The sequence below is a fragment of the Pipra filicauda genome, unplaced genomic scaffold, assembly GCF_003945595.2.
Source record: "Pipra filicauda isolate LSUMZ 115617 unplaced genomic scaffold, ASM394559v2 scaffold62_size3274119_pilon, whole genome shotgun sequence".
NCBI lineage: Eukaryota > Metazoa > Chordata > Aves > Passeriformes > Pipridae > Pipra > Pipra filicauda.
In genome coordinates, this window is record NW_024104787.1 from 409,512 (window position 1) to 986,227 (window position 576,716).

Below are 576,716 nucleotides of genomic sequence, written 5' to 3' on the forward strand. Positions count from 1 at the left end.
TTATTGTTAACAGAATGCAGTTTTCTCCAAGCAGAACTCTTCTCTTTTTAAACTTTAAGCATTGACCTTCATTACTAAGTCCCACAACAAGTATTCATGAGGGCTTCCCTAATTGCTCTCTCTTCTGAGCATCTGCAAGGTTTCCAGATTTCCCTCCTATTTCACATGTACACACCCTTCTGTAAGTTAACTGAATCCCAAATCCTACTCATGGGAAAGCTGCAGGCACCCTACTTATCAGCCTCAGCTCCCATCTTCCCCGGATTGGCACTTGCTCTCCTGTCCCCAGGCAAGGAGAGCCACATGCACAGTGCTCGTCCTCCCTGGATCCCTCCCATTAACTATTAACTTCCTGATCATGAGTTTCCCCCAGGCTTGGAGCTGCGTAGAGAGAAAGGATGAGTCTCTGTACTCACTGACACAGTACCTGGATGTGCCCAGCATGGCATCAGCCTTTCTCACAGCTGGTGTATGGCACTGTGTCATACTAATGCAAGCCCTTCAGAAGTTCATTTTGGCATTACTGCTATCCCAAATTCTCTCTGTAGCAAGTATGTGATATAAATGGTACTATTTTTCTCTAAACCTCAAACACACATCCCTCTCCTCAATGTATGAGGCTACCTAATCTTTCTAGGAATAATTACCTGACTACTCCCTCCCCCAGGGAGCTTTTACCACTACTTAGCTTTCACCATGTGTGAAGTTTTTTATTTCTCCATACCTGGTGTTTAATCAATGTGCTGTTCCCTCCCTCAGTAGTGAAGATTCTAGATAACAGCAGACCTCACCTCTGTCTCAGCAGGAAAACACAGGGCGTTTCCTCCTTAACTTTGTACTTTCACATTTTGTTACTACAGGTTTTGTATCATATTAGGCTGGAGAATCCACATGCCTCTCCCCCTCAAAATACAGAAACCACACAACATCCAATTCTGCTTTCTTGGAATTCAAATTGAAATAACCCCCCACATTTAGTTCTATGCTCTTTGTTTTGCTCTTTGAAGCCAAACTTCACCTGTTCCAGCTATCTGAAAACTTTTCAATCATTTCTCTAAGAATTTAAAAACTAAACCTGGTGATCACCTCTTAGTTTGCTTTGACTGAGAGATGACAGCAAGGGATCAAGGTGGAAGATTTATCACCTTAAAAGAACGAGAAAAAAGTTGAATAATACACAACAGTGCATTTTTTCTGTTATTTTATTGATATTAGTGAAGAAAAAATTAAGTTTCATCTTTCTGATGTGTTACAATAGCTTTCTCTGGTGGGTGGACAGCTCCTACTGCTTATTCAAAGGTTAAATACTTCCAATTGCATGATTAACTTCTACACTTTAAGTTCTCATATGGTATTGCTTTCTTCCTCTGGGTATATAAAATGGTCCATTAAGTCCATATTTTTTTTTCAGAATCAACTGTTATTCTATCTACTGGTTTAAGATACATTCAAATAAAAAGATACTTAAATTTACTTGCAATAAGTGCACACATACAATAGCAAACAGAGCTGATGGCATTTTACTAAAACATTGTAAGTTCATAGAATAAATAGTTTTCAAACACATGCTGTAACTGACGATGTGTTTTTTTCTTTCTCAAAAAATATCCTTAGTGTCCATAGCACTACTGCAATAACTACTTCATTCAGAAAAAAACAACCCACCCACCTATCTCTCATCACAAAGACTAAAAGACAGTTTCATTTATACAAGAAATTATCAGTGCTAATAATTTAGTAACAGTCTGGTACAAACGGCAATTCATGGCAATTACGTGTAGTGTGATAATGGCAACAAACAGGGAGCTTGATTTAGATGCCACAAGAAGTGCAAGGAAAAGAAAGTGGATGCTAAACCCTCCCCGCTTCGCTCCTCTCCATCCCCTCTTCCAACGAAAAATGTATGTCTCAGCTCTGCTTTAGAAACAAGCTCTCTCCAGTCTGATCCAGTTCCAAGGTATTTCAGCTCTTTCTACAAGCACCCAGCAGAATTTTGGGAGGAACAGAGAAAAAACTGTGATATAGTTAGGACTGCCTGGCAACTAAAGGTTGTGTAAGGTCTTTTGTTTCCTTTCTGAAAAGGCGGGGAGTTATATGTTTGGTATTGGCAGGTACTTTTTCAGTTTAAAACCACTGTGAAAATAAAGTGTTTCCCATACTTTTACCTATACTAAGGTCCAACTTCGGATGAAAAAGGTTTCTCTGAAAAAAGAACACAGAAAATCGGTAGGGAGTATTCTCACCCTGCTTACAAGGCCATGGTCTTCGACATGAATAAAACATGAAGATCAGCACCAGGACTGCAAGTTGCTCTTTCCGGCCTGTACCATTCCATTACTAAATGTTTTCTGTGATTCTCTGCTGAGGTTTCAAGGATGCACCTTTTCCTAGTACTGTTTTTGCTACATGTTCTTTTATAACATTCTTATCTGTCAATCTGTTCCACAACTTTGACTTCTAGGAAGTCACTGCCGTGTTTACCTCACAAGTTGTGAAAACTCTTTTCTTTGGGGGCACTGACAAAGCGTGTTTCAGTGGCAGCAACACATAGTAAAGCATTTTCCCTTCCACAGTCCAGTGCAGCATTGAAAAAGAAAACAAAAACAAAAAACCTCAAACCCAACCAAACAAAAATGACAAAAACAAACAAACAAACAAACAAAAAAAGAAGTTGCACAGAGTGTAAGCATGCCAAATGAAACAGTGGTGGTAGGAATATGTCTCTATTCCAGGTACCCAGTAGGCCTGCTGACCTCAACCCAGTATTAGTTCAAGTTTATAATTTTGGGGAGGAGGCAAATACAGAACAGGGAAAAAAAAAAAAGAAGTTTCATCCATTCAGGCATAATAGCCAGGCACTCCAATAACTCAGCTCAACTCATCTACAGAGGCAAAATTAAAACTACCACATGTTAAACTGAGTGCTTTTTTCAGTATTTAATGAAGCACAAATGCTCCCATGCTTCAAGTGATGTAATGAGAGGTCTCACATAACACATTCAATAGCTTCCCATGCACCTTTGACTCAAGTGAGGCTAGCTACAGAATTCACGTTTTTCTAGTCAAGTTACTTTTTGTTGGTTTTGCTCTTTTGTTTTTTTCAGTGCATCTTAAAAAAAAAAACCTTTTCAAAAGGTTAGCAAGTTAACCTTAATACAGCAATCATAACATAGAGCCTTTTGCACTCAATCGAACAGTAAAATAATCCAATTAGTTACAATAGATCTGGTACATATTTACACATTTTATACAAAGTTTACACATTTCTCCCATTAGGCACAAAGTTGATTTGTCAAACTCAAGAGGCAATGAAGGGGTGGTGGGGGAAGGAAAGGGAGGCTGGAGAAAGAATCTAAATATTTTCATTTAAAAAGACTAGCTGTAAAAATAAAGTCCTTCATCGTAAGCTAGTTTGCTTCGGGAGCTTGGTTCCCATGAGGATCCCCGAAGTGAGAGATGTCGGGCCTTTCATCTGCATGCTGGAACCCACCATGGTGGGGAAGCTCCGATTCCTTCGGATGCCAGTGTTCAGCTGGATGCCTCCAATGGCACTGGTCACGGCAGGGCAGCCCAGTGGGAGACCATCTGGTGCCAGGCCTCCAGGAACAAGGGCCCTCACGGGTCCCTGTGCCCCACAGAGAAGAGGTCCCTGGTCATCAGTTAAAGGAGGAGCTGATGTCTGCCCTGAACTCACAACTTTGGCGATACCAAATCTCTTGACTTTGTCCACGAGATTAAGGTTGGAAACAGACACGTCAGTCTGGCTCTCACTGTTCCTGATGTTCTTTTTATTCCTCACCTCCTTCAAGATTGAACTAGCAGGCTTCGAAGCCAGGAAGTTGTCATAAGGTGGGCTGGTGCACTTGAACTCAAAAGATGGAGGGGAAGAAGAAGGTGTCTGCATAGGTGAGTTTGGTGGAGTGGAAGGAATGATGGCCATTTTAGGGGAGTATGTGTTCAGCAGGGTGCTCCTGCTGGCTCTGTCCCAGCTCTGCGGATTGTACACTGCTGCCGAGATGCCCCTTTCCTTCAGCAGCCACACCAGCCCCAGAGACGTGCTCATTGTCGTCGTGGATTCACGGAGGTTGGTGAAGGACTCAGCCAAACTCAGACGCCGAGGAGTGCAGGGAGTAGCCACCGGGGTGCCTTTCAAATTGCTAATGCTGCCACAAGCTGGAGTAGGTGCTGCGTTAAGGCTGAAAGCAAAGGAGCAGTCAAATTATTCTCTCTAGCAGGGAATTAAAACGTAGTGCAAGCAAGATTTTTAACCCTGAGCAGGGCCTTTTATCCATTTGGAGAGTGCACAGGACACTGACAGCTCCCAGCTCCTCACAAATGTGATTACAAGTGCAAAAACATTGTATCTTACAAAACACATCTCCACTTTGCACACTTCACAACCCAGTCTCATGGAATTAATGCAATCTGCAACAGCCAGCATCACATTCCCTCTATAAACTATTCACAGGTTTGTAATCGACACCTTCAATTTTTCTTCCTGACCTACTGTCACAACTCCCAGTTGCTCCTGTGAGACAAAGAAATGGGGGAGACTTGACCAATGGTATAAGCAAGACATGTACTTTCTACTGTCACTTCTGAGCACAGAGAACTGCCACTCCTTCTAGTTCTGCTGGGTCATAGGAGAGAGTGGCAAGGGAGGAGGGGAATTTATTTGCTATAGAAGTATTTGTAGAAAAGCTGTTGGAAGTTGGAACTGCCACCAACATGCACTTCTGTAAGGTTAAACCCTTCTTCCCTTCTTATGTTGAATTTGCTTTCACTGAAGGGGAATGAGATGGGGATCTGCCTTTTGATGGAGATGCACAATGGTATGAGCAGTAAACAGAAGTGATAAGAAAAATCCAGTCAAGCTCTTGTCAACTGGCCAATGGGTAACTGGTAATTCAGCAGCAAATCGAGCATGACAAAGAGCCATTCTACAGTTAATTCGGTGAAACAATTTTTACAGTTTGAAATAGTGCTAAATTGTACCCCAATCCCACTTCTTTCTTCTCAAAACATGTACAGGCAGAGGATAAGAAAATATTAAATGGCAATAATCTACATATTTAGAACAAGGGACATACATTACATACTTATGTTTAGTGCTATCTTATGGCACTTTGTTTTCTTAAGCACACTACTGCTAGTTACTAGGGGTTGGGAATTCTTGAAGCATATCAAATAGCATCTGGTAGACTGCCCTCACCCCACAAGCTGCTCAGCTAAACGAACACAGACTTAATACAGTACTTATTTCCAAAGAATAACCACAAAAGAGACATTCCAAATCCTTTGTGCCACGGTGTAAGATCTCATGAACAGGTTTGACTGTTTCTGGCACTACAGTGCCATCCTTAAAAGACTTTTCTCTAATAGATCAGGTTGGCCACAGCATGTTTACTTATTGTCATAGGTTTACTTGTTCTAAAAATCCAAGCAGAAATTTTCCTTTCCGTTGTCCCGCTGTGAAAGAAGGATGTCGAATGGGGAGGGGGAAGGGGTGGTAGCCTATACAAAAGAACTAGCTGGCTGACCTGCATTCCGGATTAATGGTCCACCAAAAACTGCAGGGAGGGGAGAGGAGTTTTTCTCCTCCTCTCCTTACAAATGGGGGACACTTCACTTTTTGCCTTAAGGGGGACAAGGTGTGCTGGAAAAGCTCGGAGGCCGTTTTGCTCTCGACCTGGTCATCTGGTTGCTTTCTGGCCTCGGCTGGGCTGTGCGCTGCCCTGCCCCAGCCCGAATCTGCTCAGAATTCATCGGAGAGTTTGTGCTCATCGAAGAAAAAAAGGGGGAGCCCTGATCACAGCGAGCCGCAGGCAGCGTGAGTTTAGTAGGAAGGAAACCGCCCCTTTTTCCCCTGTTCCCCTTCCCCTCCTTGGGGGAGGCGGGGGGGGAATCTCCATTTTCCGGCTTCTCCTGAGATCCGGGGTCCCCCCACGGCTACGGCTGGAGCCCGACAGCACCCCCTGCCGACCAATGCCGAGCACTGCAGGCTCTGCAGCTCCAGTGATCCAAAATCGCGCTAGAGGACAGAGAAGTATCAAACTGTTTCCTTTTTGAAGGGGACTTTTGGGTACAGGATTATTGTTTAGTTGTTTTTGTGTTCTGTTACTGTTTTTGCCAATATACATATATCCTTTAATAAAGGGTTGCTATTTCCTCCATTTTCCATACTTCCTTGATTGGAGCCTCTTAATTTTGGATATACAATTGCTGAGAGAGAGAAGTTTGGTCTACCTCATAACTCATCCTCCTTAGCAAAACACTCCAGTCTCTTTAAACTGAGACACTTATGGATAATCTCCACTCAAAATTTATGTCAGTCCAGACTACATCATCCATTCATTAAGACATGGTATACATAGTTATTCCAGAAACAATGCACGTGGCACATCCATAATACTCACAGTTCATGTCTGTTGGGAAAATCCCAAGAGTTCCATGCACCTTCAAAAAAAAAAACCTTTCCAACTTTTTCTAACTATGCTCAAATTATGATCTTTGCCATATGTATACAAGCAAAAAATCTGAATTCCACAGTAATATCTCCTATGCACAGCTTCATCCCCTCTAAAGGCATTTAAAGGGTCTTGAGCAACACAACACTTGATGTTAACACAGAATTCATTGACCTGAGCTCACCACTATTCAAAGAAGAAAATCTTTCCCCCATCTTGCCACATTAGCAAGCAGAAGACACTCAGCAAAGAGTCAAACAAAAACCAAAGCCAGTGCAAGAAAGTGGGAAACCTAAGCAGCTGGGAGGGGAAGGAACAGGGGAAAGAGTGGGATCTTCCCTTTTCAGTAGAGCCACACTGTTGGATTGGCTCAGTCATAACATACAACTTTAACTTAAGTTGGTACAACTGTACCAAGAAATGCATCAAATAGCCACATTGAGACAATCTGGATGGATTTCCAGGCATAGAGAAGACTCAGGCCAGTGAATTAATTGCATCCATTTTGCCTATATGGACAAAAGGGTTGAGATGATGTCTTGACTGGAATTTGCAGTCTCATTTCACCTTACATTAATGAACTCTGTGTAGCCAACACTACTGTGCATGTCAGGTTAGACATCCTGGAATGTTTTGTTCTGAACCACAGCTTCTGATGAGCTTAGAACATCATCTAGATCCATGGTTTACAGTGATCAGGTGGCATGAGTTCACATAACACTAGAAACTCTAGTCCAGTGGTCTTCAAAAAATCAGCATATCTTTAAGGCACTCCTTAATTAGCATGATGCTATGAAGTTTCACGTCATGTCTTCTTTCCATGGCTGAACAGAATCTGACCAACATGATCTCTGATAGTGATTTGGAAGTGTACCAACCTCTACTCTAAGCAAATGAAACTGCCACAGGATTTTTACTTTGCAGTTGCAATTCAACAGGAGGAATCCCATATATTCCTCTCAATAAACTGTAGTGAAACATGTTTGAGAAAGTCAGTAGATGTAATTAGAAAAGCAGCCTTGCTAAATGGCTCTGGAACCAGTCTCCTTGCACCCCCATGTGTGCTGTGGCTGTCAGTGCACGTACGGCACACCCTGATGTCCTCTCCACTCTGCCTGGGCTGTATCAGCGGCAGGGGAAGAAGACTACTCCCAGCAGAGCTACGGAGGCCACGCACGCTCACTGCAGCAGCACACAGGCACTCTGAAGGCAGGGCTGAATGAAGTTAGTTCACAATTCTTCTCTTAAACATTGATTAAAGCTGGACCCTCATAGCTCTGATTTCAGTTCACAGTGGAACTAAAAAGCAGTGGCAGTCACCATGGTCATCTCATCTCCCACACAGAATACAGAAGACTTGAAAAGCGTGAAGGAGAGAAAAGAAAGAACTTACTGCATGAACTGACTTTCTACAAGGTAGGACCATATACATTTCAGAAACCCAGACACATGATGTTAATCATCAGGTTTCCAAGATGCCCTAGTCACGAGATGAAAACTAGAGCACTCCAATGGCTTATTAGCTTCAACAGCTTCACTCTTTCCAGCTACAGATTTCAGTTGCACAGATGTTTAGATTAGTATTTCTACTAATTCGTCAGCACAGTTACACACTACAGTGCAATAGAAAAAATAAGCCATCCCTGCAAGAAAGCAGTTGTAGGTGTTACTTTTTTTGTCTGTTTGATCATTTTGGCATTGCTTTAACCAGGAAATATTTTTCCCATCAAACTGACCAACACCACTGGGCAGCCTGGACACAACTACAGAAACAGACTCCAAGTGGCCTCAGCAACTCAGCCCAGTGACAGTTTCAGAGTTAGACTGAGAAAGGAAACAAATAAATGAGCATTTCATTTAGCTAGATGAAATTTAGTCAGGTTAGAGCAACACCTGGGGTAGCATAGGTTAAAATGCAACCAGGTAGGTAAATGCCAAACCTCTTTGGGGTTAGCTGGTGCCACACACACGAGCATTCCTTGTCATGATCCTGCCAGCACAGATGCTGCTGGCAGTGTTGCTCACCCCCGACCACGCTGGGTCATAGTGTCTGCCCTATACCTCCTCTCAGCACAACGAGACATAATGCAGGTTCCTCGTCCTCCTCACATGACCTGTGAAGAATCGTTTATAGTTGGTAAGGAGGAGCTCCTTAAACACATCTGCTGAAGACATCACGCTGTTTATTTTGCTCTTTGTCCTCCTGAATGAACGATGAACTTCAATTTAACTAAGGCAGCTGAAAATGTACTGAATTTAGCTGTCCATTCTGGCTGACTTGTTAGATTTAGTAACCAATGAGTTTATTATGACCACAACTAACAGCAATTCAATAATAACAAGAAAATTAAAATAGAACTCCAGCCATTTAAGAGGATCTCTTCAGTAACCATGTTGATGGGAAAGGAAGACAGAAAAGAGTAATGAAAATCCACCCAGGCCACTATTAATTAAGTTCAGAAAGGGAAGCAGAAAAGTTACATTTAAACATCAACCATTTCCTTTCCACCTGACAAGTTTTCATATTCAATACCTTTGCTTTTCATGCCCTTCACAGGCAGTCACTGCCCATCTCATGTCTAAATAGATCTAGACACATCATCTCTGAATGGGGACCTACACAATGGTATGCTCCCACACAGGAGCTGGAAGGGGCAGAGAAAGCAATGAGGCATTGTATTTCTAAACAGAAAAGAACATTCTTTAAATACTGATTTGCTAAGTAGTAAAGCTCCCTGTTTAGGTATGAAATTCACACACACCCCCCGGTTCTCAGACCTTCACCTTCCATAAGGCCTTCTGTCAGCATGCATTGCCTATACACGCCAATTACTATTGTTACACCAGTTCACTAGTTTCAGTCTGGCTACCATGAACTCATTTCCAACAATTACACCAAGGAACAAAGTAGACATCTCTTTGTTTCTGATTAATGCATATTTCCTCATCCATTCCTCAGGTACTTCCTGGATTTCTTTACCTGCACATCCCGTTTTCTTCAGAGAAAAAAGATTTAGACTTTTCCTCCCTGGAAAAACCTCTTTTTTTTTTTTTTTTTTTTTTTTTTAATGAGAGACCATGTGCATTCACATATGAGGACTACAATTAGTCCGAGATCAAGAGGAGCCAGGTTTGGAGCCAATACAGTTATGTCTGATCCTAGAATATCTTAACTAGAGACAACAAAATTTAAGATACTTTGATTGGCTTTTTAAAACATTACACATGCCTCTCAAAATCAGGTTGAGGTAACTCAAAATGGGAGGAATAATTTGTGGGTGTGTTGTTCACCAGTGCAGCTAATGCTTTTGCTTATGCCATTGTTCTGCATTTGCTTAGAGGGGAAACTTTGACAGAGCTGAAGGCTTTGTCATCACAGGAATCCCTTACCTTGGAGTGACTCGTGTGAGTTCATCGGAGGGGTGCAGAATGCGGCAGGTGGTGAAGGTGAAGGTGGAGTTGGTTTGTGACATGCACTTCCCAGGATGAGGTACTAAATTAAAAAAAAGCAAATTCTTTGCATTTTACACAGAAAAGGGGAAAATCAAACTTCTGTGTGCTGATTAAGACAGATGCAAAAAGTGATGAGGCACCTTGATGGGATCAATGTAAGAAGAGTGAAATACACAAGTTCTACTTTAACAGACACTTGTTCTCCAAAAGAAACACCTCTAGGACTCCAAGGCCAGTGCTAAAAAGGTCTGCTGAAACTTGTCCATGATCATAATAAGTCTTGCTCAAGCCAAACTGAGGCCAGGCAGTGCTTGAAATACTAGCCCTTATCTAAATGAGCAACTTGCATCAGTGGGAAATTACAAGCAGCATTTTCTAGTACCAGCTCAGGAGCACCACGATTTTCTGCATGCTTGCGCATTTCAGCTTTTAGACTGATCCACAAAAAGGCATCCCCATTACTTCTCAGTAATGGATCCATCTGGCTAATGCTACAGGAATATGGACTGTTGGGGTGGGGAGGAGATGAACACATATTAATTACTGTTTCTGATTTCTCACATCCACAGCATGGAAAAGTGGTAGTTTTTTGGATCCACTACTGTACATCTGTGACATTTCTCTTGTGCCTGTGATTAGGTTCTTTAAGAATGTACGTCCTCAGCTGCACAATATAGCAGATTTTGAATATTTCTGAATTTAGTTTAGTAAATAAATTTCCTGACAAATGCTGCTGTAAAACTGCCACTCTGTTGGTGCATCAGTGATTTGGGAAAGAAGCAACACAGATCAATTTAAAAAATTGAAGACTTAGGCCAATTTCTTTTTTCTTCATAGAAATACTTCCGTGGCTGTACTAATCTGCTATATAATGCAGCTGTGGTCACCGCAAAATAACTACCGAATTTAAGAGCCATGCATCTCAAAAGCTGATTGAAAAATACCCAGAGTTAAATATTACATCAAAGATATCATGATTGCATAGGTTCTCTTAATTAATAACCAAACTTAGCAGTGGCCAAAAGACATGCACAATAAAAACCGTGTGCAGCTCCCGCCCCCTCAGTCCTACCCAACCCTCTGAGCCATTCCCTGATTAAGCCACATTGTAATACCACAGTACACAACTATTCAACACATTGCAAAGGACAGACAGACCAACCAGCTAGACCAGACACCATTCTGAACTTCCAGAGAAGCTTAGCAGAAGCAAGGCAAGTCTTAATCGTGGCTGTGTTCCCCTTTTCATATATAAAGTATCACAGCTCCAAAACAGTGTGTGCAGTTAGGCAGTCCTTTCAGAACACATATAAGTGGTGTGTGTGAAGGGTAGAGCATGGGGAGTGTGAACAGTGGAAGCAGAACTAGTTAAGCAAACAACGTGAGGTAACTTCTAGTTAGCGCTGGAATGTACTGCTGTACATTAAAGAAGGATGTTTCTAAAAACCCACTGGAGTGTCATGTTAACACACTCGAATGTTAGCACAGCGTAACATAACAACAAGCTCTACTTCACCTCCAGAGATGGTATTTATGAAGCTTCAGGAATCCAGTTGCTTTAGAGATTAGTGTGAGCACTATAAAAACTATTACAAGGGAGCACAGCCTAGCAATCATGATTCTCTCCATATTGTAGAGAGTTATAAGAAAATCTGGAGAAAGAGCTCAGATAACTGGACATGAAAAAATTGGTTATTTAGAGAAAACACAGGACTTTAACATAAATCAATTAGAAACAAAGCAGTTATCCCTGGATGATGAATAGAGAACAGAATAAAGCAATGCTGATTTAAGATTGCAAGCTCAACCCAAAGCACATAGCTGTAATACAATCAGTGCATTTTCCCCATTTGTTATATCCACTGGGCATCCCCTCAGACAGGAGACAGGCACACTGAAGATACATAGCCGCATTAGCAAAAGCAAGACTCATTGCTATTAATGAGTCACAGATAGGAGAAGGCTGCTAAAAGTAGAGAAATCACTGACTCTAATAAGAGGAAACAAACTGAAATGATAAAAAAATCTATCCATTTCCATGGATGTATTCCACCCTCAAATACCACTAAGAAAGTCCTGTACCAGCTTCATCCTCCATCAGTCAACAATGGGGTGTATCATACTGCTGTAGCATTTTCCATCCTTTGGACACAGTAAAAAGAGTGAGAATCTGTTGCTGTAAGTGAACAAAGTTTATAAAATAGAAACAAAATGATTAATTCCTAACTTACTAATTTTACATATGAATGGCCATTTCCTGAGTTGGTATATTTTCATGAGGAAATAATACATTTTTATAATAAAAGAGACTATCTTCATATATACATACACCAAAGCATTATTTTTAATATAAACACCCCTTCCATGTAACTGTGTCTGAAACCAAATGTTTTACTTATATCATCCTTTTCAAAGTAGTAGCAGCTTAATAACCATGCTTTGTATCTGTATGAAAAAAGAATCTGTACATAATTCAGTACTTAAAAAATTTACAGAAATATCATGTGATTTCGTCTGTCAGGAAACATGTGCAAACCGTGCATTTCCCCCCTAAATTAAAATTAAAGCTAAACCTAAGATTGCTGTTGGATCATGTTTTATTTATTCTCAGGAATTAATGATTCTTCACTTTAAGCTTTCTCAAACAATTCATAGGCATTATGGGAAAAATGCAAAACATAATAGCTGAAAGGGACTTTCCCGCTGTAAGCACAACAGTGTTGTAAAAACTTCTTTTAAAATAGTGCAAAAAAGGCAGGTTCCAGTCAAACAGAGAGCTCCATCTTGTGGCAAAACAAACAGAGCTTTCCTCATTCAAAACACAAAGCTGATTTTATATAGCTCAGAGCTGCCTCAGATCCAGATTCAGGACTCAGAGCCTACAGGCCATTGTGCTAGGTGTAAACAGCAAAATAGATATGTTTAGGACATGATCTTCTGCCCAGGGAACACTCAGAGGGCTGTTTAATCTGTGTTTCAGCCAGCTTGTGCAGAGGAAGGTACAAAGCTACAGTATGTAAGCTACTGGCCTGCCCCATGCATAAGATGATGTCAAGACAAACTGCGTTTGAGGAATATTTGTAAGAAGTAGATATACTAAAACAGCTAAAAAAACATTGATTTTGTGCCACTGGATCCAAACTCAAATTTGCTGAAATAACAGTGAGGACGCAGAGAGCTCACAGTGACCAGTAAACCTTTTTTTTTTTTTTAATATAAACACCTATTCTGGCAAATGCAGATTTATTAAGAAATTAACTTCAAAAAAATTTATTAGGAAATTAACTTTAAAAAAAATTGGAAATCCTCAGAGTATGACTTGATCCAAATTGGCATAAAGGTAACATTTTAGTCCAATTCTGAAGCAAGTCACTCTGCTCATTATTTCTGTGGTACATTTTAAGAAAAGGAGGAAAAAAAGATGGTTCCCTGATCTTTGAGCAGGAACTGCACTGGAATTTGGGCGTTTCTTTAGCACAGGCTGTTGAGACACGGATGAAATGACAATCAGGTTGAGGAGTCCTTACAGCAACAGATAATGTTTTAAAGCGTGAGAAGTTTATTTTATTGCTGAATAGAAAAGAAAAGCTCTGCCTGTTCTGAAAGAAGATAACGAAGGATCACTGAGAGGCATCTGAAGGTGAGAGCTGTGATACTCAGTGCTACCTGTACTGAAAATGCCTGGCTGACAGAACAGGTGGAATAGAGGGTATGCTGAAGCTGATGCCTGGGTTAACAACTACAATAAAAAGGAGATGGGTGATAAACACAACAGCTCTAAAATGTGAGCATGGTGCCCTCATAAAGGTGTTTAGGTGCCTTCAGATGTCCTTCAGTAAACACTGGTTTTAAGGGTAACTGTGAATACTCAAAACCTCCAAGAATTCATACATCTATGCCAGGAGTGTTACTTCTGTTATGTTTCTTAAGCAACAAAATTCTTTTCTGACTACCTGCTTTTCCAAACTTTTCACTTATTTTGCCTTTGGAAACAACAAGAGAGGAAAAACTGAACAAAGGCAGATATTCTTTGGACAGGGTCTTCTTCGGGCTGAGGCCACTTTCTCATATGTATGTAACCATGGAGCACAGGTGTAAAAAGACTTCAAAGTATTTAATGTGGCTTCAACACGAGTTTATGCAGGCTAGGATCCCCAAAATAAAATTACAGCATTTTAACAGCATAGACAGCAACTGCTAATAGACTTCTCTTAAAGAAATAATTACTGTAAAATATTCACGCCATTTAAAAATAAGATATATTTAAATATGAATCAATACCTTAGTTCTAAGAAGAGTTAAAAATTTATTGCTTTTCTGTACAATGTAACCTTTCAGAAGCATGTATAGTAATCCTTCTAAAAACAACTCAAACATAAGACATTCATTATGTGTTTTCATGATTTTAGGCATCTTTTGGAAAGATCACCACGTCATGATTAAGGTCTAAACATGAAATACAAGAGTGCTGATCCCATAATGCTGTGCACACATCTATTCAGAGCAATCAATCAGTGGAACTAAAACACCAGTACTGAAAGACCAGTTCATGCACCCAATACTAGCAGGCAATTAAACACATGCTGCATCATGTAGCCCTTCCAACTTCAAAATTAGAACATTCATAACATTATTCAGTGCTTTGAATGGCTTGTTCGTTTTGTTTGAATTAAAAACCCACAACAAACCAAACAAAAACCCAACCCCAACAGCCCCTCCCTCCAAGACAGATTCTGTACAGTTTTATAACATACTACATTTTCTTTCACAGAACAAAAATTTGTGCTGCAAAAATTACTTGCCCTAGATGGTATTAAGAACACTGTGTCCTGTAACTTCTTTACGATTCCAATTATGCTGAGTGTATAACACAAGTGATATAAAAATATCAACCTCTTCCTGGGTATTAGGCTAGAACTGCAATACTGAAATTTACAATCCTCCCTAAAGTTACTCTACCCACACACAGCACGTGGCTCCAACAGACCAACTGCAGATCATAAAGTACATACACGTTCATTTCTTCTGAAATGTCCAGTGCCAGAACTGGGATAGAATATGCATTTATGGTGAGGAAACTATTTTATATATCAGTGGATACTACAGGTTCCAACACAGGGACAGGAAAATTCAAGGACTGTAACTCATGAGTACTCTGCCAGAGAACATCTCCAGTGCAAAAATGACAAGATACAAGGCTCAGAGCATACAATACAATGAAGCAGAAACCTGCCCAACAGACTAAGGTGACTGCTGGGAATGGTCCTTGTAGGCACTGTATTACTAAAGACATTTTGGTCTGAGGCTAGAAGACCTGTAGCTCTAGACTGGCACACCTTATGGCCTGCAAACAGCAACTGTATGATGATACTTTCTGGCTTTTATAAATGTCTTGAACTAGATTTTTCCACAATGGAGCTATCTTGGATTATAAGCAAAAGCACTATTGCTAAAGACTGTATCCAAGATATTTCTCTCCTTCCCTTTTTATTTTACTTCCGCATTTTCTAGCAAGAGTTTATTTTGTACAGTGCCAACTGGAACCTCCCTTGGAATCATGCAAGCAATGTGGCTGGAACTTTGGACTCATGACAGGGCTCTAAGGAGCCACACGTCCTTACACACCCCTACCTGCCTTGCATTTCTTCCAGAGAAATCTAGGAGAAAGAATGCTGAGAAGGCTTTTTCAAGAGAAGCAATGGCTATTTACATAAAAAATAAATTCATAAGCTGAGCATGCATCTCTTCTCCCAAAAGGAATTCTTAAGTGGGCAGACTAAGAAGTACTGCCTCATTAGTGCCTACTCTGAAAACATCCACAATTGTTTTCTCCTAGTATAACATCTGACAAAGCGCTTCACCAAAAAGCAGATACAGCAGTGTCTTTACTTAATTTGAGCAACACAACCAGTAATGAGGTGGTAGCTCATGGATACTCTTAAAGCCTAGGCAGCTGAACAATTTGAAAGGAGGATGGGAAACCAAAATTTTCAGTGCACTTGTTCATTCTTAGTTATTAATTTTTTACCCATTTATTTCTCTAATGTATTAAAATTACCTAGAGAACAATACAAAGTGAAGTAGGATTGCTAGAACAATTTCATAGATTTTACCTACTTCACCAATTTATAATGTAGGGAATTTGCTTAAAACCCTTGTCCGAGACAGAGGAGGAAAAATTAGCAGTAACCAGTAAATAACCTATTAATAACAGTGACCTGTATTCAAATCGTAATGGAGACAGAAAATGGATGGAAATACCAAACTTTCTTGCCAGTTTGTAATCACAGAGCAGGGCTAGATTTATTGTTCTACTCCAAAGAAAGAACTCTTCCAAATTATTACCCAGAAATGTTTTACTAATCCATTCTTAAAAAAACTCAAGGGACCCAAACTATGTCCTTGTGTATAGCTCATGACAATCAGTTTTTCTACATTTTTGACATGTTCCTATGTAGAAAATTCTTACAATTAGAAAATTGTTCAAAGTGTAGCCCAAGCAACTAAGCAACTTTTTTGCACAATTACTGTATCCCGAGTATATGAAGAATTGCTTGTTCCCTTCCTCTGTGCAGCAACACACTTTAAAATTAATATCTTTTGCTGAATTTTTTATTCCCTTGATCCTAAAAATGCCAGTTATTTCACTCTTTGATTATATCAGTCTATTTTTCCCCTTATCTCCAGCTTTTCTTGTTGTTGTTACCCAGACACTTCAAAATTATAAAAACCCGGATAATATCCAAAATGGTACACAACTCCTGCAGAGGCATTATTTATTTCCATATCATTATAAAAAAATAATATAAACAATATTTCCGGGCAATAGATCTCTTAGAACAAAGACAATTTTTGCCAATTGAAAGGGGAGCTGAAGGGTTTGAATGTCAAAGAATTGGAACAGGCTGCCCAGGGAAGTGGTTGAGTCTCTGTCCCCGGAGGTATTTAAAAGATCTGAAGATGTGACACTTAGGGACATGGCTTGGTGATGGATTTGGCAGTGTTGGGTTAGCAGCTGGACTCAATGATCTTAGCGGTCTTTTCTAACCTTTACGATTCTATGATTTCACCTTAATACATGTGAACGTAAAAAGTAGCTTATATTCAATAGCTGAAAGCACTGAACTGCCATTGCAGTGAGACTTAAAGATATTCTGCATGTCATGATAATAACAGATATATTATTGTTTAGCCCTGAGACAATCTAATCTTCTGAAGACTAGCCAAATATTAAATTATGATTTATCCCAGAAAAAGGAAAGGGAAGGAAGTGTCTCCATTTAAAGTAGTTACATAAAAACAAGAAGTCTGAAAAAAAAGGAGTTCTGGTAATTTTCTGATTCTTAAATATAATTCTTCACCAGAGTTAAATCTTAATGAAGATTATATAGCTTATTAAAACAAAACCCCTCAAAACCCAAGAACAAAAAAGAAACCACACAAACTCAAAACACATCTATAGTCTTGAGAACCTGTAACCTTGTGCAATAACAGACCGCTAATGTCAGTTCAGAGTGTCTAGTAACTCATGCAGTACTGTGTCACTTAAAAATGTTTACGTCTTAATAGGGTAAAAAAAGGAAGGACAGGATTTAACAGTGTGGTCAAGAGGGAATGAGAGAAATGTCATTAGTCACTGCATATAAACATCCTCTTAATTCTTTATCTCAAAAGGACTTTAAAAACAGGTTACTGTACCCGAGGGTAAGTGAATTACACTTACAGAATTCCTTTGGTGATTTTCGAGGCACTTCCATTTGTTTCAGCAAAGGCAACTTAGATGCACCTTTATGTAGTGGTTTGAACTTTAGAACACCAATCTTTGTACAAAAATCTACAGAATGGCAACACCTCTTATGAACAGTCAGAAGAGTATCTGCACTACAGTCATACAAAATATATGTAATCCGTACATTACATACACTAAACAGCGTGCACTAAATACACATACAAGTTGCACACGTGCCACACAAAGGTTTGTGAACAAACCACTTCCTTTTAGCAGCCTTCTCTTATCAAAATAGAGTAAAATATTGACCACAGATGCTGTTACTGAAAAACAAATTAAAATATTATCAAGGAAACGATTTTTGAGCAAATGTTAGAATGGTTATGTTCTAACCACTGCACGCATTAACGTGCAGATGCTACACACAAAGCGATATTATGGATGCTGTTCTGGAGAGACGTGAGAATGGCCCAGTAATCAAAATCCTGAAAAGATGTCAGTTTTACTGGACTTAATGAGTTTCCCTCACCAGACCCCTCATCATCGTCAGTCGCGGACTCCTGCATCTCCTCTGTGAAAGCCTGAGATTGGCGGGGGTTATTCTTGTTGTCTGAAACAGTCACTTGTGCTTGTGACCTCTCACCTGAGGTCTCTGTGTGCTGAACTGGCGTCGAGGTAGTTAGGCCCTTGTAAGAAATGTCACCTGTCTCATCTTCCTCATAGTCATTAAGGCAGTACACTTCATCCAGGTCCAGGTCTAGGGTCCTGAAGCCCTTAGTGACAACTCCGGGCCTTGGGTCCAGGATCCCACCTAAGTGAGGCTGAGCCAGCTGCTGCCAGTGGTGCAAAGTGGCAGAACCTTGAAAGGGAACAGAAAGACAACAAAAACAAGTTAGTAATCAATCGAGGACCTAAAAGACAGAAAGTCCCACTTTGTTTATCCAGAAGACCAAAGGTTTGGAAGCTCCAAACCTTTAATGTTTCTGGGTTTAATATTTCTAAGAAGACATGCTACAAGACAAAACTGCTTCACCTATGCTTCAGCATTTCCACATCAGTGTGAAATAAACTGATCACATCAGCACTTAGGCAAAGCCTGGTGGTGAGCTGTGGCATACTTATGGACGTGCACATCCCCTCCCCGTAAATACTCTCATCCCTTTCAATTCATGGGATTAAGCAGGAGCAGAAAGAATTGACATTTAACAGTTGATCTGAGCACCATCATAGAAAGCTCTAAGAGGAACATAAACCACGTATTCCCATGTTAAGCTCACACTAAGATGGGTGCTGAAAACATGCCAGAATTTACCACCAGTGGCTAACGGGGGGACAGCAGTCATACAGATTGCACAACAATTTTGGTTGTGTACCACAGGTTAGATAGCCTCATGAACTTCAGGCACGTGTAAGCAGATAATACTTCTGAACTATACATCAAGTCTAAATACCTGTATAGCTCCTATGCTACAGGAACTCAACTGCTATGTAACTAAATGCTACTGTACCTGTAGCTTCATCCTTGGAGGAGAAATGTTTTGAGGAAGGAGGTACATTTTACAGAGAAAAGCATTTAACATTCAGTGTTTAATAGGAGACAATTAGTCAGAAACAGCAATGGATCAAGATAAACTGATATATACACTGAGATGGGCCCACTGCAATCAGGGGAGGATTTATCTGACTCCTCAAGTAGTGATTAAACACTGCTTGCAAGGGCCTATGTTTTCCCATGTGCCCACCATCACTACTGTGTTGAAATGTGTGACTTAAAACCATACATGTCCTATGACACAAACAAAAAAATCTGTATTTTCATCTCTGCCAGCTCAAATCAGAACAGTTTTTGTTGTCTTACTCCTGTCCCCTCTCCCCAAAGCAGAATACTCATTCAATGAGCCGGCACACAAATGCCTCACTCATATTCAAAGACTAAGATATTGTTCAGTTCGTTGCTTGGTATATGTAAAAACCTAAACAACTGCAATAACTAGAGAAGGGATGGCTCTTACATATATTATTTTGCATCTGAGAAAAATCCTATGGAATGAGAAAAACTGTCATTTCTCATAAGGATATTTTATTTCGGGAGGCTTACTGTGGAATAGGAAGTGAATAGGGAAAAACTCTTTCTCCAGAATGACTGGGATCTGTGGGCAGTGTTTTAATTAAGCCTATCTCACTTTTTCTGTAATTTTTAGCTCAGAATAAATGGATCTGCTTTTTTTTTAATTTAAAGTAAGTTTTGAGGGACTAAAGAGGATTGGTACCCTTGAGTTGAAACCATTATAACCCCCAAATAGATAACTGTAAAAAAGAGACATCCATATAACTTGTATTTACTTCTGAACTATCACAAAGGACAAGATTTTTTGCTTCTATATAAAAGAAATATCCCAGAATGTGAACAAGAGCCAGATATTGTCAAGCCTTAACCAAGGTTTACTGTCAGACTATACTCCAAGAATTAAAGAAAAACGGCAATCAAAATTTCTTTCTGCACTGCATGCAAGTATAAAAAGTTAATTAACTTCTCGGTACTAGTTTCTGATCATGTAATCTTTTTCACCTTAAATCTCACCAAATCTTATGCTTAAAATAAACTCTGCAGAACACAAGCCTTTAGTTGTTAATACATATCATCTCATAGGAAATATCTGCATTTTGAGCTTTAACACTTCCACTGAAACTACATGTTGCTGATTTCTTTTGGAACCTGGAAATCAAAACGGCCTAAGCTTCATCACAAAAAGGAGGATATCTGAGTTTAATCTTGATCTCATAAAATGTGTGTAAGGGATCTTTACCTTTGCCATGCAGAAAATTAACACAAATGTACAAACCAATGCAACAGTTGTAAATATCCAATAATAAGAAAAAAAGTTGCAAAAGTCAAAAAAAAGTGGGAAATACAGCACCTCCTTAGCCTACATTCAGTCCCATGCAACTACTACTGTTCTGTAAATTATGCTATCAGAAAAGGCTGGCATGAGGGAATTACTGTGCAACAGTGGGACTGCCAAACTGAAGGAAGAAGGAATATAAGACCAAAATATGTGTATGAACGGAGTAAATGATTTTTTTTCCCTATATTCCTGATGCCCTTGCATGATTGGATGCAGACTGTAAGGGTCAGAGAAAGCTTAGAAATTCACAATGTGTTGTTGCCACAATTGCAATAAAGTGGGTGAAGACACAATCAGTTCAAGGTTTTAGTTTTCCTACAGGACACTGGTAGTGCTATTTCATGCTAATGGCACAACAAGCTACAAATGCACAGTTTAAAAAAGAAAGCAAAAAGCCCCCCACTAGACTGCAACTAAAGCATGTCACATCAAGCAATCCTTCTGTTTTGACTAAAAGAAAGCATGGGTTTGTTCTTTTTAAAGGTGTAAAAGATGATTAATTTCTTAGTACTTCTGTCACCCTATTTATTTTACTGTGGAATTAAAAGAGTGCTTTAAAGGAGTAGAAGTCATTAACCTGAAATTTATTACAGAACTAATTTTTATTTCTTCCATTTTATGGCATGAGCACTCTTAGTAAAACAGTAATAAAACCAAAGGCACAACTACTGATGACAGTCCTCTGGTACAGCAGACTATTTTGCCCCAGTAGTCTGAAAGCATCCATGAAGCTGAAAACAAAAATTAAATCTCATGAAAAATACTTGGGAAAGAAACTAAGCTGAAGTGAAGAACAATATCATAAACATGTGGTTAATGAAAGTTAGCAAACACTAAACTTATGAAACAGGCAGACATAAACATACTACAAATAAGATCTAAAATCAAACACAAGAAATACTTTAAATGGTGCAATAATTTTAAGAGAAAAATGACTCAGTGAGAACAATAAACAAAACCAGGAAAAAAAAAAACCAGACAGATAGAAAGATGATAAAGACTTTAAGAGTTTATTGGAAGAAAAAAGAGGATATAATGGGATGATGACAGAAATCTATTACAGGGGTAGCAACCAGAAACTGAAACAAAGCTGGATCATCATTTCCCTCATGTGGTACAAGAATTTTATGACCATTGAAAAGCAGCCATGAAAACAAACTATTAAAATCTGCAGGACAGTATGGATTTGTGTGCTACAGCTATTGTTTCATTTGAGTAGGTAGAAACAGTACATCACTTTCTTCAGGACATAAGAATGGTTATTTTTGCTTCTGAATATGTGTCATGCTAAATGCTCCTTATATATGAAATAAATTAGCTCTAAAAAGATGAAAAAAAGGAACTTCTGCAATTAAAACACACACAGTTGCAATGTAATACAAGAGTTCTGTTAAAGGAAAAGAGAGAGAAAGAAGCCAAAGCTAAATGATGTTAACTAGTGTGTCTGTGAAACAGGAAAACTACAGGAAAACAGATTAATTTTGTTCAAAACCTTAAGGAATTTACTCGACTAACTTCCAGCTACAACCTGAAAGAACTGAAGAAAGCCAGCCAGACTATATAGTATGTTCTCTGTCAGCTTTTTTAGACAGACTACTGAACTGAACTTAGAAATAAAGCTCCAGCCCTGACTATGATCTACCTGTATCTTACCTTTTTCTGAGATAATATATGAAGGAAAACTGACTTTAAAAAACTCCACCTATTTCACACGTGAAATGCAAAGCCATAGTGACTCATGTGTGACCACTCAAACAGCCAATTAAAATCCATAGATTATTTTTAATCACTGAAGTAGTCTTACAACTGGACTAATTAAAGTAGGTAAAGATCTTTCCAGACATTAATTTACAGAACTCTTGTTGTTTAGATTCCATATACTTATCCAGCATCCTTTTCCAAATATGAAATGGTAACATTTAGGTCAGTTGTAAAGCTGCACTGCTGATACACATGTGGCCTGTAATATTTATTTTACTGCCTTGGCTGGAGTTGTTTCTTAACACTTTTAAGGCTTGCGGGAAAACATAGTTTTTAGAAGATCTCAAACCAACATCGTGGATTACTGTCTCTAAAGTAAAAAGAATATGTATTGCAAAGATTTCCTGCTTTCTGGTGATGGATAAGAGACCATAAAGAGTCACTAAGAACAACAGATAAAGGCCGAGGCCCTTTGTTATCACCTTCTAGTGGTTTCACAATCTGAAGCTTTTCTGGTAGGTAGGAGCGACTGCTGATAGACATTCCTGAATATCCAGTGAATTCTGAAAATCTGGAGTGAGTTCCCAGTGACATGATGCTCTCTGTGGGGGTAACAGAACCACTATGGAGTTCTCCCTTTTCTGCCAGTTCCCGCAACTTCCTTTCCTGTTCTTCTTCAAAGAACTTCCGTTCCGAGAGGTAATTCTCCCGCCTGAGGGAAAGCCTACGAAGGGCAGTCTCTAGGTCACTGGAGCCTGGTGTCCCTGGAGTTCCAGGCTTCTTCATCCTGTCCTCATTTCTAAAACATAAGAAGGGACACAAAAAAAAAAAAAAGGTAGGGGGAGGGAGAAGAACACATTCTTAGAAATGCTTAAAACTTCCACATGACATGAGTTTTTCACCAGTACCTTTAAATTACTATGTCTGGCAACAACTTGCTACTCGTCCGGAGAGCCCAAAGGCAAACACCAATCTTTTGTTTCTGTTCCATACTACAACAGTTTTGAAATCTAGTTTCTGCCAGGAAACTCCTGGTTGGAAAACCCGCACTTACGAGCTTACTCCTACCAAGAGATGAGAGATGACTTCTTGTTGTATGCCTTAGTTAGACAAACTCAAGTAAGCAGGCCACATCTTACAGGGCCAATGATGCAAGAATACCACAGTGAGTCACAAGAGTCTATTATGCTGAGAAACATATATTGTTTTGAGGAATTAAGTCACTTTTACTGAAAAGTATATACAGCATAGTGTGGAAACGTACTGGGGGAAGAGACAAGTAGCTAGCTAGAAAAATGAAGTTCTGATTGGTTTCATTCACAAGTTTTCATATTAGGTAACCTACAGATGCAAACTTTATTTTTAGGATCAAAAAAGTTAACTGCAGCTGCAACTGAGATCAGAACTCCCTGGCATTTACATAAAATGGTGAAAATACAATTACTTTCAAGTATCAGCCCATAGTTGCAAAAACAAGGGTGGTTTTACATCATCTGGAGATGCTGCATCTCAGAACAGGCGTGAGTTACAGACACTGATTGATACACAGTAGTGTCGAAAACGGTTCCTTTTTAAATAAACTTGAGTGCTCAAAAACTGTAACACAAAAAGAGGAAAACAGAAACGCTTTGCCTTTATGTCAGAAGCAAAGCAAAAGCAAAGTCCAGGGCTACAGTACTGACCCATTGTCAGAGGATTCTGTCTCTAAGATGATGCTATTGGTCTTGTTGTCTATCACAATGTTAGAGATGTCTCCCCCATAGAAACTGGAACGTGGAGTGCTGACGCAGCTAGAAATGACTGAGTTCATAGCAGAGGACTGGTTAGAGCCTGGGATATTCATTGGTGACGGAGTCATGGATCTCTGCTTGACAACTTGATTAACATTTCTCACTGTCTCGAAGACCCGCTTCTGATGACTGAAAGACATAAGCACAGTTAATAATTACACAGTACCCTCTTACCTTAAGAAGGAACAGAGAAACAGGTAGCAGCTTATTAACAGCCCTTCCTATTCACAGCTCCACCAACCACTGTGGTTTTATGTATAGTTTCTGTAAAGTAGTATGCAGAGGGTCCTATACTTGCTACAGTCTGGCCATTACTCAATCCATCAACATAATTCTTCCATCAGCCTAGAATATTTTTGACAGAACATTTGACACTTATGTGCATGGACCCTTTCAAATATTAATAAAAAATAAGTGAAAGAGCATTTCAGTACATCAGCTAAAAACGCTCTAAAGCCATTATGTGGAAATGAGTTTTTAGAAAACAAAACTGATCTCCATTCAATTTTTAACTATGAACTGGCTAATCTGTTTTAAAAGAGAACTTGAATTTACTCTCCTGAGTCGCTCTGTGAAAGCAAGTCTTGCATCTTTTCTCTTTGAAACCAATTTCTAATACCCTTAAAGAGTAGTGGTTTTTTTGGAAAAAAAAAAAAAGAAAAAAAATCTCAGAAATATAACAGACAAGAGGCTAGAAAGAGGCTGTCAAGGCTGAAAACCTAATTTTTGACCTAGTTTCACAGTTCATTTTTATCACCATTGTCCCGGTGATTGTCCATAGCAAACACTGTTCACCTGCTTCAAGATTAAGATCAGGTGACACTTCAGCAGCAATTTCTTGACAAAATAAAATTGCCCCACATCATGCTACACAAGTGCCACTGCTGCTTTGTTTTACAGTTCAACAGTGGATGAACACAAGAACAGCAGATTCCTTTTAGCTGGAAGGTAACACTGCCAGGATATAGCAGCGACAGTGCCTTATGCTATTTAATGTCATTCAAATTTCTTTCCTTCTATCCATGAGCGCTCAACAGTTGCACTCTTTGTATGTAGGCTCCAAGTCTGTAGATATATATCTTTAAGAGGCTGAATCTAAGGGCATTTATCAATAAACAGTCCCATGGAGGTTACGACTACTAGCAGTGCACATGTAAATAAAACTAAGACAAGTCATGCAACCAAAAAAAAAGTATCCTCCTTTAGTACATGCAAAGCATTATAAAAGACATTCTAAAGAAGTTAAACAAGCCTTAAGTTAGATTATTCTGGAAAGACAAAAGGATCCTATAGGGTTTGAGCGTGCTCACATCTTTCTGACCTTACACTTTCCTAATCAATATTTAACTCTGTCAAAGCCTCGTTTACAATTCTTGGCTCCTGCTCAGAGAAGGTTAATGTATAAGTCAACCTTTTTGTACATGCGATTAGAAGGTTTCTGGGAAGTGCCTATTGTACCTTCTGACTGTCCTTTCTTTGTAAATTCTGTTTCTCTAACAGACCCACTAAACTGGATTAACTTGTTTCAAATTAAACAATCCATGCTTTGTACAAATCGGTGAGATAAACCCATTGGAATACGAGTGCAACTGGCGTCAGTGAGGCCGTTTCTGCCAAGCTGTATCTATCTATAGCTTCTGGACTGTCACAAGTACTTAACTTGTTCCAAACTACTCCCTTGTTTAATTCAAGAGAACTTTAGCACAGATGTAATGGGTATCACACTGTAAGTACCCAACCATTCCAAATCCCTTTCTGCACTGATGTTCCTCCTCCAAAACTGGATTAGATCAATAATCACCTGGTATAAATGTTATAAAACCTGAAGAGAAAACCCACTAAATTGAACTCCTCCCCTAATCATGGGAAGAAACCTAGCATGGTAACACACAAGAAAAGAAAACTTCTCATTCTCAGCACTCACAAATGAGGACAAAAAGTTTGTAAGACAAGGCAAAACCTATATATAGGTGTTTTCTTTTGGCAGCTTTAGCAGAAAATAAAACAACCCCAATAACTAGACAATTTATTTTTCTTTCTCTGTCATTCACACTTGGCCAGAAATATTTCTTTCTAAATCTCTAGCTCTACTATTTCCTGTCTTTCTATTTCTTATCCCATAATAATTAACTTCAGATATAATCAGTCAATTAGGAACCAATTCTTTTCAGTCGTACGCCAAATCAGGAGAGTCGGGTTCATCTAAATGTAGTTCTTTCCTCATTGACCCTTCTATCTCTGCTGCCAAAGAATCCTGTTAAAAATAAGCACAAGAGAGAAAAAAATATCACAGTATTAATATTTTCCAGAAAATAAAAAAGGTTTAAAAATTTAAATTGACTTGAACTCTGGAAGACTAATGTAGATATTTAAAGCACTGATAAAATGTGGCTTAGCTTCATTCTGCTACAGTTTTTAACACCTAATGACATACAATATCTGTCAAAAGAACCTAAAAACAAAATCCCAGGCAACAACAGAATTCAGGTGCCCCAACTTCCTGGACTGAATTCCCTACTCAGTAACACTCACCCTTCACATATAAAGTTTTGCTTGATAGGTTTTCATTTAAAATAAACAGAAAACACTCTTCTCTTTCACAACATTACCCAACCATCCACAAAGACAAAATGGTTCCTGGCATAAAGCATTACATACTTCCCCTATAAGGTTACAAGTGACAGGCCATCCATTTTCCATGGCTGGTCAGTCAGTTTTACTGCTGGGTGTAGGGTATAAGTGTCAAATATTCACAAACCTAAATGATCTTTCATGCCATGATTCAACATTTGAAAATCATTTTCACACAAAACACATAAACCTATCTCAGCACAAGCATACTGTTTGCAGCTTTCAACTGAATTTTGTGCAAGCACAACTTGTATTATTAAACATCTGCACTTTAAATTGGCCTGTGTTCAGTCTAAGAAGGGAACACAAAAAGGCAAGCTAAGCCTTTGCTGGCAATTTACTTGTTGAGCACAAATAAAATGTGTCCTTCCTCAGCAGTAAGACAAGACATGGCTAAAGATAAGGAAGGCCAGATTCTGCTGCTTGATTGCATTAATGTAATTCAAAGGAAACCACTGATACCACTGCCTTCAGAAGTAATGGAACTATTCTAGAGATATACAGGCAAGCAGAGACAGTCACTGGACACATTCTTCTCACCCACTCTTTTTTACTCATTTCGTTGATGGTACTACATATTCCCTGGGCTTTAAATGTCATAATCACATGAAAACACTGAAACTGCCAAAACTGGTTGCCATAATACAGATTAGCAACAAATATTCTTTTAATGAACCACTGAATTTTCAGTGATCCTAAACCAAGAAGATTAAGTGTAACCCTATTTAAGTACTGAAGAACTAGAATGTAGATTATAAGAGACTAGAAAGGTAGAAAGGTGCCATGTCTGGAAACCATTGTTATCAGGAAGTTATATCTTCAACAATACTGAAAAACAGGAAGTCCTAATGCTTTCTACTGCAGATCAGCACCCTAGTACAGCAGATGCACACCAAAGACGCACGGATTGGTGTAATAACCTGTTAATGTTACCCATGACACACAGCATAAGCACAGCCAGCTGCAGGTTGTATACAATACTGCAGCAAAACCAAGTAGCTGCACAGCACCACTGTTTCAGAACCAGTTATGCAAAATTGATCACTCAGGTATCCTTTAACATTATACAAATACACATTTCACCCATGCTTATGTCTGGCCCAGCATCCTATCCCTGAAGCTGTAATTCAGATGAGAACACTTTCTTTGCTTGGTTGTTCTCCGGTGTGTGCAGGTTTTTTTCTTAAATCTGCTTACCATAGGGAAGAGTCCGAGGGAGTGGTACCGACGTGATATAGCATTTGGCATTGTCTTGTTTCTGAGGTTTTTCAGCTCTTCTTGAGCCTCATGAAGCATTTCCATGCACTCTGCATACTTGTCTTCCAGCTCTCGCAACTGTAACATATAGAAAACAGTACAACACCTTATGGGGTGCACTATTATCATAAAAAGCCTACAAATTCTTTTCACACTGGTAAGCGATAACGGTGTAGGGAAGAATATTCCCCTTAAAAGGAACAGAACTCCAACAAGTCACTGTAACTGAAAATCATTAATAACATGGATTACTCTGATCAGCTTTAGTGGCTAATCACTGCCATGATGACCACAGAGGAAAACAGCGCCGACAGAGGACAAGACTTTTCACAATGTTCCAAAGGACTTAGGAATTTTAAAACCTATACTTGAATGCATACATACATATACACGTATAACCTTCAACAGCCTAAGACCATGCCTCACTTTTAGCTTGACTTTCTGAGGAAACATATCTTACGTAATCTCTCTGTCTGCAGAGGTCTGCGTACCCGCACAGTTTTTGAGTTTATCGGCCACTTCAACCAAGTCTGGCAAAGGGGCAGAATTCTAAAATACTGCAGTCCTACAAATTTCATAAAAATAAGCTATTTGGTTTAGAAACAGAGATCCTGTTCATTTTCTTTCCTAAGAATGCGATGGAGAAGAATGAGCTCAATCTTTTTGGAGCCACACAGATACAAAAGGTCCACCAGCAGGAAAAGCTTCTCTGGGCCTTCCCACCTTCAATGCCAAGTAGTCCAACTACAACACACATCCTAAGGGGATTGAGCTTTATTCATTCTATTTTGTCCACTTTGTTCATGCGAATATAGTGCCCAAAAGACATCCAGCAATCCTGGACTGCCTTCAGTTCATTCACTGAACAAACAGAGTTCAAAAGAGCTCTTCCATGTTATTTCACTATTCAAAATAGGCTTAAACTATCAGCCTAGAGAAGTCAACCTCTGAAGGGGTTCCTATACAGCTATAAGCTTCTGTATTTCAAAATGTATGTTAGTTGAAAAAGGAGAGAATAGGAAGGAGAAAGTTTTGAATTCTACTAGGAACATAAATGTTCCTTCATTCCATATACATAGGTAAAATTATTTAATACTTCTCATCCAGCTTAGACTAAACCTCTCATGGCAAAGTGAACAGTCATTGCCCTGCTACTAAATTATTGTCTTACTAAGTAATGTACTCACCTCTGCTGTGAGCTGTCTCTGGGCATCCTTAGCTGCTCCCAGATGCTGGACAAGTTCCTCATTTTCAACTGCACACTAAAATACGACAAAAAATGTTAGAAATACTGTGATGTTTTGTCTTGTGATGATATTTGTATCAAAATTCTAACTTTTCTCAAACCTCCTCTGCAGCAGTATTAGTCCACATGTTAGTTTAAAAACATTTAAAATGTTAAGACAAGAACACACAGCATCAGACTGTACACTGTTGAATGAATCTCCAAATGAATAAGTGCCCACTGAAATACTTGCACTGACATTCATGTCTTACCAACGTTACTCAATGCAGCATTTTACATCTAATATTTAAAATAAATTTAACCATTGCATTTGACAAATCATATATGCATCTTCTAATAAATTGATGCTTTCTAGTCAAGTATGCTAGATATTAAACATCAAACAAGGTCACCCACATAAGGAGAATGGAAAAGTTCCTTTTGGCTCTAGAACACAGAGAATTGTAACCTGTCCTGCAGCTACATTAGTAGCAAATAGCAGAAGTCTCACAACTGGATTCCTTACAGCTTTGGCCTTTTTCTGCAGATCGACTATCTGAGAGAGAAGGTGGGTGATTTCTTCTTGTTGCCGGGCAGCATCTTCAGTTTTCTTTGCTAACTCTTCGGAGATATTGGCAATCTGGATGTTTGCATCCCCTTTAAGATAAGTGATTACAATTAACACCACAAAACCAAAACCAGAAAAGTAAGCATAAAGATGTTCTTTTGAAACATCACTTGATTCAGCAGAATCCTACTCTGATACACAGTAAGGCACTTTTGAAAAATAACATTGGGACACAAAACCTGAAAGACGTCAAGTGCTCATGCTGCAAAGGAGACCGTACTTTCCTGTAACCTTTTCAATGCCAAACTATTTTTAACTGAGAAAGATTCAGCTTACAGCCAGCATTTTCTGCTGTTAAATTTCAGCCAGAAATTTTCTACTCATTTCTTTAAGGAAAATAAGTACCATAGAAAAATATGACTGACTGGGGCTTTTTTACTGAACTATCTCAAATGAGAAGTATAAAGGAGTAGGGACATACTCAGCTCTTTTACGCAGTCGTTGACAAGCTGTTGTTCTTTCTCTTCATAAGTAATTGTTTCAGTCTTCAGCTGACAGGCCTGTTCAAGAAATCCACATCAAATATGCTACATTAGCACATTTGTTCTTTGCCAGTCTGTTGTTGCACTTCCATCTGCTTCAGAAAGACAAGCTATTCTAATCACTCCTTCATGAAGACAGTGAAAAAACTACAGTTTTTGCCTGCCCTCCCTCATGTTCTGGAAAAAAGGGTCAGGTGAACATTCAGCAGAGACATTACTGTATGGAGAAATTTACATCATTATCACCATATCCCCACTAGATGTCACTTGTGTATTTTGCACTAAAAATAAAAAAGAAAAACCATAAAACCAAAAAACCCTGAACATACAAAAAAATGAGCATGCAGAGCTTGATTTGGTCACCTGAGCAAAGCTAGGTATCATCACAAACTAAATAAATGCTTGGTTTCAATAACTGAATTAAATATTGAAGTATTTAAAAGACATTCAGATAGTATTTGAAAAGTTCTGGCACTGTAACTATATACCCCACTAAAACCCTCAGTGCTGCCTCCTTCCCTGCTTTGTCTTTTCTGCTCTGATTCTAGGAGTGCCAAAAGCAGCGTGGCTACAGTCAGCTGGTTCTGTCTGGCACCATGTTGGTGGGTCTGTAATCTATCCCCAGTGCTGGGGGAATGCACAGAAGACACCCATGGACTGCATCTGTAGAGAACTGCACAGCTCACACGTTTCAGGTTTGGCTTCATCCTGTGCCTTCCTGGCAGGCACAGACTGCACCTCCTTGGATGGGAAGGCAGCTCCTGACACAGCGGCTCTCTCAGTTCTAACCCCACCTTCATTATTCTCAGACAACCTATTGCTCATCTTCCTTGAACAACTTCTCAATTAAGTGTATACAGCAGTCTCCATTACATGGTATCTTGTGCAAAGGTGTGACACTATCTCTTTATAATGGGCCCTGCATTTGCAGTAGAAAATGGTAATGACACTGTTTTCATACATTCATTCTTAGACCAAAAGTATCTCTTCAGCTATATTCTGCTATGTGTTTGCAAAGTGGTAAAAAGCTCCCAAGGTTTAAAAGTTGCATTGAAAACATAAAATTATTCACTTCATATTCAATTATGAAGTATTATTTCTGACAGAGAACAGTAAATAAACTTTTAAAAAAAGTGTGTCATCTGTGAAACAAACAGAATATTATCAGAAATAAAAGACAAGAAAAACACAATTTAAATTATTAACTGCCTGAGTTGAAACACAAATTGAAGAAAGTTAATGCAAATTTAGGGTAGCAATTATTATTTTGACCAACACTGAATTTGTATCAGAGAGACCATGCCAGCCTACAAACTTCAGATCTGCAGGTACAGTCACATGAATCTACCACGTCAGTTCTTTAAGACCTGTTTCAAAGTGCAATGCTGAACTTCAAATTTGATCTGCCCATGCACCTGCACATTCTTTTGGCACAAAAACTGCTTTGCATGTAGCTTCATTCAGGAAGAATTTCTTCATGGAAATGGTTAAGCATTGGAAGGGACCGCCCAGGGAGGTGGTGGAGTCACTGTCCCTGGAGGTGTTCAAGAAATTACTGTCTTAGTGCCTTGGTCTAGGTAACAAGGTGTTGATCCGTCAGAGGTTGGACTTGATCTTAGAGGTCTTTTCCAATCTAAATGGTTCTGTGATTCTACGTAGCTTTCACATTTCAGCCTTTCCTTCATTTAGAAGGATAAAGGATGGTGATCAAACAACTAGAGAGAGATTTGAGTCGCATATGGAATTATATACTCTTAGTTAGACTCTCTCAACTTTTAATACACAATTCCCAATACCTGTGGTTCTGGCATTTAACTGAACAACTATATTAAGCAAAACACAAAGGGAGCAGTTTCACCTCAGATCTAAGCACAACATTTTCCTCTTCAAGGTCCTTGAGTTTCTTTTGAAGAGAGTCCAAATGAAAGTAGTTCTGGACGGAGGAGGAAGATTCATTCCTCTTCAGCCTTGTAACAAAAGCAACAGTTTTAACTCATTTTTACCTGTATTATGGTCGATCTTGCAGAAGAACAGACTGAACAGAGGTCTCAAAACAAAACAGCGACATGAAATACAGCTTATTCATACTTTTGGGCAGCAATAAATTTGCAGTGAATTTTAAAAGAGAACATTTTAAAAATGTATTTGTTATTCCATACATTTCCTATGAAAAAGTTATTCAACCAAGGCTGTGACAAAAGAAACCACCTTACTACAGGGAGCAACTCAATAGCTCCTGATTAATGCTGCACACGCTTCACCAGAATGCAGCAATAACTCTGCAAGGGCAGACAGCCCCTCAGAGCCTGCAATGCTGTTCAGTCAGCTAATTGCCTGGAACCTACACTATAAGCCATTCTTTCTCTCTTTCTCTTGTCTTGGAATTTTTCCATAGTGCCTTTAGGTCCTTCAAGCACAAAGGTCACACATGTAGCACGTTCTAGCACATTGTGCAAATGTATGTGGTGTACTGGGCTACTGTCAGCAGGGCCCATGTCTGCCTCCAGGCAGCACTGTGTCAGCAGCCTCCCTATGTACTTTCTGCTCCTGACTCTTGTTGGCACCTGGATAGCCAGCTGACTCAGTGCAAATCCTTACAGCTGGTGCCATGCACCAAGTTCCGTGTCCCATTTATAGTTCCAGTCAATACAGGGATAATTTTACTACTTTTCAAAGCTATTAAATTGTCTGAACTACCCATGCTTAGTAGCAGATGTAAGGTTCAACACTGCAGATCGATTAACTTACGGGGTGGAACAGATGGACTCTGGCTCACTTTCCTCAGCAGCACTGGTATAGAACTGGAGCAGTTCATCTTTCATGGAGAGCTCATGCCGCAACTGAGAAACCTGCACAAAGAAAGAGTTTGCAGATCAGTAATTTGATTTTCTAGACACATTCTTAAGTAAATCCACTACAAATTAGCAAGTTATTCATCCTCCAGGCATCAATTTCAGACTACATTAAGAGGCAAAGACTGAAACAGACCAGAATCATTTCTGTTATTTCTTAGAAAGGAAAAGCGTGCCTTTTAAATTAGCCACTAAATGTTATTTTTTAAAGTTCAAAAGTGCACTTATCCACTGCTTTTAGACATGTTTCTCTTTCACATTCTTTAAGATGAGCAATGCTGATTCACTATTGCATAGTCTAGATCCATATCCACAGTAATGGAAGTATTGCAATGATAGTGCAAGAAATTAATGTGACACAATCCAGTCAAACATGGCAGATGGAGACATTTTTTCCTCTCTATGAGCCTTTAGATAAAAATTACTAAAATATTTGTGTAGCAAGGTTACATTTGGGACTCAAGAGCCTGTTGAGCTAGAGAACACCACTACACAGTGGGAGGCTGCCATTCTCATGCTCTTCCAACCACAGAGGCTGCAGTCAGTGTCTGGATGTAGTTTGGGCTTTTGATCACTCCAAAACATGAGTCTAGTAAAGTAGTTTGTGGGAGTCCCATACTTAGTACATACACATATCAAAAAGGAACAAAACATTGAGATTGAATGACTAAGATTCCCTGTAACTGTGAGCTCCACAAACTTAATCTTGGTTAATTTATATTGAGATTCTCCAAGAAAAGGGTTAAAAACTCAGCTACATAGTACTACACCTGCACCATTTCACAGCTGCAACTTAAGACTCCAGTAGCAAAAGACTAATTTTTATTTGCCTTGCATAGCTATAGATAGCATAACTGATCAGAAGATCCATTTGCTTCCATTTGCCCTGCAAGACTAGGTCCTCAGTTTGCACTTTCCAATGCAAAAATTGCAGAGCACATTTCTTTTTATTAAAAACTTCTGCTTTTTACATTGTAGGCATACTTTTCTTTGTAGTTATTACTGGAAAATAAAAACAGAGAATATCAATAAAATAGATTTGCATCAAACAAAAAGCAGGCACAATGCAATAAAGCACTTGAACTGTGCAGAATATGAAGCAAACAAGGTCATTTACTTTACTAAGGCTATTCAGTGTAATCAGAAGTGCTAAGGCACCAATTCCTCCTGAGGCTTGGGTTCTAAATAGCAAGGGGGGGAGGAAATCCCCAACCAACCACATGTTAGAAAACTATTAAATAAAATCCATGCACTAATTTTTGGAGGCTCATTTTCTCCATTTCAGGAAGAGCTAAAACGCTTAGTCAAAAATAACAATTCACTTCCCACAAGCACATTATAGCTCAGCCTCTTTAAGCAGCAAGGATTCAGATGCTGTCAGTGGGTGGGCACTAGATCATCTCCAGCTTTTGCTACTGTTTTTTCTATATGAATTAAAAAGACTGAGAATACTATTTTTACTGCCATTTTCGAGCATTCCAATCCTCCAAAACAGGGTGTACAGTCAGTAAGCCTGACCTTTTAATGGAACAGGAGCTGAAACAATGGGCACAAACTGTAACACGAGTGGTTCTTTCTGAACACTAGGCACAACTTTTTTATTGTGAGGGTGACCAAGCACTGGCAACAGTTTACCCAGAGAGCTTGTGGGAGTCTCCATCCTTGGAGATATTCAAACACTGTCTGGACATGGTCCTCAGCAATGGACTGCAGGTGTCCCTGCTTGAGAAAGGGGTTTGGACAAGATGACCTCCAGAGCTCACTTCCAATCGCAATCATGCTGTGCAACTGGGAAAAACTCACTGCGGTAACTTCCAGAAACACCTCCCTTGACACAGCATTTTGTGGTGTGTAACCTCACCCAGCAACTAAGCACTCACCAGCCGAGCACGTTCTCTGCCCCACAAACCCCATAGGATGGAGGAGAGAATCAGAAGCTCAAAAGCAAGAAAAACCTCACGGGCCGAGACAGTTTAATAAGTGACACTGCCCATCAAGCAAAGTGAAATAAGGAATTTATTCACTATTTTCTATCAGCAGGTGGATGTTCAGGCATTTGTTGGAAAGCAAGGCCTTGGCACACATAACTGTCACTCGTGAAGAAGAAGGTCATAATCATGAATGTCCTGCTTCTTCCTCCTTTCCCTGAGCTTTTGTTGTTGAGCATAAGCACATAAGGTATAGAACATCTCTTTGGTCAGTTTGGGTCAGCTACCCAAGTTGTGCATCTTCCCAGCATCTTGTGCAGATGGGGGGTAGAGTGGACATTAAAAAAAAAAGATGAGGGAGAGGGGGGTGGGTTCGAAGAGCCTGGATGCTGCTCAGTAATAGTCAAAACACTGTTTGTCATCAGCACTGTTTTAGTCACAAATCCAAAGCGCAGCACCAGGTAGGCTGCTGCAAAGTTTCATCCCAGATAGACCCAATACACATTTTCATACTGAAAAAACAGGACTTGTTTTATGAACAGAAAGAGCCTCTTCTACATTTTCACAAGCCACTGCAACATGTGCCCTTCAGAGCATTCAACTGCATAATGTAGCAATAGAGACTGAGCTCTTGCCCCCATGGGACAAGGCCCATGATATACTGGGAACCGAGATAGCTCATCTCTTTCAGGCTTTTAATTCCCTCTGCTAGCCTGAAAGCTTCACTCAGCTTCAAAACTATCTCATGAAATAGTTGCACCTGTATTAGAAATAATTTAAGGAGAAGATAAAAGGATCCCCACACAGAGCACAATAGTTTAGAGACATGGGACCTAACTTGCACGAACAATCCCTACTAAATCATGAACAACCATTTCAAGAGTCCAGTTGATTTGTTTTCCTGACTGACTGCAACTAAATGTTTAACAGGTTGGAATTATTCAATTAAAAGGAGGTGAACAGTCAATACCTTTTTACGCTGTATGTAAATAACGTGCCAAGCCAAAGAGTATTTCTGTCTTTCCAACACTGTCCACTCAACGGACCAAAACCAATGTTCCCTTTTTTTAAGCCACCAATCTAGGCTATAATTCAGCTTTTTCCTTTCCTCTTCCTTAACAGAGAACAAAATCAGACCTGGACTTTAAAACCAGCTATCATCAAAACACAAACTCTGATAAGTAACCTGGAACTAGACTGACAGGACTAGAGGGCTGTATTACTCAACAGTTAACACAGGTTTAGGTGGTGTTACTTGAGGACTGACACTGTCCTTATAGTGTTGTCTAAAAGCTAAAATGCTTCAGAAACATCGGACAAAATCTGTAGAGGAAAAAGAAGCTGAAACTGGGAAATACTAGAAAGAATAGGAGAAGTTAAAACTAATGACCTACTCCATTCCAAATACAGTTCACACTGTGACTGTTTACATTTCTTTGATATCGAGCTCTAATTTCAAAGGAGATAATACCAAAGTGTAGGTAGCACCATCCCAGTGAAAGGGACATATCTTGAGATGGGAGCTGCAGCAGTCTTATTGAACATGGTAATACAACAGCAGGTAGACAGGCCGTACCTGGGAATTACACTTCTGCTGCTGAAAAGGCAGACAAGCATCTCTGTGACCAAAATACTTTACAATTAAGAAAGTTTTCCAATATAATGTTTATGCATTTAGAATATAATACTGAAATAGTAAGCTTAGACTAAAGTGTCTGTCCACATGGTGCCTGCGCTTGCTTTAGTGCCCTTACCCTTTGTTCTCTAGTGCACTACAGGAAAAATCTCAGTTCCATCAGTTTTTATTGAACATGATCACAGCCCCTCCCTAAACATAAACAGCATCTAACAACACAAACTCAAAAGACAAACCCAAGAATCTCATGCCTTTCGCACAGGTTTGTACTACTTTGACATGTACCTATCAATGTGGCATCTTACCAGCACACAAGAAAAACTCAAGCAGCAAATAGGATGGACAGAAGGTTTTGTCAGGACAAGTTTGGTGGGTCAAAGAGATATAAAGCTAAATTATTCATGCCATGATACATATACCAATAAAACCTTAATTTTATACCACACACCAGAAAGAACTTGTCCCCGTATTACAGAAACCATATATCCCCCAGACAAACCATTTTAGGCAGTTTTTACAGAATTTTAAAGTACCAAATAAATCCTTTTATCTTTTACCCTTACAGACAGTTGTCTTAGTTACTGTTCTGTTTAAATATTCAAAGTTCAGTTTTAATGGAAAATCTGAAACCTACTAAAGACAGATTTTCAATACACAAAAGTGTCATGACTTTAAAGCCTGATGAGCTCTGCCTCAAAAGCATCAGTTTTCTGAAGGAGTCAAAATAAGAGCGTGAAAGAGGGGTGTTGACAGAACATATGGCCCAACATACCAAGCCACCTGGTAAGAGGCTTATTTCTGGTGGCACTTTTCCTAATGCTGTTTCTCAGTCCTAAATAAAAATAGACCTGGACAGAGGCAGTCCTTCACCTTCCTCAATCAAATTTTCCACTCTGGATGGATGGTATGAAGGCATAGTCCTGCTCGCTCACTTTGCACATACCTAGTAAATGTCATATTGACCAATGCACAAATAAATTTGTCTGCCACATGACAGGACTTGGGCAGCAAGCAACAGCACTCGTTGGGACAGAAGAGAATTCATTTTCCTTGCTAAAGAGGGTAGGCCAACCAAAAGATATTATTTCAATGTGTGTGCTCCATTACTATTTACCACACATCTGGGATCCCTCCACCCACATTTTATTCACCAGCATATCTCAGATATAACGCAACACCTCACACCTCTGAGCAGGTTTCATTATTTATTTAAGTTTTTAATCCACTGTGGTTCATTGTTCTCCTGCTTGCCCTACAACTGTAAGATTTATGTCTTGCTCAAAATCACATAGGGATGAGATTCACAAACCCAGGTCACTGTCCCAGAAAAAGAGAAATAATATTTGCTCCCAGCTTAATTAGTAGGTCAAAGTTTAATGACACTTCTAGTTACAGATAAAGAGCTCTTTTAAAACATCCTGGCTGGCTCCATCCAAAATACGTCTATCAAGAATCTGCTAGCACCTACATCGCCCAACTCCCCATTCAGAGGAACACACTAAGAAATAGCAACTAAATAAATATTTGATTAGAACCTGAATGGTATATGGGAGACACATGTTACACTGTTTTAAGTAACACCCTTTCTGGCACGTTTTATAAATCACACCAAAGCGCGCACTCCCAGCCCAGAATGCCAACAATATCCTGGGTTGCATTAAAAGAAGAGTGGCCAGCAGGTCAAGGGAAGTGATTCTCCTCCTCTACTGCAATCTGATGAACATCCAGCTCTACAGTCCTGAGGACAAGACAGACATGTACCTGTTGGAGCAGGTACAGAGGGGGGCCACAAAAACGATCAGTTGAATGTAACACCTCTCCTATGAATTGGGGTTGTTCAGCCTGGAGAAAAGAAGGCTCCAGGAAGACCTTATGGCAGCCTGTCAGTATTTAAAAGGGGGTTTATAAGAAAGCTGGGGACAGACTTTTTATCAGGGCCTGATGTGATAGGACAAGGGGTAATGGTTTTAAACTAAAGGAAGGTAGATTTAGACTAGATATAAGGGGGATGTTTTTAACAATGAGGGTGGTCAAATATTGGAACAGGTTGCCCGAAGAGGTGGTGGATGCCCCATCCCTGGAAACATTCAAAGTTGAGCTGGATGGGGCTCCAAGCAACCTGACTTAGTTGAAGATGTCCCTGCTTATTGTAAGAGGTTGAATTAGGTGACCTTTAAAGGTCCCTTCCATCCCAAATGATTCTGTGGTTCTATGAATTGAGAAACACATGCACCATCCTATTATATTCTAAACATGCTCATCAAATGCCTAAAACATTGTTATTGCAGTCAAACAACCACATGTATGGAGAAGGTGAAACTAGAAGAAAATTCTCCCCATCACTGCATATACAGCACTCAGGCCCAAAAATCTTACCTCTTCCCTGATGTGTTCTACTTGCTCCTCTAGGAAGTCATTTCTTTCTGTCAGTGATTTATTCTTCTTTAACAGTGACTGGCCAATCCGAGCAGCTAATTCTAAGTCCCGTTCTTTCTGTAAAGCATTAAGAAAATAAAGCTAATTTCAATTTTTTTTTATTCACCAAAGGATCAGAGGGAGGGTAAAACTGCCATGAAAGGGAAGGAATAAGTACTTCAACAATAAAAATACTTTTTCCTTCTGTGAGGATTTGTTTGGTTGGGTTTTTTTGCTAATTTTTGCTTCTTCTATTCCTGCTTATGTTACATCCACAGGATTCTGAAAAGATTGACCCACGCAGATTTATTGAACAATACACAAGAAAGCACAGCTTCAAGGTCTGCAGTAAAACAACATGAAAAACAAAGTGAAACAAGATCCAGTTCTCTATTATAGCCTTGTAAAAACTAACTACTAAGGAAAACTATTCCATCACCTTGCTATACAATTTGAAGAATGCAAATTGCAGAAAGCACTGAGCTTTAGAGGTCATATTTTAAAGAACTCTGAAACACAATAAAAATACCAGAGAACTTTGGCATTGCAAAGCATTCTTCAATTTCCACTTGCTCCACCTCTAAATAAAAGGCAATAAGCTATGCAGGAGCAGAAGCCAATTACACCACAATGAATGCTCAGCTCCTATCTTCTTTGTGTATGTACATCCATTAGTGCTTTTGTATCAAAACAAATCCTAACTCCTTCCTTTTAAGAGATGCCCAAATCAACGTTAAGTGGTTACTCTCATGTCACACTTGACCTTTTCTTCCCCCTCCTCTGTGAGCACAAGAGTTCTTGACAGTTCACCACATGTACCAATAAAAACTAGAAGATTATCTTTTTGACAGGTACCTATGGATGCCTCAGCTTTGCAGAAGCTGACATGTGGGGTTGCAATCTGCGTGGGAGAGGACAGTAAAATGCATACAATTTTGTGCCATTCATTAAGAATTTCTATTTATCATTTTCTTATTCAATTACTAGATCCTTAAAATAGTGGTAAAATGGTGCTCTGGTTAGCATCACACATATCTTTAGTTCAACACAATTTGAGGTAGAATTTTCTCCCTGGTACTGAAAATACTGTTTGGGGCTTCTTTACTGGCACTAAAAATCATCCAGATTTTATGACTAAATGCTGCCTTATGTCATGTATACATTAATGACAAAGCCTACAAAACCTACAGCTGCTGATCATATGGATTAGAAGCCAATGAATTTAAACGAAGAGGCTTTCGTAGTAGAAAAGGAAGTCACGCAATAACCAGTAAATAAAAAGAGAGGTTATCGATCACTGCTGCATCTACAAATAGCATTTTCCAAATGGTTTCTGAAGGTCAGACCTATATTTGCATTAAAAACTACTGGTATTATCTAGCCATAAAATCTTTATGTAATCTTATGTACAATCTTTTAGAACAATAGGTCTCATGAAGTTACCCAAAAAACGTTTGGTTTATGTATCAAGCCAACTTATTGTGTACTAATTTGGCTCACTGCATAAATACAAAGTGGAAGAAATATCTTGTTACAGTTTTGAGTACAGAGTAAGAGCTATCTAGCAGCAAGGTTTCCAATCTCAAATTTGAGGAATTTAAGCGCATTTCCAGGCTCTTCAATTAACCTCCCTAAACTTCCTACACAATTTTTAGTAATTCAGCTCTAAATCTCAGTTTGGAGACAGGTCTCTTAGTCACTTAGTGATAAAGAACTGATTTATTACAGCAATGTGTAAAAAAAAGTATTGGGAAGCAGGACACACACTATTATTAGAAAGGGATGAGAAAGCATTCATGAAGGAGTCTGCTCCTTTTCTTACCATGTACCCAGGCAGGCCTGATGTCATTCCTTTTGCTTAATTTCAGGACAACAGGCACAGATTTTCAAAATATCTGCACATGCACACATGCTGTTTAGAGATCTTTGCTTTCCTACCTTCCCAAATGCTGCACCTTTTATCCTATCACCTCTGTAATGCAATCATTTTGAAGCTTGCCAACATGAAGGACAGACAAGGGGTAGGTTTTGTTGTTTTGCTCACTTGTGTGTGTGAAGGCAACAGAAGGAGTTAAATTCTGCAAATGGATGTAATCTCTTGTGATAGCTATTATCTGGAGAAGAGAGAAAGGTGCAGTAAGTGCACCTCTCCCTATGAACAGAGTAACTTGATCAGAAATGATGGTCAAATAAAACAAAAAGGCTCAGTGAAAGTATTTTTTTTAATTAAAGTTTTACATATTACACACTCCTGTCATTTTTCCCTTGCCATCATACAGGTGGGAAAGTACATCAGAAGCTTTAAAACACTGGCTCAGCAAGTCCTTCAAGCATTGCTCCCATGAGTGTGATGTCTGGATCTATAGACATTTGGCTGCATGGACTCAGAGGAGGAAACAGTTTGGCAGAATGCTGCATCATTACTAGAAGGAGCCACAGAAAAAGTACAGCAAATCTCAGCCAAACAAGGCAAAGAGAACAAGACACAAACAGGTAGCAGACTGTTACTACGAATTGATGAATTATTCCAGTCTTTTGGGTAAAGCATCAGTTTTAATAGATATTTCGTACAGAGATGTTTAAACGGGTTTGGCTCAAAGCACAAAATGTAAGACTGTACTGCGTTGAACTGTATCAAGCACAGGTGGGAGACGTAAGCATTCATTCCCATGCTTGTTTCCTTGCAGAATTAGAGGAAGAACAGACCACCCAATGTATCTTGGTTAAACAGATCCCATTTTTACACTGCTATTGTAATAAGCAAGCAATTAAATTACATTCAGCCATGAACTAATACAATTATAACAGTTTTCACCTAAAGAATTAGTCATAAACATTCTTTGGAAAATCATTGCTCAAGTTCACTGCAGAATAGCAGCTAATTTCACTCAAATGATTTGTTATTATATTTATTGAACATAAGCGCTGTACTGTGACATTTGATTTTTGACATTTCTTGAGTGCCAAGGACTACAGGAATAACAGCTTACATAAGAATGGTATTAAAAGAACCCAGAAAGAACAATCAGACCAACCAAACATGAGGCAAAGAAAAGGAGACAAATGGAGTATTAGATATTTTCTAATTTTGTGTCTATCTACTTCTCTGGAAAGACATTATTTGAGATAATAATTATGAATACTAGACTGTAAATTATTTTCATTATTTTCTGAAGTGAATAAATCCATCAATAATGATACTCTTAGCTTTAAAAGTACTGTAAAAATATGTGCCATTTTAAAACGATTCCCCCTCCTCCTCCTCATTCATTAGGGAAAACATCTGGCCAAAAACAAGTTAAAAGGCCTCAACTGAAAAATAAAAACAAGTAATGAATACGTGTGATTGAGGTAAACAAAGGACTTTTACTTAGAAAGAATATTTACTTTACCAATGAGATAAAGTATACATACACTCAGTGCGCTTATTCCTTCTCACTAGAGGATAGCCTACAATCAATCTTGAGTAGTGGTACCATAAAATTTCTGTATTACATTCTCATACTGTGTATAGACCCTTAAAGAAATTAAATACTTGCCTCTTCAAGAAGACGTGTTACAGCATCTATGTCATTGTATGTTTTAGTCATCTGGCCCACTCTTTCAGCACATAAAACTGTAAGGAAATAAAACAAAACATTAATCATATTGGCAATACTATTGGGAGAGAATCATAGAACACTGTGAGTTGGAAGGCACCCACAAGGATCACAGAAGTCCAACTCCTATCCTCTGCAAGACATATCCATCTAAGTTTAAGTGTGCATAAGTTTTCATCATAAAAAGTACTTACATCAACTTCTGGGTAAGCATATCAAGAGCTAAAATCCCGAACCAAACAAAACAACAACCAAACAAAACCCCTAAAAACACTAAACCCACCCTCAAAAAATTATCAAAGCCTCACATCACACTGAGAATGCAAATATTTTCTTATAATGAGCATTTACTGTCGCCAGTGGCCGAACAAACTGTTAAAAAGTTAAAACTTTCTTCTCTGAATATAAATGTCTTGAGTTTATTTAAAAAAAAAATAAAAGCAAGAAGCCAAAACAAATGTTCTTAGACACATAATTAGGATTATATCATGTCACCTACTCATTGTATGACATGCAGTAGAGTTAATCCATGAATAAGCAACTCTAATACTGTTAGGAACACTGTTCAACAGGAAGATACTATGTCATATAAAGTTGGTAAGAACTGGGTTTTATGGTATAAGACAGCAAAGTAAATATAAAATCCACGGAAAATAAGAAACGGGTCTTTTAATTCCCAGGTCTCACTACAGTGACCATAGTACCACTCATAAACAATATTTACTTAGACTGGATGAGATGATTAATCACTAAGGTGGAACCAGGAGTTTTGATAGACTGAAGAAAGTATGCAGCAGTTCAGTCTATCACCATAGATGATCCTTTAAGAAGTTATACTGACTTATCTAGAAGTCAACAAGTTCTCTAAAAATCCACCAATGATCAGAGGAAACAACAGCACTTTCTGCTCTACCCTTCTGTTTTTTTTATTTTCAGCTATACTTATTCCTCAAACCCTGTAATTATGGAAAAAAAGGACTGTTAATGAAATTCAGTGTATCACATGGACCATGAGTTATCAGGCTGCTGTAGCATGAATTGGTCTTCGGGGGATTTACCCTTGACAATGTCAATTAAATCTCAGTCTGACAGATTAGCTAATGTTGTTCTAGCGAACATTAAGGCAGGGAGGGGGGTAGGGGGTTGGGAGAGACAGATAAGACCTAATAAGATTTAAATGGTGGGGGGAAGAAAAAAGAACAACTGCACAGTAACATTACCAGGAGATAAGTCTGTCACACTAAGGAAACAACACTACCCAACTCATAATTATACAATCTGCATATACACAAATGCACAGTTGATCACCACTAAGGCACATGAATAATATATCGAATGCAACAGCACTTAGGTGTCTGTTGAAATATTGGAGGATTTTTTTCCATATCTAAACATCAGAAAATTGCTTAAACTATGGCAAGAAGTTCAATTTCTTTGTTTATTTTCCTGTTTCTCTAATTCTACTTTTGAGGATCACATCCTGAAAACATTTACAATATTTGGTGACATCGGTAGTGCCAGTGAACTCCAAAAAATACTATTCAGAAGTATTCAGAAGATAACTGCACTTCTGCAAAAAACCAAGCCTGAAAATGGTAACAGTAAAAAGTAATTATCCAACAAACACTACATAGCAATAGAAAGAATAACTATACTACTACACAAGCAAAAAAAAAGTGCATCTGTAAACTACAAGCTATATTAGTCAAAAGCAGACTAAACAGGATTTCACAGAAAAAAATGCAGTAACTTGCACAGAACATCAGCTATAATAAACAAAGAGGTTTGCTATAAAAACTTCACATAAAGACAGAAGGTGTAATGTCCAGACGACTATTCACACACAAACAAATTGATATAATCATAAACTCAATTTTGTTTTAAATATAGTAAGTTCATAAGTCATGCCATAAAACATCTATCAGAAACCTTGACGCCAGCAGGTTTCAAAAACAACCGCACACTAAATAGTTCCCTTGGTTACAACATTCCATCACTACTGTAAAATAACGTTTGATATTCTCATTAGCAAGATCATTTCAACTCTGTACCTAGCACTAACAATCACCATTGAGTAGGACTGGCAACCTCACACTGTCCTAATTCAGGTGAATATATAACCTTCCTAATATCCAAGCTGATAAAGGATGGTGTTCCCACAGACAGGATTAAGTCACTCAGCTGGCAGAGTGATAAAGGTTGATTTGTGTGGCTACTCCCTTGGTTATTCCTTCAGGACTTCCCATGAAAACCTTAACATGGCAGGATAACACCACAGCCTTATCACAACAGACACTACTAGCAGGGAAGTAGAATCTAATCACCAATAGCTTTTATATCTTGAAATTTGCATCGAAGTTCTTTTGATCATTGTTAAAACAGAGCTCTTTATATACAGTTCTGCCAATGTGAAAGGGTTTCAAAGCAGAAATGTTCTTTTATGCATCCTCATCAGCATCCAAGTGGAAATAAACTTCAACAGACTGCATATAATAAAATTCCTCCTTCAGTCAACTACTGCCCATACTACTATTACTAGATACAATACTGAGGAAATAGAGCTACTAACTAAAAGCAAGGACTTCCTTTTGGAAGGAGAGCAAACTTGTAAAGAGGTGTTGCTTTTCATCACTCAGAAACCAACAAGGCTTTTGGGGAAGAGAAGGTGAAAACTGAGGGGAGAGTGCAATTCAGAAGCAGCATTAAAAAATAAAAAAAAAATTCAGAAGTGTCTAAAAATTGTGATTCAGCCTCCGTAGATTACAAGACAACATTTGGCCAATTCCTAGTACAGTAACTTTCATTTCCTTAGTGATCAAAAAAATCTATCAGTGAAAAAGACTGATTTTTATCAGTCTGATATTTTTAAAATAGTATATTTTAAAAAATCACTTAGAGGTGTCATCAGTGAAATACAGACAGGAAAAGTATCCCCCCCCCAATCTCTAATGGATTCTGTTTAGTGGGTTTCTAGCCTCCTGGAGTTTCTCATGAGTGTAAGAGCCTGGTAACACTGCTGTAAAGATAAAACAAGAGCAAATGAAGGACAGTGCCTCGTAATGCAAAACCTACAGTGCTGACCTGGTTTTGCTCACTTGCAAACCAGTAGTAGTTTTGCTTGAGGGTGATAGGGGAGCATAGTGTCTAAATGCATGGATGCATGCAAACAGACAAATCAAATACACTTTGCATCTATCAGCTTATGGAGAAGGCTGATAGACAACACAGAAAGAATAAAATAAAACAAAATAAAATGCTACAGCAAGTGGAAGAACCATAGAATTCCAAAAAGAAAGTTGAAGAACGTGCTTTGGTAACTGCTTTGAAGCTAATGTCACAGATCCAGAACAGGAAACAAGGAACAGAGAAAGGTCCCATCACCTTGTTTTCATGACAACACTAAATACATGCTACCGGGGACATACTTGCAGTTTAAAGCCAAACACACAAATCAGATCAAACACAGATCAAATATTTCCTCCGCCTTGAAGTACCTAGCACCATTTTCATACTCTCTTAAAGCCTGCAAATTTACTGATACCCACATTCCCGTGTTTCTGAATGAGAGTACAGCTGAAAGGATGTACTCTGCCTCTTTCAGGCTCTGAGCTCGGCAACAACCAAGCACTGATTCCCAAGCTGAAGATGCTCAGGGAGATGGAGGAACACATGTACCTTCCTGGATTGGTCCCAGAAAGTCACACAGCTAAGCATGTTGCTTAGAGGAAAGGTATATTTCCAGGAGGAGAAAACAGCCATAGAAGGAAAGGAGAACAAGAATACCACTATTGGCAGCTTCTGCAATGAGCCACCACCCACCAAACAAATGATTCAGGTAGAAGGAAGCAAAAAAATGGATCACAGGAGCCAGCAGTCACAGGTGTCCTCAGCTGCTGCTCCCTGCATCTCTCCTCAGTGCATATTCCCTTGTCATTTTTGAAACCTATCAACCAGGGGCAAACTAAAAAACTAGAAGAGAGCAGCCACTGCTGAAAAGGAAAGCTCAGCTCCCACTGCTCCTCTTCCCATCTATTTCCAACTACTGGGTAACATGGCAGGGTGAAGATGTTATTGTAAAGTTTCACTTTTGAGGCAGATAATATGGGCCTGTATAATTACAGAGTCTAACAGCAAAGGCCCTAGTGCATGAGAATTTCCCTACTACCAAAACTGACTTCCTCAAAAACCACACCAGAAGAAGGAAATACTGTTCACGGAGCACAGATCTCCAGTCAATTTAATAATAATAATTTTTACTGGCAAGGTGGCAGGGGGGGACACTGCTTTTTTTGGTAACAGTTCCCCACCCAAAGCCTTTAACTATGGTAAGGCCTACTATATTCTTGTTCAATCATGAGAAGCTCTGCCTCACAAACAGCTTCTGTCTCCCTTCTGCTCAGAGCTCTGTCCAAACACTGAAGATAAATGACAAGTGCCTCGCATCTTAAATGTTGCACACGGAGAGGCACAGCACACACACAGTGGTGCTGACTGACCAGCCGTGCTCCCTGTTGCCACTTGGCAAGCATTAGCAATCGAAGACCCTGGCGGATTCAGACTCCTCAGCTCACGTTGGATTAATTTCTGAAAGGCTATTTTTACACTTCAAGGATAAAGCACTTGCTAAAAATCACAGCTTCAGTTTCAGAGCCACTGATAGTTCTGCTCTGGCACTGGTAACTGTGAGCACTACATCTATTCCAGCCAAGCACATGAGGAATTCTGAAACTGCCATATTATGTATACTACCTTTCAAACAAACTCAGAAAAGTTATACCTAAAATGTGCTGTTACTGACACAGACTAGAAAGACTCTACACAGTAAAGATAAACATGGTAGCTTCTCCACTGAAAAGGCATTTTTGGCAGCCCTGGCTAAACTGGGGCAGAGGCTTCAGGTCTGTTGTTGCCTGTCACATTTGAGACAGCCTAAATAAAACACGCTCATCTAAAGAGCTTAAAAATGTTAAGAGATTACTGTCACTGGAGCTTGAAGAATGTGCTTCCAAGGCTCAACTTGCTAGAAGTCTGAATCTTATCATTACACACCAGCAGTTCCCTCAGCCTTCCCCACTGCTTCCCAAGCACAAGAGCAGGCCAGACGCTCCAGAAGGCAGACGGGGATTTCAGCAGGTGGCTGTGACCCTGGTTAGAGAGATAAAGAGCGGACACAGCGCGCCAACTGCTTCACAACTGTCAGGTCACACTGTGGGCGAGCTCCATGGAGGAGTCTGGAAGAACATGATGTTGTGAGCGATACATAGTCAGCAAGTTCAGCAGACAATGCTAACAGATTTTTTTCTTAATGTTACAGACTATCTTTCTGTGATTTCAATGGCACAGTTTGCAAATTAATCTTTTAATATTAAGCTGCAGTTACTGATGCTTCTAGAAGGAGAGATTTTATCTTGCTGTTCAAGGCTATGGTTCAAAGGGTGTTTGTTTACTACAATTCTCTCATACAGTATTCCGATAGTTTAGCAAATCCAATATTAAAGACTCACATACAAACTTTTGTTATTAATTAATCTCAGGTTTGTAAAAAAAACCTTTCTGCTGCTACTTCTTTTCTAATGCTTATGCCTGAAACCTTGGGTGGGGAATCATTTGAAAGTACTTCCTCTAAGTAGGACACGAACTGCATCGAATTTTCTTGTGATGAATGAAAAATCAAGTTAAAAGAAATTTCAACACAAACATCACACGTTTGTTCCTTCTATTAGCATAAATGCAGATCAAATGTGGTAACTTGGAAAACACAGCCACGAAGTGAAACTAAGGAGATAAGAAATAGTCTCTGGAGAGAACTTGCCACTGCCTTAATGGATACACCATTTACAGATACAGCTCAGCATAGCTCTTCTGTCAAAAGTTAAACTTTTTTTGCAGGAGTTCGTATTACTAGCCATTGAGTTACTGTCCTGACATTCTCTTCCATTTATTTCTTGTAAAGAAATGTTTTGACTGCAGTCAATGCAACTAGTAAGTGGGTGAAAGGTTTAAACTAGGATCCGGACTGTAAATCTTTAAAAATACTAAAATGAAGTTACAAGCCTGTAATCCATGCATTGTCAGTTGTCTCCTTTCTTAAATAGGTGATTTTTTTTCCTATTCCAACTCTTTGGAAGGGATTGGTTGTGCCAAAGCTTTCAAGAATTACTAGTCTCCATTTTTTTTGCTTTACTGTTTGCAGATTCCAGAGTCCTCCATTCTAGCCAATGTCTTTGTAAGATAAAACAGATATTTTACAGGTTCTTAAAGTCAGACCCCTGGAGTACCTGAACTTAAGATTTTAACAGTGATCCCAAGACTTTTTTTTTTCTTTTTAATTAAACTAGAGATAGATTCTTTGTCTGCATTTACCAGGTACTTTAGATAAAGAGGACTTCTAATTTGTTACATTAGTAAATTGAAATAGTAATGACTGGCTGCCGTGATAGGTCTGAAATAGGTAATAGTCTTTTTCCTGTCTCAGCTGCAAAAGCAAAAATCAAAACACAGCCCCCTTTCAGAAACAGCTAATGCAGCAAATCAGTAATCAAAGAAAACTGACAGGTTGTCCTTTCACAGCTCAGGCTTCTTTATGAACAAAAACTGAGTAGACACTATCAACAGATATCCCTGAGCAAAGTTTCACTGCAGTCAGCCCTGAGACTAGCTTATCAAATTTAGGGTAAACATATTGCTGTCAGGCAACTTTACAGCTCTAAAGCAATGCACTGACTGTAGGACTGTTCAAGGACTGCCCAGACCTTTACGAAGGTGCCTCCCATCCTCATCAAGAGAGCCAACTCTGTAACGCTGCCAGGTGTAAGGCAGTGACAGGTTCCAGAAACAGGACTGAAGGCAGTTACAGGATCAAAACGTCAGGACCGAGAAAAACCTCACTCCATTAAAATGACCGTGGAAATAATAGTCAAGAAGTACACATTCTGTACATGGAATAGGCCAAACAGTTAAGGAGTGCTAATTACACATTTTTTATCCTTTTCTTTTTAATAACTATAAATGGTTCGAGTGAAGCATATCCTCAGATTTTCCATTTCTGATACCAGATTTACAGCTAGACATGGTTAAAATGTTTCTTTTGTTCAGGATGAAAAGGCTACATGCTGACATTTCCAGCTGCTTTACTTATAGACTGACTCATCCATTCTCTTAATACTACCCTTGTAAGTGTGCCCACATGCAAACATACACAGAAATACCATATATCATTTTTGTGTATCTGTACCTCTGCTACACTGAGTGTGTAGGTGACATGAACATATAGGTGGAAAGGAGAAGGCATCTTTAGAAGGTATTTCAAATATGTACTGAGCTTTTGAGAGGAAGACATTGTAGAAAGACAGGGCTAAATTTATCCCAGCTCTAACTCAACCTTTTTTTTTTTTTTTATTTCTCTCAAAATCAACAACAGCTTCAGACCGTCCTTAGATCTGGATGAAAAGAAGTCAACAGCAAGAATAAGAACAGCATGATGTATGCTTCAGAAACCATTTAATCACTAAAAAACGAGGAATAAAACATAAAACAATGTCAGGCCTCTCTTGATAAGCTTCCTCTCTACCCCAATCCCCAGTTTTAAATTTTCCTTTTACCAGTGTTCTCTCCAGCACCTTTCTCTATTGCGCAGACACACAAGTTATCTCGGCTTCCTTCAGAGACCCACAATAGGAATGATGGATAATTTATTGACTGACTAGGTCTGAAAACCAGGTGGAATATTTGACTGTGACGAAGTTTTTACAGGGAAGTCCTCTGCAACAGGATTCAAAAAGCACACTTCATTCACCAAGACTCTGGACACAGGAGGTGTTTCCCAAGAGGTGAATAAGGGTGTAAATCCACAGCAGGTTGCATTCTCTGTGCTAACAACCTTTCAATGCACCTTTACATCAGCCTTCTAATAGTGTACTTGGAAGTAACAGTTCCCTACCACAAAACTGCTATTTTAGAGCAAAATCTGCAGCACATGAACTAACAGATATGGTGCATTCAGCTTCTGGTACCTGAAGCCCTGAAAAAAGGTTGCCAGATTGGCTGGAAGCAGCCCTAGCATAGGTATGCTCTCTATAGAGCAGGTGCACAGGAGGATTTTCAAAGCACACACATTCCCGTTCCCATTCCCCTTTGAACAGGCCAGTTGCCTGCAATACAGCAGATGTCCATTATTTCCACAAAGTATGACAAGATTTTTGGGTTGTTTGTTTTATTGAAACTTTAAGATCCCATACTTGGATCATTTCTGTCTATGCGCTTTCAAATTCATTGATAAGCACAAAATTGCTGCTCTGTTCCTTTAGAAGTACCTGTTGGGAATGGCAACCTAAGCTGTCATAAATTTCATAAGACACACACAATGTACATACAGAAAAACACACTACAATTCCATTACAAAATAGGTATTGCACAGCCTAAATCTGTTGACCATGTATTTCTTCTTTAAAGAAGTATATATAAATTAAGATTTATCTTATTTTTTATTAGTATTTTCTTAGTATTTCATCCAAATGTACTGGCTACACATTTAAAAAAGCAAAATTTAGTAGATTTAACCCACAAACATCACTCAGATCATTTATATGTTGCCATATGCTACTACCATGAAAGTTTAAAAACAAAAGGTGAAAAGTACCTTCTTCCAAGATATCAAGACTCTGCCTGTCAAAAGTGCATCCCCTCTTATTTTCCTTTTCACAGTCATATTCGTAGCTTTCCTCTTCGTTTACTGACATTGCTGAAGTTATCCCAGATAGACACGATATGATGCCTTAGTCTCACAGGAGATGGGAAGTCATTCCCTCGGGGGCTGTATCTTCGGGGAGAGCAAAGCAAGGTCTCCACAAAGCAGGATACCATCTTCCCTTACTCACATGCTCAGCCAGGGAGCTCCTGAGTGACTGGAGTGCTTGTCCTTAGCACAACAGCTTTGTGTTGTACAGATGGGGTGGAGGAGGGAAGAGACCATCTGTCTAATAATTACTAAAAGGTTTATGTTGTTTCTCATACCAGCTCTGACAGTAGCCAGTTTTTGCTCAAAAGCTCCACTAACATATTTCAGCCAAAGTTAGAGGGCTAAAAGCCTCCTCCCTGGCACTGCTCATGTCAACAAGGTTCTCTGTTCTGCCCCTGCTCTTACGAGTGAAGTGGTAGCTCCCCACAAGTGTCTCCACACAGAAGTCTGACCCAGCCTCTGACTGTCACACCTGGGAAAGGGTGTGCACCGTCAGAGAGTTATAAATCACCTCTCAGGTTGCCCAATGCTCCAAGTAACATAGATCTCACTGGAGTAGTGAAGCCTGAGCCTGTACATGCACACATGCCAATCCCACCCAGCAGAGATTTTGATACCCAGGGCTATTGTACAGTACAGTCTGACTGCAGTGTCCACCACATGCTTAAACCATTGTGTGAAGAACTAGGCTGGGGAAAGGAGCTTTCTTATTGCTTTTATAAAAAAAAAAAAAAAGATTACACTTGTACAAAGCACTTAAATGACATATCACTCTCAAATATCATGTTTTCCACAGTCATCTTTACTCTTAGTCTGCTGTGCGAAAAGAAATATCTCACAAGTCCACATATGGCACCCTAGAGAATTTTCAAGGGTGTACATCTCTCTTCTTTGTTCAACAAGAAACAAATCTCCCATGCTCTGACCTCTTGGTTTCCAACAGGTTGTATTTGCTAATCTTGACTAATAGGGCAGGTTAACTTTCTTATTTAACTTTTTGCAAGTATAGATATTTAATGCTTGCCAAGCTACCTCCCTTACTTTCAATAGCAAACAGGTGCCCTTTCCTGCTTGCAGAAAGCATTCCTATCTGCATCACGAGGCAAAGCATTTGCAGACAAAGTGGGGGCACTGTGAGGCAAAGGCAGCTCATCACCCTCTGGGGGCACACAACTGCTAGGGAGACAGACAAACAATACACTAACAAGCCAGCAGAAACTAACAGTTTGGGTCATGTAGGAACAATTTCTCTATTACCGTTTCTCTAGCGGTGAGGAAGTATGAGGTAGGATGAGATGGGAAGGAACTCATTTTATACAATTACGATGAATGATTCTGTTTCAAGTTTTAAACTCTTAATTATACAAACAATGTAACAATGTTCATATAAATAATAGCCAAAGGATATGAAATACACATAAGTGGAACACTCATTTTTGAATAAAGATCTTACTATTCAAACTTAAACAACTTGACCTTTGACTGCCAAAATTTACTGCAATATTCAGCAGCATCAACAGCCTAGAGAACTCAGGTGGGGGGAAAAAATAGGATTGACCTTTCTCCCCACATCATTACATTAAAAGATATAATTTTAATAATAATGTAATTAGGATCACGTCTGGTTTCTAATACCTTAGAGCTTTTCTGTGTCTTCAAGTCTCCCCTGTAACAGTGAATCAAAACTCATAAAAATAATTACAATCAGACAGTAAGTACCTACTAACCATTCAGTGTCAATTTATCACTTTTCAGTAATAGCTGGAAAATGGAAACTCAGAGAGTAACCAAAACAATAAGTCATTTTAAAAGAATGCAAGAAATAGCTTTTAAAGCTTAGGGACAGAAAAGTCCACCCCTGTCAAACATGATGTAGTTACACTAATCTTGACAAGTGTTCAACTACAGCTAACCAACTAGTTTATAAAGGAGACACACTGAAAACAGGTATGTTGCTGCCCAATATACACGACAATATAGGAAATCAATATTCCCACAAGTTGATTTCTGAACTATGATTCATGTCAACTCATGCCACACAGGAGTTCTCTGACATTTAAAAGCTGAGAAAAAGTGTTGCAATACCTATTTTGATATCAGCATATGACAAATGCTGATACAAATTTATAATGGGTGGAGAAGGAATGTGTGTCCCACCCTCACACTATCAACTCCTTTTTAGTGTGTTCTGCATTAAGCCCCTTTAGTAGTGCAGGAGTATTTACTCGCTAAAGGTTACAAGCCAGGTTTCCAACAAATACCAAACAATAAGTAGCTATGGAGGAAAATGTTTTTAAAAATGCTAAATTGTATACCGTTCTGAAAATATACAATCTAATCAGGAAAGATTCAAAAGAGATTTTTAATATTTCCTGTCAACATATACTCAGGGCCTTTCAGAACATACTAGAACGAACATTGATTTTTATGGGCTGCCACTGCAAAGTAAATCTGGCATATTTGCTGCAATCACCACTCTGAATTAACGGCTGAAGACATTTAACTCCTGTCAGGAAGCTTGTTAAGTGGGTTGCAGTGCTCAAAGCACACAGACACACACTCCTCGGGCAATGCCTGCACTAAGGTACAGTGTCTTCAGCAACTTTGCAATAAAACAGGAAACACACAAACCGGGAGCTAGTTTGAAGAAGGGTGAGGCTGGACACAATACAAACAAACCCTCATATCCTGACTCATTATTTCCAAGGAACTCCAATGCATTCAAATTATTTTAACCTTCCCTTATCAATAAAAAATATCTAGCTTCTGCACAATTAGCTATTACTAACAATGCTGCATTTAGAACAAAGAGATTCTCTGTAAGCAAACAAGTCTAAAAACAGCAGACAAAATGGCAGCACTTGGATGTAAATCATGTAGATGAAGAAATGTGGGTATTTTGGGATGGGCTTTTAGGGGGGGAGATAAATTGGTCGTTGAATGTGTGCTTCCTATTAATACATTATGGTCAAACGAAGTTAGTTTGTTCAAATTTTTACAGGTTTCACATGTTTCCCAATCTTTCAATATCCCATACAAATTGTCTTCTGTCACTCAATCAAAAGGACAGCATGTTACTTTTGCAGAAACGAAAAGAAATGGGATGAAGTGGCAAGACACTTATCTGGATATTTAGCAGCTGAGCAGACTGAAGACAAAAAATACCTCTATACTGAAATGTATGTTGCCTTATGTGGCTTTTAAGTAGAAGTACCTTAGGTCTAACTGGATAAAGAACAGGGAGTCAATGAAGGAATAAAGAAAAAGGAGTGACATAGCAAAAAGCAGAAAATAAGAAAATGGTATCAACAACTATACAATTATAACCAAGGTTTAACCATAGTTATCAAGTATAGAGATAAAGGACATGGGAGCAAAACAAGATTAACCAGAATGAGAATTTTAGCTGCATACCCATAGAGCAAGGGCTGTTTCAGAGAGTGCATGTTAAAGGCGTTCGTAAGACTCTCATAGATTTCGATGGCATATCCAGTGTCAGCATCCACTGACATTCAGGGTTACTCTGTCCACAGGGATGGAGTCAAAAGGGGCTAATGTATGGAGGAGATGATGGGTCACCACACTAATACAAGCAAGGCAATGATAAGATCAAAGAGAACAAGTAATAACACTGTTCACTATTGTTCAGCTAAAAAGAAAGTTAGGGAGCTTGCTGATAATTGATTCAATGGAGTGAAAAATAGAACAGAGGAGAAAACCTCCAAACAGTAACTGCAAACAGAACAGGTGGTAAAAATATTTCAACACGAGTAGGAAGAAAATTATAGGTAGGGGTTGACAGTTGGAGAGAAGAGCAAAAGCAGGATAAGGGGTGTCAAAACAAGTAAGATGAAGTGGTTTAGGCAAATGTAAAAAGGGCTGGAAGCTTCAGCATGTGTGACCAACAGGTAAAACCAGTGACTGGCACGGAAAAAAGGAAAAGACACCATTTCCTCCATAAGAAATTGCCAAAACTTACGGCCAACAAAAGAAGGAGGAAAGAGTCAATTGCACATTCAAAGTCATCTGGAATTGTAGACAATAGAACTCTTACGCATTAGCATGGAATTGTTGAGGTAGAAATAAACAAGTAATGGAAGAAATTACAAGAAAAGTAATTTGATCTAAAGTCAATCTGGATTTCTCTAGAAAGCATTGTTCATTAGACAAATATTGGCCTAAGAGAGAGGCAAGGGGACAAGTCTATTCATAAAGATTTGTAGGAGTATATACACATCTGTTTAGTTGTTTGGTAGTTTGTGGGACGGTTTGTATTTTTTTCCACACAAGTTGCGTTGAGTGCAGGTTTTTAAAGAATGTATTTGTTTTTCTCTAAAAAAACACCTAAATGAACCTAGACATTTATACTTTTTTCTTTTGTGGTAAAAGTCTACAAAAATTTCACCTTTTCCTCTGTCGTTGGCACTGTCAGAGTCTACTACAAAAACAGCTACTTTCCCTCTCCCCATTCCACCTACACAATATATTTTGTTAACGCCAAGTAAGGTGACAATTGTCACCCATATTATAAAATATTATACTTGAAAAATGTTCCTAAAAAGCACAGTACAATAGTATAATAGTTATAGTTATTTTTAGAAGTTTCAATATATTGTTATGTTAACCAACACCAGTGATTCAAACAGAGTGTGACATTCTATTGTCTATTTCCACGTACTCCTACCAAAAATAAAGTCTGTAAAGGACCTTATGTAAACTAATTAATTAATTAATTATTCCAATCCCGTGAAGTCTCTGTAAAGATTTATAAATTGTAAATTTTGAGCATTTGTTCATTTGCTTTTGCAAGGTATTAAAAAAAAATTTCCACCACCAAATATAAGTTGAAGAAATCATTACTGTGTTGGTCATTACAGAAATTCATTACATCTGAGTTAACAGTGAGTCACTTCATTACTTTTTAAGTTAAATAATAGCATTAAAACCTTATATACTGATGTAATTTTAGACTGTTAGTTTTCTTTGAAGAACAAGAAACCATATGCTGTTAATTACTAAATAAAGGAAACTAAATGAAATCACATCTTTTAAATGGAAATCTCTGAGTCCCAGTGACTCTGACAAAGAATGTATGAACAATTTGATCATAGAAATAATTCCATAGGATACTATCTTGTGATGATTTCTATTAGTTTTAATGAACCACCCACTGTTTTCCAGTGTTATATTTACCAGAAAGGGTGATCTGGGTTAGGATTCACAATTAAATGCTCACACACATCTGAGCTCCAGAGAGTCTATGTATGGCAGAAAAATTGGCTCTCCAACTATGCTTCAATTTGTCTTAAAATAGATATTTAAAACAGGTCAGCTGAGCTGCAACTGCCTATCTTGCTCTACTGAATGTAAAAAAAATCTCAGGAAAATGACTCTTGGTATCAACAAATACATGGTAGAAAAATCAAAAATCCATTAAGAGGCAGGCATCTCTTATAATAGGTCATGAGCTCCAGGTTTTTTCCTATAAAGATGCCTTTTGTCTCCTGCCACAATTAGAATAGCTTTCTCCATCAACGGTAAATGCCAATACTATTGTAAACCCAAATTAATATGCCCATATCGAAGGCCAAAGACTATGTCTTTCACTGTACCTCTCAAATCCTTCTCTCTCACACACCTGAACTGGGAGAAGCAAAAGAAAGCTAAACCCCATAAAATTCCATGAACCCTAGGAGACTACCATTCACCTGAGAGAGGACTGACAGCACTATGCTTCATCATGTAAAAACTAATATTTTAATTACAAAATAATAGTAATATAAAAATGTAATAAAGCATTATGCCTTACCTGCTGGCGATATTTCACTATCAGACATTAAACTCTGCTTTCTCTTAAGGGAGAACTTCAAGCAGACAGCTAGCACATACTCTAGCTGGCTTTCTGTAGATCTCGGCTCACGGAAGAAGTATGCTGGGTAGGGGCTCACCACTCACAAGAAAACTTGTAAGCCCAGAATCAGACCAACCATGAGTTCCTGATTCCACAGGGATTTAAATGTTTGCCCAACACCTGTTGCTTATTCCATGACTGTGGAACTCCCAGTTTCCCCAGTGCAGTACACACCTTAAGACAAAACTGATGAGCAGCTCAGCTCTTAGCTCAGACATTCAGGCATACCACACTTGCATAGAAATGACACCTGGACCACACAGACAAAGGACCATAAAAAAACCCGACTACCTGTGGAAGCCTTAACCTGGGGGAGAAAAAAAAAAAAAAATCAGCTACAGCTTCTATTGACAGTACAACTAGTCTGTTTTTTAAGCTTCTAAAAGCAGGCCAACTCAGCCTGTTACATCATGTGGATTAATCAGATGCTACAGTATTTACTAGGGTTAAACCTAGAGGATAAGGGTTACATAATGGATTCAATCCAACCTAAAGTGCTCAGATCTCTCAAATAAATATACACCTTTTCTTTTTGAACATTTGGACGGGAATAATCAACTAAACGTAAGAGAAATTCAAGTTTAACAAGCTTCTGAAATCGTATTCAGTTCCAAAATCTAGTACCGAGAAACAAATAGAGGCACACACCACTCAAAAGACCACAAAAACCTATTCAAATTTTGTCACCCTCATCTTTACACTTCATGTCCCCTCTGATACTGTTATGGAAGCACTACCACAGAAATATTTTTGAAATATTTTTGTGTATTACATACATACATCATCCCCTGGGCCTACACTCCTTACTCCTCTCTGTTCTTTGCTTTACTGTGATCTCTGACTTGCCTCATTTAAGCTGAGCTCTCCAACCAGAATAAAATCCATATACAACTACTGCATTCCCAAAAGCTGCATTTTGTTTCAGAGTGCCATCAGTAAGGAATCCTGATTTTTCCATGCTGCAGAGAATACAGTTTTAGCCACTCCTTACCCTTTTTCTTGTGTGCCTGATGAAAACATTCGGTGCTCTGATAAAGAAATAATCACCCAAGCAAACATTACATAAAAATTGCAAGAGGCCCCAAAGATAATGCTTGGCAGAGTTGGTAATTCTTCCACTTCAAAAAGTTAACCTGCTTGCTTTTAAGGATCTGCAGCTTTTAATGTCTTTCACAGACAAATAACCAGAGAGAAACACATCGAATATACACATATTACAGGATACTGGTAATGCAGAAAAAAATACAGACTTAAAACCCGAAGCAACAGCAAATCTTACCATCAGGGTAATTTAATTCAGCTGAATTATTACACATACAGTTATAGCTTTTCAAATATTCCTTCCCCTGCCCAATGATTGCTTATACAGTGCATATGCTCCTCTGCCACTCCCTTCAAAAACAAGAAAGCTATACAGCAGTCTCTTCCAGCACGCTCACAGGAGATGCTGAGGTGCAACAGAGACGCAGGCATCTCCGCTACATGAGGGTGCTGCCTTTTTCAAGGTGTTTCCTTTTTAAAACCACTGAATAACGATGCTCCAGGCTTACAAGTTCCAAATTCTGCAACAAGAGACTAGAAAAAAAAATATTTACCATCCGTACATTCTTCATAATACCAGTCCAGTTCATAATAATCTGCTTCGATAAATTTCTGCATAGTCAGTATCCTTCAGCGACATGCACGAGATTTCACTTCGCTGCTAAGGTCAAGTGAAATGCAGCCATGCCTTCCTGCCTTTGCAAAATGCCAGAGCACAAGGCAGCTCACGGGAAGCTGAAAATGAGCTGCTCATCTTCACTGAGGCCACAACTGAAATAAAACGAGGAGTGTGGAGAGCGTATTTGGAAAAAAAAAATAAAAATAAAATAAAAACTAGAAAAAGGATGCAGAAAGGAAGCAGATGCCCTGTCGGCTCCTGTAATGAAGCTCTGCACAGGAGCCTTGGATGGGTGTTACCGAAATCCTCCTATCAAAAGGCTGATGCGCTGACGTTAGGGACACACACCACCGCCTGGCTGGTTCTAACTCATTCCTTTCCTCCCCAGTCTCCACATCTCTTTCAGGCTAACGTGTTGCCATGGAGATGAGCTGGCTTCAAAAGCGATGCAGAGATGAAGAAAATGCATTTTGCTGTTTCTGGCTTTACAGACTAGAAGGAGTCCTCCATACTGGAAACAAAAATCCTTGCTCGAAAGATGATACAATTCATTGCCACTGCTCACAGAACATCAGCATCACACTGTTGCAATTCACTGGGAACATGCAGTACATTAATAATGAAAATCTAGTCCATTACTACTCTCTTCCACACAGTTTGATAAAAGCCTGCCTTCCCCATGGAAAATTAAACCATGTTGCTGCTTTGTTACACTATTCTGGTCTGATACAATAGAATCCTTTCTACATCCTGCTACTGCAAAATGCCAAACAAAAAAGAAAGAATCAGCAAAATCAGGAGAGCAATACATTTCTCCTTGCAAAAAAAAGCTGATCTGTTTCTACATTTTGTCCTCTCCATGAACCACTGACTTTTTTCTTTTCCCCAAGCACCTAAGCTTCATAGCTGAAAACAAGAGGTTAGGCCAAAGTTTCACTATTTTATTCCTAAAAATACTGAAGGTCATCACAGAGAATAGCTTAATGTCTGTGTTCAGTGTTGTGGAAATGAAAGAAAATACTTTTGCAGCCCCCAACAGAATTGTGTTTAAGCTATTAGAAGAGTACCTGTCTGAGGAACAGATGGCATTAAATCATCTAACACAGGAATTTCGAAAAGCATTCCTGAGTACGTGCAGGTATAGCTACCAAAGGGATTGACATCCATTTTGTTCATAGCCAGTACATATTCTTCACCCATTTCTCCCCTTTTTTCAGGAAACTCTGTTTCTTTGCTAACACCAGTAGAAGCATTGGGAGACATTAAGTTGTGACTTATGTTAGTAACACGAGGCAGGAGGCCATATTGGGTCTGAGCAAGGAGGCATCTCTCTGGCTAAAGACTCCATCCACAAGAACAGCCACGAGCAGGTAACAGAGAACCATCCAAAACTTCTTCAACTGCCCTCCCAACCTCCAATTTCTTCCAGCTTCAGAGACAGCCTTAGACAGACGCAGCTAACACTACTTTTAGCAATTCTTGAACGACTTATCCTATCTGTTCTTGAGCCCACATACATTTTTAGCACCTCAGACATCTTCTTGCAAGGAGTTCCACACATCTACTATTCATGATATATGAAACCTTCACCTTTTGCTTTGCAACTCACTTTTACTAACTTAATTCGATGCTTCCAGCTCTGGAAATCTGAACACTCAGTCCATCTCTCCCTTCCAATCACTCACAATTTCGCAGATTTCTATTAAGTTCACCCTCAGTCGTGTCTCTTCCAGGTTGTTATCACTTATTCCACACCCTGACTGGCATAGCTTTGCTTTACTGTAATAGAAATAGGTAAGGAACAGTCAAGCTATGCAGAGGAAAATGCATTGGTTTCATGACCACATTAGTATTTCAGCTTTACTGGTATAAGAAATTATCACTGCAGTCCTTTGAGTCTTGCAGAGTTTCAGTTATGCAGTTTTTCACAAGGAAAAAACTACACATGCTATTAAATGCAATTAAGGCTACACTGTTAAAATACTGTCAGAGAAAAATAAAGGTTCCTATGGCAACATCAACTCAATTGCTCTGCATATAAGCTATTTGTTCCACTTGTATTATTTTTGTCCAAAAGGTAATTTCAGTCTGGGTAATGCTATTAAATAAGCATTTAAAATAGAAAGAATGAACATTGTCTACCAGCTTAAATTGCTGCAGGGACACTCTCCTTTTTATTTGCTGACATTTTAAACAAAGGAAATCTTCAACATGCTAGAATTTTCTTCTCACTGTCCTCCCGGCTGCATACATACTCCCTTTCAATGAGACAGGATAACAATGGTTCAAGGTAGGGGTTTAGGGGGTTTGTTTGTTTTATTGATATTTTTCTACAGATCCAATTGGAAACACACCAGTGTAATCCATAAAGGCATTATTTTCCTCTGGAGAAAATCACTTGTGTGGTCAAATGATTTCAGAACTCAAGAGACTTGGAAATGTGGGATAAGTGTATCATCTTCCCAGCATGAAGACAGAAACCCTGGGCAGACAGAATACTATACATCCAGGTATCACAAGCATCCCTTCAATTATATGAGAAATTGTAGCTCTATAAAAGCTGGAAGGGTTGTCAAGCTGAACAGAAATGTCTGACCAAGCCAACAAAGCAGCTGCACGCTTGCAGAACCTACTTTCAGCCTTTGCAGCCCTATTTTTTCTTCCTACACTGGTGTCTCAGATTCATCTTATGTGAAACTTATCAGAACAGTATATTTTCCTGGTAGACTGCTTCTACAAACATTGAACTGCTGTAAATACAAGTTTCCATATTATAAAGAACTTCCTTTTTCCTATTCCAAAGTTAAATACAGTTATTCACATTCATTCAGCATTCCCTTCCAGCTGCTATATTTTGTCCTATTTTTCTATGTTTATGTCTAACTAAACAAGTCCCTCCCCTTTTATGTGCTCTCCACAGGGCAAAACATACAGTTTGATAAAGAATTTCAGTAGCCAATTGTGAACAGCTAGTCTGAGCATTCCTTAAGACTGTGATTACAAAGGGCTATAATAAAGGCAGAAAAGATGGCTTGAAAAGCTCACGAGCCCTCTCCTTCCTTTTAGCTGAAATAAATCCATGCCAGAGGTCAATGCTAAACTGATCTGCCTAAATTAGCCAGGTTACAAAAAACATAAACCCTTTTCCTTGTTTGAAGAGAATTTTTGACAAAGATAATTTCAATTACCCCATAGCAGCACACTCAAGACTGTAGCGAACTGTGCTGCTAGGGTGCAAAGCAGCAGCAAGTCATCTCTGCTGGCAAATAAAGCATTAAAAGTATGTCATTACAGAGTATGTCACTATAAATCCTGTGTTCCCATGCTTAGTCATTTGCAGCTTTCTTTCCAGACCTTTTCCAATTCCAGGAGGATCCTTTGAAACTGAACACTGGAGCTGGATGGAGTACTTCCATGGCAGCTGCAACAGTGTATTATCTCCCATTCGATTACCTCCGGGTCACATTTCCTCTCTTGGCTACAGCTTCATATCAGGATGTTCAGAGCATTAAACACCATATCGCATCATCATTTTCTGCAGTCGCCAACACAGTCACCACTGCTCAGGATAAAGTTGCCCATCCCATTAACATTGTCTGGAGTCCTGTTCATCATAGCAGCAGCTACGCAGGCCACCGCTCTGCAAAATGGCATAGTGGTAGTTGCCACAACACATACTTTGCAAACTGACATTTTTTTAAACTGACTTAAATAAAAAAGTTATTAAAGAGCATTAAAGAGGCAAGCAAGCATATTTAAAAGCCCAATTGATCTTTGAGGATGGGCTGGCACACTTATTTCTAAATTGGAATCTCATTTACTGAAGTGAAGAGTTACTGGTGTTTCATCTTCCAAAAAGAATACTGAACAGGAGTCATCCTGTGACTGCACATATACTCAGAGCAAGCAACTCTGACTTAGGACAGTCATCTCTTCCAGTGTAGTATTTTGCTTAGCAAGAAGTCTTGCTTAACCTGAAAAGAGTAGAACCCAGAAACACCGAAAGCATTGTTATCGGTAGCTTTTAGAATTGGTATTTAGAAAAATGGGTGCTTCAGATTTGACTGACTCTCATTTATCAAAATGGGATGAATATCCAGGGCTTCAAAATGGTACAGGAGCTTCCTACAGATGGAACAGAGCTGGTTGCTTCTGCACACTGTAAGGGCACAATGACCTCACCTGATACAAGCAAAAAAACTCTTCTGATGCAGAGAAGGGTCTAACTGTTTTTCCCACTAAAAAAAATGTTTTAACATGAGAGAGGGGCAGTCAGATGAAATTAAAGTACTTAATGACAAAAAGCTATTTTCCACATGAAAGGATTATTTCTCCCTTCCCCCAGTAATACTGGAGAATACTATTTTTACATTTATATAAGATCAAAATTGATGTTGTCTTTGGCAACCTTTCTGCAAAACCAGCTGTGTAGTTTAATTAAGGTATCACTGGGCATACCTAAACACTGTAAATGAGACCACAATGGCAAGAGTCAGACATTAAGAGAATACAGCTCTACCTAGCATTAAGAAAATGAAGAATAAATAAAGCTTTAAAGAATCAAATTTTGCAAACTGTTCATCACCTGGAAATAATGTAAATTACAATCTTCATTTTTTTGGTTATATTTTTCCTGGAGACAGCAAAAACATTTGTAAAATGAAGTTGAGCTTAATATCATGCTTGATTGGATAGACAAAAATACTACAGCAGCATGGTTATGACCTATTTTTCTAACAAGGAGGGAAAAAACCCACTGAGAGTCATGATTGCAGGTTCCTGGGAGAGGAAAGGAATGCATTACACTGAAGGAATACAGAATAAGGAAGCCCAGAACCGGAACAAACGCTCCAGGTGTGGCCTCACCAATGTTGAATACACGGGAAGGATCAACTCCCTCAAACTGCTGGCAACGCTCCTCCTAATACAGCTTAGGATACCATTAGCCTTCTTTTTGGCAAGGGCATATTGCTGGCTCATGTTTGCCTTTGTGTCCACCAGGGTGCTCCAGGTTCTTTGCTGCAAGACTGCATTCCAGCAGTCGGACACCAGCATGTACTGGGGTTGTTCCTCCCCAGCTGCAGGACTTTGCACTTCCCTCTGCTGAATTGTACAAGGCTGCTCTTGACTCATCTCTCCAGTCTGCCAAGGACCCTGTGAATGGGAGCACAATCCTCTGGTGTTTCAGACAACTCCTCCTAGATCTGTCTGTGTCTCACCCTCCCTCATGCTTTACAGCCTGTTGACTTCCTCTGACCTTCACTTGGTGACAGCTCTTCAACAGCAGTACAATTCCTGCATAAAAGAAGGACATCTCTCCCTACCTCAGGGAGAGGCTCTGGGTACTCCCTGCAGCCTGAGACTTGCAAGGTTGAATCCCCTATCTGATGTTCTGCCTGGGTTAAAGTCTCTGCCCTGGCAAGGAAAGGTGCTCCAAAACCTGGAGAATGCACCCTATGGCACATTGCAACCACATCTGAAGGTTTAGGCTGTTCTGAACTCAGATGAGGACCCCTTCTTTGCACCCTCCCACACAAACTGCTGCATCTGTTGGCTGTGTCTTGGAGCTGTGTTCCAGACCTGGCTGTTACAGAGGGTTCTCTCAAGCACCAGCTTGAGAGAACACTAGCTTGGGTGTTAACCATCCCTAGTGAGCAGCAGCTCCAAAGGCAGCTCAGGGCACCCTTTGGTCAAGGGCACCTGACAGCTACTCAGAAGCCACTAGAGCTTCCTCGGGCCCACATCCCTGTCTCCCCTTGCCTTGCCCTTACCAGGCAACAGCAGGCACTCCCAGTTCGACAGAGACTATCCAGGAGTTCCCAGATAGGCTCTGTCCCCATAGGTTGCCACAAAAAAAACTCAAGACTCTTGGGCAAATTGCTGCGCCTGTTCACTCTCTCTGGTAGCCTGTTCACTGCCTAAGGTGCTCAGAGAGCTGTGTTCTAGGCCTGGCTCTTACACAGACCTCTCCCTAGACACCAGTTAGAAGTGTGCTTGACTTCCCCTAATCTGGGGGCAGGGAGATGGAACATCACTTGACTGTATCATACATTCATGTACCACATTTTAGGCTGATTTAAAAGGCACTCTGCCTCAAGAGTTTAATAAGACTGGTCAGATGACGTTTGATTTATGTGATTACGCTTTAGGGTAAGATCAGTTTTATTTTGTTCATTTGGTAGGGACTGGCTCAGTCTTGTGTCTGAAGCCTATGAAGGAAATAATGACAAAGATGTGCTTTGGAGTTCTAGAAAGAACAGAAGAACAACTGTAGGTCTAATACTATTCAGTTCCTCCCAGTTGCCTTCTTTCCCAATTGTGAATTAAATTTTAAAAACTAATTCTCTACATTACCTACCCTGGGCTATAGCTTAACTCCCCCCCAAAAGCTGTGAATAAATTAAAATGCTTGGATATTTAACTATTCATTTTTCTACCAATATCTTTTAAATTAATTTAAAAGGAGGTCTAAGTACCTTGTGTCCATCCTCGTGAGTGACGCAGCCCAGTAGATTCTGTGACTGCCAACCTTTGTGGTCGGGAATTAGACTGAGGATCTCAAAAATAAAAAGCCACATGAAGGCAGAAAAATCTGCTCTAGTAAGCTAAAGCAGTACAGCTAAGGGTCACTGTTGACTCTTACCCTGTATGGATCAACACCGAGGGAAACTCATCACATTTCCACCAACATTTTATAAACCAGCATCAATCTGAATGTGTAGTCCAACAACTGCAAGGATATTTTTCATAAGTCATTCAAAAAATAAAACTTTCCAAGAGACAAGTTACAGTATTTACTCACACCCTCATCGAGGTTTTTAAAACAAACTAAACAGGTACACGAGGAGTGGCTTAATTGCAGCACTGAAAATGAATCATTGTGTAAGTAGCCACACCCTGGAAAATACTCTCAGAAGTGATGATGGTACAAATCACAGGGCTTTTCTGCCAACTTACTTAAAATATTATTTTTATTTTCATAGTTAATTTTTTCATAAGCCGATGTTTACAAACAATACAATAATCTCCAAACATGCCAATGGATTGTGATGTATTATGATCTTGCACTCTCATGTATAGAGAGTGCACAATAACTGAACAAAGGTAAAGTCAGAGATCTCAGTTTCCAGGATACCAGCCTAAGGTTCAACCCAAATTTGCTTAAACTTCTTAAACTACTATCTATACACACGTGTCTGCCTATAAGCAGTAAGGAATCAACTTTTCTTTATCAAAGATCTCCTTGCTTTGCTCCTCTTCTTTAAGCAGTTATTTCCCAGTAACATACACTGCGGCACAAACTGCACTCCAATTTTTTTCATTCAAGCCAGTTGACTGGATGAAAGCTACAACCACAGCAACATGGTAAAGTTGCAGCCATTATGCCTATAAGCTAAAAGCTGGATTAAATTGTTTAAGTACTCACAGTTCTAGGCAGCTTCTGCTATCCAGTTCCTCTGTTCTACATAGCTTCATTTTCAGAGAATCATAAGAAGGGTTTGGGTTGGAAGGGATCTTAAAGATCAACTAGGTCCAACCACCTGTCATAGGCAGGGAACCTTCCAGTAGATTAAGTTGCTCAACACCTCATCCAAGCTGGCCTTGAACACTTTTAGGGAGGGACATCCACAGCTTCTATGAGCAACCTGTTCCAGTGTTTCACCACCCTCACAGTAAAGAATTTCTTCCATGTAACTAATCCTAATCTACACTGTCAGTTTAAGCCTATTGCCCCTTGTCCTAACACTAAAGGCCCTGCTAAAGGGTCCCTCTCTGGCTTTTCTGTAGCCTGTTTTAGGTACTGAAAGGTAATCTAAGATCTCCCCAACGCCTTCCCTTCTCCAGGCTGAACATTCCCAACTCTCTCAGCCTCTCTTCACAGCAGAGATGCTCCAGCCCCCTGATTGTTCTTGTATCTCTCCTCTGAATTTGCTCCAACAAGTCCACATCCTTCTTACACTGGGGGCCTCAGAGTTGGGTACATACTCCAGAGTGGGGTCTCACAAGGATGGGTAGAGGGGGAGAATCACTTCCCTCGACCTGCTGATCATGCTTCTTTCAATGCAGCCCACGATATAGTTGGCTTCCTTGTCTGCAAACGCACACTGCTGGATCACACTCAGCTGTCAACCAACGCTCCCAAGTATTTCTCCTCATGGTTGCCCTCAATATATTCTCCACCCAACTTGTATCGTGTATCCATCCCCAAGTCACACACCATTGCAAGCCCCACCAGCATCTCAGTTGGCAGAGTAAGGATGCTGCCACACAGATTTTTGGAGTTCCTTGCCCCACTAATAAAACATCTTTCCCATGGTTATTGCAACAATCCACCCACACAGATGATTTTATTCATGAGACAGGACTAATCAGGTTACTAAAGACTTTGGAAACCTGACATTTCAAAACATTTATTTAAGCCAATTTCTGCCATCATTATAACAGCACTAATGGGCTGATACAAAACAAGGTGGTGTAGTACATCTGATTCCATAGATCAGCTTCAGCTTGTCTCCCCATCCTTCACACATTTTTTTGTGTGACTGGGGGGAGGTGGAGAGCACAGGTAAGTTATTTACTAGAATAGTAGAATGCCCTCTATTGAAGCATGAAAGTCAAACTCGGTTCTTCATATTCTTCATGCTTTTCTCCACAGCCTTGCTCCTTACAAAACAAATCATCTAGGTGCTTCAAAATCTAATGAAGCTATCTTTGCGAAGGTTTGTGTTAAGCCCTCTAACTCATCCCTCCTGAAACTCTACAGTGTTGTGTAAGTCTACATAAATCTACTATATAATCCACAGAAATCCACTACTATTACTTTAGCATGGTAGTTATTGGGATGAATCACAGAAGTTTTCTCTAATTGCACAGCTATGTCAATACTCACAGTGGAAGAACCCAGAGACATGAATCCATTCACCGTGATAAAAGTATCTCCAGGCTCAAACAAAAGAATAAAAACCCATGAAGGTCACAATTCTACACACTTTCCCTTCAGGCACAAATATATCTTTTTGTCCAATAGTACGAATATGAACAAAAGAAACAATGAAGGGACAAACTATCTCAACCAAATGCTCAGAGTCTGGTTCTTCACAAGTCTTTTCTAGAAGTTTAAGCTGTAGAAAAATTATTTAATGTCATGCTGTGATGCTGGCACACAGTGCCACCAGACAACAGTGCAATGTGTCAGAGAACGCATTCAAAAGAAGCAGATATGGGAAGAGGTCTAAGCTTTCTCAGTTACATAGATACAGAAATTCCAGTCTCTTGTGAGAGAGACCACAAGCAAAAAGAAGTATTTCAGTATTTCAGTTTCACCAGTATTTGATAATGTGAAAAGGTATGCACTGTTCTTAATTAAATATTTCCTTTGTTTCTGTCTACCTCAATCTTGGAGACCAAAGCTGCAAACCACAAACAGTTCTCTTACTTTTCACAACTTTAAAGGAATTGCACAGATACTTGAAAGAAGGTAACAAAAATAGCACTACTTTATTTGTTTCTCTGTACAATTTCTGAATTTTTGACTTACGGAAGTATTTCAAGGTCTCTTCTATTTGCTCAGTTGTTAAGTCAATATTCGCATCAGGGGAAATGAGAGGTGTGTGAAGCCAGTCGTCGTGGTCATAACCATAGATTGTATCTGCTCTTAGCTTATAATGAGGCAGCTGTTCTTCCAGTAGACTGATGATTTCAACTTCAGGAAGGTTGGTACTATTGCACACATCTGGTGAGAGAAAGAGAACAATCTCTGTTAGCTACCTCAAGTTGAGTACTCTACATACAAGCTTGCAAAGCTGCCAGTTTCTTCGAATCATAGAATGGCCTAGGTTTGAAGGAACCTTAAATGTCATCTAGTTCCAAGCTCCTTGCTGTGGGCAAGGACACCTCCCACTGGATCAGGCTGCTCAGAGCTCCATCCAGCCTGGCCCTAAACACTTTCCAGAGATAGGGCAACCACAGTTTCTCTGGGAAACCAGTTCCAGTGCCTCGCCACCCTCACAGGAAACAATTTCTTCCTAACATCTAATCTAAACCTACTCTCAGTTTGAACCCATTCCTCCTTGTCCTCTCACTACTTACCCAGGTAAAAAGTCCCTCTCAATCTTTCTTGTAGGCTCCCTTACGGTACCGGAAGGCCACAATTACCCCCGAGCCTTCTCTTTTCTGGGCTGAACAAACTCAGTGCTCTTAGCCTTCCCTCACAGGAGAGGTGCTCCATCCCTCTAAGCATCTTGGTGGCCTCTTCTGGACTCTCTCCAACAGGTCCATGTCTTTCCTTTGCTGGGGACCCCAGAGCTGGATGCAGCACTCTGGATGGGGTCTCACAGGAGCGGAGTAGAGGGGCAGGATCCCCTCCCTCGCCCTGCTGGCCATGCTGCTTTTGATGCAGCCCAGGATACAACTGGCTTTTTGGGCTGTGAGTGCACATTGCTGGCTCATGTCCAGCCTCTCATCCACCAGCACCCCCAAGTCCTTCTCAGCAGGGCTGCTCTCAATCTGTTCATCCCCCAGTTTTTGCTAGAACCACTAGACACTAATCAGTTTAGAAGATATGGCTAGCACAAACTATCCTAGTATTAGACAATACAAGGGCATGATCTCAGAGACAAAAAGCCTGACCTCTAGAAGCAGGGACTCATTTGAAGAATAAGGGGGGCAGGGTGGGGAATAGAGAGACAGTGAGTATTAAACAGGGTAGTTACAATCACAGCATGAAGAAAGGTTAGTGCAAAGAGGAGTTTATATTTTTGATATTCTGCTTCAAAGATTATTTTTATCTTGTAAGCTTTACATATCTCTTTAACTTGGTCTTTGACCACAGTATAGTACCACTATATTTTTTGCCTTTGCTGCTGGCAGATTTTTCTCAAGAAAAAGAAATCCAGGACTGCAATAGCAAACAGTGTCACAGTTCACACCTAAGACACACTGGTAAAGTCGGTTACAAGAACTTTTAGGGCACCTTTTGACACTATCCTGACCTGCATTCTGTGATGCAGTCCCTTATATTCACAAATATATCAAGTTTGCATACAGTTTTAAAAATGGATACTGAGAGCCAACAACTGCAAAAATGTTACAATTAAAATTAGAGCTTTAAATATAGGGCAAGTAGTAGTTGAGCAGTTTAACACAGAAAATCTCAGTTAAAGGTAGAACCTTTTTTACCGTGAGGACACAGGGGCACAGAGAGGCTAGGAACTCGAGTGAGCAAGGCCATGAGCACTCACTCTAGAAGGCCTGCTTTTAGTAGAAGTCAGAACAGATTACCTCTAGAGGTACATTACAACCTATCTTATAATAAAAAATTCTCTGTGTGTGTCAATACCCAAACCAGGCATGATAGTTCTAAATATGTAATTTTAATTACCACATAAATTAACTACAATGTATTGCTAAATATTTATTAAGAAACAGAGTAACCCATGGTATGTTGATGCTCTAAGCATTTGCAAAAATCTGCCCATTTTCCATTTCCATTCCAGGACAAAATGAAAACACCACTGTGTTATTCATCCCAGTAACACTGAAAGCCCAGTTTAAACTCAAGCTCCCAGTCCTCCCCTGTGCAGCGCTGCAGACAGGCAGGTTCTGTTCCCTGCTGATACTGACTCACTGCCTGGGCTTCCTGGATTGCTACAGACCCATGGCATTGGTCTGGTGATCGACCTCTGGAGAGTCAATTCAAACTGTTACTGCCAGCACCTTTGCCCTGCTCTGCAACAAAGGGACTGGGCTCTGCCAAAAAGAACTGCCCTTCCCATCCTGTCAGCTGCCTGTAAGGCAGCCCTGCTCTTGCTGCTTCCTGACAAAGGCACCGATTTTTGTAAGAGAAATTTATTCTTTCTATATTGATGAAGACTTGCAATTCCACTGTAACCCAGTGGAGCTCACCTCTGTCAAAGGAGGGAAGGGAGGGGGAAATGGGGAAGTAACACATACTTTTCTATAGACCACAAATTACTTCTGGTTTTTAGCTTTCTAATCCAGAAATTACACTGTCAAAAGCATCCCAAGCACTAAAGACTGCAAGAACATTACTATTCTATCAGGGCAGAAACAGGGCAGAAGATACAAAGATGAATTTATACTGCCAATCTCCTCCTTATATACTCTACAAAATCTTGAAAATTAGAACTACAGTCCACGCGGGAAAGTTGCATTGTACTTTATGCTTCAAGGGGTCTGCTATTACCTATCAGGATGTATTCTCCTCTGCTTTCATCCAGGCTGTTGTGCTGATTGCTGTACATATGTAACTGTCCTTCAACCCTCACTGCACAAGGTAGTAGGATCAGGTGCCCACATGTGTAGCGATGCTGTTTTTATGGAGCTCTGTGCAATGCCGGAATCAGCCTGCATACATCATTTCAAGGGGGCTTTGCAACCCTTTCAGAGGGCTAATGACTTACACAGAGAAACAAGATCTCTTCCCCATGCTTTGAAAGATGAGAACCTGTAACTACAAACCTTTCTTTTTCCCTGGCTACCTTTTTAATTGCTGAGAGCATCATCTTAGTGTTTGCAACCATCTGAGCTCAGAAAAGCCAGCTGTTCTTCTAAAAAGCACATGTTGACACCAACTAAACATTCAAAGACTTTTCTGTGTATGTGTATAGACAAAGACTTTTTTTTCATACATCTACCTAATTGCTCTCAATTACAAGAATACGGAGTTAATTTTTTTTGTTAGGGTTGTTTTGGGAGAGGGATTTTTTTCTGAAATGTTAGTTCTTCTCTTGAGAAAAATGTAAGAGTTTACACAACCTGTCTGAGATGATCTTTTTGGGAACAAGGAAATAAAAATTTTGAAAAATTCAAACCTTTACAGTCTTTCTCCTTTTTTATTTCAAAAGAAACAGTTTGACTTCGTAAATGAAAAGAGAAAGTTCCAGGTAAATAATTTTGTACAGACAAATAAACTGGTTTGCTGTATCACAAAAAATAGCAAAAAATGGACTGCAAAAGAAGTTACTAATACAATGTGAGGAGGAAAAAAACCTTCACAGATGCACACACAAAAAAGAAACCCATTTATTTTTATTGCAGAAAAGAAATCCACTAGAACTTGAAGGCCAGGCAGTAAAGAAATAAGAATTATTGTGGAATAAAAGTCAACCAAGACAATTTTTCTACTCTACCATATAATAAATCCCAAGCATTCCTGAGCAATTCAAAAGGCCTAGGAACTGGAAAAAATATTAATGAGTAACTGGAAAGACAACCTTTTGTGATGCTATTGTCATTAACTTCTATTGCAATCTCAAAATCTGTATACCAGCAGGAAACAGAACAGGCTCTGATATAATTGTCTATTTAGAAAAAACAGGACACTGTAATTACACTTGTTCATGACTAGACATTAGTTTACCACTTAAAATCACAGCAATATTCTCAGTGCTACAATTACACAGTCTTCCTCTTCACTTTTTCTCCCCTCCCTTTTCTGAGATGCAGGCACTTGTTAGGAAATGGTATGCAGACTAACGCCATTCCCCATCCTCTATAACACCGCATGCTTAAAACAATTAACTGATCATTAATAAAAACGGATACAACAAAATATGCTTTTGAGTTGCTGTTACGGATTTTGGAGTTTGTAATCTAAACAATTTTAAACTTGCAGTCTTCTGGACATCCTCGGCAATCAGAAACTTCTATAAGCAAATTACAACTAACTTAAATAGCTAAATGAATTATGAACTCATGACTCTTACTAAACCATGGGTCATTCCGGGTTCTGCTCTTGAAAGAAAAGAGTTAGGAAATAAGATTTGCTAAGGCTCTTGCACACTCTAGAACTCTATAGCTTTCAGTACTTCATAGAAATAATTACATATTTAAAAAAATTTTTTAAGTCTTTTTCGTATTATTTTTGCAAGTAACATGTTCCATTGCTTTGCTGCCTTTTTAGCTTAAATGCATAAACACCCCATCTCACTTATTTTGTTGCAAATATATATTTTTCCATGCCCTGTTCCTCAGGAAATAAAGAATGTGGTCAATCTGCTTTGCAGGAGTTTTCAACAATGTTCCTTCCCATGCTATGTTTTCTATACCACATTAGTGCAAATTCTTTCAAAGACATTTGTCTTGATGAATTTGTTGTTTCAGTTTCTTTCTATAAAGATGCAAAACAGGCAGAACACTCCAGTTGAGCTCTCTTTTGCATATTTTCTTACTAACTCAGTATCTCTTAGGTAGTTACTAATGGATTACTTACCAGCTTGTTCCATATCTTTTCATATTTTTACTGGCTGGTGTGTCTACCCTTTTCTGGACATCTTGAACTCTCCACCACCTCCCTCCCAACTTAAGACAGCCACTAAAGTTTCACAGGTTGCTTCAACTTGCTTATATTTCCTTAGAGGAATTTTTACTATACTTGTTGAGCTGGCTACCTTTGACTATTTCATCAGTTCCCTTTCTTCTAGCTACACCTCTATCCATACAAAATGCACTAAACATTGTAAATCAACCTTTCATTGTGGAGATTGAAGCATGTATAGGAGGGTGGCTTTTTCTCCCCCTCCCTTTTTTTTCTTAATTCTTCTTGTGCAGATGAAGAGACATAACTTTTAGGACAACTATGTCCATGTGAGGATAAGAGTACACTTGGTTTATTTTCAGATGCACACTTACATCCTTCCTCTGCTGTCAAGGAGAGGAATGATCTCCTGAACAAGGAGTGATCAAACACAAAATGAAGTGAGAGGTCTAAAACAACGGGAGCTGACTGTATCGAAGCAGCACAGCTCTTCAAGGACTGCAACTCCCCCTCTGTTCACAGAACATAAGAGATCATAAGGCATTGTGTAGGGTGTTGTCACCCACTGTCATTTTCATCTTGCACTCATACAGCCATGCAGTACATTAGGTCACTTCCCATACAGCACTAAATGTTTATGTAGCTGTCAGTGCTACTCAGATGGGTAGAACTATGCCGGCACCTCATGAACAAGCAATTCAGCCTCAGTCAAACTAACTTCAACATGAAACACACGTAGACAGATTTGAAGATCTCCTTCCAAACAACATGGTCATCTAGAGCAACTCATCCCATTGAACTGTATTCCCTACCAGGCTTTTGGGCTTCACCTGTTTACAGCTATGACTAAATAGATGTATCTTACTACAGAAAAGAAAAACCTAGCTTGACCCATAAAGAAGGAGCACCTTTTCAATTTCAGCAACAACTTCACATAAAAAGTAGTGATAAATTCAGAGAACGAACCTAGAACAAAGAGAAGGGACAAAGATGTGGGGAGGGTGGTGGCTGACAAACAAAGAAAACCCCCAAAAATACACAAAACACATGCACAAAGAAAACAAACTCTCAAATCTCAAAGCCTGGCATCTGCCGTTTTTAGAAACACAATACAAACAGCTTATCAGTACGGCCATTGCAAGGAACGTAAAATACATAGTTTCCGCCTGTCCGAAGTCGGGTCCAAACCATCCCCGATCTTTATACCTGTACTGGTTTGCTGCCCAGCAGAGTTGCCTTCCCAAGGTTAAAGGACTTCCAGGTCTCCACAGAACCTGCCGGCAGCACACAGTGCCACCTGCCGGAACAACTGCCTTATTACCCGAACCCTCCCCCAGGACATTTTGTCAGCTGGTTTCTCGCTTTCAGCCCATTGCTGTAAATGGAACTAAACAGTTGCTCGTAAACCCAGCCTTGCCACGAACCAGGGCTGCGCTCAAGGGACATGCCTGAACACACAAGTCATGACAAGAAAGACCACAAGAAAGCTACCCAGAGATAGCATCGTTCCCAGAGCACAGTGCTCTGGAGTTGTGGTTCTCATGGAGGTCAACACCTTGCACGAACAGCAAGCACAAAGCAGCCTTGCTACCCTGAAGTGCCTCCCCTGAGCAAAGGGAAACAGTTGCTGTGTAGAACTGGTGTGTTCAGCAGAACAGCTCCACTCTAACTGTGACCTCAGGGAAGGGCTGGGCTGCTTGGCAACCTTCAAAACATAAGCTTTGGTCATCAGGTTGTATCACCCACCCACCATCTTCCAGAAGACTCCAATGCACCAACCCTCAATGGTGCTGGCACTCAGCCCTTTATAAACAAGAAAAAAAAAACAAACCAAAACCAAAAGCAAAGCAAAAACGCCTCAGTAGTCACTCTCAGACAAATCCTTCCATTTCCTGCATCAGAACTAAAACATCGTGAGTTGTCACAACTGTTTGAGGTAGCTGAGGAAAGAGAAGTAGATAGGAGCACAGTAACAAAAACAGATAAGAGAAACAAGGAAACTCTGGAGAAAGCAGGGAGAATGAAGAAGTCTACTACTTTACTTCATGGAACCTCTCCTTGGTTTTCAGTCCTGTCCTGTAATATGACACATATTACAGGCACCTTTGACTGTCAGCTCTCTAAAGGTGTTTTTTAAGTTTCTCTGTTTTACATCTTTGAGAATGGCCAGTGAATAAATAACAATTCCAAAAAATAAAAAGCACATGATACCTGCAAAGGGTCAATTCCAGCGCTGGCTCCCTACTAAGTAAGGTAAAAAGGAAGGTTATCTGCAGAAAAGGGCTACAGCACAGAAGCTAAAGTCCAGCCACATGCAACACAAGAAATCAAAGTTCATCAAGTTGAGGCTATTCCATGCTAAATACTAATGCATCTTGACTGCTGATTTTGCTTATTTGTGACACTGAGATTGGTCACCTAATCTAGTTCAACAGGCAGCCAAGAGGCCATGACTACATTAGACCACCTTCTCAGCAGACCCACAAGCCTAAAGTCTAACCATATTCCAGGGATAAAAGCAAGAAAGATGGTCTTTAAATGTTTTTCCAGCAGATATTTCCTACTTGAGGCAAGCCAGTAGCCTCATTTTCCCCTTGCTTTCTGTCCGTTTAGATAATGATGGAATGGAGTGAACTAGTCATTACCATTGTGAAACCTCAACACCACAATTAGGCTGCTAGTCTACTGAACAGGAAAACATAGCCTGTAGTCATCCATTATTTGAGCTCTATAGGCCCACATAGACACAATCATTAAGTATTAGCTGAGGTCTAGAATTAAAAATATTTCTTGAGCTTTATTTAGCAATTACTCTGTACGAATACCTGTAAAAGGAGAAACCTTAGAACTTACCATATTCCTATTCAATCTCAGTTCTGTGATGCCCCGAATGTGGATAACTATACTGAAGTCTTACAAATCCTACTGCTGAACTCCAGACCGTACACACACACTACATGTGTTCAATCAATGTAAAGCGAATGATTAGTTTTTAGGGTAAAGAAAATTACTTTTAATAAAAACAAAATGTGTTGCCAACTCAGTGACTTGCCCAAAGGGAAAGATAGCCTTAGCATTCTTACACATCTCGCTGCTGGCTGCAAAGCCAAATTACTGGAAGAAACACTCTTTAACAACAAAGTTGTCTCGTACCTTTAAAAACTCCAACTCCCAAAACAGCTGTGGCAGCTTCTGCAATGACTGGCATGACATGATTTTGGAATTGCAAGTCCTGCCACATCTTTAAAAATGTTGTTTAAGGAGTGGTTCTTCTGCCTCTGAACATGGAAAACACTGCATAAAATTCAGTCTTCCATGGGAAAATAAAAGACTCCCATGCTGACCTCTTTTGGCTTAGTCAAACATGCCAGTTAAAGACTGGGATGAAGTTTGGAATGTCAAAGATGAAGCCACTGGAAAGTGCAGTTTCAGTGTGAGAAATGTCATTGTTTACCAGGTTAAAGTCTCCCTGCTTTGATACCATCCAACACACATATTCCTGATGGGTATAAAAGCTGAGATAGATCTTGATGATGAAAGTCCATTAAACTATTAGGACCCTACTGTACATTATGTCATAAATTTAAATGGACTTTGCTTTAAACGAACAGAATGGAAATGTTTCTCCCTGTAGATAAATGCACTCATACTCACAATTTTTACATTAAACAGAAAATAAAACTTCACCACCATGGTTATTCTTTTAGAGCAAGAACAAAAGCTATTCATGTACCAAATGCATGCTGGCAACGCACTGTTCAGCAGCAGTAAGAATAAACACATTCATTAACCATTAGGTTCTTCCAGCTGCCAAGACAGACTGCAAATGTCTCAAAAACCCATTGATAAATCACAGAGTACGGAAAACCCTGAAAAGCAATTGTCCTGCTTTTGCTTGTTTTTCAGCCCAGCTACAAAATGCGCCAGCTGCTAAACAATGGCTGTCAACAAAGTTTTCACAGAATCACAAGCAAAAATGTAAGAATGAAATCTTATGTAGCTTGCTCTTTACAGACACTTACTTTAAATGAAAAATGTGTTGCTTCATGATGGACACACTGAGGGAGAACAGTAAAGATGAACTTAGCATTTATGGAGTTAAATTATGGAATAAAATTATTTTCTCATATTTAAATGCATCAATGTAGCTTTTTTGTCTTCCTGTACTACTCAGTGCACCACAACAAGAAAACAAAAAATGCAGAACAAAAACACAAAACAAAAGAAAATCCCCAAAAAACCTACCAGGCACTTGCCTTCAGTTCCTTCTCCGAAGAACCAACTCAGAATACTGTTGAACACTTACTGCTCTCATTCATCCCCACCTCGAATAAAGTATGCATTTGGGAATGACAAGTGCTTCCCAAAACAAGGCAAATCTAGGGAAAGAAATCTAAAATGTCCCACTGGACTTCAGTAATTCCCACAGTTGCTTTCACAATGACTCTAGAATTGTCAGTTAACACTAAAAACCATGTATCATGCTAGGAAGAGGAGCATAAATAAGTAAGAGGACCAGATGGCAATAACAGCAGAATTATGCTTGGGGGAAAACCAACCAGCCAAACATCACCAAAACACAAAAAGATAATCCTGGATAGAATAAAAATATATGCCTGAGATGGAGATTAAGAGGTAGCATAACAATCTGTCCTAGAAGAGGAATCGGGAAAAAACACAAAGTTATTGGAAAAGGGTAAGAGCTGGAAAGCAACTGAAGGGGGGGGCAGGGAGGATGGGAGATGAGGGGAAAGAGAGGACATGCATGAAGCTGACTGACAATGCACCACAAGCCAGACAGAAAATTCAAAACAGAGGATGCAGCAGGCACAGAAAATAAGATCATTCTGTCAGAGTACACTGGACAGAACTAAAGTCCAACTCATAGAATAGTTCCAGTCATGCTGAGGGAGCGATCTCATCTTAATAGGACTAGCATTTTTTGTATGCTTTAGAGAAAGGAAGAGTGCTCAAAATTTAGCAACAGCTGTTTATAGGAAGTGGCAGGAGAGAACAAGGAGAAGAGGCCAAAACTAGATCAAGTTTATAGGATGAGTCTGGTGATAACAATAACAAAGTAAATGGGCTGAGTTAAGAGCTCACATTTTCATACTTTTATTTAAAGGAGAAACTAAGAAAGCTGGAAGAGGAGTAGTCAGGGATGTAAAAATGACGGGAGGTTTTCAAAATCATTAAGATGAATTCATAAAGGGAAAGAAGAACTGATATTCACCAAAATACTGCATAACTAGGACAAGTATTTACAGAAACCACTGCAAGACTGGTGTCACTGCACACAAGACAGTAAAAACTACAAACTTCCATGGTAAAACAATCATCAGGTCTGGGTAAGATAAAGTCAGGGACAGGTTCTAACACTAACTAGTTCTGCATGATGGGGGGGTACTTATGTTGAGAGTAGACTACTGAGGGTGGTCGAGTGCCTGATCTCCATGTTCAGCATCTGCTCTTTCTGAAGTCAGAAAATACATTCCTGAGCCAGCTGGACCAACCCAGCAGAGCATTTCTTACGCTTTTTGAGTTCCAGCTCCACCAAGCACTTACATCTCTTCTCTCATATTGACAAAACTGAGAAAAACATGAAAGTCCCACCCCAAACCAGGAACTGAAAAACAAGAAAGCGGTAGAGCAAGTTTATGGTGTGTAGGAAACAAGCACTAAAAGAGAAAGGTAATCACAACAGAACTCAGAGAGATTCAAATAAAGAGAAGCAATTCAAAACTGTTAGTATTTTTACAATACTTTGTAACCATTTAATGTTCAGAAGTCAACCATTGAGCCTGTAACAGGTACCAAAATCAACTAGAGCACCCTGTTCAAAATAGCCTCATAATAGCAAGCAACCCAATTCCTGCTGGTATCACACACACCCAAAACAGGACAGCCACAGGTAGAGCATTCGCCCCATCTCCTGCATGGCAAGAGTAAAGCATTCTAGTAACAACCTGTAATACCTAAGTCCCTATGGAGTTAATCTTGGGGCAATCGTACCTTATCACACTTGGAATAGAAGGAATAGAAAGTCAACCTTTCAAAACAAAAACATGCACCCTAGGGCACACACACATAGAGTGGAATGGAAATTCTGCTGGCCCTAGGCATGCCTTTTAAAATAAAGTGGTTACTGAAAAAAATGGTCACCACTTATCTGTAGGAGCAGTAAGTTATCAAAATTGGCTGATGTTGCCATGAGGAGTAGCAGTTTGGTAGAATGGAATCTCTGTTTCATATGAGAACATATTTAAAGCCTGAATAAGAATACAGAAAGGATGAAAACCCAGAGAAAACTTTTTGCACCCAAACATTCCTGGGAGATTTTGTGAATGAGGTTTGACAGCAAGAGAAAGCTGGTTTCTCTGGATGTTATGACTACCCTTCACTGCAGTCACTGCAGTAATGTAGAAGTTACACAACCTGCAAGGAAGGTCAAACAATACCAACTCTTCTCAGAGACACCTCCCTGCTGAAAGAAAAAGACTTTATGGTTTGACCCCTTCGGTGATGTAACCTTGTTTTTAGAAATTAAAAAGAAAAAAAATCAACTTGTGTAAATTGCAAACAAAATAAGACACAGAGCAGGTTATTACCACAAAGAATTTCCCAATAACCCAAGAGCTATCAGGAAATTATCCTGAACACAACAGGCAGAAAATACACTCCTACATGCATTTGGTAAGAGTAATTAGGACAATGAATAAATGAATTATGCAAACTAATAAAGGAGCTAGGCAATTTAAATCACAGTCCATTCATTCTCTCCCTTTTCAGAGAAGACTGAAGGAAACCTACAAGGCATATTAAGCAGTTAGCTCTTGAATTACAAAGTACATCGTGCCAAATCACTGCAAATAGTGCGTATTCAGACATGCAAAAGCAGACTGAAAGTTAACCCACTGAAGATGGCTGTGTTATGCACGTTTTAAGAGAAACAAAAGAAAAAAAACAGGAATGAAAAACCTCAGAAAAACATTCTGGCAGTCAGACAGTTGTCACAGGAGTAAATCTATACTCCAGTGATATTTCAGACTTCCATCCTCACTGGACTCTCCATTTTCAGGGCAGGATTTATCTCACAGCAGTTGATGGATAAAAAAGAAAGGCAATCAGACTAAGAGGTTTTTATTATTGGGACTACTGAGCAACTTAGTGATACTCTGCTTTTTCATGTCAAGATTACAGCCCTTCCTGCTCTACAAAAAACGGGACAGGGGGTGTGGGGTGTGGTGTTAAGACACAGAAGAAAGCCCCCAACCCTAGTTGCTGTTTCTGTCAATATCTGACTGAAAGTATCCAGGTCTGTGCTGCAATTACAGGAAAGACGGATGCCTTTAAAAGCATTTCCATTCCCTTTCTAGCAAAAGGAACACTAGATGGTGCTACATTCGTATTCCTATCTTTACCCTCTCAGATGAAGGGGAGCAGCAAGTAAAGTTAAAAAGAAAAAAAACAACTAGTACAGGATAGGTGCCTCCCACCTGTAGCAGCAGAGTGTCACTTCCATACAGTGCTGCCCCAATGTCCACCAATCTTGGGACTTGAGTCTCCTTCTGCCCATTTACCAACAGGAGGTCGACAATCAATAGCTGTAGAAACTAAGTCAGACTGCATTGACTTTTTCTCTTAAATCTTGCTACCAAAACCCAAAATGAATTATTACAAAACAAAAGATCTACAGCAGCTACTGACTCCATTTTCAGGTTTAATACTGTTAGAAAATATGTGTTCCATCAGCACTTTTTGTAACAACTCTTAAAACATTCATAAACAATTTTTTTAAATTAATCAATTGACCTATTTCATTTGCCCTTCTATGCTCAAGTTAGCACAGATTCAAAAGCATTTACTTCCATAACACTTCTGTTACAGCAACTATGAGCTTTGGATAGCTTTACTATCAAATTCTGTGGGAAAGAAGTCTTTTAGGGTGCTGTTCGGCACTCAGACACTATCTTAAAAAAACTGTTCACTACACTGCTTTATGTCACCCAGGCCCAACCCTACAGTGCTCATTCCCTCGGTTATGCCAACATAACTGCTTTTAGGTCACACAGTAGGACAGATCAGAGAGGTGTGATCTAGGTAAAAGTAACTCTCATCTCCCCTCTGACACAAAAACAGAGCAAGGATTCTATCCAGACCAGTAGCCCAAATACCTCCAGTTACACTCGCACAGAAATCTGCACAAGCACAATTCTGAGGTGGTGTGGGGACAAAAAATGTTTAAGCCAACTTCGTTTCCAAGAAAACACACTTAGCACAATCAGAATGTGCAATGCTCTCAGCTACATTACATCTGCTCTTGGGTCCCAGGCAGGAAAGATTGTTCTGCTGAGAAAGAATGCTAAAGTACCTCTCTACTGCCAGCAAACACAAGAGGAAACAAAAACATTAACAGCAACAAAAAAGGAAACAGCAATTATTAAAAATTCTTTGAGCATCGATGGTTCTTCTTGAAAAGTTAAACTGCAAAATGTACACATCATATAATTTATTATTAGATATATTAAAGACAACTCCAATTAATTACCATTAGCTGGTTACATTCCAGAATGCATCACCACACTGTGCCTCAGTTTTCCATTCTTCTCTTAAATGTGTTCAAGCCTTTTATTTGCAAGAATTTTTCCATTTAATTTTACAGTAGGATTTTTCTTAGACTAAAAAAAAATAGATTAATGGATTGTTGAATTTGACTTGACTGTAGAATGAGTCAAGGCTTGGCATCAGAAGAAAAATTATGGTACTTGCAGACTTGATATGAGCAATTTCCTTCCCACTAAACAGTTTAAAAGTGTAAATAGTGCTAACCTGTCAGTCAGAACTAAATAAAGTCTTCATGTTAAAGCCTTATTCCTCTTCAAATATTTATCTTTCTGTTTGTTTTGAGGGTACATGTTGCATACCTGCACATAATACTGACAAAGATTTTACAGAGGGAGTATGAGACCAATTCCTCTCAGCCTACACCCTTTGAGACTTTATAAAACACTGCAAAAAGCTGAAACTCAGAACAATCCTTTAAAAAAAAAAAAACAAACAAACAATCAAACAACCAACCAAAACAAACACAAAAACCATCCAACTGACCGACCAATCAACAAAACACCACTATTTCTACTGCAAGTCTTATCATGTTGTCTGCAGGTCACAAACAGTACAAATCTGCCGCTGTAGAACAGCAAATCCATTTAAAAAGCATTATGGGATCAATCTGTAAAGGATACTTGGCTGACAACTAATAAGCTAGAAGAAAGAGATTGAGAAACTACATCAGGCTTGAAGGAATGTGAAGTAGCAAGAACATGCACTGACCTCCATTTAATGAAAAACATTTTAAAAGTTTTAAAGTAAGAGTTTGTCTTGCCTTTCAAGGAACCATAATCAAGAAGACATCTTGATTCATGCAAGAAGTTAGTTGTCCTGGCTTGTAGTCAGAAACAGAAAAACAAAGGTAAATTCCTGATAACAGGGGAGTGGGGGCTGAGGAGGAAGGGAAACAGGACACAGACAAGAGAACAACTTGCAAGATCCTTTTACAAGGTGTCTGGAAAACAGTTATGCTACCAGGAATGTAGCAGCATGTGATGTGTAGTTTCTAGTTTACCAAACAAGCAAATACCTACATGGCAGTCCAAAGGGTGACCCTTTTATGAACTAACCAGTTAGATCCATGAACACAAGGGAGGAGGGATGGCAAATAAGTTTCTTTAAACAAAAAATTTATTTTACGTAGGAGCATACCTGACTGAAAGTGACTCCAGTGTTAATCCTGCTGCTTGTCTTCTCAAGGGAATCGGGATGGATTTGAGAGCACCTCTGCCCTTCTTTCTATTTTCTTTTTTTTCAGACTATCAACTCTTATTAACCACACAGCAGTTGGGCTGAGCTAAGTCAAGGCATGCTACTAAAGCATCTGTTGATGGTCACCATTACCTAATTCTCTGACCCACGGACAATTCAGAAAAGTAACTCAGGATAAATGCATCTGACAGCCAGTTAGAATGGCCTCAGTCTTATTTCTGGTTTTCTCAGACATTTCATTTCTCCCTTCCACAAACTCTGTTGACTCCTCAAACATTCCCAAAACAACTGACAAGGTCACTTTAAGCTAAAAGAGCTTCACAGCTCAGACAACAAACCATGCATTTGAAATGGAAACTGCCTGTCATTTCATAACCATAACTAAACTGCGTTACAATGATTATTCGAACACAAAAGAATTGGGTCAGCTGACCACATCACTAAGAATCTAATTCTATTTAAAATAACATAGTTCAACACATATTCAATTTATTTATATGAATCTATAATAAGAAGGCATTTAACCTTTCATAAAAGCATGCAGATGAAGCTGTTCTGTATACCTTAACTTTTACAGTTCCAGAACTAAAAATGAAATGGCTTTGAAAAGCAAAAATATGTACAGGCAAAATGTGATGTTAGATCCCATTTCTCCCATTCCTTTTCTCCCACAGAGCAATTTTCTTATCAAGATAAAAATCTAAATTATGTTGAACATTAGGACAAGCATTCCCTGAACTTTAAGCTGCAGTGTTTCCTTCCCCTCATCCCTGACTTGATTTTCCAAAAAAACTTCAAATGGTTCAGCTTCCAGAGTACATAAATATAGTAACCTAGTTTCACAGCTGTCATTGGTCTAGCCTATTTGCAAGAGCCTTAAACCTTACAAAGTGCTTTCATTGAAAAGTCAAGTGCTTATGAAATCACTTCTTAAAGAAGAAAAAAACCCGTGCAGAGTACCAGCAGCATCGTCCATGAACCAGATACCCCACCAAGAGCTCAAGAACAGAAACTTAACCTCCACATCCTTCCCAAGATGAAAGATTTGACTGCTTACCAGTAATGGTGCAGGCATCTCTGTACTCTCTGCAGTCTGGCACATCATCTTCCACCCCTTCACTTACATAGTGCTCCTCGTGGATGCCTGTGTCGCGGGCTAGGACTGCATGATTCGACGGCTCCGAAGGAGGCACAGCGCCGGCCAAAGTGCAGTCGTGCAAAGCTGTGGCGTCCAGCTTGGCAGGTTTCACAGGGTTGTACAACGTGCCATCAGGGGGACCAGCACTGGAGACTGGGTCTGGCTGGCACAGGCAGAGCTCTTTCTCTTTGCTAGAGTTGGCTTCAAGACGTCTGCAAAACACAAAAGAAACGAATGTTCAGTTCAAGCCATTCCAAACAGCATAAATTAGAATAGATAATTTTCTTTTCCTTTAACGTTAGTTTAACCTAACAAGTGCAGCAAATACTAAACCCCCAACACTCTTCACAGAGCAGCTGCCTATCTCTGCACCTTGCACAGTCACGTAAAGTAGAGAAGTGCTATTCCTTGCACCATATTATTTACCAATGGCTGACTAAATAGCCATATTTTTGCCTATCCCAACTTGCAGTAAGCACAGTCCGTTCACCTTGACTCATTCACCAACTTTCTCTTACATCAGCCAAGCAAAAGCTCTATGTAACCCAGCATGCTGTATGAGCCAGGTCATGCAGACAGACTGCAAATCACTGATTGATTTACTGGTACTTTATTAACATTATAATTTGAAATTGACTGATAGTAAAAAAATAATAATAAAAAAAAATTAGAGGCTTATACTATAACCCTATTAGACTTTCCTCACCACTGTGCAACCCTGCACAGCCTGGTCCCTCACTGCCAGACTTGCAGTTGGCACCTTTGCTCACTTTACAGAATACACAGTAAACAGAACTCAACGTGTGCGCTGGGTTAAGACCACTCATTGCTGCTCCCCAGTGCTTCAGCCTCAAACAGGGAACAATGCCCCACAAAGCTGGATACTGATGCTCCCAGCAAGGTTAAATTTGCCACAGAAGCAATGAAGAAAAGCACATTTCCCCAAAAACTTCACCAAATCTTTTGTGTAAGGGACTAAAGGCACTGCAATAACTGGTGGTGTGGTACTGCTTTTGGTTATCAGCAGTGTAAGGAAAGATGCAAATGCTTATTTCTCCTAGCAAAGGAAAATGAAATCACGCGATTACAGAAAAACAGACCTGGGAAAAACAGACTTGAAAGACCTTATACATGTAGTAGCTACAAGGCATAAAGCAGCAGCAGAAGAACAGGCCACACAAGAACACCCACACTACATGGGAAGAACAGAAGGACAGTCAGTAAGAAGACACAATTGCACTTGTTTGCAAGCAGAAGGTGCATATGCAAGTGCAGCAACAGAACATGCTATGTTCAGTGCTTCATTGGGAACCAGATATACAACAGTTTTCTCAAGAATCCTATGAAAAAGGTTCTCCTTAATCTCTAGGAACATGACCAGATAACCTTTTTTTGCTGTTAAAGTTACACTCAGGATTTTAGCACCTTATTTTCTGGCACTTCTAGCCAATAACATTATTGCTTCACCAAGGCATGATGGTATTTCTAGAAACTAATCGCGAGACTCAAGTATTAGTCTCTAAACTATCAAGACGCATATCAGGTATTCCAGACCTTCTGGAAGTAAGCTTCAAAGAAATCTTGCAACAAAGTTGTAATACTGTACCAGCATCATCTATTCTCAAACTATTTTTCCCTTTCAGCACAGGCATAAGAACAAAAAAGCAAAATTCTTTCCCTCTTTCAGAAGGCCTCAACTAGGATATGTTCACACCAAAATCAGAACACCGTAACTGGAAAACAGATGGGCAGTACTAACCTATGGAAAAAACCCCCTCATACACAAAATGCAATTTCATTAAGTTTTCCTCAATGACAGACATTTGTGTTTCTGCATGGGTTCACTCAATCCGGAAACAGTTCTCACACCCAGAGACTCAAAAACTGTATTTTGTAATGATCATAATAGGAATATTATGATAGCTATAGGAACATACTAAAGCAAACGACAAATTTATGATACTATACCCTCATACAAATGGTACTCTACTGTGGTAGCTGCAGGAAGAGAAAGTTTCACTTGAGTGCTTTAACAGAAAGTGTTACAGTTCCCCTGCAGAGCATCCATTATTCCTGTGCTATCACAGTACATACTGAAAAGAACAATGGGGTTACTCGTACTGATTACTTTTAAAATGGTCCCCTTTCAAGTGGCTCCTTTGAAATAACAAGAGGGAGATTACTGATATTAGAAATTAGTTGCTCAAATGAAGTTGGAATCAAAATGAAAATCTTCATTTTTCTCTCCACAATGAAGATAGAAACAATTAAGCTATAAACAAGAAAAAGTACTGGAAATGCACCTACTAACTGATTAGAAGGGCTCTATTTTGTCCTAGCTGCTACCACACATCTTACATTTGTTTTGGGAAACTGTTAGATAAGTCTGTTGTTATGAACAAGGGCACGTCTGGGATTAAGTAACTGAAAGCACTAACAGCACTTTTCAGCTTTTCTTGTCCTCCTCTACCCTCCTCTCCACACCCTACTTCAGCAACCTCGGGAAGGCAGCAATATAACAGCACTACCGAATGAAATAACACTGATAATCAAAGTGTGATTCGTGTGTAAAGTCTTCAAGTGAGTTTTGGGAATCTAAGATCTTGTAACTTTTCTGAACAAATGACATTCAACATCTGACATACCCGATCATCTTTACTCATTCATGACTTTTATCTCCCACACAGTCCTCACCAAAAATACTTCTGGCCAGAACATAACATCCCACTTTGTGTTAGAAGTTGCGTTGAATGAGTTTCACCTCTGCCTTCACCCATTTTAACATTCACTCCACTGAGGTACTATGGAACCAGTTCTCCCCCTACCATAAGCTGCACTCCAACAGCTTCTGCCTTGTCACTGTTAAGAAAGAACAAATGGAGATACACATTCAGAAACAAAAGCCATCAGTGGTCTTCCTTCACACAACTTGTTTCACTGTTGGTAACTTACGGAAACTATAAGCAAATAGAGCTTGAAAACACAAAAAAGCAACAAAATCCAAACCCCCAAACAATTTCCACAAGTCAGTCTGCCTGGTCCTCTACAAAAACACATGGAATGTCTATGTGAGAAAGTCAAATTCTAGATTAAGGAAGAGAATTTGCCTTGATCTTAAAACCCCGTATCACGCAGGAAGAAAAGCCAGCACAAATGCGTATGTCTGCTTCCTTATTATTTAATATCCTTGATTTCCATACACACAGTGGAGAAATGTTGCTCGGACTCTTACCAAATCCACAGAGGCACTGTTTGCATGGCCTCTCTTGCGAGGCAAATATTACCACCTAATCCAGTGGCGCACACTTTTCCTTTAAAGTTCCATTTAAGTCTTCCTATTGCAAAAAATAAAAAGAAACTGCAGCTGAGCAGCATTTACCAGATTGCCAAAACAGCCATTGTAGAAACTGTACCCATGAAATACACAACATTATTATTCTTTAGTCAGTCTCACCTGGATATACAATATTCTTACGCAAGATGGTACAAATTGTTATTGCACTATTTCGTATTTACTCCTTCTGATATGTAAATGAGGATGTTAATTGTTATTGCAGTTTTGTATTTACTCTGGCATTCAAACAAATGTACAGTTTGCAAGTCAGATTATAACTTTTCCTGATGAAAATTCAATGCATTTCATTCCTTCTACTGCATATGCCAAGAGCAGCCTGCATACAGGATTTAAATAACTCCTCTCTCCTACCTAATATGACATAATTCAGATTTCGCCTCAGTGGCTGTATTGCACTATTTCTACCAGTCTAAATACAATGACAGTTTGGGGCCAATAAACAGAACTGGGACTAAAGAAATACTTAATTAGGAATGTTTGAACTTAATCCTTCAGCGTAAAACTGTTTGCTGAAAAAGCACAATTCCCTTCAGTTTATCATCTAAACCTTTTTAGCACAGGTCATTTTACTCTGAAAAAACCCTTATTTGTCAGTCGTTTGTTAAAGGCACTCATTTCAACCCTGCACTTCGTAAGAGCAATCACATAAACACAAAAACTTGCTCCTGCACACCTCTTCTGAAGAATGCTCAGATTTTTTGTCTAACCCAATAAATGCTTAAAACGGAGCATTTGCCTGATTCCTGTATGAAGACCTTAAATTCTATAAACGGCCAACAGCATTATAATCTATTAGTACACCTACACAATAGATTGGACTATGACTGCAGTGTAACTAAGACTTGATCAAGAAGTACATTGGGTACTTCTTGTATATACTTACAGGTATACTGTAAGTGTACCTGTGGCAGCCCAGATTACAAAAGGCAAAAGTTCAAAGCTAATGGACACATTTACATCAGCCAAGACATGAGGGTTTTGAGGTAAAAAAAAAAAAAAAATAAATCTCCACATCAGTCAGCCATTTCCGGGTTCTAGACATGAAAAAAGGTTAGTTAATTTTTTAATTTGCAGTGTTTTGTGGGGAGAGGGTTGAGTTTCATGCACCAGAAATTTCATATACAAGCAAATAAAATAAACCATTCGCTTTTTCATAGCCATTTGAAATAAACTTTTTCTGCATTTAGCATTAAACACATTAAACACTCTAAAGCTAAATATATAAATGACTTAAAGTAATCCTTCTTCCTCCACCAAAAGCAAAAGAAGATATAGAGTTATTCAGCCATGTGCCTACCCACAGCCCAGCAGTGCCAACAAATACATTATCTGTAATCTTGCAACATTATTCTTATCGCCATCTTGGATTGCAACAGGAGCCATTTACTGCAGTCACAAAACAGCTGGAACTCCTACAACTAATGTGCTATCCAAGGGCCACAAGCTGCACCCTACGGTGATCTTCTGATTATAATCTTCCAAGTCATCCTTTTGCTGTGCGTACTCTCATACAGAATTTAACTATGCTGTTTGGTTTAGAGCAAAAGCAAAACCATTTACTGTGACCCAGCTGGTTTTCCAGAACAACTGTGGTGCACATGACTCAATTCTCTTTTGAGTAAGAGAATCTGAAAACTCTGCTCCAAGACGGACTTCAAATGTTACCTGCTGTCTAACAGGGACAGGAAACTTCAAGCAATCCCATGGCTACATCACTGCAAGGTCATCTGGCGTGTACCTATTAAATTTCCTCCTTCAAGAAGCTTCAAACTGCATAGGTAAGTGGGGACAGTAAGCCCAAGGTGACAAGCTAAATCTAATCTAAACTAACCCACACAAATCAGTAATAAAGATTTAAGAAGCCTCAGTGTTTTGATCTACCCACCCATCCCTACCAACCAAAGTATTTGCTAATTCAGACAGAACCACAGGGTATCAAGGGACTGAGAAAGCATTCTACTTTTTGCATCTGCCTGGAGCTACAGAGCTCTGATCCTGTATTCTCATTTACTAATTTACTAATTCTCATTTACTAAGTACTAACTGACAGTTAAACACTTCAAAGAGTTTTAGAGTGTGCAAATTCTTCCCTTTTATCTACTTGCAAGAGTTCCACCAAAAATATTCTTCCTGTTTTGTACATCACTTTGTAAATCCATGAAATCCATGAAACGCCTCTGTTTTGCTAAGTCTGGTAAGTTTTACTAAGTTGTTTAAAAACAACCCTCAAGCTTCTTATTCACACATAAAAAAAATTCTTTAGATGCAAAATTCCCCATGTAGACACTGGAACAAATCAAAGCTAGTTTATATGTCTACCTAATCTGTGAAACAGATAAACATACTGGCCTGCCCTTTTTATTTGGGAAAATAATTGACCAAAGCAACTTAATAAGACTTGCTTCAAGCATTCAACTTGTTTATTTCTTTACTAATTCACATTTTGCATCTACAAAAGTTGCCTTTTTTTTTTTTTTAAATTCAAAAACCATTTCTCAGTGGGTAGGTTCAAAAGCCAGTCAAAATGCTTTCTTCGATTTAAACACACTTTGTCAGACTATAAAGAAACAACCATTTGCAGAATGTCTGCCTTTCAAACACATGCAGAATGCTGACTGCTTAGTTAAACCTCCAACTCAAGGGACATAAAGAGGCAAAGAGTCATAGATGAGTGACAGAATGTGAGAAGCAGTTTATTTACCTTCAAAATCATGAACACAAGTACTGAATTTCTCATGTAAAAATTAAAGGGACAAGCATCTCGGACAACTCCAGACTATATCCTTCTCCAAAATTTTAAAGCCATTCAAGGTCCTTTTACAAACATTCTGTCTAGATTTCCTAGCCATATATTACATTCAGACTATATTCCACACTTTTTCTTTGTTTGGCATTTTTCTTCTCCTTCATAGTGGGGTTAGGAACTCTTTGGCCTAGCCAAATGCAATCTTGCAGGAAAGTATCAACACCCAGTGTCTACGTCGTGCTATGAAGGATCTTCTCAGGTATCTGTCTCCCTAAAGAGGGTCTCTTCTGCCTATGAAACCATTAAAGAGCATTTTCAAGCTAGAGATTTGAAGGGGTTTTAAAACCAATTTTTATAAAGCCTCATAACTGACAAATATTAAGTTGATGAAGGCATCCAAAACCAGAACAATACCTGGTTAACTGCCAGTGGCATGGTAATGTCATTTGCAATTCAAAAGTCACCACCAGAGAACAGAAGCCAAAACAGCACCAGTAATAACCAAAAAACTGCTTAAGCCATAGTATAACCATGTACAGCATAAAATCTTATCCTTCAAAGGTCCCCAAAGCTGCTGCTATGACCTTGTTTGGCCTTGTTTGACCATTAAGTCATCAATCAAGACACTCATGTTTTCTCAAAAAATAATAAAATCAAAACACCACAAATAATAAGCCTCTTAAAGGAAGAAAAAAAAAAAATGAAGGAAAACCACCCCGCTGTACTCCACAAACCAAAGTTTCTCACCACGAGGATTTGGCCTTCAGAAGGAGCCCATCAGTCTCTTCTCCCCTAAGGCCAAGGGACAGTGGAAGCACACTGTGAGACAAGCCCTGGGTTTGACCTTAGCAGCTGTGAGGGCACAAGTGTGCTCTCCCCCTGCTTTATGTAACACTGCCCCTCTTTGCTCTGAGTTCCTTCAGGCAAGTATTGCAGGGTTCTATAAATAGTTCTTCCTCATGTAAGGCTCACATTACACTGGGAGCTTTTACAGCTCCCTCTCCTTTTATTAAATATAGGCCAAAAAAAGTGCCCTCCTCACTCATCCCTGCTCTCAGTGAACAAAAAATACCTGAAAACAGTTAAAAATAATTAGTGCATTGCCTTTCCTGCAACACATCATGCTGAGAGATCTTAGCTAGACAAGCTGCATACCTGTCTTGGAAAGGGAGAACTGTTCTATCACCAACACTAGTACAGAGTGTATGTGAACTGTATGTGCCAGCAAAGAAGGAATTCTTCTGGAAACAAAGCAAAGGTCAGAGGTATGGCAATGCAAAGTATAAACACCTCAAACATGTACTTTCTTTTCATATCCATGCACGTGCAAGGTGCTCACTGAGGTAGATCAATGCAAGATGAGTCCAAAGGGCATGGACCAATACTTCCTGAAGATGAGGAAAAGATATAACAACTTAAAAAAGCAAAATAAAACAAAAAACAAGCCACCAAATAGTTTAGGGTTTAGGGTGCTGTTGCATTTAGTATGTATGGACTCCTGCCTCATACACAGCCAATGTACAGGTTAGAATACATGAACATCAGCTTCAGTACTTTAACACAATATCTACAGCATATCTCCTCATACTGATAAACAAAAAGGGCAGGCACCAAAGACTTGTCAAAGAGTTTAGGTATGGGGAAAACCTATTACACCAACAGCAAACCAGGTCCTCAAATAATATGGGTGGCAACAGTGATAACAGAAACCTGAAAAGTTCTTGTTATTTATAGACCACAAGAGCATGAAACTCCCCACTTCTCAAAGATTTTCAAATGACAGTTTTTCCACTAGCTGGGAAGAGCTGTGGGATGACCACAATTTGTCTGAACTGCAGCAGAGGACATAACACCACTGTCTCCACTCTTGAGTCCTGAGCTCGCTTTCTATCCACAGGAAGAATCAGCAAGAGCACTTGACCAGAAGCAGAGCAGAGCAGAGAGTCACAAATGCACTACACATACGTGAACTAGGTACTAGTAAAGGGAAAAACAAAAAAAAAAACACAAGAACCCACTGAACAGTGTCTAGGCCTAAGATAGCATGAAGTAAGTAAAGATATTCAAATTAAAATGTGTTACCATTCCAAGCTAAAACCCTGATTAGCAAGCCAAGCCATACCTTCTTCCTCAGGACCACAATAAAGAGCAAGGGAAAGCAGTGAAAACAGCCAAAAGACCATGTTAATATTTTGGTTTCCCACCACCACTACTACTGTTTAATCAAAAATACAGTTGACCTAATTGCCAGCAAGTTAGGGTCAGGAGTTTTAGTCAAGTAACTCTAAACAAAGAACAGACTAGCTCAAACCAAATATTTATCATGGTTTAAAACCTGGGGGGGATTTTAATCTTGTTTTGCATTACTATTGTTCTTCACCTATTACAGGAGGAATTTTTAATTTCTCCCCCTCCACAATGACATTTAAAAGTATACATAGACTTGGTATAATTTAAATTTAAAAAAAAATGCGGCTTCACAGGATTGGAAAAGTGTCATTATTTCAAATTTTAATAGCTGTCCTTCTGAAAATATTTACAGAATTAAGACTGCTGTTTTTCTCTACTGTTTCTTATTGCCCAGAGTCAGTGAGAGCAGGAGGGGAATAAAATTCCTCCCAAATTGCCCTAAAAAAACCCCAAACCAAAACAAACACAAAACTCAAAAAAAAAATCAAAACCCACATACTATACCTCCTGTGCCCTGATCCACTTATTTTCAGGCTGAGTTTATTGCTTTGGACTAAGCTGAATAATTATATAAAAAGTTGATTAAAAAAAACCCCCAACAATCAAATCAAAACCCAGTCTATTGAATAAGGACATCACTTTTTTTTTTTTTCCCCAGAAATTAAGAAATTAAAGTATCCTTTTACTGCTAGAGAAAATTTTAAATATAACTATGGGAAACTTACCTCCAAGGACAGTCAGACAACCAATTCCTGCTCTGAGTAGGATGCTAAGATGATCTGCTTTGGTTCACTAGCATCATTGGCCCTCACTTCCTGGCAGCAAGCCTTCCCACGTGCTCCAGCAACTGGCATAATCCAGTAAGAACCTACATCATCTTCAAGGTTGTCTTACAACCCTACACGTGCACAGAGTTCCTCAAAAACTATCCCACAATTTCTTAACTGGCTGTTAATAGATCTGGGCTTCATATCCATTTTTTTTTATCTTTGATTAGGTGTATATGGGAGCAATGCTTTCCACCACATACTATTTGTTTGAGAGGCCATGAGTGAACTGAACCCAACTCTTGTCATGAGCTCTATAATCATAGCCCCTCTCGGAAGCTTTGGCTGGGGGAATGCAGATCACAGCCCTTCTCAGCCAAGAGAAAGCCAGACCTCCAATACTTGTGGATACCTGAGCCTCACGAGTTCACTTTAGGTACCAGTGTTGAGGAGTGACAAAACAAAGCAACAAATTCCTTAATAACCCAGCAGTCCTGGGCCTTATACCAAAGCCTTGGTCACATGGACTTCCCAGCAACTGGGGCATGTGCTGCTGACTAATGAGGGCGCATCTCAACACACACCATTCCAACTCAGGACTGCTTCCCTTCTGCTCCCCTAGGGGCTCATGGCTACAGCAAAAGAAGGACATTTCACAGCCCTTCTCAAAACACTACAATGTAGTTTAAAAACTGGCACAATTATTCTGTCAAGTCATTTTTCTGCTTCTAAAGTTTGTGTGTAAACACAAAGAATAAAATAGGAAAATAAGAATTTGCTGTTTAAAGACTGCTCCGTATAATCAGTATATTACCATATATATGTGTCTGTGTTCTTGGGAACCCAGAAATGTTTATCTTAACAACAGGCTGTGGAATTTTAGGAAACTGAGCCAATTATCCATGGCTTAGTGCCATTAAAGACGAAGTCATACAAGCAAAGATTTTAGAACAGAGTCTTTTAGAATTCCAGGGGCATTAACATGAACGTAGCAAGAGCAAAGCTGTGCTACAGTATTTACGCACACGCACAAAAAAAACACCAACCCCGAAAAAAACAAAACAAACCATCTCCTTACAAGGGAGAACTACACAAGAGCACAAGTTAGAGAATAAAAATGCAAATTAAATGCAATACATGCTCAGTTTTTGCTCCATTTTCAGTCTACAGTATCTTACTTAGATACAGAATGAAGCTGAAATCCAGCATTGTGGCTTTCCCCAAAGGACCACAGAAATAAAAATTTGGATTCACTCAATACAGATGAATCAAATTCTTCCAAACCATTTGGAAACTGACTTTGGAAAATACTTGTGATAACCATTAAACATGATGCGTTCTGAAGTTGTCCTTAGATTAATTCCTGTGTGCATGCACATATTCTCCAAAACACACAACAGATAGTACTGGACACTGAGCCTCACTTAGTCACCAGAGCAATAAGAAAGCATTTGACCAAACTGCCCTGACAGCTCCTGCTGAATTGTAAATCTCTACTGATGGAGACCAAAAATTACTCTAAGTGTACTAGACAAGCTGACCTGCTTACCATCAGTCAATTCAGTTCCCCACTTATCAGCGTGCCTTATGACTTATTCATATCTTAGCACCCAGAAAGAATTCTGAATATACCAACAGCCTCGGGCAAGCAACCCAGCCACCTCTCCATGAGGAAAATCATTCTTTGACAAATCTTATTCCTATATATCAGGTATTTTATTCTTTGTGTACTCTAAAACCTAATTAGAAAACTGAAATTTCTCTGAAAGCGAAATTTTTCACTCTAGTATAAAAAGCAACCCTTGCTTGGGCAGTAAGAGGAACTGAACTAATTCAGTAAAATATTACAGACACTTGATAAATGTAAAAGTGCACAGAACAACGTGTAGGTTCACAGTGTTGGAAGACACAGCATTTGAACCACTTCTTTATTCCACTGAAAAATATAAAAATATCACTAAAATTCCCTGCCTCCAGCTTAAAAAAAAGCCTCTCTCAAAACAAGTATTTTATGATGCTTAGAAATGTCTTCCTTCAAAATGTTTTTTCATGACCTAACTTGGCAGAGCAATGGTCCTATAAGCCTCAGAACTACAATTAGAATTCATTTTCCTTGACTCATACATACTCTAGCACAAGCAAAGTTATCATTCCCAACACTCAGTTTCCTCAGACTAACGGTAACATTTTAGTCAGCTTTAAGAGTGGAACATCTTCTGGACTTTAAGCACCCACAGTTACATTTGAAGAACATGATAAGTTTTGACACCATAGGAAAGTATCAGTAAAGCCAAAGTAATAGCCTTATTTCACACTCCTGGCTTGTGCATGAAGAAGCAAGCTTCTCTCAAGGGAGATGTGAAAGACTCAGATTTCAAGATCAACAGGTAAAATGAAAAGCAAGGCCTACAAGTACAGTCCTGAATATAAGCACAGGATTTCCTGAAAGGAACAGATCTCTCTACCTCTGTAGATCTCTCTGTAAATCCTCTGTATAGACTGCTCTTCTGACATACAAACTGTTATTTGAGCTAAAGACATTAAAAAGGAATGAAGATTTGACAAATGAAACCAGTAACATTAAAAACTGCTTTGAGACACATCCTCATTATTTCATTATTTAAGCCTTCATTAATTTTCAGTTATCTGTCCAATATGTTCTTGCAGCAGACCTCAGAGATTTATCATATCTTTTTTACTGCAAGAGAGGATATGAAATTCTCGTTGATATTGAAGAAGGTCTGGAGAGCACCTCCTTGCAACTTAGTGTGGCAGACAGGAAAAAATGAACTTGCATAGAAAGGGCTGCACATCACATCATTAAAAGATAGAAGAGAAAAGGTTTTTTTCTCAAATTTCTATGTAGGCACTGACTTACCTGAGACAAAGTCAACCTACTTAACTCCTTTTACAGTTCATGTAGAAAAGCTTTGGATTTAAATTTAGTCATGCTTTAAACATAAGCAAGGTGAAATATTATACTGTATCTGCCTGAGGGTTTGGGGTCCAATAGAATTTTCAGCAAGAAATGCTGAAATAACATTAAAAAGTACACACAATAACGGCAAAGATCTCCAGGCCATCACTTGCCTCATACAAATAACAGTTTTAGTTTTGTTTAACAAATTCTCAGTCATCCTTTTTTCAGAAGAACATAGCAGTCCAAATGGTTCATGCAGCAGTTCAAGCAAAAAAGACTGTATTCTAAAGTGAAAATTGAAGTATTTCCCCTACCAGGATGAAGGGAAATAAATATTGTAGCTGCTCCTAGTGCAGAGTAGAGATGTGGCTACACTAGACCACCCTTATTTCCCTTGCTGTTCCAGATCCAGACTTGGTTTTCAGAAATACACTGTTTATTCACCTGTACCAACTGCAGGGTTCAGCAAAGACACAACTCTCAGTTTCTACTAAGAACCATCTTCTGTTCTTCTCTGTAAAATATTCTGCCATCATTCTGAAAATGTCTCTTTACAATATTCCATTCTGTCTTTTGTGTGCTTTTATGTCTCTGTAAGGTCCCGTGGCTCAGTTTTCATACACCTATCCCTCACCATGGAAACAGAAAAGGAAGAAAAATATAAATGAAGCATGTGCATTCTATTTTATTAAATATATAAAAATTCATCACCAAAATACCATACTGATATTCATCATTAGGTTGGAATCTCCACGGCCAAAACAGGAAGCACAGATAAGTTTCCCGTGACTCAAGCCTAGTAATAATTCCCTTGTAAACTTCCATCATCACCAACACCAGCAACTGACAGGTCAAGGCCAAAATAAGCCACTGTCCTGTAGTTTAAAAAGGCAGCCAGCTTTTAACCAGCAGTAAATCTAGCACAGCCCCTCTGGGGAAAATGTCTTGGTAGTGACAAGCTGCACCACAACCTTCCTGGAGCTCTTTAAACAGATACACAGATTTTCATGGTAGGTTTGCAGTTCCACAGCTCAAGCCCTTGCTCCAAAGCTTCTGTTCAGTCCAGACTCCACAGGCACCAACACCCACACCAGCTGCCTGCACAGCCCCTGCCCACAGCACAAAGCATCTCTGTGCAATTCGAGTAAGGCCAACATTTTCTCAGCAGGATGAGACAGTGCTCAAACACTCTCTTCCTAGGCCTCACTCTACCTACACTGACGGCAGTAGAAACACGAAGGTTTATTAATAAGCAGGCGGAAAAGGTCAGCAACTTGACTTGGATCCATGACTTTCTAGGCTAAGATAGTTGCACAGTATGCCAGACAGGTCAGATAAGAGACCAATTCTGCCAGGGCAGACTATGAGCCTGCATGGAAACACCACAGAATAAACCTATATGGCCTCCCATAGATTCCAAATGCCAAATGAGTGCTGATACAGCCAGGTCAATATGGAACAGAAGGGTTTTTTACAACTCCTACTCATTTCCATTAATTCAGGCTAAATCTATGGTGAGGTAGGAAAACAGCGTAAAACAAGTCCAGGAACAGACAACAGATCACTTAACAACTGGCAGTACACTCTGGGGGGATTTTTTGGGAAGTTTTCTCTGTCAAACTTTTGCATAATACTGCTATTTCATAGATTTCCATTCTTCCACATTCTTTACATTGTGTTCAGACCTGAATGCACTGAAGAACAAAGCTGTTCATTAGCTTTTCAAAGGGCCCTACATAGAGATACCAATTTATAGTGCAATTAAGAAACCACACAATCCCCAAACATACAGCTAGAACAAAGATCTTGCAACTACAGTGCATATGTGAGTTACTGGCACGGTGTTTGGCTGCAGGTTTCTGAATTCAGACATATTTTTCCTCTTTTTGCAGTCATGCATCACAACTATGTCACTGAAGGTATATGAATCCATTCTACTCAGTTCCTTGAATTTACTTATTTATTTACAAATCAAGTTAAATATAATGCAGGATGTGTGTTAGTGCACAGTGGTAGAGTATATTCCTAGAGATGAAGGCAGGAAGGGAATCTGAGCATGCTCTACCCTTGCTCCAAACACACATGAAGGTAATACAGCTGCACAGTGTTTCCAGGACAGTCACAGTGCTAAGTTAAAGGCAACTAGAGAGGACACTGACTCAATGACTTTTTATGTTCCTCAGCACAACCATCAGGCTCAGCAGAGAGGCATATGCCATCAAGTCTTTAAAACCAAATACTTAAAGGTTAGCTACCATAGTACAGTTTGCATTCATCACCAATTCCCCTTGCTGCATGACAAAGGGCACCACCACAGCCACCAGGTTTTAACCATTATGGTCTGTGCTCTTCAGACAAATTACAAACAGCTGTAAAAATAAAACTGAACTTTAGCTAAACAAGTTTGCAAATTACCCAGTGTACATCCCATGTTCTACCTGATGGTGGGCAGGAAATACTTGAGTCAACAAAACTGATGTGCCATATGCAGAATTTTCCTACAAACATCCTATACAGACAGAGTTGCACCACTGGATAGAGCCCCCAAAAATCCATAAAACCGCATAAGTAGCATGAAAGTCTGCAACCACACAATACTGTGAGCAGGACCAACGCTACCAGGCAAAATGAAGAAAGATAATATTCAGCAGGAACCCATCCTGACTGGTGAGAGGAAAGAAAGACAAATGTTTTGAAAGTTATTTTCAACTGAGAAAAGGAAAAAAGGAAGTTTTTCCATTTAAGATAAATGACACTACTCTGATATGAATGTATGGTGGAACATTTAAAACCTAACACCAAATAGTTAGGTTTTTCACTTCAGCATGCCTGCAAGCCCTCTATTGCATGGAGTGTTACTTTATGAACACTGTCAGTACCAACTTACACAGCCCACCTTACTTTGTCTTTGGTGTCCCACAGCAATGAAACACACATCACTGAAATGTGTCTGCTATGTGGCAGCATTCCCAGGTATGTCATTTAGAGAAGTCTCACACCACTCTGAATCCCATTTTAAAGTTCTCCACCCACAGATTTTATTTGCAAAGATAAATGTGAAAGTGAAGAGAAATGCATTCACTCAGACATGCACATGGAGACTGTAAGACTGGCGATGACCTTTGATTTTAGCACTAAAAGAAAACACATTAAAAATAAGAAAAAGGAAGGGAGGAAACAAAAAGCACAGCAATGTACCTGGGGGAGTCTCACTAGCTATTCTGACACCCACAAAAAACAGCAGCTTTCCTGCCCCAAGTTCATAAGGCAGCACATAAGCACATAAACTCGTGGGCCCTCTTTTGCTTTCTGCTGTTTTTCTACCTCAGAAGTTTTTCTGCATAATGGTTCTAAGAAAAAAATGGATAAAATTGAAGCTCACAGGGGTTCTATATAAAATCCTAAATATTAAAAAGCTGCTTGTAGTTGAGTATTTTGGTCAAAATAAAGGTTCCACAATTTATAACAATTTCCTTTTTCAGTGGCACTGTTGTCTACATCAGCTTTCTCTGGTTACTGTGCAAAGTCTGGCACAAAAGCCAACGTAAGGCATAAATTAATGTAACTCCTACCTCATCCAAAATGTCTCTTAGCCTTTCCACTAACATAGCGAAGAGCAGCACTTCTGGGATTCACTGTATTAAAAGGTGTCTGTTGAGATCCAGGCAGCCCTTGAACATCATCACAGTGAAAACTGAAGTTCCCACCCATGCTTCTACTGATTTTCCCTCAAAAAACACAGATATTATTTCTAGACAAACAGAAGTGAACAAACCTGACAAATGTGCCTTTTATTTGCAAGTTACCAGGAAATAACAACATAGTCAAAAACAGAAAAACACAGTTGGGCATGAAAGGCACCGTTTTCTCCCCTCCCATTCCAAACCATTGGCAGCTCCCTTCTACAGCTCTCAACCAGGGCTGTGTCCCTCAGTGACTCTAGGAGTCTAACCAGACTGCTAAAAATAGCTTCTCAACTACAGGACATGCACATTATCGGGGAAAACATTTCTGCGAGCCTAGTAACAGCCCCACAGCTCAGTCTGATGACACGAGAGCCTGAAAAGGAAGACTAAAGAATGGCTTGCAGAGTTAGGGAAGCCTTTACTACATGCCCACCACGTCCATCACAGACAGAACACATATTTTTTACCCTAGGTGATAGATACTTTATAGGCAATCTCAGAAAGCTGAGGGGTTTTGCATCATAAGCAATACTGACTAAAATCTGAATACTCCAGAAACACACTGATAATTTGAAGTACACTTAAATACATATTATTTGGCAATTCAGCAGTCTTCCATGATTGTTTCTCTGGAAGCCTTCAGAAGCAACATGTAACAATGTATGTAACATTTTGTAGGCAAGCGCAACCATCTCAACATTCAAAGTTATTTTTTACGCCCTAAAACAGCAATAAAACAGACTGGGGAACTAAAAGGTTTGCCCAGGTCACTTTTGTATGGATATCTGTGTTGTGGGTTCTGTCGCTTCATTGCATGCTGTGATTGCTACAGAAAAATGTACATGAGATCATTTACTACCTGAAGTCCTGGGCTAAAGAATTAAAGGCCAGTTATGCAAGGCATGTTTCCATCAAGCCTTGAGAAGGGTGAATAATTCTGATGGTACTTAATTAATCAAATAGAATGTTTTAACACCAAAAACATCCAGTTGTTTGTTCATCTTAAAAAAGAAAAATCATCTTGACTCACTGCAGCTGTATTGGCAATTTTTTAATTCAAAAGGAACTCGCCATCTCTCAGAAAAACACAGAAAAAGCAAGCCAGACTTAAAAACTTCATACACAAAACTGCCCTCCCCGTATAGATGACAAACTTCTGCAAGTACCACCACCCAGTGCTACCAGAGAAGAAGTACTGTGACTTACCCAAAAAGGATGAACAACAGAGTTCTTGTGTCATTACAGCAAAAACTCTGCAACCGACCACTAAAAGCCTTGGTCTGTCTCTTATTCCCAACCTTATTCTATATGGCTCATCAAAGTTATCTTTGTTGGCTGAGAATTGAAGTCGTGGAACAATCACAATCAGTTTAAAAAGTTTTTGAACATGGAAGTGTCCTACTCACTCTATCTCTGGCTTTGTAAGGATGTTGAGGTAATTCAGTTGTTCACATGGAGGACAACACTCTAGCTTTCATAATGTTACTTCCCAAACTGAATTCTCCAGTTATGAAGTTACAGATCCATAAGTACGATTACATGTCATAAATGGTGATTGCATTAAGGACTGTAATTTTAGCAAGTCTCGGAGTGATATCAACACTACCCACTCCAGACTTTGAACATATCTTCAGAAGCATTTTTTCTTGGTAGTTCAAACTCCCAACTCTTCCAGACCAACAGTATAATTTTATCCCAAATAAATTTCTGTTAAGAGTTGAAGTGATACTTGAAAACATAATTTTTTTAAAGCAAAGATTTAGAGTGTGGATGGGTTTTTTCCCAAGCCTGATAGAGATTTTAGCAAAGCACAACTTTCCATGGCTACTGTAAACATACAGGGAATCCACTTGTCCATTTGTTTTTCCCATGACATTTTCATCAGAGAGCAAGTCACATCAGTTACAACTGTGACTTTCCTACTGATGTCTTGTTAATGACCAGGCAAGAAACAAGTTTTCTGAACAGAGTTAAAAAATTACTGTGCTGTTGATGTAATAGTTATAATTTGAAGCTACACTATTGGGAAATATACAAGTAAACTAGTTCTAAAGCACAACTTACAAAAAAAAAAAAAAAAAAAAAAAAAAAAAAAAAAAAAAAAAAAAAAGAGTAGAAATCCCAGTGAACTTGCATCTTTCTTTAAGAGAATCTGACTGATTACAGACTTTGCCATTTCAAGATAAACACTTAAACTCACATTTGTCTTCTTCTGTTTTGTTTTACATTGGAAGGAAGGCACTGAGAAGGTCATGCATCTAAATTAACTTACCTGCTTTCCTCTCAACTTGGAGACACCTACCCTACCGCATTTGTCTCTCTCACCACTTCAAGAACTTCCCTTATGGAAAGAAAAAGAAGAGCAATGTTCAAGAGTCACCAATGTTCAATGCTTCTCAGCAAGCAGAAGGATATCCTAACCAGATCCACTACTTGTTTAGCTTGTTATCAGGAGCAGTACCAAAAAAGTTTACTTAGTAAACTTTCAGACTCCACTGAAAACTGACTAAATCAGAACAAGTGTCAACACTGAAAGGCCAATTTTCCTTCATTCTCCTGTTACAGTTTGGTGTAGTTGTGCAGTAACAGCTGCCAATTAACTGCATTTCCTGAGAATAAAGAGTGAGGTTAAGGGAGGGAATCAAACAAACAATCTGACCAGGAACAAATAAAAATAAGCTCAAGGTCTCTTATATCAATACATGTCTATATTGGAGTTTCCACATGATATCTGAGCTATCTATATTAAGCCTCTCCGGCCAGTCTTCCACTAAATTAAGCTCTTGAGTGGCTTAAAGTTCACATGATTTTTAGAGGCTATCTAGACAGCTATTCTTTCTGCATCTTCTCTACTGAAAGTTTGTCAGCTACATTTTTCACCTTCAGTTCCAGTTCTCTGATGAAACCTTACATGTATGAATTCATGTGACATCAGGAAGCACATTTCATCTCTTTCAGAGAAAAAGGATTTCAGAATGAGGTGAGATCAAAGGCAAAAGTATCCCAGTTGATGAGAAAAATGATTTCAGTTTTTGAAAATCTAACAACATGGAAAAAAAAAAGGTGAAATACTCTCCTATCACTTCCGATCCTCAGGTTTTCCCAGTAATTCCTGTACAGCCCCATGATGACTTGAAGGCAAGCTGTACTGCCCTGAAAGGCCACAAATCCACCTCAGTCTTTAACTTCATATTTGAAATGAGTTGTCTCACAATAATTCCAACTGAAGTCCTAGTTAGGAAGGCTAGTAAATGCATTATAAATCAGTCCCAATACCTTCAGTTCTGCTTAAAGACTTAACAGACTTACTCTGTTTTCTTGCTAGCCTGTAAAGACTGCAAGTTTTAGTACAGACCTACCGTTTGCTTTCATTCAAGCTCCCTTCACACCTGGATAACCAAACTGCTCACTGAAGATCTCCCAGTACAGGTCTGCTTCTTACAGCACCTTTCACATAAATTTTCTCTGCCTTCCATTTTTCTTCTTAGTACACAGTACACCAGATTGCAAATGCACTCCATTTCATAGCAGCACATATATTAAACAGCAACACCTGGGATACACAAAGTGGAGCATGGAGGGGGTTTGAGAAGAAGTAGATCTGTTGAAAATACTTCTTTTAACATGTTCCTTCAAAAAGACTGTCTCCACAAGAACTGAAAATTGCTCAACACCTGTGCAAGGCAGCTGTTCCTCTGTATTTTAGAGATAAATAAAAAACAGTGAGGACAAATTCTGAGCCACCCTGTGATGAATGCAAGCACCTCACTGGAAGCAGACTTACCTCAAAGATAAAAGAAGTATGTGTGAGTAAATACTCGCCGTACATTTACATTCTTTATCGGGGTGAAACAGGAGTTGAGGGAAAAAAAAGTAAGCCATACAACAATGAACAAGAACCCATCAGATTATTTCACTTAAGAACACTTTGGATCTAATCCCAGTGAACATGGGCTTCTACTAGGCTCCTACCTGCACTAGTGGAGACTGACAAAGGAGAGTAAAAAGAACTAACAATAAGGGTATTCTTTCTGCCTGATATGAACTCCATCTCTGTCCAACTACAATCACACTCCCATAATTTGCAACATCATGTTACAGATGCTACAAAACCATCTCATTTCCTTCCCTCTGCTTTCCTACAACAGTCTGAAAACAACTGTAGCACTGAGATTTTTGAGTGTGTTAAGGATTTTAGGTTTTGCAGGTAGAGCACACCCAAACTATTTTTATAAAGTTTTAAAATGCAAAGATTTTCATTAAGAAATATCAGCTTCCTTCAGGTTTGTCAATCACAGAGCAAGGAACAACTATTAAGGGCAATATTCCAAAGCTAAAAAGCTCCCAATGACAGAAATGCTCTTTAAACTCCTTTGGCTCTGAGTTGAAATGGGTTTTGTAACAAAGAGCATGTGAAAATAAAGTTAAACTTGATTTCTCATTTTAACTTGATTAGAAGCAGTTGCAAGTATTTTTTACAAATTCACTAAGCACATTCATTCTTTTAACAGAGTTCAGACACAGCCAAGTAGTACAGTAGCAAAAAGAATTTATGAAGAATTGTTCCTCACTTGTTTATAGCACTGAAGATCAAGTTGGGGAGGGGAATCTGAAGAGCTTTCCTGCATTCCAGCCAACCAGAACAAAAGAATGTAACTCTCCAACAGCAACCTAATATTTCAGAGCCATTAGATTTAAAAAATAAAATTATTCTTAAAAAAAGTTCTAAACATGAAAATAGTTCATATCACTCATAATTCATGCATTAATTTCTAATCATTTTACTTTTTTTCTGTTTTAAAGTTCTGGGTTAAAATTTATATACAGATAAGAAAAGCAAACCACATCCAGAAAATAAGCTTAATAAAATGACAACATCCCCAGCCCAAGTTATCTTGTGTTTCAAAGGAAACATTCACATCTAAGCTCCTTACATTGTAGGAATTTTCATTTTAAAAACAGAATGAAGTCCAGGATACCAGTCAGACAGGCATCACTAATAGCATACTTCAACAAATAGGCTTAGAGTTACCAAATTGTTTCTCAGCATACACAAAGATTAATATACATGGCATATAAATATTAACACATTTCCTGCCTCACATGCTCCCAAACTGCCAACAGAAATCAGTGACAAATAAATTGTCTTAGAAATATAGGACGATATGAGTATTTCAAATAACTACAATTTCTTTGCAGCTGAAAGTCTGCAAAACTGTGCAAGTAATTCCTCTTGCATTAATTTGCCTGCTCCCACCACATTTGTTTAATAATAATATCACAACTTAAAATACCTGATGCCCAAAGCAGTTTCATCTGTAACCTTAAAAATATTAGTTATTTCAGATTCCTTCTGGTTTATTCTCAAAAAAATCTTATGGTGGCAGCATTTTAAATAACATGCCAGCTTACTAGGACTACTGTTAAGACATGGAGGCAGGGAGGGAGAACTGAGCCACAGTTAGCAGTGACTCTTGACCCTTTCAAGCACGGTAGACTGTCAATACCCGAATTCTGAACATCAAAGCACAAGTTTATTCCCCTGCCCCACCAGACTAAACTTGCATCTGAGAACACAACAGCAGCTCAGCTCAGCACTATTTGAGAAAGACACCAGGCAGCGTTATGCAGTACAATAGTGGAAAAACAGCATTCAACTAAACTGCTGAGTCAGGGGAAATGAAAAGTACTAAAGCAGCATTTGCCATGTTCCTTTCTTTTGTCCAAATTACTTTAAATCACAGCTAGCAATGCCTCTGCACACACACTACATACATACTACAGTCAAAGCTACTCTCTAAAAGAGGCAAACAGCATTGGGGGATGACAGCTTCGTAGCAGCCACTGTTGTACCTGACTTTCAACTCCTTTTGCTCCTGATCCTCTGCACAGCATTCTTCCTTTCTTGTGTCTCCTTTTCTCCTCCAGAATTTCACCATTTGGCTAGCAGGCTCGCTTTAAGTGTCGCTCCTATTTGTGTTTCCCCCACATGAACAGTTCTTGATGCTGTAAGGTCATCTGAACGCAATTGCAACTTTGGCTCGTGCACAAATTTCCTCACCCTCTCTTGGCAGAGCAGCTACACAAACTACCAAACTGAATCAAAAAGGGTTAGGCTACTCCTCTTTTCAATCTGTTGCATTAAAACCTGGATTTTTTGAGTGCATTTTACAGTATCTACACTCTTAACTATGTCCAAAATTTTTAGTTTGAGCACAAAGCTAAACAGAGAACTGTACACAAACATCCTCTAGACAGAACAGATGTTAGCAAACCTTTTCCTTTTAAACATCACATAGAAAGCAGGAACAGGGAAGTGAAAACACTGCAAAATGTTTCCAGAATCTTCACTCAACTAGTAAGATTTATCTACAGAGCAAAATAAAGCAGTACTTTAGAAATGCATATAGCTCAAAAGGCTAAGGTTTTCTGCTCTAAGTCTTTAAACACTGATGAGAGAATAGAGTTACAAGCTTATCTGACAATCCACAAGTACTCCCACAAATTAAACCCCATTTTGCCAAAATTACCTTTTACAGTAAAGCCAATCACAAACTTCGCCCTTCTCAAAATGGCATTTTTTATATAGTGCATTACCTGCCACCTCAAACTTCTGAGTTTTAAGAATCTGGAAATACTTTATCATTCCTCAAGAAAACCATGAGCAATTTCCTTTCTTAACTTCTCCTCCAAAAAAACCCACAAGAGTTCTTCTCAGTCAGCCTCCTGTATTCTCACATTAAGGACAAGTGTGCCATTGCAGCCACCTCTTCTCCTAGAAGCAATTCTTTTTGTGGACTGATCCAACTTTTTGTGTCAAAACAAAGGATGCATGAACATTGTCTTCCAGGGGTAAGCCTGCACCAAGGATAAATTTTTGAATCTTGGTAGATATGAAATGCAACTCCCTCCCTGAAAAACCTAGATTTTAAAAATTTCAATTGTATTTTTTCAAAGGGCTCACAGCTACATCAGTGGTTATTTAGTGTTTCCTATTGCATCAAGCTTTTGGCTGCTGACAACCCAGTTCTAATCAAAAGTATCCTTTACATCCGTGCATGGTTTTGCATTCAGTCACCTCATTATTCCTTTGAGGGTCCTTTCCAATCCTTTCCAACCCAAACCATTCTGATTCCATGATTATTCTTCAGTTCAAGGCTGAGCATAATTGTATGCCTGGTTAACATCCAGCCTTTCAGGTACATAAACTGTCATTTACTTTATCAGTGGAGCTACAGGTATTCCCAGTGCCTTTTCACACCACCGTTTTCCTGCTTCACAACAGTCCTGACTCATACAGTTTCAATACTCTGAAGGGCAGAACTGTTCTGAGTATCAGGCTGTGATTACAGCAAACTGAAATTAGCCATATGGTGAATGGTGGATTTGATGAGGTGATTTACATATGCAAATATAAATCTATTCCCATGTGCACTTCAATATTTTTAAGTTTGAAACTGAAACACCTGCAATAGAAGAAATTAAATTTGAGCCTGATAGTGAAGCAAAAAGATTCTTAAAGTAATAAACGAAAATATTTCCCTGAAGTTTCCTTTCTTCTGCAACAGTGCAAAAAAAGGAAAAGAGAAGGAAAGAAAGACAGCAGTAGGTCTTCAGCAATCAGTTAAAGACAATCCAGAGTGAATATTTGCAGCAATATGCAAATACAGCATTTTCAGTGGCCAGGGAAGGTAATAAATACTTTTAAAGGCTAAAATTGCAGAGAAAAGTGTTCATTTCAGCAACACGCAGAACTAAGAGACAGATTTCCTGTTCATACCCTTTGTGTACAAGTTGGGATTTTAACAGATGTTTCACAGCAGATAAACTATCTTCTGAAAATTTATTTTTTGTTTTAATTCATTTTTAAGGTAAGTTACAAAACTCAGTTTTTCTTAGAACTAATAAAGTTTCAAGCAACATTTTTTCTACAGGTTTCCCAATGAGTCCATGTAATTACCACCTTCCATCTGTCTTGCCCATGTACCTTCAGCAGTAGGAACATTTGCTGACACTATAATCAAGAATGAACTGACAGTAAGATTATTTATCCTCTGCCAGGCTGTGCCACTGTTAAATATAGAGTGAGATAAATTAGGATTTAACTCTAGTTGACTGGCAACTAAATCTTGTATTAGATTTGCTTGGGTTTATTATTCGGCAAAGCTTATTCCAAAACAGAAGTCACTGCTTTGTATGCAATTCTGGATGTGAATTGCCACATCAGTACACCTCGGACCTTCAAGATACCCAGGCACAGTCAGTAAGCAGCAGATTGCCCAAGCAAATGGGCACAGGAATAGACTGTCTTAATGATAAAAGTATAAAATAAGTTATATGGCTACTGCAAGAAAGCTCTAAGCCAAATACGGACAAAGTTCAGAATTCATAGAGATTTAAAATCTTGAAAAATTGGCTTGAGCACTGTAACACACAAACTTTTTCCACTTTCCTCATCTATGCCTACTCCATTCCAACTTAAACAATTTGTTTATTGTTAAATAAAGGAATCAAGAACCATTCATCTCACTTTCACAGCAGTTTCTGTCAAGACACTCTGCTAAGCGGTACCTGAATAAACTCTTCCTGAATGCCCCCACAGACAACTCTTTAAAAAAAATTTAAAAAATAAATTGGATGGCATGTATAAATCCCAAAGCACATTTTACTCAAGATGCTGGCAGTACATAAAGAGATTAAATTCTGGCAGAAGTGCAATCAGCTCTGGTCCTGAAGGATGGGAAGACAAAATTTTAACAACTAAAGGGAGAGCGGCAAATGACAGATTTGGACACCTGGGCATGGCTCCAGATTTTGCAAAATCATAGAATCAGAGGACTTCTTTAAGCAAAAAGCAAACAGTTATTTGGTGCTATGTACACACAGATTTTTAAGAGGTCACCTTGCTGACACTATACAACCTTCAAAACTTCAAGGCATTAACTAGATGTCTCCTCCCTAGCCATAAAACATTATGCCACCATAGTAGGAACAATCCAGTACAGCATGACCTACATCATCCATCTACTCTCACTGCATATCCTCGAGACAGTCTGCTTTGTGATAGTACTGCAGAGATATTTGAAGCAAGGTAAGTCTACTGTCTGGCACATCTATTCTTTGATAGTCCATTTGCTATGCAAAAAAACCACCTCAACAACAATAATAAAAAAAATTATAATAAGCCCACATGCAGAGCACAAAATTTCTTGATTTCTTTTACCTGCAATGTATTTCAACTCAATGTTTCTAAACTATTTTATTTTGTTAGGTTTTAATATAACTTCCACTACCATCTTAGCTTGGTGATGAGGAATGAAAAGGTCATTGTCTTTAAAAACAATCTGAAGAGAGATTGGAAGAAGGAGTCACTTATCTGTACTAATAACTAGTGTAGTTTTCACTAATGCAAGGTAATAAAAGTTCGTCCTTTGTAGTAACCAATACTGACTGGCACAGTGAGTGTAAAGATCCCAATGATGGACCAAGAAAGTTTACAGAGAAAACTGTGGATCATTTTTCCAGTGAGGAATATCCCCTCACTGCCCTTTCATACCCACACAAGCAAGTATGTGTTCAATCTGAAATCCTTCCCCTGCAGCTTCTGTGAAAACACTGTACGTAGGCAGGATAAATTATTATTCACTACTAGAACATTTGGAATGTGTCTCAGCTTTTCAGATGCCCAGGCATAGTCAGTAAACAGCAGATTATTCTCTGACCAAATGGGCAGAGTAGTAGACTGTCTTAATATTAAAAGTGTAAAATAAGTTGCATGGCTACCATAAGAAAGCTATAAGCCAAATACAGACAAGGTTCAGAATTTATATACAGAGATTTAAGATCTTGCAAATATAGGCTTGAGCAGTGTAACACAGGAACTGTTTCCACTTTCCTTCTCATCTAATGGACATCTGTGGTCTAGTATTAAAAGAAGTTAAAAGCAACTCAACCTCAGAAATAAGACTAAAACAAAAGCAGCTTGTTCCCCTAATACTCCTTTTCTGCCTTGGCAATCCTATACCATGAAAAACAAACCCCAAAGCAATCACCATACCCACTCCCAAAAAAACCACACAAACTGAAGGAAAACACAGAGGCCTTTTACCAATCTGCACAATATATAGAGAAAAAAACCCTTGGGGGCAGAAGTAGAAAGCAACAGATTACAAAACATCACTCCCTGCCTCTGTCTTATGTTATCCCTATAGCAGTACCCAATTCAACTCCATCCACAAATTATACAAAAAGGTCATCCATCTGAATTCACCCATTTCAGACACTAGCAGGGAAAGTTTTACTAAGGATTAAAACATACCAAAGAAACCCTGAGGCCTCCTTCCCACCTCTGTCCTCTTCCTCTACACACCGTGTGCTCAGTACACATCTCCACACCACACAAGACACTAGGAGCTGCAAGTGTGTCTCCACATGATGGGTCAAGTAAACAAGTGGTTTTCAGTTTGAATCAACCACTGTGGGTCATTCTTCATATCTAAAGATGGAAAGAACAAGTTCTTCCCTTAGTCTGGAGTGTGCAAATTTTGTTCCTTTGAAATACATCAAACAATTCATACCTTGGTTTTACAACATATACTAGCATGAACAGAGCAGGAAGATTAATTTAAAAGGACCTTTACCATTCCACATTAACAAGAAAGGACAGCATAGAAGACAAGCAGTGATGCTCCCACCATGTATCTGAATGAAAAGAGCTCTTAGGAAAAAGAGGAAAGAAGGAAACTTTAGTGATTATTAATTAAGAGAGTTCAGCAGACATTTGATAGACTTGCACAGGCGTCCATGCCAGGGACCCACAGGGACTGGCTGAGGAACAGACATCAGAGCCAGGTACAGCCTGCAGTAACAAGCAGCAGCTGCAGAAGGCTGCATCAAACATTCAGTACATCTGCCTCTGTCCACATGGGAGCCTCCTGTTCCAGATGGCAAACAGGTACTGAAGACTGTACGGCTTTTTCTGAAATCAGTTTAAAGAACGGCAGACAGCACAAACTGAATGGATAGTCAGCTGGTTTGAAATAAGAACTGGCTTGGTGTCATCCCAATTATGCTAAGAGCCCCCAAAACAGTGTCAGGAGGTTCGCAGAAGAAAAGCAGACAGCATACATATGCTATCCTTCCCTCAGGCCCAAATTCCCTCTGCCTCCAAAGCTGTTATGAAATACTGGTTGTAACTATTAAAACCAAAACATTTCAGAATAGATGTCAGAGTAAAAGCAAAGATAAATATTCAATATTTATGCTTTCACCCATAATTCCACAAAAAATTAAGATAAGTGTGCTTTTGGGGGCAAATAACACGAGAACTCAGCTGCTGCTTGTATTTTAACATCACTTAAGACAATTCCAGGAAACTCCTGTATGCCTCTAGGCCGTCTAATCCTTTGTTCAGCTTGCATCTGCCAATCCAAAACACTAAACTGATCCCTTCATTTTTCAAATGCCACCATCTAACCATCAGGCTTGTTAAGACTGAGTTTATCTAGCAGTCAAGTCAACCAAAGGTCCAATTATTCCCTCAGTTACAGTCTAGTAAATCCATTTAGTATAGCTGCACTACTTTGGATTTACACCACAGCAGTAGTATAGCACAGTAGAGTATAAAACTAAAAGCTATTAACTAAAAGACAGTTTAAATTAACATTTTCACTGCTTAAGTTTAAACTTTTTGGTTGGCTGGGATTTGTAAACACAAAGCCCCCACCAAGAAAAGTATCCCTATCAGTGAGACAAGCTAAGCTAAATTACTTATACTCCAACAATCCTATGTAACCACACATCCACAGAACATCTAACCTCTCCATTTGACAGCCCAGTGCTGTATTCAGATATGGCACCATTTAATTATGGACTGGATTGCTAGAAGAGAATAGGACAGTTAACTTACTGCTGTTTAATGAGCACGCTCTTGTTAGTTGTGAATACATTCACTGTACTCATTAAATCAGGAGGCACTGGGGTTCTGAATACATCATTAAAAGGATCCAGGAATGCTGCTGCTTTGTTCAGCATGACTACATGCTCTGCTTGACAGTTAGAAAATGAGCAAGAAATGTAAGCCCCTTCCTGTTGGGCCAGCAGATCTAATTTTAAACTAGGACAAGGGAGAGAGTGGGAAATCTGCTTCTTCAGAGCTTCACTCATTTAGAACACAAATTTCCTACTGCTGACTTGATGCAGTAACATGCTCAGTACTGCAAGACAGCAATAAAAAGAAGTGTCAAGCTTGGTGGGCAGTGAGGGAGGATACCTAAAAAAAGTTAAAAAATAAACAAACCCATAGCCCATTTTCAATACATCCAAGCAGCAGGAGTGGGCACTAATCTATCAGGTTGCCAATTAGCAAAATGAACCTTCATAAAACAAATACACACATACCCCTAACATGGCAGTTCCCACACTATTTACCATATACTGATTATGGCTGAAGAGGGCGTGAAACTGGCCAGTAGGCTCCTGTACATTCTCACAGAGAAGATTTAGAACATATGTTCAGCGAGAGGATGAGTTTTCTTCCATTACCCACAAAGATACACACCCACATGAGAACCTAATGTCTACAGCATTCTAGAGTTACAGGGAAATTAATACATAACTGGCAACTGTTCAGGTCAAACCCATTGCATGGAAGCATTTTTTATCAAAAGAGGTATGTGAACCAACATCACTGATGGCATCACTGGAGCTGCAGAGAGTCCTGGAAGTTAAGATTTAACAAGCACAACTGCTTCCTCTAGTACATCCTTGAGAGGGGAAAGTAGATTTCTGAAACATGTTTATAACAAGCCTTTCTACTCCTCTCCTCCCACCTCATGTACAGAAAATTGTTGGGGGGGGGGGGCACGTGGGGCAGAGCAGACCAGGACTTAAAACTCTCAGTGAAAGGCTGTGCAAGACTCAACCACTTTAATCCAAGCAATTATTTTTCAGTTAGAAAGTTGTTGATACTATAAGAAGCTACATAAATACTGGATTCTAGTCAAACAAAGACTGAACACCTATGAAAGCAAGCTTAATACCACAAGCACATTTACCCCAGTGTGTAAATGTGCTCCCATCATCCAGACACGACAGCTCACCTCTTACCTGGGAAAAACATGTTCTAACCAATCATGTTACTACATTAGGACTTTATTTGCTCCAGGCTTCAGAGCTCATCAAGATCCCAATTTTTTCAGTTTTGCCAACGAAATAATCTTCAGGGAAAAAAATCCTTCTGATTAAGCAGTCAGGCTTAATGCAACATGCCATGACTAATCCTCTTAAATTTTCTCTAGATCCCACACCGTAATCTCAGTAACACAGGAGAAACTGTTCTTTTCATAGGAGCTATGTGACTGTGTGGACTGTCACAATCTTACTCATTTAGCAATTGATTACTCAGTGCTACCAACCTGAGTTATCAACACCTGAGTTTGAGCACATGGTCCAGCTCACCTGGGGTGCAAGCACACAGCAGTACTCTCAAAGGATTAGGTCTGAGCTGTAAAGCAGCACTCACCCCTATCAACCACCAAAGACTTCTTGGGTCACATCCCACTGCTCTCCATAGTGCAGTACACAGATGCACTTAGTTCTTTTATACCATATTGTGGAGCCTGAACAACTACCTGGCTCTCCAAGGGTTTAAAGTATTAGGAAGTATTACACCATTACTAGAAGGTAGAAAGGCTGAAAGTTTGGGGATAGGAGGATCAAAAAGGGAATCACATTCAGACTAGGCATGTATCTCTTACCAGGAATATGCCGGGGTTGTAGCATTTGATTAAAATTCCAGTTCACTGACTTAAGAAGAATAAAGAAACCCACCTATTAGGTCACCAACACTGTTTTCTTAGTGTCAGATAAAACAACGCAAAGAATGAGTATTCAGATTTTCTGATCAATCGTATGGTCTGTACCTGTAACATCCAGAAAGGAACATGCACAGGGAAAATCCATGCAAAAGGCATGAGAGCCTCAATAAGAAATGCATGTTTGATTGTTTAATTTGGGTAGTGTTCTCTTTAATCATTCTAAAAAGCTATGTATGAGAGAGCTGTCTGATTAGTGTTAGGAAGCTGAAAGATGGATATATAAAAATAAAAACTTATCAAGTGTTACATTTTCTTCCCTTTGTGCTTAACACGGGGCAACTCATGCACAGTCTCAGCTGGTTTAACTCAAAAATATCACCACGCACTTTAATGACAGAAAGGAAAAGATGATGTATGGGGAATTGTTTAAACATTTGTTGTTCTGCTTAGCAACAACACACTTATATGGCTAAAAAACCCACAACACAGGAGATAGAGAGACATACTTGTTACCTATTATAAATAGTTTGCATTCTTCAGGTCCTTAGGTACTTTTGGTCGGCCAGTTAGTCAGACTTGCATCTTCCCGGTAGATACCTCCCTTTTGCATTTTGAACAACACAGAGCATTTGAGAAGTTCACAGAATACTAAGCAGCTTGTGGTTTATATTTTAAGGATATTTAAACTGGTTAATTGACTTCCAGAGGGGACACAAATTACCCATTCAAAACAAGAGACACACTCTTTCTTTGTGTCGTCACGGAAGAAAAAACCTGCTTTTCTTCATGCTATGTGCTGTATCACCATACCATAATCAGATATAATCAGCAGACTTTAATCTCATTATTAATACCTCTTTGCTCTATGTATACTACATCTACTCTTGTGTCTCACCAAGAACATTCAAAATCTTTGCAGGAACAGCTTTGCATTAAATACATACACAAAAAGTAATACCACAGGGGCCCTGTCAAAATAGTGGTGTTCATGAAAATAGAAAACAAATACTTGAATGGCAAAACACATGCACTTCTAAACTTGAGTCCCGGCTAACCCCATAAGTCCTCCTTCTCAGGCAAAGCAATTGTATTTGTTCTCATATGAACACATTTTTTCTTCTTGTTTCAAACACTTCAGACTGGTTTTTAATACACTGAAGTTAACACAAATATCCAGCTACATGAGGGGGGAAAAAAAAAAAGAAAAAAAATCTGTTTGTTGAATGGAAAAACAATTTCTCAGGCATTTCTTTTTCCATGTATTCCACTGCACCATATGTGAGGGCTGGAAGAGAGCCTAAGAACATCTGCCACAGACTTTAAAACCCCTAATAATAGCACAGCTGGTGTCCCTAGCCTAATGGTCTCAGCACAGACTCATGTGACCACTCCTGACTCTGGCCCCCAACCCAGGCAAAGTGCAGAAACACTCAAAGGTTGGACACCATTCATTCTAAACTCGATTTGCATTTCACTAAAGAACAAACACAGAAAGCAAGTTGAAATCCTTGCATTTCAAGCAGTTCAACAGTCACTGATTCCATAGGATTCCCATAGGATTTCCTCCTGCTCCTTTCATTAAATTCCAATTTAGCAGAGCACTCCTTATTCCATAAAATGAAGCTCCTCAAGAAAATAACTGCAAATCTCAGTGATGCAGGGTTAGACACATAAAATGTTTAACTGCACTTAACTAGACTACAGAGGTGGTGTTTGGGTTTTTTTCTCCCACTAAACTCATGGACTACCTTCATTCCTGTCCATTTATTTTACTAATAAACAGATGTTTCTACCAGTTTTCTTTTAAACACATTCAAAGGCACTGGTTTGTAGAGGAGAAAACCCACATTTCAAAGAGGAAAAAAAAAAAAAGAAGGTAGAAGAGCACAGAACTCAGGACATGAAAATATGTTTTAACTCACACAGAGTCAGCATTGGGCATCAACAGGTATTTGTCACACAGATGTTTTAGGGAAATGTCTGATTTCCCATGCCCAAAGGATGCAACTGCGTAAAGGTGAGAACAAAAAAAGCAATGTTTGCATGGGGGTGAGGTACCTGAGATTTTCATTACACTTCAGTCCACACTCTGTCCCCTTTATTGTTTCATCTATAAAAAAATGAGGTAGCTTCCACTAGTAAATGGGCATGAGTTCACTTTATTATTTATTGTAACATGTGGAGGTAGGCCCATGAAAGGCATGTTTAGTCACTAGCAAAGCACGAAGAGGTGGCAATTATAGCAAATTGCTGTATCCACAGTAACAACAGACTGAATACTGAGCTCCAAATTCCAAGAACAACCCATTTAATCGGACTACTCTAAAATGCCAATGTGACACTAACATCCTCATCAGAAAACGTTTTCATTCTTATTTCTCATGAGGGAGAGAGGGGAGACAAACCCAAAAGCAGAGAAAGGCAATACTTTGTAAATTCCCACACTGCCCAACAATGTTGGTCCACTTTAAAATAAGAGACATTTAACAGATAATCACTCTTAATTTGTACCACATCACTGAATAACAAAGGAAAAAAGAAAATACAGAGCAAGTTACTTTTTAGTTTTATATAAAAGCACCAAAGTCTGAGAAAGGAAAACACGCTAGACCAAACCAGTTACAGTAATCAATTTGGCTGTGACAAACATACTTACAGTCATGCATAGGGTATCTGCCTTACTCCTCCTACTAGCCCTCTATCTGATCCATAACTTCTCTCAGAGCTGTAAGATCAAGGTAAATTTTAGGTAGCTTTTTTAAATCAAGTCTCATATTCAGGCTATTAAACTACACACATGCTCTTATATCTGACTTAACTATGAATAAAGGTGTATTTTAAGAAACAAGGAAAATTGTTCCACCTTTTCAAAAAAAATCTAAACATCAGCAAGAACTGTGTCAGAGGAGAAACAAAAACCTGCAGCAAAAGAGCCTCTATTGCTAGAAAAGATACAGCCGCAAACAACATCAGCTTGATCATGAATTCTTAATTCCAGAAACTGTACAACACAACTACCTATAGAAAGCTGTATTTATGTGGGCGTGCTGTAGATTTCTGACTGCAGATAAGGCAAACCCGCTTCATTCCCACCTTACACTGCAACTGGGGAGTTAACTGTGCAATGGCAGCAACAGCTGTGCCACAAGTGTTGACAGTGGCTGTAGCAAATATCTGGGCTGGCACCAGCAATGAATTACACTGCTTTTTAAAAATAAATTTGACATCAGGCGCACTAAAGAAGTCGACTGTTGCTGTGCTGTTCCTTGTGTAACAGATACAGTAACTACATATAAGACACATGACTCCCCTCAACTTGGCAGAAAAGGCCACTGTTCACAAAACAAGCGTGATCTCTCAGGGGCACAAACAATTAGCAAAGTTCTCCTGTCTTAGTCAGCTCTTAACTTCTGGCTTGGAGTGGGCACATAACGACTGTTGTCTCCAGATTTTGTCTCCTCACTTGCTCGAGGCCCAAACTTCTTTTCCCTTTATCTCTGGTGCTACATGCTGTAGCTCCAAGCCCCAGGTGACAGAAAGCAGGTAAAGACAAGGAGTCCTTACAAGTGTGTTGATACATTCCACATTTCAAAGAGACAGACCCTAGCTATCTGCACTATTTCATTCAATACAACCATATCTGCATAAATTTACATGTGCTCAGCCTTACTCTACTCATGAGATCAAGCTACTGATCAGGAATCTTAACCTGCAGGCTTTCTAGCCCATCTGCATGCTACATCCTTCCTCTCAGCAATTTGTAATTTATCCAGCAAACAGTTTTCTCTTCCTGAGTATTTAAACATGCGCCTTTATTAAGCAGCTGTCCTGACAGAACCTGTATTTTTCTATTCAGGAAGCTACAGGCTACGGAGTAAGGCAAATAAGGCTGTCAAAGACACAATGCAAACATTGTATAACTGCAAAGTAAAGTCATAGACACAGTTACCACAACTTGCAATAATTCCTGTTGGCCCGATTCCCATCTCTCTGGAAATATGTCTCTGACAGTACTGCTGCACACAGTCTGTAGAAGATTGGGGGTGGATGGGGGAGTAGTTATAACATGGTAAACTAATCACAGAGCTCATAAATAACATCAGATCACAGAGTTATAAAGTAGACCAGAGGCCTTCCAAACCACAATGCAGCTTGGTGAATGAGACAGTCCCCTACTTTACATACGCTTCATATCTAGAGTTACAGTTTGATTCCCGCCAGCTAGCATTTATATAAAGAGGTCATAGGCTCCAGTTGAAAGTGACTTGGCTAAACTTAGCTCAAACAGGAACAAACCCTTGAAGCACACACCATGTAATAATTACCTATATCGCTATCGCTAAATCTGTGCTACTTAATATCCCCATCTTGAATAAGTATCAAAGAAGAGTTAACACAAATGGATAGCACTCTCACATTACTGCAGCTCTGTACTGAGTTGGGCATACTCCCTAACCAAGAAGAAAAACTTGGACAAAATAACCAAGAAAACACCACTGTGCTCAGCTGCATTTACCAGCACTGAGTTGAAACAGGTTAACAGACTAAATTTGCCCTCCTGTTTACAACACCTCCCAAGCAAACTTCCCCATTTGCAAACCCACCCCTCTAGGTGCAAATAGTAACTTGTTCAAGTTCAGTGTCAGTGTTGCCAAGAGATCCGTTTTTGCTCCTTTCCTACCTTCTTCTTGTTTAAGCTGCACATGTACTTTACCACAACGTATCATACCCCAGGGCACAATGAAAAAGTGGAAGCATCAGTGCTTAAGTATTAAAAGAGCCACTTGCAAGTGCAGAAGACAGAGTTATTTCATGCTTTCATTTGCTTTGTGGTCATTTGGAAGTATGCAATTCCAGAAGCTCCAAACAGGGTAAAGTAAACATACAGTGGGCAGACCTCAGTGAGATCTCTTAACCTGAAGGTCATATCATCAGCACTACAAATGTGGAAGCAGCTGCAGACATTTTGACACGGTCCCTGTATTGCAGAGTGCAAGATCCAAGAGACTGTACTTCAAAGACACATTTGAGGTTGTCAAAGATTCCAGACGCTGTCAAGGAATTCAGATTCTTCTACCTCCACAGCCGAGATAATGTACGTACCACCTATATTCAGCCAGGTTGTGATACTTTATCCAATAGCAGTGATTTAGGCTTTTTTGTTCTGTTTTTAATTTAAAAGTAAGAAACTCTGAGGTCAATATAGGCTCCCAAGACAAAATACTGGCCATTTTGGACCAAACATCATGTCTTGTAATGTAATAGATCCTTCCAAATTCTACTCCCCCACCCTCAAAACACACCCATCCACCCAATCACTGTATTCCTTTCCCCTTCTCCACCTTTTTCACTTCAGACAGGCTAAGGGGGATCTTTGCACAAAAAGCAACAAGTAACAACATGTTCAACCCCTGTGACTCAAATATGGTTTTGCTGTTCTAGAGTGTAAATGGCAAACTACACTAAATCTACAATAATTTTCTTGTCTCCTGCAATTCAGTCCCAAAGGAGCAAAGATAACCCTCAAGATACAAGAAGTAAGCAACCAACCAACCCCTTTAAAATCAATAATCCACATCTTCATGGTTTGGACTTTAATCAAGGAACCATTCCCAAGCTACAGGGCGGTATTCTACTTCTCATGAATGATAGGCTTTTACATCTGTAAATATGTTTCCAACTTCTATTAAAATCTATTCTCCAAAATGTTACTGGATCCTCTAGTTCAGAAATGCCTTTTTTTAGGTTAATTTTAGCAGGCACTTTATGAAGTTTTTGTTAGACATGCAATACAGTTAGGTAGCATAACTTCTTTTGGCCATCACAGCAATTTCCTGGTATCTTTTGTGAAAAAATATTTAGAAAAGAAATTTATAAAGTAATTATTTGGGTTTGGGTTTTCTTTAAGAGCTAAATCTTAAATAAGAACTCACATGCATTTTACCATTTCCATTTAACTTGTTTGCTAATTTTTCTCTTTCAAATGCTCTTCATACTAAGAACTTTATAAAGTATTAACTTAAAGCTTGAAGAAAAAAAAAAAAAGAAAGCAGATTGCCAACTTCTCTCTTGGAGCTCTTAACTGAGGAATAAAGGAAACTCTGCAATACTTGGCATACAAAACAAAGCCAGAGACAAAGTATGCTTAAAATTACTAACAAAACAAACAAACAAACACAAACAAAAACAGGGAGACAAAGTAGAAGATTTGCCAAAATGTCAGAATTCATAAAAGAAGCTTGCAAATGTCTTCAGTGCCCTTAAAGAAAAAACAACGCCTTAATATACCGAGATCCCCAAATCCTTTCACTTTTCTGGTGGTAACTGACAATTCTATTGAACAATGCATTGTCCAAAACAGTCCCTCCCAAAGTCCATTCTTAACTTCACATACACGGAGTTACAAGTTGGCACGCAGCTGTATATGTTTTCTATCACAAAAAACAAACAATAGTTTCCAGTTAGAAATCAGGACAATCGGGAACCACCGGTTTGCATCCAGAAGAGAATTTAATTACCTGTTGTAGGATTCACATCAGTGCTAGAAGCCCTGTTCATGCTTTCCTGATATCTTAATAAGTATTTCATAGCTGTTCAGTCTTAAGGGTTCACTAACTACGAAAAACACCCAAAAAACTTTCATTGCCCACATTATAACTGCTGCTTGCTTACCTTCTCCAGGAAAGGTCTGAGGAACAAAGAAGAGAACACAGTAGTACATCTGCTATAACAAGTCACGTTACAAACTGATCATTTTCCTGACTAGGCAGCCCCTCCTATTTCCTCTTACTCATTTCTCCTGCTACAACATTATATCATGTCTTTATCTCCAAGTTATTCCTGCTGGTCATAGGATCAAAACAATAGGCTTGCTCCTAGGTGCATTTAGGAATTTCCTCTCAGCCTTCTTGACAAGGTAATTAGTGCTAATTTACCAGATAACAGAAACAATCCTCCCCATGCAATTCTGCTAATCAAGATTACTAAAATGATGTTGGCGGCTTTCTTTCATTTAGAAACAAACAAATAAAAGTACCCAAAACAAAACAAAAAAAGACTCCAACAAACCACAAAACAAAAACTCCCACACAACTAAGAAATCATACAATTTTTATAACATTAACTGTTATTTTTAAAGACACCTATATAACCCAGAGCATGCATGTTAAATACAAGGTGTGGTATATACACTAAAACAAACTAAACACCAATTGGCCTTGCCTGCACATTCCTGCACTGCTTTTGTGCCATCTCCACCATTCAGCTAACTCCTTAGGAAAGATAAACTAGTAAAAAAGTAAACCTAAAGAAATAAAACGAATTTTTCAAACTATGTTTTTCCAATTTGCCTCCCTGATTTATTTCCCAACGGGCAACAGTCACTATGAAAGATCTGTGGACAAAGCAGTACAACACACAGCTGGTGACAAGGCAGGACTAACCCCACCAGAGATGGCAAACTGTGAGACCAGGTTAATCTGGCTGTAAAAGCAGAGCCTTCAGGCACACACTTTCCCAATCACCTCCAGCTAATATTAGTGTAGGCTGTCCTGAGAGCACACTCTCACCCTACTGCACACTTACACTGAAGCCACATATCCCTGTCACTTCTTTTTCCTCCCAGAGACATTGGTTCTTCCACCACTCCACATCAATGTGATCAGGAATGCAACCTGATTGGAAAGGCTAAGCCAAGGGGAGATAGTGGAGTCAAACCAGTAAACCAAGGCACTGTGTCGGCTTCAGCTGTGAGGATTTTCAAATATTGGTGTTGCAATGCTATCTTCCAAGCTTCACTGCCGTGAGAACAGCAATCCCTGGTGGGACTCAAACCATCAATACTTCCACTAACTGGTGTGTGTGCTTAATCGTGACACCAGAGGGGTGAGGAAAACCACTAGATGAGTGCCCAGAGCCAGAATTTACAGATCTACACAAGGACTAACCCAAGACTTAACAGCAAAGGCCTCCTCTGGAGTTACAGAGAGCTCAGGTTTGTTTGCCCAGACCAATTCAATAACTGTAGGAAACTGATGCTGAGAAGCTGACTGGAAACAGAAGAGCCAAGAAACAGTTTTGTTCTTGCTGAATTCATGCCTGCTGGAAGAGCAGTGCTGTGCTAGATTTACAAATCCAGGAAATAATCCATTTAGTCCATAATAATCCATTATTAGTTGGTTGAAGGGAAGAAAGGTCAGCTTTAATCCCAAGATTTTTTAAAAGGAAAAAAATTATTACAATAAACAATAAGGACTATTTTGAAGTACAATTTTGCCTACTTGAACTGAATCTGTCTAAATACCAGTTGACAAGTCATGCGAAATTTTTTTTAAGGAAGCATCATCTTTACTTTAGCAAATAGAAGAAATGATTCCAGTTCTTAATTCTTACTGTAAATATTCATATAGATCAACATAATGCATTTCATACCACTTTTTGATACTAGAAAAAAACATTTACAGCCACATTTCATAGAGTCACAAAATACTTTGGGTTGGAAGGGATTTTAAAGATCAGCTAATCCAATCCTTTGCAATGGGTGGGGACACCTTTCACTAGACCAGGTTGCTCAAGCCCTGTCCAATCAAGCCTTGAACATTTCCAGGAACAGGGCATCCACAGCTTCTCTGTGTGTATCATTTAAGGTCCTATCATTATGATAAATTTTCTGTCATCAGGTCTCATCAACAACAATTTGGGAACAGGAATAAGATACAAAATATCCCTCAAAGAATGAAATAAGATCATAATAAAATCGTGCATGTTGAATTTAAGAATCCATTCTCATATTCAGCATCCATACCCAATGTGCAGTGATCTCAATCTGCCTTTTTTCACCACAGCTAAGAAGCTCTTCATTAGTTAAGTAACTACCATGAACTGTTAATTCTATGTTTATCACCTTCAAATTACACTTGGTTATGACCTTCACTTTTACACACAAATGCTTCTAGATTTAATACATTACTCATCCCACAAAAGAATTGCCTAAATTTGTTTTTTTTTAAAGACAGAAATACCCCCAGGAACAAACCAGAAAAGATTCCTTTTTTCCAAGACAAAAATCATATTTCCCTCCTCTCTTTCCTGCTATTCAGTATAATAGTACAGAGCAACACCAATAAGAAAACCTTCCATTTTTTTCCTTTATGTCAACATACAGCAGGTGTCCTCTGGAAGTTGATAAATAGTACAGAATGGGTGCAGTGTTTACTCTTGCAGGGCGGATGTTACTAAGTCAGGCTCAAGAAACTGATTCTGACTTATCTTGAACATTCACCAGTGAGCAAAGTGAGATGACTGTGTGTCTTGGAAGTGCTCTGTTCCCAGCCTGTGAAATCCCTGACTCCACTTTTGAACGCTGATTTTCACAGCAATGCCCTTGGATTAGATTAATAGTCCATCAGTTTTACCGAAGGCAAAAAGAACACAGAAATATCACTAAAATAGCTATTGCAATAGTAGCGCTGTCTTATCCTGCACAACCCATCTGGCAGACATGTCTTTAAAATTTCTGTAAAATGCACTCAAATTACTTGAGCAAGTCACACACTCTTCAGGGAAAGGAGAGTCTTCTGGCCCACTTGGAGTTTTCCTTTTGTAAGAGGACTAATAATGTACGCTAACAATGTTAGTCATGTAGGGAAAAAAAAGTGTAGACATAGCATATATGTCTACTGAGGCAGCTACCTATTTCACATACTCTACCCTATCAGGTCCTACACAGCTACAGAGTGTGCCAATCCATTGATCCCAAGAGACTGACAGTCTTTTAAGAGAGACTCACAAGAACTGGATTTAATTCTAGTACTGGCACCAATTCCTGAATTACCTCAGTCAAATGTTTTGATCTTGCTGCCCCCCTTCACCCACTGCAAAGTAAGAGAAGACTGCTTTTCGTGACCTGTGAATGCTTAAACTCAGTTCATTAGAAGTTCACATTGAATGTTTTGCAGCTTTTGCAATGCAAAAGGGCAAAGTATTTAGGAAAGTTGCATTTGCCTGAGGTACAACAGTTCCTAAATGAAATCTCATCTAGTAGATAAAAGCAGTACAAGTGAATGTCATGGAGAAATCAATGTCCTCTGCAGAAAAAGTGATAGTATAACATACAACCAATAGCATGACAGTAGAGAGCTCTTTGGACTTTGGGACAAAGTACTCTGCCAGAAAAGTGCAATATTTAACCTTTCTCAGATGTTTCATTCTAACAGCTTTTGATGTCTTGCCAAAAGACAGCTTTCAAGAAAGTTGTTACCGAGTAAAATCCTAGTGAAAAAATACACAAGTAATCAAAGGTTATAAACATTTCAGACAATCAGAAAAAGCACTTTCAGTTGGGACTGCCTTATATTGGAAATCTGTGGCTCTCAGGTCAGTCACAGATCACTGGGTCAAGCTGTAGCATGCTCATCTACCACCTGACAATAGCACGTGACCCTCAGGAAACACAGCCATAAAGGACTGATCTTGCTGTGACCTTCACACATGCAGGTTTGTGGAATTCATTACAGGACCAAAGGCTCCAAGAAGGTAATGTTTTTGGTAAACACTTGACAAACACCCCCTCCATAAATTTCTGGAAGTGATCATTACTGCAGTATTACCCAAATACAATGGAAGCCTACCATTCCTTTCTGAAGGCAGTGCAATTTGTGAGTACAGAAGATCTATCACAAGAAATCACGTTACCAGAAAGACTGATTTGCTCCTCGTCACTTTACAACAACAATGCTTAATACCTCCTCAGAAACAGCTAGTATGATCAGATGTGGCTGCAAAGAAATTTTGTTTAAGACAGGTATAAAGGACAGTCTAAGGACATTGTTCCAATGTCTTCCAGTTCTGCTAAATTTACAGGTATCACTGGGGAATAGGTTTGCACAGATGTGAACTGCAAGATTTCTGCTTACTGCAGAGGAGTGTCTGGTGCTCCCTTGCAAAGCATGCAAATGTGCAGTATCTGATAGTGAAACTAGGCTTTCTGGGACAGGCAATGTCGTTAGTAACAAAAGCTCCACTTCAGTAAACATTAAAGAGGACAGTAAGTGTAAAAGTCTTCATTTCCCACAAGCAGCAGACATAGATACGACTTTTAAAAAATCTCTCTTGAAACAAAAATTGCATTTCAGTATCCTTTAGGACACCAAGTTATGGCTTCTGTCAGACCATAATTCATGCAGAGTCCCGATTTGCAAGAAATTAGAGTCCAATATGACATTACCAGCATCTGCCTTTCAAAGGATGAAATTTAGAATTTATGTGAACATACAATACAAAAGTGCACTGACTGATTCCAATTTACAGCAGTCAACTAAGGTCTTCAAAGAGGTGCATGTAACTAATTCAGTGTATCCACAGTTTTCATTCTTTCCCTCTAGACTATAAATGTTTCCACTGCGTGAATATTTTCCTAACCTTTGGTTTCTATTAAAAGATGGGACAACTCAGCATTATTTTAAACTTCTTTGAAAATTAATGATAAGCAGTTTTTCCGTGTTTTGTGTGAAGCACTGGTATTATTATGTAGCAGAGCAGGGGGTTCATACATTTTTTCCTTTAACTGGGAAACTGGATGAGAGGTGATCCCTCCTCTCTACTTGGCACTGGTAAGGCCACACCTTGGATATTGTGTTCAGTTCTGGGCTCTCCAGTACAAGAGAAAGATGGACATACTGGAGAGAGTACAGTGAATGGCCACTTAACACAAAGAAGGGACACCAGAGCATTTCTCCTATGAGGAGAGGCTGAGAGAGCTAGGACTGATCAGCCTGGAGACAAGAAGGATCAGGGAGATCTCATCAGTGTGCATAAATACCTGCAGGGAGGGTGCACAGAGGACAGAGTCAGGCTCTTTCCAGTGATTCCCAGTGACAGGATCAGAGGAGATGGGTACAGCCCGAAACACAGGCAGTTCCCTCTGAACATCCAGAAACACCTTTTATCTGTGAGGGTGATCAGGCACTGGCAGAGGTTGCTCAGGGAGGCAGTGAAGTTTCCACCCTTGGAGATATTCAGAAGCTGTTGGGACACATACATGTGCAATTTGCAGTGTGCTCTAGGATGACCCTGTTTGAGCAGGGAGGTTGGACCAGATGACCTCCAGAAATCCCTTCCAACCTTAACCATGCTTTGATCCACTAAACACAAAGTGGCACCCTCTCTACAGAGCTCCTACCTTCACACAGGATCATGAAGTCTTTCATGATCTTTCATGAAGTCAAAAGTTTTTTCTTTTACAACACATTGCCTGCAAAATTTCAGAAATATAAACTTGTAATCACTTTGTATTTCTGGTTTTTTGCATTTTTGCTCTACACCAGTCATTTTCATCCTGGCATTCACTGATCTCCTTAAGGGGTCTACAAAAAGAAAGCAAGGAAAGATCCTTTACCTGTTTTAATACACATGAAAACTTGAAGGTATTTTTAGACTCCCCTGCAAAGTTACAAGAGATTTATAAATCAAAAGGAGTAGAGAAAAACAAATGTATATTTATTAAGACTTAATAAAACCTCTCACTTCTACTTTTCAAACCCTTCAGAACGCATCATATAAGAAACGTTTAAAAAAAGAAAAAAATAAGATAAAAAAGCATGAGCTATTTTCATATGGATATTTTACTAGAAGAGCAACATTTAATGAAAAATACCTGGATAATTTGTCCCCAGAGCGATTATAAGCACACACAGAAAAAGCGCATACTTTTGATAATCAAACTAGATCACACAGTCTTTCTGGTCTTACAGCCTACGAAGAAAAACATTTACCTGTTGATGTTACAAATCACAATGAAAAAAAAAGCCATCCTTATTTTGTACGAGTTTTAAAAAGGGAAAGCCATTCCAAATATATAATATAGACCATGTAGATAAATATAAATAAATATTTTAGATTATAAAACTAAAATCATACTGGTTTACACATTAAGTTTTGAGGATTGTGTTATTCACAATAAAGACTCCAATTTCTGGGCATCTTGCTCAGGTAAGAACACTCAGAAACGCAGATGGAACCAAAAGTTACCAAACTGAAAATATTCAGATTTATTCTTATGAATATTCTCATTTGCTATCATAAAGGACAATGTCTGTGTACAGCCTAAGAACAGCAATTACTCAGTATTTCTCTCTTCTGTTCATATAGGTGCTGGGAGTCAAGGACACGCCATAAGCACATAAATATGCAGTAGGTTATTGCCAGCCTCAGCATTAGCATCTCATCTACCAACACACAACCAGTGTTGGTTATATCAGAGCTTGGAGTGCAGCAGTTTCAAATTCAGCTTATGTTCACTGTAGACTTTCTCTCTTGACACCAAAGTCTCATCCACTCACTACTATTGCTTCCTTTGCCTCACTGCTAACAGCTGCTCAGCTGCCCAGAGAACAATCTGATTGAAAATTAACCTTAAAAATAGTTCTTGCCTGAGTCAAGGACTCAATTCCCAGCACCACAATACAGAACGGGATATAAGAGGGAATCCACTGCAATGGGAAAATTTGCTCTGCTGGGCAGCATTATGGTCTAATGTCAAAACAAGCCAATAATGAAACTTTGCAAGAGCTTCTAAACCAAGCTCTTCTCACATTTCCTTCCTTCTTTCTAGTAGTCAGACTGCTGCAATGTTCTGAACTTCTGCTATAAATGCAAGTAAAAAACAACAGGGCTCTAACATATTAATCAGAATACTTAACAAAAATGCACCCAAGGAAATACAACAGTTGGGGAGCAGCAGTGTCATTTGGGTTTTCAGCATCTAATGGACTGCAAGGTTAAACAATCCCATCCAGAGGAACTGTAAGATAAGGCAAAGAATCAACTCCAGTACAGCCACTCACTGATTTAACTACAGCAAATCTGCCAACATAATTGAATCTAAGAATTATCTCAGAGCTAATCTGTTTGTGCTATCAATAAGCCTCTTAGCTGGTCAACCATAAGCAGGATGCTATATAGCATGATTTTTTGCACCATAATCAATAGACTCCAATAAAAACAGAAATATTGATGAATCAAAGTTCAGATAAAGGGCAGTTTTAGAGAAAGAATAGTAGCAGTGAACTCCCAAAATTTATTTGGAGACATCACATTATTCACTACAAAGTAAAATAAGTGCTTGTAAATTTGCAGCTATCTCAGTCAAACCACAGAGTAAGCAGGAAGGCTTTGAATCAGACACCAACTGGTATCTTGGAAAGCCTATGTTAACAGGAAGTTCATTCTCAAGATTTTATCTCTCCAAGTAGCACTGATCCCACAACTGAATCCACAAAATTGAGCCCTCCATACAGGTGTAGCATTCCAAGGTGGCATGGGCATTGCTCAAGTAGTTTTAATGATACAAATGTGACCAGAGAAACAAACATACCTTGACAGCACAGGCGTTGCGGATCACAGACCAGTTTTACAGTTCCACCATTACGCAGCTTCATACATTAACTGAGCTGCCTACAACTAACATGCAATCGCTGTCATTTAGTGACTAGAAAGCAGTTCTACTAACTATGTTTTTATAGTAACTCTGAAAGCCACTTGGTGTGTAGTCACTACTGGAATCTGTTCCTTTTCATAGCCCTTATGCAGCACACAAGTGACAATCTCATTCCCACCAGAAACAGGAACAACATGACCATCACACGGGAAGATGCCAGAATGCCTTTGGTCACTTCACATGCAATTCAAGTTTATTTACTCTTTAACCTTGATCTTGGTGGCAGCACTAAGCTTCCTACGGAGACAGAACTGCCAGGTACATCTGGAGAAAAGGAACAGTTCAAAATGAAAACAGATCTAATTAAAACAGCCTACCTATCAACAAGATTCATCTGACTAACAGGCTAAAACGCAGCTGCTAATTCCATATTGTAGTTATCAGGACTTCCGATAGCTTACAGACCAGTTATACCAGTCTGTCTGTTCTTGCATTAATATGGAAGTATTGTGAAATAACCACTCTGTGAAACCAAACAGGAGTTTTGTAAGAGTTAAAGTGGAGTTATTCAAAAATGTACTGATTAAGTGCCCAGCCTAATATAAGAGACTTATGAGAGGAGGTACTCATTTTTACTGAGGTGCAGGGAAAGATATCCTTTCAAAATTTTAAACAAAGAACACACAATTTTCTGCAAACTAACAAGAAACACTCCACCAACTTTGACTTGAATAAAAAGCACTACATCCAGATAAGTCAAAACAAATTATGTCCCAGAAATGCTACTTCTGTTTCTAGCAGAAGGAGTACTAAACCACCCCTATTCTGGAAATCAAGAAAATTTTAAGGACTGCAGAAATAAATAGATTTCAAACAAATATAACCCATACACTGGCCTCCACCTTAATTATCTCCCCTCTCTCAAGGAAAATTTTAAGCAACATAGGACATTGTTACAAAGAAAAACATGTACAGCTTTTAGAAAGCAGCTTTCAGCAGATGCTGCCTCAACAGCACTCATTCTGAGAATTCCTTCTACGGAGTTATTTGAAAAAAAAAAGTAGCTTGCAGTCTATCACAGCAGATACAGTGGGAACTTTTAGCATTTTTCTGCATTATAATGACAACAGTAAGAAACAATAGCATTGATCAAGCACACATTTAAAGTAAAAATACTTAACCTGAACTAATTTCTGCGATACTAATCTCATTATTCTATCCCAAAGTAGATTGGCTAGAGTATAAATAAAATCCTCAGAGCACATGGAAAGATTAGGATCAAATTACTTCTACAAAAGCAGCTGGTAATCTGGTACAGGAGACAGAATGTGTGAAGCATCAAGGAGCTCAGGCGTGAGTTGCAGCAGAGAGGAACAACAGGAGTTCCCAAGACTTCCAGGCAAATCTTTCCAATCTGATCTTGCTCTCTGGTACACGTAAGTTCACTTACTCCCACCTGTGTTCCACAAACCGACCGAGTGCCAAGTTAAAGTCCATAAATATACATGGCAAAACTTGCAGATGACATGTTGGTACTGCTTCATTAGTCAGGGCTCTGGATTAAACTAGTCAGATGCTCAGAGGCTGCAGCGACAACTCGATATTTCACTGAGATTTTATGCACACACATATCAAACATGGAACAGCACATATATAAACGTATGTGCCTAATAACATTAATGCTTCTTCAGCATACTGGTGTGCTACCCAGTGCTCTAGAACAGGTACCAAGTTCTGTTATGAACTTTTCATTCATAACTGAACAAAAGATGTGTTGAATGGAAGATTTTTGTCTGGTTAGGGGTTTCTTTTTTTGCACTAGATCCAGAGAGATCCTACTTCTTTCTACTACTGTCGTCCATCAGGCAGTTAAAGCTGCTGGCAAGTGGGAGTTCATTTGTGAAACTGACAGAAACTTTTGTTTTACTTCAACGGAAATTTAAGTTCTATCCATTTTATCTATTCATACAGTCATCTGCTCCTTCACTCACTAACTCAATTAAAAGCTGAAAACTCTTGCCTTCCATTAGCATTTTTACCATTCTGGTTTTCCTCCCTTATAATGATGCTCATTGAAAAAACAGAGAAGTAACCTATAATCATGGCTTAATAGAATTTTCTTATTGTCATCACAGGCTGCTCTGGCTCAGTTAAAAGAGGTTACAGTGACTCAGAGAAGGCATAGCTTTGTGAATATGGTCCCTCCTCCAAGCTTCTTATGGTAACTCCGAAAGAGCCCTAATGTTTGAACACTGATCAGTTCCAGCACGGGCAGAAGCCAGAGCAATGCTTACAGTACATGCAACTGTTTAACACACAGCAGTAAAACACACACATATGGCCAACTGGTCATCCTAACTGTTGTTTGGTTTTGTTTTAGCTTGGGGGTTTTTTTTGGCTTTTTGCTGTTGCTTTCCTGATTGCAAAAACCATTACACCCACGATTTAATCTCAGAGGACTGAAAGGTTCAAATAAGGTTACAGATTGCAAGGCAGAAAAAAGTGTCCACACGGAGACTTTCTCCCAAAGAGAGGGAGAACATGAAGCCTGGGTTCCCACTTTAACAAATGTTGCATCTTTTGGATATTTCCTACTATTCCCTAATTTTGCCTGAAAATAAGCTCATCTAAAGATGAAGGTTCGAAATCGTCAGTTGCAAACCAAAGCAGACACTAAGATCTCAAACTTGCTAACAGCTATAATGGAATATTTTAGTCATTTTAACAGTGGAATACTGCCAAAAGCTATCCCTAATCCCCAACGCCGAAGAAACCGAGGCAGTCTTTGCAGGTCCCCCCGCGATGGCTAGGAAAACTAGTTTTGCACACGGGGGTCCTTCTAAGCGACAACAGCAGCAGTTTACCGGCAAATAATTCAGAGGCACAATTTTGAAGGGATATTTGACCTTCGGTACACAATTACGCCCATCTGCCTCTTTCCTTCGAGGGGGCGGAAGGGACAAAAAGAGCGCAGGCAGCAGGGACCGGCGCAGCGCCCGCCCCCGAACCAGCCGGCTGTGAAGGTCGAGGGGCCCGAGGAGGAGGAGCGGCTGCACCTTGCTCACCCACCCCTTTCGCTGCCCGGCGAACGCCGCAGGCCTCTCCAGCGCACCGCGGCCGCCAGAGCCCCACTGCCCCCCGCACCGCTCGCTCACCTGGGGGCGAGCGGGGGCAGAGGCGGCCGCGCCGGTTCCCGCGGCGCATCCCCGCCCGCGCCGCGCCCCCGCCCCGTTACCGCCGCCCTGCGCCGCGCACTCACCCCGCTCCGGGCCCCCCGGGCGGCGGGGCGCGGGCGGCGGCGCCCCCGCGGGCCGGGGGAGCCGCGCTGCCGGCGGCGGCCACCTCCGGGCTGCTTCCCCCCTCACGCCTCGCCCCCGGCCCGCGCCGCTGAGAGGCCGCGGCGTGCGGAGCGGGCAGAGCGCAGGGGCTGCAGTGGCTGGCTAGCTGCTGCTGCTTCTCCCTCCTCCTGCCGGCGCCTCATGTGCCCTCCTCCCGGGGCTCTCCGGCCGGGCCGCCGCCGCTCCAGCTCCCTGCTCTCCAGCGGCGCCCGGGGACCGCCGCGGAGCCCTCCCGCCGGGCGGCAGCGCACGTGGGGCGGCTGCGGCCGCTCCCCTCCGCCTTCGCCGGGCGCGGGGCTGCTCGGGCCGCGCAGCCTCCTCCGGAGGCGGGGCGGCGCGGACACCTCGGGGGCTGCGGCGCCGCCCGCCGCCGGCGGGGCAGCAGGAAGGGGCGGGAGAGAGGGAATGCCGCCGGCGGCCACCTCGGCGGCCGCTGGCTCGGTAATCGCAGCGCTCCCTTTCCCGCCCCCCGGAGGCCATTACCTCATGGCCCAGCCCTGCCGCGGAGGAGGGGCCGAGCGTAGCCCGGCAACCGGCCCCCTGCCGGGGGACGGGCTGGGCGAGGCGCGGGGAAGGGGGATCTGCGCTGCCGGAGGGGTTTGTCGCTGTGCGGACCCGCCCCAGGGGGCCGCGGTCAGCGCTGCCCGGCGCTGCTCCCCCCGCTTCTGTGCCACGCCAAGCGACCTGATCCCTTTGGGAAGGCGGAGGGGGCGGGAATGAATGCGCGATGTATTAAACACCAGAAAATCCCCCAAGAAAAAGTTTTATTATTATTGTCCCACCTACAGAGAAAAGCTTCAGTCCAATTTCTTTTCCACTCTTTTCAGTGGTGCCCCGCAACAGGACGAGGAGCAATGGCCATAAACTAAAACACAAGAAGCTTCACTTCAACAGGAGGAAAAACTTTACGTTGAGGGTGGCAGAGCAGTGGAACAAGCTGCCCAGGGAGTTTGTGGGGTCTCCCTCTCTGCAGACATTCCAAACTCACCTGGACGCGTTCCCGTGTCATCTGCTCGAGGTGACCCTGCCTTGGCAGGGGGGTGGACTGGATGACCTCCAGAGGTCCCTTCCAACCCCAACAATTCTGGGATTCTGTGACAAATTAAAAAAAAAAAAAAAAAAGACGGGCACAGAAGAAATCACAACTGCTTCTATCTGCAGCTCTCAAAACTATTTGTTGGAGGAGGGTTTGATTATTTTTGTCTAACGGCAAGGGAAGAACAGAGTTGTGTTCAAGGTTACAGCTGGTAAGACAAAAAAATGTTGCAGTCGTGCTGGTGGTGACAGGATTTCGGAAGTGTGGAATAACCAGCGAGTGTAAATGGATTCAGGGTTTGACCCTGAATAACCCACAAAAAGAAACGATCCAACCCTTCGCAGATGCAAACAAAGAGAATCCCAGATGCAGATGCATGTTTTTAGGTGGCAGAAAAGAGAGGAGAAATGTTGCAAGGACAACGGAGGATTCGCAGGCAGCCGCCTGTCGAGCAGGCGTGTCTTTAGAGCAAATGCCCTGCTAGTGACTAAGTTAGATGGGGCACGTGAGTCAACTTAAAACCTGCATGCTGTTGCCAAAAGGAGTGGGCTGCTTTCCCGACTTCTGGGAGGAGGAGCCAGGCACTCCTGTTTTTCCCAGGGGCTGACTGTGCTGCTTAGGGTTCCTCAGTGAGTGATTCAGTGTACTAACCTCACATAGAACTAACTGTATTTTTTAATTGTCCATTTTCTGCACAATTAATGAACTGAACTGATTCACCATAAGATCACAGAAGTATCAGGAGTGGGCACAAAGGATGAATTGAAACCGTTAGACAGGGAGGAACAGGACCATCCCTTTGGCAACATTGCACTCTTAAATCATCTCAGTAGTCTCATCTGAATCCTCCCTAGGAGGATTCGTGTTACTGCTAGGAAGTCTAACACCTTGCTATCATTAAAAAGGTTGGTGCCTTCCACTCCTCACCCTCAGTACTCACCTTTACCCACCTGAGTCCTCCCATTGCTTCCTTTGTGCCTGGTCGTGTATAAGTGTGACCCTGGGGTTAGGAAGTGAGCAAGCTAAATCTGGAGGCTTTAAAAAAGGGTAGTTTTCTGATTAATCCTGGAACAGCTAACTGTGGAGTCAGGTCTGAGTGACAGGGGTTGCACAAGAGAGGAAACAAGACTCTGAGCCTGTAAATGATGGACAGAGCCTCGAAGCAGCATCTGGGAATTTGTTATAATGTGTAACATAAGCTCAAGACAGCAGTGAGGAGTCATGGTCTGTATAGTGAAGGAGAAGTAGTTTTGAGGCACAAGAGTTTGCTCTATGTTTACATACTGTAAATGAGAAGCGGGGGGGGGGGGAAAGCAAAGATAGGCTAGTAAGGGATAAAAAAAAGAGAGTTTTCAGTTCCACAGAAACAGAGGAAGGCACAGAACAGGGACACCTTGGAATCCAGCCCAGGAAGAAAATCAAATGCTGAAAAAAAGAGAATGAGGAAATTATCTGCAGGCAGAGGGAAAACCAAGAAGTATAAAAGTGAATATCCACACAAACAATAGAGAGAAACAAGTCTGCATGATTATAGAGTTCTTATTAAGAAGAACCAATTGACCTGTCACGTCTGTAAGAAACAAGAATTTGAGATGTAGTGCTGACACTGAAGAGAGTCTTGTTAGAGTGAGCAGAAGTCCTTCACAGTGGGAGAAATGGTAATCACACGGACTATTCATACACAAACACAGTATGTAGAAGAGAGAAATTTGGGCTATGGGAGTGTCAGCCCCTTGCATGGAAGGTGTGTCTGTGCACTGGTTGTATGATGTGGTAGCTGTTGTTTCTGATGCTTCAAATCCTCCTGATGAATTTTTTTGTTGTGTGGTGCTATAGTGAACGTAAGCATACTCCATTGCATTCTCACCACCAGCTCAATTCCTCCACATAGGAATTCTGAAGGTAGGAATCGAGGCAATAACCAGATACTTTCAAAAAGTTTCCTAGATTTCTCTGCTCTTTCCATTTCCATTATCTTCTTCATTTCCTCTCTCTTCTTGATTATCACATGATATTATCATATTCATTCTCAATTTTGCTTCCCTGACTACATCTCTAGAAGAAACTTTTTATTTCTGCCCTGCTAAAATACAGGACTTTTCAAATGTACTTTTCAGTGAGCATGCTGTTATTTTTCTTGCATATTCCTAGGGACTGGCTGTCCCTAGAACCTTCTGTATAGTCCCTGTAAAGCAATCAAAGAATACAATATTGCTTTAAAAGCATTTGAAACCAGTTTCAGAAACCTCTGTTCAGTTTGCCAGCTGAAGATCCCAACTGCAGCTATGATTGTGGGGATAGACAATTTTAATCTCAGAGAACAAACTAATTCCTACAGGCATTAAGAAAAGTTCTGAGGAAAAAAAAAGATCACTAAAACGTACCCCATGACTGTGTTTCCGAATAGCTGTGTCGCGGACTTAAGAAGAAAGTCCAAAAAGAGGAAGTGTTGCTTCCTCTTTTTGTTCCCCCTGCTGGTACCTGATGTTACTGGCCTTATTTCTCACCCTTTCATAACAGCACGAACTAAGTAATGCTGCAAGTCCTTTACAAGGATCATTGAAGCATCTACATAATCCTGCCTGTACAACATCTTTTCTTGTTTAAATGGTGTTTTTTATAAAGCTGTCATTGCTTTTACTTGAATATCAAAACACACAGATTCTTGCAAGTTGACTGACTGAGCACTTGAAAATTAAAAATGTGAGTAGTTTTCATTGATTTTTTTCTGGGTTTATGTTTTTGGGGTTTTGGTTGTTTTGGGGTGGTTTGTTTGTTTCTTTATTTGTTTTGTTTTACAAGAAGTTATGTGATGCTGCCTTTGCTGGAAGAATTGAATCAGCAGAAAAGCTTTTCTTGTTCAGAGCTCTGTGCTTCCTTCAGTAAGCATCAGCCAGCACCAATGCCTTCCCATTCTTCAGCTGCATCTCTGCTGGAAATTTTTTTCCTGTAAAGGGGCTGCATCTTTCAGGAGCAGTACCAGTTTATGGAATTGGTTTGAAGTGTTATTGCAACCGTGACCTAAGGAGAGCAGACACATGTGATTTGAGAAAAAACACAAGCAAGATGAGAGGCTAAATAAAAGTAAAGTTTATGGACAAGCAAAACTATATAAAGCATGTACATAGGCTGAGGAGACAAATGAAATCAAGATAAAAAGATCTTAAAGAGAAAACTCTTTAAAAATTTGCTGCATAGTGGATCATAAATAATAAAAATGGCAAAAGAAGCATTATTCCAGAGCTTACAGTTTGAAAAGAAAAACATAAAGAGACCAAACAGTGACTCAGAGGATGGGGCTTTGCACATATTTGACATTAATGAAATGCAAGTTGGAATAAATAGTTTGTAAAGCTCAGATTAGCATTAAAAGTGAACTCAAGTACACAAACAAAGAGGAAATTAAATGCAAGATAGTGGGATAATGATAAATGTGCCAGGCATCCATTTAGCAAGAAATGGAAAAAAACCCATGTAATCAAGCAAAGCCAAATGAAAATTACACTGTGGAATGATGATAATAGCCTCAAGACATTGTGAATTCTAATCAGGATGCAAAAGACATCCTGAGTATACAGGCTGAATCTTTAGAATATGCAACATAAAAGCCAATGCTTGCTGCTGAAACAGGGAGTCTACATATGCGACAAAAAACCATAAATCTTGAGTCCAAGCTGATGGATATATTTGAAGAAAATGGGATTTCTCCTGACATGTTATATCTAGAACAGACAAAAGTAATTCAAGCAGTACAGCACCTGCTTTACACACTATCTATTCCATTAGAATAAGCAATAGTTTGAACACTGAAATACACATAAAAATAAATAATTTTACATAATCTCAAAATTACATAAGCGGCACAATAGTCTCTGAAAAAAAGTTAGATACTGACAAGGCTTATTCAGCCCTCCTGCATAAATAAAAATAGTCATTATATTTTGGAAGCCAGCAGGTAGGCTTGGGTGTTGAGAATGCTGTTAGTAGTGAACCTTGTAGCTGACGAGTATCAGGTCTGCCATCCAGGCTCACAAATCAGTATCAGAGCTGATGATACTCAGGAATGTGATATGAGGAATTCCTGGCAGAAAGTGTGGTAATCCATTACAATTAACCCCATCTCATTAGCAGATAATACAAACAAACATACAAAAAGGAAGTTGGTTTTGATTGTGGTATCACATACAGCTAGTTGCTGACTTCCCAGAGAAACCCAATAATTTTGGGAAGGTAGGTAGGTTAGCTTGTAATATGCTAACCTTTAAAGGTATTAAGAGAGTATTAAAAACCACAGAGTATCTTACCACATCTGTTTTCAACCTTAGACATGTGTAAAGCATTGAGACCATAACAGAGGAAGAGGCAACACAAACATGGTATACATGCAGTATTGGTGACCTTACAAGCTGATCCAGTGAGGTGAGATTTGGAGCCCTGTTGCTGTAAAAGAAACCACTAGTAGTTTTTTGCCTCACCGGTGAAACGAATACATCAGCAAGCACTGTTTTGCAATAATGTTTCCATAGGGTAAAGGTCAACTATTTGAGAAAAAAAATTCTCAAACAAAAATCCTAGGAGCTACTGAAGAATTTTAAAAGTCATTGCTATTCCCAAATATGAGCAACATATGATAATGAAATGGTAACATTTGAATTTATTTAATGAATTTGAGAAGGACCAGTGAATACAGCAGGTTTTACCAGAAAACCAAGGTGATTAAATCATAACATGAGAACCTTAATGTTATCACAGAAGTGCAAAACTAAAGAAAAACAAAGTTCCACTCAAACAATAAAAGTATATGCTAGTTTCAAGAGGATGTTGGGAAAAAAAATGAGAATAAAACGCACAAGATAAAGATGTGCTTACGTCCACCATTCTGTCAAAAAGGTCAAAGACCAGAGAAGTGGTTCTATGTACTTCCCAGGAATGACTGAACTGTCAAAGCAAATGGAACATAAAAATATTATATTCAAGCTACTGAATCATCATACCCAGAATGCTGAGAATAGAAATTCTCCTGAGAATGGGGTCAGTCTGGAATAGAAACAAACACCATGTACTAACCAGATGGGACAGAGCATGAGTAATCATGATATCTGAGAGAAAAGCTAGGACATGTGGCAAAATAGAACTCTATAGCATTTTCAACAGGCAATAGAGCAGACTGAAGAACAGATCTTACAAAATATGGAAACACACCTTAAAATTATGGGCTACTGGTCAGACCTTTAGGAACCAGGCAAAATGTCAGAGGCTTACGTAGTATCCATTGAGGGTAGAGCAGTGAAGTGTTTAAGCATGCCTGAACTATGTGATTACAATCACGAGATCTGAGTTTACCTTAAATTAGATCATACATTTATTTGAGAGCAAGAATTTGATTACATCTGACTGTCCTGTATAATAGCCAGGCAAATAGCAAGGCCAAGTTTGCTGTACGGATTGCTAGGAGTATTGAAATGGTACAAACAGCAGAGAGAATATTTTGCATTCCGTTCTTGAATGTTGAAAATATTCCCACAGAAAAGTTCACTGCAGTTGAGTACAGTGTTTGAAATCATGTTCGGTAACAGAATAAAGGAGTAACAGACTGAAACAGGAAGAAAAGAGTCTTATAAATACAGCCCTGATCTGTATTTGTATTTAGATTATTTCTGCAAGCAACTGACATGCTTGAAGAGAGAATTCCCCATGCTTACACCAAATCAAAGGGACAATTCCCCATCTGGAGTATACTGAAATTGTGCATCCAGATGGTAAGAAACATAGAGACATGTAATGAAATGTGTATCAACAATAAAGAAGTGCCATAGTTCCTAACTGAGAGGGGTGGGAAAAAAAAGGGTTATAAGTTAACATGTCTCCCTATGCCTGCCCTTAATTATACTGAATTTTTTTTTATCATGGAGATACTTAATTTGAAAAGCTATAAATGTCTCGTTTGATTGTTACTAAACATTTGTTTAAGTGTGTGTCTCTCTCTGTAATGCTATTGCCACTATTACATGAAGATTTCAACAGACTTTATTGTTATTAAAGTTCATACAATCTTACTCCTCCAAAATGGGATATTTACCGCATTTGCATAAACCCAACCCCTAACCTGGACTCATTTAACACAAAGCTCTCACAGGATAAACCACTAGAAATATGGAAGCAAAGACAGTGCCTTGATAGTTATTGTGGCTTAGTTTGTCTTCTTGGACAGGGACAATGAAACTGACTTTTCTAAGATCTGGCGTTGAACTATTGCCAGGACTCGTGTGCAACTGAGCTAATATTCTATTCCTTCTTCTTTATATTAGTCACCCCTATCAGAGCCAAAGATAAAACACACATTTTTCTAAAACCTAAATAAATCCCTCTTCAAAGCATACTTTTCTTGCACATATTAAAAGAAACTAAGTGATGTCTACTTACGCATTCAGTTTATTTATATCTAGTCAACTACTCACGTAAAGAAATAGAAAAATTACTTTGTTTGTGCAGCTTCAAAGCTGTAGCTTCATTGATAATTACAGGTCAACTCTGCAATTACTGAAAACTTATGCTGTAAAATGGGGTAGAGCCCCAACTTTCTCAGCCTGTTGTCATAGGGGAGGTGCTCTAGTCCTCTTGTCAACTTCGTGGCCCCCCTCTGGACCTACACCAACAGTTCCATGCCCGTCTTATGTTGGGGACACCAGAACAGTATGCAGTATTCCAGGTGGGGTCTCACAAGAGAAGAGCAGAGATGCAGAATCACCTCCCTTGCCCTCCTGGCCATGCTACTTTTGATGCAGCCCAGGATACTGTTGGCTTTATGGGCTGTGAGTGCACACTGCCAGCTAAATTTTCCATTTTCATCAACAGGGAGGGTTTGGTTTTGATTTTTTCCCCCCCTTTTTCAGTATTAGAGAGAGGGTTTGGGTTTCTTCCCCCCTTTTTCAGTATTAGAGGGGTTTAAATTCATAATGAAATCTTTCTGACAGCGGGAGTAAAAAACCTGACCATCTGTTTTCATACAGCGTAAAAGAAACATTGACTCCTTCCTGTAAGTATACTACTTCTTTTATCAAATTTGGTTGATATGGGTCAATGGGTTCAAACCTGTTAAGAGGTCAAAATAAAGGTGGGACAACGGGCAAAACAGAATACTTTACAGCTTGCTCTAGGACAGACCAAATGTTGTTAAATGTTCTGTTAGAATTATAGAATGGTTTGGGTTGGGAAGGAGCCTTAAAAATCATTTAGTTGCAACCGCCCAGCCAAGGGCAGGGACACCTGCCACTAGACCAGGTTGCTCCAAGTCCCATCCATCACGGCCTTGAGCACTCCCAGGGATGGGGCATCCATAGCTTCTCTGATCAACCTGTTCCAGTTCCTCACCACCCTCACAGTGAAGAATTTCCTCCTAATATCTAATCTAAACCTACTTTTTTTTTCAGTTTGAAGCCTTTTCCCCTTGTCCTGTCAGTACAGTTACTGATGTTGCCCATGAGAAAAGGACACTTGACTTTTTCAAGGGCCTTACAAAACCAAAAGCAGACAACCAACCAACGAAACAAAAGAAAACCAGACCACCCTGAGATGGAAAATAAAGTGAAAACCCACTTGACTGCTAAAAATAGAAGATGCTTGTTTCAAGGGCTAAATTTTGACATTTGTGGCCCTCAGTTAGGCACTTACAGAGCGCCACAGCAGGGCTGACGACGCTACCTGCTGATCTGACTATGGAGGTTTAATAGAGGAGCCCCAGCGACCCAGAGTGGAAGCGGCGGGCGGAGCACTCCCGAGGGCCACACCAGCCCCAGGAGCCCCTCACCCCAACATCCGGGAGCTCCCCCCCGGGCTCGGCCCGGTGGTCCCGCCCTGACGTAGGCGCCTCCTGGCCCAATGGCGGCTCCGCTCTGCTTCCGGCGTCCGGCCCCGTCTCCTGGATACGGTCGCGGGGTGGCGACCATCCGAGAGGCGCGCGGGGGGGGGGCGGGTACGCGCCCCGGTGGGACCCATCGGCGCGTTCCTGCTAGAATAAGGGGAAACAAATCCCCGCAGTTCCCGGAGTCACCCTGCCTGCTGTGCCGGTGCCCCGCCCGCTGGGTTTATTTCGTGGCGCGCAGGGACGGGCGTCCCGCCGGGACACTGCCACCGGGGCATGGGAGACGCCGTGCCGGGGGCGGGGCTCCGCCGGTTCGGTTGATGGCGGCGGCGCGGCGATGATGCTGCCGCCGGGTCCATCCTGCGCCGCATAAGTACGGCGGTCGCTCCCTCCCTTTCCCGCCGGGTCCATCCCTCGCCGCACAGGTACGGCTGTCGCTCCCCTTTCCCGCTTTTCTTCTTTCCCGCTTTCCCGCGCGCGGGTCGCGGCCGTTACCTGGAGGGGGGCGCGCGCCCAACGGCCCCGCCCCTCACCGTCCTCTCGCTCCCCTCGCCGAGCTTCGGCCCGAGGGTGGGGTCGAACCGGGCGGGGCTGGTGTCCCCCGGCTGAAGGACTCCTTGTGTCACTTTATTTGATCTCTTTGTACTTTATGACAAAACCGGTAAACGAATTCCAGCTCTCTAAAATATGTTATGCGTGTTAGAGAAGTTGCGGGTGCCCCGTCCCTGGCAGTGTTCAAGGCCAGGCTGGATGGGGTTCTGAGCAACCTGGTCTAGTGGGAGGTGTCCCTGCCCATGGGGAGGGGTTGGAACTAGGTAATCTTTAAGGTTCCTTCCAACCCAAGCCATTCTATGATCTTATCATTCCATGCTCCATTGATTTGTGTACTGAAATTGTGGTGTAGCCATTACTCTTGAGATTCAGGGATGCAAGAGCAAATGCTTCTCTCTTCCCTGTTACCTCTTGCAGAGCAGCTAAAGGAGAACTTATTTGCAAGTATTGCCAGTCATGAGGTGGCAAGGAAAGCTTCCCTTTCCCGTGTGTGAAGAAAGATTATGCACAGATACCCCCAAATGCCAGACAGGATTGTAGGAAAATTTATTTCCTAAGTCGATAACACTAGACTTAAAGAACATTAACCTTTTCGGCATTTCAAACACCGGGCCTGGGGGAAGACACGCCCCTCTGTTCTTCTCAGGGCTTTTATCATCCCTGCCCCCGCTCCCCACTCTGGGGACCTTCAAAGATGTCTGCAAAGACTTATTTTTTTCTCATACCAGGGAGAGGAGAAAACATCTAAAACTGTCTCTGGAAGAGATGCCTCTTCCAGACAGGAAAGTCTTCCTGAGTGAAATAAGCCCTGATCTCTTTGTAATAAATCTTACACTGTTACACCATGACCATGTGCCTTTATGTGTCATTGGTCTTGCTTTTGTCAGATAACCAGATATTTCTGTACTTGTCCTTGAGCCTGTCATGCACTGGTGTGGTTTGTTGCCTGAGAGGATGATAATGCCTTTCATATGACCGACAATGAAGATATCTTCCATCCATCTAACGTATATGTGCTGTTCAGTCTTGTGACAAGGTGCACATGTCAGGTTTGAAGTATTCATGGAAAGAAGAAGAGCAAGGAAGGGGCTTTGGTCATCATGATCCTCAGCTTCCTTATGAGGGGAAGTGGAGAGGCAGGCACTGATCTCTTCTCTGATCTTTCTGGAAATATATAATCCCTATTTTTGAGTATTGGGAGGGAGATACTGTACATCAATGACTATTAAATTTGAATGCTTCCCCCTTCTCCTCCTTTCTATAAAGGATTATTTGTTTGTTGAGACTAATACCATGTTTTCACTCTCTTGCCTGTAAAGCATCCTAAAGTATGGAGAACTTCATTCTATATGAGGAGATTGGAAGAGGAAATAAGACAGTTGTTTATAAAGGAAGAAGAAAGGGGACAATTAATTTTGTTGCCATTCTTTGCACTGATAAATGCAAAAGAGCTGAAATAACAAACTGGGTAAGTAATGGGGTTTTTCCTGCTAAATCTGGGAAAAGATACAGCCTACCAAAACCTTGTAGCACAGGTATTATGAAAGAAAAATACCATATGCTTCTTTAGATGGAGTTTGTCATCATTCAGATGACCTTCTTAAGATTTTAAATTCTTATACTTTAAATAGAGTCTTATTTTAATGTATTTATTTCTTAATCTGATTTTATTGTTTTCTAGATCACAAACTTAAGCCCATGTTTACAGTCTTACTGTTTTTGTGATGTGTCAGAGAACTTGTAACAATAGCTACTTGCATTTAGCGGTTTGCTTTACTTTACCACTAGTTGTGCAAGTCCAGTGGCAGTAGTACCTTCCAGTAAATAATCAAGTTCTTACTTAGCAAGAAGAAATTATTTTTGACGAAAGAAGGCCGTTTAAGATAATTCAATCCTGGTCCGTAAAACCTTGGCACAGTTTTAAACATCTGATACTTTCTGCAAAAGAAACTGTAACTGATACAGTTACACAGTTCAAATATTCTATTTTTCCAGTAGATAGGTTTTGTTTCTGTAAGGGGTTAACCTTGGCTGGATACCAGGTTCCCACCAAAGCCACTCTATCACTCCCTTCCTCAACTGGACAGGGGAGAGAAAATATAATGAAAGGCTTATGGGTTGAGGTAAGTGTAGAGAGAGATCACTCACTAGTTACCCTCACAGGGAAAACAGACTTGGTTTCGGGACATTAATTGAATTTGTTGCCAGAGAAGGATAACGAGAAATAAAACCAAATTCTTAAAACAACTTCCCCCCACCTCTCCCTCTTCCTGGGCTCAACTTTACTCCCAATTTTCTCTCCCTCCTCCCCTGCCAGTGACACAGGAAGATGAGGATGAAGGTTACAGTCAGTTCATCACATGCTGTCTTTGTTGCTCCTTCCTCCTAAAGCTCTTCCCCTGCTCCACCATGGGGGCCCTCCCATGGGAGACAGTCCCCCACAACCCTCTTCAATGTTGATCCTTCCCACAGGCTGCAGTTCTTCATGTACTGCTCCAACATGGGTCCCTTCTGTGGTGTACAGGCCCTCAGGAACAGGCTGTTCTAGTGTGGGTCCCTGCAGGGTCACAAGTCCTGCCAGCAAATCATCTGCTACAGCGTGGGCACCTTTTTCCATGGGTCTGCAGGTCCTACCAGGAGCCTTCTCCAGCATAGGCTTCTCATGGGGTCACAGCCTTCCTCAGGCATTCACCTGCTCTGGTGTGGGATCCTCCACAGGCAGATCTCTGTTCCCCTATGGACCTCCACAGGCTGCAGGGGGACAGCTGCCTCACCATGGTCTTCACCGTGGGCTGCAGGGGAAACCCTACTCCAGCTCCTGCCCCTCCTTCTCCACTAACCTTGATGTCTGTAGTGTTATTTCTGTCACACGTTCTCACTCCCCTCTCTGCTGCTGTTCTGCAGCAGTGTTTTCCCCCCTTTCTAAATGTTATCACAGCAGCACTATGGCCATCGCTGATGAGCTTGGCCTCGGCCAGTGGTGGGTCTGTCTTGGAGCCAGCTGGCATTGGATTAGTCAGACATAGGGAGAGTACTGGCAGCTTCACAGAGAAGCCACCCCTGTAGCCCCCCCTTACCAAAACCTTGCCATTCAAACCCAATACAGTTTTATATTCCCTCTCATTGTTTCAGTGATCATTTCTTCGGAACTTGTTGTTCCTAGAAGCGTTATTAGTCTTACAAAACCATCGAGGGTACCTTACATACCAGTCAAGCAAAAAAACAGGCTTCTGTAGAGATTAGGCCATGAATGGTATAATAGAAATATAGATCTCCAGGGACTCTGGAATGACTGTTCTTGCCTGATAAGATTAAGAATGATGGAAAATTTTCTTTTTTCTTCCTCTCGTTGTATTGTCTCTCATTTATATTCTTCTTGAAAAAAAAAAAAACCAGGAGTGCAAGTTTGACTCCAGTTTCTGATTTCCAGTTTGTTATTGTTTTAGTGATGCAGGAAGGTTAAATAATATTTATAATTTTGGGTTGGGGAAGTTCCTAATTTTTTTTCTATAAACAGGTGAGTTGGGCAGGATCTGTGAGGAAAGCTATCTTTTCTCAACATACATGTAAAGCTAAAATATTTGAATAATAATATTAGTGCACTGGAAAAGGCAAGAGAACAAGTATTTCATCTAGGGTAAAGGTGTATTGTTTCTTGCTGCCCTGCCATAAGTCCATATAAACATGTATATATTTATTCCCCCCCCTCCAGTTAAGTATGTTGAAAACTTTGTTCTAGGTTCGTCTGACTCATGAAATCAGACACAAGAATATAGTGACATTTCATGAATGGTATGAAACAAGCAACCATCTCTGGCTTGTAGTGGAACTATGCACAGGTAAGATAAGCTCAAAAAGTAAAAATTTAAAAATGAGTGTTTGTAAGAGATTTCATCTGGCAGTTTCTCTACAACAAATCTTTGAAAAAAGCATGATTATCTGATTATTAGCTTGAGAACCCTGTTTATATATAAAAATGGTTTTGCTCTTGGAAACATTTTTAGAAATCAACTGAAATAATTTCTCCTCTCCTTCACTGTATGTGTCTGTTAAATGTTAGTTGATGTGGCATAATGTTGGTTTTTAAGAGCTGAAGAGATATGGCTAATCAGGGGAACATAAAAACAAATTATGGATAGTGGGAGGGTAGTTAAGTAATAACTTGAAAAGTTTTCTGAGTACTGGCAGCTTTGGCATTCTCTTTTAAAAGACAGCAAGGAGCAAATTAAGCTATAATGTATAAACGAAAATGTTGTTCAAGTTAATTTTTAATAAAAGGACAATTTAGCAGTTAAAGTAAATTATTTAAATTTTCTTCCTATTCTGTGCAAGTATTTTGACTTCCATGTTAAAATGTTAATTGGGGAGCTCTGAGAACCCAAAACTGCATTAAGTGATTCACCGAGTTTTGATAGGTTCTTATCAATCTATTAAAGAAATCTTTTAAAGCTTTCTCTAATTCTAATGACTGCATATTTTAAACTCCCGACAGTGTTCTTTACTCCACATGGAGAGAAAAGAAAGCCAATAGGCAAGTGATGCATGTTAAGATTTTGGCATCTGAAGTTTGTTTAGTAGTAAAAGCCCTCATTACACACAGCCTTTTTATCTATCCAGAATTCAGTTTGAAAAATTCCTGAAGAAGAGAACCTACAAGTTCTGGGAAAAAAAGTCGGGTCATTCTTTCAGTGATTAAAAGTGAAGTTAATGACCCATAAGGAAGCTTTGATCTCTGTGCTTAGTCCAACTTAGGGGCACATATTTAAGTTATTAGACAGGCAGACTTATTATTGAAGAATTATCAAGTGTTTTGCCTTGCAATATTGCAGTTTGCTGCAAGGAGAGTGTCTTGAAGCTAACTTATTTATACATAAAGTATGACATTGATTTCTTATTAATTTTGCTGAGATTGAAAGTTGCTTTTGAAATATGTAAGATCTCTCTCCTTTGTCTCAAGCTGACAAAGTGAGTTTCTGTTATCAGACACAGAATCCTTCTGTGTTGCCAGTTCTACTTTTTTTTTTCCTTTGTGTATTTGGCCATATTATGGAATTTTTCTGTATGGAGTCCTCTAAATTACATTATAAGAAACAGTTATTAAGCATGTTTGAAAATTCTTTACTATAGCTATGTAATATGGGTGTTTTTAAAGGAATGACTGATTTACTAACCAACCTAAAAAGGCTTAGAAATGAAATAATTTTAAGATTCAGAAGTGTTGAATAATTTGAAGAATTCTGTAATGACGGACCTGTTAGTCTTTGTATTTTCTGAAACAAATAACTGATCAAAGGGAAAAAAGTACAGGAAAATCTATTATGTAATTTGGAATAAAAGATCTAGTATCCATTTCTATGAAAAAGTTTTCTAGTCCCTGTTTAATTCAGGAACTTAAATTTGTGTTTTGTTTTGTTTTAATCTGCATGATTTGTATAAGATATAAATAACAGGCAACCCAGAAAACCAACAGATAATTTAGGAAATGCAAACTGTAAACTGTGGTCTCAGGAGAACAGATTTGGTGCAGGATTAGTAAGGAAACAAATGAGGCTGAGAAAAGGGATTTTAGGGGAGATGTTTTGTGGAATTTAGGATAGAAAACTGGGACAGGAAGGAAGAGAAAGACTGAGCAGTGAGCTTATGGGAAATTAGAAGTCATCCAAGTCCTATGAACAGTTAGGATGGGAATGACTCAAATTGACTGAGTCTGATGACATACCTGAGAATCCGTGGAATGTGAGGAAGCAGGTGATGGGAAAGAAGAAAGATTTTTGCAAGGACACTGAAAGAAACAGGAACAATCAGTGGGGAAAAGCAAGGACTGTGAAGACCAGTGAAGGACACAGATGCTGGAGGATATGTGTGAGGGTTATTTGGAAAGTTTTGTAAGTGTAATCTTATCAGAAAACAAAGGAAGGGCTGGTCAGAACTTAATGGAGGAGGACAGTAGTGATTTTGGAAGGACAGAGAAGTCATGTTAGGATAAGAAATCCATGCAAGTTTTTTCTGGGCAGTTACTGCTTATTCTTAGAGGGATGTACAGGGCAGACAGCTGGGATTTGTGTGAGAAACTTGGAAAACAAAATTTTAGTCCTGGATATTTTTTTGATTCTTTTCTCTAAAACAAAAGAAAAAAAAGAAAAGCAAAAAAAAAAAAGAAAAAGCGGGGAAAGGATTAAAATGAAAGAACTGAGGCACATGAGTCAAGAGACCTCACTGTGTAGAAACACTGTATGTGAAGAAGAAACAAAATAAGTTATCTGTTGGATGTTATTGACCTTGGGACCTCAAACTGTAACAGTTTTACTATTTCAGTTGTCTCTGAATTCAGGGGAAAATTGTCTGCCATTATCTTTAGCAATTGTTCACAGAGGTTGATAGCCTGCTTTTGGTATTATTTATTCTTTTAACTTAGGCAGCGGGAATCTGGTTAAGGAATTTGAATAAATGTATTTGGTTTACATATAAACAAATTACATTGTGAAGTGACACAGTTCCTGAATTTCTTTTTTCCACTTCTGATTCCTTTGTAAAACAAATCAAGTAATTTTGAAGTCATGCACTCAATTTAATTTCATTCAAAATTAAGATTTTTGTCACAGTATTGAAAATAGATTTTTTTCTGTACATCTTAGATTTTAGAACTAGTAGATAATATCAAGAAATATTTTAAATATCTACTAATAATGGCTTTTGACTGACATCTTTTGAAGAAGCTTATGTAATGTCCTTGGGAATTACTTGTATGACATCTTCTTTCTATGCACTTACTATGTGTAAACATGTTTCAGGTGGTTCTCTAGAATCTGTCATTGCTCAAGATGAACATCTACCTGAAGATGTAGTGAGAGAATTTGGTGTTGAATTGATTACTGGTTTATACCATATTCACGGGCTTGGAATTATCTTTTGTGAATTAACGCCTGGAAAGGTAAGGAAGAGTATTATCTGTAGGGAACACTGCATGTTACTTTGCATGCCATCAGCATTTGTTTTATTATTTGTGTTCTACTGTTTGGAAGAGGTTTACCCCAGACTGGAGGCCAGTTGAGATTTATAATATATGTGAAGACAATCAGAGACAAGTCTATAGCTTAAATATTTTATGATCTAATTGATTCTTTCCCTATTGTATATCTGATACAATGTGATAGATTCTTTTTGATTTGTTGTACTGGTTTAATTTAATGAAGGATTTTAGTTCTCTGTCACTGGACATAGAATAAATTCATTATTTTTCTATCATGCTGCAGAATATTTTGCAGTCATAGAAAATGCTAATAGGGGACTAGAGTTAATTAAACTGTCTTTGTTAATAACTTTCTCTATTGTTTCCAGATGCCATGTAAATTATCATCTTATTCTTGCATAAAAATATGAATCTTTATGTATTTTCTCATTTTGTGTATGTGTGTGTAATTTATGCAGAGGTTTGCCAAAGTCCATGTTTAATTCATGTAGTCACCAGAATATGACTATAAGCAAATATTCTTGCATAACAGTAATTGTTTTTGATCTTGATCTAGTAGTGATCAAGTTGCCCTTCTTCTGTGAATTCTTCCACAATTCTACTCAGTTCATGTCATTTATGGGTCCAAAAGAACTAAAAAAATATGAATAAAACATAATGGAGATGTCTCTGTAGTCTTCCAAAGAAAAATGTTGCTGTAAAGTACTCCTTTGAACAGAAAGTAGAGTGCTAAAGTTAAGATTGCTTCCATGCCCCGCTCCCTGCTTCTGATTGAATGGGCTATTTCTCCAAACAAAGTTTTTGGGATTATGAAGTTTTTAGTTACAAGAATAAGTAATGGCTGCCCAGAGAAAACTCTCATCATCATTGGACTAAATCTGTGGAATTTTCTGCCAGATAAAATTAGAAAAATTCACTTTTTTTCCCTCAAAGGAAGCCATGTTTGATTTCACTCCACTTTTATTTTCTTATACAGTTTTACTCTACTTTTACTTTCTTTTCTCTAGTAACATAATTGTTTATTTAGATTTAATAATAAGTAAACGAAAGTGCACATTGAAACTCTTAAGGGTTCTATTGTGATAGTTTTGGTTGTAAGAAAAAAGTCAGTTATTTGCATTACTTAAAAAAAAAGCTTTTCAGTGTTTTTTATTATAGTGATCATCTCTATGTACTTAAATGGTTTCAGATTGTGATTTTTTTAATAAATTATTTTATACTTTGTGTTGGAAATTTCAACAATCGTCAGTTTTAGTATATCGTACTAGTATGTTGGATTTTGTTTATTCTTCTAGATTCTGCTGGAAGGGTCTGGCACTTTGAAATTCAGTAGTTTTTGCTTGGCTAAAGTGGATGGTGAAAACTTGGAAGAATTTTATGCTTTAGTTGGAAATGAAGAAGGTGAAGATGTTAGTGAAAGTACTCCACAAGGATACTTGAAAAACAGATTTCGAGGTACAATATTTTTACTAGCCAAAATTAACCTTTACCAAAGAGACAAAATGAAAGTTGGAAAAAAACTTAGTTTGAAGTAGTTTGGAGAGAAGACCTTGAAATACAATAGTTGTTTAGCATTTTGGTGGGGGCTTTCGAAATGTCTGGAGAATCACAGAGTCACAGAATGGGTAAGGTTGGAAGAGGAACCAGAATGGGTCGTCTGGTCCAGCCTTCCTTCTCAAGCAGTGTCATCCTAGAGCACATGGCAGAGGATTGCATCCGGATAGTTCTTGAATATCTCCAGTGAGGGAGACTCCCAGCCTCTCTGGGCAGACTGTTCCAGTGCTCTGTCACCTGCACATAAAGAAGCTCTTCCTCATATTCAGGTGGAACTTCCTGTGCATCAGTTTCTACCTGTTGCCTCTTGTCCTATTGCTTGGCACCACTGAGAAGAGCCTGGCTCCATCCTCTTGGCTCCCCCTCTTTAGTCAGTCATCTCTCCTGTGGCTCAACAGGCCCAGCTCCCTCAGCCTTTTCTCGTAAGAGAGATGCTCTGGTCCCCAAATCATCTTTGTAGCCCTCCACTGGACTCACACCAGGAGCTCCATGTCTCTCTTGTACTGAGGAGACCAGAACTGGACACAGCACTCCAGATGTGGCCTCACTGGGGCTGAGTAGAGGGGCAGGATCATCTCCCTAAAACTGAATAATTAATTCTGTAGTGTTATCTTTTGTAAAGATTAATGTCTTTCCCTGTGTCTTTGCAATGGGAAAGCATGTTCAGTACATCTTCTGTAAACGGATTTAACTTATCCTGCATACAGGGTATTTAAGTAAGCTCAAACCCAAAATTTAGCTCTTAAGTAAGATTATTCAGAGAGATCATAACTTACAGATGGAACAATATGTGTGAGTGAGTAGAAAGAAACTATTTACAAGTGTATGGTAATAATTCTCTATTTCATAAATACAGTTTAACTAAGAGCTGGAAAATAATATGCTTCAGTCTGTCATAAAATATATGACATTAACAATTCCTGACTCCAAGTTTTCTTTTGGATTGAAGCTCATATGTAGGTAATTATAGATTGTATCAAACTTTCAGAACAAAATTCCAACATAGCATACCTGGAGATAATTAATTTTAAATTGTTTTTTATAGCTTTACGTGAAATAACTGCATTACAGTTTATTATATAATCTTTTTGTCTTGAACATATTTTTGTTATTTTATAAACTCTTCTTGATTTTTTTCTTTGTAGGGAAAAAAAAGAGGGAGCAAAATTTCAAGGATTAAAAAAACCTCCCAAACGCAAAAATAACAAACACTAAACTGAGTATGTGAATGAGATCTGAAGTGTTTCAATGTAACTAATTAATTGAAAATATTAATTCTTGGTTTGGATTTGCTAAGGAGGCTAAATTATTATTTGCTATTTGATGAAATCTACAGAAATTCACTAAAGCTTTGGAAGCTCAAAGTTCAAACTGGAAATGGCTTGCCTTACTAAGGAAATTGTATTTCTGGTATTTAATTGATATAAGACAGTGTATTAAAATAAATAAAAAAGAATTCAAAGGAAGTAGCAGAAAGAATCACATATTTACTATCTTTTGTACTCTTAATTATAAAGCAGTAATTGGAGAGTGAAGAAATAAGTGATAAAGAAAAATGATTTAGAATTAATCCTGTTTTGTCTCAGAAAAATTTGAGCTATGGAATTATTTATAAACTTTTAAAAAGCCTTTGCTGCAGATGCTCTCTGTAAGGTCTGGGACTAAATTCCGTTAAGTTCATCTGAAATATATACACAAGTACAACACAGAACTATTGCTTCTTTCATTGGAGAGTGCACTGCTGTGCTTTCATTGTCCTTTTTGATGCAAATGGTACAAGTGATTTGTAGTTTGAGGTCCACTGTTTGGCTACCTTTAAGAATGATAATTTCATTTCAAAGTATGAGGAAGTTAATGTGCTTCAGTTTTGATAGGCAGATCCATGCAAATGCAGTAGACTGCAAATACTATGTTATTTTTTCATTGAATAAGAAAAAATTCAGAAACTTGTTTTTAGTCTTCTGAATCATTTCTTAGTCCTTATCTTGGAGCATCTCGCAGACCTCTATTTCCAAGATAGTGTTGTGGCATATCAGTTACTGTTATTGGAAACAATGGAATAATTCTTAATATTTTATGAGAGCAGAGGAAGCTCTCTAAATACTTTGCTATCTCCTTCTGAAAGTCCACACTGGGAATAGTAAGACCAAGACCAGAACTTTATTCAAGAAGAAATACAAATCTCATCTCTTTTCTGTTGCTTTTTGGAACAGCTGTTTTGATATGTATGGTAATGACCTTTTGTCACTTAAAAAAATAAACCCCAAGAACAAAAAAGTCTAAAATAAACTTTTTAAAGGACTATGGAATGGACACTTCTACTGAACTTTTGTAGTTTTTTTAGAGATTTTTGAGAACTGTAGAAATAAGAACTGTATATTCTTTTTTCTGTATCAAGACAAAAGGGGGGTTTGTGAATAAGATGTTATCATTTGTGATGTTTTCAAAGTGTTTCAGTGTGAAAATAGCTATAACTATTTAGATCAGTGATCTGGTTGGCTACCTGCCTTGTTTTTTGTAACAAAACTTTCTGAGTTCATGAAGGTTTATGTCTTTGGATGGCTTTAAAAAAAAATCCCAAACCTGATGTAACATAATGATTTCTGTTGCTTATATGAGAATGATATTGGTTTACTATTCTGCTCAATTTGCTTGGTCCTGGAAGCTGTTAAAGCATATCAAAACATTCTTTGCATTAATCACTGTGTTTGAAAAGTGTAGCACAAGACAGCTTGGTTCATAGAAGTGAAATGAACAACAAAATAGCATCTGTAATCCTACATAATCCAGTTAAAGTTTAGGAAAGAAGTTCCTTTGAAACTACTTACATTTGGTATTTCAGTTTTCTTATACTAAGTGAAGATAACCCCTAACTCACTGAAGTCTGGAGACAAAGTTTAAAGTGTTGAACAGGATAAATGCTGAATGAATAATCTAAGTGCATTATACATACTGTATTTTGTAGGCTCTCCGTTGTACACAGCTCCAGAAGCAATAAAGGGAAATGACTTCAGCAAAGCCAGTGATCTGTGGTCCTTGGGATGTTTGCTTTATGAAATGTTCTCAGGTTGTAAGTTTGTGTATCTGCTTATTATCTGTTATAATAGAAACATAGGTCATGATCCCAGAGTAAATTCTTGTTAACTTTCTAGGGAAGTTAAGACACAGAAAAACTTCAGACAGGTTTTAAAGATTTCTTGAAGAATATACTAACTGTGCTTAAGACAAAAAAAGTATCTTTATCAAATAATCAAGTAGAGTAGTACTGTTAAGTTGTCCTGTTGACTGTGATCTAAATACAACAAGACTAACCAACATGTATGGTTTAAATACTATGATTTAAAATTATAGCAGCCCTCGAATTCTGACAGTGTAATGTTTTTAATCTCCTCAGTGTTGAACTCTGAGTGCATTATTTCAAGCTTTGAAAGAGAAAACTGATTCACTATTATAAAACTAGAGTAATTTGGTTTTCTGCAGATAAAGTGTCCAGTTGGTGCAGCTGAAAGGAAAGCGTCATCACAAAAGAGAATTACGCTGCAACCTTCTTAAATCTTAAACAATATGCTGATCTGTTGGATCAACACAGTAACACAGATATTGAGATTTCTGCCTAGACCTCTTCCTATTATATCATTGCTGATTCATGCAGGGCTATCATGGTGATCTCCATCAAGCCATCTTTGGTGCCTCTTCCATCCGTGGTTTCTTGTGCTGTTCATGATACAAGAATTTAATCCAAGGTTTTGAATATAAATTAAGAGAACTTGATAAATAGCACTCAGGCTGAAGGTGTTTATTTCTTTGGATGTTTTCTTAGGAAAACTCGTGATATGTCATGAGCTCATGCTATATCATTGCCATCACCTGACAACCATTTTGAAGTTCTCCTAATCTGTGAAATACACTTCTGTTTGTTTGTAGGAAAACCACCATTCTTCTCAGAAAGCTTTTCTGAATTAATTGAAAAGATTTTATGTGAAGATCCATTGCCACCTAGACCAGAGGGTGAGGTTCTGTTATTTTGTAATGAATCAAATCAGAGTAATAATTACAAAGCTAGGTTTTTTGCACTATTTCTTCTGAGGCTGATTGCAGTAATCAGTTAGTTGTCTGAAGTGAATGTTAGCAATGCCTTCCTTTCATAAGAACTTTTTCCCTGTTAATGATGAATTCTTGTTTCCCCTTTGATAGACAGACATATAATTTACTTTTAATTGTTAACACTAAATATACCTAGTGGTATGGAATTTTTGATCTTGGTCGTTCTGGGCATCAGTGTTATTCACGGAGACCCTTAAATATTAGTGGCTCTTTTCAGTCATAGTAAGGTACTTGAAAATGGTAACCTGCAGAATTAAAACTGTTGTTATTTCTTTCAATTCTAGGAGAGATTTTTTTTTTCAGAGTGGGTGAAGTGCCTTTCGCAGTTCTGCACTCTCAGAGTCTTTTCTCAGTAAAATAAGAATTTTGGAAATTCTTTTGTATAGTGGGGTTCAACAATCGTCCTCTGAAAATTATTGCTGGAGGAAACTTAATTTCAGTTTAAGCAGATTTTAACTCCACTTTATTTCTTTCTAATGGCTATATGACAATTGGAGGGTGCTTTTTTTTTACGTTACAATTTTAACTAGTTTGACGACTGAAAATTGGTGGGTTTATTTGTTTTGGGTTTGGTTTGGTTTGGTTTTTTTGAGGATCCTTTGAAATACAAAGCGTGTATAGTTAAGATTCTTTATACATTTAGTTTTTTTCAGATGAGATTGCTATTAAGAACATTTTTAGCATGATCTGTAGATAATTGTTTGGTCTACATTGGGCGACAGTTCTGCTGCCCGTTGCTGATCTTCACAAGTGCTTCTGTTTACAGGTTCTGCTTTTCACAAACCTTCTGCTGAGTTCATCAGTTTGCTTGATGGGTTGCTTCAAAAGGATCCTCAGAAAAGGTAAGATTCTAATCCATGGCAGTTGTTTATGTAGTCACCTCTGGAGAAGATAATTACTATGATACTATATGTATAGTATTTTGTAGATGACAAAGAATGCAAAAAAAAAATGTAATCCCTCATATAGAAGAACGAACTGTGCTTTTTGTTATATGAATATATACAAAATTAATGTTTTCATTAAGTGTGTCTTTATATTTTTATAGCTGGTGCTAAATAGATAAGTGTAGCAGAATGATAGGCAATTTAGAATTGGATGGCTTTGCTTTTCCAGAGCAGTGGGCACAATTATTTTATCAGACTTTGATTTATAGGTGATACAGTTACATTGTTAAATAATTTGATGTAATTTATGGAGTAGCTCAGATAATTTACATGCAGCATTGACTATGCAGTTTCCTTCATTTTTATCCTCATACCTCTGTTGTGTGAATTATCTATTCTGACTCGAGGTAAAAAGTTCGTCCTGAAAGAAAACTTATTTGTTGTCCAAATAAAAGCAAACAACAGGATTAATTGCTCTGTAGTGTCACTGGGTTAAAAACCTAGTCTGGTATGTTTCTGTGGAGCTGTTGTACTTTGCCACTGCTTTTTCAGTTTGTTTGTTGCTTTCCAAAAGGCTGAATTGGACAGACCTATTGCAGCATCCGTTCTGGAAAGGATCCCTTCGCCATTGTGGTACTGATTCTGCAGACAATCAAGGCACAAGCTCAAGGTACCAAATCTTTCAGAAAGACTTCTTTTGTAATAAATATAAGCAAAGATAAAAAAAAATATTTTATTATGTTTGTCTGTAAATTTTATCATTTTTGAAATTTTACTTAGAATTTTCATGTATTATTGACCGGGGTTTTACACTGTTCAGTGGGCAGTTTGGGATGTTTAGGAATTGTATTGCCCTATTAGTGTATTACACTGTCCATTCACTTCAACAGACTCTTTCCTTCTGGCTACAGAATATGTTAAAATACGCTTCTGAACTAACTGCTGTCAATTTTATTTATTTGTTTATATATGACATAACTTTGTTGCATGAATTTGACTTGCAATTTTTGTTTTGAAAGCTTTTGTAGAATGGGTCAGTTTTATTTCTAGTGAGTTTTTCATTTGTTTATTTTTGTGCATTAGGCTTAGAGCATCACAAAGCCTATCAGTACAGCATCTTAGAGCTGTGGTTGAGCTTTATAATCTTGCAAATGCAGCTGACCCATATTCTTTGCTTATGACATAAAGCATTAATCTAATAGTTGGGATTTTTTTCTAAATTTGTAATACTCTACACTGCTATATATATGCAAAAATACATAAACCTTTTGTGCAAATGGTTTCTATGTATTAAAAAATTAGGCTTCTTCAGAACTCCTGTTACCTTGCTGTTTTTTTTTTTTAATTTTGAATTAGGATATTTAGCGTTGACTTTTAAGTTACGTTGTTCTAAATATTTGAAAGATATGTTCTACTCTAGTGAACTGTTCGCGTTCTAGTCTAGTGAACTAATGTTAAAGTAGTTTTCTTTTAGAATGTTGAATGTTTTTGTGTTATCTCTACTTTAAAATTTTCTCTCATGTTGTTTAATACCTGTTTCTGATACCAGTGCTGCAATGTTTTTGTAATTATCGTTTATTCTACTTTGAGATGCAGCTCTTTGTCTTTTAATTTTATTACTGCTTTCACCTGCAAGACATAGAAGAAATTAATATTTACAGTTTATACCACAAAGTAAGAATTTATTCATGGTTTTAGGAAGACCTCCATCTCAGTGCTCACTTTTGAAGAATTTTCAGAGAATCAGAAGAATCTTAATCTCCTATGAAATATTGGGCTATTTGACCTTACTCTTGAGGGTTTTCTAATGCCTCTGACGTATCTGCTGATAAATGCACTAATTGACAACTATGACAAATGCAGGACATTGGCCTGACATGCTAAAGAAGCTCAATACTTTTTCTTTTCCAACTGTGAGGCCCATGTATCTATTTTCTTCACAACGTGGATTTGATTAATATTTGATATCCTGGAGAGCCTTCAGGAAATTTGTATAACCCAGTTCCATTTGAATAATAGGGGGGCATGCTAAAAAAACCCGAACAACCACAACCAATAAACTTGCAATTAAGTGTGACATGTAAATCATTACACAACAAAAACAAAACTAAAAAACCCCCAGATCTTAAAAATAACCAAACCAAATCAAAACAACCCACCAAAAAAGTAGCTTCAATCTAGGCTGCCGACTTCATTGTTAGAGGTAGGTTTGTTATGACGTTTTCCTGTGAAGACTGAATGATATGTAATGCTCTTAATATTTCTTTACAAGTCTTTTATTATGGGGTAATAATTTAACTTTTCTACTGTCTTCCATGTAAGTTCTAATGTGAGAGAAAGAATTTTTAATATTCTCCTGCTCATTTGCTGTAAACTTGTTTCTCATCATTGCCATTACTAACATAAAAAGTGTATGTAACACATATTAAAATAGCATGTTTTAGAGAATGACAGCTAAATTTTATTCTAACAATTGCAAAAAAATAATCCATATGATCCCTCTTTTTTTTAAGTCTGTAATTACTATCCTCTGTTAAGCAGCAATGAGGACACAGAGTCATCAGTGTCTTGGAGTACGAAAGAGTCTGTGGATAGTCATAAAAATCTAGATAACCTGTCATCTTCAAGAGCAGATCTTAAACTACCAAGCAGTTCTTTCAAAATAGGTAATATTCTTATGTTATTTTTTCACTTATTTTTATCAATCCCACCAACATCTGTGTGTTTGATTTGATTTTAACCTCTGAATGCAAGTTCATCTTCTCTTTTCAGTAGAAACTCAGACCGAATTGCGCCCCAAAAGTGCAGTTGATGGTGAATCAAATGAATCCATATTTCTTCTGAGGTATGAAAACCTAAAGAACAGTTATAAAAACCCTTGAAATCCTGTATTTGTGGTGCTGTTTTTTTTCCCACTGTCTCTTCAGACATTTTATTATTCTGTCTGTAACATTGTGCATGTCTCCTTTTGAATTTTCTATTACCACTTTAATTAATATTAAAATATGAGAATAGCTGCAAAAGCAGTGTGTGTAGTTAAAGCTTATCTGTCTTTATTACACTGTTTTTGGAAGTAAATTTTTTATTTCTTAGCTGTCAGTCTAAACAGAAGAATTTATTTCTTTCCTTTTTCATATATATGAGAATAGGCTTTGAGAATGATTGCTTTGAATACACAATAATAAGCATTCAACATAAGATCCACTAATAAATTCTACCTGCAGCTTTTCTTCCCAAGCTGTTGGTAACAATCTATTAACTACTGCATGGGTATTAAATAAAAAAAAATAGTGATTTGTATTAGTTGAGGCCTGATTCTGGAACTTTGTACTAGTTTTCAAGCCAAGAAGATTGTCTAATGAAATAGATACTTTTCTTATTGTCATGAAGAAGAAGTATTCCAGTTTGAAAATACTCTTTCAAGCTTCTTGCATAACCTGAAATAGGGCTTTTGTATACGATAGTGTGTACAAAAGTTATTTCAGTTGGTTTTATAAAGTGTTAATTCTCATCTCACTTATAAATTCTGTCATCACAGCTAAACACATACTATTAATAATTTCAAATAGCATTTGCTTTAGCAATCTGCTGAAAAGAAAGGCTACAATGACATTAAAAACAGTATAAGAGCATGTAATCCAATAGTGTTTTTTTAACAACATACTTTGTTTATGATAAGCACATTAGTTTAAATATAAAATTTGAAATGTAATGCAAACTTTTTTTAAAAAATCTGTTTGTAAACCGTCTTTGCTTCAATGATCTAACTTCTGAAAGCAGCATGTGTTATCTACTAAAGTATTAAAACGTTGAAGTGAAAGGAAGCTGCTGACCTGGCAACTTGGCACCAGAATTTACTTAGCTGCTGGAGGGGTTACTCAGCTTTTAACAGCAGTAGCTTCTTCTATGTATGCAAATGGATAGGTCTTATTAATTTCAGATAGTTCAATTTAACAATCTCTTGTCTTGTTTTAAACTGAGAAACCGTCTGAGAACTGGAAAAATAGGAAATATTTTCTGTATCTCAAACATATATGAAAGCAAATCAGTTGTATTAATTGAAAAAAAGTATATTAATCAAATCTACATATTTTGAAGGATGTGGTAACCTAGAATAATTATTTGGCCTCTTAGCTAGAAATCATAAGGTTTTTTTTGTTTAGGAACTAAGACTGCCTAAACTTCCAGCCACATCTTGATATACTTTTTTTACTGAAAGAATTAGGACATCTTATGTAGTTTTATGTAGGTGATATTTTGGCATTCCTTCGCTGTGCCCAAGTTTCTCTTGATAATAGATGGAAGATTAGAAACATTATGTTAGTCATTTGATCATTGATTTTCATGAGTATTTTTAATTTTGTTTGGTGTTTTTATTTTTAATTTAGTTACTTTTTCTAATAAATAAAGCTGATTTGTAGCTAAATGTGTCTATTGCTTTCTGCTAATGAAGAAAACACATTCATTTGAAGTTGATGGTTTAACTAGTTTCCTGGCCTGCCAATTTTAATAATTCTAAGGTTGATTTTAAATGCTTTGCATTAATATATCTCATAAAACCCAAGTTCACTAACAGCATTATGAAAATTGCAACTTTGCAGTATTCTGGTCTTTTCTTTCTTCATCTTCTAGTTTGCAAATAGGATTTTAAAAAGAAAAAGTTAAAGGTAAACCTAGTTCACAATTTTACATGAGATTTAGGCAGTCTTAGCCAAGAGTTAGCAGTCAGAAGAGAATAACATAAAATAAATTTCAATTTTTTCTCACATTAATTTTCTTTGTATCTTGTTTGTTATTAGGAATTCAGAATATAATGTTTGAGCATCCAGTTTTGAGAGTGATTATTGCTGAGAAAATAATCAAATTAGATCCATTTAACATCAACATCAACTACAAAATACCACCTTCCCATTTTTAACTGGTAAACAAATCCTAACCTTGTCAGAACACATTTAAAGACAGAAGATTCATGTCTAGTTGGTGGCTCAGGCATAGCCTCATTTATGTTTATCAGCTTTGAAAGTTTGCTGTATGGCATGAAAGTTTCAAAAGAGCAGCAAAAAAGCACTTTGCAATGAAACTTAATCTGTAGTCTTTATTGGTTTATTATTTTTTTTTCTTTCTTTTCTTTAAGTTCTCGTCCCACACCTAGAACTAGCACTGCAGTAGAAGTAAGTGATGCTACTGCTGCCCCAATCAAAAATTTTTCACAAAGAGATTCATGCTTGAAGAAGGTGAGTATAAAATTTATATTAAGGGATGATGGTATCTCTATAGTTAGAATTTTAGCCTGGAGTCTGTGGCAAAGTCAAGTTTCTTCTCCATCCGTAATTAGCAGGGAATCAGTTCCTACAGTGTGCAAGTAATTTGAAAAATATATTTGCAGAAGTCCAGATGTATGAGCTAAGAAAGATGTTTAGTCTCCTTTTTTGCCCCAGTGCATAAAAGGGAAAATGTTATCTTCTTTCTTGTCAGTCTGCAGTTTGGACCCATTGCTTTTTCTTCCAATATATTTCTCTTATGATTTTTAATTGGTCCTATCTACTATTACATAAATGAAAGGTAAGTTAGAATATGTTGTTTACATGGTGAAACTGCATAATATAATTTTGAAACAAAACATTTTGGGAATAAACATGAAGAAACTTTTTTTTGGTGCAAAAAAGTTTAAAACAAAAAATCTTTGTTCTTGTTCTAGGCTGAAAATATGTGCTCAAGTCAGCAGGATATGGAGTCAGCATTGAGAGAGCTCATTTACACTGAATCTGATCTTATCATAACGCCAATCATTGACAATCCAAAGGTATAGCAAAATAAAATATAAGATTCAGGAACTTGTGGCTGGGGCTATTTTTGCAGATAAATTTTTAATCAGGGTGAAACTCTTTTCCTGTATTTTACAGTTCTCATTTTAAAGCAGTTACACCCAGTCATCTGGCAAGCTCTCATGCAATTTTTTTGGCAGTCTGTATAATTCTATTGTGTTGCTAATTTGGAGGAATGAGTTATTTTGGGATTGAATAATAATATTAAATAATGTCTTACAAGAAATAGAAGCTACTAAATACTGCGTTCAGTGCTTTTGTAGATTTGTTTTCTGATAACTTCCTTTGATACCTGTTATTTAAATGAGCACAAAACTGTGGTTTGGTATACTGAAAACAAGGCCATATATGAAGCCTTCTAGATTATAAGTTAGACCTTTACAGAAAAACTTTTGTTATTCTTTAAACTTCAGATGTGATAATGTTTTTGAACTCATTTTCTCTCCAAAAGAACACCTGTCGTTATAAGAAATGTCCATCCTATTTCTGTCATATGTATTCTAATGTGATAACAGTTTGTAATGAGTCTCTTGAGCAGGGACTGACACTTGCTTGACAGCAAAGAGCGAACCAAAAAAGAATCAGAGCTCTGCACTGCAGTGACAGTGTAACGTGCATTTATGGGCATTACTGGTAGAAGGAATAATAGGCAAGAGCCCCTTTAGTCTTCCTTTTGTTTCTGTGCTTAAAAAAAAGCAGCTGTTTTAGCAACTTTACTCAGTAAGTGACGGATGCAGAGAATGCAACATTTTTGATTGGAAATGAGCATCTAATCTCATTAAGAATGTCTTACGGCTTTTAGTTGCTGTGTTGCTTTAGTATTAACAATTCTTTTGGTTTGTTTTAATGGATTTCCTAACACTTTCAAAAATTAGAGGTCTTATACAGCTAGATAGTGTAACTACCAAATAATAATGTTTTAATATGTTTGGAGGGAGGGACATTGTTACCAGTGGAGAATTTCAAAGTGTTCGAATGCTACCACTGTTAAATTGTCAGTTCTATCTCAGGACAATGACACAAAGCCTTAGTCCTTCCCAGCTTCTCTTCTTATTACAAGTATAAGAGAGGAGATTAGGGGTAAGTGTACATACTGATGTGCACATGGAGACTAATCTCCTTACCATGCAATGGCAGACTCAGAATTAATGCAAAATAGCCCACTAAGTTCCAGGGACATGTAATCAGAGTCATTGCCTGCTTGGCAATGACTCTTTAGTCTGCACTTCAGACTGAAGGATGATACTGACACCTGGTAAAGCTGAAGAGCTTGCAATTTAATCTTGGGCAAAAGGATTTACTAGATGCTGACAGAATCTGAAAAGTTGAAATGTCAGCTTACATTGTAAAATTTCCCTGTATTCTGCAGATCTGTGGAGCTGAAGACCTTTTTTCGAAAATAGCTCTCTTGTTACACTTAGACTTCATCTGTCAAAGGCTAAATTCCACTACACAGTTACCTTTTCTTTATGCTTTATTTACTGAAAATCACACTCAAATCCTCAGTCACTGAGCAGTCATCCATTTTCATGATGTGCCAGAAAATGATGTTTCACGAGGGGGAAAAAAATCCCCATACCTTATGAACAATTACTTGTTGATAATAAGACTTTTTATATTCTATAATGATCTAGTGTATATATATATTTGCTGTATGGAAATGAATTGTTAAAACACTTATGAGCTGTCACCTGCATAGTTCCTTTTTGTAGCTTTTGAAACCCAAATGCAAGTGTTTTTCTATATACAAGCAAGATAAAAATGTAAACTGAAAAAATCCTATAATTTTGTAATCCTATTTTAAAAATCACTTAAATGGAAACACTAGCAATATAATTATGTTAAAAACATAGAGTTAAATCTCCAATATTTGCTTGGAAGGAATAAATACCAGAAAACAATGGAAAATTCCTCAGTAAAGAGAAGTAGTATGTACACCCCACCTGTACAAATTTCGCATCTTTGTATTCTCACATTTAACTACTTAGAGATTTTCCAGAAATGTATTAAAACTAGTTGTAATGTGTTTGTTTATTTTTCCAGATAATAAAGCAAGTGTCAGTTAGATTTGACTCAAAAACTTTACATGTACCAGCACATTCAGGTATGGATCTGCTGAAGCTGTTAACAAGTTCTGCATGTGTTGCTGTAACTCGCTATCACAAGACCTGTAGCCTCCTGCTGTAGATTATAAACCGTCACAGTTTCAGAACTCATAATTTTTCTGAAACTGTTTCTGTAATGTTTTTAGCTAGACCAATTTTGAGTAGCCTTTTCATGAGTTACATGACATTCTTTTCTACCTTCTTCAGTTACAAGCTTGTGCTCAAAAACTTTTACAATGAGACAGTCATCATTGTTTTAGTGTGGGCAAAACAGTGGATTTTTTTCAACTGAGATATTTTAACTGAAATATTCAACTAAATATATTAAAATGTTAAAAAGGAAGGGAAGCAAATGGAAAGAGGATCTTAAAATGTACAGTGTTGATCAGCTGTAATACTCGGCAGCTTTGCCAATCCCACCTTGAATCATAAATTGTTATGGCGATCATGTCCCAAAAGATAGTGTGGAGTTGTTTTGGGTTTGCTTTTTTGTTATCATTAGTTTGTAATGTCTAGAAAGAGTGCTGTTATTTCTGAAAACTAAAGTCTGCTCATTGTCACGAGTGTAATCATTTCTTCCCCTGGAAAATTTACTCTAGTCTTTTTAAGGAAGAGTAGCTTGAAGAGGGATACCAACCACGTATGAAGTCCTTCTGGAATTCACATAGCACCTCTTCCTAGGCATAAGAGTTAATTTTTTCTTTCTATAAAATATGTATCTTGGAGAGTTAATTGGCTGAAGAAATTTTGTAGTTGGGAAGGAATTTAATGTCCCCCAGTCTCTCAATCAAGACTATAGTAACAGAAAATATTTTTAATTTGGTTCATCAAAAAATGATCCAATACAAGTGCCTAAGGGAAGTATTATATTTCATATTGCATTTAAGTAGTTTATCACACTGATGTTCTGATATGTTTAACTATTGTTATCAGTATTATTTAATATGAGACAGTGTTTTTTTGTTGTTGTAATGCTTTCGGAGTTGTAGCTTTTTTCTGGCCAACTTTCTGATTGTTTTTGAAGATACTGAATTTGATGCTGCTCATCAGTAATGATTAAAGATAGTATGGAAAAATTAAGATAAATACCTGCAATCCACACCTCTTTTCACCTTTGCTAATGTATATTATAATCGCCTGCATTAGTAGGTATTTTTACTTAAGTGTAAAATTAACATGAAATACAGAAAACGTGCTTTTAAATATTCTATAGTGGAGATATCAGGATGGCAGATAAGTTATTAATAAATAACTAACCAAAACTGAGGGAATGTATGGCTGCTAGATTGAAATTAACTGTTGAGACTGATAAGGAAGTTTGTGAAAAATCTCAATTCATGTACACTGGTCAGTGAATTGAACCACGGGATTTATGTTAATTGTCCTAGTGGCTTGATTTCTTTGTGTTCCTTCTGAAGTCATCTGTGTTTTGATACTACTGAAGTTTAACTCAGTGGGTGCTTACCTATATGAGTAACAATACACATTTTCAGTTTATTGATTCTGAGTAGATTTCACTGACTTTCGTTAGGTTTTGCCTCAAGTTTACTCTAATGAAAGTGCACTTTTTTATTAAGAATTAGTAATGATAAAGGACAACCTTTCCTAAATATAATGTTTCCTTAAATGAAGTCCAGGGACTTAGCAGGGTTGCACTTTCAAAAATGCTTTGAAGCTTTCATTGCTCTGTTTTTATCATTTGTTTCTCTTCTTGCTTCCTTTTTATTTCTATAATCTTCAGACATGAATTATAACATGCTTTTTTATATTTTAAGTACTAAAATTATAATTAGATTCAAACTTTGGAACTTACTTATTCATGATGATGTTACTTTCTAGAGTGTTAAAGCAACATCAAAGATCCATTATCTTTAACTACTTGTTTGCTTCTTAGCTGAGAAGTTATCATCTATGAAAGATGTGGACTGGAATAACTTCTTGAAAAGAGTATGCTCACTGCTGGATTCCACCGAGAAGAACACAGGAGCAGCACGTTCTAAACTGAACTTACTGTACTATCTGTGTACTCTGGCTGTCCACAAGGAGATTGCAAGCAGGCTAATGAGCTCTCAGCTGGTAAATAATAAAGCTTTGAAAGAATCAACATGGTTTACATACTTGCTGTTGTAGCAAAAATCAGCTACTTTTAGTTATGTTTGAAGAAATCATTGATGTACTGACAAAAAATTACTATGTTCCATGTCAGGTGTTTTAAAAATGCTGAGGGAAACTAATTCTTTACCCTACATTTCAGATACATTTACATATAGTTTTGTTGTATTAGTGAACGTGTTGGGGTAAAAACTAACCTTGATGGAGAGTGTGAAATAACATATGATGAAATATTAGTCTTTGTAAATCGTCGTAAATGACAGAGAATATTGAAAAAATTCATGTATGAATTGCTATATGTCTTTTATTTGGCCATATGTCTGTGAAGAATAGCAAGAAAAACTTTCTAAAGAACATGCAGTAAAACTTTCAGTAAGCAGTGCTTACAGTGAGCAGGGTCTCTGAAGAGTCTCTTTTAGGGTATACCTAAATATTCGTTTCGCCTTTCAAGAACCACTTTTTACCAAACAATTTTACTGATATCCTCTGTAGTGGTTTAATATATTTCTCAAAATTCTTGCATGTGCTGGAGAGAAATAGATTTTTTTTTTTTGTCATTATGTAAAGGCATCACAGAGGCTGTCCTGAGATGAGCACTTTTCATTTTATTTAATTAAAAGTAAACTGCTTCGCTCTCCTACAGTTATACTAATGCACTTAAGTCATAAGCTCATGTGTCATTGTTGGATATAGAGATATTAAAGACAAAATTGCACTGCCAGAAAAATTCAATGAAAAGCATTTAGGTTGGAAGAAGTGGTAGGTCTTGTACCATAGCATTCTAGTGAAAGCAGGAAAAAGAATTGCTGGAAGGTGTATTCCATTATCATTGGAGAATTTGGTGGGGGGAAACATTAATCCAGTAACTGAATTGCCAATTAACAGAACATTTTAGAAATGAATTAGTAATTATGAGTTTGGTTCTTTTGGGGCTGATTATACATGTTAACATTCATTATTCTAGTATTTGCCAACTGTTTTTATCCAGTTTCACAAAATTAATTTATTAAATATTTGTTTTGTAATACTATATGATGATCTCTGTCTTTGTAGGTGAAAGTATCAGACTTTTTTCTGCTGCATAGTGTTATTCAGAATGAAAAACTGTTGTTTTTTTATTTTAATGCTGATATACGTTTAGCAGTTTAGTTTAAGGCAAAAAAATAGAAAGAATTGTATTTTCCTTTCTTTTTTATCTTTATCTCTTTTTCATTTTTTATCTTTATCTCCTTAATCAGTGTTGATCTACCATGTTTGTCTGTGACAATACTTTTCACAAATGTTATCCAAATACATTTTTGTGAAATTAGGGATATTTTGATTTTTTGTTATCATTTGGAGCTATCAAATCACTGAAATTCACTAATGTTTATTTGTCTGCTTTAATATAGTTTCCTATATTGATGCAGCAGCTGCGTGCAGCCAGCAGCTGGGATATGTAAGTAACAATTATTTTAAATTAATATGTTCAAATTCAAAATTGTCACTGAATTTTATTAAAGATATTCATTAACAGGTTATTTGAGGAGTGTTTTAGCATGTCAGACTGCTGTGGTATCTGACTGGCAGTATGATGGTGAATATAAGATGGAATTTTTTCAGCATTGAATTAATATATTGCTATTCTACAGCACCAAAGATTATAGAAAATCTCTAAAATTTAATCTAGAAGTTATATAATATAGTGTAACAAATAGTGTTACTTAAAATCACTGAATAAGCCAACTCCATACCATAAAGGAGTAAAATAACTGTAATGGTAGCTTTATTTTAAACACCTGTCAGAAATATTTCAATGTGATAGTGCCCTCTGCTGTTTATTTCATAAATGTTTTGTTATTCCAATTTTTTTCTTTAATGAAACATTTAAAACTAATTTGCTGATACAGATGTGATTTCTATTTTGTCAGCTGAGAAGTCTGAAATTATCTATAGGTGTTTTCTATGTTATATGAAAACTGTACGTGAGCCTGACAGATTAGTAAGACTAACAAACTAAAGAATCTTCACTCTTCCATGCTAAAGAAGAGAAATGTCTTTATGCATGAATTTATTGCTAAAATGAGCTGAAATACTGAATTAATTGTTGACACAAAAAATCCCATAAATAATAAGAAGGAAATCCGAGCTGTAAATAGGACATCAAATATTTCCTGCCCTTAGCAACCTGCGTAAAATATAAATGAGACATGATTGGTTTTGTTGTATTTTGTAAATAGTTTTTCTGCACCCACAAAATATTTATTTGATACGCAGACGTGCTAAAGTTGCTCGAGTGATTGGTTTACTGGCATTACACACATCTGAACTTGGAGAAAATGTACCTGTTTCTGAGGTAACTTACCTTTTTTTTTATCAGGGAGTTTTGTTAATGCTTTTACTATTTATGTCAGAAACTTTCACAGCTTTTTTTGTTTTGAACCCTGCTTTAGTTTTTCCTCAGATGTCTAAATTGGAATATAATTAATTAATTAAATGTGTAAATTTATGATTTCATTCTATATAGTTGTAGTTCTGATCTTAACTAACCTGTGGCTGAACTACCCACCAATAAAAAACTCTAACCTTTTTCTCTCCTTTTCATAAAATCAGTCAATGTCATGCTTCTTGTGTGTGTGTAGAAAGAAGAAAATGTTGCCATTGTTTGGTTATCCTGAAATTAATTATTATAATTAGTATAAAAATAGTGCAATTGATACTTAGGCATATTTTTTCCAAAAAATTAATTCAGGTGGGAGTAATTTGAGATTCCTCACAGTTCTTGAAGAGTATGTGTAATGAAGGGCAAGTAATTTTCTTTGGAGAAGAAAAGTATTTTTAATTCTTTTTTCATTTTGCATGGTCAATAGTTGACTTATGCAGAAGATTGATTAGACAAAATTGTCTTACTGTCCTTTTTTGGATGTGACACATGCACACAGATTGAGAAATCTTGACAGAATGTACTATTTATTATTTGTTTAAAGTGTGACTGTGACATTATTTCTGCTTCATAAGGTGAAGCCAGAACTTGAATGTAATGGGTGTTTGAATGTGAGACCCAACTGCTAAACACAAGCTGTAAATATGCCTCTGTGCTGTGCAGATCTGGCACGTAGGAACATACAGTTATTGGTTAATATCTGACTATTTTGGAAATGTGGCTATTTTGTTGCTTTAGGTCCCTCTGGTTTCTTCCTAATGAATATTAAGAATATGATTATTTTGCTATGTTGCTTAATGTTTCAATTCTGTAGTGAAAGCTGAACTCAAAACATTATAGTTCATACCTGTTTGTCTCATAAGGTAACAAAGTGGGGTAAGAGTCCTTATAGTTACAATCACTGAAGTTTGGTCAACATCTTTCAATACTGACAGTGGCACGTCAGTTGAATTCCAGGTCACAATTTAAGTGCACTCTTGTATGTGACCAATTTTTTTTTTTTTGATATTTAACTTTTAAAAGTTCCAGTGAAAATACTCAAAAGTAATTTTGAGATGTTCATATAGCTTTTGGCTTCAGGTATTTGTTAAGGTCCTTAGCACTAATATATTCATTAATAGTTTCTCCAACTTCCTAGTTTCCACCATAGAAAACACATTTCCTACTCAGCTGTTGTATTTAAAAGCAATAGATTGAAGTAGTTATACACTGAGCTGTAATATTATTTTGTTCAAAATGTTTTTGATGGGTTTTTTTATGTGAACATAAAAATTATTCACAAATGAAATTTAGCATTTTTATAAGTATTCATGTACTTCAAAAAACAAGTTAAATCTGGGACTAGTCCCATTCTTATGTGAATTAAAATTAGTTTTTATATACATTCATTAAGAAAATAAGGATTTATTTTTTAAATTAACAAATCTGAGTTCAAAATGCATGTACTATGCTTTATTTAATGGCGTTCATTCAGATTTTTTTCTCACAAAGTAATATCTCTGAATTAAAAAGATTTTAGAGTGCTTACACAAAATTAGAATGAGAAAAAAAATTGAATCCTGTATTTCATGTCTTCAAATAATCTAAAATCTAATATCTAAAAATCTAAAATCCAATAACTGTGGGCAGTACACAAAACTTAACAGTTCATTTATAGGAAAAGTAGGAAGGAGTCATTTATGAATTTCTTATCTGCCAAGTTGTGTTCCCCTCTGCTCCCTCCAAAGGAACCAGATGAACCTGTGAGTTTGTTGAACATTCTTGTTAAATGTCAGCTATTTTATGTTGTGTAATGCTTAAAAAAACCACCACAAAGCAAACCTTTAAACCAGCCTTATAAACTGTATTAATATAATACTGTAATTTATCCTCTTATTTGAGCCAGCTGACACTCCAGCTGAAGTTAATTGGTGGCTGCTGTGATTTAGGAAGTGTCGAAATCAAGCTGTAGCTAGTCAGAACAACATAATCTAAAATGACTCTGATTCAGGTCTTACAGTCTGAAGATACAGGAGTGATCTATCTATTGACAGGGGTTTTTTTGTGTTTTCTTTCCACTTCCATTCCTAGTAACTTCTAATACTCTTTGCTTTTTTCATCTGTTAAATAGAGGTGATCTGTTTTAGCTCCAAAATTTGTTCCCACTTGAGAAAAGTCAGTTGAGAGCTCGTGAAGATGCTATTCTGGAATTATTTTTGCCCCCTCCCTGTACCATGCTATTTATATCAAATTTTCATTCCAGTTTTTATCACTTAAGGATAGTTCCTCTATCTTTGAGGTTGAATTTGCACCATTAACTTTTTTAGTTGTCGTTAAAATGATTTTGTAAGTAGTAGTAACATTAAGCCCTGAAAGAGGCAGAAAAACTTCAGTAAGAAAAGAAGCCTCATCCTTATTTTAAAGGCTAAAGTGAACTTTCGTATACTGTATGCCAAAAGCCTTTAATTTGTTGGGTTTTGAAGGATTAGTGCTTTGGGGATTTTTTAAAGTTTTTATTCAGGTAATTGGGGAACAGCAGTTTCCTTTGAATGTAACCACCAGAGGTCACTAAAACACAAAAATAAATTCAAGTAAACTTATTTCACTGACTTGACAAGCATGTAAATGTATAACTGTGTAGTATCTTTATTCTGCTGATGTATTCTAATATGTAGGTCATATTAGAAAAAATTAGAATAAATGAATATTTATATCTGTGAATTCACTTGCAGTTGATCTATTTCCAGTTAAGAACTTTTAAGAAGCATATTGCATTGATAAGAAAAAATAAGACTGATCTTAGAATGCAATAGGGAAATTGATCTCTTCTAAAACTGCAGATGAAGACATTTTATGTGGAATTTCTTCTATCATGCAGTTGCAGTAAAAGTTTTTAATAGGTCACTTTTTTCTCACTTATTATTTTTTTTCTCATGGAATTGCCCTTTAGAAATCTGAAACATAATTTCCTCTTATTTATTCCTAGTTTTCTTATGAAAACATCTAAACTTTCAAGTTTTATCCTTGTATTTAGATTTTGAAACAGATTCTTAAGATTCTGTAAAAAACATTCTTTCTTTCCAGGATTCTGTTCTTCATTTTACAGGAAGAAAAATTATTCTGTAGTTAGGGAAGCTTGTTTCTGTGTACCTCTAATTTGGTTTATCTAATAAAAGAAGCTATAGTTCTTTCCTTTCTGTGAATATATCAAGCCTTCTGCCACCTAGGACACAGCCACTCTGATGTGACATTTCAGATGCAGTCTGAATTTTATTAAGAGATGATAGAGCAACTCAGCAGAATGCTTCCATGTCAGGGAGCAGTGTCTTTCTCTGTCTGGTAGGAGACTACCCTGGAGTCCTTCTCTGCCTGTCCTTTTGGTGGCAAAATCTAGTCCTTTTCTTTACCTCTTTTAAATTTGCTAATTGGGAATATCAGTCTCACACTCTGACCTAGGGAGTTGTGTCTGGTTTGTTTTTTTAATAGACTTGGGTCCACTGCTCTACCAAGTGCTTAAAGGGTTCAGAGAACCTGGTACAACCTTCACACTGCAAGTTTTTTTGCAAAGCCTTTGGTATTCCATGGACAAATTAATAAACTAAATATCCCATGGACAATGACAGCATATTAGGGTGTCTCAGTAATGTTGAACTTAGACTCCTTTGTCACAGTAGTGAATACCCAGATTTCTGTTTTCATATAAATTGATTTCATGTAATTTGAGCCTTTTTATTTCTGATTTTTTATTGAAGTACAATTTAGTGGTTGTTTTCCACAGCAGCAAAGCAGCTGTAATGTTACAGGTGCAGTTGTATGACATGCAAACTCATATATGTACTCTCGCTAATCTGACTCTGTCTGCACTGTTCTAGGTCTAGAGTTTGTTGTCATTCAAATTCATCCAGAATACCAATCTTAAGTCATGTTCCTATGTTACTTCTCTGATAACTTCTGTTTCTAGGTCTGTCCATGTCTGCCCATATTGTAAAGAGTTGCAAATAAAAATGGTTTGATTTGGCCATTTATTCCAAACCTATTTAGTTTTAATATTGTGTTATTGTAAAATAAATTCCTTAGTCTGCTCACACATGATCATAATTTTAGTGTATCCTTGTTTGTTTTCTCCAAGGGCACTTTCCTTGTTTTGCTCTAATATCTCTTACGTGAAAAAAACCTAACCCAAAACAAAGCAAAAACCACCCCAATTTAAAAAAGTCTGTAGGCAGGAGACGAAAGCTGTAGCGGAGTATGTGCACAAGTACTAACACATGTGCACATACACGTGCCTACTGTTTTGTAAATTGATTAGAACTTTACAATTACCTTTCTGGCATAATTGGGATTGTCACTTAATACCTTGGTAACAGCAAGAGGAGATTCAAATTTTTGAGTGTCTTCTAGTAAACTTTCAACCTCTATAAAGTTTCTTCAATTTATTTTCAACAACCTGGTTCACTGAATGTAACTTACATATTTGCCTGGGGCACGTGGCAAGAAGACAAATGAAGAATTGACATTTCTCAGGTAAATTAGCAGAAACTCATGGTGTGTTTGAGAAAAGTGCTTTTGAGTTCATAAACAGAAAATGGAAATAAATTGACAACTGTGAATCTGTCAAGCATGACAATTCTGAATTGTTGGAGAAAATATTAAGGCCTTTTATCATAATTGAAGATTTTTTTTTCCTCATTCAAAAAATTATTTTTATCAATCCAATTAATTGGGCTTGCTTTATGTTTGAAGTCCAAAACAGGGTAGTAATAGAAAACAAGGAAGTTCTCAACTAGGAAAGAGAAAACATTGCCGATTGCAGGATTAAATCACTTTTTGCAATTTTCTTAAGTTAGTTGCCTGGCTGAAGCAAAATCTGTACCCTTTTAAAAGACATTTAATTGACACTGTTTTCATAGTCCATTAAATTTAGTCTGTTTTCTTTGAGAGATGAAATAACACATTTTCCCATTAAAATTACATCAGTGGTGCTGCAAGTATATCTGTTGCAATAGTCTTAATTTACTTCCTATGATAGTAAAAGGGTTGTGGATTTGATTTTTTTTTCCTACAAGTCTGTTATTTTTGGGATAATGAAGATCTATGCCCCTAGGGCCCTTTTCTTCAGCAGATAAATATCTACTTCTCTGGAAGGTGAATAGCTGTCTGGCAGACTTTTGTCAGTGTTTTGAATATTTCAGGATTCTAAACATAATTTATATGCCTCCTAAATTAATGTTATGAAACATCAAGTTAACTTTCTCCTTCAACTACTTCTATCATAAATACAATAGTGACCTGGAGTATTGTGAGCTTCAGAGAGAAGCTTATTAAGGGTAACATATGTTAGGGGAAAAGACTGACCCTGAATTCGCATCCATGTAAAGACTTCAGGAAATCAATGGGCATCCAGATTGTATATCGGAGTTAAGAGGGAAATAGCTTCCCATCAAATGTTTTCCTGTTTAATACACACACACTTATGGGAGCTTTGCTAAAGGCAAAAGTGAACACAACTGTGTGCTAGATGTGATGCTTGTCCATCTACCAGTCTTTCTATATTCCACAGGTATGTATCGAAGTCACACTCTATTATGTAGTGGAGAGAAGTATTTTACTGTATGTACTTGCAGCTTTAGAGAAAGTGCATCTATGTTGGGCTTCTCATGTTGTAGCTGAGTATTCTAAACATTGAGCTTTGGGATATTTGGGGTTTGCATTTTTTGTTTTGATGAAATTTGGGGGTTTCTGTGGAAAAAAGTTCTAGTTGATGAATTGTCACTATTGGCTGTGATCTTAAGATGAGTAATCAATAGGGATCTGATCTTGATTAGAAAGAGCTTTTCTTTTTAGGTCAGGCTCATTTTAACTTTCTGTTAATCTGTTCTGTCATCCAGCAAAATGTGCAAATGCTTGTGCCAGCCCAAAGGAAGAGACAGAGCAAGACTGGGTCTGTTTTTGTTGCTGGTGGTGCTAGTCATACTGGTTTGAAATGGTTCAAATTATGGTTTCAAACTTAGAATGAATATCTGTGTGTAGCAAACGAGAATATGTCGTGGACTGCTGAAATGTGCAGTGTGGTCAGTGTTAACAAATTTCCACCACCAATAAATCTTTCTGTGTGTATTCCTTTATTCTATCATTCATTTACCTGTCTTTCATTCAATTCAATTGGTAGGAGTAGACGGAGAAGTGCAAATTCATTCTTCTTTAAAAAATAAATTTGTATACCTACTAGTGTAATCAGCCATATTCAAAATCAGAGTGGTCTTCGATTTATACCCTACTTTTGAAGTTTTAGTGTATTAATCATACCTATATTTTTTTGAGGAAAAAAAATTTATTTAAAAAAGAAATTGTTTTCATTTTGGCAATGATGAGATCTTGCCCAATGTTTCCTACTTAGGTGATCAGGTACAAAAGTGCCAAGGTATTTTGAATTAAATACTTCTGGAGTTACTGGGTTTGATTATTTCCAATTATAACTTCAAGGTATTTTCTGATTACTGTTTTCCCATTTTTTTCTTTCCAATAGAAAAATGATGGAATTTCTGTTAGATATTGTGGAGTTTGTTCCTCCGTGTCCAGTTTTGTTCAAATCCCTCTCTTACAATAAAGGGGGAGTAGATGATAGAGGGCAATAGGTGATGTAGGAAGTTTTAAGGGTAGAAATGGGTAATGGGAGTGTCAGACTTGCAAAAGCAAGTGCTAGCAAAACACTTCTGAAAGACTTTAAAGGTGCCTGCCTCTGATTTATCGTCAGTACCTAATTGTTTGGAGTTACAAGGTAATTTTACTTAGGGTGTCCAAGCTCACTTTGAGTTTTTTGATACCTTTTAAAAAAAACCATCTGGAGCTGACCACTCACAAAGCCAAAAAGCGGCATTAATCCAGTTGACAGCTGCTTAGAATTTCGTGTTTTTATTGACAAAAGTTTGACTTGTGAAATCATGATTTCTTTTCATATGTCTCGATTTTAAACAATTGAGCAACGCAAATTGACTTGTGTCAAGTTCTATTATATGTTTATTGAATGTATTTTTTGAAGCTGGCGGAACTCCACTTTTGATAGTGCTGTGCAACTTTTTAATGTTTGTTATTTCAAGAGTAAACTTATTTATATGAAGTAGAACACTAAAATCAATCTTCATTTTGGAGTGAAACACTGAAAAAAACCCCTTACCTTCGTTCTTCTGTATAATGCTGTAAAACTGATGCACAATTTGGGTGTAAGATTGCTGTTAGCATAAAACAATCATCAAATACAGTTTAAAATGCAGCTGTTTAAACTATTTTATGACATTCTATAATTCCATTTTTTCTTCCATTCTTTGCATTATGATGTAAATGTACAGTGAGGAATACACTTTTAAGTCCTACTTAGTTAAAATATTTTACATTTGGAGTTAAAAGTAGTATTTTTTCACTATAATACAATCATGTTCTAAAGTGATATTTCTTACACTTTTTTTTACTTTAATTCTGTGGTACTGAAGTTGTTATGTTTTAAGCAGATTATTCCTAGCTTTTATAGATGAACGATTCCTATTGAAGGGAGCTTTACATGCATAAGAACTGTAGAATCAGTAATTTCTTTTAATGTTAATGGGAATTATGTCTAGTGAGGGCTAAATTTGCTCAAAAAACCTGAGATGCGTCATCTCTTATTTTCCATTTCAGAATTGGAAACATGCAAATAAATTTATACTGTGCAAAACTTACTAGGAAACAGAGCTTGACCCAATAGTTCTTACTTTTTTAATGACAAGATAAGCATAACTGTTAGGCTAATAAATAGTGCTTATAGTGTCAACATTGAGTTATGTTTTTCCTTCAATCCAGTTGCATAGAAAACTTACAGAAATAATTACACATCTTTTAACTTTTCTATCCCTAAGTCAACCTATTTCATGTTTTACTGAGAACAGTTTATTCTTAAGCAGGAGTGTAAGAGAAGAAAGAAATACTTCATGGGTTAGTTTGTGCATCCTTTCCTAGGGCTGCAAAGAAAAAAACCTGGAATCTTCTTTGATTTGGAAGGCAACTGGAGGATTCTTCGCTAGGGTTTACCTTTTTGTTTTGATCCTACAGTGATAAGCAGTTTCAGGTTAATTTACTTTCAGAGGAAAACAATGATTATGTGACATTTACCATGAGTCTGACAGCTACCTTTATTATGTATGTATTGTGCAGTGGGAAGCTTATTTTTTCTGACTGTTATACTATGTAGGCTTTTGCTGAACTAATTTCATTTTTTCCCTCCTCTGGCATCGTTTTCCTGAGGCTTTAGAATATATTTGTACCCACTTCTGTAGTTTTGTCTTTATGGATTGTATTTGAGACCCTAAACTGAAAATGTTCTGTGATTTCTGAGAGTTTTTTTGCTTTATTCACACACAGGGAGAGCAAGATAGATATATATATATTAATTTTTTCCTTAAATTAAAAAAAATCAAGACAAGTAAAATCAAACCCAGTACACAAAATTGAAGCTATCTTGCTATTATTTTCACAAATGTATAAATGTGGTTACCCTGAAATGTTAAAAATGGAAAGATTCAGACTGTCAGTTGTACTAAATGAATGTGATGTTAACAAATAAACCATCAGCCACTTCACCAGTTGACTCTGGGAATATACCCTTAGCTTTCTTGGTGAAACTTGTGCTCCTGAGAGCACTGAGTATTGTTATAAAGAGGAAAAAATTCCAAATATTCTAAGCCTCTAGAGCACTTACTGCCTGCAGTTCCTTCCCTCTATTTAAAATTAGACAGCTAAGCCCTACTTGGAAAATGGAACAGAGATACTTGAACAATCCTTACTTTTGCAGCTAGCAAGCAGATCTGTCAGGTAATGGAGCCTGCTTTCTCATGAATTGAGTTGCAGCTGGATTACTTTTAAACTTAATTACTTAAAGACTACCTTTTAGCATATTCACCTCTTCCTTTGTAAGCTATCACAAAGTTTAAACAGAACATCTTGGTTTAGGCAGGTGTGTTCATAATAATCTCTGAGGTTTTTTCTGTATGCAGTTATGTTCAAAGTGTTTTCACGTATTTATTCTCTGTTTAAAAGGAAATGAGTTTGTACCACAACTTCTATATCATTTTTATATTGCTATTTTGCTTCTAGAGGCTTCAAAAAAACAATACATCAATTTATTTATTTTAGGGTTTTTTTTACTCTGGCTTTGGGTAAGAGGATTGAAATGATTGCAAGGAAGGAGACAGCGCTGAAATTATTGTCTAAATCCTTCTCTTTTCTTTTTATGCTACTGCAGTTTTCATAAGAACAGCACATCAAAGTAAGAGTATAGAATTTTGTATGGTTATGCATCATGGGACAGAGATATGAATTTCTCGCATGTGGTGTAGATTTAAAGTGGTGTAGATTTAAATTAGACGTGTTCTTTCGCTGGTATTTTTTGGTGTCATGGGTAGATGTTGGTCTTTGCTTGTAGAATCAGTTTTGTTACTTTCATTTGTGTACTGTGGGTAAATTTCGTAGAATAGGAAATGAAAATTAAGGTAAATGTAAAAATAAATAGTTTGAAAAAAGTATGCTTTTCTCACTTCTTAGATTGATGAAAGGGCTGTCTTACTTTCAAATAGCTTTTCTAGCTAATTAAAACATTTTTAATGTTTTAAAGAAGAGGTATGGTACAGGGCAAAGAATTTTATATAATTATTAAAAAGACAGCTCCAGCAGATCATTTTAAGTTTATTATGTCTAAGACAAATCTGTTTACAATGTTTACAGAGTGTGATTTCTCCCTTTTCCATTTTTCTCTGGTTTACTGTACAGCTGACACCTGTTACTTTAAAAGTAAATGAATATGTTGTACACACTGAAGATATGCTTGAGGTGTGAAGGGCTAGGTAAACTAGATGGAATATTGTTTCTCTAGTTAAAATAACCTAGCAGGAACAATTTTTTTTCTGTGGAAGAAATGAAATATTTGCTTTTCTTACATTGTTACAATATCAGCAGAACCATTAAATATGTACGGAAAAAGAAATGTGGAGTCAGCATTCTTGCTGTGAGCAAGAGAGACCACGTGGAAAAAAATTTCATGCCTAAGCTTCTTGACATGAAACATGATTCTTTCCATTATTTCTGGAAAACACAAATCTGTGTGAGGTTTTAAATATTTCCTGGCATAATTTGGATATTGTTTGCATGATGCTTGCAAAGCCATATCATATAATGTTGCAATTCTCTCTTATGTTGTTCTAAAGTTCTTTTCTTTATTAAAGCCTGACATAGCTGAAAATTTGGTTTTTATATATTTTTGGTACTTTAATTTTCTTTTGCAGCAACCAACTCCGGGTCGATGCAAGTTGTTGTACAGTTTGCTCATTGAAGTGTTTAGCTCTTATAACTAAATGCATACCTTAAAGAATTAACCTAAAAGAAATCTCTTCTTCCATCTCGTTTTGTCTTTCATTTGCGAATTAATCAAATCATAGACTAGTAACAGAAGGAAAAAATCCAGATTTTTCCTCTAAAGCACATACTTGCTTGATTGACACAATTAGGCTAGAACATGTTTTTGTGATAGATAGCACACTGGTGGTAGCTGAAAAGCCTAATTTCTTGCTGTCTTCTGATTACTGCATTAAAAGACACTCAAACCAGGCCCAGTGCTACGGAAGACCACTTGTATATTGGCTGTAGTTCTAGCTTTTCCTCTATCATCTGGAAAAAAATGTTATTTTAGTCTGAAACACATTTAAAAAAGAATTCGGTAGGAAAGAAGGAATTTTTTCTCCAACTGTTGTTTGGTCTAGTTTGGATCTGCACCAAGCAGAATGAAGGAATTTGCAGTACTCAAAGGGAACTAATTTCAAAGAAAATTTATGGGAAATCCTTGAAGTCTATAGAATTTTTTAAAAATATGAGAAATTCTACATAGAATTAATCAATCTAAGGTATTCTGCATGGATATTTTATTGGTGGGCATTGGTCATCAACGTGGCTTCTAGGAACTGGTAGCAGGCCCACTGCTTGGCAGCATACGATGACTTAGAATAACTTCAAGTAGAGTTATGGATAGAATAAAAATCCAGGAACATGATATTCAGAAAAGGCAAGGATGAATGGTAGAAACTTGCATATAATGAGAATAGTTAAATACAGGGAAATAACAAGGAAGAGAAGGGGAAAAAAAAAAGAAAAAGACCTCTTCCTTGGATATTCCTGCCAATTCTTATTCTGCGAAGACTGGTTTCTTGTTCCAGTTTACATCTTTTCTGGCAGCTCCAGTTGATTGCCACTGACATCAGTTTTGAAGGCAGAAATCTTTGTTTTTTGGACTCCTGAGCAATCTTTTTCTTTCCTTGCCCTTGGCAAAAATGAAAGCAGGATCTCTTTCCTGTTTGAAGCAAATATTTTTACCTGGTCCTTCCTGTTTCAAATTTTAAAAGCTTCAAATTTAAGAGCTGGGGTGGAAATCAGATATGAACATCTGCAATTGAGTTCATGTAATCATACATCTGGCGTGACAGATTAGGAGAAGAAGTAACTAATTGTTTTTTTCTTAAAAACAGAAAACAAGCGAGCTCCAAAGTTTGTTGACAGTACTTTTACATGCATTTTTAATTTGTTAGTAAACATAGCAGATTTGTAAGTTAATTGCTACTATTTGTGTTTGATTGTATCCCTCTGGGGCCTTGAGTTGATTCCAAAGCAAGTTGAACCTCTGTTTGAGTTCATGACATCTGGTTTGGCTACTCATCTAAGATCTCTTTCTATGGCAGTTATACAAAAGTTGAAAAGACAAGACTTTTCGTGATGAATCAATTTTGCATTGTATTCTACCTGGAGAAGTGTTACACGTCCATCTTATAGTGCTCTCTGGAGGAGTTCTAGAGGACTTGCAATATGTTGTTAATTTGCTTTCTTTTTTTTTCTTTTTCTCCATTTTGGACAGCATTAATACCACACATCCATAGTCTGATGGTCAGACTTCCTTTCAGTCCTCCATATTTCATGACCCAGTTTCAGTCAAGATGTTCAGAGAAAGCTGGTAATTTTTATTTTCATGTGCCATTTCGAAGATGAGCACTTGGTATGAATATTAGTCTAGTTTCTTTTCTGGTTAATGACAATATAACCATGGCATACTTTCTCAGCTTGGTGAGAGTGCTTTTCTCAGAGGAAGGTGAGATTGCTTTGCCATTGCTTGCCCATGTTACAAACATGATGTGTTTGTAAGCACAAGAAAATGAAGTGAAAAGTAATTTCCATTATGCTTGAGGCATAGAAATTTATCATTGTAAGGGTTTGCAGAATTATAAATATATTTTTATTTCCACTAATACTTGCTGACAGTCATACTAATAGATCAAAGATGCAGTAATGTTGTAAATCTATACATTGCCACTTTACATTTTAAGGCATAAAATACCTTCTCTTTTTGAACATGCTGTAATTTTCACTTCTGGATTCTTAAAACGTCAGGGAAAGTTCTACATATAGCTTGAAAGGGATTGAGAATCTGCAATAAGTAATGTATCAACTCCACACACTATTGTCGTAAATGAAGGCAGTGACTGTCTATCCAGATAAGAAGCTTTTTTCTTTCTTCTCTTATTGTAGCTATATTATATCCATCCAGTTGGACAGCTGGTGTAAAAGGTGTAGGTAATTTATTAAATTTAAAATGCTTTTACCTGGGCTTACAGTTCATTACTATGTACTTCTATGAAAGGGAAAATGTAGGCAGGTTGGAAAGGAAAAAGAAAAGTACTATAGGAAACAAGAAGACTTCCTTTGTCAGTCTGTAGTTAAAATAAATTTGATTTTTCTGTTGTGCCTTTTCCCACACACACTGTGGTACTTTATTTACCTAAAATTTATACCACCCTTCAACATTGAATCAAAGTCTTTAGACAGATCTTTTTTTTTTTGAGTCTTATATTTTTGCTTAGGAAAGGATGAAAGAATGTTTTAAATCTTGTGGAAATCACTGTTGTCAAGATTAGACATTTCCTGTCAAGAGCAGGAAACAGTTTGTCCTTTTACAACATTTAAATTGTGTTCTTAAAATGATATATTAATGGATATATTATATAACATTGAATGTATTTTAAAAAAATTGTGTATCTCTATAATTGTGCTTATAATATAGATGATGAATCACAACTTCCTGTTTCATTGCTTCCATTGCAGAGGACACAAGCAGATCTTCTTAAGTTGGTTATTGGCACAGACCCACTGCCAGTTCAGTATGTGACATATTCTGTGAGCCCCCGTTTCCTGCACTTGTACAATATTCGATTACTTAATTGTGTTCAGTTGACAGAGAGGCAATTCTCCAGGCTGTATGCTCTCTAGAGAAAAAGAGGTCATTATCTGATTATGGTAAATATAGACTTGTATTTGAGAGATCGTGAGTATCCTCTGTAACGTGTAGTAATTATTTAGTGTTCAGTGCCTTCTGCCGTAATACCCCATTCTTACTGGGGTATTCTTACTCACTGATCTACTTAACAGTTACTAAAATTAACCTTTAATGGATAAATCTATTATCATATATGAAGATAATAACTAAGATTTTATGCAACTACTGTTTAACAAAGATTTAACAATTTTAGAACAAGTCAGTCACTAATGGCTCAGATTTCTTCAGACACAACTTCTCCCTTGTTTAGTAAACCATTTTTTGTTGAAATAAAATCTGGAATTTATTGCAGTGTTGACTAGCTTTTTGGAAGTTTTTTTTAGTGCACAGGAAGGGAAATAACTTCTTTGTTTGAATTTTGTGAACTCAGTTAACTTTTACATTCATATACAAGAAAATTGTAGGGATTGAAATATGAGGAGAATTACTTCCTTTTCTTATCACTTCAGTATAACAAATAATACTAGAATAACTTCAGAATAAAAATAATAACTCATCCCAAAATCTTGAAGGAGAGTGAGAAACAATAATTTCTGTTCACCATTATGAAATATTTTTCTTTGATTTAATTTTCATTAATTTCAAATCTTAAATTCTTAATTTTAATTAAATTAATTAACATTCTTAAATTCTTAATTTTAATTAAAAAACCCCACAGAAGATGGATAATCTACCTAGTATATTTAATGTTGATGGCAGTTTTGTTGAACTTCAATTGAGTGATAAGGCAGCCAAACAGAACTTAGTACAAGTGAACATAGGAATTTTATTACGTACAAAGGTTAATTCATGGTTTTATTTAATAGAACATTAATAGAGAGTTGTAGGACAGCATCCATAAATGTATTTAGATAGTGTGTTGTCCAAATTTATCAATATATTAACCAAGCTTTGGGAAAATAAATATTGCAGGTGCTAAACAGGATTAGCGTTGATACAGGGTTTTCTGCTGGTTGAGGTTCATCATTAAAGCTGATAATTTTGAGCAGCCTGCCTTGATCCTCTATAGCAGATGTGCAGTTTGATTTGTATTTTCTTCAGATCCTGCCTACAAACAAACAAGTGTAACTTACTTATCATGATGATTTAATGTCCCATCTAGTCTGCTGGGACTATTGTCAGCAGCTCATGTTATCACACGGTTCATCAATTTTATGTAGTTTAAATGCTATCTCATGGCATGTTCACTCTCAGTCTAGAGACAAAGCTGAGAAATGCCACAGTGCTGAGGTACTTTTAGCGGTATTGATTCCACAGTGAAAGTAGTTCCCAAAATGTATTTAATCACAAAAGCTAAAGTAATTCTTTATAGCTATAGAAAGGAGAGCTAATAAAGGAGAAAATGCTGTCATTATGTGTTCATCATTTAGTGCAGAATTGCACTTGAACCAGCTTGACTACTACTTTCTTAAGCTGACATATTAGAAGCTTTAAAACCTACTGATATATTTATTTCTTAAACAGGAAAGTGAAACTGTCTCTGAATGGCAGGCTATTTAAAGTTCCTGAATAAAGTTCATAGAAGTGCTCTGAAAGCAGTTAAAGAAAACAGTTAATGAACATAGCATTACATAAAAAAAGGGGAGAAAGTCAAAGTTTGTTTAGTAGATCTGTCTGCTTTGCTTTGAAGACTGCATTTCCAGTTTTTATGTGATGTTGCTGTACAAAGATTGGAGTTATGAAGCTGCTAAGGTCAGAAGGTGAAGTAAAATCAAGGAAAGTTAGGATAAAAACTCCTAAGTGCTCTGGGGAAGAAAAAGTGCTTTACTGCCAAATATATCTGTAAACTATTTAAAAAGAAAAAGAAAAAGGGGTAAAAAGGACATTTTATAACTTTTAGGACTGTAAAGTGTTGACACCTAGGATGATAGTTAAATTCTGTAAACTCCTTGTGAAGATAGAATACCTTTTTTTATGGAAGATTTTGTTATGAGGAGACAGTTTTCGCTTAGGAAGGCTTTCTGCCTAAAAGGTAACTCTCTCTGAAAGGCAGTTTCTATGCTTTTTTCCCCAGCCACATAGCAAGAGAAGTTCTCAGCCTCTTTCTCTGATATGTGAGAGGAGAGAGTTAATGCTTACAGAAATGCTACAGGGCGGTTGTGTCGGGAGAGTCAGCGGGAGGCCAGCAATGATAAAGCCCGGGAGTGAACAGGAGGTTTGCCTTTTTCTTCCTGGGGCTCAGTGTTTGTTGTAGCACTGTTAGGTTTCTGTAAGTTTTGGTGTTCTGGCCTTCTAAATAAACTTTTTTGAATTCTTTCCACTGCCTTGGTATTTCTGGGGATATGTGCGTATCTTACTCCTGATTTTTTTTTGTTCCTTTGTTTGTTTTGTTTTATTTTGTTTCATTTACTACCTGATTCACCTGTCAGTTCCCTATATGCTTTTTGCAATTGTGCGTGATAGGATCTTCACAGAGCATTTTCTTGCAAAATTTGCCAAAACGAGACTAAATTTCACAGATTATTTTCTTGGAATTTTTGAGACCTTAGTGTCATTATTTTTCCTCTTTCTTTTAGATGCAAAATGAGAGTAAGGTTAGAGACCGCAAAAATACTATGACTTGCAAAAACATAAATTATATTTCATATTAGCAAAGGATTTAGGAGACAAGAATATTTGTTTACAGGGCAAGTGATTTTATGCACCTATAAATTTGTCACCATAAAAAAAAAAATTAATGAAAGCAATCCAGAATCCAGCAACATATGAGTAGTTTTCTGATACAGATCTCTAGATGATGATGTCGTGTGATAAAGGTGAAGTGACTTATAAGATTTTGATAAGGATTGAGGCAATTTCTGATATTGGGATAATATCAGGATATTCTGATATTCTTAACTGCAAGTCAGGGATGATAATGAATATATCTTCAGGTTTTTCAAGATTATGTACATTTTTATTGGTTCTCTTTCAGAACAACAGAATTTTTGTCTTCTGCCTAACATACTTCAGTTAAAATTCTTTCTACGTGTTACTGTTTTGCTATGTGCTTGTACTTTGTGGGTAAAAACTTATGTTTTGGGTTTTTTTTTTAATTGATAAATATATAGCATACATGTATTCCATCAACAATTTAATAAAATATTACATTTTTTTATTGGGGTGTATGCATAATGACAGATTTGCTATCTGCATGGCAGTGATCAGCAGCCAATGTATGTGTTTGGCATTTATATTCATCACTTTATACAGAGTGAGATCTATGTTGAAAATGACAATTTTCTTTAGATTTCTGAAAAAACCTCAAAGTAACGCTTTCTTTTTAGCTGCTTCTTGCGTAATGACTAGATGGGACTGTGTTTTGCTGGGCCTTTTGAGTGTGGGAAGAGAGGGCATGTTTTGAAAGTAGAGAGCCAGGACTATTTCAGGTAACCTTTGCCTTTGGCCAAACACTTCTCATGATTTGTGAGAAAACCACAATGTTGCTGTTGTGGTTTGTTTTGTTTGATGCTGGCAGAATGGTTGTGGTGGTTTTTGCTTGTTTTGGTTTTTACTTCTTTTTCTCATGTGCTACCCAAGGTGCTTTGGTTGAAGTGCTGTTTGTATTCAAATAAGACTGCAAACTGTGAGTTCCTTGAGATGAGTCATCAAAGTCTGTGTTCTCTGTGCTCTGTATAGAGATAATACAATACTTGCCTAACTGGAAAAAACACCAGATCACTTTTTTCCAACTCCAACTCTTCCCTATTGTTTGACCATATTAAAAGTAGTTTTAAACTAGAAGAGAACAGTGAAAAAATCTATACATTATTTTATTGTGATTTGATTAGTTGTATCAATACTTCTGCTTCTTAACAGGTATTTGTAGCATCATCAAATCTAAGACCTGGACTCAATGACTTTGGAACAGGACTGTCACAGAGTCAGTCCCACTTTAACATATTTTTAAACAAAAACATTTTTAAAAAGTCCATTGTTCTCTACTAAAACATTCAATAAACACATGAAATGTGTCAATGATACTGCTGATAATGTTTTTGCTGTTTAAAGGGGAAGGGGAAAGTTCCTAAGCAGAAGAACGAAATAAAATTCATTCTCAATTTGTTATAGAGATTGTAATAGATGTTTTCTACTGCCTTGTTTTCGGTATAATAGGGAAACAATAAGTATTATTATTTGCCTGAACTACTGTTTTTTAGCTGTTTCCATAGGCTAAGACACATTTTAGTAATATTTTCTCTGTTTAATTAAAAAAAAAAAAGTAGTGCAAGCTATGTCACACTTCACTTTTGAAGTAGTAATTAAATTGAAGTTTCCAAGGTTTAAAATGGAATAATACGTGCAATATTTTATTTAAAGTACGTAAAAGTAACCTCAGATCTCACTTCGCATATCATGCAAACTATTGGAAGTCACTGACTACTGCAGTAGTATCTGTTTACAGAGCTTATTTGCTGTATCTTGTAAGTGCTTTAAGAGTATTGGAACCAAATCCTTCCAAATAGAGAAAAGAACTACTTAAGGGACATAGAAAGTGTGTTAAATCCATCTTTTTTTCCTACTCTCTTGCAAGGCACACGTTTTGAGCATGGAGGACATGTAGATCCATCTTTCTTAAACAACTGGCTTCTATACTGCTAAATGTTTGCTATATGCAGGAGCAGATTTGGGTTTTGGGGAACAGATAGCATCCTGTTCAGTTTAACAGGTGGTAGATCAAAGATCCTTCGTTTCTTGAATGAGTCCAGCATTAAACGTTAGGTTGAAATCAGTTTCTCATGCTTATTGGAAAGTGATTTCTTATCAGGTCACCTGCACAAGATGAACAATATTTTCCAGTTTCCCTCCACCCCTCATTACAAATATTATATATGTGTATCTCTGCTTTGCATACAGAAACTCTTGAAGTACAGAAAACTAAAATCATATGTCCAGTTCTTACACAGTGAGTTGTCTATAAACTCAGAGATCAGGAGACAAAACTTTAATAGTTCTTTACCTTTTGATTTAATATCTACAAAAGACATCATTAGAGGTTTTTTGTTGCTTGTTCTTTTTGTAACCTGATGGTGAACATTTTAGATCTTCTAACAGAAACATAGTAACAGCAAGTAGGCTTTTTTTTTTCCCCATTGTCCTGAGGGGAAGGGAAGAATGGATAGCTGACAGTTTGTCACCTAGGCTATTTCGTTATTGCGTTTTTCTCCATGTTGCATATATAATGTTTTGTAAATATTATTTTTCTTGCCTTTCAATGCTTACTAAATCCTTTGCCAATGGTTCTTTAGCATAAAGTGAAGAGTATATCAGTAAGATGGCATTTCAGATAAAGCTTTTTACCTTTAACAGTACATTTTGCTTGAGAAAATGTTACGTGTTGTTATATTGATTAATTTTTTTTATTTTAGACAGTTATACTTTTAACTGAACTCATCAGAGACAACTTCAGAAACAGCAAATTGAAGCAGTGCCTTCTACCGGCACTTGGGGAACTGCTTTACCTCGTAGCCAGGGAGGTAAGACTGCAAAGTGATCCTTAGAAATTTGAAAAATGTGAAAAGATTTCCCGTGGAAAAGTAGATCAAAAAAAGCAAATTACTTTGTCATTTGTATACTCAACAGTTTCTGGTCTTATACGTTCTGGGACATTTTTTTCTACTTCAAGAAACATGTTAGCGCAACCACGTGCTTCATCAAGTAGCATTCTTAAAGTGTAGAATTTTAACTTCATAAAAGAATTTAATCAACCATCATAATGACTGCTGGCCTCCAAGTGGCAGATCTAAGAGTTAGAGGATCTTAGCTAGAGATGTTGATTAAACAGGATGTATCAGAAGAGCCAATAAATTAATATTTCTCTAGTCCGTAGTAGATCTTCTCCTAGCATGGCTGCATTCACAGCACAGTGGAAAAGGAAATGAATGATCCTGACTAATTTCTGTTTATTCCTGACTAAAGCTGATTTAAACCTTCAGTCTAGAAATAGTAGATTCACATTAAAAGTAAACAGAGGTAATTTGTAGAAAAGAAATACTGTCAATATGAGGAATTGAAGATGTCAGCTCCTCTAACTCTCGCCTTTCTTTTTCCTTAGTGGAAGAGTAAAATACTTTCTCTTAATAGGAACAAAGGTGTCTTCAAACAGAAAAAGTCTAACCCTGGCTTCTCTGAAGCCTTTATATTATCTGTGTCATCTAATTGCTCTGAATGCTCTCATGTTAATTTAACAGTCAGTTGATAATGGAATGAAAGTAGCAAATGAATTATTTTGGCTTTAGTTATGACTTTGTGCTGAACTTCTATGTTTTATTTTCTTCATCCTCTGACTTCTTTGCATGTTCCACAAGATTCAGTGGTTACCTTGTTTTTTGTAGGATAGCAAACGTCCTATTTTGGTTAGACAGTTGCCAAAATATTTGTCAAACACGGTCACAGAGCTTGTTCTTATAATGAGAAATTATTTTCTGGAAAATACATCCACAATCACAGGTTACTTTTATGTGTTTTAATACTTTCTCAGTTTTCCTTGGGACAAAAAATATGTACCTCTGTCTGATTTGTATCAATCAGACAGATTGATAACCATATACTTTTAACTACTAAGAAAAATAAATAAACTTAAAACTCCAACTTGAAAATGATAATTAGCAAGAGTCTTTTGCATGGCTTGATTTTATTTTGAAATTGAACTCTAATAGCTGAAACAGATCTGTTTACACTGGCTCTATAACACCCAAAATGATTTGCAAGCCCTGAACTGATTTTTTCCTTCTGAAAACGGGAAATGACAATTTTTTAAGTCTATATGTATTTATGAACAATGTCTGAAGCATGGTAATTTGTATTTTAACTGGCAACTGTCATGTTTCAGGAAGATCTATAGTAATGGGTTGCATTGCTTTGAGTTGTAGCTGAGAAACTGTTAGAGTATAGGAATAAATATTTGGACATATATGAACTAAAGACACCATGTCTTGGTAAAATTTTAAAAATATCAAGGTGATTTGTATGCTTGGAGATGCTAACACTTCTTTTTTTTTAAGAAAAGCCCTTTTAGTTTCTTTATTCTGTACATATTTAACCTCAGAATGCTGTAGTGTTGTAGGCATTTTGTTGCTCATTAAACTGCTGAACAGTAGTATTGAATGATCTTGCCAAGATCAGATACCAAGTCAGTGGTAGTATAACAGGAAAAAAAGTTTATTGCCAACTTATGTCTTTAAACAGCAAAACTTTATGATTTGGTGAGTTAAAAAAAATCATAACAGCATCTAATTCATTAAGGACACAAAATACACAAAATATTTTTGGTTTTCTTGTTTTCCTTGTTTTCTCCCATTTTTGCTCTTTAACCTGCTTCATTGTTTTATCAAGCTGCTAAGTATGTTCATTTAAAGTGTAAGTTCTTGAGGGCATGACTGTTTTTGTTTATTTATTTATTCCCTCTGGGCTTCTGCCAAGTATTTCTAGGTCCAGCCACAATTTTAATATTCAATAATGATAAAGATTACTTCTTTTTCATATGAACCTTTGGTAAATCATAAATTATCAAATACTTAAAATCAAGTTCAGCTGTTTAGGTGCTTGATGATTCATTAGGTTAAATATAGGATCACTATTTGCACTTCTATGATTTAGAAAATAGTCCAGATAATCATAATGATCCTGTTCAATCCTAAACTCTGATATCATGTGTGTACTTGCATACGAGATCTCATAAGTAAGATCTTACACTTCATCTCTGCATTTTTATTCCAAACAGAAGCCAAGAGCAATTTACAAGTAGCATGAGCAGACTCCAGGGAGGATGTTCTGATACTCTTGAGCGAATTGCCTTGAGGGAAAACTTTCAAGTTTTATGTAATATTTTTATTCATTTTGTGCTGTTTGTGTTATTAGGGTGCAGAATCTAAAGTTTAATCAAAATCAACATGATTTTGATTTTGAACAAAACGTAGAAAGATTCCCCAGTGTTTGGTGATATATTTAAATTTATTAAATGTCAAATTGTGTAGGTATGTTTAGGTAATTAAGAATGGTTCCAAGTTTCAAACCCCCTTTGCCTCTTTTTATTTCTAAATAAAGACTAAACTCTGCAAAAAGTCATTAATCAGTTTGAAGAATGGAAGAACTGTTAGTGTTTCAGGACTGCACCATTTCTTAAGGCTTTTTATTTTATAGTACCTTTAATATGTATGGTTGCAGAAGAACTTGACAGAATTTCTGGTTGAATTAGGTGAAGAAAATGAGAAACAGACCTATGCCAATTTCAACAGAGATGCTCTTTTTAACTCTCTCTTGACTCCTAGTCTTGTCCTGCCTCTTCCAGGTGGAAAAGATTCCACTTTTTGACTGTTTGAAAGTAACCTCCCTTTCCTTTTTTTTGCAACGGGTTGCATTCTCTTCAACTTATACGTTAAGCCTTGGAAGACAAACTGTGATTAAATGTCAACATGCTGTTACTCAGATAAGATGAAGGAGGTGGAATGTAGTAGATCTGCTGTCTCTGTTGGATGTCAAGCCACTCTTATTATTATTGTCTGTAAACTACTCCAAGGAGGAGTTGTTCCATGCTTCCTAATACCAAGTTAGCAGAAAAAAGCTTATAAATGGGAGATTTAACAAACTCATTTCCTCTATTAATATATGTGGTAAATAAAATTTTGTTTTGGGAAAATTAATTTTACTAGACAATTCAGTAATAGTCTTCCCTGATAATTTGCCGTGCTTCAATTAAATGCCTGAAATTGTCGCATCATATATGTTGAATTACTGTAAGTCATTCAGAAATCAGAAAATTTAGAAAGTACAATTTGTTTCTGCATCGTCAATGTCCACCTTGCCCGTACTATGCTTTTTATAATAAAGAATTAATTAAAATGCTAAAAATAATTCGGGAATATAATCAGTACCGTTCAAGAATTGTATAATTTCTGAAGAAATTGTTGCTTGTTATCCTTTGTCACCTTATTAAAACAAGTTACACATGGGTTTCATGGCCTATAGTATTCATACTACCCAATGCTTATTATTTCTCAATTTCTTTCCCAAAAGAGACTATTTTTTCACTTGCAAATAACTCTGTGTTACTAGCCTGGATATGGAAATTGTTGCAGTAAACTCTTCATGATATCCAAGTGTCCCGTTTTAAACTTGAAATTTTACAGTAGGCAACTATGGGGGGTAGGGGGAAGTGGAGTTCACTTCTAATGGAACAATCAACCCCCTGATTCAACCAGCAGTGAATTACCCCCTATAACAGGGTGATTTCAAGGAAATATACATCAAGATCTTGGAACAGTGTTCATATGAACTGAAAGCTATACCAGACAGTAAATTTTATTAAACACTTGATATCTTCTTTTATGTATGTAGAGTATTTTTTTCAAAAGTAAGTTGTTTTTTTTTTTTTTGGTTACCAGACAAAATTAATTGATTTTGTTTGGTATAATTAAATTACATTTAAAGAGAAGCATTACTACCTCTTAATAGTCCATTTTCTTTTTCTGAGGAGCTCAAAATGATTGCGAGGAATACAAGATTTTTTTTTAGCATCTCTGTGAATTAGAATGAATTAGAATGAATTGATGAAATGCAGGAATATTAGGGCACATTCTGTTATGGATTTTGGAGACTATTTAAATAAGCTAATAAAATATCAATCTCTGTGCTGCACATGAAATAACATTAAATAGTAATAATGCCCTGGAATTTAATATATTTCATAGCATATGTTAATTTGAAATGCGTATAATATGAACCTTATTAAGAATCTGTTGCCCATTTTTTATGTGACTGAGATTATTGTGATTTTTTGATTTAATCATTTGTGCCGCTGGCTTCATTTCAGGAGGAAAAAGGGGAGCACCCCAGAGAATGCTGGGCTGTTCCCTCAGCTGCTTACACGGTGCTAATGAGGTGTCTTCGGGAAGGGGTAAGGCTCTTTCATGGTCCTCAGTAGAATTTCTCCACAGTAATAACCCTTTAGGCGTTGTGTGAAGATTGTAGCCTGCAGCACTGCAGTACCTTGTCAACCAAGTATTGCTCTTGAATTTAAATAATCGTGATAAGACCATGACCTAAGCAGGAGATTAATGCAAAAATGTAGTTGCTCTCTGTATAATCAACATTTATGTATTGCTGCTTCTTTTGGGAGAAATGGGATAGTAAATATGAATTACTGTTAATAAATGTGGAATTTATTATTGACATAGGTATCTTTTGAGAAATGTTTCGGCAGTTTGTGCTGTCCTCTTGCAATTTGATTTTCATACATCTTTGTAAATCTTTGAGCAAGATTTCAGTTTCTATTTCGAAGTGGCTGATGCACAGTTTTTTTTAAACTACATTTTTATCCTACTGGGTTGTTAGCATTCTTTTGAGCCTAAAAATTAATAACTAGGTTTATTCTCATACATGTACTATGCTGTGTTCTTCATTGTTTTGGGGGATGACTTAGCTGTGCTAGAAGAAGGGAAGAAAAACATGCATACAGTTCCAATTTGTAAAATGAAAAAGAATTGAGTGGAGGGTTTACATTCACTGTTTGTATGAGACCACTTGACTTTATTTTTGCCCAAGGCAAAGCTCAAGGCAGAAAACATGTCGGAGGTTGCTGGGGGGTGGAAAGCAAGAGGAAATGCATTTTTTTCCTTCCTTTTTGAGATCTTTATTGCATACAGATTGCGATTAATAGAGGAAGAACCCAGATGCATTTTAATATATTCAAACTTTCACGTGATCAAGAACACACAACTGAGTTTGTATTCTGGACTATTTCCATCTCATAATTAGAGTAAGATGTCACTCTAAGGCACATTAAGCGAGATGCTATTTAATTATAAATTTAGTAATAGAAGACGTGCTATTTCTGTATATTCAGTGTAGAGAAACTAAATCGAGACATCCATAAGACACTAATTTATTCCTATAGAAAAAAATCACTTCTTAGTCCTGAAACATGTCAAATTTTTCTTAATAATTTATCTTGATTTATTTTACTTTAAAAAAATAACACAAAATAGAAATAAATTTCCTATGCAATAGTTGAAATTAAATTTAATTAACAGAAGTTTAAAGTTATGTCTAGGCTAGCCAAGTACAGCTGTGCACTTCTACACTTTTCTGTTTGTGAAGATGCTCATTTGTAATGGCAATATATTTTTTTTTAACACGTGTTTGAAGCCGTAAAAATATAGACTACTTTAGGATGAAATGAACGTCTGAGGGTCATCTAATCCAACCTCCTGTTCACATTAGGTCTAAATAGATCAGATTTCTCAGGACATGTTTGTTTGACTCTCAGATGTCTCTAAGAGTTATGGTCTCACAAGCTTTCTGAACAATGCCTGGACCACCTTCATAGGAAAAAGTTTTTATTTGTATATGATTGGAGTTTCCACTTGTGGCCATTGCCTCTTGTCCTATGGCTGTGCAACTCAGAGACCATTTGTCCCCAACTTCTCTTTATTCTTTTATCAGGTATTTGTAAACGGTAGTCAGATCTTCCCTGAACCTTCTTTTCTCAAGGCTAATCATCTCTCTTACCCCTTCCTCGTATGCCATGTGCTCCAGCCCTCAGACCAATCTGATTTTGTTCTGTGATGGGGACATGGGGAGCCATGGACATTGAATGCTTTGACTTTAGGAAGGCATTTGACACACTCTTTTATAGTCCCCTGATAATCAAATGGTAGGAAGTGATTAAATGGAAGATAAGGTGGGCAGGAAAATATGCTCAGGTGATCAGAGGTGCAAAGTCCAGCCAATAACTATCAGTTCCTCAGAGATCAATACTGATTAATGTCTTCAGTAATTAGCAGAGTGACTGATTGGAGTGTATTCACCAGTTGTGAGCACCAAATGGGTGGGGAGAGCTGCATCAATATTCTGGATGTCAGGGCTGCTGGTCAAAAGGACTGGAACAGACTGGAGAATGGGCTGACAGCACTCTCATGAAGTTCAACAAAAGTGAGAGCAAGGCCTTGCTTCTGAGGTGGAGTAGCCCCCTGCAACAGCACAAGTGCCCTAGGAAGCAGTTCTGCAGAAAGGGACTTGGGGGTAACAATGGAAGGTTGAACATGACCCAGCAGCATGCCTTAGCAGCAAAGAAAAGCTGCAGCAACACCAACTGTGTTAGCGAGAGAGTACCAGGTTCAGGGAAGTGATTCTTCCTCTCTGTTCAGTGCTAATGAGACCACATCTGGAGTACAGTGTTCAGTTTTGGGCTCCTCAGTACAAGAAAGATATTGATATTCAAGTGTGAGTCCAACCGAGTGCTACCAGGATGATAACTGGAAGAAAAATCCCTAATGTTCAGGATTGCTCCTTTAGTCATTGCCTGATATGGTAGAGAGCATGTTGAATGTTTTCTGCTTACATTCAAACAGTCTTTTTCACAGAGAATAAAGCACAAACTGCGGTCACATGTAAAGAAAATTAGGATTAAGTGCCTTTCATCTTTTTGTTTTTAAAGGGAATTAAGTAATATGAAAAAATTAGTTTGGACCTTTGAAGATTTTGTGGTCCAGCTTCCCATCAAAATAATGCCAGCTTCTAATTGCATTCCAGCTAGCTTTCTACATAACTTTTAGTTCACTGAAGTCTAGGTCTTTACTATTTGGTTACTTTTAGGAAACCATTTGGAGAGCCTTGTTAAAGCTAAAGTAAATTAAACCCACTGCCTCCTGTTGGTCCACTGAGCCCATAACTGTGTAAGGGAAGCTTGTCATGTTGGTCAGGTGGGTTTTGCTCTCTATAAACCTGTTCTAACTTTACTAGTCTTCTTGACCATCATGCACCTGCAAGTAGAATCCAGGAAAACTTGCTGTGTGATTTTTACAAAGCCAGAGTTTGGAATTCCTCTTCTTGCCCTCTGGTGGTCATGCCCTTTGTCCCACACCCTCAGTGAACAGGAGTATCTCCCGATCACCACAAACTTGAAGATGTGTGCTCTCTCAAAACTGTGCTGACTGCCTTCCTCGGCACGTTTGGCTGCACCCTTTTTGGTTCAGTGGACTTATTCACATTCAGTTTGCTTAAATGTTCCATACCTGTGCCTTCCTCTTAGACTGAGACTAGAGACTGAGGCAGAGAAGGTACTGACATCCTGAGACTTTTCTGTGTTCTTTGGCCCCACCTCATTCAGCCACGAACTCAATTTTCCTCCATCTTACTTTTGTTACTGATGTACCAATAGAAACCCTTCTTGTTGCATTTTTAATGTCTCCAGTTTTTAAATCAATGCTCTCTTTGCTAACCAAATATACAGGCTCTAATATGTTGTGGGGTTTTGTTTGAGGTTTTTTGTTTGAGTGTAAGTTTATGGGTTTTGAACCTTGTCTAAGCAGTGAGTGGCTCACATTGCTTACTGGCTGATATGCAGAGGAGCGTGTGAATGACACTTCCTTGCCCTCATCTTGTTGCAAAACAGGAGATAATAAAAATAGTTAAAATGAACAATCTAGATTTTTTTAAGATCTAACTTAAAACTAAAATGAGATTACATGTAAATTTTATTGCTTCAACTAGTAAAGCACTGAATAAGAAAATCCTGAAAATATTGTCTAAACTTCCTTCACTGTGCTTAATGTTCTTTGGCTGCAGCTCAAGATCTTGGCTGCTGTATTTCTTTATTTTACATTTTAGCCTGTCATCTAGAATTTATTCAATAAATTTCCCTGATCTAAGAATTTATTATATCTAGGTAAGATTTGCATTGTAACATTAGTAATTAAAAAATAATTGACAGTTATTAAAGTAATAAATTAATTCAAATTGTTCTAAGCTCATTTAATTAAATTTTTCTGGAGTGATTATGTGTATATTGTCTCAGTATTTATGGAAGTGGCAAACTAACTTTTTGTAATAAAGTCTGAATTACCACAGTGTATTATATATGCATTATAAATACTCTACTTGTAATTTTTATTGCCAGTTAAGAAGCTTTATTTAATGTATTTAATAAGAGTTCAAGAAGATAAAACCAGTTTGTGTCATTCAATACTAGACTTCATATAGCTTTGTGTTTTGTGAGGTAGGTTTGCCATTCTTCAATGTCATTATGAACTACTCTGAAACATTCTTGGATTTCTGAAGTTTTATAAGATGTGTCAATATCAAAGCAGAATTGCCCTCTGAAACAGAACAGTAGAGCAGGAAGGAGTTTGAAACGTGTTTGTCCCTTTTGTTTGCCAGTAAAGGAACAAAATGTTCAGAAAATGCAGGTAGTATCATTTTCACATATGTTCTGTGCCTGAAAATTCAACAGTGACAAAAAAGTGTATGTGTCAGTGAAAGGAGTTTTAGGGTGGTGGAGTAGAAGATTGGGAAAGTCTTTTATCTGTAGGGGATCACAAGTTCAGATTTCCTGCGCTTCAGTGTTGGTAACTTGAGATAGGAGCTGATTTTCAACTCAGGCAAAGAACGGTTGTGTTCAATGATGTGTCAAAATAAGGAAATTGGTACACTCATAAATAAGTAAATGGTAAGCTTAATTTGACATGTTTAGTTTTGGTATAATGTTGCAACCTGTCAGAATGCATGTAGTAAATATTCTGGTATTTATTTACTAATCTTTTCCAACAACTGTTTCCAACAGTGACACAAAATGCCCATTCCAGACATCTGTATTTGTGTCTAAGTTCAACTTCTAAATATTTGTGTGCAGTCACTTAAGATAACAGGGTCCTGATTTCTGCAGATAAAGTGCTTATTAGCTTAGTTCCTATGTTATCCAGTCATGAAAGATACTTTCTGGCTCAGAAAGGATATTCTTATTTAATATTAAGTATCTAATGCTAATGTGACTACCCTTTTCCTTTCACCCATTTTACTTAGTTTATTCAAAACTCTGTTGCTCAACTTGCCGTTGGGTACTTGACACCTAATGAATTGTCCTATTTCTTATTTGAATCTCATCATTGACTTACATATGTTTTTTGTTCTTTGTTATGACATTTAAGGTTCAACCTAATCTTAACTAAATGAAGTCTCAGCTTTCATTTCTGCTTTACGTCTGTTCCTCTTCACAGTTATATTCCAGTCAATCCTTTCACCTTTCTGCTTCCACTCTTTTCTCTCTTACATTGGCGCCTCCCTTCCTTCAGATCCTCTCTCGTCTTAGAACTGATAGTCTTTCCCATATTCAAACTACTTTTTGACGTCTTTTTAATTTTTTCTTCTTTGATGTGGTCTGGATTATGGTGCTTTGACAAGGTTGTTTACTGAAACTAGACTGTGGTGCCAGAAGCTGTGTGCAAACCTCCTTTTCAGTCTTCCTAAAACTGGAACCATTGAAAAATCTTTCAGGAGCTTGGTATCTGTCCATTTCTACTTAAAAATGGCATGTGAATATAAAGTACACAATTATATGCAATTTTAGTAATAACTTCATAGAATCTCAAAAAAATTATATACAGGCAATACACTTGCATAGATAAATAAATATATACAGCTATAGCTAATTAGCTGTTTATGGCTCTTAAAATGGGCATAATCCTCTCATTTTAAAGAGTGGCACCTGGAGAATGTATTTGAGTCAGAAATAGTGAATGAGTTTATAAAGGATAATTTTCTGTCTCTTGAATGTGCAAGGTACTGTGTAAGGAAGATTTTTAATAAATTAGAGCTTGCCAGTAAGCTATATAGTACATATTTCCCTCTTTCATGTGGACTTCTTCCTTTATTAGGGAGTAAGCTATAAGTCTGAGGGCTTTGGTTCTGAACAGATGAGGAATTTTAATAATAATAAAAGAAAACTTTAAAAAATAATTGCCAATATATAATATAAGGCAGTATGTTTTATAATGTAAATTCTTAGTGAGAATAGTTCCTTTACAGTGAACTTGGAGGAGAAAGGAAAATTTAGAGGAGAGGAGAATAAATTCATAACTGTTTTCTCAGAAAGTATAATATAGCCTAGAGTATCACAGTGTCAGTCTGAATCATATATATTCTCACTTTTATTTCTTTTTTTGTCATCAGTTTTTTACTTTACTGGCAGAATTGCCTATAGTATAAAAGTAATACTCTGAATCATATACAGTATCACTTTTATTTCTTCTTTAGATATCAATTCTCTAGTTTATTGCCAGAATTGTAAAACGTTTTTTCTGCAAAAGGTGTTTACAAGGTTTTTTCCTATGTATTCATTCTTCTCTGTGCAGTCTTTATATTGCAAATTGTTGCCAAAATGAGATTTAATTCTTAGAATCATGAATTCTCAGGGGGGTACAGCTTTACTTCATTAAGTCACTATGTGTGTATGGAAGTTGATTTAGAAGAATGATGGAATACAGTGTTACTTGCTGAATCTTTCAGCTTTTAATCTTTCTTTATCAGTATTATGTGGTTACTCAAGTGTATGTATATACACACACACACACACACACACACATATATATATAGTATAACATAAAAAGATCATAGAACCATATAATGTCCCAGTTTGGATAGGACCCACAAGGATCATTGAGTCCAACCCTAAACCCAGCACAGGTCACCTCAAGAGTCACACCATGTGGCTGAGAGCATTGGCCAAATGCTTCTTGAACTCTTACCAGGCTTCGTACTGTGACCGCTTCCCTGGGGGGAGCCTGTTCCAGTGCCCAACTACCCTCTGCGTGAAGAAGCTTTTTCTAATATCCAGCATAAACCTCCCCTGACACAGCCTTATGCTGTTCCTGTGAGTTGTCACCAGAGAGAAGAGATCAGTGCCTGCCCCTTCGCTTCCCCTCGTGAAGATGTTGAAGACCACTGTGGGATGATGGATAGAGTTAAACCTAGAGGGGATTCAGAATTTTAGGGTAAAAAGCAGCTGCAGCTCCCTGGATGGACTGAGGTTGACATGCTCCCCAATACAATGATACACATCTGCTCGGAGAAACAGAACAGAGTATGGAACAAAGTGGAGACTACATGGCCCCCCTCCATTTTAATCCCAGCAGAATGGGAGAACATTGTGGTACTGAGACTGTACAGTACCTGTCTGACAAGGGAAAATCAAGATGCTCTGCTGCTGAAGCCAACAACCTTGTCAAAACCCCTCCTCAGGTGCCAAGCCATGACCATCACCCCCCTGCCCCTACTAGGTACACCAATCAGAAATAGAAGGTATTTATGACTAGAGCCACTCAAACTCCACCCAAACATAAAGAAAATAGTATAAAAGTAAGTTGGAGATAGGGGGAAAGTGGGAGAAGACATCCACCAAAACTGCTGGGATCAGTCGATGGGCTGAGTCCACCTTCTCTCCCCCCACAGAGAAGCGCCTTGGATGAGAAATATACTCTACACACATTGAATGCTGCTTTTAGGACTAGAACTTTTGCTTATGCTTACCATGTAGTATATTAGTAGAGTGCTTCGTATCAGAGCTTGTGCTTGCTTAGTATATGTATCAGTAGATTGCTTTAAAACATATTTTTGCCATAGACTATCACTGACAACCTTCAAACTTTATTAATCTGTCACAATTTGTATTAATAAAAAGTGTGATTACGTAAACTGTTAAAGTGAGTCCTTGCAGTTGCTGGCAGTAGATAACACCTGCTGAGGGGTCTTCTCTCTGTTGAGTCCCCCCTGAAAGGGTGGTTGAAGTACCCTCCGACCTTGAGGATTTGTTGGTGAAGGGTCTCATCACGAGATGCTGTCAAACTGTTTGACACCAGGGTCTTGACTCTCCTGGGGTACCGACAGTCAAAAATCTAAACTCTCACCTTTCACCTGACAACCAGGATGAGGTGTCTCCGTAGTCTCCTCTTCTCCAGACTGAACAGACCAAGTGACCTCAGCTGCTCCTCCTATAGATTCTCTTCTAGACCCTTCACCATCTTTATTGCCCTCCTTTGGATGCTCTCTTAGAGCTTAATATCTTTCTTATATTACAGTGCCCAAAACTGCACACAGTATTCAAGGTGAGGCTGCCCCAGTGCAAAGCAGAGCGGGACAATCCCCTGACTTGACCGGCTGGCGATGCTTTGCCTGATGCCCCCTAGGACACGGTTGACCCTCCTGGTTTCCAGGGCACTGCTCGCTCAAATTGAACTTGCCATCAGCCAGGACTCTCAGATCTCTTTCTGTGGCACTGCTTTCCAGCATCTCATTCCCTAATCTGTCCGTACCTCCAGGGTTACCCCATCTCAGGGGAAGAATCCAGCACTTGCTCTTCTAAAACTTCACACAGTTCATCATTGCCCAGTCCTCTAATATGTCAAGGTCTCTCTGCAGGGCCTCTCTGCCTTTAAAGGAGTCAACAACTCCTTTCAACTTAGTTCCATCAGCAAACTTACTTTTGAAAGATCATAAAATATTTTATCTTAACCTTTAATAGAATGGAATTATGCTACTTTTAGGTAGTATGTTGGTTAGCATAGTGACTATATCTTCGCTGCCTCCAAAACTTTTAGTGCACTGTGAAGTTTTTAACAGTTGATAAAAATATGCAGTAGATTCAGTTATTTCAAAAAGTGAAAGTAGATTCTTTTATGATGTTTATTTGCATTTCCCCCCCTCACAATTGGAATAGAAAGATTTGAGTAAAAGGAGCTTTCTTTAGCAGTTTTCAACTATTTACCCTTTCAGTATTTGCATTTTCACTCAGGGCTCTTTTTCACTAAACATCCATGACTTTACTGGAAACAGATACATCTGCAATTGTTCTACATGACTGAAAATTAGGAGCTTTAAGTGTGTTTTATAAAACTAGATGGAATCTAAACCCACTGAAAATAAATCATGTGCTTCTTTTTTTTGTACTGTTCTATTCATAGATTTAGATTTGATGCAGTTCATGATATGGACAGAGTGTAACTGATATATGGAACTGCTTTCCTCATATCTTGAAGATTCACTTCTGTTCACTAACACAGCTTATGTCCTGGTAACATCCCTGGATGACTCATTTAGTTGTGAGGCCAAATATTAGTTTAGATCAGACTTCTCACCCAGGCAGCTAATTAAGCAGAAAATGGCACAAGTCATGTTGCTTAGATGATGCTCAGAATGGATCCCAGAGGAGCTGAAATGGATGGTCTCAGGTGGCAGCAGTTAGACTAACTTCGATGGCGTCATTGAGTTCTTAGAACACAGAGATGGTACATGACCTTTTTCTAGCCAAAGTAGCACGACTATCTGCAACAGAGCATAACTCATCAGTGGCTGAAAGGAAATAAAGCATGCCTACAGGACCAAATTTTGCAAAGAAAAGCTGTAATTGCATCTGGAAATTTGTTTACATTAATGATAACTGTTATCTGCTGTATATTGCTTTGATTATGATTAATTAATGAGATTATAGTTCATTTATTAAGTGTTTATGCCTGCTTAAAGTAGGATTGGAGTCCCAATTGGCATTCTTAGTATTCACATCCAATATAAGAGAGACTTAACTTGACTATTAATGTTTCAGTAATGGATTGGATTGTTACATGCATATAGTCAGTTTGATAAATCCATGTATTTTTACCCTAACTGTTCAAAAAAAAAAAAGACTGAAATTCATAATTCACAGAAAAAGATTAACTGAACATTATTCATAAAAGGTTTTGAGAATTTTAATTTGGTAAACATGTATAAATATTTGTATACTTAGGTCTTTAATAGATCAAAATGATGCAATGTATTGCATTAATGAAAACTGTAAAAAGATAGAAGCCTAAATCCTCTGGTCTGTGAATCAGAAGGAAGACCACAGAAATCAGTGAAGTTTTATAAAAGAGTGTAACTGATTTAGATGGAAATTGGCTTTGGTATTTCTTTTAACTGTTCTGAGTAGATCTGCAGTTCTTTGGAGGAACAGGAAGGATTAGCATGAAAATGATGAATACAAAATTTTCTATTTTTTTTTTACAGCATTATACTAGGGTTTCCAAATATATCTACATCAGTATCTATATTTTAAAATACCTAAGTCAGTAGAAGGAAGAGTAGCTATTGAGTATCTTTTTAATGAAGTTCTCCCCTTTGGGAAGGCTTTTGTACTGCTTTCTGAAAGGTCTCATTGTCATTGCTCAAAGTTGTTGGTGGCTCTGATTGTAAAGATAAATGTCAGAAATCCAAAGGTTAGCAGGATAATATTAGAGATTAGTTTAAGAAAGAAATCAATTAGATATTATGATGAATTATTTGTGAAGCCAGGCTATGAGGACAAATTCTTACATTAAAATTCACTCTTGCTGAATTCAAGAGTGCCATTTAAGACGTTGTTGAAAGACTTCATTTATTCTGTAATTAAAGACTGAGATGGGGCGAAGCAATGCATAGCCAAAAAAGCACCAGCAATATATCTTCCAGTTCTGTTAAATACTGATTTTAAGTGAAAGCAGAGTGAAGAAATAAGAAGAAAGAAGAGATACTAAAGAAATTAAATGGAAAAGAGAGGGAGAAAAAGTAGACTGCTTTTAACTGGTATGTATTAAGTTAAGCTTTCATTTAAATCAGTAACAGTTTTCTTGAGAAAAAACTGCTGCCATGTGATGTTCATGATGTGCTGATTTGTCGTGATTATTCTGACATGACTTTTTTTTATTCCATGGAGACATTATAGTATGAATAGTATTACATAGATATTAGAGCTGCATGTACAGTGGCTCCCCACAAATGAGTTTGCAGATAAAATGATTTAATTAGTATTAAAAATACTCAGGATTCAGAGTCTCTTATGGAAGTTTAGGAACTCATGTAGTAAATGGGACACAATAATTTGTCTTAAACATTGTTCAGGATTGTCTGTTTCAGGAGAAGAAGAGAAGGGTGTTAAGTTGCAAGAAGGCTTTTTCTTTATCCCAGGGATTGTTGACTCTTCTGAATAAAGAGGGTTTAATGAAATTAATTTAATTTTTCCCTAATGTAACTGTATATCTCATAATCTTGCTATTCAGAGCCTGTTGTATTGATGAGTTTTGACACATATTCATTCATTCAGAAAGTTCTGCTCATGGAACACCTCTAACATAACAAAAGCTTTTCATTTTTAATGACTGCATTTAATTTGGCGTGGTCATTTGGAGCCAAAAGGTTTAGTACTAAGTTATACTTGTACTAAGTTGTCTTTACATTAGAAGGCAAAGTGGAGGGAAGTAGGATCTGTAAACATAACTTGGTCTCAACACGAGGTTTCCTCTGAAATTACTTTGGCAAGTGTCAAATAAAATTAAGAAACCACACCAAGACAATATACATGGAATAAAATGTGGACATAGGTGGTAGTTTAAAAACAAATCAGAAATATTAGAAACATTTGTGTATGAGTTTCCCTTTCCTCTCCTTCTTACAGGAAGACCGGGTAGTGAACCATTTGGCAGCAAAGATAATTGAAAATGTTTGCACTACTCGTGCATGCCATGCACAAGGATTTATTACAGGAGAAATTGGACCTGTCTTGTGGTACCTTTTCACACATTCTGCAGTAGATTCTTTGAAGATAACTGCTGTTTCGGTAAGGAATTTCCTTCTGTGACATAGAAATGTTTTGGCATTGAAAAACATTCTGAATTGACACTGAAACATGTTTGAGCATGTTTGCTGTGTGTGTGTGTATTTATATTTCAGACTACATTAAAATATGTTTTAAAAATTTCTGAAGCTGAAAAGTGCACGCATTACAGTTCCATGCTTATGAAAAGTCCTTGTGATTCATCATTTTCTGGAACATGTATTTTCTTATGCTGGTGATCATGAAGTATGTTTGAAAAGTTTAAACTTTCAAAGAATCAATTAAATTTTTGCAAAGTTGAAATTTCTTTTTTGTATGATGTTTTAAACGAGAAGTGTTTGTTCTCTTATCACAGACTTAATTAGAAGACTTATTTGATATCATCATGTTACTTTCTATAAAATTGTCAGGGCTAGGCTTTGCACTGAATTTTTAAGGTAATATAGGATGATAACAGGACAAACAGAGCTATGTTGTGGAAGAAAGAGTTTTGGAACAAAAGGACTTGTGAGATAGAAAATACTTAGCAGATCTGTGACTTTAACCATATCTCTTGTTGACAAAACAAAAGCATTACCCACCAATACAGGTAATATTTTAGAACTGAACAATAGGTTGTCTTATTTTAAATGAAGTGTGATAAGTGGATACTCATTTCCTAAGGAGAGGTCAGGCTCACTGATGAGTTTACTGTTGGCCTCCCAGGTGGGAAATGGTAGCGTTTCTCCTGCAGCTGTGTGCAGGTAGACACATCTAGCATTGAGGCAATAAAAGAGAGAGAATTAAAAATATATCTGATGTGTGGCTGAAGAAATAAATAGTAGGATAAATTGATAATTTAAAACATATATGTATTTATTAATTATTTATCTCGTGTACATTTATGGCAGAGTCTTGCCTGGGACATAAACTGCTCAAATATTCAGAAAATGTCTTGACATTTTAGAACAGGAAACTTATTGAGTGAAATACATGTTACAGAAGCCTTTGCACCTGAAATTCTTTGCAAAAACACTCTTAGAACTTTTATGGATAGAGAATTGTCAGTCTCTAAATATGTAAAGTATATGTGTGAGTGTCTATTAGACTGCTTTTCCAGACAGGGTCTTTTTGATACTTTACCTGTTTGAGCTGTGAGTTTTATGCTTACATCATGACTGTATACATAGTAAAAGACTTAAGATTAGAGTTATAATTTCCTTTACTTACTGGGTTTTTAAAGTAGCCTGCTTGATCTTCTTTCCTACCGCTACTTTTGCTATAAGGAATGTTTCATATCTTGTGCTTTCTGTTCTTGTCAATCATTAGACTGGGCACTTTTTATTTTTTTGCTATTAGGTCATAGCCCTTTATTTTTATCTCTTTCAGTTCATCCTGAAGTTTTATTCCTGTTTCTCTGCCTATCCACTTGGAGAACTTTGCTTTTTTCATTTACCATTCTGTTGACTCCTACAGCAGACTTCCAGAACTGCTCCATTTGCAGGGCCCAGTTGGCCAGTTATACCTATTTTGTGTACCACAGTGACCAGCATATCCCAGAGAAACTGTCTGTCTCAATTACATTCAGACAATGAGCAAAGAAAGATCATCAGAGGAAATGTGTGGGTTTGTCTTTTGTGGTTTTTTTGCTATTGAAAAGTCGGTTTCTTCTTGGACAATATAATATGCTTGAGGTGGGCAAGAGCTTTTTTCTGTCCAGTAATATGCAGAATTATACTTCTGATTGTCAAGGATAAGCTTGTCATCAGTGTAGACGCATGGGCTCTGAGGTTATCGTCAATGCCACACAGTTTGCACACTTTGCCCTTAAATTAAGTGTCTAGTGACTATGAGAAATTGTGTTGTTTGTCCCACTCTATCCTCAGCCTGTTTTGAGATCCCAGATCATTCGATCCTCCCAAGGCTTTAAGGTTGAGGTGAGTCACTAAGAAATCTTTTCTTTGTCTTAGTGTTGATGTTGTGGATATCTAGCCTCTCTTAAGCACTACTGATGAGAAGAAAATCTTCATGCATCTTAAGTGGAAGTTAGCAAAAAATGTGTAAGAGGAAGCTAAAGCCTGAAGAGCTTATTGTAGCCTAGTTTACCCCTCTTTTTTTTCTTTCTTTTTCTCTTTTTGTGTCCATTATCTGCTACCACTACATACTAGTCAATAAGGCTTTATTAATTGCTCAGTTCAGTCAAACAGTGCTGGTGTTTGTGTGGTCTCTTCCAAGTGATTGAAAGTATCATAGATTTTCAGTTCCTTAGTTCCTTCACCTCTTGTTCCTGCAGCTGTGATAGAGCAACCTGATCTTTATGGGCTTCTTGCTCAACTAGGGATGTTAAATGCAGTGACATGTATAGTAAGTTGCAATATTTAATGCTACACGTTCAAATTGAATAATCTGACACTCCTGGGTTGACACTGTGACGTGCAATGACACTGTTTTTGCCAAGCTTTTGCCTCCTGATTTTTTATTTCTGTTTGAAATCTTTAAATTTGTGTTATAAAGCTTATCAGTCCTCAAATACTACTCTAGAAGCCCTCTTATAGATGACATATGTTAGGATGAAGCAATGTGTTTTAGGAGGTCATGATAACTGCAATTACCAGAATTCCTAGAGAAACTCAGCTGATTTGTGGAACATCCTTTCAATGACAGTTGTCAATCTAAGTAAAAATGATGACTTTCTATAATCTTATTACCTTTTCTCCCTCAGATTTTTAGCAATGCATGCTTTGGTGTTGAGGCCTGCATTTTAAAAAGATGACCAAGTTGTGTGTGCACACTGAGATCTGCTGAGACAAAATTTCTTCAACATCTTCACAAAGTCACATAGTATGCCAAGTTGGAAAGGACCCATAATGATCATCAAGTCCAGGACCATCCCCAAGAGTCACATCGTGTGAGAATACTGTCCAAACGCTTCTTGAACTCTGTCAGGCTTGGTGCCTGTGACCACTGCCCTGGGGGGCCTGTTCCAGGACACAAACACACTCTGGGTTAAGAACCTCTTTCCAATATCCAACCTAAACCTCCCCTGACACAACTTCAGGCCATTCCCTCAGGTCCTGTCACTGACCATCACAGAGAAGAGATCAGTGCCTGCCCCTTCTCTTCCCCTCATGAGGAAGTTATAGACTGTGATCAGGTCTCCCCTCAGTCTCCTCTTCTCCAGGCTGAACAGACCAAGTGACCTCAGCTGCTCCTCATACGGCTTCCCCTCAAGGCCCTTCACCATCTTCATTGTCCTCCTTTGGATGCTCTCTAATAGCTTAATATCTTTCCCTATATTGCAAACACAGGGACCAAAACTGCCAAAATATTCAAGGTAAGGCTGCACCAGTGCAAAGCAGAGAGGGACAATCCCCTCCCTTGACAGGCTGGCGACACTTTACCTGATGCCCTCCAGGATACAGTTGGCTTTCCTGGCTTCCAGGGCACTGCTGACTCATTTCCAACTTGCCACAGCCGAAACTCCTAGGTCTCTTTCCGTGGCATAGCTTTTCAGCATCTTATTCCCTGGTCTGTACGTATATCCAGGGCCCCATCCCAGGTGCAGAATCTGACACTTCCCCTTGTTGAACTTTATGTGTTTGCTGATTGCCCAGTCCTCTAATTTGTCAAGGTCTCTCTGCAGGACCCAAGATAGAACCCTGAAGAACCCCACTAGTGACAGGTCACAAGTCCTGTGTTACCCCATTCACTGTAACCCTCCATGCTTGACCCATGAGCCAGTTACTCACCCACCACATGATGTGTTTATCCAACTGTGTGCTGGACATTTTGTCTACAAGGATCCTGTGAGAGACAGTATCAAAAGCTTTACTGAAATCCAAAAAGATTACATCAACTGTCTTCCCTTATCAACTGGATGGATTACCTTGTCATAAAAGAAGATCAGATTTGATAAGCAGAACTTCCGTCTCATGAAGCCATGCTGGCTGTGCGCAATGACTGTTGTCTTTCATGTGTTTTTCAATACTTCTCATAACAAGCTTCTGCATAACTTTACCAGGCACTGAAGTGAGACTGACCAGCCTGTAGTTTCTGAGGTCCTCCTTGCCCTTCTTGAAAAGCGGGACAACATTCGCCAGGCATATGTATAAATGTACATATGGACAACAGAAACAAAGCTATAATTGTTCCCAAATAACATCTTCTTCCCGTAAAGGTAGTGTACTTACTGGGGATCATATCTTTCCCTTGTGTACTTACTGAGGTTTCTGTCATGCTGGAGGTGGGGCTTGCTCCAGAATAACATATTGGAGAGCTTTGAGTGGAAGCAGCATTGATGAGGGGGTTGCAAGAGTAAGACACATTCAGTCTTCTACATCCTTGGTCAAAGTGCTTTGGTTCTTGTTTTTCTTATCTTCATGGAAATTATTGCTATCCATGGAGCTGAATTCATCTCCTTCTTTCAGATCATTTCACACAAGTGTGCTTGGGCCTGAATATGTTCCTCAATTTTCCCCTCCACTGTTTTGGAGAGTGTTTCCTTTATCAAGAGACCGAGATTTAATAATTTTATATGAAGTGAATTGAAAAAGGAAGTTTCTAAAGTAGGATACGCTAAGGTAGTACTCTAATCTTTTTGGTACTTTGTAATGAAACACTAAAGGAAGAACTTACTACTCAATTCTTGATATAAATCATGCTTATGTATTAATACTGCTGAGGCATTTGGGTATATAATCTTAACTTTAGGAAAAAAATCAATCAATCGATATTGAAATCTAGTGCAGGCAGATCTTTTACCAGCTGAAGTTTATGGAGATTTCAGTGAGATACTAATTATAAAATACTAATGTATTCTCCAGCTATAGTATACTATATGATTTCTATATTCATTAAATTGTTGCTACAGATATCTAGGCATTTTTATTCTACATGGCCACATAAGCTGATATCATCAGTGTTCTATTTTATTTTATTTCCTGCCTTGTTTGAATGTATCCTGAAGAATTTATTTGTGACTGACATCTATATTCAGATGTAAAAATACATTTCTTTTAAGAAATACATGTGTCATATCTTTACTTAAGAGTTACCATTCTGTCTGCAAAGCATCAGCAGTAAGGCACTATGGACTTTTACTTATCATTATTTCAATCAATAATAAAAATCTATCAAGAAGATTCTCTGTCTTCAGTCTCTGGAGTCAAGAAATTACACTTTACCTTTCCTTGCCTGTCAGAGGTGGCAAATGAGGACTGTGTCTCAGTATTATTTTTCTCTTTGGGGTCCAACATGCCTCAGGTAAATATCACATATTTTGCCTGTAGAAAAGTTATGTCTTCTTATCATTTTGCTAGACTTAGAAAAAAAAATCTGTAAGACGTCAAGATGATATTCTGACAAGCTCGGCAGCAGGAAGAATATTTTCTTTGCAGTATACTGAAAGTTTTTAAATTTTTTTTGAAGAATTTAAAATCTCATTTCTAAGCTTTTTCTACTGGAAGAGAAGTAACAAAACATAAACCACTTAATTGGAAATTAGTTTGGGAAAGCTCAACACAATATTTTTGGGGATTTGGTTTCTTTTTTTTTTTTGTTAAATGATTGGTGCTGAATAGTTTCTTTCAGAGATTTGCGTATTGCAGATACTTTTATGCATTCATTCTCAAACTTGAGAGACATGGAGGACACCCTGAAAGGGTGAATGCTATCCAGTCACATGTGGCATGTAAGACCAGAAGGATAGATCATAGAATCATAGAAATCTCAAGTTTGAATGACTGATAAGGATGATGAGGCTAGGGTTGGACCCACTGAGAGAAAAGATGCTGGCTGAGACTGGGCAGACAGCAGGGACAAAGAAACCAATTCCAGGAGAAGCTCTGACAATGCCTTACTCTCACTGTGAACATTTCCAAGACTGCTGCCTGGAGATACCAGTTTCCAATTCCTGCTCCACCACCTTTTGACCCATTTCCACCTGTTCTCTCCAGATACTGGATCTACTGAAGTGATTTAGAATGCTTTGTCCCGTATCCCCCATTAAATTCTATCTTCTGCTTTTCTGCTGAAGTGTTGGGCTCACTCGTACAGCAGAGTGCTCTGTGACATACAAACTACTGAGAGTTTAAGGCTTCTCCCTTTGGCTGTTGGCGGGCTGGAGCTTCCCTTCTGCCTCCAATGCTGCAGTGTGATCCTAGAAGACAGCTATGTCTTTCCTATGAGATTTGCATGGAAGTCATCTCATGGCTTGTGGCTATGGTCACCCTTGTTTGACAAGGTCTGTAACAGAGAACCAAGGCATTGTCAAGCCTGCATACACCATGTTAACACACCAAGTTAGCTCCATGTTGCTTTGACACAGTCTGTCCCTGAGTTCCAGCAGTTCATTTGTAATATGACCCTCAAGGATATTTTTAGTGAATGCACATACCTCCTGCCCACTCATTTTGAGAACTCTGAATAGAGGTGAAGGGCTGTGTTGTGTTCTTGGGGAAATAAAGCATGCTGTACTAAGAAACTGAGATTGAGTGTCTGTGGTTTAAAAGAGGGGAGGGGGCAAATAATAAAAGAAGAAAAATTAAAAGCTGCAGTCGATTTGGTTCCTGGACCAGAAAGGACAAGGAAGAGCAGGAGCAGATTAGATGAATAGCAGAACAGCATCAATAACTTGTCTGTTAAGTTCCTTATTTACTGCCTTTTATGCTTTTTTTTTTTTTCTAGTTTGTTTTGAGTAATGTTTCTGAGGGCACTGGGGAACTGGGCACTTTCTGAGGTTCTTACATGGAAAGCTTTTCTCTAGTGATAGTATTCTGTGTGTGTAATGACTACAGTTTCTCTTAAATGAGACCTCGCTATTGAGTGCACACCACATAAGCAGCAATTTCTAAATATAGGTGGTCTGAAGAGAACAAAGAAATTGTAAATATTACCTACTTTTCATAGAAGAAAACCACCTTCAAAGTTTTTCCTGAAAATCAATTCAGATTTTCATGTGAATCAAATAATTGACATAAGCTGTTCTATCCTAACAGTACATTCAAGCCAAAGAAAAAGAGGTTTTTAGTGTTTAAAGAGTCTTTTTATCTTTATCTGTAGAGAACAAAAGCAGTTACAATATCTTGAAGGTTGCATTTTCACAGGTATCAAAAGGAAAAGCTGACTTGGAGATGAATCCACCCTGGAGGTAGTTTGGTAATGTTTGTTAGGAAATAACTAAGTTAGTAAACACTGAACAGGTTTGTGCTCACTTCACTGGAGCATGGTCACTTGTCTGCTTTTTCTGTTGGAACTTAATCACTCATTTGTGCAAATCAACCATTTTGAGAATAGTTTGCATGTTTATTATACTAACCAATGTTCCATAACGAGTATCTAGATCTGAAGTAGTATAGATTCTAGATAGTGAACATATCAGATTATGGTCCATGAGCGGAGAGAGAGAAAATGCCCATTTTTAGGGGGGCTAGAATTTCTGTAGTGTGTACCATGTCTGTAATTTCTGCTCCCTGTACTCCTTGCTACTACAGTGTTATCTAATGCTGCCTACATTCTGTGCTTGACAAAAGACTCAAGCATGGACATGTGCTACTCCATTATTCTTCTATAGAGGAAAAGAGTGACTCTGATGTTGGTGTTGGTGTAGCAAATATTTGAATTTCAGCTGTATGGAGTGTATAGCACTATATTTAGAAGAATTCCAAGTCTCTAAAAATAAGTAGTCTTTTCCCCTAATATCCCTAATCTTTCCCCTAATCTTTCCCCTAATCTTTCCCTTAATCTTATGAATGAATCTGTATGAATTCCTTATATTCCTAAACTACTGGAAAATTCACCACCTGCTTTTAATTTCCATTATCTTTCTTGAGATAATAACAAAATAAATAACAATTTTTTTTTTTTACTTTTGCAGGCTTTGTGCAGAATTACTCGCTCCTCACCTAGTGCTTTCCAGAGTGTCATTGAAAAAGTGGGATTAACAGCCGTACTAAATTCCTTGGCAAATGGAATATGCAAAATTCAGCAGTACATGCTCACCATGTTTTCAGCAATGTTGTCATGTGGGATTCATCTACAGAGATTGATTCAAGAAAAGGTTTGATTTCAGATTAATATTATTCAGTGGCATGGAGTTTCACTAAGGAAAAGTTAAAGTTTACGCTGCTAGTGGTTTTGGGTTTTCAAAATGTTTAACTCAGTGACATTTACATATCTGAATAGCAGAAAATGATGAATGTGTTTATTTTATATTTTTATTTGCTTAAAATCTAAATAATAAGGTGTATAGTTTTTCTTTCTCTTTCACAGAACTTCAAGAAATGGTACTAAAGGGTGTATACATTGTTACTGCAGCTAGAATTCAATCAATTCAGAAAACTCTGACCATAACTGATAATGGTCCTAAGTAAAATCAATAAGGAATGTGTAAGGATAGCTATTTGACATAGCTCTTTTAGCCATTTAAAAGGGAAAATAATGAGTGTCCTGATTGAATCCGAAGCTGTACTTTATGCTCTCCTTAAAAGACCTTAGGCCAATTTGTAAGTGAAATGTCTTGCAGACATTAAAATGTCTAGCATTTTAATACCTTAGGGTTTTCTTTTTAGTGTCACTGAATAAAACTTCTAGGTTTGATATATGTCTAATATAATTTTTGGTAGAGGTGATTCAAAGCTTTATATTTTTATCACCAAATTATTCTGTGTTTAGAGAAACTGTTTATTTTTTTGACAGTATTTCTGCACGGTTCATAAATAAAAGTAATCTCCCTCTCCTTGGAAAAGATAAAAATCACAAAGAAAGTAGAACCTCTAGCTCTTGTTTTCATCAAAAACTCTGTTGCAATGTATGTTGTAACCTGACAATCATCTTGACTATAATAATATATATTAGTATTGGTACATATTAGTATTAGTTGAGAGAGTATTAGGGTGTTGAGTATTAGGATATTAGTTGGGAGAGTTTTGTTTCTCTACATGTTGTTTTAACAATGATATTTAAATTAAAACAATCTACTGTTTTCCACCCATCTCTTCTTGCAGCCTGAAATCACTCCTTCTCTTCCTAAACGTAATTTCTGTGCCATTGTCAGAATTTCATGAGTGTGTATCAGCTGGCCTTAAGCTTTCCACACATTCCACAACAGCACTAACAGGTGGCAAATTGTCCTGTAATGATGTTGCAGTTTCTAATAGTGCACATTAGTGTGAGCTGATGGTACAGTCAGAGAAATATTGTCAAAAATTATTTATTTGAACATTCGGAGAAAGAGTGCAATGTGTAGCAAGCTTATGGCTACAGCATGATGCTTTCTGTGAAGAATTTCTTGATTATATAGGACTTATATTGCTAAAAGGACTCCTTTACAGATACTGAATTTCTTACGAATAATTGCTAAAAGGATTCCCTTTCCAATCCTGCAACTCTTATGAACAATTTTAGTCAAAATTTTGCAGATTAGAAAATCGAAATACAGGCAAATATGGACATTCCTTTAACGGCATATATCAAACTAATTATAGAAGTGGGGATAGTACCCGAAGCTGTAGCTGAAAAACACTGTACTTTAAAAACTCGTAAAGTGGGTCTTTATGTGCCCATGTTTGGTAACTGTACCGGCCTCACAGGTTCAGACAAACCTGTATCTCATAGAATGTTTATTTTGTTCAAATTAGATTATAAGATTTTGAAAGCAGAAACTAGATTTCTGTTTTTCTTAAATGGGATCTAAAAATGTAATCCTGCTCATGTATTGAATTGCCACATGCTATCACATTACACAGAGTAATAATATTTTAATGCTGACCATTGAATTGAATACTCCATGCACTTTTCAATATTCCATGCTCATGGCACACAAGTCCACCTTAATGAGAGAAGGGAAAAGTGGGTAGTGTTGGCCTACAAATTATTTTACCTTCTGTAAAATTCTTGTGTACTATAGACTAAGAGGCAGGAGGACCTCAGTGTCCCACAGAAGGTAGTGACAGGGTTGTCACTACCTCTCTATCTGTTTAATATGACTGCAAACCAACATATTAAAAGATGCTTAAAGATACAAATTCAAGATAATTTAGCTTTGTGTGTGTTGTCTAAAAACTCCCTTAGTTTATAAGACTTACTTAGGACTGCCTTTGTTTTCTTCTCCCTTCAAGAACAGCAATAAAAACCACTTACAAAATAAAAGCCAGAAGACAAGGACAAGTGATCCTACATGATCTGTGATCATGTAATTAGTATAAATCTTCAGAGAACTACAATAGCTAAAAGGGACTGGGTTTTGTCCCTCGCTGATACAGAGCCTTTCTATTTTAGTTTCTTTTTTGGAAACTAAAATAGTTGAAATTATGTTTTTAAAATAAAGTGTGGAAAAAGAACTCAAAATCTTTGACATCCTATAACAGTAGATAAAAATACCACTGCTAATTACTTTCATCTGGCTGTCAAGATTCATTCAATGAGTAAAATAGTGAAATAGGGATCCAACTGTTCTCCCCTTGTGTAGCCAATTTGAAAATGTCTTTGCTTTTGTTTTAAACTAGATTTGCAGTATTAGTAAGGGTATACAATATAAAATCATGATCTTCTTGCAGTTGACAGTGCAATGAAAAAGAGTGTCCTTACCCTGCAGAGTCTCCATGAATACATCAAACTGTTGCAGGGGAGGGAAGAAAAGTATAGCAATGAAACAATTATTAATTAATGTATTTTGAGATATTTTGCTGATTTTTGGCTTTTCAGACACATTGAGTCCTACTGTTCAGCAAAGATGTGCTTCAGATTTTCTTTGGATAAACCGTTGCTGTTTTCCAGTCCTCAGACCAACCTGAAAAGCAAATTCCAAAATGTCACATTTATTTCTTAAGCTAGACTATTAGAATATTCCCAGATAAGTCTGATGTAACTAATTTTGGTTGCTGATGTTGTCTTAACCCATGGTAACCCCAACATGTAGCATTGAAATATCCTTGCTTTCCAGAGCATGAAGACTCAAAGTAGTCAGATGTGCTTTGGCTTGTACTTGCATGTGTCTTTGTCATGGTGTCCCTGTGCATGGTCTGGCAAGTCCATTTATGTTAGCACAGTCAGTGTTGCATTATATATAGTCTTTGACTAAGTCTGAGGTTTTGTGGGGTTTCGTAACAAGAAAACTTTTTTTGTTCTTTTGAGTAATTTCATTAGAAAAAACCAAACCAACCAACAAACCAAAAACTAAACCACAAACTACACTTCATTAAAAATTCAACCTTTGCTTTTAGTAGATTGTAAATTAAGAACTTTACTGCTGTAAATTCATACTGGAGGAACTACGAGTCATACTCTGTGAGCTGTTGAAGTGTTTAAAGCAGGAAACTTTACACAGCTTGTAGTTTTTAACCACAAGATTGAGGAACTCTTCTGTTTATTAAGTAAATTGTTGAAATACAGAAAACCAGTTCTAGAATAATTAGTATCAGTTTGTTTTTCTGGGATTTTTGTAGTTACTGTCTGCGATGACTGCTTTTGAAGACAGTGTTAAAATGCATCCGAGTAAATATCTGAGTAAAATCTGATTGTTTCCTGGCCAACTCTGGCATTCCTGTTCTTCTTCTGTTCTCTGTAAAGATGTATAGTTAATTGTTGCAAAGACTGTCTCTAATAAACTACGTTCAGTGTTGATTTGCAGTTGTTCTATCAACAAAAGAGGAATTTGAATAATACTTTTTATGTTAAATGTGCCTCACACAGCAGGATTCTAGACTTTGTGCACAACATGCAGGTGTAAACTGCACACTTGTTCTGCAGTGTCACTCCCTTGAGAATCCAGCTCAACTGTTTGAAGGTAGTTTCTTTTGATGAGGGCATTTGTGCTCAGTCTAATTCTTGCATAGAACCAGTTTACAAATTCTGGCTTAGTTTTTAATTCTGATCTTGGTTTGCGTTCTTTTTTTTTTGGTTTGGTTTGGGTTTTTTTGAGAAGAAGAGAGATTTGAAGTAGGATTTGTGTTTTTAGAACAAGACATTCTGATCATGAGCTGATCCAAAAGTACCATCACTGCTGCCAGCAAGATAATCTCTGAGGATGGATTTTTCTTTTATTTTGTTATTTTTAGCAAGTAGCCCAATTGGTCTTTGTACAAGTGCATATAAGTAGCAGATATTTTTATTCCTTGGAGGTAGAAGATACTCCATATAGTTTCTTGTTTGGCTGTTTTTTTTTCTTTGATACTTTAGGAGTTACAAGATATTGGTGGACAGAGCATAAATAATTCTCCTCTTTTATAACTCATAATACCTAATTATGTTATTCATAGTTTGAGAACTCCTTTACATTCCACTGATTCTCAGCTTTATTCCCTTTATACCTGAGGCAGTACACATAAATCTCATGTCTTTCCACCTGTCAGGCCACATTCCAGAAACTAGAGAAGAAAATCCATTCAATATACAGGGTGAAAAAAGAAAGAAAACAAAAAACAAAGCTGTGATTTCAGAGCCCAGTCAGCTAACCATTGTTAAACTTCTGAAGGGAAATATTTTATGGTTATTCTTTATTTATCACTATCCTTGTTAAACTTTTTAAATTGTTCTTTTATTTGGATTTACAGGTAAGAGTGAGTTAGCAAGGATCTTGGAAACATATAAATTGACCTTGTTGTAGGAATGGAGAATGGTCAGTGGGTTATGAAAGTCATGGCTCCTTACTGCTTGTGGTTTATCCTTTTCCTTTACGAGTCCTAATTTTGTTTTTTTTCCTTAAAAAGATGTTGTTCAGTTTATGAACCCTTAGTAAAATTAGTTTAGATAAGAATCATAGAATAGAATCATAGAATCATAGAATCGATTGGGTTGGAAAAGACCTCCGAGATCATCGAGTCCAACCCTTGGTCCAAATCCAGTCCATTTACTAGATCATGGCACTCAGTGCCACGTCCAATCTGCGTTTAAAAATCTCCAGGGATGGTGAATCCACCACCTCTCTGGGCAGCCCATTCCAATGCCTGATTACTCTCTCTGTAAAGAATTTTCTCCTGATATCCAACTTAAATTTCCCCTGGCGGAGCTTAAGCCCGTGCCCCCTTGTCCTATTGCTGAGTGCCTGAGAGAAGAGAGCAACCCCCACCTGGCTAGAACTTCCCTTCAGGTAGTTATAGACGGTGATGAGGTCACCTCTGAGCCTCCTCTTCTCCAGGCTAAACAACCCCAGCTCCCTCAGCCTCTCCCCATAGGACTTATGCTCCAGTCCCTTCACCAGCCTCGTTGCTCTTCTCTGGACCCGCTCCAGCACCTCAATATCCTTTCTGAACTGAGGGGCCCAGAACTGAACACAATACTCAAGGTGTGGCCTCACCAACGCATAGTACAGGGGAAGGATCACTTCCCTGCTCCTGCTGGCCACGCTATTTTTGATACAGGACAAGATCCCATTGGCCTTCTTGGCCACCTGGGCACACTGTTGGCTCATGTTGAGCTTCCTGTCAATTAGTACCCCCAGGTCCCTTTCTACCTGGCTGCTTTCCAGCCACTCTGTGCCCAGCCTGTAGCGCTGCAGGGGGTTGTTGTGGCCAAAGTGCAGGTCCTGGCACTTGGCTTTATTGAACTTCATCCCATTGGAATCAGCCCATCTCTCCAGTCTATCCAGATCCCTCTGCAGAGCCCTCTTGCCTTCCAGCAGGTCGACACTCCCTCCCAGTTTGGTGTCATCAGCAAATTTGCTGATGATGGACTCAATCCCCTCATCTAAATCATCAATAAAGATATTAAACAGGACTGGACCCAACACAGACCCCTGGGGAACACCACTGGTGACCGGCCGCCAGCTGGATGCAGCTCCATTCACCAGCACTCTCTGGGCCCGACCCTCCAGCCAGCTCCTAATCCAGGAGAGGGTACACTTGTCCAAGCCATGGGCTACCAGCTTTTCCAGGAGTATATTATGGGAGACAGTGTCAAAGGCCTTGCTGAAGTCTAGATAGACCACATCCACAGCCTTCCCCTCATCCACCAGGTGGGTCACCTGATCGTAAAAAGAGATCAGGTTGGTCAGACAGGACCTGCCCCTCCTAAACCCGTGTTGGCTGGGTCTAATCCCTTGTCCATCCTGTAGGTGCTGTGTGATTGCACTCAGGATGATCTGCTCCATAACCCTGCCAGGCACTGAGGTCAGGCTGACAGGCCTGTAGTTGCCAGGGTCCTGCTTGCAGCCTTTTTTGTGGATTGGGGTGACATTCGCCAACCTCCAATCATCTGGGACCTTCCCAGAGAGCCAGGACTGTTGGAAGATGATGGAGAGCGGTTTGGCAAGCTCTTCTGCTACCATCAGAGATGGTAGAAACAGTTTCACCATCTATTTGGAGCATCTTGTATAAAATTTGGGGTCTGATGTAGACAAGATTGTATCCAACTAAGGTGTTGTTTTTAATCTTCCTGCATATATGGGAATGAAGAGGCAAAAATGTAGTCATATTTGTGCTTAAATATTTATGTATTCTGAAAATAGTTCAGTCTTCTTTTAAAATAAATATATTCAAATATCCTATGTTTAAGGAAAGACATTTTAAAATGTAAGTTTTATCATCTTTTGTAGTTAATCTCATACCATTTTGGACATAGTACATTAGATAGTGTTTACTTGGTATGCTAGCATTTGTGAATATGTTCAAAATGCTTTGCTGTGGGACAGTCTGTCTTGGGCGGAATTTATTTGCTAGTGTTTTGTGGATTTTTTTTTTCATGAGACATTAAAAGTGCCTAACTAACACAGAATGCACATGAAAATGAGGAAATTTTAAATGTATATAGTGTTACAATACGGTGTGAGTAACTTTCGTGTATTTGTGTTTATTTCCACCAAGGATTTTGTGACTACAATTACTCGATTACTTGAAAGTCCTTCAACTTTTATTCGAGCAAAAGCCTTTTTGGTCCTGCTACAAGTTTTGATCAATAACAGGGAGATGTTGCTACTCAGTTGTCAAACAAGGTAAGGTGATAAAGGAAGATAATTAGAGATATAATATTTAAAGTTGTACCTGAAATACTTTAAAATGTGTGGTATTTTTGAGCCAGTGTTTTAGAAGTGAACTGTTTCCTGTGTGATATGAATCCTTTCATTCATGAGAATATAAAGAAAAGAGTGTTCTCTTTTGTCTGGGGTCATCAGGTGACACTAACAAGTGGAAACCACTGTGTTACAGGGACAGTCTGTTTTTAAAGGAACTTGTGGTCTCAGTGAACATTAGCAAGGACCAGATTTTGCTTTGAGTACGGCAAAACAAATACAGCAATAGTGAGTTGTTATGGTGGGAAAAGCAAAATAAAAGGTTCTGTCACGTACCTTCCTCATCTTGGAGTCTAGTGTAATACATAGTCTTTTCAGCATAGGCACATTCAAGGTAAAATAATATTTCTTTGTTCAATGTGTTGTGGGAGTGATTTATATAATGACCAGTAAATTCCTGTGACTTTTACATGAAATATTTAATTTTTCTGCTTTTTACAATCTTTTGCAAGAAATTACTCACAGTGGACTTGTTTTTTTAAATTTTGTGTCTTGATGGTGCAAAAACATTCCTGTATTAGAGAGGAACAAATTAGACTGTGTTAGAATATGAATTGTCCCCATGTTTTGAGGTGATTGGAGAAATAAGATGAAAGAAATTTTAGTTGGGATCTATATCTTCAACTGTTCAGTATGAAGAACAGCAAAATGAAGTGTTAACGTAATTTTTACAATATTGAAATAAAGCAGGTTTGGAACCAAAATAAAAAAGGACGAGGGATGTGGGTATCTGTAAATCTAGCTACATTTACAGCAAATAAACCTTTGTAACTTATATTGGTGTTTGAGAAGAATTAGGATGTATGCGTTGGAGCTAGAGGGCTGGATTGGAAGGAACCGGTGACTTATAACATGAAGCCATTGTCAGAGGACACCTTGTGGGTTCTATCATTATATATTCCTCCACTCACATACAAACCTGTAGGTATCCCAATTTTTTAGAATCACAGAGAATAAGTACCGAATCCAAGTTTCTTTTTTGTGTGTATCTTTTTGTACTTCCAGAAATGTTTTATCAGATTATGTGCTCTGGTTAGTGTAAAACACCTCTAACGATTTGTAAGTAACATTTTGAATGGTTACATTTTTAATAACTCTTGCTATTCATATGCTTATATAGCACATAGTACTCTTGTTGTGTATTTGGAGAAATGTCTGACAGAAATCCTGCGTGGACAGTTACTCTTTGTTTATTTATACCTAAGATATTATGTGAAAGAGAAGAAATGTAATAACTTTTAACAACAATTTGCTTTATTTATAATGCTTTCTGATGGGCACCCTTTCTGAAGACAATGTGTTGTGAGTTTGGGGTGTGATTTTTGGCTTTATTCTGCTGTTTTATTGTGATGCTCTGGACATTGCTGATTAGGGACCAATACATAATGTAACACATTAGGTAAAACAATAGGAAAGCCTTATAGCAGTTTGTTGAATTGACAAACTGGTTTTCTTGATTGTTATCTTTATAACTGTTATTTAGTGACCAGTATCTCTCTTGATGGAATAGATCATCTAGCCTAAAATCTTTATCTTATATCCAGAAAGTAAGCTTGTTACAGAGAGAAGAAATGACCCATTAAGTGTGGAGACAACTACTTTCATAATATCATGAACTCTGGAAGAATCTTATTACACCCAGTAGAGATACTGGATACTCATTAACTTACACTGTTAAATTCCTGTTGGAGTATTTTAGTTAAATGTCTCCAGTTCTGTGACAGAAAAATTACGTCAAAATTAAGACTCATAAATTCAAAATTGCTAGTACAGTAAGCAATAATCTATTTGATATACTCAGGTTCTCTTTATGAAGGTGTTTGATTTGATAATATAAAGAGCATGTAGTAAAATGTGCAACTATTCCAACTATTTAATGGTTTGTCTTCAGCAGTTGCAGCTAATGTTTGTAACAGGATTTATATTGCCTTAGATGGTAAAATCTGTTTATGATAATGATAATCAATATAAGGCAAATTTTCTGTGTGCATCACTTAAAGGATCATGCAGATGATAAAACACTAATAACTGTGTCATGGCAACACTGCATATAACTACAGCTTTGAGTTAAATGTTGTTCAGTTTGGCATTGAAAAAGGCTTTTGTTTATTTTAGTAAATGTGCTGGGTTTGAATGGGATAGTGTTAATTTTCTTCATAGTAACTACTATGAGGCTGTGTTTTGGATTTGTGCTGAAAACAGCCCCCTCCTCAGCATGGGGACTGCCCCAGGGCCAGCACCCCAAAGCTCTGGAGAGCTGTTCTTCCTAGAAGGCAACAAAGCTGGGGCAGGGTCTGGAGCACAAGTCTGATGAGGAGCTGAGGGAACTGAGGTTGTTTAGCCTGGAGGAAAGGAGGCTCAGGGGAGACCTTACTGCTCTCTGCACCTACCTGAAAGGAGATTGTAGCAAGGGGGATGTCTCTCTTTTTTCAAGTAATGAGCCATAGGACAAGAAGAAATGGTCTTAAGTTGTGCCTTAATTTCTTCACTGACAATTCAGACAATAAAATCCTGTTCCCACTGGTAAACTTTGTGATATGTGCCCTTGCAAGTGGTTTTGGAGCTGAAAAAGCTGTGGCATGTGAGGAAAATAGCGTTCTCATCATTATTCCACTCACTGGGAGGGAAGGGCAAGGAAAGGAGAGGGGAGAGTGAAAGGAAGTGAAAGGGAAGGGGGAGTAGGGGAAGAGGAAGTGTAAAGACCAGCTTATTTTATCCGTGCTGGTGTTATCGAGATGTTATTCCTTGTGTTTTTCTTCTAGTTTTTGCACAGTATCAGGAAATAAAAGGCAGCAGAAGTAGGCACTGGCTAAACCCCCTTTTCATTGCCAGCAATAAAGATGCCTCTGGGCTGGGAACATGACAAGTACCCCATGTTACAAGTCTTGATTCCTTGAATACAATCTTAAGACTACTTACCTGTGTAACCCCCAATTCTCCAAATCTACCTTAGCATATTTTTAAATTATTAAATTAGTTGCTGTGCAGGTATGTAATTCAAGACCTTGACAATGAATGTCACCAATGAAAATTTCTCTAGGACTTCCCAAAGTACTTTGAGAATTTGAGATCTGTGGATAAAAGCATTTATATGTAATAAGAAATGCAATATTCAAGTGAATTTTTTGTTACACAACATTGGTACAATTCACCTGTTATTCTTTTTTCTGTCTGTTCCATGGTAGTCCATTACATACCTTTTATTCTTCCACATTTGATACAGCTAGCGAAGATATGAGACCTTTTAGGCTGAAGTAGCACTTACACTATGCAAATAAAGTTTGCTTACACTATGGAAATTAATTTCTTTTGCTAATTGCACTGAGTTTTCTAGTCTCCTTCTTTTCTCTTTAATTTGCAAAGGCGAACTACCTGTTCTTGAGGGGAGGGATACAACCTGAAGTTTTGTTGAAACTTTTAATTTCACCCTTTTCTGAATTAGTAGTAATTTCCAAATAGTCTCTCTGAATTGTTCTCTTTTTTATCTAAATGGTTTCAGAGAATTTCCTAGGTGAAAAGAGACCGACCTGAAGATTGAAATTCCTCCCAAAAGAATTTATTTAAACCTGTTGTTTTTTACTGTCTGCAGAAATGGAAACTTGTGGAAGGATAGGGTAGTATTTCTGACAGACTTTCACAGTCTGCAAAAACCTGACTATGCACAACAGCACAATTTCTGAACAAAATCTTTCTCTGTTACCTGTCCCCACCTCCCATATTTTTTTAAATTTTCAAATCTTATATGCCCTCAATGGAAAACCTTTGCGTGGAAACCTACAATTTCACATCTAGCAGAGCCTATTGGCCTTATACATCTAAGACTAATCTAGGAAAATAGTGAAGAAAAGAACAGAAAAACTTGGTGCTCAATCAAATGGGAAAACGTGGAAATGGAAGGCAGGAGGGAACAATTACATAAGTCAGTGGTCTCAGGAAAAAAACTCAGCAAACTGGTATAAAATTAAAAAGAAAAAAAAAAGGAAGAAATAGGGATTGACCCTCTTATTAACATGATCTACCATCCAGTGTTACATCTCTGTAAAATACACAATACAGCTATATTAAATATCCTTTAAATATCTTCATCCTTTTCTGTTGCCAAAGGTTGACTAACAACAATAATAAATAATAAATAATAAAAGTAACAGCTAGTCCTTGAATTCATGTGGTAAATGGACTGTATATGTCCTCAAAGCATGCACAACCTTCTTTAGTTGCTTGAAGATCGGTCATTCTCTGTGAACTTAGTGGGCTGAAGGGAGAAGCAGGGAGAAGGCTGCTAGTGAGAGACCTCCCGGTTTTAGGTTCAGTCAGCTGTTGGCTGCATGCATTCTTTCCTCCCTGTTGAGATGCTGGTAAAGCTGTAGCTGAACTTTATTGATAGCTAAAGCTGATTTTAAGGATGTTGAGGGTAAATGTCAAATGTAAAAATGATAGGAGGGAAAAAAGTTCTTAGAAAGTCCTTGACAGAGTCTAACCTTCTGATCCAGGTCAAGGTTTGTTATGCTTGAGAAATATTTTTTAACGATTGTTGCAAATTGGTGGGTATTCCATGACCTCCTTTTGACAGCTGTACTAATTGTGTGCTATTCCTAATTCTCAAAAATTCTAGTTCTTTTCTTATTGAAATTTCGATTCTACAGGTTAAACATAGAAAACAGTGCAGTTTCTTTCTCTTTACAGTGACTTCTCTATATTTCTAGGCCATGTCTTATCACATCTCTGCTCAATCTACTGAGTGACTAAATCTTGTTTCTTCATGTTGGTCATCTTTTTAAGTGAACAGTTCTTACTCCTTAAGTAGTAGACCTCATTCTCCTTCCTATCATTCAGGATTGTTAACTCTGAAATTCTCTACTTTTTTCTTCATTCTTCGCATTCTTTTGAAAAAAACTTGGGTTGTTTTCCTTTTTTAGTGTAAAGCTTACTGATGGCCTATCTTGCAGTACAGATACTTGAAGAATTTTTTTCCGAAATCAAACCTTTGCTTCTTCATAGACAATGGTTTATTCCTCATCATATTTAACTTATTTATACTAATACCTACATGTTTTTATGTGTTGTTGAGTGCAAGACAAACATGCATTAAATTAATTGAATAAACATTTTTCTATTGGCCTAGTTTTGCTCATTAGAGAGAATACTGAGATTCTTCAGGGAATAAAAGTAATTGATGAATTGTTCTACATAAGACTGAGGAATTTGTTGAAGGAAAATGGAGACCCTAATGCTTTCTAGCCTATACAATTTTTATCTTCACAATTTTCTCGAGAGAATGTTTAGTTAAACAGGACTATCAGGGGAAAAAATAGCTGTGCATATTTTTAGAAAACGTTTCTATGAAAGACAATTTTGAGATGGGAAGGACAGCACAAAGGAGAGAACTCATGAGTTTATGTAAACTTTTTATCTTTACACTCTTGGAATAAATAAACCTACTTTTTATGCTTCCCAAGTGTGATTAACTAATAAAACATGCTTTTGTAAAAAAAGAACCTCCTCCTCCTCCCAAGCAATAAAACCACTCATGTTGAAATCTATTTGGCCCATTTCAAGTAAAACTTAAACAAATCTAAATGTATTGTCATATATGGAATCAGATAATTGCTAAATCATGGAAGTGCTTTCTTAAAGAAAAAAATCCATACAAACTCTGATATTTTGCCCTTTTCTTTTCAAAGTTAAACATTTTTTTGAGTAAAAATTAATTTGTTATCTGGAAAGGCTTGAAGGATTTTACCATTTTAATTTAAAACATTTGAATTTTTATATTAAAAAATTTAAAGCTTTTGAAGGGAAAATTCTATTTGAAGTGCAATGTCAGATTTTTAGGTAGTTCTTTTTTAACAGACAGATCAAAATTCCTTGTAATTTAATGCAATTTCCAGAGATTACAAGAAAAATAAAAGATGTCCTTGTGGTCTCTGAGAAGTGCAGCTGAATTGTGTTGCTTCTGGGCTATTACAGAGGTGAAAAGTAGTTACTGAATGGGTCTTTTGACTTCTCTGTGTCTCTGTAGACCAGGTTAGGAAGGGTAAGATTGTAATTTTCAATAACAGTCATGTGAGACATAATTCTGCAAAATGCATTCCTAAGTAGTTTTTATTTCATTGAGTAAATCAGCTTTTTGATGGAAAGACATATTCCCTAGAATAAAATTTTGTGTTTGTGAGTCCTGCAGTATTGTTATGTACACTCGAGGTAGTATAGAAAGAAGTTATTCTCATAGTTCTATAAAAGAACATTGATTATAAGAAGGGTATTTAAAAAGATAGTACTGAAGTACATTCTTAAAATCCAGATCATGGATTTCACTCACCAGTGATTGATAGTTCTTTGCACAGGACCCGGAGGGAGTTCGAATGTGAAACAAAGATGTCAATATTATGCCCCTAAAGGGAAGTCTGGCCCTTCTGTCTATTCACATAAGCATTGTAAAATTTTGCCTGAAGCATTCCGTTACAGATGTATTACTAAAGCAATCTCTTGTAAGTTAGCCACTGTCTAATAAATCAGTTACCATTTCACTGTGAGAAATGTCACTCTGCAGAACGGCATAGCCACACAGCACTTGCCAGTTAGAATGTGAGCACTGAGCTTGTCTTTAGAAATCTTGAACACCAGATTTCTAGAAAAAGGATGTAAGACTAGTTTGGACTTTTATCTCTTTCAATATGACCATTCCAACTAGTGCTAACATTTTTAATGGGCTGTAGTATGATTTATGTAGTATGATTTTTCTGGATTGAAAGATTGATCTCGTTACACTGACTTGAATTAGTCTTGCTTTTGGAACTCCTACGAGTTGAAAATGAATGCCTTTAGTCTTTTGCTCATATTGCACACGTTGGTTGTGTATTTCAAAAGTAGATTGTAATCAGTCTCTAAGTTTGCAGAGAGATTCACTCCTTATATTAGCATCACATATTAATTTAAACTAGTAGAGTTGCACTTACTTAAAGTAGCTTAAGAGTTTCTTCCCTGTGTTCCTTGACTGAGTAATTTGTGGTATTCTTAAAGTTTATCTATATTAAAAGAAAAGTCTAAAATTTAAAAAAATACAGAACCAAAACTAATGTATCATCCTGATTGTAACCACAGATACTAAAAATGTCTGATTCAGGAGTATTTTTGAGATACAGAGTTATTTTTTTGTTATGAGAGGTAATGTTTTGCACTCGTTTAAATGCAGGCTTGTGATTTATATTGAAAGAGACAGCAGGAAGGCCACATCAGGAAAAGAGCAGCAAGGTGGCAGTGAATATCTGTCAAAATGCCTGGATCTTCTCATCTATCACATTGTGCGGGAGCTGCCAGGAATTCTAGGTAAATTCAGTTGATAAACTGAACAAACCTTACCTTTGCTTACTCCCTCAAGAACCAAATATCTCATTACAGACTGAATTGTCTGATTACATAAAGTTTGCATTCTATCAACTTCCTGAAGTTTTGTAGTTGTGTCATAATCACGTATTTTGTACTGGAATGCATGATTTCCTATATTAATGTTTTGTACTTGTGAAATGGTAAGTTTACCCTGTCAGTTCAGTCAGAAGTTTTATCAATGTTCTAAAGGTATTCCAAACATTGTAAAACCTAAGAGCAAATTTGCCCCACAAAACAGAGAGCTGAGAGAGATGCAATAGGGCATATCTCTGAGTACGTGGTAATCACTTACCCTGAAACTTATGTGTTGAGTATTTGCTCCAGGCAATTTTCCTGAAAAGTTTCAACCTAGATACTTCAGTTGTTTTAGATGTCTGAGACTGATTTGCTCATGCATAAGAGCATTTTTTTCATAAAATTATTTTCTGATGAGATGATACCTGATGTATTTTTCATCTTTTCTACATTATCGCTAGGATATTGAAAATGAAGTGGTAGCACTGCAAAGGTTAGCAAACCTAAATGTCATGCTGCTATTTTAAAAGAAACTTTACTTCCTATGCTAATGCAAATTTTTGCCTTACTGCAAACATCTGATCCCTTTTTTCTAACTAAATATCAGGTTTGCATATTGGCTATATTTCAGGATGGAAGTCTCAGACTAAATGTTTGAGGCAGCAATTCACCTCGTACTGTTTATATATGCTTTATGCAACTAATATAGAATCTGAAAGTTGAATACATCAAATATATAGTTATTATTATAATACATAATATATCAATTGCTTAGACGTGTTTACTACTGATTTACAATTTCAATGCATTGTTGACAACTGATATCAAGCATAATTTTTACACTTTGTTTTCCTTTCTTTTCCAAACTAGATCTGTGTGTTGATTGTTTTCCTTAATCTTAAGTTATGTATCCATATTTATCCACATTTGTCAGTAGGCTTTTTATTGCTGTGAATATGATGAGAGAACATGTTCTGCTTGAGGTGGTATGGGCTCCTAAGAAAAATAATCAGATTTGAAAACTGGAACAGTTAAAAGCAGTTTAACTGTTGATTTAAAATTAATCCTAGCTGGCTTTTTTAATATGCATTTATGTAAGCTGCTTACTGATCCCATCTTCTTCCACCAGATGTAGCTATAAACCAAATAGATTAACAAGTTGTAGAAATTGACCTTAAAGATACATTTAAACAAATGAAATAAATTGTTAATCTTGTGGATAATTTTAAAAGTTTTCAGTTGTTATAAATAAGCAATTAATTTTATTTTTGCATTTATAATATTTAACCTATTTCTAGGAAGTAGATATAAATTGCTTAGATCACGCTAAAAGTGAAAGTAGCCATATCTATCAATTTATCAACTGCAGAATTACCTAATGTGATAATTATATAGTCCCTACAATATAGATAGTAGATTGTTCAGTAAACTGTTACTAACCACAGAGAGTTCTTGTTGAAGTACGATGTTGTGTGTAATTTAAAACAAAAATGTATCGATGAAAAAATAGTGTTTTGGTTTATGTATTGGGAGAGTTTTAAGCAACGCTTTTCCTTCAGCAGTGAATGAGTCAAGTCTTTAAGGCTAGGTATTTTTACAGCCTACTTTAGTTCCAGGCTCTGTCATTTCTGCTTATATTGAAAACTGAACTCCATGGGAGCAGAAGAAAAGCCTTGGTATTATTCAACATGATTAAACTCTGACTTATTCTGAAAGGAAGGGCCTTTTCTGGCCTGAAAATCATATAAAATACTGAATCCCATCCTTTATCTGTTTAATGTCTTGTGATTTCCCGTTTACAGTTTTGAACAGCTCCCTTTTAAGGGAAAAAATACAGTAAGTGTTCTTTCAAGACAGCATTTGGCTTTTAATATTTTCAGGCTATAGGGATAGAATTTTCCTTCTCTTTCCTTGCATATGAACTGTGACTATTCTCATGCTGCTTCTGTTCTTTATCCCATGCAGAAAAGATCTTGCTTTTCTTAGACAATAGGTAATGTAATACAAATTTAGCATAATGTTCCTTGTTTTTTATATGTCTCTTCTGAAGCCTGAAGCATAATTTTCAATATTGCAATTAAAGTTTTGTTCACTTATTATTCTATCTGAGGTTTGTCATGGAGGCAACTAAGTTCTCTCATTGAATTGGTGCTACCTCTTTTATGAGAATTCCTATAGCTTTAGCGCACTTGCATCGTGGTTAAATTTGTGCTTGAGAGTATGTGTGTGCATGGCTGGTGAAGGGATTTTTTTTGAGCAGGGGGAAAGGGTGTTTTTTTTCTTTTTTCCAGTTGAACTATGCTACAGGGAAAACATACCACTTCAGCATATGTCACCCACTAATCATGGTTCATTCAGTTCTTAGTTAGCTGAAAGTCTAATGAGAATTTTGCTTCTTATTTCACTGGAAGTAGAATTGCACCCATAAAATTTCAATACTGTAATTCCATGCATATGTAGTCACCAAAAGCCAGTTTAAGTCCACTCTGCCAAGAGGGGTAATTTCTCCTTTACTTCACCACTCACCTCATATTTCTGTCCTCAAGGTTTTGCCAGAGGTCACCTTTGCATGCCTGTCCCTGTAGCCAGAGTAGGAACTTGACCTGGTTGAACACTGAGCAAGCGAAGAGAAATGCTGGATCAGCCTGATTTCTCATACAGTCACATGAACACTACTTGCAGCAGGAGGGAGAAGACAGGAGTGAACAGAGGCTACTGAAACAGAGATCTTTTATATGTCATTTGCTGTTGTTTAGTGAAGCACTTATGTTGAATCAGCCTGAAATGTTGTTTTCTGTAGGTGACATTCTCACTGCCCTAACTAATGTCTCAGGACGTAAACACCCATCAACGGTTCAGGCCAAACAACTGAAGATGTGCCTTCCTATGATGCCTGTAGTGCTTCACCTTGTGACATCCCAGGTAGTTTCCCCCCCCCCCCAGATTTGTTAAACAAAGGACAAACTTATATTTTCTCAGAATCTAATTTCTACTGATTGCAATCAGAACGAATAAAATTGAACTGTTGTTAATGTGTAGGTATGTTGATGAGTATTCCAGCTAAGAAACAGCATTAAAGACATCTGACTTTTGTGCATCGTAAAACATCTCTAGTGATAGCAGCAAATACATATTTTGTCCTCTTTTTTCTTTAATATGTGAAATAGTTGGTTTACTTTTTCTGGTCATAAGATACGCATTTAACCGTTTTTTTTCCAATTTTGGCTAAATTCAAATAGGTATTTCGTCCCCAGATAGTCACAAAGGAGTTTCTTTTCAACTATGGCACCTTACTTGTGAGTATAACCATCTAAGTTAAATATTTTTTACAATACCTATGCATAAAATTTTGGGAATTGCTTTAATGTAATAAAATTACATTAAATTTCTAAGTTGGAGAGAGGACTTTTTTCTGAACATATGTTTTAAGCTTTGATTATATACAAAACTTTATTTATAATCAGAAAATATTTTTGGGTCAAAGGGAAACTCTGCACATATTTGATAAACTGAGAATTTCTTGTGTGCTTTATTATAGAGTATAAAAGTTTAGCTCCAAATTACACAGAATATTCTCTCTAGAATTTCATGCCAGTATTTTTTGAGTAGAAATGAAAGATAAATTTTATAATCTAATCTATATTTTTGGTTTTGTTTCCTTTTGTCACCTTTTTCTTCTTGCCAGTACTTTTACACTGTATTTAGTTGATGAAAAGCTATGGAGCTAAGATATTTGTCTCATGTTTACATCTATAACCTATTTATGACATTAGCTATAAAAAATTAATTTTTTAACAGTGCCATAGGATAGTATAGCAGAAATGAAGTAGTATAGTTCTAATGTAATTTCATATGAAAACAGTTGTTTTTGCTAAATGATGATAAAAGAATATTCTAAAATTGTGTTTTCAGAGTTAAGCAAATACTTTTAAGTACATGAGTTCATAAATGACAACTAGGGATTTACCTCCACAAAAGCATGAAGAAATGCTTTACTACAAACAATTAGATTCAAGTTATATGTTCAGATTCCCTTCTCTTTCTCCTTTGAGTCTTGATTCCAAGAAAATGTGAGTTTAATTTAGCTCTACTAAAATATTTGTATAAAAATTATCATTAAAATGGTGAAAAAAAATTGAAACTGTAGATCTTGAATTACAAAGCCCTTTATCCCTTTGAAGCGTTTGTAACTAAGTATTAAACTTATTAATAGTTTTCAATCAACCTTCTCGAAGGTGAAATTCTTCTGTCAACAATTTAGGTACAACAGACCAGTTATAATGTAAGTTTTCTTTTGATGTTACTCCAGCTTGTTTGAAGTATTGATTGAGGAAGTCAGGCTAGTTGTACTAGCACTGCTTTCCTCTCAAATCAAGGAGCAGCAGATTACTCAGTATTTCCTGCATCTTGTTCTGTCTCCATTGAAAAAGGCAATTCAGGATCTTACATACACTACTTTAATTTACACATGAAAAAGGGGGGGAAAGTAGTATATCTGAAAAATTAATATCACATTTTAATCCATTTTATGTAACTGTGTAACTGTGTTATTATATGACTAATATAATTGCATCTGAAAGAGTAACTATCCATTCTGTCAGGCAACTCTGGAATTTTGTGTTTAGCAACATTCCCACTGACATCTCTAAAGGGACATTCCATCATCAGCTTGTACTTTTTCAAAGTACCGTGCTATAACTGAGGCCTCTAAGACTTTAGCAAGTCAGTCTTTCAGTTTTTGTTTGTTTCGTTCTTTTTCTTTTTCCTGATTTATTCAAAAATCTTACTCTTAACAATAAGAAATTACAAGGAGCGGAAAAATGTTTGGTATCTGGAAGGAAAAGTTATTTTCCTGCAATGGTTGTTCATGGAGAATTTTTTTCTTGCTGCTTTGAAGTTACTTCTATCATCACTGTAATTTTCAGTAGCGTTGAGCAAAGAAATTGAGAGGGAGTCAGGACAGTCCTTTCATGTTTTCTGCTGTGAATATAAATACATGGAGGATCCACTGTGCCCCAAAGGCACAGCTAATGGCAGGCTCCTACTGCTCAGAATCACCTGTAGTGAAACACACATACACCATTTCTCTCCGTTGCTTAAGAAACCCCAGATAGTTGTATTTTTCTTAAATTAGTGCATCTCTTTCTTGTGTTTCTAATACAAAGTTAAGGAAATAAACATTAGTAGCCAGAACAAATTTTGCACCAACTACTTTGATTTTTCCAAATTAGTTTTGAGACTATGGTGGTGTGAAACTGTCTTAAAATGAACAAACAAAATAATTTGCCCTCTTCCAAAACTACTTAATTAGATAATACCTAGTAATTTTTTTTCAAATGATCAGGAAGATAACTTTTTTCTTATAGAAGCAGTTGTTGTTTATAACTGCCTCTGAGATGCTTTTAAGCAATGAAATATATAATTAGTGTCTAACTCTATTTTTAATTAGAGAAGAATCCTTCAGATGTTTCTTACATACTGTGAAAAAAGATAACTCATGTAGATACTTCTGCCAATTTAATATGAAATAACGAAATTTTAAATGGTAGTGAAATATAAAACAAGTACCATTTTCTTAAATGCTGTGTTAGTAAAAAAGAATTCTACAAATTCTGCTGAGAATTTTCCTTCCTTAGCAAATGTTAATAACATGGCTTTTGCATCCCCATGAAATAAACAGCTATGCATAGAAATGAAAGCAAAATAATAGTGAGTCTAATTGTAAAATATTTACTTAACCCAGATTATTAATATTGTCTTGCCCTGTTCCTTAAAATGGTGACTAATTTAGGTGATTATTTTATAGAAAGTTGTATGCATTTTTTACATGTTCTTCTGTGTGTAACTGTATCTATAATGTTTGTAGTATGCATGGAGATCAAAAAGATGGTACAAATAACAGAAAATTGCATTTTCTGAGGGGTCTTTGGTCATTTTAGTGAGTTATTTTGACATAGCCATTTCCAGGGTAGTTCAAAGTCTTCTAAGAAATTACAGTTTTCTGTTAAAAATAAAGACATTTCATTACTGTCTATTTAGCTGGAAATGCTATAATTCCTGATATTAGTCAGAGTAATAGTCCTTACTGTACTCCACATTTAAATGTCCAGCAGCATTACAGACTTGCAGAATTAGAACAGCTAGATCATTAGTACTTTCAGTCTTAATTAATATGAAAGTATTTCTATAGGTGCATTAACATTTTGTATTTACACAGTTCTTTAAAGAATTTCCTGTTGTAACTGTTCAGTGATTATGCTTCCTAATTTTTGTTCCTAAAGTGTTTTAACATAAATGCTGCTTCTTTTGTAGGAGTTCATCAGATCGATAGAATCAGGAGAAATAAACTTGGACAGAGCAATAGGTGAGGTAACCTATGATACTGCAGTACTTTAATATGCAGGTATTATAACGGTTGCATTTTATAAGGAAATATGATTTTTTTTACCATTAGGGCAAGCTGCATCAGAAGAATTTATTAAGACTACTTTCTTGACCTTTGAAGCAGTAACAGAGCATCCCAGCTTGTTGACAATCCATCACTTGACTGTAAGTGTGGCAACAATTTAAATAGTTGCGGGCTAGCAGGCCTAATTCCATTTATAAATAGGATATTTTGAAGATCTAGAAACTGTTTAAAATACGGCTTAAAATGTATTGTGATTCTATTTGACAGGAAAAATACTTGTTGTTTATAGAGAGATTTTCAAAGAAGCAGCAAGGCATTCAGACTCCGTTTACTGTATTTAGTTGGGAAATTAGAGCAAGAATTAGAAGGACTTAAACTTTAAAAGTAGTGTTCTTGTTTCTGTAAGTCTTTCTTCAGCTTCAAAGCAAGTGTATTGCTATGTATTAGTGAAAATATCACCACTATATTTGTCATTATGCTTTTAACATAGCTTGGAAAGACCACCTCAGGATTGATCCCATTCCATCATATTCTTCCTGATGAGATCATCAGTTTCAGTTATGGTGTTGAGGTTTTTTTGTTGTTGTTGCTGTTTGCTTGCTTTTTTAAGTGTAACAGATTTCTTACTCAAAAATTGCATTACAATTACCAAACCCACATGCTATAAGTTTCTTACATCACTAAGGTTTGGTTTTTTTGAAGTTTTTGGTTAAAAGATTCTACTGTTAGCTAAGCTAGCTGAAGACAGAACAATTATGTCATGAAACAGTTGTCAGGAAATCAGGAGGTCTGAATGTTTGAATCAGTGTTTGACAAATCATTGTAACCTATACCAATGCATTTTTGTGCCTGAATTCCCACCAAAAGTATAACCCACCATACTTACTGGGATGACTATTTGATTCAAATTGAAATTTATGTGTTGTATTGGAATTAGGTTAAAGGCACACTCAATATAGCACTTATATGAAGAAAGGCATTAGCAAATAAATAAGAATGACAGATCTTAGGGATTGTGCTAAATAAGAATGGGTGATCTTAGAAATTGAGTATTTCTAGAAGTTGAATTCTATTTGATGTGCACATGTTTAGATTATAAAGTCTTAATAAGTGAAAATAGTAAAATTAATCCAAAATATAAATTTGAATTTAAATAAGTTTAATGGGATTTTTTTCATTATGCTCACAAAAGAGTGTATTCAAGAAAATGATCCTTATGCAAAAAAGCTAACCAATTAATAGTCAGAGGAAAAATAGTACAGAACTGAACAGTTCAATTTACTTTAAACTAATATGGCAAATAATGTCCTAGGAAGGAAATGTTAAGTGTAGGTGAAGTATGAATGCCTGCTGATATCTCCCTACATGCCTGTCAGCCTGCCTCTCACTGTGTTATATCTGTATCATTCTAGAATCACCTCAATTTTAAAAAATAATTGCTTTACTTTTGTGGGTTATCAGTGTGTCTTATAGTGACAGAAATATGTACCGTTTTTTGTGGGAGTCCATCAACATTTACTGAGATAACAATAACGTGTGTCAGCACATTAAATAAAATTCTCCTACCTGTTTAAGTTTTAATGGTCTGGGGGGGGGTTCCCTGGAATAGCACCAAGGAGATAGTTCCTCTTTACAATTCTGCACCAATCCCCACGTTCAGTAGAATGTTTTAGTGAAGCCAGAGAGTGGCTGTCCTAGTCTCTGTTAAGTAACCTGTGGCTGGCAGTAGATGAGTTTTGAAGTATCTAGATTTCTGGGGAACAGTTTACTTCATCTCACGTGTTGGAAGTTTTAGATGTTTATTTTAAATCCATCTGAGCATATCAGTTACATAGCTAGAGATAAAACTTCCTCCCTGACCAGTGCTTGTCCAGTACTTCTGAGGCGTACTACTTTTGTAGTTTCCCTGATTTACAGTAGATGTAGATTTACATCCTTGTCAATGAACAGCTTTTTTTTTTTTTAGAAAGTCTATTACTTCACTCACTCATTTTCATAAATAACAGTTCTTCGTAATTTAAAAGAGCCCTTCTGATACTCAGCAAATAATCATTCAGACTCAAACTAAAGTGGAGAAATCGCCTTGCATTTTCTATGTTAAATTCACGAAATTGTCCATCGTAATTAATAATCTCTAACCACATCTGCCACTAGTGGTGTGAACAGTAATTAGTTTAATACTATTTATGAAGTCTAGTGTGCTAATTATACTTGAATGTGCAGCATACATTACTTTAGAGGAAAGTGATACTTCATCTTCTATGATGCATACAGACTATTTTTGGAATTGTTGTTACTCAGGGGATATCTTCTAATTGCTTCTATGTGAGCATGACTGGAATCTATGAATATAAATGCCAGCATCCAGTAGAACTTTGTGCGTTTTTAAAATGTTGAAGCAAGACACGTTCAAGCTTCCAGATCAATATTTAAGTATAACAGTGGTTAATAGGAAACTCTTTTACTGGAGAGAAATTTGAATCCTAGGCTAAGATCAGAAGATTGGATGCTCATTTAGACAAAGTTGGTTGCAAAGACGATTTTGGGGAGTGGGGCTGAGGAAAGGCCAAAACCTTCTTGAGAGGATGCATTTTTTTCTACAGTGACACTGCTTTAAAGTCTCTAACAAGAAATAAAATGCATTTTTAATGATGTTTAATTTAATAAAAAGTAAGGTTATATTTAGCAAGCAGAAACAGAAAGTTTTTCAGTTGAGTTCTGGTTTTAGTTTAGCTGCAATGGAAATTATATAGTTTAGCGGGAATTTAGGAGCAACATCTCAGGTTCTTTCCCACTTTGAAAAGCAAAGAATTGCTTGTTCTGGATTTTAGTTAATGTTTGATTTGCCTTTGTATTTGTACTTTGAACCAAGAAAAAAAATAATTTTTTTGTGACCAAATTTCTGATTACCATCAACTTGAAGCCAATTATTGAGGAGCTTCATTTCTGTTGGGAGTGACTGTATTAGATATGGCAAAGTGTGATAAAGTCAACAGAAATTAATTGAAAGTGCTCAAGTGAATGCCAGCAGTGAGCAGTAATTTCATTTTGCTTGCAGTTGTGTGCATTGTTACAAGATATAAAGACTAACAGTTTGTGTGACTGTGCAGTTTTTGACAGAACTAGATTTTCGGGTATGTGATTATAATGATGAAGGTCATCAAGAAGAGTCTCTACAGACTGGATTGAAATATAAACCCCAATTTCTCAAACTGGCAGAAGGCCAATTGCCTGTTTCCTCCACCTGCCTAAAATGGAAAAATATTTATTAAATTCAGATACTAAGTGTTATAATAATATTGTTTATCCAATTTTTGATAAATATTTAGATATAATTAAGTTGAAATATTCTGTACTGACTGTATCATTTGCATTTTCCTTTTCTATGTTAAGTATATTTATTTGCCTGAAAAAAAGACATATGATAATTCAGAGCACTTAGAGCAGTGATGAGGCTCACGATGGCAGGTGGTTCCTGTGGGAGTCCTTTCTACACTCTAACTAGCTCCCAAAAATGATTTGTGTAATGCACAGATGATCTTTTACCCGAAGCATGAAAGTTGTTATCTGGTTAAGGCAAAAGTTGTCAGCAGCGATTCTCTTCCTCAAGGTTTTAAAACTTATTTTATAAATCTCGCTAAAATAAAAGCACCCCGAACATGATGAGTTGCTTGATAGGAAGTCAAGGGAAAAGCTATATGACATGGAAATCTACTGTTTGACAATATGAGAGTTATTACTTTCACCAAAGATGACAACATAAGGGTTAGAAACTTCTGCAAGTGCTTTTTTCTTGATTCAGCATCAGTGATGTTCTTCATCCACAGGCTGTTCTGATCTAACCACTGACACCTTAGTTTTGTCAATATAGGATATGACTATATGAACATATTGTACAGAATTTTTTCAACCACTTTCCCTTTTCAAGTAGATGAAAATTCTACACCCCATGTGGCTTTCTGTCCGTTAAACTAATCCAGATGACATGAGACTTTTTTGTGAAACCATTTCTCTACTAATTGACATACTGAGTCGGTCAATCAGTGCTGTCTCTTCCCAGAAGAAAAAAACAACCCTCAATGAGGATTCTGAAGTTCTGAGGAATTTTAAATAAAAATTACACAAGTGTCATCCTTCTTCCCAATCCATTCTAACATGCATTGGATTATTTTTTCTATTACGTTCTGAGAGATTACTGGTGATATTAAAACATAAGGTGTATGCTGTGCCACCAGCAAATGCTTTAAGAAACGTGAATGCGGGACAATCTTAATTCCATAGTCACTTTCAGCAGTACCTTTTTATGTGGAATTTTAATGAGAATAAATGTGAAGCTGCTGCTGATGTAGCTCTGACACGTGACTGGAAAAAAAGTTTTGGGAGCTGATGGTCTTCACTTTGGTATGTTCTGCTTTGAAGAAAGGACGAGAAGATATTTCTCAGTAGAATCACAGAGTATTTTGAGTTGGAAGGGACCCACAAGGTCAAGTCCAAGTCTTTATTGAATGGCCAGTTGTAAGTTAAACAAAAGCACACCAAACCAAACAAGATACTTCTAGAAAAATCTCTGAAAGTAATGAACATAGTTATTTGTGAATTTGGATACAATAGCTGCATATAATGAATAGCATAGTTTCTATATGTAAGCTTAATTCTGTGGTCTGATTTTCACTTGAGAACAGCATGGCTCTCAAATGGACCAGGCTTTAAGGCTGCTTACCTTTTGTGTCCACCCAGTGTCAAGGCTTTGGTCTTAAGCACTGATTTGAAGAGGTCTAAAACTTAGTTTTAATTAAGGGAACTATTTTGTTTGTTATTGGTAATGTTAATCATATTAAGGCAAGTTCTGTGGCCTTGAGAAGAGGGTTAATATGTCCATATAAACATTGCCTGAGTTATAGGGGATAATGGGTAACTTTGGTTATATGCTAGTTCATTAATACATGATGGTTGCATGTATACGTTCAACAGTTGAATTCATCCTTGCTGTGTAGCACAGGTGAATGGAATTTTAGTTCTCCACCTTCATTCTTAGGGGGTACCTCCCACTAAATAGGGATTAGTGCGTTGGATCCTTCCACTGTGAGCCCTTGCAGTGTTACAACTGCTTTATAGTGGGTACTTGTGGAGCCTGGACTTTGCTTGGTGAGGTTAAGTAAAGCTAAGGCAATGTTTGTTTCTAACAAAACTGGCACATATATTTAGGGTGCAGGACTCATGTCTGACATCTCCGGAACAGTGGAGACATGTAGAGAAGGACTGAAATTACAGTTCTCTCTTTCAAGCCCTTCCTAGTAGGTGGTGAGTACTTCACTGCTCTGAAACTGTAGCTTGTCCCTCTTTCTTCTTTGAGGATTAAAGTAGCATGCAGACTCCAAAGATCTGGGGTTTGTACATAATAAAATAATGTTGAAAAGTGCATACAGCTTTTGCTGGGTGCTCATACCTCATTAGTAGAGTTTTCCTTGCAGAAATTAGTGAACATTATGGAGACAGATGTTTTGGTTTCAGATAGAATACTTGAATTTCCAAAAAGGTTTTGACAAAGTCATGTACCAAAGACTTCATATCCATTAGTGGCCCTTCCCTCTTGCCCTCAAACAGATCAACTTCTAACTAGTTAAAATTTACTAAGTTGAGAATAGAGATCAGTTTTTAAAAATTTAGGTATTTTAAGAGTGTTACATTACAAAGATGTGTTGCAACATGTGCTACTTACAACTAATCCAGAAAAGGAAGGTGACTGAACTAACTGATGACACTAAATTATTCACATCAGTGAAAATTAAAACTGACAGAGAAGTTGCAGAAGGTTTCCAGATACATAGTGAAAGGAAAATAAAATTACATGCAATTCAATACTGATAAACGTCAAATAATGCACATGGGGGAAATAATTTCAACTGTGCTTACACAGTGTCAAACTTTAAACTACTTGAAACTGTTCTGGAAATCTTTTAGCATCATTTTTCTGTGGAAATGGTAACTTTCTACTCAGCAGTAATCAGAAAGACAACTAGATTATTAGGAAGGACTAGTAAAAGATCAGACAAAAAAGTAGAAAAAAATCACTGTACCATGGTAATATCACAGTGCCCTCAAGCCTCAAATACTGAATGCAGTTGTGGTCATTCACTCTGAAAGGGAGTGAAGCTTACCAAGAAAAAGTACAGGGTGGTAATGCAAGGAGGGCCTGAGACAGTAAGACCTTCAGCTTGGAAATAAAAAATTCCAGAGTATTGTATTGCAAATAGCCTGGGAAAGTTGATTCAGAAATAATTATTCATATTGTAAAATAAGAATATGTATCAAATTAGCTGCTTTAAAATAAGCAAGGATGTGTTTTTTCATAAGGCAAAATTGAAGAGTAAAATTCAGTGCCATAGGTATTGTGTGTGCTAAAATTATAAATACATTTAAGGTAGGATTGGACAAATATTTGGGAGAAAAGTTTAAATGCAAAAATACAGGTACAACATCAGCATAGGAAGTCTCTTAACTCAAGAACTACTTTACTAGAAACTAGACTTGTGCTTTAAGCTTGGTCTGTTTCTCCTACTCCTTTCTACTCCTTTCCAGTTGTCAGAAACAGGATTATCAGGTTTGAGCTATGTTTTTGTTTGGTCCTGTACTTATGTATTATAGTTTGAAGATGTGAATGTAGTGTGTATGGAAGTTTTAATATTTCATTGCAATTTTGGATACTGATGACAGCACAGTTATGACAGCACAGCTTTTGAATGCCATCATTACAGAGAAATACAATGTTGGCTTTGGACAGTTAGGTATTGATCATGAACTGGATATCAGGCTATTTAAAAAGGTAGGAACTCTTATGATATACAGATATGATCATATTCAACCTATCTAAACTTGTTTAAGTTTAGACTTAAACAAGAGTGTTTCCTTTTTTTTGAGCAATCTTAGTGATAAAGACTGAAACAAAAAAAACTGTATCTGACTGTCTTCATGCATATATGGAGATTTGATTCCACATGAACATCAGAAGCCATTTAAAAAAAGAAGGAATGAGTGCTTGTTTGAGTATTCTTCTTTGCCAAAATACTAATACTATGCTTCTCTATGAATAAATGGCCAAAACATTTGTAGTTTACTGGTGAATTTATTAAAAATACTTTATGTACTATTACACTTCAGTTTATTTCATCTCAATAATTACTTGCAAAGTTCATATCTTGTTTACATATTTGTGTACACACTAGTAAAATGGAAAAATTAGTGAAAAAAACAGTGACCCAAATGGCATGGAGAGAAGATTAGGGCTGTGGAGTTAGGAAGTACCTGATTTAATGTTCATGTAAAATTGAATACATGATTTTCCCTTCAGCATATGCATTCTGATATGCTTTTGCATAACAAAATAATTTTTCATAGGATTAGTGCTTTATTTAGTTGATCTCCCCACCACACTTAGCTGACATGAGGCAAACACCTGCCATGGGGAATTCAGTTCTAAACAGTTTGTTTGCCAAAACTGAGATTTTTGTTAGAAAAAGTTCAGAAAAATCTACTACAGTTATTTAAGATCTAAAGAATCTTCTTTACAATGACAGTTGAAAATACATTTATCTTAGAAAAGACTTATGACTGGATTAACTGCATTCGCTAATGTGGAAAGACTGCTGTTAATACTAGATTAAAGTGAAAGAAGATTTTAAGTTTTAGAAATTGGAGTTGCATCATACTGCTGTATCTTAATTGGTATAAGTCTAAGTCAGTGCTCCTGCTGTTGAATGATTCGTAATATCCAAGGACCCTACGTTGCTTCAGATAATCAAGAACTGCTTCTTTTCCTCTTTTCTGTCTCACGCCTTTAATTTACCACTTATGTGTGCCTCTTCATTTACGAAGCACTGCAGTAGGTTGAACTGGTTTCTTGGACTGAAAGATCTCAAATGCATACCTTTTTTTTTTTCCTGCCTCACTGGTGTGCTATAACTGATACTTTGCCATTTGTAGAACAGCTCAGAAACTTGCATTAATGGAGTTGTTGGAATGCAGTGTACTTTTATTATTTAACTGAAAAGACCATGAAATATTTCAAAATCATGAAGTGTTACAAAAGTCACTACAGCTATGAGATATATCGTTATCTATATAGGTCTTGCTGCTTGTACTTGCAAGAGTAGTTTGACTTCATATCTCAAGCAGAATCCTTTTAACTCTTTTATTGAAAGTATGGAACAAAGGCATTTTGTAGTTTTTTTCATAAGTGAAAAAAGCTAGAGTAAATGAATCCCTTAATGTCAGGGATTAATTTAGCAGAGTCCACCAACCAGCAATGAAATAGTTGCTAACTGCAGTTATTGGTGGCTAGAGGCTAACTTCATTTAGTGACCTTTTTCATATATACTTTCAGCTTCTGTAGATGTTTCCTATTAGTAGCTGCATACTTCTAGGGAAATTTTATCTTCTAGTATTAATTACTGAAACAAAACACATGGGGGATTATAACACAGTCTTCTTATGCCAAATTCTGTCCACAGTGTAGTGAGAATGTATGCAGCAATTTTATTTGTATTAATAAATCCAAGGACAAGGTGTGCATCATTTTAACAAAGACTTAGCAATTCTTTTATAGAGAATACTAATAATACACTATTTTGTAACTGAACTATAGACTAGTTTGTCATCAGTTGATTTCCAATGGAGCAAAGCTGGCTAGTCCTGTGACAGATGATGCATTTGTAACAATACCCTCATGGACAATAAAGAGTTGACTGGATTATATTTTTTTGTAGTGCAAATCTTATGTATGTGAGTTTAAATTTTAGTGGAAAACTGTGTATTACCAGAGTGGAGGAAGTTAAAATTTTTTCAAGAATCTGTATTAAGCTTAGGGATATTTAATTAAGAGGTAGTACATCTTTCCTGGTGTATCTTAATTCTATGCAGTTCTGTTTTAGCAGGATGTTTCATCTGAACTTTATTCAATGATTAGTTTATTGATTAACGCATTGGGCTTAAGATACTCTACTACTCTTTTTTCTTAATATCTTACATCTTCAGTGACTTCTTTATTTTAAATTCAAATTCCCTGTCCAAGAATTATACCAATGTTACTGTTGTTTTCTATGTCAAAGTACATTAACGTCTCTAACTTATGGCAGTTTACCAGCGAAAAATTAACTTGGTGGCTTTGTAAGTGTGATTATGGATGAATATCCATGATTATTCATCTCTTTGATTAAGGGCTCTAGCAGTGGAATAAACATGGATGATAGTGTATCTCTGGTCTATTTTTTTCATCTGTGAATAATCTAAACCAGATCTCTGTTTTAGGTTGAAGACCGTATCCTCCCACCACTGGTTTCTTTGGTCCACAGTCAGAATGGTAAGTATACGGGCACATCAGCTACAGTTTCCATGAATTCCACATTTTGTTGTAATTATGCTTCAGTGTGGTCACATTCTTGGCATCTTTATTTTCAAGTGGAATGGAGACTCTTCAGCTTGCGGTTGCTCTCAGAAACCACATCACTGCTTTTAAGCCACGAGGTCATGGATGAGGAGAAAGGGGAGAGCCTCGACTCAAACAGCAAACTTCTGTCTCTCATTAGAGATTTATTGCTGCCTCAGTAAGTATAATATTGCTCCTGTAATGGGGAATAACTTGATATGCAATCCATTTTGACAGTGTATTTGTTTTAACTACCCTTTTTATGTTTAAATGGCAAAGCAAAAGAGGAATCGCAGTTAACTGCTGCCAGAGTTCTCTGCCCAACATGTCCGCCTAGGTTTATTTAGGATTTTGACATGTACAACACAAACACAACTTCTGTGTGACACTCATTTCTGATACTGTGCCTCTGGCTGCTCTTGAAGCAAAGCAAGATTCCCCCTAGCTTTTGGGCTGTGATTTAAATACTACTCTTTGTTCTGCTAATAAAGTTAGAACAGTCTAACTACAACATCTTTTTGTCTGTTTTGGATATTGTGCTTTCATGTAAGATGTTCTGATATCATATGGAACAACAAATAACTTTTTGAAAAGGAGTAGTACATGAGGTATTAATCCTTCATGGTTCACCCAGATGTGGCCTGGAAATTCATTTACAAGGGCTATGGTCAAATGAGGCCTCTCATTTCATGCTGACTTGCAGGTGAGCACAAAGACAGCTTTCTGTGTTATGCTGACTGTGACCTGGTAACATCTGTTACCAGAGGGAAAGAAAGCACGAACATAAAATGAGTACAGTAGTGATAAGTCATCATTCATATTTTATATTATTCTAATAATAGTACAGTGTATTTTCAAGTGTGGTTCTCAAAAGTGATGAATACTTAGCTGCCCTAAGTGAGAAAATTGTTCCCCCCCCTACATTCAATAGATGGCAGAAGGCTGGAGGAATGGATGCTGGATTATGATTAGAAACACAGTGCCTTCTCCAAACATGAGACTTGTTTCTTGCTAATTGAATAGTGCTCTTACAGTTTGAGGACCAAAGTTTTATCCATGCAAGACATGTAAACTTTTCTCTATGACAGAGAGCTGGAAGAACATCTTAAGAGTTCTAGAGAGAAACTTTCACACCTTTCTTCACATTTTTTTCCTCTGGGAAATATAGAATGTATCAGTACAAATTAAAATGGCAGCTGGAAACATTACTTTTAAAATAGAGTATATGCATTATTAAAAGCTGTCAGGTAATTTTCTTCAGATAGGGGAAGAGACCTGGAGTCAAGGGAGACAGTTTCCTTGCTCTGAAACTTGCCCTTGTCCATCTTGTCCTTGAAACATGTCGATCTTATACGATGTTTCTCATTGACCTGGAGGATGTGTGTTTGGAGGGGTGTGTCATGTTAATTACAACCAGAAGGAAAGCAGCCAGTATAATACTGTCTCGGAACTTATTAGCTCAACTGGGTGGCAGGGCTTTTTGGTCTGAAAGTAAATATGATTTTATGTTGGGGACTGAACCTGTGCTATCTTCGCACGCGTTATGTTGTATGAAAGTATGAGAAAGGGTCTTGCAGCAGCTCAGAATCTTGGTTCCAGGCTTTAAGATTCAGTGTAACCTACTTGTAAAGATAATGTAAAGCTCTATCCCAAGAAGTATGGGTTACTTGAAAACTGAGAACATTTGGAGGCTGAAGAGATGTTTGCTGATGTTTAGTCTTTCTGTTGCTGGGTAAAGGATGGGACAGAGTGGGACAGCTGGAAGACAGTCAAAAAAGGGGAGGTATGTGATGGCTATTTGTTCATGGGCAGTCTGTGTGGGAAAGTGGATATTTCAATCCCTTTTGAGCCTACTGAGAACTGAGAGCTGTTGAATATGGAAGGGAGGGACATCTGGGTTTAATATGTGATTTTTTTTACTAAAGATTATAATCATGCACATTTGTGTATATATTTCATTCCTATAAATATCTTCCTCAAATTAATTTGTTTAAATGTTAAACTGACCCTTGAAATAGAATGTGGCTCACTATGCATGAAATATAAATGGACTTCATTTTGAGATATATGCAGGAGTGCAGTGATTACCACTTTGTTCTCATCTTCTGCATCATCAATAAAATGGTAATTCCATTAAATATTTCTGCATTTATAGATTAGAAAGTTAACTTCCTCATTGGGTTTTAATTGAATAGAATGAAATAGTGTCATAAAATTTCAGTTTACTATACTGAAAGGTCATTCCCCTGAGCGTTTCATAACCAAAATGAAACTTGCAGCTATAGACAATGAATACATGGCAAATGCTTTATATTCAGTTCTATTTAATTTTAATTCTTGATATTCCTAGTTATATATCATTTGAAAATTGAGCCAGAACCAGCAAAATAGAGGAATGTGTAAATAAATTTTATTTCATTTGAAAGATTATGTAGCTTGTTCTTAGTAGACTGCTAAGCCATTTCTCCAAGTATGAAGTTCAAGAGACTTGACATAATGTTCACTCTTTTTTAAGATCTTAGAGGAGTCCATATCGCTAAATCTTTAGGTCTTTTTGTCATAATTGTTTATAGAAAAGATTGACAAAATTAACTCCCTACAGTGTAGTACCTGGAGTTTACAGTGTAGTACCTGGACTTTATAGAACCCTTATAAAATGTCCTCTACTGTTACTAAACTGTTTTGTATTTTGAAGTGGCAGTGCAATCATTTGATGACTCATTCATTTAATAAAGTATCTCAAGCACAGAGTATTTGCCCTTCAGAGAAGATTCATATATTCAAAGCTCCTATTAGCCTTTAGTTAGGCAATGTGTTTATATTAATTGCCAAGACACTGACTCTAGTAATCTGTGTCTGAGTCACCTGATAGCATCTTTGCTTGCCTTGGAAGATTTAGTCATGGACTCTGCAAAAAAAAATTGCAAATAGTACCATTATGTTTCATAGGAATATGTATTGCTCACACATAGGGCTTTTGGGATCAGTGTCTACTAATGCATTGGAGTATTTTCTTCTTTTATGAAGGAAGGGACTTTTTAATCACCAGTAAGAAATCATTTTCTTTGAGGAACTGGAATCTGTTATTTCTAAAAGGGAGATTTTAATCACTAAAGACATGAAGTCAACACTGACTTGTAGCCACTAGTTCAGTAGATACTGAGATGTGGTTTGCAACTCTACAGTAGTACCTTCAAGTTAGTGTGTAGTAGCCATGACGCATTGCCCATAGGCTATGTAGGAATGTTAGCGCCTGTGAAGGAACTCCCTGTGGCAATGAATTTGCCATATACAATATGGAAAAAGTCCTGCCAGAAATGGACTGGTGAGGAAAACAGCTCAAACCCTATGGAAACAGAAGTTTTTACTGTAGTTTAAACATGTCTCAACATGTTTGTGTATTTTCTGCAGTGTCACTGTATCCCTCTCCCAAACACCCCCTGTGAAGCTATTGTCTCCCATACAAGGTGTCCTGGGAAGATGTCCCGAGGTGTCCCATTGGTCCTTTGTTTAACCCCTTCCTATTGGCTGTTGACCCCTTACCTGATGGTTTCTTTTGTGTGACCCTGAACTTGTGATTGGTCCCCTTTGACCTTCCTAAAAGCCTTATAAACCCCAACCCCACAATAAACTTCCTCTTTCGTCCGTCCCTCCCAGGTGGTCTGTGTGTGCTCCTTGCGGGGTCACCGGGCCACGTGCAGGGGTGGGGGGAAGGGCATTCACCTCGCAGGTAATGGGGCTAGCAGCTTAAGGCCTGGAGGTCTCCCCCTATCCCTCAATTCGCCGTAACTCCCACAGGTTCCATCAAGACTGCATGGCTGGTGTGCTTCTCCCTCCTTGTCAGAGACCAGATCGGAGACTTGGCTGGAAAGCACCTCATCTCCTTCTAGACTTCCTTCCAGCATAAATCAGAGTGCTGAGGTGTGGTGTGCCTGCAGAGAGGGGAAGAGCTAGCACGTAGTAGAGTATGTCAGCACACAGGTGGTGGGAAGTGATCCAGATTCCTCAGTTCAGGCAGCACTAGGGATCTGAAGACGTGAAGTAAAATTCTCAGTGAATTGCATTACTCCACCCCCTCCCCCCATCAGAACACTACAGTTTTTTTCTTTTTGTGGAAGCATTTTTTTTTACATATAACCTACCACATTTTCCTACAAATCATCCTTTCATTTGTACTTGATTAATTCTTCATGGTTTTTCTTTTACAAATGAGATTTATACTTCCTGTTCTATTACTTCCACATGTTTAGAGTAGCACTATTTGTAATGAAACACTGTGTTTTGACATAGCTGAGTCTGTGGTTTTCTATGCTTACATCTTTCTTACTTCCATCATTATATCCTATTACCATCCAGATACATTTTGACTTAAACACAATAAAATTAGCCCTGTTTGTTGAGAGGACATCACTGGAATGTTAGTAGCAACAAGGTCCATTTTGCTTTTCAGCAGCCTATTTTCCCTTATCAAGATTACCATGAGGTGATATTTGTAAATGTTTTGAAGAGGTTTTTCTTGTGGTTTTATTTTCACTGCCATAGCTCTCAATAAACATTGTTTTGGAGTATGTTAATATTCTTCTGTTTCATATTGTTTGGAGAATGTAAATATGCTGTAGTGAAAGCAATATTTTTTGAAATTTGAGATAAAATATAAAGCTCAATGTGAGGTTTTTTTTCAGTTTTGAGAACGTCACCATGTAGGCAAAATACAGAGCTTAATCATAAAAAAGTTGATTGATGGTCTTCCTAAGCACCCAATAAGTCTTCTTCATACTATTTTGATGCTCATTTTCTACTTGTCTCTGAAAGATTAAAGTATTTACTATAGATCAATAAATAAGTCATATGCATGTAGACGAGATAAATGTTTTATAAATATATTTTAATATAATTCATAGATATAAAACATGTATGTGTTATATGTACAACCTGCATATATATATATGCATATATACACACACAAGCATATATACTGTTACATATTTTATAATTATGTATCTCTCTCTAAAAATTTTATTAATGCTGCTTTAAAGTTAATCTGATACTGGCTTTAAAATACTGTCTGTAAGTGAGTATTGTTGCTTTGTACAATTCCAAACAGCATTGTATTTCCATTGTGGTTATTATAAAGTTTGGAAATGGGAAATGACACATTTTTAGTATCAACTTTTTTGATGAGAATCTCTTGACCTTTTTTTTTTCCTCACTGTTTCTGCCTCTTCTCCACCTTGCCTTTCAGGTATGAGCACATTCTGATGGCTCCGGACCCGGTACCACTGTATGCTCTGAAACTGTTGGTGACCCTGACTGAGCACAGCCCTGCTTCTGTGAGGTGATAAAACTACACATTCTCTGTTGCTCTGGGTTCTTTCTGTTTCAATTTCTTTTTTCCTGTTAGGAGGTAGCAATAACAGATCTCACGATCATACTACTTTGACTACCACTTTGATTTAGAAAATTCCCAGAGAGTTTTTGTTATAGAACACAATCTTATGTATTTTATGTCAATTTTATACGATCCTGGTTATTTTAACATGAATTTAGCCAATAAAACACTAGAGACAAAATCATAAGAATTTTAACATTAAAATTATCATTAAAATCTAAAAGAAAGAAAACCCCAAAGCATTATCAAAATTTCTGTCTAGCTAAACATATTTGTAGCTAGGACAAAGGGGATGTATTTGTTAAAGGTTTACAAGAGTCGATTAACTTGTAAGCTGGTCAGTTTTTCTGCAAATATAACTACCTTTTCAAAGTTCCTAAATATGGATTTTAACAATTGGTGTTGGTACCCTCAGTATGTTTAAAAGTATCTTAAAATCTTTTCTTCTTGTTCCAAAGTTTACAGTGTGATGGGAAAAAAAAAAAAGTGGCATGGAACTTAAATAGTAATTAGGAAGCATCTCTCTGTCTTGCTGGATATGCCTAGAAAATCTGGTTGTTCTTGCAGTCGCTGTTCTCTGTTTGTGGTGTCTGATGTGTTACAGCCAAGAGTTTACTGAACATTGTACTGTCTTGCTTTGATTGATTTAAATGAGCACAAGATAAAAAAAAACTAAGGAAGGAAATTTAATTTGTTTTCCAACTTTTTATTACAGAAGATGGAACATCCTCTTTTAATCTTTTATGATGTTACTGGGAATGGTGCTTTAATATACTAAGTAGACTACAAATGAACTAGGAAATAGAGAGATTTAAAATATTTTGGATTGTATAGAATAGTTTTTATTGTAAAAAAGCTGTTTATGCTACTGCATGATTTTATGTATTATAGAAACAAATAAAACAGTTATCCATTTTTAGAACTAACCCACAGATATTCTAATACTCTAAGAGTTATAAAGAATATTTCTGTATCTTGAGTGCTGATTATATTAGCAGCACATTTCCTCTCCCCGCTGAATTCTTTTTATTTGAGGAATCATATGTATTTGCCATTATGCTCAACGTAGGTAGATTGTGGGTGCACACTGATCTTCATGGTCATCTGGCAGCAGACAGGAGTTCTTTTCTTAGTATTATTAAAGAGCAACTGTGGACATTCAACAAACTATTAATAATCTTAAATACCAGTATATCTAGTTCTGTCATTTAAGGACCGGCTACCAGATTCCAGATTAGCCATCTGTAATTCTTCTGTTTCTCGCATGTCTTACTGGTCCTCTTCTTTACTTTCACTAAATCATTTGTTTGGCTAGGTTTCTGACGGAGTGCAGGTTATCCTTTGGTCTGTCTTCTTCCTGATTCTTTGCCTTCCCAAAAACTTTTGATGGAAGTAGCCAATGCTACATGACAGAGGTGAATAATATATTCATATTCGTACAAAATGCTAGTGAACAGAGTGGAAACTAGGTACATGCTATAGTGAACACTATATCAAAATTGGTTCTATTTTGGTTTGATGGCTAATTAATCAGTTCTCATGGAGCTCAGAATCACTAAAGGCATATGTTCTCTTTCGCCCCTTTCATTAGACAGATGGAAAATATCTGAAAAAATTGTGATAGGAAGTAAATAAATAACACTGGACACAAATCCTGTGGGATTGAATTTGTTCTTTGTGGAAAAACTCTACTGCATTTTAGTACTGATAAGAGTGATGTAAGTCACTGCACTGAGTCTCTGTAGCTTCTCCAAGCTTACATTTTATCAATACCTGACTTTCAAGGATGGATGCTTTCTGCTGTAACTTTAAATGAATAAAAGTGGTGGTAACAAAACAATTATAAAATGACGAAATGTTAAATTAGTATTTACCTTACAGTTTCCTTGCCTTTCAAAAATATCTGTAATTAACCTTATTTTGAAATAAAGACTGAATTGGGAGGAGGATGAAGACTACTGTACATTTATTTAGTTTGTTCCATATGATAGCTTGTTCTCAGACAGGTTTACCTAACACATTCTCTCTTTCTTGCTTTCTCTTTTTTAATTCCACCAATTTTCTTGTAACTCACGCTTATCATTCTTCTTCCCATCAACTCAGACTTTACCAGTGTGCTTTCTGATAAAGACGTGCAACATTTGAGCAGTTCTTATTTTAGCACTTGAAAGGAGACAGATGCACTCCATTTTTTTGTTGCATTTTTTTCATAGCTGATATTGTAAGTTAGCTAACTTGTAATATCAGAGGAGAGACATTTCATCTTATTTTCACCATTTTCGGACACTTCTGTTTCCTATTACAGGTTGTTTGTTATATATGGCATAGACACAGATATTTAAATACTGTTGTATTTTTGATGGGGTTTATATTATTTTTATATTTTCAAGCTTATGATAAAATATACTAATTACAATACGTATTTTGAATGCCTTTAATTAGCATTTTGTAAGAATACAAAAAATACTTTGTAATCTCTGCCATTCCTCAACTGTGGAGGTAACTTTTAGCATTCTCTATTATGGGAGCCCTTCCTCTCTATTACTTTTCAATTTAGCAGTGGAAAACTCTAGTGATATCCCATTAGTATGCTGCAGAATTAGATCTCTCACAAACATAAATTCTCTTGTGTAAGATGGTAGCTTTAAAAATCCCAACTTTAATGTGTTTCTGTGAATACTTTAAGTGTTTGGACATCTGACCATATGAGTATCCACAGGAAGATAATCCAGTTTTAGAAAAGGATGAGTGTTTTCCTGCCTGTTTTGACCTTAATGGGTTAGAGTATAATTAATTGAGTCAGGTGTTTCCCTTTTTGTACCTGTTTTTACATCATGCAACAATTGCTGTCTGATACAACCTCACTTACAGTTTGTTTAAAAAAAAAAAGTTGTCTCCTGTGTTAATTGCTCTTGGTGGATTGTACTTCTGTGAAGAGTTCTTCAAGGAATAGAACTCACAGTGGAAGCAAATGTCTGCAGCAGGGAGAGATCTGAATTAACTATGCATAGTCTGTTTTCAAAAAGAGCAGTATCATAAAATACTTTGTCCTCTTGCGTGTTTGTCAACTTAATGTTATACAGGTAGATAAGATGTCAGACATAGTCTATTAAGGGTTGGACTTTTTTTCGTTCCTGCTTTGAGTCTTTTATGCTGTTTTCCTGTGGTCTATAATGATCAGATTGCTATTATTTTCTAGTAGTGAGGAGGAGTTGATATCAATTTCTTAGTTTCTCTTAATATGGTATACCAATTAGCTGTTCTTATGTGATTTGACTATTGAAAGGTATTCTATACTATGCTACTGCAGGAAACTTTTACTGGATCACGATTTTTAACTTGCTTTTGGCCTTGCAGATAACCTTCTGAAATGTAGCTGCGTACTCTTTTATGCAACTACTTGGCTTACCTTTTGCTAGCAACTCATACCATTTGATGACATTCATATAGCTGAAAACTAAACCTTCTAACCTATGGAATCTGATTTTTATGGGATGCTAAAATATACATTTTTGGTTGCAGGGAAGGGAGACAGTAAAAGTAATAGAATAGAGGTGAAGGGAATATGAGATATTGCATCAGATAATAAGCATGAGAGTGGTACACATTCCAGTATTCTGTTACTAAGGTAATTTCCTGAGGGAGAAACACTTATCTAAGAACTAATAGTGTGACCCTTCTTAGATTTATGGTGAAGGACAGGGGACCAAATTAAGGAACCTTCCCCACCTCCGGTCCTTAAAATAAATTTCCCAGACAGACATTAGGCACTGCTCTAAAAAAGGGGAAAAAGTGTAACAAAACAAAACAGGAAGGTGTTGAAGAGCAACAACAACAAAAAAATTTCCTGCGTCTAAGTGCTACAGGTCTAGTACCCGTGAAGATGATAGATGGATCACCCTTGTACATAACAGCAGATTGTCTTGACTAATTATAGTTACTTTTTATCATAGTGTCTTTGGAGTCATCCAAGAATGGTCCAATTTTCAACCCGTATCTATGCTACTGTTTGTACCCATGCATTAGATGTTAAAGAACATTAAAGGCAATTTCTGAAATGGTCTATCTAATATCCTTGCCCCCAGTTTCAAAAAACAAACAGTAAAAAAGCCCCTGAAACAAACCCTAAACCGAAACAAACCCTAAACCAAAACAAAGTCTTTGGAGTTGATTTGGTGCTTTTAATTGTTTTGTGTTGGTAGAATTGTGATTCATTTCACAAGCACTTGTTAGCTTTGCACATTGTTTGTCTTTGAACCTGCTGTTGATTTCTTTGCCATTATACTAGAGGACTAGCACTTCAGTGCTTTCCTTGTGAATTGATTAATGTGGGTTTATATTAATTGCTTTAAGAAGACTTTGTTCTTCCCATTAGTCATTTTAATTTCCTAGTTGAAGGTTGAAATACTGACTTTACAAAGTAGATCTATTTGTTTCTAAATTACTTTTCTGGTTTTATATGTTTTCTTGTTTTCTATGACTATGAATAAAATAAAATGGAATAATTCTGATAACAGGTAAGCCTTAGGGCCTAGTCTGACCAAACTGAGCAGTAAAATTAGATGTTAGAGGTGTACAACATTAGTGAGAAAATTACAATGCAGATGGATTGAGAGACTGACAGTGGATGAAGCTGTTTTATTAGGACTTTAGGGAATGTTTATGTAGATTTACAACCTGATTTTGATTACGCTAGTTCACATCTATGAAAATTGAGTTGTAAAAACCCTCATTTTCTTATTAGGGCAGTAATGCTAATATAAAAGAGCAAAGAATTCATATGAACTTTGCTATTCCTATTTTTTGGTGTAATATTTGCATATATGCTGCTTTATCGAATAACACCAGGCAGGAAGACTTGCCCAGAAACAGACTCTTGAAATGTTAAGTTGTGTGTCAGCTAATAACACTGTTGTCAGGTCGCACATCATTGTAATTCATATCAAAGGCAGTGGTCAGAGTTCATTATTGCAAGTGAGTTCTCATAGTCTAGTCATGTACAGACTGTAATACTAATCACCGTTTTTAATGTAAAACACAACTCCTTAGAGTTACATTTTATAAAAGCTCCCCTTTAGTAAAGAAATTAGCTATTAACCTTAAACCTGTAATTTTGTCTTCTCTTTCGTGTTGCTGATCAATTGCTGAATGTCTAAGTTGTAAAAATGTGAAGCTAATATTTGATGTTACTGTTAAGTGAATTTTTGAAAAGCGTCGTATTGGAAGGTTCACATATTTACTCTTTTAATGTGAAGCATTAAAAAGAAGGAGAAAATGCCATTCATTCTTGGTTATTTTTACTTTCAATAGTGAATTTTTACCTTTGGTAATATAAGTAGCAAATAAAAAAATAAGCAGATAATGAGGAAAAGTCAGCTGGTTGGGTGCTACAGTTGGAGCTGCAGACTTGAGTGAATTCAGTTCTGCCATGAATCCTCTGTTCAGCACAAAGCAAATCTGAACCACTGAAAAGTCCATTCTCTTATGTTCAATAGTAGGTGCCCAGAGAAGACTATAGGAAGGAGTCAGGTGAGTGGGAATACTTTCAGGAGGCTTTCTCAGACCCCTGTGAGTTGTTTTTTTTTCAAAAGCCATACAAGAATTTGTGGTATTCTGTAGGTAGTAGCTATTGAGGAGTAATTTTCATTTCATTTATGTGGGTTGAAAGATATATTCGACAAATAACAATAATAGTTAATCTATAGCATAATCGCATGCATATGAAATTTTATCATCTTCAGGTATTTTCTTTGGAATTCTTTGTCTGATCTGGCATTTACCACTTAATTTGATGCCATCATCTTATGGTGGAAAAGAAGCACACTACTTCATAAATTTCTAGAATATTGTCTCCTTTAGCTGTGCCTTTGCAATCTGAACAGTCATGGCTATTTTTTAAGACCCCTTATCAGGTGTCCTTATACATTCTGAAAGCTCAAACATACTGTATCAACCAGCTGACCAAATTCTTCAAAAATTTGTTGTGGATTTGACATTGCATCCCTTTACAATGAATGTCTCGGTTCTTGCTTTGTCCATGTCCACCAGTTCTGTTCTTCAGAATAATTTCTACTCATTTGTTCAGCTTACAGTGTCTGAAATAACCCGTTTTTCACACACCCTCACCCAACTTTTCTCTAAAGCTTATATCTGATAACATCACATTTTCTGTCTTTTAAATTTTTAAGGAATTACACCTGTAACAAAAAACCTTTGGTGTTCAGTGTCCTGCAGTAGGTCTGTGTTTGGAAAAAAGGTAATTTAGGATATCTTAGAAAAGCAGATCTTGCAAATTGTTGGAAAGCAAAATTGGAGGTGTAATCTCATTCTGAAAATTGTTAGTATATTAAAAATTCAGATTGTACTGATAGCAAGTCTTATAAAATCAGATGACCAGTTATTTTGAACCAGTTGTTTATTTATACATAGATTTAAATGAGAACATATTTAGTATTGTTATTTAGTATTATGATTTGCTTATGTGTATTGTGATGATTGTTTCTTTTCCAAACAGAAAAGAATTTATATTTGTTTATATAAAATATAAATTTTCTAAAAGTCTATAAAGAACCAAACTACTTTTAGTTTAAAATATGAACATTCTATGAAATAAATTCCATAGCTAAACTCCTTTTTCACTGGCTTTAGGACATTTCCTTTGTAAAACTATGTAAGATAGCAATGAAGGGTGTGATAATGTCACACTCTCTCTTCAGCACATATATGCAAAGTTGGGATAAATTAGCTTTAAGCTTTGTCTTAATACAATGTTTGAGGTGACTTTATGCTTTAGTTAAATTATGTGTATAATTTTCTTTGGAGGCTGCAGCTATTTTTTGCTTCAGTCATAAAGGTTTGCAGGTGACCTTTAAGAACAGCCATATTAGCTCTAGTTTTGTTTTAGCTTATCTCAGCAGAAAGTAAAGCTGACTTTGTAATGCTGTAACAATCGGGACTGCTTGCAGTTTTTGGAAACAATTCTTTCATAATTTACCCTTTACCACAAAAGCATTTTTCTAGGTTTTTCCTAAAATAGGATTGCTTAGCTATTCTTGGTATTTGATTGTGTTTTACTGCTAATGTGTTCACAGTTTAAATGCTGCTTATGTAGCAAAGTGAGCAGCTTTTGCTGGGGTAAGTAATTCCAATAAGCCCTAAGCACAAGTAGGTTTGTGCTGGCAAAACTTAATTTTGTCAGTACAAATACTGTTACAGTTGTTGCTCTTTTTGGGAGTCTGTGGTGTTTAAATGGCCTTTTTAATGTTCAGTATTGTTATACCCACATCAGCAAAATTCTGTTTTACAGGCATGGCCTAAGCTTTTCATTTAACTCATAGATTTGGCTCTGGTAATGAACCTTAAATATAATAAGTCTTCCTATCTGCAATGCTGGGACTCTCTTATGAACTGGCTGTGTCCAAGGTGCCGTAACTGTCTAGTAGAGAGTTATTAGATTGCCCAGAGGAGAACAGCTTTCATGTTCTCCTGACCTATGGAAGGAACTAGTTTTTTCCACTGCATATGGATTTTTTTTCACTTCAACTTAATAAGAAGAGAAATTGTCCTTAAATTCAAGCTTCTAAGCTTAGAAATAATGAGTTTCTTTCCTTACATAAACTCTTTTCTCTCTGCTGGGTGTAACATTTCTGTATGCAAGAAAAAATAAACACATTTGTGTGAACAAGGCTATTACTTAATTTTGTTAAATGTGTATATATAAGTGCATAAAATGATACTGGTTTATTATGTTTTGAACAATTTAGTGGATGTGTTTTACTCATCTCTAGGTCCACGTACCAGTGGTGTACAGTGCAACAGATCTTCCAACACTAAGCCCCTGCTCCCTCCCCAAACTCATATAGATTCTATATCATAGAATCATTATTACATTTAGGTTAAGACAAGGATCAGAGAAATAGGAAAACAGTAAGAAATAGTAAACCGTTATTCATACATAATGCACACATCTGCATTACTCAGAAGTAATTCTTAGTTCTTCGTAGATATGGTTGTTCTCTTAGTGTGGCTTTTATTCCTTATTGTATTTCCTTTACATGATGTGATTTCAGCAAATGTGAACAACCAGAGCTTGATAGGTGACATTAATCTCAATGAAGCATCTTATTCTTTTATGACCCTTGGATGTTTGTTCTAGCTCCCTATGAATTTTTTCATGAAGTTCATAGAGGAGAATGTTAAATTTCTTTTAGCCGCTTCAATTCACAGTATAGTACTTTAGCTTACCCTATCCAGAAAAATAATACCTTCTCTTTTCTTACTGGACATGAATAAAAACTCTGAAATTGAACTATGTGATTTTAGGAATATGTAAGTTCTTTCTAACAAATAGTTTACCAAACAGAATTAATCTGATTACTGTTGTACCAGAAGCTGGTATAGAGTTTTACATAGTAAGGCTTCAAACATGAAATTCGATGCTCATCTTAATCAAATATAACTCATGTTTCTTCACAGAGAACAATATAATATAACTTTGTGTTTTTAACTGACATACTTCTTGAAAGACAATTTTGTAGTTTGTTGTATGGAGAGATCCCAGACATGCTCTCTGTGTTTGAGTTCTGTGTTTATTACACGACTCATAATACAGTCTTAAGTGTATCACAAAGCTAAACCTACCAGTTGCTTATGAATCACTTCAGTAATGTTATAGTGACACAAGAGAAAATTTTCGAAACATACAATTTGATGTTCTCTGTCATGCTTGGTGAATAGGCATCTAGTATAGTGTATAAGAGGGGGCACAATCATTCTTCAAACTAGACAATATAATACAGTTAAGCATATGTAATCATATGATTCATATGTCATAGCATGTGAGAGACACACATGCTTTACTAATAAGTGTAAAGTGTTTTGTGTTCTAAGAGTAGAAAATACTGCATTAATGTAAAGTATTACTGATTTTTGAGAATATTCTTCTTTCTTATAAGCATATACATGCTGTTTTGTATCTGATTTTGAAATGCAGGAGAATATAGCTAACTTCTGTAGGGCCACCACTGCTCAGCACTGTCAAGAGAGTTGGCTGACAAAAGTATCATATAGAAATATGTTAAACCCAAGAAACTAGTAAAAATAGCATGCTTTAGAAAAACGCAGCATATTTATAATTCTATTATGTGTGCTGAGTCTATTAATTAAGTTAGTTAATGGTGCACTCTGTTTCATAGTATGTATAGTGCTATACTTATGAATTTTTATTAATTTCTGCCATTAAAAAATATTAACTTAATTACTGTTCCACTCACTTGAATCGCATCAGTGAAGCAGACTTGGAAGTAATTTCCAAAACAGCCTGACATTGCTGTTTCTATTTAATATCTGAAGTGGAGCTCATTTTAGTTGAGAGCTAGTCTAAAGCTAAGGTTCTGGGTCATGGATTTTGGAAACAACTATTCTACTACTCTGTTCCTGTTGTGAGTTTAGTGTGTTAAATAAGAATTCTATTCCTCTGTTTTTAAATAAATCTTAAAACATGTTTTTACAGCCTCGTGGAAGAAATCCATCTTTTTCCAGTTCTTTTCCAAGTCATTTTGGTAAGAATAATTTTTAATATATATATTCTAATAGATAGATATAATATCTCTCAAATCATGTCAAACTAGTAAGTTTCATTAGGCATGTTAATAAAATAATAAGACTGATAAAATCAAATGAAACAGTCTATCTAGTTTAAGTGGTCATTTCTGCAGTTCTCACCAACTAATTGAAGTTTCCTAAGGATACTTTTTTAATCCAAAAAACCTCCCGAAAAGTAGAAGAAAAGAGCTTGATCTCTAATTAGAACTATATATTTGCCCAATTGAAGCAAGAAATGCTGAGGAACTTGCATTTTATTAAATAGTATCAAATACAAGTTTGATGGTCTCAATTCCCACTATTTGACTTTGGAATTTCTTTCAATATAACGTATCACATGCGAAATTTCCGTCCCTAAATAGGATCTGCCACTTATAAATGTCAGGAAAACTGTTGATGGTTTTATTTCTCTGATAAGTTGCAAAACAGATATGTTAATGAAGAAGAGAAGTGTTTAGACTGGTTTGGAATCTGGGTACTGTGCTATCCATTAGCCTTCTCATTGCTAAATTCCACAGTCTCTTATTTATTTTTTTAATCTTTGTGTTCATGAAGTCGCATCAGGTAAGTGTCCTGTCATGTAAGCATGCTCCTGATGAATACTAAATATCTGTTATAAATAAATATGCATAATTTATGCAGTGTGGGCATGTTGCATACTTGCTTTTGCATCATTCTTGAAATTCAGTCTTTTTCAGATGATGTTCATAAATGTGATTCTGAATCAACTTTGATATTCCTTTCTTAGGTTTAATTATTTTAATCTTCACTCTTCCTTTGCAGTGATTTATTTCACTGCCTGTCATTTTGAATCTCTTTAATACTGCATACCCAGATAAGCCCTTTTTTATTAAAGTAACTTCTTAAGTGATGATAGATTTTTCCAGCAGCATATGGAACACAAGCTTTATGACATTTTTTGTGCATATATGTACAAATCTCTTCTTGTGACAAATATTCAGAATAACAAACCCCAAGATTTTACAAATGCCAAGATTTTACAGTATTTCATAAATAGTTTTGACCTAGGATGAGTACTACTTTTAGGTAGTAATAAAAGAAGAACATAGTAAAATATGGAAGTCAGATGTGTCATATTAATCCTTAAATATCGAATTAATGTTTGAAATGTCCTTTGGTGCTAGAATCTTGAAATTTAACTTCCAATATATATATGTTAGTCTATAGCTATGAGTATTTGAACGTGGTTATGATCTCTAGAAGTATTCCCAGATATTGAAAAAATTTTTATCATGTATCTGTAGTCATGGAATTTAAAATGCGTGTATGTCATACCATGTAAGTAGGATGAGTTAGAGGCAGTCATAAATGCTCCCTCCTGACCTCCCCACATGCAGTTTGACCTCATGAGTTCTAGAAATAGTATGGGGTTTTTTAGGGAGAAAAAAGCAGTTCAGCTCAAAATTGTCTGCAATTCTGTGAAGGTTTCACAGCTCTCTTGAACCCGTATAGCTCTCTTTGAGCTTATAGTAAAGAGCGGTGAGGGGGAAATCTTGTAGCTTTTAGGGAGAAAAAAATTTCCCCCTTCAATATGCTTTGTTCTGAGAGAACCCCTGAAATTGCTTCGATTGCCGTATGCAGCATTCGAGCTTTAACAGTACTGTGGCTGTCAGCTGTGGTCTTATTTGGCTCAAGGGATGTGAGATATGACACCCTAAACAATAAGGAGGGTGGCAACCTGTTCCCCTGTTTTCCCTACAGAAAAGTAAATTCAGCAAAGGAAGGTTAGGCAATTAGAAAAGCTTGGGAGCCAGGACTAGACAGACTGGAAGAATTAATCATTAGGCTGTTTTCCTCATAAACAGAGTGGATTGAACAGAACAGATTAGCAAACTCCTTCATTACAGGTTTCTGAAATGTTTTTCGTAGTCATATGGATGAAGGGAGTTGCCTATAATTTGCTTCTCATTATTCTCCATAACCTAGTCTTTGTCTAGGTTTGTACTTCTGTTTGTTTCAAGAAACAGTACAAATAGAAATGTTGAACTCTGTACCTAGAATTTTACCAGACCGTGATCTATTGAATTTGAATTATGCTTCAGAGTCAATATACTATTTTATACTGACAGTAAGTTAATGTAGAGGTATTGCTATCAAGTTCAAGGAATATCACTAGTACTGCATGATTCCTATGCCAAGACTGAATATCCAATGTATATTTTCTATGTATCATTAAATATAGTTCATATTATTTGCTGTGATGTGACTCTGTTAGGCTCTGAAGGGAAATATTGTGGGCTCAAAATTTGAAAGTATCTCCAGGAGCAGTCTTTGTTTCTAGGCTACAATCAAAGTGGAATTGAATGTACTAGCTTTAATCTAGCTATCTCAGTAGCAAGGATGTGATGGCTTGCAGATACTGAGCAGTTTACAATAAATAGGTTTTAATAGGACTGCTTTTCCCTGCTCATCAGCGTAGAGTTACACTACCTCTTTTACTCAATGATACTCTATGTTTTGGTCTAAGCAGTAACACTGAGATTTGGCAATTTTTTATTCTCTATCATCTCACTGAACCAGTTAGATCTCTAAATTCAACTAAAGCACATGAAATGTATCCTTTCATAAGATTTATGTTATAGTTGCCAAACAAAAAGAACCGGATTAGTGAAAAAATCTGTTGCTGTCTACCTTAAGAGTTTTCTAAGAGAGTAGCCATTATTTATATAATATATTTATATTTACCTGAGCTAGGTTTTAGTTAGTGATCTAATTAGTAAGAGGCTTTAAATAGAGTTCCAGTTCCCCTGGAAACCCTCAGCACTCATTTATCTCTCAACACTTAGTTGCATTTAGGAAATACGCATTAATGGTGTACTTTGTGAGTATGTGAGGACCTGTATAGAGTTCTTGGTTATAGAATTGCAGAGGGGAATTTCATGTTACACCTGAATGGAAATTAATTTCATTGGTACCATGATCCCAGATCCTAGTGCGAGCAGTTATGTAGATTATGAGTAGTTCTACAAAGCAATATGAAGATATGACTGTAATACGAGTGGACATTGATCTTGCTATAATGTCTAATGTAGGGATGTGTATTTGTGGAAAAAAGGAGATATATTGACAATATACGAGTATTTTCAGGACAGTAAGTGATTGAAAAGCAGAAGGAAGGTTGGTATCATGATGTACAAAAATTAAAAGATGCAAACTCCTCTTGATAACAAGATAAATGAACCAAATTCCATGATTATGTAAATGATGCCAAAAGTTGGGTTGATATAAGATATAAATATAAAATGCTGCTGTTGATGAAGAAAGGATTGTAGCAGAAGTTACTGTGGGATATGTTCCAGGTTTTATTTTCTTGCTGCCTTTTTCTACTACATCCTTAGTATTCTGTTTCTAATATGTTTTACTATGTCAAACCTGTCATCTGTCTGCAGGATCAGTTTATGATATACAAAATATTCTTTTTTATTATTATGTTATAATTCTGGAATGAGGTTAACAAAGGATTTGGAAGTGGTTTACTGCCATATTTGTAAATTATGGTTATTCATATTTTAGATTACTATCAAGATTTTCACATTGCTGAGTAGCAAGCAGTGAAATTGGCATAAATGTTATTCTCTGTGCTATGTTACTTTCTAAGTTAGGGCAATATCATAAATATTACCTGGTCTTCCTTTAGAGTTATCTGATTGTAAGCTGTTGCACAGAAAAGAAATTCTGTGTAGTTCGTGAAATTGTATTTTTCTGCTGATAAGTTTTAAAACTAAAGCTAATGATGCTTGTGATTAGGAGCTCAGTGCTACCCTATTTTTAAAGCTCACTAGTCAATTGTGTGCTTATCCTATTAAAATCTCTGGTGTAGCTTTTAATCACACCAACATGTCACAGACTTCAGTTCTTGCTGTAAAATGGTTTTTTTACAAAGTTCTGTATTTTAATGGCCTGCTAAAATTTAAAGGTATATTGTTTTAATAAAAATTATATTGTAGTAAGATTGAAAGATATTGTATTTATAAATGATATCTTATTAGTAAATACCAGCAATCAATGGTAGATAGTGTCTTAGTATCTAAACTGTAAATATAAAAATATAGTGATTATTTTATTTATATTGCTATTCTGTCCTTAGCACAAAAGAATGGGCAACACATTTCTAACTCTTGCAAGTGTTTGTAAGCCATCCAGGGTGGGTACTTGAAACAACAGAGTAGGAAACTCTTATTCTTATATTCTGTAAGACAGTACAAATATCTGCTGCTGAATGAATTTCTTCTGCTGCTAATGAATTTCACCATTCCTTACTGCTTTTAGGGGAAAGCTGTATTTGTAAGGTATCTGAAATTATATTCTAAGATGAATATTTGTGGCTTCTACAGGATGAGCATTAGTTATAGTTAGGAAACTTAAATGTATCCATAATTAGTATCTCCATGTTTTTTTCTTCTTGTGCACATACTTCCTGAAATTTATATTTAATAGTCAGATTGTATGCTGTGACAGTGTATGTAAACCTGCTGTAACAGATTAGGAATATAATCTATGAAGATTTCTGAAAGTGGAAATGCCAAAATCCTATTTTAATTGGTGGTTTATAAAGCAAAATAATTGCTTTTTTGAAAGAGATTTAATATTCAAAGATGGATTAAGGAGAAACAAGTAAAAAAGTGTTGGAATATCTTAGAATTTATGTATTTGAAATGAAATTGAAATTACGAGATACCATTTAAAGAAAAAAAATGTAATTCAAGTGTAAAATTTGCTATGAGTAGAACACCACCTTAACAATAAGAATGGTTTCAGTCTTTTTCAAACTGACAAATGTCAACACTTAGTAAGGTATTGCATTTATTCTCTTTTTAATGCTAACTCAAATTAATAGGAGTGTTTCTAAAGACCAAAGAAGAAAAGGTAGTAGGGTACAGTATGTTAATTTCCAATTTTCAAGGAATAAAATATGGCTCCTCTGGTAAAAATGTTGGGGTTTTTTCATTACTCAGTTGACTTGCTTAAGCACTTTTAGTTTAAGGATGAGATTCCTGAGACTACTTCTTTCTGTTAATTGCTGACATGAAAATTGTGTATACCTAAAAGAGATAAGCTTATACATCAGAATGTATAGTCCTGGAAATAAACATGTCTAAGTGGAATTCTGAGAACTTTTTAGCATGAAGCAGAATCTTACTAAGAGAAAGTTTTCCTTTCAGAAACAGATTTTTTTGTTTTGTTTTGTTTCAGTAATCTTTCAGTCAGGAGTTTCTGAGGAGGGTTTACACATATAAATGTTCGATTAGTGTTGAATCGGCTGTTAATCTGTTATCGTCAGCTGTTCTCTGCAATCATTAACACTGTACACAGAATGAATTCTTAACAGTTTTGTTTTATTGGTGTGTAGCTCATGTTTTTAACAGATGACAACAAAACTACTAGAAGCTAAAATGCATGGTATAAAAGCAATTTCTGATTGTGATTAATAATGAGAACCCATGGTATTTGATTTGTTTCCCTGGATACTGTTAAGTGATATGTAGTGGTTTTGCATATGGATAAAGCAGTCACGGAACTACAGATTTTCTGAAGTTGGAAGGGACTAAGAAAGATCATAGTGTCCAACTACCTGCTTCTTGCAGGGCTACCTAGAAGTACGTCATATGACTAGAAGTGTCATCCAGATGCTCCTTGAACTCTGTCAGGCTTGGTGCCATGACCAGTTCTCTGGGAAGTCTGTTACAGTGCTCAACCACCCTCTCAGTGAAGAATCTTTTCCTTATATTGTCTGAACTTGCCCTGATGCAGCTTTATTCCATTCCCTCATGTCTTGTCGATGGTCACCAGAGAGAAGAGATTAACATCTCCCCTCTGCTGCCTCACTTGAGGAGGCTGTAGGCTGTGATGAGGTCTCCCTTCAGCCTTCTCTCCTCCAGGCTGAACAAACCAAGTGACCTCAGCTGCTTCTTGTGGGTCTTGCCCTTGAGACTTTGCACCATCTGGGCAACCCTTCTTTGGACACACTCTACTAGTTTGATGTCCTTCTTATATTATGGTGCCCAAAACTGCACACAGTACTCAAGGTGAGGCCGCACCAGTGCAGAGCAGAGCAGGACAATCACCTCGATCGACCGGCTGGTGATGCTTTGCCCGATGCCCCCCAGGACACGGCTGGCCCTTTGGCTGCCAGGGCACTACTGACTCGTATTCAACTTGCCATTGACCAGGACCTCCAGCTCACTTGCCACAGGGCTGCTCTCCAGCCTTTTGTTCCCCTCTGAAAAGGTCAACTAAAGTTTCCTTTGCACAGGCATTTTCCTACAAACAATGGGAGAAAGATTTGATTTTTTCAATATCATTGTAACATGTACTAGGCTTTCAACGTTTGCTGTTATCACAGAGCTTAAGGCTTGTCTGTGCTGCAGTCAGTGTGTGGCAACAATTCACAAAGTTGTCTCTACCTAACTCTGAGCTAGTAGCTTCATTAACATTTGTAATGTGGGCACACCAACAGAGGGCTTACAAAGTGCAGAGCTTAATAAATACTTAGACAGTTAGCTGCTGTAGCCATCCTGGCTTAGGTGCCCTAGCAAGTTCAAAGTGAAGGATATCTTCACGCTTAATGTATGGATGTCCTCCCATACTTGCAGAAGACCAATGTAGTTTGAAGAAAACTCATGAAAGGACTGGAACAGGAGTGTTAGAAGTGATGGGAACATCACAGGAATGTAAGAATGATAAACGCCTTAGGATTTAGAAGATATTCAAGTTTTGGTATGAGAAGCACTGTATAAATTCTAAGTAAATGTGGGCAGCCTATTTTATGACTGTATATTTGTGTAGATCTATCCCCAGTAGGACCGCTGGTGGAAAAAAAAAAGTGTTTGAGGAAGTAGAGCCATCCTTTAAATCATTTTAATATTATAAATCAATATTCTGCATAATAAAATGGGTTTTAAAAAAGAAAAAAGCATGTCCTTCTATCATTCTCTTTCTTATCTAATAAACTATTTTGAACCAGTGCTTCTGTTAGGGATGGGAGTAAAGTTACTTACAAAATCACCTGGAGCTCCACTTCTGAGAGAAAAATTGAGTCCACAGCATTTGTGACAGCATTATAGTCTTTTATCGGAAGGAAATTCAGCTATTTGCATCTTAAAGGAATTGCTTCCTATTGCTAGACAGTAATATTTTAGTGTGTATGCTACATAACTGTTTCTTTTTATTTTATAATCAGTGCTAAGGGACATAAGAAAACTCATGTATAAACAATATTTTTATGTGTTTCTTGGTAGATTTTTTTTTATCCTGTCCCAGAACTTGAAAATTGCACAGATAATAAACATGAGTCTAAAAGACGGTAATACGGTTTTAAAGCTAGGTATAACATACTGGATAAGAAAATCACAAACAAGTGGTGAAGTGCATAGCTGTATTCTTTGCAGAAATAGTGGCCATAATTACTGCTGATACTAGAACACATTTCTAAGTTTTACGATGCCGTGACTGTTTTCCATCTCTTTGGTCTCACTCTTCATGTTATATATTACCAGTCTTCAATAAGCACTCAAGCATACTGTTTTGGTGAAGGTGTATTTTTTAATAAACATTTCTTAAGTAGTCTGGAGTGGATGGTTATTCTGTGTCTTACCAGTTGTCTTCTGAATGAAAATATTCTCACAATTTCAAAGAAAAAGTTGTCGTGAACTAACAGTCGTTATTCCTTGCCTAGCAGATCTCTGTCTTTATCACGTCATTGCTCCGACTGTGAAGCAACTTCACAGTGTTGCTTCAAAGTGACATAGAGCCCACTGAGGCCTCTGGTCTTTTTGCATGTTCTGTTGATCGGGACAAACGGAGTGTTACAGGGACGCATGGTGATGACGCAGTTTAAACTCTGTTCAAAACAATTAACAAGTAACTATAATGCTAATATTTATCCAGTGTTATGGTATGAAAGGTAGTGGTATGATCCCTTCAGGGACTGACTTGAGATCCAACACAACAGTTGTTTAATTCTCCACACCTGCAAAGGGTAGAGCCTCTGCATAGTACCGTGTGCTGGCCCTTGGATGTTGCTCCAAATCCATTAGGTTTGTCCTGTATTTAGAGGATTGCCTGTTGTCCTTTGGACCTTGCTGGATGCTGATAGTTGGCACTTCCCTTAAACCCCTCCAATTACAAACCAATAGTGGTTATTCTGAGCAACTTTTAGAAGTTAGTTTTTCTTGGAAGGCTAAGCTTGTTTGGAATACAGAGTTTGTTCAAATACTGCATTCAGAGAAGAATTTTAAATATATTGTAAAAGGGTGTAATAGTGCTTACCCTGAACATTTGACATCTTGGAACAAGCCCACTGAATGTACTCTCTGATGCTCGGGGGCCTGGAGCACATGGCAGACATGGAAAGGCTGAGAGAACAAGTTTCATATGACCTTTGCAAAGAAGTCTTGGGGGGATCTTATTCCTGCATGTAGCTATCTCATGGGACACTACAGAAAAGAGGAAACCTAACTTGTCTCAGCAGTCCAACATGGAAAGGCAAGAGTGTGAATGAAATTTGGAAGATGGGAAGTTCCAGCTTTATATAGAAAGAAAGTTTTTGCTGTGAGGAGGGTGGTGAAACACTAGAACCAGAGATGAGAGAGGTTGTAGGATCTCTATGCTTGGAGACTTAACACTCATCCGGATGCAACTGTGAGTCAGCCTGCTTTGGCAGGACTGCTTTGAGCAGGGGGCTAGACTACAGAACTCCAAAGGTGACTACAACCTTATGTCATTCTGTCATTTGATTGTCCCAATCCAGTCCATCTTCCTAAAAAACAGTCAACCGAACAAAAATTACCCAACACATTATTTTCCTAGTAGGGTAGCCACCATTCACTGAGCCCTGCCTGTAGTTAGATATGTTAACTCCTCTAAGTTAGCATCCAAGTCAGTAGTGTTTCTGATTTCTTCATCTGTTTTTTGCTACCTAACAATTTGTATGCTTTGACCTTTAAGTAAGCAAGGTGGATGTACTGAAGTGGCAATGCTTATTCAGCTGGCTTGGCTCCACTCCCATTTCTTCCTTATCTGAGGCATCTACATTTTATACTGCATGAGGGTGGTGTTTTATGAACCAAATCCAAGACAGACTGTAGGTCAGGGTTGAGTGGTTGGATGTATAAAGTCACTGAGTGTTTCTGCCAACTTGTTTTGTCTCTCAGTACATTTAAACGTTATGCAAGGTACCTTAAATATGAGTCTTGTGGGTTTTAGCAGTGTTCTGAACAGATTTTTTTTTAATTTTGTGATTGGGAAATTTGAATATTTTTGTGGAGAATTTTCCTTAGTGATTATATTTTTCCTTAAAAACAGTGAAGCTCTGACCTTTAAGGGAACATTCTAACTTTAGCTTTGCACATGACAGGAAAAGTTAAAGCTATTAGAATTTATGTCTTAGAAAACTGGAAGACTTTCCTCTAAAACAAAATGGAAAACAAATGCACTTAAATGTTAACTAAGACTTTTTAATTCTGGGACCTTTAGAACAGATAAGATTTGTAGAATATTTGAAATACTTACCTAGAAAACTTTTATAGTGTTTCGGTGAAGAATCCTGTGTAAAAAAAAACAAAAAACAAAAAACAAAACAAAACCAAAACTGCACTTCTAAAAATATGGGAAAGACATGAAGTTTTGCCCTTATAGTGTAATCATATTTCTTCTTTTTGTAATTTTAGATTGATAGATAACTTCTATTAAAATTCGCCGGTAATTCATTTAATAGTACGTTATTCTGTTTAGCCTGTTCCATCAGGAATGATTCTGTTATTTTTGCCCCAGTTTAGTCTGAATAAAGAGTTTATGACCTTTTTCCATGGTCACTGAACATTGTATCAGGAATTTCATTTTAGTTGTCAGATCAGTCTGTCAGTCTTGGGAACTTATGGCAGAAGGGTATTGAGCTTATGCTCCTTAATGATGGGTGTCACCAGGAGCAGGAGTGAGGGGGCACCTCAAGACAGCCCTAAGGCTTGGATAAGCACAGAATTGGAGCTCGTGTTCTCTCTCAGTTTTTCTGCAAATGCAAAGTCACTTAAGATCATACAAAGTTCAGAAATCAGAGTTTCTAAATCAAGGTTTTCCCCTTCTTCAACAGTTTTGGCTTGGGTTGTTTTGAGGGTTTTTTCATGGTCATAAGACTGTTAAGCGTTCGCATATTCTTTCGTCGCACTTTATTTGAGCATTTTTGATAGAAGTTTTGTGCATAACCTTCAGGATCTTGTGATTATTCATGTAATTAAAATCCTCTGCAGTTTTTTTGACACCTAATGCTACTCACTTTCTGTTTAATTTGCACTCCTTTTCAAAGCAGCCCTGAAACCTGTATGTGTCTGCTGTCAATGGTCCCAACTCTACTTATGTAGTGGTTCAAGATGTGTTGCCATTATCACTCAGGAATGAGATATCATGATTAAATAAAACCACAGTCTAATAACAACACCTGTTTAATCCTTTGTCCTGGTCAGGAGAGCACACTGAATGTTATACATTATAAGAGGAAGTATTGCAATGGTAGGCAGAAAAACATCGTGCATGTTATTCCATGTGTACATTTTGGGTTCCTCCTCTCAAAAAGTTTACCATAGAACAGTAAAAAGTGCAAAGAGGCACAGATGATCTAAGATCTGGAGTGGCCCCTGTGAAAGAGATTACTCTTCCGTATGCTTTTGTCTGGAAGGTGGTGATTGAGGGGGAACTATGATCTTTACATATACACATAGCATGCAGTCAGGTGAATAGTGAGCAGTTTTGCTGTTCACTGTATCTACTAACACAAGATCTGTATTATAATAACCAAAGACAACTTGCAGTTGGGATCTTAAAAACTGACAAAAGTGATATGTTTCCTGTAGGGCTATGTTCAGCTCTCAGCTCTGTCCATACTTGAAGTAAAAAATAGACTGGACAAATTAATGAAGAAAAATCCATTAAGAGCTATTATGTTCTAAAAATCTACTTCTGTCTCAAAGTCCTTGGGCTGTGAATTCCTAGAGGCTGAGGAGAGTGTCCTGTGTACCTGTCTTGTACTTTTAAGGCTTCTTCAGTTGATGAGTGTTTTAGATAGGTTGCTTTGGGTAAGTAGACTTTCTGTTAGAACTGAGTTAGATTCTGCTTTATATACTGAAAATGCATGCATGGGGTTTTAGTTACTAGCTGTAGAAATTTGTCTCACCGATTCCGTTTTTGTATGAGAAACCAGTTTAATTTTTTATGACTTAAACAGATTGACTTGTTTTCTGAAGCAAGTTATTGCTTAGAGAAATTAGCAAGTTAAAAATACACAGCTCTGAGTCATGAGGTTAATTTCCAGTCTGTGCTGTGTATTTGGTTGGCTGTAAAGAGGTTGGTATTAGTACATGTGAGTTAAAAATTAACAGTAATTCTTTAAGAATTAGTATTTACCCAGGTTCTCTGTTTATGGACAAGTTTCATAGTTCTCAATGTTTATCATAGCACGTTTCTACAGTATTTTTATTACATCAAAGCTCTTTTCACTCAGTCATTATAATTAGACAATTTTCCTACTTATTAGAGAAAAAATATTTGGGAGGTCGTTGGGGATGGGTAAAGGGATAATGGCACTCCTTTTTAATTAAAGATTTAATGGGCATCACCATCTTCAGAAACCACATTACTTCTCTCACACCACTGTCCTCCAGTGGTGTGAGAGGTTCTGTGGCACTTACTGCCTTTCTCCTACATTTTAATTTAAATAATGCAACAAAAGTAGTTAATCTTCTGGATTGGTAACTAGTTCTGCTGTGAATAAGATTAAACAAATTAAATTCTTTGTCTTTTGTTGTCCATTTCCCCCCACTTTTATCAGTAAATGGTAAATCTCACCATTCTTTAAGATTTTTTTCCCATTCTCACAGTCTTGCAATGCCCACACCTTGGACACGTTTCATTTTGTTTAGTTCTTTTCCCATAATCAGTTTGTAATTTTGTAATATTTATATATATGTGTGTGTGTATATAAAATATGCATCCATACATGTGACATTATTTATGTTAGTAATCTCACAGTCTTTGTGACCTTGTAAGTGTTTTTCATACTGTATCATGTGACATAAAAAAGAAGAAATGTACCTGGTGGCAGGAGTTACATGTTAGTTGATTGTGAGCAGCAGAAGAGGGAGTGAAGAGAACAGCAGCTTTGGGAAGCTGGCAGGGTTGCTCTAGTTTGTAACTGCTGCATGCCTCAGGGATGGCTGGAGTGCAGCTCTGCAGCATTCCCTCACTCCCACCCCAACTTGGCCAGTCACTGAGTCACAGATTGAGCTAAGGGGCACATGGAGACTTGGGGAGGAGGAGGGGCTGTAGCACCATCCTACAGCAATATGCAAATGTGTGAAACAGCAGGTGCTGCAGAAAGACAGAGATTCTTTCTAACATGAGACTTCACAAGTCTAATACCAAATTATGTCCTTTATGACCTTTAACTATCAAGTTATAGGGAGAAATCATGACCTTACCATAGTTTGTGTGAATTTTATGTAACATTTTAAATGGAACCACCTCCAATGTTTACCCAAGATGATTAATATCTAAATTTAAAGATTTATTTATTTTTGCTGTAGAAGCAATATTAAAGCAAAATCTCATTTCTTCCAAACTTTGTGTTTGTCAGGCTGATTTAGAGCAAATTGCCAGTTTATTGTTCCTGCTAATGTGAAAACCAAGTCAAAGAGAAAGCATTTAAGAGAACATGTATACTGAAGTAAATCTGGGATGCATGCTTTTCAGAATAAGATTTTGTTGATCTTATGACCAGAATTTTACTGTGACAGTATCACTGTTCTGTCAAACAGCTGAAATACCTCTCCTAATCTCATCTAAATAAATATTGATGTAGGAATGAGGAAGTTGCTGACTGTACCTTTATTGACCATCTGCATTCTGATGACTAAGGTACTGAGCTATTGTGTGCTTCACAATAGGGTTTGTAAAAGAATATTGAACATCCGGGAATGGTTTCTGACTGGCAGAGGGTTCCACAGAAAGGTTTCACTTGTCTAGAAATTTTTCTGGTTTGGCTTCAAAAATGTATTCTTTATGCATTCCTTATGTTAATGTCTTCCTGAAGAGTTCATATTGCAGGGTGATAATTAGATTTTAGAATGTCAGTCTTCCACAAGCAAAACAATTTAATTCTTAATATTCTACTTTCAACTTTCTGGTTTTACCTGTAGTCATTTACTCATTGTCTTATAATCTTAGTTTCTAAATATATTTTGTTTTATAAAATGTTTTTATAGGCAAGCTAAAAAATCATTGCTTTGCTAAGGAAGATTCATAGCCATATATATGCAAACAGATTAAGCCTACCATGATCCACTCTTAGTTTCCCCACTGTAACTTTCTAATTACAATTATAACAGTAGCATCATCTCAAAGACTCAGATGAAATTTTGGTAATCTTTTTTTTTTCTTCATTCCTCTTAGGTTTGTCTTTTGAGTCCCCTGTTTGTATTACAAGGTTCAGTTTCTGCCCCTTGCTTGTTTTGACCGAGTAGTTCCTTACTGATAATATTGAGTACAGGAAGCAAAATTGTGCCCTAGTACTCTTTTTCTTTCCTTTGCATATACTGAGTTCCTTTCACACTCCTGCCTACCAAACAAGATAACCTGTTCAAATATCGTTATGCTAAATACAGTGAATGACATTTTTCGCTGATTTCAGTTCAACCAATGGCCATAAAGTGATCCCTGTGGCAGATACTTAAGCACTGTTTGGTGGGTGACATTATTTTCAATTTTCTGTTGCTATGTCATGTGATTTGATATGGAGTTTGGCAATAATTTAAATCTTTACAAAGAAAAACCAGATTTCTTTCACTTACTTATTTAAGTAAAGTATCTTTTCTCCTTGGTGCATACTTTATTTGCTTGACTGAAGCAGAAAGAATGCATACAATGGTTGATAGCTCCTTTCACTATTATAGAGGGCCAAGAATTATTCTTTAAACAGTACAATTTGTTTGTTACTGTACATTCTGAAGTTCCACATTTGTTCACCCTTTGTCAAGTTCTGGAGCAGGATTTAAATTCCCTGCACGTAGCTATCTTTAGGGCTCACATCTGGATGGCACTGCAGGAGCATATTGCTGAAAGCAAGCAGGGTAGCAGTTTTGATGGTAACAATGGAGTCTGAGAAAATACTGGATGCCTGAATAAGATTCCATTAAAAAGGGGGGAGTGAGAGGGATGTCTAATGCAGTCCATTTAATGCAGAACTCTCCAGAGAGTGAAGTGGGGATTATGCCTGCTCCCTTGCTTATTAAAGACTGGTATAGAAGATGCTTGTTGGGCGAATGGTATCTCCATAACAGACACTCTAATACTCATGAATAAGTTTCTAATTATATCTTAATGATATCAGCCACAAATAGGAAAACAAAAACCTTTGTCTCCCTGAGTGGTTACCTTAGTGGCTGCAGGATTGGCAAGGTTTAGATTTTCCATCTCCTCTCACTAATCCCAGGGGACTTCATTGTGAGAAATGAGACTTGTTTATGATGGTGAATTAGATTGCTGTAAAAGGTTATTTCAACAGACAGTTGGGAAATCATAATAGAATAATTTAGTAAAAATGGGAGCTAAAGTATGCTTAATGAAACATGATTAGATTTAATTTTCCTGCTATTTCAATCATTAAAGGTACATTATCCTTTCTCAGACCTCATTTGGGCTCTTTGCCATGGACCCACTGTGAGTAACAGACTGAAACTTGCATGTTCCATTAGGATATGAAAATGCCTAATGATACCCTAGTCTCCTCTCCCTAGCTTTTGTAAAATTTCTGTTACCAGCTTTTCAGATATATTTTAGCTGTTTTCTCTTTGATCCTTTTATTCCCTCTTACATCTGTTGTATACATTTTCAGTACGAATAACTGTTCAGGGAGGATAGGTTCAATGAAATGAAGTAAAAGACTGATATAGTTACCTAATAATTGTGAAATGGCTTGTTATGAGTAATTAAAAATTGTTAATTTAGTTATTACTGGGATTCTGTGCTCTAAAAAAGTAAATATTTTAATCACTTCATATGAAATATGTTTTCATACTGTCTTAATCTGGTGGTACAATTGTTCAGGTTTTGGGGGTTTTTTTGATTTCGGGTTTAGTTTTTGGTTTGTGGGGGTTTTTTTGGTTTTTTCATTTTTGTTTGTTTGTTTGTTTGTTTGTTTTGAGTTGGGTTTTGTTTTATTATTTATTATTTTTCTTTATCCTTTCCTTTTAGAGTGCAATGACGCATTGTGTGACATCGCATATGGGCTAAAATTTCTGTCTGTCCTCTAGTGTCAATGAGTTTAGTTCTTGATGATATTGTATGACTCTCTCTTAGCTTCAAAATGCTACTTTGATCTAAAAATACCCAGCTGCTTTTCAGGCTATGATTTCATATGAGAATAAAACTGCTCTTTTTCAGTAGACAACTTGGACAGAGCAGCAGAACAGTGCTGGTAGGAACTGGTCGTGGCTCCACAGCTTTCAGGACCCCAGTGTGTTGGCTGAGGGAGGGGTTTCATGATGTTATTCCAATTTGGCTGTAGGTTTCAGTGAGAAAGGCTTCTTTTGTTCAGGGTGAATTTTCAGCCCAGAGTTCCATGGGAGGCAGAGGAGAAAGGCAGACCTCAGGGTAGCCCGTGGCACGTTATTCAGAATGGGGAAGGACCCAAATGCAGATCCCAAGTTCAGTATCACCCAGAAGGAATGGCTGACAAAGGGTTTCTAAAGCTCAGAATAAGTATTTTGGCTACTAAGCAAGATGCTTTACTAACATGTCTCACCATCTCCTGCTGAAGTCGCTTTGGTTTGTATATATTAAATTTTCCTTGTAACAGAGCCTTCTGATGATCTGGGCTTTCACTTAAACTGAGGAGAAGTAAAACAGCTTAAGTCCTCTACATTTCCTGTGAACCAGTGTGGGGTACAGGTGGTATGAGAATCTAGAGAGTGTGTCAGTGTGCACTGGGAATGTTTTTTTAAAGTCTTAAGTTTTTGAGGAAATGTGAAGTCTATCTCTGTTTTGAAACAGCATAGAGTCTCAAGTCATTTTTCAGTGGGGCTAGAATGGTTTCATTTGAACTCTGTAAGTCACAGTTAAAATAATTTACAAGAAAATGTGTGTGTATGTATATTCATGTGCATGTATATATATTTAACATATCCTGTATTCCTTTTGAAGCAATAGACATAAGTTCTCATATAATTGTTTAGTATCTGTTTGTTACTGAAATGAGCTATATGAGGGGTAAAAAAACATCACTTTTTAGAGGCTTGAAGGTGCTGTGTTACACTATACTGGCGCTGGAATCTCCCATGTTTCCAGGCAATAGTTGCCTTAACAGTGGCGAAAAGCAGGAAGATTTAAATTGAACCTATGCTTGGGAAAAAACACATATTGATGACTGGAATGTATCTCTGTCATTAAGTGGAACTTGTTTTTGTAACCTATAGCAATTTTAAACCTGATTTCTTAAAGTTAATTTCTTGAATCAATATGTAAGTGTCTAAATAGAAATGACTAGAAGAGATGGGGCGAGACTATGAAGAAAACTATAATAATGTATTTGAAAATTACCCTGGAAAGACGTGCAAAAAGAAAAATGCTGTTTAACATTTTATTAATAATAGTAATAACAAAATGCAGTATAACTTCCTCTATCTTTGAAAAAGAAGTAGGACTTGCTTAGAAGAGCCTCCAATCTTGCTGTTGTTAGCCATTCTTGATTGTCTTTGATTCACCTGTTAATCTCCTAAGAAAATGGAATAAATTACGAGTGAGATCATATGTAGCAACAAGAGGTATACTTACTTTCAAGTCATAGCATCTGATACTGTTTTGTAAATGCTTATGAGCAGCAGAATTTGTTTCCTTTCCTTGTATTCTTGTAGATATGAGTTAAGCTTTTAAATTTTAAGTTGTACCTTTGCTCTTCTTTGCGATGTAGGAGTTGACTTCAGAACAGGTGACAGTAAGAGTTAGATTCACAATAATAATTTATTAACACATACAAATTTATTATAAATTTATTTATTATAAATACTTTATTATAAAAATATATTTATTACCAACCTTATTATTAAAAATTTCGTTGTTTATAATTAAATATTATAAACATTATTATTAAAATTATTTAATTTATTATAAACCTCATATTGCAAGTATATTTTGCGTAATAATAATTACTATTATTGCTGCTCTTGTTAGCTGTCATTTCTTTCTCCATTTTACTTCCTTCTCTTCAGGCAGACTGTTACTAGCTAAAGAAACAGTTGCCTTTCAATATCAGTAAATTCTAGTGGCTGGAAGATATAATTCCTGTGACTGATGTTGCATTCATACTGTCAGTATTTTATAGAGCCAAAATGGGGCTGTCATTTCGTAAGTATGTTTCTGAAATACATACTTGAAATATGACCTCCTAAAGTGAACTTTTCGTAGGGTCACAGGTACAGATAGAGCAAGTATCAAATGTAAAGCAGGATGAAAACAAATAAAAGAATAAAAAATCATGATGAAATTAAAAAATACTGGTTTTGTCTCAGAACAACATAACCAAGATGTCTATTCTGTCTCTGGTTCTGCCACCACAGAGAACTCCTTTAAAAGCAAACTCTGTAGAGTCTGGAAACTGCAGCAACATCCTGGAAGAATTTAAGCAAGGAGAAGTTACAGTCATTTAGCCTTGAAGTTCTGTCTTTATAGTCTCTAGATTTATTTTTTTTTTCTTTTTAATTTTTCATCTTGACTGCATGCTGTTTCTTGTGGTAAACAGTCATAAAGCAAAATCATGTTAACCTTGCAGAGAATTTGATTAAGGAATGGGGTTGGTGACTTGTTTGTTGGACACCAAGTTAGGCTGATGAGTGATTTGTTATCTCTGTGGGAGATTTTTGGATAACAGTAAGCTTCCTTCCTGTTGTGTCTACAAGAGAAAGTGTGTTTTTAGTATTTACATAGAATAAGTAACTGTACTTTTATTATCTTTTTGTTTTTCTATTTGTTCCCGTTGGGAAGTTGTCTGACTATAAATACAAACTGCTCCTTTCAAATGTGGTTCTTAGTATCAGACTTCTTTCTCTGAGAGCAGTGAGATTTTTTTGTTCGCTATAGGAACACCATATTTTTTAGGCCTGGATTTCAGCAGTACTTATTTTTCTAAACTGGCATTAAGAGACATACCAAATGCTTCAAGTCTTATTTAATTAAATATGTCTATCAAATCCACTTAGGAGAATTTTAATTGCTGTGATGCACACACATAGTTAGGACTACTCTGAATCCTAACCTTGCCTTCAAATTTTTAATCTTTGCCCCAGTATCATAGTTCAGTTTTGTTCAGACCATTGATTTCACCTCAGCTGCTTTTATTCTTGGACTTCATATACACAGCATGGCATAAGAAGAAAACACATTCATCTTCAAGTTCCTGAATAAGTGCCAAGATAACACTGTGATACATGGAGTATGAAAGTGTGTTTGTGTAATGCACATACTGTTTATCAGGGAACATTAACTTGAGATAGAGTTGAGAATAGAGATTATATACCACTAATTTATAGAAGAAACTTTACAAAGATAGTTTACCCATAAACCCCATTCCTATAGTTCACAAAGATACTATAATAATATACCAAAAGTATTTTTTGTTTCCTGGATTTGTAAGTATTTAATAAGATGATTATGATAAGGATTTGCTAATTCATGGTCCTTAATTAACTGATTAAAAAAAAAAAACAAACAAACCAACAAACTCAACACATATGTGAGTCTACCATCCATTATACTTTTTTTCAGTGTTCAGTCATCTGGAAAGAAAATTGCTAAAATGGAGGAGATACCCAATTCTGTAACCTTCTGCAATGTCAGAAGGAAATGAGGAGGCTGGTGATTTGAAAGTTGTTGTAATTTCAATCATGGCTTGTCTTGTCTTGACCATGGATATTAAGCACAGAAAAATTATGCCAAATAAAATCTCCCTATGATATTTCTTTAGAGTACACATGAATTTTACTCCTAAGCAAAAACCCTTACTGTTTGAGAGATAATGTTTATTGAATACAGCACCACAAAACAGCACTATGTTGATGAGTAAAGTTATTTAACAACTTTTTACTTACACAGTTTTTTACAAGGTAGAGTTTTCATTTGCATCAACCAGTTCATTATTTCTCTTGCCTTACCTGTCCTAGTAGGAATGTAGTTCTTAGAGCATGATTGCTTGTCTGTCTAAGCCCATGATAGGAACATGAAAGAAATGCCCTTTCATGGGATAATAATGCTGGCTGTATTACTTCAGCACTTCTGCCAGTCTGTTCATTGAGGAATATTGTTAGTACTCCCCTGTTTCCTGCCTTGTGGTTTGGTGCCTCAGTATCAACTAGGAGAAGATGTAGCTTGCTGCTATAGGAGTAACTTGGGTGGGGAAGGGCTGGAAGATGAGTTTGCTAGGACGTCTATGGACAGTAGTATGGGCACTTCTAGCTGAATGAAGTGCTGATACCTAGTAGAGTCTAACTATTGAGTATTTTTGTTTTCTAAATGCATGTCTCTTTGGGAACATTCACAATCTCTATGAACAGGTGTCCAAGAATGAGATTAACTTAGAAAAAAGATATAAAATATGAGAATTTCCTAATGTCTTTCAGACTAGTAATTGGCTACTTAACTAATTCCTAAAATAACTAATAATAGAAATTAAGGAATAATATATTTTGAAGGTGCCAACTCTAATGAGACTATACCATGATTCTAGTAACAGAAGACTCAGCAGATGTTTCCTTTTGATTTACCAGCCCTTCACTGTTTTCAAGTTTAATTTGAATGAACTATTTATCAGCCTTCTCTGTTGCATTTACAGATTGAGTAAATGTGAATGTGTGGAAAAAACCCCAATGTATTTCAAGCTAAATAGTATTTTGGTGGTAGAAGGCATAAAGCAAGGAGTAAAAGCAAAAATATTAAACATGTAAATGTGATTTTCCTGCCACTTTTGACAACTTGAATATATCTGTCCTCAACCCAACTAAACTCTGGTAGGAAAAAGCATTCTTTCCTCATTCAGACAAACATTCAATTTCCCTGCACTTCTTTGTCAGCCCATGGCTTCTCATTCAACACATTTTTTGCCAACATCATTGAATTTTAAGGAAGTCCGTGACTAAGAAGAATAGAACATTCAATTTGACATTAAGAGGGACAATGGATATTTTTTTCTATCCCTTTTACTTCTTCATAAAAGTTTAGTTCTTAGTTTTTGGGGTTTTTTTGGAAAATGTCAGGAAAGGCATTTCAATCTTGATCTTGCACACCTCAGTAGGCAGTGTAAACTGAGTCAGTATCAGTTTTTGCTTCTAAATACTGCTTTAGCAATTAGCTATAGAGACAGGAGCAGGTTCTGAGGGAGAAGAGACAGACACCCATTCCTTAACAGCTGCTGATGAATTAAAGAACACAGAGTATAGGAGACTTCTTTCCTTGTGGTGGCAAAGTGCCCTTTGCATCAAAGCAAAATCCACGTAGAAAAAAAGATGACATTCTGAGTTTTGTAAGAACTAGCTTTTAATTAATGCTGAAAATGCAAGTCGGATAAGTGAATATTTTGGTATGGTGATTTTTGGCATAATGGTTGATTGCAGCTCCCAAGTGCCTTTGCAGTTCAAATGCTTCACTGCTACATGAGACTCCCCAAAGCATCTACAGATTTATGATTCTAAATACGATATCCACTGATATCAGGAAGTTTAATTGTCCAGAGTGAGATATCTATATAACTTCTTTTCCATATTGTCTCTTCAGTTGTGCACAAATTTTTCTTTTAAGGGAATTTGAATGTAATTCACAATGAATAGTTTTAATCCTTGGGAAGCTACTTGCTTGGATACTTCTTTCTGGGTAATGGTAAAATTGTTTTTATATAAAATTGCTTCTGAATGTCCTCTCTATGAAGGAGCCTCACTCTGCTTGTGAGAGGAGCCTTCTCAGGCTCCCTCTGTTAACAGAAGAGAAAATTTTCCATGAGAGTGCATTCTTTCCCTAAGGTTTTTAGGTGCAAAAGGAGAAGTGCTGAGATTTCATTGCTGCCAGAAATTCAGGTGCAATTTTGTAGGAAGAAAAAATGTTATTGTATTTAGAGATCTGCTGCTGAATTACTTTGCAATTTATCTGTAACAGTGAATGTAAGATTGCTCATTTTTTTTTTTTTGTGTTGTGCTGCAAAAAAAAGTATCCTGTCTTTGTCCAAAAAGTAGATAAAAATGGTCCATGAATTTCATTGAATTGGATCATGGGTTTCCTGTTGTTGATTTGTTTTTGTTTTTCAACCAAGATGACTGATTCGCTGAAAATTGTCTTATAGAAACTTACATGCTAATAGCTGCTAATAGTTTTTTGGTTAGACAAATACGAAGCAAAAGGAAAGAGAAAAAGGAATTCTTACTCAGAATTTGGGACTTTAAAATTTACATGTTCATTTTAAAGATGTATCGATATCTTTGAATCTTTCTCTTTTCATAGTGGTATAAATGACAAACCTTCATATGGTTTTGCTTTTAATAACCTTGAAGATTGTCTTCCTCCAATTCTGATTTAAGTATTCTTTTCTTCATATAGTTTATAAATCTCATGTTTGCTGACATAAAACAGTTTTATAATCCTTAACTAGCTGCTTAAGTTTTCCTGTTTGGCTTAGCATGGTTTTATTCAACTTCCACAAGTCCAAAACATGAAGTGGTCCTCTTGAAGGAGGAGATGTTAAAAATACTGTGCTTGTTTACTTGTCTGTTCTTTGAAGTTGTATTCTCACAGAATTTGGAAATAAAATTACACGAGAAAGAGCAATGGCTTTATTTATATTTTCTTTTCTTAATGTTTGTTACGCAAAATAAGTACTTGTATGATATTTACAGAAACTGGTTTTCTAAAAGTAAAAAATTTCATGTTTTCATTCTTTAGAACTCTGGTTGTTGTGAATGCCGTGTTTCCTCCTTATGCCTTTTGAGATTCTGACCATCAAAACAGATAAAATTGCATGCTTGTCTCCAAGATGACAAGGAATTTTGGGAAATGAAAAAGATGTAAGAAACGAGTTGCAAAATAAAGAGACAGATTGTTAGGCTTTTGAAAATATGAAATTATGTATGGCAAGAGAACACATTTGTAAATTGATACTCTTCTCTTAAATAGATGCTCTTCTCAGAAAATATCTTGTGAAATTTTGCATTGCTTGCTGCAGTGGGTATTAGAACAAAATCTAAGACTAATTCTACTACTTTCTGTTGGTTGATACTTGAAATCCTAGTCCCTCAAAATCTCTGCTGGTTCCCTATCCTCAGCTGACTTTGCTTAAGCACTTGCAGATTTTCTTTATTTTTCAGTATTCCAACAGGAATTGCTGTGAAAGTTGCAAGACTTATGATCTTCATGTGTGGACTGAATTTGTCACTGTTGTGATACATCTGAAAAGCATGATCATTCTAGAAATTGGTTGTCAGATTAGTAGTTGCTCCTTTTTGTGTGACCATACCCAGAGGGAAATATTTGGAAATATTAGCTCTGGTAGAACTGCTTTTGAAAAAGGCTGATTTTTGAAAAGCAGAGTAGCAAGAGACATGACCATGCTTACTTCTGACTTAGATCATTAACAAGGAAAATAGTATTACCTTGATGTTAGAGATCTATATTTATATGCTTTCAGTTTGTGCATAACTGGTCTTATGCATGAAAAGCCACAAAATGTTAAAGATTAAATTAGCCAACTAGAAAAGTTTCTGATCCTCTGTTTCATTAATAAAGTAATAGAGCAAATCAAAATAAACTAGGTTGAATGCAATATTAACCTCTGTTCTTGTAAAGTGGTCCTTGTTAGCACCAATGTTTTGGTTTATTTCATTTCAACTATACTGTGACAAAGAATCATCACATAAAAATGGCATCTTTTAATAACTATAATTTGAATATGGTTTGTTTCTATAATTTTCTTCTTTCAATGGATTTAGTGTATGAAAAATCAAGCCTCTATCTTGCTATGTCCCCTTATTTACCTAACTTGTGTTCATAGATCATGTGCAAGCTTGAGAAGGAAAGGCACTTTACAGTTAAAGTTTAATCACATTGAATGAGCAGTACTGTGGTATATTATATAGTGGTCCTTAGATTTAAATATAGCATATCTGTAAACATAGCATTCAGTGCTTTCTCTTCTGGATTCTTAGATACATGAGTAGGAGTCATGTATGTGAAGCCTCCCAGACTGGAAACCTCTTATCACAAATGCTATCTGTTATGTTATTTAAAATGTAATTAAAATACTGTAGTTTTCCTAGAGCTGTTCTAATAGACTTATAGGAAAAGGCAGCTTTAGCCATAGTATCTTGCCAAGATTCCTACTCTTTCTTTGCTAATTCACACCCTTTTACCTAACTGACTTTAAATAAATACTTCAACTGATTTCTTTTGTGAAAGTACAACCCTTCAAAATTAGAATGAAAAGTTTAATGGCCTAAATACAGTTCAATCCTATTTGAAAAGCCTGATTTATCTTCCATGGTTTCTTTTTTTTTTTTTTAATACTAGTATTTCCTTGTTATGCCCTTGGTATTTCATAGCTGTCCTTTTTAAGCACTGAAACAATTAGTTCTGAGAAGGCTGATTCTTCAGGGTCCAGTGCTTTCCTGCCTTTCATTTGCCGAAGCTGTACATTTTAATGAAGTTGTTTCATCTGTGTTGCCAAACACTAGAATTTTGCTGCTTCAATTCTAATTATCTCTGCTGGCAAAGGCTATGTTTTATTAAAGCTGTCAAGTGCACTGTTCATTAAATGTCCACAGTCAGTGGTGCTGTGCACACAAATTAGATCAGCTTTGCTCCTTGATAGATTATGAAGTTAAATATTTTTATATAAACCTCTAAAATTGTGTCTAACAGCAATCAGTGATGACTTAGATAAGTAAAGCATACCTGCAGCTTCTTGGAACCTAGTATCTTGTCAAAAACCATCTATGAAACATATGTTAAATCACTAGTACCACAGCTGAGTATACCATTTGTATGATTAATTCATTAAGATACCATTTTCCTTCCTCAAGATATCTACATTGCATCTTGAATTATGCTTTATATGTGTTGAGGGTAAGATAGGTTTTGTTATTTTTGCTTTGATATAAAGTAAAGCATCAGTGCTAGTCTTTCGGTAGAGGGTTGTATAGTATAATTGATGTCCATTAAAAGGAAAGATGGCTTCATTTAAATGTTACTAACCTGGAGAATGTGAAAGAGTACTATCGTAAACAACTAACAGCTCCTCTTCTAATTGCGTATCTGAAAGGGGAATTTTACTACAAGATGTTTATTTCAAACATATAAAGCAGTAACAGAAATATTATACTTGCAAAGAAAATATTTGAGTCAGCTTCTCGTTTTGACACCTGTGGATTTTTTTTGCTTTTGTTAATTTTATGTTCTCACCGTGTGTATCATTATTTTCAGTAACACAAACAGTCATTCTTGCTATTTAATGTATTGTTTTCCAGATTAAATTCTAGAGAATTAATAAGATATTGTGATGATGCTAGATGTTTTTCTTACCCTCCAACTATCTGTAGGGCAATAACTTCAAATTTATTTTTAATACCATAACTTTATGGTATCTGTTTTCTGTATTGGTTACCTTATCTTTTGAAGAATCTTGTGTTTATACTTTCAACTTTGCTTTTGAATTTATCAGGCTACATTTCAAACCTTTAGAGGAACAGATATTTATTGTGCTCTTTATAGAAATCATAAATAACCTCTCAAAGTGCTATGTAAAATAAATAGATTTTAAGAGCTCTTGTATATATATTTTTTAGGATTTGGTAGGAGACTACAGTCCTTCAAAGGACTATGAGGCACTCTTCCTTGTCTCTTCTCCTTATGATCCAGTTTAAAGTGCTCTGGTGTGAATAGAAAATTCACATAGCCTGAAGTTGAATAGGAGGCTGTGTATGTTTATGTATTTTATTATCTGTTAATGTATTATGCCTTATCATATATATTGCATGGTATTTATAGGAAATAATAGCATTTAATTTTAGTTTTGTAGTGCAGAAGCAGAAAGTGTTCCTTTGTGTGTATTCAAGAGGTGAAGTGATTTTTGTCATCTGAAATGCTTGACTTCAGACAGATAGTCTTTCATCATGTTCAACTTTAACTTTTTTCAACTGCCTACTGTCAGACAGGAGATGGACCCAAATAGATGGTGTATTCTGTGGCAGTGAAGTAGTTGAACAGTACCAATACTGAGAGATTTTCTGGGAATGGGAAGCATGGAAGTCACCTAGGTGCATGTGAAAAATCTACAATACACAAAATATGACAATTTGTTCTTAGTGTTGTTATTTTCACTTTGGATGTATGTTTCTATTTGGCTTTGAGTCTGAAAAATTGGACGAAATCTTTCCTGAATCTTCTAGGGAGATTTGAAATGTGTTCAGACTTATATTTACATCTAGACTCGGATTTGTAAAATCTTGTCCTATTTTGGCTTCTTGGAAATTACCTGAGTTAAGTCATTTCTCTAGTGTGTATCAATAAATGCTTTGACTGCACCACCTTATCCACCCTTTTCAGGGTGAGTATGCAAGTGTAGTGAATATAACAGGGAAATAAATTTCTTTATAAACCTTGATGCCTTCCTTTTCTCAGTGTAGTCTCAACAACTGTGAAAAATCACTGAAGCAATGATCAAAGACATTATAAGAGTGATGTAATTCAATACAGAAACAGGTTTTTAACATATCTGTGTAATTTTATACTTATGACTATATACCAACAAAAGCAACAAAGAGATTTTACAACTTATGGTGGGTTATCAAGCTGAAACTGCAAAGAGTAAAATTAATGTCATTAATAAAAGAAATACCATACAAAGGGAAATATTTCTGGTTCTGAATATATAGAGATTAAGTTGATAAAGTTCTATGCCTTTTTAAGAAGTCCTAAGATTTTAGACCTAACTAGGAATTCTTTCAGTTTAAAAGAACATGGGAGAAGTTTTGGTCCAAGGTTTTAGATCCTGAAATTGATATTATCTACTAAGATATTTGGTTGGTTTTATTGTATTTAAGATGTTGAATTGTAAGGGATTAAGAAAGCATTGCTTTTGCATTACCACTTTTTTTTAAAGGGAATAGTCTTCTTCTAAGCTTGCAGAAGGAATACTAGATTTTTTAATTTGGATTTTGTTTTGGTTTGTTTTGTTTTTACAGGGACATCAAGACAGTATACTTGGGAATACAATGCAAACTGTAATCGCCTTACTGAATAACATCGTTGCTAACAAAAGTACAAATATGATGTTACTCTTTAAAGAAGGTATCTCATTTTTATCTTTATTCCCCTTACTCTAGATGTTTCCTAGTCTGTAATATCTGGCACTGTGTGAAACTAGACTTGAATGTATTTAGAATTTATAGTGGTTGTTAGATAATCACATCGTAACTGATATACTCCTCATCACTTCTTCTTACTCCCTTACTGATTTGATTATGAGTTTAACTTTTAGAAAGCTGTTCTTCCAAGAAAATATGGTTACAAAAGAATTACTGACTGAAAGTTACGTTATACCTGTAAAGAATGGCTTCAGAAAGGTGTGGACTAGTGATCTGATCATAACAGTGCAGAGAGAGAGACCTTCTGCAAGTTCTACCTTTTCTCACTGCTCAAACCTATGAAAGGATAAGTTGTACAATATTTCTGGACACTTTAAAGAAATAGTTCCAGTCCAGTGATGTAGACCAATGGGGTGGAGCCCAAACTGACTATAAAGTCGTAGCCTACAAACCATTAAAAGTCTTCGTGAAATGTTTACCACCCGAGTTTGGTGGTGAAACACTGGCACAGATTGCCCAGAGAAGTGGTAGATGTCCCATCCTTGGGAACATTAAAGGTCAGATTGGATGGAGATCTGAGCCACCTGATCTAATTGAAGATGTCCCTGCTCATTGAAGTGGGGGTGGACTAGCTGACCTTTAAAGGTGCCTTCCAACCCAGACTATTCTATGATTCATTTCACTATGTTTCATTACCTAAGCTAAATTTTAATTTAGAAATTGTTTCTGGTTTACAAAATTAAGTTTCTGCTGTTAGAAATCTATGTAAATTTAAAAACTTGTTTAGAGACATACACATTGATAACATTTCTTTTGTTTATCATGAAGGGGTGAGTGACATCCAGCAATACAGATCTATGCTACCATTTGTACTATTTGGTGGTAAACATACTAGCCTAAAAGTCTATCAAGATTGGTAGTAGTAGTAATGTCTCATTTTCATAATTACCTTAGCAATTAAAGCACTCACCCAGAAAGCGGAAGAGCTGAATTTCTGATCCTTTTTACTCTTAAGGGATTGAATGGACAATGTGATTATTCAGGAGATGAACTGGAACTTGATATTGTAGCTAATAACATGCTCCTCTCCTTTGTTTCAAATAGAACCACTCAGAAGTTAGTGTTTGATAATAGAGCCAGAATAAAAAAAAAGAATAGAAAAATATTACTAATTCGGAGAAAGATGGTTCATAGGATTCTGATTCTTTGGTTATTTCTCACCTAACTGCCTATCACATTTCGAACTGTTTGGGGTTTCTTGGGGTTTAGATGTATGTGGTGCTTTTGCTGTCTTCGAGCATACCTGCTCTGTGTCAGGCAAAATCCTAAGTTGGCACTGACCTGAGTTGCAGCAGGGTAACTTGCTAAAACTGCATAATTACTTGCAAAGAAGTCAGTTCAAGTCCCACAAGCATTATAACCATGTAATTGGCCTGCCTTACTCGAAGTAATATGCTCTGCCTTTCTGCATGGCAAATTAGATGCAAAACTATTTAACAGCATGGCAGAACTGCATCTATTCTCTAAATATCTCCTCCTTATTGTCTCACAGAGCAAACTCCCACATACTTTTTCATTCTGCTGGTAAGATATCTGTGTTCTTTGACTTCTCATCTGCTCCAAAAATAAAACACATCTCTTTGGTCATGTTAGTTTCCAAATGAAGAAAGTGGGATAGAAACATTATTAAAGTCCTTTATCTTTTTATTGTGCTATTTCATAGTGACTCCAGTAATATTTTCAGACTATTAGTGATTGGATGGCACTAACTTCTGCTCACTGAACTTCAGTAAACACACTAGAAAAAGCAGCACAGCGGCCAAAGATATTTTATCTCAAGCAAAATGTCCCCATCCTTTTTTCCCACTTGCTAATCTTCAGAGTACTGAAAACTGGATTTTAGCCAGTACTTTATTGATTAAGGGCCTAATTGTCAAGTAAAAACTTTTAAAATTTGGGTTGCAAGAATGTTATGAGAGTATTGTTCTTGTAATTGTAGACTGTTAGATTTCCTTTGACTTAAAAGGGGAGAGAAGCTATGCCATGCAAACTGGAGGACTTTATATTATTTGTATTATCAACTGAGTATGTAGTGTTCACATCAGGAAAATACCTTAAACTTCCTCTGCCATATCTTTGATATTCAGCTTGTCATATTTCAATGACTTTTGTGTGATGGAGAAGAACATGATCTAGTGAAATGGCAACTGAGCTCCCTCTTCCAGAAAAATATCCTGGAGTTCAAATAGAAAAGTTGAACATGAGTCAGCAGTGTGCATTACAACAATAAAGGCAAAAAAGAGATGTGATAAGAGAGAATAACTGGAAGGTTGAGGAAAGTGATTATTCTCCTTCATTCATTGCAGTGTCTAGTTTTGAGCTCCAATCTATAAGAAAGACATTGACAGACAGGAACAAGTCCAGAGAAAAGCAACCAAGATGTTTAGGAAAGTGGCCCACGTGATATGTGTATTTTCAGCCTTTGCCTATACTATTATATGAATGTATTCCTTCCAAGTGCAGAACTTTGTATTTGCCTTTGTTAAACTTTAAAAGGTTTCTGGCAGCCCATTTTTTGAGCTCTTCAGCGTCTTGAGCTCTTTCTAAATGTTAGGTCAACCCTTCATCACACCAACTGCTTTCTTCATTTCAATGTCATCTGCAAACTTGCTGAACATGCATGTTATTATATCCTATTAACACTCTGTGCCTGTGCTGTTAATGAAGACATTCAACATTCATGAGCTATCCTACTGTGTTAAAGAAAAAAAGGCTGAAGACAGAGTATTATGAGTCATCAATTTCCCTTATTTTCCCATTACAGTGTGATAATTAATTCATATTTATATGGAGCTTTAGAAATTAAAAACCCTAAATACTTGCTGAACATTATAAGGAACTCAGATTAGGTGGTCAGTCCTATCAAAATTTTGTTTCTAAAAGTCAAGACACTAGCAATGAAGATTTCTTTCCAATTTTGTGCATACCTTTCTTCAGCTGTCAAGAAGCTGTATTTTTGCGGGCAGATTATTTAGAGACCCTTGTCACTGATTCCTTTTGTGCCTCTTAGCCTTCAGAACTCTCTTTTGCTCAATGGAGTTGTATTAGGTGATAGATTTTTTTTTAAAGGGCTGCAGCTTACATGTTGAACTTTCCCCTTTCTCAAGAAAATCTTGCATGATGGCACTTGCTGCATTAGTGCTGCTGTGATTTCCTATTAATAACAATGATATGCTTGTGCATTTCAGCAGCTTGCGTAGAAGGTGGATTGCCTAGCATTAATTTCTCTCTCCCGTGAACTGTGTCCTTTTGTGTGACAGTACATCAGACATGTACTGATAACCACTTGTAATGTTTAAAGGTGAAATGAAGAATAACATATGCAACTGAAGTCACAGAGGGAATTTAAAAAGGCCTGTACTTGTGTTATCAGCTATTAAACATTTGTTCTGTTAATGTTAATGACAATTTCCACTTAATAATCAGAAGGGAATAATATGATTCAGTTTAATTACTGAGACTGGAATCCAGTCAGGAGACTAAGATTAATACAGGGTCTCTTGTGAATAGTTAAGGTGAGATATTAAAAAGCCAAGACAATAGTGGTCATTTTTAGCGTGGTCTTCTAAGAGAGTGACACTTACCCTCTCTCCTTCTGTCTTGGCTTCTGGCTGCCAGTCCCTTTCTTTCCTCCCTTTCCCCATCTTTTGATATGATTGGACAATTTAAGCTAACTTGAGAGACCACAGAGATCCAAATATACGAAGTATATATTTAATCTGTCATGATCAATATCTGGTAAGAGAGACCCAAGTTAATGCCATAGCTTAGGAAAGGGCAACAGACTTATCAATTAAATATTCTTCACTAATGTACAGCAAATAGAATAGTGTTATACGTGACATGCACAAAATATATATGTACCTATAGATTTACAGAAAGAAAGGAATTTTAACACCTAAAATTTCCAAATTGCAAATTTTAAAAACATTAAGTTTGCAACCTATGATCTTAGACCAACCCTATGGAAATTATGTTGCAAGAAACCAAAAATGTCATTTCATCTTCAGTTAGGAACTAGAGAATGTAAATGTGGGAAGAGCATCATTCTTGAACAGTTTTCCTTCTTTTATCATAAAGTTTTGCCATGATCAAAGTGGAGCCAACTGGTCTGAGTTTGTATCCTGTATTATAGTAGTTCTTACTGTTGGAGGTGCAATCTTCTTATCTCTGAATTCTATTTCTATTAGCATTTATTAAATTATAAAGCATAAAACTTATATAATATCCTGAGATCTGTTGATAAACCTGTAAAGATCTATTAATTAGTACATCTCCAAGGTCTTTCAGTATTGACTTCCCATTTTCTTTTTAGGATATCTGCAGTTTTCTGTTTTAGGTTTGTAACCACTGAGTTTAATGGTGTGTTGGTCAAGGCCTGAGGAGGGTACCTATGAAATGATCCCACAGGATCCGTCAATGCATGGAAGCAACTTGCACTATAGAACATGCATATAGGTGGGTGACATAGGACAAAACAGCACCAAGGTTTCAGAAACAGGGACAGGGAATCATCAGTGGCAAGGATGATGACTTGTTACCATGGGGGTAGGCAGAGATATAGAATGCAGATCTGTAGGAAAGTGGGTATTATTAATTCTGGTCATGAGACAACCAGCTATATATTACTTTGAGCTTGTCATATTAAAAGCGTTAACATTTGTTTACTATAAAGTGAAAACCCTGTTCTAGATGCTAGAATTGTCAGCTCTTAGCAGGTGTTGTAGGAGTACAGTGGATGATCATCTGTTTCTATAGACAGGCTCTAGAGCAGTTTACTGAAAAGACATGTCTGTCTTAGATACGTGTCTATTGACAGGTGTTGACCTACTGAAAAATGTTGACATAAGATGAATACCAAGGTCAGGTTTGGCTGCTTGATAAGTAAATGGTGTTAGTGCAAAAGACTGCTTCCTTATGTGGAATGTGATGAGTAATAAATAGCCAAAGTGCATTGTGGCACTTAATGTAGTAAGATTCTTGTACTCTAGTGCAATTCATGTGTATATAAACTCTTTATTTTGCTTTCAATTCAGTCTTTTTGTCACTTTTCTTTCTTTTCTTGTGTGTTTTTGGTATGTTTGTTTGTTTTCCCAGTAGTTTGTAAAAATGAAATTAGAAAACGTTGAATCATCTTCATTATCTGTAGTTAGCAGTGCTTTCAAACTTTGAGTCCCATTTGTCCACAGGTCATATTCAAAGGCAAGGAAATTCTTCATTATGACTGTTGCATCATTTTGCTTATAGGAAGATTGGGATATATTATATTACAATGTAGAAAAATGTCTTTCAAAGACTAGCTGCTTCACGAGGATCCTCATTCTGAAAAAAATGAACAAAACAGGTTGTTAGAAAATAGATCTTATAAGCTGCAGTGGATAACTTCTGATAGTCTATCTGCAGCTTTTTATTCCTAATAACACCTCAAATTTATTATGTTTATATAAACAACTCTTTTCAGTATGTATAAAGGTAATTCTGAGTAATTCTGTCTTTAGAAAAGGTTTCTACTGCTTTTCAAAACTGATCTAGTGAAATGCTTGCAGGCCAGTAATACTTATGGATGTTTATATTTTTAGCTTTTTTGAATCTCATTGTGCTCCATAAATCAGTTATCAATTTTTTCATAGGGGTCTTGTAAAGCAGATGATTTATATATGAAGTTCAATAGAGTCATGTTGAATTGAATGACCTTTTCCAGACTGTACTGCTGTGATCTTGTACTTGGCTGCTATCCTGAAGTAACCACCACCAGCAGTGGAAGCAGTGGTGTTTGTCTGAGTCTTCAAAGCGAGTTTCCATTATATGGTACAGCAAATCCTAAGCTTTATTCTTTATGTCTTAATGCTGTTGAATCTCAGAAACTGAAGTAAAAGGGAAATTGTGGGGTTTACAGCAGTAAAAATAGTCTATGAGTTGAGTGAAAATGTGACAGCCATTAGTAGTAAATGGTACTTTAAGCAGTTTGTGTAAAAACTGAAGTTCCTAAAGAAGGACCTTTGGTGGAAGTGTAGAATGTCAGCTACAGCAGTCATAACATTCGATATCATGTTAAGAAATTACGCTAAGTGCTTAAAGCAGGGACAGTTATTAAAAAGGAAGCGATTTGCAATAAACATCATAGTCAGGTGGTGATAATTCATTTACACCTCATGAGCAAAAGATCACCCTTCATGGGTGAAGGATCCTTACTCATCTTGTGGTCCACTCTTTTGACTTTTAGTCAAATGTCAAGAGATTAATTAGATTTCAGATGGCTGTGTGTGTTGTATAGTTAAAGTCTTTCAAATACTCCATATCCAAAAAGTGGCATTTATGAGACTAACATCCAACTTTAAACTTTTTATTGAAAAAAAATTAAAATAAGGGGAAAAAAACACTTTTATATACACAGATCTTTAACGTAATGATAGTTCTGACTAACATAATGATGACTATAAATTCTGAGCTCTCTAAATAGACCCCAAAGGTTTCTAACTTACCTAAATCTTTAGAGGATATTCTTCTACCTTTCACTTCCTCACAGATAATTTTATTTCAACTTCAGTCTCCAAAAGACATTTGATCATGGTGCCCCTAGCACACTTTTTAAGAACAGACTTCCTAGCCAGCTCTGTTGTCACCTGCTAAATCTCCAGTGTTCATGAAATTAGGCAGTGGACCACAATAACTTGCCAACCCAGATCTTCCTCCCTGCTGCACTCACCTATGCAGTAGTCTGAACTACTGTGCAACACTGAGAAGGCATTGGTGTGACATTGCATGGGACTTTTATTTCAGGGGTATAATTGAGCTGTTGGAGAAGCTGGCTTCAGAGTCACAGCATTTTCTTCCAAGATGGGAGAAATTAACTATCTCTTAAGACGGTGATCAAGAAGAGGACCGTGGATTCATCATACAGAAGGAGCCTATTTGCAAGGGAAAGACAATAGTTATAAAATTCTGCAAGAATACATTACTTAAATTAATACGCCTTTTAAATAAAGGAACAAAAAATAAAACCTACAGACTTAGTCTGTGAAGAAATCAGACACACATTCTGACTGGTTTTGAAGCCATTTACTAATTCCTTACTAGCCTCTATTTTTTCCTAGGAGTCTTCTGCAAAAGTTTTACGGGATACAATATAGAAATATTTGTTTAATGACTGAATATAGAAAGGGGGTTTTGTTGTATTACTTTATATCTGCTTACTGTAAAGCTTAGTTCAGATGAAACGTATTTTGATTCTGAATAGAAAGATTGTCAGGGGGAATAAGATAGGGAAATTAATATGGGTAAGAACCTAACAGCATTTTTTCTGTACTTGATCAACATTTAGAAACTAAACGCTCTCCATTAAATAAATGTAAAATAAGAAATCATTTTAAAATACAGAAAATAAAAATATCATCTTGTCTGAGTAGTTGCAGATGTTGCTTCTCTATCATCTGGATGTGACAGAGAAAGTCCCTCAGTTAGGAGGGGTACACCTTGCATTCTCTACCATGCAGGATGTAAGCCTTTCACAGCTCCTTGCCAGCACTGTAGTAATTAGTTCAGTTCTTGAGCAAGAAATGTCTCTGTGAACATCTAAAGTTAGTAGTTCTGTGTCGGGTGTCTCATGTTCATTTGAGTTACAGTTAATATGAGAAGTCAGTTGTGGCTGAGCCTGAAGAAGTTTATTCTGTGATGTTCCAAAGTTCAGAATGCTTTTTAACAGTATTAAGGTATATTTTTCTGATCCAAAATGCCAGTCACTCAGGTGGAAGTATATAACATCACATGGGTAAACTTAGAAGTCTGGTATCATAAAAGATAAGTGGGAATCATGTCAAAATAGCATGGTAGTAGTAAAGTCTTGGAGGAAAAAATAACCTGTGTCTTCCTGTGATATTCATCAATGCAGCCATCTGAAAAGGATGAAAATAGAAATGGTAATTGCTGTGAGAAACAGTTATGCCATTCAAGTAGAACCAAGCCTGTTGTTGAGAGTCAATACCCATAAGGCACAAAATGTCACAGCATCCTTGCTAGAACTTCAAAGGAATATAAGTGAATAAAGGCTCAACAGGTTGTTACATCTTGTCTCTCTAGTGCTGTACTGTAAAAGAGAGCTGGCATTTCTGTGGCTGGAGTAGGCATCCTGATGCTATCCCTGTGGCTGGCCAAGAAGATCATCTTGCAGCACAGCTGGCTGCTTAAGCTACCTAAGATATCTGTCTCATTTTAACACCTAATTGATGGAAGAGAAAGGAATAATAACAAAATCTTTTCATCCATGGTAGTCTAGTCTGAAAGGCCTTATGCAGAAACCTGATGATATAACTAATCAGTTTAGTTTAATGGTGGGAAATTAGTTCAATAAACATAGCAATTTCAAAGTTTAGACTGTCTTTATATTTCTAAAATGCCAACCATAATAGACAATTTTCTGTACCTATCCAATTCCGAGACAAATTTAAGATTTAAGGTTTTGGCTGAGTGAATACTCTGATTGATACTATTTGGAAGCAGAAGCCTCATTTGAAAAAGTAAAATTTTATTTTAAAATATAAGACATAGATTTCCCATCAGAGCTTGTGGGTATCCAAAGGTTTCCTGATGACAAACTCAGGACTGTAAAGCAGGAAAAAGTCTCCAAAGCTTTATGTTCCTTCTCACAGTCATGAAAATGGTAGTTTTTTTCCCTCCCTCTAGAAACTGCGGTCTTTGCATTTACTGTAGGTGCTCCTTTCCTGCAGTTTGATTTCAGTTGTCACTTGACATTGTGCTAGTATTCCCACTGAGTGCAATTCAAATCATATGTATTACCATTAGTGGATATGGTCAGTTTAAGAGAAAATGAATAACTAGGTAAACGTGTAGCTATTGTATCATCTACAAGTTAAATATTGATGATGCAAACTACTTGTTAGAGAAAATAAATTAAAATCTAATTATGATGATGTCCCTCTGTAGCTTGTCAGATATAATTAGTAAGCTAAAAGATCATATTAGGGGATGAAATTAAAAATATAACTATATATTTGAAGAGACCCATTTTAAATACAACTGCTATGGCCATAGGTTGTAGAGCTATCATATATATTCTGTTCTAGCAGTTAGAAGGGTCTCAGTATGAAAGCAATGTATCACTGCCAATTTGAGTGAGGTGTAAAGCCACAAAGGTACAAAGTACTATACACAAAATTAAACTGCATCAATCATTACTTTGTTAGGGGTAACGGTCTTCTTCAGGTGCACTTACATGATCCTACTGAAAGAAGTTCATTTTGTCAGTTGCTAAAAACAAGCACCAGTTTTGGCAGTCCCAAATCTATGTAGTGGACAGATAAATAAAATCTGAGGGTTTTCACTTCTGTGAAGAATCATTTGGGGTTTTTTTGTTTTGTTTTAAATGTCTTCAGTAGTTGTCATAGCTCCCAGACAGCCAGATGTTTTCCTCTTCTAAGCTATTCTCAGAAAAATTGTGGACTGAACAGATGTGTTCATCTCACAAAGTTTAAACTGTTTCTGGACAATTAAACTTTAAAATAATTTTCTCTTTAAAGCAGAAAGAGAATTATATCATAATGGAGAAATCAAAGTTATTTACCTTTTTAAAGCATTTTGAAAGTCCCAATATTTATTTACACAGATACAAAGCTGTAGATTATATTACTTGAGACTTTTCCTGTGATGTTTTTTGTTTTCCACCTAAATACTTTTTATTTTTCAAACTTTTGCCTAAAATGCAGTATTTCTCTGTAGTCTTTATAGGATGATGTTTTCTTTTGCTGTTAATGATCTAATTTTATAATATCACTTAGCTTACCTTTTCCAAACACTAGAAGTTACACTTTTATGTCCATTTCACATTTAATAATCAATTACTATATTTAAATTTCTTTTGAAGTCTCTACACATGGATTTTCCACCATCTTAAGACAGTATATATTCATGCAAGTCTTTGTGTTACCACTCCTCATCTGGTAGATTTTTTCTACAGCATTTGACCAATGCCTTGTAGACTTGACAGGGTAACTACTTTTGTGTACAGTTGTATACATGAGCAGTTATGTTTTGTAGCAATGTATCTGCATGTAGTCAGTTTTTGCAAGTTGGCTGTTGGGGGAACCTGTTTGAGGTGCAGTTGAAACCTCCAAGTGAGGGACAGTGGTTATTTAAACTGCAGAGACAAAAATGTAGATGTCTACCTGACGATACCATTTGTGGGTTTTTTTAAAAATACATTTCATAAATGGGCTCCAAACTTGTCTATCCATGCTTAAAAAAATTATCTCATTTTAGCTTAAGTTTTTTTTCTAATTGGACTAAGATTATATTTATGTAAGATGGGTTTATGAAGACAAATCTGTTAGCAAAGACGTGCTGGAGCACATGTGATGGGTTTCAGATCTGAGCTTTAAGCAAATAAATGTAATTTTCATTTAAAGAGGCCCTCGCTTGACAAACGCTGGGTGTTTTTGTTTCATAAATAGGATTTAAACGTTTTCATAGATGTCTCCATGTGGTTAGAAGATATTGCATCAGCTACTTGTTCCTTCTTTTTGGTTGAGGAAAAAGTTAAGTGCTTCCCTTTGAATTTTTAAGATGAATAGGAGAAGAAATAGGATATCTTTATAAAGTCTGAAGCTGTCTTCTGTCTTTTAGGAGAGTGTAAATCTGGGAAGTTTTGGGTTTTTTTCATTACCACCCACCTTTCAAAAATATAAGGAAAAGAAACCTCTTGTTCACCTGCATCCATTAGTTTCAACTTGTCTTATCTTTCCTGAGGGCCTTTCTTTCTTTGCTTATCATATTGCAGGTTGCTTACTCAAAAATCTCTCATCCCTATTCCTGTGAGTCTTGGCAAAAATCCAATAAAGTGTTGTTAATGGATTTATTCACAGTTTTAAAAGATCATATTTCCTAACTAACATACCAATATTGTGACATAAAGCTTTTTAGCCAATGATGCAGCCATGAAATATGACTTATTTCACTGGATGACAACAGAACTAATGCTACTATATGTATTATATAAAGATTGAAAAAAATGGTAAAATTATCCATGATGTCTGAACAGTCTTTCCAATACACATTTTTGCTGAATAAACACAAACAGATATAGTATATTTTGATCACATCACCCAACCCAGAATGACATGAAGTTGTGGGTTTATGGCTTTATTTATCTTACTAGAAAAAGCTTTAACTGTTACTTACTATGCATTTTCTTCAGAAATTACATTGAATGTTGTTGAGTTCAGAGAGCATGTGGTTCAAACACCAACACTAGAAGATGAATTTAGAGGCAGCATTTTTCATATACTGTGAGGGAAAAGTCATAAGCAAGATAAGGAAAAGGCAGATAGACTACCCAAAGGAACAGATCAACAAGGCAAGCTTGCAGGTTTTGACAAAAGGTATAGGAAGAACAGCATTACTTACAAAATTTTCCTTGCCTAGACTATGAGTCAGGCAGTCACTCAGACTGAGTGTGAGCATTATGGGATCAGCCCAGATTCACAGATACTCAGTCTGGGCTGAGTGCAAGAATTAACTGGGGGGCTCTGCCTATTGCCCTGAGAAAAAAACTGTGTTCATGAAAGGTGTGCCTGTGGTCAGGCTTGTAACCGGCTACAATAACACATCCAGAAGGCACTAAGTGACAGTTCTTTGGAGTAACCTCCTAATGTGGTTCCGCCAAGCTGGTCAGTGTTGGTGCTGCCTGTGACACCCAGGACCCCAGGCTGAACTCTCCCAGTTCAGTGCAGTATTCTGGCTGGGCAAGTTGTGCAAAATGTTTGAACTCAACCGGTGGTGAAATTGCTTGTCTTGGAAACTTAGCTATACATCTCTCATTTCTTGTATTTACTTGCTGCAGCTTCTCTCCAATTCTTGCTTAATTTTTTGACTGTCCAGTTTCACAAATATTAATTCCTCTGGCCTTCCCAACAGAGCTGCATTTACTTGGCATAGATCCAGATTTATTAGGCCCAGACTTCACTTTTTGTAGCCTACTTCTGAAGTTCCTCTCCCTTAAAGTACAATCTTCATTAAGCCTAGTCTGTTCTCTTTCTAGAAATGTTGATAAACAAAGGCAAAGGACGAGCTAGTTCAAACAGAGGAGAATGAAAGTTCTGAGCAGATCTCAGCTATTTACTGGTAGGAACTGCATATTGGTTCCATCTGGAAAAGTGCATTCCTGTACTGAACTCATGAGGCATCCCTAAAGCTGTTTGACATATTAACAGTCTCTCTGAACCAGAAGTGTTTCTTCACATAAACAGAGGGAAGCCCCATCAAATATGCCCTGATACCACCAATCTGTAGGATATCTATTACAATCCTGAATCCTAGATAGAAGCAGTGACCTGTGTTGAATCTGTTGCAGAGTATATTGTCTTAGAAAATGCTGGGGATATTACTTCATTGTTTCAAGCTACTGTTAAATTCTATCATCCTTGATGTTTGTCTCTTCACTTGAGATAACATGGGGGAGGAACAAAGAAACATGAGTCCTTCATTGTAAACTACCTTTTCCCCCCGCCCCCATTATCTTGTCACACAAAAAGATTGAACTGGATTTCCTTGCCTGAACTTGCTTTCTCAAATCAGTGGTCTGGGCATAAGCAGGCTGAAAGAGAAATGTAGGTGCGTAGCGGTAGTGCCCAAGGCACGTGAGAAGTGACACATGAAGCACACCCTGGGATAGGATGATGGAGGCTCCTTGTGTTAGAGCAAGTTGGTAAACCTACTTTGGCCCTGTATGTACGTTAATACCTAATAAACACTTATGCCCAGCAGAGCAGGCATGGTAGAGAAAAAGGAAATAGTACTGTCATGGTTTAACCATGGTTGGCAACTAAGCACCACACAGCTGTTCACTTAATCCCCCCCACCCAGTGCTGTGGGGGGAGAATTTTAAGGGTAAAAATGAGAAAGGAATTTATGGGTTGACATAAAAACGGTTTAATAGTTGAAAAGGTAGAATAAGAATAATTTAAAAAATTGTTAGGAAAAGAGAGAAAGAAAACAAACAACCAAGCAAACCGGAGACAGAGGAAAACAAAACTCAAGAAGAACAAGTGATGCAAATGGAAACAATTGCTCAACACTATCTAACCAATGCCCAGACAGTCCAGGAGCAGTGTCTGCCCTGCCAATCTCCCCTCCAGTTTTATCGCTGAGCATGACAACAATATCGTACGGAATATCCCTTTGGTTAGTTGTTCCAGCTGTGTCCCCTCCCAACTTCTTGTGCACTCCCGCTCTGTTTGTCAGTGGGGTGTGATGGGGAGTAGAAAAGCCCTTGACTCTGTGTAAGCCCTGCTCAGCAATGACCAAAACATCTCTGTGTTATCAACACTATGTTCAGCACAAAACGAAACCAAAGACCCTTGCAAGCTACTGTGAAGAAATTTAACTCTATCCCAGCCAAAACCAGTACGAAACGATTGCTTACATGCTAAGTTTCTTTTGCTGTTCTGTTGCACATCTTCACAAGGCACACACTTAAAAGTATCCTATCTCTCTAAATCAATGTTTTCTGTTATGTGATGGCCATCTCTATCACTGTAATTGTATCAATATTCTTAACTTCTGTTTCACCTCTGAAGAAATTGTTGCAGTTGAGCAAAGCAGAATTCTGATTCTCAGTTAAAGCATTGGATCAACCACAGGATTAATTGCAGTTTGTTGTTGGGAGGGTGGTATAGTTCCCTGGTTTTGTTTCAAAACTGGGTGGTTTGGGCCAAGATCGCCTAGTAGGCCGAACCGTTCCATGTGATCTCCTTCCGGTGCTTATACAGAAGTTTCACCAAGAGTCTGAGCCAGTCTGTTGGCATACCCACACAGACTTCACGACTCCCAGCATAGAAAATGTACAAGTTGTTTAAAACCCAGTGTCATTAGACCCATGTTCCTACTGTGTGGGTCCTATTGAGATAGGGAAGACAAGGTAAGGAGCGCAGAATTCAGACACGCACAGGTTTGCTGTTCTTTCAGAACTAGGACTCCTTCTTGATTAAGTAAGCTGAGCTGTTGAAGTCAAGATACTTGGGATCAGGTAGCTGTACTGACAGAAAATGAAGACTCTGTTGGTCTAGGTTGTACTAATGCCAAATATTAGGTAAGGCACTTCTGGTATAGCCAGGATATAACCAGTGACAGTATGATCACAGTGTGATGGATTTCAGCTCAAAGATCCCAGTGATAGGGTTGAAAATCATGGATAGGTCAGAATAGAACAAGCATACATGCAAACAAAACAAGACATATGCCTGAGCCAGTTATTAAGAAGGATAGCATCATCTGAGGTGAAAAGTTGGATTTTAGAGATTTAATTGGGTGTGGCATTATTCGTATGGTCAAATGATAGCAAATTAGAGAGTCTGCTGGTCAAAGTTATCCCAACACTTACTTGGAAAATAGTTGACCTAACACAGTCTACAAAATATATCTGGTAATAGCTACAAAACCTGATTTACTATCATGTAGTATCCTGACCTCTGTCTAAGCCCTTTGATCATGTAAGTGCACATACACCAAAGCCACTTCAGACAGTTGCAATTACTGGTTGTCAGCTTTCATTTCTGTTGTAAACTTAATTGATGAATAACACAGGATGTTACAGGAAATTGTGGTATAGATTCAATTTTATTGTAATAACCAACAGCAAATTCCACTTAGTGGATACTCTAGCCTTTGCTTTTGGTCTTTGGTGTAGTTGTAACAATAGTAGAAGAGTGTCACTTGAAAATCCAAGTATTTGTACTAAGTTTTCATCCTATGGCAGACTGATGTAAATAGACCGAGAGGAATAGGAATAAATATTTAATATCTTTTCTTACATGCGTGACTTTTCAGTAGGGAAATGTATAGAACTTTTACCCTTATCATTTGCTGAATATATGTGGGAACGGTATTCAACTGTGGTTTATTTCTGCAATTTAAATCTGAAAACTTAAGAGAATTTTCTGAAGCCAAGGTTCATTGGTTCTTATCACTCCCAGTCCAGGGCCTCTTGAAGGCCTAGCTAGAGCAATTAGTCCTGGTAATGTCATTCAAAGCTGTTGAATGCTGTCAGTTTGTGACAACAGTTTAGGGCTGTATCTGCATTCTGAGGCTGTTCATATCTGCTTTGTACGGGTTTTGTCAAAAAGGCAGCTCTCAAAGATTGAATGTGGTCTCTCAAGGATTGTGGTAGAAGGGAAAGTTGATGTCAAAGCAGAAGCACGTCAAGATATTTGAAGTAGATAAACAGGATTTAATCTTGTGTGACAGGAAGTCTATTATTAAAGTAATAATCTCTTTAGAAGAGTTTCTAGTTCTAAATTAAACCCAGGATATAAATTCCTCTGTATTTTATCACATGGTGATTGTTGCAGACTTGATCTTTCAGAGCAGTAAATCAAAATTCTTTATTGAATCTTTACTGACTCTGAATCTTGCTGAATGCAAAGAATTCCTAAATATAACAGATTTTAATCTAGTGAAGAACTTTGTCTAGTTTTTGGCATTAATTTGAGGACCCCATGCAGTCTTTATGTATGTATGTACATACATTATGTATGTAATGTACATACACTGTACATTAACTTACAACTTGACATTCCCCCAAGTAGCTGTGAAGCAGCAATTGCCAGTATCTCAGACTGGCTTTAAAGAATGTTTTAAAGACTGTTGTCTTCTCAAAGAGTAGTGTCCTGTTAGATATTTCTGTTCCTCATAGAGAAAATTAAAACCTGCTGTTTGGAAAACATCCTAAGCATCATCTCCCTTCTGTCTGACAAAACCAAGGGATTTTATTTTACTTGACACTTTGTAAGGGATAAAATAGGGTGTATTGGGATCTGACTTAGAAGTATAGCATGCTGTAGAATTACAGAGCTTTGTAAAACAAACTACAAGCTCTAATGTATCTCTGACATGTGGGTAAACATATCTAACTGAAAAGTTGCTATAGAGTTTGCTTAATAACAGCTGTAATAGTCAATCCAGACAATATGGTTTTATCATATTAGAGTTTTGGTTTATTTAATTTTTTTTTCTTTTTTTGGTGATGGAATGTTGTGCTTGCAAGTACTGCACAACTGACATATTAAAAACCTGTATGAAGAAAAATGCTTAAATCCACATGAAAAGAATGAGTTAGGTGTTTAATATATGCACAGTTGGTGACAGAAATATTTTAAATGTATACCCTCGGAAGTCACTGTATTATTTCCACCTTTATCCCTCCCCAAGTCTTCCAGCTAGAAGGGTCATTCAAGTATGTGAATCTGCTTCAAGTAGGGTTAGTGCAGCCTACCTGTTTGAACAGTTTAAAGCAGCCTAGCATGACTTTTTTGGGGAAACTGGGGAGTATTCGCATCCTCTCTGTCTCATGCACACTCGCACTACTGTAGGGTTAATACCCTTGAACAATTGATCACGAGCAAACCCCTGGGAAGAACTAGTGTTTGCTGTCAACAGAGCGATTTGCAAAATGATCGACTGTCAGGCAGCCTCAGCCTTGTACTCCACTGTATTGTCAGCTACCTCTTGGGATGGCAGCACAAGGTTTTACAGGCATCAAGAGGCTTATGGGCCCCGATTACCAAAAAACCAGCCTATCTGAGATGTACATAACATATATGAATGACAGAACTGGCAGCAAATCTTATGACTGCTGGGTGCTAAAATCCTTTTCTGAAGAGAGACTACTTTAAAAAAAAAGTTTCCTTTATGTCTAGTCTCACAAGCCACCCGATACAGGCATTTAAAGTTTGCGTGTACATCTTCAGTGGATCCTACCTTTCTGTTATATTTTTCACTTGTCTTTTTGTAGCAAATGTCCAGTTATATTCATCTACTTAGAGACTGTAAGAAGCAGATAGTATTTTTAGAGACTGTGGTGCCCAACAGCTTGTTATCCAAACAAATCAAAACTGACTGCTCACATGAGACACTCTTAATGTCTTATCAACACTTTGAGTAGATCCCTTGAATGTTATTACAGTCCTTAGTTATGTAGTATTCACTCACATAAATTTTGAAAAAAATTTTATCAGTTCTGATATAAGTAGAAAGAATTTGAATGTTCTTAAAACTATCTTCCAAGGGAAATTACCTTCTGATCTTTCATTCCATCCCTGTTGAACAAGTTCATGTTCATGTTCAATGAGTTGTACTCCTAGGAATGAGGACTATCTTGGTAAGTCTTGTCTAGAACAAAATTCCCTGCCTTCAAAACTTTGATGATATGTACCCATATGTGCTGTGAACTAAGTTTCAAACAGCTTGGATATCTTTTCTAAATTAATTATAGAATGGTTGAGTCAATCTGACACAAAAACCTGAATTCAGATGAAATTTTGTCACAGAAATCTTAACAAGATTCTTAGATGAGAAACTCCTTTTTTTCTTTTTTTTTAATTATTTTTTTTCATTTTCAAAAGAAGCAGCAAATCAGGAACTCTCAAGGGATCAGTGATTATACTTTCAGAAATACTCCTCCTCTGTGTGCGTTATTCTAACCACATTTTTTCACAGAGAACAACCACAGTCTAGCCTAGTTGGTATAATTCGTTATATTTCATTATTTTTGTATTGACCAGTCAAGCATATGCAGCACTACGTGATTTTATTTTTTCTAAATAGTTCAAGTTGCATTTTTACTATCCTTTATTATATTCAGTTACTTTTTCTTATGAGAGAATTCACTTGGTTTTCTATCTTTTAGTTGGCTGATCTGTACACCTGCTGGTCTTAATAACCTATGTGTTTGTTCCATAGATTAAATTATAGAAAAAGTAGATTTCTCTGTTGGCAGGATTCTCTTTGGTTGAGAAGAGTTTGATGTGGTTCCCTGGGGAGTCTCCAGTTCTTCACCCTTTTTTCACAAGTGAAAGGTGGCACCTCTAAATTGACTTCTAACAATAACACCTAAATGCTGCCAGTCCCGGAAAAAGTAAAATAGACCAATCTCGTGCTTTGACTCAAAGCAGAAACGTATTGCCTCTGAGAATGTCAGGTCAGTATTCCTCTCAGGCATCCACACTCAAGATATAGTACTTTGCAGTCCACTTCCAACCTATCTGGAGTAAAGGTTATAACTGGCTTTTCTTCCCTGGTTGTCATCATCCTTACCACACCCATTTTGCTGTGTGTGGGGACAGGACTCCCTGCTTGGGCACTGTTGGTGAGTGCCCTACCTTCCATGTGTGTAGGAAAAGCTGAACCACAGACTCTTCCCACAGAGGGAAGCTCTGGAGAGCCTTGACCACTTCAGTATGACAAATTCAAATGAGATTTTTATCCCTCAAACCTATTCTTTAGTCATAAAATGTCTAGTCACTCTACCAGTAGTAGGAATAGACTATTCAGCATGTGCAAAATTTTCTTCTTTAGACGCTTTTCATTTTTAAGATCAGAATAGAAAATAATTTTCAGGGCAGCAGTAATGCAATTGATCTGCTCAACAGCTGTATCATTGTCTTTCCACTTGATCTAACATTCATAACTCACCAAATTTTGAAATTGTTGGCGATCTAATTTGCTATTCTAGTTTAGTCTTACCTCAATATTATAATACTAAGACAAATAGTTCCTAAAACAAAACCAGTAACAAGTAATAAACAAAAATAACATTAAAAGCAATGCGCCTCCTTTAAAAAGGCTATTCCCCTAAAGATACCATGTGCCTTTTGTTGTCTAGTTCAGTTGTTCAAAACAGGAAAATTTGAGTAGTAGTGCTGTGATGCAAAGAATGCAAATTGAATCCCAGGTTTATGTAGGTAAATAAGGTTTTATGAAGAATCTTTATGACATCATGGATTATCTTAAGTGCTCAGGTACTGAGGAACTCATTCCTGTGTGCTACAATCTATCATAATACAGTCCTGTGTTTCTTCTTAGCAATATTTTTGAATTTTAGCATTAAAACTTAAAAGATTATAAAATATGGTTTCTATTTAATCTGTTAATATCACAGGTCCACTCTGTAAGTAAAAGAAGGAAGAAAAGTCTAGTGAATATGTATTTGGTAATATCCCTGGGAATTCAGTTGTGTAGGTGTGATACAAATGGGGAAAATGGCTCTCCAGGGAGAAATGTGTGGAGACAAACAGAGAGAAACCTTTTTGCCAGGCTGAGGGGGTTTGCTGCTGGCTGCTTGGCTGTGCGGTGGCATTGTTCGGAGGAAGTGCACCTGTTCTAACATTTTCTTCAGCTGGAAGCAGACAGGTTTGTTGAATGCTCTAATTGCTGGTAGGCATGAAAGGATTGCCTAGAAGATTGCTTCTTAGGCTGTCCTTTGATGTTTCGTAAGATTGGGAAGTGAAGATTTTTTTTCCTTTATCCATCTTACTAATAGGTGAGAATAAAATCTCTCTTCTCAGCTTTCATTCCAGAAGGTATCATGGCACATTCAGTCCGATTAGCTGTATCATGGGCCAAAAGACTCCTTTTATCTTTTGAAAAGATTTATAAAACACAGGCATAGTCATCACAGTCCACATTCATAAAACACTATTAGCGACGTGTTCAGTTCATTGCAGGGGTCTCTGGGCAGGAGAAATACTCTTCTGTGAACACTGGGTTTGTCAAGTGCTATAAATCCATGGCTAGGAATTTTGTATAAAATCATTTTAATACATGTTATGAATCTTGAACTGCAGTTAGAAAAGGTTCTTTGTTTAATTCAAATTATGTAAATTTATAACCACAATAATTCTAATATAGGATGCAACTTTTGCCTTATTTTTCAGCAAAATTTGAATAGCAGAGAACTGCACCGAGGCTTGATGTTTTGAAGGTCCTTCTTGTACAAATAAATATAAGGCGTGACTAGTGCACTGTGAAGTATTGTAATAAATTTAGACTATAACTAAAGCTACAAACAGTACCTTGTGATATATTTTGTTTGCAGAAATTTGGAGATTAATAGAGTAACCAAAAAACTCTGTAATAGGTTAAATGATAAGTTTTTACTTACTTGCCTTAATAAGAAATGCCTAGCTGAAAGAAATTACGGTGCATTACTTTCACTCGTGTAAACTCACTAACACCTTTCTCTTGAGAAGGTGAACTATTGCCAACATAGTTGGAAGTACCAGAATACTTAAATATATGTAGGTTGTCCCAGTAGAATAATCTTCCTCGATCGAATTTGGTTTATGTCTCTTCTGTGATACAGGATTTATATTCAGATCCATCACTTGCAAAGTTCAGGAGTGCATGGAGTGTGTGCCTTTGAATCAGAGCCTATTTTACTTTCTAATGAAGAGTTGAGAATTCTGCATAAGAAACCTACGTCTGTTAAATATGACTCTGAAATATAGTGTCTAAAATTTTGAAAGATAAGTATTGATTTAGGCTTTATTGGAAATTAAATTGTGGTTTTTGAATCTGTTGTAGAATTTGGGAGAAAACTTTCAAGGTATCTTCTGAAACTTAGGGATCCATATGTGATTTTTGTATTACAGAATTATGAATGCAATTTCCATTTTTTTAGAATTGAATGCTTTTTTTGCAGACTAGCTGTTCTGGGATTCAATTTTTGGAATGCTGAAACATGTCAGACTTGATCTTTATAGCTGCCTTTTTGAGTAAACTGGTTACAGTGCCAGTAGTCAAGGCTGTTAAACTTCTGTTGAGTTTTGTCATGGTCACAGCTTCCCAGCTTTCTCTTCTGAGGACAAAGAGTGTGTATTTTGTCTTGTGGTGCAAGCAAGGAATATATTTAAAACTGTGGCCTCCAATTTTCATTTTGTTGTAACGCAATGAAGTATTTTAAATACCATGCCTGGAACTTTGTTTACTTGACCAAGTGGTCAGTCTGTGGCCTTTATCTGTGGAACCAAGTGTTTATCAGGTGTCTGTATGAACCATGAAGTGCATTAAGGAACATTTTGCACCAGTGTTTTATTTTAGATGTCTTTATTATAAAGTATTGATGTGCTAAATTTTCCAAAGGTATTTTAGGTCCAGGAAATTTTTTCCCTCACAACTTTTCAAATTTAGTATGCATATCTTTGTATGTATAGTTCTGTGTGAGCTTGTATCTACTTAAATAAAATTCTTTAGTTCTGATGTTTTAGTTAACTAAGTAAACATGAATATCTCAGGTGTTTGGAGGCAGGGTTGCTAATATGCATACCCTTAGGATGTAAATACTTCAAGAGAATAAAATCTAGGCAATTATATTATTCACGTCTCAATGGATAGGGAGAAGGTTGAGTGTTTGGTTCACCTCCCTGTTCACCAAACAGCAGAAATGAGGCAGTTCTGAAACTTGGGTTGGTACAGTTAAGGAAATAAGCAAGTCCTGTTCAAAGCTGAAAGGGAAAAGATTGCAGATCACAGTCATGGATCCTGGTGTTTTGTTCACTACTAGTCACTCCCTACTTAGTTCTGTAAATGCAGAGAGTACTACTGCCTAAAAAATTCTTAATGATGACCCATACAATGCAATGCCTATGTTTGAAAGTGGCCTTCTCAGTGTTCGTCTCCAAGTCACCGTCTTAAGGGTTATAAGTAAGCCATCTGGAAAGAATGGGGTGACTCATTCATTTGATGTGGCTGCTGGTTTTGTGGCCTTATACAGGGAGAAACAATGTGTACTGGGTCATAGCCCTGCAGGAAATTTTTCAGACATCTCTTTGATAGGGACAAAGTCTTGCCGGACTGTTTTCTTAGGTTTATTCTGATTTAACCTGTTGAAAATAGTCATTGAATAACTATATATTTTGTATCAGGTAGACATACAATTACAATTACGTCTTTTTTTTTCTTCTTGGTGGGTATTGGTGGCATCACTTAAATGTGTCTCTGTGTGCTATTTCATTTTTGTATGAAGTGTTCAGAACTGCAGCAGAAATTGCACTCTGAAAATGGAGAAGGAAATTAAATGTGTGAGATTAAAGTGATTTAATTCTGAGAGCTTGATTTATTCAGACAAAACTCCGGGAAATTCAAAGCTTAACTTGAGCTGACATCCATCAATCAAACGCTTGGGAAAAGAATAATGCTAGTAATCATAAAAATAAAAAAGATGTGAGATAGAAGCAGAGTGCAAGTCTTAATGATCTAGAACCATAACTGTATTCTAAATGAAAGGTTTTGTATTTAATTTCCTGAAGAAAGTATTAAGGGTGAGGAATAGGGGAGAAAAATATTTCGTGGGAAGTTTAGTTAATGGATGGGACATCTTTCAAAGCCCGAATAGTTCAATGCCCCACAACTTTGACTGCTCTTAAAAGCTGAATGGTGTAAGTATTCTGTAATGTCTCATTTTAATCATGTACTGGTGTTCATAAAAATATATGCAATGATTTTTTTAAAGGAGAACTTATAAAATAGATTTTTTTACTTCATTGAAATCAGTGAAATACTTCAGTAATTTCTGACAATCATGGGGACTAGAAGCTGATGTACTAATATACTACAGTGTTACCCAAGTGACTGCATAGCTAATTACCAGTGTAAGAGATGGTTTACAAATGTACTATGTTAAGAAACAAAGTATCTTTCATCCCGTATGAAACTCTGAAAGAAAAAGATTAAAATCAAATATAATAAACTCAGTCACTTTGTATTTGAAAATAAGAAAGATTCTGAACTGAATTGGTGTTGGCTTGAAACAGATTATATTTTTTCTGCTATGTCAATTGATTTGTGGTCAGGCAAGCTACAGGAGCTGATGTCGAATTCTAAAGGAGCTTAAAAAAAAACCCTTCAAAACAAGAAGATATTTTCAGCAAAGTTTTTACTTGCATAATTTCAGCAAATCTTAAAAACATTTTAAGTGTAGTATTCAGTATTTCATTTATAATGCTCTTCTGAATATATTTTATGTTAAGCAGTGTTCAATTCTACAATTAAAACATACGGGGAAGGTTCTAATTGGCAGACCAGTTAAGAAACTTTGTGCCACCTTGAAGTGGCACTTTGTAACAGACTGGAGAAATGGCTAGATTCTTGTGAATTGTGAAGGTATTGTGAAGGAATCTTGTGTACCAGCATGCTACAGAAAAGTTTAGGGTTCAAAGTATGTTTTAATTTAATGAATGTTACATAATTTTTCATGCAGTTAGCAAATTTGATTGTATCAGTTTAACTCTCTTTATGAGCTGGTCCAAACAGAATAGAAAAGGAGATAATTATGGAGAAAAAGAGGAAATCGAATAAATATTCATAATGTATGTAAAATTTCTTTTTATCCTAATCTATTATTTTTATCTAGGTCACCTTCCACATTGTTCTTTTTCTGATAACCTTTTTTTTTTTATCTCACTTTCTATGTAGGACTGGCTCATCACATCTGTAATCTCCTAACAGAAGCTGTGGTTCTGTACTTGGAGGCAGATGATAAAAGCAGCACCAAGACAGTAAATGCACTGCTTCTGTCCTTACTTGACATTTTGCAGTGCATGCTTATGTATACAGCAAACATTGTACGCCAGACTTTGCAGGTATGTGATTTATTTCCTGGGGCCATTACCATCTTAAACAATTTTTTAGATAACTTCCTGTTATCCTAATAATGAGATTCCCACTATTCTGATTTTATTGAATTTTTAGTATGGTGGAAAATCAATTTGTCTTCCAAGTTTCTGTTTGAATCAGTGCAAGTCATGGTATTGGTAGGACTTCCTCCTCCAAGAAAGCCATCCTCGTCCTTAAAAAGGAAGATACAATTCAAAGAAATTTCACATAACTCTCTTAGTAACATATCAAGAAGAAGCATTCATCTTTTTTTAGACATGATGTTAAGCTAACAAATTTTGCTTTGTTTTTAAATGATCTGCTGAATTTTTCTTTAGTCAAGTTTTTTGTTTGCTTGCTTTTGTGCTTTGTTTTCATTTCTCTTTTTTTCTAAAGAAGGCTTAATGTAAGAAGTTGATGTTGAAATTTGAGCTTTTTTCTTTTTTTCTACACTGATTTACATGATCAGCCATGTTATCAACCAGATATTTCACTGGGAGGTTTTTGTTTTGTTTTTCTTGAATTTTTGGAAGAAAATTTAAATGTGATGGTACAGTACTTGGTCTTTTTTGAGTCCTCTGTAATGGTTTTCTCATCTAAGAATCACTTTGTAAATCAAATTTTGTAGGCTAATTCCCGATTGTCATATTTTTGGCATCACTCCTTCACAGAGAGCTAAATTCTGTACTTGGGTTCCATATAACAGTGGTGAGGCCAGTTATTCTGGAGGACACGTGAGGAAAGAGGATCTTGCACATGGTTTGGTAGTATTAGTCAAACTGAAGGGTTTTATTTGGATACAAAATTAAATCTATTCATTCAAAGCCAAATTCTATTCTGGCTTTACTTGAATACTTCAGTTAATTGATGCACTAAAACTCCAGCTCCAGTTTTGTCTAACTCTTGTCAAAGTAATCTGCTTTGCTCTGGAATGCTAATAAATAACAAGAAGCAGCTGGAAAACTGAGTTTTGAAGCATAGCTCTGTCCTGTGCCCTTAAAAAACAAATTTTACCATGATGTTACTTGCCTTGGCTTACTCATCTTGACAGTACTTGTCAGAAGGCCTGAGAGTTCTACAGGTGTATCAGTACATGTGAAATATTGAATGATGGCCATTACCTACTGACTACATAGTGTTCCACTATCCACGTGTCACTAAATGCATCATGAATATTACTCTTGGACTGTTTTTTTGTAGAGATCTTCTGAGTAAGATGCCTTCCAAAACAGAACTTGAAAAGGAGAATCAAATTTTTGAGGCTTAAGTTGACTTTTACAAATGGTAGTACCTCCACTTGAATCCTTTTTATTTAAGCATTTTGTGTAAAAGGTGATAACCTTATCCAGCTGCATTGGGAAGGTGACTTACTTGCCTTTCTTCATTAATATAAACACTCCATTTTTTTATCTTCTCTACATTTGTTGTTCTTGGGCTTCAGCATTCCAGATCATTGCAGTGAGTCTCAGTGAGGGACATACCAATGTGACTTCTCACCTGGAGAAACAGCTCCTCGGTTCTCTTTTATTTTAAAATTCTTTCCAGAAGAAAGGCACTGTCCTTTCCACTCATCAGTATCAACAGTGGAGCTTGAGCAATAGTGTCTCCTGCCTTAGGGGACTTGCTCCTCTGTTCACTTAACCAAATGAAAATCTTCAGGTATTGCACTTGGACAGTGATTTTTAGGATTGAGCTATAAATGAAAGACAATAAAAAATTATTTTAAAATGTCTTCTTTAGACAAAATGTTTACTTTTTCCTCCAGCAGATTGACCGTATAGGGTCATAGTCCAAAGCTGGTTCAAGATAATGAACTTAAATGAAAGATCTTTCTGGTGCCCTGGGGCAGGGAGGGGTCATAAATACGACTGCCTAGGTTGGTAGTGTGTCTTGATGAGGGGGGATGAGTGGTCAGAATTACAAGTGGTAACAGATCTTATCTCAGACTTTGGCCGCTTGGAGACTTTATTATTCCTCTTTCAAAAATAGTTTAAATTATTGTAATATACTGTGAATATTCCAGGATACAGAGTAAGGCAGATGAGCAAAATTGGGCAATATTGCTGAGAATTTTCAGTCACCTTGATTTTCTTGGTTTGAGTTGCATGTGAAATTGTACCTGATAAAGGGGAAAAAAAAATTTGAACTTTAATGTTAAAATAGATGTGTCATGTTGACAGAAATTACAAATGCATGAAACATTTATGACTTTGGAGGTATCTTTTACATGTACAGTTTATTACATTTTTCTGAAGAAATGTCATGTGGGTCAGTATATTCAGCCTGTGCAGAATGGGCATGACAGCAGGAACCCCTTTTGCTTTGTGCTTATTGTCACAGACACAAGGAATGTAACTGCTCATTGGGAGCTCAGGAATATTTAACTAGAAGAGTTCATAAGTCTCCTTCAGACTTCTATTCACGCTTCCACCACCTAATGGACCTAATTTGTTCCTCATACCAGAACAGTCACCAAGGTCACTTTTGATTTTTTCTCTCTTATTAAGGCACAGAAATCTGGCACAGGAGGGGACACACAGGCTGCCGAAGACCTTCTGCTTATCAATAAACCCCTGACGGACCTAATTAGCCTGCTTATTCAACTGGTGAGAATTTGTGTGTTTGTAAGCCTTTTGGAACGTTTCTGAAGTTGGAATTATTCTATCGAATTCAACATCTTAGAGCTCTGTTTGTTAGTTTTTCATTGTTTATAAGCTACCATCTAGTACTCTAACACTTTGTAGAAAGCTATAGGTCATAATGACTTACAGGTTACCAGTGATGTCAGAATAAATCTGTCTGTCCCAAGCATAGAAGTGGGATGAGGGGTAGATTCTCAGTTTGGATACATATGTATAACCAAATTTTAGCCCTTCAGAATGAACTAGTGATCACTGCATATGGAAAGGATGTATTCAAAATATGACACTAATAGTACTGCTACCATTACAATGAAATATTATTTTCTTGAGTTTCAGCCTTCTGAGTTTTCTCAAGGGTTTTCTTTTATTTTGACATGACCCTGAGTGATTTATGAGTGGGAGTGCTCCCCAGTGATCTGTAAACATCTTTGAAGTGTGTCTGTTTAAAGACACACAAAGTCCTTTCCAGGGTTTACTAGGTGTCACAGCACTGCACTGAAATCTCCACAGAGTGCTGCACTGTGGCCCTGATGCATCCCATCAGCTCAACCTCCATAATACTGTGCCAGAGATCTGTATTGACTGTGTGTAATGATTTGTAGTAAGGAGTGCTTCTTGAGCTGGACAGGGCTTTTAGAGGCTGCATCAGCCTTTTATTCAATATAAAGCCATTAAAATGTGAGAATTTCCCTGTGGCATATCACAGTATCCTTTCCAGGTTATTTCACTTAAAGGCATTTCAGATTCACTGTGTTCTCTTCCAGACATGATTCTTTTTTTCCATTTAAACAGAGGTTTTCAGGTGTTTTGTGATATCAATAGTGTGGTCCTTTTACTATCTTTAGCACTGTCTCTCATCTTCTATTTTTGGGAAGTGTGTGATTCCTATTAATTTTTGGCGTTATACTTGTTGCTAAGTCCTCCTTTGATGGATTTCCTTAAACCAGTTATTGGCAAAGGCTTTTTGGAAATGTTCACTGAATGATCTAAAACAAAGTGACTGAATTTCAACTATATAATATTTCATCTTTATAAATTCTTTTAATTTATTTTTTATTAATTTTTTAAAATCACTATATATGATAAATAGTAGGACATGAAGAGATGCAAATGTTCCTTTAAAGTGAAACTAGTCATAAATTTAAATTCTATTAACTCTCTAAAGAACAGAAAATTAGAAGACAAGTTTTACTCAGCTTATGCCACCTGGAAGTCTTTTATAGGTTTTTAATTAAAGAATAGGTTAATTGTACAGTTAGCATGTACTGATTAGATTGTGACTTGCCCTTGTATTTCAGAAGCAGGGCTGCAAATTATCACTGGGTTTTGCTTTGTTCTGTACTTCTACAGATTTTGGTATGTTTAAAATGCTGATTTTAAATCTGCTGATATTAACATACAGGTAAAGAATAAAGACCATTTCTTTTAGTCACTTCTTTTAGGTGCCAGTGGTTGTTCTCTGTATTCATTGGGCTGTGTGGCTACATAACCCTTTATTGCTGTTTTGAGGCATTCATTTCTTTGCGAACTTTGTTTTCTGGAGATGATGGAGATCTTAAATGTTGAACTGATCATTACTTTAAGATATTAAGTTAAAATTATTTTCTCTGGTTTGCTATTTCTACCTATCTTACCATATTTATGGTTTCTTATGTCACCTTGAATAATTGTTTTCCCTCATTGATATGTGTATCCTTCAAGTAGGTTATTATTCCATGCCCCATTTACTTGGCTTTTTATTTTCCTCAAGTTCTACATGTTTTTCTCTCTCAATAATCTCTCAAAAAATCAATGTGAGTTAAACTTGAAAATGTCAAACACTTAGAATCAATTTTTCCCTTCTGTAGTTGTGATTTAGTCTATCACTAAAGGCATAGCAAAGCAAGTGCAGGAAACCTAGATTGCATGTAAATGAAACTTCAGGGTTTTAAGAATGCAAAAGAAGAAATAATTACAAATTCTATCATGCAGAAAACACTGCAAATATGGAGAATTCAATATTTAATCCCATGATCATTATGCCCTTAATTGATCAATAAGAGGAAAATAAATTGAGCATTTAGTCTTCTGCTTGGCAGTTTTGTGTTTAAAAGTTAATTACACTTACCTTTGCTGGGTAATGTTCCTCCGCTTAACATAAATGTAATTTGAATATTATACTGAAACTTGCAGCAATTATACAAGATACGAAACACCTTCTAATTTTTTATGTACCCATTATACAGAAAAAAAAATAATGTTTACTTTTGAAATCACCTCAGTGTGGATTTTCAGAAACTTTCAGAAACCTGACAGTACCTATAAAAAGGAGTTTCATTTTCTGTAGGTCTCAGATTTAGTTCCTAGGTGTAGATCTTCCAGTCTTTTCTGCAGCCTATCAGATTGCTGGGAGAGAAAGTTTCTTGATTTCTGGTGGTAGGCTTCTTCATCATATTATTACTAGTAAAATTTGCAGCTACTTACTGTGCTCTGTATGTTACTGTTGGAAGTCCAGCTAATCACGTGCAAATGGGAACAGGACAAATATGAAGCCTCAGTGCACATGGATGAATGAGATGATCTCTTCTAGGTCCTTTATGTTTCTATATTGCCCTGATTCTAAGGCTGTGCCCAGAATTCGTTTTCAGAGCACACGAAGGTATTTACCACCCAATAATGAAAGTGACTGCAGAAGAATGATAACCCTGGAGGCTGTAGAATTTTCTTTCACATTTCTTAGTGATACAGACTGTTCCATGATCAGAGTGGAGAGATATATGTTTATTTCCTGTATTGTATAATGTATTGCTGTTATTGTATTTTAAATGTTACCTGGAATTATATTTGAAGAATTCTCTTATACAGAGCTACCCTAAAAAAACCAAAAAAAACCCCAAACAAACACACCAGAGGAAATAAGAATATGTTGTCTCATGCACAGAATTTTGGAATGAGGATTTACTTTCTCAACAGTTAGGCTAGATTAAAATGAACTGAAAAAACATATATATATGTATTTAAAATATTTTCCCCTAGGTAAGAGAATGGCAATTTTGCCCTAAGTCAAAATGTAATATCTTACTTTTTAATTTAAACCTGTGTATATTTACTAATAAGAATAGCATAGTAAAGCTAGCAGATTAATAGTGATGTTTTGCTTTTACATTTTGTTCAGTGTTTGCAAAATCATCTTCCCTATAGATCCCAATGGTACTTCTTTTACAGCACACTCTATAATCACATTAGTGATCTAATGGATATCTATCTCTTATCGTAATAAACTTCTATGTGTATAACCTCATTAATGCACTGAAATAGTGTCCCCTCTGGGTGATCCAGACAGTTTCATTGTAACTCTAAAATTAGATGCTGTAACAACTCCAACAGTGTGAAAACTGCCGCTTCAGCTCAAATGATCACACGTTTCTTGCAGCGGTTTGCAATTCATGAACACACTGCAACTCAGTTCAAAATGATGGAATTTTTGAGAACAGACTGCAGAAATATAGACATGCAATAACAAGAAACTTCCTGCTCTTCAACACATTAAAATACACAGAGAAGGTTCCATCTAGAAAGGAAGAGAAGTGAATTTTGTCTTATAAACTCTTTTAGAGGAAGTTATAACATGGCCATAAAAATTAAGTAAAGAGTAATATGTTGTCTGTGTTGCACAAAAGTCTTGTCATGCAGTGTTATTTTAAAATAAATGAAAAATAGATATACAGTTTTGAGTTAGAGTATGGCAAAATTTATGACCTTAGCTGTTCAGTAATTTATTTTAACGTGCTAGATTGTCTTCAAGCTATACATTAGCCCAGAATAATAACAGCTGCAAGGAGAAGTACTACTAACATTTCTACCTTGCTGAAGGGCTGAATCCATAATCCCCTCTAAGACTGATAAAGCAAAAAGAAACGAAAGGCCACTAGGCTTTTTTCAGGTTAATATGAAATATTAAGGGTCAGATATTTTCTTAAAGTGATAGAACTCTAGTTTATTTTTTTCGTGGGTTTCTCCTCCCTTGAAAGAATAAAAACATAAATATCTGCTGTCATGAAAACTGTAAATGTGTTTGAAAGAAATGTGCTTCATACCAAATTGAATTAGGATTAAAAAAATAATCAGCATGCTGTTTCAGCTAATTAAGAGCTGAACTATCCACCTATATTCATTGTTGAGCAACGTGATTCTGTCTGTGCTGTTCTTATTAAACATGAGATATTATTTACTTGAAAGCTGAATTTTTCATTCCTTGGTTTTCTATATTTTCAGATATTTATTATATTTTCAGTCATTGCTTTTGTTTTATACCAAGAATTTTCTTCAGATCCTGTACTCTTTATAGCCAGTACTAACACTGCCTGGCAGCCAATGCTAAATTTCAGGTTACCAGCTTACGACTTTTGACATCTAAATCACTACTTGTCAGTAGAGTTACAGAGAAAAATGCTGATGCAGGCATACTTAAATAGGGACATTGCTGAGAGTTCCTCTTACACCTTAATTATTGATGAGTTAGACTGAAAGCAAATGATCTTATTTTCTCCAGGGTAAATATGGTCTTTCCTATTCCAAACTTAGTTTTCTCTTCATACAAGACCCTATGCTACTATTGTTTTACCCTGAATTTTTCCAGGATAACAGCAACTTGCTCCCCAAAGTCCAGATGATGCCAAAGCTCAAAGGGACTCTGGGGAAGCAGAAGAGCCTGAAGTACAACAGAGGATGAAGGATTTCATTGACATTTGTGATTGAATAGTGCGATGTCATGGTTGGCAAGTATTGGGAACCCTGGAGTGACACTTGGAAAATAGTCACTGAAAGCCTGATACCCCATGAAGAGCAAGTCTATATGATGCCAAGACACATTGGATGGAAAGTTTCTTTTCATTAGATGGAAAGGGTCTTCCTTTCTCTTGTTGGGGAAAAAATAAAAACAACAACAATGATAAATGGTTGGACACCCTAGGAGAAGACAAGCAAAGCCATGCACCCAAGCACAGCTCCTTCTTACCTGTTGCAGTGTTCCACTGCCTCACTACCTGGGGTTTCCTGCTGAAATCAATCTCCTTTGGGAGTAACACTAACCAGATGGACTTGCTTATTTGCTTCCTTGACAGTCATGTACCCTTCTGCTGTTGGGAAGAACCTCTAAGTTTCATGGTGCTTTATGTGTTTCTTCACACGAATTTGTTGTAGGGGCAGTCATCTACTGAGACTGACACCTTTCCACTTCTTTGATATTTAGTGAATATCTCAGGAAAAGAGCTTGGGAACAGTCTCACTTTGAAGTATGTCTGTTGTTATTACTGACTAAACATGGTATTTTTTTACTTCTGGAACCCAGGGAACTCCACTGCAATACCCAGGCAAGAATGTATCTGTCCAAGATTTTCACTAATTTTTCATTTTTTATATTTGGTTAGCCAACAAACAATATTGGAAAATCAAATATTAGTCCTTTTACTATGCTTTTCTTCAGGGAGTGGTTGATATACCTGTCTACAGTGATTTAGTAACAAACTGAAAGTTGGAATGCTCCTTTTAAAAGGTGTGAGAGACATATATTAAAGTAGTTTAATTTGTCCTTTCTTTATCTAATGGCATTTTTATTTCAGTGATGGAAATACAAGTCGGCTCAAAGCCCAAAGTGAGATCAGTGGACTTTTTTAAAATTTAATAAAGATTCAAGACACAAATGAAGCCATAAAGCTTGTTACTATTTTTAGCTTTTCCTGTTTTTTGACCTTGCTAATTATGTTGATGATGTTATTAGATAATTCTGAATGTTGGAAAAGAAATAATCAAATAGGTGGCATTTAGATTGGAATGAAGAAAAACCATACAGCAAAACTGAGGAAGAAATAGCTGCTGTGGTCCTGTCCCTTGCACAGTATTAGGTCAAATAGAATGTGATATGTCTTGGGGCTATGTATTCAGAGATTACATCTCAGTTCAGTCTGTTTTAAACAGCCAACTCTATTAAGCTAGTGGAAAACAGGATTGTATTTGCATGCAGATCCCTGGAGAATTGCTGCTTGAAAATTTGAGGGGTGTATGTCTGATGGTATGTTCAGATTGCTTTAAAGTAACTGGATGGATTTTCCTTAAAATGAAAAAACTTAGGTAATTCATACTGCAGATTAAATAAGTAATCATTATTGAAATGGTTGGGCATATTATATAAATGGTTGGACAGATTATATAAATTGTTTCCTTTTATTGTCAGTAAGGATAGTCTGTTAATTGTACTTTAATCTAGCTTCTTTGTATGTAAATAGTACTTTTGGAATTAAAAAAATGAGTGGGAGTGATAAGGTGTTTTTACACTTCTGTACTTAATTGGTTTAAGACCACTACCAATATATTTTGTTCAGGTCATAGACTAAAAGATGAGAAAAAGCCACTGAAATCCTTTAGTTGAGGGTTGTGTATAACGTAAAACAGGACTTTCCTAAATTAATTCCTCATCACAGTAAATAGGTTTGTAATTTTTTTTTTAGGGAAAAAAAGGGGGTTTGTGATATTTGAGTTGCCTTTGATGGAGAATCTGTCACAGTTCTAAGAAAGTTGTTTCAATGGTTAATCACTCTAATTAAAGAGAGGAAGAAAAAAAGGAAATCAAAGTATTATCTTCCTTCTAATCTGAATTACTTTGTCTAAAGTTTTGAGCTATCATCTCTTACCAATCCTTTTTCAGGTAAAGGCATTAACCTATCCACAGCCTGCTTTTTCTCACATGTAACTGAGAGGATATGATCAAATGCCCTTTAACCTTCCCTTTGATATTCTATAGACATTGAATTCTTTCAGTCCTTTGCTGTTATGTTTTCCAGTCTATCATCTTCTTGCCTGTTCCCAAGAAACCTCTATGATTTTTTTCACTAGCTTTTGTGAACTCTCTATGCTGAAACTAGGCATTGCATTCCTGTTGTGGTTCCAAAATGTCATTGTCAGTGCCAAATAAAGGCATAATATAATATAATGTAATATCTCTACTTGTTATTTCCAGATTGTACTTTCAAAAAAGATATTAATCATTTTGATAGCAGTGTCATACTATCAGAAGCTCATTTAAAGATGATTACTAGTCATGTCCCTAAATCTCTTCTGTAATTTTGCTTCTCAGGAAAGAATTTTCCATCCCATTGCTAGGGCCTGCTGCAGTGTCTGATCTTCAAAGGAGTGCAGAAAAGCTGGAATTTAGGAAAACATTTAAAATCTTCAAAATGTACCTCCTAATGTGACTACTTAAAATCCATTAAAGAACTAGATAGTCTGTGGTCTACCTCAACCAGAAGCCATAGGCTTGATTTAGAAATAATTAAATGAAATTTTATGGTGTGCATGATGTCAAAGATTAGATATCATGGCTATAATGATACTTTCTGCTATTCCTACTTCTGTTTAAAGCAGAATAAAATAGTTGGGAGCAATGTTTCCAGTGCTGTTGTGATGTTGATATAGATAGGTTATTTGACAGAATCATAATGGAGACAGTGTTATACTGCTGCTTAAGAACAGGTATATTTTAATTATATTTTCATCACTTTATTAAGCTTAGTTTAATGGAATTCTGAGTCAGTCAACCAGAAATTATTCTTTCCTGGCACAATGCAAACGTTAATACTCTTCCAAATCCCCAGTGATATGCAATTTTTCTGAAATTGGTATTTGATTTTTGTTTGTTCATTTTTTGTTCATTTTTAGCTTCCCAGTGAAGATACTGAAATATTTGTGAGTGCTTCACAGTGCTTATCATTGCTGGTTCAGCTATATGGAGGGAACAGTCAGGAGAGCATGTCTCCAGAAAACATGGACAGCTTTGCTGAAGTACTGAAGTCCAAAAAAGATACACGACAACTGAAGCTTTTGTTGAGAATTGTAAAGAGACTGGTGAGTCAACATCTAAACTTTTTCAAAGTCTGCATGGGGTTTTTTTATATTGCTGGATCATTTTTTTGGCTGGTTTTTTCCTCTTAAAGGAAAAAATATTTTAAAAGAAGTTTGAAAACAAAATATGTGAAGTTGATTTTCATGTTTTTGAATTTCACTTCTCTGGAGAAGATAGCCTTCTACACTTAAAACCTCTTGCTACGTGATTGTTGGAGTTCTCCTATTTCAGTTAACCATTCAGCTATTTAAATAACTCATGCTATTTATATATTTGTTTAGTAATCCATCTGTATGAAGCATTGGAACAATTTTATGAATGTCTTCTGAAAGAACTAACTTGTTAGCATTAATAGCTGTTCAGAAGCACAGTAGTTGATTTTACGGTGAATAAAATGCCATTTTACACTTGGAATAGTTTTGTGCGTAGGCTGTTGAGTCCTCATTCTCTCTGAGTGAGAGAGAGCACTTCTGCTGAAGTGGTTGTGATGTAGAACTTCAGTCAGTGGGAGTCATGCAGGAGCTTATTCTGGTGAGGTTATTCACAGTTAGGAGCATCAGTTCTGTCATGCTCCAACATGGTGGCATCACAGCAGCATTGCGTCTTTTAGGTAGCTTAGGTAGAAAACCTTCAATATCGGTAGCTTTGTCTCAGATAGTACTGTGGGGTTTTTATCTTGAAGTGTCTTGATGACAAGTTTTGCCTGCATTGTCACCAACCTTGTTGGTTGAGTACTTCACCCTTTACTCTCCAAAAGCAGGAGTTTTCAATTGAATGAGGGTAACTTCCCCAGTGTAAGAAGCAGAAGGTACTTGAATTTTGTAAGTGCAGTGCTGACTACTAGAATAGTCATAATCATAAGCCATAATCAATGGCAGCAGGAGTTAAGAGAAAGCAACCCTCGTAGAGAATTCAGAGCTGTTCTAGTCCTCTTTCTCTTGCCTACTGTATTTGTATTACAGGAAAGTAAACACCATACTGTTCTTCCCTGTTTTACCCAGTTCTATCTTGCTGTAAAAGAAGCCTGTATATATAAAATTCAAATTGATATGATGTTTAGAATTTTAAAGACACTTCCTCTGATTTTAGCTTGTACCTCTGCTTCTTTTTCTGAGTAATCGTTGTGCTGTTTAGAACCGGCTTTTGCTTTTCCGCAAAAGCAGGATGAGAACAGAGGCAACGAAGTGTGAAGAAAGAAAAGAGAAATGAGGCTGCAATATACCTATCTAGATTATTTAATTTTACCATAGGTACAGACTTGTTTCTTTCTCTCCATTTTGAAGACTGTTGTTCAAAAGTTGACCTAGAGTGCAGGATATTTAACATGGAAACTTCTGTTTACTATCTAAAGAGAACAAAGCGATGCTATCACCTTTTGAATCCTGCAAGTTCCTGTACTTTTAGTTCCTGTACTCTCCTTTGTATACCTGGTGCTTGTTATTTATAATATCAGGCATAGATTTTCTGTAATTATTTTAATGAGATCATAGGATTTCTTTTGAAAGCAGGGTTCATAGAAAATTTGACAGATTATTTAATAAATCTTATGTTATTTCTCTAAACCTTAAAAAGTCCTGTTCAGAGGAGATGATTATCTTGTCAAAATTGTCATAATCACAAAAGACATTAAAATATAGTCATATCTATTTAAGAAGGATTCAGCCCACATCAGCTGAATTTTGAAGTGTAGAGCACTGTTTTTCTTTTGTAGTATCTGAGCAGTATTTTAGTAGAGGGACCAGTGAATGCACCAGTTTGCATTGTTGCTGATCAGTGCTTATACAGAGCATCTTTTCAATTTGTGGTAACATTAACTTCACTAATGCAGGCACAGGTATTGCTTTGATAAGACAGGAATGTACAAAAAGAACTCCATGTGCTTATGCTGTACATGCCTTTATAGCATGTATTGCTGGAAAGAAGGAAAAGGCATAGCAGTATGACTAGTTTCACATGACCCCAGTGAGCCAATGGAGACAGATGTCTCAATTTCAGAGTCTTCAGTTTAAAGTATTCCAGAGAATTTGTTGATCTCCAAGGTGACCTTACCTTGATGAAATGGATAGTGATACCTATGTGTTGCTATCATTTAATAGTATTAATCCATTGTGTTGTATCTCCAGCGGGTGGAAGGGGTTTTTTTGCAAGAAGTTGGAGATTTGTTTTGAGTTTGTTTTTGTTTGGGTTTTTTAAAGGTTGCTGTCAAATTTGACCAGCAAATTGACTTAAGGGCAATATAAACCTCTTCCAACACTTTCTTCACTGATTGTTTTCCTGCAATTTTTTTTGCATTCATTTGTTAAACAGAAATAAAGATATAGACCAGATTTTGTACAGGCTTATTAACGGAATCGCTATGAGCAGCCCTTTTAATGGGCTTTATTTTCCTTGAAAAAGAAATCATCAGGAGTGAAAACCAGAAAAAATATGCTTTGAGCTAACTTTTATAGCTGTGTAAGTAAAGATCTTTAAAAGCTTTGAAGAGGCAGCACTGACTTTCTTCTTTCTGGTTTGTTTATAATTACCTTTTAGCTTTCAAGGCTTTTGGCTCTGTCAAGTCCAGGTTAACCAGTCTTTTTCAAGAATGTTCTCTCTCTGACATTGATATAATGGGCAGAAACTGAATAAAATTATTGAATCAAAGGAACATGATTTGAGTTTTTTTAGGGGGTTGTTTTGGTTGGGGATTTTTTCCTTCTTCCATTGTACTAACTCTTTTGTTCTGGTTGCTTCAACTTGGGTTAGACAATACTGCTATTCAGAAATACTTTATCTTTTTTAGCAGCATTTTTGTAACTGGTTAATGACATCAGAGAGTGATCTTCTCTCATTTTTGTTGTTCTGGAAGCCTCTCCTACCACTTGTCCTGGAAATCACTACCTTATCCATCTCCTCTGTGAATATATAGTGCATCTTATTACAGTCCATTTAATTATCTAGATAAAAGTATTTCTTTGTGAAGCAGAAGAAATTTTCATTTGGGAAGCAAATAGTTTGGAGTTTGCCTCCTTTACTGAAGAGTTTTAAATTTCTTTTTTTCTCCAGAGGAAAAAATCTACCTGCCATCTCAATTTATCATCTAGTATGTAATGTAAAGGCATTTTTTAATAGAACTAGCTAATATTTTTCCACTGGGCACAGTATCATTGTGGGATTACAGCTTGGTACTCACAAATAAAATATTTCAGCTTTCAAAACAAGAGAACACTCTCTTTTATTTCCAAACAATAAAGGAAAAATTCCTCTGAGAAAAATGAGTAAAAATCAGGCTTTAACCTGCAATTCTGCACTCGCTGTGGAGAGGGAACTTTTGTTCTGTGACTTTTCCCTTAAGTACTACTCTTAAAGGATATTGAGTTCTACCTAAATCACAACCTTTTTCGTCTGATTGTTTTTGCAGGATCTCATTTCCACTAATTTGTGTATCATAACTGTCAAAAAGTTGTTCATCCTTTATTTGTGAGCAAATAAAACATTTTGGATGTCATCTGCATGTCATATACCCTGTGGGGACATGTATAAGGATTTCTTAAATCATATTAGGCTGTGTAGTAAAAACGTTAAGGCTGGAATGATAGTATTTGAGCTGTGGCAAAGTTCCATAACATTCATTAATTTCATTGTAGGACTATTGAACTCTAATTTGATTTCCCTGCCAATCTGAGCCATAGCAATGCCATCACTGTGTACCTGCAGGCAGATTTACTACCCTGTTTCAAATGAGCCAAAGCTTGAGGAACAAGTGATCAGTATGTCTAAAATATCCTTAAATTCACATGTCCCTAAGTATTTCTGTCATGTAGATTGGTAATTATATCATCCTCAGTTTTATGCAGAGTCATGCTGCCTTTGCATCTCTTGAATAGACAGCTGTGTGTTTGTATATAGAAATATATGTATATATTTTTACTGCTATAGTTCCCAGATTAGATCCTTGTTATATTAATCCCTGATCATGCATTATGAAGACATTTAGAGCTTGGAGAGATACACAGTCCAAGCAGCACAAATATTTGTTTAGAGTAGCAGTTCTGCAATCCCCTGGTAAGTCAAACTTCTTGCTGGAGGTTTGCTTCTCAGTAGATTCTCACAAGTATATCTATAGGGAGCTTCTCTCAAAGAAGGTGAAGCAAAATCTCAAGAGATTTTCAGATAGCACCCCTTTTACAGCTTCAGATCCTAGGATTCAGCACCACAAGGAGGTGCTTGTGTGGCTATTCCTAGAGCAGTCTGTTTTCCCATGGTCTCACAAAGCTGGGGGAACCTGTTGGCACATCTCCTGCCAAGGGAGCACAGCAGTCAAATAATCTCAAACTAAGTGCAGAAAAACTACTTATGCTTCTTTCTCATGATCTGAATCTTTTAAGCAGCCTTTAATCAATTTCATTAATTACCAAGGTAATCCATAATATTCCATTGCTCTAAGGTGTAATTTTATAATATTTATTTGTGAAACTGTGAGCACAATATTCACTTGTGGGTTAAATTATATATGTTTTTAAAATTCAGGTGACTCTTATAGGAACAATTTCTGTCTTTCATTAGTGTTAATCTCTTATTTTCAAGTTGTTAGCAAGCCTGCATTCCTTCTTTATAGACCATCTTTTGTTGGCTTCAATCTATGAGAATAAAGTCCCTAAGACATTATTTTAGGTATGTATATATGTATATGTGTATGTATATGTATGGGGGGGTTGTGTGTGTGTGTGTACATATATAAAGATGGAACATTTCATTAGACATAAACAACTTGAGATCCCCCCAAAGAGGAAAAAGCTAATTGTCATTAAGATACATGATACAGATCATAACAGGACGAGTTACTCAAAATCCTTTGAAACAAATACATGGTAAGCATCTTCACCCTTCCCCCTGTGTGGGGAAGCTCCCTCTGTTTGCACACTCAGACAGTGGTTTTTTTACAGTTTTAATGAAATTGGAGAGAGTCTCCAGAGATGAGAGACAGGGAGGCTTCCAATGCCCACTGTGACTTGGCAGCACTTCCAGGCCCAGCCGTACCCGGACACAGGGGAAGCAAGCAGCATGGGGGAATAGCCTCTAATACAATTTAAACAACAAATAAACAATATTTAAATAGAACTAGTAGAGAGGAATTTAAAGAAATTCATTGTTTGGTGGGCATAGTTTTCTCATGGCAGAGCCCCTTTGGAGCACTTTTTTGATTACTGAACAGAAATTGAACCAATATTGATTAATTTATTTGAGTAATTTGGATTAATTTTTTTGAAGCTGTGTTTTGAACTTCGTGTTTAGTTTATGATGTCATACTGGCTCTACCAAGTGCACATGGAAATGAAATATTTTGCTTTCATCATTAAAACCTGACGGAAGATTTTTTTTAAGATTAATAAAGCATTTTCAGTAGCACTAAGAAATAAAAAGTCTAATTAATAGAAGAGTGATTTTTATGTAATCAAAACTTAATAATATTTCAATTTCTTGTCACATGTTCAACAAACAATACCAAGTCCTAGATATAGGTTATTTAATTTAGAATTATATACTTGATATTAAGAATAACGTAGCTTTTCAAAAACCACTTTTTAAAAGTACTGCATGAAAATGTTATTTGTATGTCTGGTAATAGTTAGGATACCCAGATGTGAGAGGAATGCTGGAGATCATTAAAATATGAGATCCCATGGCATTCTTTATAGTAGTATACGTGGTTAATTTTACTTTGGCTAGTTAGATTCCATGTATTGAAATCCCAGACACAAATTTTTACTGTAGGTCTGATAAGAATTTTTATTTTTAATCTGAAATTGTTAGATACTGTTTCACCTTAGAGGCATGTGCATGTTTTGCCTATGTGCCTGGCTTATGTACCTTGTGAAGCTGAATTGAGACACATTTATACTTTGTGTCACTTGCGGAGTGTTTTCAGGATACTGAGTAGTAGTGCAGCATGTTAGCACTGTCCTTGACTTTCTCATTTTTGGCATTTGCATTCTATGATTTCTACTGGAGGAGAGGGAAGAATATTTTGGTATTTAGGTTTACACACTTGGTTAGAGCACTGAAAGACTTTTAATAGGCCTCCATTTCTGATTAGCCTTCCTTTTAATTTGCCTTTATGACTTCTACAACATCCTTCTTTTGGTTGGGCAAAATTCTTAAGTGCAGTGTTCAAAACTTATATACTGATGGAGTTTTTTCCGGTGTATATCCTTCTGTCTTATGAAATGAAACAGAATGAGTATCCATGGTCTTAGTCACCAATGCAGTCCCTGGAGTTCTTATCTTTCTTCATCTTGTCACTTTTGATCCTGTCTAGAAGTTCTGTAGCTGATAAAAGATTGCAGAAAACTTTGCTAATTTTTTACCCAAAGCACTAGATGGTACAGGAATGCTCTGCTTATTTCTTCTCATAGAAAGAACAAATATTTAAATCTCTATAAGATTGTCCAGGCTTATAGGATCACTTATTTCTACCTGAGTCAGAAACCTCTTCTGCTGTGTGAATTTTGTACTTCTCTGACTATATTTACTGCTTCAAATGAGTTGTAGAATAAACCAGTCCTGTGGCTGAGAAGGCTGGGATGGTGAATGGTAGGGCTATTACTATAATAATAATTTATGTGGTATAATTTTTATCCTTGTGTACCTGTAACTGCAAATACAGTGTATTCTCTTTTTTGTAGGTGACTTGAAATATTCCTAACTCAAAGTGCCAAGAAATTCTTAACAATTATGAGAATTAAAATTTTATTTCAATTGGATCTAAGCTGACATACTTTTTGCAGCTGATCACTGGAGTCCAAAAACCTATTCTATTAAAAACCCTAGACTTCTTATAACGTGTGGTAAAATCAGAACACTAATCATGGTCCTCAGATAACATTTTGCTTAAGAGAACTATCAATACCAATCAAATAGGATTGAATTATTAAAAATCTTCTCTCAGCTTGAATGTTAATACCAGGTTGCACATATTTCCGTGTTCTGTAGCCTTAATGGGAGCATATGAGGTGTCGGTGCTGCTTTCATTATTACTATAACTGAATTTCATTAGTCCTGTAGACCAGGACCTCATTGTGATAAGCTCAATCCAAGCATAGTAAAAAGTAATTTCTTGCTCCAGAGAACAATCCAGCTTGTTTCCTGTATTCAAAATAGGATCAAGGAATGGCCTGGAAATGACTCTCTGTAATAGGAAATAATTTGACTCAAAATGACCATTCTGGATAAAACAGATCCTTGGCAATGATCAGTTTTGTGCAAGCAGGTATGGAGGTTTAACTAGTTGCTCCTGATTACTAATACAAAAGTATCTTCATTTTATTCCAAATTTAAATTCTTATGGCCACAGGAGTATTTTAAAATCCTTAGTCTTCATATAGTCTTCATGTGAAGCTGTTACCAAAAACAGCTTTGAAAGATTTTTGTTGTCCACATTGAAGATAAGATAGTTACATGTAAGAAGCAGGTTTACTGGGACTTTTTGCAAACTTACATTGCAAACCCTTCAACAACACCTCCCTTTTTCATTATATCTATTCTCTTAAACTCAGTCTCCTTGCTGACAAGTTTATTAGAGATGAAATAGTCTTTTACGTTTCATCATGTAAGTAAAATTTCAAGTACCAAGTACCAACCAGGACAAAATCAAGGTAGGAGTTAGGAGCATTCCTTTCCCATAGGGAATCTTCCTTTTAACTTCTAAATTACCTAGTAGTGGGCAGTCAGAGTAAAAGGTCTTGATTATCCTCTTTGTTAATCTTCAGTGCTCCCTTATTTTCCTTGCCAATGTTTCTATCTATTGAAACATTAAAAAATATTAAAAAAAGTTTTGGCTTCTGCACTTTAACAAGGCATCCAACAAACATTAACTGTGTTTCACTGCATCTAGATCCTTACCCCCTTCATCTTATAATGCAGGAGCACTGCTGAAAAGCTGGTGTTTTCAACAATCTTGCCATGAGCAAATCTGCAGGTCAAATAGAGCTTGATTTTAATAGCCAATGTGTGGATGCAGATAAACAGGGAATATAACTGGAGTGCCTATATTGTAGAGGAAGACAGTCCTTGGCTATCCGGCTGTGAAGATAGGGGACTCTGAGGCATGTGAGTTAGGCAAAGGACACAAATAGACAGGGCATTTCAGATACAGGTTGTCTGTCAGATGGAAATGGTGAGCAAAAATATGACATAAATACAACAAAGGTATGCTGGTTGTGGCAGTTGAGACCAAGCAATATGACCATACAGAGCAAAAGGAAGTCAGTGTTTTAAGAGTTAGAGATAGTTAGAAAGATCAAAGATGAAAATTACTCTAGAAGCATAAGTCAAAACATACATACAATGAAAGAAAACAAAATACTTGAAATTTTTCCTTGGATTTCTCCAAGAATCTAACGGTTGGTTAATGTGGTCATTAACAACAAGTACATACATTCCCCAACAGAGGGCCCATGCTCACATGCTAATCCCTGGCAATGATAACCATATCTGGGCTTTATGAATGGGGCGCTGCACAATTTCAGATGACTCTGTGATTCATGTAAGTGTTCTGAAACAAGTTTATGTTTAAAAATAGCATTTCTGTGCATTGAGGTTAGGCTTTCAGTAAATTTCTCCAGAAACTGACCCCCATTCCCCAGTTCAAAGACTGTTTCAACCCAGCATCTTGAGTGATGTAACATCAACATTCTAAATTATGAAAACTCTACCAGTTAAACATTTATAAAGTGCCCAGTGCTGTCACTTCTTTAAACTATTAAAATGTAATGTTTTTATATGAACGTCATTATAAATTTATATCGGATGTAATTTTTGGTGATGCGGTGTTCTATGGGCCGTGAATTACTGTCCTAAATTTCACATAGCGGATGCTTTCTCTGGCATGCAATGCCTAGTTGATGAGTTCATATGATGCAGCATAAGAATATTTCACTATTTGCATACCAGCTCCACTCTGCTTATACACCTTGCTATTTTAGACCACTCGGGGCATTTTAAGAGCAATGAAGTTGACACGCAATCCTCAGTCTTGTCAAGAGCAGAGGATTATCTAAATCCTTTAATATCAATAAAGGAGTACTTCTTCCAGAAATATGTAGTTTTAGTTAGAAAGGGATCAACAGATGCATATAATTTTATCCAATAGCTCAAATGATTTAAAATTATTTTTTAAAGGAATTAGACTGGTGTACTTCATTGCAAGAGAATGCTGTAGAGCATAACCGCAGCATACACTGAAAAGTCAAAATGATATGTTCCATAGTGCATAATATTGTACCTTTTGGATGAAAATCTGATCTTAATGCTGTAAATCCTTGGAAATTATAATGAATTGACTTACTGCATATTAGAATTGCATCAGAAAAATAATAATTATTTAAATATCTGCCCCCCCTTGCTAACCAAAATGTAGATATAAAAATCTGCCATGTATACAGGGTGTGATATATATATATGTGATGTGAAGTAGTTGTACTGAACGGTGGAGTCCACCAGACTAATAATTAAAACAAATTACATTATTTGTAACTGCAATTTACTGTTGTCCCATTTCATCACTTGAAAAAAGAAGAAAGAACTGAGGTAGAATACCCTTTACTCCTTCTGACCGAATGCTTCCTTTGTGGCTTTTCACGCAAGAGACCAGTGTTTCCAGCAAAGTGCTGGCACAGGCGGGCTGGTGGCTGACGTCTCCATGTGTCCTCTGGGCAGAGGTTTTTCCGTTTATTGGGCTTGAGGAGATATAAGGGCAGAATTTCCCAAGGGAGCTTGGGCACAATGTTGCTTTTTGTCCTGAGTGCTGGAGCAGAAAAGCTCTGCAGAACTTAATGGTAAAGCAGTATTTAGTCACCCTAAAATTTTAACAAAGAGTCCTTAGTGTGTAGCTGTGTGTTGCTTATTTTCATTAGAGCGATGGTCTACACCAGGCAGGTTGGAGTTAAAATCAAAGCTGCATTAATCTTTTGCAATCAAAGAATTCCCATGGAACTGAGTATATTAACACATCCTCATACTGCTACTTTTCTTCAAAGTACTACCAGTATATAAATACTATAAAAGGTAATTTTTAGCATACATGATAAAACAGCAGGTTTACATAAAGCATAAAGGAAATTGGGGTTTATGAAGATCAGGACCCCGTTGTAATTTTAAACCATTAGTACAGTTTATGTATTTGCAATATGAATGGGAGTATATTCATGAAATGGCACACAATATTTATTTTCAAAGTCCGTAACTCTAAGATGGCTGGGAGTAGTTTGCGTGACATATATCAGTCAGTTATGTGAGACCTTGACTCTACTAATATAGCAGTATTTCTTTTAGTTTGGTGAGGAAAATTCTTATTGCTGAAAAACAAATTACAGCTGTCATTGAGACTTAAATAACATACCCTCAGGATTGCTCGAGTGGACTGTTGCTCCACTGAGGAGCTCTGATGACATCAGAGAGATACTCATGCAATTTATTCATGTAATTCTAGCTCCAAGATGAAATATATATTACATTTTGAAAGTGATGTTATTTAATCATTAATGACTTTATAATCTCTTTTAATCTCTATATCACCTTCACCATTATATTTGTTAGGATCCTTTTCTTTACATGTCTTTTATTTCCACCTCTACTTATATGTTTTATATGATTCTTCATTCAGTTCCTGAATCAGATGCTTCTGTTTTTTTCTTGAAACTTATTTTTCTTGCTTTTAAATGAAGCTGAAATCTTAATGGCAATGGATGTTGGAGATGGGAGGAGCAAGAATCTTAGAACACCAAGTCTTATTTTACATTTTGCCACCTGCAGGTTTCAACAAAACCTTCTCCTTCTTGCAGCCTCATACTTGAGTTTTGCATAGCTATGTATGATCTCAACAGCACATAATTGCATTAGCATGCTGTTATGTGCTTGTGTGTGTACACCTCTTAGACTTATACAATTGTTCTATAATACTTTAAAATTTTCTCCTTAAATTATAATTTATCCTGGTTTTTAGTATTTCCAGTTACATAATGGCTAAAAGTTTTAAAAATTGCAAGGATTTGAAAAACCTTAATTTTCCAAGTTTAGTTACAGAGATTCCTAAGGAAATTTAATTTCCTAGAAGTACTAATAACTTATTTGTGAATATCAGGCCTACAAAAGGTTGTCTGATTTTGCATCCCAAATTACTGGGTACTTTAAGTCCTAGTCCTTTATTTCTCTTATTAAAGGATTGAAAGAAGAGACCAAAGAACTGATGGGAGAGCAGAAATTCTGTGGGATATTAAGTATTTTGTTTAATGATTTTAATTCCATTTAAGTTCCCTTAGTTGTACATTCAAGAAAATGAAATGAGGTGAAGTAGGATGCTGTGATTTGAGACTAAATTATGTGGGAAACCTGACAGTCTTCCTAAAAGTAGGTTTTTGTTTTTTAAATCTTATATCTCTGTCTTTTTCCTCTCTCCCCTTTTAACGCAGTGTTTTAAATGGGATATGAACCTAGTAATGATCTAATAAAGCTTTTGACCCATGAAATTCAAATGGCTTTGAAATGAGGCAAACCAGATTTATCTATCTCTACTAGAAAATAATAACAGCCAACCACCAGTCTGCTAAGATTGTTTTATTCAACTTTTGCCTTGTAGAGTACTTCAGGAACTTAAAAAATGATGATACTTCGATTTGAACTTGCAGGAGAGTGTAGAATGCAAATGTAATTACTCTGACAATGATTTAGTGACCCTGAGACATCTGGGAGTAAGGCAAGGTGCAGAGGACAGTGGCAGGATGTGGACTGGAATATGAAAGGAGCAGCATTTACTACTGCTGAATACATGTATGTGAGAAAGAAAAATAACCATGTCTCAAAATGAGTAGAGGTAAGAAACATAAAGCAGTGATGAACACTATCTATATATCTTGGCAGCACTGCAGTTCTGAATGTAATTCCCCAAAAAAATGAAACATCAGATTTTGAGACTACTGAACATAATGATTTTAGTGTGATATGAATCTTGTGTTCTGCTCTGGACAGCCTGTCCCCTCTGTAGTGCTTCTTTGATCCAGCTCCCCACCCAACCTAACAGAGTTCAGCTTGCGGCCTTTCTGTTGTAGAAGAGAGGAAGAAAAGAGGTTTGAGGTTGTGGCATTTCTCATGTACCTTTCTGTTCCTCCTGCTGATGGACAGGGATATATCTCCCATTCTTCTGCAAAGAAAATGGATCAGAGCTGGACTTTTATGTTATAACATCCATAGTGGGGAATGCGCTTCAGCAAAATTGTGTGTATTCAGAAAGACTGTAGGGAATGAGAAGGGGCATCAAAGCTACCATGAATTATAGTGTCATCATTGGATGAGATGTTCTAGGGATGTTTTCTAGCCACAATCCCATTAGTAGTGAGAGTAGTGAACTTACTTGAACCCTGATCCAAAAGACTCGATAATACAATATTTAGCAGTATCATGCTAACATCACGTTAGACACAAATGCTATAGCCCATCAATTTGTTTTTAAAAAAGCAGAAAGGCTGTTTCTGTTTTAAGCAGAAAACTGACCAACATACATGAAACAGCTGGGCAACTGTTGGTACCTCACTAATAAAGCAACTATATGTGCAGTAGCCTCTGCACCCCCCAGTCTTCCATCAACCCCATTGCTCCGCGAGGCAGCTGGTGCAGACATGCTCACCCCCACAGTGCACTCCAGCATGCAAGTTCCTTCGTGCAGAAAGGGCTGTGCTCCAGCCAGAGCTGATGCCACACCTGAAGTACAGAAAGTACGTGTATCTGGTGTAGGAACACCACTTAATGCAAGCATCACCTCTGTGTCTCAAGCTGTATGTTTGTGTGGTACTCAGTACAGTCTTGGTTTTGTCTGGACACTTAGGACATGTAACTAGAAGGACTAATTGGACAAAAAGAAGCAAGTTTGTAGCACTTGAGTGGCTCAAAGGGCTCTTTCTTCTTAATTGTTCCCTGGACAATCATTCTTTTAGATGCTGTATCTTACCATTAGTCAGAGCTAAAATAACTTTGTCAGACTAGTACAAATTATTTCAGACCAAGCAAACATTTCCTAATGCCAACTGCAGGACAAAGACCAGAAGACAAGGGAAACTTGTCCATACTTAATATTTCCAGATCTAAGACCATCGCTTAAATTCATTGATGGTGCAGGAGTTGCACATTTTGGCTTTCAGCTCACCACTACAATAAATCTTGAGAAGAAAAATGAAAGGAAATGTGTTATATATTTCTTCCATAATTAATATATCCTAGATATAAAGTTTGAAATACTGAGGTGCTTTTGAGAGAGTTGTCACAGCTTTCATATGAAACTAGAAAAATCAAATCAAGAAAAGTATAATATTTTCTGCCACTCAAATGGCTTGCAAAGCTCATTATTTTTGTGTTATTTTCCTGACGTTAATCTTTTCACTAAAACCGTGTGGTTGGAAATAGAGGGATAATTAGCATTAGCCCATTTATGAGAAACTGCTAGTGACAGAAGCTTATTTATTGTTGTGTACAATTAAATATGATGTGAACACATGAGAATTTACATTAAAACAAGACTGCAGCTTGTCAGCAGTTTCCTTTGTTCAGCTGTGTGTTTATTAGGCTACAGCTGCTCACCTACTTTTATATAACTTTATAATAATAGTAGCAATGTCTTCATTATTGGAGATGTCTTAACCAGTTTGATTACACAATATACAAAGGAAAAAATATATCTGATATAATCTTTGTTAAAGAACTAGATCTGGAAGTAAGATTATATACCAGCAGAAAAAAAACCCCAACCTTCTTGTCTCATCTTTTTATTGTTTTGGGTTTGTTTGGGTTTTTTTAAATTTATTCCTTGCACTAAGTGTTGCTTATGCATAGAACCTAAGGTGATTTATGTAGATAATTTTGTTGTTTTATTTGGACAACTTCAGTGCATCAACAACTTGAGACCTGTCAGAAAAAAAAAGCACATACATTTTTTTCCTAATTCTGTCATTATATGAAGTGATGTCTGCAGTATAATAGTTGGTCTTATTTAAGGATCTCTGGGAACTTGTAGTCCCATTATTGAGAGTTTCAGTTTTATGTTCCTTGGTGTAGATAAACTATGGGGGGAGGTCACAGTGAAATACACTTTTCCAGCTCCTGTAACTTAATGGGTGGTTTTTTAGAGCCCACAAAATGGAAAGCAAAAGTTTCCTCTGTCATTCATGCCCTACTGACACACAACATCCTGAAGGAAGGCAAAGCAAGATACGAGGCCCTTATTTCTGTTTGGCCTGGAGATGTGATCAAGCACAGAGGAGCTGTTAGCAAGTCCCAATAAGAAAATGTAAAAGAAAGTTCTGTTAACCTTTCTGAACCAAAAGGTTTTGTGCTTTCAGGAGCAGAATAGGGCCATCCTGTCTTCAGTGTATCTAGGGGCAGACATGCCAGCATTATTAACTCATGCCAGGATGGTTCGCATTGTTCTCCAGTCAGAGAAAATACTAGTCCAATTAATTTCAAATATGTTTTTGCTGTCACTGTGTGCAAGTCTAGCTATTGTATGAACTTTCTGAGAAGATAGGTATCAACTTGCTCAGCTTTCATGCTGGCTGTGTGTCTCTTATAGCTGTCATCATTACTTCTGTCTAGAAGGTTTTATTTCTCATGCTTAGAACGGGGCATAGACACAGAGTCATAGTCCGTGACTTTGGCCAGAATTTTAGTCTGGTTTTCTGGAGCAGAAGCAGGATGAATGAATGAACATGCATTTTGGTCACTATCAAAATTAAGACTTTAAGCATATGCTTCAGGTTTGCTAATGTGAACAGAAAGAACTGTGGGTTTTTAAGTGTTTTCTTCTGACTTTCCTAATGGGAAGCAATATTTTCTTTCCTCAGCTTGCTAATGTCTGTAAAAAAATTCTGTATATCCCCACCACCTCATTTGTTACTTTTGCTTCAGATGGAAAAGCAGTGAACTCTTATTTGTTTGGGAAGTGTTCAGATACAACTATGATAGCAGTCAACCCAGCATATACAGCAATTGAATGCTTCCTTCTGCCTTCTGTATGCACTGTTTCAATTACTAGTAACTTTTTTGTCTGGGAGTTGCTCTTTGCTCTCTGTTTCTTCTCTTGTGATTTCCTTTGCAGAAAAGTTTTCAAAGTACCGTAGGTCTCACTGCCCTGTATGAACAGTTAAATTCAGTTTAAATGCCAAGTGACATTTACAACTGTGGTCTAGATTAATCAATTCTGATTTAATGTCACATTTCTGCTATTTCTTTTTGTCTAAATGTGATATCATTGACATTAAGTTATGATAAATTATTATTTCATTTACATAAAATCATTTCTGTCAGTATACATTGACATTCTAATGCAAAAATTATGGTGTTTCTAGATAAGTAACTACAGGTGTCAATAATTTTCTAGAATTATATTACATAATACATAATCATCTCCTTATAGTACTTTATTAATACATCTCTAATCTCAAAACCAAAGAGCTGAATATGTGGGAAGAAACTTCTGAGTGACACTGTTAGTGGTTTGCTCCCTGATGGTGTTTTTACCATTGCAGCTTGAGTTCAAATCTGATTATTAATTTTAAAATATGGAACAGCTCATAGTGATCATTATACACTCCTGTGAAGTCACAGAGTAAAAAAGCCACAAATGTTTTGTTCTCACATTTGAAAACTGAGGTTTAAAAAAACCATAGTTTTAACATTGTAGAAATCACTCACTCATGACAATTTAATCACAGGGTTAAAACTGACTGTGTTCTAAAGCAAAGAAGGAAGGAAGAGGAGAGTCAAGATAAAAAACAGGTAGAAATATCCCTATACAAGAGCATCTGAGCTTAACTTCAAATAGCAGAATTTCTTGGCGGGGATTTGTGCTATCCCTTCCACATACAGAAATGAGACAGGTATGCTACTTAAGAAGTGCAGTTGCATCCTGCAATTTTCAAAAAAGAAAACTGATTCAATAGTGTCATTGAACCCAGGAAGAATTAGACATAGTTTTTGGAACCTTGAATTTTAAATAGTGGTGAATAAATGTGATCTACTATCCTTTACTTCTCAGTTGAATTAATATTTTTTCTTTTATATTTTTATCTTATCACAGTGACTTTTTTTTTTAACTCCTCTAAATGTACCTCTGCTCTCAAATGTAGCTGGTGTTGACTGGTGTGCTTCTACTTAGGTGTCTTAGAATTACAGATGAGAGAGCAACATGATACGGTGTTATGAGAAGTGTCATGCACATCTCTCAAGAAACACATCCTTCATTTATGTGCATGTTTGCAGTGTCACTGAAGAGGGAGTCTCCTAGTTTTAATCCTCTTGATTTCTTACTTTTTAGTCTGGATGAACAATCATATCAAAGCAAAAGTCAAATACTACCCTAAAATGTTTTGGCTCATTGAAGATACAGATAAGTAGACTTTGTTTTCAACCTGTGAACTGGTAATGAAACTCAAAGCCAATGTTAATTTTCTTACAGCTCTTACGGAAACAGCAATGAATATTGATAGGATGTAATGCAAGTCAAATAAATCTTTTGCAGTGGCCATTTATAGAACAAATAGTGTTTCTCTTTACTGAGGCTGATGTTTGTTAGGCAAACTGTTTTCATGCAACTATGAAAAATTTCAAGAAAGGAAATGAATGGGATTGTGACAGCTTATATTTTTAGCACTTCTTTTAAAATTTTGAATGGCAGAATAGTAGTTGTAGTGTTGTAATCCATACTTCAAAATTATTTAAGACAAAAGCCATTCCCTTTACATACCTGATGGGGGTACCTTACCTATGAAGCTTTCAGCCTTGACTTAGCTGTAAAGCTGAACACACTTTATGGGAAGAAAATATTTAGTGTACATATTTGAATTTGGCAAGTCTACCTTTCTAACTTAATGACTCTGATTTTTATGTATGTTTAACTAGGATTGGTTTATTGATCAAAGAAAGATCTGGGGAAGGAAAGATATCAAACCAAATGAAATATAATTGGAGAGGAAGAGTTTTAGCAGAGAAGAGAAACTTTTAATCTTAAATGAAAATTTTATTTCATTTTTATATTCATTTTAAGCACTTGTCCTTTATGAAATTAAATTTTAAACAAAAATGATTGTTTATAAGTGATATGCTAAGATGCCTCATAAACAAGATTGAAGTGAAGAAGACTGTTGGAGATCTTCAAAGGTCAGTTTTGTTCCATTAGTATTATTGTTGTTCTTATATCAAGGAGAATACACATTACCAGTTAATCTGTGTTAATAGTTAGACGGGTCTTCAATAACTTTCAAACTCTTTCCTATTTCTGTTGTTAGTCAGAAAAAGGCCACTTGTTTCTATATGAACTATTTTGCATTTTAACTAGTGGATACTAAGCAAAATATGTTACTGTGTATGTGTTGGTGTTATTGCAACTAGAAACTGGAGGGGTCATTGGGTTTCTGGCAGGATGAAATTTTCCCATGGAAAAACAATTTATTTCTCCAAAGGAAACCATTTATCTGGTTATGACAGAAACATTTCTGTAAAATATTTGTATTTAATGAGGTAATAATTTGAAACCACCTGTCTGCCCCATTCACAGCCATAGGCAGACTTGTTCATTTAGCTATTTCACCCTTTTATACATCAGTAAAGAAGGTTTCTTCTTGCCTTCAAACATAAAATACCGAAGTATTTATCGTAGCCTTAAACCTCTTCCAGTTCCTACTGGAAGTGCTGACTAATCCTAACAACAGAGGGCGATCCACAGTTCATTGTGCAAGGAATGAGGCTCAGCACTCCTCTGAGACCATCAGCTTCTGCATGAAGTATTCCTTGGTGTAGTGATGCGTTCAAGCTGTCTGTGGGTCACAGCTGACCTGCAGATGGTGCAGATCTTTTTTTCAAACTGCTGCAGCTTGGGTGTTTTCTGCATTAAATTAAATAAGGAATTAAATTGTCCAGAGTACTACTGTGTGCACTCTGAGCAGAAACTGCACTTTGCAGCAAAATACCACCTTGTGTCAGCTTTGAGGAAAGAAGTAGCAAAGGAACTTTTCTAAACTTGGTCAAGACAACTGTTATGGGAATATATGTGCCAGTTTTAGTCTCTGCCTGCAAACACAGGCTGTGAAAACAGCACATCCTTGGGAACAAGGGGATCGAATTTGTCTGTCAGCATCCTATTGCTTGTTCAACACGTACACACGAGAAAGCATGTCTTCAGCTGTGCAGTCTTCCCTTAGGCTTCCTAGTTTTGAAAGAGACAGAGACTATTAATACAATTCCGAATCAGACCAAGAAAAATATTCCAATTCTAATGCCATAGTGAAGGGTTGTTACTGGTGCAGAATGAGGCAGCTTGATTAGTGCATGGAGAGGACAGAAAACAATGACTGCCTGCTGATTCACCCTGCATTGCTTTTGGGTGACAAGTAGAGTCTAAGTCAAGGTTTCACATTTTTATTTGTAAGACATCAGATTGGATAAGTCCCAAACTGTCATTGACTTCTGACCCATCTAAGTTTTATTCTTCTTTGTTAGAAGCAGTCAGTCTTATTTATTGAAAACACGCTAATCTGAAAGATTATTTTTGGTCTTGAAAACTTTACCTGCTCCATTTTCTGCTCAGAAAAGTGAACCTAATTTAGTTTATCTCACTTCCAAGAATTTTTTTCTTTAGTCTTACAATTAGAGCCTGTTGTTTTTAAGAAGAAAGTACCATTTTTAAGGAACAAAATTGTTTAAACTAAGATTACATACTGAGGCTTCTGTCAATTATTTTGGTAATGTCAGAATATTTGGTAATGCCTGTCATTTTTTGTTGTTTTAGCCAAGGTGGCTAGTGATAGAATTGGAAATAAAATTCCGGATTCATAATCCTACAATGTGACCACATAAAATAATGATACATTAAAAAGAAATTTAGAGCAATTTAGACTAAGGTGGGGGGAACATACAAAACTGGTGTTAAGCTTCTGTGTGCAGAGTACTAGTCTTTATAGATGCTGTTGGATAGCAAGTGTTCTTGATTCAATTACTGAAGTACTTGTCATGAAAGATGAAACTTAGCAGAACTAAATTTTTGTGTATTTTCAACAGGAAATTACAAATAACCACTGATCAAATAACACATTGATCCACCTGCCATTATCTCAAGGAAATTGAAATAATGTGATTTCAATAAACCTGAAAAGGTCAGCAAATATTAACACAGTCCTCCATACTCTCTTCTGTTTATATAATTTTGGCATCTTTTTGCAAAATGGTATGACTGTTACAGGGGAGAGATTTTAGTGCATATTCTGATGAGATGAAGAGTTAAAAACTATTCCAGAAAAGGCATTCATCAAATTATGTGCACTATAAAACAATAATATTGTTGTCTCTTACAAACAGATTTCATGCTGAGATACCTTCACCTTAGTCTGACAATTGAGATGCAAACTAGGGAATAATTTGCATTTTGAGAAGTTGTTGCATAAATATGAGAAACTTGTTCATCTTTTTGGGGTTTTCTTGGTAGCACAGCTCTGTTGGGTTTTTGCACAATTAACCACATAATGATCTTCCAAGACACAAAAGCAGCATGAAATAGGCTTTTTTTATGAATTTAAGTACTTCCCATGGTCAGTAGACTAAAAAAGGCTGAACTTGTATAAATTAGCAAACAGTTAGTAACACAGCAGAGCTGCCTCAGTTTGTACAAGCTAAAAAGTTCTGCTATATTAGTCAAAAAATGCCAGCAGTGGGGAACTTCTACATTCTACTGAAGTTGGTAGACTTTGGGCTTCTTTACTACCTTGCCTAATGAGGCCCACAGCTTGGAGTTCCTTATTTTCAGATATGCAGACCAACTGCTACTTTATAATTGTGAGAGAAAGCTCTGGCTGCAAATATAAAGAGAGGTGCCAGTGGAGTTTGTTGTGTTTAGAAGTGCGTTGTGACTTTCCATCTACTTCTTAATGTTCTGTATCACGGATTTGTAAACTGAAAATAGGTCTACAGTAGTGTTTTAAGTATAAAAGGCTTTTAACAGCTGTTGCACTCCTGTGGTTGATAAAGCAAAATGGGAATTACAGAAGCCAAGATTTTGATCAATATATCTAAATTGCACTTTAATAATGGATTACATGTAGGAATTAATAGCAGAGATGTGTTCAGAAGACCAATATGAAGATTGTCCATATTGACTTGTGAGGCACCCTGCTATCCCCATGGGAATAATATAACCACTTAGAGAGGTGAGAAGGTTGGGACTTAGGCCAGCGAGACCAGATGACTGGTAAATGCATGGGCTGAATCAAATATTGTCAGTACTTAATGAGCAATGTTTCTTCATTTGCACAGTGATGTGTTTACAAACAGTGGTTAGTACCATTTTTATTGAAAGTGATATATTCTTCTTCTTAACCATACCCTTAGAAAAACAAGAACTTTTTTTTTACAAGAATTAATTCCTCCTTGTGTCAGTCCCTTCCACCCACACACCCTGCATATGCACATAGTAATTTAACATGACATTCAGAAAGAGAAAACAAACACTATTTACAATCAAGTCATCAACCTATGTTTTAAAATTCAGATTATAGAAGTTCAGTGCCTGAATTTGCATAGAAAATGTCTGGTTTGCATAATAACTTGAAAACTATTTTCCTTCTCTAATATTTGGTTTTGAACTCCATTTAATCAAAGTTCTTTCTGGAAGCTGCTGAAGCATTAATACTTAATTCTGGTCAAAATATTTGGTTTGGTTATTTTCCATCCTCTTGGATTGCAGTCAGATCTTTTGCAGGCCTCTGGAATCCAGACAGTTTTCCCCTGTTCTTGCTTTTTTTTTTTTAATCAATTTTTTAGGCCTTTCTGGTGGAGGTAATAATGAAGACTGAAAACTAAGTTTGAGTCTAAACTGAGATTGTGCCAAATATTTTTCCTGGACCAGTATGTTAACTTTGGGATTTTTTTTAGAGGACTTCATAAGGATTTTTTCCAGCCTGTCGTAACAGCTTCAAGCATGTCCTTCTGTTCAGTCAGCAGGACTTTGTATGTATGACACACTGTAGCCAAACTGTACTCTTCTCAGAAACATGTAATTTAAGATGTCAGGAAATTGTAGGTTGGTGTTTGTGAAAAGTCAGGCACATTGAAGTAGCTCTGACAAGCCCTACTGGTACTTTAGACTTTCTTTGTCTCCAAAGATAATGCTTAGCTATGTAATTACCTTCTTTGGAGATATAATTTATTTTCATTCCTTTCCCTTCAGTTTTTCTTAACTTGGTGCTTCAATGAATGATATTTTTTAAGAAAGATAACAATACTGTAACTTCAGAAGTGAAATACTTGCATTTCTGTGAACAATATAGTCAAAATACAGTACCGCAGGCTTTTCTGCACCAATACAGGTGTCAGAATGTGAATTAGGGGAGGTACAGAGAAGTATTACAAAATCAGAATGATTCAAAGACTCAAGGATTTTAGCTACTCAAAATTATTAGATCTGTGAGAATTGTATTCTTCAGGAAAGAGTAGACTAAGAGACTGTACTGATTTATTTTGTATCCTGAGAAGATGAAAAAGGGTGAGCTATCAGGTTATTTAGATAAAGTAGGGCCAGTGCAGAGAAATACATTAATTTCTCTGAAAGGAGCTGGGGACTAAAGAAACACATGTAGGTTTCATTTCACTTAGAAAACAGCTGAAATATTTAACAATTGTCAGGTGTAGCAATCCAGAAAGTTACTTGCTGTTAGTAGTTAAAAGTAAGGATGAGGTAATGATCCAGATTTATTAAAGCTGAAGTTTAAGTTAAGTTTGGAGTGGAGTCCAGATGTGAATGCTCAGAATTTCAACAGCTTTTCTTAGGATAAGTCATCTACCAGAACCAGAAACAGGTCACAAGTTTGTATTTGTAATGGATCAGATTTCATTAACTCCATTGTTTACTTATCACTGCAGATATTTCTACAATTGGATCTGAAGTTTCTGTATGATGTCTTTTCTAGTAGGCGTTTATCAGAACAGATCAGAAAATAGATATAAGTAACTAAAAGCCAAAGATATGAGTTGGTTTGAAGAGAAGTAATGGAAAAATATCCCTCTGTCCCACAAGCATAACTCAAGTCAGAATAGGCTATAAAGATCACTACTCTGAGGTCTTGCCATGCCACACTTAAAAGTGTGCCACTGTAACTGGGTTGGCACAGTTGTGGTGCAAACCTCCCCAGTACTGATGAGAGGAAAACTGGGGTGTTTTTGGCAAAGGTAGCAGCTGCCTCAAATCTCTGAGTGACATAAGCCACCTGACAAATGCACTCATCTCGGTCTTGCTGTAATATAAAGCATAAGGTTCCAAATAACCTGCTCCACTGAAAAACAAGCAAACAAACAAATCCCAGAACTCCCACCGAAGAGAGACAAATATTTTAAAAACAGCAGCTAGTGAAAGTTAAAAACAAACTAGCATTTAGAAAGATGCTGGTTTAAAAAGACAAACTGTACTGTATACCTGGCAGAGTGTTGGTGTGCTGCCATGACTTTGAGGGTACCTATCCACCCAGTTCCAACTGCAGGGTTGGAAGCAAAGGTTTCCCATCCAACTGACATCTCAAAAAATTATTTTTGGATTACAGCCAAATTTCCTCTTCTGCTTAATATAAATTGCTGCTGAGGGTAATTTGAATTTGCCGTGCCAATTTTGTACTGCAGTGAATGAAGAACAGTCACGATTAAATCATCAAGCTGGGAGAACGGTAACACACAGTCTGGTGTGCAGCAGTATCTCAAATCACTGCATCTATTTTTGCAGTGACTGTTAGATTGAATATTACATGAAATTAAAATTTTGATTAAAAAAGAAACAGTTTTTAGCTTCTACACAAGTCAATTAATTTATATAAAGACTTTGAGGGAACAGTAGCTTCACAGTTGTCTGTTAATAGGAGTGGAGAAATAAAGGGTTTTTTTATGTTAGGAGTTTTCATAAACCAGGGTGTGATTTCACAAGATTTCAGCTATCATAGCAGCTGAAAGGTACTGGGCTCACTCTTCTCCCTGGCTCTTCTCCTCCTTTCCACCCCTACCACACAGTTCTGTCTTTGCCTCGCATCAGCTTCTGTGCTCATGGACCTGTAGTTGTGCCAGTTCCACTTGCTGACCTGGCCAAGAGCAGCTGCCACCCCAGGTAGTTTTCTGCCACTTTAGCAAGCTGAATTAGTTTAATGGATTTAGTTTGGATGACTACTAGAACCCATTTCTTTTTGTAATGGCGAAGTCATAATTTGTATCGAGCAATTTAGTAAAGCTGTGCCCTTAGGGTGAGGTTTCATAAGATGCCCGAGCCATCTAGCAACTTGCTGCTGTCAAAAGGAAGAATCCCCCAGGTACATGTTTCCCACTGCTTTCCCTGTGCTTAGTGCTGCCCCCTCTTTCAGCTGGTTCAGCTCACTCAACTGGCAGAAAATGAACCCAGCAAAAATGTGAACAGCTTTATGTCAGTTTAGTGTTAACTGAACTCAGAGGTATCAGACAAGTGCCAGAGCCAGCATGGCTGTGGACTGGCACTGGGTAGACTCAGTAGGGAAGAAGAGAGGGAGGGAAGCCTCTTTTAGCAGCAGAGTAATGTGAGGTTGGCTCTGCTGGCTTGTGAAACCACATGTTACTTCACACATTAGCACAACCATTTTCTCGTTGTGAAGATGCACTCTGGTATGGAATTCATTTTAAAGATTAAAAAAATATTCTGTCACTCAAAGATACTAAAAAAATATATACCATTTTTTTTTCTTCCCCCACAATTAGATGCTTCCAAATCAAAGGTGAAAGACAATAAACAGAATTGGGGTTTGGAGCATTTGGGAGCCAGAGACTATCTACACCGTGTGCTGAATAAAGGCATTTTTGTTTCTCAAATTTTTTATGCAGTCTAACACTTCAGCAAGGAATGCTGAGATTCCAGCAGTTTCTTCCTTGAAATAAAAAAAAAAAAAAGAAAGAAAAAAAAACTAAAAAAGGTGTTTCTGTAGCCATTAACACCCTAATTAACACCTTACTACTTCTTTCAAATGGGCCTGGTAGGAGAGTTGATGGAGCTGTAGCAGCTGGTGACAAAACTTTCCTGGCGAATAAGCTTGAAGTGTGAAAGGGGGAAAAAACATAAAGAAAGAGAGAGCTTGGTAAGTGTCTGTAAAAGATGTTGAAAATAGGACAATGAATAAAAGTCAGTGGCTGAATCGCTGCTGGTATCACTTGGCGTGGCTTTGTTGGAGGCAGCACTGCTGCACCACAGACCGAAAGGAGGTTTGCCAGCAGAGCTCACTGGGGGAACCTCCCCCTCAACTCCCCAGCGGAGCGCCGCCTTAACTCCGTATTCGAGTGGGAATAGTCACAGGGGCAAAGGAATTTTTTGTAGGGATAACTGTATCTGTGGGAAGGTTCTTGCCAACATTGTTAATCATACAGTTTGACGATTGCTTTAGACCAGCCTGTGTGTGGGCTGGCGTCAAAAAGGGAGGTCCCAGCCATGTGTTTCTGCCGCCTCTCTGGTGCCAGTGTGAGTGTGAGTGGTAAACTGTAAAACTAACCTAGGGAGAAAAAGCATGGGAGGGGTTGGCCAGATCTCATCCCTGATTTCTTGCCATCTGATTGCACAAATGCCAGCGCTGGCACTGGGGAGGTTGGCTTGGGGGCGGAGGAGGGAAAGGCTCCTTGGCTGCAGTTCTGGCTCAGGCTGTTTTACAGCGATGGAGAACACACAGTGTGTGTGGGGTGGTGGTGGTGGATTTTTTTTATTCTAAATGAATCCTATCATCCTAACACATTTCGGGGTAGAGGTTCTGTCCAAGAGGCATTCAGTGCTTGGGAGGCTGGCCTGGTTCTTGTTCCATGTAGGTCAATGAGGAGTGCAGTCTCTGGTTCCCAGCATATCACTACAGCTACTGCCAGCAAGAACACAGGATTTCTTAATTAATTTTGCTCTGTGTAATTCAGCACACACCTAAGCTTCTGCTGGAGTACAACCATAGTTTCCAGTTTAACAATGTATCAAGGTGTGTCATTAATATACAGTTACATATGCTAAGTCCTGTCTTATGTAAGCACTAACACACAACAAGGTGTGTTTTTGTCAGCCACCATGCATACATCTTGGATGTACTGGGGCAGCAGTGTTGCTGAGGGCTATAACACACCCAGGGTGTGGGTGTATTAGCTGACTAATATACATTTTTTTTGTGTTATTGTGCTTATTAAATATATTGGGGGAAAAGTTTTAAAGTAAATTAAAATCTAAATTATGAAGAATCAACCCACTGTGTAACTGGAAGTAAGCAAACACATCTCAAAGAAGTAACCAAAACTGCAGGGCTACTTCTACCATTGAAACTCTTTTTGTTTAGCTAAAGAGGGTTGTAGTGATTTTGTGTAGCAGCTGGGAGTTGTGGTGATTTGGCTGTGGAAACAGTCGATCTATGTTTACTGAACCATTAGTCCCTAGGGCATTGCGGTTGCTCTTGCTGAAGTTGTTGTGATCTGAGTCCCAACTCTGAAATTACTACTCATACATAGAGGGGAAAGGTTCATGAGAATGCCCCTCGTTTTCTGTATATTTTATCTGAAATCCATTTTCTGAGTTTTTCCATGTATCTTAGGAAAGAAATATTTTTGCGTTCATATTTGGACCCCTGAAATTTCAGAATGAGCGGTTAATTTTAAATTGAATTAGTAGTTACTTTTGTCTTTTTTATGGGCAGGTAATTTTGGTAGGAACTAGATCAGGTCTTAATGGTGGGTCATTTTCAGGTCATTGAAGGAGAGTGATACAGCTGCCCAGAGAGTGATACGATTCTGCTGTGGTTAGTGCTCTTTGCTTCTTGGGAGTCTGCACTTCTATCTCAGATATTTCTCCACTGTATTTTTTAGTACGCCTATACCAAGCATCCAATTTCCAGCTCTGCAATGCTTCATTCTTGCTCAGAGAAGGAACCTGTTATTGGCTATTTTAAAAAATACTATTTTTGTTGGATTTTCAGTCCTTTTGCAATTTAAGCATTTTAATATTTAAAGCTAATGTTGATGATCTTATCATGCAAACACCTGCTTTCCTTCAACTCTGAAACTGGGGGGGGGCACAGGTTTGGCTTGGAGAACATTTATTAGATGTTCACTTTTGACCTGATGCTAAAAATGATTGAGAACTGGGTGAATAACAGGTGGTAATGTATCAAGGATGCCTGTTCATATTCACTCCGCTATTAATATTGTCTTAGAGATTAAATAACCTACACGATAACCTTCCATTCCACCCAAATCACCTGTTCTTCCAAAACTTTACTTCCTTATTCATTAAAACAAGTTACCAATGAAATGAGAAACTTTAAAACATACTATCATATAGACTTTGTCCCTCCTTTGACTAGAGAAAACTAAGAATCATTCTGCTGGTGTAAAGGGCATTCAGGAACACTTTTCCAGTAAAAGTACCAAGGTACAATCATGTATTGTTTTATCTTATGTGGTAGCGATATGCCTGTGCACAAAAACAAAAGAAGTTTCACCGTCATGCAAAGCACAATGTTTAATTGCCCTTAGTTTATTTGTGCAATTGACAAGTTGAATATGTTCTTAGCCTAATTACAATGCTATTTTGTTACAGTTAACCCAGCATTTTGCTTCTCCTCTCCATAACTAGTTGATTTGGTTTGGTTTTTTCCCTCCATACCTTGTGCCTGATCTAAGTTCTACAGAACTTGCCACATGTAGATTTTGCCTTGCATGCCGTGGCCCAGTTCTTGTAAACCAGACCTTTGACCACTGCTAAGAGTACAAATAAATAATATTAGTGACTGTTATATCTGTGAATCAATAAGGTTGGAAAAGACCATTAAGATAATCAAATTCGATTGTTAACCTAAGACTACTGAGTCCACCACTAAACCATGACCCTAAGCATCACATCTGTCCAGTTTCTGCTTAAGTTGCAAAATAAAACTTCTTTACTTTACTTTTTCAGTTACCATAAGTATGAGAATAGGTAAGCTGTTTTCTTACTGTGAATAAGAGGCTTTAGAAAATATCACCTTTACTAGTTATACCAGAAGGTTTTACTGTGTGAACATGTTTGTTGTCTTAGAAGTCTTCCTGGAAACCACGGGTAAAGAAAATTTTATCTTTCAGAATGTTCTCTTTTATGATCTGTCATCCTTAGTTAAGAGTCCTTGACAGGGCAGAAAACAAAAACTTAACTTCCAATGAATATGTAAAGAATTTACCCTAAGCAATTTAATAGCAGTGTTAGAAGCAATCCATTGTGGGAAAGTGACAAAAACTGTGTATTCCAGTGACAGGAGGTGGAACGTCATCTTAATTATTTATCTTCAGTCATGGTAAAATTATTGCAAACAGATAGTTAGCATCTACCTCTGCAGCTTTAGAATTGGAAAATAAATCACAGCCTGTGTTAATTGGAACTCATTTTGACATGGTGCAGAATGCTGGTATCAATGTTGTATGGCATTGTGCTTCAAAATTTAAATTTGTTTAAAAGTGGTTATTAAATTTTCCCTTAAGAACTGTAGCTCAGCTCCTGCATTTATCTTGATAAATTGGAAAGTTGTTGTTTAGGAGAATGAATGAATGACTAAAGAAATCTGCTTGCTATTGTTAGTGCAGTTTACATACTATAGTACAAGCCACTGACATGGGTATGTTTTTCCTGTCCAATATAGTTGTAAATCCTTGATCAAAGTTATTACTCATCTTAATTGGTTCTCTTGTATGTGATAGATGTATTAATGGGTATGATTTCAGAGAAAAAAATTCTATTGACTTGATGAGGTCCCTGTAGATTTAATTTTATTTCTAAAAATAAGGATACGTCATGCAGAAAGTTACAAAGTTTCTGTATTAATTCCAGCTTATTCTATGACCTTAAATCTTATCTAATATCCCAGAAGCCGTAGTAACTATTTTTTGTTTAAAATTACTTTGACAAGGCCACTATTAACAACAGCATGAGTAACTTGATTCAAAAGAAAATAATTTCATTCGAGAGACTTGTGAAGACAGAACCTTGTATGTCTGAGTTTTGCTTGAAAAGATTGGTGACAGATAGCCACTCGAGGTCTGCATCAGTAACAGGCTCCTCTGCCCCTTAGTCCCAGCTAAGATGAAGCTACAGCTGAGAGACTCTTAACTCTTAGTACCCTCAGTAAGAGCAAATCAAATCAGCATAGCCTCATCGTGGAAGGACCAGTTGAAATGAGGAGTTGGGAGTGGATTTGAAATTGTACCTGTAGAATATTTGTTCATTAGAGCTGTTTTATCACATATAGTTGGTAATTTATTATGGGAAAACCTTGAATCTGTATTTTTATCGTCTTCTCTTTATATTGCTACAAATATTCCATAATGAACTCGATATTGCTTGAGACTATGAAATATTGTACCTGGGTAATATTCCCATTACAAGCTTACTCCTTATGTTGATTTTTATTTATCTGAATTTCCTACAAGGGAAGTAGAGTTAGAAGTCCAGGAGAACCACTATTCAACTGGGATAGATAAAGAGGAACATTTCTAAGTGTGTCCCATTGGGTCTACTCAATGGAGCTGAGTAGACTGAATTGTAGTGGGCAGGAGATGCTTCACAGTCTTTGTGCACTCCTGTTAAAACTGTGGTAGCAACAGACATATTTAAACATCTGTCATCAGTGTTATTCTACTGTAATTTCTATAATAATGGGGAGACAGGGAAGACAGACAAAGCTATCCTGGGAAGTCATTTATGGCAGTACAGTGCTTATTAGGACAAACACTGTTGTGATGCTAGTGAGACAGAACATGCTAAAAGCATGTTATCCAAAAGACAGCAGAATATTTATCTATTATTTTCCCTTGTGGTATAGACAGGGATTAATATGGCATGTATGGTTGCTTATTATTGGGGTTTTCTGACATTTTCCTTGTTGCCTGTAACTTTGGGATGTTTCATCTGTGATTTTTCATAATAGGTGTTGGCCTCAGGTTGAAATTTTCCAACGCTATTCTTGATGAAACTTTCAGTTTTCTGGAAGATTGCTAAGAGGTATTATGTTATTATTATCTGGTCATAATTTTAAAAATTCGAATGCCTTTTGTTTAATTCTGCTTTTCTGAGAACTTACTGCTAGTGGCAAGAACTTGACTTCTGTTTTGACAATGTGGGTCTTGCCATCCCTTGAAATCTTTTCCTATTTGAAATGTTTTTAAAAGCTTGAAACCCTTAAACATAACAGCTCGTTATGTGCTCAGTAAAGATTTCTTCTGTATTAGAAACAAATATCTCAAAATTCTGTTCTCTCCGAGTGTGCTAAAGCCTCTTGCAGCTAAGCAGCTGACTGTACAGTCCCTCAACAGCTGCTGCTTCCATTTAAACACTGTGTGCATCATCCCAATCTGAAATGGAGCCTGGACCTTATCTTCTCCACTCCTGTGTGTAATAAGGTTGTTAGTATACCACGCCTGAAAATAAGTATATTCCAGTGTAGAGCAAGAGAGTGAAGTGAGAGCCTGCATTTCGTGATTCTTGCCTTGGGCTAAAATGAAACAGAGCTACAGAACTGAGAGTAGAACTTCAAATTTCCCAGTACATTCTGGGTCACAAGAGCCAATGGTCTGGAAAATGTAAATTTAATGCCTGAGCTAATGTTTTCATGTCTGTTGATTTATTGTGATCTAATGTTTGAATTCCCACTGGTTGGTCTTCTTCATGGTCTCATGGAATCAAATCAACAACTGGGGCAAAATCAAAGTGCTGTCTTTTAGCCAGCTCTTTAAAATGTGTGCTTCCTTTCCTACATGTGTATTTTCTGCACTCTCTTTAAAAGTCTGCAGCTGAAAACTTGCTTAATGTTTTCATCAATCTTAAAAACTCTCAGAAATCTCTTAGAATAGGGAATGCATCTTCCTGTAAGGCATATTCAGAAAAGTGTGTGCAAAAGAAGAGCATAGTAATCAAATAGTAGTTCTGCAATTTTAACTACAGAATTCATTATCAATTACATAATAGCTGAAATTACAACTAGTGTTGTGGTAACCAGAGATTTGGGCTTTGCTGGTTCTGCATCTATGCTGCATCTACGTATGTGTAGAATTCATATCTAAAGTCAGTGTTTGTGTCACATTCAGTGATAAACTATTATTGTCAAGGACACTGACTCTCCTCAAGCTGACTGATAAAACATGCTGGTTTTCAGGGATCTCTCACCTCTGCCTATCAATTTCCAGGCCGTGCAGCGCTTTGGAGACTGCACTTGTTTCATTGCTTGACGATCTCTGCTGTGGAAGGGGAACGACTCCTTGTACTGACCAGTTACCCATGTTGCAAAATGCCAGACTGGAATGATTTCTTACTGAAAGGCTATAAAAATGGTATCTAACTGATCTTTCAGTTATTCTGGATGGTGTGCTGTAGCTGTATGCATTACTGTGAAGCATAGGTCATATTTGTGTAGTCTCTCTGTCTGACAGATATTCAGTAGCTGAGGCATGCAACCTTGGGCAGTGGAAGAAATATCGATGAAAGTGAGGGCAGCTGACCGGGATGCCAGGGCTGAACCAGCTTTCTCATTTGAAGAGAAGTAGGATATTTCAAGTTTGTGGCTTGAGAGTCTTGATTAATCATAAGAGCTTCTGAATGTCTCTGTGACAGTTTTTCATGTGGTTGGTTTTGTGGACTTTTTTCAAATATATAACTTGTGAAAATACTTCTTGGCTATTTCAGGTGCATCACTACAAAATCCAAAGCTTTGGAATGCTGAGCTCAGAATAATTTGATGTGCCTAAAGGCTTCTAAATTACATTTAGTTGATGGAGAAAATTGTCTGTTTGTTACATTTTGCATTTTGAAACTTCTGAATTTGGCATATGATTTACATTTATGCATAAATTTCCTTTTTAGAAAAAACATTTATTGGTTTGAACATATCTTAAGTGCCTCAGGTATTCCTTCTGTCCTTTTGCAATTCTGAAACACTGGTTAAATATGAACATAATTTTTAATTAGGTTTCCCCAGTGCTGAACTTGCTGCAGTCTGGTCTGTTCTCCATTAGTTTGCTGGTCAGAAGTTGTTGACCTTTAGATTATGCTACAAAATCCATCTGTTGCTGCAGGCTTCTGTAAAGAGAGATGTAAAGAAATATTATCTCCTGTCAGTCAGCCATGTAAACAAACTCAAATATAGGCAGCAGCTCAGTTTCCAAGATCTGAGTTCATTCAAAATAAGGAGAGAGAGGAGATGCTGTGAACCAGTGCTCCCTATTCACTGGAGAATCCTTTCTCAGCTGTTGTGCCCTAGTAAAATGCCATTGTCCTATTTTCAAATTCCCCTGCTTTCCATGGGAGAAGCTTCTCTGTGGATAACCCCAACCACTAATTAAATCCTCTCCTGTGATCTAGGAAGAAAAAGACCATAACCTCCATTTGCTTATCTATCCATGCCCTCCCCATTGCCAGCTTTCAGCTTGTTCTTATGGCAGTCTCGCCCAGGAGACTTCTCTGTTAGCAATCTGGTATTTGCACTTTTTGTTATGTACCCGTCGTTGTCTATTTCCATACCCTAACCACTCTTTGACATTTCCCCTCATTTAGTGCTTTCTGTCCTACAGCCTCTAAGACTATCTAGAGAACTTACTCTCATTTTTGCCCCCCTAGTGTTGGTTGGAAACATACTCAGCGGTCTTTGGTTTACTGATAAACTACAAGTTCGTGGCCCTAATGTGTTTTAAATGTGGTTGTTCCCATAACTTTTACTCATATAAATGCCACTGATGTGTCTGAAGTTTCTGGGTCCAATTTAAAATGAGACTGACAAATAGTTCTCCTAATTACGAGTGATGTTCTTGCTCCTTCGCCTGCATTACATTAATTGTCAATGCCTTTTAATTATGTAAATTTTCCTCCACTAATATGGTAAACACACTGTTCTCAAGACTGTTTTGGTTATGTTCTCAGATGTGTTTGCAACATTTTCTAATTTTAACTTCCTATGTTTTATTAGTATCTCAATTCTAAACCTGTGATTTCTGTTTATCATTGAAATGCTATCATGTCTTAGCTTTGCTGCACTGACATGTCCTATGACAATAATATTATTCAATTTATCTTATGTCTTTATTAGCAGTTTTTGTTTAATTTAGAAAATGAAGAAAGGTTTTGCTTTTTTTGACTTTTTTTGTGAATCTGAGTCCTTTTCACTGCCTTGTTATCCTTTTAAAAAGTGCTTCCTGGTGGTGCTCACATTAAAGGAGAAGAAACACACCCATAATTTGTTCTCAGAGTCAGAACTAGATATGTTATTATGATACATTTGTGTGCTTGTTATATATATGCTACAAATACATGGGATCATGGTCTTTGAATACTTTTCTCATTTCCATTTTCATAAGCAAATTCAGAAACTGCACCGTACAAGGAATGTTGCTCTGAGTGTCAGTTTTGAGGAGAGTCCCTCTGGGGTGTGAAATTTTTGGATAGAAATGTGATAGAGGACAGCCACAATTAGCAAGTGTCTCATCTCCAGGAGCTTTATCCAGAAAATGTTTCAAGGGAAATCATAGGAAATAATTTCAAAGTGATGAGATAGCTTACCTCCACGTGAGGGGTCCATCAGAAGACTTCTTACTGTGTGTAATATTCTAGCTATCTTAGAATGTTTATGTCCATAAATATTGCGGTGCTAAGAAAAGCTCATTGGAAATCTATAGTGGTAATTTAGATTATTGTTTGTGGTGTTCTGCCAAGTTGACTAGTATGTGTTATTTAGCAAGGTCAGTCATCCAAGGTGTGTACTTTTCAAAAACTTGTCTCATAAGAGACAAAGATGCCACTCTTCTTGCTTATGGATAGTCCTCATTAATAGCTTGTCAGTTCATCAAATGAACATACATCATCTGCCATGAAGGTAGTCATTCATCACTATTTACAAAGGTTTTGAGAAACTACTGTATCTTTGCATATGACTTCATTTTCTAGACTGGCACATAAAGTATTTCTCTGAAGACAAGAAGAAGGAAAATCTTGTACTTATACCACAAAGATCATTTTTCAGACTTCTGATTTTTGTGTCTTTAAGTCACACAGTTTGATCACCTCAATCTGGTTTTTAGGTATATAGAATTGTCTAAAACATTTAAGGTGTTACAGAAAGAGATTTTGGAACAATTTCATTAAGTGAGTAGTAACAGGTCAACTGGGCCCAATGGTAACTGTCAAAGAAATTGTTGAGCCTGTAGTTGTGGTATGCAACTTATCAGATAAACCATTATCTATACTAAGATGTTTAAAAGGGCTCCAGGGATCATTCTGACAATTAACTCTGACTTCTCTAAGGCTGAACTGTTAGGAATGATAATAGGGAAAGGATGGGTAAACAGAAAGATAAATATAGCAAATTACATAATAGTCAATATAATGTCTGTGGAGGGAAGTCATATTTATCCAGATTCTCCACATGAGTCAATAGTATGTGAAGAATTGTAACCCGGTTTATATCGTGGACTGGGAGTTTGAAAAGGCATTTCTTAAGGCTTCTCAGTAGAACTTCCTGGAGCACCTAAGCTGCCATGAGAGACAAGTTCTTTTCACAGATTAATAGCGAATGACAAATGGCTAATATTGCACCATAAATGTAGATTACTGTCATAAGCCCACCAGGATCTTTGCTCTGCAATGCATTCATAAATTACCTGGAAAAAGAGTGCTATGACAAAGATTTTTTATGATACAGAATTGTTCAAAATTAAGGCTGATTGTGAAGAGTTGCAAAATATTGAAATCAAAATATTGATTGAATGGGTGACAGAATTGCAGATAACATTCAGTGATGATAAATACTGAATAATGTATATAGAGAAAAATCCTTCTAACTATTATACAGGCCTTGAGGCTTGCAGAACAGTGATCCAAGAAAAATGTCCACGAGGCCAGAAATTAGTAAGGAGCTCTCCTGTGGCTGGTCAACTCCTTTTGTAGACTGCTACCCGGTGTCTGTAATGGCCATGAGCTCTTAATTTTGGCTGAGGTCAGCCAACAGTCATTGTTACAATGGTCTATCAGATGACATACGCTTTATAGAAGCCTTTTGGAAGTTTGGGCCTGATAGGAAGGAAGTATCTTTTTCTCATAGTACAGGTGCTGGGATGTAGAGGAAGTGTGTGCCAATCCTTGTGCTGCAGCAACAGGAAAAGTAGGAGTTGGTGGAGGTCTGTGGCAAGCTGTCATGCAGTGCAAGGTATTTTGGAGCCTAAAGGTACCTGCCTTACCCACCCCACTGTATTGAGTGACAGGAGAAAGAGTGTAAAGTCTGGTCCAGAGAGACCACTGGGCCTGAGGCACGTTTCTCTGATCACACATCCAACTTCTTTGGGAGGGGAATTGGATCATGTACATACATCTACTGCTTGAAAAAGTAGAAGGATATCAGGAAGCATGTTAGCAGCCTTCTGGCAGAGAATGACACCCCTCTTACAGATCCACAGGAAATGCAAGAAAAGAGGGCTCTGTATGTATACCTTTTCTCTCTGGGTCTGGTTCATTCTGGTGCTTGCCAAGCCTTGTAGGATTGATCATGAATGTTCAGCGTGGAGACTGGGAACAGCTGGAGCTGCAGGAGGAGGTTTAGGCAGGGAAGATAAGACCGAGTGCTGGTGTTGTCTCAGCACCTAGATGAAAACCCAATAGGAAGGCAGGGGATCATCCATTCCTTTGATTACAGAAATCAGACCCAAGACCTTGAGTTTCTGGACAGGTGGTAGCCAAGTACTTTTATCTTTGGAATGGATTCTTTTCCTGGCATCTGCTAAGGGGGTCTCATCCTTCTCACCAACCATATTTCAGAGGACCACATCCAGGGCTTCCTCAAGGACTCTGAGAGTACCGATGGTGGTGGTTGTTGCCTTCTTGTATCACTGTCTCTACACACAGGCTGTCTTGGGAGATGGGGCTGTGCATGTGTCAGTGACCTCCTCTAATGATGTGAAGGAACGTGACCCCTGTCATGAATTAAGTTTCCGGCTTTTGTCCCTTAGGACAAATTTCCAGCACCTGCTCATGGGCATCTGTGGAGGGATGGCTGACAAACTGGGTTTGGAATGACCAGGATACAGAAGGCAGTGCACAAGAAAGTAAGAGAGGATTAGCAGGAGAGGAAATGGTATCTTCTTTGCCCTTTTCCACACATTGTGGTGTCCCTCTTTACCTCTGCTGAGGAACCTGTCTGATGTTTGGTGGCTTTGGCCAGCTGTGCATATCTGCTGTAAAGGGGTCATCTTAGAACCTGCATTAGCTTTTTGATGGTGCCATGGATGGAAACATCTGTGGATGATCAGCAGCTTCCATTAATTAAAGGGACCACATTGTTTCTTCCTGTTCCGAGGGGCAATCTCTCTGGATTTGTCCTAGGACATAGCACAGGAAGAAGCTGTTTTCCCTGGTAGAGAAATGAACTCAGTAGAGGGATCCTTTGAAAGATGCAAAAAAGAACTTATCTAACCTTCCCCATTCCATGGAGTGCCACCCAGCGCATGGCTGGGTCTTGCTCTGATAGCTCTGACAGGTTCCCCGTGTGCACATGTGTGGTAAGTGAGGGAGGTTCTTACAGGGAGAAGGGACTTGGATTATGGGGTGAAAGGAGTACTTTCTGGGAGGAAGGAAAGAGCTCTTTAAGGGGAACAGGCTCTATTCCTTCTATGTCAATTAATGTGTGGCCAACGCACTGATTCATACACAGGTAAAGGTCAGTCCGTCTGCATGTGGGCAGTCAGCTGACTGGGCTTAGTTTGCAGGGTAGCCGTTTGAGATAGTTATATCAGGTACCGAGAGCAAGGAGTTTTACACCTAGGAGGTGGACTCAATCTGACCCAGTAGTCAGCACAGGGAAACAATACTATGTCAAACAGTTGATCTGTCACAGATCCCATTAGTGAATCGAGAATCACAGTAATAAGAGTTGCAAATAGTTCATAGGCTGAAGTATGTTCAAACAAAACAAAACATCTGTAGAACAACTATGACTAGTAAGTTAATTAAAATGATACATTTACTGTAATTTATGAGTGAAACTAGGTTCTAAATTCACTGAGCACATAAATGATTGGAAATGATTAATTGGCTTTTATTAAATGAGAAGGAGAACTAGAGAGTGCTATGTTCTGAGCAACTGACATGTGATAATGACTGCTCCTGCAGAAAAGCATAATAGAAAGTAGTCTGAGTCACTCATTAACATCTACCACTGCTCTTTCTGTAAATTATAAGTCATTAAAGCGCAATATAGCTACTCTGGAACTTAAATAGTAATTTTTACCTTACTAAAATGTTTAATTTGAATTTACTGTAGTAGTCTTAGAGGCTGAAACTCTTATTTTAAACAGGTTGGGGAAAGTAAACTTCATCCAGAAAGGCTTTGACTTTTTTTTATATTGCTGTATTGAGGGATAATAGTTAATATAAATTGTTTCATTGTCAATTCATTCCTTGGTTTCATTGCAAAGAGGGACGATTTTCCTGGCAGTTCAATGCTCTAGTGCTCTTAAAAGGTGTATCTTCTAAGAATAGTGTGAGAACATTACCTCATTTTTTACAAATCATCAAATGTCCACCTGTTGGGGGATCTTTGTGTTGGATTGAATTTAAATCAGCAGTTTAGATGTGAAAGACTCAATATCTCATTAGCAATCCCTTGATCCACCCGGTTCCCCTGGGTGCTGTTTTAGAATGATAATCTCAATCATTCTTCAAATCTTTATAAGCAATCAGTTTTAAGTGCAACTCTTAGAAGATAAGACTTTTCCTGCTAGTTAATTTTACAAAAATACACAAACCAAAAAAAGCAACACAGGTGAGCTAGGGGCTTTGATCAGACAGGTATTCTTTTTAAGTTAGATTTAGTCATTTTAGATTTTGTTTCTGCATGTCTGATACTATGCTAAAGGGTAATCCAAATACAGTATTAAAAAAAGGGTGAAGATCTTCAAAATTAACCTCCTAGCCAATTCAGATTGGGTTGAGTGCTTGAAATAGTACAATAAATCTCTCTTTAATGTAAAAAATTATTTTTATCCTCACATAAAGGTAACTTCCAGGTACCTTAACCTTACCAAAAAAAGGATCATAGATTTGGCTGAACTTCAAATCTCCTTTAAAATTCAAAAATCCTCTGACAAAGCACTGAGACTTTCTTTAAAATCTCATTGTCACTATCTCGCTTACAATAGTAGTTTCCTTAATAGAGTGCCACTCATGCTACTTGTTCTCTCTGTTATGTGGTCAGGGCCTTCATAGGTCTTTGCTGAAAGCTGGATTTGCTGGTGTCAATAGTAATTGAGTTTATTCCTTTTCCTGGAACAGTAATGAGATCATCACATCAGCTTTGTGTTGTGACGTGATTAAGTTTGCACTGTGACTCAGTTGCCTTGTCCTGGAGGACAAAGTTGTAAGATTGACGGCCATCGTGGGTATAGGAGCAAAAGACAGAATGTTGTGGCAGACATCCAGGTGCTCATTCTGCATCTGAAAACATTGTGGTTTTAAAAGAATACAATGTAAGAGTATGTAGTGACTTCCTGTTTAACAAGAATCTGTCTGCCTTCGTTTCCATAACTGTGTTAATATTTAAATTATTGACCTAATCAGGTTAAGTGTAAGGGCTGCAACATCTAATTTTAAGGCACACCTTGTTCATGGGAGTTGTGCAATGGCAATTGCAAAACACTGATGTAATTAGCTGCTCATCATCAAAAATATCTGAGGAGTTTAAACTTGAAACCTCTAAAAGAAAATGAAGTGCTTTATAGAGTTAAAAATGCTTTATTTTTAACCTGTGCATATTTATTATGAATACCTCTGTGTGATAATAGTACTTTTTGATTTTTTTCCCCATAGTCAAAGAAAAAATGAGAGGAAAAAATACCCAGTTCACAGCCTGATCAGATCATACCTGAAAGCTGGGTTGCCGGTAGCCGGTTTGTACACAGTTCCATACAACTGTCTGTTCAACTGAAGCCAGGACTGCACAAGGGGAGGTGCTGTAAGCTGGGTGTCAAGTTCGCTGCCCATCTGTGTGGGCACAGTTTGTGGGAACCCTTGCATTCAATAGCGTTGCCTTTAGTCAGTCATATCCATTCCTTGAACGCTACATTCACCCACGAGATAAAAGCAAAAAGCAGAAGCACCTATAAAATAAAATGTTTGTTCTCCTCCCCCTGGAAGACTGAATCGTATATTTCAAGGTTGAAGTTTAACCTGTCTCAGCAGTCATTTCATAGCCAGATAAACATGGCATCACAAAGCTGGTTAACATTCAGCCACAGCTGCTGGACTCATATTTAATAAATGTTTTCCCTAGGACTTGCTCTGCACTTTTAGAGAAAAGTCACTTCCCTAATTTTTTCTCAGTAGACATTGACTTCTAGGCTGTTTGTTCAAGATAAACATCAAAATGAGGATGCAAAGGTCAGTCTCTGCTGTGTTAGAGAGTTACAAAGAGGAACAGTCAGTTTTGCTTCCAGAGAATGCTCTCTGATACAAATTAAATTTTTTACTTCCTATAGGAAAAAGGATTTCTTCTTTGGAAATTCAGCAGATTTTGTGTTTATGCGACAGACTCCGCCTTTTCTGTAGACTTCTTTGCTGAAAATTTTCTTTTCAGCTTTTCACCTCTTTGTCTCCACCTTTTAATGATAAAAGTCTGGGAGCTCATGCTAAAGGCTCTGAGATGCTGGCTGCAGTGGAGTCTGCAGCGCTGCCTGGTCTGCCACCCCTCCCTTTGCTGTCCTGCCTCTCTGCTGTCCCCACTGAACAGACCTGGAAACCTGTCTGATCCCAGCATTCATGCAGGCCCACCTTCATTGGCTGTTCAAGCTAAGTTGTGAACAAGAGCAAGTGAGATGAAAACAGGGATCTTATTCTCCCCTTCCTGTTTTGGGGACAGGAACCGCTGGCAATGAAATGGATCAAACAGTTGAGGCAGTGATTTTTTTTAATTTTTTTTTAACCACAGCAACTAAACCCAACAAAACCCCTTTGGACAACATAATTGATGATGTAACTAATCTCAATTCAAACACGTTTTCTAAAAATAAGGACGCATTAAAAAATAATAGTGCTAGCAACTATCCTTTGATATCAATTTCTTGCTTGGAAGTTTAACATTTAGTGAGCTTTTAAAATTAGGACATCCATCACAATGCCATCAAGGCAAAGGAGTTGAGAAAGCTGTTGCTTGCTCTGTTGGAAATTAATGCTGCTCTCCTGAGATAACACAGCTAACTTTCTGGGCTCCCCAGTCTTTTACAGCATGGAGTAAAACAGATTGGTGTAAATCACCAACAGTGGTGGTTCAAGCCAGCCCACATAACACTGCCATTCAGTGAGTGCAGGTTTCACATTCTAGCTAAGTTGATAATTTCTTAAACTGCTTTAGCTCAAGTACTTGTGATTGTTTGACTCTTTACTTAATTGTGTTATTCTAATTTAGCTAAAATTTGTTTAACTACTCAATGGAAAAGATAAGCTGCAGTATCTGTGGTAACACTGTCAGACAGAGCCTTCTACGTGAAAAGGATCAACAATTTAAACACATATTTTATAACTTCTACATTTGGTTTTTGACACTGTGATATGTTCTTCCTTGCTTTGTGTCACTTTGGTGATCACAGCTGGGCAGTTGCACTGGGACAAAATTGTCCTTCTCATGCCCCCACCACATGCACAAACAAGTCTTACTCCCCTCTCTCCATCTGCTGTCAAGTATTATGTAGAATTGTTATACATCACCCTTCTTTTTATACTGTCGGGCATGAGTTACCAGCTACTTGAGTTTATCCTCAAATAAAATGAGCATTGGTATTCCCTGACTTCCCTTATTAACAGAAAAGCAATATGTTGCCATTCATGCCACCAGTTAGTGACATCATGTTGGACTCAAGGTCTTTGTATATTTTTCTTCTATTGTTGATAGAAGACTGCCAGGTTGAAGATTGTGATCCCTTTTGCTCCCTAGCATAATAAGAGCACTTCATGCATGTGTGAAAATGGCAGTTGATAAAAGATGAAAATGACTGTACAGCCCTGTGTTGAGAGAAAAAGGTGATTTGTCTTCTCTTTGCAAGTTTCTGCCATAAATCATTCAACCTTGTCTTAAAGCCCCTTTGTTTTTGCAGTCACAGTGAAAAAACTCTGAAGTGCTTACATTCATCTGTATTTTGAAATACTATTATAAAGGACAATAAGATGGTATTATGTTGGAGACAGCTGCAAGAGTTTCTCTTATAGACAGGCTGCCAGGAGCTACAACTCAATGAAATGATAAAAGCTTAGGAAAGCTACCCCAGGAACCTCTTCCTGACAGTCCTCAGTAAAACTGATAGTAAACCAAGTGTGAGTTAAGGTAGAGAGAGGAAAATCGATGTGAAATTATCAAATCACTAGTTTCTTGATGTCACTAGATCAGCTGGGGCTCATAGAGGTTGAAGCATGTGGAGTCCAAACACAACTTAATGAAAAGGCAAGTGTTGAAAACCAAAACCTGAACGTACTGACAACTTGTGGTTATCTGCAGTGTGAGATGGAGTGAGGGAGGATGACCTCTGAAGTAACTGTGAATGCTTACTCACAACTTGGCCTATTGAATCATTCATTCTGTGTTAAATCTTACTATGTTTATTTGGAATAAGTAGTGTAAGTCTGTAAGTATATATGTGTCTGTGTTAAGTGCAGATTTGGGCTGGTATTTTGGTTGATGATTGTTTTCAATCTGCAATGGTTGCTCTTTAATGACACTGATGGGGGAGGGGAGAGAAACAAATATGGGATCTGCTCTTAATTTTGGAAAGCAGCAAGAATGAAGAGTCTTTATTCCAGTGGCTGGCATACTGTGGACTCACGTTCCTGAGGAAGGTACTTACCCACTTGTTTGGAATGTGTTTACTTTTTGAGCCACCCCCCAGTGATTATCACTGTGCTGGTATTTGGGTATTGGGAGCCCAGTACGATTATGAATAGATACAGGAGCTGTCTAAAAAAGCAGTACTGCCGTGGTCAGCAATGAGAAATATGTTCTCTTCACACAGACAGATGTTTTGCTTCGGGTTGTACAGTGAAACTGGCAGTTCTGAAACCTGCAACCTGTTTATTTGATTCATAATTCGAGGGCAGTATCATTCCCAATGACTATCACTGTTGTTTTCATTATAGAGTCCTAATTCATTGTTTCTGTGGGCACAAAAGTATTGCCAGACTCATTTGGTGTTTCAGTGCACTGTAATTTCACATAGTGCAATACTATGGGAAATACTATTGGGATTGCCGAGCTGTGTCATCTGTTGGGCTCATCACTATTACTTCCTTTTGACCTCCTCTATGTAATTATGCATGGATGACTTACTAGCTGCTGTAAAGATACCTAAATGCAACTGGGCTTGTTAAATAAAAAAGTGAGCAGACCAAAATTATTCTCTCTGAGGTCAGTGAGGAGCAACTAGGTGGCTGTTTGCTCTCTGTCAGGCAGCCAGAGCCATCTGTCACATGACAATAAGCAAGCATCGATTTCGGAAGTCCATTTGTTTTTATGACAGTTTTTACAATTTTATGGAAATTGAACCATTACATAAAGCCAAATTTTCCTCAGAAATTGGTGTTTTATAGACTTATATCCCTGTTCAGTCATTTACATTCCTAGTTGCATTTTACATAAAGCATAAATATACTGATCCTTTTTTCCCTCCAATAAAAAAAATCTTCAGAGCATTTTTTGTATCTTTTTTTTTCCCCCAGTATATGCAAGACTATCCCTGTTTGGTGCATAAGGAAAACCTCAAGAGTTCTATGTCCAAGTTTTATGTGTCCATAGAAACCAAGTCGATAAGGAGTAGAAAGGAACTAATGTTTGATGCTTTAATCAAAATCATAGTTCATCATGATTTTTCTAACAAGATTTTGCTGCTTTTTTTTATTCTTTAAGGATGTATTTTTCGTAATCTGTGTTAGTTCTTAATTTAACTCATCATATTCCCGCTTTTCTTGGAATGATAAATCCAATTCATTAAGCCAAATTGTAGAGATTTTTAGTTGGAATCTTGTGTTTGAGTCCAGATTATGACCAATGTGAGCATGAGGAGCATGAGCCTTCTAATTTTGTTTCATCCTCCATAGAAGTTGATAAATGCCATATAAACGTTCTACTCAGGGGAAGTTATGGATTTTACATACTTGATCAGACTTGTATTGCACCAGTGGATCTGTAAAAGGACAACTTGGACAGCATCCCTGCACATCACTCTGTCTTCTATTTTTATGAGGAACATTTTAAAGCAGGACAAGAAACAATGTCAGGTTGGAGATGTTATTTTTTGGAGGCTGTATCCTTTAAATCTAAAATTCCTCAGTAAACTACAACTTCTTGACCATTCCTAGGGGTTTGCCAACTTCACCTGAGCATCACTGCATGGCTGCTCAAGGTTTTGTGTCCTTAGATATAACAGCATTTATTAAATTGAAAATTTGCTTGCATACTTCTTTTGTATGGTAATTACCATTTAAAGGTAAGCACTTTCCAGTATGCTCTGGGTGTCACTGACTTTCCTAATAGCAAGAAGATGAGCTACCTGTGGTAATAATTCTTACCCTTACAAATGTGTAAATGTTTGGAATTACATGAATTGTCATAGCAAGAAATATGTTAGGAAAGATTTAGGTTCAGCAGTACTAGATAAACATGAAAAGAAAATGTGCATAAAAGGAAGACCATCCCTAACCCATGGAGCACATTAATGAAAGTTTAATGTAACTCAAAACAAACTAATTAGGTCATAAAAGATAATGTCACTGGAAAAAGAGTTATGGGAATCAACATTTAAGAGGTATTGGGAGTTACTTGTCAGAAACTTTAGGAGAAAAGAAATTTTAGGAGAAAAGCTGATTAAGAGAAAGAAAAATTATGAAGGATATTTCAATATGAGAGATTCAGAGAATGATGAACTTGAGGGGAAGTCTAGATAAGGAAAGAATCTGTTTTAGTGTTTGTTTATAACTGCTTTTAGATTTTTTGGTCCAAAACAAGCAGGAACCTCTGTAACAGCTTCTAAAGGAACATAAATGTAGGATATGAACTGTGGCAATAAAAAATTATTCCAGTGGATTTCCCTGTTCCTTTTGTAAGGAGGAAGTCACAAGAGACCATCAGGGTAAGATGTACCTGGGGGATGATGGTCTCATCAGATCCAGCAAGGTGAGGACAGGCAAACTGCCTGGGAGCCGTGAAAGAGGGATCCCAGGGGCTTGCAAGTTTTGTGTCAGCTTGGTATGTGACCCTATTTAGCTACAGCTGATGTTTGAGGTAGCTGGGATCATGGTCTGGACAGAGAGTGAAACTACTCTGAAGTGGTACCTCAGGGGAGTTATTGACACACAGGTGACAGAGGAACCTGTGCTTGTGGATGAGATCACCAGCAACAGGGTGGCAAGTGGTTATTTTTATGTTATATTGATGTTGGGCTGGCTTATGAACATGCATAACTTGTCAACACTGCAACCCTGTGTGGAAGTCTCCTGTAGTACCTTTGAGACACGTTTTGCCAGACAGGACTCCTGAAGTTGTTGTGGTCAGCTGGTTATATAATGGATGTGAAGAGGTTGCCCTATCCAGTTCTCTTAAGTCAGATATTTTCGCCTCATGACAGAGAGTGGAAACTGCAATAATGGATATTTTCTGGATTATAAAGACATCTTAAATTCCTGAAAGTGAGCTGAGAACACTACCTGCAATAAAACCAAATTTAAAAAAATCAAGACAGAGAGCAGTCTTCTGTTCAATAATTACCCTGCGGTTTTACAGGTCTTCACTTATGCTCAGACAATGCCCCTTAGAGTTGGTAATTTTACAGTTTTACAACAATCACAGAGCATGTCTCTGTGTGCAAAATGTATATGCTGAAGGGCAGAGAATAGCCTCAAAGTGGAAGTTGTCAAGAAACATCCAAAATCAATTAACAATTATGTAGCATGTGGGAGACATTCCTTGTCTCTCTGTGAATAGTCCTCGAGACAGTGTGGCTTTCAGACTGCCGGGAAACTGGTACGGTTCCAAGTTACCGGTAGGAATTGCTTTGAACTTAGAATAAACCTGCCTACACATATACAAATTAGAAGAAAACAAAACACATGGAATGAAATCTTAGCCTTATCAAAATCAAAAGGAGTTTGCTGCTGACTTCAGTGCAACAAGAATTTTATCCATAAAAAGGAAAAAAAAAAGATTTTTGAACTCTAAAATCAGAGCTACGCTGTCTGATGTAGTGTGTGTTTTCTTTTGGGTTTTTTTTTTTGGTCACAGATACCTGCTTGTTTTCACATGTATTTGCAGGATCTGAAGGCCACAAAATCTTTGTAATTGGGTGTCTGCAATCCCGGACTGCAGTGTGCTTGCCAAAGCACACCTGGAACACTCATGCTTTTGTAACTTTCATTGCTTGTTTTTATGGTCCAGCAGCATTGCTCAGGCCTGTTCAAATGAGTTGGGAATTAGTAACATAAATATAACTTGTCCTACTTGATTTGTTCTTCCCACACACATATTCTGTGTCTCTCTCCAGCTGAACCATGTGTAGAAAAGAGAGTAGAGCAAGGAGGCAATGCCAGGAAGGTTTTTACCCTTTTAGAACGAGCTGTCATACATTATGGAGAGCAAAAATAACTTGTGACCATCCTGTGAGCACACTGTCCTACACTAGCATAGCCTGGCAAGAATTACCATTAATTTTCACTGAACAACCTGTAAATGGACTGTGCCTTAGCACTTTAAAGGGTCCTATCCCATGTACCTGCTGAGAGCACGTCTAACCAATGTCAGATTAAACACCTCACAAAAGACCAATGTATCTATCTGGGAATTTTGTTGCTGGTTCTAGTTTCTAAATTATCTTTTAGAAAATTTCTACCACAGATATAAAATTGACCTAATACTAGACTGCTTCCCTGCTAAATGAGAGTTCATGTTTAACTTCTCCAACCTGCAGAGCCGTGTTGCCTCTTGCCTCCCTGCCAAGTCCCAGTGTTATTCACTCCCTGCATGGGAACCATCCAAACCTCCCTGCCTCTGTCCATCCAGTGGAAACGGTGCTGCAGCAACAAAGATGTGACCTTCACTTGCCTAGAAAAGGGGAGAGGACTACGGGACAGCACAGGGGCCCGTAACCAGCTGCACAGGGGCCTCCAAGCCTGAGAAAAGGCTTGGAGTTGTGATCTCTGCTGTCTGGACTGTGAGTTTTCGTTTGCTATGTTAGCAATCTGAGCTCCAAAAAGGAGAGCGAATTTGGGTAACTTCACTCTCAGCAGGCAGCTTTCCCTGCCCTTTGGCAACTACGCACTCCCCGTGCATTGTCCGAGTGTCTCAGTCTCTGCTTGGGATTCCTCTCTGAGGTTTGATGATTAAAACATAATCATTACAGCCTCCAGTTTATAGGCTCCAAATTCTTTATTGGGTCTGGCCCTTCATTATGCAGAGGTTAACATTACTCTATGTTACTTTGTAAGAGTAAATGTGCAGGCCTACAGAAGTGACAGATCCACTTGATCTGTCGTGGGAAGTGAGGAGTTCGTTTGTTATACTTCCTCCAGGCACTGCTAGCTTAGTGTATATGTTTGGAGAGCAACCTATAATGAAATAAATGCTTATATTCAGTAAGTCCACAGCCAATGGATCTGTTGGTTTTAGTTCATCTGAGTGACTCTCTTTGCAGTATTTGCTTGGTTATTGTGCTCTTCCATTGAGAAGGAATGGCTGCATATTTCTGGCCATGTCATCATGAGTTGTGAGTGACAAACCAAGTGACATGATTTATTTGATTACTGCAATGCTTGTGAATAGCTCAGCACTGACAGCCTGGGAGGAAAAGTACCATTAAATGCCCTGGGATAGACATAAGATGGGTCACAATACTAGAAGGTTTTCTCTTCCAACCCAGGCATTGTGCCTCATTTCTGAAGTTACCATCCCATTGACTTATTTGCTGGGCTGTCACATCAGCTATAGCAATATTTTTGACACCACTATATTTCGTGACATTTGTTCCTTAAAAAATGGGAATAAGGTCACACTAAGCAGCTGTGAATAGCCATCAACTTTCAGTCACCACCAGCCTAGATGACATTTGAAACAGCAGCTTTGGTTGGGGATGAAAGGCTCTCCTACTGACAGTGCCTTCAGCCAGTCAAAGATGGAAGTAGGAATGAGAAGTCTGAGATGCATATTTAAAATTGCAGGAACAGCACTTACTATGAAGACATTGTTTGAAATAGTGTCTAGAGGGCAACAGGAGTGTGCTTAATTCTTTCATTTTTTTAGTCTGAAAACTTAGATTTTAAAATTATGTTTCATATCTTACATAGGGTCCCAGTTAGTCCACAGAAAAAATAAACTGCTGATTTGTTTTACTGTAGTATTAGCTAAAGATACAATTTCCATTCACAGAAAAGCCTCTAACAGGCTCTAAGTGATACTTTATTAACAGCATGTGTCAATATTTAAGTGATGCCAACATGGACCTAGAAGCATCTGGTGGTTCTGATTAACCATAGCAGCTCCTGTGTTACCTGTGCTCTCAGCCAGTGTCACTAAAGTTGAGCAAGAACTGAGTACCTGCAAATGTAATTAGCTTGATTGTATTAAATATTTATGAAAAAGCAAGGAAGCATCACTTTATGAGGTTAAAATAGATGTGTTTGGGAAAGAGAAAAAAACAGTTTGTGAGAAAGAGCATTTTGAGGTGTCTTGCTTGTGTCTGTATATACAGACATGGTGGTGGCTTGTAGAAAAGCATCTGTTGAGCATGCAAATGGTAAACATCTCAGCAGTTGTTTATTTGAGAAGATAACACTTGAAGGTGCAGCTATGCTCCCAAAAACCTTTCCTCAGCCAAGAAGAAGTTTCAAATAAAAAACTCCTTCTTTTTCCATTATTTCTCAGTTTACGTCACAGACATCAAGCTTTTGGGTTACTTGAAACCTCAATAGAGAAGGAGCATTTCTTTCTCTTCAAAATGGTGAGAAAGTAGTTTACTGCTTAGGTCATTTATCTGAGTTGTAAATTACAAAGCGTGAGTTATGACTAATCAGAGAAAGCAGTTCAGTATTATGAAACCAACCTTAAGAAAAATAATTGTCCCCTAAATTTCTATGCTTTCTTGAAATTTGAATTACAAAAATCCCTTCTTAGCACAAGAATGCAAAACTCCTCAATTTATTAGTGAAGTCAATATTCCAGCTGATGTTTTGTATTGTTTCATTTCCTGCACTCATCTTTAGCAGCACCATAATAGCTGAACAGTTTTCTTAAATTTTAGGAAACACTGAAGTTTACATATCAACTATTTCTTGCATTTCTTACGGCTCATCCTTGTTTAATAGGACTGAAGAGAGGAAAACTGCTGAATGGTTGTGGTCTTAATAAAGAAGAGTAATTTTGACATTCTTGTTAAATTGCAGTGAGTGTGCAACTAAACTGAGATTTAATTACATTTGTAATTAAAGGAATAGCTATTGATTATGTCATTGAATCTGTGTTGTAGCCAGTCCTAACAAACAGCAATATTACAAGAGATCATTAAACTAGTTGTTAAAATTCCAAATTAATGAGAACAAGACTGGTGTGGATAAAAGGCAGAGCAATGCTGGGTAGAAGAAAAAGATAACAAAGTAAAAAATTCATTAATTTCTCAAATTTTGGTGAATGATGGTTTTATGGCCCATCATTACGTAGTATAATATATGGAATAAAATTAAGATGAAAATGGAACACTGTTTAAATAAGAAACATGGGTAAGTGAACAGTGATTCAGACAATATTTCTCACGAGCTCATGTGAAGCAGGATGTAATCTCTCGTATGCAAGAGACCTTCCGATTGCTCAGGAGCAATCAGATCCACCACTCGGAGATAAAGGGCAAATAAATGCCAGCGGTCAGAGCAGTAACAGCATGGGAGTCATGACAAAACCACAGGCAGCTGTGGTTGAGATGGCTGCTGACAGCTCACCCTGTATTCAACCTGCAGTTTTCCTGCTGCCATAGAGCTGGTCCTCTCCCAGGCCCACGGAGCGGATGCCTGGTGGTGGATAGGAAGCAGTTTTCTGGGCACTGGTGATGGAGAGCAGATTGGAAACCCCAGCTGCCCGCGTAAACCTGTGCAGCCCTGTTTTGTCTGTGCAAGTTCTCTGTGGGTATAAGTGGCACTGCTGTCTGGCAGGCCAGTTCTTTGCCAACACCCCTTGGCTCGTGTGAAGCTGTTAGTTGATGCTCTCAAGAAAATGCGTTCTAAATTTGGTTTAGACTTAATTTAAGTGATTTTAACCTGCAGGCAGCTTGTGCTGATCTTTTCCCTCCTTGTGCTACCACTTTTACTGCTGAAAAGGTCTTACTGAAGCATTTTGTCAGATGGGAGTAGCCCCTATGGGTAGTTACTGCAGAAGCCCATTGCTTGTGGCTGAAAGCTTCTCTGAACAGTGAAGTCTAACAGAGAGGTGGGGTAGATGATCTCATGGGTATTTCTGTTTCTATCTGTTACAATTTTTGTGCATATAAAGCCATTTTAATCCTTTCCATTCGAGTGCATTGTATGCACAGAAATGTTTTCTTAATAGTGACATGAGGCATGCTGCTACATGGGCAAGGTTATAGTCAGACGCTATGACTGAGTTGGACTAAGTTATTTTTGGAAATAGATCATTTCAGAATTAAACCTTCTTCTTTTTACCAGATTTTATAGTTGAGTATATTTTGAATGTTCTGTGTATGATGCCATTGGCTATTTTGTGAAGAGACTATGAGGGTTGTACAGATGTCAGCACCCAAGAATTAGGATGTAGTAGAATGAGAGATAACTGTAACCTTTGTTGACCGCGTGGTTTTATGGAGCATGATTCAGTCCCAGTGACTTTCCTTCTCCCATGACCTGTGGTTTTTTTAAGTGTGCAGGATAAACAAGTGGCACAAATGTGGCAAGTGCAGAGAATGTGGCAGTGGCTACTGAGTTGCAGAAATTGTAGGGAAATGTTTGGTAGAGGCATGAGCACTCTTTAGGAACAGAAAGCAACTTCTTGTGGTGAAAGCATTTTTCTCCTTGTATTGCTCCTATTATGCGTGGTGGTGTTCTCACATTCAGAACCCAGATAACAAAACGTTTTCTGTGTCTAACAGGTAATAAATACGGAAGAGTGGATTACTGAAATATAAACTGAGAGAGTCAGATATAAACCTCAAGATAGTAAAAAGGTTTAATAACCTGTAATCAGGATTTACCAATGATTTGTGCTTAGGTAATGGCATCACTGTTTTTTTCCAACACACAGGATATGTTTTACTTTACTTCAGGCAGCTCCCTGTTCCCTGTAACTGCTAAACTACAGGATGTTATGATTATAGATGTAGTGACACTGTTGTTGCAGAATCACTGCTGATAAATTATGGTGGGATGGCAGCTGTAAATACAGCTTCTGTTGTGATTTAAGAGGGAGATGTGAAGGCATATTGCCCAGATGCTTGATCAATGGTAAACAGGGCCAGAAGCAGCATGCTAAAACTTAAAAGTCCTTGCCAGATTTTGAGATTTGGAGTCATCGTTTCAAGCATTAGCTCCTTCAGTATCAAAATAATCAGCTGCTCTGGTCCTCCCCTTCTCCTTTGTCTCCAGCCAAGATTTATTTACCTTTGCAAGCAGGAGCTGACACGCAAACCATTTTTTTCAGTGATTTTTTTGAGATACAAGAGCTTCTTCAGCAAGCTGCCAAGTCACTAGTATCTATTTGAGCTACAGCGCTTGTGGCTTCATGTCATGTCCCTTGTGACCTTCCCATTCACCTGCTTAACTGTCAGGAAATGTGTGGCCGTTTGGAGCTGTGTAGTTCTGCTTCTTAAGGCTGGAGAAACAATAAGCCAGTCGTTACAGATTAGTGTAATAAACCACACCAGAAGCAAAATCAGCTATAATCAGGATTCATTTGATGCAAAAAGGGCACATAGCTTTGGTCACTCAGCCCCCTGCTCTGAAGATGACAGTCCTGTGCAAGTAATACTCGTATTGACGGATGAGATGGCAAGAAAAATTTCAATATACAATTGTTAACTTCACAGTGATTTTAACCTGGCTTCTCTCAGAGAAACCCCACACATCCTGATCTGAACTCTGGTGGAAGCTTGGTTATTTTTTTCCCTGAAATGAGAAATGAAAATGACTGCCTCCGGAGGATCTCCCTGGGATTCAGACTAAAATGAGGCTTGTATTTGCATTGATACTAAGGACAAAATCAGGATTGGCAGACCAATGTGTGAATTTGCACACATACTGGGACTCAGAACATGGCTGAATATTGTTCAACCAAGACATCTTAGCTGGTCTCTGCCTAAAATTCAGTCCTATTCAGTAGAAGGGATTTTTTTCTTGGGTCTCTTTAATGTCACATTCCATTTACAATTGTAATAAATGCTGTAACTTGTTTCCCTCTCCCCTATCCCTCAAAAAATGACAGAGAGGAATCTTTTGCTAAGCCTTTGATAACAGTTCTTTCTTTTTGTTCCAGATAACTTCAAACAAGAAGCACTTGGAGAGCCTGAAGAATGATGGCAATGCTCTTATCCAAACTCTAGAGAGCCTGGCCCAAACTGCCAGGTGAGTTCCCTCAGGCTTCCAGGAATTTCCAGGGCTGAGAGTGCTCCCCTCCTCTTTTGTCTGCGATGGTCTTCTCCTGTAATTCTGTGCACTATGAGCTTCTCAGGTTTCTGTCCCTGCCCCCTCCCCGCACTCTCTCCTCCAAAGTGCTCTCATTCAGCACTTATGGCATGCTTTGATCCTTTGATCCCCAGCTGGGTTGAGCCGCAGTGTGCGGCCCGGTCCAGCTCCGTGGGTGTGCCTTGGTGATTTTGCAGCTTGCTTGTTTTTATAAATTTATTATTTTATTCCAAACACTTGGTTTCTATAACCGGATACCTGTCAGTGGTTCTTGGCTGGATGCCCTGTTTTAAGGTGACTGTGTTTGGTGCACTTGCAAGCTGATTCCTTTAAGACGTAAGGCTGAGGAACAAAACTGCTTTTGTTTAAGAATACCTGTGGCATCTCCGAGAAGGCACGAGACTTAGGGGAATGCCGTGGCCTTCTCTGCATGAACAGAGGTGCTAGTCCCAACAAGCTGGCCAAACCTTAGCTCATCTCCCATAGACTTTGCCTCATCTAATCCCCTGTGGACATATGAATGAATGAATGACTGTTCTCTGCCCCTCAAAACAAATTTTACACTTCTGCTATGGACTGTTAGGCTTCACTGCGCTCCTGGTTGGACTAAAATTCATAGAGAAGTTGTAGTTTGTAAGTCAGATTTTGAAGCACTAAGGTAATCCTTTCAGTGCCCTTTGTGCTCCCAAATGCAGGCTTTTGGGAAAATTGGCTCCTGGACATTGTGTCAGTGTGTACTCTGTGTTGGAAGGAAGGAGGGCTGTGAGCACATGTGGAGAGGAAATACTGGGATGTGCTGAGTGTAAGGAGATGCACACTGAGGACTAACCAAATCTGTTGAGAACAGTCAGTATCCCTCTCACACACTCAGCTGCTGACTCACAGGTTTTTGTATGACACATTAAATTATCTATCTGAAATAAAGCATCAGCTCACCCCAAGGGAGACACAGGCACCACCACTGAAGATGATAATGGAGGAAGATGGGTTTTCTTCTGTTAGAACCAGCTTTCATTCTGTTTTGTAGCATTCCAGCATTAGATGCACTAGACTGTCTAGTGCACATCGCTGTCTTTGAGTCTGCTTTTCTGGCTTCCTCAATAGTCTGTTAGAGTCTATACATTTCTGTATGCAGAAACCCACATGCTACAGAGTCCAAATAAACAGCACTCACTCTTATTTAACACAAGATGCTCAGTAGATGAAATTCTGGCTGATGCCATTGAGAAGTGTTTTGATACATTAGAGTGAGCCAAGTTCCTCTGCTGTGCTGAGCTCCTGCACTGAGAATTCACTGATTTCATTTCCCCTCCTCCCCTTCTTTAGGGAACACATGCCCCTATCCATTTGCCTCCAGAAGAGACCAAGACCATTACAGCCTGGATCTTGGGGCTGTAATGGACTCAGACATGGATAAATTGGCAACAGACAAGCAGGAGAAGCCTGGAGTTAGCAAGCTTTATCAGACTTAGTTAAATGGCCATTTTTTTATGGAGGGTATGGATATTTTGCATTCTCTTCAGATTCTCTTATGTTGCCATGTTTCCTTGTGACCTAATAAACTTGATCTCCTCACCTGTGCTTTGAACCTGGTTAAGGAGCCTCCCTGTATCTCATGCAGAATTGGAAATGTTTTAGAGAAGGCTACAACAAAGATCCTGGATATAAGCCATCCTGAGTATACTAAGCTCCCAGGCCCTTCCACTCACATATTACCACTGAGTTGAATTGATTGAGGAGTGGTTTTGCTTTGCTCATTTCTTACAGACAGGTTTCTAATCTCTCACTCTTCCTATGTGTCAGAAGGGAGATTCCAGCCAAGTCACATGCCAAGAGGAGGGCACTGCTTGAATTGCAGCTGCTTTTGGTGCTCCCCTGTTGCCCTGTAGCAGCCATGGATTGTCAAACTCTATCTCTGTGATGCATCCTCAGCTAGTTGCAACAGGTAGTTTTAAGAGTGACAAAACCAACCCATTTTGCTTAGTAACCACCTGGAATAAAATCTACACTTGAAAATGTGGGCTTGTAGCCATTTCTCAGTGAAGACAGTTGCCAAGATGAATTTGTTTCAGATAACTGAATTTTCTGATTTAAACTGCTGCTCCTTAAGGCATTGGCTTACATAGTGTGAACTGATCATTTGGATTTCCTGGCTAGCTCTGCATTCCCCAAAGTGTGGAGTAGCATCAGTAGGTATTGTCATTAGCAGCAACCAGGGGAGTTGCAGACTGATCTGCTGCTGTCCTTTCTAAGCTAAAGATGGGGGATGGGAATCTATAAAAACTTAAAAGACATGTTTCTGTGGACAAGCAGTATTGTGTTAGAGCCTCGGTTCCAATGCTAGGAAAAAAAGGTGTTTCCAGAAGGAAAAATTTGGCAAAATACATATACTAAAACCTTAGGTGAGGAAGCAAAGGGCCCCACCATTTGATCTCAAGCCTGCAGTGCTGTGGGTGGAGGGGCAGTCCATCCTCCTTGCAGGAGGTGGGAAACACCTGGAGTGGAACTGCCTACCTGTGCAGAGCAGCGCTGCAGTAAGAGAGCTGTATGTGTGAAAACATCTTTCTGTCAAGCTGGGAATGTGCGTGTGTGTAGATTCATGGGGGCCATGATAAATTATATCTTCTTTTTTTACAGAGTTTTAACAGAGGAGGTTGAGTGAGGTAGCAGTGACTGGGAATTTGAGCTGAAATTCACTTCTACACAAGATTTGCGTCAAGGCAGAATCAGAAGTTACCTGTTACTGCTTAACAGAAAAGTGGACATAGAGTGCAGTTAATGGCTATTCAGAATTTTCTAACATACATAAAGGCAAAGGTGGAATTTGAACAATACGTTTTTTCCCTGAGAATGTCTAATAGATGTTACTCTTTTTAATTCCTAGCTCTCATGCTGATGTTGCTGTCGCTTCCTTGGCATTTGAAATTCTGAGAACAGCGGGACATGAAAATATCAAGACTACCAAGTGAACCGGTTTTGACTGGCCCACCAAAATGTGCAGTTGTGCGCGCTGCTCAGCACCTCAGTCCTGCAGGAACATCTTCAGATGAGCTGAGCAGATGTAATTTAGCAAGCTGAGTTGCAGCATATGCAGGAATTTGGAAGGCTTCAGGAAGGGAGGGAAGCTGGTTCTAGGGGGTGGTTTGTTTTTTAAACCCCTGTAAGGATGAATTCTTGGTTACTACTTTACCTTGTTGGCATTACATTACGTAGCTCAAGTATCTGACAGTTTGAAAGTGTAAATTAAATAAATAGTACAGTTATTTCACAATATAAAGTGTTTCACTATTTTAAGCTGCTATTAGAAATGCTCATTTATCTTTTGGACCAGGTGACTGCCCTGGCTGTTTATTTTAAGGGGTCCCCTCATGCTCGTGACTGGCACTAGAAAATACCTTTTCATCTACACAGGCAATATTCTTCACCTCAAGCAACCAGAACCAATCCCTGTGATCACACAGAGGCTGTGTATGGATGATACATATTACTGGGTTTTTACCCAGTAGCATGAATTATTTGTGTGTGTGCCCCACCCTTTCCTAGTTTCCTGCACAGCTAAAACTGCACTGGTGGAGTGTCATTCTCAGCTGCCAATGCTGAGCTCTTCTTCGAAAATAGGTGCGATGATGACCCTGGCAGTTTGGCATATCCCCATGGAAAGTTGGTACCCTAGGAATGGTCCTTTAGAGCTTGGAGATACCACAGAGTGTAAAGAATTAATGTCTTCTCCACATGTGCTGTGAAGACCACTTCTTAATGTCTGTCTGTCAGTGCAGTAACTCCATGTTCCCGCTGCACCTACCAAACACAGGTGCCTATTGGCAGTTGCTGCTACACCACCTGCTCTTGGACAGCCCAGTTATCCAGAGTATGTGGAGGCAAGCAAACACCCTGGGTAAACAGATATCACTGTGTGTGTCCTGAAGGAATTATTTTCTCATATTACTTCAAATATCACTGTGTATCTTTCGTAGCTTAATAGCTGGAGTTACTAGGAATGGGGAAAAGTTCAGTGGTGGCTGTTATTTGGTGCAGTGTTTTACAGTAAGGGTCATCTAGCATGAGTGTGGCAGAGAGGAACAAAGTGTGTTACTGGGTGAGACTTTCCCCTCTGCAGCTGCAGTGCCTTTGGTCTGCAAGGGAGAGGGGGAGTGCTCTGGCGTGTGCTTCCCTTCAGCTCTCATCACACTGAGCCACGAGCCTCTGCAGCCAAGGCCCTCTCTGATCTCCTGCTGGCAAACTGCTGCCTGAGGTGGAAGTGACTGGGAGCGTTCGCTCCCGCCGAGGCTGGTGACAGCTGCACGGTGCAGATGTGCACTCTATGGCTTAGTCGGCACTTTCAGAACCACTTTCCCGCTTCCAGCCACACAGGTGCTGCCTCCAGAGGAGTCAGCTACACACAAGTCTTATCTTGCACAGTAACTGAAGACTGAGGACACCTGAAAATGGGTTTAAGCTCCTGAACCAGCTGACAGCTTGCACACAAAGGATCTTCATCTCACTGACCCTGTGACAGCACACTGCTGAACGGAACTGAGGCAAGACACTGTTCTCACTTTCTGAAGCCCAGAAGTGAGCGTGGGGCTGGCAGGCCAGGCACAAAGTGTAGTTGCTAGGTTAGACCTCCCCCACGCTGAGGAACCTGCCAAAGCAAAGCAGCAGCAAGTCAAGGGGAAGAATACTGCCTCAGAGGACTGCAGTAGGAAACCTCCAAGCTCCAAAGGGTAACTATTTCATAGTGGGATGAAAAAGGAAATGATTCTTGACTCCCTCCTCTGAAGTACTTAAATGATTGTGTAATTCCAGGACGATTTTTAGGAGACTTGTTAACACACATGAATAAACTTTGTGATGTGAAATAATTTGACACAGAGTGAATTAAAAGTTTACTTTAATTTTGAACCATTTTATAACTGCATTTTTCTCATGAAGCATCTGTATCACAGCAGGCTACAATAACTTTGGGATAAAAGGCAACTGGTAAACTGTCCAATACAAGGTTCCAAATAAACAGTTCTTACTGGCCCCTACCCAGACATATCCCAGATAAAGTTTTTGATCAAAAACATGAAATAGATCCACCTGCTTATTTTAAGCATATTAAAAAGGAAACTAATTGGACCATTTCTATTTGTCTAGTTTTTTTATACAAAAAGGCTACACAATGTTACACTTTATTCAGAATACAGTTAGAGCGATTATGAATTAGTGTTCTACACCTTTACTCAATCCTTAAAAATTAGAAACTGCTGTAGCATATTCACTATAACTTAATACTACGAGAGACTTTAAAAAAAACTAACAACAATTACTGCAAAAGGAAAGGCTACTTCCAAAGCAAGCAAGGTCAGTACCATTACAGAGATTTAAAAAAAATAATAAATTTTTAACAAGCAAGGCTAGGGTTTGATAAATTCCATCTTGCAACTCATTCTTGTGCATTCTTCGTTTCTTGAATCACTCCCAAAATCCATTTGTATTATTACTCCTCGACCAAAAAGGACCAGAACAAAAAGTTTACTTCAATTGTTCCCATAGGAAACTCAGCTTGGTTAGTGTGTCAGGCACTTTCTGAGATACTAGCCCACCCCTCGAGCCCTCTCAGCAACTCTACAGGCCAATCAATGCAAGTTCACTCAGATGATACAGCTGCAAAGAGAAAAAAGACAGGTGTCAGTGTTCCTGAGTAGTAAAGGGCTGTTCTAACACGTGAAGACTGCATGAAGCCAGTGCACAAGACATTACAGTTAATTACTTCCACACTTCACGGCAGAAGTCAGTTTGGAGTGTGCTGATCGAGTGTTTCCAGAGCATTTATTCATTATTCTGGCACACTGGGACCCAATCGAGCCAATCCCTCCCTGCCAACCAAAGTCCTCAGTCCAGTCAGCTGTTTTTCTCTTTTTGTTTTGTTTTTAAATTCAAGGTTGGAGCTTCTTACCTAAAGGATGATTTACAGGTCAGTATCGAACCAGGCCAACTGATTACTGTCACCTGGAGGCAGCCCATCCATAAGGTCCTGGGCATGGCCAAGATCTGGCAGACCATCAACTGGGTAGTCAGCACCAGGGTGGTGGCCACCCATTTCATGTTCCATCATAGGGTCCATACCCAAGGCATCCTGACCGTATCCGCCAGAGTGGAAAGAACGGTAGCTAGGATCTAAGAAAGTTAAAGGTGGCAGAGGGAAAAAAAGCATAATGTTAACAGATGTTAGATGCATCAGAAGCTGCAAGTATCAGTGTGTGAGGAGATCGTGTAGCCATCTAATTGTTTTCTAGTTCAGCCAAGTTCAACACAATCTGTTGCCTGCTCTTAATGGCTATTCCATTGTTTGAAACAGCCTTCCAGTATGATTCTGCAGACAAAGCACACTGCAGTCAGAAGCACGAGCAGATTCCAGCCAAGCCATTAGTCTGCACAATCGACAGTACTAAAATTCAACAATACTGCAGCAAAACCAGGCTCCAAGACTAGACTTGCTTCTAAAAGACTAGTCAAAAATAGCTCAGAATCCTTAGGGATAGGCTTGCGTTCAAGTCTATAGACACTTACAGACTAATGCATTCAATAACAGCTTTGTTGTTTTAAAGAAAAACTGCACTATTGGAATTGTCAAGTCCATTTGTAAAGAATGTAAAAGATTTCTGTAAACAACAGCTCAGTGGGAGCTGTTCCCACAGGACTCAGACAAGAGACACCAGTTTTGCATGTTCATACAGCTCCCATTTCAGTGCTGCCAGTGGTGTTGCAGGAACTGGTTATTTGAAATGGCAGTTCCCCATCTGCCTGTCAGTTTGCAATACCGTGCTGAAGAGTAAATTCACTCTTCACTCATTTGCAGTTCTCCTTTAAAATCTATGACTTGACTTCATCCAACTTAAGTTTAGTCAAGGGGAACAGCAGAGACCTACCATCTGGGCGGTATCCAAGAGGTTCTCCCTGGGCACCAATATCGAGTCCAAGATCTGCTGTCTACATGTACACAAAAAAATGACAAAACAGTTTTAGCATCAGGTCTTTCAGTCAGCACTAGTAATTCTGAGTTTAAAAAGCTGTGAAACTCATCCCAAGATCCCTTTGAGCAACTCTTCTGCAGTGAGCACTGCAGCACTGCTGCGAACATGAAATGCCTTTTTAGCTAAACATCTGCATCTAATATAGGTATAATAGGCAACATGAAATAGCCAGATTTAGGTACAAGAATCCACAGATCACTGGAAGGAGGGTTCTCTTTGGGAAGGAAAGAGATGGGGCAGGTCTGGGAACACTCCTCAGGTACATCTGCCCAACTCCTGCAAGTCAGCTGTTTGGATATTCCCAAGTCAGCAAGAGAGCTTTTAAGAGTTCTGAAGGAACCTTTCCCATTTGTTCAATTACAGAAGTAATTGTCTGCCTGTCTGCAGAGAAACTGCTTAACTCCAGTCTCAAAGAGATATTCCATTTTAGCTCCTCCCCCCCCAATTCCTGTGATAGATACAGACTTTAGGAAAACAGAGACATAAGCACTGAAACAATACAAAGGGTTACTATCCCTTATGTAGTAGATACATACAAGATAAGACAAGCTAGGCTTCTGAATCTAAAGAATCTGCAGGAAGACAAAGAACTAATGAAGCCTTCCCTTCTACCCCTTGCACACAGTTTGTTTTCAGTCTCAATTTAGTTCCTTTAAGAACGAGGAAAGGCTATGTGTGATAATCAGCCTGCAAACATAGTCAAGTCTGAAAACTCAGTTCTAAGAGCATAAGTTGCATCCCCCCTTCAAGATTACTAATCCTACATTGTTGGTTTGATAGAAGCCTCACGTGTTATGTTTTATATTATGCTTCCCTCATATCACTCATGTTTCTCTTTTTGCATCCAGAGTTCATTAGACTTTGACAAGCAGCACAGAAAAGTACAAAGTTCTTGTATACAGCTTTGCACACTAGCACACTTTAGCACCAGCAGAGAATGGACGCTTCCTATCTGCAAGTGAAGAAGCAGCTTGAAGGCTGCTTACCACAGGTTCACTGACCCTGAACACGTAGAGAGTCAAGAAGGTACAGTCACACAGCTGTGTATAAAGGCGGGCCTATATCACTGAGGGCATCTATACTTCACTATTGGAAGAAGAGAGGACATAGAACTAAGGTGTCCCCAAGGAACCATTAGCACAGAAGACATGACTCACCTCGTTCCAAGCCATTGGCTCAGTCCGGAACAGAGAGCTTGTCAATTCAACCGAAAGTCGCTTCTTATAGTCCTGTGGTTTGTCCTCAGACATTCTGAACAGCACTGCAGCTGCATATGTTGCTGTCAAAAGGACAAGCGATTTTAGCAGAGGTCAAGACTTCTAGCAACTTTTCTAACGCATGTATGAAACCTGTCTTTTAAGTTCACTTACCAACACCCTCATTCCTAGAATGAAGCAGTTCTGTTAAAGGGGCAGTTGCACCTTCAGCTTCAATTGCTTCAGCTGCTTCCTTGTCTTGAGCCAGTTCACAAAGTACACCAGCAGCTACTCTCTGGATATTCTCGATGGGAGAGTACAACAACTGCAACCAAAACACACGGGGTTCTTTAGCTCTTCTACTTGAAACGAGCTCTTCAGCACACTCTGACTTAGCAGTTCTATCCAGGACACATAAGAGCCATTTTACTTCTTTTCCTAATACATGCTATAGCATTATCTTGAGCTCCTACTTACCTGCACAAATAGTGGAATGGTATTTAGACCCCTGATTACGATTCGATTATGAACGTCACGTGCAAGAATATGCAGGGCTCCAGTGCAGCCCTCGACAATTTCCTCCATACGCACACCCTCCTAGTTAGGGAAAGAAAAGGCATTTTTTGAAGTTGAGATACTACATGATCTCAAATGACTGGCAAAAAGCCAATCAGCCTGTTTCAACAAATCAACCAAACTTGTCCCCTGGACATACGCCTTTCCCTAACAGGGCTCATACCCACCATCTACTGCTGGTTTTCAAACCTAACATTTCTGCTATGAGTAGATCCAACCAAATTCAGTAAGTGAAGCATCTTAGTGGAACACCTCAGTGTTTTTTATGATGAACTTCATGTCTAATAACACCATCTCTTTTTCTTCAACCTGGATTAGCTTGGCACATACTAAGCTGGAAACAGTGCTTATCAGTAACAAAGAGGTCCCTTCCTGTCTCTGCACGAATTAACTACGCTCCTGTACTAGTAGATGCTGCTTTCATTTGCCCACACTAAGACAATTTCTCCTTTGCTAATGTGTTTAATGGGATAAAAACAATCAAATTGAGACTGATCTTGCCACACTGACCTGGCACCCAAACAGGTAACAAGTATGGATCCTGCACAACTTCTCAGTACTTCTACAGCTCTAAGCACCCTTGACAATATGCAATAAGCTGTGACAGCATTCTTAAACCCATTCTTCTGAGAAGGATGAAGCAGTTCTGGCTTACTGGTAGAGAACTACTTGCCTTGCCAGAGTAGGCAGTACTCTGTGATCTATAGCATTCAGAATTAAATGTTCAAGAGGTTCTTAGTAAAATAAGAACCATGCTTTTGGCATTCTTGTTTATTTAAGAAAAATTTCAGGTCTGCCAAGAGAGAATTATCAGCACACAGAGAACAACGTGAATTAGAGCAAATAAGACAACAGTTCTTTAGACCAAGCAATACAGGGCTGAGGGGCACTGACAAATGAGGAGTTTCAGAGACAATCTTTAGAGATGTAACATCAGTGGTGGCCGCTTACCACGAACTGCTGTTGTGTCCCACCCATGGAAGTGCGTCGCTGGGTGTCTTGATGTGCTCTAACCAGCAACTGCACTAGCCTTGGAATAGCACCTTGTTCACGCAGCGGGGCGTGGTTTGCAGGACAGAGAGCCAGGTTGCGGATCAGGCCAACAGTAGCCTGTGGGTAAGAAAAGGGGTGGGGAATAAAAGAGCACAATGGGTATGTGTTTGCTCTCAGTGATTCTTTTAATCAGCTGATTTCAGATGCTTAAATCTCTAAGAGACAACACTAATTTGCTCAAGTGAAGCAACTTTCCCATCAGACAAATTGCATTCCCCAACACTTTGGAAACACAGTATTTTTCACATTTAAAGTAACATTTTAAAAAGTAACAGTTTTCAGTGCTGACAGCTGGTAACCATTATTTACCTTGATCAAAGGCCAGTGTGAGGGTGGGTGCAACAGTTTAACCACCACTGGGAGCCCGTAGTGGAGACGTACTGCATTCTGAGCCATCTCTGCTTCTTGGTGTCTGCTAGTGAGGTGACGGAGCGCACAAATAGCAGGTTCTGTGATGTCTTCTCTGTCCCCAGCCCGAAGAACCGTGCGCACAAGAGCCTCAATGCCTCCAACCTGGCACACCATCATCTTGTTCTTGTAATTGTTGCAGGTAAGGTTAGAAAGGATGCCAGCGGCACAAGTCACAACATTAATATCATCTGACCCTAAAAGCTGAACAAGAGTTCCCAGAAGGCCTTCCATGCCTTCCTACAAAAAAGAGAGAAGAAAAAGTTAAGTCTTTCTTCTTTTCCACTATGTTGACTTTTGCTCTTGATCCCTCAGAAGAGCCATTTACCTGCTTTGTTGCAGCATCTGACAGATTTCTCAGAGTCCAGAGACAGTTCTGGACAAGACGCTGACTTGGATCTGTGAGGTGGAGTCCCAAAGCTTGCATCCCACCTAGAAGATGGTACAGATTTGACAGCATTACTCAGATTTGACACCATACTCTGATGCTCATCTTGTGAGCAGTCCGGTCTTCTTCTTCCTTAGAGTGTGAGCGCGTATCTCACAAGCTTTTTTGGATCCTTCTCGTCATTAGTATTGTAATATGGCTAGGCCCTTTATCAGATAGGAAAAAAACAAACCCCCAAGTCCTCTTTGTGATACTGGGCTTTTTAAATGTGTGCATGTTCCAAGGGGACCATTCTGACAACACTCAGCCACTAAAGCCACCCAGCTAACAAAACAGTAGAATTACTTAAAACAGCCACCCTTTTTTACTTCTGTACACTAAAGGCCTCCAAAACTAGTTATGGACTTAAAGACCAATTCAAGTTCATTTTTTGATGCTGGCAGCTTCTGTTCTTGGTGGAATTAACTGACCTTGAAGCATTGTATAGATTTTTAAGCGCCCATGGGTACAAGGTACTTACCAGCCTCAACAATAGCTGGTTTGTTGCTGGAGCAGACTGACAACACCTTCAGCACCCTACTTGTGGTCCACAATAGTTTCTCATAAGTATAGGTCCTCATTATGTTTACTAAAGCCTGGGGTCCACCACTTGCCAGAATAATCAGCTGAAAGACAACAAAAATAACCTTTATCTGTCACTTCCTACGCATATCAGCAGGTAGCAAATGTTGCTGGCTTACACCCCTCATAGTTTACAGATCCCTACCCTAGAAAGCCATTCCCATCTTCTGACATGGCCTGTAAGTTTTACAGTCTCACTATAAGCACAACGACATTTCTGCAAGATAATTCCTGCATCCCACACCTCTTGTAAGGTCAGGACTGACTGGCAAAAACCCCAAATGTGGCTGAAGGTTCAGAATAAGGTCAGTACACAAGAAGTGTCAGGTCATTCATCACAAGTTTGTTCATTTTAAACTACTCCAACGGCAGAGGCGCCTACCTTGCTCTCTTGATTGCCATAAGCTAAGATCTGAAGGCAGTCTGTTGTGATGGCCAAGAATTTGACATTTGTCTTGTTGAGCAAGGCCACCATTTTCTGCAGCCCACCAGCCAGACGGACAGCCATTTTGGCTCCTTCCTGATGTAACAGGAGATTGTGAAGAGTTGTAATGGCATAGAACAGCACAGAGTCCACTGGGGACCTAAAGAAGGGAAAAACCTTATGAGCACCTGCTCCTACCAGACCCAACTGAAAAGCACAAGAACTGTCTTAGTAGTCACATACCCAAGCATCTTAACCAAAGCAGGGATGCCTCCTGATTTGAAGATGGCCAGCAAGCCTTCACGGTGATGTGAGAGATTATGTAGTGTACCTGCAGTACAACGGGCTGTTTCCACATCGTTTGTATTCTGCATGGTACGTACAATGGCAGACACCATTTGAGGGGATCTCATAATAGCATGGCGAGACGCTTCCTTTTTGGATAACTGATGAACCATAACTGCAGCCTTGTTCACCACCACCTAACAGAAATATATGAAGAAAGTTTTTAGTTTTAACGTCATTGAAGCCGCCCCACAAGCAAGCTGCACTGAGCCAAAGAAAATGCTTACCTGGTCCTCATCATTCAACAGTTTGGTCAGTTCTGGGATTGCACGAGTTGCAAGTTCAGCATCATCTTGGTAGTTTATCAAATTAACAACAGCATGTTTTAACATCTGGGATGGCTCAGCCAGGCGTTGCACATTAGTTGGATGAGCTGCATCAAACTGCGTGGATGGGATTTGCATTCCTTCATCCAGCGTTTCGGGGAACATAGCTGCACGCACTCTCTGAGCTCTAGTCATTGCATACTGGCCATCAATATCTGAAAAACAAGGTAAGTCATTACCTCAAACAAGGAATAAAAAGCTCATCTTCTAGACTGGTAATAACTGAGTGTTTGGGTTTCTGTATCGTTGAACTGCACGTCTAAGCAAACCAGTGTAATAGAAAAGGTCTTACCAGCAACTTGCTCCTGGGTAAATGACTGAGAGAATCCCTGCTCCCACTCATACAGCACTTGTGTTGTGTCCACATCTTCCTCTTCAGGATTTCCCTTGCCACTCAAGGAGGGAGCAGTTGTTGTGGCACCGGAATGGATACCAGAGTCCAGATATGATTGTTGTTGCCAATGACTGACTGCTGCTTTTCTGTCTGGCTCCATTGCCATATCCAGCTCCATCAAGTCAGCTGTAAGAAATCATTGTTGAACAATTAAGTTTAGTTTAATTACTCCAGCATGTATTAATCCTACAAGAGATGACACAGATTTTAAATTAAAATAAGCTGCTATAAACTACTACCACAACCCAGCACAGCAAGTGAGACAGCAATTTGAAACTGAGGCTTTACTTCGAGCCAGTGCAGACACCTAAACCTGACAAACAGGCAGAACAATCGCTGCTGTTGTGACTGTCCTGATCTACTGCTTAAAGGTTCCTTTTTCCACATACTATGATTATGTACTTGACTGTACTTAAGGGACCCAAAATGCTTACGACAACAAACTTGTCTGCAGGTTTGATTTCCAGGGTAAGGTATTAATTACTGCAGTAGAGCAGACGTTATTCAATCCAAGTGACTTTGAAAAGTTAAATGAGAGGAATAAGGAGCGTGCTATATTCTAGTAACAGAAATTGTAATGCATTCCATACCTTGAGTTGCCATCTTCTTTGTTATGCTCCTAGAACTCTCTCCTGCTCCCTTTCAGAGATCCTAAAAAAGAGCAAAGTTAGAACTCATTAAACATTAATCAGAGCTAGTAAGACAGGATTTCACATCAGAACACTAGAATTGCAAACTAAGACTTCCCACATCTTGCCATTTCATTACTGCAGTGAGTATACTCAAATGCTAATTAGTAAACCCCCATGGACAGACACGCTAAAGAACATGATGTATCACCCAGACCTTTTCTGTCAGAATATATGTAAGATATATTCTCCTCTTAAAGCTGCAAGAGAAAGAGTTGAAGACTGACCATGACAGAGCTATTTTTTTAATCCTCTATCCTTGTGTAAGATGAAGTCCAGACATTAAATTCCACAGCTTGGACATGCCACAAAGACAAGGGCTAAATGTCAGACTTCCTCATTTCCCTCAAAGACAAACTACTCTTAAGATACTAGAAAAACTGTTTGATACAGGGTTACAACATGAATTTTCAGGGAGAAAGCTGAAACGACCATTTAAAGCAAGCTGCTATTATTGCAGTGGCACAAGGACTACCTTAATAGTTAAATTATAACTATTTAGGCACCTCCTCCTTTACCCCTTTTCTGTACCACAAGAAGAAAGGTTTCTTCCTGCACAAAACTCTTCCTTGAAGTCAAAACTGAAAATTGAACCAGCCTCATTAAAAAAACAACAAAAAAAAATGCTGTCCTTTAGTCACACACACATTAAGTCACCAAACTCACTTTTATTTTTTGCACGGAAAGCCAAGATAACTGGGAGCAGGAGGCTGAAATATGATCAAATGCCCTATCCAAATTTTCAGCATGCACCTCCATTTGATATCACCAAGTAGCATGGAAGTATCTGTACCATAAACCTGCAGTTGTCTCAGCTGTCTCTTCACTAACCCAGAAAGAGAAATACAAGGCTACAGCGCCACAACTTTTATTTCATTTGCCCTTCCCGCCCCAACACTGTTTTCGGCACAGACACAGAGCTGGTGACAGCCTATCCTGGGAGCCAGCCAAGCAGAAACATTTGCAGTAGTAAGTAGTGCAGTGAGCAAAACCATCTCTTGCAGCAATCAGCTTTCAGTGTGCCAGTTAGGTGTTAGAGCTGTGCTGATCAAACATTCCTGGACAATGAAGTAAAGGCAAGTCACTAATCTCTTTAAAGGACAGGTCTGCAGTAGTGTTTGTCAGGAGAACAAAGTCCATTTGACGCTCTATTCGTGTAAAGACAGGTTTCCCAGTTTAAGTTTCCTTCAGAAGTACAGGCCTACAGTTTTAAAGTCTCACTGAATAGGTGAGGCAACTTTGAGGCAAACTTGTATTTTCACTGTCTCTGAGCCAGTTGCAAGATACTCCAGCAGCTCCTGAGCAATCTTGTTACTTTGCTGTACAAATGCCAGTGCTGTTTGCCCTGACTCTGCATTCCCACAACTTTTGGCAGCAACTCTTCCCTGGCTCTTTTAAAATGGACAGTAGATCTGCATCTGCAGCAGATAAGCAGCATTAAGCTGATATAAGACATAACATAACATACAGTAAGTACTCTGTTAGGCAGTTGGAAACGCTTAGGTCCCTAAACCAGTCCTACTCCACAGCCTGGAAGAGACTAGCCAACTCAGAGGCTACTCCTCACAATCTGCGTGGAAGATGTTCTGACAATACAGCCATTTTTTTTCAGTCCCTCTAGCACATGCTGTTAAAAGTTTGGGAGAAACAGTGATAAGGGGAAGGAAAGACTTAGTCATGCTGTCAGTTCTATTAATTAAAAAATTCTAATGAGTAACTAAGGTGGAGGACGTGCCTCTACAAAAGCTTGATAGCTCTCTGCAGATCTAACATATTACTTGCTCAGCCCCACTAACACCTTCCAAACAGAAAGAAGCGGAATAGCGCCAACAGTAAAATTTCTATCTTTGCTCCCATTCCTCACAGTCAGATGTGACATTTCCAACAGAAAACTGCACAAGATCTAGCTGCTATACAGAATTCAAAGTACGCTTAGCACAAAAAAAGATCTATTTTTATTGTAACCTTTCCAGTCTCCTCCCATCAGGACCATGCCAAAAAAATTAATACCAAACTAGTTTTGAAGTTGACTGGTTCATCTACCAGCATGTTAAGAGCGGCGACTACGCTTAGAGAAACTTAGTACCACCTGGGATTCAAATATGCAATATGGGCCTTGGGAACGACATTTATCATTTCCTTCCGCTGTTGAATTCTGCACAAATGAAGGCGAGTGGCTTACAGCAACTGCACTCTGAAATGGCTTTTTCAATTTCAGCAGCCTGAAGAGCTCAGAAGAACAGCTGTGCCACTAGGTAAAATCCAACAGGCCATACTAGCCACTGAACTGCAGCACTACTCCAAAATAAAGCTGAAGAACATCTAAAAAACAGCAATGAAGAACAATGATTAAGCGCTTAGAACTGCATTACCAGTCAGACATTCAGTCTTTGGAATACTGACCCTAGATCAGCCTGCTACCTGCACCATGAAGTTCTAACATCCTAATCTGCATTCCGTACACCTGTAACCCCTCAGCAATTCCCAGTAGCTTGTTTTTAATTATTTAGATAGGAAATTGGGTTTAACCCTAGAAGTTCAAAATAACTGCCCACCAAAGGTATGCCAGAGTAAATTTTCTGTAACTGAACATTCTCCCATCTTTCCCTTCACGTTGTCTTCTAATTTTACAAGTGGATAAACTGAGTCCAGGCAAGCTGCTGACTTTGTCTTCCTGTATGTCACTGCCAAGGTTAACCACTACACTTACAAAGGGAGCAACACCACCAGGCTGGGTACAAACATTCGTGCTGTTCATTTTCCTGACACACTGGATCAGTACATGTGAGTGAGGTGGTAGGGGACTGGAAACACGAACAAACAAACAAAAAAGACTCCAATGATAATTAAGCTTTTATTCTTCAACCATGAAAAATATATCAGGTCCTTTACCCCTACTCAAATTAATTGAAGGACACACAATTAGTGACATTAGTGTCAAGGTCAGTTACTACAGAACACAATTTCTTAGTTTTCAAAAGGAATGGAAGAAGTATTAGATATTTTTTCTGATTAGGTATTTCTTACTATGTATTAATTTCTGATTTTGGAGAATAGTTAGGGCACATGCCAAGGAAATCAACAAACCTACAGCAGTTCTCAAATCTAAACAATTCTTCCCATTAAGATTGATTTAAACTACACCTGACTGATCTGATAAGCACTTCCCCCCACACAGACCCTGTCACTATAAAGCAAGTCAGTTTGCAAGTCTTCCATGGATCTTTTTACTCAAGAGCAGCATATCACTGAATCTTGTGTGAGAAATCCAGACTGATATATCCAATCACCATGATTTACTGAAAGGGAACACGTCTACTGACCATGTTTTTATACATCTCATCTAGGACAGGCAAAGCAACTGTACCTCTAAACTAATCACCAGTTCTGAATGACACATTTCTTACAAAGGACAAGCAGTTCCTAATCATCTTCCAAGTGAAGTTCACATATTGGAAAATAGGTTTTCTTCAAGTGCTCTGAAGTTATTGCAACCATTCCAGAGGTGTTACTGGAAGGATTCTCTGGGTCTGATTTTATAACTGGTCTTCGTTTCAGGCAGATGCCTGACGGTGATGTTACCTGTGTATCTGCTTTGCAAAAGTCTGTAGCCAAAACACACAGGCAACACCAGTTCACAACTAATAACACCATAGAAATGAGTGCTGTAGTTATCTGAACAGAAGACCCAAGTCCTTATATTTCCCTCTTAATGCAGCGGAAGTTTCCTATTAACCTTAGTTTTCAAGTGGAACATTTGGGAAATACACCCAATTAAGGATTTTTTTAAAAAGTCTTTTTAATCTTATCCTGAAGTTGTTAGCCTGTTTTAGAAAACAGGGGGATGGAGAATCATCCAAGTAAGACAATATGACAGCGGAAATATCAGCTTTCATGGTACAGAAGCACTTTTAGGCATGAGTGGTGGACCTGTCTCCGGAAGTAATTCTTGGTCTAACTCATCCCACTGTACAAACATCTTGCAACAAATAAACCTGCTTCTACCCCTTGTAGGTCTTATGAAGACACAATCTAATCTGTTGTAAACTTATTATTCCTTATCCAAATGGGGATAAAGTTCTCCTTTCCCCTATCCAAGATAGTAAAAAGAAAACTTTGAGGATTTGTATCTGGTTTCTATTGAGCCCTGGGTTAAAGCATATTTTTGGAGGCCCTTCATGTATCAGAAGCTTCTGTAAGACTGATAAGAAGTCCTGGAAGTACAGCTTTGGTGCTGTGTGTTTTCAAGAATTTTAGAAGCTCACTGGAGGAATTACAGCCTGTGTTTACATTTATTTTCTACACAATGAACAGAAGATACTTTATTTGAAAATAGGAACAGATAACATGCTTGAGTTTCACTCTGAACACTTGCATTTAAAAAAAAAATATATTTTTCTTGTACAAAGGTATCACACAGGATTGAGTACAAGTTTTCCTTAATTACATTTCCATATCAAGGATAAACAATACTGAAGACCACTCATATTCTGTCTCAAGTATTAGCATTTACAGTCCTCAGCCACCTTGTCCACTCCAAAATGAACACCTATATGCAGCATGTGCAGATTATTTTGCAATTAGCCATATGCAATTGATGGTTAATTGATTATTGCGAAATTAGTTCCCCACCAATGATAACTTCTGCACATCGGTGCTTTAAGGACCTGGATGGACGAAAGTTACTATGAAACTCATTGAAAACTGGTTCCCAAATGATGTTTTAGGGCTATAAACTATTGTATTAAACAAAGCCATGTACTACTTGGATATTTGTAGATAGCAAAGTTAGGATTTACCCTATTATCTATACCAGAAATCAGAATATAAAATTTCATGTATTTCATAGTAATGTCAGCCTTCCTTCTGCTTTCAGCAGGTTGATATTTAATATTGGGTAATATTTAATATATTCAGATGGTTTATGACAAGGTATTTTAAGTAAACAGAAATAACTTACACACTATGTAACATCAAAAGGAAACAAGTCACATCATGCAGCCTTTTTCCTCTAAAACAAAAAACCCCACCATGGGCCTTCAGAGCTTTAAAACTTTCCTGCCTTCTTTTGGGTTACATGGTAGAAACACTGATCTGTAGCCTTCACTTCCATCTCAAAAGGAATGCCATGGCAAGAGATAAAGTAGTATTACTATATTCAAGTGTTGTGCCAAGATGTAGCAACTTCAACTATTTCAGCAGTTCCATTGAAAACTAAGAGCTACCAATAATCTTGACCTGAATGGCACACCACATGCCCACACTGAAATCAGTCTTACTGATCCTGGACTGCAACAGAACACACTCATTTATAAATTTTAAACTCTGGTCATTTCCTCAAGCAATATTTGCTTAGTTAGCATCATTCCCTCCAACTAATAAGCTACTCTTAGTGTTCTTCTTCACTCCAGTGATAAACTCAGTATACTGTGTAATCCACCCAGTTCAAATTTATCCAAGCTAGGATATTTCAGAAAATGCATTCTACTGATGCCTGCAGAAAGTTAGAAGATGCCCTGCAAACAGCAATACATTCTGTTTTAGATTTAGCTAATCAGATCACAGTAAGTTTGACTCTGAACCCAGAATATACAACAGTGTTGAGCTGGTCTTTAAATTCTCTTATTAGTAACACTTGAAAGTCTAAGATCTGTTTCTCCTATCAAACATCAAGAAATTAAGAAATCTGAATGGTATATGCTTTACTGACCTCAAAGGTTAAAAGGTTCCAACATCCTAGCTTTAAATTTCCTTAATACATGCAGAGAGAGGCAACAAACTAGCCCACATAACCCACAGGTTTGAAGTGGAAGAGGGGTATTTGACAGTACGCACACAGATCTGCCAATGCTCACTGCAAGCTACCTCTGTTTCAGCCACTGTTCTTTGCTGCTTCGTTTCCACTTCATTTTTTTTTTTCCTTCAGGCATCCCAGTTTGCTATTACATCAACTGTTCTGGCTTTTCGGCCTTTGTCTTCTGCCTTGGAAATTATCTAAAAATTCCTTCCCGTAACAAAGGCAAAAAGAACATCCTACACTAGTCTTTTTTTAAGAGTTCATTTGATGCTACAGCACAAAATAAAGTGTTATGACTGTCTATTTTCAGTCATCTCAGCAATCTTAGACCAATTAAAAGCACAGAGTAGAGTTTCTATTCACATGCTCATTAGCCAAAACAAATAGCAAGTAAATACTTCTGTTCTTGCTAGACTTCTCCAAGTTGATTACAACTGCTTAATGGAACTGAAATGCAGGCATCTGGAAATCTTGACTAGACTTGAAACACTGAGTTAGTTGTAGTGAAGGAAAGATTCAGGCTACAAGTTCCAAAAATTCAAGCTTGTTTTTGAATCCATCCAGTCTTCAGCACATGTGGCAGAGGGAAAGGGGCCACAAGAACTTTACAACAAACCTCTGAGGTTCCATTCTATCACACTTCACCTTCACTAGAAGTGGAGAACTACAGAGTGTTCTGATACAACAGGACACTCATCTGCTTTACCTTCCCCTTCCTCCTGAAAGAGAAAGCAGGCTAGTAAAGAATCACACTTCCTAGCCAGCTTGCCAAAGGTTCAACCGTGACAACTCTTAAGTTTTAAGTGCAGTTGAGATTTTAACAGATTATACACATTTTCTTTTGCTCACCCAAAGTACAGAAAGCCACCCAGAACATACACAGTTTTAATCAATCACTGAAATGTAACTTTCCACCAACAGTTCAGGTAACAAAAGGTTGGAGATTTCCCTGCCAGATGGGAATCTTTCAGGTGCAGCATTGCCTGTCCCTGAAACACAGCACTCTGAGCAACTAACACAGCATTAGGCACTAACAGCTTGCGCAATTCATCACTGTCTTCACAGCTACTAAGTTTTAAGCACACTTTTAAAAACAGCCCATTAGAAATTTCAATGAAGCAACAGTTACCATTGGTCTGAGAGCCACTGCCAGCCGACAAATACGTGAAATAACTAATGCACAAAATGATGAGAACCTGAAAGAGAATTCAGAACAAGCACATAAGGGAAGTTACTGAAATAAAGTTCATCTGGGCACCATTCTGCACAATCATTCTAAGAGAAAAACTTTCAAACTGTAGAATCTGCCAGGACGCCTCCCCAGAAACAAAGCTGGCAATATCACAAAGGTTCGCTGATACCTTTGATACACAGTACTTCACTCTTTAGCACGGACATGTTAGAGCAACTTTAGTAGAGACCGACAGGACACGTAGATATGTCAAAAGGGACTTGGTAGCAGCTACCTACCACCATAATTTCTTACAACTAGCAGTGGTGACCCACAGATTATTTTTTTTTTTTGATAATGCCAGAGGCACGTGGCTGGGCATCCTATGCAATGTAAAGACAGCACCTTTTCACACAGTCCTACACCCTTGCTTAAAAGCACACTTACACTGCAGTAACTGAAATATCACAGCACTGGAGCGTGCCACTTCAGAAACTGAAGTGTTTGGATCCACAGCACAGTTATTTTGCCCTTTACCTAGAGAAGCAAGAGGTCTGTCAACACAATCCTTTATATTCAGAATCATGGGCAACTATACCAGCAGTTTCTAACAAGATCTGCAAACAAAACACTTTCTGCACCGGGTATTTATTTGTCCTCTATGGAAATTACTGGTTGTTTCTACATGCTCGAGTTGAGAAATTATCAGGTCATGTTCAAAAGTAATGATTTAAGAGAGTTTTTCATTGGCAAGTGTACTGCAACACTAGTGAAAACTTTCACTTTATTACTGGGCAAAATTGACTCCAAGTACCTAAGTATCCTTCTGACTATCCAAGAGAGGAGCTGATAAAAAAATCTTAGATGTTATGATGTGAAAAATGCTTCAACTACAAAATCAGGCATTATACATCCAGCTTGAGAACAAAAGTAATGAACTCGTCCACATAATGTACATATAATCTTTTGACAGCAACTGATATGACAGTTTCAAGTTTATGAACTTGCATTAAGTTCATACCAAGATTATCAACCCAATTACTCTCGTGTCTTAATTGTTCTGACCAACTAAGCACCGCAAACACAAGCAAAGTAACCTCAAAACAGTTATTAAGCCACTTCTGTTCAGCAGTGGATTTGAGATCTTTTGGTTGCTGGCACACATTTTCAGTTAGGGTTTCATGCAGCATTCACTAGGTTTGAGTATTTCCATGGCTGCACAAAACAGTTTTGTTATCACAGCTTAGACAGTTCCTACCTTTCATTTGCAGAGCACAGTTAGGTATCTACATTGTGTACTTCTGTCTGTCTTGGTTAGGGGTGAGCCAGTGTTTCTAAGGTTTAGTTTGCCAGCAGGGTTCACTTAATAAATCTGCACTGATTTACAGCTTTTGGTCCATGTGCCCATACTTATCACTAAGATGTCTGTAGTAGAGGTGGCAGTAACCAGGATCCACATTCATTTTTTAGTCTTACCTAGCCACATAAAAAAAGAAAAAAAACCGCCAACATGACCATTTAGAGGCAATCAACGATAATTTGGACAAATATTATGCCATATTTCATTTAACACTAATAAAGTTCCGTAACAAACCACTGTGAGCCCTTTAAGTGTCTACGCCCACATAGATTTGAGCGTCAAAAAGACACTTAATGGTTCTGCAGTGATTTACCATGATCATGCACATCATTAACAAGGTTGTTAGTTGCTTGACAGCCACCATGTTACAGAATTATTTCCCCCCCGTGTTTGAGAAGAACTTAAAACATCAACTTCCACTCTAACGCAGCAACGATTTAGCAAAACAACCTCCCTTCCAAACCAGGAAGTATCTATCCATAATCTAGTTCTTCTTAGGCTGCAACCATGTAGCCAGCCCTGAACATGGATGTTAAATATTAATCTCCCCGGTTTAAGAAACCAGAGTGATTAGTCATAATTGCACTGACACTAATGAAATACTTATGAATCTGAAAGTGGCTGTCTTTGCTTGTCTGTCAGAATAACTATGTATTTACAATAGACATACCAACACTCCAGAAAGTACTGTTTGAACAACAAACATGCTAATGAAGTCTGACACTAAAAGATGTTTCTTCAACTCGCTTTTAATTAAGGCAAACTGACAAGGCAGCTGCATTTATCAGCACCTTTAGGATGTTAAGATTTCTGGCCACTGGAGGGCACCTGAATTTTTGCCAGGACAATACAGAACTACTTGCTACAGTTGCTGCAGAGTTGGCAAACTTCTCCAATTTATACAAGTCTATTTAGCACAGTAAGTCAGCCTAGAAATGCTGGTTCCAGCAAATACACTTACAGTGCACACGGTGCGTTTGCCAACTCCAGCAAAATCCAGCTAGCTCATACTATTTTTTAAAAGCAGCAACGTAGAATACTTGATTAACTCTTTCAACCTTTAAGTGAACTAAAGTCACTCCTCAAACAAGGCTCCAGAGTTGATTTAGTGTTAAGCAACAGAACAGGCACTTCACTTCTGCAATACTAATCCAGCCAGTGTACATTGTTTCCTAAAGCAGCTTGGAACGTGAACAAAAAGTTTTTCTGTAAAGCAACATTTGCACCCCTACTTCCCAAGGCAACAGAAGTACAGGATGCATTTGCTTTCATATCAAACCAGAGTTAACAGATTCATGAGGGCAGGTAGAGCCACAGGTATGTTTTACCTGTTCACCTCATCAATTTGGTGTTCCACACAGACAGAAATGCCAGAAAAAGACTTCCATTAGTTCTCTCCCTTGCACTTGAAGTTATCTGTCAGTGCCAGAAAAACAAATAAACAAACAAAGGACCACAACAAAAACAAACCTCAACTTTTCTGGCACCTTTCTTCTTATGAGAGGCAACACAGGCTACACAATGCCAGCATATTCTAATGACATTAACCTCTTGAGCTACAGCCTGATCACAGACTACAGCAAGTTCTACCTTGGAATCAAGTGCCAGAAATGGATATTAAAAGTTAACCATTGCCAGGTTGCCTTATGTTGGCAAGTTGGTGCATAACCAATTCAGTTGGTGCATAAAAATCAAAGCACCCCAAAACAAGATTCCAATGCTTAACTAGAAAATCAGCAATGCTGCCCTGCTTATGTGACCAGGATAATAATTTTATCTGAAGAGACAAGAAGAGTCACACACCATATTTACTGTCAAGGAGTTTGCCATTTCTAGGCTCCCACTCAATCACCCAGCAAAGCACTGGGCTTGGAGCTTGCAAGCACATGTTGTGAGGACCTAAGAGCAAGTCACAACTGCCTGCACAGTTTCTCACAAGGTTTTATCAGGCTTCATCAAGTATGATGTGCAAGATAAGTAAGGTCAGTCCTGATTTTCCTGCCACGGTATGCAGGCTACCAGAGTCACAGAACAAGTTTTGCTGCAGGCAACTGCATGATCACCATAATCCCTGCATCACCAGCTTTAACTATGAATTAACGTAAGTGATTTTGATTACTGCTGTATTTGCAGTAATCAAATCAAAAGTCTGCCTACTAGACAATATTTTGCGGAAACGTCCTTATCCAGGAGTTTCAGACCACACATTGAGACTTCAGTTTCTGAGACAGAAGCTTACAATAGCCATGTTTCCTGTCCCATTCTTTCCACTTCCTTTTCTACCCCTCGAAATACTGCAAAATTGGTTTAGAAGGCCGCTAGTACTGACTCGTTGCCTTAACATCCCCAAAGCCTCAAGTTTAACTCTTCAGGACACAGTATTTCAGAATGCTGATTTAGATGTAAAGTCATGAAAGACAGACGTCTGTTTCACAAAGAAATCGTATGTCTGACGGGCAACCAGGTTTCATGGCCAAGGTTTGATAAGCCAGTTACTGACACACCACGTAGTCATAGCAAAACCCTGGTGTCCGTAGTAGACTATATACCATACAGAGAGCCCAGTCTATTTATAACTTAGGCAAGAAAAAGGAAGGTGGGGTTAATAAGGCTGTAGCACAACATTTGAAGAACTGACTTTTCTACACTTTATTTTGTATTAAATCCTTTTTTTAATAAGTTTGACATTATCCTTTCCAACATGCTTTTACTTGTTTCTCTCCTAGACCCTTTGAAATGATCAGCCATAGAGACCAACATGAACATTCCCACCCATATTAGTTTATACCTAAACAGAAAATATCTGCACTAACAGACAAGCAAATATGTTATTCCTCTAGAACAACCCCAGAACAATAAGACACACAGTATGATTTTGTACTGAATGGCTGAATTGCCTTAAACTCTTGCCTGAATACCTAAGTAGCCTCATTTGCAACCATACCAGCCATTAGACAATCCACACAGTAGCCACATACCTGCAGCTGTCAGCACCTTCTTATTAAAAGTGCAAGACGAACATTAGGTTCCCGGACTGCTACTGAAATTCACAAAATAAGTTTGCTCAATACACACCACTAAGTTTTGGCCCTTGTGCTTTTCTTAGAGCCTTGCAGTGGTACCTTTTTGTCATTCAGAAGCAAAATCCTAATTGGCAAGTTGCTCTCTGGTGTGCCTGAGCTTAGTATCAAGAAAATCCCGATACTCTTTCAGGTAGTTTTCTCGTCTTTGCCTTTACTATGGTCTCAGTACATAAAGATCCTGTTTTACTAAAACCCCTCCTTGATTTCCGTCCGTCGACCTCAGCATACCAGCCCAGCCTCTTTCCATTCACCACTCGCATACTTTGGGGGATGGGAGGACCACAGATGTCTGGAATATACAGTGTCAGAACAATGGCTGCACCATGAGAAAGAGATCAAGAAGTAGCTGATTACAAAGATCAACACTGCTATTCCTAAAGTCACAAGTTGCCCGTGGTACCTTCCAAGATTGTCCTTTCCTCTCAAAGGGAAGAATCTTCAGAGGAGGGTTTGTTTTTTCGGTTTTTTTTTGAAGAGAATCGAGAAGCAATAGCCCAAAGTCCTACGTCAAGTTTTAGCCAGGGAAGAATTCCAGGTTTTGCTAAATTTAAGAAAACTCGCTGTTCCAGGAGCTACTAATCATGCACAAAAGAGAGACGAACTAAGCTTTTTTCGTTGTTTTTTTGGGGGGGAAAACAAAACAAACCCAACAAACACATCTGGAGCCCACCATTCCTCGAGAAATCAGAAATAAGTGCCCTAGATAGTACTAGGAGTAACCGCAAGTTGATCCAAACACCTCAGGAGCGGGTTAATTCGGGAGGCTGGAGCCGCCATGGTCCCCCCAGCTGGGCACGGGAAGCAGCAGGCGCTTCCCCTCGCAGCGTGCGAGCCCCCACACCGCCCAGATCCCAGGATCCCAAGTCGCTCGCTACGAGACTTCGGTAACGTGGGTGTTAAAAAACTTAATTTGATTGCTCCCAGCTCCGGGGAAGCTTCATTTCAGTGACACCCAAAAGCAGCAGCATAACCTCTCCGGCAAATATGCAATGCCACTAAGAGCGAAACCCCCCAAGGCAGTAGATTAGTTATCTCCCGCTGACTGCAGTGACCGTGATTAATTATATTCGGTACAAATAAACCCGTACCCTGCTCTCTTCCCCCTCCTATCGCCAAAGGGGATCTGCAGCCCACCGGCGAGTTAGTACTCCCCTAAAAAAAAAAAAAAAATTAACAAGAGGGGACACCTTTAAAATAATAATAATAAAAAAAAAGGGGTCATTAAAGCACTCCGGGCTCTACTGCTAAGGCAGGAGAGAGCAGAGACCCGGGAGCAGCGACTCGCCTTCTCCCGCAGCCCCGAGGAGCCACCCCCTCGCCCCAGGACGAGCTTCCCAAGAGACACCTCGGGAGCTGCAGCTGCCGCTCCTGCAACCACGCAGCTGTCCGGACCTCCCGAAACCAAGAGCCCTTCCTGCCCCCCACCTCCTCTTTCCCACCCCCGCTCCCACTCAGGCAGCGTCCCCCGCTCCCTCCCCCCCACCCAGCCCCGTCCTTCCCTCCGGGCACACTCTGGACCCCCGCCCACGGCCGCGGGACCGAGGGTGGGGGCCCGGCCCAGGCTCGCCCCAAGTTCCCGCCGGAGAAAGCGGCACTACCGTTGGAGGAAGGGAGAGCGCAGGGTCCCCCGGGCTCCGGCGGCTGCTGCTGCCCGGACGATCCCGGTCCGGTCCGTCTTTCCTTCCTTGTCCCCCCGCCGCCACTACCTTCTTCTCCTCCTCCTCCTCCTCGCTCGGTCCCTCGGTCCCGGCGGTGCCCCGGCCGCTGCCTCCCGGGTGGCGGCCGTGCGGGGCGGCGGTGTTTGTGTTCCCCGAGCGCCGCCGCCGCTGCTCCCAGCACCGAACCGAGCGAGAGGCTTAAAATGGCGTCGCTCACAAGGAGGTTCTTATAGCGAGCGCCGGGCCCGGCTGTGTATCCTGCCGCCGCGGCCGGGCCCCGCGCGCGGCATTCCACAGGCTCCCGGCGCTCAGGGCGGGCAGAGGGAGGAGGAGAAATAGTGCCCGGCTCCCAGGGCGGAGGGAGACGTGGAGTGGGAAAGCGGCACTAACCGGTGGAAGGCCGGGATGGGCTGGGCTGGGCTGGGCTGGCCGGGGCGGGGGGAGCGCGGAGCTGACACCTTATGCTGGAGGTGGGGAAGAGAGATCCGAGTTCCCGGCTTGGGAGCGAAGTTGCTGCCCCGAGGGGTGTAGAGGCGGCGAGGGAGGGGAGGGGATGCAGCTGAGGGGATCGTTCCGGGGTCCCGCTTTGGGAAGGGAAGGGGGAGGGTGCGAAAGGCGACCGTGACTCTTTCTTCCCCCCCCTCGCACCACCCCTTCCCCCCGCGTTTAATTTGGCTTTTTGTTGCTTGGGAGTTTTAATATTTTTTTTCCTTTTTTTCTTTTTTTTTTGTTTCTTTTTTTTTTTTTTTTTTTTTTTTTTTTCCAAGCGCACGGCACCAACTGTACCGAAACTCCGTCCTCCCAAACGCCCCGTCGCCAAGTCCGGGAGACTCTTGGGCTGTTGTGGAAAATCGTCCCTGGCGCTGGGACGGGGCAGCCGCCGAGCCCGGCCCATGGCTCATTCCGGCCCATGGCTCATCCCAGAGCCCCGGGGAGCCCGGGAAGGTGGCGGCGGGCCCCACTCACGTCGGCGGAAACGCGCTCCCGCTCTGCCCTTGTAAATATTTGTCAGGAAGCAGTTGCCAAAGAAAGTATCTCGTTATGCAATTTTTTTTTTTTTTTTTTAATGGGAGAAGCGAGCTTCCACCACCTCCCCCCTCAACACCTCCTCCTCCTCCCCGCCCGCCTCTCGCCTCTTTGGCGAGTCGTAAAAAACAGGAAAATACGAATTGCACAAGGTTTTTTTCGCGGCTTGCAGAGCCTGTGAAGGCACGTCTGTGGCGGCCTCTGCTCGGCGTGCACGGGCTTGCACAGCGAAATGTTTTACAGACTTTTTGCGTGTACCGTCTTGCACTGGAAAAATCTGTGTTTAATATACCGGGTGGGGGGGGGGGAATTCACACCTCCCTCCACATGAAACAAGGACCGTATATACTAACGTGGCTATCGAAAACATCCGTTGCTAGTAAAAGATGGATATTATTCTCCTCCCTCTCCCCCCCCGCAGTATAAATTTGCTTTGGCACGAGCTGATGTTGGGGGTTGAATCTTTAGTTTGCTTCGTGCAGCTTCTCGCCCCGTCAGACTCCAGTTCCCGCCGCTCTTGCAGCGGGGAGATGTGCAGTTCACAGAGGGGCTACCTTCATACCTGTTTTTTTTCCACTGATAATCCTGTTTTAAACAGGCTCCGAGTTTCTACTTAGAAAGTTGCATTTAAAGATTTGTTTTTTCCCCGTTGATTTGTTCAGTCACATGTAGTGTTAGACTAAAGGAACCTCTTTCACAGGGCTACTTGATTTTCACATAAACTCTCTTGATCTTGGAGCTTTTTAAAACAGGGGGTTTCTCCTGAGCTGGGGGTTTTGTGGGGGAGTAATGTAAGACTTGCTGCACACAGAAGACACCCCAGCCCTCATAGGTGGAACTGGCATGGGTAGCAGGGGGCCACAATCCAGTGGGGCAAGTGTAGGGGAGGGGTCCCAAGAATGTGGTTTAGCTGTCGCTACTAATATGGCACTGGGAAGGCAATAGTGATAAAAAATCCTGTTTTCCTCCCCACTCCTCCTGCTGCTGTGTGGCACTTAGTAATCAAGCAGCCTCCCTCTGCAGTGGGTAACCTCTGGTCCCCACTAGTAAAAAATGAAACACCATCTGGTCAACCCTGAAATCAGAGGGTCCAGAAATGCAGCTTTCCTTGTCGTGCTGTTTTCTCTTAGGACAGTTGCCCATTTTGACAGTGCTGGCCAGAAAAAGGGCAAGAATGAGGGCAACTGTCGGCAAGAGTTGGCAAAGAAAATCCTGCCAGATCAGGGCCAGTGGCCTGTGAATGCTCATCACCTTCCTGGGGAGTTACTTGGTGCAGCTATGAGCCGAAGGACCTGGCCTTTTGATTCCAATTTAAGATAAGAGCCAGAGAAAGTATTCCTGGTGATTGTTTTGAGGAAAAAAAAAAAAAAGAGAAAAGGATGTGTGGGGAAGAGTTAATTTCTTTGTCCACCTTCCTTTCTCGACTGCCTTCCTCTACAACCTTGGGAAAATCTGCTCTGCCTTACCCTCTGTAAAATGGGAATAGTAATACTGACAGACCCCTCCTTTTAGATCCCTGGATCAAAGGTACTATATAAGTTCAAAGTGCTGTTTCTATAGGGCATTATTGCCAAATTCACTATAAGCGATTCCATTGGGTACTTGATAACAACAGTAGAATCAGTCAAACGCCCTTGATGCATTGCATGGTCCCAGATACCTTTCAGAGCCTCTTTGTGTACCATCCCACCCCCTGAGGTCTGCAGGGATGGGGCTTTTGGAGCCTGGATTTTGCAGGAGCAGGAGGGGTACAGTCCGTGTCTTTGCTTCTGGCCCCTGAACTATGGACCGCTTTTCTTTTTGACCTGATGAGGACAACTGGAACTAGCCCTTTTAAAAACAGGTTTAAAACATACAACTTGTATATATATATATAAGTTTATTAAGGCCTTTAGTACCTAATGCTAAGCTCTTGTTGATTTTTGGCTGCTTTACTTCTGCATGGATTGTTGTAATTTTAATCTGTATTTGTTTCACTGCAAAGTGGTTAGAATACTTTTGGATCTAGACACATTGCTAATAGAAATTTGGCTCATATTAGCTTTGCAATTTTTAACTATTAGGTAGCTAAACAATTTCTAAAATTGCACCTAAAAAAACTCCCCAAAACTCTATTCCAGAAAAACAAGTATCTTAATAGCTGAAGTGTTGCAATTACGATTAACTATAACTTGTCACAGTGTTCTTTCAATTATAAAAATGTTTCTAAAATACATTTTGTGTATTTCTAATTTTTCTAAAATATGGTGTGTCAAGTTCCACTATCTAAACAAGAAGAGTAAATGTTATATTGGATATTACAGTGTGGGGCTTCATGAGTAAATTCACAAGTAGTCCGATTATTCTTGCCTTTTTACTTTTTTTTCCTTCCTCTTCAAGAAGCACTGAATGTGTATATGCAGCTTCAGAAGTTTCCTCCGAGCTCTTTTATACTTTAATAGGTTTGTTTTGGTGGCAGTTTGCTAGAAGAATATGCTGCAGACATATTTTTTTTTTTCAAAAGGTCAAGCAGTCTCCTAACATATCCATTGTGTATCATTGCAGTAAGAAATCTTCAGTGCAAAGGAGAACTTCATGGTTAAATTTTAAAAGATAATTATTTACATCTTTTTGTTAGTCTTTTTGGTTTTTTTTACATCCTTAGCACTGCTTTTGGAGAGCCAACTTTTAGCACGGTACAAAGCAGGAAGCCCATTAATTAAAAATAGCAAACAACTAAAGGTAAAGTTAGTTGGTCACCTTTCCTTCTGAAATCCTGGCATTTAACTATGTTTGTAAGAAACATACTAACGAATGAGTAGCCATGGCACTAATATGAGGACAAAGCAAAATTACCAATTACAGAAATATCTAGGGCTCTAGGCCTGAATCTTTGATTTCCCATATGGATCCTAAAAATGTATGCATAATTGGCTTCTAACCGTGCATGCTCTAGGAACATACTCAAGAATCAACTACAGATATTTTTTTCAGACACTGACTAAATATATATTCACTTGTCAGCAAAAAAAATACATCATTCCGATCCTCTTAAACAGAAAGAAAAAAAGAAATCTTCCAGCAAAGTGAAGTTGTAGTGTAACAAAAAAGTCACACATTTTCACTTTCATACAGGAGCGAAGGAGAAAAGAAAGGAGATGCTTGCAATATTTAAGCACTCTTTGAGACATGGGACTAATCCATGTAACTTCTGCCTCATACTTGAGACCTACATTTTATTAATACACATCAAAAATCTTTACTGTGTTAAAGCAAATAACTGTGCCATTCAGGCTCACTTTCAGTGAAAAAATATTTGTTCTTTATGGACAAAGAATAATAGAATTAGTCAAAATCAAAATAATGGTGAGATTTCACTTTTCTCCAAAATTGTGAAAAAAAACTATATGAGTGTGTATCTGGGTTATTTTGAAGGAAAGAAAGAGCCTGCAAATTAGTTATAAATTACTACAGAAGATACCGATCAAAAAAATCATGTTAGCTGGTACAAATGGCATAAATTGGAGTAGTCTTATAAACGTTGCTGCAAGCATCAGAAATAGAATTGTCATTGGCCACCAATTTGATTTTTAAAAAAAAGTTATTCTTTCCCTCCGTGTTCCTGTTTTGGATAAATGCAGTATGCCTTAATTTTTCCCTTTTTAATTCAGTACCCATGAATTCCTATGAGTTCCTACAACAGTTTAACTTTATTTATCAAGTATGTTTCAGAAACTAAAAAAAAAAAGGCTTCAGCTGATTTGGCAGCTGAGGCATTACTCATCAGGATATCTGATTACTGGCATATTAAGCAATGGAACAGACTAAACATGAAGCATTGCATCTCCCAATACATATAGTTTAATTACTATTAGCCAAACAGATATTGAGATGGCTTTATATTCAAAGTTTAATGCATGACCGTGTAAGCAAAGATCTGCAATACTGATCAAAATGTTGTCATTATCATGTCTATGACAGCACTTAAGTTTTCCTTTAAAATTTCTGTGTGCCTGTCCCTTAATGGTTATGGGTCTCGCATTCCTCATTTAAAACAATTGCAATGGCTGTGTTCAGGCACCCTGGCAGAAAAGCTGGCCAGAAACACAGAGAAAAACAATAACAGTTGCAGAGGTGTGACACCTACCTCCTTCTTCCCTAATCAAACTATGTCCACATGAAACCCCTGATTTCCCAGAGTTGTAACCCTTTAATTGTCAATACTCTAAATATATAGCTGTACTCATATAGAAAGCTGTCTTTAAAAAGGTAGTTTATATATAATTTTCCCTTTTTCTTTCAATAGCTTTAGGCCAGATTTCCTTATTCTGAGCAATTGATTCTAACATATAATCTTAAAACAGAAGATAGTAAATTATTAAGACCTAATTTTTATGTTCAGACCACTCTTTCTTAATTACCATGCAGTCTGAAAATAAGACGGTGTCAGAATAGGAGTTTCATTTGAACAAATCTCCGAACAGGCTGTGCATGGACTAGGGCTTCAGAATTTCTCTATGCCACAGAAATATTCTCTCTTCCCTTTCTAGCTGAAAACCCCGAGCAGCTGTAAACACCTCATGCTGTCTAGAGGCTTGGCTCCCCTAACGCAGCCTGGTCATCTTAAGAAGCCAGTGGTCAAATGAATTTCAATGACCAACAATCAAAATTTTCCTAAAAGCTTGCAGCATAGAGGTTGCTGTAGTTGGAGCATTTCTGCAGTTATGGCAAGAAAACACTGTATTTCCTAACGTCTTGGTTCTCGATTTCTCACCCGCATGAGATACGGGTAACACCATGCTCCAGGCGTATTTACGGACACCATTGAAGAAAGGGTAGGAGCAATGGAGACAACAGCTAGAAACTCCAACGCCACAACGTGACTACAGTATGTTTTCCTTTCCTTGTTCTTTCAGTTCACAGTAAATTTCATTCCAGCTCTTAGAAATCATCGTTCTTTCTCCCTTTTTATTTCAAAATGGTTGCATATTTTTCATTCACGAAAAGGTTAAAGGCGTTTCCCCATCGCAGGAGGGATTATCTTACCAGAGGATTCTGGGACTGCAGATGTATACTGCGGCAAAATCCTAAATTCATCGCAAAAAAAAAATCATTTCCAGAACCCAGCTGCTAAAAATAATAGAATTATAGTAAATCATTGATAAGATTAAAACATAAAGCCATTTTTATGTTCCAAAGTGCTCTAAAACATGAGTCTTTTCTCTTAATTCATTTCTTAAATAATGCAAATTTTAAAGTAGCTTTTCTATCCCAAGCACGCAGCGCCATGAAATCGATAATTTTTGATCTTTTGGTTAGTAGGCAACATGGTGAGCTATTGCAGTGACTGCAGGCAGCAGACATGTTCTTGTCAGCTAAAAATTTTCATATTGTTTTTGAGTCCATGGAGATTTGCGGATGGGATACAGCCAGTTACAGCTTCAGCTTACGCTTTGCTGGGGGGACGTAAACTACACTGTTTTAGATGCATGTATAGATATAGATATATGTTTTAAAAACAAGAAGCATTACTGGATTTTAAACAAAAAATTATGTAAAAAGAATGGCTGGTGTGATTATAATCGCATCATGCAGGGTCCACGGTTTCCATTTAGTGAAATTTCGCAGAGGGCAACTTCTTAAGAACATCCCTGCTGTGCAGAGTGAAAAGCATGAACAAACCAAAGACAGAATTCATCTGTGTTTATATTTTACAGACAATGAAAAACCTACTCTTTGTATGCCTTTTTTTCCACCTTATTATTTCACGAAAACTGCAGCATTTTCCCCGCCCCCACCCGAACACTCACCACCCCAGCACTGCGGTGTTCGGTCTTTCTTTCTTTCTTTCTTTTTTTCCATCTCTTCTTCTTTTTTGCTTTCACAAATTCTGCACGCGCCATCTTTGTCTATTGTTACTCTTTTCTAATTTCTCTTGCCCATTCTCTTTCAAATCAGCTAATAAACAGAGGGCTAAATGCCTGATCAATGCTTATGTGTTGTATTCTCCCCATCTTTTTTCTTTCTGAGTAATAAAATTTAACAAAAACCCCAAACCAACACCCCACGCCCCAAAATTTCTGTATTACCATAACCTGTTGTATACAGTGGTGATAAAAAACATTATTAACATAATAGCAACAGCTGCAGCCTAAATAGGAGCTATGAGATAATAAATGTGCTACAACAAATTAATTTGCTGCAGGTGCTTGTGCTCTGAACTGCGTAACCCAAGCCATTTCAAGTCTGAATACAATTATTATTCCCCCCACATGCTAAAACAAAGTGCAGAGTGAAATGTCCTGTTATTGTAAATATCTTGTCCTGTCCCTCGAACATTTTTACCATCAGCAAAGAGTGGAAGAAAGGATTTTAAAACCTTAATAGAAAACTGTGGCATTTAAAAATATTTAACAAGGCTTCAAGTCATGTCCAGGCTTGAAGAGATAATGTCTGTTTAGACATTAATTTGCACCTATTGTCTCTTAACCAGAGCTCTATAGGTAAGGACACAGCGAGGTATTACATACATGCAATTGGCGAGGCAGGGGCTGTAAACATCTCATTAGTAACAGATGCATATTTGTATGTGTTGGCTCTTCCATTTACTTCATTGCAGAGGAAAAAAAAATCTCTTTGCAATTTGGCTTGTATAATGAGCAGGGAACTAAGCAGGGATTTTTACTGTTTTTTCTTCTGGTAAATATAGTGTTGATGGAAGCCAGTTACTAGTTACCTTGCAGGCATGTACCAGTAGCATGTTGCAGCATTCTTCAGACTACAAAGATGGGAAGTTAGGTGAAGCCAAGTGGTCTCTTTTCATTTGGACACCGTGTGTAAAAATTAACCGTGTGGTTTTTTTCTTTATCTTTTTTTTCCTCCCCCCTTTTTTTTACTGCTCACGGACCTAATTGTCTGAAACCTGGTGAAAAGGCAAAATTAAGGGCTCAGCTGTGCTGATTTTACTAGCTTTTTCGTTGCCACAGCATACACGCTGCTTTTTTTCTGTTTTCTTTGCAAATGTAATTAGAGAACTTGTGTGTTTTAAAAGATTGATTATTCTCACAGAGTAACCTTGAAATGTTCTTTCTACAGTCATGAATAAAAGTATTGTGTGTATCCTAAGAGAACTAATCAAACTAATGCCTCACACAGGACACTTATGCTCTGTGTTTTGGCGTAGCATTGTAGTGATCAGAGAAGCTCCACAAAACACTTGTGCTGAAGCAGGGCAGACACGGTGCCGTCTGGGAGGGTGGTGAAGATAGAGAGTCACAGTGAAACCCCACCAATTGTGCAACCCTCCATGGTGGTGAGGAGCGCTTGCTCACATGAGTCGGCCTGCGGAGGTCAATTGGATTACTCATGAGTAAGTGTGACGTTACAGAACTCGTCCCTAAGCTAGAATTTGCATGTCTCAAATCCCTTTTACCCAAGGAAGAAAACATATAATCAGATAAGCAGAGATGTATATACTGCGCTAGTGAAAATGGTTTGGGTTTTAAGGCTGCTTTTGTGTCAAACTCTTGTTTTGTTTTCTGCGGCTTCTTCATGTCTGCTCCAGAGGATTGATTTTTAAGTTATTAGTTGGGCTTAGCTTCAGCTTCCATCTGTGTCCATAGCTATTTTCTCAGAGTAACAACTGGGATATGAATTCCTAAAACTGAGACATTCATCTCCATAATGGTTCATGGTAATGTGTCTCCCAGTCATCATCCAAGTGAGTAAACAGTATAGCATTTCTGCATATGAAGCACAGGGTGAAAATATGCTTTCGCAAACTTCTGTACAGGTATTTCCACAGCCCAGTCAGTGTTTCCTTTCTCCTAAAGTAAAGCTGGTGCTACAAATGAGCGGTGCTTTAGGCTCTGTCCCTCAGATTCTTGGTATCTTGCTTGTAAGAGGCAATGTGTTACTCATGTTCTCAAAGGATGTCTGTCTAACTACATCACGCTGCTGCAAGTATCCAAGCACTGCCTGGCTGAGGTTATCAGGACCACAACTCACAGGAGAATACAAATCAAAACTGGAGATCTAAAGCAGGACTGAGGGGCAGGTTTTCAGGTTATTTAGGCACCTGGTGGAGTACTCTGTACCGTCCCTTGCTCCTGCTAGCTGGTGCTTTTGCAAATTTGCTGTCTGCCAAGTAAAACGACTTGCTTGGCATTCATCAGGAAAACTTGGAGAAACTATGGTTGACCTAGGCCTAACCAGCAGAAATATATGTGTTGGAGAACAGTGACTTTGCACAACAAAACATTACATGGTGGGAGTCACGGGTGGCTTCGTTAAGAAAGCATATGCAAATACTTTTGGAGATATTATACCACCTGATTAATTTAATGGAGGGGGGAGAGTAGGTACAACATGCTGCCTATTTTCTATTATAAAACACTCCTCCTTCAGCAAAGAACAAAAACAAAGAGGAGATTTGATAGCTGACTCTGGAGAAAAGCAGTGCAAGACAACCTGTACAATGCAGGTAGTGTGACTGGCAATTCGTATTGTTGTATGAATGACTGTATCAAAGTAGAGACTATTTTTTGTTCATGGGCTAATGTGGCTCACAATTAAGCTTTATTGTGAATGTTGAATGTGGGCCTAGTCCTCTCTGGTGCTGAGCACCCAATCCAGAAAGCATTTGTTGAAAGTTAAGGCAGGGCAGTGGGCCTTCCCTCATTAAAAATTAGCAAACAGACAAACTCCAAGCTGAGGGGTTGTGTTAATGCTTTATTGTATCTGGTAATATCTGGCCTTCTGCATAATTATAAATTGATTTGCTTCACCTCAGTTTCTGCAACCTGTTCTTACTCAGATTCTATTTCTGCAAGCATATTCTTTAGCACTAGAAATGTGAACACAAATGCATGAGTCTGAAGCCCTTTCCTGGGCTATGATCATCCACAGACTCACCTGTTCATTGTTTGGGTTTTTACAATAATGTTTTGTTATTTTTTGTGTCAATATTTGCTATCAAGCTGGCTCTGCCTTTTTCCTTACACCCACCTTTCTCCCTGTGCACTGCCAGCGAAGTGTGGTTTGACTGAAACCATTCCAAGAGATATTGCCACTTACAGCAGCGTCACTGGCTATGATTTGTCAGGCAACATCCAGAGGGCTGGAGGGGAGACAGTATGTGGGCATACTGCTATGTGTGGCTGGGGGTCCCTGCAGCCCACTAGCCCAGCTAGCCCACTCACCAGGCCAGAGAGGGCTGTGCCACATCTCAGGGCACAGGCACTGTATGGCTGCAGGTTTTTGAGCCCTTCTGCAGGGCTGGACAAGTCAGGCTCTCTTTCTTTACATCAGGTTACCTCCAGCACAGAGGGATGGCTTGGAAAGTGTCTTTGGGTGAAGGTTTTAGCTCTGGGCACCAAAGCTTCTAGAAGCAGGAGTGGGAAAAGGGCTCTGTCAACTTTGCCAACAGATTTATATATCCCTGTGTAGGTGCCTGGCGCACCTGGTGTGAAATATTGTGGGGCAGAGACAAAGCTACTATGATTTCTGGGAAGTCCTAAGTGACAAGGCTGGGTTGACAGCTATTTCCTCCTCATAAGGTTCTTCCTTTGCCTTCCCTGTCTTGCTCTGTTTGACATTGCCTTTCTCAACCGTGATGTTCTTGCTCCCATTTAGAAGCCACACAATTTCTCAAATTATAATTTTTTTGAAGCTAGTTAATGCCACTGCACAGTGGAGCCACTCCGCCATATAAAAAATATGGGGAGGCTTTCTGATGTGGTGCATGGTACTAAGGGACTCGAATATGGCTGAGCTTGTGCTGTGGCAGGAAGAAGGAGCTGATCAGGAGGTCTGTTGTGGGAGGAATCTGCAGTGTGAATGGGAAAAACTCAACAGGAGAAGGGGGACCTCAGCTGCCGGCACATCTCCTTTGAAAATCTCCACAACCATGTTGCTAGTAAACTCTCTCTTAGCAAAACATCCTGCCCCTAAAAAAAGGAAAGTGGAGCACAGATTGCCAAAGGATTTTTGTAGTCATCCCCTCACCCTGTGAGTCTCCCATCCTGCCACTGTCACCATGGAAGGTCCTGTAAAAGGGCAACAGTCCCTTTTAAGGCTCTGCTGTAGCTGGACTGAGGGGTAGGGGCACATTCCCTGTTTATGTAACTCACTAACATGCTTGTTGAATTTAGGATCCAAAGCATTTTGCTGGTACTAGAAATAGCCAGCACCCAAGTTTTTATTTGCTTTCAAACCCATTTGTCTCTAATATATTGTCACACCAAATTTCACCCATGTACGTTGTTTTGTAAACTCTTAGGCTGCATTGTTCAGTGAGTAACTTGTGCAGTACAAGTTACATGGTCAAAGACAGGAGAGGGGATGATGTTCTAAACAGGTGAAAATAAGTGAAAAAGAGTAAAAATAATGATTTTTTTGCGTGATTTTTCAAAATAATAGAGGCCTGAGCAAGAAAAAAGAAGAAAAGTTTTTGGCATGGGCACAGATAAATATGAGTTTCACGTTTTTGAAAAGTACAGATGATCTGAATCTATTCATTATTTGAAATTCATATCTGGTCCTGTGCAAGAAGTGTAAAAACTGATACTGACTTTTAGGAATGTCCCTCAAGACCTTTATACACCTACATTCTGTTGCTTTTCCTTTCATCCTCTTGTCAGTCAATAGTTAACCCTTTTGGATTCTGACCTTTTGGTACTGTGAGGGCTCAGTATGGAGCTGATCAGATAGTTAAAAGGATGTTCTTGCATATTTTCACAAATCAAAGCACCACACTTGGTTTACTGTGATTTGTGGGTTATATTATTGCAAATACAGAGGAGTTTGTTCACTGAGGCACTAAGTCTCTCAAAATCTTCCCTAATTTGCTTCACAAACCTCTATTTATTTTAAAATTCATCCCATATATTTATTATTTTTTTATTCTTTCTTAAATATTGAATCAGATGTTTGAAAAGCACTCCATATCAAATCAGCAAGCATAGAAGTTTCCATGTGATTTTTACAGTCATTGAGCCCCCCTAAATAGACCAAGCAGTCTGAAAAAGATTACAAGGCTGGTGAGTAAGTACTGATATAATTTTTAAAAATCCTCTGACCCAAATGGTGGTAAATGTGTAAAATAACTACTAAACAAAAAATATACAACCATCTCTTCCCATTTAAAACATATCTAAGTATGTACCATTCTCAGGCTCATAGTAATATCCTTGACTGTCACCTAGTTTCAGGAGTATAAGGAAATTGTTATGGAAAAGGTAACGATAATACATCTTGTTGGAACTGAGAAACAAAATGAAGCAGCTGTACATCAGAGAGAAAATCTGAACCAAGAGACTGATAATGAGTGTGGCAAGTATTTTTTCTTGCTTGTGGCTGGAAAAACCAGTGAAGTCTCTGTTTGAAGACAAAGCACATAGTAATGTGATCATAAAAATCTTCTAATGGGGACTATGTGATGTTCGGTAAATGTATTCCTTTCAATACATCTAAATGTATTCCTTTCAATACATCTACACACAGTCTTTCAAGGTTGCCTCAAACAGTACTGGGGATATGGTAGTATCAATGTAGCAAGATGTGGGCACAGCCGAGCCTCCTGTTTTGTTATTATTGCTATTATTTGTGCTATTATTATTTAATATGTATATTGCAGCAGCTTCTCAGAAGCTCAGACAAAAAACATCACCCCATTTTTTTAAGGCAGCGTACAGACATTGCCAAGGCACTGTCTGAGCTCTCTCTGTAAAGCCTGAAATTGATGGAAACGAGTAACATTCAGAGGGTGGGGAGACGAGTACCATAATTATAGGTGGGGCTGCTAGTATTACCTGTTATTAAGGGCTTGCCTGACACTTCCCATTTTAAGACCTGTTTTTGGTGGTTTGTAGCTGCTTAGTAAACTTTAACCGTTTGTGTTTCACTAGACTTCCATCGTTGGCTGCCAGTGCTGCTCAGTCTTTATTAACAGGCTGATTTATTTCATATAGGCTTGGGGGATGGCAGGGTTGGGGCTGACAGAGGGAGCAGAAGCTCTAAAAAAGTGCAAAGAAATTTTGTTATTGTGCCTTATCTGAAATAAGGACTCCATTATTATAATGCCACTTTGTTTCCTTCTATTCTCCCAGCTGTCTGTTTGCATCCATCTCTGAGCTCTTGTCTTAGATTTGTCCTTCTGTTCTACATTTGTACAATGCCTTACTCAGCCGAGCGCTGGTTCATGACTAGTGCACCTATAAACTACAGCAGTCCCCAAAAATACCCTGGTTTAGCACAGGACAAAGTCTATTTGGAGGCAAAGAAATATTCCCTGTCCAGAAATCCTTCACGGTCTCTTCCTTATTGATTGTGACTCCTGAATTACTTACCTTTCCCCTTATACTCAGAGTGCTGCAAATCTTTCGTATTCGAATATGAGTACTTTTCTTGTCAACAAGAGCTCCTTTTAGTAAATGTTGTTTCTAAAAATAAGGAGGCAGTTTTTTAGGCTCTGTGTAAACAGAGACATGGTGCTGTTTGGGGGATTGAACTGAGCAAAAGCTTATTCCTTTTGCCTGTGTTTTTGGAAGCGACACAGAGGAAGGGAATGAGCCACTGAGTTCATGTTTCCACTGGAAGTACAAAACAGAGGGCCAAGATTCATTAAGATTGTTATACTAAGTCAATATGACCTTTCCCTTTGTATTTTGCTTCCTTCAATTGACTTGAAATTGGACTAAGCAGTGAGCACCGTATTCAAGACTTCTGAATTTCTTCAGCTAAGGTCCATGTTTTCAACTGTGGGGGATCATTGTTTCAATAGTGATTTTTGTGTTACCCGTAAAGCCTAACAGGCCATTTCAATCACCTCCTTTATAGTCAGTGTTTTTTACCCTCATTAAACTAAAAAGAGTTGACAAAATCTTACATGATTTTGCCTTTTAGAAAAGAGGCAAAAATCACTGGATTTGTGCTACACCAAATTTTTAACATTGTGATTTCCATACCCGAAGACCAATCCTGCAAAGTGTTTTGGGTTCTTTTGCTTCAGTTTTAATTTAAATTATGAGCATTTTTGTCCCCCAGAGAAATGAACATCCCTGATATTTGCAGGATGTGTCCCTACATTTAACCGAGTCAATAATGTAAAAGTTTGAAGGCTGAACGTTTGAAGCTGTTCCTATTGGGATTAAAGACATTTTCCTAAATGCAGATCTGTGTTCTCTCCTTGTAACCTGGTTATGGACCATGTAATCTATGGCACACTTTTAGAGTGTAATCATATGGAAAAGTCCTTGACCAAATAAGGAAAGCAAACAACATGAGAGCTCAACAAACCACAGTGTGCTTCAAAATCTTAGTGTGGGCAGACCCAGAGCATGCAATGCATCATGCAGAGGGCAATTTTTTGCTGATTTAAAAAACAAAGGAACAAAAACCAAACCAAACCACTACACCCTCTAACAAATCTGATTTTACCTAAGATCTTTATATGACTGTGATTTGTGATTAATTAATTCTTTCCTTCTTTGGTAGCCTCTATAAGCTTTCAATGATGTAGCAATATACATCCCCCTACCCTTCTACCCCAGTCTTTCAAAGGCAGTCCACAGTCGTTGCTCATAGGTCCACCAGCTGAAAAAGGCAAAACTGTTTTTCATTTTTGATCCATGCTCTTTACATATGCACACGCACAAAACTCCTGCAGGGGTCAATGGGAGTATGTTTTGCAGGAATTGAAAAGAGCATACAACCCTGGCTTACTGGTGTTTTTCCTAGGATCAGGTGGAGAGATGGTGCTTGCAGGATACAGTTTGCTGGAAGTATGCCAGGCTCATGCCAGCTGCTGCAAGTGCATAGAATTGTAGAATTGTTTAGGTTGGAAAAGATGGTAATAAACCAATTGCTATGCAAAAGAGCTTATTGCTAATAATTTCTGTCAGCTTCTAACCATTGGGTTGTTTGTTTTTTTTTTTTAAATCAGATGTTTACAAGAAGTATTTTATTTTTTTTTACTGCAGTGTTTTAATGCAGTGCTAATGGTTATCAGCTCCATCTGACTCATCTAACCCAGAAACCAACTTATGCTGTTTTCTAATGATAAAAGCTACAGTAAAAGAGAAAATAAAACATATTTCCCCGAACGACATGCTTTTTCCTCCTAGCTGGAATTAATGTGAACAAATTTCATAGTAAGCCACAGAACCTGCAAAGAGCCAGAATGTAACCATTTGAGCTCTAGTTGCATGCTGCTGAGAGGGGGCACCAAATGGTAAGTGAACCTGCGAGAAGTCAAGGAGACATAGGTCAAATTCTTTAGAAACCACCAGCCCTAAAGTGATGATCTCATCATCTGATGCACAGAGGCACTTTTGATGAGGCATATTTTGCTCAAGTATCTGTTTTGAGTTCTTCCAGTGAGATACAATAGCTATGGTATTGGGTGTGGTGGGAGATCTGCAAATGTCCCTGTGAGCATTAGACAATATCAGACAAACTTTGTGCTACAGCATTTTTTTTTTTTTTTGAGAATAAGAAGGAAAATAAGGAGAAAGAAATGAGTGGCTGGTAACATATATCTGTATCACAAAGCATCAGAATTGGCTCAGACCATCAGAGCCCCTGAGGGCTAAATTGTTCATAAAGACCAAAACTTAGTGGGAGCTGGTCTTTCTTCCATGGCAAGGATGAGTGGGATGGAAGAACCTGAATTTCTTGCTGGTCCTATGTGTGGCTAGACAGGTCTTTACCAGCAATCTCATGTCTTTCATGAGCTTGAAATGCACATTAACATTTTAAAATAACAAGCAATAACTGTGTGAGCTTCCAAGCTTTCCAAAAGCCTATTTATAGCCTCATATATTCAAATTCCAATAAACACTGACATCCCCACCTGATTTTATTAGGTGAGCCACTGTTGGATCCCCAGCCCCAAATGACACCTCCCATTCTAGCGCTCCCCTTGGGTACCTGTATCTTTGCACTCTGGCTCTCGTCCAAACAACTTCTGTTCAAGTGGGAAGTGTCAGATTTATTCCTGGTCAGTATGACAGAGGAAAGCTGGCTTGATTTCTTCATTCAGGCCCACCTGAAGTCATTATCGTGCCTAGAAATGTAGTATCAAATGGGAGTTGAATTTGTTTGGCGCTTAACCTAGCATAACCTATGACTGTCTTCTGAAACATCCAGTTTGAAAAGAAAGTCAAAAAAAATGCTCCTATGGGGGTGTCTCCTCTTAGTCAAAATTTCTGGAAAGGAGGAAGAGAAAGGAAAGCTTGGAGTCGGCTTCAAGTTGTGGATTAGATAGCCAGAGGTATTGCAGTGCTTAACTCATCTTCTTTTCTAGAAGAAATCTCATCTTGAATTTAAAAATTCCCAGGGTCAGGGAACCTGGCAAAACCTTTGGGAGGTTCCTGTAGTAGTCAAACATCAGCACTTCCAAAGTCTTGTCTAAACTTGTCCAGTTTCAACTTGCAGCTTCCGGCTGGTGTTACACCTCCCCCTTCTGTACCACACAGCCCAGTATGAGGTTCTCTTCTTACAGACTGATCAAATCCAGCCCTTCATTTTCCCTGTGATAAAGTGTCAGCTTTTTACTACACCACATCTACTCTGTTTTACAGCTCATTAACACCCTTCTAGCCCACAGGCACCAGGATGGGGTGAAGTGGCTGCATCTAGACTGTGCCTGAAATACTTAAAAGGTGATGTGGTGGGCTAAAGCTGTTTGGCTTCTTGACCAGCTCCACACATCCACATGGCAGCTTCTGGGACACCATGGCATAGAAGGCTAGTGTTCCTCTCTAGGAACACATATTCTGGCAGCTCCTAGGTGCCCTTGGAGATCCCAGGAGACAACCTATGTATCCCGGGGTGCTCTCACCCTTGTCTTAGAGACTTGGTCTTTTGGCTCCTCAGGGATTGGCTATTCTCCGCGATCAGGCTGTCATTGCTTTCCAGGACAGAGTCCCAGATTCTGTAATGACTTCCTACAGTCATAGTTTATTTACATCTTTCTGCTAGGGTGGATTAGAAAATGTGCTGTTTGCTTACTAATAGCTCACCCTGCATCAGTGACCTCTCTTCTTTTTCACCCCAGTCCTTGTGTCATCTGCCAAATTTCTCAGCAAGGATTTTATATTTTTTTCCACGTCACTGATAAAAATGCAAAGTAACTCAACTGGTTTTTTGGCAGAAAGGGCCCATGGGACTGTCCCTTGCAACTTGTGGGTTTTTAAAAAAATGGGTTTCTTATTATATCAACCACAAACTTCCCCCAAAGGTAAACTGCCTAGGAAATGGCTCCTCTCCGTATCCCACTGGTATTCCAGAGCACAGCTCTACTGCACAGGGAGAAGAGATTTACGCATATTGAATTCACTGTTACTACTTTGACAAATAGTGTAATCCCTCAGAGCTAGTTCCTGCATAATCACTTCTGTATGTTTTTTACTGACCTTAGAAACAGAACTAGAGATAAGAATAGTTGAGAAGATGGAAGACAGCTTACCAGACCCTTCTTTGCTCTGGGCTTATGCAGGCTGCCTGGAAACTGTTTAAAGATGTGCTCCAAGTTCCAATGTTTTCTTCAGTTTTGTAGTGACAAGGACACCCTTTTAAAGGTTTGGGTTAAAAGAGGGATGTGTTTTGGAGAAACGCAAAAGGAAGAAAATGTGTTTTCATTTTGCCTAACAGTCCAAACAGGTATCTGTGTGTGTGTGTTTTAATCACGCTACAGACAGATCTACCTCTGTGATGCTTTGCTATTCAAAGGGAGTCAGGCAGGTCTGCAACCCCAAACAGATGGTATAAGTTTAATGAACAACTGAAATGGAAGCCAACATTATCTAGTTTGAGACATTTTAATGCCTTGTCTTTAAGAGCTTGAATTAAAATTGTGATGACTCCATGCTGCCGGCTCCTTTCGATTAAACATTTTGCAGAACTGTGTTCATGTTGTGATAACATGTCTGTGAGTATCTGTGACTTTTGCTTCCCAGCATACTCTCAAGAAGCATATGTTTTGACATATCCAAGTGCCATCGAAACAAAGTTTGTAGAACTAATTATTCTTTATTTCTTTGAGTCCTTCTCCTCCCACTTCTTTCAAACATGGGATTTTTATTTGTCTGGATTTCTGGATTCTCAGAAGCAGTAAAGTCAAATAGATGAGATCTGCATTTTCCTCTAAAGGTGAGGGTTGCCTGACAGATCACACAGTGAAGTTTTAGCTAATGAAACTGTGGTAGTGTCAAATGCATTTCATGTCTGTCTTTGAGAGGAATATAATAGATTTGATTGAAGGCTCTGCAGACAGTAAAGGCCATTCATGTGTTAGCAATATGGATTCTGTGTGGTGCTGCATCTTCAGGCTTACTGTTGTAAAAGCATTTGTAACATTTTCAAGGGTTACAGCATGAAGAAATCTGAGCAATTGCATTTACCAGAGTCTGTCAACAAGTTATCTGGAAACAAGGATCGGTCTTTCAGATCAGGTTGATTTATTTATTACCAGAGCACATTCTATGCCCATATAATATACAGGGCACACACTCAGCTCTTTTCTGCTAAAAATGAGATTCAGTCACAACTTATACTTTATTTTTCACACTCCAGCAAATGGGCACCAGCATGCAATTTTAAGACTCTGAGAGAGAAATGAAAGCTGGATAATGCGTTTAACTTGATTTCAGTTTTTTGAATGTCCATATGTGCTTCTTCCCAGTACTTACTATATCTGTTCCAATACCTAAATGCTAGCAGACAGCAGACATGAAGAAACAATCGAGATATACTGTGCTCCACATTAAAAAAAACCAAACAAACATTAAATAGCATACTGCTAATTCACACTCTTTAGAGATCACCTGGTATTTCCAGAGCTGTCTAATAACAACAACTGTTATTTTTTGTGACATATACGCAAAGGCATTAAGATCGAGTAAAAGTGGGCTGTAGTTGTTGAAGGCCACACACAAGAATATATTGTACTATTTTGTTTATTAACTTAAAGAGATCCCAGCCTGACTAAACATTATTTTTTTTCAGTGGTTTGCCCATGATCAGTGCCTCACTGAGGTTCTACTATAATTTAATTCATTAGAAGCAATGTCATTTTATCAGTAGCATGCCACATGTATTGCCTGAGCATTTTCTTAAAGTCTAATTAACCTTCAATATCGCGTGGGTTAGTTAGTGTTGAAGGCTTGAGTGTTGGGGTTGTTTTAGCTTGTGTTTTCTTTTAACAGCGACCTTTTCAAATTCTGTCCTAGATAATGGGATATGACTTTTAAATGGAAGATATTGCTTTCAAAATGATTCAACATAATAAGAGATAAAACAACTGAGGAACTGAAAAAGCAAATAGTGCCTCTGACTTAAAAGGAAAACAACTATCAGTGCCCCTAGCGATTGTCTAATTTGGAGACATTTGAAAAAGACAGGTCTTAAGGGGGAAAAAAACCCTTAAATTGAACACCAGTGCTTCAGAGTTGTGAATTTCATCTGGCACAAATTAAGAAGGGTGCAGATAAACAGTATCTGATGTAAAGCTTCGCAGCACAGAGTTAACCCATCAGCAAATTTTAGCAGGAGGAATGAGCTCAGGCTGGACCAACATTCTGCTTCATGTGGCCATGGGAGCTTTGATACCACGTTACCAATCTGAACATGAGGAATTGGCTTGTACTGGGGGAAGAATGGTTTTGATTGCAAAAAAAAAAGCTGGGATGTGCTCTAGAGCAAGTTGCTGTGCTCTGGCCACATCAGCTATTGGGTTCAAACATCTCAGAAAGACCCATGGCTCCTATGGTGTAATCTGACCTCTCCCCCAAGCTGTTGCACCTTCAAAAAGGTCTGGAGGATCCAAACTAAGGTGGTGATGAATGTTTATCCTTCTCAGAAACCATCACTGGGAACTGCTGTGGCTCTGAAAGCAAGATCTGCTTTTAGGATAGCAAGATATGCTTTTAGGGTGGGGAGACCATTTTATAAAAAGAGCAGCCTTCAGCATGTGCCAGAAGTAGGTATGAACTCTTCATTGTCTTGACAAGTCTCCAGATTTTATTTACAGTATTTAGAGATGTTTTCTTGGTACTGCCCCCCCTTCCTTCTTTTTTTTAAGGAAAGATGTCTGGATCTTTTGGTGGTGGAAATACCTGGAAACCATTTCCTTAGCATACTACAAAGGCTCAGATAACAGAAGACAAGTCGAAGAAACACAACTGTATTTATTTGGGGGCTTTAATGTTATACATTTGCAGCGAATTTGCTGATCACTTGAAAACTCAGTCATGATCTGTAAAGGCTCAGGGTAGCCAATACTATTAGCATACCCACTGAGTTTCAGCTGATAAAGTTGTGAGCAGTGTGCTCTCTGGTATGCTCTCTCGAGGGAAAGTCAGGCTCGGGAGATGAGGGTTGACTTCATTTACTCCATGTGACCCTAGACTGCTGCTTAAAACAGTCTGTTCTTTGTTTCTCCAACTGTCAAATGAAGATAATGATTCTTACCCATTCTTAGGACAGGACTTTGAAATTTATAAATGAAAATATTATTTATATTCAAGAGGTTCCCAGACAAGGAAAATGAATGATTTCCATAAAAGCAATATATTTCTTCCTTGTATTGTTCCACTCTGGAATGTCATGTATAGTTTCTGGCACTCACGCACACTGAGGACCAGTGTGAGATACTAGTACTTATAATAATTTTATATATATACAGTCCCTCTCTATAGCAGGCCTCTGTGCGTAATTTTCTGAATATACCAATATATGTGTGTGTATAATAAATACATAGAATGCCACTTGAAGTGAATGTGAACCTTTCCCATCTCACATTCCTAGGGCTGACTGCCTTTGTTATGCTCTCAGAGAGCAAAGTTGGTAAATATTTTGTGTGACTTTAAAAGGTCAAAAACTCTATCAGTCTGTTGCCTAGTGAAATATGTACATTAAAAATATTACTAGTTAAAAGGATGATGTAATGTTTGTCACAGGAGGATGCCAATGTGCTTACCTTAGTACAATATTAAACTAAAGTCCAGTCTGCATAATTTTGGTTTCTGTCCAAATGTTAACGAAAAATCCCAGTGGATTTCTCTGGAAGGATGATCAGCTGCCCAGGGAGCTCCAAGGAAAAGGTCTCTCTTTTTCAAGATCAGACCATTGCACTGGGCAACAGTGCCTCTATGAAAGAGTCTAATAAACAAGACAACAAGAGATCCATTGTTACCTTCAAAATGGCAACTGCACCTTCTTCCCCAGCCAATGGAGCAGACTAGAAGCTCACCTCTGCTTCCTGCTTAAGTTAGCTCTGTCATTGTGCGGGGACTGAGGCGAGTAACAGGAGAAATGTGGACTCAAAATTTCCTGCTAAATACACCAGATGGGGAGCCAAACTAACTCACATCCCCTAATTTATAACAAAGTCTGCACAATGTGGAGAACCAATGGCTTGAAATCAATAGAGAATTAATGACCTATGAAAGTAAAACATTCTGACAAAAAGCAAAAGGTACTAACAAAGCCTGCTTGAGTACTGGAGAAGGGAGGGCATCCTGGGGAAGATGATGAGCATCCTGCAATGGGGTACAATTAGGCTGCAGGGGGTCAGTGCAGGAGCCCTGTTTGGCCAATACCTACAGTCGTTGCTGAATGTCTACAGTGTCAAAGGGTGTCAGGTCTGTCCATCATAGGATCTGAACTTTTTGTCCTTTCTTAAGTATCTGCTTCCTGATGGAAGGCCTGGGCCTGGATAAGGAGGAAGGGTAAGATACTGTCCTAGTTAGGACAACTGAGACCAGTTCATCATGGTATGGGTGTAACCCAAAACTGTGTATTCTATAGCCTTCCATGCCATTTCCCAGAAACTGTTGTGAATAGACTATTCACACCCTCTGCCCATAGAGCCTGACTCCTCAGGCTATAAACTAGGTGTTAAGAGGCCTGTGAGATAGGAGGATGCTCTTGTCCTCACACCCTTTGTGGAACTCCCCACCCTGAGGGAAGTACTGAGCATTCCTGCCTGAACTGGAGGATATATAATCTTGGAGTCTTGGAACATTTTTAACCCACTCGTGGGATCCAGAGGAAGACTGCAGCTCATCGCTCTCAACCAGACTTAGACCACCACTGGACTGCAATCACCACTTTTGACCAGACTGCAACAGCTCTCCCACCAGCAGGTTCTTCCCCTCTCCCTTTACTTTGGACTCAAGCGGGGCCCAAGGAACACCACTTTGTTCATGCCCCAGGGTACTGGGTTATACATTTGAGTTTTGTGGGATAAGACCAATTGTTTGTTTGTATGATTGTATTTACTGTATTATTTTAGTAAATTGTTATTCTGATTTATAATCTCTCCTTTGAGTTGAGTTCATTTCCCCTGCTGGTTAACTCTAAACCAGTACAGATACTATGTGAAGAGGGCATGGCAGAGAAACCCTGTGAAAGCAACAGTGCCAGGGAGGTTTTAGAAGACTTAAACCCTGCACAAAACTGATCTAAACACGATTTCTAGCAGATCCAAAGAGTCTCCCCAACACTGTCATTAGAGACTGCATGAGAGACATCAGAGCTTAGGAATACTGAATGATTTCTTGTTTACACTCTGCAATGTTTCACTGCCCCAGCCAGGCTGTGAGACATTTAGCACTGGAATCATTATGAGGCCTGGAGGTGTACTTCAGGAATTATCTGGGCTTTGGCCAAATAACACATTAGACTGTGGAGCATATTTATTAGTAATTGTCTTATAACACCCTATCTCTCATTAAAGTTTCTAAGTCAGTACAAATAGAAATAAGAGAGACCTACTAAGCCATCTAGTCCATCTTCTGTCCAGTGCAGAACTGCTCTCTTGAGTAACATTGCTTGGGCTCTGCAAGCATAGTTTTAAATGTATCAAGAGATGCATCATTTTATTTATGAGAGTAATCAATACCATAAAAGACCCGTCAATAAGTTTTCCTTCTTCATTTTTGCCTTTACAAATATCATCCTGTTGCAAGTTATGCCCACTGGTGCTAATAACCCTTCCAACATACACAGAGGTCTATTGGAACTTCCCCTGTTCATTGCTTAGCCGATACATATACCTTTAGGGCCAGACTTTTACACACTTGCCCATAATATTTTGCTTTGTAAGTAGGCCTGTTAAAATGTAGGGGAAAAGGATGGAATAAAAATTGAAGTGCTACTCCATGGGAATAAAAGGTGCCCCAATCCACCCCTAAACTATTTTAATCTTTCCATAAAGTCAGTCCAGACAATCCCTTAGACACTATTGTTGCTCTCCACTGAACCTGCCCTTTTAGATGCTAATAAGGTACTCGGGAGTGAATTTAGTATTCCTAGTGTGGTCACACCAAAGCCATATGGAGTGGAATCTTTTCTTCCCTTTTCCAGGAGGTGATGTCTTTGAATTTGCAGCCAAAATTTTCCCTTTCTCTTTTTTCGCTCAGTCACATTTAATACACTCTCTACTATCACCCTCAGGCTTCTTTCAGCATTACTTTCCTCATTTTCCCTTCTGAGGAATAACTGAGTTTTGGATTATTTTCCCTAGTTGTCTAGGCTCAAATTTCTTCAAGTAGAGAGTCCTTCTGTTATTTTCTTCCCATAGGTCATATCATGTCATCAGCTATTAAGCACAATTCTAAATGTGGATTATAAGTTATGGATTTCATTTTCATTGATTTCCAAGGGGGAGGAAGGAATTGATAATTACCAACATGTCTGAATTTAAATTCCATTCCTCTCATCATCATCAGAAATAATGGCAATTTTTTTCATTACAGCTTAATGTATATGTTATTTCAGATCAAATACTTTCACAAATATACAACTGAGAAACTGAAAATCTTCTCCTTAATAATCCAGAAAATAAATCCTTTAAACCTTTATTCATAGGCAAATGAGAAGTAGAAGATGGCATATTTAGGGTGCGCAATAATTAAGTCTCAAGGAAAACAAGTTTGGGAGTACTCTTTGAGATGGATGTAAGATTGACTGGGAGAAAAATGTGGTCTAGCAATTACAATTCATTCTCAACTCAGGATCCTATACTTGGCTATACTATATGTAAAGTGTTTTAAACTAAATTTACCTCTGATGTAAACTGAAAAATTAAACCAATTGAATTGTACCTTCTCTAACGGGTGCAGCAATTTTGTCCTGTTCTTGCAAAATTGAAATAACATGCAAAGATGTTGTCAGTTACAAAAGTGCTGCAGAAAAGGAAAGTGTCTGTTACACAGGGAAAAAATTCTCCTCTCAGTTGTACCTAGAGGGAAAATTCATTAAAGTTATCCTTGTGAAGTTGAACACAGTTTGCTGCATTGCCTGGTTGTATTGAAACACAAATAATCCACATTTCAGCTCCATTTTAGAAGGTAGAGATGTTCCTGGCACCAAAATTTCTTCTACTTCAGATTAATTCATCAGATTAGATTGCATTTTCTCATGTAATAAGACTGACACATATCCTAAATTCATATGCAAAGGTATTATGTGAAGATGGAAGCATGTGAATTCACTTGAAGGAGCCTACTGAATTAACTGTGTATCAACAGGCAAACCACACCATGACTGTTCATAATCTCTGTGTGCACTTCACCAGGTATGGAGCAATTCCCAGCATTAAGAATCAAATGTGTGTGTGTGTGAGGGGGGGAAAAGCTAGAAAGGCTGTGGGATATTTGAAACGACCAATTGATGTCAGTTCTAATCGAGCATTTTGTGAAATAAACATTTATATCTTAGTGGATGGTGCTGTTCATTGCTTAGTATTCCTATACAGAAATAACTAAAATAAATCGGAATTTACAACGAAATTGCATAGTTACACTTAGATCATGCTAGACCCTGGTAAATCTTTGCTGCAAACCTTTTCACCAAAATGTGTGAGTTTGTGCAAAATGATTTAAAATTGCCAGCCTTCATGGGTCTTTTTCTTCTACAGAAAGCGAAACTGATACAATATCTGAATGCTTCTGAAAGTGGCTCTTCAAAAAGTTGATCTAAGTCCAAATGTTCTTCAATAGCCATAGTGAGCGGCCAGAAGTGAGCATAAATTTTCTCAGAACAGCTCTGTTTAACTTCAGTAACTGTGACAGGGGATCTCCAGAGCATTACTCTATCTCCGTGACACAGAGGCACATCCCTTCCTTCTTCAGCTGTTGCTAAAGTTGGTATTCCCCAGACACAGAGAGATATTTGGTTGTAAGAATTCTCACTGTTCAAGGCAAATCTTTTGGGTCGATGCAGCTCATCTGACACCCCCACCTTTACAAAACCCAAATGTAAGATTTTTTCAGGTTTTTTTTTGTCTCAAGCCTCTTCAGCATTTCATGGGCTACCCCTATATACTCCGCCAAGTGCTCTACTGGGGTCCAGTCTACCATGATGGTGTTGCATTTTACTGGACCTGGTGTGACCATGGCATGGCCAAACCCAACTCAAATCCATCCCAGGCCCAAGTGGGGCAGTAAGAGGTGAGTTGTTGCATTGACCCAGCTACCCTGGGTGGGTGTCCTGTGCAACCACGGTGGGGATGGAGGTACCTCATTGGCCATGGAGGTTCATACAATTGGCTGTTGTCTACAGCGCTTTCAACACTGACAATTAACTTTTTTCCCAGGGGAGTTAAATGAGATGTACTGAAAAGAGTTGACCATCAACAGGTATTGTATTCTAAGATTCCCACCAAAGGGCTTCCTCCTTCCCCAGATCTTTCTATAGAGGAGGCCTTGCACAGATGTCTGAGTAAAGACTTAGACTAGACCCAGTTTCAAAAATGAATTTATTTTTCTCTAAACACAGCCAGCGTCTGAGATGATATCACTCCAAAAATTGCAGCTCCTGACTTAATTAGCTCACATAGCTTGAGATATGTAACACTGACCATTAGAGAAAGCCCCATAACAAAGGGTAATGATACAACACAAGCATTTTAAATTAACACAAGCTATACAGGAACAGACTCACTAGGATGCTGTGTCTCAGTTTTAAGGAAATTCTCCTAGAGACTGGAGGTACTAGAGTCTGTCCTTTAATTTGCCCTACTTTGTCTGATTCTTCCTCTTTCATATGCTAACTTCCATTCCTTTCCAGGAATACAGACAATTTTGCATATTCAAATCTTTTAGAAAAATATTCAAACCTTTTGATATTTATCCAGACCAGATCTAACACAGAAGTTTCCAAGCAATGATGAACCTAATAACCAATACTGCTAAGTCATAATTAACAAAAATAATTAAAAATATATTGCAGCAATAAAACTGTAACAATTAAATAAAAATCCAAACTTGAGCTGGGAAAATGGAAAGGACAATTAAAATCCAAATGCGGGTTCCATAATAAAAGTACTCTGTGCCACTCTGTAGTAAGGGCTCCAAAAGGTACAGCAGCATCCAAAACCTTGGAGCCTGAGTTTGCATTTTTTAAAAGAAATTGGCAAAGTCTCCTTGAAGAGCAAGCCTTGTGCTTGGAAAGACAGGTGAGTGCTATTGTGGACATCATGGATGGGATAGCATGGGAGAAAGGTCTGATAGTAGATGGGAACTGACACATCCGAAGTCGAGTGATTTGGGGTAAAACCATGGCAGGGGGTGGGGACCTTGCAGAAGAGGGGTAGCAGCCTCTGGATGCAGTCTCTGCTGCTGGTGCAGGTTTGGCTGTGCCTTCAGCAGTTGGTGCTGTGGTTCGTAGGAGAGCCCCACGGGGAGTCCATGGGAGCTTGTTCTACTGGTGCGGGCTGGGCTGGGCACTCAACTGGGAGGAGTGGGAGGTTATTTGCCAAGTGCTGCTGTAGAGACCACAATCGAACTCATTTTTATTTACTGGTATGTGCCAGTGGATGAGTGTAAAATACTGTGAACCTTTTCATTTGCCTTTTACACATATTTTATTCCCCTGCATAAGGAGGGGGCTTTGGCATTAGACAATTACCCCTCTGGGACAGAGGTAATAGCAGGTAGCATGTACCTACCCCTCAGACACTCAAGGTTGTACCTCATTGTCTATTTAGTTCAAGCCACCAAGAAGGGAGGGTTCATGCCAAGGTGCTAGACTGTGCAGTGTCTAAGTTATAATAGCTGAGGCTCAGGTACCAGTTCCCTCCTGTTGTCTTTGTTGTCAGGAGATCGTAGCCTGGCAGATGGGTGGTAACAAACAGCTGGAAGGCAATAACAACATTTACTCAATGAATGTGAATGAGAACCCTACTTTATTTAATGTTGCTGTCTGCTGGCATCAATAGAATGCCATAAGGCAGTGAATCCTGCATTGGTTTCAGATCTGATCTGGGGAACCGGAGCTTGCACAGTCCATGCTGAGATGTCATTGGGGTTTAACATCTTGCTTGCAGGGGCCACTTTACAGGCGCAGGGCCTGAATCTTATCAACTATATTCTTCATTTTTTCTCATTACTATCTTGGGCACATGAGTTACTCAAAATATCAGCTGACAAAAAGGAGACCAGGACTTGGTTCATCAGTTAAAACAAATCAGCAAAAGGCTTTTGATCCACCAACGTTTTTAAAGTAGAGTATAAGACCTGTTATATGAGCACAGCTCTCTGGTCACTTTCCTGTCAATATTTGGACCTCAAAGAATGCAATAGTGAAAAGGATTTTAAGCACATGCTCAAATTTCAAAACACTCCAGGGGAGCTAAGAAAATTCTTAAATGTTCCCACAAATGTGTGGTCTGGCATCATCCTACACCCTCAGTTTTATTCACACAGTGTGATGAGAGGTAGATTGATTTTGTCTTTATGCAATGTTCATGAGAAAAGACTTAATTTTGAAAATACGATGAGTAGCATTGTGGGTGGAGTCCTGGCATTACCTGGAGACAGGTACATACAAAATGAACACATTAAAGAAAAATTCTGTGACAATCAATTGCCCTTTGGAGTGGAAAACTTCATTATTAAAAGACATGGAGGCTGTCAGTAAGAGAAAATAGCTGTACGTGTATGTATGTATATGTGGCACAGCCACGAGCCAGATAATTTGTAGCCTGATATTTGGAAAGATTAGGACATTCAGTTCAGAAAATTTGGACTGACTCCTTGGAATGTCAGTGGAGCCTATTCCTTCATATTGTGTCAGTCCTGTTTGGACATCTCTTTAATCTGGGCTCAGCAATTACCTAGGGATAGACCATAAACTTATAGGAACATGGTAAAGCTTTCTGTACAGGGCGAAGAAGCCCAGCTATTTTATGTCCACAGCCAGAGCTTGCATGAAACTTTGGGATTCCCTTTGGGATGAATGAGAGAGACAGAAAACATTCAGATAAGCAACTTGGTTTTAGAGAGGCCTTCTTTCCTAACTACACCAACCACTGCCTCCTTTGGCACCAGTGCCATAGCACTGCCACCAAAGAATCAGTTGCTGTGTAAGTTTAGTGCTGCCTGCACCTTTCTAGCAAGCCAAGTGTTTTTTCTGGCTACATGGCAAAGAAAAATCAGAAGTATACCAGGCAAAGAAAAATGTGTGTATCTCCAGAAAGACTTTGTAAGCCTGCAAGAGATATTAGTTTTGACTATTCCTTATAAATTAAAGTTCTTAAATACTGAAATACTGAAATATTCTATTTTCACCAGTAGCACACATCAGTTAAAATGATTCAATGGGTTTGTCTTCCTTTAACCAACTGCAAACTTGAAGAAGAAAACAATTGAAATTCCTCTGAATGCAAAATCACATAATGTAATTTAGTGGCTAAATACTGATATATGTGTATTGGTTTAGGACCATAATTTCTTGCATATTCTTCACTATGTGCAACCAGCTCAATCAGTCGGGAATGAAGTTGCCCTGCACACATTTCTGCTAGGCTGGCAAAAGTGCCCTAAGCAACCACACTTTTTTCTGGTTCATGTTTCGTTACCTTCCTGAGCTGACCTTATGGAGATGTCTGTTTAAATGAACCTGAGCCAAGGAAACGCCAGGCAACAGACTGAAAATCTTCATTTAATTGAGTCATCATGCCAAGTGCATGGGAAGCCTGGTGACATTGACAGAGTGCTGTGCAGTGATTTGGAAGGTTAGCCGCTTCACCAACTCCAGACGTGCCAGGCCCAGGTGAACTCACTGAACTTGAGATACAGAGCCACCCCATATGTGAGCGATAGGATGCAGAGATTTTGCTGTGCAAGAGGCATCCAACCGTCTGCCACGTGCCCAGCAGAACTGATGCATCCCACAGCTGTGTGACTGCTCAGCTGCAACAGTTGTGTGCCTGCACAGCAGAAATTTTCCAGGAAAAAGTAGTACCCCCTGCCTGAAACCCAGTGCATGTTTGGGACAGGGGCAGTAAATTCCCATTAAATGGGAGCATGCATCACTCAAAAACAGAAGCTTGGCAGATCTCCAGGGGCAGAACCTCAGAAGTTACAAACCAAACTCTGCCAGAGCCCTGGGGGAGCTCTTTTTGAGAAAAGAGTGAACAATCAGACCCAAATCCCAGGAAGACTGTTATCCCCTCTGGAGGCAAACCAAAGAAAATGTTCACACCAGCTCTTCTGCATAAAACCAGGGTTTTGGTGTTATTCTACTGACAGTGTAGTCAGTTGCCTGGCTGGAAAAGTTGACAAAGAAGGAGCTCTGCTTCTTTACTTTCTTATGTAAGTTTTATTTCCAGAGTTGTGGTGATAATAGGAACATCTTCAAAATCTCTGATGAAACCAAGGACTACATGGGCAGAAATTAAGCACAGCTGTGCCTAGTAAACAGCATTTAATAACAGCTCTATAAGACTCCATGAATTGGGAACTTCTTGTAAGTGATGCTGCAGTCATGTATGGGACTAATTTGGAGAACCAGATGCAGGTCATGTGTGGCTGCCCAGCACTCATGAGAGACATGGTAGATTTTGGATCTCCTGTATGTTCCTGATATTTCTTTTCCATTCCTTAGGCTTCTTACATTTGTTCACTGCATATGCAAACATACCCTCCTAGACTAAAGTACTGTCTCTCCTGGTTACTGGCAATTTTGCCAATTACTTTTGTGGGACAGAGATTTAATAACAGCTGTATGAAATATTTTCATGCCTGGTGTATAAAATAATTTCATACTCGGTAGACACTCTTGCTTTGATATATTGGAAAATAAGCAACACTTACTGTCTCTGAGAATTAAGAGTTCCACGTTTTCTAGGTATGGTCTAGAGTTAGCATGCAGGCTATAATTAAAAAAACCTCATGATGCACTGATCACCAAGGAAGCATTTGTTTATTTTGCCTACAGTGCAAGTTGGCCATTTCAATATTGGTCTATGTATAATTACATTAATATAAATAAAGCTGGAGTGTCTATGCTTTAACCAACTGAGGGCTACACTTGAGTTTTAGCAGAGCCAGAGGGATGAATCTAATTTGTTTAACAGATCAGTCAGATTGCAACTGGCCTTGTAAAACAAAGGTGATAGCCAGAGATGCCAAAAAAAGCTAGCCACCTACGGACTCGGATCAAATGGGACCTTCTACGTGGGGCCCTGCAGTGCACTGATGAACTCGCACTTCAAAGACAACCCACGGAAGAAACGTGAGCCCGTGACCTTTGGTTCTTCACAACAAACAAAGAAGATCAAGAGATGGCTGTTAGGCTTTCTTAACTGCATTTGATATCTTATTAGGAATACACAAGCCATTAGACCCTGGACTGGTGGGATTTGCTGTTTCCCTGTTTTGTCTAGAAGCCCTCCTGAAGGAATTCTTCTGGATTTAGGGTTTCTCACCCGTTCTGAAGAGCCAGGTGTATATGGGAAGGGCTACATTGGTAGGATATATTCTTTCACCAGCAGTGCACTTCTGGACCCATGCACAAGCAAAACAAGTTGAGCCAGTAAAGCATAGCCCTGGTGTTGTGTCTGGCCCCAGTGCATCAGGCATGGATGGAGGCTGGCTCTCCAACCGGTTTCATGTCCCTGTTGGACAGTGCTGAGTCAACAGAGCTCTGCTGGGTGGACGTGGCCAAAGTCATTTCATCGTTCTCCTGAAAGCATTTGAGTTGCACAGCTAATGACAAAACCAAAAGAAGCAGCAAACTATAAACGCTCTAATTAAGAAGTCCTTGTTCCTATGTTTACTTGCACTTCCCTACATGTGACGTTATAATACTGCCAGTTCTCTGGAGTCCACTGAGTATTTTGGGGAACAGAAGAGGAAAGACTCAAGCTAATGCAATTATAACAGAAAGGAAATCTATAAATATGTCTGAAAGATATAAACTATAAACGGAAAAATAGGCAAAAGCCTATTGCAACTTTTCTCCTTTGCCATCTTTAACGATACTGGGGTAGAGCAGCTTCAGCTTACACTGGGACTATCCACAATGTGGGTGTCAATCCAGACTCCAGCTGTATATCAGTTTTGTTCTGACCTAAGTAGGGTCACCTTTCTGCTTGTCTTCAGGACAGGCTGTATTTCTATTTGCAGTGCCATCATCCTTGCTTATGCATTACTCATGCTCCTGATCCTCCACCTTTCCTTCAGCTTTGCAGCCACAGTAACCCAGCACTGTGCAGGGGCTGGCCCTGAAGAACTCACTCTATTAGCAGTAATGCAGTGAGGAAAGGCAAAAAGAAAAAGGATATTTGCAGCCCAAGTCAGCACATCCTTCTTGCTTGTTGTCCATTTGCACAAACCATTGCTGAAGGATGATGCAAGTGCTCATCAGGGGCAGAGGGTAGGGCTGCTCTGGATATAACAGCTCAGGAAAGAAGTCCTAAGGAAACTGCTGCCTCAACTCTCTCAGAGAGGAGCATATGAGGCCATGCAGTCATGCCAACCAGGAGCACTGCTTGTTTCCACAGGAGCAGGCAGTTTTGGGGGCAGTTTTCTCACAGTTTTCCCTATGGCAATGGCAGCGAATGCATCCCGAGTGCCAAGGAGCTGCAGTATTAGTTACTGTCTCTTTCTTGATGAAAATTCTGATGTGTGACCTGCATACTACAGAGGAATTGGCAATTTTATATCATTACTGGGGAAAAACATGGCAAAGATTAACTTGTCTCACTGTAGTACTGGTTTCTCCTGCAGCAGCGAAGGAAGAATAAGCTTGACACCATACTGAATCCGCTTTTGTCTTAGCAGGGTACTGGCTGCATCTGTTTGAAAGGCTTGTATTGTAACACTGCTCTTTGTTATCAGGTTTCCCATGGTGGTCAGTGTTACATATCTTACATTGTTTGAGCTAATTAAGCCGGGGAATCAGGGAAAGCACATTTCCGGCGGGGATTTATTGCCAAAAGATATTTCAGCTGAAGGGGAAAAAAGGAAATCTCCCTTTATGTCCCACATTCCTGAGCTGTTTCATAATATTAAACGTTCAGCTTCATGGAAATAAACTGACAATAATGTCAAGAACTTTGAACTTGAGCAGTTTTCATCTGATTTATTGAATTTAAAAGCACCGTAAAGAAAGCTAGGGATCTGTGTAGCCACCAAAGTAAAAATATTTGAATCATCTTGGTTGGTAACAGAGTTAGATGTGTTTGTTAATAATTTACAGGCAAATGACTGTTTACTTTCCAGGTGCTTTGTGCCGCTCTATTATTTGCACCTGCTTTTACGTTTCTTTTCAAGAGAAGTGCAAGTGGCAGCATTTTACATCTTCACTGATATCTATTTAGGATGCTGGCAGAAGCAGAGGGAAATGGTTCTGTACTGTCTGCACCCAGCATGGTTGTTCAGAGCAGCACAAAGGGTTGCTCAAAGCACCTGGCAGCAGGAGGGTAAGGGGTGCTCAGAGCAGTGGGCAGCAGCAGGGCTGAACCCTGTGTACCTGCCTGGCACGACAGTGATGAAGCACCTTTTACAGCACCTTCAGCTGCCCAGCAAGTGCTGCCCGTGGGGCAGAGCCTGGACTTCAGCGTGGTTGTCGGCCCAGTTGAAAAGGGAAGCTCTGCTTTTACGTATGGGATGTCGTACACAGGTCCATTGTTAGGAAATCCTGTGTGCGAACAAAGCTCTGCTTTTCTTCCAGATAATATTAATAATTGCCGTCAGTGGGACTGGTGATGATGACAGTTTCTCCGTTTTCACCAGTAGGTCTAACAGGCTTTGCTGAAAGAAGTGAGGATGATGATCCTCTGCCTGCCAAAGTAAACCTGGGGAGTGCAACTGGGGAGTGCTATGGATTGTTAAAGGCATACAGTGTTTTGGATGAGAAGGTCCTGTTTTCAGCTTTGTGTAACTTTTGTCAAGCTTTGGCTGTTCGGCATGAATTTGTCTTCAGATGTCTTCTGAAGCACGGTTTGTTGGTTGGTTTTTTTGCTGTTGTTGTTTGGGGGGGTTTTTTTGGTGTTTTTTTTTTTTTTTGCTTTCTTTATATATTTAGTTTCAGCTCAAACATTTTAGCTCTCCCAAACATAACGAATAAAAGGATTTTCACCCATGGGAAAAGAAAATGCTGGCAAGATTATCTTTAGAAATCATTGGCAGTATCCCTCATTTGAAGTAGGGACTGAAAGTCTGATATCACTACATTGTCAGTCAAAAAAAATTCACCTTACCTTTAGTAAAATTTAATTTCTAGTATTTGCTAGTTTGCACATGCTTGCCACAGAGAATAGTGCTTTAGCCAAATTCCCCTGATATTTGGCCTGCAATGAGCAGGGTAGAGTGTAACCTGTCATTGCTATCAGTTGGTCCTTAGGTCAAGTGAGAAGAGTCTTGGATAGAAGAGATTTCATTGATGCTGGAACACACAGGTGTCAGTGTGAAGCTGAAAGATAACAGTCTTTCCTATTTTTTTTTTTTTAAACAGGAAATTACATGCCAAAGCTCTTAAAACAATTGTGTTGAGATTGAAAACTCAGAGACTCAAAGTCAAATAGGAAGAATTTCACAATTAAGGTTCTCTTCGTAATCCCATGCCAATCCCTTTGTGAAGATTTGGTTATTATGATCCATCTTTAATTAAATGATGATGCTAATTTTTTTTCCCAAATTCCCCATCCTCTTGTAGTGCAGAGGATGACTGTGCTGTTAAAATTAATGAAGACTTTATCGTGAAGAAAGTCCTTGGCTGTAGGGTCCTCACCCCAAGTGCTCCTGTAGCTGGAAGACATGCAGCCCAGGAGGCAGCAGATTACAAGAAGGTATAAGATTATATGGTGTCCTAGGAATCCAACTATGGGACGGCATACTTGCTCCTGCCATTGCACCCGGATATGGTGCTGATTAATCACTTAAAGCAGGTTTTCCACTAGTGGATGCTAAATGCAAAGCTATCACTTCCAGGGCACCTGCTTCAGCACCCAGAGGCTGCTGACCCCGCTGCTGCCCTTCCCAGCCGAGACACCGGGCAAGCAACACTGTGAGAGAGGATCATCACCAGCAGGCCAGAGCTCCCTGCTCAGTTTCCCTATGTTTTTTTTCCTGAAAGTAAATGAGCTAGACTAAAGTGCAGAGCAGATCGATACCAAGCTCACGTTCAGATAAGTATGACGTGTAACAAGAGTCTGTAGGTAGAAACCTGCTCTGGTGCACGCAATAAACCTTGGGAGGGAAAGAGGTGGGGAGAAAGGTGGCGTGGAGCTTGCTGCAATGTTTCCTTCTACCGTCTCACTGAAACATGGATCGCACGGGTAGGCCCTTTGAATGACCTGCTGAGCCTATAGAAATAGAGGGAAAAAAACATCTGAAAGTGCCCCTGGAGGTCACAAGGAATATGAGTGCTACGTAAGCAGCACAAAGTTTGAAATCAAGCCACTAAAAAAGCATCTCTGAGGTGATCATCTTCTCTCACCTCCTTTCCACCCCAAGGAAAGGCAAGACAAGAGGAAGGGGAAGGAAGGAAAGAGCACTGAATATTTTTTTTTATTTCACAGAAGCTCAAGTGTTGAACTTGTTGCAAATTTTATTATGTGCAAAAAGGAGTACCTAATATTTTTGGGCTGTTTCCCCCCTCAATCTCCAGTCCCCAATCCTATCATATTGAAGTCCACTGAGACTCCGGTGACTAGCGCCAGACACTTGGAGAATGAGCAGCAAAGGCAGTAACATTGCCTTCTCTCAGCAGCATGAGGATGAGCAAGAAAATAGGGTCCTTATTGCCCAGCATGGCAATCTGAGCACCCAGAGCAGAGCAATCTTCTGGGCTGAGAGCAGATGAGGAGCAGCAGCAGAAGCTCAGTGTTTTTCTGAGGCCATGGATTGAGATGGGGTTGCTACAACCTTAAGAAAGGGGACAACAGCCAGGGCAAACGTGACCTGCTCTATTATTGAATTGTGTGGTGCTGTTTTGCTCTTGCTTTAATATTGGTAATTATGCAATTTCTAGACAACTTCCCTGTCATAACCAGGGCAGCAATGCTGACAAAACAGGCTTTAAATAAGCACTTGTCAAAGTAACAGCTATTTTTGTTTGCCCTATTTAGCACTATGTTTAAGGTCTACAGTGGAAATCTCAGACAATTTTAAGTACATGGTGCAGTTACTTTATCACTGCATCACAATATTCAAAATCCTCAAAGCCTGGAAAACAAAAGTGTTTTGACAGCACCTTTTGGTGGTTTCTACCTGCATGTGAAGGTCACAGTGTTTGCAAGACCTGCCTGAGAGCCAGGAAGCACAGACAAGCTTAGGGTTCATGAGCCCTTCTTTCAGTCTGTAAGGGCTATTGGGCAGAAAAGATTGAATAGCCTTCTTTTTCCCATCTCTGAGACCTCTGGAAGGTTCTCCAGTGGAAAAGAAAAAACAAAGACACCACCACAAGGCTTAGCCGTCCTGTTGCTCCTCAGGTAAGAAGGAAACAGAAAACACTCTCAAAGCCTCTTTGGTCATCATTAAGAAAACACAAGAAACCCTTCTTCTCTTACTTCATGAGCCCTGTCTGAGGCCATGGTTTCCCGGCTTCTCAGGCCCTGGCCTGCCTTGTTTGCTCAATGCTGGGAGCAGAGGGCACAGGTACAACTTCAGCACATGGCAAGCAGTGCTTATCTGAGGTGCTCTGAAGGCTTGTCTGCAAGGCCCCTCAGCCATGCAGCAGAGTAGGGATGTGTACAGCCTGAAATACATGGAAGCTCACTCTTCAGATAAGGAAAGGGAAGTTAGACAGGCAGCAGCACAAATGTGACAGTCATTAAGATGTGCTTCCTCCGGGAAACCAAGTCACCAGCCAAGCACAGAAGTATTGCAGAGTAACATGTGGGAGCAGTTGCATTCTGGTTTATTTTATTCTTTTTTTTTCCCCCTCTATCTCCAGACTATAGACTTCCTACCCTGCCTATTCCCATGAAGTTTGTGATGTGTTTCCATAGAGTTTCTAGAGCTTTGCTCAGACAGTTGCCTCACAGTTACCTTAAAAAAGCTCTGGGGAGGAGGAAAAGCGTTCAGAAGGTTTCTTGCTGCATTTATGAAGATGACAACAGGAGTAAAAACATTTGGGGGTCCTGTGTTTTGAGCAACACCCTTGCTTTCTCCTCATTCTCATCTCTAACAGCGGATGCCAGAGAGACAGCCAAAGCAAACATAATACATGGGAAACAGTCCGTAAATCTAGAACAAAAGAGGTTTTCTTTTATCAGCTGTTTCCTGTTGTCAAAAAATAAATTATTGCTTTAACAGTGCATTTTTTAGTGCATTATGCATAGAAGCATGGTGAATTATTTAACTTTTTGAGCAGAATTTAATTTTATTGCATTTATTAAAATAATCCTGGTATTAAATTAATATAATCTTTGTCTATTTATACCCACTGCATTCCCTCTCTTCTTCGGTGCAGGGCAAAAAAAAAAAGTCAGTAGCTTAGCAGGTTAGGCAAAAAATGCTTTAAATTGTTGTAATTGAATGGCACCTGCCTTATTCCACTGAGCCTGTTCTGCTCCACTGCTGGAAGCATGCAGAGAGGCTGGTGCGGATGCAGGCTGACCCCGCGTTCCCAGAAATCTCTGGCTGCTTTGCTGTGACTCTCTATCTCCTGACTCCTAAATGAGCTCCTGCAGCACCGGTCACCCACTGCTCCAGAGGGTGAGCTAAGAAGCCAAAAATAGCCTCTTTTCTGATAATACAAGGCTCTGCTTATAAAGGCGGCATTCTGGCATCCCAGATAAGATGTACACAGCCTCCTTTGGTTACGTTTTCAGCCTCCCAAGCCTTTCTCTGCCTGACAGAAGGGCTCCTATGGTGCTTTTCCTTATATGCAGGTGCTGCTGGAAATGCCTTTCCGTGAGGTGCTGTGGATGGGGTCTGACTGGTCCAATGAAGTTGCGGTCAGGGTTGGGGGTTGCCTTGCTCAGTGCAGCACTGACAGACGTGACACCAGGGCTGTGCTATGGAGCACTTCAGAGCTACAAGGGGTGAGCAGGCCCGGGATGAAGGCAGGGGTGTTTCCAACTGTGGCCCAGGGCTGCTGTGGGGACAGGGTGATGGTAAACACCTGCTGCCCCACCTGCCAAGTGCTGATTTCACAGCTTCTGTGTAGAAAGGGAGTGAGCTGTGAGACAAGGGAATAGTCCCTAAAAGTGTGGGAGCCATGGGCTTGCTGGGCTGATAATCCCTGGCCTAGGGAGGCAAATGTGGTCTCTGAGATGTGATAATCACGCTATCTGACAAGCATTAAGATATATTCAGCTTGGCTGAACTGCTGGCTGGAGAGACATCTCAAGGAGGCATTTGGAGCACTTGTAGGGGTGTATTTCATAGGCAGAGCAGTGTGCTCCCCTTTGGCACCTGTATTTGTATTTATATGAAACCCTGATACTTGTGCACGGATACCCCATCAAACATCACCAGCTGAGCAGGGGTGCTTCTCTGAGTCCCAGCTGGTTCATTTCTGAGTGAGAAGAACAGAGCCTGGTTATGTGGGCATGTAATAAGTATATTCCAGAGCAGGGAAAACAGTGGCCAACCAGGATTAGACAATGCCTCCCTTCAGTAACCAGTTCAGTCCTGCACCCTGGGATTAGGTTCTCTGCCTCCAGAAATGGTACTAATTAGGAGATACTTGTAAAGTGGAATTTCCTGCTACTCTGACAGCTCCTCCTCTTGCCACAAGAGCCTCTGCGCCTCACCTGGCATGCTGAAAGTGGACATAAGCACAGCCTGTCCCCTCCACTGTACCTTTATAGGAGAAAGAAGCCTGGAAGATGTGCTGTAGTGATCTCTGGGGAAACCTGCTGCAGTTGTGTGAAATACGTCTCACCTCCGCTTCTTCAGCATTCGTATCTCTCAGGTCAGAAGCTGCCATGACATCATCATGGAGTTAAAGTGCTGCAGAATATTCCATACAGGATGAAGACGTTTAATATATGCTGACGCCTGGTTTTTAGCCAAGGAGTTTAGCATATGTTTGCATACATGATTTCAAATTCTAGTGTAAATAAGGCATAGATATTAACTGATAGCCATGTTCTCGGATAAAATATGACTAGAAACACTGGTTGCTTTGAGATTTGATAATCATGTAGTCTAGCAAGTGTGAATTAGGACATAGCCAACCTGCCTAAATTATTAGCAGCACTCGTATCTTGAGCAGGCTCTTGCTTTTGGAGTATTTACACATAGCAAGCTATTTTTGCAGAGCAACACATCCTTGATCATGAAAACAATGCATCCAAATCTGATGTGTTATCCTCTGGTTTCTGCCAGAATAACCCAAGCTGAACGGTCTGCCAGAACTCCCATTAGCTGTGTGAGATGCTTCCCTGTCTCAAAGGATGGTCCATCCAGGGGTTTTTGTTTGAAATGGAGATGGATTTGGTCAATGGGACATCAATGTTCCGTATGATGTCATTTTGTGAGAGTAGAGGCAGGCTTAGCAGGGCAATGGGCACTGATGCTGTGTTTATGGGGGTTGGACTTAAGATATGTGTGGCTACAATGTCATTAAATAAGCAGGTCTAAAGACATTAAGAAGCATTTTGTTTCTTCTGAGTTTGTTCATTTTTGCTTCAGAAACGCATCTATTTCCTTCTGCTTGTATCAACCCACGAGCACTAACAGGAGATAAAAAGTCTAAAAACTTGAGTCTGTTGGGTCTGAGCCTGCAGTACTTGTCAGATGTACATCTTGGAAATTTTTGCTTTTTATTGATTTTCATGTCTTTTCCCTAGGATTTCTTTGGAAAAGGGATCTTCTCAAATCCTGTGTATGCTGTGCTTGGGAGGGAAGGGTTTTGCACATGGTGCTTCTGATGGGAGCAGGTGGGGAAGGACTCAGCAGTTCCCCTCTACCTCCTTGCAATGGTGTTGATCTGGCCAGTAAAATTAATGGAAGTTCCCACACCTTCTGGAAAATCACCATGATTTTTTTTAACCTAAAGTTGAGTCTGCTTTTTCCTGTGACTCACATGGGTCCCTCCGGCCTGCAAGTTTGTAATCCCAGTGCTTCCTGCAATTGGTGCAGCCAGTGGTACATGCAGGAAAGCTTTGTAGATACTGTGCATCAATGACTGAGGAGAAGAGATGTTTTCGCTAGATCAGCTAAAGAAGAAAAGTTTTTCTCCTCTTTCCCAAATTAGATATGAGACTTTTTTTCTTCTCCCTCTTGTGCCTGAAATTCCCACGTCTTATCACAAGTGAAAAGGGAGGCCCCTAGTTATAGAGTTTGAAAATATTATGTTAAGTTTTTTTTCAAGGAGACATAATCAAATGCATGGGCCTGTCTAAAACTCTGAGGGAGCGGAAGGCCAAAAGTGGGACTGAGTCTTGACTTGAGATATTAGATACTTATTTCTCATATTTATCACTTCATAACACAGAGAGGAAATGCTAAGTAAAAATTATGATTTCTTAATAAGGGAATGCCTAGGCTCCATTCTTTCTAGTCCTGAATCTAATAATATATCAGTCGCTTGTTCTTGCTGGTAAAGTCCTCCCCAACAACATATTACTAGCTCTGCAACCTCTTAAAAAACAGTAGGCCAAACAAGTTATCAAATCAGCCTAAGTGCTGTGGTTTTAACTGGGGATCCTTTCAGTTGAATGAGAATGTGGCAGGAGTTGTGGTTCCCTCAAGGAGCAAGATATAAGGGAAATCTGCTCAGCACTGCCCAGACTGGGATGGAGAGTCGGGAGACTTGCGAAAATGGAAAACAAGAGCTAGAATCTTTCTCCTTCCCTCTAGAGCCATGTTTTCGTTTCAAAGGCGGTTCTATCCTTTCTCAACCGGGTGTTTAGAGTCTGGTTTGAAACAATTATTATCATTCACATGAAGCACTTTATTTCACATTTAAGACTGTGTAGCAATACTGATTGAGAATTCATGTCTCCCAGGCATGAGGTAAATGAGTGCAAATAAAACATCTCACCACTGCTGTTCAAGATGTGGCCTTTTATTTATTTTTACAAGGGTAAGAGTGTCACGTCATTTTTCAGAGTGTCTTTATCTTGCAAGGTTACTGCTTGCAAAATTCAGGGCTAGGGTCGGCCCTAACACTGCGGTGAACTGGCAGATCAGCTGCCACAAAATACCTTTACTTAGCCCAAGTGCTACTGGCAGCACGTAAAGGATTGGTCTCTAGACCCCATTCTGAACAAGGTCAGCCTGACAAATGTACAGATTCTCCTTGTGTGTTAAATACTAATTAGAAAGGAGGGAAATAAATATTGCAGCCTATCTCAGGTATAATACACGAAAATTGATGGCCTGGGCAAAACCCTGAGGTCTTGATTCCTGAGCTGTATGGAGATCTAGTTGAGAAGCCTTGCAAGCTTGTCATATTTTCTTTCTGCCAGGCTGGCCATGTGCCACACGTGGTACAAGGCAGGGGAAGCTGAAGGCTTGGTCCAAAGAGCTGATGTTACATGGTACCGAGGTATGCAGCCCGGTGGGTCCCGTCTCTGCAGCAAGGTTGTGCTGTGCACCCCAACATCCTCTGCACTGAGTGCCTGCACAGGGAAAAGGCAGGCCTGTGGCTCTACTCCTTGCCCCCTTTCCCTACCCACACAACAATACTGGAAACATTATCCTCAGCAGGTCTCCCTCTGGGAGAGCCTTCTGGGCTGTGACAGCCAGGAGGAAGCAAGGCAGGAACTGTGGCTCTCTCACTGAAAATATATTTCTTAGGTTTCCTTCACTTCTGCTGTGGGATCTTTTCAGGCTAATGAACCCCCACAAAAGGTGGCTGTTGAAACCGTAGGAAAAAAAAATAATGTGCTAGTGCTGGGGCCAAAACCAGGTATTTGGTAACAGCTGCCCTGGTTCCTCCAAGGGGCAAGTAAATGTTCCACTGGAAAATCTTGTCTTCCCCTCCACTTATCCCACCGATCAACCAAAATTTCATGGCTCTTAAACACAGGCACTTAGGAAAAGGAAAGGTCAGCTCACTTAGTGCTTTCTACAAACCATCTTGATTTCTTGATGACATCAGAAGAGGATGCTTATAGAGAAAAGCTTCTTTGAGCATGGAGAAGGCAGGGCTGGAGGGGCAAGGTTTTTTTTTTTCCATGATCGGTGATTTTTGCTAGAGGATGTATTGCTTGTGTCTCAGTCCCATGCTGTGGCTTTTTATTTTTAGTTTGGATGTTGGCTATTGGCAATCAGGATTGCAGTCTCTCAGAGCACTGCTTCGGGTGACATTCATCTGGAGAATGTTGAAACATAGGGGAAAGAATTATAAGCAGCAGCTGCAAGACATTTTTCACCCCAAAGGACACAGAAAAAAGCCAACACAACTTTGAACCATGAGAGTTCAGCTGAGGATAGGAGCCAACCCTTTCATCAAGCTAGCACAAATCCCACAAGCAGACAGATCTGTGCAGCATGGTGATTTCTGAGTAGAGTTAGTCTTGATCTGCTATCTCAACAGTGGATTTGGACTGGGATCAACTCCCAGCTCCTGACAACAGGCCAGGTGTGTCTCTCCTGCCAAATTGCCCTCTGCAGCTGGAGCAGCCTCACAAAGCTGTAGTGGTCCTCCTGGTCTCAAAGCCTGGACCCAGCACAGGTGAGAGTTGCTACATCCTCCCAAAGAGAAGCAGTAGTGAAGCTGCAGCTGTGCCTTAGATTTTCTTTGTTCGGTTTCCATCCATGTGGGCACTGAAGATAGGTAAGAGAGCTGGCCTGAGCTGCCCATCCTCTTCTCACATCAGGAGGATTTCTTTCTTGCAAATTGGATGTCATTCCTCTGCTGCTGCCAAGTCACAGGCTCCACGTTGGGACTGAGAGGTGCCACAAAAATGTCCACCATTTGAACTTAGCACTGGTGAATAACAGGTCAGAAAGGACCTTCTTGTCTAGTTCTAACTTCAAAGTGAGACCATGTCTGAACAATCTGTGTTGGGATGCAAGGGCTGCTGCACCCCTGCCTGCAAGCTGTGGAGGGCAAGGGCTGATTGTCCCACCTCTGACACAGGCAGGCTACTGAATGACAGAATGTGTTCAGGTTCACTCTTGAAAAGCATTTGTTAATGTGAATACCACAGAGACCAGAAAAAGACTTTTCCAAGCCTTTCCTGACTCTCGCATTATCATGGTCCTCTTTGCCTGGCTACCACTCAAATCATACCCACCAAAGCTTTGCTGTTTTCGCTCAGATTAAAGCCAAATAATGGAGGACGAAGCTACCCAATTGACCCACCACGGCTCCCTGTTCTGCTGGGACTGTTAAGACCTTCAGAGCAGGACCCAGGGCCATGCGCCCAGTGAAAAGTACACCTGATGGAACCTGAGATGGCTGCAGCCCTCTCAGCATACTTAGGGGTTTAGAAGACAAGTCAGTGTTAAAAGATGCTTGTAGCTTTTTTTTTTCTTTTCATTTTAAGGATGTGTATAGCTGTCTAGTTAGTCAGCTATCCATCCAGCCATCCTTTATTTTTCACAAAGACCTAGACATATGTATTTATACAAATACATATACACATGTCAAGATTTTTTGTAACCCAGCATTTATAGGGTGGAAGACACCTCCCAAAGCTAAATTTGACATACTAACCATCTATACATTCAGAAACATTCACAGTATACATTAGAATATGCATAAAGGCTTCTGCTACTTCTGCTGTTGAAAGCTAATTTCAGTCTACATTAGTCTGACCGCATTATTTTGCACTTTCCTGTGGACTTTGTGCTGCACACCCTTTGCTCTGAACTGCTGTAGGATTCTTTTCCACTTGTTGATATCAGCTGGAGGAGAACTTGGAACGCTGAGGTGAATGGGGGAATTGTGGACAAAGGCACTGAAGCTTTACTGACACTCAGGCAACCTCGTCCCTGTCTCCCCTAAAGCAATGAGGTCCCAGCTTGAGCTAATACACAGCCATGCAAGCAAGCACAGGTTCAAAGTGCAAATAAATACGTGCTCGAGGGCTCCCTGTAGGGATGGAAGGTGAGCAAAAACAAAGGTAGAGACATAGTAAACATACCCAGCCTGTCTGGAAGGAAGAACAGGTTTTGATAGGATGGGGAGCTGGGAGAACATATGGTGCTTTCTGAACTCTGGCAAGTCATCTGATCCTTCTCACAGACAAAAAGCATATATAATTGAGATGGGAGGGAGGTTTATATAGTTAATGCTTGTTAAGTATTTGACTTAGGCATAGACTAATTTAGTCCTCTCAAAGCCTTTCTCCAAGGAACTGGAGGAAACCTGTGTTCATGTCAGGGAATGCAAAACTACCACTATCACATCAAATCTGGACTCTTCCCCTGAATATTATATGTTGTCTGTATGTGTACACACACCCGCTCTGCCACCCTACTCCTGCCTTTAATGCACATATGTCTGGTCTCCTAACAGCAGGCACGTGGCATCAAAAGGACAGTGAGAAAACTGGTAAGAATAATGCCATTGTTTTGGGTAAACTAAGACTTCCATGGGGTGAAGATGGATATTTTCAGTTTTCCCAGATGTACAGTCATTCAAAAAAGCACAAAAGAAGAGCACTGATTTGAGATGAACAAGTTTTTCTAGAGAGACAGAGAGGTCTTGTTATAGAACTCCTTTTCAAATGCAGGCTCCAGTGTGAGGACATTTTGGGACCTCAGGTCCTTTGACAGGGAAAGAGAGAGCTCCTGATCAGACCAGCAAGGAGTCCCTGTTGCATTCAAATGTTCACTGTGAAAAAGCAAAGCGAGTGAGGTTTTGTTTTGCTTGACTGAGCTTTACAGTACCAGTTATTGTTTTGAAAAGTGAAGAGATACCTACTACATCTCCTGGGAAAGTGAGAAGCAGCTTGCTTTGGAAGAGACTGCTATTATGGTGAAGTTCTCAGCTTAGCTCTCTATTTTTGGCTTTATGTATTCATGTCTGCTTGAATTTCCCCTGCAATAACAGCTTTGTGATTAAATGACTTGAGTAAATGGTTTCAGAACATCTGGGAATAGGCAGAAATGTAATTATTCATTTATTGATAGTGAGGTAGGTATTGATTTATATAGGATATTAAATGCTCTAGGGCAGAGGAATGAAATATTATTAGTATTTTAAAAGAGGAAATATTGCCACCTTGTTTTCTACTTTTAAGCACCTGTGGGGAGAATACTACTTTGCTAATGTTAGACCATTTGAATGCTTTGAATTATTTAGGGATTTTCAGTATAGGCTGGTGCAAGTGTAAAAGCCTGTCTGTGATAAATCAAATTTGTTAAGAACCCTACATCTTCTTCCTTATGGTCCTTTATTGTTAGTCACCTATGGTTCTTTAATGGAAATACAGCCAAGCAGAGAGTTCAATTAAGAAATCTATCTGTCTGCCTACCTACCTATATATCTGTGTTGTCTCTTTCTCTTCTGCTCCATGGATGATACTACAGTTGCTAGACATTACATTTTTATAATCTTTATTTCAAACTAGGCTCTCATAAGCATCCTATTTCAGGCGAAACATGTCATTATCCCTGTTACTGTAGAGCACTAGCTTTATAAAGGAAAGGACGAGAAAATTCAGTTAATATGTGAGTGAGTTCCTGTGGAGCAGAAGCAATGAAACCCAGGGAGGGACTCATCCGTGTGTGTTTCTGATGCCTAATAACAGCCGAGCTCTTGTAGTCAGTCCTTCAGCAGATAGGCGAAGAGGGTCTCTCTTCTCTACTTAATCCTTTATTTTCAAAAAACCTGTAGGGATGAGGTATTTCTGAAACTTTACCTTTCTGACAGTGTGCCTGAAAACAAAAGACTTCAAGATTTACCAGGGGAGACTAACGGATGGGCACTCCGGCAGGCTGCATGAGCCTAATTTGTAAAGGAAAGCGCCCTAAAAATGAATCCATAATACTTGAACCACATGTGCAAGAGCAACTGCAGCACACCCTAGAGGAGGAGGAAGAAGAGTACTACCATGGTATGCACTTACCCCATTCCATCCACAGAAAAAAGCAGTACACTTTCTGGTGTGTGGGAAGGTGCATACAGACTCTGGCCTCCCCAAGAACACTGTGTGACCCACAGGAGAGGCAAACTCATGGATCTCCAGCACATTCTTCCTTCATTGCACTGTCCGCCCTGCTCATTTGATTGCCTCAGTAACCCCTTCCTCATCCTCCCCCAGGGTATTTCCCTCCAGAGCATTAGCAGTAATTCCCAAATTACTGGTAATTCTTTCTGGTGTTTTTTTTCCCCTTTGCTTCCTTTTTTTAAGGTTTCTGTATCTTTCCCAGATCTTACACAGAGCACCACAGGACTTGCTTTGTTGGCAACCTTTTGCAATGTTTTATCTTTTTTATTGCTTCAAAACAAAATGCTTCTCATACCTCTGTCCTCTGGTGATGAGTATGTTTCAAATATACCACTGATGCACTTGGAGTTGTAAAGGGAGACATTTCTCTCCATGTGACATATTGGCATTTATAGACAGGGGCTGTCACTACCCACCAGTATGAGTGTGCCAGAGCTTTCTTCCTGCACAGCATTAATGCTCAGTAAGGCCTTCTTTTCATCTCTTTTAGCTCTCTTTTCAGGCCTCCAATTAGAGTTTCTCAAACCTTTTTTTTTTTTTTTTTTTTTTTGGCAGAAAGCATGCTATCAAATAGACACAGGTCTCAAAAACCTAAAATGTTTCCTTCTTATAGGCAGTATTCACCACTTCTCAAGGGGAATAGAAAACAGAGGGGTCAGAGCTAAAATGAAGTGAGTGCCTCCCTGTTTGAAATAAGAATGTCTGCACAGCTTAAATAACAGTTTTAAGGCCCGACCTGTGCTTGTATTCCCACCAGTGTTGTGAAATTGGTGCTAACATAGCTGGGGACAAACACTGCTGCTTAGGCCGAGGACTGGTGCATTTTCATTTAGCGTAAGGTGCTGACTAACCCACCCAACTGTCAGACTCACAGCACAAGTTATCTTGTGCCAGCCCAGTTGCAGTAACCAACCTGGATCATTAAAAATGCTAGACAAGAACATCTGCTTAAATCTCTTCCATGAACATGCCTTCTTTAGAGACCATCAGCCGTGTCTCTGTGCCCTTGAGGAACTGAAGTAGGAGAATCACAACAATAACTCAAGTCCCAACCATCCTAAGCTAAGAAGGCCAAGTAATTGGGAAACATTTAGCCCTTCATACTCTTTTAAATAAATCTGCTTAAAATCACACACTTGGGGACTATCTACGTGAGAAATCTCCTTCACATCCCATGTGTGAAATGATGGGATAGTTTTGCCTGAGCTAAATAGGTCCAGCTGCAGTGAGCTGAGAGAAGCAAAGCCTCATAGCACTTTAAGACACATCCCACAGGTTTAGGATGGGACAAAGTAGATGCTGATCTCTCCCTGCTGAGGGTGCTTAGTTGATTTCTTCAAGCCTCTATTTCTTTGGCTAAAAATTGCATCACACAGTCAGGAAGCCATGCCCAGTGCTGCACAGGAATACAGGCACTAAATATTGAAAGATCAAATAATCAAGATAACATGACTGTGAGCAACTCATGAAGAAAACATGAACTCACAGATGTTCATCAAAACTGTGAAGCTGGCAACTACAAACCTAGAAATTCAAGACAATCATGTGTTGATCGTAGATGAGTTGTAACCAAGTTATAGGACTATAGCAAGGCAGAAAGTTGCTTGCTCATTCAGACTCCTAAATACAACCTTAATGTTGTTTTTTCCACAACTGATTCAGAAACATCTGTAAACCCTATCAACTTCTCCAGTGTGTTAGCATACCTTAGAATGCATTAGCCTAGATGACTCTTGGAAATTTTCAGAACGTGATTTGTCTCTATTTTAGCTCAAGACCTAATGCATGTACACCGAAAATTTTGGCAAAATTGAAAAGAAATTACAATGAAATACTCTTTCTAGGAATAAAGAGCAAAAGAATTTTGGAATTCTATTCAAAATATTCTTGGTGCTGCTTATCACCCTTTCAGAAGTAGTTTTCCATGAACACTTCCATGCAAGCACTTTTATTTCAAAACTCATAGTGGTATATGATTCTCCTTCCAAATAATGCAGAAGAACACAAAACTGTTTTGAGTTACTCTGTAATAGTTGATATATAATGTCTCTGTCTCTCTACCTGGAAACATGAATAGCTGCTGCATCTACACTGCACACTGTGTCTCTGTGTACATTTCAGTTTAAACTTTTCCATCTTAACCTTCCTTTTTGTTTGCAAATCAGTAATATTGATGTTTTCCATTTTCTATCTTTTCCCTTGCTTTAGAGATATGCCAACAGGAAAACAATCATCAGCTCTCTTGACATACAGCACAACTCCATCACTGATCCGAGTTCATTAATAAAAAAGTGATTTCTAATTATTTAAGATGAATGCCTGACAAAACCTAGTATGTGCTTTTGAATGTAATGATGAATACATTTCTCACATATTGTTTCTTAAAGTTGCAAATAAAGTTCACTTCCTCCCTTTCCCGAAATGTTTTAGAATATATATTCTTTACATAGGCTTTCCCATTTTTTCCACTATCTTACATTCCTATGACCTAAATACTCTTCAGATAGACACTATGACTAAGGTCAATGAAACAGGAAACTGAAACCCTGAGAGCAGTTACAGAAACTGCCTTTACACTCACTGCTCCTTCCAGCAGCAATGGTTAAGTTTAGCAGCAATCTATTATTAAAGAGTCTGGGACACTTCAGACTAGAGAGAGATGTCTGGGCCCAGGGTGGACTACAGCCGTGTGCTATAAAGACAAAAATTACTGGAGAATGTATAAACAGAAGGATTATTTACTATTCTTGACAGTGAAAATGGGATACCCAGTGAATTAATCAAGGAGTGGATTTAAAATAAATCGAAATAAGTCACCAGCCGAGTCTTATGCTGGGAAGTCATTGCCACAGGATATTTAGGTGGCAAAGGTATAAACAGGTTCAAAAGTTTTTGGAATAAATTTGGAGGGGTAAGATCGATTAAACATGATAAATGAAAATGTAACTGTGAATGTCAAAGAGAAGAGGAACAAAGAATGGGTATTTACTATTTCTAAGCATTTCATTTGGTGTCCAATAGCTGAGGGTGGGTTTTTTTGGGGTGACCAGGCAGTAAATTTCTAACAAACACATGTAATTAAGCTGTGGAGCTGATTGCTAGAGGATGCCATGGAGGCCAAGAGCAAAATGCAATCAAAAAGTGATTGGACAGATTGAGATCAGAAAAGACTCGTGAGGGATGTTAAATGCAACAACATGAAGGTATCCTTCAGTTCGGCTTGTCAGAAGATGGAAGCCTATGCCAGAGGAAGGATGAATCTGAATTTGTCCTTTTCTTGAACATTTCCTGAAGCATCTGCTCTCACTGGCTGCCAGAGACAGCTTTCTGGGCAAATTGGTCTGACCTCGCTGGATGTTTTGTAGTTTTGTATCCAAATGATCAGTAGTGAAGAGGCATTTGGATTATCCTCGAAACAAAAGTGATGCTGAAAGGCATGGAAACAGCAGAGGTAGTTTACAATCCTCCCTTAGCCATGGCTTGTTTGCAGGCTCAGAGGGATGACAGCACATCTCTGAGTGTGTGTTATAAGCCTAATAGACCAGGTTGCTGAACTCCACAAAAATCTAAATTCACTTGTTTTGGTTCATTGTTTGCTTTTTAACCAAAAGTTTTGGCTGCAAGAATTACATAAAGGTGGGGAGTGTTGTTGCAACTGGCTTAAACCTTTGTGAAAAAGATAGTTTAGAGGTATCTTTCATTTAACACAGCTGTAAGAGGCATTAAGCATGTCTCACCTCCCCCTCTGCAGCTCCCTGCAAAAGGCAGCCTGGGTGTTTTTCAGGGATTTGGCTGCTCTGCACAGCAGTGCCTGGGCTGAGTGTTGTTTCAGGGGTGTGGTGAACATGCTTGTTGCTGTAGGGGAAAAACAAGCTAAAGGTGTAGAGGGAATAAGCGAGCTCACAGAAGCAGAAGAAAGTTTTAACAGAGTCTGATGCTTTTGGCGGAATACTGGCATCAGTTTTGGGTCAGGGTAGTGACCAAAGGAGTTTAGGAGCGAAGGTAGGGAAATTACATTTTTTGTGGTTGTTATTTTGGTTTCTCCACTGATGAAAGAAGCAGGGTTTTTTACAGCCTTCCAAATAGGCAGAACTGCAGCAGAGATACCTGATTGCATCACCCACCTCTCCTCCTAACTGGAATAAGCTAGGAGAGTTTGAATTTTCATTAACCACTCAGCCTAGAGGGATAATAAGTCGTTTTACAGAAACCAGAGAGACAGGCAGAATGGCCTGATTCTGTTTGCAGTGTGATGCACAGTTTCCACTGATCGTGAAGAGGCTTGACTTCTTGTTTTTGTGCTTCCTGAGTTTCCAGCAGTGAAAGGGAGTTGTTTGGGATGGTACTAAGATGCATCAAGAAATACTCCCCAATTTGCAAATGAGCTCTGTGAAACAGCGTCCATGCATTTTTCAAGAGGACCCTCATGAGGCAAATCAGCTTCAATTCAGTTTTAAAGTGTGGCAGGCAAAGTCTTAATTCCTGTTATTTTAGGTACCGCTCTGTCCCTGGATCACCCAGTTTCTGTGCTCCTGAGTCTGCAGAACAGCTGTGTGGGTTCTGGCTGGGAACTGAGGGAATCAGAGTGGAGATGAGGCTGCTTACCCAAAGCAAATCTCCATACATCGAAGAGCATCTCTCAGACGTTATAGAAGGTGTGCTTCAAAGAGGTAAGCCCTGAAAAGGAGCAATTCAGGAGCTCTGCCATGTGAGTAATTTTATTCCTGCAAACAGAAAGGGGGAAAAAAGCCCTACCCAGCTTTGTAGCCCAGACAGAGCAACTGGCTCTCCCTACTTCTTGGCTTTTCTCTTTTTTTTCTTTTAGTATATAATGGGAAAGCATGTTAGGCCCAGAGCTCAGACATGGGAGTCTGCATGAGAGCAGCAGCTCCAAGACAGTAAGTGGAGGTGACAAGTTCCCAGCAATATTAAACATTAACACTGAATATTTTGTTGGTATTTAACTCCACAATGTTTCATGTTACTGAGCAGAAACAGAACATCCCCCCTCATCCCCACAGTTTTGTTCCTTACTCCTCCGCTTGGTAAATTCAGAAGGCAGGAATGAGAGATGCCAGTTCCTTCAGGGTTGAAATGACTTTATATAAACTAACAGAGAGGGCACGTTTATGAAGTGGAGACAGGATCTAATTCTGTACTCTGCTGAGACTGTGACTTGAAATGGGGAATACTTTGTGTACGAGGTGGGCATGCTTATGTGTGTGCGTATATATATATATATCTATATATATGTATGAAGCTGAACACAGGAGAAATCCTGCTCATTTAGAAATCAGATGGTGGCAAGCAGCTGAGGGGGAGAGCTGGAATTTTAAAGTGATCTTTTAAAATGTTTATGTATATTTTGTTGCTGCTGGAAATGTCTGTTTGCACCTCAGGGAGGTTCCTGAACTTCCCACGTTGGGGAGCAGCTGGCCCAGAGGGGCAGATTTATTTCTACTACATGACAGAAGGAGTTTTATCAGGGAAGCAGCTGCCTCGAAGCACCCACTGCTCTCCAGGTCTGCAATCAGAGTGAATGCAAGGTCAAGATCTGCTCCTCGCATCCACCTGGGTGCTCCTTGCATTCACCAGCCTACAACTGTGGTCCTAGCACACAGCAGTCATCAAACCTGCCACAGCTTTCAGCACCCGCTTAGCATGCAATTCCAATTGACAGATTCATTTGGGGAGTACCCATTACAGCAGCGTAATTGCCGTCCTGACTGGGAGCCAAGTTAGACCACAGGGAGAAGTGGTTTTTGTCAGCACTCCTGGCATGGGGTGAGGGTGTGGTGGGAGTGCTGGGAGCGTGGTACAGGAGCACATCCTGCATCCTCTCCCTTGTGCCCTCTTCTGCTGTGAGCATACCATGCTGTGTGGGGCAATGAGGAACCAGGAGAGTAAATATTCCCCTTATATATCAAGAAGTGTAAACAAGGGTATGTTTACCAACTGTGCTGCTTCCAAAACCTCAAGCTGTGCTATTCCTTCAAGAGAGGTGTCCTAGAGGACCAGCTCTGCTGCTAGCAGGAACTGCTGTGCTTCTGCTGAGCTCAGTTGCTGTTGCCTGATAGCGTCTGAGGAACTGGTTGGTTCTCACATGTTGAAAGAGAGAGACAGATGCAAATGCACACACCCCTGCAGAACTCCACTGACAGGCCTCCAAACAGCAAGTGGTAAACCAGGATGGGCTGGGGAGATTGCCATTGCTTGCTCACCCACATGCTCCTGAAGACCCCCTTCCTCATCCATTCCCTGATCCTGCAAGGGCTACTCTCTCTTCTGTTCACTAATATTTTTCCTTCAGAACCTATGCTCTACTGATCCCAAGCCTTTGTATGAGGTGCAAGGTGCCCACTCTGGTGGCCTGAGCTCCTGAGACTCTGGGGTCAGGAACGTGAGAGTCATGAACCAGTTCGATGGACAAGGCTGATTTCTGTTTGACTTTGTCCCACATGTAAAAATGGATGCAGCAGAGTTTGAACCAGACTTCAAATGAACTAGTTTCTGAATGCCCACCTCAAGAGGACAGCTCATGTTCTGTGCATGCAATACGTACCCCTAGGACCTTGTGTGCACTGCCTTTAGGCAAGGGGCAGAGCTAAATATCTTCAATGTGCTCATCGTGAAGACCCCCATGGGTTCAGGCTCTGTAAGAGAAATGCTTCCTCTGTCCTTGAGACACATGGAGAGAGGGTGGTTTGAAGAAAAGGGAAGGGAACCTGCTGCACTTTGTGCTGTGCAAGATGTGCATATACATTGGAAAAAAAAGACAGCAGGGCCTGAATTTCCATTGCCTCTACCCTGGCAACTGAAGCTCTTAAGATTGGTAGAGCTACCTCACGACCCCAGGTTTGTGTTACTGTAGTCAGGATCCAGCCCACAGAAAATCACATCCTCTCCAATTTTCCTTCTGTTGTCTTGAATTCACCTTTCCATTTATACTGCTGTAAATTAGGATTAACCCCATTAAGGCAACGAGTACGTACTAGCATAAAAGCTGTGTAAGTGGAAGGTGAATCAGATCCAGTGGTGTTATGGGGATGTTATCTGATTATTTACTATGCTGTTAAGTAACAAGTGCTATACATGGCAAAATTAATACCAAACAGTAATGGGGTGCTGGTGAGATGCACTACAATTTACTGTTATTATTCATACATTTAACAACATTTTAGGAGAACAATTTGGGTTTTTTTAAGTAAGCATGTTTGTGCACTCTCTTGAATACAAAAGATCGTTATTATCCAGTTTTGTTTCCACAGATTTTGTTTGTCTTCTGGTTCCTTTTGGGAGATGAGAGATCTGTTCTGATAGCGAGAGAACTTTCTGAGAAGCAGCAGCACAAACCCACTTGTGCCTTGAGAGAGTGCTAAGGAGTGGTGATGCCAGTTGATGCCTGTGGCACACTGGGGACAGTAAATACCTTTCCTGGCATACTTTTGTTGCAGAGCAACAGTTGGATTCTGTGGTGGCCACAGCAAGATTGAGAATATGGCAAAGATGTAAGGACACAATAAACAGGGATATAGGCTTCCTTCTTCCTCACACTTACCTGCACTTCTGTGTCTTGCTATGCTTGCAGCAGCACCTCTTGATTCACTGATGGGCAGGGGACAGGACATCCCAGTCTATAAGAAACAAGAACTTGTTCATCCCCAAAGTGCTTGTGGGAGGTGACCTGCACAGTGGGCAATAGGACAACTGCGAATGGGTTGAGCTACCATCCTTATTGCCTACAGGACAGAGGGACTGGTCCTGGGAATGGGGTCAGAGCACTGCAGAGCTGAGACTCAGGGCTTGTCCACACGGGACACCATCATACATAAATGGCAGTGGTTAACCTGGCAGTGGTTAGTGTGCCCATTAGTGCATGCTAAAAGTGCACAGTCACCAGCAAAGGGTTGAATCACTCAAATGCTTTTAAGATTAAGTGTTTTCTTAAAGTTTATCCTTTCTTTCCTTTTTAACCTAGCAGTTTAGAGGGAAGCCTCTGAAATATCAGTATGGGGCCCCTGGAGAACTTAACCACACAGCTGCTGGGCATTCCCTTCCCGGACACCCCTGCTTGCTGCCCAGCTATATGCTAAGCTGGACAGAGGAACTGGGTTTGGTTAAAAATTAATACAGATAACCACAGTGATTAGTTTCCAGTTGCATCAGTCCCCTGTGTGGAAGGACTGATGCCAGCTCCCCCAGTGCCTGGAGCAGAGCTGTGCTGCTCCTTTCTCTCACTGTTCCCTAGGTGCCTGTGCTGTGCAAGTGCAATGTCTTCCTCTGAGTGCAGTGGACCCTCACATCTCCCTGAGAATTACTCTCACAGAAAGCATAAGGTCAAATTCAGTTTTCCTATTTGTTCACTGCCTTCCTGTATGTTTGTCTGTAGAGAGACTCATTTGCCAGTGTTTTCCCTCTGAAAACAAGAGGTAAGAAATGATGGCACAGGCCACCATGTTGCCACTCATGCTCTGTCTCCTCAGACTCATTGCATGAAGCTAACTGGGTCATTTGCTTTTGGTAGCAAGGTTGTTTTTCTTCCCCCTCAAGTAAAACTGGCTTTTATGTAAATAATTTTTGGACCAGCTGCACTGAACTAATTATCTGGGTCATTCAAATTTCTGCTTCTGGAAGTAATTATGGCCTTTGGGAGTATACTGTATAATACCGATTTATGATTGGAGACTGAGAGTCTTCCTTATCTGCATGAATACTATAAAGCAAAGTTAGCAAATCTTCCTTACATCCTCAGGGCCGCAGAGCGCTCTTCTCCTGTGCACAGAACTCCCATTCGGTCTAATAAGCATCTCCCTTCTCCCCTTCCTCCATTCGCACATACTGAGGACTCTCGGTCTGGGTATAATCAGCAGGCTCTGGTCTGCCATTTGGGACAGCGCTCCAGCATCCTTTCTCCTTTTTTCTGCCTGAAGCTTTATACCCCATTAGCTCTTAACTGGGGCATCAGTGAAAAACAAGGAGGAAACTTTACAGAGAGGGCAGGCATATGTGAGGCAATGAGTAATTGGGAAGACTGGGTTTGCTGACATCCGTTGAGGAAGGAATGAGTTTACACAAAAGACTTGGGTGTCCTAGATTTTGTTTGCAAGAGGCTCTGAGACTGCAAGCCTGTAAGCTGCCCTACCTATGCAGAGGGGCTGTCCTAGACTGCTGGTAGAAAGGAGCTTTTGGCAGGAAGAGGACAGTGAGAGGTGGTAGCAGTTCAGGCCACATCTCATCTTGAAGAGGCTCAGGGCCATTATCTTTCCCAAAGGAGATACAGCAGCCTGAAGCAGCTTGGCAGTGCTGGATAACAAGGAGCACAGTGCTGCTGTACAGCCACCACTGATCTCTCTATCTCACAGCCAACTCCCATGCTAAGGAAAGCTCATTTAGGCTTTTACTAAGAACAATGACCGAACCTTCACAGTTAAAACAAAGCTGTGTAACACCAGGGCAGAAGAGGACATAAGCCTGAAGATGCAGTCAAAATCAATTCACAGATTGGGCACAAAGTGAAAAAATGTTATCAGCTTTTTTTTTTTTTTTTAATTATAATTATATGATTCATGCAAAATATAAAACCAGTAGAAATATAGCCTATTTGTATATCACTAGACATGAAGACAAAAATGAACAGAGACTCAGAGTATTTCAAACTTTTTGAGCTCATCTTCAATTCATATCTGCCTCTCTCAGCAGCCTCTGCCTTGGCATGGGCAGTCTAACTGTCCTTTATTCTTTTCTTTCCAACCAGTTTATCCCTTTCTAACTAAATCCAATACACATAAACTATAAGGCAGTAAAATGGAAGAGCACACCAAATATGAGATCTGCTCCTATCCCAGAGCTCAACTTTTTGCGTGTTGCAGCCTACTATAGCTGGTGTCCAGCTTCATTCTTTTAGTAGAAGCATCTGCCCACTCTCCTGTGCTTCTTCTGAGCCCAGGGCCACAGAGTTCCTGCCACAGATAAGTACTCTTAGGTATTTCTGCCCTAAAAATCAGTAATTATAACAGCGAGCAATAATGCTTTGTAAGTGAAAAATCACTGTAATTAGCTGTCCCATTTACATGCCTCAAATATTAAAAATGAAAATAAATTAAAAATAAATTTAAACCTGGTGTAAGATGATCAGAAATGGTTGATATTTTTCAATTAAAATTTTCTTTTTCTAGTGGGCCATGTTTAGAGGGGATGAAAAATATAGATTTGTCAGTTACGAAGTTACACTTTGTACTTACTGTCTGAATTTTCTTGAATTGTTCGGTCTTGCAAAAGTACCCACGTTAAAAAAAATCCAACATCTGACTGGACCATTTGGGAAGCAGCTTTTGTATTTTCTCATTCAAAGCTATTTTTTGTTTAGAATTTTTCCTGTAATGTGCAGCTAAATGAGTTTTAAAACACTTCATAGTGTTTTAAACAAAACTGCAACCATTCTGTCAATCAAGTAAGGAAAAACACCATCTCACCCAAACTGAACATAGGTGATTTTATGATTCACCAGAAAGTGTTGAATTTTTTTTGCTTTTCAGTATGATCGAAACCAGCTCCTCTCTTGCTTTCTCCTGATTTTTTGAGACTGGAAGTAAGCCAAAACCTCATTTGCCTAGCTGTAGAAGGCATCATTAGTCATCAACATGGTTAGATGGGGAATAGCTGGAGAGTTAGGTGCTCCAGAGATCAATATTAGACTCAATCTTTTTTAACATTCTCACTAATTATCTGAGATCATACGGGTACTCTATATTATTTGTATTCATTCGTGCCACTCGAATTCAGAGGTGTTGTGAACCCCAGTGGGGAGAATGGGAGTTTGAATAAATGGACAGAAGATTAATATCCCTTTAAATTGATCCAATTAAGGATGTTCATTTCAAAAAATGCTAGTTAATAGAGCTGAACAAAATAGCTCCAAATGCAGATGTTAGCTAAAAAAACCCCAAAAACTCAACAGTGGTGCTCTGAAAAATATTGGATACTAGGTGGTCACAAACTGGAATGGAGCCTGGAATGCAATGTAAAAGTGAAGTGCATCTCGCCTATTTGGGCTGAACAGTTACTACAAAGGACTTCAAAAAGAAGAGGAACTCACGGGAAAAAGGTCCATCAAAGGGTTTCACACTCCAAGCTCCTGACACGAGTGTGAGTTCTGGAGGTGTCTACATGCTGCCAGATGCCACCAGGAAAGGCTCTTTATTTCTTTATTTACCCTTTTTACATGCTTCTTCAATTCATCTACCGCTGGCCATCATTAGGAACACCATCATAAGACACTTTTGATTTATTTATGACTGCTCTTGTTTCCCTGTATCATCCCTGTTTTCTGCAAGCTGAGAGTTCCTCCTCGGTAGGGGATCAGTAAAATGATGCTCAGATGGGCAGCCCAATACAAGAGAGAAGCAGCACCAGAGATGATGGAAGCATGTGGGTGAAGCAATGTGTGGCCAATAGCAGGCCAAATTGCAGGAGGAAATTTTTGGTACTGGGAACTGGCAGGGCCGGAGGAAGAAACCCTGTCTCTACATGTTCAGACCATTTCTGGAATCACGTAGAAGTGGAAGGGATATTTTGTTGGCTGCTGTATGGGAAAAGAAACTTCTACTATAGTAGGTAACTGGCAAATAAATGGGTTTAAGTAGATCTTCATATTTAACCTCTCCAGTAGTTGTCTTCTACCTTTGATCTTGCTAGAAATCAATGAGCTCACCTAATCAATGAAGAACAGTGAATATAGATTGAAGGCAGCTCTATGTGATTCTTTGAAGCTCCCAAATGTCAACTAAAACATAGTAAAAACTTTTCCAAGAGTATTTATTGGCTCATCATTTATAATGAGATTAGTACAGAGAGTCAAAGACACAGATCATAATGTCTGCAAATAGATGTGTCTGGAGCACTAATGTAAGTCCTGCGGTAGGGCGTGAGTCAATATTTCTTATGGATACATAACTGATAGCTGAGAACAGGATCAATTTTCTAGTGAACATGGGAGGAGTGCTTGCTCACCTTTTCATAGTTTTCATGCCTCCAGGACTGCTTCAGCAGCTTTAAACAATAACCTGATGAGGGTTCTTTCCTCACTTTTTATTTTTTAATTCTTAATTACTTCAAAATATCTTCCTCTTCCCTTCTCTGGCATTTAAAACAATCCACAACCTCTCCATCTCAAATGATTTGCCCTGATTTTCCCCCTGAGCTCTGACCACCGAATAGCTTTGTGTGCCTTTGATGGTCACCCCTCTGTCTCCTTCCTAGGACCTGGCTGCAATGCCACCTTTAGCACTGCCTGAGAGAAGATTCCATAAAAGATGTCCCTAAACCAGTGTCAATGTCCCTGCTCAGTGCTAGGCCAGATACATCCTGGGCAACAGGCTGCACGCTGCGTGGTGGCAAGAGGCACTGAAGTGCTCTCTGGGGCACAGACACACCAGCTGTCCTCTGAGTGGGACCAAGGTTTGTTGGGACAACCTATTTAAACAGGAACAAAGAAGAAAATTAAAGTATTCACTGAATATGAATACTGTGATGAGAACATGTCCTTAGCTGAAATCATCACGTTCCTTTGCACTCACCCATTTTGTGTTGAGATGCGATTTTCTTTTATGGCTGGGGTCTAACCAATGCCAACACTAGTGGGATGCCCTTTGATACCAAGCCCCATTAGAGGTTAGTAGGTTTCAAACCAATGTAGTAAATGTGGTACAAACCCCCATACATAGGGCACGAGGAAGGGCTAGAGATGGAACATCACTTAAAGCAGTTTGATGTGAACAGAGAGGGTTCTCACAGCCTACAATATGCACCACTGGTGAGACTGGCCAGTGAGCACCCAATTTACACATCACAGACTTTACACGCCAGCCTGTCCTCCTGCATCTGGTCCTTTCCTAAAAATTAAGGGTAGGCCATGGCCCAGAAAATATAAGTAGCCCTATCTGATTAGAAAACTTCTGCTACAGCCAAATTCAGCAGAAGGAAGAGTGCATGAGGATCTGGACTTGCATGTACTGATCAGACTGTTTGGATAGCAGTGCCTGCAATCCTGCAGCTTGTGTCTGCCCTTCTGTCAGCATCACTGCCCTGAGACCATTGGCACCATCCCACCAGTGCTCTCTGTCTCTCTCTTAGTTTGTTGTCTTAGCACAAACTCACCCTCCTCAGGAGCATGCACTCTACATGCCAGGGCTGAGCTGGGTGGCTGCAAGGCAGGAATGGGAGCTGATGTGCATGTGCTGTTGTGGGGCTGGTACCTCCTTGCAGAGGGCTGGGGACAGCTGCAGTCTGAGACATCCCACACCCCTGCAGCAGGATCTGCTAAAGCCTGTGCACCAGAGTCCTGCAGTGCTCTTCTTCAGGGAAATCCTTCTGCCTGTTTCCACTGCAGACTCTACACTGCATGTGCAAAACTTCTACTCTCCGAGGTGGGAAGTGTGACAGAGATCTGCAAAGATGGAGAAGAGAGTTTTGCTTTCCCATGCACTGCATCCACCACTCTGGCTTCTTCTGCAACAAGAAGTTTGGGACAGTTGGGACAGTTTCCAAATTGCAAGAAATCCCCAGATTGCTTAGAATTAGCAGTAGGTCTTTATCATCATTAATCTTTCATAAATCTTAAGCCTAAAATAAATGGTGTGACAGCTCTGAATGTCAGGAATTATGGGCTGTAGCAGTTTTGTTCACAGACGTTGTATATGTGTATTTGGGGATGTGGTTGCCAAACCCCCTCTATTATTTGTTCTGGCTGCACATTGTTTATACTTTTCTTCCTGTTTTTCAAACCAGAAATTATTGTCCCAGTGGCTAGATAAAATATTTCTCCCACAAAAGAAAGCACTGGTTGAAGAGAAGCACTTTCGTAATTTTGTTGGTTTTTTTTTTTTTACTTACAGCGGTGGAGAATGAGAGATTTCTTGGACTTTTCACGTTAATATTTTATATTCTCTAAACATGAGAAAAGGTTTACAGAACAAATGGCGAAAAATGAGAGATAATGTAATGTGATGGACTAAATGCACCCTGGGAGTTCATACTGTCTCTTCCACCCACCCATTACAAACCAGGTAGGGCCAGCTCTTACTAGCCAGAGTCTCTGCAGCCTATACTAGGCATTATTGAAGCCACCCACAAAACAGAGCAATCGACTCGGTTAGTGCTCCTCCAGAACTGGAGTAAATTTGGTGACAAGGCTAAATCCTTATGAAGTGAGCTGCAATTACTCATGCGAGTAAGCACACCAAGGCTGCTGAGACTCCCAGCATGAGTGAAGGCTGGCCACAGGAGCAGGTGCTGCAAACCCAGGAAGAATGGGCCTTTCAGGGATCCTCACGGCTGCATGGGTACCCCTTTCTTCAGAAGTGCTTGGCAGAGCTATTGGGGCGAACTGAAAACTAGGGTACTTGCAAACTAAATTGCCAGTCCAGTAAGGGGAAGGAGGGGATGTGATCCTCTGGATCCATTGCTAAATCAGAAATATAGCAGAGTTAAAAGATAAAAATGCTATGAAAGAGTAAAAATACAGTTGATTATGTTGATAAGTCTGTACTCGTTTTTACTGTAAGACCCCTGTGTTGCATCCTGTGAGGGTAGACAGGGGCAGGTGGATATTCTCCAGCTCCTGAAGCAGCCAGGGGAGAAGGTGAAGGAAATATCCTATTAGGTTTATTTTTTTTCTTTTCTGAAATATTTCACTCATCTACTATGACCTTATTTTATGCACCTAACTAAGGACTTAGCCAGATTTCATCCCTTATCCCCAAACTTCTCCTAAGGACACAGGTTATCACCATCATTACTGTCCATTGCATTGATACTGACAGTAGGCAGTCACCTATCATGGTACTGTGATATATCATCTGTCATGATACACCACCCACTTTCTCAGGGAAGCTGAACTGCCCAGAACACTGAATTCTCACTGAGATCTGCACACAGAAGCTGACATCAGAGTGGCAGCTGAATGCCACAAACATTGACATTTTGTTGTTGCTGTCATTAATTAAAAGGCTGAAGCATTTAAATACAGTCTGAGAGAAAACAGTGTAGGTTGTGGCACCAAATCACAAGTGTAACTCATCAGTGTAATAAGCCAAGAAACACGCATTTGTAGAGCAAAATATTACTGCATATAATCCCTATCTGATGTCAGAGGGGAAGGGCATGGTCATTCCCATCTCCAGCTTGTGCCCAGATGGCGAGGCATGGCAGCTCATCTGCAAAGGCCATTAAAAGAGGCTCTTTCACCTACTGTGTCAGGGGATCAGCTCCGGTTATAAGATCAGCATCCTCAGTTGATGTGAACTCTTGCTACTTCACTGAAGCCAAAGGATGAGGCAGTTTTGCGTGAGCTGAGAATCCACCTGCCTCCACCTTCAATTTTGTTACAATGGTTTGGGATAAGAACAAAGGGAAATTCCCATAGTCAGAGGGGAAATGCTCACTTCCATACCTTTTCCAGTACCAGTGAGCACTGGTATTTCTTTGTCAGGCCAGACAAAAAGGTAGTGATTTAAAAAATAAATATCTGTGATGATTATGTGCTTTTTAATTTTGAAGACTCTATTCTCCAGCGCTGACAGAAGAACTGTATATTGTATATGGGCAAAACTGAGCATCACCTTCATTGAGTTTTGCCAGTGATTTCCTAGTGGTCCCCTCGTAGAAGCAGCTCTGGGGGGGTGGTTCAACTTGCAGTGATGTCTTCTCCCTCACTTTTCACCAGGTGCTCCAACTACACAGAAATGTTGGGTGAGGAAGCACCCAACAGTCCTTAAAAAGGCTGATGCATCTCTATAGAGCAAGAGAGAGGAAAAATGTGACATCCCTCCCCTCTTGAGTGGCTGGAGGTGGAAGGCAGCAGCTACTGTAGATACGAGGTGAATTATGATTTCCAAAGGAAGTACATGGGAAGGTCACAGAGCAAAAAATCCAACATTATTTCCATTACAGAGAGAGATGAAGAGGTGCCAGTATTTCTTCAGCTTATTCCTTCTTCACAAATGAAGCAGCTATTTTGTCTTTTCTTTTTTTTTTCTGGTTGTTGTTACAGTAAATCCCTAAGACCAAAACTTTGGAAAAAAGCACTCCACCTCTTGGGAAATTTCCATGGCAATTATTTCTTCAGTTTCCCTGTGCTATTGGCTGTGGTTTGAGATGACATCCATCCTGGTGGCAGTGGTGTGGCACTCCCTTTCTCCAGCTCAGTTCTGATTGCAAGGCCACATCAAGCAAACCCAAAGACCAGCAGCTTCCGTGAAAATACTCCCACTGACTTCAAAAGACTTTGCATCCAGCCTCACACAGTGGTCAAACACTAGACATACTGCAGCAACCAAAGGAACCATTGCTCACAGCTGCAGATGCAGGCCCACGTAAAAGACAGTAGAGGCACTCGCCTGATGTATTTGGGCTCAGATTGCCCCAAAAATACAAGGGGCTTTTTTAAGTGTGAAGATTTTAGTCCTTCACAGAATCCCTTTGTCTGAAACTATTCTACTGGGGCCTGTTTACCAGAAGGTTTATTCCAGGTTCAGATTGGGATAAACAACCAGCAAGAGTCTCCTTGCTTCCAGAGGCAATTGGAAACTGTCTGCTCACTTATGCTGCTATGCTCCCATCAGATGAGGAGAGATCCAAACAGCAAGACATGGACATCAGTGGGACCCTTTGTGCTGACAAGAACGTGCACCAACAAAGACTTACCTTCATGAGTACAGATGCTGTACATTCAGATACACATATGCATAGAAATATACATACATGTATGTATGCTTTGGGGCATTTAAAATAATCTACTATATAAATCATGTGATTCATATCATATTACCAAACTATGGGCCTAAGGCAGTTTTTGTGCCTAGTGAAGGATCTTCATGATAACATTTTCATGGTGGCATTGCTCAGAGAAGCTGGTGGAATGATAACCTGATGCAGAGACAGTGAGGATTGTCACAGTGAGTTAGTGCCTCAGAAGCAGACCCTGCCCCTGTGCAAGCAGCACAGAAGGCCATGGAGTTGCACCACTATATGCCATCTGCTGGTAAAGTCTCTGCTGTCCAGCAAAGGGGTTGTTATGAGGTCCTTCCCTCTGGATTTGGCTATAACTCAGCCTAGAGGATATATCCTATGCAGGAAAGCTACTTACTGTGTGAAAGTGAAGGGCACTGCATCCTAACAATGCTGCAAGTCCCTCTGCAAATAGCAAAAAGTAGTATGCATTCATGCATATTTGTGATTTTGAAGGGCTCAAAAGGGAAAAATTATAGTCAACTTGGAGATAGATATGTTCATTCTGCCTCAGTTATGGAACAGGTGGCAGTAGCTCCTTAGCAGGTTTTATACTGAGGAATTAGGTTTAGCATCCTGGTGGAGCCAAAATGAAATAGATTATTTTCTTTTTGTCTATTTATTTTCAGGATGGAAAGTTCTCTTTGAGTTTTCTGGGAACTTTCTGAGGACACTTTGGTTCCCATCAAGTAGAAAAAGAAACAAATGTTAAATACCAGTCACTCTTCCACTTTCTCACTCCAATACAAAGCCATGGTGTACCAAAGCACTTGCATGGTATATAACCAGCTCAGGGAACTTTATACAGAGTTGTTCTCCCCGGAGGAAAATACAAGGTTGGGGTTTCGATCTACATTACAGTGCAATCTTATGGATTGACATATGTGCATTACCTCATTTTACATTTTGGAATTTATGAAGAGGAGGAAAAATAAGACAGTAAACATGATGTGCAAAGACTAGAGTAGGTTAAATGTTTTAATGAGTAAATTTTTTCCTTGTTGTGTACTGTTTTTAGTGTGCAGATACTACCAGATATTACCAACAAAGTTGTAAAGCAATTTCTCTTTTCCTGTTTTACTGTCAAAGGTAACAGTTTTGTCCATTTATTTTGCATTAAGCTGACATTGTCCATCCTGTGTCTCCCAAGTTTGGCTGGTTTTGTTTGTTTCTAAGTATTGGTAAAATTACTTCAGCTTTCAAATTTGACGTAGGATGACTGAACAGAACATTTTTCTTACTGGCTGGTAACAGTGTGATTTGTGTCGTGGGAAATGTGGCATGCTGACAGGTATCTCCACAAATGTGCTTAAACTTAAGTACAGAAAGATTGGTTCTCTACAAATACATCAGCAGGTAGGAGGTCTCAAATAATTAGCTTGAGGAAGAGAGCCTTTGGTATGATTTTTGATTCCGATTATTTCCCAAGTCTATTCTCCTAGGAGAGATGGCAAATGTCAACCTGGTGAGGAAGTCCAGAGCAGAAGTCTGGAGGCAACTCTTCTCTGAGCTGCTACAGCTTGCTGTGTGAACCTGGCAAAGTCAATTAACCTCCCTATTAATTTTTTGACTGTAAAAATGCAAATGCTCTAAAAAATGAGTGACTGAGCCAAAGTCCAGGCATATTCGTGGAAAGACAATTGTTGACCTCAAGATCAGGCTAATAAGTCTCATAGGTGTGGTGAGATGTGATTCAATAATATTTGCAAAGATCTCTGAGGTTCTCAAATGTAGGATGATCTGAGCAGCTAAAGAAATTCAGTGACAACTCCTAATGAATGCTTACCTATTAATCCTCCCTCCTCCCCTCCCCTTTTCATGTCAAAGTAGCAGTAAGAATGAGATTTAAGGTATTTATTGAGTGGTTGAGAAAGCCAACCTTTGACTCCGTGCCTTAGAGCAGTGCCTGGGGTAGGCAGTAATTGTGCAGAAAGGCACTGATAGCTTGTCTTCTTATTGCTTAAGAAAAGTGCTTTTCCAATTTGCTTTGTTCACTGGGTTGCTGTACCAGGCTCAAGATTCTCAGTTATAAATACAGTGAGCTATATATAAATACACATACATACATACATACACACACAGAGACTGTGACTCAGATACATTACCAGAACACTATAGCCCAAGACAGTATAATTGACAAAAAAAAGGAAAAAATGAGAGTTCAACATTTTTAAGAAATAGAACCTAATCCCAAAATCACTTTTACAGGGTTTGTGCATATGAGTATCCAAATCTACTGAAAGTAGAGTGGCTCATAAGCACAGAAATTTGCACCAGACCTGTAAATTAAACTGCACATTCAGCAGGCTTTGAATTTGCATATCATATTGATTTTTTCAAGATAAGAAAAGGGATTGAGATTGTAGAAATTGTATTCAAATTTTCAGACCTGAAAAGTTTTGTTATTTATTGATTGAGGGGAATTTCCCAGTGTGCAGTGATTGCATTTGTACTATAGACCGATTCAATCTGCTTACAGTCCTTGGACTGAAATTGAGGAATTGGGTGGGGTTTTCTGCACCTTGAATAATTCCCAAGAATTTGGAAATCCTCATTGAACCGCCCAGAGGAAATTGGATGTCTATCTCATCCACAATACCATGGGGTGGGCTGGTGGATGCACTTCAAGTTCTTTTGAACCTACACACGGGGTCACACGTAATTCTTCCCTTTCCTGATTTGCTTTAGGTTAATTTCTACAGACAGGGACTTGATGTACATATTTGTGATTATACGTTATATGTATACACCGTCAATCTCCCAGTATATAATTAAAACCACTGTCTTTTACCCATGTGTCTGACAATAAATGTGAGAATAGCAACAGGAAATGGATATTAAGAACTATAAATACATTAAAAATAAACCAATTTAACAATATGAATGCATTACTGAAGCCACACTCCAAATCCTGCAGTTAAAGTGTCACACAAAACACAGTGAGCCACATTCGCCATTTGAAAAAGTTTCTGAAATACAAGCAAAGTTTTACAATTTTCCATTGCAATTTTCCATACATTACTATGATATTTCTTTCAGAATAAGCAAATGGAGTTGCTGATTTTGACCCTCAAAAGGCTGTTCAGGAGAAGTAGAACTTATCATATAATGAACAACAGGTGGTAAAGTCAATCAATAATACTTTGCTGCTGCCCAATTGGAGACCTCTCAGATATGTGTTGTCAAGTGAAGTTACAAACAGATGTTTCTGAGGGCAAAAAATCTGACATTAAACTGCTGCAAAGAGGCACAAATTCTGTTCTCAGTGAATAAGAAATGGCTTCATTGACTATACATAGTAGCAAGGTCAATAGATTTTTTTCCTAGTTTTCCTTACTGCAGTGGACTGCAAAATTTGGCTTCGCCTCTCTGTACCCCAAGTTATGTCTGAGTTTTTCAGCAACAACACAGCTTGTACAAAACTATTTGCAGTACAACTCTGAGAGAGCAAGAGAACTAGGTGGTAAATAGTAGATCTCCTTTCTGAGGCAAGGTAGACCCTGAACAGACAGTGTAAGGAACAACCACCCAGCAAAGAGCGATTTTGTCAAAGAGCAAAGAAGAAAATCCATAAAACTTGGTGGCCATTGTCTTGTGTGTTAGATGTTAAAATGAAATACGTGATTTTTTTTTAAATATGTTTGGTGACCGCATGCAGGCTTCTGACAGGCCTTTCAAGTAGCATTGTCATGAAACCTGCATAAGTTGCATATATAGGCTACATATATATGTATGCAGTCTGCATAAGTTGAATATATAGGCTACAAAATGTACCATGGTAATCATCACAGCATTGGCATACCCTCTCTGTTATTGCAGTGGCTCACAAAATGTAAGTGCAGTGTCTGTAAAGCCCAAATGGTAGTATTCAGGCTGTGCTGGCTGCCTGGAATGACTCACCTTTTCTAAAGACCTCAGAGACATTCAGCCTGAGGACAGCCAAGCCCTTGTTCCCTATCCTTTGTTCCTCATGATTAGAACAACCAACGAATTTGGCAGGATGGGCTACTCACTGCCTATTTATAAGCAGATTTATGAGCCACAGGCTAAGGGTGGACTCATGGGTGAAAGTCATCATTCAACAGTGCCTTGTCAGTCAAAGATGTCTTATCAACAAGAATAAAAATCAGACCTTCACTGGTTATGAACTTAGACTCTAGAACCAGCTACAACACTCAGAAAGTGAATAGTATATCAATAGTATAACTTTAGGTGAGACTGAAATAAGTGATACTCTGTGGCTTGATAGATATATTAGAGGAGGTGAATCTTTTCCTATTTCTTCCCACTTTTCTCTGTCTTGACAAACGCATGGCGAGAGAGAATCCATGTTGCTTAGCAACTCCTTGGGATGCAGAAAGAAATCAGTCAATACAACTCTGAATTAAAGCTGCAATGACCCACAGAATTTTTTCTAGAGAAAAATAAGAATAACTATATATTCTCTGCCTTTTCTTGAAGTCACACTAGCTCATGAGTACTAGAATGAGCATAGTGAAGAAAGATGATCTTTCTGACGTGGGAGAGGAGGGCTAGTTTATTGCAGGGGTCTGAAGAGCAGAACTCATTTTGAATTCTAGCAGTGCTGACTTTAGTTAAGGCTGAGAGTGGATTTAGCCATTTTGACACACGGATCACCTGTGAGCCTGTCATAATTTCAGTCATGAGATACCCTGGAATAATTCCTCCACTTGTTTGAATTGCCATTGATTACATCGGTATTGCATCCATAGCAGCTAAAGCCACTGATGTTGCACCAATAACAACCAGAGTTCCTGGTGCTGGTACTGGATGGTTGATTGAGCATTTTCAGGATGTGTTGATTCACCAAACACATCCAGCAATTCTGCAAAAATCAACAAGATGATAAGGATTTGTGAGCATTCCCATCAGTGCTAACAGGTTTCTGAGTATTCAAACCCAGTGATTACTTCCTAGAAGTCCAAGAGAGATAAATTTGTCTCTTTTACTCACAGTAGTATTTATATACTGAGTTATTTGTTTCTACTATTTGAACAGAACTCATCTGAATTTTCAGTATTGCAGGATTTGGTGGAAGTGGTAAAATCACAGAGGAAAATAAGTAGGTGAGGAAACTGTACTCTTTTGTTACAACGCAAATAGCAAAGCAGAGCCTGACTTTGCAGTCACTCTTAGGAAATTCCAACACGCAAAGATAAGAGAAACCAGTCTCATCATCACTTTTCAGACCAGCTATTGGTTTCTGTTCAGCTAAAGAAACAGACAGGAGAGAGCTTTCCCTCTCCTTTTTGTCTCTGGGACCTCACTAAGATTATTAAGATCACTGCTACTACAGTAATGCTTCTGTCCCTAGATGTGTTACAATATATTAATATCTCTTCTAGTTTCATGGGCATTCCCAAGACAGCCCCAGTGTCAAGGCTCCTGTATGCAACTTGAAGCCTCATTGGCTTCAAGGAGTGCTGAGGCCACCTTGGCATGATCCACAGAGATCCAGCACATGAATAGGGTTCCAGTGCTGAGTCACAGAGGTAGACCCTGTACATTTTGCAAGGCCCTTTTGAAATTTATAAAAGAATCTGTATAGTTATATGTCCATGTAAAACCTATTCTGCCTGTTTAGCAAAAGCTCCCCCAAACCCCTTGCCCTGCCTTGCCTTTGGTGCTGTAGGGAGCAGCTTGTTTGGGTACTGTTGGGTAATTGGATTGAATGTCCCACTGCCATATTACTGCTTGTCCTCTTTATTCATAGTTTTCTTTCCTATTACTCTTCCTTGTGTTAGCTGTGAAGATTACATCTTGCTATATCTGACAATCAAGCACAAGCTATATATGGTATTAAACTGATACACAGTGTATAACAGAATAACATACAAGATATTTTATACTGTGTTATAGTAAATCTGTCATGTTTATACCACACATAGAGTTATGATATATAGAGAGGTTACTTCTGCTCCATAGTATTCATGCAGCTATAGATAATACAGAAATATAGTATGATATTAATGGAAATCCTGTGTGATCTAAACTTAAGAGAAATAATTTCTCCTTGGTATCTATCAATATTAAAACAGTTCTGTAAGAGGAGTAAGATATTTTGGTTTCTATGTTTACAGACCTTTCCAAGACTGTAAATATAAAAAGGTGCCTTTCCTGTTGGTTTTTGAGACATATACACAAGGGAGAGAATCCCTTGCAATATCATAAAGTTTCTCACGTTAGAAAGTTGCACTTTTGCAGCAATTGTTTCTGGTTTTGCTAAAACTAGTGATTTATTCTGTTCTACTCTCTTGTCTCCATGTTGAATAAATAACATTGTCACATTCTTATAGAAGCAAACTTATTAGGATCTCAAACCTATATGGTTTTGGTCATACAACTTTCAGACTTTTCCACCTTTTAGCATTTTGAAGCAATTTGCTGTTCACAATGATTATTGTGTGTAAACTTCTTCCCCATGTGAGTTCACCATAAAGCACTCCATGGCAGTGAGCTTGCTGCCCTGCAAGTGACTCACACACTGCACACCAGGCAGTGAGAGCACTGCCAGTCAAAACTATGTGCTTTTTGGGGGCAATAAGGCTCATTCAAATGATGAGGACCTTGAGGGTACATGTTGCTGTCAACATGTGCAGTGTGCCAGCACTGCTGTGTCTGACATGCTTGAGGTAATCTGATGGAGGATAGAAGGCTTTGGTGAGTCACTTCGTGGTGTTGGTAGGTTTGGAGATGATTCTCACTGGCGTATATAGAAACTGGCAGGGGACTCGGGGCCAAACAAGCATGTCAGGGATTTGCCTCTAATATACTGAAAATATGTGGTGTAATCATACCCTGAAGAGCATAAGAGTCACCCTATAATCCAGTCTTCTGTTTGCATGGAGAAAATAAACCCAATGTCATACCAGAATCCGTGTCTATGCTCCCTCAACTTTGCCTTCACAGTTAGGGCAGGGGGCATAAAGGAAGAGAGATCAGAGGCTTCAAATCAGCCAGTGAGCTAGTTTAGTATTCCTTTCTTGATGCTTAGTCTTCTAGTTAATTTGAAGGGGCCACATCTGGAAGCGCTTTATACAGCCTCAGCCTCTGTGACAATTTGCCTGAGCAAGCACCTCAAGATTTAGCCAGTAGAGAATGTACCCTGCATAGCTCATTAAGAACCTAATCACTCCTCTCTGGGTCGAATTCAAGTGGCTATTAAAATCAATGTATTTATTTTCCACAAAGAGTGCTAAAGAGGTTATAAGATATATATGAAATATATTCTGTAAAAATGGCGTTGTGGTAACAGTACAAGAAAGAGCCCGAGCTGGTTTAGATGCATCTTAATCCCCTGCTGCTATTAGACGTCGGGATTTCTGCACCAAGGAAGAGAGAATGTGAAGGGTGTCAGCTAGAGGAATGATGAAAATATCTCACAGTCAAGTGACAAGAAACCCGTGGCACATCAAATAGCAGAGAAGGACTATGCAGATAACAGCTGGCTGACAGGGGAACCGTTTTCTCTGATTGGAAGCTGTCTCCAAGGAACATGGACAGACTCTTTGCTTACTGACCTTGAAAATGGAAATAATTTCAGAGGCAGCCTTCTTCCATTTGCAGAAGTTTAAGCACATTTGTTTTTATCAAATGAATTTGAATACATGTTGCCGTGACATCACAGGGGAAGGATCATTCCTCATTTATCAGTGTGCCTCTTTCGGTATAAATGACAGAGCTGCTTAAAAAATTATTTTTAATGTGTGACTCTGCCTTGTGTAAAATATGATGAAAGGGGCTGAGGATTGAAAGAAACCAGTGGAGGGAGCATCCTCTGGGCAAATGTCATCTAATGCCCAATGGCTGAGGATGGGCTGGGAGCTGGGAGGCAAGGATGCATTTCATGAGAAAAAGATTCAGTTATAGAAGAATAAGAAGACATCCTTGCTTGACACCCTGCCTGCTCATGTAAACAGGCATGGTTCAAACACAAGTAACTATCTCCCTACATGGCCATCTTCAACCTCCCTTCCCCCTTACTAACAAATCTTATGGAAACAAACTTCCCAGAATGAATCACTGTTTTCCTGAACAGTGAACTTTTCTGTTGCAAAGTCAACAAAGTCCTGCAGGAATTCTTGGAAAATCTCCAGAGATGTGCAAAAAGAAGACAGTAATTTGTTGTCTATCATGGCATGCTTTCAGACCCCAGAGAGGCTACTGGTAACTGAGGGAGGTCTGCATGTCATCAAGTCAGAGCTCCTATGCAGATTTTCTCTACATCATAGAGCTGGGTCAGTTTAATTTACTGGCTTATTCTTTATACTCTCATTTTAGTGCTAGCTATCACTGCAAGAGGAAGACAAGGTGATTGAAACATCCAGTATGGTTTACTAAACTGAACTGCTCTCTTCCACTGATGGGGAGGTCACCTTGCAGGTACCAGAGGGTAGGAACGGGCACATACTGCTGACTAGCTGCTGGCTCGGCAGGTTTACATTCTAAATTCCCCCATGGTAATTTTCCTGTTTGCTATATCAAGCAGGATTTGCAGATCACCAGCAAGGTTCTGATGCTGGACCAGCTGCAATGCAGATGCCGAAACAGCTTTAGTTACCTTTGTAGTGAAGTCTTAGAGAAGCTGAGCATGGGGCACACAGTGGACATGGAGGACTGGCTCCATTTCTTGATGAATGTCTTCACTGCAGTTGCTGGTCATGAAAAACCTCTAAACCTGGCTTATGTTATCATCAGGAAAATAGATTTAGTGGTATAAGTAAATTAGATTTTAATTCCACTTGGTCAATTTCTTTTGTAGAGAGAAATTAAGCTGATGATGCCTATGGACTTGCTTCTCTTCTGCTCCTATTCCACAGTCCACATTTAGGAGTATTTCCAGGTCTAACTCCCTGTTTTTCTTGCATGGAGTTATCTTCTCCATTTTTGCTGCACAGCATTGAAATCAGCATGATAGCCCCATTCTGGGGTACTCAAATCCCAATTTGTCATCTACAGAGGTTTACTTTGGCTATAAGTCACCTGAGGGTGAAAGGTGCCATGGGCTGGGGACAAGCTGCAGCACTAGGGAACTAAGGGAATGGGAGCTTTGGGAGAGCTGCAGCAAGCAGGGAGCACCCACAAAATTGATCCCCTTCCTATGCTCCCAGGGCGGCTGAGAAGGGAAGGAAGACACAGCTTAGCTACAAAAGCCACATCTGTGCAGCAAGAAAACTGGTGAAGAAAAGCTGAAGCCAATGCTGGGAGATGATGGATTGGCTGCTTAGTGTGTCAGCAGCAGAAAGTGGCCTGCCTGAGGTCAGCCACCACTCGCACCAGGCAACACTGGGGTCTCTTCTCCACTGTGCTCTGGCCGGTTGCCAGCAGACAAGGCAGGGGAAGAAGTAGGGAGAGGAACACACCACTGTGGGGAAGGAGGTGTATAAATAGTGTCTGTTTGGAAGGCCAGGTGTGTCCGTCCAATTCGAGCCAAGCATAACAGGAGGCAGCAAGGAGCACGTCTTCCTCTCCAGACTGGTTCCTGAAATTCATTTCCTCCTATGTGTTTCTGTTACTATGGGTGGGTGGAGAGAGGAAGGAAGGAAGAAAAGAAAGCAAAAATCTTTGTTTTGTTCTTGGATCTCACACCCCTGAGTCTTTGTTTACTTTGTACCTGCTCACTTGTGTGTTGCTTGTCCCGTGCATGTGTTATGGCTGAGCCACTCTAAGCCCTTGCTTCTGCTGCGTGGGGAGTTTTGCTCCACTACGTGCCACTCCTCTTCCTCAATCCATCTATCCCTGCTGCCAGGTGCATGAGCTCCTGTGTCGCCCAAGTTATTGTACCTTTCACCAAACCTATTTAGATCACGTTGGCAGAAACCACCTCTTTCTGGGTTATTGAATTGAACTGGTGAAGAGCTAGTTCAGACAGGCAAGGCATAGAGAGAGAGAGAGAGCGCAAACACTTGCAGCAAGAAAGGGGGAAAACATGGGAGGACAAAGAGTTTTCTTGTTTGACTTTGGTGACCTGCTATATTGGTTCCCACTCTCATGCATTACTTAGTCACTAGTTGATATATTGGCACGTTGTTGTTTTCCAGGCTCTCAGGAGGCACATGCATTTCAAACATCACCCCTTCAGCCTGGAACAAAGCTTCATCTCCCATGTACACATAGCTTTCTACTGCAAAGCTGGCCTCAAATTGATTTATTTGACACAGTGTATCTGGCCAGCGCTGTGGTCACATTTATGCTCATTCCTTCTGCCAACATTTTTTACAGCATGCTAGGCTGTTATGATGAACCCCTTGGAAAACAAGGATGTGGCGACAGGTTTCCTTTGTTATCCTGGAGGCAGACCTCGATATGGCAGATGCTGCCTCCAGTTGCCTGGTCTTTAAGCATAAAGCCAGTGCTGGTATCTGGTCACTCCTGGGAAAACCCTGATGGTATCAACAAGACCCTGGCATCTAAGCATCCTGGTAGGAAGCACTGTTTTGCTTACATGGCTCAGGCAGTCGGTTTCCTGCAAGCATGGAGCAGTTGAGCCATCCTACTCCTGCCATCTTGCAAGCAAGACATTGCTCACCCATGGATTTGGGACACGTGCATCTGTGAGCACTGGGGACATGAGGGGTGGGATAAAGAGATGTGTTCCAGCAGGGCTGAGGGGCCAAATCTATGCCCTGGTGATTGTGGTTTTGCTGACCAGCATGTGCATCACACACACAGCCACATTCCTGGCCAAGAGGCACCCTGGTGCCTGGCTCACTGAGGGACACCCCACATCACCCCAGTGTGTGGGGAAGCAGAAGCCCAATTGCTTGGTTGAGCACCATCTCCTCCACACCACATGCCTCTTGCCTCTGGGTGACGGGGGTCATCCACACTGGTCAAAACCCTGCCTCCCCTCCAGTTGAAGACACTTTTACAGCCTTGCTGCCACTTGATTTGTTCTTCTTTCTCTTCTCTCTCTTTCCTCCAACTTTCTGAAATGGGAACATTATTTGAAAAACAGGAGGCACTGAAGGAGGCCATGTGACCCCATGAATGGTGTGTCAGGCAGAACAAAATAAATGCCTGAGGAGGTTCTTCCAAGAGACTTTGAAAGAAACTGGAGCACACATGTTCCTCTTCTCCTTCTGTTTTTGTCATGTCTCTGTAATACAGTGGACATTTTCCCATCTGCTCAGCAGTGCCAACAGCATGTTTTCAGGACAGGACTGTGTCCTAAATAGAAACTCTGCAGGTTCAGAAAGTTCCCTTCCTCTAATTGCAACCGACTTGCAGATGTGAAGAAAAGCTGTAAAATTGTTTTAAGCTACGAGCAATTATAACAGCCCTTACAGTGCCAGTGACACTAAGAGGATTTGTACTGGATTATACCTAATGTTAACATGATCCAATGCTGCATGAATATTGGAGCCCACAGCAGGCCGAGCTCTCAGAGTTGGGTTCCTTGTTCTTCAAAGTCATCCAGGGTTTGTGGAAGGAGGGGAACAAAGCCATGCCGGCCACAATTTCATTGGTGAAATGTCGTATGTCATTTAAACATCACAAATAGGCAGTGATAAAGCATCAGTGGAAGGCAAAATGGGCTTTAACAATACCAGCCAGCCTCCTGCTCTTTGCCATTTGCCCCGCTGGGCAGAGACGTACCACAGAGGTCTCGCAGTAAGGTGACATGATGGTGCCACACTGCCCGTTGTGCCTGGGCACACCGAGTGACCAAATTGTGAGTCTCTCTCCTATCTCCAGGCTGCATTGGATCGTCTGAGGCGGCTTTAAAAAGTGTTTCAAAAGAATCCTTCCTTTTATAATGTTATGGAGAGACTTCCACTGGTGCTGGCAGAAGAAAAAGGGAGCTAATTGGGGTATGCCCTCCTATGCAGAGATATCAGTGACATGAAGCTGTGGTGGAGCAGGTTGGTAGGGCTGTATGCAGCTAGTGATTGTGAGAAGCATTGTCTGTAGAAAAGGATGGGTGGATGGGACGGCATGGGAGCCGAGTCTGGGGCTTTGGAGGATACCTGCTCTGCTGCTGACTTATAGGGCTTGCAGAGAGTTGTTTAATCTCACTGTAGATCAGTTCCTCAATGAGCAGAATTAAAGCAATAACATTTTTCATGGTGGGAAGGGATGAAGAGAAAGTTGCACCAACATGAGGCACTCAAACCCTAGAGCAATTGAGGAGGACAAAGATAGAGGGCAGGTGGAAGGAAAAGAAGTCATTGGGTGAAAAGAGACACTTACTGGCCTTGAAGGTTTTCCTTCTCACCTCGGATTTTGCTAGTGAAATCAACAGAGCCAATAAAAATTCTCAGCTTAAACTTCAGGTATGGCTGAAGGTCACAGAGTACAGATTGTACTTGGGAGCTACCCAAGATTTACCTTGGAGCAGCAAGGGAGCACCTGATCAAATGGATGCAAAATTTTTTCTCAGCCTAGACTTAGTATACGATAGAGGGAGTTAATGGGGGTTAGAATGGCTTTATATCCCAAATGGGAAGCCTCTCCCTGCTGGTGCTAGTGAGCTCTGCAGTGCAGAGCTCTGCAGCAGAGGTGAGGAATGAGGCCAAGACATCTAAATTACACTGCTGTATATACTGCCTTTGAATTTGGCCCTGACAGTAGGCTAGGTCAGCCACGCTTCTTACTAGTGACATAATTTGACTGATGAATGGAAGAATTTTGTATCAGGCCCTTAGGAGATTTTATACCACTAATATATTATATTTATTTTGCAGAGATATGTCAAATAGAAGTATACCTACACAATGTTGAACTGCAATCCATCCTACTGAAATCCTCCCAGGGAATAGGTTCAGACCCCAAAATAGGATATGACAAATACCAAACAGCTAACACATAGGAGCGTGGCTCACATTGTCTGTTGCTTCCCGGTTCTCCTACAGTCCGTCTCACTACCAGTCCCATGCACTGCATCAATCCCAATTAAGCATTCTTCCAGAAGTTTAGGCATGGTGTTCTTATGCCTAAGTGTCAAAAAATTATGAGCCTAAATAAGCACCTACAGGAAGACGAACTTAATTCAAAAAATAATGTGTTACAGAGAAGCAGAAACAACATAAAAGTTCGGAGATTTGGACTTTTGCACCCACCAGTTGTGAAAGATAACAATGTATTTTTTTAAATGGGAGCTGAGATATCCCATGATATAGTGTTTCTAGGGGAACACCAGCATATGTTGAGGGGGACAGTGTAGCATCATGAGAATGAGTAATATTTTAAGGTTATATTACATGGTAGGCAACTCTACATTTCCCACAACTTAAAAAGCAAACAAACAAATAAAACTCCCACCCAATCTGAAACACTTTGGCCAAAAGAGAAAAACAATTTATACTTATTCTCAAGAGTTCTGTGGGAGTTGCAGGTTGGGTGCTTCATGCTTTCATTCTGCTCCATCATTATCTTCCCAGCTAGGATTTCATCTTCTGCAATGCAACGTGCAGCTCCTCAAGAAGCAGCAAAAGGACCATTACAGTGAGGAGACAAAGAAGGAAGGGGAGTCATGGGGCTGAGGAAAACTGTGGGAGATGAAATCTGTTGGAAGATGTGGCACCAGCTCCTCGGTGTAGAGATGAATTTGACCCACTGTGAAGTTTCTCAGAACTAGTGCTAATATCCTGGGCTTGCAGTACTTAGGCAGCAATTATCACCTATAAAACAGGTGATAATGTATATTTTCACATTCAGAGGCCCAGCTGCTAAGCTGGTAGAAATGGATGGACTCTGTGGACTCTGCTAGAACTAGAGTGGTTCCTACCAGACGAAAATGCTCCCTAGAATTTTTAAGACATCAATTAATCTTAAAATCAGAATAAAGAGAAGAAAGAGTGCACATTGATCCCTTCACTTTAACAGGAAATTTAAATTTGGAGGTGTTTGAAATTCCAGCTGATGAATTATTGAGCTGTGAGAGGCCAGTAGCATGCAGCATCACACACTGGCCATTTTATAATAACTGCAAAGGAAGTATTTCTGGAAAGAAATTAGTAGAATATTATGGTGACCCGGCAGAATATAGCAGTTCATTTTCAGCCTCTGCCTTTCCATCTTGGCAAGATACTGTTTTCCTTCGTTCTGTGAAATACTCAGATTGGTATGATACCACTTTTTAAAATGGGACCCTAAAGGTAAGATCTACTAATGTCTAAGAGGGGAAAAAAAAATATCAATTTGTGATTTTAAACTGTCAAGGACCGTTTTTTGTGGAGGTACACAGAGCTGCCAGGTCAGAGAGCCACCTTCCTGTAACTATAGTACAGCATATATTCCCCCAGTAACACACCAGCTGTTAGCTGAACCTTATAGCAAGGAATCAATAAAGTCAAGGCAATTTCCTTAACATGCCATCTGTAAGAGATTATAGAAGGGAGGTGGGAGAAGAGTTTTCCTTAGTGGCTAATGCTTTACTGAAGTTCAAATGAGGCAATATATAGTAAAATAAATTCAATCTGTATTTTCCCTTCTTTCAATTTTAGTGGGGACTAAATGAAATGGAACTGTGTTGATTCTATCCGGTTCAATATATCTTCGCTTTCTAATAACCAAGGTCATTTTTACCTTCAAGAAAAAGAAGCGTAATATAAAATACTCACCCAGACTGAACAAACACATATTCACACTTTTTCAAAAGCCAGGTAGATGAGTGATATATTATGTAATTCATTTCATGGCACACTGCTGAATGTTTTTTTATAGATAGTGTTTAACCTTGCCAATTTTGCTCTGAGATAATCACTCCTTTGAGGATAAAATCTCACATTTAACATTAGAAGAAAAAAGAACCCCCCACGCACTGAAATCTGCAGTATACAACAAATAACGGGGAAGTTACTTAGCCAGAAAGATAACGATTAGAGCAGTTTTCACTGCTGACGCTGTGATTAGCCGGTGGTTGTTATAATATTAATCAGAAATACAGTGATAACTGCTTAGACTAGGTTTTGATACAGCCAGTGAGCAATGACAAAATGCTTAGACATCTTACAATAATGTATTTCTGTCCTGACTAATGGAAGTGGCAAACAGATTCATAAAAATCCCCTTTATTTAGCACTGGAGCTATTCTCAGAGTGTGGGAGCTTTGTTTGTGTTTCTCTGGAGTTTATGATCAGGAATATTAATAGTGCCAGAGTCTCATGGAAAGGATGCAAGCCCTGGAAGACACTTCTGAAACACCCAGGGGAAGGACATGAATGGCAAAAGTCTGCAGGGTCAACGCAGTGTCTATTTGCTCTGTGAGCCCTGATGCTGCCCTGGAGACTGCTTTTGAGAGCGGAACAGTGCAGAAGGTCAATGCAAAGTGAAATTTTACCTGAAGGGAGGAAAAAAATATGTATAAGCCCAGATTCCTATTGTGCTGTAGGCACGTAGCTGAGGTGGCTAAGCTTGGAGTGCTGTCAGCCCTTGGTTCCCATTACAGTCAAGGAAGGCACCTCCTGAGGGCAACTCAGCCCACCTGTGATGTGAATCACCCTCAGGAGAGCCCAGGTTTCACCCCAGCTCTTGCAAACCAAGTGCCTGATGTGTTGTGAGATGAATCCTGGCCCTGACATGTGAGGATGGGACAAAGTGGCTCTGATGGAGAGCGTCCAGCCAGGAAAGAACCAAAGATAAATCAAACGCTCATCTCAATTACTGAAATGAAAGATTTCATTAGCTATTAAAGATGTTTTGCTCTTGCCTCCATCCTTCCCTTTTGGGCACACTCTTGGGACCATTATTGGAAGCACCATTCATTAGGTAAGATGTCCTTTCAGCATTTCCAGTTTAAACAAAAGCAAGTAGTACTGGGATTCCTGGAGAAACTTGACTCTTCCACAGGTTTTCTCCTCAGATTTTGCAGGCTACAAAAGAATTTGGAAAACACCCAGTCAGTACCAAGCTTGGGGATCTTGATCTAAATACTCAAAGAAGCACTTTAACATGCTTGTTTAGCTAAGATTTTTCATTATCACGATTGCCAGCTTGGGCCAGAGATGACCAGATGCAACGGGGAGATATAAAAGCATCATATCCCTTAAAGCCTGCTTTAAACATTTAGGGACATAATATGTAGCATAAGGCTTTGGAGAAGCTTTATGCATGGGGACAAATTGCCCTGAAATGGCAGAAGCAATATTCAGGAATTAATGTGGAGACTCTGCATTTCATTTTGTATCCATTTTTGCTTCTCCCCCTTATTGACACTCCATATCAAATCTATCCAGAAATAGCAACTAACTTTCAAAAATACATTGTAAATTAAAGTCTACAAAAGACAAGCCTTGCCTTAAACCATCATTTTATAGCATCCATAAGATCTCTGGCAAAATTTCTTTGTCTACAGAGTTTTGTTTGGTTTTTTGTTTTTTTTTTTTTTTTAAGAAATCTATCTCTGCTTTTTTATTCTAATCTCTTTGACACAGGTTTAATTGCACAAAAAGATTTTAAGAGCACTTACCTCTTCAAAGTATGCTTCATTTTGCCACTACATAAAGCAGAACTGTGGGCTATTTTACTGAAGTTTAGTAACCCACACAGCTAAGACATGAGTTCCTCTGGAACTACTCACATAGAGTAAATAATTAGACTTTGATCTGATGAAGGCACTTAACAGCAGGCTTATTTTTAACTCCATGAGTGCTGCCATTGAATTCAAAGGGATGGTTTGGATGTTTGGGTGTGTATTTGGGTGCACTGCTGATCACAGTGTCCTAATCCTTAAACTGTGCCATTGATTTTGGCATAGGGTGATGTCCAGGAGTTGAGGGCAGCAGGACTGCAACCACAGCTTGTTGACACAATGTGAAGCTATTTTTTACCTCTTGGACATCAGGACCCTCTTCAGAGCTACAGAGATTTTGTTTTGGATTCATTTTGGTGGGTTTGGGTTTTTGATGGATTTTCTTTCCATTCTAATTGAGATTATTTAAATTTTGAGGTTAATTTTCCCATTCCAGGGAAATACTACCTCAGCCATGTGAAATGGAGAGCCCTCATCCTTTCCCCTAAGAAATGCCTGGAAAACACGACCAGGGAACAATCAGCTAATAAACTGCCAAGCCCTGCAATTCTTCTCTCTTGTGCCTAATCTCCGAATGAGGCTTAATTAGACCAACAGCACACTCCTTGCAGAGCAAAGATTACTTATCAGCTTAATTTGATACTTTCAGAGACAGATGACATATGGTTTCCTCCTCTTCCCTCTGCCCCTTCCCGCACTTGAGTTTAAATAGGGATGAAGTGGTGCATAGGACTTCTGCTCTTCCTCACTGCTGGACTGGGTTTCATCTCACGTGGGAAAGAATTGGTGCAATCAGACTCAAGGACCAGAGCTCACCAAGAGGAGCTTGCTTTTCTTCAGACCAGACCCATATGCCTTTTCCTTCCTAACAGATGTACTACCAGAAAAACAGATTGGCGAGTTGGAGCTTGTTCCTTAAAGGTGAACTGAAACACTTTGCTACCATGTGTAAAACACAAAGTCTGCTTCTTTGAACCACACACTCTTTGTAGAGTGCATATTCAATGCAGCTGCACCATGGTCATCCTTGGAAACACAATGAGCTGTATGAGAAAGAGATTTATGGATACAATTTTTTCAGAGCCACGGCAACTCAGAATTATTGAGTTTCCCCATTCAGAGCAACCTGAAAGGCCACCTTAAGTCTGATGCAATTTAAACCACTCCATAGATCACGCTGGACATCCTCTAATATGTATCACCACAGCCTTACTGAACCTAATAGATGTTATCCAGGGATGAGGACATACTATATATGTTATAAGCCTGCTCTCTTCCACTGTACCATGTCCCCAGCTGATGCAGATCAGTGTAACTTTGGTGCAGTTAATGGGTTTCACCAGTTTTCAATATTTGAGGATCTGGACAATCCCATTTATTATGGCAGCTCAGAAGTTTTAGTCTTTTGTTTTTAACAACACCTATGGGGTCTAATTCTCTGCTCTGCCTGTGTGACTGCAAGCTTCCTGTGACCCAAGCTCCACTTACTCTGTGGAGTCATGTCTACATTCCCACCTCCCAGGATACAGCCCTGGCTGCAGGCTGCTCCCTGTCCCCAGGCATGAACTGGGAAACCCTCAGCAAATCAGCACCAAATCCTGAAAATCAGACTGTATGAGGGACTATGAAACAACTTTGCCACTCAATAATGGCCACTACTGGAGACCTGAAGTTATCACAAATGTATGGTTATGGTATCCCAAGTAGATCTTATCATACTTTAGAGGTTTTCCCTATTTTTCCTAACACACTTTTGAACTAACACAAGTGATGCGTGCAAATACAGGTACCAAAACCAAACCCAATATGGAGCCTAAATAGGGTGCACCCTGTCCCTCCTTCCACAGCACTTTCCTTCTGCTCCTTCTGCTTCTGAGGGCTTAGGTATTAAATGTGATGATAACTTTGTAAAAACTTTTTACTCATCATTGCAAAACCATTTTTTAGTCTTTGACTGACATGAGATGCATTTGCCAGGATCAGCTTCAGGTGCTTCTGGGCAATTCAGAGTTTCTCATAGCTGTCTAATAAATATTTTTTTGCTATACACCCATGATTGATTATCTTCTTAATTTGTGTATTTATGACTGTGACAGTTACACAGATTGCACAAGAAGATGCATTTTTTAATGATGTTTACAGTCATTTCAGCAATCATGGTTATATATAGCTACATATTTGAAAGTCCTAAGTAAACAGGTTACAGTTCATATAAGAAGAAAAATGAAATAAAAATATAAACCAGAATCAAATAATCTGAAAACTTAGCCCTTAACAAATACTTGGCATGTTTTGTACATCTGATAGGTATGTATACATTTTAAAAACATTATGTGTTTGAGTATAAATATGTAAAACAAATATAAATATGTCTGTATCTATTGGATAGAAAAATATAAAATGTAACATGCAACAATATACCCCTGTCTATACACTCATGTGCAAGCACTGTTATGCCTATCCATACATGTCCACACGTAACACTTTTTTTTTTGGAGGCCTTGCATCTGGAAGGTCTGTGTTATAATAATACTTGGGAGCTTAAAATAACATAGCTGCCATGCTAGTGCATGCCAGCGGAGCTGCTAGCACCGCGAGTCCTTGCAGAAAATGGAGCTGCAAGAGCAGCAGGGAAAACCATGGATTTTGCTGAGGGGTGAGGGGCAAGAAAAAGTCAGTGCATGTTGCCACTCATCACGTGAAGCATGGGAGTGCTGAGGGGTGACATGCTGCAAGACCACAGCTTCAGACGTTGAACGAACACTACATGCTCAAGCACAAACACAGTCAAAATTACCTCAGTTTGATAGTATGGCCTGTGCATGTGTTTGAAATGCAGACCCCAGGTGGGACAAGCAGCCTGCACACTGCTTCTTGCACCATAAGGTTCCCAAGGGAGCAAAGGGGGAGGGGGCGTTCAGGGTGCCGGGCAAGGGCAACCATGGGTATTTGGGTCCCGTTGAGGGGGCTGTGTGCTGGCAAAGAGGGGCTCGCTCTGGAGAACATGCCAACAGGGCCTACAAGATGAAGCAAGAAGGGAGATGGCTGGTGAACACCACTTTCTCTGTTTTGTTTCCAAACTGTGAGGCAGAAGGTGTTAGCTAAAGACAGACCTTGATCTAGCACTGACTCTGGATCTGCAAACCATCCGGCTCTGGATCTGCATTCAGTCGCCAGGATCACATTCAGAAATCACTCAATTGGTGCCCACAAAGGTTGCAGTTCTTCACCTCTCAGCCACCTTGATGGAAACACAAGCTCCACTGAAGCCTGCTGGAGTCCATTGTGGCCCCCTCTGAGGGATGGCAGCCCTCATGTCTCCTTTCTGCTGGCTTGCCTTGCCTCACACCCACACTCAGCAGCAGGTAGGAACTGCATGTAGCTCACTGCAGTGCCTCTGCCAAGCTCTTGCTGCCAGCTCCTGCTTTGACAACTGCTATCATGGCATGGCATGGCATAGCACAGTGCAGCACAGTACGGCATGGTATGGCATGGCGCTGGGCAATGAATGCTGTTCCTTTCAGAGCTTCCCGCCCCACTCCCTTCCCTCTTCCTCTGCCAATAGTTGCAGCCAGCACCTCCCTTCCTGAATCTAAACGAAACCTATTTTTGCAGCCCTACTTAGCTGGACTAGCTACAAATATTCACAGGAACGTTGTTTTTCCTTGGCTATTCTCTGATCATCTGAAGGAGTGTTGCAGCTGTTACCGCTCAGTGCCAAGGAACTCATGCAGGTAGTGGTGGAAACCATTCCCCTCACACCCCTTCACTAGCATGGCTTCAGGGCCTGATCTTCAACCACAAATACAGTCAGTGGTATCTTCCCAGACACTCTCCTCCTCCGCTAGGTTGGTTGCTCACACTTCATGGAAACCAAAGCCTCAAGCCCATGGTCTTTACTCGCATATGCACGACTGTGGTGTGTATCACTGCAGTATAAAGGACTCAAATGGGGCTCCACGAGCAGCTGGATCCTGAAAGCCAGATTTACAGTCCCTAATGCTTTCCAGTGCTCAGCAGCTCCTCCTGTGGCCTCGGTGGTGTCCAGGCCTGGCGGGAAAACAACTGCTGATGGTGATCCTGATGATGAAGTAGGAGTCAAACTCTGTCAGAAAGCCAGGCCCAGCTGAGAGCCATCGAATGGCATGACAATGTAACTCAAGGCTCACAAGTGGGATTGCATGATCAAGACCCAATTCCTTTCACTTTATTCAAGCAAGAAGACCCATTAAAATGAAATGAACTGTCTGTGCATGCACATGCATTTTCCTTTTTTGATCAACTACCTTTCTGCTGATACACCTAGTAAAGTGTTTGAAATCCCTATAAATGTTAGATGTCCATGATAAAAAACAGTGCCCTTACTTGGGCTGTGGCCATTTTCCATGTTTATTTAGTAATTTATTTCAGTTAAGTGCAACACACCAGTTGATGCACAACACCCATGTGCCGCAATACGGCTCTGGGTTGCCTTGGCAACGGGTGGAAAGGGTTTTGAAGAGCCAGAGAGGCCCATGCTAATGAAAACAAGCATTCAGGGCGCCTCTTCTCCAGGTGGGTGAGAAGAGGCTCCCTGCTGGGCTCCCTTGCCCAGCTTGCTTTCAAATAGTCTGATGCTTTAAACAAAAACTACAAAACCCAAGAACAACAAAAAAGCCCACCACCCAGCCCCCTCTGCTTTTTTTTTTTTCATGCTAAAACACAACTACTGATTAAAAGTTCTGAGACAGCTCTTTGAAGCCTTTCATTAATAGGTTTCCTTTATGAATCCAAATTAGGTGGTCAATGAATTTTCGTTCAAAAAAAAAAGAAAAGAAAGAGAACTATTATCGAAATGGTTGTTTTTGTTGCTGCTGCTGCTGGCTTTTACATGTTTAATCTCCCACATGTGCATCTGTGCCAGATGGCATTGCCTGTAAGATGGGAGATAATCTTTCCACACCATCTTTACCAGGTTGACACTGGTCCCTGGGCTGTTGCAGGCTGTGGCTCTTGTTTGGACATGGTGGAAACCACTGGCTTTGCCATGTGCTCTGTGGGATAGGGCTGACCACGCCTGGACTCAGAACCAACAGTTCCCACTGAAAGTCTCAGGTGAGGGTGGGGAGGGGGTGAGTTATTCACGGAGGTGCTGCAGGACTGAGGCCTTCATACTGAATACATGGGAAGATCTCCCCATTTGAGGAAGTTGTCTTTCCTCTGGAAAGACTACTGGGCACTCATGTTCAGGCAATTGAACAGTTATGAGTGTCTGACACTGTTCAAATGTCGCTTTTGGAAACATGAGGAAAAGAATAATAAATGACAATAGAAGCTGAGCAGGAGCATAGCCAAGACCTTCAGTGAGATTCACGTGTCCCACTTCCCTTATGGCTGTCCAGCAACTGCTAGCTATTCCCAAGGGCCAAACTGCTGACTAGCTCAATGAGGTGATGTCTACGGAATGCGCAAAGAGATAAGCGTGTAAATATAGGGATGACATGAAAGGGGAAACATCCAATGAAGTCCTGAACAGAGGTTGAAGGTTGCTTTAGGCTGGTGATGGTGGATAGGGGGGTGAAGGGCTGAATATCAAGGCCAGCAGAAGTGTGCTCTATGATAATCTTGGGTGACAGATTTATGTTCCTATTTCTGCTTCCATGCAAGCATTTCTTGTGCAGGGCAAAACATTCTTCTGTGGACAACGATAACCAACACTTTGGAATCCACAGTTGGGCTCACAGTCCAAAGTCTGAATTTGTGGCACAAAATTACAGGAAAGAGAGAAGTGGAAGCTGGGAGAAGACCTCTAGTGAGGATAGGGAAGCAAGAGACACAGTGTCCAGCAAGCCGTCAAGGAGGTACCCATGGAGAGTCATGCTCAGCTTCTCTGCCATGGGCAGCACTGTAACATGGTAGGCAAGTCCTTCAGCAGAAGGTCTTTTCCCCCTCAGAAGCAATGGTACATGATAGCTTATTTGGATTGGTGAAATGTCACAAGCTTCAAAGAAAAGAAATTGGGATAACTGTCCATTTCAAAAAAATCTGAAACCAACCCAGACCATGTGAGGTTGGGGGCAGAATCCCAAGAGCCAATGGCATAGCTTTCAGTGTTAAGCAAAATATATGAACATTTTTTTTGGTAGGATTCTTCACCATTTGTAGGTGACTCTATTTTGGTAGGATTGTTCACTACTCATAGGTGACTCAGTGCCAGAAACTGACTCATGTTGAAACAGCATTATAGTGAGACAAAGAAACTATGTAATACACCACCAGGCTCTCGGTCTGATAATGCTCTCATGGAAGGAGTGTTTTACTCTGCCCTGAACTGCAGGGAAGCTTATCACCAAGAGCAGTGATGTACTGGTCAGTTCGTTAACCTAAGCAAAGGGGAGTGAAGCTGAAAATGTTTATAAGTGATTTCCCTCTGCTGAGGAAGGAGATAAGAATAACTATGACAAAGCTCCTAAAACATTTGTTGAATGCTTCATTCTAAAATGAAGCATACCAAAAAAAGAAGACAGTAACTGAATGGGGGAGGGAGATCTAGGGAAAATCCTTGTAGATGCCTCCCCAGGAAAAGGAATATTGCAGCTAAAGTAGTTTTAAGTGTCTGAAGACTTTCTATCACCAAGCTGAAGCAGGACTCCTTCCTGGAGTGAGGATGCAAGAACCTGAGGATCCTTAAAACCTGAATTTAAATGCAATTCTGATTACAGTGGCAGTAATTTAGAGCCCATGTCTCTGAACTAGGACATTTCTGGAAATTTCTAAAATTTGCATCTGATCTGCCTCTGAAATAGGCCAAGAAACAAATTCGTCAAACCATGTGAGGTGCCTGCAAATAAGTAGGGAAAGTTGACTGAAGTGATAGCAAGGACATCTGCAGTGTGTCATACATTTCATTTTTCAGGTGCCACTATTACATCTCTGCAAACATCCCATGTCCTCAATGCAATTCCAGGAGCTGTGGTCTTGTATTCTGCACCAGCATGAGGGTTTGCACTAGTCTAGCCAAGAAGAGCCCTTCATCAGGCTGGAAAATGAGTCCACGAGTTGTTGCTGATCCTGTTGTTGAGAGGGTGTGGAACAGGGCTGACCCATGTACTGCCCTGACAAATCTGTGTGAGACCCTGAATTTTTCCTGGCTTGACTTATGCTCCAGAACTGCCCCAGATGAATAACCCCACTCTATGCAGGCTTGCTCATAGCCAAGATCTGTGTTTACTTTTTTTGGGTATGGCAAAGACATCTAATTGCACCCACAGTGTGTTTCAGTGCAGAACTATTTAACGCTTATGTTACAGAGTCTAAAGTATGATTTGCTCCTTGTGGCTCCGAAAATCTGCAGTGTAGCCCTGCCAATGAAAACACAGAGACTTGGCTATGCAAGGAAACAGCTCGCTCAGCAAAAGTGGTGGCCTGTTGTTGTATTTGCAATGAAAAAGCAAAAGAACATCCACTACCCACAGAAATGCTATTCCATTTTGTTTGTGAAAGTGGCAATTTAGAATCAAAGGCAGATGAATTACATGGGTAACATGGGAAGAATTTTTTTTTATGTGGGAGCTGCTATACATACATAACTTTGCTGTAAGATTTCTATATTGATTGCAGTAACCTGCACAGGTCACCTTGCTCTAACCAGTTATGGGGGTAATCTGACAGTCTAGTAGCATACTCATTTTATCTGCAGTGCTCTGCACAAGTACTCATAAACCGTCCACTACCATAAAGCAGCTGTTCTAACATCCCTAGTCATTGCTGTAGACTATGTCCCTAGATTGCCCTGGCATGTATAACAGAGAAAAAACCCCATAAAAACCTGAATATGCCTCATTTTTACTCACCATGGAAATTATTTGAAACTACTCCCCTTACTGGTTTTTTTTTTGTTTGGTTTGGTTTTTTGTTTGTTTATTTGGGTTTTTTTTGTGGAAAGTATCATGGACTTACTTGCATACAGTTTTGCTCGTGAGAAAATCCCAGGTGTCTACTTCATGATGTATGAATGGCAAGGTATTTGCTATATGTCACCTGTAATGTGTTTCATCTAGGGAGCTTAACGTGGATATTATTGTATATAAAATAAGACTGGACAATAATTTGATATTGAAGTAGGGAAGTTTGGTGGAAACATGCTGGGCCAGATACATCCCTGCATAGACACACATAAACTGGCAGTAATAGTCCTTGAACTGGAAGAGAAGTATCTTCTAACTTCAGGATGTTTAGAAAGGGTACAACAGGTAGGTATGAGAACGTGCATGTAAAACCCTAGCACAGAGCTGTAATTGGCATTACAGTGAGTCCTTCTCATTGAGGACTCACTCTAGCAGTACCCTACACCTAGAGAGGGTCTTGGAGGTAGACTTCAGGTGAATGGGAGGTCCACGGGTTCATATACTCCCCTTTACTACTATTTCTATGCACTTTCATATCACATGGGGAAGCTACAGCTACTGTAGCTACATGGTAATCCCTTTTACAGCATAGGCAGTGGGGTGGTAGAAACAGTGCTTATTTAGACCTCACAGAACTACTTTGCTTTAGGTGAATTCACACAAACTGTGGCTTGCTCCTTTTTCCCTTTGCAAGGTTGCCTCTGAAGGAGGGAGCAACCTTTGTGCTCAGTAAGTTGAGGGTGGAAGCTGGGCAATGCACAAGTTGCCTGATAATGGGTGGATGGGATATGATTTTGTTCTTCCCAGGTCTTCTCTCTTCCTCTTAGCTGCCAGACTCTTGTAATCTTTTTAGCAGTGATATCAGCATTGTCCAGCCCAAGGTTTAAAAAATCTCAAATGAGGTATTTCCCCAAATGAAAACATGGGCAATAAATTAGATTATATTAAATAAATTGAAGATTCATTTCTCCTCAGTACTAAAGAAATGCCATGTCCAGGTTTGAGCACTGGGCTTCAAGAAGGATGTTAAAAAAATGGAGAGGACCGTCTTAATAATCAAGGGTCTTGAAAACATAACTTGTGAGGAAAAGCTGGAAAAAACATTGTGCTCCATTGCTATGACAGGTGGAACAAGAAGAAATCATTTTAAATTGCAGCAAGGACAGTTTAGTCTAGATATTAGAAAGCAGTTTGTAACAGCAGGGCTGCTGTAAGTGCTGGAGTAGATTGTCTGGGCAAGGGGTGCAGCGTGAAAGATGCTTATGAGCAGCTCGGACAAACATGCATCAGGAATGACATGGGCATAGCTAATCCGGCCTTGAAGACACCAGACTGACTACAAATGAAGTTGACTATTCAACTGGGAAGGAACCAAGCCATTTGTAATAAAAAGGCTGTGATTTTCAGCAAGAAGAGAGATTCCTAGTGGTTAGCCTGGGTTGCATATAACCTGTGCGTATGTCTAGACTGACCTGGGCTCAGAGTCTTCCTGGGTCCTGCATGCAATTTCTGGGTCAGCAGAAAGGCAGCCCTGTTCAAAGAACCCACCTCTTCCTATCCAGGAAGGGCACGGATGCTGGTGTTTTCCTGCCTGATATTTCTTTTGGCACATCACGGGTTTTTCTGCAAGCTAATTGCATACAGCAGTTTGTGCTGTGATATGCAAGGCTCACTGTCTGTGGAAAGTATCTTCATGTAAACTAATAATGTGAAGCTTCAGTGTGAGCTGACACTCACTTTTAATTACTGTTGACCAATTTTCCCCCGTGCTGAAGCAGGTCTAACCTGCTCTGCAGCATATGAGTCAGTAAGAGGATAAGAGAACTCCTTGGGATGTCATTAGATGAATTGACCAACAAACTGGACTTCTGGCAACAACCCCAGGTAGCCTGAGATGGGATGGAGAGTCCTTCTCTTTCCTCCCCATCTTCTTGTCCCTGAGGTGCGGGGAGGAAGAGTCAAAATCATACCTATGCATGGCACCCGCTTCTGCACCCTTCTCTGACCCTCACATCCTTCAGAGCTGCCTTCCCATGTGAACTCTAGGGTGACCAGTGAATATAGAACATAAAATTTCTGGGATAGGGCAAGTATGAAAAATCCACAGGGATAAACTCTGCAAAATTCATTTTGATTGTTACCCCGTGAAGTCCCTCTCAAGCACCAGGTGAACACTGAGCGAGGTGACAGATGAGAAGAGCTGAGTGACCCATGGCGTCCTGCACCCGCTTCTGAGTCTGGTCACACCGTCTTTGTTTAAATTTTCTCCTCACCACCCTGCAGTGCGTGTCTAAACTTAGCTCTCAGCCACAGCAGATTTCAGGTAGGCCACCAGCAGCATTTAATTCAAAAGAAAGACTGTTTCCTGTACAGACTGGTGCTCAAAATATCGTCAGAGGAAGATGAAATAATTTACTCATTAATTCCTGGTCACCATATTATAAGAAAAATGGTATGACAGCAGAAAGATTCAAGAAATAATTGGGAACAGTAATTTGAAAACTAAGACATGAAGCTTGTGAGGGTAAAAAGAACTTGTTATATATTAAAAATATTTAATTAAAAAAATTTTAAAAAAAGAGACAGAAATGGGTTTTCTTAAAAGAATACTAAGCCAATTTCAGCTGTGATTCATACTTTCTTCCATTGCAGATAAGTACAAATGGAAATAAAGTAAAAAAAAAAAAAATTGAGGACAGTGTCAAGAAGCACTTCCTTACATGAGCAGTAATTGGAGAGCAAGGTGACCTGTGAAACAGTGTCATGAGAGAAAAACATAAGCGTAATTAAAAAACCACTTAGATGCACTGAGAGGAGAAAGGATGAATGAACTTTGGCATTAAATGCCTTTCCCAACCCCTCACCCAGCCCACCAGAAATGTACTTGGATTCATACAGTCACGTTGTTTTGAACCACTCTAAGTCCTACCACAACACCCAGCAAAGTATGAATGACTTTGCTGTGGCTTCCAATTGCACTGACTATGGTAACATTGATGTAATGGGACTGAGGTCAGTCATTTTTCATCATGGCTGAGAAATGGGTGGTTTTCCAAAATGCAGTCCCGTGCAGTGTGGGGGCAGAGGACATCTCAAGCCCCATCTTGCTGAAGAGAGGTCTATGTCAGCCCTGTCCTTCATTTTGCCACTGGTGGGGTGGAGAGGACAGGGGAGAAAAGATGAAGCCACACCACTCCTTACTGATGAATCACTGGTGATGAGAAAGCTGTTGGTTTCAGGGCAGATAATTGGCATGTTTGTGCTCCTCCTGATTCATGCAAACAGTGAAATAAACTCTTCCCCCACACAAAGGGGCCTAGCCTACAGCAGCACACTGCATCCTCTGCCTGGGGGCTTGGGGGGAAGTGGGAGGTTGTCTCTCCTGCCCCTGCAAGTTTGCCCATGCAAGTGTGCCCACACATGGTGCACATTTGGGCTTTTGGAAAGCACATCCTGGCTCCCAGATGGTTTCTCTGCACTGTCACCCCAAATACTGCTCCTCACCCCATTTTGTCACCTTTGCTCCCACTGAAGCTTTTACGACGTTGTGCTTTTACTGTACACAGCTGCTTTCCTGCAAGCTCTTCACATTGTGAGGATTAAATTGCACCAGCATGGAAACCAAGGGAACATTTGTCACTGACAAAAGGCGGCAAGAATTTTTCTAAATCAGAGATTTTCTTACAGTATAACTTTTGTTACTGGAGCAGATCTATAATAATATCACTACTGTTTCAGTATTTTTATAACAGTGCTGCTGGGAAGAGCAGCTCTTTTAATACAAATGCTGTCATTTAGAATTGCTGCTATGGTAGAAATCTTAAATTAAGCACTGTCCTTTATACAAAATACAACACCACCTGCTTGAACACAGAGCTGATAAAACACTATATTTTTTCCCATGTGTCACATCAAATTATCCAGCAATATAAAAGAAATGGAAGTACACAAAAGTCAGGGCTTTTTTTCTGAAATGTCTTCACCCGTATCTTCTCCTTCCAAGCACAATGTGCTGGGTGGGGGGCAGAGATAGATTGAAAGACTCTTTAGAGAAAATTCCTTCAAAATGACCATTTTTTTATGTCAAAACTACATGCAGAACCACAGTTCTGGTGTTCTTTCAGTTCAGATCCATAACATGTCCCCATCTGCACAAAATGTCTGTGTATTCACAAGTCTGATAAAAGGACTTCTAGTATAACTGTACAACAAAATTCTTCTACATAAGCCAAAAGTTCATTTGCAGTATGGCTTATAGCAGTTTCTCTAATGAATAAATTACTGGTTGATATAGCTAAATCAATCTGCTGTGGTTTTTTATTTGTGGTTTTTTTGCTGTTGTTGTTTTTCTGCGTGGTAGAGAAGTGACGTTGTTTCAGCATTAGACAAGGAATTGGAAAATATTTAATCAGCTTGCCAGGCTGGCCAGGGGGTCCTGTTCCCAGGATGAAAGCCCTTGGAAAGGAAGCACACTCCTGCCAAGCCCACACCTGCCTTTCTTTTCCACTGAAACCAGGATGGTTAAGGCAAGCCCAAAACTCGGGCAGATATGCAGCAAGGATATGGCTTGGCTGTGCACCCAGATGCCAGAGAGGAGCCCCAGTATGCTGGAGAGGCTGAAGCACAAACAAAGCCCATATCTAATACCCTCACATCTGCCATGAGTAACCTCATGGTCAGGCATTCCACATCCTGCTGTCAGAGGTCATCTTCTTCGCTGCAGGTCAGGAGAGTTCAGGCTGGGAAAAACACAAACCACAATCCCAATTCTTGTACCTGAATGTCTTTGAACTATTTTTGAGGTCCTCTTGCCACCTACAGATTATTCCAGCAGAGGAAATATGCTTCTGACACATTCCCAAGCATTACACCATTACCTAGTATATATTTTTCTGCATGTCAGATAATTGGCATAGTGTACTGGTGACAGTAATTTCTTCCATGGGGCAGTGTGCATTGAGACTCCTGTGATGGGGAATATAAAGCTTGACTTAGATCCATAGAATTTTGGAAGAGGTGCTGACAATACACTCATTAATTTACAATTACGTTCCTTCAGAGTGTCTCCTGGCACTTTCTAAATACTGTTTAGACCACTTACCTCTTTTATGAGACAAGTATTATGACTATGCAAGTCAAAAAACAAGGACAGGGAGGTTTAAGTAACTTGTCCAAAGCCCTACAGGAAGGCACTGCCAGAGGTTACCATAGAAATAAGTCCTGTGCTAGAATCATCTGTTCACAATGGCTTGAATTTTCAGGATTTATTTATGTTTGATAGAATTGTATTATTTTTGCTCCTTAGTTCCTGTGACATGTATGAGAGGTTGACATTAAGAGGTGACAAAATGGAGTTGCCATTACAAATCAAACCCCAGTCCAGAAAAGTCTTTCAAAATTCTAAGTTTGCCCTTGCTGGAGCCACCGAGGTTTTCCAGAAGACATAAAGTACACACATATATCCCTGCAGGATCCAGTCACAGTCTTTGTTTGAAGGTGTGCCTTGTAATGCCCCAGCTACTGGATATGCAACAATGACAGGGACCTCCAAAAACTGCAAAGACTCCGGTCAGTTATCTCAAATATGGCATTAGGAATATGTCCATTATGGTAACTTCCCAGAGATCTGGTACCCACCAGGGGTCTAGTCCCCATCATGTTAGTTAGGTCTTGCCCCATCCCACCCTCATTGCTCTGTGAGCTCGTTTTCTATTGCAGTTCTGCTGTTTCATCTGGCAGATGAACCCTTCCTCTATGGCTTTTGGAGAAAAAGAAACAACTCCCGTTGTCCTCCAGCATGGAAAGAGACTGACAAAAATCAGCACCTTTAGGTATTCAATGCTGTCTAGCAGTGGTTTATAGAAATAAAGGTTGTGAGAGAGAAACATGCAGAGGCTTTTAAAGCCAAATCACATTACTTGAGGATTGTGCCTATCCTATGGCACATGATATCAAGCAGGTCTTGATGAAATGATAATTGCCCAAGTAAGGTCTTTTAACCAGGCTCTATCCATTAGGGCCTGAAGAGACAACCCTGGTTAGCTTTTATTTTTATGTAGCACAACAAGGTTAAACAATAGTTTGTTGTTTTTTTGTCACTGATGCCTTAAGCTGGGTTTGCACTGATAACAATTTCTACATTTTCAAATTAAATAAGATCTGTTAAAACTGCTTGGTTAGTAACATAAGGATTGTGTTTGCAAGGATCACTTGTGGTCAGACTATTCATAGAATATTGGTCCATACTCCCATGAGTAATATGCTCAAGTGAGTAACTGCATTGGATCAGCAAGGCTAGTGTCCTCAGCAAGAAAAAAAAGATTAAGTAAGACTACCCTGTGTAAACGAATTATATCTTGAATGCCAAAGATCTAAGAAAACTTGTCATAACTCTGTAAATTTTCTGTGAATTTTGGTTTTCTTTAAAAAGTCAAAACATTAGCTATTAGACTTAAAAAGTTTTATTTGCTTGGACTGTGAATTAAAGCATTTTCTCATGAGAAATAATTAATTGTTAATTGTTCTCTCTCCTTTTTTGTAGCCTTATCTCATGGAATAAGTTGTCATTACAAGAGATCAAAAAGCTCATTTTTCTCAGGGAAGCTTAGATTCTAGGACATATTGAAAACCTGATTGTAAACTGGATATTTGGCAATAATAAGAAGGCAGGGCCTCTTTTGTTTGAAAGACAATCTAGCAGCAATATCATTCTAATACCCCAGATAAAACCATTTGTCTGCTTTACAGGTATCTAGCAGATGAGAGGTCAGCTTTGGCTGATTCAAGCCATATAGGTATTTCTTTTCTTTTATTAGCGGTACTTTCTCGTAAACAGAATTTCATCAGACTGAAACAGCTCTCTGCTTTTGTGTGGCTGCTCTGTTTTCCTCTAAGCAAATTCTTCACATGCCCAGAAGGAATCTTGTTTCCAACATCTGGGAGTACTTTAGAGGCTTTCATTATTTATATGCCAAGATAATATCTTTTACCCATGAATGTGCTACTGTTCCCATTGATTAGATGTTTGCTGATTACTGCCAACTGCAGTGCCAGGGGTAGCATGGAAGCTATTCCCTGGCCCTCGCTTTACATCACAAACTATGGGTCTCCAAACACTCATCTGACCTTCAGGAATTCATTAAATTTTGGCTGCTACTGACTCAGGAAGGCTATAAAGTGAGGAGTTAAGGGGAAAAAAAACCCCAAAACCTAGAATTTAAAATTAAGATTAAAGACACACCAAAAGGAAACAGCAGGAAATATAGTGAATAAAACGAAAGGAAAAAAAAGAAAAAAGAAACGAGGTTGTAGTATGAGAAAGAACAATTTTTTCATCATATCTTTGATAAATAGGAGTTGTCTAGCGTTTCCCAGGGCAAGCTAGGAGTGAGGGGAGCTCTTGTGAAGGCAACATGAGTGTATCTCCTTGGGGTCCTCAGCAGTCCCACCAGCCTCTTGTCCATCCTCACAAGCTCTGCCCAGACCTGGCCCTTGACTCAAAAGTGCTTGTCTCAGCAGAGGCAGAGGGGAAACAGGGAGAGGAAAATGTTGATAGAGCCAAAAACTGCCACTCAAAGAGCAGCTTTGAAAGCATAGCAGGAAGTTTTGCAATAGAATGAATGCATGTATTCAAAACCAGGAAGAAAGCATGGTTTCCCTATCATTTCCTCATCGTTTTGTTAGGAAACATTTCTCAAGCACTGTGCTGCAGCAAACCACCTGCAATTATGCTAAGAAAATTCATGAGCATGCAGGAATTAGCAGTTTTTTTATGAACTTACTGAGCTCCTGAGGGGACTAGCTTGCATCTTGTCATGGACCAGTGGTTGGTGCTGGTAGCATGCTGCTATATCTGCAAGGTTAGTGGCCACAATAGCCCTGCTACCATGAGGAGGTCCACGAGGATAGATCTGGATCTTCACAGTCCAAGTCAGGTAACTGGGTAGACATCACTGTAAAATTGTTGCCCATGTGTCCAGAATGTCTGGTTAAATATTCTTATTTAACCCTGTAGCAATAAATACCTATTTAATTTTTCTTCAGCAGCCCGAAGTGATACGTGCACACTGTATTTGCACACTGCCCAAGTTTTCTCAGGTTAGTTTCCTATTTGAGTTTTTCTAGTAAGACTTACAATGCTTGACTCAATCTTTGGTGCATCTTGCATCTTTAGAAGCATTATTGACAATTCATAAGTATTTCCAAGGTTGATGCTTTGACACAGATACTGTATGCTTTCTTCTGAAGCTATTTATAGGAGTACTCAATGTTTTTGTTTGCTTGTTTTCACTATTGCTGACAAAGACCTGATCCTAAACCACTCAATGTACTTTCCTCTCTCTATGTAATTGTCACTATGATCTAACCAACAACTTGATTTACTTGATTTTAAAGTTTCTGTACATTTGAGACTACAGTGTGTTAGATATTTTTCATCTTATACAGATGCCGAGACATGGAAAAAGACACCAGCTCCTCAGCTGGTATAACATCTGTTATGGTCACTGGAGTCATGCTAATTTACAGCAGTTGTGGACCTAGCTTGCTTCCAGAGCACGCATTGATTTTACCATAACTCTTTCTTTCCTGTTTTTCAGCCATTTATATGTAAGTGCATTTGACATTCTGGGAGGCTACACGGCATTGCTGTGTCAGTCTTGATGCAGCGTTAATGATGTTTTTGGGCAATGAATAATAATCATGGGGTAGCTTGGAAATTAAACTCCTGATTTCATTCTTATAGTCTACTGGATTAGCAATTAAATTTCAGGTCATTTATATACCTAAAGGGGTCTGGGAGTAGAGGATTTTGACTTAAAACATTAATAAACAGTGTTGAGGAAAATAACTGGTCAATAATGGGGCAACTGCAATGGCTTTGGTGCCGGGGAGAGTCTAAGGAGCTCCCTGCTTATCAGCACCTCTCTGGTGACAATGTGACTGCTGATGGTTTTTTTGTTTAAAATTTAAGTAAGTCACCTCTTTTTTTGCCAGAAGGTATGTTGTAATCCAAACTACCTCACCAATCTCCTCCTCTCCATAGCTGCTGACACACGCAGGCTGAGCTTCTCACTGATGTCTGCACTCCTCCATTGCTCTTGCAGCAAGGTACGAGGTGGGCAGGGCATTTCCAGGGGACATTACTGTTCTTGGGTGACCATTCACTTGCTTTCCAGCATTACGATACTGACTGACATGGCATACTGTCACCTGTACCCTCGGAATAAAATTGTCACTCAAAATCCTTGTAATGAAATGATGAAGGTTCCATATAAGAGAAATTCTCGGCAGTGACTATAAAACACCATTTAAGCAGACTTAGAGTTCTCTTGCCAGATTCATATGAAATAGGAGTTGGGGTTGTTTCATGGGCTTTGAATTCAGGCCAATTTGCTGCACGCTAAGGTCTGATGGGCTCTCAGGAGCTCTGCAAAGGGCTGTCCCTGGCTGCCCTGCCACAACCCTGCTGAGTCCCACTAGTAGGGAAGCCTCTCGCCCCTGTAAGGAATGCAAATGGAGTCTCACTTCTCTTTGGTGAGTGTGTGAGGAGTGACTTATGGGTGGGTGTTTGAACTCAAAGGTCTGCCTATTTGGTATCTGTACACCAAGCTTTGTCCGCGGTTGATAAGAACTGAGGGTTGGCTTCAAATCCAGCTTCAGTAAAAGTGACTGCAGATATCATCTAAAGAGTTTAGACATAAAAGCTGCTAAGGCCATGAGAGATACTGTTATTAAAGGGAGGTTTTGGCATGTATCTAAAAGAGAACATATTCCTGATTATTTGTTCTTTTCCTCATTTCATACTAGCCAAAAAACAATTTTGAACATGAGCACAAGAACCAATGTATTACTGTTTGAGTTATTTCAGATCTCCCTTTTTAACATTACTAATTGACCCACTGATGGATGCTTTCTCTCCTTACTTTATCACTGCAATGTTGTTCTAGCTAATTCCCTGCTGAAGCAGCAGAGCTACCCATTAAGCAAGCGCTACAAGCTGATAAGGAACAGCAATAAGATTTATGCATTGCATCAGGGAACAGGGACAAATATTGGCACCAAGGTGACTTATTTGACTGTGAAGTCTATAGTAAAAAGGTCTCAGCAGGGATCACCAGACATCAGTTCAGTGTTTTGCCATAAGCAGGGAGCCAAACATTTATTTTCTACTTGGAGTGATACCGTGTTCAGTGCAGAGGACGCAAGAGGAGGAGACAGACCAAGGGCAGCCAGCAATACTGTGCATCTGCAGTTCAGAATGGTAGATACAGGGCAAGGAGGGAAAGACAGTAATCAAGAGTTCTATGTAAGTAATCAAGACTTCTATGTAAGTTTTGGTCTTTAGGTGCTTCCAGGAGGAGCCTTTCTTGTGTATGGAAACACCATCCTTTGTTGACTGCAAATGATCACATGCACTTACATAGGACTAGGGAGGTGGTTAAGAAAGAAATCAAAGTGGGCAATAAAAGTCTATTTTTTTTCCTCTCATGTGACATAGTGAATGATGATTCACAAATTATTATTTGGACACTGACAGTTTTCTTTCCTTTACTTAACAGACATCATGACCATCAGTTTCTCAGAGTCACAGCCCCATTCTAGCCAGTATTCCACACGGATCTTTATGGGGAACATAACATAAGAATAGCTGTTCAGGACCAGACCTGAGGTGTGTCTACCCCAGCATCCTGTCTGTGACAGTAACCTCTAACAAGCACCTGAAGAATGCAATAAAAAATGGGCATATATAAAGGATCTTCTCCCACTAAAAAGCTCCAGCTTCTGGAAGTCTGTCATTTAGTGAGTCCCCCTGAGTCACCATATCCACATCATTGTGGTCCTTGGTAACCATTTCTTCCATGATTTTTTTTTAATGGCTTACAGAGAGAGTTTTGCTTTTGGCTTCCTCAGCATCCTGAGTTCCTTAACTTAATAGTGTGCTCTGTAAAAGACCACATCCTGATTTGAAAGAATATGTGAGATTAGGTTCATTTGGGATATGGTAATTGGAACACTACAGATCTTCTAGGTTTACAGTGCTGCAGAGTATTAGATAGAAACACAGATGACAGATTCCTGCAGTTCTCTAAATAACCATGTTCATGTGTTGTTCTTCATATGGTACTGTGAAATACAGAGATCCACAAGCAGCTTTAAACAGAGATAAGCAACTAGCACTCCAGTAGCCACCTGTCATACATCACCTCAAAGGTGAACATGAAAGATGGGAGTGAGACAAAGTGTGTCTTAATCCTGCCTTTGCATTCAGAAGTATCTCACCTTATGTCATCTTGCTTAAAACAAAGTTTAGTAGGTCCTAGAGAAGTCCTTGTGGGATTTTCAGATTTCTGAATTAGGCATGAGTAGCAATCAGGTATCTATTCTGTTTCCGTGCTTTTAAAAGCCCTATGTGGCATCCATCTCAATTTTTAGGCACAGATTATCCAAAAGCCAAGCCCTTACTCTGGACTGCTTTTATGTAGTTTGTAATGCTTCATTTTTCTGTAGGATTCATTTGATGAGCAGCTCAAGCTGAAGTTCACAGCAACTGGACAGATGTGAGCTGCCAAAGGAATATGTGAACTGATCTTTGACATGGGGCTAAGGAGGATGGGTCAGGGCCAGAGTAGGACTTGTCCATGGGGTGCAGCAAGGGGGATGGTCCCTGGGTGCACACACAAGGACACAGGTTTTCCAGAGCTCAGCCTTTGAATGGGGGAAAGGCAGAAAGAAGGATCATATTGGGTAGGCATCATAGCAGTGAGCAAAACTTCTGAACAGTGGAAGCTTCAAGCTTGACAACAGAAGGGCATGACTTTTAAATGCTGGCTTTACCATGACAGACCAAAACCTCTCCAGCACTGCCCTACCTCCAGGGGTGTTCATGTCTCTGAGTTACCAGTGGGCACTGCATCCGAGGGCAGATAGCAAAAAAGGTAAAACGGAAATGCTAACACTTTCAAGAGGCTGAAATTTTTCCTTAAGCTCTTTTGGTGTCAGCATTCTCACCTATAAAGGAGAGATAACCCAACTCAGCAACTTGCAATATCATTGTTGAAACACAGACAATTAATGCTTGGAAAGTTCATGAGCTGTTGAAAGCACCACATAAATGCTAAATAGTATTATTGAATTACAGTGTGATTGAAACAAATTGATTTGTTAGGAAAATTTCAGTGAATCATATTCATAACAAATTCCATTTAATTTACAACAGTGAGTCATTAACTGGCTCTTCTGCTGATTTATTTATATGTCCTGCTGAAAAGATAACTGATTTTAAGAATCAGATCTTAAGATAACTGCTCCTTAGAACTGCGGGATCAAGCATTTTGTAAAAAGTGTGGTAGTGTCAGTCCCTGTTTAGCTATCCCCTTTTCCATCATATTTAATCCTGACAAAAGTTGCATGCAAAGCACCTGCAACAAAATGTGCCCTTTTTTGAGTGTTCTGAGTTTGCCCGAAAGTGCTTCTTTTAAAGACCAGTGCTTCGATAAACTTGGTCCAAATTAAATGTGTCATTTTATGATTCTCTGCAGGCTTCACTATGTAGGATGATTATGAGCTATGAAATACTGAATGCTGGAAACCCAAATTACCCCTGGATTGAAACCACTCTTAAATGCCAGCACTCACTTCAGGGGAACAGTTCAAACCACAGGATGGAGTAGCTCAAGATGGTAACATGTCTTTGGTCCTGTTCTGTCTCATTTTCCCTCTCTGCAAGGGAGGGGCGGAGCTATATCTCCATCAGTATAGAAATTATAATTTGGATGTTTGGATGTCAGCATCCAGTTTCTTAGTTAGTCATACCAGCTTGCATCAAATACTCATTATTAACAGCCCACCTTATTATTAATGACCCACTATGAAGCAAATCCTTGCCAAGGGGCAAGGGATTTGCATTTAACCACTGCAAGAAATTTCAGAGAGGGAGCTTTTTTTGGTGGTAACAGGAGATTTATACTGGTTTTTGCTATGGATGCTGTAGTGAAAGAGGGATGCAGAAAAGGAGTGAACCATGGTTAGATGGAGGAATGGGAGAGAGGAGTGCATGCATGAGGTGCCTGGGTGCCCTCACAAAGAGGAGACAGGGGCAGAGGGGACAAAAGGATGAAGTTGTGTTGTGAAGAGCTCAGCAAAGCAGTTACATGTTTGAACTGGATCCAGGGAAGAAGCATCTCACATCTTCACAGGGAATTTGCCTATTTCTAATTTAAAGCAGTAAATCAAGGCTCAGCAAATGGAAAAAGGCAAAATGAGCCAGGGAGAGAAAATGTATTCAGAGGGCTTTCAAGAGACAATTAAAGCAAAGAGGAAATTTTCAGGTAAAACTAAACACAGAAGGATGATATTCTTCTCCTACACTAAAGATGAAGGAACTCCTGCCCAAAGGCTGTCCTCTCCCCCTACCTGCCGGGGCCTGCAGAGTTCCTGAGGGTGCCTCCACCAGAGTCCCCAGAGATGGAGTAGCTGGTCGAGTGCCAGTGAGATGGGGAAGGGTCACTGTAGGACGACATTGGGTAGGATGTAAGATTAGGACCACAGGTACTGTAATAGACAATAGCAGACTCTCAGTGGTTGGTGTTGTTTTCACTTAGGCCTGTGGTACTATCTGGCAAAGATATGTTGCCCACGGTTAACGCAAGTGTTTCTAAAAATAAAGTAAGAGGAAGGCAAGTACTTGCACTTCATAAGAACTTTATAATTTTTTTCAAGCCTAAAAGAAACCCAGTGATACTTCTGAAATAACAGGAATGAGACAGTTAAAGTATTGCACAAAAGCTGCCTTTAAAACTTCCTTTTTATTTTCTGATCATCATTTTTGATCTTCTTCAATCAAATGGAGCATCACTTAGAAACTGATGAAAAGAGAACCTTCATCTGGTTATTAACTCCTTGATGAAAGACCTGTAAAAAGTGCATTGTTCATTTGCACTTTGGAAAATACTGAAAATTAACTAAATTCTTTATGAGATACATGGCTTCTTGCAAGTTATAATTGGGCACGTGCATTGGAAAGGCAGACCAGTTATGACTGCAAAAATGGGAACAGTGTTGTGCTGTTGCCAGTAAAATAAAGGAGTTATTAGATTCCTCATTCCCTTCTTCACCGCTTGCATAATCTCCCCCTTTAATTGACACTGATCTGAGAGGTAGGAGAGGCAACTTGAGCCAAAGTAGGCTAGCTAAAAATTGTCTGTCCTAATAGATATCAGATGAACTTTTTTTTCAAGGTACCAAATCAATGTTTTCTAGAGTTACAACAAAACTTTACACAAAGGAAAGGTCATCTTTGACCAGAAAAAAGTAGCTTTTCTTTGGAGTAGGAAACACCCTAAAAGAGTGACCTGGCAATGCTGTTCCAACACTATCCAGGTGCTGTGTTTGTGTGCTTGTGGTCTCTGACTTCTGTTTCCATCCTCACAGCAGGGTTATGTTCCTATGGTAGGAACATCATATAGCTAGGAAATGACTCAGTGCATGTTGCTGGGCATCTCCTATCTAAATTGTATTTTGGCCTCTGTTCCCTCTTCGGAGAGAACAAGGGAGAAGGTCCAGAACCTCCATGGAGGAGGACACAGATACATGTGGAAAGGAGTGCCAGATGTGGCAGGGGAAGCTCTTGCTGGGTGATGACACTCGCTCTCCACCACTGCACTGTTGATGGAAGCCCCCCTCAGCTCCACCACAGAAGAGTCACAGGGGGTATGATGGTGCTGTAGTGGGCACATGGACCACTGGGTTATACTGGCATTCCAGAGGATGCTCCTCTGCCCTCTCTGAACACTACCACCTTGTCCTGGCAGTCCTTTCTTTCTGCCCTTCCTCTGGCCAGCTGGCATTTTGGGGCAGCTGGACATGTAGAAATGAGTCCCTTTGCAGAGGACTGCACATCTCATCCCATCCCGCTGTTGCTATCCAAAGGCTTGCTTTTTTGGAAAGATAACCCACAGAAGATGATCCATGAAGGAAAGAAGGCGGGTGGATGTCTGTTCTTTGCCAAAGTCTCGAAGTCAGAGCTGGGTAAATGTTTGTCTTCATTTTATTCCGGGATAACAAAAGAATCAAAGCTTGGGCAGAAACATTTATGCAATTGTGTCACATGTCAAGAGTGTTTCAGTTCCTCCCTTTTCAAAAAAAAGGGGGAGAATCAGAACAAACAGTCTTGCCTCAATATTAATAAAAAGAGATATTTAATTTCTTTTTTGTTTCAAGTTAGGTTAGAAGGCTACTTAAAATATGTGTAGCCTGCTGTTGCTACAATGAAAATGTTTTATTTTTAGTTGACCCAAATTTTGACCCAAATCACTTTTTTTTTCTTTTTTTTTCTTACATGAGAAAACAAAACAGAACTGAAAATTCTTTTCAGGTATTTCAGAAAACAACCCTTTTTTTTCATCCTTTTATTGGACCAACATACCATTAAATAAACAAATAAAAAATAAGCAAACTTACAATCACCAGTGATAGTCCCAACAGGGAATGAATACCAGGCCTTTATTTAGGGTGGTGTCGACTTTTATTTCAGCAAGGCTTTGAAGTTCTATGGATCTTGGAGATTTAATTACATCCAATTGGGTCGGAAATGAAGATGCACCATTTAAGTAGCTGCATTTGTGAAGGACTGCACTTTCATACCTATGTGTTTGAATTGCCCTTGCTGTGCAAAATGGGCAGAAATTGTAGCACAGAAAGTTCCACCTGAATTGCTCTAGGATGACCCTACTTGAGCAGGGAAGTTGGATCAGATGACCAACTGCTATGGATGCTGCAGTTCTCCTCTCCAACTTTACCCAATCTGTAATTATGTGATTCTGTGCCCAGGTTGGAAAGTAGGGTGGTTTTCCAAGTGGCCGTATGAATTTTCTGGCTTCAAGAAAATTTCAGTAATATCTTCTGGATGAAAGCCTCTGCTGTGATGTTGGGATGGCAAACATCTGTGCTCTGAAGAAATTCCACCTGGCCTAGACATGCATTCAGCCCGACTGAACTGTGTCTTTAAGGAGAGCAACAGAGTTAAAAATAGTTCCTTGAGAGATGAAAGGCTTGTAAATGCTCTAAATGCTTTTTTAATAAAAGGAAATTGCTGCAGGAAGTGATTCCTTATATTCCAGGGTCTGCCAATTGTTTCCAATCAGTGGAGCTTGGGGTAGCTATTATCTCACTAAGTCGTATTAATGTGTTTGTTGTCGCTGCTTTTCCTTTTAAAATAATCCACAGGATAACTTTAGTTCTGCTATTTAAGTTGTGGTTTGTTTGCCACAGAAGCTGTTCTGTGGGGCTCCTTTCCTAACTCTAATGCCTCACACTAGCTCACAATTGTCTCCTCGCTTCTTATTCCTCTCTGGTCAGTTGGCTGATTAGCAGGATTTAGTGCTCTGAAATGCTTCTCCCCTCCCATTTTCCCAATCATTCTTCCTTCCTTGAACTAAAAGACCCTTAGTACAGCTGGTCCTTCACCCTGAGGATCTCAGCCCTTTCATGCAAGTCTGCATCTGCACGGACCTGTGTGCCAAGACCCAAATGCTGGGAGCAGTTCATCACGTGGCCAACAGAAAAAGAAACAGGACATGCCTGATCAGGATGTTGCAGTTGGTAGCTGAGGGGTTACATACAATCAAGGTGTGATTTGGAATGGGTCATGACCCTGTGGACTGCTGCAAATGGGGAAAAAATTTGGAAGCTGGGCTCTGCTGACATTCTGCAATCTCACAAAATGCTCAACCTCAGCGAAAAAAATGGCTTATGGTGATTTTTTAGCTGGCAAAAACTTAATGCTAGTAGCTGGTGAGTAGATGGAAATGAGGGAAACTCAGAAAGCTTGTAATGGTAATAACTTGATTCAGAACCTTGAGAAAATCAAAGTATGTCACTTCCAGTGTTGATGACAAACTTCTTCCCTCCTCTTAGGGGTTGGTATGGGGATACAGTCCAGACTTGTCCTTCCGATTCTACTGGAAGCTGGTTCTGAGAACCAGGATGGACAGCCCCCAGTCCACAGTCAGTTCAAAGTTGACAGCATTTCCAACTCTTCCAACAGCTTTAAAAATCAACCATTTTTAATAACATCTACTACTAAAAACTGTCTCCTGCTTTCCTTGAAACTACAGATTTCTGTCCCTTGGTGATTGAAGTCAAACGGACCTTTCACAAGAACACACGTTTCCCCCCTGTACTCATCACTGATGAGGTCACACCTTGAGTATTGCATCCAGTTCTGGACCTCTCACTTCAAGAAAGACATTGAGGTGCTGGAGTGTGTCCAGAGAAGGGCGACAGAGCTTGTGAAGAGTCTAGAGGATAAGCTGTATGAGAAAAGACTGAGGAAGCTGGGATTGTTTAGCCTGGAGAAAAGGAGACTCAGGGGTGACCTTATTGCTCTCCAGCACTACCTGAAAGGAGAGTGTAGCCAGGTGGAGCTCAGACTATTCTCCCAGGTAACCAGCAACAGGACAAGAGAACTCAAGCTATGCTGGGGGAGGTTCAGGTTGGACATTAGGGAGAATTTCTTCATGGAAAGGGTTAAGCATTGGAAGAGACTGCCCAGGGAGATGATGGAGTCACCATTCCTGGATGTGTTCAAGAAATGCCTAGAAATGCTTAGTGCCACGGTCTAGTTGACATAGTAATGATCAGTCAAAGGTTGAACTCAGTGATCTTAGAGGTCTTTTCCAACCTAATTGATTCTGTTATTCTGTGAATGAAGGTGGTGGACTGTCCTTTTGGTTTGTTGCCAGGTACTGTCAGGTAGTCCCAGTGCACAACAACAAGTGTGCAACCCCCTGCATGGGAACTCCACAGAAGAACAGGGTACATTTGTAAGTACCACACACCAGAATCATCTCCACAGTCTTACAGAGAGGTAAATATGAAACAGCCTATCAAAAATGGGATACAGAGAACAAACACCCTGTTCTATTGTTGAATGCCAAAGGTAGATTTGTATGCAGCATTTTAAATAATTAAACAGCAAAACAGTGTTGCCATCTGCCAACGTCCATCTGGTGGAGGGAACACAAAGCTCTGAGAGAGAAGCCGACACCAAACAAGATCCACTCACTAACAGGAGATTCCAGCAAGCAGCTCACGGATGCCTTGCTGTGCTGTCATCTATTCTGCTCAAAAATAGCTGGCAGTCCCAATAGCCTCTGTTTAAACAAGGTTAGTAGTAGAGCATGAAGCTTTGCCAGTACAGGCAAAAAAAATGGCTTTGTAGAAGAGGTTGCAATAAATATTTTGTAATCAGAAACACTATAATGGCATTTGTAAATGCAGGGACATCCATGTTCAAGTCTGGCTACACTCATTCCTGCATTGTAAAAAAAAGTAACAGCAGTCAGAGAGATGTCTACAAGGTGATGATAATGTTCAGAGACAAAGAAAAGTCTCTATAAGGAAGGATTCAGGAGGTTTACACAAGAGAAAATTAAGAGGTGACAACATAAAGGTAGTAAAACAATACTAAGTGCAGAGAAGGGAACTTAGTCATTCCTAGATACTCTTTCAGATATCCTTTCAAATAAGAGTGAACAGCAGCCTAGTGAAATTAAAAATACATTTTATAGACATCAAAGGGTATGCTGGGGCTGGTTCATGGCTAGTTATGATTGTGGCACAAAGCAGACTCATTGAACTTGAAAATTGCAGTACAGTTTTTTTTTTTTCATCTTTCTATAACTTTTGGAGCCTGTTGTTTTTAGTAATTTTATAGGGTTCTGAGACATTTATGCAAATATTCAAAGTATGCACAGTTATATAAACATGGGTATCAAACTGTAGAAGGTATTGTCTGTCCTGCTATACACGGCTATAGAGTAAGAAATGTCCACTACAGACTGATGCCGAGCATCCTAATCCTCCCTTGGTAGCTCTCCCACAGAGCTTCACTCCCAATGCCAGAAGTCACTGGGAACTGAGGGCACTTGCTCTTTTGCAAAAACAGGCTCATCGGTTTCAAAAACCAGAATAATACAGTACTATTACTAGCTGTGATAAGGAGGAAGGTTATTCCAGGGAAGACACATTTTCACTATGCGCAGTCCCCTCTATTATTTGTGTTGCAATAAAGCCACAGTGGGCCAGACAGTGTTCAGATGGGCATATGCAAAGAAATCTCTGGACCGGACAGCATCACTTCTTATTGAAAACTGCCAGCCGAATGCATTTTCTCACATCATAGTGACACTGTCTTTATCCAGTTTCAGATTTCCATCTTGCAAACCCAGTGGCCTGACACTGGGAAATACTACCAACTGCAAATAGATAGAAAAATGAATACAGCAAGGAAGTTTTTGAGGTTATCTCTGGGGAAGATGGCTTTTCTTCTACTGTTGCTCAGCTGTCTCTATTGCAACTCCACTTTTTGTTCATAACAAGGAATTTTTTATGCATTTGGCCGCAGTTTTCACTGCTATTAACAATATTTTGCATAAGGGTGATAAGGTATTGATGTCAATGACTCCCTTCAGCTACCAGGCCATTTAAAAGTATGATGTGATAATTCTGTTTTGGACTCTATTTATGACAGGTAGCACCTCAGACCACGTCCTCCTTCTGGCTCAGCATTGCTGTTCATGGCTCAGAAGGACAGAATGGTTCTTTTGGGGAATTCAATTTTCTTACAGGCTGTGCAGGCATAGCCAAAGGAAAGAGTGAGGTGAAAGCAAGCAAAAGTTGCACGAGTCCCCAGTAGGCTACTTTGTACCAGGCATACCACACTTTCCCCCAAGAATTTACATCTTTTGTAAAGGGGGAAGGATGTAGGTAATCCTTTCCTAAACAGACAAGAAGTAGGCAGGCACTTCCTTAAGAGAAGCCACAAGCTGGCCTCTGCTCCTGTGCAGGCAGGGGAATTTGTAACGGGTGATGTTACTGACACACTACTGGAGCTGGTTTTTGGGCTTCAGGGACCACAGCACCTTCACCTCCCTGTCCTGCTGTTATACACACATAGTTACACATCCAAACTGGAGTTTTTTGCTTGAGTGTTACTTTTTGGTCAAAACCAGAATGAGTAGAGCTGGGGGAGGGGATAACGTGTTTTTGTTGTTCAAGTAGTTTTCTTGACTGGAAAAGTAAGCTTTGCTATGGCCTCCCTTTTTGGTTTCTGGAGTCACAGGACTTCTAAGAACAGAAGGAGTTTCTAGTAGAAAATAGTGTCAGGAATACAGTTTTTGCTGCAGAAGCATTTGTGTGATTTCTTGCAAAAATATGACTTTGCATATCCAGAAAACAACAGCAAAAATTGCTCTCATTTCAAGCTAATTGCCTGTTGCCAGTTGAGGTTCAGGTGGAGCACAGGTGGCAGATGATCTCACCCCAAGGAACTTCTCCCCAAGCTTTGTGGTATCTTGGTCTCCTATTGCCACTGGTGAAGATGAGCAGACTCCCTTTGAGGATTGAACATCACTCCTGGTGCTGTAGGAGATGAATTCTACATCCCTTACACTAACTGAAGTGAGCCTACTCTGATGTATTTTAAATTATTATAGCAATGTTTGGCACTTTCCATTTAAAAGGCAAGTGCTAAAATAAATTGAGGCATCTTCTTATTTAGATACCAGGAAGTTGCAGGATAAAGGAGGAAAAAAGCAAAACAAAATGAAACAACCCAAACTAGCCAAAATCCAAATCTGCACTTAAAATCTCCCGTATCTATTTAAGTTACTGTACCAACTCAGCTCAATATCTAAAACAAAGAAAATGAATTATGGAACAGCATGAGGAGAGCTTGTTAATTTTCCCACTGATGCACTGTGAAATGAAAGCTTTATTCTAAGAATATCATATCCTCAGGGCTCTGTCTGGGTAGACACTGACAAATACAAATGTCCTTACAGTTTTTCTTTTATTCTTGCTTTATGGTGTATTCCAGACAGATTTCCAAAATTATATATAATAATATATAATCTGTAGCTGTGGCTTGGTGTAGTTCAAGGCTGTGATTTTCCAGGACGTAACTATGCCCTGTTTGAAAATGGAAGATCAAGTGCATGTAATGAAAGGAAGATCAAATTCTAGAAGAATTTGCTTATTTCTTAATCAATATTAATATATGTGACTTTAATTTCAGCATCTCTCCTCCTGTTGTGTACCAAGGGAATATAAACAACAACAGCAGCTTTACATTTTTATAGTGCCTTTCATCAAGAAGGATTCAAAAGTGCTTTACAAACCTCGGACAAAATTCTTCTTTGATCAACACTGAAAATCTCTTAATCCGTGGTGCAAATCTCTGTTGCACTTTCTGTGCCTTTTTCTGCACATAGGACTTCCATTGATTTCTACAGGAATTGTGTATGTGTGAAACAAGTGCAGAATGTGTAATGGAAATCTGCACTGCAGATAAAAAAGAGAAAAAAAAATGTACATGTATGGATCCATTGAGGTGAGCGCTGCAAACAACTTCTACCCTAACGGCACCTTCCATGGCAAACGTCCTTGGATGCTGTCTCTTGCAAATGACAGGAGAAGGTGCACAAAATTTTCAGAGCTTCTGCTCTGTGTGTGTACAAACTTTGCTGAACTAAATGCTAGCTTGGAAACCTTGCAAAGTCTCCCAAGAGATTCCTAAGAAAACAGTAGGCTTAGAGAAGCCATCCATGTTTTAGTTTTCTAGTCTGCAGCTAAATCAGGAGGTGCAGAGAGGATGCAGCAAACTGTGTTTCCTGTGCTAATTCTGAGTTCAATTTGGGCAAAACCCTGAGTTATCTCTGTCTGATGATGTTTTTTCATCCTTAGAGCTAATGTTGTTTCTGATTAGAGTTTACAAATGCTAAGGAACACTTTCCTCTTTAATCATCAGAAAATGATGAGCAACATCCCACTGAGACGTGTAGTGAACACAAGTTATCATTAATTCTGAAATACTTCTATTCAAGAATCAAGATTTCAATCCTTGCACTGAACCCATAAATCTCTGGCCCTGTCATGTCCTATTTTACTAGGACATTCTGTTTCTCATGAGTAGAACCATATTTTTAATGAGAAAATCATTCAGAATTAAATGTCCCCTGGGGATGCTATTTGAAGAAGTAAAATGCCTCACTAGCAAAGACAGGTTTAGTAATGTGATGAGGAATCTTTTAACTAGTTCTGAAACCAAAGGAGTAGTATTGGCTATATCAGTGAGAGAAGTATTGGTCCATTTCAAAATAAAGTTTGCAGTCATGTTGATTTATCTCACCTGACAGGCTGCCCAAAGAATTTAGTCCTATATGTTCAAAGCCTTTCTCTTCCAAAGAGTGGAGTATGCTGTTTAAATGATTACTTCCCCTATATTTCCTTTTGTTGGTACATCTACATCTGAGTTTGTACTCATGTTTTTAATATCTTCCAGCTAACAGGATTGACAATTAGTATGCACACTATTAGCAGTAAGAGTTCATGTTCTGTCACTGGTGCTAATCGCAAGTGTTAGAAACATGATTGTGCAGAGTAAATGTGATCCTATCCAAAACTGGTTTCCTTTTAATTGCCAGCATTAAAAAGCCCTAATTATACACTGTAAATTTAAGGGCAGCTGAAATTCATTAGGAACTCAACAGGAGCCCTTCTTTAAGTGTCCCTGAAAACCCCAGGTCCAGTACAGTCAAAGTCAAGGTGTATATGCTGAGTCCAAACTCCGTCCACAGACCAAGAGCCATCATTCCAAAGTACTGCTGTGATTTTGACTTCCGAAACTCTGCCTTGAACTCTTTGGCTTGCCCTCCACTTAGAGGGAAGAGTTCAGTGGTGTTTGAAGGCAGCTAGCGAAAGCCTTAAGTAACATGATCCAAATAATTAAACTTAGCAATAAATTGGTGCTTTTCATCTTCAAAGTGCTTTACAAACATTAATTAGTTGGGCTCAGCAAAGCTCTATAGAATGGAAGCCACTAAATCCCTATCTCCTGTGAACTGACTTCCTTGGCTGTCCCCCCCTACACACTATTTTTAGTACATTCAAGAGCCTGCCTCACACTTCCTTACTTTCTCTTCACATGGCATGTACCTTTTCTGTGACAAAAATCATGCCAGCTTAGTAATGGGGAGGGGAAGAGTTTTTAAAATTAAATAGTCTTTTAAAACAGCAATTAGCTTGGGTTTTCCTGGAAGAACTGAGGCATATGAAGATCAGAGGCAGATATCTTCATACCCTGTGCCAGCCTCCAAACCTTCAAAACTTCTGTCCCCTTTGAACATGAAAAGCTCTGTTTCAGGCGCACCAAGAGGTGGATCCATTGGCTGCTGGTCAGTGTGAGTGTGTGTCCCACTGTGAACAAAGTTACGGCAAATTTCAGTGCATGCCTGGCTGCCAGGTTTCCTCGCCCAGTAACGCATCTAAAAATACATCCATGGGGGAAGAGAGTGCTATTCTCATGGCTCTGGCATCACTTTGTCACAGGGCTCTGCTTCTTCCTCAGGTTCAGAAACACGTCTGTATGTCAGGAGTCTGATGTCCACGAAGAGAAAGGCTGAATGTTTTTTGTAAATCTGCCTATTTTGTGCCACAAGTGAATAATTTTTACTTTAGCCATTTTTCATGGCTGCTCTCCTTGCACAGGTGTCTGCTTAGCCCTGGAGTGGCTCAGCTCTTATTCCAGGAGAGCTGCTGGAGAAGCCCCATTCTCCTATTGCCTCCTTCTTCTCCTTTGGTAATTGCTGTTTCAAATATTTCCAGCTTAATTGGTACTGTGTACCAAGTCCAGTTGTGTATTTTCCTACGTGCCTGAGCTCCTGATGACCCTCTTTAAAGGTTACACTATTGCAGTCATGATGCATTAATGTTATCAAACAGCTGTTCAGGCACCAACCCTTCAATTTACTTGCCTGTCTGTCTGCCTTTCCTGAATTTGACATTTACTTTCCAAAAATAATGGAGCAACCTTCCTACTACAAGTGGGAATACATAAGTGAAGACAAAGACCTGGTGGCTCTTAGTGCAGGAACCTTCTGAAAAGAGAAAGGCACACTGCTGTTGTTTTTTTCTCCTACTTGTTTGTAAATAGGACAAATAAGCAGGCAGTCCAAAATAGCCTTATTTATTTAGTGTGGCAGACCCAAAATCTTGCTGAAAAGCACAGCTGTCCTGGTTGTACACCAGCCTATGATGAGAAAGCCCAGGGGACAGCTGTATTCATGTTTTTCTGCATGATTTTCACAAAGTTGTTTTGCTTCTCAGTGTCTCAGGTCCCCACATGATGAGGTGTTGTGGGAATAAATAAGGAAGGGTGGAAGCAGAGGGGAGGTGAGCAACCAAGTTCATCCAGGAGGCCCTGGGAGGGTTGCATAAATGCTTACAAACTTCCCACTGTTGCACTACCCATTGGGTTTCAACACTTCCCATCAACAATAGCTTGACATCACTTCCTGGAACAAAATGAATGTATTAAACTATTTCCTCTACAACTTGTAGTTACTCAGCTACTTATTTTTGGCTGGCAATATTAACTAGAGCTCTTGGTTTGACTCTGTTTCCTGACCAACCCCAATGCATTGTCTGTCTTCTAGCACAATCTTAAAATAGTCTATCCTGGTCTTTGTGAAAGCAGGCATGGATGGATTTACACACTTGCCTTGAAAATGTTTCAGGTTTTGGAATTGTTGCAGAAAATATTTGTGATGGAAGTTGTGTGACACTTTAATCTCAAAACCAGAAAAAGTTCATGAAAAGAAAATTTGATGGTTTGGTCCTTCAGACATTGGTTTTATCTCTACAGAATTACCTCAAAACTCCAAAAGAAAGAGCTATACCTCCCCAGAATGGTCCATAATAAAGTTCCATGCTGTGTGCCTATATCAGTCTCATGCATATTACTCTGGGTTTTCTTCGGGAGCATGAAGTGCCTGGAATAAACAGTTTCAACATTAACACTGGGAATGCAACCACTGAGTGGCAAATCCCTTCATAGCAATACCTTTTCCTGAAAGAAAAGATGCGATTTGGTGAACATAAAATGGTTTGAAAATTTCAGTGGGTTATTTGTGCTGCTGCAAAACAAAATCCAATAAAAACAATCTAAAGCGTTGATTTTGGTATTGAAAAAAAAATTAGTGACACTTCTGTTCTACTAAATTCTGGCACTTCTGATATTTCTTTCAATTTATTTTGTAATTAAAGAAACTTGTAGATGCTGAAGTCAGAAAAAAAAATTAATCTGAAGCTGAAGAAAATGCTACAGTTAATGTAAAGTGATTGCCAAAAATGTTGGAAAGAATTCATTGTAGGAGAGATGCAAATGAATTTCTCTCCTGATTTCTCAGCATAGCCAGGAAAAATAAAAATCTCAGTTATTCACACAGCTCTGTTATTGATTCTCCTCATTGTTCTTTATCTGATGGCTTCATATAGCAAAGTAAAGCAAGTGGGAGAAGACAGTGGGGACGTAAGGCCATTTAAAACTCCAGTAGGGTTATATGGGCTTATTAAATATTTGTTTGCCTCCTTGGACCTTCACTTACAGCTAAGGGGCAGTTATTTCTTAATAAATCAATTGCTTGTGATCAGTTATCCATACCTTTTCCTTTTCACAACTCCATGTAAAGGATGTCAGTGTAAATGAGAAGAATGCCCCATTAAGTTCATGATACACAAGACCTTCCAACTTCACCTCATCATTAAAACTGTAACAGACCTCCACAGCACTCTTTGAACTCACCTTTCTTTGCTAGATAAAGGGCAGCAGGTGAAGAATCACAACAGCAACAAACACAAATGAAGGGAATTTGAAAGAGTGTCTATACAGAAAATGACTATTGTTCACCTAATGCCATTTTGGGGCATGGCATGTTATAGACAACCTGGAAAGCAGCCATCAAACACAAAGAGTATTTTTAAAGACCCTCCAGTGGAGTTTGGAGTTGGTTCTGACTGTTTGTTTGCTGTGCCAGGGACGAGGTTGTGAAGAACTCCTCCAGCCACTAGCCAGGGAGCCAGCACCAGGTCTGAAGTGCTCAGGAAGTCAGAGGTTTCAAACTTTAGGTTCACAACAGCAACGTTGCCACCTGTGCTGTGCCTGCAGCCAAAGGCACCAATGGTCGTACACAACTCCACGGACATGGGCACATGGGGCAAACTGGCGGCAGAGTCCCCACACTGACAAGGAGAGATAGCAATGAGCCATTGTCTTCTGAAGGATTTCTTTGCACCGAATGAAGGTAACCAGCCTTTAATCTGAAGACCATGTAAACCATTTTGCCTGATTCTAGTTTTGCTGGCCTAAATTGCTTTATCCTTAGGACTCTGACTGAGTGTTCATCTCACCACTTTTTTTTGTAATGGAAGTAATGGAAAGTGGGGTGGGGAGACACCTTCCACATCATAAAATTCACAATTAAAACATCAAGCAAAGCACTTTTAAGCATGAGATGCAGCATTAAAATGTAGACAACTCTAAAAAGGCTAAGAGTATTGTTTCTATTAAATACCCATATAAGTCATCTTTCTAGACACTGTACCATATAGCTGCATACTTCCAAGTGTAGTTGTCATTAGAGATGTAGGTTTCAGGAGATTTTTTTTTTCTCACCTGCTTTCCCTAGGTGCACCTCATCCAATGAGCAAAGCACACTGCAGTTGCCCTTCTCTCTTTGCAGAGTCCGATGTTGCTGTCAAAAACTGCAGCAAGCGGATATATCCACCCCATAACAGGACATGAGGGGAGTAACACTCCTCCCTGCAGCAGACAGTGGGGATCAAAGGGACTTGTGCCCTAGACGAGCCAAGACTCCTCAGAAGAGAAGACAGCATGTGACTGGGAACACAAGGGAAGAGGTCAGGGGAGCTGGTGGTACTGAATCAACTTTCACATGAGCATTTCTTGGCTTTTTATTATTTCTCTTTCGTGAATAAACATCCTTCCAAAATAGCAGGCCATATGTTCAATTTGCCTCCTCCCAAGCTGCAAGTTGCTTGGGGATGGAGTCTGCTGGCAATGCTGCCTGGGCCAGCTCGCCAGGGCAGTAGAGCAAAGTGTGACCTCTGGTATGGGAACTGCAATGAGGAGCTCTGGGGACATGTGTAATCACCCAGCGTGGAGCTTGGGCAGACAGTGGGGTTAGCACCTCTGCTCCATGGAGAAATGGGAAGAAATGTTGTTAATAACTTCAACCGCTGCAGCCTCTGGGTCTGGCTCACCTGAGAGGCAGTGCCTTTAGCTGTAGGAGCAGAGCCACAGTGGATGCACAGAGGCTTCTTAACAGAGCACGTCTTTTGTATCAACTCCAAGGGAATAATGTCACCTACCCAGCCAGCAGCTCTGCTTTCCACAGTGCCTAAGTTTTTCCTTAGAAGTTTCCTATTCAAGCGCTTAGCCTGACCAGGGCTGACCTTGCTTAGCTTATGAGATGTAACAAGATCACTGCCTGAGGTGTGAAATGACACTGGAATGGAGGTCATGATCTTACGGAGAGCATCTTCCTCCTCTGCTGCAATGTCTCCTCCTGGCTCCCCTGCCCCAGCAACCGACTAATCAGGCAGAAACAAATGCATCATGCTTCTAGCACACCACTGGCAGAATATAAAAGTCTGTCCTTTTGGCTATTCAGTCATCTCAGTGGTATAGATTATTTTTATGCATATGAATTCAAAGATTAAACAGTTCCTTTTTTATTTTTTTTTTTGGTCACTACTTCAACAGAAACAAAAAGTGTTTCCTATAGCTCTATCTCCGTAAGATATCAAAACAGTTTAACAGACAGATGAATAGACAGTAGTGTTTAAGCAACGTGGACAGAACACCAAATCAGTCATTCTGAATGAATAATACATTTAAGGAGTTATACAAATGGCAGAAAATTCATCTGCATCTACAGTGAAACTAATTGGACCCATTTCAAGGTGGAATATTCTGCAGAAGGTACAGAAGGCACTTGTATTTTGGTATTTCAAATAAGAATGAATTTGTGTATGTGTCAATCTGTCACACACTAGACAGGGCTGGTTCTGTGCATGGCCATTACTATGTATAAATCTAGACAGAGCTGTAGAGAATATATAGCTTTTTATGTACAGGTCATTAGAATAACACAGTATACAAACAACATTCATAAATGACTTCTTATATGAACTGCTCTGAGAAACTTTTTTTTGTAGGGAGCCATGAGTTGTAGAATGTTTTTATCGTGACGCAATAAAGATTGAGCTTCAGAAACAAACTTAACAGGATAAACTTTGAGATAAATCAAGTCCAAATAAAAAAAAAAAGTTGAAATTCAAGTACAGGTTTCAGTGGCAAGCCTAATGGACAAAAGCAAAGAGGTAAAGTGCCCTTCTGCTGAGTTAAACCAGGCTTGGATCCATGGGAATATTTCAATTGTCTTGTTTATTTTTATCATTAAAACTAAGCTGACTTTTGAAAGGGAAGGAAAAACAAAAAGCCCCAAGGGCTGTTAACCTTTCTTCAGGAGCAAAAAGGAAGGTCATCAAAAGTTTTGTGACTGTTGTGGGGAAATAAAGTTAAGGCTGCTGGTGGAGGCTGGTCTGTGCTAAATAAAACGGGTGAAAGCTCCTGCACTGCTGCAGCCACCAGGTTCTCACAGGAGGTGAAAGGGGTCCTTGACACAGCAGGAGCAGGCATGGGCGATTCAGGGAGGTAACATTTTCCCCTTACTGTGGAGTAATGTTTGTTAAATTAAGACTGATCTGGTTGATATTGATGCATCTGCCTATGAAACTCGTCTTTGAGGAGTTCTGCTAAAGGCAGCAAAGTTGGCAGGCAAACAAGAGGCTTCTACAGAAGGGAACTGGCTCCTACTCTGCTGTGGGCGGTAAATCCCTCTCTGTGATGGGGTGATTTGTAGGAAACCCTGAAGAAGTACCTCAGTGTTTTCCCGCATCTGCTGTGTCACAGTAACCTGCGTTAAAGGAGAACACAAGGCTGTTGAGTTGGGCAAAGGTTTGTTTGCCCATGTCTGTCTCAAGGTGATTAACCCAGGAAGGTAGTTACAGAGTAAACGAGAAGCAAACAGCCACCATTCATCAGCTGGTGGCCTCAACACAAATCCTGCTTTCAGAGTTCCTATAGCAGAAGGTTAAAAATGTTGTACTGCACAGACTGCAGCAGACGTTTTGTGTTTGCCTGTAGGTTCAGGACAGCAGTGGGACAGATGACTAGGGTATACTCCTGAGCCTTTCACTGCAACTGATTTAAATGGTTTTGGAGGGTTTAGAGTGGAAAAGAGAAACCTTTGCAAGATTAAGGGGAAGGCTGATTTCCTTACCTTAGGGGGAATCCCAAAAAGCACAAGATACCAAAGAAAGGGTGGAATCCATTTCTCCTAGGATACTGCACATTCCTGATCATCTCTGTGACTAGAAATAGTGCACAAGGAGTAGTCTCTCCAGGAGTGAATTATGAATGCCAAAAAAAATGTTCCTTTTCTCATTCTCTATCTCCATGATTCTTCTCTGGCTGTCAGATGGAGAGCTGAGAATCCAAGCTAATGTATTTTTGAAAATGTAACTCAAAAGAGGAGACAAACAGCCTCTGCCAAGTGACACAAGTTCATTCCTTGTCATTTTTATTTAAATTACTAAAATCATGCAGATTACTTGAGATCAATTTTGTTCACCTTTGCAAATGGCTAAGCATTTGCATTAATGCTCAAAGAGTCTTCATAAATCTGACAAAGAAAGGAAAAAAAATCACTTTAATGAAGAATCAGCAGGACTTCTGCTTTCCAACTTCTGCATCCTTCTAAAAGCATTCTATGAGAGAGAGAGAGAAACCAAAGAAGTATAAAGTATGTAGTTCATACATTCCCAGGAAAATTAATTCCCCAGATATTCATGAGCTCTGGAGCATTCCTGGACTCTGGCACGAGCTATAGGGAGACAAGAGCATTTTTTTTAAATCTCAGTCACAGAGAGCACTGTCCTCAACAGATCAAATGAGCACTAATCAGGAAGAATGTTTGGTTATTAAATGAATCATTGAGTCCATTAAATATCACAATTGGGCCATAAATTCCTATTAAATACAGATAATCCATTTTTGTGTCAGGCAGATAGAAGATAAAAACAGTAAGAGGTTTGCCAGAAATCCACCCCTGCCCCTGATCCCTCCTGTTGCACACGTAAGGACAGGTGGTATTGCTGTCATTTCTACTCTCAACTTAATCACTGTGCTATGGCTCACACAGTTCTTTGCCTGGGTTTCACATCCAGCTCACTTATTTCTGTTTAGGGTCCTCTCTGCATTGATCATGCTCTCCTGTCACCCTTACTCTCTCCTACTCTTTACACAGGCCTCAACAGATCGCTTTCCCAAGCTGGGTGTCCCTGACAACAACCCACCTGCTACCCCCTTTGCAAGATGCTCTTTAATGTTTGCTTTTCATAGAATCCTAGAATTATTTGGGTTGGGAGGGACCTCAAAGATCACTCAGTTCCAAACTCCCCACCACGTGCATGGACACTTTTCACTAGACCAGGTTGCTCAAAGCCTCATCCAACCTGGCTCTGAACACTTTTCTGTCTCTCTTTGGGAACAACATGCTTCTTTGGGAAGGGAATTCCCAAAACCAATGCAACCAGGCTTCCTTCCCATTGTTTCACCTGACCACACTGATGCGTGAGCCCACCATACGGCTTGACATCTCTGACCTTACACACTGTGAGAAAAGATAGTAAAGTCATCTGTAAGGGAAACCTCTAGCCTAATTTAGGGTATAATTGTATTCGTGTTTGCTGCAGAGGAGCTGGGAAAGCTAGCTGGTTTCCCGGAGTGTGTGGGAGGCCATGAGTAGGTGGTAACTAAAAGTTGTAACAGAGTTTGGAGGCTTTTAAAATCATTATTACTATTATTTTGGACTCTACAACAAGATTACAAATCTTAGCAATTGTGTAGCTGTATGCAATTTACCTACAGATACGTGCGATTATATATGCTTCTTACAAATGCTACATCAAGAGTAGGAAATTATTGATCATTCTGTTCAGGCTAAAATGGTTTTCTTTTCAGTCTCCAACCACTGTTGGCAAGATCATTTTAAAAATAGCTACAGTTTGGAATCCAGATTGCATTCCCTGCCAGATTATAATGATCACTTCAACCAGGGATGGGTGAATTTCAAAATGCTTGGAGACTCAGTTCAAGACAGTGCCCTCCAGTCTGTGATATTTTTAGTGACGGGCAAACCCAAAAATTTGGGTGGTTATCCAGAGTTCATCTGCACTGCTCAAATGTCTACAGTCTGCAAAAATGGGCTGGAAAGTTTTCAAGGAGGATAGGTTTTGCACTATTTCCAGTACTGCCTATTTCTGCTCAGGTCATGAATCCTAGGAGAAAATCCTCTTTCTTCATACTGGTTTGCTGCAATTCAGTTGCCAGTCTTAACTTAAAAGTGCAGAGTCTGGCAAATGAACTTGGAAAAGTAGCTGGGGAAAAAATGAACGCTTCTGAACGTGTTGGCTGGTGGTCCACATATATTCTTATATTGAGATTCAGTCCTACTTGTACCAAAACCAGAGAGAACTTTCATGGCTGATCACAATGGAAGATCTGTTTTGCTCCTTCCTTTTAAAATATCCACAAGTAACCTTCTGCTACTGAGGTAGTTCCAATTTAGATAGGAAGAGGATTCCCTGAGGATTACAGCTTCCTGGCAATTTTGGGTAGCTTGCTTGTCTTACCTTCCATGCCAGATACTGGCTGTGACATAAAACTGTTTTGCAACAAATAAATGAGTATTTAATGTCTTTCAGGCAAGGAACTGCAAGTACTCAAACCAATTAATGACTCTAAGCCAAATTTATCCCTAGTTAAACTTAAACAATTTCAACGAGGTTGTACCACTGGGCAATCAGATTTAATCTAGATTTAATCTTTTGATTTCACATGAGAGTTCTGGCTGCGTGTTAGGTCTTAACAACTAATCAGCTCATCTGGCATTTGGGGTGAGACTGCAGATGGAGAGGGAAGGTGGCAAAGGTGGGTTGCTGAATACAAAACAGAAACTCTGGAAAATTTATAAATAAATAATATCATCTAAGGCCTCATCAGGAAAGACTCTGAAATGCTTCTGCCATGGGAAAAGTCCAGCATGTCGTATTTCACAAGATTTTTAATGACACAAATGCAGCAGTTTTAGATATAACTTGCTTCTGCTCTTTGGGGCATGAGCTTCTGAATCCCAAGAAAGAAAGCCTACATTCTTGTTTTCTTCCAAAACACATATGTTCTTTAAACCTTACATAAATACTGAAGCATCATACTTTTCTTCTCAAACAGTCCTTGCCTTCACAATGCTTATCCCATCCACTCTTAGTACAGTCTTTGCCTGGCTCTGTATCACAGCATTATTGAGAGAGGCAGGAAATTTCCTCGAGATAGCAATTTTCAAAGGAATTCAGGATCCATTTCTCAATTAGCCCTCTGATTGGCAGCAGCAGGGACTGATTTTCCATTGCAGCAGTAAGAAGCAACTCAGTTCAAGTCATGCTTTGTCCTGCTGTTTGTTCCTGCAGGGGTTCACCGGTAAAGATACAGGCAGATCTCGGACCTCAGCACAGCAGGAATCTTTACAGCAGCATATATTTCTGGGTTTTGTTCTGAAGGCATAAACTTGGATTATTTTGTGCCATGCTACTTCTTGCATTAGAGCTCATTTTGGAGTGCACAAAGCCACTTGGAATAAAAGCAGAACCACAGCTGAACAGCCCCCCTCAAACAAAATTCAAGTGGAATTCCTTGAAATCCAGTGAAAATGTGAGCACTTGGGATTGGGGTCTTTTTTCTTTCAAGTTTTGAATTTATTTGTTCTTCCAAATTTGGGCCAGGATTATAAGCCAAAATATTCAAAAGCTCCAGATAATATTTTATAGCATATGGTTTTGACCCCTCAAGGTGTTAAGAACTTTCAGCGAGATCTGGGGAACTGTTGGCTTTAGTGGAGGTGACAAGAGTTTCCCCCTTCTTCAGTGATGTTTCTGTCTTTTAGGCTTTCAACTTTCATGGCTCATGTCCTTCAAGTTTGAGAATGCGAGACTGAGTATATAATGACCCAGGTTGGAACCAAAAATAGTTGGGTAGCATCTCTGAGAGCTCTCCCCATCCCTAGCTCTGAGTGTAGCATGTTTCTGTGATGTTTTCTCAGGCTAGCTTATTTGAAATGCAGTTCCTGCCTGGAGCCAAAGTTTTCAGAGCTGATCTCCTGCCCAACTAAAAATGCATATATAAGCACCTAGATTGGAAGCCAAAATGTAGCCACTCAAGCTGGAAAATTTGGGTTCCAAATGAGCAACTTGCCCTTAAGCTGAAGATCTGTGACAAATGAAAGGCACACACCATCTATTTGTTTAGGCACACAATGTCGCTCTGATGGAGACAATCACTTGTCCAGGGCAGAACTACTAACATAAGTTTGGAGGGTTGAGCAGCCCAACCTTGGAGGTTTGCCCTTCACGTGGTACTGTCTCAGGCTGCAGTGAATCAGAGCACATGCTGAACTTTAAGCAGATGCTGAAGCACTTTGCTGAATTCAGGTTGTCAGGAAAGCTGTACTTGTTAATGCTGAGATCACTTGAGTGCTTTTTTTGCTGAAATTTTTCACACTTAATTTGTTATGACAAGGGAGACAAAGTATAGACTATTAAGTCTAATTAATGGCACATGAAGTAACAATGACACATAAGTGTGGGGAGAAGTGAAACAGTCAAAGTGTATAGTGCTGCCTCACTCATCCTCTTTTCAGAGTGCCACTGTCATGAAGGGCCTGATTCCATACTTCTTTCAATATTTTGGGCTACTCTTTGACTGCAGACCTGAGCAAGAAGCAGTATATACACCATGTTGCTCATCTACAGCATCATTCCATTTCCAAGCCACAGCCCCGCTTTCTGCAGCAGGCACTTAGGCAGAGAAAAGGGATGTAACCTCTTTATGGTCTGAAGCATCGACAGTGATGTCCATGCTCCTTTCCTTCCACTCTGGAATAACTCATACAGCATTTCCCACAGGAAAGACAGTCTGACAGGTCAATGGCCTCCTGTAGCGTCCTGCATTAATTTCTTCTTCCTGTCCCGAGCCTGTTGGATGACCCCCTTGTGAGAGGAAACTGCTGTCTGAGATTTCTGCATCAGGCTCTGAACATCCACATGAAGCAGTGATCAGCTGCATTAGACATGGACGAACACACAAAATACAATGGACACCAGCAGAAGGACAATCAAGCACACACATTAAATAATTAACTCTCACAAAAAGCTGGTGAGGCAGAATTCACAATTTTGCAACGGCAAAAGGCAGAAACAGAAGGGTTAAGCAATTTGCTCAAGGTTGCAGGAAAAGTAATTGTCAGTGCTGGGATTCAGATTTAGGAATTTATAACTCCTGGCCCTGTGCACAGGCCACTAGATCATCCCCGGCACTCCAGAGAACCAGGCTGCTTATTCTTTCAGTAAAATGCTGAGCCAAATGCTCTGACCTTTCCTGGAGTTATCAGATGAAGTGCTTTCTTAACTCCAGGTTACAGAGAGCAATGGGGGGTAGAGATGGGGAGGTGAGGGTGGAAGGAAGTGGCAGACCAAAACTGGTATGTGCAATGCTTATGTACGGGGATTTTCCTCCATCCATTTGAGGAGTCTTTGCTATCTGTCTGACTGCAGCACAAGAGGGAGAGTACAGTCACTTGATGGAAGTTTTGGGAATATTTGCCCCATTTTCATTTGAAGACACCAACAAACTATTCCAGAGATTGCACTGGAGGTGTGGGCAGCTTTGTATCATTCACAGGAAGTCAAGGGTTGTCCATGAATTTGAGTACTTACAGACTATATAAACAAACTGCAATTCACTGAAACATATGTATGGAAATCTTTGGGAAATGCTGATATGTAAAATACACTATTTCCAGCCCACTATTATTTGAAGTACTATTAATATTAGTATTACTATTCTGTGAACCTGTGGAGCTTTGGTTTTAGAAAAAGTATGCCCACTTACCTTCCTTCTAGGGAGTCTGCCACTATTCAATAATGTCATCCTGTTTCTGCATCAGCCATTAGAAGGCAAAATCTTCATGACATGACAGTCTGCGGGACCACAAGCAGGACCACAAGCATCCCAGCTCTGTAGGCACAGCAGCCAGTAATTGTGTGACTGTCAAGGACAGTTCTGTGCAGGAGGGGCCACCACGCTCAGGATCCCCTGCCCAATCTGAACTCCTCTTCAGGTGACCTTCTGAAAAAGACAGCTTTCTCATACTCATCAGAGCAGGGTTATGCTGCAAGAAGAAGATGTTGCCCCTGCTTATGTAGTGTTTATGATCAGTAGTTCAGCAGGAACCCAAACTGCTGTACCATAGTGACCTTTCTTCCTGTGCCCCAGTCTGATCTCCCTAAACCTCAGGCTGCTGCTCTTCAATCCCGTTCATTCACGATTCACACAGGCACTGCAATTTTGGGGAGCTGGGACCTCTGTTTTTGATAAATAGAGAAATGTGCCTCTCTGGGTAACCAGTCCTGAGCAGGGTTCGAGCAAAGAGGATTTCCCATTCTGTCCAGACTTGTTTCCAGAGCTGCTGAGCAAGTTTGGGAAGAGCCATGGAGCATCTCAAATTGGAGCCACCTCTATGCACTTTTGGTTTTACCTGCAAACCTTAAGAGTTTGCTGTGGTCTTCTTGTCTCCAGGAGGAAGGGGTGGCCTGGGAGCAGCGACTTCACTTTCAATAATCATCCTCATGCTGCTTCTGACAATTAGTAAGAAATGTAATGCAAAACCCGAGTTACACAAATCTGTTAATCAGGAGGCCTAAAGGATCTCCTTCTGAAAGTAGAAGCAATAGTATATGGTGCCAAGTCCCTTTCCAGGGCTTTGCTGGAACGCTCTTGAGGGTTGCAGGTTTACGTGTTATGAGAAGGGAAGAATTGCATAAGAGTTTTTAAACGGAAATAATTCCTGACTTTGTGAAATATGCAGTAATTTCAACCAGAATAGCTTTACAAGAGGGTACAACTGAGAAGTATATGTGTGTGTGTGTATGTATGTATGTATATGTTCTAATTTTTTATACATATATATGTGTCTATAACATATAATAACTTATATTGGAAAGTTCAGTTCTGATTGGTTTCCTCCAATTTTACACGTCATTGGTTTCCTCCAATCTTACATGTCATCTGAGTGAGCAAGTCACTTGACAATCTTGTGCCTCAAAGTCAGGCAGCTAATTCAGACTACGTTACATCTAAACACTTCTCTCTTTTCACTTGCCTGCTCTAAATACGAGCCCATGTGATTTGCTAATTTACATAATATCTTCTGACAAGCTGACTCTGAAGTTTTCTTGGGTGATTTGCTTCTTTTTGCAAAACAAAATGGGAGACAGTAACATCCAAGGGAATGAGTGTATCTATTTCCCTTGGATTGAGCGACTTTAGCTCTTGGAGCTCAGGTTCCTCTGGAGGTAGCAGGTTCAGAAATTATGCAGCTGCCATGGAGATGGAGGCAGCAAACCTCTAAAGGGATCTGGAATCACATCAAGTGGGTCAAGTCTCCCGCTTCCTGTTTCACCAACCAGAAGGTGCTCTGAGATGCTTCTCTTCTTCAGACAATGACAAAATGGCCCTCGTGTCCCCCATGTGTGACAGCTGGGAGGATGACATAAGCTGGGAGCTAAACTATATGCTTCCTTGCCCTGAAATAGCATGGAGCAGTGCTCTGTGTCTTGCAGAGCTGGGAAGTAAAACAGATTAATCTTTGCTAGTATTATAAAAAAAAATTTCCTATGGATTATCTTTTCATGGAGCCATAAGCCTTTGAAATTTTGGTCCCAAGGTATCTTGCCTATAAAGTCAATTAGCTCCTAAAATGACAACGCATTAGAAAGAACCCAGAAGCTGATACAGAAATACCTTGTTTTATTAAGCCTGGCCAATTTTCTGTCAACAAAAATTATGCTTCTGAAGTGATGTGGAACAAGAATCAAACATGAAAGCATACAAGTATCCACTTTTGAGCCCTTGAACAGCTATAAGAATCCACTTCTTGGTTTTTCTGCTACACAGAATGAATTTTCATTACCTGAAGTATCTATTATCTAATGAATAAAAAAACCTGCGTTATGCATTAAAGTGCAGCAGAAAACTTACATTACTTCATGGTGAATTTTTGTGGCAGAAATGGTACTTTTAGTGACTTCAGTGACATGGATGATGTGACACCAACCATACTATTGAATTTGGAATCAAACTTCAACTTGACTTCTAAACAACAGAAGCAATGAGTTTCACAAATAAGTATGTGCTGCAGGTCAAGGAACATGTAATTTTTTCATCAGAATATCATGCTACAAATCCTTCATGGCGGTTGAGGAATGCCATTCCCAAATTCTGAGTGGTTCATGTGCAGTCCAAAACCCATGGTAAATTGAAGCTATAGAAATGAAAAATGGCACAAACAGTCCAAAACACCAAGTCCATGTTTAATGATGTCAGGCCACCCCTGGTCTGGAAGGAAAGAATTATGCATTAATCCAGCTGTAAGCACAAAATCCATTTGGTTCGTGGTCTAGGAACCTCCAAATGCTGGGACCTCCCTGATGGTTTTGGTCTTCCCTTTAAAGCACTCTAGAGGAGCTTTGTTGAAAACACATACCTTCAGCTCCCAAGAAAAGAGAGGTCATATTTTAATTCTTGAAAAGATACATTTGTTGTTTGAGCATCTGAGGATGGAGCTCTGCACCTGCATTGTGTTCTGCTCCCTTGCTAGCATGTCATGCCTTTCCTGCTGGCGACAAACTGGACAGGAGCGTTTGCCAACACATCTGAATTGCCCACAAGATATGTCATGCTCAATCCCAGCTACTCCACCTCAGTTTTGCACACAGGGAAGTAGAGCCCAGTACTCTCTAGTTGTGCCCTTTCATGAAAAGGCAGCCTTAATGGTGAGGTAGCCTTACAACCTACTAGCCTAAACATGGAGTTGGTTAATAGCATGAAGTACTTTGGCCTCTGCGTCAGCTGTAAGAAATATAAGCAATTTAGCTGTTTGGGGAATGGTGGCAGTAGCTGAATTACACCTTGGACTACACAAAGAACAAGCACAAACACGAAGAATGGCACAGCTCCAACAGAAAGGGGAGTGGCTCAGTTGTGGCTGAGTCAAGTGCTTTTAACCTCAGGTAGCAGATACGCAGAGGTGCAGGGACCGGTGCTGTTAGCACCGTGCTCTGAAGAGGTGTGAGGAACCATAAAGAAGAGCAAAACGCTGTTTACAGACACCCAAGAGCCGAGGCTGAATCTGCTGTGATAACAAGTCCGTAAAATTATACTGGAATGCTAGTCATGGGGAGTGGGAGTTTGGCAGAGTTCCTGTGACTGTGGAAATAATTGATATTTTCAGTCAGATGTCCAGAACAACAACAACAACAACAACAACAAAAACAACAAAACAAAAAGGAAGAAGAAACTCAGTTTGAGATGTACAAAACTTTCCCCCTGTTTTTCACCACGGAGAAATTTAACTTGAGCAAAGAAAGGTTTTCTTCTCTTCCAAACATTTTGTTTTCCCTCATCTTTCATCAGAGAAACAGAAAAGGTCAGTATAGGGCTAGTTTCCTATCTGGGCTCAAGGGTTGCTCTCCATACTGAGAAGGAGGCAGGCGGTCAGAGGGCTGATCCCTTTCTCCTCCAGAGGCAGGTGGCTCAGGGTGTCCCCTGCAATAGGAATGGAGAATACTGAACCACCACAAAAGCAAGGGAAACGAGCTGGGCTCTAGTTTGCACTCTCTTCCCTCTGCCTGGCAGTACAAGGCAGCCGCCCAGAGTATGGATGACAGTGGCACAGTCAGAGAGTGGGGTCTGGAATTATACAAATTCCTCCATTTCCTCCTCCTCCCACCAAATCCCGGTAATTCAGATTATCATAAATGACTTCTTCCTAGGGAATGCTGAAAACCCTCTCCAGCAAATGTGATTTTGTAAATTATGATCTGGTTCTATATAGCTTAATGAAATTTTTTAAAATCATTTTCAGGGAAAAGCAAACACAAATAAGCTCTCAGCCTCTTCAAAATCCTCCTCAAATCCAAATCTGTGCAACCTTAATTAGCAGCAATATATAATAGTACTGATTTAGAGCCTGTTGTGATTTTTGTCCACACCACTGAGAAGAGCACAGTACAATAGGGACCTCATCCCAGCCTAAATGATGTCTGGTAACACCATCTCACTTCCCTACCCAGGCTCAATGAAACCTGGATTTTCTGTTATAGATAGGTAGCAAAATGTATTTTAAATTTTAGGGCCTTCCTTTCAATGAACCAAGTCATGATAAAGAAGAATTAGGTCCCATGAGTTTCTGTGATGATCTTTTTTTCTTTTTCCCTAGCACTGGTAGTGATCGTGCAATATTTAGGTAGGGACTAATATTTATGTAGACACTAGACCTTTACAGCTCACACCTGAAGCCTTGCAACTTGCTGCTCAGCAGCAGCAGCAGCACTGGTGGGTATGGGATGCACATCACCTCTTTTCAGGACATGCTGGAGGCAGCAGTGGCTTCTTGGGCACTGGCACCAGCAGCCTGGTGGTAGGCACAGCGATATGCTGCAGAGTCCACCCCCAGTATGAGCTGGGTTACCACTTAGACCTCCCCAGAGGCCTGCTTCTGTCTTCCACCACATGTGGTGTCACATACATCCTCTTTCAAACTCCCAGTACCCTCCTTCCGCTCCCACGGTCTGTTCCAAAGAGCAAAAGCATCCACAGAGGACCCCTGTTTCCACGGCATGATCCTTCTTTTATCAGTGTGATAATTAAGATGGCAAGTCCTGGTTTTCAGAAAAATCACCAACTTGAGAGTAGCCATTAAAAAAAAAAAAAAATCTGGTTATTTCCTGTCTCCTACTCAGATCAGTCTGAAAAAGAAACACTATGCAAGCACAAAAAGTTATTATGTGACTCGCAGCCTCCAGCTATTCTGACTTCACTGGATGCCTTACAAGCATCTATTGTTCTTGGAAATAGTCTGAGATGGGCTTTCCAGAGACATTATTATATATGCTTGCTACGAGGAAGGAAAAACACTCTGATACCGTGTCATGTCATTCCTTTAGCGGTATTTGGATGCAATATACTATGGAAGTGTGACAGGGAAGAAAACAAACCTGTTATATGACTAGTGATGCTAAACCACGTATACTATGGACACAAGAGCCTGTATTTTACTCATAGTTGACTGACTCCACCTCCACACTCTTTGCCAGCTCTCAGTAGCTTTACATTGTGCTCTCCAAGGCAGTAAACCTTTCTAAAGGAAAAGCTTTGCTGATTGCAAAAAGATAAATCCTCCATCACCTGCCTCCCCTCAGCAGCTGCACATTCATGCATCCACAGGGCTGACTCCATCTCCATCTGAAGAGCTGCTCCCACAAAGGGTGAGTCCCTTGCTGTCACTGTGCTCTGGCAAACCTCAGCAGAGCCGGCAGAAGCTCTCCTGCAGACCTCATGAAGGCCTGAGTTCAGCCTCCTGTTTGCAATGGCATGAGTTGCTTATATGGTTGTCCTATGTGAGGTAATGTGCAGCAGGAGATGGAGATGGGATGCTCCCTGAAAGCACATGTGGAGCTCTTCATCCACACGGTCAGCCATAAGCTCGCTCTAGGGGACGGTAACCAAATACTTAAAAATGGGCTGTGAATGCACAGCACAAGATATGGCACTATGATTTCGGCGACCTTGAAAGAATGGGGGTTGATCCCTCATAATTCTGTGTGGGTTGGTGATTTATAAACAAGCTTTCACACCTGCTAGAACTAAAGATGGAACGTTTTCCTTTTTGGAACTGGCTTTTGGGGGAAGGAAAACTCCTCGATGAAGGGGGACATCATCGTGGTTCAGCAGGGCCAGTAGCTAGATCCAGGCAATACAACATTATGTTGCAGTGAGAAAAAGGGCTTCCTCTCCACTTCCCCGATGACACCCACAAACAACACACAACTGTATTTCCAGTGGTTGCAACAGGCCACTACTCAACAGCATTCTGTGGTGTTATTGAAAGCATTATGCAAGTAAAAGGCAGCAAACAGCAGCTGACAGGGCTACTTTCTCCTTCACACCAGAACTTCAGCTGTTTGTAAGAGATCCCACCTCTCCCAAACGTGAATTCCATGGATGGGCAGTAGGATGCTAACTGCAGTGTTCCTGATTGTTCCCATCAGGCTGGTGTTTGCAGGCTAGATGAGGAAATGCTATGAGTTCCTCTTTCCTGGTTAGATTTAATCTAGAGAAGAGATGACACATATTGTATCATAGTGGATTATGATTTAATCAGCAGACCATGCTGAGATTTTTTATTCTGGATAATAGCTAAATGCTTTTGAAGTCTTGTAATCTCATACAATGCAGAGATGGGAAGGTAAAAACACGATAGTGGCAAAATATAGCAATAGACATCACAGTCTCTGTAACATAATAACAGCAACTCTCCCTCAGATTTTGTTTTCACATTTCTTTTAGGCCACAATTTGCAGAAGATGTATGACGTTTGTTCAGCTTTGATATGTAGTTTCAGCTATGGCACTGTCCTCCAATGACTCTCCCAACAGGATTCACTTCAGGGAATCACAACAGGCTCTTAAAGGAGAACAGTCAGGCAGAGAGGGAAAGCAAACCAGACCAAAGAGGATAAGGAAGGGCAGAAGTGGGTCTTACCAAATCTCTATGTGAGAAACTCAAGCAAATATCTATTTATTTTGCACATATGAATCTTAGGACAAAACACCCTGTGAGGCTCTGGGAGTGGTTGGCAGCTGCTGGAGAGAGATGATGACTTTAAAGCTGAAGTGTATGCAACAAAGCAAAGGCACCACAACTGGGGCAGGAATTATGCCCTGACTAATCTCAGCTCAATCTCAAATGGGAAAATCAAAAGGACAATAACCCAGTGCCTCCCTTAGGGACTGATCGCAGAGAGGGGGATCTTTGAAATTTTAAATAAAATAAAATAAAATAAAATAAAATAATAAAATAAAAATCCAAGCCTTGAAAAGAAGAGGCAGACAAGCAGTTCTAGGGTAACTGAGTGAGAAGATTTAGTGACATGACTTCTTTCCCCTGACAGAGTGTTTCCCCCAGTTTTTCCAAAAGTCTATGAAGCCAAAGTATCCTATGTCTCCCATCACAGGGTGCTTGAAGTAGGATGAGCATCACTGAGCTGCAGCACTACAGATTATGTGGGGGGGACCACAAGCCATGGTCATCCTGCCATTTGGAGAGGAACTGTTTCTGGTGACACTGCCCTAGGCCAGGGGGACCTCTGGGCACACAGAAAGGCAGGGGAGACAGAAATACTGCAAAACTACCACTGAGGCAGGAGGATATAGCCAAAACAAGGCAGAAACTGAACTGATGACACTTCAAATGTTGGGAAGTAGAGTTTTCTCCTCTCTTATTTCTGATTGAATCTGTTGCAAATTCACCACAATGTATGTCAGGAAGGAGGAACCTAGTAGAGATAATAGCATGGATAATCAGCAAATATGGTCTCAACACGCAAAAACATTAAGCCTTAAAGAGTCTAATTACCATGTAGTCTATAATCTTTATGAACTGATCTAGAGATAAAGAGGAATCTGAAATGAGACAAGTGGGTCTGTGAGTACCTCGGGGAACAGGATATACATGGTTATTCCAAACCTGAAGCAGTGGTGAGAGCTGCTGTGAGTCACTCAGGCCAGTTCTCCACCCACAGCCATGCAGTAAGTGTGGAAAGTGTTTCACAGGCTCTCAGAAAACCTCTTCCGGTAATTTCTTGTACATGAGACAAGAGTACAAGGGACAACCGAGATCTTGACCATCCTAATGTCTTGATCATTCTGCTCAGGGACTGCTCATTCTCATCACCCTAAACCACACTGGTCCAAAACAGCCACCCAATCCCAAGGCACAGGAACTGCCTCAAAGACAGACCAACTGCTCTTGCATGAACTCCCTGAGTTTTGGGGTTCATGGTAGGGGAGCCCCTCACTGGTTCAAAACTCTTCATACAAAATGTCTTGAAAAGCCTTTATGGACACTCCAGACTGATCTGCATCTCTAGTAAAACATTATGAACTTTTACAGCTTCTCTTCTAAGAGAAGCTCAGCTTTCTAAAAAGTCATATAATGGTCCCTCACAGCATCCCTGTGAGATCAGCAGTGATTATAATCTTTACTTTATTGGAATAGGAATAAGCAGAGAGAAAGCATGAGCCACTTCAGAATACATACCCACATGATAATTAGCTGTCACAAACATAATGAGCAAAAATCACAGAAGTTAAGCACCTACACCAGTGATTTTAGCCCTTAAGTGTCTGGACAAAATGGCTTGCTTTTTTTTTTATTTTTAAGTCTATGGCACAGCAGAGGTGTCCTGTATCCAGAAAGCTTTTCCCAAAAGAGGTTACGCTAACAGCAGCCTGCTAACACGAACAAGCACATTGACACTCAAATGAGATTCTACTCTAGCTGGGTGATCATTGATCTAAGTCTTGTTTATCTTAGATGGCAATGACCACCACTTTATGTTCGACATGAAATTTCAGTGTTATTTTCATCCCATCTATGTTGCACTGAGAGTAAAGGGGTACAAATAAGCTTCATTGTCCAAAGGTTAGGATCTTTAATAGACTAGGACCCTTGCTGTTACTACATCACAATGCAAAATCATGCTTCACATGAGATTCAGTGACAAGAAACGTGAAAGGAGAATGACCTAGATGTCTTGTCAACAAAAGCCCCCTTCTGCTTTGAGGTCACTTTGAAGATGAAGAAGGGCGTGAATATTCACAAATATTTTTAATTAAAATTCTTCTGATTCTATAAGTCAGGTAGAGGAGTTTATAGCCTGCTGTGCTGGAAGTGAAGGTTATCAGCCTGTGAGCAGTCAAGGTCCCTCAGAGGCACAGGAGTAAGAACTAGAGCTCAGCAAATCGTTTGCAGCTAATATTTTTTTCATGAATTTCACCTTTGTCTGACAATTGTCTATAAACAGATTGCAACATTCTCTAATTTATTCATTATTTAGGTTCAATAGTAACATCAGCAAATAATGTCTTCTCTGTAGAGCAGTCCATTATAAATTACAATATGCAATATGTGCTATATACATCTATTTTCCTTTTTATTCCCTGTTAAGGCAAGTTTGGTAACAAAACAGCGCAGCGTAAATTTTACAAGAATATAAACTATTCAGAATTCACTAATGGTCAGTACATGATATCTGTTTAAAATTCACTCAGCAAGCCCTCATGCTCATAGAGTTTGAATATACAAATAAATGCAGAATTCAAACACAGGACTGCTGAACTCAATCGAATCAAAACTCACTTTCAGATCCAAATTATTTCATACTTTTTTTCTATTTTCCTACTCACTTCACTCTGCTGAGTAGCAAAAAAGGACTACACATAGCAACTTCAGGTCCAGAACAGTTCCATGAACCTTTGTCCCTTTTTTTCGCCAGCTACACAATTTAAAGATCTCCAAAATCCAATGCCCAATTCAGAAAAAAAAAAAATGCTGTCAGTCACTTAAAATCATCCTCTTTTGCTGAAACCAAGTGATTTCAGTATGAAATTAGACACTGGTTGACTTTCTCACCTCCACCCCTTGCCATGTTCCCTTAGAAAGCCAAGGTGGGGCTAGAAAATACAAGTAGGCATGAAACCAAGCACGGTTGAGTTTCATAGAGAAAGCATTGCTCAGCCAGCACTGTGCAGGGCTAGGCATTATGTGCATGGAAAGCTTAATTCATTACCAAATTCATAGAAATGACTTAACCGAATTTATGCCCATGCTCAGAGTCCACTTTATACTACATGCTTTGTACAGTTGCAGTCTATGCCCCAAGCACTCCTGAACTGGTGTCCCACAATGCTGGGCTTACCATACCACTCCCCAAAGGATGTGAGCCAGATTCCAGTCTCTCCAGGCATGTCATCAAACCATGGTCTGTCCACCTGAAAGTCAGTTTGGCTTACCTACACAAACCACTATCTACTGTGCAGGTGGATATGACCTCCTATATGGTATGCGCAAATACCTGCCTGGAGGCTGAAAGTGAGCTTGGAAAATCTGTGGCTTTCCAAACGGACATAGCATATAGACTAAACTCTCAGGTAGTAGCAGACCCCATGTGTGCTGATAACTTCCTTTATATTCCCTGTAACTGCACTACACACTGCATTTCTGTGTAGGGTGGACAAACATCCCCACCTGAACGACGTCGTCTACTGAATCTCAAGACAATTAGATGGTGTGTACATGCTTATGGCACCAGGGTCATACTAAAGCATCCTGTAGCTACAAGGAAATATTTAGCAGGTCAGGGTCTTCACTGCACAGGCTGAATCTTCTTCTAAAACGCAAATTTATATGCCCTATTTTTCAAATGTTAAAGCATTTATTGTCGATAAATATTGTATATTCCCAGCTAGCTGTAATTTGTTCAAATCTTGCTCTGCCTTGAGATCTTGAGATGGAAGGTAGTAAAAAGAGAAAAATGTAAAAGTTTTTTTTTTTTCCCAAAAGAACTATACTTTTGAAATTAGGCACACAGATCATAATCCAGTGCCTGTACTACCTCTGCTGAAAGTCAGAGATTTTTGTTATACTGAATGGCTTTAATGCCCAGCTCTTTCTTAAAATCAAACCAAAATTATGGTCCAATGCCTGCATAATCATGACCATGGGATATGGATTTTTTTTCCAGTGCTCTAGGATAATATAATTTCATAGACGGCTTCAACTCCTTTTGCTTCATCATGAAGAATAATGACTGCTCACTGCAGGCCAGATCTCGCACACCTTAAGCAGTTGAGCTATTCCTGTTGGTTTCAGGCTGTCACTGTAAGTTCCTCCACCTCCTCATAGGGTTTGCATCAGCACATGTGCTCCAAGCGTGTTTGCTGGGTGAGGCTGAAGATCAGAAGTAGCAGTCACGGCAGAGCTGTCTGTACACACAGCTTTGGGGAGGAAGTGTTGGAGCGGAGATGTCAAAAAGTGATGAGCCTTACAAATATTTTTATCTCACACTCCACTACAAGCTTTGCTTCCTGCAACTGAATGCCGGCACAATGGAGACGCTTTCATATTAACTCCAAGCATCCTGCATGACAAAAGTCTTTGTTGCCATGTGCGCTATCAAAGCTCCCTCTGTGTTTAAAAAAAAAAAAAGGCTTTACAAAATTTTTAGTCTTGTTGAGTTGCTTGGGTTCATTCACTCATTCCCCTGCTCTTGTGGCCCTTTGAATTCTCTTTTCACCAAAACATTCAGGCTTAATATTCCCAAAATAGCTGTCAGCAGGAAATGTTAGGAGTTCTCAGTCTGAGAAATAACAGGGTCGTCTGTTGATCTGAATCACCAAGGGTGGGATTTTCAGTCTGTGCGTTGCTGAAAAGGAGGAGGGAGAAACAGTGGGAAAACAAGTGCTTCTTCCAGCAACTCCCTGTGGAGTTTGCAGTGGGATTCATGAGGGTGGAGGTGGCTGCAAATCCTCACAAGTCACTCACTGCGGCTCACAGGCATAGTGTGAGACTTGTAAACTGTGCAACAGTTATCAGCAGAAAGTCCTCTGCACCTCCTGAGCAAAAGTAAGTAAGTAAATAAATAAATAAGCAAACGGAGAGGTAACTGAGATCAGCTTGTCCTTGGACTATACAGGGAATCTGCTCCAGTACACACACACACTGAGACTAGATGAAATACTCTTTTGGACTTCACCATGATTTGGAACAAGACTCAGGTATTCATTTGTCTCTTTTGCTTTGTAAAATAATCAATGGCACCTCAGCTTTATTTGTCAGTACATCCACCTTCCCTATGTACTCCTGGAGTTAAATAGTACAGACCAAGCATCTCCTTCCATGACTTGGTTTCATCTCTGCCTGTCTGGACCATCCCATTGAAGTGACCACGCTTGCTCCTGATGGCTTCCAAGGTTGTACAACCTGAATTTCTGCTGTAGTTGTACTGTACACAGAAATGAAAAGTCTTCTAAACTTTGGTGTCTAATTACATCTTGCCAGAAACATCGATTTCTGACTCACAGTAACCCATTTGAAAAGGCTGGGTCAGGGCACATCACAACTTTGTCAAAAAATGAAAAGAAACCTAAATTATCACATTGCAGATGTTCTGGACAACCAGCCTTCCTTGACTGTACTCTGGAAGCTCAGTCGTAGGAGGACATAGTTCAAAAGACAGACTGGGAGATAGATGTTTCTGGCCAGCACGGGAGAGGAAATGGTGAATCCGTTCTTTGCTCTTTCACAGGAGCAACTGTGGGGAAAAAATGAGAAGAAAAAATTTGCAGATCACTCATCAATAAACCAAGGTGTGAGGCTGCTGGAAGGGGAATGGTTCTGGGACTGGCACACAGACCTTCCACTCTCTCCCTCCAGCAAACAGCGTGCCTGTCATAATAAATCTTCTGCAAAAGTGAGTAGTTTTGCTTCATGGGAGTCTGAATAAATGTGTTCACCTTTAACCCACATGGGTCACCATTCCCAACTCATGGCATAGGTCCAGTTAAAAAGTGGTGAACAGGGCAGGAGTGAGCTGCCATCTGCTCTGCAGTCCAGGGATTGAGGTGCCACATTTGGTCTCAGAGCCACACTCAGACATGCTGCTGCTGGCCTCAACAACTCTCCTTCCTTTGAGGCTGTGTTGTTATGCCAGTCAGCATTTACAAGGTGACACTCCAACACAGCATACCTGGAAAAACCTAACCTTATGGATCTGTGCTGCCCTTCGCTGGTTTCCAAGGGACTGTGACAGTGCCTCCAGAGCAACATTCAGTTGCTCATACATGAACAGCTCAAAAGGCTTAGTCAAGTCTGATAGTCCTAATGTTGGAGTTGACATCAAAGAATGTTTCAGCTGTTTAAATGAGGCCCTGGTTTCATCTGTCCATGCCTTCCACAATTCCTTCCTCAGCCACTTTTAGTGCTCCATACAGGGGTTTTACTAGTAACCCACAGTCAGGTATCCACAGGTGACACCATCCTACCATTCCCAGGAAAGCCTGCATTTCTTTCACGGTGTGGGGCTCTGGAAGATGACAGATAGCTTCTTTCTGGTCTGTGCTGAATTGTCAATGTCCACAGAAGATCTCAAGCCCCAAACAGACCACCGTTTCCCTTGCAATCTGTGCATTGAGACTCTATACCCACCTAGTCCTAAAAAGTTGAACAGACATACAGTGAGCTGGATGCACTCATCTCAACTTTTGGCAGCAATTAGCATATTGTCCACATACTGCAGAACATCTTCTTCTGACTTCTGCCTTCTCCAGTCCTCCAGTTCTTTCGCCAGTTGATTTCCAAGTAGTTGGGCTATTCTTGAAACCCTGGGGTAGAACGGTCCAGGTGAATTCAGTTCTTCTCCCTGTTTCAGGATTCTCCCATACAAAAGCAAAAGCTCTTTACCTATTTTTATGCATGGGAATGCAGAAGAAGGTATCCTTAAGATCAAGCACAGTAAACCTCTCTAAATCATCTGTCAATGTGGTTAAAAGGGTATAGGTGTTGGATACTACTGGGTGAACATCCTCCGTTATTTTGTTAATTGCCTTTAAAGCCTGCACCAATGGATAGTTCTTACCATCAGCCTTCTTTACCAGTAGGGAGTAGAGACATTCTACTAATAACCCAAATTTAAGAAACTTTTCAATTATAGGTACTAATCATTTATGGTTTTCTAGCTTCAAAGGGTATTGTTTTGGTCTTACTGGTGTTGCTCCTGGTTTGAGTGTGATGCTTACAGGTTCTGCTTGTTTGGACCTCCCAGGACAATCTCTAGCTCACACTATAGGGATGACAGCACTCTCAGTCTCTGCAGGGATCTTGACACAGTTCTCCTGTATGAAAAAGGTAGCTGTCTTGACATATTTAGTTTCAGGAATTATGACTTTTATTCCTCCCCCCTTGGAAAATTTAATTTTGGCTTCTAATTTCTCCAATATGTCCCTCCTCAGTAAAGGCTTAGGAGAGTTTGGCAAATAGAGGAATTGGTGAGTTACCCAGTGCTTTCCCAACTTGAATTTCAAAGGTCGGAAGAAAGGTCTTGTTTTGCTTACCCCTGTAGCATCAATCGCCTTTACATTGTAGTGTAGACTCAGTTTCCCTTCTAAAGTGTTTCATGGAATATGTTGCTCCTGTTTCCACCAAGAACTCAACTTCTTCTCCCTCCAGCTTAGCTACAACCAGAGGTTCTTCTGGGGCAGAATCCTCTGGTCCCCTTCAGTCCTCATCCTGGTCCACAGCCAGTTGAGGGATTGGGCCCTTCCTTTTCTTCATGTCTGGACACTCCTATCTCCAATGTCCTTTCTTCTTGCCGAAAGTACACCAGTCCTCGTCCATAGGGGGAGAGGTACCCTTTTTAGGTACCTTTTTCCGACTGACCCTCTTACCATGCTGGCATTTGCGTTTGTGACCCCCGTGGTAGTCGTTACATTTATGATGATCACGGTAGTAACTGCATTTGCGACACTTGTGGCAGTCATCTGCCACCATGTCCAGTACTTTTGCCTTGCCTTTCTAATCCCTTTCTAATCCAGTGTATCTAATTCTGATACACTGTCCAAGCTATGTCCAATAATTTACGTAGATCTTCCCTCTCATTTGACTTCTGCAGCTTTTTCCTTATATCGTCTGCAAACTGACCTATGAACAAATAGACCATGTGTGCTCTCCCTGGAACTGCGTCGAGGTCCAAATCTGCATATTTTTGTGCAGCCTCTTTTAACCTGTTCAAGAAGTCTGTTGGGGATTCATTTCTGTCTTGCTTCACCTCATACATTTTTTACCAATTGATTGCTGCAGGAATAGCATGTCTTAACCCATACACCACCCAGTCGGATACGTTACCAGGTCAGCGATGACTGTAAACACACTCAGTGCTTTTTGCCAGGGTGTTTACGCACCTCTTGCTCTGTTTTCTCCAGGGCTTAGCATGATGTCCATCTGCTTCTTCATTCCTCACAAAGCTGGAAATTTCTATTATCAGGCACCCAACAACTCAGGCACAGTCTGTTCCTTCCTCTGCTGAGCTGACTGCTGTTTCACAATCTCCCATCTTATTAATTCAGCTGTAGCAGGCAACTGAGCGCTTCTTGCTATGGCTGAGGCACTAAGCCTGGGACAGGGAATGCATCGTGTTAACCATTGCCATATCTGACCTGTGTCTGGTTTCAATAAGGTGATGGGGTGCAAGAGAAGGGGACTGCTGTGCTCAGAAATGTGGAAAGCATTTGCAACGAGGAGTGAAACCGTGCCAAGACAATAACTGCAATTCCAGCAGCTTGTAGTGGGTCACACATATGGCTGTATCCCCCCTGACAGGGCAAAGCAGCATCCTGTATCTCATTCATGGACGGGAGCACGTTCAGAGCACAATACTGGACTTCCAGGCGCTTTCCTCTACCCTGCTTTCCCAGATGACTGAGTAGCAAGGCCTCCTGCTAACTGCATGTATATCTTAATGCTCATGCAGAATGGTAATTAGGTGCATATATATTGCAGAAAATTATCTTTGTTAATTAGAGAAGGATGTTAGAAATCAGGGATGCTATTTTCCACTGAAACTTTCCCATTTATATACAACAGAAGTTTAGTTATGCTGGGCATATCAGATTTAAGAAGGAAATGTAACCTGCTACATATTCATAAGGGGCCAATCTTCTTGCAAGGAATAGTGAGTCTCCCTCAGAGGCCTTGCTACAAGGGCTTTACACAGTGGAGGATCACGGCCAAGTGCAGTGGCAATGCTCAGAGAGAGCTCACCTGTGACAGAAAACACGACTGCCCACAGCTTGGGCAGAACAGACCCCCCCACACCACTGGGAAAGCCCTACTGACACTAGTGACATCCAGGCTCTGTGAGGACTCACGTGAAACATCAGCACTTGTATGGTAATTGATCGCAGGTGTGGGCCAGATGTCCCAAACATGCATGTTTATCCTTTAGCAAGCCATGTTTCTGTGCCCTGTCCGAGAGCAGGAGCAACTGAATGAGGATGAATGATCTTTTATCCATCTTGAAGGAGATTCCTACTAATTCTTCATCCTGAATGATCCAGGTATGCAGAAAGAAACAGAATTAAGTGGTCCCAGGTGCTTCATTCAGCACAGAGTGCACTAAGGAACTCAGAGACCACAGAGCAGAGGAAGCTGAAGTGTACAAGTTTGGGTTGAGCCCAAGAAATATTACTTATGCAAAATGTTTCTCCAGGTGTTGGAAGGAAAGAGCTTTTAAAGACAGCTGCCAATGTCTCGGTATCTCCTCCACTGCCACCATGTGAGTTTTTCCAGAAGAATGCCAGGTAAAGTCACTTCTAGTGGACAACCCCTGGAGAGGACAGAGAGGCACTCTGCTCTCTACTACCCAGGAGGAGCAGGAAGAAAGCAAGGACTGTTCTTGGAGCATCTATCCCCTCTACTCCCTCCATGGGTTTGTTCCCCTCTCAGAGCTCACTGGAGCCACCCCAGCTTGGTCACCTTCATCCACTTCTGCCTCTCCAACAACTCATACTCTGCTTTGGAAAAGGTGCCATTAAACGGCAGTGCTGAGCTGGGTGAATTACCAGAGCTCTGTGCTGGGACAAAAGAGCTTGAAGCATCACAGTCCTCTTGCTGGGCTTGGCTCATAGCGTGGCATTACAGATTTCCCAGCAGTTACTTTTGGAGATTAGAAAAGCTGAGGAGCTGAGAAGACCAAGGAATTGCTGTTTCTTACTGGGCAACTTTTTCCACAGCATACCGAGAAGAAAGCTGTATTTATAGCTTGTGGGACACAGCTTCAAGGTCAGCTGGGGTCTGGCTTGTACTCAGCCTGCCCACAGCTGCTTTCCCTGGTCAAAAAGCCCTGAAAAACCCAGGGAATCCAGCCAGGGCTGTGCTGCAGAGGTACGACCCGGGCGCTGGAAACCTGCACAGATGGCGTCTTTGGAGAGCAGGCTGTATCTGAATGCAAGCTGAGCAACTAAAGGAAACGTCCCTGCATGGGGTCTCATGGACTCATTGTACTGCCAGTCACTATTCTCTGTGACTTTGCTTCTGCTCCCAGGTTGATATAGCCAATATTAATGAGGCATTTATACTCCATCATGGAGCCCTCTAAGAACTTAAATTTACTCCTAATGGAATGTGCTGTTAAATTAATTAATCTAATTTTAATTATTGTTTTGTTGTTGTTTTGGGGAGGATGATGTCTAACAGGGCTTTTTTTCTCCCCTCTGAAGCAATACAACAAACAGCTGCAGGCTGGATATTTTGTGCTACCCGTGGTCTGGCTAATCAGCACGGCTGGCTGTAAGTAAGCAGGAGTGTGTGCTTGCACGATATCATGTGTTTCTCAGAATACTCTGGGAATATCAGTGACACGGGAAGTGACAGGAGTATCAATGACACTGGAACAAAGAGAAATTAACTATGAGCTGGTGAAAACCACAAAAAGAACTACATTTTCCACTCTAATGGTCTTTCCTGAGTCAAATGTACAAACCACAGAGTTTGTTGAACTGTAGCATTTGTTTTCACAGATGCTAAAATACAACTATAGCAACACAGCCAAATGCATCATGTCTTGCATGTGTGGTGGCTGCCATTTGACTGCTGTGGGTGGGGACCTTACCCCCCTACACAGACATGAAGTACATCAATTTATTCCATGTGACAGAGAAAGGAGTTCTTACTTCTCTAAATACTAAAGGAGTGTGAGTCTTACGGAGAAATAACAGGAGTAAAGACTTGTCTAGGAAGAACTGAGCTGAAAAGGAAGCTCAGGCTCATGAGTGTCTGTTTCACAGAAGCAAATAATAAAGGAAAATCCCAATTTGCGTGCACGCACTATAGTAGGAGAAGGAAGCAGTATGGACCTAGAGGCATATCTGGCCACAACTATGCAGAGATTTAAAACACACAAGCACACAGGCTCATGTGTTCACAGACTACAGCTGGAGATCTTCCTGGCAGAAGAGACTGTCAGGGATGTGCAGAATTATTTCCTTACAGTTTTGCATTACAACCTTACAGGTCTTTAACGCTGGGATTTCGACAATGTTATCTATTGAGGAAAAGAAAGTGCAAAGTTCAAACAGGCTCAGATATCACAGATGATTTATACTCTGCTTGTCAAGACACTCGCTCTTGCAGCATGCTCCTCCAGAAGGCAGCAGCAACCAGTTTTGCATATCTAATTTGGAAGGGTTTGGAGGTGGGGACAAAGGATCATCTGTTCATCTTTTCAGTATGAAGCCTGTTATTACTTACCTGCTCAGGATGTTATCATTGCTGTCTTAGGAAACATGCTTGGACTGCAGAAGAGTGATGCATTGCATTATTTCTGCCCAGCACCTGGGTATTCAATAGTCCTTAGTGCTAATATTTACCGTGCATAATTGTATCACAGCAGTGGACACTAGACATGGCAGCAGCTATGCAGGGATATTTGGAGATACAGCTCTTAGGGGCAGAGAGGAGTTTTGAGATTGAAGAACATACATTTTAGAATTAATGGGTCAGTACACAAATCATTTCACCATAAACCATCATTAGATTTAAGAGATGAAGATGAGTTCATCCACCTCTTACAGATTTTCAGCGCTCTCTAAAGATTTATTTGATGTTGAAATGGTGTTAAATGTTTCTTTGTAGCCCTCATGACTTCTTGTTTTGTCCCATTGTTTTTTGTTTTTTTTCTTTTATAGAAGTGTACATTTTGAACCATGAATCATTGCAAGAGGTGGAGCTTGTGGGAAGTCTCTACTGGAGGAGCAACAGAAACCAGTATGAGCCCTGCTGGGGAACGCACGTGGTCTCAACATGGAGAGCAAACCACATGAGACAATGCCATTATTCTCTCCTGTTTCCATCAACTCAGGCTGTGAGGTCTGCTCCTCCCACCGAGGACTTTGGCCGAAATCCCAGACATGGGTAGTTGCTGTGGGGGGTCTCTCTCAGCGCATTCTCATGCTGCTTTTGCCAGGACCCACCTGAGTTCTCATCAGAGCTGACTACACTGCGCTGCAAAATCCTCAGACCAATGAGTAGCAAAACGTTTTCTTCCCCCTGAATTCCAACAAAAATTCCGTGTCTGCAGCCATGCATAGCACACCTTCACTTCTCTCCAGCAGACTTAACAGGAAGATAGTTGGCCCGGTACAGAGCAGGGTCCCAGGTGCTGGGTAGTGGCAAGGAGGGGAAAGTGTCATGCCAGTAAGCAGCTTTCACTGAGTGATATGAGGCAGGGAAAGCTTCCAGAAGAAAAACGCCACTCCCAGGTAAAAATAAAGTCAGCCCAGGAAGCCTAAATCCAACAGCTTGTCTGCTGCTATGTGAAACAGCACTTTCTGAGAGAGAAAATATCGATCAGCTTCTGCAAGAAGGCAACAGAATGCCTTTTGCATTTGAACACATTTCATATTTACTAGTGATGAAGTACAAATTGTGAGGGCTTGGCTGTTTTGACAACAGGATGAGAACTTTTCATGCAAATGGTAGAGTTGATATCTCAAAATGACACTACCTGAAGGGAAGAGTTTCCTACTCAAGTGAGGGAGGCTTTCAGTTCGAAAATCCAAGTTCTGCTCCACAGGCACCTACAAGGGCTGGGTGGTGGTGCTTGACTCTCTCACTATATCTGGTGCAGGGTTTCCTTCTATCCCCCTGACTCAACTGCAGACAAAACTAATATTTGCCTTCCTGAGTGTCTTGGAGGCTACATGGTGTCCTGCTTACAAAAAGAACTTTGCTCTGAAGGAATAAAACCTGCTTTCAGTGCACAACCATTATTGATGTAGTGACAGCATCACCCTCTCTGAAACTTCTCAGGGACAGTGACAATCTCACTCTTCGTAAATGCCACTCAAGGGGGAACTTAAAAGGCAAAAACCTCTGAGAGAGGTTTATTTTGCAAACGAGATAAAAATAGCTGGTTACACGCTGCATTGCAATGAACATATGACCAAAACCACTCTGAGGACCTGCCTGTCACTTAACAGCCACTCTAAGTTATGTCCTCAAAGCTTATGGAGCCATTAGCAGCTCCCACATGCATTCTGGCTCTCCACTCATTTGGGAGCTATGGGAAATACAATGCAACGCTCTGTGTACACCTGTAACCTTCATGGACTGTCTGTAATGACACTCACAACAGTTGAAGGGCCATTAGACTTCCACATATGCAGGACGAAGTACCAAAAGGAGCAAGGAGACCACATCATATCTGCAGAAAGAACAGACCTTTCATTTATATTTAACAGCTTATGTGCTATATTTTCATCCTTTTCTATCCCAGTAAGGCCTTTAAAGAAAATCACTGTTGTAGAAATTAGCACCACAAAATTCACCAGACGGGATGCGTCTGTTTCAGTGTGCTCCCTCTGACATCACAGGGTGCTGCTAACAGGAGAGGCTCCTTTAAGAGAACGATTTGCAGCAAGATTACTGCTAAGCCTTTTTCAGAAACACAGACATTTCCTAGGGCAAAAGAGGTTCCTGGTACAAAAGGTGGAGGGAGCCTTTTGTCATAATAATCTCAATCATTTTCGCAACACAGCAGATTCCCTGGCAGCATGGCGAGTACAAGCACATGAGACTTAACGCCTGCTGGAGTTGTAGCAATGGGGAGAGAAAAGCTTAACACTCATGGCACTGTTCCCCACATTCAAAGGCTCTCAGAGGAAACTGCCAGGAAAGCAAATATGGTTTTAAGCGGGGATGTCTCCAGAGACATAGGAATCTTTCTGCTGGATGTTCTGAATACAGTTGCGAGTCTCAGAAATCCTGATAAGAAAGTTCCTGCTGAGATGTTCTGTTGAAGTTAAAATGTCTATACAGAGCCACGGAAAATCAGCAAATAAAATGTGCATTAGAGACTCACCATGCACATTTTCAAGTCTTTGGAGAATTATATTACGTACAGAAGAGGAAGAAGAATTTATGGAGATTTACAGAACTGGAAAAACATATTTATTTTTATTATGAATATCATAACCATGTATGTTGTACATGAGTACTAATCCATGCATTAAGCTCTGAGGATTTTGCTGTGTTTTTCCTGCCTGTTTATAAAAAGTAAGACGCTGCATTGATTTGTGACCCCATCCCCTTTACCTAGCCATGACATTTGCTCCTGCATTCAGCTGTGACTCAGATATTTCCAAAGCATGAGGACTTTCAGTTCCCAGGACATACCTTTAATCCACCGCTAATTTTAATGAATCAGAAATGAAAAAAGAAACAGAAAAGAGAGTGATTGAAAACTGGGGTAGCTTCTTTAGAGGTTCTCTGATCGCTGTGGACTGGGAAACCCAGCTAAAGCATAGCAGTACGCTGCTGCCGTGGTGCCTGCAACTCATTTTATCACAGAAGCATCTTGTGTTTCGAATGCCCACTTTGGATATGCTTTTAGCATACCAGGCAGACAGTGAAACTCTCAGAGCTCTTGTATGTATACTGGTTTTATCTACTGTCATCAAAAACATAAAAAAGGGGAAGAGAAAAGAAGAGATTTAGTTTTTAAGTATGTGTAAAACCAGGTTCATTCTCTGTTCATACAGGGAGAAAACTGACACAGCTTCCAGGGCTGTGGGCTGGGTAGACAAAACCCAGTGGATAGAATCACGAAAGCCTCAAGGCTGGAAAAGACCTCCAAGACTGTCAAGTCCAACCTTGCCCTAGAGGGTAAGCCCAGGCCGCGGGAGAAACCCCAAATCCCAGGTAACAGCCACCAGGCTTCTACAGTGGCAGGGGCAGGAACAGAGGCAGAAAAGAGGCACTCACACCATGCAGTCCCATGGTGAGGGCAGTGTGGGGCTACTTGCGCCAGCTGTCTTCCCTTCTTTCCTTGTCCACCCTGTCCTGACGTCACCCTGGGCAAACAACTCTCTGTGAAGCTGGGGCAGCTTCGTTTTGGTACACAAACCTCTTCATAGCGTAACTGGGAAGTGGGCAAAGGAAGGGAAACCCAGTAACAAAGCAAGGTCTAACAAGTGCATGGCAGCAGAAATCACCGAGAGATATTTGTCTGAGAGATATTGAAAAATACCACTGTAACTATGGGCTGCAAAAGGCAGCTTCACCAAACTGGTTTTTGAAGGAGAAATGAACAATTATGGGGAAAGGGATGCGAATGATGAAATGAAAGTGAAATAGGAGAAAAATACCATGTATTTCTATTTTTTTTTTTTTTAGAGATGGGACAACAGATGATTTTGCTACAGTCTCAGAGGAGGCTGGTTTTCCCTCTGAGGCACAGGGAATTCATGTAAACAGGAAACAGCGAGCAGCTCGGTCATCACAAAGGTATAAAACAACCCTTTGGCCTGGCCCTGATCTATATAATGACACATTTATATGGTCTAGATAAGACAGTCCAGAGGCAGTGAGTTTGCTCTGATCTAACCACCTGATTAATATGTCTGCAGTTAGGAGGGCACAGGACTCAATAAAGGCAGTGAGTGGGAAGGAGATAAGCAAGGGCACAGCAATATGTTTGTTCAGGTGTTAGCATGACAAAACATTTTACACCTGCAGTCTTCCTTTGTTTTTAATAAATTCCCCTCCCATTTGCTGGAGGTCCAGGTCTCTACTGCTGTCTCTTCAGAGAAGCAAATGGCTTTTCCAGTATCAGGGCTGGGCAAAACAACCAGAGAGGCTCATTTGTGAGCCCCATGGGCACTCAATCACCAGGGGGCCAGGCAGCCTGAGAGACATCCCACTGGGGCAGAACTAATCAAGAAATGGGAATTCTGGGGTAAACTCCAACTCATTTTATGAGCCAGGCTCTACTCCCATCCACACCAGTAAAACCCCTCCGCATATAGAGTTAACATCAGGGAAACTCTGTGCTGCCTCCAGTCTTAGTGACTGATGGGAGCCCTGGGCAGCAAGGATCCTTGAAAATCAGACTAGTGGCTTTTACACTTTTTTATATTTTGTTTTCAGGGGATTTCCTAAAATGGAAACATTATCTTATTAATTCTTCAGCCTTAACAATCTTGGAGCAGATTTTTGGCTTATTAAAAATAATGTGGTATGTCAGGCAGTGCCCAGTTAATATAAAACTAATTCTATCTAAAAAAATTAACTTGCTAAAAAAGAAAACCTGATTTTCTAGATCCTTTATGTACTTTAGAGTCACTTAGCATCACGATAATGGTATCATAAGTGGTGTAAGATGTTTTTAATTGTTATTTTCCTTTTATATCAATGCAAAAGACTGCAAAATATCCTGTATCTCTGTGCTACCCACCTCTGCTATGGACCTCCTCTCTCCCCAGAGCCCACCTGAAAAATTTTAAGACTCCTCCATTCTGAGGAGAAGAAAGAAGCAGGGAGAGGAGACATTTAACCCTGGCTCACTGAGGCTGCAGGAGATCCTGAAGACAATGTGTGTGTCTGCCAGTGAGTTGGGTTTTCTTTGGATGGCCCATAGGAAGGGATCATGGATGACTTATTTATCAGGTTGCTCCCCATCACCATTCTTTCTCTCTGACAGAGAAACTGTGTGAGGCCCAGCAAATGTGTTGAACAGACTGACAGTCCCCTGCCAGACAGCAGCGGCAGCTTAATGGCAGGGGAAAAGAAACACTCAATAAAAAATCTTCAGAAAGGATTAGAGGAAGACTAAATTTGCAAGCTTAAAAATGCAAGAAGTTTAGGTTCATGCTATTCCCCCATCACTACCATCTTTGTCTTTGGTGTAAATTCAGTAAAATCCTGTCCCTGGTTCTGACAGGAAGATTTCTGCTGTTTTTAGTGGGGATCTACAGTGTCCCCCTATGCATAATCTCAAGCTTTGTATCTGCTGTACTTGCAGCCAGCATGACTGAAAACTGTGGGCCAGAAAATCAGTGGAAGCAATCTGGTTTAACAGCCATATCCAGCTCAGGATCTGGCTTTGCCTTTCTTAATTGCCTTTTGTGGCTTCACAAAATTCTGGTAAAAATAACCACAAAAAATGAAAGGCTATGAAGAAGCAATTTTAACTCCAACATCTGCTGCAGCTTTCAGCAAGATTTTAGCAAAAAACTCTCAGCAGCATCTGATCTCCCCTTCCCCTCCCCTTCCATCCACAAGGCTGCCTTTGCTCTGTACCCCACGCAGGACAGGGACCAGAGAAAATCATCCTGCTCTCTGCAGCGGTGGCCCCATAGAAGTAGTGGTTCTTGTGAGCCCTGGGTGTGTGCCTGCACAGCTCTGGGTTGATGCTATGGATGTGAATACTTCACCTTACTTAGAATTAGCTTCCATCCATCATGATTCGCTGGTGGTGTGAATTCAGAAAAGAGAGATGTGACCAGTGGATGAGTGGATTTGACCAGGGGTGGTTTAGTGAACTGGGAATAAAAGCAGTGAAAGAAAAAGGAGGGGAGAAGAGAGTTTCTTCGATGAGAGAGAGATCTTCACAGCAAAACAAGGGACATCTGGCCAAGACATGCTTTCATCAGCAGAGATACCAGCAGCACAGCATGGGCTTCCCACCAGCTGGAAAACGTAGCTTATATCCCCAGTTCTGGGTGTTCTCTGGCAGCTCACTCTGCAGCATCTCTGCTACATCTGCCTTCATAATGTTTTCCATACTCAGGAGATTAGCTTCACAGAGTTATGCCCGTTTGCACGTCACTCACAGTGCAGTCGTGCCCGTGGATCCATTCAAGATTTGGCCTTTCATATTAGCTCTTTTTCAGTTGTATAATTTCTTCTAAACAAAGCCACCCATGCTGCTGGGGGAACGAAAAGCAAAATCAGCTTTTATTCTGAAGATAGATACAAAACAGAACAGGATTCCCCACTGAGTTGCAAAAAGGCCCAGAGGCTCCGACCAGAGGAGATCAGAGTCATGGTGTGTCTGCACAGCGCCTGGTCCATGGTGCAGGGTGGTTGGTGCCCTGGAGATTGCCACCGGTGCCAACTGCAATTCCAGCCTGGATAAGTCAGTGTCTGCCAGGCATACTGTATGGGCTGCAGCTTCCATAGTAGCTGGGAGTGGGGTCTGCACTTTAGTAAGGTGCAGTTCAAACTCAGGGAACTCTTTGAGGCTGGAAAATAAAACAGGGTTTACCAAAAGAGTGCACGTCTTGCAAGGCATGCCATGTTTTTCCCTAGTGTCTTTACCAGCCTGCAACCAATCTGTCACCTCTCTTCTTCCCAAATCTCCTGAAAAAATGACCACGTGGTTTCATCAGTGTCTTTCTTGGACATCGAGAGAAAATTGGAAGAATTTTGGTAGGTCAGGTATTGATTGATCTTTCCCCAGTAGGTTGTCATGACATTACACTCTGCAGTTCGGGCCCCTTTTTTGTCCAGCTTTGCAAGTGCACATGCATCTGAGAGAGGTGTGTTTGCATGTGTTCAGCAAACAGATAGCTTTAATTCACCTATTTCCATATCAATCATGGCATAGGCTGCAATTCCCAGGCACACCCGACAGCTGCAGTGGATGTGAATGGCTCACAGCGACACATCTGCAGGGGACCATCTGAACGTTGCTAAGCTGGGTACTGCCTCAGTGCCAGTGCAGAGACACCCTCGGGTCTCCTCTGGGTGTCCCTGCACAGGAAAGCAATGGCTGCATACTATCCAGGGGGCAAAGACGGAGTAGGAGGTGATGAGCAGCTTCACGGGAAATGTGGTTCTGCTTTGGGTCACTGGGGTGGGAGTGGAGAGGTCCACCCAGCTTCTGGCTGTGCTGCAGTGCTCAACATCTTTTCAGGGTCAAACCCTTGGATACTGGCTCAAGGTGACTGAGACTATGCAAAGGCTGTTTTCATGAAAAAGTAGAAATATCTGGACTAGGATCCACCATCTCAAAGCAAACATCACAGAGTGATCCTAACAGAGCACAGTACCCCAGCAGAAGATGTGACATGCTTGCTTTACAGCTATGCGCCTTGCAGCACTCCTCCACTGAAGTGAGGGTGAGGATCAGATCTCCATAACTGTGTTTTTATACAGTAAGAGGATATTCTTCAAGTGGTGCAATCAGATTCCAGCTCAAAAGAACACGTACAAAGGAAATAAGTAATCTTCACAGTGTTTACACTCATTACACTGAGTAACTGCGCTGGGCACTTCTCAGACCTAAGTTTTGAAGGGCAAACAGTTTGACTGGGTTTGTTCTAGTGGAAGAAAGAAAAATAGTTTGGGCAAATTAAAACAAAACTCAAGCCTCAGCTGAGATCTAAAATTAGGTTTCAAAGTGGAAAAATGATGTAAAGTCCAAGCAATTATTTTCTCTCCATTTATTGTTGGTTGCCTCTGTCTTTCCAAATCTCAGGCTGTTCGGGAAGCAGAAATATTAGGAAACATATCTTTTAAAAGTTTATCGAGTTTATTAAGAAGACTCAGTTCAACTGAAAATTTCAAGTCCCTGGTACAAAAATCAGTCAAATCACAATAAAAGTTGACCCAATCTTTTTTCAAAACAAAAGGTGGGCCAACTCTACTGTGAAATTCAGATCTGGGGACATATTTTGGATGCTGTAAATGTCTTGGCTTTGCAATCAAAATTCATTGTAGCTTATTACAGAATACATGAAACAGAACGGTCATGAAGTTTTGACCTGGATCAGCAGGTTAAATTCCTTTGCAAGGGCTACAAAGCTCTTAAGGGATCTTGGCAGCCTGGGATACCAGGGGTCTGCATCTGGTCCTTTTAATTCGCTGCTAGTTTTGTCAAAAGTCATTACCCATTCAGCTTCTGCAGTGGGACAGCTACATAGCCCATGCGGTTACTGGTAGCAAGAGCAGACCTGACTTTGATAGATTCTCTCTAGGTGAGATGAAAGGAAGGGAACACTCGCCAGGTGATTCTATCATTATCAGTCAGCTGCCAAGATTGTCTGGGCACATTGCACTGGACTTTCAACTCCCAACACCGGTAGTTTTTCCCATGTATAATCTGTGACTCATATGCAATGAGTCACTCCTAACAAATAAAGTTCTTCAATGGCAGCAACATCACCCCATTACTCCCCTGAGCATAACAGCAAGATAGGGAAGCCAGTCTAATTACCTCTTCCCCCAGACAATGATCATTCATTGGATTTGAAATGACTCACAGCTGGCCTTTGATCATCAGCAGTCCTGCACACATTGCCTTCCCAAGAGCTGCCGTGGCTTTGCAGAGGACTCAACTGGCTTACCAGACTCTTACCTCGGCAGTCGCAGTGGGCTTTGCAGGGGCAGGTGGTGGGGGACACGGGCTGTCCCCTTCCTGCAGAGAGGGGACGATGTGCATGTCTGGTAACCTAAACACATCCCCCCACTGTTACACCTCGGCGTGGACAGGCAGAGGGTGGGGTGCCGCTGAGGGAGGCACGAGGAAGAAACAGGGCTGCTTCCAGTCTCTCTCGGTGTGAACTCACCACTTCACCTTTGCAAGCTGCAACAACCATGGCAACGAGGACAGATATATTGAAAACGACATGGGTTCAAGGTCCAACATCAAAGGGGAGCAGTTTCTACCCATGCTGCTCTCAGAAGGCGGGGCTCCACAGCAAAGTTGTGGTTAGCCTGCTGAAAGCCCCCAGGCATAGCTCAGCCAAGTCTGATTTAGTCAATAAGGAAATTCCTGATCCTGGGTTTTGGGATTCTTTGTTTTTACTGCTCTGTCTAATCTAAGGGAGGGTTTGGGGCAAACAAAGCAAAGCCCAGGTGCCCCTGGGCTTTCTCCTCCCCTAGACCAACATGCACTTCCCAGAAAGCAGCAGTGGAGCTTAAGATCACACTGTTGGTGGGACATAGGTAGCACAACTGGCATCAAATGCCCCCTTCCCTCATAATCTTTAATAACTCTGCATGCCTGTGGTCTTTGTCTTTTCAAGTCATTTATCAGTTATGTGTGAAGAAGGTAAATAAAGGCACTATTGCCCCCGAGTTGCGCCAATCCCAAACGTCTGTATCCCAAGCAAACTTCATGAAGGTCAGTGAGGAGAAGCAGACCTGAACACAAGGGAAAACTAGAGGACTGAAGAGGAAGGACACCTTCATTTGCTACAGGGTAAGTTCTTACCTATAGCAGTGTTCCTCTGTGATTTAATGAAGGATGCTGATTCTCAACATGTTATCAAGCTGGCTTTTCACTAGCCCTGAGCTGGAGAGCATTGAAGGCGGTCCTTACAGAGGTGTTCCCATGCAGAAGTTCAGGGCTGCATCCTGCTGTACCTTCAGTGCCGAGAGGAGCTCAGCTCAAGGTTACCCTGCAGCCTTGCTGCAGAGGGGAATTTGGGACATGACTCAGGGATTCTGCATCATCCAGTCCTCTCCCCCACTCTGCCCAAAGCAGCATTTTCAGTATCAGGAGCCTTTGAGCGGGCACGCAGTGAATCCAGCATTGAAACAGTGCAGCAAGGAAGACCTGGAAGACAACAGGAAAGAACACCTTGTTGTTCATCTACACATGCTGTAGTTCATCTACAGCCCCCAAGCTCCCCTACAGCACAGGGCCCACACACACAAAATAAGCTGGGAGAAGAGTACATCTCATCCTGATCAGGAGACATGGAGATGAAAGATAACTGATCATGTCTGTAGCTGTGTACCATGTTTTCAAACAGAACATTATTGTGTATTCTGACTTTGAGACTCTCCCCTATTTTTTCCAAACAGCAGCGTCACCATTAATTGCAAAGCACTGTGTGGGAGTACCAATTAGCAGTTTTCACTGAATGGTACAAGGATATATTTAAAACCCTTTATGGGGTTATGCATATTTTTAACTCTTGGAAGAAACTTTGTTTTCAGGGAAGTAGACTGCTGATAAGACCAGCTCTGTAAATGACAGCAAAACCAGCTCTTTCAAGGTGGGAATAATTTGATGCTAAGAGTGACCAGGACGCATATAGCTTCACAGCATATTTGCATTAGTGCCAGACTCCTCAGTAGTACAGAGTGCAGCACTATAGGGCAATATTTACTCTCTGAAAGTAGAAACATATTTATATGCTAAGGCAGAGCCATGACTTTTAAGGAACCATTCAGCTGATGTTGAATCCAGCTTCTGTTGCAAAACACTAAGTAGTTTGGGCACTTAAGTTTTACACTTTCTAGCTGAAAGAAGTATTATTTCTTTTTAAAAGTTGAACTAACATTCATCTGCCTCCACAAGTTTAGAAGAGGCTACTGAGAAAGCCATGAGACAAATGTTTCAAGGTGCCACAACTACACTACAAGTAAGACAACACTTGTGGTCCTCTCAAAGTCCTAGCTCCACACATCTTTACAGAACAAGCTCAGCTGTCTATGGAGAAAATTATTTCTTCCTCCCAGTTTCAGAGAAAGCTTTAAAAGTGCTGGTACAAAAAGCTGAAGAATTAGAAAGCAAATAGAAACATGATTAATCACATTGGTTTTGAGAGCATATAGTAGGTAGACCTCTGAGTGTTAATCCTTGAAGCTGAATTTGACCCTACGACTTTCAATACTCTTCTATATGGAAGTGCTCATCACTTCATCAGGACTGGACTCCTCACACTGCCCAGCCTTAAAATGACTCCTCCTCCCTGCACTGAGAAGAGCCCAGCTACTGGGACCTTCTGCCTTCCTGCACCAGCTTTGCCAGAGCACTTCAGCAGGGGCTGCACATAAAAAATGACAACAACAAACCAAACAAAAACCAAAACCAAACCAAAACAAAAAACCACCAAAACAAACAAACAAACAAAAAAGAAAAACCACAAACAAACAACAACAACAACAACAAACCCAATAAAAAAAAAAAAAAAAAAAAAAAAAAAAAAAAAAAAACAAACAACCCAAACTCAACCCAAACCAACCAACCAACCAAACAAACAAACAAACAAAAAAAAAACACCATGTGATTTTCAGCTGTAGCACAAAGTGCAGGGAAACAGCATAAACAGATACTGATTACAGGAATGGGACAGAGGACAAGCCACACACCACGCTTTTTATTATTAATACCTCTGGTTAATTCAGTGGATATGTTGGTTTTGTGGGTTTTTTCTCCTAGTGAGAAATCAGCTGCCACCAGATTTTAAATTTTGTGCATCAGAGCCCTCGCTGCCATCCAGAAGAGGGGACCTTGATAACAGGGTCTTGCTACACATCCAAAGCGACAACACATAAGGGCTGGTGTGAGCAACATTTCTTCTTGGTACCATACAAGGCATCCTGATGAGATGAAGGAGACAGAGGCTTCACACCTTTCACTGAAGGGCTGTTACCACTGCTGGGCTACTGCTCTGCCTTGTGGGTTTATTGCCTCTCCTTGCCCTAGACTCGGCATTGCTGCTTGAGTTCAGTGGGGAGGGGTAATAACCAATAAATAGGGAGGGGACCAGCAGGTAAATCTATCATGTGTCTCTGTATCAATCTAGAGCTGCAGCCTGGTAATCTTCTGAGCAGGATGTTGAGAGCATCAGTGCTCTGGTAGGCTGCAATCACCTTAATCTGTCTGTCAAAAGTGTTAGCTCACATTCCTTATGGGTTTCAGCCCTCCTTGAGCTCTGACTTACAGTGACTACACTGCCAATGATGGCACCTGAGCAATGCTAAACCTAAACTGGACATAGTCTACTGGATCTAGTCATGCTTTGGGATAGTGGTTGTCTCCTGTCTGCAGAGTGAACTGAGCCTCAAGGAAGGGTATGAAACCCTCTTGGAGGCTCAGAAAAACAATATTTGTGCTGGATAAACTACAAATACCTTTAGGCATCATGAAAAGTTTGGATGGATGAAGGTTCAAAGCAGTGGTGGAAGGAATAGATTGGAAAGAGGGCAAATTGAAAATAGGAAGTGGGCAGGCAAAAAAAAAAAAAGAGCGGGAGAGGGTGAGGGAGGATCATGCCACTAACAGGAAAATGTAACTGGATCTGGAAAGCATCATCAGTGTACAACCACAGTCTCAATCATTCTCATTTACTTTAACATTTTGTTTATTGCTCCATCACAGTTGCTGTCCTGTTCCAAAACTTAGCAGTTCCTGTAAAAAAACATGTTCAGGCAGACTGCCAGGGTTTGGTTTGGGTTTGGTTTGGTTTTTTTTTTTTGCTAGAAAATTTGAATTTGGGTCTAGACTGCCTGGAGACAAGCATTTCAGGAAGCACTCCTTTTCCCTCCCTGATCCTTTGCTAACCCCAACTCTGCCACTTGCATCATGGCACCTGCCAGAAAGATGGTAATACAGTTTGGGTTTGATCTTTTATATTTCTGCTCAATCAATCCTTTTGTTCTGGGAGAGAAGCAAAAATAAAGAGAAAAATGAATGTAAAGATCCCTGCAAGCTGAAGTATTATCTTCAGGAGTCACAGAAAGGTCAACACTCACTTTCTCTGACTGCTGCCCCCAGCCCAGGCTGTACCTGTCCAAGCCCGGAGTCTGGGCATTCAGCAGCACTACAGCACACTTAACCCTTCAGCAGCCACACAGGCTCTTCTGTGCTCTCCCTTCCCCCAAACCTTCCTTTCCTAAGAAATTGAATCAAATTAATTTCTACTCTGTCTGAGCAAAGATCAACCTCAGGATTCACACCACTAAATGATAAAGTGTAGAAAATTAAACTTTGTTCCCTGGGAGCTTGTTCTGCCCTGTCTCTCTGCTGTTCCCAAAAGGGCAAGTTCAAAAAGTAGGAAAAACAGCTGCATTTCTCTGGTCTAGATGCTGTCCCAAAGTGCCCAGGTAGACCAGACTGCCCAGGTCAGTCTGCCTGACCCAGAGCATCCAGAGCACTCCCACCTCAATGATGCTTCTGGCACTCCAGTGGGGGAACTGCTGGAGGAGGACCAGGAAAATTGGTGTCACAGACCAGGCTCCCTCATCCATTGCTTCAGCCCAGTCCTCAGAAGGGGCTTAATTCCTTTCCCCAGGACAAGCTGGCTTTGCAGGTCACATTAAGACACTCAGGCAGAGAGCAGAGCCCTTGCTTTCCCAGGGTGTCTCTAGGTGCGCAGCAGGCTGAGATTAACCCACATGACCCTGTGTTCCCAGGAGATGTGAGTCAGTCAGCTCCCATGCGACCGCCCTTTCCACTCTCAGCTGCACAAGAAACACTGTATTATTGATGGCAAACTTAATGAGAAGGTGGGAACAGCCATGGAGAACAGCCATACTCCACAGTGCTGTGCACGCAAGCTTCAGGGCTCAGAAACACTCCACGTCACCTTCCTCTCTGCCCCTAGACATGTTGTGTGTCCCAAGATGATTTCTGACCAGGGTTGCTGCTCCTGAAAGTTGCCCCTCCAAGGAGAGATGTTTATTCCCTGTGCAGGATGACCAGCTTTTCCCCTTCCCACCAGAACACAAACAAAAGCCCTCCAGGACAGGACCTGCCACCTTTGGAGACCCACCATCATTCCCACGGGGCTGACCCATCCCCACCTGCAACCAAGTGGTGCTTCCTTCCAGACAAGGAGGGAAAAAAATCACAGGCCAGGCTCCAAAGAAATACACTATGAGGTATTGACTCTGCTGCAGTTCACAGGAAGTGATGAACCCTCAGGAATGCATTAGGCTGCTAAGGAGTACAACAGGCTTGATCTCACATCCACACACACCACAGATGTTTTTTTGTGAGGAGGGGCGAGCCTAGTCTGTGCTTTTTAGGGTTATATTTCTGCCTGGTTTAGCACCTATTAGTCTATTCGTGTTGATGGCAATCAAGCTGCCCTGGTTTAGCCTTAGAAAAAAAAGGCAGCTAGCTCAGTGTCTGTGAGACTGTAGTGTAAATTTGTGTGAAAAGATGGAGAAACTGCTGTTAATGACCCTGCTTCAGTTTTCCAGCCAGGCCAACAGATTTTCCTTGTGGTGGCTGCTGTTGTGTACTGCAGAGTCTTTCTCTTTGTAAAGGTGGTAGTTTAAATTGGAATTAGATGTACAGTACCTGCCAAGTTCAACATGCCTCTGAGACAAACACAGCTCTGTCCGTGAAAGGCCCCCAACTGCTGAGGCTATGCAAAGGCTAGCTCAGCTATAGAAAACATCAGGGACAGGACTTGGCTGGCTCAAAATGCAACTGCTTCTTGTAATGTAGACATAAACTTTTCAAGGAAGGGTTGCTGGAAGGGCAGAGAGAAATGTGAAATACATGCCCTGCTATTTTATTTATTTATTTATTTTATTATTACTATTATTATTGTTGTTGTTGTTGTTGTTGTTGTTATTATTGGAAGAGTTCATTCACAGTTCCCCTAAGCTGCACATAGGCATTGCTCTGTGCACTGTCTGTCCCTCTGCCAGGACCACTAAGCCCCAGGTCCATCAGGTTTCAGCCCTTTCCAGCAGTCACACAGCGTGTCCTAGACTTGGACGCCACCTCCCCGTGTCCCTGTCCCCACCATGCTGCATCCCCAGCAAGAAGCAAAGGAGAACAACTGGACCCATACAGAACCACATAATCAACTAGGTTGGAGAAGACCTCTGAGACCATTGATTCCAACCTATGACCCAACATCACTTTATCAACTAGCCATCACTAAGTGCCACATCCAGTCTCTTCTTAAATACCTCCAGGGACAGTGAATCCAACCACCTCCCTCGGCAGCCCATTCCGATGTCTGATCACTCGCTCTGTAAAGAATTTCTTCCTAATGTCCAACGTAAACCTCCCCTGGCACAGCTTAAGACTGTGCCCTCTTATCCTAGTACTGGTTGCCTGGGAGAGGAGACCAATGCCCACCTGGCTACAACCTCCTTTCAGGTAGTTGTAGAGAGTGATGAGGCTCCCCTGAGCCTCCTCTTCTCCAGGCTGAACAAACCCAGCTCCCTCAGCCTGTCCTCATAGGGCCTGTGCTCCAATCTCTTCACCAGCCTTGTTGCCCTTCTTTGGACCTGCTCCAGCACCTCAACATCCTTCCTGAACTGAGAGGCCCAGAACTGGACACAGCACTTGAGATGTGGCCTCACAAGTGCTGAGTATAGGGGCAGAATCACTTCCCTTGTGCTGCTGGCCACACTATTCCTGATACAGGGCAGGATGCCATTTTTGGCCACCTGGGCAAACTACTGGTTCATGTTCAGCTTCCTGTCAATCAGAACCCCCAGGTCCCTTTCTGCCTGGGGATCTCCAGGATCTTTGAACTGCCTTTCCTGGGTACCACTGGAGGAAAATGAAACCATCCTGGGCAACTCACTGGTACAGGAGTTTGGGAGCAATCTTTCAAAGGTTTATTTGAGCAGGACCAGTTCCTCTCTGGACATTTCAGAGAAAGAGGCAGAGCACCCTAACCTCCCCCATCCAGGACAGGCATCCTGGTGGAGAGCATCAGTGGATACAAGACCTGCAGCAGTGCATGGAAAGGAGTGGCTTGCTCCCTCTTCCCATTCCTATTCCTATTTCTCTGATGGGAATGACCATGGTTGGCTCTCTTCATCTTTAAATCTTGCAGTAGCCCATGCTGAAATGCTGAGCTCCCATACTCCACACAAGGCTAGGATCCGTAATTAAAGTAACCTTACCAGTAACCTGCTCATTCAAAAATCCATTATGCCAGCCTCATTATCTATCCCAATTAGCTGGCAGACACAGGAAGGTGTCTGTAAGCAAAAGGAAGCTGTACCTCCCCAGACAGAAAACCTTTTAAAAAAGGCCCTACAAAGCCACATGACGTTGGAATCCCCAAAATGTGATGCCAGAAGAGCAGAAACCATGGGTGATGACTTACATACCTTTCAGTGAGTCCCTTACACTGTAGGCCTGCAGAAACAGCAGCACAAGGGCCTGAGTAACCAAAAGGAATCTAAAAGCTCCTTGTGCGGCAGTAAAAGATGAAGCTGAAAGAACTTTTCCAGACTGGTGCATGAACTAGCTCCACAGTGTGGAGAGAGGGATGGAGTAAAAAGGGATGTGCTGCCAATACTAAATCTGTTGCATGGAGCAGTTTTAGGAATACAGTGGCAGCTTTGCCCCCTTACTCTCCCTCCCACGACTGTGTTAACAAGCTCAACCCTAAACCCTTCAACATTTTCTGTGTGAGCTTGGCAGAACCCACCAGATCTCAGTATCCCTCCTGTGGCTGGGCAGGGGACAGCTCATGGCCAGAAGGGACAGAAAGGCTGGGAAGGGAAAGAAAAAGGAAATAGATGTGGAAACGTTTGGGCAAATGGCAACAAAAAGTAAAGTGCAACATTTGTGCCCATTTGGACAGCATAAGGGTACCAGCTATAGGGACTTAGTGAAATGTGAAAGTGATGGAGTTGAACTGCTGGGCAAGGGCCTTTTGAGAAAATGGCCTGATCTTTGTAAAGTCTGACTCAAAGAAAATGAGACTTCCCATGGAAATGCATCCATGTCTAGAAAAATTTCCTAGGTCCTTGCCTGAACCTAGTCTTGACTGACTTGTCTCGCTTGCTCTCCTTCACATGGTTTTGCCTGGAAAAATATTAGAGCAGCTTCACAGTTTGAGCACTGCTCTGCACAGTTCCAAGCAGCAATGTGGTGGATCTGTGCCTTACATCCCAGCTGAGTGGCCCAATTGTTGGATAGGTTTTTTCCTCCATTTCCTCCTTCCTTCTTTTTCTTTCCCTGCTATCCAGGACCCAAGCAACCCATCTGATTTTCCTTGTTTTCTCTGCCCCTCTGACTCATTCTCAGTCCAGTAGATCCAGCTGAAATATTCACTGAAATCATTATCATTAATCCAGCCTATTTTTTTGAGCCAACCCTGATGGGTGAGCATATTTTTCATTCCTAAGTATTTGCCAAAATAGCCTGGGCGAGCCATTTAGCCTGGGGCCATTCATAGTACCTATGTGTGTTCCTTTCCATTAAAACTCATCTCTTCTGTAATGGCCAGCACAAGCCCTGTGCAGTGTTGAAACCTCACTTTGGTGCCTTTTTGAGCACCTTGATGCTGGGCATGATCCTCTAAACCGTTTCTGCCTTAGTAGCTTTTCTGTGCTGCCAGGATGGCATGACACAGCTTGGCAGAGTGCAGCACTGGCTCCTGGAGAAAGAGCTGTGACTCTCCAAATTAATACCTTTCCCCTCTATAAATATTACTTTTTAAAATTCTCTTCAGTCACAGCTTTTCCTGGCTATGGACACCGGAGTTACGTGGATTTTCTGTTTGCTTCTTCAAAAGTGCACATGCATATGGGTGGAGAAAATGTACAAAATGCCAAAGATTATATTTTTCCAAGTGTTGTAGTAGGTTCTATGGTTACGGTCACAGAGAGCAAAGGAAATGCAAATGCTCAGCAGAGTGGCCGCAGGAGCTGGAGCTGAGCCTCTGTGCATAAGACTGGTGTGTATTTAACAGGAGTGGTTGTAGGCTCGGGGATCTGCTTGAAAATACAACCTGAGCGCAGTGTTGAAGCCTAATCTGTTGGGAGAGTAATTTCTGGTGATGGCTGCTTAAAAACTACACATTGTGTTGTTTACTTATTTCCATTCCCTAAACCCTAGTAAGAATGTGCAACATCCTCAGACGCGCAGAACCCTTTCCAGTCACCATGTAGCTCATCACTATTTGCTAACAATGTAATATGTGTTTAATATAAATTAGGCTGTTAACTATGTATGCATATTGCAATTTTAAGGATTCACCCCTGCACGAGGTTAGTACTAAAGCCATATCTCCCTTGCATGTGCACTCACATCTCCCCCCGGTATCGTTTCCCATTTTCTGCTACAGTCATCCCTGGATCATGCAGTCTGTCTCTGACCATCTCCTTCTGCTGTCCTTTGATTAAAGGCTGGTAATCAGCCTCATGTGTAGCATTGGTGGCAGGATGCAGACAGGCAGGTACTCTGGAGCTGCTGACCCACTCGCAGTTCACACTGATTTATTTTCTATCCATACCTTGAGGGTGTGATACCTTTGCGTGGCCAGAGAGGACTCTGCTTTCACTGTTCCTCTGTCAGGGCTATAGAGCAAATAATAAAACCACTGTATTTCAAGACATCAGATTTCAGGTGTTCTGCCTGTAAATTTTTTAGCCTCTGGTAATGCGTTTTTGCAAACAGGTGATAAAATGCAATTGCTCCCTGCATTTTGGGTAAGAACGATGCACAATAAGAACACCTGAGAAGAAAAAATGTATTGTTCCACAGCTTGATATATTCACAGTTTTATACCTACACATTGCATTAAATGACTTGCCATCAATCAGCTAGGAAATGCTTTAGGTCTGTGAAGAGTGCCATGTTTTAGAGAACCAAAGGATGTGCTGCAGAGCCCTTCATCATGAGGACAGGAACACTGCTCTGGGAAACAGTTGTTTCCAAAGATAAAGCCTCATGGATCAAAATTCAACCCAAGAAAAACCAGTAAAATTATACTGATTATATGAAATTGCCCTGGACCATCTCCCAGAAACACACCATTAACAAAAGCATAGCATGAAACCTTTATGTGCTGCACTGCATGGTGGTTCCCCATCTTCCTCTCTCTCTATCCTTGTGTGGGCAGGAACCCAGTTGACACAAACAGTGATTATGCCCGGGTTGAAAGACAACTTTGCATTATGTCGAGACTCATAACCAAAGGGAGCACAAGACGTAATTTTTGGATAAATGAGTCAGTCCTGAAGTTAATAGTTGTTAAAGTTCGATGGCTACGACTCATATTTGCATGAAAGTTATACCAGTTTTGTGCACCTGACCTCCACATGTTTACTTAAAACTGAGACAGTAATGCAAGATGGGAATATATCTCTGAGGGGAATCAAAAGCTTTCTTGCCTTGATTCTGCAGCAGAAACTACTCCAGGAGCGAGGTGAGCACATTGGAGCAGTGAGAGGTATGGCGCAAACACCATCATCTTTCCCTGGCATTTCTTATAATCAGGTCCCAAGGATCATAGGCTCACAGAACAGTTTGGGTTGAAATGTACCTTTAAAGGTCATCTAGTCCAAACTCACTGCAATGAGCAGAGACATCTTCATATAGATCAGATTGCTCACAGCACTGTCCAACCTGACCTTGCATGTTTCCAAGGATAGGGTGTCTACCACCTCTCTGGGCAACCTGTGCCAGTGTTTTACCACTCTCATTGTCAAAAACTTCTTCCTTATAGCTAGTCTGAACCTACCTTCTTTTAGATTAAAACTATTACCCCTTTGTCATATTGCTACAGATCCTACTAAAAAACTTTATCCCAATCTTTCTTATAAGCCCCCTTCAGGTATTGGAAGGCTGCTGTAAGGTAATGCCTTGATCCTTTTTGTGGCCTTCATCTGGATTTTCTCCAGACTGAATCCAGAACCACAAAGTAGTTAGCTTTGAATGACACAGGGCAAGCAGAGAAGACCGGCAATGACACAGATTTCCTGTATTCTGATGCTGTTGTACATTGGCTCCTACTTAAAACGTATGATTTTTAAGTAAGAGGTCCTAGGAATACATGGCAATCATGCAACCACTGCCCCAGGTTCCCCACACTAATTCTGCCTCCGACCACCGCAGTGTGATGAACCCCATCACATGCCTGCCCAATGCCCATGGACGCTTCCAGAGGCACGCAGTGAGGCTTGGGATGAGGAGGACCACAGGAAGGGGCCAGCAGCTGCTGGGAGGAACAGATGGTCTCAGCCTTCCCATGGCAGCTGCAGTTGCGTCTGTTTAGAAATTGCTGCATGGTGCCAATTTTCACTAAGCGAAGCGCTGAATACTTGTCTGGTGGAAACTACATTTCATCATAACCTACAAAAACTGGATCTTGAATGGTAACCTGGTGATTAAATGAAACTCTATTAACCTGGGTCTATTTTCAAACCAGGTTTTAACCATTTTCTCATTTTTACACCCGAACAATTTTCATCCACACCCTCTCCCTGCTGCAAATGCAGAGGAAGCTGAGCCCAGCAGACTAACACGGGGAAAAGTTACAGGATTTAAAGAAGACAGAGAATTTGTGGAGTTGTACCTGTCCCTGACTCTCTGCAGAAATCCTGCCTGGGGACCAGAGTCCAGCTTTGTTTAAGGATAGGGTCAGATGACTGCATTGTCAGAAATTGTCATGCTTTCCACTGAGATACAGTATCAGCGCACGCTGGTCACCTTGGAAAAAGAATTACTTGAAAGAGGTTATTCTCACAGGAAAAAAATTCACCTTGCTGCCCGCTCTCTCTGCTCACTTCCAGGCGGTGATCTGCAACCAACTGCAGGAACAGGAGGGGCGGGTGAAGGAAGGGAATTGAATGCTTAAACACTTGGCTGCATATTATGAAATGTTTTACATGTAAAATAGGTTAAAGAACATCATGAGGAGGAGAGAATATGAAACAGCTGGTTCATGATTACTGGTATCAGTCTAACATGCGTTCATGATAAAATCAGAACACACATGAAAATAGCATCTTAAGGGAAAAAGAAAAAAGCCCAGATCAGATCCTTGGGCATCCAAGAGTTTTAAGTCTTGAAAAGAATTATGATTAACCTGAAGGACAGCATTCAGAGCACCAGGAGAGCTCAGTGAAGCAAATCATACTGAACTAAAATTAGCAGCATCTAAAATTCAGCCGTCTATTTGGCATCCACACATGATGCTTCCCTGGCTCCAGACCCATCACATCACTCAGCTTTCCCAGTGCCGTCAGCTCCTTGCTTTCAAAAGCACTGCTGAGTGAATTGCTGCTGTTCACATGCAGTCTGCACCTGTCTGGAGGCAGCAAGCCCAATTGCTAGACACAGGTTGTTTTTTTCCCCAATATTTCCTCCAATGTTTATTTACTGATTATTTTCCAGGCAGCTGGAATTCCAGATGTAAAAGTGGGGACTGTCTGTCAGTGAAAGGATGGAAAAAGACCGGATATAAGAGGACAACATCATAGGAATAGAAATACGCTGGAATCCCCCATTGCTCAAAGTGGGCATAAACTGTGATCTGAGAGAAACAAGGAGGGGTTTACCATGGTTCAAAGGCTATGGGACAGTAAGATAAGAGTTAATATCTGCTTCTAGAGGGACTTAGCAGAGAGAATAAGTGTGGAAATAAAGTTTTGTTACTCTGCTCTAGATCCTGTGTTCATTGTGTCTGTGCACAGAGTACACCTGGACTCACTCACCCTAAACACCTTTTCAGCTCCAGGCTCACTAACTCCATTTCCTGCCTTCAATCCCGTATGCACACAGGTCAAGCTCTGAGCCACACGTAAGTCCTCACTGCCCTGGAGGAACCAGTGTGATTGTGCTACAGACTCATTCGCCTGCAGTAATCCCAAAGTCAGCTCAAGTTGGAAACTTTGAGCCCAATCCATGGCTTAGCTAAGAGTCAGCAGAGTAGATGGAAAGCATTCAGGTGAAGGGATCCAGTGTTTGTCACCTCACAGAGCCCAAGAGTGCCTTGTGAGGACTAACTCCTCCTAGGGATCATGAAAAGGATGACACAGGGCATTAGACAGTACCAATCTAGCTTCCCATGAAGCATTCTTTTCCATCTATAGAAAACCCCTCAAAAATGGATGGACTTTTCCAAGCTAAATAAATCTATGAGTCTATGATTTTGTGAAGTACTGGGAAATGCTGAATGTGGGGGTTTTTTTCCTGAAGAAGCAGTAGAGTGGGAAAGATCTCTCTTGACTCATATGACAAAATCTTCATATGCACAACTAAATACCAAGAGAGTTTCAGGAGACATAAAAGACCCATGTCCCATGATTACACTGATGTCAATAATGGACATGAGGAGAAGACTCACCCATTGTAGAAGATTCCATATCTACCTATTGCAAGGCTTTTCACTTGTTTCCATGAGGATTTCACATCAGATACAACACTGGACTGGAGAGGTCACTGGAGTTAACCCAATACAGTAAATTCCATGCTACTATTTTTTCTGATAGCCTTGATCTTCTGATGTCTTACAGTGGAGTTTCTTCTCACCCATATCTCCTTTTTGCACAGACACGTGCTATCTGCATCCTTGTGATAAGGTATTTTCACGTGCTTTCCTGGGTACAGCCTTTAAAAAAAGGGCTACAGCCAGGAGGATGTGACTGGGGTCTAATAGAGCCTGCTGCAGACCACCTGGTCCACCCGGAAAAAGACACAATTCATGGACAAGGAGCAGTGGAAACCACGAGATGAGAGAGAGTGAGAAAAGGAGGAGGTCCAGATGCTGGTCTGGCCTGGCCCAACTGCAAGTTGCATGCTTTTATTTATTTATCTTTATGTGTCCCCTGGGTCCATTTTAGGTTCTGCAAACACCTTATCCTGATACTGTTTACCACTGAATGCAAAGGAGTTTATGTGGCTCCCAAGCTCCTCCAGAGCAGCTTCCCTCCCCTCCTGCACCAGGCCCACAACCTTATTTTAAGCATCTTCCCATCTCCTTGAGGTGGTTCACATGTCATCATCAGTGCTGACCTTTCCTGCTCACCTTACCCCAGCTGGAGACAGTCAGTGGCACTTGAGGCCCTTATTAGTCAGCGAGTTTCCATTACTACCCTGATGCTCAGTCATGCCAAGCCAGCAGTGACTTCCAAAAAAACTTCCTGCCCTGACAGTTTTCTTACCTTACCATGACTTGGAGTAGGAAACACGAACACACATCATCGGGACCACTAAATTAGATATCTTTTATGGTGTGCAAGCAGCAAGTAGGATCCCCAGATGCTGATAAACCAACCAAAGTAAAGCAAAGGAAGGAGAGCACTTGCTCAGAGCATGTAAACATTTGTTCAGAAACAGGCATAAAAAGCAATTTGAGGCATGATCATTGAGGCCATTACTCCTGTGTTTTGACTGCCTAACATTTTGCATGATAAACAAATGCTGAAGGTTTCTTGAAATGCTTGGAGATGACTATTATTTGCAGGAGATCTCAAGTGCAGCAGGTAGAGCCCTCAGGCTAAAGCCATGCCTTTTCCTAGACTTGCGAACTGCTATCTCAATTTTGTTTGTAGATGAAACATTAAAAATTAATAACTGCTTTGCTCCCCCTCATCCCCTTCCTTACTACACTCGTCTCTCCTCACCTGAGTTTGCCACAGAAACCTTCTAGCACTGAGCCAAAACACCCCACAGCAAACTAGTGCCCTCTTTTAGAGATGCTGAGGTCACACACTGCTTGAACACAAGTGTCACATACTGCACTGTGGATGCTGGGGACTAAGGGAAGAAGAAAGCAAGGGGGAGGAAAAAAAGCAAAGGACAGAAGTAGAGGAACAAGAGCTTTGCCATGGCAGCTATTCTCAGGCCTGGCTTGAGGGCTGTTGTTTGCCATTGGGAAACTGCACGCAAAACACTTCCCCTGAAGGAATGTCAAGAAGGTTATGGAGTCCAACGCTTGGGACTTGGGAAGTATCAGCTTTTCCAGAACACTTTTTCTTCCACATGCACATGTGCAATGAAGTACTGTATTTTTGACAGGATCCCTGCCTGATTTTTAGCCCAAGATGCAGGCAAATGGGAGCAGAATCCAGACATAAACAGCCACTTAGCATTTTCTAGCTTCCAATCAATAGGCTTTATAACTGCAGGAGCCTTCTTTTACAACTTGTATTTGTCATTATGTTGATGCACATGCATGCACAGACACACACAAGGTAGATTTTCAGCTGCCACCACTGTGCAGAGCACTGCTGGGGGCAGGGAAGCCACATAGGTTGTGCAAGCCAGGCAGCAAACTCCAGAGCAGAGAGATAAGATGTCTCCCAGGCAGAACAGCACTGCACCCATCAGCTGAGTCACAGGGGTTGGGTACCCAGGCAACTATATCAATGGTTTTGCTCTGGTGTGGTTTCTGGGAGTTTTGGGAAGAGGCAGCACGGTTACACTGGACACAAGAATGCAGTAGCAGTTACTTCTGCTATTTTCATAAACCTTTCCAAATGAGCAGTTTTGGTCAGTTATCTCTCCGTCAACCGGTTGATACGTCCTCTTGATCAATGCGCTGAGTTAGAAGACAATGAAGAAATTAGCTTCCCCTCCTGCTCTGCATGCTTAAAGGGAGAGTAACATTGGCCAGAAACATGTTACCTGACAAGACTAGACACTCATCATGCATCAGCCTCTGGCAGATTGCATCTTCACAGATTTATTTGAAGGTACAGACACTTTTTCTGCATTTAGGGAAGGACTGCCAACCGTTTTTTTGCAAATGCCCTCTCTGGTAGCAGGCCAGCCATGGCAGTGTTGTTTTCCTGCCTGGATAAGCACAAATGTAATAATCAGGAGAAGGTTTTGCAAAAAGCCCTTTGGTGGCTTTCACTGCCTGGAGATAGAAAGCAGATAAGTTGTAACAACAGAAGTTTTGTATAGACCATTTTCAGCTTTTCCTCACTAGGCCACACATACCTTTGCCTGAGGCATTGCTACCAAAAAAAAAAAAAAAAAAAAAGCCAAATTTAATCTGCTCGGCAGATTTGTTGGCAAGATATGGATCTTACAGTTAATTCTGTCTGAGTACTTATTAGACGCACTTATGTGCATGCATGTTTTTATTTACAGAAGACTGGCACACCCATGTCTGGCTCACTTCATAGCCTTTGTTCCAGAGACCTGGCAGGGCTTTCTGAAAACAGGATCCCACGTTAAAACGTATTATTCCATTTGCAAATAATGAGGTTTAATTTTGCTTTCAATAGATATCCAGAGGAGTAGATCCTGACTGTTTGAGTGTTCACAGCTCATGAACACAAGAGAGGTGTCAACACAGTTAAGGCAAGCATACTTTTAAGACAGAGCAAATACTCACAGAAGACTGCATTCCTCCAGCCTGGTAACCAGAGAGTGCACAGGGCTGCTCTATTTACTCTGGAAAGGAGTGACTTCCATCTGTGGAAGTCTTAGACAGAGGCTCATAGAACTGACCAGGTTATTTGTCACAAATAATTTTAGAGATTTCAGTCTTCAACATTCACAGTTTGTTAGGACAGACAGCTGGGGACAGAGAGGAGAGAATAAAAAATTTGGACCAATAGCTGAAATAGATCATCAAGGTCAACAGCTGGAAGGGGGATTCAAAGAGAGTGCAGTCAAGTTCATGGAAGAGAAATACCTTGGGTGTTACTAATACATAGAAACTGCATTTGATTCAGGAAATTTCTGAAGACAATTTAAGGCCGGGAGCACTCTCAGAAAATGCATGCTTGACATGCTTGAAGGCACCCACATCTGGCTGCTGCTGGAAGCAGGATAAAGCACTAAGCAGAGATTGGTCTGGCACTAGAGAGATACCTGACACCTGGCTAGACAGCCTACACACCTGAGCTTAATTCAAATCTCTGCATCAGTTCCAGCTGAGAAAGACTGATGAAGAAACTATTCATTTGGGTAGTAATGATGTGGGGCTAGGCTGTGGGAAGAAGAGAGGGAAGGTGGTAATGGACTTTGAGGACTATCTGCTAAATATACACTCATTGTATAGTGAAGTACCGCTTTTTTAAAGGGTCTTTGAAGACCATGAAGCAAGGTTCACTGTGAGAACAAGTGATGTCAACACATGAGGAATATAAGCTGATGGCAGATCTGTTTTCTACATCTACTACCAAGGATACAGGTGTCCCTGTGATCAAGTAGCATTTGCTAATACATGCTTCCAAAGAAGCACTTTTCTAGTCCTTAGAACCTCTCCTAACAATTTTACAAAAGTAATATCGCCTCCACTTTTTAAGGTCAAAAAGACTTTCTTTTTTTTTTAACAAAAGCTGTTGGAGCAAGTGGGATAAGTGACAGCATCTAGATTTGATCTACATCATTAATACTGACTTCTAAGAAGGCAGTTCACACAGGGCAGGTGACAGGATCAAATATATTGTTTAAGTGGGCACAAAAAGAATAACCATCCGTCTTCCTTGCATCCTGAATCTCTCCAGAGCATGTAAACGACAACACTTTCATGTCACTAGATCAGCCAGTTGGAACAATCCTGGGACCACTTCTTTCAGCAGTTAGTATGGCTCATACGCAATCTCCCTGCAGGGGAATCACAAGGTCTTTTTCTAGACGTGCTAAGAGAACTAAAGCATCACCTCTCCGAAATACTGCAGTGACTTGGGTAGATTTACTTGCACTATTGGGCCCTGCTGGGCAAATTTGGGCTGCTGAAATGTATGTTGAGAGCCACACATTATAAATGAACAAAATATGTTCTCCTGTGGCATGGTGGAATAGAGTTTTAAGAGTATCGGCTGTATGTTGGGCCCTTGATGTCCTTTTTCTGGCACTGGCAAATCTTTAAGCTTATTTATCGCAGATGAGGAGAGGTGAAAGGTTTGGCAGAAACTTCAGTTTCATCCCAGTATGTGTCCAAGTCATGGAGCTTTAGTTCTTGAAATACATTTGGGACTTGCACAGACAAACTTTGAGTGATCTGCAGCTTGCACTGAACTACTGAAAGCCAAGTACCACATCGAGACACAAACTGGACAAAGCCCATGCCTAAAGCACTGGTTCTGGGATTAGTTTGCCAAGTCAGCCTCATGTCCAGCCTTTCAAAGGTATCTGAGTTCGCTGGCCATTGCAAAACTGCTGCCCAAAGCCATTAGTAACACTTGTCTTAACAGAGAGAGCTGTAAGCCCCACAATTTGTGTTATTATTTCTACTGGAGAACTGTATGTATCCTCCTATGCTAGTTGCTACAGGCTCTTCATGAGGGTCTTTGCCTAGGAATTGTACCCAGGAGTGAATCAACAAGGATTGGCATGGCAATGGATGTGCATACCCAGCACCAGTTGAGAAAACTCCCCTGTACTGTAGATATGAGATTTTCACTCACATTGCATGTTGAGGGTTTGAAAACTTCCTCTCTCCACATCTGATTTTTCTTCACTAGCTCTGTCCAAAGTAAGGTGCAACACTGACCCTTTCTCTCCCATTGGGTATGGTGCTGTGAAAGTCCCTGGGAAAAGAGCTGTACAGCTTATACCCTCGTGCTTGCTTCAGGGAATGGGCAAAACCTCTCTGTTTCTAGGAGGACCATCCCTGCTGGTGAAAGAGCCCTTCAGATAGATGTTGTGAGCAAGCTCTTTCTGCAACAGTACTGATGGTGAGCCTTGCCCACAGGGATACCAACTCATTTGCTGCATGTCAGTTCCTGTGCCTCATTCACTAAGAATTCACTAATCTATAGGGTAGCTTTTTCCAGTCAGAAATCCTAATAGCGAGAGATAAATTAAAGCCGGAATTGGAGCTGGACCAAGAACATTTGAGTAATCCATCCAGCCTAAGCAAGATCCCTGAAGACAGGAAATCTCAGTAAGAGCCTAGAAAGAGATTATAAAGGAAACTAAGCCCAAGCACCACAGTTGTGATGGTGGGATGGCCATCAGAAATGCAAACACATTAGAGACCATAAAGCCCACTATCTGCGCAGGCTGCTGTAAGTACAAGTCAAAGTATAAGGCAATTTCAGCTGTGAACAGAACTTTTAGAAAGAGAAAAATGGCATCCTTCAGGATCTGTGGTTTATTTCTTGTGGCTCTGTCCTAGAGCATCTTCTGCTGTTGCCTGTTCCTGAGTACCTGGGAGAGGAAAGCTAATGAATCCCATGCACAAAATGCATGCTTGTTGGTTGTATCCCTATTACCACAGAGTAGGCTAATACCATCCCTGTCCTCAGAGGAAAACGTACAGGAAAAAAGGTACACTGCCATGGGCTAAGGGTACATCCTGAAGCTGGAGAGCCCACAGACCCTTGCAGTGGTGTTTCCCACAGGCTAAACAATGTTACATGTGCCTGACCAGGGTGGCAGGGATATTCACCAGGGGGGATTTTACAAGCCATTTCTTGGCTCAGCCCTGCTTTTCCTCTTGTGCAATAATGATGTTCCTGAGGTCAGAAGTTTCACCTTTATCACATAACTCCACCAACACAACTGCCCTGACTCTCACTTCAGGTTATTTCCACATTGAGAGAAGCACCTTGCTGAAGACAAGGGCTGGCCAAGACACTTTCATCTCCCCCAAAGACTTTGCTGGCTAACAGCATGCAGCACGCTTCCCATCACAAATCCCACAAAAAGCTGGAGCAGTGTTTCTCTTGCTTGCACACAGACACATTCCAGCCTAATGCAGTGGCTACATGGGACAAGTAAATTTCTAGCAATAATGACTTTAACTGCCCTTACTAGAGCACTGCCTTGAGGCTCAGTGAGGCTGAGGCATATAGGAAGGTGGGTAAGCATAGAAAGCATGAGAAATCTGAGTGTAGACAAAGGGGACTTGTATCAGAAGTAAGTGGGAGAGGATAAGGACTGCCAAGCTTTTAAGAGGAATTGGAATTTAATGAAGTGATTGAACAAAGAAATTGAAAGCCTCCTTTGCCTCCTGCAAGGGTCGAATGGATCTGAGCAATGCTCAGCTTGGCTGCAGTACAGTGTTGTTATTTAATTTTAAATAACTTGGAAGCTTTCAATGTACTTCATAATTCTATTGACATTTATGATTTGAGATACTTAATCTCGAAAACACAAACACAGTGCTGATCTGTCTCTCACCCAAGAGAATTGGGAATCAGTGCCTGCAGCTTTTAAACGCAGCATATCTAGGACCTGCTTGCCATGAGCCAGCCTTTACCTTGCTCTGATGCTGATACCAGACAGGGACCTTGTGCTTTGCTGAGCTGAATTATTCAATCCTGTATAATTTTTTAACTTTTAAATTAGGTTGCTTTGTATTTACCTTGCAAGGCTGTGACTTAGGTCTTGCTCCTGGAGAAAGCCCCCAACTTTTCACATGCTGTGCTCAGTCTAGGACCCTTTCTCTTATAATCATGGCTGGAATGAGTGGAGCCATGGCCACATCATCCATACATCAACAGCAAAGCTGGTGCAGCTTGCTCTTTTTAGACCCCTGGCTGCATGGACAAACCAAGGACCTGACATTCCAGGCTCATTCTTGGGTACCCCGGGGCATCTGCAAAGCTAGAGCTGATCCTGTGCGTGTGTTGGGGTATATGCACATGTACACACATTTGTACAGATGTCACTGGCTGGGTACTTTTGGCTCATTCTCTTTCTTCTGGCAAAGAATCCTACACAAACCGTGAGAAATGTTGGTATATTAAGTCTCATATTAGGACCAATATCCAATTCATATATTTCAAAGCTTAAGTCTGTTTACATGGAAGGGCAGATGTTGCCAGTAATTGTGTATTAAAATGGAGGAATATATGTGGCAAGCCTGAAATTAATTAGGATCTGATTCTGCTTTCATTAACAGGCATGCAATTCCCATTGACTAAACAAGATCTTGTACTCTTAGAATGGACTTAGGTCCTTAATTTTCACACCATGAAATTGGCACCGACGTTTCAAAGGCATTACAGTAGCAGAAAGCTTGACCCTTGGTCTTTGCTACCAAATGTATTTTCAGAGTATGACCAATTTGTAAAGCCTAACATTACACTCATTAGTTAGTGAATGAAGAGCCCTTTGAAGATCAAAAGTGCTATTATTATTTCCATATTTTTGCCAAACCGAAACTCCCATGCCGAAGCCATGTGTGTCAAATGTAAAGCATTACCTCTAATGCTTTCTTTCTGAGCAGACTCTTCCCATGTGTCCCTGTTCTGCCTCCATCTGTGGTTTCAAGACCATTTTGTGAAGATGCAGTCAACGCAGTGTCAATACTACAGGGACAATGGGAGATGCACCTGGACAGGAGGGCAAGGGAAGCTCTGATTTGGATTTCGCAATCACAATAGGAAGCGGTAACACAACAGCCATCTCAGGTGTCAGCAGAGATGGAGGATGCGCTGGAGGTGGGGCAGTGGATCGCCACTGCTGTGGGACGTGCAGGCTTGAGGCAAGGAGGGTTGGGGGGGACCAGGGAGCAACAAATGAGAGCAGAAAGGGACAGTAAGAAGAAATTTACTTTCTACTCCCTTGCACTCAGCCCTTCGCCAAGCTGGTGATGTGTTACAATGTGAGTGCGAGCATGGGAAAGCAGATGAATTGCAGATTTGGACCAAGTGGAAATCTCAAGAACCTCAGTCTTTGCAAAGAGAGACTAGATTCCCTTTTGTGAACTGTTTTGCTGAAAATCCTCCCTTCTGAGCTCCCACGGCCACCCTGCATGCCCATACAGTCAAAGGGTCATAGCCAGATGGGGGCTGGAAGTAATCTAGAGAACAGTAAAGTCTGCGGAATTTTTCCATTGATTTTAGTGAACTTTTGATCAGTCACTGGGTGAAGCAGAACTTGCATGTTTGATACCAAACTCTTCTGTTTCCAGAGAGAAAGAGGAGGGGTGGGTATTAAAATGGGAAAGATAGGAGACGAAGCTGTCTCACATTTTTTTCTTTTCTATAAAGCTTCTGCTGTTTCACAAACTAGCAGGTGCAGAGGAAAGAGGAGACGAAGAGGGCCAAATCACTATGTGAAGGAAGAATTTTCAGTGCTGAGCTGAGGAAAATCTCCCCTTTGAGAGATAGTATTTCTGATCTGCAGGCACACAAAGCCTTCATAATTGCTGGAGTCATTATTTGCTGTAGATGGCAGAGAGACATGACAGGTACTGCAGGACACATAATAAGCTGGAATGAGCAGTGATGTTAATCCAATACCATCAAAGATCGGGCTCATCACAGGAACCCATTTAGAGTCCACAACAGAAGCCCTGATATTACTAAGGAATATGTTTCATCTAAGTGCAGACTTCACTCAGTGCAGGCTTCAGTTCATGGCTGTACATTTGCTGTCTCCTCTGGTCCCAAATGCTGCAGCTACAATCTATCCACCCCAGCTCATCCCATCCACAGATCTGTTCCACTGTTTGTTAGAGGCTGGATGCCTGCATTTTATTTCACTACCTAAACTATCTCCAGTAATGAGGAGGCTGCTAACAACCTTACACAGTGTATGAAAAAATTCACTTATCTTCCAGTCCAGCTTCCGAGGCTGCAGGTGCTGTGCTGCTCCGGTGCACTTAGGGGCTGTAAGCTGAGTTTCAGTTTTCAGACATTTTCTATTTATCATGATTCCCAGATGGAGCATCAGTGAACACCCCAGCGTACCTCCTCACTTCCACAGCATGCCAGGTAAGGAGAATATGTCTAGACAGAAGGCAAGGCTGAAGCTAGGGATAATTTTTCCTCCAGCAGACCCTTGACAACTTTCAGCACAGCAATGACAGCTAGGGATTTATGGCTAGGTTGCCGAGTCCAAGCAGACAGACACCTTACTCAGGTGCCTTTGTGGGGTTGGGAGACATAGGAAACAGCTGCCAAAACAGCATGGGGGGATGTGTTTATTCAAAGCTTTGTGAAGCATATTCCTGAATGTTTGTTAAATTCAAATTTGACTGCACAATTTATGGCCACTAAGATGGATACAAGCATTCCTGCATATAGACACGTGCAAGAACTGAGGTTGAGCTGCATTTGACTTCAGTGGAAATTAGGCTCAACTGCGTCTTGAGTATTTGACCTGTTATTTATTTTTAGCACTTGAGTTTTGCACTGTGATCTCTCTGAACTTTATTCCTTTGATAACCAGAGTGCTCTTTGCAAACAAAACAAGAGAATAAAGCAACTACAACTTTTAACTACTGCTGTAGGGGAAGCTGCAAGACACAGAAAAAGGCACACGTGAATTTATACCAAAGAACTTAATTAGCTCACTGCTTATTTAGAAACTATAACAACATGACCTAACAGCCCTGGCATCCAAAGATTCAGCAGCAGAGGCCTGGCTTGGGCATACAAATATACCACAGCACTATAAACCAAATAGGTACTTCTTTTCCTACTTTTCTGGAATATAATGCATTCTCCTTTTAAAAAAGTAAAGTGCCAAATGTCAGACTGCAATTAGCTTCCCATCTTCATTTTATGGCTCTTCTGTATATTGGTTCTTCTCAGGTAAAACTTGTTCAACCAGGGTTTAACTCTGCCTTGTAAAGTTGATTAACTTCTACAGGACACACTGATAAAGCCTGTATAAGCAAGGACAGATAAGGCAGGATAAGTGGCAGGAAACTGAAAACACAGAGAAAGCAGCCATAAGGGACAGCTGTTTGTACTGGGGAAGTACCAGCCACACCTTGATTTTCAGATACCAGCTCCCTCCTTTTACTGCCAACTGGAACTCAACCTCCTTACCTATGATTAATGCATTCACACTTCTGAAAACTTGCAGCACTTTGAGTGTGAAGTGAATTTTCAGGACATTTACAACAATGTTATGTGTTAAAAGTAAAGACTAGGTCTCTATGATGCTTAACCTTCTGCCAGTCCCCTTTTCAACATTCTCATACACTTAAAAAGGAAACTCTTGTGTTCCCAGGCTGTATTTGAAGACATTAGCTTGTAACTAAGCCAAGCTGATAATGATTTATAAAAGTTGACATAGGTCTATATAAGGTGCTGGCAGGGTCCACTCATCTGATCAGTCATTTCCACAGCTGCCTGGTAATTTGTGCCCCAGCTACCAGCAGCAATGCTGTCTTGGCAACACTGGATGGTAATGTGCCATGGCCCATGGTCAGAGCACTGTGGTAATCCAAGGCCACTTAGTCCCTTGTGGATTATTAGCTCTATTTGTACCCAGTCTAAATTAACTGCCAAAATTTTCTTTAGGAGGAATGGGAGGAGAACATGACGCTTCCAAGAGGCAGTTCATCCCTTCTAACTTACCTTAAAACAGCTTTCTCCAGAGGCAGCTTACCTTATTGATCTGCACTAACTTGAGAGTTATTTAAGAAAAATAAACAGAACACCTTGCTTGTATCTTGCTTAAGTTACCAAGGTGTGCTTGCGATTCCCACCAAGACAAAACAGTTTTGAGCCAAATGGACCCTCTTTTCACATTGCTCTGCTTTGCTGCCAAATTCACTGTCTGAAGCAAGCACACTAGAAATAACTGGCCATGCAGGTGAAATAGAGAAAATTTGCAACTCATTGCATTGACTTGAGGGTTAGGGGATTCCTAAAGTGTTGCTGTGTTTATGCTAAAAAACACATTACATGACTTTCAAATGTTGTCTAATCCCTAAAGGTAGCACAACCTCCCTTCTGCTGGCTGTAACAGAGGCCACCATATGCTTACACTGGAGCCACACTAACATAAAAGTCTTGAGCTTTTACTGCTCCAGATCAACTTTTTTCTTACAAACTAAATTTCCCTTGCAGGACAGAGTTAGGATTTTTCAGCAGGTTTAACCTGTATCTTTTTTGCAGCAACATACAAAGATTTCTTTCAAATGTTCCCTAGTATGCTTTTCATCCTTGAATTGCTGAAATAAACACTCCACCTTAAAAGACTCTGAATTCCTTGAGGTCAGAGGAACTGAGCATTTTTTCATTGATAACAGTGCCATTGCCACTGCAATTAAAAGTTGTCTTCAGTCTGTTAGATCATCAGAACAATGATATTCTGCACAATTTCAGATAAAAGCTTGTGATGTGCTCTAATTTCCAGGAAATTAGTTGCTTTATTAGAAATATTTCCTTAGGTCCTTGTTCAAGACTTACAGAATGGCTTGGGTTACCAAGAGCAATGTGTGCAGTTAAATCTGTAAGGAGATTTAGCATCCCTCATTCCATCAGCTTTGTCTTGCTGCCTGACCCCTACCATTCCAATAAATCCCACGTGTCTCTCTAGAGCTCATGTGTCACCCTGTGAAAGGTGGGAACAATCAGTAGCCACAAATAAAGACTCAGATGCCTCAGCCACGTACTCATATAGCTCATTATCACTCTCAGAGGAGCGGAAGGTGTAAACAAATGATCCCTTACATTTCTTCCAACTTACCCAGAGAGCCCACTACAATGTGTTCCCTGGAGCATTTGTTGAGAAAGACTTTCTCTCTGGTGAAGGGATTCCCATGAACTCCGGAATTGGTGAGAGCCAGCCCTTTCCATTTTGGGTGCACATGGAGAACCAAGTGAAAATTGTTAACTTGCAGTGGTCAAAATCTACCTATGGTTTCTGAGAGTCATAGATAAATACTAAGACCTAATGATTAAAGCTACCTTAGTCACCCTTCCTCCTGACCTTGATAAAATGCCCAGGAACATAGGATCAGAACTCAGATAAACAATCCATAGCACACCCAGGCACTCATCCTTTCCACTCCAAACCAGTCAAGCTCCCAAGGCTTTCAGAAATCCTCAGCCATGACACGTCCATCAGCATCTCTAAATGAAAGCTTTACATACCATCCTGGTGCTAACAGATCCAGACTCCTGCCTGGCAAGCAGAGAAGCTGGCTTAAAACCTTGAAGTCGGACAGTTGGTCAATAGCCATTTACACCAGAAGGTTGTTTCTTTGAGCAGTGTTGGACCACTCTGGCTAGGTGTCAACTTGAAGGCTCTTGCCTTCATCACCTGAACAGTGAGCAAGGGGCTCTCCCCTGCCTCCCTCCAGGCAAAGTGAGCGCTGATCCTGAGGAGCTCAGGTCTCCATCCCTGTCCACCTCCACCACATCAGCAGTGCAGTTTGGTGTAGTTTTAGGGGGTTTTTTACTAGCCTCCTTCATACAAGTCACATCCCAGTGTGGCCTCTGGAGCTGAATAGCCACATCTCCTATCAGCCCCAGAAAATGCTGGTGGGAAAACCCATTGCATGGGGAATAGGTTAAAGCACCCCATCAAAAAGGCAGCATCAGCAGGAGAGAGGCGCTAAGAGAGAGAGGAAAGAGCGAGGGGAAACGGGTTAAATTTGTCAGTGAACTACATTTGGAAGTTGCAATACAGGTCCTCCTATTGTGCAGGTGTTCACACTTGTCCTTAAAACTTATTATCTGCATACACATAAAAAATGGCCAAGGCATAGCAAACTTTGCCAGAAAGTGCAGTTTTGGCAAGACCAGAAGCGTTGGGAAGTCCAATCCATATTTAATTGTTTCAAGTCCCACAAAAGGAGTCTTTTTTTTTTTTTTTCTGTGTTGAAACACTCATTTTCAACTTGAGAAGTATTTAATTCCTTTCAACACTTGTTTCTGAGATGGTATTTTTCGTTTGTAAAGCATCCCAAGTTACAAGTGAAAAGGCTAGGCACCCCAAAATAAATATTTTTCAAATAAAGTGCTACAGGTCAACCCAAAATTATTTTTCTGGTTTTGTATTTTCTTGGAGAGCCTAATAAAACCCCTGGGTTTTTATTCAAAACCCAAATTCTTCTAGGCCAGCTGGTGCCCAGACAAGCCCTTTATTTTCCAAGCTCTACTTGCACAGGATGTCTCTACCATTAGATTTGTGCTTAGTGCTACCAGCTTCTCTGGATTTATCATATGTAAAGTGATTTTATTCTGGAAGAATATATGAAACCACATCAATTTTCTGACTGCCTAACATGTACCCCTCATACTGGCTTCAGAAGAGCAGTGAGTCACAACTACTATGGGATGTAGGGAGAACCGAGAGATGATTTTGGACAGGATACACAGCAATGGAAATAACTGGAATTTTCACAAGCAGGGAGGCCAAAGTGTAAAGCTCAGTGGAAATCTATGGTTGCTTTGTGTCAACAGAAGCAGGGAAGGGGCCACTGGAAGCCTGTTGGACCTTCTACTGGGGGCAAGTATGCCTCTGATTCTGCCGCCACCTCAAGACGACCTTCTCCATCCACAACTCCCCACGCAATACATGTGTCAGACTTTTCTGCCTCAGTGATGTTGGGTTTTTTGCCCTGAGTTCTCAGATATCACATCCATGGGAGTGGGAAGGTAGGGAGTTAATTGCATTCCTTTAATAATTAAGGAAGTTAAGCTTATCTCTTTGCCTGCATATGGGGAGCTGTGTGTCCTGGATGAGTGAGCTGACGCGAGATGGTTTCTAGGCAACTTCTGCAAGTCATGTTGGAACAGGAATATGAATTAAAATTAAAAACAAAACCCAAACAAGTCAAACAAAACAAGTAGCAGCTTCTCCATGCAAAACCAGTTTTGACTGACTTGTAGGGTTCGTGTAAGATCTTTTGTGGGATTAATATTGCCTTACTGTTATGGATGGAACCTGGCACCCCTGCACCAGCATCTATTGTGAGACACATGATAAGTGTGTTTATGCAGACAACACACATACCTTGTGCATGATAAGAGGCCTGTCATTGTGATGATATTATTTGATTGCTGAAATGCCATAACCCAAGTGTTCCAGGAACCTCAGCCTGAGTACATCCAGGGGCTGGAAAACAGTGTAATTCACTACAGTCCTTTCCTCTTTCCCAAAGAAATTTACTATATCACTTCGTCTTTTTTGAGGAACTGGCAAAGTTTAGGCTAAAAGTAGTGTTCTTGGGAGCTGCCTTTATTTTTTTCTTTTCTATGTGGTCCAGAAATGAGGAGGACATCTCGTCTGCTTAGATTATTCTGCAGTATCAGGAATCGATCACTGTACCTTTTAGTCTCAGCCCAAATTTCAGCCTAAAGGGGTGAGCTGATCCCATTCCCCTCAAAAGTAATTATTCCAACCTCTTCCCCAATTTATTCAACTACAAAAATCTCAGACAGAATGTAACCTCACCCATGTAAATCCAGAGTTGCATCATTTTTCCAGTGTCAGAGTAAAATTTAGTCCTCAGTGCCACAGTTGAAAATTAATGGTTTCACACCCCATACTTTCTGAGCCAGCATAACAAGGAGTTTTGGATGCAGTGTTTACAGCCTTCTCTTAAGTCATGGAGGGCAAGGAATGCCTTCCAGGGATTTTGATTATCAGGATCCCATTCTGCTTCTGCATTTGCTGGTGTGATTGAAAAGCAACTGCTGAAGTCTGAACTTAACTGAGATCAGGGAATTTGCATTGTCAATAAAATTACCAGCAGGTATTTTAAAAGCCAGAATCACCATGATTATTTCAAAGTGTGTGTTCAGATTTCAAGAAGGGGGATACCAAAATTAAGTGAAATGTACAATAACCAGGCCATCAAAGCAGTTTCATTTACAAACCTAATTTTTTTTCCTCAAAGGTTGTATGGCACTGATTGTCTGACTCTCCACCAAGCAGGTGGGTTATAAAGAGAGACACATAACAGATTTTGTTGTTCATATGAAGTCAGAGCAAATCAAGGTTATAGCTGAAAAACAAAACCTCTAAGCCTAACTCAAGCTTTTTTCCCAGCCCTGAAGAAATCACTGACCAGCAAAACTGCTGGGATTTCTTCCAGTGCTGAGTTATGTATGGAACCAACACTGACTTTTGTAGCAGTGTTTTCTCTGCTGAAAAACCCAGAGCAGCATTTGAGATGCTTCAAATCACTCCACGTGTATCCAGCTCCAAATTCTTCACAGCTCCTGACAGACGACCAGTGAGTGAGCACTCCTGGGTTGCCGATGAAAGCGGACTCCCTCTAGGAACCAGGCTGTGCCAGGTCAACAACTCTGGTGGTGACACGCTCTGGCTCCATCACCTCTTGCTGGCAAGAGTGCCAGGCTGCCTTGCCTTGGACATCCTGTGCAGCAGAGCTCTGCTGGTTGTTTCCGTGGTCACTCCTGTCAGTGCTGGCTGGAGTGTGCAAGCCCAAACTTAATCCCACTAGCACTTAATTCCCATGCATTTGGCCTCAGTTTCTAGAGTTAGGCGCTAATACTGATAGGTGACCATACACAGACTTACTCTCTTAATCCCTCCCAGATTTCTTCAGGCCTGCTTTCTTCAGTGTCCCTGTGATCCACTCGTACCTCCAAGATTTTGGTAGGCTCAGCTCAGCCTGAGTGAAGCTGAGGCAGGTAGTGGGACTGGCCTCCTTTTTCCTTCAGTCTTCCCATGTTTTCCCAAGCTGACAGTTCTAGTCTCTTCAGTAAATACTGTTGCCTGCTGTCATCACTGAAAAGCTCACTGCCTGACTTGCCTGCAGATAGAAAGAGGCCTATATAATAAAAGAAGGAGGAAAACTTAGCAACAAGGCCGTGCTATGACACCAGTTATAGGGAGTAATGATAGCAGAGGCATCTGTGGTATAATTTGGAGTGACACAGCCTCTCCACTGTCAGGCTCTGGCCCTTCCAGTGGGATAAAGCCCTATGACCACAATGAAACAACTCACAGTGTTGGAATTGACTTTTTCAGAGCCTCCTCCACTCCTTGCTACTTTTTACCAACTCTCAACCATCCAGAAGATAATCCAAGCACTACTTTAGATGAGGTCTTGGATTAGTTAGAGAGGTTGCTTCAGAAAAAGGAAAGACAATTTCTCCTCTCAGGGATTCAAGCTACTGCCTCAGGAAGACTTACAAACAGCCCTTGGAAACCCAAAACAGGAAAAACACAAAAACCAGATGTTGCTTATTGTAGTTCTAACTCATAATGAAGGACATAACTGAGTTTGCAATGCATTATTATAATTATTGTTGTTGTTATTGTTTTTCTTATTATTACTACTACTACTACTACTACTATTAATGCAGAGTGAGAATGCAGATGGTACTCGACATTGCTCACATATTAGAGAAGGTGAGTGCTGTTCTGCATTACCTTTTGAGATTTTAGCATTTTCCAAGGGCACTAGCTTAGCCGTAAGTGAAAATTTAGCGTCAGAGTTGATGGATCTCTGGTTGCTCCAGCCTGCAGCCTCCCCCAGTTTTCTCCCCCTACTGCTCAATGCAGGACTGAAGCACAAGATCACTCAGCATGATGGCAGTCATAAGGTTATAGAGGTTCCCTTAGCTCATTGTTGCTGCTCTCACCCCTGACAGCACAAGGGGAGATCTAGCTTGAGGTAGCACCTGGAAGATGCTCTTCAGAAAGTTTGAGTGGGAGATTTGTCTTTTGCAAAATTAAACCTCAAACCAGGGGTGACTCAAATCTACATCCTGACATAACTGTACCCCAAAAGTCTGCCAGAGAAAGGGGGTTCCAAAAAGAGGTCTCACTTTACCTCTCAAAGAGATCATAGTTTACCTCTCCTATGTTAGCAAATACATGGCCATGCATGGACAAGTGTATCAGCAATGACTAGATTTGTTTTCGAAACCTTCGGTGTTTTTAGGAATTTAGAAGTCCAGTCACCCATGAAAGGCTCCAGTAAGCTACCCAGATCTTTGTCATTTCTGCTCTGTGAAGGAGGAGTCTAACCCAAAGGCATGGTAGTGCCACATGGGTCTGACTGTTCCAAGGATTTCACAGAAGAAGATGGCTGAGGTTTGCTGACCACATATAAAATTTTCAGGATTCTTTGTTATGATATGAGCAAGTGCAATTATACTGCAGATTAGAAACTACCATGTAGAATTGCAGAGTAAATGTCTATATTTGTTCATGCCTTCTTTGGAAATAATGGAGATCCACTTTTTAAGTATTTTCTCTTCTGGATCTTTGCAATTTCTCTCTTTTACAGATCTGAGGACATTGCGAGATACAGGTACATCTGTTTCCTGAATCCAAATTTACCGGCAGTGACAGATTGCTCTGTCTAATTTTATGTGTGAATTTGTGGGCAGTAAAAACACAATTATATTATGCACACACACATATACAAAGAATATACTGTTGGTGGCTTAAGCTAAAGCCTTAAATCAAAAACACAAGCTATCAGAATCTCAATTCTACAGGCTCACCTTGCATGTGCTTTCAGCATAATATTACAATGTCTTCCCTGGCAGGTTGCTCTTGACAGCTTTTTTCTAAAGGGAAATTGCAAGTAAAGTACAGTAGACAAGGCCTTGATTAGCTTCTGGAATATGGTGCCAAATTTTCAGCAGAGTCAGAGTTAAAATAGCAGAAGGGGAAAGATGACTCATCAAACCATTTAGATTGGAGAAGACCTCTAAGATCATTGAGTCCAACCATTAACCTAACACTATCAAGTCCACCATGTTCATAATCACCACATCCACACATCTTTTAAATACCTGCAGGGATGATGACTCAATCACTTCCCTGGGCAGCCTGTTCCAATGCTTGACAACCCTTTCCATGAAGAAATTTTTCCTAATATCCAATCTAAACTTCCCCTGGCACAACTTGTGGCCATTTTCTCTTGTCCAGTAGATTGTTACTTGGAAGAAGAGACTGACCCCCATCTTGCTACAACCTCCCTTCAGATATTTGCAGAGAGCGATAAGGGCCCTCTTGAGCCTTCCTCCCTCCAGGCTGAACAATCCCAGCTCCCTCAATCAGTCCTCATTAAACTTGTGCTCCAGACCCTTCATCAGCTTCATTGCCCTTCTCTGGATACACTCCAGTATCTCAATGTCTTTCTTGTAGTGAGGGGTCCAAAACTGTACACAGTATTTGAGGTGTGGCCTCACCAGTGCCAAGTACAGGGAGAGGATCATTTCCCTAAGAAGATGATTTTTCATCATTGCTATTATAGTTCAGCGGTGGGATGCTCAGGTCTGTAGCATAGCACAAGGACTTCAGCACACAGTACATCATGGAGTGATGGGAGTTATCTGATCATCAGAATGAATGCATAGCTGTGGTGTGAAGCATGCTGAGTAAGCCCATGGTGCTCAGTGTACCCTGCCATATTCCAGCAAACAGCCAAGCTTGTGTGTGGATAAAACAGATCAGTCCACATGTAATGCCTGCAATAATTAACTTTTACATGTTAATTACCTGGGCTTTTCTTCATCAGTCTTTTTCATTACAGCCCTTTGCTCTGATTTTCATTGTTCAAATCTTAGTAAGACACATACTTCTCTTTTCGTGGATGAGAAGGTAAGCAAAATGTCTTGATCACTTAGAGAATACATTAGGTAGGGAGTCCCAGGGGGGATTACTGCTTCAGCACTGCTGTCTCCACTGAGAGATAAAGATGAGCACAAGTTCATGTGAAACATAATTTTAAGATGTTTTGAGCAACTAAGCCTCAAAAGGTCTGCAAAATGCTCCCAGGCGAGATACAGATGGGTGACCATACCGTCACCTCAGAGATATTCTGAGCTGTTCAGTGTCATTTTCTGAGGTACATCAGACTGCAAGAAGGAAATTCCTGTAACAATGTGAATAGTGATTAATTAGATGTCTTTCTGCCCAGCCATATCAAACCAACTTGAGAATCGCAAACAATTTTATAGGCTGAAGGATGGGGCAGCTAACCAGTAGAAAAATATATTGCTTTAAAAATGTTTCATTTCCATTACACATGGATTTTTCTAGAGGAATTTCACTAAAATTCTCTAAAATCCACTGCTACAGGTCTACACCACTGGGATAAAAATCTGGCCCCCCTCTATAGTGAGGGCTTATTAAGGTGTCTACGGTCCAGCAATGTAAGGGGCCTTCATGTTAATAATTCTTTATTATCAGCCTTTTGAAGCCTTCCAAAGACCTGAAAGAGAAGCAGAGCTGCCTGGAGCTGCACAGGAAGCCAGACTCATGGTCCCATCTTATCTCAAAGTCTATTACTTCTGCCCAGTAAAGTGTCCGTGTTCTCATTTAGAGTAAAGGCATTTGCAGGTAAATTGTTCTCTGCTCAGACTAATGGACCAATTTCAGTTTTCATTTCTGAGGATATAAATCTTAGGCTCACTTTTCTGACAACACAGAGCATTTCAGTATAAAAATTTCACCCAACAACCTCAAAACCTTGCTTGGTTTTGGTTTTTCGAGTCCTAGAGTTTGATCTTTGTATGAAAACTGTACCCAGAGGCACAGCAAACTTACAGCAGATGTTAACAGCTTATCCACGAGACATTTCAAAATGGAAGGTGTATCTTCACCTTCGTACCAGCATGGTCTATCTTCACCCTGGCTCTGCCATCAGCATTGTGCAGTCAGTTGAAGAGCTGTAATGGGCCCAAAGTGTAAAGGATTGGTGCAGGGCAGAAAGCAGGAAGAAAAGCGAAGACTGAAAAACATCTACCACATGGGCTTCAGCTTTTAGCATCTGCAAAAGAACATTCTTTTTCTAACAGTTGGTTTTTGCAGAAGGCTTTTACTACAAACAAAGTATGAACATTATTCTTAAAAAGCTTTTAATGAAGTAGTTTCAGTAGAAAAACAGATTACTTCAGAAAGAGGTAAAATACATCATTGTTTCTGTCCCCTGCTTCTGTCTCTCTTCTCTGGTAACTGACACTCTATACCAGTGTTCAGTAGGAGCACCACCATCCTACACTCAGCAGCACAAACGCTGAGCTTTCTGAGACACATGGGTACTGTTGTTTTCCCCTGAAAGAGGGTTATTTGTGTAGACATATGCAAGAAAGAAGGGTTTGATCGCTACTGCTGATTCAGTAAGAAAAATGTAACATGAAAGAGAGAATAGAAATGAAGCAGACAGCTAGTGGGTGGGGGAAGGGATGCAGAACCCTTCCACTGATATCTGTGCAAAAAATGTTACTGCTTATTCAGGTCGGATGGCTGCTGTTTAAAACTCCAACTCTGTGCTTTAAAGGGGTGGGTCGCTTTGCTCTCTGTGATTCTCTATTTGCTGACCTTGATGCTGGAAGGAGGACAGAGCAATTAGCCCCTTTTCCACACTGTGGTATTTGCCAAATAAGGAGTAAGTGAAAAGTTATTCTTAAACATCTGGGATGAGGCTGAGGGGTGCCTTAGCTGGGTGTTCAAGGATCTTGGACCTGACAGATCAATCAAGTCTAAATTCAAAGGCAGATGTTTAAAGGCTGAAATAATTTAAGTGGTTAAGGCCTGAATTTTTAGCATCTAACATAAGACACTATCTCCTCTCCACTAACTGCCAAGGAGGTTATGGAACTGTTCTCCTAATGGAAGACTCTCAGCTGAATGTTTGAGGCTGGATGTTGGAAACAGAGGCCATGATTAGTAAACTTGTCTGTAGTATTCAGGCTCGAGTTTAGACAAAAACTCCATTATAGGCCTCACTGCACCAGTGATGGTGCAGCAGAAATCTAGTTGCTATGCAGATATGGAGCCTCTCTCCTGCTTCCTGCTGTTCTGCAATGTGCACAGGGGTTGTCTGCAGAATAAGCAGCAGGTCACCTTGAGGATTGGAAATAAGATAGTGGTGACCAGAAAGTAGCGAAGCAAACCCAGGCAGTAAAAGATAGCAGTCAGCATTTGCTAGCCCTCAAACCACTGGGGCAGAGTCTCAGTCCAGCTCCCAGCGCCTCCCTTTCAGAGACCTTCGCAGTCAGTAATGCTGAAATGAGAGGGCCATTCCCTGTTACACTGCCTCTCCATGGAGTGTGTTTTAGCTCTGTGGATCTGCCTGTATATACTGTCAGAGAGGAGAAGACTGTGAGTTCATAAAGGCACCCTGTAACTGCAGAGATAGGTCTTGTTGACACCTGTCCTTCCAAACTCTCACTTCCACTGTGCTTTTTTCAAGTATATTTAAAGTCCACCTTCATGTAATTGACAATTTCCCTTCCCTCTCTCCTATAGGTTAGGTTAAAAGGGGCAGGAGGTCCTTTTCCATATTGATTTGTTTTCCTGACCTTTCAGATACATGCAGAGAAAATCAGCAAAAAGGCACTGGAAAAGGAAAAGAACAAAAGCACAGTGCTTGTGCTCATTCAAAGAAATAAGACAAACATGAGAGTTATCATTGAGTACTAAATAAACCTTCTGCTGAGGAAAAGAAAGAAGCTGCCTGTATGGAAAAAAGGGACTGTGAGGAGTAACACTTTGCACTGCAACACTTTGCACTGCAATACTGGTGCAGGTTATGACAGTCAGCCTTCAGAGAGCAATCATCTCAGAGGTTTTTTTTTTTAATTTTCTTTCTTTTCTTTTTTTTTTTTAAGAAATGTAATTTAAATAGATATATCCTATTTACAAATAAAAGGAAATCAGTTAGATTTATTTTTTCATATTTACAATTATTTTTATGATATTTACACCCTGCTATTAAGCCAGTTCTCACCACAGTGCAGTGTGTGTGGAAGCCTTACATGTTCTGTGGGTTTGATTAGACATAAAACAGACGCCCTAATCGCTAAAGCTCCCCTGATATTTTCTTGCAAGTACATCATGGTGGCATGACCAAATTCTGAGCTGGGTAGTAACATTTTTTTCTTGCATGC

At 39.2% G+C, this 576,716-nt stretch overlaps 3 protein-coding genes and 1 long non-coding RNA gene across 18 annotated transcripts in view; 1 reads left to right on the plus strand and 3 right to left on the minus strand.

Moving 5' to 3' along the window:
- Positions 1 to 1,184: 1,184 nt before the first annotated feature.
- On the minus strand, positions 1,185 to 84,457 carry TRAK1 (trafficking kinesin protein 1). 5 transcript variants are annotated; one of them, XM_027718946.2, is made up of 16 exons: positions 84,165 to 84,457; positions 68,546 to 68,740; positions 42,640 to 42,716; positions 39,062 to 39,178; positions 33,018 to 33,118; positions 32,128 to 32,236; positions 30,209 to 30,287; positions 29,686 to 29,816; positions 29,122 to 29,196; positions 27,875 to 28,012; positions 26,224 to 26,300; positions 23,939 to 24,175; positions 22,739 to 23,055; positions 18,293 to 18,508; positions 9,858 to 9,960; positions 1,185 to 4,196 (listed from the first exon to the last, which is right to left on the minus strand). In XM_027718946.2, the coding sequence occupies exons 3-16, from the start codon at positions 42,688 to 42,690 to the stop codon at positions 3,398 to 3,400; spliced, it is 2,550 nt and encodes an 849-aa protein (XP_027574747.2). In that variant the 5' UTR covers positions 42,691 to 42,716; positions 68,546 to 68,740; positions 84,165 to 84,457; the 3' UTR covers positions 1,185 to 3,397. The 5 variants fall into 5 exon arrangements, with proteins under 5 accessions (XP_027574747.2, XP_027574748.1, XP_027574749.1 ...); XM_027718947.2 differs by having other exon boundaries at positions 18,179 to 18,508; XM_027718948.2 differs by lacking the exons at positions 68,546 to 68,740; positions 84,165 to 84,457 and adding an exon at positions 58,943 to 59,278 and having other exon boundaries at positions 18,179 to 18,508.
- Positions 84,458 to 140,531: 56,074 nt separating this feature from the next.
- ULK4 (unc-51 like kinase 4) lies at positions 140,532 to 369,276 on the plus strand. 10 transcript variants are annotated; one of them, XR_003540279.2, is made up of 38 exons: positions 140,532 to 140,820; positions 142,267 to 142,415; positions 144,687 to 144,786; positions 147,739 to 147,878; positions 149,213 to 149,372; positions 152,437 to 152,538; positions 153,396 to 153,479; positions 154,342 to 154,417; positions 155,037 to 155,132; positions 157,001 to 157,128; positions 157,235 to 157,307; positions 159,597 to 159,696; positions 160,161 to 160,265; positions 162,331 to 162,391; positions 164,287 to 164,468; positions 165,896 to 165,942; positions 166,761 to 166,839; positions 185,650 to 185,757; positions 190,092 to 190,175; positions 201,516 to 201,677; positions 209,527 to 209,709; positions 216,449 to 216,576; positions 223,847 to 223,980; positions 226,856 to 226,977; positions 227,295 to 227,351; positions 230,368 to 230,419; positions 230,510 to 230,604; positions 239,768 to 239,819; positions 239,919 to 240,063; positions 245,128 to 245,220; positions 254,786 to 254,834; positions 281,148 to 281,253; positions 304,587 to 304,753; positions 307,274 to 307,372; positions 315,101 to 315,286; positions 365,855 to 365,943; positions 367,330 to 367,500; positions 368,888 to 368,968. XR_003540279.2 is itself a non-coding variant. In XM_027718939.2 (37 exons), the coding sequence occupies exons 2-37, from the start codon at positions 142,278 to 142,280 to the stop codon at positions 368,970 to 368,972; spliced, it is 3,867 nt and encodes a 1,288-aa protein (XP_027574740.2). In that variant the 5' UTR covers positions 140,533 to 140,820; positions 142,267 to 142,277; the 3' UTR covers positions 368,973 to 369,276. The 10 variants fall into 10 exon arrangements, 4 of the variants coding, with proteins under 4 accessions (XP_027574745.2, XP_027574740.2, XP_027574741.2 ...); XR_005566123.1 differs by having other exon boundaries at positions 157,238 to 157,307; XR_005566122.1 differs by having other exon boundaries at positions 140,533 to 140,820; positions 157,004 to 157,128.
- Positions 369,277 to 370,877: 1,601 nt separating this feature from the next.
- On the minus strand, positions 370,878 to 392,720 carry CTNNB1 (catenin beta 1). 2 transcript variants are annotated; one of them, XM_027718954.2, is made up of 17 exons: positions 392,452 to 392,720; positions 391,942 to 392,005; positions 379,344 to 379,404; positions 378,652 to 378,879; positions 378,261 to 378,514; positions 377,932 to 378,170; positions 377,647 to 377,848; positions 377,164 to 377,308; positions 376,584 to 376,687; positions 376,157 to 376,495; positions 375,746 to 375,904; positions 374,696 to 374,815; positions 374,393 to 374,543; positions 374,180 to 374,301; positions 372,918 to 372,978; positions 371,945 to 372,165; positions 370,878 to 371,652 (listed from the first exon to the last, which is right to left on the minus strand). In XM_027718954.2, exons 3-16 carry the CDS (start codon positions 379,354 to 379,356, stop codon positions 371,957 to 371,959), a joined length of 2,346 nt encoding a protein of 781 aa, XP_027574755.1. In that variant the 5' UTR covers positions 379,357 to 379,404; positions 391,942 to 392,005; positions 392,452 to 392,720; the 3' UTR covers positions 370,878 to 371,652; positions 371,945 to 371,956. The 2 variants fall into 2 exon arrangements, with proteins under 2 accessions (XP_027574755.1, XP_027574754.1); XM_027718953.2 differs by lacking the exon at positions 391,942 to 392,005.
- Positions 392,721 to 570,303: 177,583 nt separating this feature from the next.
- The window catches only part of LOC113986859, a 7,900-nt gene continuing 1,487 nt past the window's right edge, over positions 570,304 to 576,716 (minus strand). The window contains exons 2-3 of the long non-coding RNA XR_005566126.1: positions 574,372 to 574,493; positions 570,304 to 570,613 (exon numbers count right to left, since the gene is read on the minus strand). This is a non-coding gene — a long non-coding RNA (uncharacterized LOC113986859). The remainder of the gene's footprint in view (positions 570,614 to 574,371; positions 574,494 to 576,716) is intronic.

Coding starts and splice junctions, on each gene's coding strand:
- TRAK1 (XM_039388284.1), bottom strand. CDS start 51,437: ATGTCAGTAAACGAAGAGGAAAGCTACGAATATGACTGTGAAAAGGAA. Junction 32,237..33,017: donor GAGTCCATCTGTTCCACCCC/GTAAGTTAATCG, acceptor TTTTGTTACAAG/GCTGAAGAGGAATGAATCTT. Junction 23,056..23,938: donor ACAGAATCCTCTGACAATGG/GTCAGTACTGTA, acceptor CTTATGTTTTAG/AAATGAGGACAGGATGAAGA.
- ULK4 (XM_027718939.2), top strand. CDS start 142,278: ATGGAGAACTTCATTCTATATGAGGAGATTGGAAGAGGAAATAAGACA. Junction 164,469..165,895: donor GGCTAATGAGCTCTCAGCTG/GTAAATAATAAA, acceptor GCTTTAATATAG/TTTCCTATATTGATGCAGCA. Junction 209,710..216,448: donor AGAGATTGATTCAAGAAAAG/GTTTGATTTCAG, acceptor ATTTCCACCAAG/GATTTTGTGACTACAATTAC.
- CTNNB1 (XM_027718953.2), bottom strand. Junction 377,309..377,646: donor ATGGCAATCAAGAGAGCAAG/GTAGGCGCCTCT, acceptor GTTGTCTTTCAG/CTGATTATTCTGGCAAGTGG. Junction 375,905..376,156: donor CACACTGGCCTTTGATCAAG/GTAAATAATGGT, acceptor TCTTACCCACAG/GCTACTGTTGGCCTGATCCG.